General features: G+C 36.5%; 1 protein-coding gene and 1 pseudogene across 2 annotated transcripts; one reads left to right on the forward strand and one right to left on the reverse strand.

The window, feature by feature from the left end:
• Positions 1-218,531: 218,531 nt before the first annotated feature.
• Positions 218,532-475,330, reverse strand: ANGPT1 (angiopoietin 1). Of its 2 annotated transcripts, none has more exons than XM_068525454.1 (9): positions 474,692-475,330; positions 314,741-314,896; positions 303,381-303,502; positions 290,977-291,206; positions 272,722-272,849; positions 264,335-264,436; positions 255,974-256,140; positions 231,015-231,145; positions 218,532-219,351 (listed from the first exon to the last, which is right to left on the reverse strand). In XM_068525454.1, exons 1-9 carry the CDS (start codon positions 474,986-474,988, stop codon positions 219,191-219,193), a joined length of 1,494 nt encoding a protein of 497 aa, XP_068381555.1. In that variant the 5' UTR covers positions 474,989-475,330; the 3' UTR covers positions 218,532-219,190. The 2 variants fall into 2 exon arrangements, with proteins under 2 accessions (XP_068381555.1, XP_068381554.1); XM_068525453.1 differs by having other exon boundaries at positions 290,974-291,206.
• Positions 475,331-499,226: 23,896 nt separating this feature from the next.
• Positions 499,227-506,854, forward strand: LOC137751055 (G2/M phase-specific E3 ubiquitin-protein ligase pseudogene; annotated as a pseudogene).
• The last annotated feature ends 69,862 nt before the right edge of the window (positions 506,855-576,716 follow it).

Raw genomic sequence — 576,716 nt, forward strand, 5'->3', positions numbered from 1 at the left:
GAAACCATCAGTAAAAAATCCTAGAGCTGAAAAATATATTGAATGAACTGAGAAACTTAATACAAAGCTTGGAAAGCAGACTCAACCACTTATAAGAAAGAATCAGTGACCTTGAGATAGAACTTTGAAATTATTCAATCAGAGGAGCAAAAAGAAAAAAAGAATGAAAAAGAGTGAAGAAAGCCAATGGGACTCATAGGACACAACAAAACAAAACAATAGTCACATTATGAAAATTCCAGAAGGAGAAAAGAGAAATGGACAGAAAGTATATTTAAAGCAATAATGGCTGAAAACTTCCCAAACCTGGGGAGAGAAATAAACACCCAGATCAACAAGGCCCAAAGGACCCCAAATAGGTTGAGCCCAAATAGGCGTGTAGAAGATATATTAAATTGTTAAAAGTCAAAGGCAAAAAAAAAAAAAGAATTTAAAAAGCATCAAGAGAAAAGAGATAAGTTACTACAAGGGAAACCCCATAAGACTATCAGTGGATTTCTCAACAGAAACAGTTCAGGCCAGGAGAGAATGGAATGATCTATTCAAAGTATTGAAAGAAAATAAACCTATCAACCAGAATTCTATACCTGGCAAAACTGTTCTTCAGAAATAAAGGAGAGAGAAATACTTTCCAGAAGAACAAAAGCTGTGGGAGTTCATCACCACTAGGCCTGTCTTACAAGACATGCTAAAGGGAGTTCTTTAGGTATAAATGAAAGAATACTAATTGACATCATAAAAACATAAGAAGGTAGCTTAAAACTCAATGGTAATGGTAAATATATAGTCAAAGTTAGTAATATGGTAATGGTGGCATGTAATTCACTTACAATGCTAGTTTCAAAATTAAAGGAACAAGTATAGTAAAAATAACCATGACTACAATAATCTCTTATTGGATACACAATGTAAAACTGGTAAACGATAACATCAATAACCGAAAAAGTGAGAGGGAAGAGAAGTGAAAGTGAAAAGTTTAGGAATGCTATCAAAGTTAACTTGTTATCAGTTTAAAATAGGGGGTTATAATTTTAAAATATTTTTATGCAATCCTCATAGTAACCACAAGGGAAAAACCTGTAGTAATTATACAAAAGAACATAATAAATAAGTAAAAGCAAATTGATACCAAAAGACATCAAAACACACAAAAAAGACAGCAGGATAAGAAGCAAGGAATGATGGATATACAAAATAGCCAGAAATTTATGAAGTGGCAATAGTAAGTCCTTACCTATCAATAATTATCTTATTATTTTTTGTCTTTATTGAATTTGTTACAAAATTGCTTCTGTTTTATGTTTTATTTTTTTGGCCCCGAGGCATGTGGGATCTTAGCTCCCTGACCAGGGATCAAACCCGCACCCCCTGCATTGGAAGGCAAAGTCTTAACCCCTGGACCACCAGGAAAGTCCTGTTACCTATCAATAATTATTTTAAATGTGAATGTATTAAATTCTCCAACCAAAAGACATAGAATGGCTAAATGAATTTTAAAAAAAAAGATCCAATGATATGCTGAATACAAAACTCACTTTAGCCTTAGACACACAAAGACAGAGTGAAGGGATGGAAAAAGATATTTCAAGCAAATGGTAACCAAAAAACAACAACAATAAACTGCAGAGGTAGCTATACTTATCAGACAAAATAGACTTTAAAAATACTAAAACAAGCAATCTTCTCTCTCTACATAGTGATAAAGGGGTCAATTCATCAAGAAAATATAACAATTGTAAACATTTCCACACGTAACATTGGAGTACATAAATATATAAAGCAAACAATAATAGAGCTAAACAGAGAAATAAACAGCAATACAATAATAGTTGGGGACGTCAATACGCCAGTCTCAACAACAGATCACTGAGACAGAGGATCAATAAGGAAACGTCAGATTTGAACAACACTATACAAATGGACCTAACAGACATATACAGAACCTTCTATATGACAACATCAGAATACAATTTTTTTCTCAAGTGCACATAGAACATTTTCTAGGAGAGACCATATGTTAGGCCACAAAACAAGTCTTAGCAAATTCAAGCAGACTGAAATCCTACCAAATATCTTCTCTGACCACAATCATTTGAAACTAGAAATCAGTAACAGGAGGAAAATCAGAAAAGTCACAAATACATGAAAATTAAACAATCAATGGATCAAAGAAGAAATTAAAGAGAAAATTAAAAAATATCTTGAGACAAATGAAAATGGGAACACAGTATGCCAAAACCTATGGGATGAAGCAAAAGCAGTTCTAAGACGAAAGTTCACAGCAATAAACACCTACATTAAGAAACAAAGATCTCAAACAATCTAACCCTACACTTCAAGGAACTGGAAAACAAAGAACAAACAGAGCCCAAAGTGAGCAGAAGGAAGGAAATAATACAGATTAGAGCAGAAACAAATGAACTAGAGAACAGTAAAATAATAGAAAATAAAAACAAAACTGAGTTGGTTCTTTAAAAAGATTAACAAATTAATGAACTTTTAGCAAGACTAACAAAGGGAAAACAGAGGACTCAAATTAAAAAAACTGTAAATGAAAGAGGAGACATTACAACTTGATACCACAGAAATATACAGGAACATAAGAAGCTACTATGAGCAACTTACATCCACAAACTAAACAACCTAGAAGAAATGGAAGATTCTTTGAAACAAACAACCTACCAAGACTGAATCAGGAGGAAATAAAAAATCTGAGCTAATTACTAGTAAGGAGATTGAATCAGTAATAAAAAATCTCCCAGTGAGGAAAAGCCCATGACCCAAACTCATTTTAGGCAGCCAGACCTACCCTGCTATGAAGGCCAGAAAAGGACACTAGAAGAAAAGAAAATTGCAGGCCAATATCCATACAGAAGATAGATACAAAAAAATAGAATACTAGCAAAATGAATTCAGTAGCATATTAAAAGGATCATTCACCATGATCAAGTGGGATTTACCCTTGGGATGCAAGGATAGTTATCATATGCCAATCAATAAAAGTGATACACACATTAATAGAAGAGAAAATATCATATGATCATCAATAGACACACAAAAAAGCATTAGATAAATTTCAAATCTGTTCATGATAAACCCTCTAAACAAATTAGGCACAGAATGAACATACCTCAACGTGATAAAGGCCATATATGACAAGCCCACAGCTAACATCATACTCAATAATGAAAGGTTGAAAGTTTTTCTTCCAAGATCAGGAACAAGACAAGGGTGCCCACTCTTACCACTCTTATTCAACATAGTACTGAAATCCTAGCCAAAACAATCAGGCAAGAAAAAGAAATAAAACTCATCAGAATTGAAAAGGAAGAAGTAAAATGGTCTCTGTTGGCAGATGACATGATTTTATATGTAGAAAATCATAAGGACTTTGCCAAAAAAAAATCAGTCTAATCAAGGAATTCAATAAAGTTGCAGAATACAAAATTAGCACAGAAAACTCAGTAGTGTTTTTACACACTAATAAACATTCTGAAAAAGAAATTAAAAAAATGATTCCATTCACAATGGCATCAAAACCAAAATAATACTTAGGAATAAACTTGACCAAGAAGGTGAAATATCCATATACTGAAAACTATAAGACATTCATGAAAAAAATTGAAGAAGACACAAATAAATGGAAAGGTATTTGTGTTCATGGGTTAGAATTAACACATCAGTACTACCAAAAACCATCTATATATACAATGCAATCTCTATTGGTATTTTAAAGAGATGTTTTACAGAAGTAGAAAAAACAATTATAAAATTTTTATGGAATCACAAAAGACCCCCAAAGTCAAAGAAATCTTAAGAAGCACAAAGCAGGAAGTATCATACTTTCTGATTTCAAGCTATATTATAAAGCTATAGTAACCCAAGTAGTATGTTACTGGCATAAAACAGACATATTTACCAATAGAACAGAATTGAGAATCCAGAAAAAAAACTCATTCATAGACAGTCAACTAATATCTGATGAAGGAGCCTACAATACTCAACGGAGAAATGAATCTTTTCAATAAGTTGTGCTGGGAAAATTGGATATTTACATATAGAAGAATAAAACCAGACCCCTATCTTACACCACTTACAAAAATTAACTCAAAATGGATGAAAGACTTAAATGTAAAACTAGAAACTTTAAAAATCCTAAAAGAAAACACAGAAAAAAACTCCTTGACATGAGTCTGGGCAATGAATTTTTGGACTTGACACCTAAAGCACAAGCAACAAACTAAAAAACAAGTGGAACTAAATCAAACTAAAAAGCTTCTTCACACACAAAGAAAGATCAACAAAATGAAAAGACAAAGTAGTGAATGGGAAAAAACATTTGCAAACTATGTATCTGATAAGGTGTTAATATCTAAAATATGTAAAGAATTCATACAACTCAGTAACAACAACAAAATTATGTATATATAAAATTTAAAAATGGGCGAAGGACCTGAACAGAATACCTGGAACATTCTTCCAAAGAAGGCATATGAATGGTCAACAGGTAAATAAAGGGTAATCAACATCACTAATCAGAGAAGTACAAATCAAAACCACAATGAGATATCACCTCATACCTGTTAGAATGGATATTATCAAAAAGACAAGAAATAACAACTGTTCTGGAGAATGCAGAGAAAAGGGAACCCCTGTGCACTGTTGATGGGAATGTAAATTGGTGCAGCCACTGTTGGGAACAGTATGGAGGTTCCTCAAAATGTTAAGACTACCATATGATCCAGCAATTACACTTCTGGGTATTTATCCAAAGGAAATGAATACACTTACTCAAAAAGATATCTGCACCTCCATGTTCACTGCAGCATTATTTACAATAGCTAAGACTTGGAAACAATCTAAGTGTCCATCAATGGATGAATGGATAAAGAAGATGTGATACATATATACAACAGAATATTATGCAGCAGTAAAAGAGAAAAAAGTTTTGCCATTTGCAACAACATGGAGAGACACTGAAGGCATTATGCTAAGTGAAATAAAGTCAGAGAGAGAAAGACAAATACTATATGATCTCACTTATATGTGGAATCAAATCAAAAACAAAAACAGAAAAACAGAAAAAACAACTCATAGAAAAAGAGATCAGATTTGCAGTTTCCAGAGCTGGGGGTGTGGGAAGGGAGATGGATGAAGGTGGTCAAAAGGTACAAACTTCCAGTTGTAAGACAAATAAGTACTAGAGGTGTAATGTACAACATGACAACTTCAGTTAACACAGTTGTATGGTGGGCTTCCCTGGTGGTGCAGTGGTTGAGAATCTGCCTGCCAATGCAGGGGACATGGGTTTGAGCCCTGGTCTGGGAAGATCCCACATGCCGCGGAGCAATTAGGCCCGTGAGCCACAACTACTGAGCCTGCGCGTCTGGAGCCTGTGCTCCGCAACAAGAGAGGCCGCGATAGTGAGTGGCCCCCGCTTGCCACAACTAGAGAAAGCCCTCGCACAGAAACGAAGACCCAACACAGCCATAAATAAATAAATAAATAAATAAATAAATAAATAAATAAATAAATAAATAAATAAATAAAAATTAAAAAAAAAAAAAAACACAACACAGTTGTATGGTATATTTGAAAGTTGTTGAAAGTAAATCCTACAGGGTTCTTACCACAAGAACAAATTTTTTCTTCTTTAATTACCTGTATGAGATGTTGGATGTTAACTAAACTTATTGTGGTGATCATTTTACAATATATGTAAGTCAAATCATTATGCTCTACACCTCTCATTTATACACTTCTCTATATTAATTACATCTTAATAAAATGGGGGGGAAGGTCCTTTGAGAAATTTAGGGCTATTTGTGATGATATTATCAAACTACTGTCATGTTTTCTCAGTTGTAAGATGCCATCATTTAGTTAATGTAGTCTATCTAATTACAGTAGTTCAGGAAAAAAAAAAAAACCCACTACCACATGAAGGTTCTAACATTATTGATTTTAGAAATAGTAATTGTATACCTTAGATTCAAAGATGTAATTATGTATACTTTTTGGCAGGTACTTGTTGGCTTTTATACACTTAGGCTCTGTTCAGACACAATCTAAAGAGACTGCTTGTTGACTTGTTCCAATAGAAGTGTTCCCCGTTATAGTTCCATTTCTGTAAATCTATCAGTGATCCACAATAGTAACTGCAGTCTTATGTGGATCCTTCTCATTTACATGCTCTTCCTTAATAATGTCTGAACAGGTTATTTTACCTGATATTTTATAAGATCAACAAAAGAATTATTTGAAACTTAAAATCTACTCTTTAAAATACTCAATTTACAGTTGACAGAGGTTTAAGACAATTATTGCTTGCAGATTGCAGCATTTTTCCAAGCTTCAGATTGCAAATCCGTGGCACAAGTGCCACTCCGTATGGCTCTTCTACCTATGGACAGCCACTGATTATCAACCCTTTTCTTGCTACTGGTGAAGCCCCTAACCGGGCTTATTTAGTATAATGTATCTATCTGATTCTTGGTCTGTTCTACATCTTCTTTTTTCTTAGTTCTCTTTCTGCCTCTGACCCATATTGTTTGCTCCCATATCCTACATCTGGGGCTCGTTGAGAGCAGCAAATGTTTGCCTGCAACTGTTCAAAGCTCAGCTTGTAAGGGACAGATGCTTTCTTTCTGAACTCCATGGATCCTCTCAACTGTAATTTTACTGTCTCTTCTGTTTCTATCTACTATTGCTCAAATTGATAAAAAGAGGGAGTGTTGCAGAAAGTACAGTTCTCCTTTGAAACTCCTTTCAAATACTCTCAAGTAACAAGAATGACTGAAATACTTTTTGAATGAGTTTTGGCAAGAAATATATTGCCTGTACTAAGAGCTGCTGGGAGACATTCTTTCATGATGGAAAATCCTTTCTAAATCCTATTTCCTTCATAGTTGTTGGCAGTCTTTCACTTAAAACCAATACAAACAAACAAAATAAACATGCATTTAAAAGCACACACATGCACACAAAAAACTGCCCCGTGGCACTGTATCTGCAAAAGCCCATAGGATTTTGCTTATAATAACATATGAACTATATTGGGGTCTCACAATCACTCGTGACTTTTGGCTGTTTGCAACCCATGTAGAAAACAGTTGTTTCCAAATCTTTGAAAGATGGAAGAAGTTAATATAGTATTATCAGATGGTTTCATGGTAGTTCTCAAACTGTAATCCTGTAAAGCACTGGTGTTTCTTAGCTGAATAGATTCCAAAAGAAAACCAAGAAAACAAGAAACAATTAACAGCAGCCTTTTCCAGATTCTAGGAAAGAATCCACAGACATAATTTTCCCAATTTCAAGTTACATGCATTTGTTGTTTTTTTAAATCTTTGGTGTTTGCTACTGTTACGGAATACAGTACTACAAAATAGAGACACAATGAATGAAGAAATTTCAAATCAACATGAATGGGATAAAACTGATCATATCTATTTTAGTCATTTGCTTTCTTATGCACTTGTGTATCTATGCCTACCTGTATTTTATACATTTTTGGAGAGACTGAGCGACTTGAGGGGAGGGAGGGTGGAAAAGAGAGAGATCCTGCTCATAAACATGATCTTAATTTACAGATAGGTTCAAAACAAGGTATTTCTAATAGCTGAATTCCATAAAACAAAAATTTACATGATTCTGTAAAGAATTCCATGACTTCCAATTACTTTGACATTTGAGCAAGTTTAAGAAAAACCATCCAGTAAGGTTCATTCAGTTTTCTTTGCCACATCAGAGGTCTCTGCTACCATCATAGTTCTAAGTTCTATCTCCTCTAGGGTTTCTGGAGAAGTGCAATTAAGAAACTTATAAAAATGTCTTCCATTAGGCAGAATTCCCTCTCAGCATGTATCTGAGAAGACATTCTCTTTCAAGCAGCATTTTTCTTGATGAACTGCTGTTGAGGTGATATTGTGTTACATTAGCAGGATGTTTCCTCACTCAGAACATCATCAAATATTTTCCCTGTCTTAGCAGCTAAGTCATCCGCTAAGTCATCCTGGGCTTATTACCCTCATGGTAGAGATGTTACCGCAGAAGTGCAGAGTAAAAGAAATGAAGGATGCTTAGCTTTTGCATTTTGAAATAGATTTTTGAACTTCAAGACAAAGGTAATAGTAATAATGACTTTTGAATTGCAGGGGTTGGGCTTTTATCTTTTTCAGAAGCAGAAACTGAAGAGTTCAGAGCATAAAGTTCATGATAAAAAAATTGGGACATTTTTCTCAATCTTGACAAAGATCCTTTGAGTTGGACTTAGGGAGATAATAGTCAAGAAAAAAAGTACACGTAGTGAAGCTTGGATGCAAGTGTCTGAGATACAAGTGGGTTATGCTATGTTATCCCTCTGGTTAGTTTCAAGTGGAGGCAGATGATAGAACGTTTTATACCTTCCATTTAAGTTTGTCATTGAGTGGGAAGAAGGAACTATGCTTGCTTCTAAGGTGGAATTCAAGAAGCCAGAAAAATTTGAGATTGCCCTTATACCACATCAACTTGGTACAGTAGCAGTGAAGTAGAACCAGTGGTATGATGTGAACAGGCAGATCAGACTTGAGACAGCTCTACAAGACATTTTCCCGTGGCCCCAGAAAGGTTCAGGGGAAGTATTAACATATCCCATGGCCTCAAGAGTGGAAGAGAAGTGGATGAAAGCAGGATAAAAGATTAGAAAAGTCTTCTCTATATGGAGAGCAGAACATAAACTTCGTGGAACAATGACTATGACCAATGGGATAGTGCATCTCAGTGGATGCCAGCCTGGGAGGATGAGATGCCAGGGACCAGGGAGGGTGAAATTGTCCATGAGTGACCAGATGATGACAATAATCAACCTTCCCCCATCCCTACCACCACCACGCACCAATCCCCACAAAGTTATATAAGAACCCAGGAACCTGGGAAAGGAGGACAGGAAGAGGAACCCCTTGGATGGCTAACTTAAATTTGGAATGAACGAATTTTAATCAGAATTAACTAAAATCAGGTAGGATGGGGGTTTGAGTTGATTTATAGAAAACTATGGAGGCATGCTATTTTTGCATATTTGGATGTTATGACCTGATAATTTATACTTGCTACATATTCTTGACTTCCTCCTTCCTACTTCTGTTGTAGAATACTGATTGGAAGTGATCCTATCTTGGGGTATAGTAGAATCACTTCTTAAAGATTTGTTTCTTAAACAAATGTGTAAAGCAAAATTGTTTATAATGAAAATCACTCAAAATCCCTTAAGTCAAGCATACAAGACAGTACACAGGCACGTTCTCATTCAATAAATTCCAAACAGGCAGGTTTTCCTTTAGGACTGGAGTGTAGCTGTTTCTTCATGTGACACTGGATTAAGTTGTATGCTTTAGATTTCCAGACACTAGGGCAGAAGATGCCCTCAATATGAGAGGGTCATGGGGTTGAACATCAAGGGAGGACAGATTCACTCCTCCCACCTGCCATTCTGAGGCATTGGCTCATCCAGCAAAAGGCAGGCACCTTGCCCCACATTAACTGCACCTTTCCCCACATTAATTCTCTCTCCCATACATGTGCTTTCACTTACACTCTCCCTCTCTTTCTCCCTCACCTCACTCTTGTATATTTAAAAAAACTGTACATAGGCAACTGGATTCTTATGTTAATTCTTGAAGTTTTGATGTTCAAGTTATGGCTCCGGGCAGGTGGCCTTTGTAAACATCCTACCTGGCTTGATAATTTTGGGCTGGATCCAATATCATTTAAACTCAGCCTCTTCCCTCCCAGTGCTGTGTCTGTTCTCCATCTCAAAAGGTTAAAACAATATGGGCTCCTTTCTTCACCAGATACACAATTTTGACAGTGTGCTGACACTTTCAAAACTACACTTGACAATTCAATAAAGCAAGTGCCTATTTGTAACAACAGACTTGAAGAATACCTGGCTTCTATCAGAGAAGAAAAAGAAATAAAAGGAATCCAAATCAGAAAAGAAGAAGTAAAGCTGTCACTGTTTGCAGATGACATGATACTATACATAGAGAATCCTAAAGAGGCTACCAGAAAACTACTAGAGCTAATCAATGAATTTGGTAAAGTAGCAGGATACAAAATTAACGCACAGAAAACTCTTGCATTCCTATACACTAATGATGAAAAATCTGAAAGTGAAATTAAGAAAACACTCCCATTTACCATTGCAACAAAAAGAATAAAATATCTAGGAATAAACCTACCGAAGGAGACAAAAGACCTGTATGCAGAAAATTATAAGACACGGATGAAAGAAATTAAAGATGATACAAATAGATGGAGACATATACCATGTTCTTGGATTGGAAGAATCAACATTGTGAAAATGACTCTACTACCCAAAGCAATCTACAGATTCAATGCAATCCCTATCAAACTACCAATGGCATTTTTCACAGAACTAGAACAAAAAATTTCACAATTTGTATGGAAACACAAAAGACCCCAAATAGCCAAAGCAATCTTGAGAATGAAAAATGGAGCTGGAGGAATCAGGCTCCCTGACTTCAGACTATACTACAAAGCTATAGTAATCAAGACAGTATGGTACTGGCACAAAAACAGAAATATAGATCAATGGAACAGGATAGAAAGCCCAGAGATAAACCCATGCACATATGGTCACCTTATCTTTGATAAAGGAGGCAAGCATATACAGTGGAGAAAAGACAGCCTCTTCAATAAGTGGTGCTGGGAAAACTGGACAGGTACATGTAAAAGTATGAAATTAGAACACTCCCTGACACCATACACAAAAATAAACTCAAAATGGATTAAAGACTTAAATGTAAGGCCAGACACTATAAAACTCTTAGAGGAAAACATAGGGAGAACACTCTATGATATAAATCACAGCAAGATCCTTTTTGACCCAGCTCCTAGAGAAATGGAAATAAAAACACAAATATACAAATGGGACCTAATGAAACTTAAAAGCGTTTGCACAGCAAAGGAAACCATAAACAAGACGAAAACACAGCCCTCAGAATGGGAGAAAATATTTGCAAATGAAGCAACTGACAAAGGAATAATCTCCAAGATTTACAAGCAGCTCATGCAGCTCAATAACAAAAAAACAAACAACCCAATCCAAAAATGGGCAGAAGACCTAAATAGACATTTCTCCAAAGAAGATGTACAGATTGCCAACAAACACATGAAAGAATGCTCAACATCATTAATCATTAGAGAAATGCAAATCAAAACTATAGTGAGATATCATCTCACACCAGTCAGAATGGCCATCATCAAAAAATCTAGAAACAATAAATGCTGGAGAGGGTGTGGAGAAAAGGGAACACTCTTGCACTGTTGGTGGGAATGTAAATTGATACAGCCACTATGGAGAACAGTATGGAGGTTCCTTAAAAAACTACAAATAGAACTACCATACGACCCAGCAATCCCACTACTGGGCATATACCCTGAGAAAACCATAATTCAAAAAGAGTCATGTATCAAAATGTTCATTGCAGCTCTATTTACAATAGCCAGGACATGGAAGCAACCTAAATGTCCATCATCGGATGAATGGATAAAGAAGATGTGGCACATATATACAATGGAATATTACTCAGCCATAAAAAGAAACGAAATGGAGTTATTTGTAGTGAGGTGGATGGAGTTCGAGTCTGTCATACAGAGTGAAGTAAGTCAGAAAGAGAAAAACAAATACAGTATGCTAACACATATATATGGAATCTAAGGGAAAAAAAAAAAAAGTCATGAAGAACCTAGTGGCAAGACAGCAATAAAGACCCAGACCTACTAGAGAATGGACTTGAGGATATGGGGAGGGGGAAGGGTAAGCTGTGACAAAGACAGAGAGTGGCATGGACATATATACACTACCAAACGTAAAATAGATAGCTAGTGGGAAGCAACCGCATAGCACAGGGAGATCAGCTCGGTGCTTTGTGACCACCTAGAGGGGTGGGATAGGGAGGGTGGGAGGGAGGGAGATGCAAGAGAGAAGAGATATGGGAACATATGTATATGTATAACTGATTCACTTTGTTATAAAGCAGTAACTAACACACCATTGTAAAGCAATTATACTCCAATAAAGATGTTAAAAAAAAAAAAAGAATACCTGGCTTCTAACTTCCCATGGGCACTGAGTCAGTGTCTTAAATACGAATCTATTGTTGATGGTAAATACTTTAAAAACAGAACTAGTTATACATCCTTAATTGTGAGCTCATATTCCTCAATTATTTTCTTTAAAAGTAAACTTTTGTAATAATTTTGAGCTAGGAAAGGCAATCAAATTATATTGAATTTTAGTGTTACTAATTGATTCTCATTATTAGTAATGACTGTAATAACTACAGGCACAGTTACAGGCAGATAGAGGATTTTGTGGGACTTAAATTTTAATTTAGGAAGCTTTCTAAGAAAAAAAGATATATACAATATTACAAAGACAAAGTTAGTTATTAAAGTTAAATTTGCTTACAATGAGATAATTTTAAAAATTGTTTTCATATATTAAAAGTTGACATACACCACAAAGCTACACATTGCTAGGGCTTCCTCCAGTGTCTTAGAAGGTATCCCAAACAAATGAAGTGACCAGAAACATACTTTATTAGCTGCATGATAAATCCCACTCTGAGCACAATTTATTGGGCATTTACTACATGCTAGACATCGAATTACACACTTTATTATCTCATCTGTTATATTTCATATTATCATCCTATTTAGAAGTTAGGAAGGGGAAGCTTAGAGAGGGTAAGAAACTTGCCTAAGGTCACACAGCTAATAACTGAGAAAAAAATCTAATAATTCAAGTCTGATTTGTTCCAACTCCCTTATTTCCTTTATATAATACTTTTAAAAAAATTTATTACATAATTTAAAACATTACTTAATGTCGTATAAGTTGCACTTAAACATGAAGAGGCAGAAATATTTCCTTCCTTCTTCACCCATCCTTACAATTTATTTTACATATAAATTAAATCTAGACCATAGATATACGTTTTAAAAGCCAATTCTTTGACAAACACTAGACTTGTACCTGGATTCTGGGAAGAATTATGTTTTGGAGTAGGTTCTGGGTAAAAATCAGGTTAGGCACAGCATTTTATTTATTTATTTATTTTTAACATCTTTATTGGAGTATAAATGCTTTACAATGGTGTGTTAGTTTCTGCTTTATAACAAAGTGAATCAGCTATATGTATACATATATCCCCATATCCCCTCCCTCTTGTGTCTCCCTCCCTTCCACCCTCCCTATCCCACCCCTCTAGGTGGTCACAAAGCACTGAGCTGATCTCCCTGTGCTATGCAGCTGCTTCCCACTAGCTATCTATTTTACATTTGGTAGTGTATATATGTCCATGCCACTGTCTCACTTCATCCCAGCTTACCCTTCCCCCTCCCCATGTCCTCAAGTCCATTCTCTATGTCTGCGTCTTTATTCCTGTCCTGCCACTAGGTTCTTCAGAACCATTTTTTTTTTTTTTTTTTAGATTCCATATATATGTGTTAGCATACTGTATTTGTTTTTCTCTTTCTGACTTACTTCACTCTGTATGACAGTCTCTAGGTCCATCCACTTCACTACAAATGACTCAATTTTGTTTCTTTTTATGGCTGAGTAATATTCAGGCACAGCATTTTAAAACCCCAGTAGTGCTATCGATACTTAGGTGAACGATGACATTCCACTCAATGATTTGCTGAAAACTGAATGTTCTTAAAATGTTTTTTTAAAATTCGTCCTTGAATTATATATTGTGGGACAAAGAATTGGTGTAAATATTGGCTTCAGACTTGTGTGTGTAATTCACCTGAGCTCCAGCTCTGTCTTGTAGATACACAGAGCACCATGATTTTTTCTGTGCTTTGATTAGTGTCGGCTCAGGTTACTGATTTTTGCCTCCAGCCTGGAGTTTGATATTTAGTATGCCTGGCTAATACAGGCATTATGACTACAGAAGTCTTCAGGTTCCAAGTACAGGGAAGCTTTTGTTTGGTGGATTTACAATTTTTCAGACTTCTGGGTATGTTAAATAAGAGGTAAAAAGGAAAAAACCCACATAATTTACATATGTATGTGGGTATAGATAAATTGGCAAAGGTTATTTGTGTTCAGATGTGGTTGCTCTTGACATGATGACCCAACACCCCGAGTCCCTCACCAGTGGAGATCTCTGCTTCAAGATTATGTCTTGGTTTATTAGCTGCTTTGGATCTTTGGCTGTGTGATCCTTTTGTTTTCACCCTCGGTTTCATGGTAGGTCTTTCAAACTGTGCCATAACTTTGTTCACATCATCTTAACTTTAATGTGTCACAGATCAAGTATCTAATTATATGCTTTCTTGCCTCCTATGATCTTTCACTGCTGGTCTCCTGTCAACGCCAGTTTCTAAATTGAATTCCTTTGGCAGCCATGCCCCTGAAATTTTTATATATGTATACACAATTTTTTTTTGCCCTGGAGTTTGTCCATAGATTTTAACATCTGGGTTTTAATCAAGATTTTAACTTTGTTTTCCCAGTGACTTCCAATGGTAAATTTACTACTTTCTCTGGGCATCCCTTTGAAAAGGAGACATGAAGGGAATTTTTTAATTCCTCATTTATAGAAATATAATCACTGTAGTATATTGAATAATATAGACAATATGTGAATAATACAGACATTTTGGCCCCTTAGAATAAGATGGTGATTGCTCTTCAGGTATGGGGGGGGAAATCACACTTTTATATAAAGTCTTTTCTTTTATTTAATGCTTACTAATAAATTTTCCTCAGAGTCCGGGCATAAAGTAAGCACTGTTGTAAGAGGGTTAGACTCTTATTTACTCTAGTATCTGTTTTTATTTTGTTTTATTATTTCAGGAAATGGTGTTATTGAGATCTAAGAAATGATTAAAAACATACATGCCCTATAAAGTCATGTATTTTTTCAGTCTTTTCCAGAAAATTGCTTACATTTTGCTAAGAGTGTTTAAACCTAATCATTGCTGATATTACATGGTAAGACTTGGCATTTAGAAAATAAAATGTGAGATAACTCAAGGTTAGTTCAGCTCAATCAATGATTCTTAGGTGCCGACAGTGTAGCAGAAAATGTGCTTGCTTACCATTGAGAATATAAAAATGACTAACACATGCCCCCTTCAAGAGCTCACTATCTATTAATGGTGAAATAGAACACTGGCAAAACAGGAGGGAGACTTTTTATTAAAGAAAGGAGTCACAGTGGCAAAATAATTTTGTCTCTGAAAAATTGCAGTGAAGATTATCTCCAAGAAATGTATTAATTGATGATCTCTGTTCAATTAAATTGTGTGACACATACCAGAATAATTCATCTGTGGTCTCTACAAAGTTATTATCTCAAAGGAAATAGTAAGGAGGGAGTATAGCCTCATAATCTGGTGTCAGGAGACCTCTGTGTGAATCTTGGCTCTACTTCTAAATGTTGTGTGACTTTTTTTCATATCTGTAAGGTGGGGATAATATTACGTATTTGTTCAAATTTACTATATTAATGAGATTAGCTATTACATAATGGTGTGATAACATAAGCCTTCAAAAAATATTGCTTACTAATTTGATCAGTATTAGTAGTAACTAACAGTGCAGAGACCTATATCATGATCATCTCCTGGCTCCTTCTCTTAAAGTAGCCAGGAGATGATCATGATATAGAGCAATTTTTTCTTCTCTAAAATCCCATGAGGAATGAAAAGTAATTGGATGCTCTTAGGAAGATTTTCAAAATATTCATGGAGCAGAGTAATTCTATAGAGCAGTGATTCTCAAAGTGTGGTTCTTGGAAACAAATGCATTAGCATCATCTGAGAACTTGATCAACATGCAAACTTAGGGCCCCATTCCAGATGTTTGGAATCAGAAATTCTGGGAGTGGTGCCCACTGATCTGTGCTGTAATAAAGTCTTCAGGTGTTTCTAAAGCATGATAACATTTGAGAACCACTGTTATGGAGAATACTGACATCAATATCATGTCTCATTAGACAAGTCAGTTGTGACCAATCTTTTACAAAACACTTCTTTAATTACTAAGTCTGTATTTAGCAGTATACCCCAATTTACTCTTACATGGAAACTTTCAAAGCCATTCATTATAGCAATTTTCCTTTTCATTTATTAAAGAATTACTTTAGTCACTAGGGAAGAAGAGGAAAAAAAGTTCAACTGGTAAAATTTAGTATAGATTGACATATAAAGTAACAGAATATTCTGAGAACTTTTATGTGATAATGACTTGAAGGTAAGAACATTTTTTGGTTTCTCCTGATCATAATGTTCTTGTTACTATTATTTTTTCCTCAGCTGATTTTTTAAACATCTTCTGGGAAGTAACTGTTCTGTCCAAAATGCTTTTTTTGTTTTCATTTGGCAGGGAAGACAAGAAATATTCATAAACCTACCAGATGGAGACTGCTTGAGAATTTGAACGCTGTTTAAGACAATTTTGCATCCATAGTATCTACCAATGTGCCTTGTACATGTGTTTCATAAGTATTTGTTAAACTGCATTAAAATTATAATAGTACAAAGCCAAAAGTGACTGATGCCATAGATGAAAAAAGGTAAAAATAATCTAAGACTTCATAAAAGAGAGAGTTCACTTCCAGCTGGAGGACTAAGAAATATTTCACAGTAAAGATGGAATTTAAGCTAATCTCTTGAAGAATGAATAGAATCTAGACCTGCTTGGATGGAGGAGTTGGCAGGCATAGGGAATTCTAGGCAGAGTGAATAACATTTTGCAATACACTGAGAGAGGAAGTGCAGGATATGTACTTGGAGCAAATAGTTCTGTGTTACAGAACAATTATGGAAAAGAGCATGATAAAATTTTTTGAAGCCAGACCATTGACGAATAACAAACTTGGAGTTAAAACATTATTCTATGAGTAGTATACAGGCATTTTAGGTTTTAGAATAGGAAGTGAATGCTTAGAGCTATGCTTGAAGATTAATCTGCCAAATGTAAACTAGATTGAAGAAAGAGCTGTTGAATGTGAGAAGAGGAGGGAAATCTTGATTTGAGAGAAATAGGGAAGCTCAATTAACAACTCAGTGTTTGATGAGGTGTGAGGATCAAAGAATAGTAGCGAGATGTCATTGAGATTTAAAACCTGGGTCATTAGGAGAAAAGTGACAGAACAGAGGCTGAGGAGGTTTAAATTTTGAACATGATGAATTGGAGTTGCCTTCAGACCAAACAGGTAAAGAAGTCTAGTAAGTAGTTAAATATTAAGTATTACAGCTTTATAAAGAAGTCAGGTTGCACACACAGATTTAAGAGCTATTTATTTAGAAATGATTATTATATTTATTGAATATGATTTTCCAAGGAACAAGTGCAGTAAAAGTCAAAGATATATCTTTGGAGAATATCTGCATGGTGTGGAAGAAGAAGGAACAAAGAAGAGAACATCTTGAAGTATCAAATAAGCAGATATAAAATAGGATGAGGGATGAGAGAAGGCCTACAAATAGATGATTATGAAGTCATTAGTGACTCTCAAGCAGTTTGGCAGAAATAATGTTGGAAACCAAGTTCTCTAATTTTTAGAGGGGATGAACAATAAAGGAATAAAGGCAGACATGAAAAGTTGTCTTTTAAGATGTCTGGCTGGATTGAAAGAGTGACATTAGTGTCATGGTGGCATAAGATGTCCCTCGCTTTTGTGTCTCATTTTAACAATTAAAACTCAACATATATACATGAACAAAAGTGCCTCTGTTAGAGTTGTGGGATCTATCACCACACACCAAAGGACCTGGGAGGAGTCTTGCCCATCTGGGCATTGAGTAATAGGCAGATAGACCTTGGTATGGGCTATGGAACCAACAGGAGCCTATGAACTGGCCTCAGTCTTTCTTGGCTGTGTTTGGGGTACACCTGGAGAGTGCTGACTAGGGCAGACACCCACAGATGAGAGACCCTTTGTAGAACTCCATGTTTCCAGAGTAGAAATGCCAGCACTCCATTGGAGAAAAAAAACACAAGTTTGGATGTTTTAGAAAAGGTAAAAAGAACTTTGCCAGTGCTGTGCCTCCCCCAAAGTAGCATGGCATAGACTAAAGAAGCTGGGGCAACCTTTCCTGTGGGGAAAAGGAGAGCAGTGAGCTAGTGTCTGGCTATTCCAACTGTGCTGACACCATGGAAGAAACCCACTTGTCCCCTGTGAAACCTCAGAGTACTGAGGTAGAACCCTCATGACTAGAGGAGGGAGGAGACTAGGGAAAAGGCAGATAATATATCAGAGAGCATAAAAGGGAAGTGGTTCCTGCTGACCACATTCTAAACTTCAGACGGGAAGCCTGCCTATGAGCTGCTGGAAAAACCTCACCTGAGAATCACCCCACCTGGCCCATGGGTACTCCCAAAGCTCCAAGTGCCAAACCCACATCCTCTCCACTCTGAGGCTATCTCCTTATGTGAGCTCTGGCTCCTTGTGAGGCTCCAGGGGCAGCAGTGAGAGCAAGCTCTGGTAGACAGGGACTGAGCATGGAAAGCAGTTCAGAATCTATAGGCAAGAGAGAAACCACAGATTTGAGCTGTAGCACCACCTTTGGGAACACAAAAGAGATTTCCAGCATCTGGCTTGATGAGTTGTAAGATTGAGAGAAGACATACAAGCTTAAGAATTCTGCCACAATCAATACCCATTTATGCTGAAAACTCTCAATAAAGTAGGTATAGAGGTAACATGCCTCAATATACTAAAGGCCATGCAGGACAAGCCCACAGATAGCATGATACTCAATGGTAAAAAGCTGAAAGCTTTGCCTCTAAGATCGGGAACAAGGAAAGCTTGCCCACTCTCAACACTTTTATTCAAAATAGTACTGGAAGTCTTAGCCAGAGCAATTAGGCAATAAAAAGAAATAAAAGGCATCCAAATTAGAAAAGAAGTAAAACTGTCACTATTTTCAGATAACATGATACTATATATAGAAAATCCTAAAAGACTCTACCAAAAAAAGTTGGAACTAATAAATTCATTAAAGTTGCAGGATACAAAAATCAATACACAGAAATCAGTTGCATTTCTATGCACTAACAGCAAACTGTCAGACATGGAAATTAAGAAAACAATCCCATTTGCAATTGCATCTAAAACAATAAAATATCTAGGAATAAATTTGACCAAGGAGGTGACAGACACATACACCAAAAATTCTAAAACACTGATGAAAGAAATTGAAGACACAAATAAATGGAAAGATTTTGTGCTCATGGATTGGAAGAATATTGTTAAAATATCCGTACTACCCAAACCAATCTACAGATTCAATGCAATCCCTATCAAAATTCTGATGCATTTTAAACAGAAACAGAGTACGCAATTCTAAAATTTTTATGAAACCATAAAAGACTCCAAATAGTCAAAGCAATATTGAGAACAAAGAACAAAACTGGAGGCATCATGCTTTCTGATTTTAAATTATATTACAAATCTATAGTTATCAAAACAGCAAGGTATTGGCATAAACACAGAGCCATAGATCAATGGAATAGAATAGAAAGCCCAGAAATAAACCCACACATAAATAGTCAATTAATTTATGACAAAGTAAATAAGAATATATAATAGGAGGAAAGAAAAGACTCTTCAAAAAATGGTGTTGGGAAAACCGAACAGCCACATGCACAGGAAAGTGGACCACTATCTTACATCATACATAAAATTTAATTCAAAATGGGTTAAAGACTTAAATGTAAGACCTGAAACCATAAAACTCCTAGAAGAAAACATAGGCAGTAAGCTCCTGGGCATTGGTCTTGGCAACGATTCTGTGGATCTGACTCCAAAAGCAAAGGCAACAAAAGCAAAAATAAGTAAGTGGAACCTCATCAAACTAAAAAGCTTCTGCACAGCCAAGGAAATCATCAACAAAATGAAAAGGCCATCTACTGAATGGGACAAGATATTTGCAAATGATATATCCAACAAAGGATTAATATCGAAAATATATAAAGAACTCATGCAACTCAGTAGCAAAAACGAAAAATCCTATTAAAAAATGGGCAGAGAGTCAGAATAAACATTTTCCCAAAGATACACACACGACCAATTGGCACTTGAAAAGATACTCAACATCAATAATTGGGGAAATGCAAACCAAAACCACAACGAAATATCACTTCACACCTGTCAGAATGGCTATCATCAAAAAGACAAGAGATAACAGGTGTTGGCAAGGACATGGAGAAAGGGAACCCCTGTGCACTGTTGTTGGGAATGTAAATTGATGTAGCCAATATGGAAAATATGGAGGTTCCTCAAAAAATTAAAAGTAGAACTACCATATGATCTAGTAATTCCACATCTGGGTATTTATTTCAAGAAAATGAAAACACTAATTCAAAAGATATATGCACTCCCATGTTTATTGCAGCATCATTTACAATAGCCAAGATAGAAACAACCTAAATGTCCATCAGCAGATGAATGAAGAAGATGTGATATATATATATATATATATATATATATATACACACACACACATACACATATACATACATTTACACACATATACACATATAATATATACACATACATATACATATAATATATACACATACATATAATATATACATATATACACACACATAAATACATACATCCACACACAAAGAGGAATATTATTCAGCCATGAGAAAGAAGGAAATCCTGGAAATCCTGCCATTTGGGACAACATGGATGAACCTTGCAGTCATTATGCTAAGTGAAATAAGTCAGACAGAGAAAGACATACACTGTATGGTATCATTTATGTGTGGAAGCTGAAAAACAAAACACCAAACTTTCAGCTATAAAAATAAGTCATGGAATATAATGTATAGCATGGCGACTATAGTTAATATTGTATTGCATATTTGGAAGTTGTTAAGTCAGTAGATTTTAAAAGCCCTTATTTTTTTTAAAAAGAATTCTGCCAAAAGAGGCAGCAAGAAGCATGGAGGAGCTGTACCCATACAAGGTTGGAGAAAGCTCCAGATGTAAGCAAGATCAATGAAAAGTATCTCCTCCCTGATGGCAATTAGTAGAAATTAGAGGATATATTTGCTACTTCAAATACAAAAAAACAGCAATGGAAAACTCAAAGAAACATCAAGAATGAAGGAAACATGACATAATCAAAAGATCACAATAATCACCTAGTAACTGAACCCAAAGACACAGAATTCTGCAAGTTACCTAATAAAGATTTCAAAATAGCTGTTTTGAGGAAACTCAATGAGGTATAAAACAACAAAGACAATTCAACAAAATCAGGCAAAAGATATATGAGTAAAATGAGAAATTTAACAAAAAAGGTAGAAATCATATAAAAACCAAGCAGAAACTCTGGAGCAGAAGAATTCAATGAATTAAACGGGAAAAAAAACACTCAATAGAGAGCATCACCAGCAGAACAGACCAAGCAGAAGATAGAATTAGTGAGTTAGTGAAACTTTGAAATAACTCAGAGGAGAACAAAGAAAAAAGAATGTAAAGAAAGCCTACATGATCTATGAGACACCATTTTAAAAAATCAAATATCACAATTATTGGAGATCCAGAAGGAGAAAAGAGGGAGAAGGGGATAGAAATTTTAAAGATATAATAACTGAGAACATCTCAAACCTGGGGAGAGACTTGGACATCCAAGTTTACAAAGCTAACAGTTCACCCCATTTTCTCAATTCAAAACAAACTTCTCCAAGATATATTAACCTGTCAAAAATCAAAGAGAAAGAGAGAATCTGAAAAGTAGCAAGAGAAAAAAAAAAAAAGATTGTAACTTACAAAGGAACCTCAATTAAGCTATTAGCAGATTACACAGCAGAAACCTTACAGACCAGGAGAGAGTGGAATGATATATTAAAAGTGTTGAAAGAAAAATGTTGCCAGCAAGATAACTATCTAGCAAAGTTACTATTCAGAAGTGAAGGAGAAATAAATACTTTCTCAGACAAACAAGCTGAGGGACTTCATCGCCAATAGACTTCCTTAGAAGAAATGCTGAAAGGAGTTCAAGCTGAAACGAAAGATGCTAATTAGTAACAAGAAAGCATATGAAAATATACAAACCACTGGTAAGGGTGAATATACAGTCAGATTAGAAAACTCTAATTCTGTAATATGATGGTGTGTTAACTACTTAATTTTAGTATAAAGGTTAAAGAAAAGGAATATTAAAAATAACTATAGCTACTATAGGTTGTTAACAAATATATGATATAAAAGAAGTAAACTGTGACATCAAAAACATTAAAGGGGAGGAATAAAAGGGTAGAGCTTTTATATATAATTCTGTTAAATAGCTATCAGCTTATAATGGACTGTTTTATCTATAAGATGTTTTGTGTAAGCCTCATGGTAACCACAAAGCTAAACCTATAGTAGATTCACAAATGATAAAAAGAAGGAAATCAGAGCATACCACCACAAAAAGTCACCAGTTCACAAAGATAGGCAGAAAGAGGAAAAAAGGAAGAATGGAACTATATAACAGCCAGAAAGTGGTTAGAGTAAGATGACATTAATAAACCCTTACATATCAATAATTACGCTAAGCGTAAATGAATTGAAATCACCATCAAAAGGCACAGCGTGCTTCCATCTAGCCGCCGGATGGATAAAAAAATAAGGTGCATTTAACTATGTGCTGCTTACAAGACCAGCTTCAGGGAATCTGAGACCATTTTAGTTTCATGACAGTTACTCTTTAGTGGGAGCGTCTTTTTCATATCTGCCGTATGCCTTCTAGTTGCCCACTGACTCCTTACACTTCCAGTCTGTTAGCAAAATGTAGTTTTAAATGTATTAACATGATCCCAGTATATGTTTGATTTTTAGGAGTGACTGAGGAATGGTTTTCCAAATTTTGCTTACTATCTTCATTAGGAAATAATTCTATAAGCATTTTAAAAACTTTTACAATAGGTTACATAAGCAAGTTCTAAAACATATGACTCATTTATAGCTTGAGTATTAAAGAAACTAACTTCAGTTTTTGCTTAAAATGAACAGGAGACCATAAATGTGTAACAGAAAGCTACCAAAAGTTTAGTATAAGGAGAAACTAAGCTATATATTATCTGGAGTAAACCATAATTCGAAAAGATACATGCACCCCAGTGTTCACTGAAGCACTATTTACAATAGCCAAGACGTGGAAGCAACCTAAATGTCCATCGACAGAGGAATGGATAAAGAAGATGTGGTACATATATACAATGGAATATTCCTCAGCCATAGAAAAGAATGAAATAATGCCATTTGTAGCAACATGAATGGACCTAGGGATTCTCATACTAAGTGAAGTAAGTCAGAGAAGGACAAATACCATATGATATCATTTATATGTGGAATCTAAGAACAAGATACAAATGAACTTATTTATAAAACAGAAACAGACTCACAGACTTTGAAAACAAATTTATGGTTACCAAAGGGGAAACGTTGCTGGGGGGAGGGACAAATTAGGAGTTTGGGATTAACATATACACACTACTATATACAAAATATTTAATTAGATAATTTAAATGATTTATATAAGACATTCATGATATAATCTATTTGAATGATATTCCCCCTAGTGTTGTGCAATGTACAACAAGACTGTATTCAATGGCTCTACTCTTAGACATAAAATTGCCATCTCCTCTTGAATGTCTAAGTTTAATTGCCTATTTGGTTCAGTTTGGAGATATAAAACTTAAGAGACATTTGCATACAGATGATATATGTATGGGATCATGGGACCAGGGACATTTTGTAAGGAGACTGTTCCTATAAAAAAGAGGAGCTACTGAGGACAGAGTTGTAGGGTACTTCAACAATTAAAGGTCTTGTAGAGGAAAACAGTCTTAAAAAGTGATGAGAAGTATACTCAGGCAAGAGCAAAGGAGGCAAGTGTGTGGTCATGGAATCCTAGCATAAACAGCATTTCATGAAGATAGAAGCAGCAAACACAGTCAAATGCTGCTAAGAATGCTGGCTTTTGCAAAAGTTGGTGTCTAGTAACCTTAAGCAGTTTCATAGAAGTAATGGGGATAATGCATCAGGCTATTTTTATTTACAATAGGAAATCCAAATTAACATAACGTAGATTCAGAGCTTAGCCACTACATGGATAAGATGACAGTCTCTGGTGTAAAATACTTTACTTAAGCAATGGGGTACATATCATAACTCATTTAGGGCTGGGGCTATATCTTACACATTTTCTTAATCTTTTGGCCTAGAATGGAGATTTACACATAGTAGTACTACATAGTTCATAAAAGAAGAGAAGACAAGCTTATCTCTAAGTTTTTTTTAACTCTAACCTTTTATAAGCCTATGTTAAGGCCCTTTAAAAATATTTGCATCTTGTAAAAAGACCAAAATAAATATGGAATAGTGAGAAAAATAAAGAGAATGCTATAAAGGGAAAAACATTTTACCAAGAACAAAAAGGTTAAGGAGAGAATTTGGTGTAATTTTTCTCAAGTTCATCTGCCTTTTGTGCTTTTAAAAAGGATATATTTCTAGACAAGTACGGCACCTACCAGGCACTGGCGGGGGACCACGGACATCTAAGGGGATGGGAGGAACCCCCAGTGACCAAGTAGGATGTGGAGCATGGGGGGAGTGAAGGGGGAGAAGTGGAGGTGGGACAGGACTTGTGCCCCTGAGGGGCAGCTGGGGGAGGGGAAGGGATCCCACGCCCGAAGGGGGAAATTGGGGAACCACTGGGAGGGCAGAGGATCAAAAGGGAGCGTGGCCAGGTTTCCCCTGCCCACTTGGGCCCCCAGGAACCTGCTGAGATCTGGGGCCTGATTCTCTGCCCACTGAGGAGGTCCAGCCGCAAGGGTCCTGAGGGAGTGGGAGGGAGGGAAGGGGGAGCAAAAGTAAAGGCTGGACCTCCGGGACCTGCGCCCCTGAGGGGTGGCTGGGGGAGGGGAGGAGTTCCTATACCCAGCGGGACCCACCCACAGTTACGGGTCCAGCAGTGACGGGGGAGACCCTGGGGGAGATGGTAGGGGAGGGGCATGAAGGAACGGAAGGGAACAAGGCCAGTGCTTTCCCTGTCCACTTAGGCACCGGGAAGCCTGTTGGGCTCCTGGGCCTAATCCTCCGCCCTCGGAGCCTCCCTCCTGCCACACAGAGCCCAAGCCCCGCCCCTACACCCGACCCAGGGCCCCACCTCTACACTTGGAGAACCCCTCTAACCAGCTGGGTTTAAACCCCACCCACACACCCTCACTCAGGGCCCTACTGCCTAACTCTGGAACCCCACACTCCAGAGGCCCTCCTTTCCACGTGCTGCCTCCCCCCTTCTGCGCAGGTCCTAAGAAGAGGTCTCGCCCCACGCTTGAACATCACCTCGCCTAGGCCCCGCCCCACACTCAAACATCACTCCCCACCCGCCTAGGTCCCGCCCCAAGCTTAAATGTCACCACCCCCACCTGCCTAGGTACCACCACACCCAAAACCCCGCCCATGCCTAAGTTCCACCCCTGCTGAAACTCTGCCCCCGTAGCCAAGGCTTTTTTTTTTCTTTTCTTTTTTCCTCTTTTAGATTGGCGTTCTGTTTTAACTTGTTGATTCATTGTTGTTGATACCTTTATATTTTTATTTTTCCTAATAAATCTTATATTTCTCTAATTTTATTTTAGTTTTATACTATGTTAGTGATCGCTACTTTTGGCTTATTCCCCCACACCCCCCCTTTTTTTTTCTCTTTTCTGTTGTGGTTTTATTTTACCTTGTTGCTGCTGTTTCAGTTAACTAAGAGATTAGTTTTATTTTTTCTAATATATTTTTTATCTTTCTAATTTTATTTTGTTTTTTATTCTTTCATATTTTACTGCTCATTTTTTTTCTTTCTTTCTTCCTTTTCTTTTTTTTTTTTATAACTGTGCCACGAAGCTTGTGGGATCTTGGTTCCCAGGCCAGAGGTCGGGTCCGAGCTACTGTGGTGGGAGCTCCGAGTCCAAACCACTGGACTAACAGAGAACCTCAGACTCCAGGGAATATCAATTAGAGTAAGGCCTCCCAGAGGTCCACATCTCAGCACCAAGACCCAGCTCTATTCAACTGTATGCAAACTCCAGTGCTTGACGTCACAGGACAAACAACCAGTAAGACAGGAATACAGCACCACCCATCAAAAAACAAAAAAATGAAACAAAAAAAGATTTGTTACAGACAAAGGAGCAAGGTAAAAACCTACAAGACCAAATAAATGAAGACAAAATAGGCAACCTACCTGAAAAATAATCCAGAGTAATGATAGTAAAGAAGACCCAAAATCTTGGAAACAGACTGGAGAAAATACAAGAAACATTTAACAAGGATCTAGAAGAACGGAAGAGCAAACAAACAGTGATGAACAACACAAGTACTGAAATTAAAAATACTCGAGAAGGAATCAATAACAGAATAACTGAGGGAGAAGAATGCATAAGTGACCTGGAAGATAAAATAGTGGAAGTAACTGCCAGGGAGCAGAATAAAGGATGAAAAGAATTGAGGACAGTCTCAGAGACATCTGAGACAACATTAAATGCACCAACATTCGAATTATAGGGGTCCCAGAAGAAAAAGAGAAAAAGAAAGGGTCTGAGAAAATATTTGAAGAGATTAGAGTCGAAAATTCCCTAACATGGGAAAGGAAATAGTCAGTCATGTCCAGGAAGCACAGAGAGTACCATAAAGGATAAACCCAAAGAGAAACATGCCGAGACACATATTAATCAAACTATCAAAAATTAAATACAAGGAAAAAATATTAAAAGCAGCAAGGGAAAAGCAACAAATAACATACAGGGGAATCCCCATAAGGTTAATAGCTGATCTTTCAGCAGAAACTCTGCAAGCCAGACGGGAGTGGCAGGACATATTTAAAGTGATGAAAGGGAAGAACCTACAACCAAGATTATTCTACGCAGCAAGGATCTCATTCAGATTCGACAGAAAAATTAAAACCTTTGCAGACAAGCAAAAGTTAAGAGAATTCAGCACCACCAAACCAGCTTTTCAACAAATCCTTAAGGAACTTCTCTAGACAGAAAACACAAGAGAAGGAAAAGACCTACAATAACAAACCCAAAACAATTAAGAAAACGGTAATAGGAACACACATATTGATAATTACCTTAAATGTAAATGGATTAAATGTTCCAACCAAAAGACATAGCCTGGCTGAATGGAAACAAAAACAAGACCCGTATATATGCTGTCTACAAGAGACCCACTTCAGACCTAGGGACACATACAGACTGAAAGTGAGAGGATGGAAAAAGATATTCCATGCAAATGGAAATCAAAAGAAAGCTGGAGTAGCAATACTCATATCAATCAAAATAGACTTTAAAATAAAGACTATTACAAGAGACAAGAAGGACACTACATAATGATCAGGGGATCAATCCAAGAAGAAGATATAACAATTGTCAATATTTATGCACCCAACATAGTAGCACCTCAATACTTAAGGCAAATGCTAACAGCCATAAAAGGGGAAATCGACAGTAACACAATCATAGCAGGGGGCTTTAACACCCCACTTTCACCAATGGACAGATCATCCAAAATGAAAATAAATAAGGAAACACAAGCTTTAAATGACACATTAAACAAGATGGACTTAATTGATACTTATAGGACATTCCATCCAAAAAAAAAACAGAATACACTTTCTTCTCAAGTGCTCATGGAACATTCTCCAGGATAGACCATATCTTGGGTCACAAATCAAGCCTTGGTAAATTTAAGAAAATTGAAATTGTATCAAGTATCTTTTCCGACCACAACACTATGAGACTAGATATCAATTACGGAATAAAAATGTAAAAAATACAAACACATGGAGGCTAAACAATATGCTACTAAATAAACAAGAGATCACTGAAGAAATCAAAGAGGAAATAAAAAAATACCTAGAAACAAATGACAATGAAAACACACGACCCAAAACCTATGGGAGGCAGCAAAACAGTTCTAAGAGGGAAGAATACAGCAATAAAATCCTACCTCAAGAAACAAGAAAAATCTCAAATAAACAACCTAACCTTACACCTCAAGCAATTAGAGAAAGAAGAACAACAACAACAAAAAAAACCCCAAAGTTAACAGAAGGAAAGAAATCATAAAGATCAGATCAGAAATAAATGAAAAAGAAATGAAGGAAACGATAGCAAAGATCAATGAAACTAAAAGCTGGTTCTTTGAGAAGATAACAAAATTGATATAGTATTAGCCAGACTTATCAAGAAACAAAGGGAGAAGACTCAAATCAATAGAATTAGAAATGAAAAAGAAGTAACAACTGACACTGCAGAAATACAAAGGATCATGAGAGATTACTACAAGCAACTATATGCCAATAAAATGGACAACCTGGAAGAAATGGACAAATTCTTAGAAAAGCACAACCTTCTGAGACTGAATCAGGAAGAAATAGAAAATATGAACAAACCAATCACAAGCACTGAAATTGAAACTGTGATCAAAAATCTTCCAACAAACAAAAGCCCAGGACCAGATGGCTTCACAGGCGAATTCTATCAAACATTTAGAGAAGAGCTAACACCTATCCTTCTCAAACTCTTCCAAAATATAGCAGAGGGAGGAACACTGCCAAATTCATTCTACGAGGCCACCATCACCCTGATACCAAAACCAGACAAAGATGTCACAAAAAAAGAAAACTAAAGGCCAATATCACTGATGAACATAGATGCAAAAATCCTCAACAAAATACTAGCAAACAGAATCCAACAGCACATTAAAAGGATCATACAGCATGAACAAGTGGGGTTTATCCCAGCAATGCAAGGATTCTTCAATACATGCAAATCAATCAATGTGATACACCATATTAACAAATTGAAGGAGAAAAAACATATGATAATCTCAATAGAGACAGAAAAAGCTTTTGACAAAATTCAACACCCATTTATGATAAAAGCCCTCTAGAAAGTAGGCATAGAGGGAACTTACCTCAACATAATAAAGGCCATATATGACAAACCTACAGCCAACATCGTTCTCAATGGTGAAAAACTGAAACCATTTCCACTAAGATCAGGAACAAGACAAAGTTGCCCACTCTCACCACGATTATTCAACATAGTTTTGGAAGTTATAGCCACAGCAATTAGAGAAGAAAAAGAAATAAAAGGAATCCAAATCAGAAAAGAAGAAGTAAAGCTGTCACTCTTTGCAGATGACATGATACTATACATAGAGAATCCTAAAGATGCTACCAGAAAACTACTAGAACTAATCAATGAATTTGGTAGAGTAGCAGGATATGGAATTAATGCACAGAAATCTCTTGCATTCCTATACACTAATGTTGAAAAATCCGAAAGAGAAATTAAGGAAACACTCCCGTTTACCACTGCAACAAAAAGAATAAAATACCTAGGAATAAACCTATCTAAGGAGAAAAAGACCTATATGCAGAAAACTTAAGACACGGATGAAAGAAATTAAAGATAATACAAACAAATGGAGAGATATACAACGTTCTTGGATTGGAAGAATCAACATTGTGAAAATGACTCTACTACCCAAAGCAATCTACATATTCAATGCAATCCGTATCAAACTACCAATGGCACTTTTCAGAGAACTAGAACAAAAAATTTCACAATTTGTATGGAAACACAAAAGACCCCGAATAGCCAAAGCAATCTTGAGAATGAAAAATGGAGCTGGAGGAATCAGGCTCTCTGACTTCAGACTATACTACAAAGCTACAGTAATCAAGACAGTTTGGTACTGGCACAAAAACAGAAATATAAATCAATGGAACAGGATAGAAAGCCCAGAGATAAACCCACACACATATGGTCACCTTATTTTTGATAAAGGAGGCCAGAGTATACAATGGAGAAAAGACAGCTTCTTCAATAAGTGGTGCTGGGAAAACTGGACAGCTACATGTAAAAGAATGAAATTAGAACACTTCCTAACACCATACACAAAAATAAACTCAAAATGGATTAAAGACCTAAATGTAAGGCCAGACACTACCAAACTCTTAGAGGAAAACACAGGCAGAATACTATGGCATAAATCACAGCAAGATCCTTTTTGACCCACCTCCTAGAGTAATGGAAATAAAAACAAAAATAAACAAATGGGACCTAATGAAACTTCAAAGCTTTTGCACAGCAAAGGAAACCATAAACAAGACCAAAAGACAACCCTCAGAATGGGAGAAAATATTTGCAAACAAAGCAACCGACAAAGGATTAATCTCCAAAATATACAAGCAGTTCAGCAGCTCAATATCAGAAAAACAAACAACCCAATCCAAAAATGGGCAGAAGATTTAAATAGACATTTCTCCAAAGAAGATATACAGATTGCTAACAAACACCTGAAAGGATGCTCCACATCACTAATCATTAGAGAAATGCAAATCAAAACTACAATGAGGTATCACCTCACATCAGTCAGAATGGCCATCATCAAAACATCTACAAACTATTAATTCTGGTGAGGGTGTGGAAAAGGGAACCCTCTTGCACTGTTGGTGGGAATGTAAATTTGTACAGCCACTATGGAGAACAGGATGGAGGTTCCTTAAAAAACTAAAAATAGAACTACCATATGACCCAGCAGTCCCACTACTGGGCATATACCCTGAGAAAACCATAATTCAAAAAGTTTCATATACCACAATGTTCACTGCAGCACTATTTACAATAGCCAGGACAGGGAAGCAACCTGTGTCCATCGACAGATGAATGGATAAAGAAGATGTGGCACATATATACAACGGAATATTACTCAGCCATAAAAAGAAACGAAATTGAGTTATTTGTAGTGAGGTGGATGGACCTAGAGTCTGTCATACAGAGTGAAGTAAGTCAGAAAGAGAAAAGATGCAAGAGGGAGGGGATATGGGGATATATGTATGCATATAACTGATTCACTTTGTTATACAGAAGGAACTAACACAACACTGTAAAGCAATTATACTCCAGTAAACATGTTAAAAAAAATTGTATTTCTACTGTTTATATACATATCCCTAGGTCACTCCCAATATTGGTATTTTTTTCTTCATTGTTCCCTTCTCACCTTTTGTGTTTCTGCCTTTTCTTGTCTCTTTCCTTCCTTCTCAGAAAGAACAATGCAGGAAGAAAGTGAGAATTTCAATAAAGAGAAAATATTTTAAAAAATACCTAAAGTACGAAATGGAAATCACCCAGCTGAAGAATATAGTAACAGAACTAAAAAAAATTCAATATGGTGGTTCAAGAGTTGACTAGATTGAGTAGAAGAAAGAAAGAATCAGCAAACTCAAAGACAAGGCAATAGAATTCTTCTAATCACAGGAACAAAAAGAATAAAGGAGAGTGAAGAGAGCTTAAAGGATTTATGGAACAACATAAAATGAACGAGTATCTACATTACAGGGTCCTAGAAGGAGAAGAGAGAGAGAAAGGGAGGAAAATCTTATTCAAAGAAATAATGGCTGAAAACTCTCCTAACCTGGGGAACAACAGATATCTAAATCCTGGAAGTCCAGAGAGTTCCAAGTAAGATGAAATTAAAGGGACTGACATCAAGAAACCTTATAATTAAACTGTAAAAATTAGAGACAAGGAGAGAGTCTTAAATGCAGCACGGGAAAAGCAACCTGTTACATACAAGGGATCCACCATAAAACTATCAACAGATTTTTCAACAGAAACTTTTCAGGCCAGAAGGGAGTGGCATGATATAGTCCAAGAGCTAAAGTGAAAGAAAAAAAAAAAAAGCTGTCAACCAAAAATACAATAGCCAGTAAAGTTTGTCCTTCAGAATTGAAGGAGAGGAAGAGTTTTCCAGAAAAGCAAAAGCTGAAGAAGTTCACTACCATTAGACCAACCTTACAAGAAATTTTAAGGTGACCCCTTCAAACTGAAATAAAAGGATGCCAATTAGTAACAAAAAAAATGTTTGAAATTATAAATCTCACAGATAAAGGTAAATATATACTGAAATTCAATGTTTTGTGATGGTGGTAGGGATATCACTTATAATTCTAGTATGAAGGTTAAAAGACAGAAGTATTAAAATAACAATACCTACAATAATTTTTAATGGATACATATGCTAAAAGATGTAAATTATGAAGCATAAATTGAAGGAGGGGGAGAGTAAAAATGTAGAGCATTAGCATGCCTTTGATCTTAAGTTGTTATATAATCTTATAATAGACTATTACAAATATAAGATGTTTTACATAGCCTTGTAGTAACCACATACAAAAACCCTAGAGTAGATACAAAAATAATAAAGAGAAAGGAATATAAGTATACTACTACAGAATATCATTAAAGAGTAAAGAGCATAATAAAGGCACAGAGGAATTACAAAAGAGCCAGAAAACAATGAACAGAATGGCAATAGCAAGTCATTACTATCAATAATTACTTTAAATGTAAGTGGACTAAATTCCCCAATTAAAAGAGTGGCTGAATGGATTAAAAAAAAATGAGACCAAACTATATGATGCCTATCAAGACTCACTTCAGCTTTAAGGACACACATAGATTGCAAATGAAGGGATAGAGGAAGATAATTCCATGCAAATGGAAAGCAAAAGAAATCTGGGGTAGCTATACTTATCAGACAAAACAGACTTTAAGCCAAAGTTTGTCATAAGAGACAGAGAAAATCATTACATAATGAAAGGGATCAATCCAACAAGAGGATATAACAACTGTAAATATTTATGCACCAGCATAGGTGCACTTAAATATAAAAAGCAAATATTAACAGAACTGAAGGGAGAAAATGACAGCAATACAAGAATAGTAGGGGACTTCAATATCCTCCTTTCAACAATGGATCAGTATCTAGTTAGAAAATCAGTAAGAAATATTGGACTTAACATATTAGGCCACATGGACTGAAAAATTTACAGAACATTCTATCGAACAGCAGCAGAATATATATTCTTCTCAAGTGCACATGGACAGTTCTCTAAATAGATCATATGTCAGGCCACAAAACAAACCTTAAGATTGAAGTCATAATCAAGCATCTTTTCTGAACATTGAAAAATGCACAAATATGTGGAGATTAAACAACATGCTACTGAACAACCAATTTGTCAAAGAAGAAATCAAAAGAGATAAAAAACTATCTTGAGTAAAATGAACATAAAACATACAAAAACTTATGGGATGCAACTAAAGAATTCTGGGAGGGAAGATTGTAGCAATAAATGCCTCCATTAAGAAAAGAAGAAATATCACAAATAAACAACCCATCTTTACACTTTAAGGAACTAGAAAAGAAGGAACTAAGCCCAAAGTTAGAAGAATGGAAATAAAGATCAGAGTGAAAGAAGGAAATAAAGACTAAAAAGACAATAGAAAAGAGCAATGAAATGAAAAGCTGTTTTTTGAAAATATAAATAAAACAGATAAACCTTTAGCTAGACTTACTGAGAAAGAAAAAAGAGAGGATTCAAGTAAAATTTGAATGAAAGAGGAGACATTACAACTGATACCAAACAAAGTATCATAAAAGCCTGGTATGAACAACTGCATGCCACAAATTGGACAAAGTAGAAGAAATGAATAAATTCTTAGAAACACACAATGTTCCAGGACTGATTCAGGAAGAAATAGAAAATCTGAATAGACCAATTACTAGCAAGGAAATTGAATCAGTAATCAAAAATATCTCAAACAAAAATCCAGGACCAGATGGCTTCACAGGTGAATTCTACCAAACATTTAAAAAATGATTAATAACACTGCCTCTCAAGCTCTTCGAAAAAGTGAAGAGAAAGAAGACTTCCAAACTCAATTTATGAGGCCAGCATTACCCTGTTACTAAAACCAGACAAGGACACTACAGGAAAAAAAAAAAAAAAAAATTACAGGTCAGTATCTCTGATAAACACAGATGCAGAATTACTCAACAAAATATCAAACAAATTCAACAATACATTGAAAGGGTTATACACCATGATCAAGTGGGATTTTTTCCAGGGATGCAAGGATGATTCAACAGTCACGAATCAATCAATGTGATACATCACATTAACATAATGAAAGATAAAAATCATGTGATCATCTCAACAGACGCAGAAAAAGCATTTGACAAAATTCAACCACCATCCATAATAAAAACTCTCAACAAAAAAACTGGGTAGAGAGGAAAATTTCCTCAACATAATAAAGGCAATATAGGACAAACCTACAGCTAACATCATGCTCAATGGTGAAAAGCAGAAAGCTTTTTCTCTAAGATCAAGAGCAAGGCAAGGGTACCCACTCTAAACTTATCAAGAACAAGGCAAGGGTACCCACTCTAAACTTTTATTCAACATAGTACTAGAAGTCCTAGTCACTGCAATTAGACAAAAAAGAAAAGACATCCATACCAGAAGAAAGAACTAAAACCATCCATTTACAGATGAAATGATGTAATATATAGAAAGCCATAAAGACTCCACCAAAAAATTGTTAGATAAATGAATTTGGTAGATTTGCAAGATACAAAAATCAATGTACCAAAATTAGTTGTATTTTCATACTTTAACAATCTCTAAGAGAAATTAAGAAAACATTTCCATTTGTAATTGCATTAAAAAGATTAAAATACCTAGGAATGAATTTATCCAAGAAGGTAAAAGTCCTGTACACTGAAAATCATGAGATATTGCTAAAAGAAATGGAAGGTGGCATAAACAAATGAGAAGATATTCCATGCTCATGGATTAAAAATAATATTGTGAAAATGTCCATACTACCCAAAACAATCTACAGGTTCAGTGTAATACTTATCAAAATTTCGTGGCATTTTGCACAGAAATAGAACAATCTTAAAATTTGTGTGTAATCACAAAAGACCCCAAATAGCCAAAGCAATCTTGAGAAAGCAGATCAAAGCTAAAGACAACCTACAGATTGAAAGTATTTGCAAACCATATCAGAAAAAGTGTTAATATCCAAAATATGTAAAGAACTCATAGAAGTCAATAAAAACAAAAAGAAAAAAAAATGAATAAAAAATTGGCAGAGGAACTGAATAGACGTTTTCCCAAAGGAGACATCCAAATGACCAACAGGTACATGAAAAGATGCTCAACATCACTAATTACCAGGGAAATGCCAATCAAAACCACAATGAGATATCACCTCACACCTGTTAGGATTGCTATCATCAAAAATACTAGATATAACAAATGTTGGTGAGGATGTGGAGTGAATGGAATCCTTGTGCATTGTTGGTAGGAATGTAAATTGGTTCAACCACTAGGGAAAGCAGTATAGAGTTTCCTCATAAAATTAAAAGCAGAACCACCATATGATCCACTCTGGGAATATGTCCAAAGGAAATGAAAACAATATATTGAAGAGATATCTTCACTCCCATATTTATTGCAGCATTATTCACAATTGCCATGATTGAATAAAACCTAAGCATCTGTCAACAGATGAATGAATAAAGAAGATGTGGTACATACAAATAATAAATTGTGCAGCCATGAGAGAAAAGGAAATCCTGCCATCTGCCACAACATTTATGGACCTGGAGGGGTGTTATGCTGAGCGAGATAAGCCCGACAGAGAAAGACACATACTGCATGGTATCACTTATACGTGGAATCCAAAAAGAAAAATCAAACTCATAGAAACTGAGTTGAAAAGTGGTTGCCAGAGTTTGGGTGGTGGGGGAAAGAGGGAGAGGTGGTAAAAGGGTATAAGCTTTTAGCCGTAAGATGACAAGATCTGAGAATCTAATGTATTACATGGTGCCTGTAGTTAACAACACTATTGTATAATAAAAATTTGGTAAAGAGTAGAAAAAAAAGTAAATATGTGAGGTTATGTATGACTAGATGATAGAAATCCTTTCACAATGTATATGAATATTAAATCATGATGTATACTTTAAATATTTTACCATTTTCTTTCTCAAATATATGTCAAAAAAAGCTTAAAAATGAAAAAAGGGAGTAAGTGCAACCAGAGTTGATCAATTTCAGAATAGAAGGAAAACTCGTATCATTTCAAAGTAAATAATAAATTATAAGATGCACAAGAGAGAAGAGATTCAAGTAAAAATTTAAGAATACTGAAGAAAGGCATGATAACTTCCAAGAAACTGAGAATGAAATAAAGGAAGAAATAAAAAGGGTCAAAGAGAAAGTGGCTGAAAGGAAGTCAAGCAAAGAAGGTTTAATATACACATCACTGGAGTCTCTGGGGAAAAAAAATCTATGGAACAGAATATTTAAACTCCTAATCCAATAAAACTTTCTGGATATAAGAGAAAACACAAATTCTATAAATCAAAAGGTTTCACTGTATATCTATTAAAAATATTATCAGGGCCTCTATGCAGATGATTAACTTATAAGATTTTTAAAAATTAACTTGATATCAGACTTCTCAAGCAAATGAAAATACAAGGTTACAGTAGACCAGTATTTTTAAGAAATCAAGGAAACCAAGATTTGTTAACGAAGAATGCTGTGTTCAAACTGTCCTTCAATTATCAGAACTATAGAAAAATATTTCTAAACATGTAAGTAATCAGGGAGTATTGTTCAGAAATACCCCTCTTGAGGAATTTACTAGTAAATAAGTGTCATCCAACCTAGTAATAACTAGGGAAACTTTAGCAACATAACCCGATGGTGAGCATAAAACATTTATAAATGGTGAGCAAACAATATATCTAATTATAAAGCCAAGACAAAAACACAAGTGGGAAGATGGAAGGAAGAATATTTGTGTTATGTGACCATTTATAGAGTAAGAAGACTGCAACTAAAAATAAGAAAGAGAAAGGGAAAAGTGGAATAGGCTACTGTTGTTGAAAACGTAATAGGTGGGAATCAAAGGATGCAATTTAAAAAGACTGCATAAGAAGGTAAGAAAGGAAAATATTAGGGGCTTTATAAAACTATAAATACAAAGGTAAGCACTAAAACAAAAATAAAAATCTTCGCAAATTCCAAGAGAAAATTTTATAAAATTAAAGAAGGCATGTCCAATAGAGAAAGAAAAACAGCAAATAAAATGTAATATAGTAATTACTATATAAAATTATGATAGAGTTGAGAGCAAATATATAGCAGTGCAATCAATATGTGTAAACTGGATGAACTTTACTGTTAAAAATATTTTCAAGTTTGAAAATCCAAAAGATATATACATACCTATGTACATACATAAATACATAATTAGGGAGTGGTGGAGATTGAAAATCACCGTTTTCCAAATGCCACAGTAGTTAGGTTGAGGCAGTAACTTAATAATTATGAATAGATGACAAATCTTAGGGGTAGTGGGTTTTCTGATGAGGAATAAGATGTTTACATTGTTTTTAAAGTGTCTCCCCACAAGACAAGAGCAAGATTAGGTGCAAGGGGGAAACAGTACTTTTACAATGACAAGAAGAGATATCATCTCAGGCTTAAAATTAGAAAATAGGGACTACTGGACATCATGTACCCTGGATTAATACCCAAAGAAGGTAATAACATCATACTCATATCATTCAGGCTGAAGAGGCATAATCTGACTATAATCACAAGGAAGTATCAGACAAATTCAAACTGGATATCATTTGTATAAAATGACTGCTCTGTATTAAAAAATTAATGTCATGAAAGCTAAAAGCTAAGGAATATTTTTTAGATAAAAAGAGACTTAGAGATATGGCAGCTAAGGGCAATATGTGATTCCAGACTAGAACCTGTATTGAAAGGAGGGAAAAACGTTATAAAGGACGTAAGACCATTCGCAAAGTTGGAATGTGGATTATAGGTTAGGTAAGAGTACTGTATCAATATTCACCACCACAATCAAATTCAGAAAATTTATCTAAGAGAATGTCCTTGTTTTTAGGAAATTCACACTGAAGCATTAAGGATTAAAATGTCTAATATATGCAGCATGCTTTCAAATGGTTCAGAAAATATAAATAGTCTGTGCGTGCATGTAGATACAGAGAGGCAGAATAATCAAGTGTCAGGATTTAACATTAACCAATGTTAAAATTTGGTAAGTCTGGGTATAGGGGTTCCTTTTATTATTCTTCCAGATTTTCTTTAATTTTTCACTTATTTCAAAATTTAAAAAGTTATAAAGGGAGTAATGTTTCAATAAACAGTTTTATTCTTTGCTCTTATTCTTTCAATTAGATATTTTAACAATTTCTCTCTCTCTCTCTCTGACATCTGTGACTAAGCTTCATTTTACTGTGACAACTTTAAGAGTACTAATTTTCTCATGGATCACATGATCATGACAAAAATCACATTCCCTATGTAGTCCCAGTAAAACGCATGTAATTTCATGTAATATTGCTGTGATTCTAAGAATTTTGATGTAATCTAAACAAAGGAGCATCACCTGGGTATACAACCAAGTTACTAGTATAACTCTTTATAATACAGGATTCTAGTATCCAAAGAATGCACACCAACAGCTCAGACTAAGGGGTGTGACTATTTGTATTATTTAACAGTATGTAAATATGGATAGCAACCAGCTTCTCATACAGCCTAATGAACTGCAGGTTAGTTCAGATAGAGTAATGTGTAGCACAACCTCAGAATTCAAATATGTTCAATTATAAGAACTCAAATGCAGTAAGAACAATAAAAGACACTAATATTAGAGATGGAAAATTCAACTTTCAGGTCTTACCTGGGGATATGTTCACACTACCTAGTTACACATATTTCATATTAATATGAGTATATATTTACATAGAGCTTTATAAGTTATAAAGTATATTTATACACATTGTGCCATCTTACTTTTGAACTAATATTTTAAATGGGTCTGAAATCATCACCCATTTTACAGTTTAGGAAACTAGGACATAAGTGATTAAGTGTTTTGCTCAATAATGTCTATTAAGTTACAGGAACAGACAGCTATTGAACTCAGTTCTTACTTTAAGTTTACTGCCTTATACTCCATCCTTAAAAAACTAGTGGAGTCACCTTAAGATCTTTTGTTTATATTTACGACAACAGTAATGAACAAATAATTTAGAATGCTTTTCAACAATTCATGTCAAAAGCAAAAGGACTCTAATTGTTAGCAAACATGCAATAACAACAAACAGTTACGCAGAGTACTTGGCATATTCTGATGGCATGCAATTCAACTTCATATAGATAGCAGGCCGTGAGAACGCTCTTCATGTCTCTGTGATATCTAATACTATTCTAGTAATTGCATCTATTTAGAGTTGAGGAATTGAAACATAGTTTAATATACTCAAAATATAGTAAAAAGCCAGGCATCTTTATATGACCAGCATGTTAAAGAATATTCCAGATTGAAGATTTTGATTGAACCAATCATTTGCATTTGCTCTTTGGGGAGGTATATTTGGAATGATGGATACTTGGACCACACAACTGATTGCACTGTTGGATAAAGGGTTGTAGATTTCCTGTGGGTTTTGGAGCTTAAATAGTGAATTTTTCTCCAACCCTTAAAATATAGACCCCTGCCTTTGTCCAGTAACATTAGTATATATTTATCTTGTGAAAGGACAATGTACCCTCTAAGCAGTTTCAGATTCCTTCATCTTTTTTTTTTTTTAATTTTTTTTTAAAATTTATTTATTTATTTATTTATGGCTGTGTTGGGTCTTCGTTTCTGTGCAAGGGCTTTCTCCAGTTGCGGCAAGCGGGGGCCACTCTTCATCGCGGTGCGCAGGCCTCTCACTGTCGCGGCCTCTCTTGTTGCAGAGCACAGGCTCCAGACGCGCAGGCTCAGTAATTGTGGCTCACGGGCCTAGTTGCTCCGCGGCATGTGGGATCTTCCCAGACCAGGGCTCGAACCCGTGTCCCCTGCATTGGCAGGCGGATTCTCAACCACTGCCCCACCAGGGAAGCCCAGATTCCTTCATCTTTAAGCGTACATACTTTTTGAGAAGATAAACAAGTATAAAAGAAGCAAATTTAGCTGTGTAAGAGATTAACAATACTTAACCTTCTTATATTTCAGTTGAGTTGATGGTAAGGACTAATTCATGGATGCCAGTTCCAAGTTGAGCCTTGTATTCTGTCAAATCCAGTGAAATGAAGTGGTTATGAGCATGAAATTTAGAAGCAGATTTCTGGATTTGAATCCTTGTCCCATGCTTATCAACTGGGTACCTGGGACAAGTTAATTAACCTCTCTGAAACTCAGCTTCCTCATCTATAGATTAAGGGTAAGGATAGAATCAATGTCATAGGGTTGTTTTGAAGGTTGCATGGATCCATATATATAAGGAAACTGATCTATAAAAACAGTGCTCAGCATATTATAAACAATTAAAAAATTACTGTCTACTTGGAAGTGCCAATGTAGAGAATCAAAATCAATGCTGCTTACATCATAAATCCTCAGGGAGATTAAGCAAACAAAGCTGAGACAAGCATTTCTGGGGCATGTGCAATTCTGATAACGAAGGCATTCATGTACTCCTACTTGAGTGTACAGAACCTGGGCCACCAAGTGGAGACAGGGCAACAAAGAGAGCCATTAAGAGAGCTATAACTCTGACCTGAGTCAAACCATAAAAATATCCAAATAGAGGTAATGGATGCCCAGACCCCAAGCTAATCTCAGCGTGAAAGGGATGGTATCACTGAAGGCAACTGGGTGGCAAGGCAGTGCGTTCCTGCATTCTAGGCATCAGTTTTGCAGGACTGATTTATTCCTTTCACTTGCTAGACTCCGAGATTCTCAAAGGTAGCAATTATTATTATTCTTTTACTTAAAAAATATCCCTATGCTTGGCATGTTACCAGATGCTTAATAATTAGGGTAAGCATATGACCCAGTTTGCTTTGGAAAAGCCCAATTTATACCTATAGTCCCAACATAATTACTAATAGCATTTCCATTTCACTCTCAAAAGTATCTCAGCTTGGATAATCAATTACACATTTTTCCTATTAATAGTGGTAGCTGAATGAACAAATTCTCCCAATCCATATATCTGTCTCCTACATCTAATTTACGTTCCCTGTCTTTTCAGTATTTTCCACTACAAATAAATAAGGGAAGGGTGTATTATATTGTTAGGAATAGGCCTTTCATATTTTTATTTTAATTTCTTTATTTTTCCTTTTTAGAGAATTGAGACAGAATAGTGGAAAGTTGTACATGTTACTTAATAGAAAACAGCATACCTTTAAATATATTTAACCTTCATGAGAGTTAACATAAATATAAAAGAAAAAGCCATTTCAGAGAAGGTATATGAAGAGGCAATTTTACAATCTAGTAGAGGCAGTTGCTATCAAAGTCGAGCAAAAAACAGTTTACTTGATCACAGCTCCACATATCTGAACCATCTGTGGGCAGCTGTTGTTTCAAATTATTTTATTAATGCAATAACATTTGAAGAATGTACTATTACAATCACCAAATAGATTCAAATATACGAAGAGGCTTCCAAAATTTGTTTTTAAAAGAATTGCAATAATTAAATTAGCTCCAAATTGGAAATGTCCATAATTTCATGGAAGCAACACAATAACACTGTAAGAATTATATTTGCTAGTACACTCAAACATTACTACTATCAATCCTGTTTCTGCTTCCTCATCTATTCATTTTGCCAGATATAATTTGATTCAGTTAAAAATTCTGCAGATATTTTATTATCTTTTACATAATTTATCTCAATTGAATTCCAACCAACCAGAACATTGCCTTTCTTTGTTGCAATGACACACTCAGTTGCTAGTTATTAAAGGCATTGTTCAGACTCATTTATAACATGCCCGTTGGAAATCTGTGCCAAGGGAAGAAAAATTAGAACCCATTCTAGGGGCTTACTGTCACTATTTTTCAGAAAAATCATCAAAACAACAGTGTTGGTGAAGGTCTGGTTTCTCCTTCCCCACCAGCTCCCTCCCCATCCTTTAGCTTGGTTCTTCCTACATAGCACTTCTTATCACATTTGTATCATTTAATTGCAAACAAAAATTATATTAATTTTAGTGGGATTAAGATCACAAATATTAGTCTGAATGTGTTCCTTCACCTTCTCTTTATCTTTTTCCTCCAAAAATGTCAAGGGCAGCTCCACTGTTTATCTAATTTGTGGGTAAGTTATGAGGTTGAATGTAATAAAGCTGTCTTACACTTTAAATTCTTAAAGGAGCATAACTGCACAATTATGATTTTTAAATATCCATATATTTTAGCCATATAAGTACTCATTGGTTAACTGCTAACATTTCAATGGACAAGAAATGTTTTTACCTGGCAAGTCCCCTTTAAATTTTGAAAAAGTCACTAAGGATAAAATTCAGTAGAAACGTTTTTATTAATATTTAAACATGTTCGCTACATCTAAAATGGTGTTGTGTTCATCTGCTTTAAATTCCTATTTTAAAATCCTTTGTATCGTGGATGTCTGGAAAGTCTGTAGATTTAAACAATCTCTTTATTTTCTCTTTATTTCTTTATTCCACCAAGTTTAAAAGATAATATGTTGGGGGCTTCCCTGGTGGCGCAGTGGTTGAGAATCTGCCTGCCAATGCAGGGGACACGGGTTCGAGCCCTAGTCTGGGAAGATCCCACATGCCACGGAGCAACTGAGCCCGTGAGCCACAATTACTGAGCCTGCGCGTCTGGAGCCTGTGCTCCGCAAGAAGAAAGGCCGCGATAGTGAGAGGCCCGCACACCGCGATGAAGAGTGGCCCCCGCTTGCCACAACTGGAGAAAGCCCTCGCACGGAAATGAAGACCCAACACAGCCATAAATAAATAAAAATTAAAAAAAAAAAAAAGATAATATGTTACACCACTGACTTTATAAACTATTCTTGACCACATATTTTGGATGCACTCTTAGAACATACTATACTGGAAGCTGGAAACTGGTGATTGATTTTGATTATAGATACAGAATAACGTAATTTAGAAAAACTGATTTATCAGTGGCTGATTATCTCCATGTTGGAAAGGCTTACATTTAAATCTTTTCTGAAGACAAAGAAGCAGGCATTAACTGCTTTGAAAGCCTGACCACTGATACAAAAAAGGAATAATTTTTCTACTGTATTTGGTTTGATCATGCAAATTAGGATGGAACTAGTAGATTTAGTTGGCCCCAGTGGTGTTTTAAGGTTAACGTTCTATAGTAATCATTTGATTATTCACCCCTTTTTTGTTCTTAATTTGCCACTGCTTTGCTAGATTGAAAGTTATTTTCTAGCCAAATAGTAGATTCTGCAAACAGATGGGTTTGCTACTCATATAGGCATAACCTGTGATCAGCTAAGTTTTATTGACAGAAAAATCATAGACCACAGCAGAAGTTATTATCTGAGACCCAGTCTGTTGACCTAACACTGTAAGGAATTTTACATGGCTATGCTTGTGAACATCTTTGTGGGGAGTGGGTTCTGAGCTTTTTTTTTTTTTTTTTTTTTTTAATTTATTTATTTATTTATTTATGGCTGTGTTGGGTCTTCGTTTCTGTGCGAGGGCTTTCTCTAGTTGCGGCAAGCGGGGGCCACTCTTCATCGCGGTGCTCGGGCCTCTCACTGTCGCGGCCTCTCTTGTTGCGGAGCACAGGCTCCAGACGCGCAGGCTCAGTAATTGTGGTTCACGGGCTCAGTTGCTCCGTGGCATGTGGGATCTTCCCAGACCAGGGCTCGAACCCGTGTCCCCTGCATTGGCAGGCAGATTCTCAACCACTGTGCCACCAGGGAAGCCCCCTGAGCTTTTATATAACCCTCAACAAAGCTCAAGACCCAAAAATGCTTGAGAACAAGTAAACCACACTTTATTACCAAGGCACCCTCCATTCAATTGCCTGTGTACCTCCAGTATATATTTATTGAACATGGCAGACCACTGGGGAAAATAATGATTAAGTACAGACTCTGTACTTTAATAGCTTACAGACTCTTAAAGGAGACAGAAGAGTAATTATTACAGAATGTGATAAAATCTATGATAGAGGTATCTTCAAAATACTGAGAAACTATTCAAGTAAGACCAGAGTTGATCGTGCTGAAGAGTGGAGATCTCACAGAGAACATGACATTGACCTATATCTTGACAGGTAAAAATGAACACAAGAGGATTCTGAGCTTTGGGAACAGGATAGGAAAATGGTAGAAGAGTAGAGGTGTGAAAAACTTGAGGAACAGCAAAAGCGGCTGGAGTATCGTGTAAGGGGGTGCAGTAGATAATTAGGCCAGAAGTATGAAGGGACAGAGTGTAAAGGGATTTACGTGGCAGGTTAAGTAATTTAGTAAGATAATAGGGGTTTGGGGGTTCTCAATTTGGGGGTTCATGTATCCTTTCCAGTGACCTTTGAAGAAGTCTAAATACTATTGGCAATATTTCCAAAATCCTATAAAGATAGGTATTTGCGCAAGATAAAAACATTTAGCTTTGTGCTGAGATTTTATTTAAAAGGCACTATTTATTAATGCATTTAGGGAATCAAAATGTTTCAAAACATGGGGTTTATGAAGGAAAAAAGATATCTTTTGCAAAGTTTGCAAAATGTTGCTATTGAATCATTGAAGTGGATGGATTCTAGATTTAAGGATTTGTGTATACTTGGATGTGGAGATCAAGGGAGAGTAGATGAATGAAATTAACCCCCACCTTTCTAACCTGATCATAGATAGATAAAGATACTCTCCTCTAGATAGATAGATATTCCATTCACTTAGGGAATAAAAGAAGCATTCAATAGACAACTTCTATAACCCACTCCTGGAGATTAGGGCTGGGTATATCAACTTAGTAGGTTATTGGGAGAGTATAAAATAAGAAAGAAGGAATCCTTGGTGAACACATTTAAGAGATAAATGGACATAACAGCTAAATGCAAGGTATGATCCTTGATAGATCCTACACTGAGCAGGGTGGGGAGCTACAAAGGACATTACTGGGCAATTGGGCAAGTTGAAATATGGATTATGTATTAGATAATAAAATTACACAATGTTAAATTTCCCAAGTGTAATTGTTCTCAGGAGATACATGCCGAAGTAGCCAGAGTGAAATGTCAAAATATTTGCATTTAACTCTCAAATGATTCTGAAAAAATATATATACACCATAAATGTGTATGTGTATGGAGGAGGGGTGTGGAAAGAGTGAAGTTAGGAAAATGTGGCAAATTATTAACAATTGGTGAATCTAAATGAAAAGTATGTGAGTATTCATTACTGTATAGTATTCCTGCAACTTTTTCTGCTAGTTTGAAATTTTCAAAATAAAAAGGGAAAAAAGACGTAGATATAGAAAAAAATGAACTGGTGAAAGAGAAAAATTGGTGTGAAAAGCAAGAAAGACAAGCACTGGACTGTAGTGTTGGTCACAGAGTTAGCCACAACTGATGCTCTTGGAAGAATGTCTCTGAAAGGAAGGAAAGAGAAGCAGTTTAAAGGGAAGGGACCATTTGCAGGAAACTATCTGAAGATTGATATGTTGGTGAAGGAAGGAGACTTGGAAAGAAGGACACCAGCTATAAAAGTTAAGCTACAAAGCCCAGGAGTAGTTACTGCTTAAAAGCAGATGAATATTTTGAAGGACTGTACAAAAACTTGCTCTGAAAACTATTTTAACCAAAATAGGTGTGTTGAAGGCAAAAATCCATTGAAATTTTTCCTTGATGACTTTTTATTTCAATTGAGAACATTTCAGAGTTCATTAGTTCGTATTTGATACGACTCTTTCAGAAGAAGCCATTTCTTTCAGAGAAGAGTTTTTCAGCTTCTTAATGGTAATAGTAATGAAAAGATGCTCAACATCACTAGTTATTAGAGAAATGCAGATTAAAAACTACAATGAGGTATCACCTCATACCTGTCAGAATGGCCATTATCAAAAAATCTAAAAAAAATAAATGCTGGAGAGGGTGTGGAGAAAAGGGAACCCTCCTGCACTGTTGGTAGAAATGTAAATTGATACAGCCACTATGGAGAACAGTCTGGAGGTTCCTTAAAAAACCAAAACTAGAACTACCATATGACTCAGCAATCCCACTACTGGGCATAAACCCTGAGAAAACCATAATTCAAAAAAGACATGTACCACAATGTTCATTGCAGCACTATTTACAATAGCCAGGACATGGAAGCAATCGAAATGTCCATCGAGAGATGAATAGATAAAGAAGATGTGGCACATATATACAATGGAATATTACTCAACCATAAAAAGAAATGAAATTGAGTTATTTGTAGTGAGGTGGGTGGACCTAGAGTCTGTCATACAGAGTGAAGTAAGTCAGAAAGAGAAAAACAAATACTGTATGCTAACACATATATATGGAATTTTTAAAAAAAAGTGGTACTGATGAACCTAGTGGCAGGGCAGGAATAAAGATGCAGACATAGAGAATGGACTTGAGGACATGGGGCAGGGGGAGGGGGAAGTGGGGCAAAGTGAGAGTAGCATCAACATGTTTATACTACCAGATGTAAAATAGATAGTTAGTGGGAAGCAGCAGCATAGCACAGGGAGATCAGCTGGGTGCTTTGCGATGATCTAGAGGGGGGGGATAGGGAGGGGGAGAGGGAGGCTCAAGAGGGAGGGGATATGGGGATATATGTATGCATATGGCTGATTCACTTTGTTGTACAACAGAAACTAACACAGCATTGTGAAGCAATTATACTCCAATAAAGATGTATAAAAGTTAAAATTAAATTTAAAAAACTAAATACTATAATTAGCATCATTTGAGTACTTACTATCTTCTAAGTACCAGGCAAAGAGCTTTGGCTACATAGCCAGGTTTGATTCTTGCAAAAATCCTATTTGGAGATATACATCTTATTGCTATTTCGATTTTGCCAATTTTACAAGGGAACTAGATAAGGGAGATATAATTACATGTCTAAGTTCACATAGCTTGGAGGCTGCAGAATCAGGACTCAGACCAAAGGTATCTGGTTCTAAAGCCTGTGATCTAAGACATAGGATGTTTATTTTCTTTGAGAAATATTAAAATCCTAAATAGTATTACCAACTTCTCATTAGTTGAATATCATAATTTCAATGGCTTATTTTAGATTTACTATAAACTTAAATCTCAGTGTAATATGTTCATAAGCTGCCCTCTCCACTTTTTTCCTAACTTGAAGCATGTTGCAAATTAGATTTTCTATGCATTCATTCATAAATATACATTTATTTGGGAAATTGCTTTGTCTATATAGTCACAACTGATAAGATATGTTAGTGGGAAGTCTTGGGGGAGGAGGGAAGGAGAGAAATTAAGGATACTGATAAAGGGCAAAGGGCACAACTTGGAATAGTTTAGAAAACTTCCCGTTTCTCCTTCCCTCCGCTACTCCAGAACACAGAGCCACCAATTTCAAAGTCCAGCTAGCCTCCTCCTCACTCCCACTCTTGTTTACCAAGGCTTCTTTTAAAGAAACACATCTTTAAAACTGAAGCCCTTGTTGTGAAAGAATCATACCATGTCTAAAAAAACACCACTTGAGAATTCATTCTTCCCACTGAACATGAGTATTCCCAAGAATTCACAAAGAACAAGGGGCCTAGATTGAAACCTTGGCAAGATTCTTGGCCAAACCAAATAAAACCAGCAGACGATGCCCAAGGCCAGCAGTTCTGGTAAGAAATGATGAGTTATTCCTGTAGGATACAAGATCCCAGAGTTCTGTTCTTTTAGAAGAGACCTAAAAGCCTAATTGAAACATGAATAAAAGAACAACCTTTATGTGATAATACATAAATATTTTTTTCAGTGGGAATCACATTCTAATGGCGTGATACTTTCCATAAATTCAGCAGAAATGCATCAGGAGGTTACAAATGATTACCAGTGAAAAATCAGGGTCAAACATTGTCTGCTGGTTGAGTAAACTCACATATTTTCACTAAGGCTTTTTCAATTTCTTGTATGAAATTACTCCTATAAAAGTAGTTTCAATTTCTTATATGAACTATTATACCTGCTCAATTAGGTCTTACTCCAGGCTTTAAGAAATGGTCAGGCTAGTGATAGGCATTGAGTGAAATGATAAATCAGCCATAGGTGATGGATGGACCACAGGAAATAGGATGAAGAAGAAGGGAGGCAGGAATGATTTAGAAGTCCTACCCTAGAGAGACCCAGGAGACTGCCAGTTGTATTAATTTGACAACGCATAACTGAACAAAAAGTGAGTATCTGGTTAATTTTGGTTTCGCACAGTCCAAATAAAACTTATTAAATGTTTGAACAAGTTCACTTTAAAACAAAATTAATTTAGGGCTTCCCTGGTGGCGCAGTGATTGAGAATCCGTCTGCCAATGCAGGGGACACGGGTTCGAGCCCTGGTCTGGGAAGATCCCACATGCCGCGGAGCAACTGGGCCCGTGAGCCACAACTACTGAGCCTGCGCATCTGGAGCCTGTGCTCCGCAACAAGAGAGGCCGCGACAGTGAGAGGCCCGCGCACCACGATGAAGAGTGGCCCCCGCTCGCCGCAACTAGAGAAAGCCCTTGCACAGAAACGAAGACCCAACACAGCCAAAATAAATAAATAGCGTTCCCTTTAAAAAAAAAAACTAATTTAAATGATGCAACCACCTTGAAAAACAGCCTTGCAGTTCCTCAAAAGATTAGAGTCACCATATGACCCAGCAATTGTACTCTTTAGTTATATGCCCAAGAGAAATGAAAATATATGCCCACACAGAAATTTGTACAGACATTCATAGCAGCATTTTTCATAAGAGTCAAAATGTGGACACAACCCAAATGTTCATCACCTGATGAACAGATAAAATATGGTATCTTATACAATGAAAAGGAATGAATTACTGATACATGCTACAACATGGATGAACCTTGAACACATTATGCCAAGTGAAAGAAGCCTGTCACAAAACACCACATATTTCATGACTCTGTTTACGTGAAGTGTCCAGAACAGGCAAATCTCTAGAGAGTTACTAGTGGTTGCCTAGAGCTAGAGAGATGGGGTTGGAGGGTGACAGCTAAAGGCAATGGGTTTCTTTGGGGGGTAATGAAAATGTTCTAAAATTAATTGTGATGAAGGTTGCACAACTCCAAATTACTGAAAAATCATTGAGTTGTACACCTTAAATGGGTGAATTGTGTGATAGGTAAATTATCTCTCAATAAACCTGTTACCAGGGGAAAAAAACAAAACCCCACCTAATTTAGCTAACAGAGGCAAAGAAGTATTTTTTTTAAAAAACAAGAATAATTTCCCTTTTGTCTCCTCCTTTCCTGCTACTGGTGGCTCTTTGTGAAGATGCAGGCTTCAGACCCATTCTTTTTAAACCAAGTTGATCTCATAGCGATGGATAGTGGAAAAATAAAAGTTCTAGATGGCATAGCTTACATCATCTATGATCGGGGAACAGCAAGGAAGAATACAGAAAATATGGGACTTGCAACAAGGAAACCTGGAGCTGAGACTTGACCCTGCCATTAACCATCTTGTTGACCTTGAAAAGGTAAACTAATCTCTGTGAGCCTCAGTTTTACTGATTTGTACAATTTGACTGAATAACAGCAACAAGGACCTTACATAACTGTAGATCGAAAAATAGGTTCATTCATTCACTCAATGCTTGCAGACCCTTGGGGAGGCTGAGAGAAGTCAGCTCTAGATTTGCTTTGAGAGCAGATGAGAAAGCACCTGATCCTGATTAGGAAGTTAAGGAATTAACCTCTCAGGAGCTGATTCTTGATTTGGGAGGATTTAGACAGGCAAGAAGGTGTGGTGGTGGGGTTGGTGTTTGAACAAGGAAAAGCTAGACAAAGGCTCATAAGTGCCTAGAAGCAGGATGTTCAAGGAACTTCATGTAGTCAGACATGATGAGAGCAGTGGTTCTCAAACTGTGATCCCCAGACCATTAACATCAACATCACACAGGAATTTGTTAGGGATGCAAATTCTAAGTTCACACCACAGACCTATTGAATCAGAGATTCTGGGGATGGAGCCCAGCAATCTGTATTCTAATAAGCTGTCTAGGTGATTGTGATGCCTGGTCAAATTTGAGAACCACTGGACTAGGGCCTTGGGTACTACTAGCAAGAGATGTGTCTGCCTACCCTAGTTGCATATTTGTACAGTTTACAAAAGCCGTTTTATAGGTCAATTTATAAGCTGTATAAATTACTTACTTTAGGCTATTTATTAGAAAATACAGAAAAGGCTAAAGAAAAATGTAATCTCATTATCTAGACATACATATTGTTAGTATTTGGTGAATTATATAAATATAGCTTTTTGTTTTTGCAACATTGGGCCATAATGTACATACTTTTTATTCCATTTTTGTTAACTTAATATTTTATGAGTTTTTCCCTATGAATTTTGAATTCTATCAATCAGTCCTAAAACTCATGGAAAATATTTTTAATGACTGCAAAGTATTTCATCATGTGGATAGACCATAATTTAATTTACCACTTATTATTGTTGGAGATTTAGATTGTATTATTTATAAAAGTTATTGAAACAATGATGAAAAACATTTTCCATGAGTATTTTTTCTGCATCTCTATTTTTCTATGGTAGATTCCTAGAAGTAGAGTTACTGTGCTGAGTACCTATTCTTCTTGTCTGTGTCTCTCCTTCTTCTGGTAAGAGACCCACCTTCTCTGGCTACAGGACTGGCAAGTGTCCTAGACTAGGATGATTATGATGCCCATTCCTCCCACCACACGGACCAGGGACAGTTTAGGTTGGACTAATCAGCTTAATGACTGTATGTTGCAGGGAAGCCATGCCCCTCCCCCTTCCAAGAGTAGAAAGAAACCAGTCAGCTGTAGGAAGCAATGAAATTAATCTGAAAAGAGCAGAGAGGCAGAGAGCAACCAAATTTTCAATGTTTTCTAGTTTACTTACTCTTCCAAAACAAAATCACTTAAAAAAATCTAGTTCAAGCTGGATTTATTAGTCCTGAGCAATACATAGGGCCTTGAAGGGTATGAGTGCAATTGCATTAAAACTATACTTTAGTCTGAGAACATTGAATACCTTTACAGTATTTAGCCTTCCTATTTGGAAGCATTTTATGTTTCTCCAATTGTTTGGATTTTCTCTTGTAATTTGCAGTAAAATTTTGTAAGTTTCTTCATATAGAAGCAGCATATTCCTTATAAGGTATATTCTTAAACATGTTATTTTTGGTTGACTTGTTATAATGAGCTTCCCCCTTGTATTAGATTTCTAGTGCCACTGTAACTAATTACTACAAACTTAAAACAACACAAATTTATTATCTTACCATTTTGGGGGTCAGAGTCCAAAAGGCGTCTCAGTGGGCTAAAATCAAGATGTCAGCAGGGATGTGTTCCTTCTGGAGGTTCACGGGGAGGATCTATCGCCTTGCCTTTCCAGCTCCTACAGGCCGACCCATTCCTTGGCTACTGGCCCCCTTCCATCTCCAAAGCCAGCAACTGCCAACTGAATCCTCCTCACAATGCCTGCTATCTACTTCTGATTCTTCTGCTTCCTTCTTCTCCCATTTAAAGTTCGTGTGTTTCCATTGGGCCCACCTGGGCAATCTCCTACTTTAAGGTCAGCGGATTAGCAACCTTATTCCACCTGCAACCTTAATTCCCCCTGCAACCTTAATTCCCCCTTGCCACGTAACTTATATTCACAGGTTCTGGAGATTGGAATGTAGACTTCTTTGGGGGATTATTATTGTACCTACTGTGCCCTTCATATATGTATCAATTGGCTACTGATTTTTGTACACATATGTATGTTTATATGTGTGTATATATATTATATAAATATATAATTTTTCTGCTTTCACAGCAAAACTCCCCAAGCAATTGTCTCTATATTTGCTTTTGAATGTATTGCAATCATGCTTTCATTCTCACTATTCTTTAGAAACTTATTTCAAAGTTATCAATTACCTACAGTCTGCCAAACCCAGGGATTAATTCATTGTTCTCATCAGGGGTTGCTTACTGACATTCATGAAATCTCAATCTCTTGGCACAATGAAAGCTTATTTTTTTGCTCATAACACAGTGAAATGAAGGTTTTAATATGGGATGACTGGGATCCACACAGTCATTGTATGACCCAAGTCCTTTCCAAATGATGATTCCGTCATCCCCTTGAGCCCCAGAGTCCTCCCCTGAATCCTCTGTGTACAGCTAGCAGATGAGGGAAGAGAAAAGAGAAGAAAAGGGTGCATAGTTTGCTCTTTTCAAAGGAGCTAGTGCTGAAACAATGTACATGATGTACAATAAAACTTCCACACCCCATTCGGCATAATTCAGTCACCTTGCCCCACCTAACTGTCAGACATGGTGGAAATTGGATCTAGCTGTGTGGTCAGGAGGAAAGAAAGATGGGGGTTTAGGGAACATATGGCATTGTGTCTGCTGCTAACCAGTCATGTGCATTTGCTGCAATTCCTAACTGCCTTCCTGGGCCGACACTATTTCCCTGAGACCAACCCAGGTAGTGTCTGGAAAACTCAGCCAGTTCCAAAACCAATATAATTTGCACCAAATTTAGGATATCTGAGATGATTTAATTCTGTACTTATTTTTCTCTCCCCACACCTTTCCTTCATCCTATTTTCCATTTATCTTTATTAGTTTTCTGTTCTTCTATAATAATAACACTATTAAGATAGACAGCATTTGTTTATATGTTTGCCAAGCATTAGGGTAAGGATATATATATGTTCATTTACTCTGCAAAAGAACAAATTATTTTCCCCCTAATTTCAAAGTAAAAGCTCTCTCTCTTCCTTTAACATGTCAAATTTCATTTTGTTCAACCTCATAATTATTATCTGAAGGTCTTTTCTGATTATTTATTTATTTTTTACTTTGTTCAGTATTTGACCTGCCAAAACCCTTCTCACGATGATAATAGCTACCATGTCTCATGTGCCAATTATGGGCCAAAGTGTTAAATGCCTTATGAGAACTGCCATATATAATACTCTAAGACACTGGGACTTTTTACCTCCATTTTACAGAGCAGAAAACAGAGGCACAGAAATATTTAAGAACTTGTCTGAGATCACGTGGTTTCACAGGTGGAAGAGAAAGACCCCTAAGGGAGACCCAGCTGACAGGGGGACTCCATCCCCTGTGGATATTGTCACAGTTTCCCAGACGATGGTGCATTTCTCATTTGGCACTTGACTCTCCCAGATTGCTCTGCCTAGGTCCTTGTTCCTCCTCTTTAGAGCATGCAGTCCTGTCCCTAGCTAATTTTCTGTGCTGAATCTCTTTTACCTACTTTATAAAATGACAATATATTAAAAATAGAAACAAGGTGGCGATTATTTTGTATGTATTATTTTTAAAAATAATCATGTCCATATATTTTCTTTTTCAATTCTGATTTTGCAGAATTTTGATGGTAAAATTAGAATTAGGGTTTGCTTTTCATGAGGTCATCAATTAGCTACATTTAAAACTGCACTCTTATGCATTTATTAAAATTTTTCTAAATAAGATAAAATTCTGGCATGTAAGAATGAAATACAAATTCATTCTACTTCAGTTCTACAGATGTTTACAATGGGAAGCAATGAGGGTAATTTCTGAAAAAGATTTAAAATTCAAAGTTCAACATTAATAATGCTAAGCATGATAAATGAATAAGCATGATAAATAAAAAGGGAATTAAAAACCAACACATGTATGCCCATATCTGGACAAGTTTACTAGTTCCTGAACTTCTAGCATGGGTTCAAGTAGGCAATAAGCACAAAAACTGTTCCATCACCTCTTGACTTATCAGACTCTTAATAGTTACCTCTGTAGTCATGAGATTATACACAAGTCACTGTAAATCAAGTAGAATAAAATAGGCTTTGAGGTAACCTGATCCAGAAAATCTCCTGGCTTTTCTCTAAATCCACGCTCAATCAATTCTGGTAATTTTAATTTAGCCAATTCATGTGCCAAGATGAAAACCAATAAAGATATCTTTTGCAGTATCATTTTTGGAGAAAAAGACTTCATGTTTATTGATAGTAGAAGGAAATTCAAAAGATTGAGGTTATGTTGAAATTTTCATTAATAAAATATTCTAAAAATGTTTGTTAAGCTTTATTTATAAGGAATGCAGATTACATTCTTATTGGAATACCAATGTTGACCTCAACCCAATGACACTTGTCAACTTTGAAAGTGAAGAGTGTAAAACTGCCTGGATTTCCATGGTGATTTAACTTTGCTGACCCTTTTCATCAGTTCTTATTTTTGAAGATTTGTAGTTCAAAGAAAAGTCCACAGTTTAGCCCATTACAAAGTAGCATATGCTCAAATCCATGTGAACTGCACCAAACATTACCCTAGCTTTACTGGGTCTCTCTTGTTTCCTAAAGAATCTGCAGCTATTTAGCAAATGTTTCCGAAATTTTGATTTGATTCTTCTCCTCGTTTCCCTGATGTATGAGCCACATGTCCATAAGCTATTTAAATTTTTTCAACAAAAGCTATAAGAATACATGCAAAATCAAGGATAAAAATAAAGTCAATTATCCAAATTATGCAAATCAGCATAATCTCACCTTTAGTCCCGCTACCTGTTAATAAATCATAAAAATTTGCTCTTCCTTTTCTCAGAGTAGTTTTTAGTCAGGTCAATGTGTTGGTCACCAGAGTGTGTTATTGTAACAGTATCATCAACAGCATATATTCTATGATTTTTATTCTACTCTTCCTACCTCTAGATGTTTTCTGTTTGTATAAGTTTATATAACATTTGATTTTTAAAATGTACATTTTTAAAATCTAACTTTACAAAAGTTGAAAACGTATCATGAGATCTTAAGCTTTATTCATTGTACCATTTAAGTCTGTCTTGTTGATCAGAAAAACAGGAATGTAATAAAGATATTTTCCAGCATCAGTCATGAAGGTTTGGAATTAGAAGGGAGGTGGGTCATTTGGGCAACACACTTCCCTTGGGTCTGATGCTGGTTAATTTAAGGCTTATAGCTAATGGGTCTTATCACCTCCTATGACATAAAATTGGCCAGAGGCCCAGACCAAGAACGTTTAATTGGATGAATGATTATTAATTCTGAAGACAATATAAATCAAAAGATTTAAAGAATGGGGCTGTTAATGGTCATCACAATTGGCATCTTTGGTAAATTTGATAATTCCCATCCTCCCAGCACTGGCAGATCACATTAATCTTGGGGAGGATTTCAATGTAAGAAAAGGTTCAGGCTGATATGATCATCAAGCTCTGTGGCTCAGACTCCAGGCAAGGTAGATGTAACATTATCTGGGAGCCACCAGATGTCGTCCATACATTGTTCGTTATTTGATTCCTCCCAGTATATGTAGTAAGCACTGGAAAGAAAAAAAAAGTTTCTGCAGTTGTTAAAAGGGTAAGAGGATTCTATCCAGAGCAGTGTTGAGTTCACAGATAAAATTTGCTTCCTCTACCTTTGTACATGCAGTTTATTAAGAATGTCTACCTCATTCATGGGGAGCATTTTAAGTTAACATGGAACAGAATAATTATTTTTATGATGATTCAATTTTCCTGAACACATTTAGAATAGTTTTCCTTTCAAGCTGACTCCTTGGTTATTTTTCATTCATTCAATGTACAACTCCTAATTGAGTGTTTCCTATATAATCACCACTAGCTAGGTGCTGGGGATACAAAACTAAATAAGACATTCTCTGTCCTCAAGGATCATACAGTCCATCAGGGAGTTAGAGAAGTAAACTAATAGAACACAGCTACTATGCGGTCTCAGGTTAGGCTCTGTAAAAGCAGGTGCTGAGATGGAGTTTGGGGTGCAAGATGGTTATTAGGGGTGAACACCTGTGAAAGGATGGGGGAGGAAACAGGATTGGGCAGGGGGGAAAATCAAACTGATGTCAGTCTGCCAAAGTGTTGGCCAACGCAGCAGAACATTCTGGAACGAGTATTAATAGCCCATCAGAACTGTTCCATGCCAGGTTGGGTCTTTAAATCTCTTACTTTGCTCAGTGGCCAGATGTAGGGGTGCCCTAGGAAGGGCATGACCTTGGGGAAGGTCGCTCTCTGTGGCTGATGCAGACCCTGAAGCTGTCAGCTGAAGGCTGTCTGATGGCCACACTCCCTGTAAGCTGGGAAGCAAATCCTTTTTGTGGGGAGATCTAAGTGGTACATCTCCGTGTTGACCACACACAGGATGCTGTGGGACCCTGGAAGAAGGTTAGTTCAGTCTTGGGGGCTAGTTCACAGAGGTTTAAAATGAGGCCATGATGAATCTTAAAAACAATAATGATAATAATAGCTAAGACTTATTGAGCAATTCCTATATGTCATGTATAATATTAAATTTTTTACATGGATTCTTACATTTAAAATTTATCCCACACCTGGGAGATGGATATGTAACTATCATTCTCAGGTTACAGAGAAGGGTATAGCAGATGAATGATTAAGTAATTTTCCCAAGTTGGATTCACAGTTGAATTCAATTCCACAATTCAATTCAATTCAACTCAGTTCAACTGAAGGCTATATGACTTCAAGACCCACTGAGTATAAGCATATATACCAAGGAGTGTGGGCTGGGCTGTTACTTTTGGGGAAATAGTGCATAAAGACATAAACTGCTGATCAAAGTTCCTAACCCAGAATGTGAATTTAATAAGTATTTGTTGAAGGAGGTAGAAGAGGAGGGAGGGTGAAAGAGAGGGATGAAGGGATGAAGGAAGAAAGGGAGAAAGTAAACAAGCATATTTAAAGAACTGTAAGACGATAGATATGGTTAGATACCTGAGTTCCAAGCCCTACTAAGAGTCTCCCAAATTTTTCCTAAAAAGAATTGAATGGGTATTAGGCATGCTGTTCTTTGTGTTCTCTGTATGGGAAGATATACTCTTTCTGAGATTATTTCCTCTAATTTACCTTTTTTTTTTAAAGCTACATATGTGATTGATAGTTCTTTCTCCAATGCATATCAGAGATATCCTATGTTGGGATTACTTACAGAGGTTTTTACACCTTACCTGTGGCCTTAGAGACCATGCGATTCTTGTCTCAAAAAGGTTTACACTATCCTTAGAGTACAACAGACTGCCAACTGGATTTGACTGCACAGAATGTGATGCTTATGCTAAATTGACTCGATCTTTCTCTTGTCTCTTTCCCAGCTTTCTCCTTTCTACACATTTTGTATTCAGCCCATCTCCTCTACCATCTAGCAGTACTTGTGTCTCTTGCTCAGTTTTCAAGCCTAGTGGAAATGTGTTTCCACAAGACACAAGCCTGATTTCAGTAATATTGGAATATCTGCATTCTTAAGTCTACCTTAAGCATATAATGTTGTTAAGGGTTATTTAAAAATCTACATATGATGCTACTTATGATAACTGCATAGGTATGTTATTGTGACACTTTGTCTTTTAACCTTATTTAAGGGTCTCAAGATCTTGTTGATTAGATTTTCTACTTCCTGGCTGTATTTTAACTTATGTGACCCTATTTTAAAGCCCATGCTTCATGGTTTCTAGAGTTGAGACCAATACGATGTACTAATAGAGCCTTATATTTAAGATACTAAAATGGAAAAGAATAATGAAATAGAAGAGGTATGTGACAATGTATTTGTTTCTTTCATGAGTTTGGAAAGATGACATGTCAGAAAAATCAGTTTCAATGGTGCTGGCAGATAAGCCTCTGGAGCCCAAACATCCAGCAGTGTTTTAAACTTCCACCAGTTCATTTTAAAAACTTACAAGAATCTTTATAAAAGAGAAGCTGGGACCTCTACGAAAAGTTAACGCCATAGGTCCAATCAAGGCCCTGCAGATGTCTGATTTTCTGCTGAATACTGGTGATCTGGACTGGCCCCAGTGTGATGTCCAAGGCCAAAGCAGGAGTTTTATCTGAACTGATTTAGGAAGCATGTGCTTAGTGTCAAATCCAAGGTTAAATGAGGGTTAGTAGACAAGAAATAGAGGCGATCAAGTACAAATTTGAGCATCCTGTTGACCAGGGCAGGGAGATGGAATGAGAGGTCCAGAACAGAGACAGCCAATAAAGGCACAGTTTGGGAACATCTCCTAACTAGTCCAGGGAAGGGTTAGCTTAACTACACCAGAGCTTGATAGTGGCTGCGGGGATGCCTTTGTTAACGTGGGGAGCAGGAGAAAGAGGGAGGTATGTGATCTCAGAAGGCACATTCCACTTTATTTTCTGTTTTTATCTGATCTACTTACACATATAAGTGTTTTTCAAAGTACCTTTACTTTACTAGTGGACAAAATTCTACATGGAGCCTCAATACAGAAAAGAAATAAAAGCAGAGCTATAGTGGCTAAGATGGGGTGGTAGTTGGGACCAATGCCTTCCTCTTCTCCTGCTCCCCTTGTTAACACAGACCTCCCCACATGTCTGTGGGAAGAAACTTTTAACAGTTGCTACAGGTTTAACAGTACCTGAGAGGCTATAATGAGGATTAAATGACTTAATACACATAAAACACTTAGAATACCCTTTGGCATATAGTATGTGTTATATAAATACTTTCTATTATTTTTGTCATTATTAATATTATTTTCTGCACCTTGCATTTGCAAGCAGATTGCAAATTTCCTGAAGTCAGAGGCATTATTTATGTCTCTTTTTATCTTGAGTGACTAGAATAGTGTTTTGTATGTGATATTAGATTAAGATATTCAAGAAAGTAATTAATTAATTAACCACCTATTAATTGGGCACCTGCTGTGATAAAAAGGCATTCTTAGGGTTTGAGAGAATAAATATGAGTAAAACAGGGCTCTTGAGAAACTTGCAATCTAATGACCCTAAGTAAAATATAGTTAAATATACTTAATTTAATGTAATTGAATTTGGTATACATTAATGTAATAAAAGAGCTGTAATAGAGGTATGCAAACAAATTTTTAAAAACAGGCACTTGGGTAAAATTTTTTCCATTGGTAACAGTACCCTGAATTTTGTTTGAATTAAATTTTGAAGAATGTATTAGAGTTTGCTAGTTCTAAAAGTGTAAAAAAGACTTTTGCCCAAAAGGATAAGTGTAAGTAAAGGCACAGATGCAAAAAGCAGCATGACATTCAGAAATAGCAAGGCCTTTAGGTTCTGAAAAAGTGAGAAATTATTACTTGCATAAGATGTAAAGGTAAGTAGGAACCTGAACACGGAAACTCAGTGAGTCTACATGTCAATCCCAATCTCCCAATTCATCCCACCCTCCCTTCCCCTCTTGGTAGCCATGTTTGTTCTATACTTCTGTGTCTCTATTTCTGCTTTGCAGATAAGTTCATCTGTATCATTTTTCTACATTCCACATATAAGTGATATTATACAATATTTGTTTTTCTCTTTCTGACTTACTTCACTCTGTGTGACAGTCTCTACAGCAGAAACACAACATTGTAAAGCAACTATACTCCAATAAAATTTTTTTTAAAAAAACTGAAAAAATGAAAAAAGAAACACAGTGTGCCATCCTAAGATTTAGGACTTACTCCTGTAGAAATTGAGTAACTATGAAGGTTTCTCTGCATAAATATTTGTGGATCCTGATGATTTCTATTCTGGATTGAACAACTCTGTCAAGCTCCCTTTGGGGCTTTTGGATCTTTATACGTAGATCCCTTTTTAAATAAAAAACTAAAAATGAAGAACTTTGCTCTTTGGTGGCTCCAACTAAGTGTCATTAAAGGTCACCGCAAATAACTGAGAGATTGTGTATTTTGTACTATTCACTCTCCCAGGTTTAATTTTGAAATCCTGTTTTTCTGCAGCAAAATTAGATTTTTTTTATATATAGTAAAATGTCAGGAACATAATCGTGGGAAGTTTTCACTTGGACAAAAACCACAAGTTCATAGTCAACTGTAATTTTGTAGGAGGAAGAACAAGAGCTAAACTTGGCCGTAACACATTCTTTCTCTAGATTTAGGAGGATGAGAACCATCAAAGCACATGAGGTGGCCTGTGAGATTTTGTTGATTTAGTTGAATTTTGGTCTTTTGTTTTGTACTTTATCTTTAAAACTGGTTTATATCTTTACTGTTTTATTAGATATTTTATGCCATTAGGTTTCTTTTTTTAATGCTTACCTTATAGTAAAAATTCAATAATGGTTGTTATATAAGTGAATAATACAGTCTGACTTTCCATACCAACTAATTAATATAAAATTCATGACAAATAATAAACTTGCTGATTACATATAGAAGTAGAAAATATCACCAAATCTCCATTCTTTTAATGCTATGATATAAGTGGAAAAGAAAATTTTCCATCTTAAGTGCCTCACCAAAGGCCTTCTTACTGCTTCTTACTGCTTTCAATGCTAATGACCTCCAGTTCCTAGATTCTGATAACGGATCACTTTCTCAAAGTTCCTATCTAAAAGGTGACATGTCTTTTTTTCTTGGAGGAAAGGAAGAGGGAAAGCAAAACAAAATGAAAACTTCTGCTTGCTTTGTCAAAGCACCAACATTCTCCAAGTAAGAACATTACCATATGTTAAAAAGCATATGGTTTTCAGAAGTAGATCTGGGTTCAAAACTGGGCTTTGGTTCTTGGGTGACCAAGCTTGTGACCTAGGTCAATTTACTCTTTTAATCATCAAATGAGGAATAATAACATATATCTCATAGGGTTGTTTTGAAGGTTAAAGAGAAGGCAGGTGTGGTCACACATAGCATAGTGAGCATTGCCTGTTGTAAATAGCAGTCATCAACACACCCTGGGTACCCATTCTGCTGCCAAATTATGCCTCCTGGCTTCTGGAAGCCACTCTCTTTCTAGAGATAAAAACCATAAAACTTTCCTAAAATAGTTATTGAAAATAATAGTCTAATGAATTCTTTATGATTGCTTACATTGAGTGGTATGGCAGACATTTCCAGTATAAGAAGCACTCTTTCCCATGGTTCTGTGGTTGAGATAACCCTAGTCACTCCATTCATCTATCACAGGGGTGGTCCTGGTGGTCATAAACCCCAATCAAAGTATTTCTTCCTTTAGCCAAAGAGACTGGTTAAGAAATGGGCATGGGGGCTTCCCTGGTGGCGCAGTGGTTGAGAGTCTGCCTGCCAATGCGGGGGACACGGGTTCGAGCCCTGGTCTGGGAGGATCCCACATGCCGCGGAGCAAATAGGCCCGTGAGCCACAATTACTGAGCCTGCGCGTCTGGAGCCTGTGCTCCGCAAGAAGAAAGGCCGCGATAGTGAGAGGCCCGCACACCGCGATGAAGAGTGGCCCCCGCTTGCCGCAACTAGAGAAAGCCCTCGCACAGAAACGAAGACCCAACACGGCCATAAATAAATAAATAAATAAAATTAAAAATTAAAAAAAAATAATAATAATAAAAAAAAAATGGTAACTTTAAAAAAAAAAAAAAGAAATGGGCATGGGATCTCAGTCAGGACAATTCTTCCCTAGCTTTTCACCATAAATAATAGTGAAGCTATCTCTTTCCACTGGTCTCAATAAATTGACAGGATATGAGTCAGGGTTTGTCTTCAGCTATCTCATGTACCATAAGAAGAACTGGCTGAAGAAGGAAAAAAGGAAAGAGAGAGAGAGAATCCTATAGTATCAGTTGAATCCCTGAAAACAGATATCCTGGAAGCCATCTTTATATTTCTTCACTGTATTCTTACACTGTTTGAGATGGGTTTCTGTTGTTTGCAATAAGAAGAATTCTGAAAATACAGTTTGGCTTCCAGAAGAAGTTACTTTGACTAAATAGATTTAAAATATCAATCAGCCCTTTTACACATTTATAATTTTCTAAAGACAATTTTATGTTGGAAAAGATACATACAAAAATATTTGATATTTTCCAATTTTTAGGTCCTTAGTATTAATAGCTAGACTAAAGTTTATAGAGTGAGATCAGACTTTCTTGCATTAAAGGAAGTGTATTAATATTGAAGCTAAGTGACTAATTCTCATATGCAAATGCACCTCAGAAGCAGAAGAGGTCACTTGGATTAAGAATCCCAAGAAAAGTCAACATTATCACCAAAAACAAAACCATAGACATGCTGAGAATACCCAAAGGTGTTAATCAGGGCAAGTGCTTGACTAAGCTGCTGGATACAAGCCCCTGACAGCTCCTCTAGAATCCCTGAAGTATCTGCAGTGTGGTACTCTACACCTCACCACTCTCCAGTGACAAGAGATTTAGTACAATTGAGGTGGGGAAAAAAAGTAAAATTAACAACAACAACAAAAATAATAGAGAAAAATGACTGGTTACAATGATATAGAAGACTAAAAATTTGTTTCCCCAAAGTCATAAAACACAAGAACTCAGTCTTCTTGGAGACTCACCAGCACCTACAGCATGTTAATAAATCGTCCAGTGTTCGTTTAATCCTCTCTTCAACAGATAATGAGTTCCCATGAAGTGCTTGTTACTGGCCTAAATCCTGGGGATACAGCATTGTACAAATGCAAATAAAAACTACAATGATGTATCACCTCACACCGGTCAGAATCACCATCATTAAAAAGTCTACAAATACCAGATGCTGGAGACAGTGTGGAGAAAAGGGAACCCTCCTACACTATTGGTGAGAATGTAAATTGGTGCAGCCACTATGGAAAACAGTATGAAGGTTCCTTTAAAAACTAAAAATAGAGTTGCCCAGCAATTCCACTCTTGGGCATATATTCGTACAAAACTGTAATTCAAAAAGATACATGCACCCCTATGTTCATAGCAGCACTATTCACAATAGCCAACACATGGAAACAATCTAAATGTTTCCACTGACAGATGAACGGATACAGAAGACGTATACATATATACAATGGAATATTACTCAACCGTAAAAAAATGAAATAATGCCATTTGCAGCAACATCGATGGACCTAGAGATTATGATGCTAAGTGAAGTAAGTCAGAAAGACAAAGACAAATACCATATGATATCACTTATATGTGGAATCTAAAATATGACACAAATGAACTTACCTAAAAAACAGAAACAGACTCAGAGACATAGAGAATAGACACGTGGTTGCCAAGGGGGAGGGAAGAGGTGGGGGAGGGATGGATTGGGAGTTTGGGATTAGCAGATGCAAACTATTACATATAGAATGGATAAATAACAAGTTCCTACTGTATAATACAGGGAACTATATTCAATATCCTGTAATAAACCATAATGGAAAAGAAAAAAAAGTGGTCAGCTAATATAGAGAAGCAACACAAATAAGGTATGTGATAGGATTTCTTGGACATTTCTGTTTCTTAGAGTGCCGTTGCCTACTTTCTGCAAATTGTGTTTGAATTGAAAGCGAGTCTTCTAGGGGCTGTTAGTGTCCCCACTTACTCAGTAGTAGACAGGACATGCTGAAGTCCTACACGTGGTAGACCCACTGGATTTCTATGCTCACAGGACATTGAGATCCCTCCCTATATGCAAATGAGTCAGCAAGAAATGGCCACATGCGTATTGCACGTGTCTCCTCTGCTCACACACGTTCCATCGTCCCATTGGATTTCACTTCAAAAATACACTCGCGAAGGTTGAGAACGGCAAGGCAGCAACAGCAGAGCACTAAACGAAGCATGGGGTGACGTCACAGGTCGCATACCCGTGAGCCCAGCCCTGTTTATACCCTACATTTCATTAAGGGGCCCTCCTTCTTTCAAAATTCAAGATGAAACTTCCTGGATTCTCACGTAAAGGATGAGATTCACAGTATTTCCCAAACAGTTTTTCCCTACTTTGCTCTATTCTCTCCTTTCATTTTTGCTTCCCTCACTCTTGGGTTTACCTTGGAAACTTCCAAATCTTTTCAGTATTTCCTTAAATTGTATAGTGCTATCCCCATTCCCACATCCCACCCCAAATTTTGCCCAGCCAGAACCCAATCACTGGTGGAGGGTGTACCTTCCTATCCATATCACTCATCAAATGTACCTGCAATTATGTTTCCCCATTAACTTAATTATCTACCTAAGAGGAATTTGGCTGTCATCTGTCAGTTTTCTTCAACTTATTACCTCGTTATTTCTATGCAAACGTATTTTCCTCTTTTAAACATTTTTGAAAATGTGATACAACTTAAAATCAATATGCACATGTAACGTAACAGTGTTTCAGGTATGTTAAAATTTGAGAGGGGTGGGAATATGTAATACAACCCAACATCTATTTGGAAACATTTTGTGGCCTTTTAAAGAACTAATTAAAAGAGAACACATGGCATCTACCCAGTGCTCCCGGATAGTAGTTCATACATAGCTTTATGACAATACTCATTACTCAGAGTTACAAGTATTTATACTATGTCTATTTCTTCTACTATACTGTGAGTATTCTGAGGACACAGACTGTGTCATATGCAGATGGGCACCCCCATCACCACCTGCAGAGCTAATTTTAGGCTCCTAATAGAAGGTATTCAGCACTGATATCCTGAAAGAATGAAGGGCTGTTTGTTATTCCTGGGGTTACAACTTTAATTAAGTTTTCAAAAATACATTTTAATGTTTACAAGGCATTCTTCATAAACTGCTCTAATGTTTTTGGTTGATATATGTGGAAAACCACGTTTAGGAATCTATATGGGTTAATAATGCACAGACACAATATCTTAAGCATTTTATGTTTTGTTTGTACATACACCTTTAATCTGTAGAATCCCTGAATATAATTTTTTCCAACACCAACATTAGACAAGAGGTCGATGCCTTGTATCGCGAAATTACTCTCCCAGTGCTACCCTATGCCTTTTTCTGGGCACTGCTCAGTGCACATGTATCCCCATCTGCAGCAATATTTTCTCATAACTTCCAAGGTCACTGCCAGGGCACCAGGACAAAAAAAAATAAGTTGACACAGAAGAAACCTATATAATTCTACCACTACCCACCCCCTCATATTTTTATGGAATTTTAGAACCCTTGAATTGGGAGCAGACTTGAAGATCACCTAGTCTGACTTCTTTCTTAATGCAAGAATCTAGTGTATATCAGCTCTGACAAGTTTATAAAAATTTGTCTTTGAGCTCCAGGCTCTGAATCAAGATTCAGAAGTGTGTGCCCTGGAGTAGGAAAGAATGTGTTTCTGTTTTATACTCAGAACGCTTCTTCAAGGGTGGCATTTCTCAGTCATCACCATAAGCTACATGCCTTTTGATTTCATAAGACCTCAGCTTTCAGAATATATTACTTTTTAAATCATATTTTTCTTTTAAGAATTCAGAGAACTTTCTTTTTTTGGAATTACTTGACTCTAAATGGCAATAGTTATAACTCTGAATACAACTATGAATTTCTTTTATTTATAAATATGCAACTATACCTAAGGCCAGGTTATGGGAGATGAAAATCCCCATTTACTTATTGTTTAACAAGTATTTGAGGACCTACTAGGTACTAGGTGCTTTTTCTAGGCCTTGGGAATAAAGGGATGGTCTCAGAGCTATGGCTCCTGCCTTCAGAAAGCTTATGGTTTTGAGAGTAGAAAGGTAATTAAACAACTAACCCTGATGGACTTGCAGGAGTTTTCCAATGTGAGGAAAGCTGTAGGAGAATATGTTAGAAATGCCTACCTGGTTAGTTTTCCTGCACAATAAATGTTTAAACTGATACCTGGATAAGTAGGAATTATCAAGATGAAGAGAGCAAGGAACCCATATTTGATGGCCCAATGACCAGAGATATCATGGCAGATAAGTTAAAGGAACTAAAAAAAAAAAAAAAAATCAATATGGCTGGTGTATGATTAAAGAGGGGCATCCAGTGAGATTGGAGAGATGGGCATGGGCCAGACAATGGATGGCCTTGTCAATTCAGTGAGGTGTTTGCCCCCTAGTGCTCAGGGAAATGGGAGCTACTGAGGGTTGTAAGCAAGGAGACCACAGATGACTGGCTGCATGGAACAATGCATGGAGGCCATGGTGGGCTTGAGCCTGCTCACACTGGCACAAGAATGCCAGTTGTTAAATATTCAGGAATTTTGTTAACTGCTGGTTAAACTGTGGGTAGTTTGACATAGAACATGGTGGGAAATTTTACATGTTGGAAATTGGCAAACACCACAAGTGAGGGTTTTGGGTTTTGTTGTTCTTTTTGGAAAGCTGGTTTACCAGCACTCCACTGGATAGACCTAAGCAAAACTGGAGACAAGAGGAAGCATGATGGCCTGGACCAGGGTGGTAGGAGTAGGAATGGAAATATGTGGTTACCTTTGAGAAATATTTAGGTATGGTCTGTCCTTGTGGAAGTAGATATGGAGGTAAGAGAAAGGCATAGCAGGCTCATTTCCAATGCGTCAGTGGACTTCTAACTTGACACCCTTTAAGTAGTTCCAGTTTGAAAGCAAAGGTCAAACTCTTCGGACATTCCATTCTACATTCAGTCGTGCCATTTGTTTCTTAAGAAAATGTGTATTTAAAAATCTTACATAGGTTCTTCTGAACAAATTAATAACACTGTACTTCAATTTCGATCATACTATCAGTAACATAAAGCAAAAGCCTTTTTCTCTCCAGAGGCTTGTTTTGCTCATCTGGCATTTATTGCTGATGTTCTGCAAGCCCTCTCAAAGACGTGAATGCCAAATGTGGAAAGCAACTTGGACATTAAACTCTATGTCCTCACGTGATGCTGCGAAGATGACTTTTCCCCAGGGTAATGCTGAAGCAGATGTTACAATTCTGTGAAAGTTTTATTTGTAATTTTATGAGATTAGCCCACAAAAAAATCCATATGGTATGTTCTCTTTGGTTTTCAGCAAGAGTTATATATATTATGGAGAGGTAAGAAGCAGAAGAGAAAATATTATTTATTTTGGCCAATTCAGTTGCTAAGCAGACTTATTATTTATGTCCTGGCTCGAAAGTAGCACATTTCGAATATGGATCAGAATTTTTTTTTTTCTTGTTGTGTCAGATTACAGGGGTTGAATTGCTTCACCAATAGTTACCGTTTCTGTGACTGAAAAGCCATATCCTGTCATTTTTACACTCCAAAGATGATTCTGTTTAGATAGAGAAAAGTGTCAGGAATGAAGTTTTCTGACAGCAGGGTGAAACTCTCTCACATTGAAAGAATTCTCACCAGAGGTGTTTGTAATCTCCCTGCAATTTTTCCTTCCTCCTAAAACCTGTTTGAAGATAAAGCAGAGTGTAACCTGTGCCCTGTCAACTTCCTGCAGGGTGTTAACTCAAAAACCTCCAGGTCACAGAATACATCATGTAACTAGTTCCCGGTGATCCGGAATGAGTTCCAGATCACTTTCCATAGGACTGATCGTCTATCGCCCAGGGCACTGTAGCTTTTCCTTAAATCTTCTGAAGGAGATATCTAGCTTCATGATTAAAGAATCTTGAAACAAGGCACAGTGTGATTCCTTGTCAGCAAATTCACCTCACCTCCCCCAAACTAGGAAGATATGAAGTGGCTTATGAGAATTTAATAGCTTTCAAAAAAAGAGTATGAGAACACTCTTGATATCCAGGGCATGTTTGTATTGTTGTTATGGTCATTATTTTACTTTTAAGATATAAAGGTAAGTCCAAATCATTAAATCTTCTTTTAGTTCAATTATTAAAAAAAAAAATCCTCTCGTCACACATTATACCGGGATGTTGGGGTTACGGTGGTGAACGCAACACATAAATTTCTTACATTCTAAGAATCAATAATTGATTGAATGAATAGATGAATGAAGGCAGGAGGTTGAATCAATTTTTCACTGAAGATTTCTTCCAGCTTTTAAAACCTTTTTATTTTGAAATAATTTTAGTCTTAATAAGAGTTGCAAAGATGGTCCAGAGAGTTCTTATTCCCTTAAGGTTAACATCTTACATCTTGCCTGGTAAGACAACCAAAACTAGGATATTAACGTTGGTACAATACTAGTTACCAAACTATAGATTTTATTCGTATTTCCCCATTTTCCCCTAATGTCTTCTTGCTGTTCCATGTCTAAGCCTGGATATCACATCGCAGTCAGTTGTCACATCTCCTTAGTCTCCTCCCATCTGTGACAGTCCCTCCGTCTTGCCTTCTCTTTCATGACCTTGATACTTTTGAAGAGTTTTGGTCACATATTTTGTAATATATCCCTAAGTTTGGGTCTGTCCATGTTTTCTCATCATTAGACTGTAGCTATGGATTTGGGGGAAGAAAACATAGAGATGTGTTCTCATCATCATCTGGGAAGGTTCATGTTATCAATGCTTTATTATGAGTGATATTAACCTTGATCACTTGGTCAAGGTGGTCAAGGATTTGCTACTGTAAAGTGACTAATTTTCCCTTCACAAACTTTATTCTTTAAAATCCAATCACTAAGTCCAAACCACACTCAAGGGAAGGGGGAATTAGTTTCACCTCCTAGAGAGGAGCATCAAAGAATTTGTGGCCGTATGTTAAAACTACCACCGTAATCAATAATTATGTTGAGGGAGGTACTTTGAGGCTATGCAGATTTCCTGTTTCTGCTTAATTTAGCCTTCATCCCTGAATCTTGCTTGCAGAAGTTATTACTGTGGTCTTCTTACTGTGGTCTAGTAGTGATCTCCTGCTTCCCTCATTCATTCAACATTCATTAATTAGAGTTCCTCTGTGAGAAAGAGCTCTCCCTGCTCCCCAGTTCATTTGTTTGTTTGTTTGTTTCATCATATATTTGTATCAGTATGGACTCATGGATATGTATTTTATTCTTTGGGCTATAAAACAATCTTATTGTTTTTTTGTTGTTCAAATTGTTTAAGCTTTGGCCAATTCATTTTTGGTTGAATGCTTTACTGTTTGCCACTGAGAGTTGGCACTGTTATTTTTTTCTCTGTACGACGTAGTGGAATTTCCTTCTGTGAGAGGCAACTTTGTATGAAATGTGTGAGGCTTAGAAAGAAACCTGAAGAAAAGAAATTGTCCTCACTAACTTTGAGAATGACTCACACATATATTTACAAAAATCAGCTGCATTTGGTGAGTGGAAGCAATAGCCCTAGCATGGAAGAATAATGAAAACATACATTATCTTGGGTTTGTTAATGTATTATTAAGAGTAATCATGCATTTCTTTAACTGAGGTACCATGCCTTGAAGACACCTGTCAATTCTTGAAAGTTTTGTCTGAGCCTAGTAAAATGTCATGTAGGAAAACCTAGCTAATCATTACTTACTGAACTTCATCTCATTTGAAGTTCATTTTGGCACGGGAAAAATTAGAAATGCACATGTTTGTTGAATAAATGAAGACATAATTCCTCCACTGAAGAACTGTAATATCTGCCAGTGAGATAAGATGAAAAACTTTGAAGCAATTAATTCAGAGCACAATATTATATACAGGTAAATTTACATTTCATGAAATAGATGTAAGGGATGCTCCTAATTAGAGACTTTACTATTTGCTTTTTGTTGCTGTGATTAAGCTTTAGGGGTTTTAATTGTGGTTTACATTGAAAACTGAAATGGTTATGAGATACAGTTTAGGCTGATTAATCTATTATAAGAAGGCAGACTATGTTGAATGTCATAATCATTTTTTCTTGTCACCTGGCACCCGAATTTAAAATTGTTGTGAATTAGATTTCTAACTTCAATATATTCTGATACAATATACTGCATTTAAGGGATCCCTGAATGACTTCTTGATTTAAGAATATTGTTGGTAAATATTGAGTAAAGATCAAAGTGTTTCAGAGGAGGACTGTTAACATTCTGCAGCGTATTTCCTCACTCTAACTTGGCCTTATCCATCACAGCATGTAGAATGGACGATTATTATTCCATAGGGACTTTCTCCAGTGTCCAGATTCAGGAATAACTCACTTCAGCGTGCAAACACAAAGCCTCATGAAGATGTGTGCGCTTATAGCTGCTAGGCTCACTCGCTCACTCTGCACAGCGACCACACATCCTTTGTAATAGCTTCAGGGTCAGCCAAGATACACAGACATAGATACCACGTACCTGTGGGGTCACTCAGGAATACTCAACATGGCAAATTTAAATTTGAGAATACCAAACATGTAGCGTTCCTTCAGGCAATATTTGGAAAAAGAATATTTTTCAATGTCAAATATAATTTTATTGTCAGATCACCAGGCTTTTTTTGGTCTCTATGTTTCGGTATCTTGATATTCCAATAGTCAGGGTTCTGTATTTCCAGGAGCATTTGACTTTGAACGGAGAATTACAAGCCCTTCTTTAGTGTGAGAACAAGATGTCTGTTGAGATGTAGGAACTTCAGCAGAACCAGCTTTTAAAAAAAAGGTTCAGGCAGCTGTCTGTACATCCATGGGTATGTTTGATGGAATCAAGCTTGTGGAGAAGAAGGAAGAATGTATGGGAGTTTCCTTACCAGGACCTCTGAGAATGCACTTCCCCCACATCTAACAGTATATATTAGAGTGTAATATAATATGGTATAATTAATTTTATCAACTGTAACATCTGGGCCAAAAACGATTGTATTTTAGAACAGAGCATCATAAAGATAAGCATCAGAATTGCAGAAACTGTAGGTAAGATTAATAAAAAAATGATAGGAGGAAACTGCTTTCTAGAAGTTATTGTTGGGAGGGACTAAAATCACTTACATAAAATTATGTCTTGGTGAGTGGTTTTTCTCTTGCTTTACATACAGATTTAATCTCCCTCACACTCCTCAGTCAAAATGTAACACTTCAAGTGCTGTTATTGGTGGATTATTTCACTATTATTCATCTCCTCACCTCCCTGACAATACCTACTTTTTAATTTATATATATGCAAATACACACACACACACACACACACACACACACACAAACATTTATATAAATTCTTAAGTTTAGTTATTAGACCATCATCATCATCGTCATCATCATCATCATCACCATCATATTATTACTGGCTATTCTTATCCAGAATAACAATGGGCAAGAAAATAAATGAAATGATATTTATTTCATAAATGAAAGGATATTTTTTTAACTTCCAGCCTTATATATAAGATGATAGACCTTTTGGAGAAGGGAAATTAGAAGACGTTCCTTTTTTCTTAACTTTTAAAATCCTTTTTAATCTCCATTGCAATATAAGAAATATTTTCTGGCCCTGGTGGTCACGAAAAAGATCCCCTCAAAATAGAAAAACCAAAACTAATATAAACAGAAAATTCTACCACTAACAATGAGAGAATTACTATTAACAGCTCTTTTTTCTTTATTACAAATGCTGGTTTGGGAGGTCTGGCTTCTAAGAAGTCTGCTTATCTAATGAAGTAGCTCTACATAAATTGAAACTTAACATTACCCAGAAATTTGGCTAAGTTTCATAACTGACACACATCTTATTACTCTTAGATGAAGTTTTAAGGAAGAAGACATTTGCCTGTTTCTGATCATGTAGCCTCAAGTCTGCATAGTCACATTTGGATTAGAGAAGTTTAAATTACAAATCTTATTTAAAATATGAGTGCCACTCTGATAAGAAGCTCATAAATAAGAGCATGAAATACATTTAAAGATTATGAGCCTTACAAAATAGATTCAGGAACATATCTTTACAAAGTGAGTTATATATGGAAAGGTTCTCTTGATAATAAGAATCATTACTACATTCAAAAATCAATATTCTTTCTCTTGTGGTAGTAAAATAAATGGGAACCCACAATTTAACATTGCTAGTCAAAGAACCCCTTATTATTCCATCCCCCAAATTCTGTTACAACATTATTTAGTTGGCATTTTAGAAGTTTAAAAATAGAATCATATTTTAGAAAATTAAATATCTGTGACAATGGAAAAATAAGAATAATATGTGCATTAAGTTTTATTTTTAAAGTCTGATGATACTATGTATTTTTTCATCAAATTTAATATCGATACATGTCATTTAATTCTAGTGTCCTCCTTCCAAAAGAAAAATCAGTTAAAAAAAAAGTACCCTTTTCAAGGACAGCTAAAAGTACGTAAAAAAGGGTAATAAAGCCTTAAAAATACATCTCAGTTTGTAATTAGCTCATGGTTAACATAATGGATTATGGCATTGTGTGTTAATGAAATACACAGTTAATATATGTGAAACAGTCAATTAAAAAGTAAAACATAGACTAATAAAAATGCTTATTTTAACTTCACCCTTCAGAATGGACCATGTATCTTAACGAAAGTGGTGCTTGTCTAAAGCATTTCATGAGCTCCCTAAGCCTTTTTTTTACTACCTGCTACTACCATTATATCCAGACCCATAACAACCATATATAGCATCACCCAGCTTTCTAATTTCCCTTACTTCTTCCAGTTTTCTTTTCCTTTGCTCATATCTTGCACACTTAGTCCAGACTAATTTCAATTTTGTTCTCATCATTTTCTTACTCACAGATCTTCAATGGTTCCCCACCACCACTTTTTTTTTAAAGGAGTAGTGTCCAAACTATTATTAGCTCTTAAAAACTTTACATATCCAAACAAATCATGACCTTTGAAACTGAATCTGACGTTACTTTTTTGACATATTTCTTCAGCTAGTGTGTCTTGTTTGCTGTCTCTTAAAGGAGAAATACTTATTGTTGATTTTATAACATTTTTCTCAATTACACCTGTATTAGAATTTGTGTCCCTCTTCTCAATTTGTATTACCTTGCATTCCAGTGACCCTTCCAATCACCTTTGTTTCCAGGTCCCATTCAACTCCCACCTCCTTTTTGATAATTTCAAACTATGCTAACCTCTAATCCCAAGCAATTATCGCATTATATCAATCTCTTGCACTTAATCTCATGATACTTTTTGGCATATATTATGTCTTTTTAATGTGCTATAGTTTAGTTCTTGGACTGTTATTTAACTATCTATGTTTTCAGAGTCCGTTAGGGCTGACATTGTGTATTTTAAACTTCAGAATACTATGCATAGAAAAGGCATTGATTTTAGAATAGACAATTCTAAAATTGAATCTTGACACCACTATTACTAGCTGTGCCAGGGCCATTATATAAACTTTCCAGGCTGAGTTCGCCCATCTCTAAGAATGAGTGAGACAACTAATTTACAGGATTGTAGTGACAGTAGTCATACTCAGGTAAAGCACTTAGTACCCAATAAATGTTCTTCCCCCCTTGTACCATGCGCAATATCCTTACTCAGTAATTATTTATCAAATGCATTGAAGAGGCATTCACATATCTGCTTGACTCTTCCTTTAATTAGTAACTTAAGGATGTATCAAAATCCAAGTCCAAGAGGGAAGAGATATGGGGACATATGTATATGTATAACTGATTCACTTTGTTGTAAAGCAGAGACTAACACACCATTGTAAAGCAATTATACTCCAATAAAGATGTTAAAAAAAAAAAATCCAAGTCCAAAAGATTTGAGAGCTACATGGCTCTCTGTGGAAAATTCTTTGTGGATGGTATCACTGAAGCATTTTACCAGCATCTGCTATATTCTCAGCTCAATTTCACATAAATAGGATGAGGTTACCAAAAACAAAATTCTGGAACAAGCCAGTCATCAGGATGCTAGCAAAGCTGCCTCAGAGTCAGCTCTGTTGAGGTAGTCACATGCAGGAGACAGATGACGGCATGAACCCAACCCGAGAGCTCCTATAATTCTACATGAGATTGGCTATGCAGAAAAGTCAGAGAAGCATTGTATTTAACATACAAGGAGAAAACTTCAAACAGGGAACCGTAGGTGAGAGATTTGGAAGGTAAGAGCACTGAAGATGGAAGAATTCATATTCAGATATTTAGACCTGTCCAGTCCCAAACAATGAGGAGGAGCCCAAGTCACATTAGATTGTTAACAACAACAACAAAAACTGCATGGACATGATAATAATAATTATTAATATAGAAAGTTACAGAGAAAATTGGAGGACTTGCATTGATCTTTAAAATCACAATTATACATGTGAAAGTACTATAATAAATGTAACATGTTCAGGAAAATATATGTGGTAAGGGTGTGTAACCTAAGGAACATTTAAGTTATTAATTTGTAATAACGCTCATGTAAATCAATTTGTACTCAATACTTAATTTGTCCAGCAAATGATTAAAAGGATGTGAGAATTCTGTATGGATACAAATATCAGTAATATTAAAAAATCTGGTTTGGCCACAGAGATTTCATGTCATAGAATATAATCCACCACTTAAAAAAAGAAAAAAAAGAAGGAAAAGGATGTGAATTGCCAGGGATCTTATGTCAAAGTGTCATTTCTCTTTCCTTTAAAAAATACTAAATTTTTCCTAACATGTTTTCAAAATATTTATATACCAGGACTGACTACTCTTCAGAATGCTTGGGAAATACTTCAAAAGGTGTTAACCATTACTCTTGATAGACGTCATTACATTACTATCGGTGAATAACGTACCTAATTTATTTAAATCTGTAATTCTTTTAAAGGATTGAGAAAGCAAGAATATCTTTCTGCTTTCAAAGACTTTGATGAAGTGAAATGCTTAGTGTTCAACATTCTTGGTACATTTTTGTCATTTTTTAAAACCACTTTTCTTTTCTGGTATCTAAGAACATTCAGCTGGGTGCACGTGATCAGCCAGTGATTCCTACTCCACTACCCAAGCAAGAATAAACTATATAAACATTTGTTTCTCTTTTTTCCTAATATGTTTAAATAATGATTTTCAAACTTCACTTTAGAATCAAAAGCCCATGGTAAATCAGCTAAATGGCTTGGCCAACTCTCTGAGCAAGAATCAGTTAAATCAGTTTTATGTAGTGCTGAAAACACAACTGACTGAAAACTGAGTGATTCTTATTTTCTACTGGCTGTCTAGACTTCGCCCTAGATGCAGGCATACAGATGTCCACAGGAGTCTCACCTTGACCATTTGCTATTGCAGTAGTGCCGCAGGGGAGTGGCTGAGGCTCAATCACATTGACCCACAAAATAGAGGCAATTACGTCTGCACATTTTATATACACTTTAATCTGGCCTTACCTACTGTTATCACTAGATTGGGGTAGAGAGATATCCCATCAATTCTCTTCAGAAAGAACTCTTACGGGTACGTGTGTTTTGCTTTTTGTTTTTTTGCTTTATCTGTAACTGCAACTTAGAGGACATAATTTATAATGTCAGTCTAATTGTCTTAAACTCTATCATAGTGAGTGGAAAGTCAACAGGAAGAAGGAGAGGTCAAACCTTCTGTTTAGACAAGCCTTTGCCTGAGGAAGGTTTGTTGGACAGGAAGTTTTATTTAAGTTGACTGGGGATCACTCTAGATTGAGGTTTATTGTCATCACTGTGCCACTTTAGTTGCTTCTAGTTTTTTCTTAAGAAAAAATAGTATTCTATAATGTGCCCTGGGACATTTGATTACACACATGAACTAATAAATTCCAAAATAAAGAAGTGTCTTTAACTAGGGCGGTCTATAAACCAGGATAATGATGAAAGAGATGGCTATTCTCCCCAGAGGCCCGAGCCACACATGGGAAAGCAATGGATCCTTAAATTTTATTTTTCTGAAAATGTTTTCTTATCCTAAAAATAGATATATTTATATTTATATAGATACACATACAAGTATAAGTGTATATTTATACACACATATACCAACACACTTCATTAGAGAACATGAGGTCAGTTTCTGTTTGTACCCTTAAGATATTTAAATACACTTTGTTCATTTCATTAAAGTAAAGCCTTAATTATTCAACCGTCTTGTTCTTGGATCTTTAAACCTTTCAGAAAAGCCAGGAATCAAGATGGAAGAAGTCAAAGACTTCAGTGAAGAGTTAGAGAAATTCTTAAGAGCTGAGTGAAAGATGTAAGATGGGCTAAGAGATTATCCTACTGTCCAGAAGAAAGGATCAGCATGTGGTCAAAGATAAACCTCACTGGTGCTAAGTCAAAGATGTTTAGAAAAATCATTTTAAAAAGCAAAAGAAAGCAGCTGCTCCAGCAATGTATGTTGGGTAGCAGAAGCAGTGGATGGCAGATGCTGTGATGGTGATTAGTAGAAGTCATGCGGGTTGAGTAAAGCTGAGAAAAGTAACAACAGTAAACAGATCTATAGGCAAATGCCTTAACTTCTCTGAATCTCAGTTTCTTCATTAGTAAAATTGGGATAATAAAAGCATCTACCTCACAGGATTATTATATCATTTCCAAAGATATTCATGTAACAAATGAAAAGTATCATATATTTGAGTTCTTGCTGTTAGCTCTATAACATGAAGTTTCCAAAAATCGTTGTCTCTCCTGATATTCCATGCCTGTCCACCTACCTATGGTTTGTGTTGATGATACTACCTTGTTGGTACATTGGATTGTGTGTTCTAATCTTCCTACATGGCATGCCATTTTTCCAGTTCACATCCAATTTTGTGATGGTGTATAGTGTTGTGGATGAATTAGTGGCCATGGAAGCTAAGATTTTTAAGAATGATATATATTCTCAGTAGAGAAGTGTAGTGAAGTTTAATATAACACAAGTATCAACTAATCAGACCAGATACTGGCTCAATTTGGAAATGAATCAGTTATACACAACTGGAATAGATATACCACTGTGTTCCGAGAAAGACTATGTGATTCCAAGTTCAGCTAATCTGTTGTGGGGAAGTTTCGGGGGTAGATTTCTGTGGATGGCGGAAACTCCACAAGTCCCTGGTGATTATTTAAGGATTTATTAAAGCAATAAAAAGATAAGTAAAATAAAGTATTTAAAAATTGGGCAAATCCTCTTTCTTAATTTAGGTAATGTATTATTAAGTTCCCAAAGGTTAAAAAAAAGAAAGGATGCCTACAAGGGGACAAAACAATGCTTTCATTTTTGAAATCCTGTAAATAATATAAATATTTATAAAAAATTAAGTTGGATATAAATGTAAACAAGTTAGTTTTCAAAAATCTTGAAAAGCCCGTGTGAGAATGACAGAAGAAATTAAGACATCTAAGAAGATGATGAAACACTCAGAAAAACAATGGGTTTTAGGAGATTTGGTCATTGGGTACATTTCTCATTAAACTGCTTCTAGGTGAAAGGGCTTTAGACAAAGTAAACTGAAGTAAATAAATCCAGATCTACTTGATCCAAAAAGATTGCCATGTCACACCATAAGAGAAAGATTTTCTGGATTAGTCAGATCTGCTCCAAACCTTGATCACTGGATGACTGAATTGTGAATGTAGCATGATGAATTAAATTAATGATCCTCTGAGAACTTGCATTACCATATTTGGGACCAACTTCTTGTAATGTAGTTGGTACTTGGGTCATCTTAAGAGACCCAAGTTTCTATTGGGGGTCCCTATTAAATGAGTTCATTAATGGAACATAAAAGGTGGAGAAATGGAACTTGGAACATATGGTGCTTTGTTGAAACCATAGAAACTTCAAATATATTAGCCTAGGCAGTCTGATGTTCTAAGAGGGTAGATACAGATGTTGATGAATGACTAGGACAAGCTATGCTCTGGAACTCTACTGCTTGGATGGAAATATTGCCTAGGGTTAGTTTAAAAATGATGATGACTGAGCTATATGTAGATTGAGAATTTCTGCAACAAAGTCTGAACAATACATTAGAATATCATCCAAATATATTACATACTAACTCTAATCCTTCCCAGGGCAGGAATTCATGGAGTAAACCCTTCATTGACTAATGGGACACAACATTGCAATGGCTTATGGGCATCAAGAAGTTTGAATTGGCTTAGGTGCATACCCAGAGGAGTTTGTGTATACCCTAGAAGGCCAGCTTTTTGTAGACACAGAATTCTCTAATACAGGTAAAGCAAACTGTATTGTTAACTACACAGAATCCAGAGAAGACCTACTGGGCCAGAGGCTCCCGGGTTTGTTGTTGTTGTTGTTGATATTAGGTCAATTGCAAAATAACGTTTGTGGTGTGAGACCTAATATTTAGCTTCCGAATTGGAAAAGTCTCCTTGGTAGGCATATATTTGGGCGACATCTAAAGTAAGGGATAGAGTAGACTTGTAATCTCAATTGGCCAGATATGATTCCTTTAGAAGTAGTCTGTCAGAAAGCACCGTAAGTACAGGCAGCCCTCACTTTGCATGGCATTGTGCTGAATGACACCTGCGCTTTCCAAAATAGGCTCATTGTTTTGTATGGTTCCACTGTACGAAGCCAGCAAACAGTTCTGACATGCATGAGTTTCCATTAACATCATACCAGGCAAAGTGATGACTACCTGTAGTTACTCCAGGACATAGTGGGTCACAGGTAGGTGACAATATAATTTGTTATTCAAACTGGGATGGGTTTGAAAGTGAAAGTGGGCTCTATTAATTACCACATTGGGATGAAAGGCATAACTCAGAACTGTTCCAAGCAAAATATATGGTCACTGTGGTCTCAGGTTTCTAACCAGGTGACACCAAGGATGAATGGGAAAGAAGTGGTAGACAACACCAGTGGTGCCAAGAGCTCTGTCTAGACACAGGGCATGCTCTTGAGAGGATTATTGACTGTTAGCCTATTAAATTGCCAATTCCTTGACATATATCATATTGTGGCTCCAAAGGCAGGGCTTGACCTGCTCTGTATCGAATTGGTAGCTCAACACTCCCATCATTGGCAAGAGTTTTAGGGTTAATGGAGGTCAAGTCTGAGCTTGACCACTTTCCCCAGAACTGTAGGATGTGGTATTTACCAGTGACAAGTGGTGATGCAAAATGGATTTGCCTTTCTAGTAGCACATGGTACTAATAATTCAGCATGCTTGGTATTTAATAGGCAATCAATAACTATGCAGAAAATTAAATACAAGATGCTTTCATACAACTTTCTTGCCAAATGGTCATCTAGACTGGTCATCTAGACTCTGCTAGAACTCCATAGAATATCACCTGTGACAGAAAACATACAGCTTCATAAGCAGTCAATTTCATTGTTAGCCAACTCTAGCTGTTTAGTATTCTTTCTTAGATTATGTTGATCTGAAATCTGTCTTTCTATACTTTCTGCCCTTTTCTGTCTTCTGAATTAATAAAGAACAAGTTTATTTCCTTTCTTGGTATTCTCATGTTACCCCTTGGACCCTTACTTTACTCCAGGGGAAAAAAAAATCCCCATTGCTCCCACCATTCATCAAATGATTTGTTCTAGCTACTTAGAAGAAAAGTATATTAGAAATATTTTGGGAAGATGCATGAAGTTCTCTTGCTTTGTGTAGAAATTAACAGATAAGTCACACCATTTTTTTTCTCTATGATATAGAGTATTAACATCTTGATTCATGAGCTGTACTTATTGCTGATGATAAATTTTAGTGCCCTGTTCTGTTAGCTATTATCTTTGCTTTTTCTCATTTATCACTTTTTAATCTACTTTGTGAACAGTCAGATCTGTCACTAGAATTTCAAGAAACTATTTAATAAAACTGTTTTCTAAGAAAATATACTGTCTCCGTTATTGTAGAGTCATTTTGTTTAAAAAAGATTTACAATATTCCTGCACCATCCTCCCGCCCTTAATCCACCACTGCTTCAGTGTTGTTAAGCTAAGCTTCAATGGATATATTAATTCTTTTAAATCAGTCATTATTTCCATAGGTTATTTTTTTAAAGAGTACATCCTATGTATGCAAACTTGGCATATATGTTGCCAAGTTTCCAGCAGGGAAATAAAGTTGTTTAAATCTGGATGACTTAAAAAAAAGTTTTGTGTGTAAACCACAGACTTCTCACATGATGAGAAAGAAGCTAATGAATAACTTAGGTTTGCTAGGCCATAGTAGAGGTTATTTATAAAGGGCCTCAAGGGTTAAAATGCATTTTTGTGGATTTTATCTTACGTGGTTCTAGAAAAACTGTGGAGGTTTTTAAAGAAAGAAAATTCTCAGGGCTCTCTGCACTATGAAGATGCTTTACAGAACAGAATCCTGATTTTTGACAAGCAAAGCGATGTGACAAAATAAAGGGAGAAAACAAGTCCAGTGGCCTGGGTAGCCTTAGGAAGGCTCTGTTCAACATACACGAAGGAGGCCACTTCCGCTCAATGGCTGTCTTTGAAATTATCCACTCTTGGTGATTTCTGCTCTTTACAGTTTATACTCTTATTACAGTTTTGAACCAACAAATTTTCTTTGAGCATTGTCTAGGTGTTCACAGCGGGACTCTTAGCTTAGTATTTCAGAAGCAGGGTGTAAAGGGACAATTGTTTATAGATTTAGGTAATTTGAGGATTGGATGTAACTTGTGGACTTGAAAAGAATCAAATCAGGAAAACTTATTATTCCAGAGGCTGGATTTCTTGAGTAACTGTAAACCTATCCATTTTTAAATTACTCTGCTTTTTAAGATACACATATTTAGCTCTAAGACAATAAAGAACTTGAATTTGCCCCTAGGTCAGCAGTTGGACTCTAATTGCTGACATTAGGTGAATACCAACCAGCTAAATCACAGTGGCTCCAGAATGTTTTAAGGAGCTGTGTCTGCACAGTATATGGCCTCAAGTGCAAAATAGAAGGCTGCTTATACAAACAGAAGTGTGCACGTGACAATTCCTTTTTGTGTTGAGAGCTGCTTATTTTGTACAGATAATCACCAGGCCACATTCCCACTAAATATATTCTGCTGCCTTAAATTGGGGGCTTAATTGTGAAAATTGATCCTTTGAAGACATAAAACTCTTTGAAGGTTTCTTTCCTGACTGCAAAATTTTATGGGTTTTGTCTATAAATTGAGTTGTGCAGGATGACTGGGCTGATGGATTCTATAGACTGAGGTCCAGTGGTGTCAAATTACCCATTTTCTACCAGAATACCCTCTTTGGCACAAGGACCCATGGGCCATAAGTTGATGGTGGCCTTAACTCTCCAGTGAATCAGGTCTCTGCTTTTGGACATTTTCCCCATTTGGATAGTCTCTCATTGTCAACAATTGGAAAACATGTTTCTATCAGGATAAAACTGTTACATGGAGATGAAGGCACTAGTTAACATTAACAAATGATTATGTTTGTTACTTACCGGAAATGCTCTGAGCACTGGGAAGAAATGGCTTTATAATGTCCAAGGCTTATACTTTGTTGGTTCATCATTTCTGAGGGGGAAAAATGACTGCCAAGATTAATATTAGATCCCCAGATCTTTCCACAGCGCCGGATTAAAATTTATTTGACATGTAGGTGCAGAGAACATCTACACAGACAGGAATACTTTGCAAAGTTACCTTTCAGAATCTTATTTGGGAGACTCATGGGATGTTTTCTATGTGTATTTTTATGTATTTCCTTCTCTGCTCTGCTGATTTTGTCCTGTACGATTGACATGTGGTCCTGAAAATGACAGTGCTAACCTGGCTGGGAAAATTTTTAAGAAAGAGCATGTAGGGCTTCCCTGGTGGCGCAGTGGTTAGGAATCCGCCTGCCAATGCAGGGGACACGGGTTCGTGCCCCGGTCCGGGAAGATCCCACATGCCGCGGAGCAACTAGGCCCGTGAGCCACAACTACTGAGCCTGCGCGTCTGGAGCCTGTGCTCCGCAACGGGAGAGGCCGCGACAGTGAGAGGCCCGCGCACCGCGATGAAGAGTGGCCCCTGCTCGCCACAACTGGAGAAAGCCCTCGCACAGAAACGAAGACCCAACACATCCAAAAATAAATAAATAAATAAATTTATTAAAAAAAAAAAAAAAGCATGTAACTGGAACCAGCACGCAAGGTAGGCGTGAATACTTGTGGTTTGCACTCTAAATCCAAGGTGTTGCTGTTAGCTACTCTGTAACTTCGCCTCAAACATTTCCATGAAGAGAACCTTCCTCATTGTCACATACCAAGCCATTCAATCTGCTGTGGTTTGGCCTGGAAGCCCACATCTGTGCCATATTGTGAAGGTAGGTCACACTGTGGTTTTAAAACCCTGCCTTTAATATATTCTGCCTGTGAATTGATGCAACTCTTCTGAAGGGAAATTCAGCAGTAACCATTCAAAGACTTAAAAATGCCTACAATTCATGACTCAGCAGTTTGGCTTCCTGGAATTTATCAGAAGAAAAAAAAAACAGTGTGTTAAGATTTATGCATATAGTTCTTCACAGTGTTAGGTATAATTTAAAAATTGAAAAGTTTTATGCTGCATAATGAAAAATTGTTCATATAGATTCCATAGTATTGTAAATCAACTATACCTTAATAAAAATAAATAAGGAAAAATAAAATGAAATAAATTTCATAGATGAGGATGCTATGCAACCACTAAAAACTAGTGTGACCGAAATGGATATTAGGAAATGTTTATAATTGTTTAAAAATGGAAAAAGTGGGGCTCCCCTGGTGGCGCAGTGGTTGGGAGTCTGCCTGCCAGTGCAGGGGACACGGGTTCGAGCCCCGGTCTGGGAGGATCCCACATGCCGCGGAGCGGCTGGGCCCGTGAGCCACAGTTGCTGAGCCTGCGCGTCTGGAGCCTGTGCTCCGCAACAAGAGAGGCCACGATGGTGAGAGGCCCGCGCACCGCGATGAAGAGTGGCCCCCGCTTGCCGCAACTAGAGAAAGCCCTCGCACAGAAACGAAGACCTAACACAGCCATAGATAAATAAATAAATAAATAAATAAAAATTAAAAAAAAAAAAATCAGTTGTATGTTTAAAAAAAAAAAAATGGAAAAAGTAGTTTTGGAAAGTATGATCACTTTGAAACTACATTATGTAAAAAAAAAAGAGGTAACTATATAATAATGAGCATTGTCATATTATATAATGTGTGTATATAATGTTATACATTATCATCATCATACATTTTTATCATCATTAACTCTGGATTTTCTAATTTTCTTTTTTGTACTTTTTGGTATTTTCATAAAAAACTAATAATCACCATGTATTAATAGTATTATACTTAAGTAAACAATAGTTGTTCTATTTTCCCCCCTCATATGGAATTACGAAGGGCAGCAGTGTTTTATGGAGAAGTCTTAGGACTAGACAAGCAATGACTGGGTCTTCAATTAAAAAAACAAAATCCTTTATTACTACAAAAGCAGCGTAGCTAATATGCGCTCTTATCCTGCCTTCTCCCTTCCTGTGTGCACTGAAAATGGCTGCAGTTTGATTCTGAAATCATGGTCCATTCCTTTCCAAACGTTACTGCACAGCAACACTACAATGGCCACCACCCCTTCCTGCTGCAGAGCTTGAAATAAACAATGTCCCTGCATGCACAGCAAACTTAATACTTCAACCAGTGAAGGGGCATACTTTTATGAAGCTATTTCTGTCACACTGGAAGTTGAGGAAGGATTAAAGAAATATTAAAGAGGTAGAAAAGAGATTAATGTATGTGGGGATTGGGACGAGGCAAGTTTGACTTTCAGGTTTCTGGTTTGAGCAACTGGTCTAATCGTGGTGCCATTATCCTAAATAAGGGGGAAGGAAGAGGAGCAGAGATGGATAAGGAAGAAAACAAATTGGAATCTAAACATTTACAGCATGAAAAAAATAGCAATGCCACTTGCCAGTAAATGTTGCCGTGCTGTGATTGTTGCAGTTTGGACACTGAAAGAGTTTAATTGAGAGGTCTTTCCTGTAAAAGTTCTGCAAAAAACCCCAAAGGGAATCTTTGATCATGGCTTCTTGCCACTTCCACTGGACTGCAGGTATCTTTGCATGTTACACTCCGAGTGAGCTGCAACACCACAGCCCAGCACCGGGGCATCTACGGGTTAGCATGCAGGGTGTAGGGACATAGAGATGGATAAGGCACTGCTGTCTACCCACGGGAGCTCTCGATGTAGAAAGTGAGAAACAAATATTATAATGCAATATAGTTAGCATAATAATTGAAATATGTACTCCATACTGCCAACTCAGAAGAAGGAATAATTACTCTCTGGACCTTGAAGCTCTATTTAGGTTTCAAAACCAGGGTGATGCTTGATTTGGATCTTGAAGATTGAGTAGGCATGAAAATTATGAGTTCTGACAAATTATGAGTACTGCAAATTATGAGTGGTGACATGTGGCAATGTAGTCCCATCATTTAGGGTTTTCTTAGGCCAACACAAAGGTCAAATTTGGTTCAGTGAACTGAACCATTGGAAAATGTCATTTTGAATTTTACATATATAGTCCTCTCCCCACATGCCATCTAAGAAACACCAAAAATTTCACAGCTGTGAGAAATGATACAAGTCTTCAACATCAAAGAAACAAGACCCACACAGGCAGCGGATTCTGTTTATGAAGCATAAACTTCAGAACAAGAACTGATAAATGTTGGAGAGATGAACTTTCAATAATTTCGCCAATTCATCACAAGGCTCAATTTAGATTAGTGTTTCTCTACCTTATTTTCATTACCACTACCCTGCCAATGAGCCTTTTTAGACTTTTTTTCCTAATTGCCTCTTCTTCTCCCCATGAAATTTCAATACCACAGATATACTGTATCTGTTTATACACAACTACAGACCACTGTAACAACTAAGATTTTCTTTTACCCTGCAAGAGCCAACTTTTGCCCCATTGGGGTTCATATTGCCCCCCTTGCCTGTGTGTGATTTAGGTGAAGATGTTAGCACAAAAATCTGTCTCTTAGATTGCTTGCAGCCCAACATTATTTTAAAAGGGGCTTATATTTTATTTTGTTGTTTACATGCCTCAAGCATATAAATTGAAAGACATACATTGACTGCTGTCAAATCCTTTAATGTGACCCCAAATAACCATTCAAAGCAAGAAACCTTGTTCAGATTCTTTATGGTATCATTCTCAATTTCTGAAGTGTAGTTCTCCAATGAATATTTTGACTGCCTCTTATTTCTCAGATTTTCTAACAATACCTCATTTTTGTTTTCACAGTATCATGAGTAATAATTTAAAAGATAGACATAGATCAAAAATCCTTCGAATGGACAGTCCTCCTTTTTTTGGCCATAATTTCCCCTGGGTAACCTCAACTACACAAAATCACAGCATCAAGCAGTTAGTGCAATTTCAAAGGACACACACATACAAACTAAAAAAGAGGCATAATTTTATTTGGCAAACACAGACTATGGCCAAAATTGTTCTGTAAAGTATAATGCTTCAAAAAATAGCATACCCACAACTATGCATCATGGAGGCTCCTTATGAAAGATAGTAAAGATTGACTGGGGGAGGGGGGGAGCCTCCACAGGAAGATAAAAGAGAGAGCTTCCAGGTTTGGCAAAGTTAAAGTGGAAGACATTTGGAAAGGAGATGGGTTGAGGACTTCTAGTGAATGGGAAGATGTCCCCTCTTCCCTGGACATATTTAGGATCCGAGGAGCAAAGAGCTTTAGATTCCTTCCCAGCATAACAGCATGCACATGAGGGGCCTCAACAAAATGCAGAGGGAGCCAATGAACTCCGAAAGATGAATGTCCTGGGGACTAAAGAATGAACATCAGAAAAGCATGGAGGAAGCCCAAGAAAGACTTCCTCAGATTCCACCATCATAGCCTGACTCACATGCACCGGAATTTTACAGCTTCAGGGAAAAGATTTTGCCAGTTTCATACACCAACCACTGAAATGATACATTATTAAAACCATTAATTTAAAAAAAACTATGAATAAAATATTTTAGATATTTTCCCCAGGAGCAACAGAAATTGGGGTGAAGGTTTGGAGAGGGATGAATCTGTTATCTTGTCCATGGGAATGTTTACAGGAAAAAAAATTCAGGGGGACATGGCCGGAGATGGGGTCCAGAAACACAATGTGCCTCAGCGCTCTTCCCTCCCCTTGGTTTTCTCCTTCATCTGCAGGTCTCTCTACCACCCCCCCTAGATTTGTCCTTCAGCCATCAGGAACCTGCCCTCTTCACTTCCGGATGAGAGAAAAGTTACCATCTCAGACCCACTGACATTGTTGATTTATAAACTTTCTGTTGGTCTAGGGCTTAAGGTTCACAAAATGCTGTCTTAAATGGATAGTAGATGTGCCCAAATAAAATGTTTCATGGGAAAGTGAGGTTGAGAAACTAAGATGAATAAATTTAAACATGTTTACCAATATGCTAAAAAGCACTTGATTCTTTAAGAGGAGCATATAGTATAGTTTCCTAACATATTGGGAGATGGTTTGAGAAATGTTAAAAGGCAGCATTCTATTTTACCTTCACACTGACTAATAGAAACTGTTATTTGTTAATGTTCTTTTGGGGTTAGGGGCAGAAATAACAACTCTCAGTGAGAAAAAAAAAAAAAAACCTCTTTGTAGTTACTCAGGATCTAAGTGAATACTCAATTTATTAAGTTTGAAAAATTTTTAAAACTTAGCTTTCTTTTAGCTTTTCAATTCAACCTATAGCTCTTGATCTTCTCTCTGTACATCTATGATTAATACTATGAGAATAAAATCACTTTCACCTGTGATTTCATCAAAATGCCAATCAATTAACTCAATTTGAACACACTATATCACCTTAAACCACCAACTACATTTAAAATTTAAATTCCTCTAAATATTTTATCTGCATTTATAAATTTAATCATTTGATTTTAAGTGACTCAAATATATGACAGCATACACTTATGAGCTTAACTTGCAAAAACTTTCTAAATCCTTACAGCTAATATTTATATAGTGTTTACTCTATGCCAGATAATGTTCTAAGCTTTTTACAGATATTCATTTAATTAATCCTCACATCAGTCCCATGAGCTAGCTAACTATTCTGATTTCCGTTTTACAGTTCAGGAAACTGAGGTATTGAAGTCCTGAGTAACTTGCTAGAAGTCACACAGATAATAAGTGCCAAAGCTCTTATTAGTTTGATACAGTAAACTTAACCGTAAAATAAAATTCTTTTAGTCATGCCAATACTCTTGACTAACTTAAATTCTCTAATAACCTTCATTAATAATTATAAAACTGATATGTCAGATTCTCTCAAACATACAAATACCTTAAATAACAAACGCAGACTGGAATGTAACATCACCTTTTAATATTAAGGATTAAGTTTGATTTTTAATTCTAAGTGTTCCTAGAGTTTAAAAGACCCAAATAAAGGAGAGTTACCATCTCAGACAATCCACAGACTCAGGACCACAACATAGTTACCTCTCAATCAGAAATCAGAACCTAGAACATGGGGCCTGGGAGCAAAAAGCTTCCAGATGACCCTTCGGGAATCACAGTGGGAATGTTTGGTCATTTATTTTAGTACTGTCCGTGGGGCCTTGTGTTCAACTGAAATTGCAACCTACTTCTGAAATTATAACCTACTCTACTGGTGTGTGTGTGTGTGTGTGTGTGTCTAAGGAATGCTTGGTTGGATTTACAAAGGTTTTTTTTTTTTTTTTAACAGTCTCATTGATTTTATTGATTTTTATGTTTTCCTTTCAGCAACAATTCTACAGTCCTCCTAATGATAAATTATGATAAGCAGTTTGCAAATAAGGAAGCTGAAGATTTGAGAATTAATTAACTTGCCCCGGGTCCAGTAGGGGATAAACAGTAGAGCTGAGATATAAGCCCAGGTCTTCTACATCTCAATCCAGCACTTGCTCATAACTGGTTCCTAGTCCACCTGTTGTGATTGCTTAGGTTAAATTTCAAACTTGCCATGCAATAGCTCTGTATCTCATGTTGAAATTATACTCCCTCAGCTTCTTTCTTCTGCCTGTGCCTTTGAAAATATTCATAGTTCCTATTAGGTCATTCATTATTTCATCAGCCAGCCACAGTATTTATCAGGTTGCTGTCAAATGCTGGGCACTGCTTTAGGCACTTAAGATGTGAGAACAAAGTATTAATTTATATTGAGAGAAGGGTTAGACTGTTTTTAAACAGACCCGTCACTCCTGTACTTGTCAGGGGTTTTTCCCCAAAGTAACAGAAATCCAACTTACATTAAATTAAATTTAAATCAAGTGGATTTACTTGTGTAACTGAAAACTCTGTGAGTAGGAAGCCAAGTCTTCACGTGTGGCTGGATGAGAAGCCTAAAGATGTTATAAAGTCTACCTCACTTGCTCTTACAATGTTTTCATACATTCTCTGTCTCCACAGTTCAATTTGCTACATTTTGATCTCTGGCCTGATTTTTTCCCGCTGCTGACTTCTTCCACTTGGCAAGTGAAAGTGACTTCAAATCTCTTCATGTGCATTTTCCTTTCACCTTGTGATTTAAAAAGAAACAAGAGCATCTCTTCTACATGTTATTGGAGAAGAAATCTTGGAAAGAACATTAATTGATACATCTCTTTGAGCCACATGCCCATCGCTGAATGGATCATGGTAACCAGGGGTTTGGAGAGGCTTGGACCACATGCCCTGGAGTGAAACCACTCCTGCCCAAGCCACTTGGAATGGTAAAGGAAAGATGAGGGGCAGACAAACCTCATGGGCCACATGTGTATTATTCTCTCTCTCCCTATCTCCATCCTTCCCTTCTTTTCTTCCTTAGTTGCAGGATACAAAATTAATGCTCAGAAATCTCTTGCATTCCTATACACTAACAATGAAAGATCAGAAAGAGGAATTAAGGAAACAATCTCATTTACCATCGCATCAAAAAGAATAAAATACCTAGGAATAAACCTACTTAAGGAGGCAAAAGACCTGTACTCAGAAAACTGTAAGGCACTGATGAAAGAAATCAAAGATGACACAGATGGAGAGATATATCATGTTCTTGGATTGGAAGAATCAATACTGTGAAAATGGCTATACTACCCAAAGCAATCTACAGATTCAGTGCAATCCCTATCAAACTACCAATGGCACTTTTCACAGAATTAGAACAAAAAATTTCACAATTTGTAGGGAAACACAGAAGACCCCGAATAGCCAAAGCAATCTTGAGAAAGAAAAATGGAGCTGGAGGAATCAGGCTCCCTGACTCAGACTATCCTACAAAGCTACAGTAATCAAGGAAGTATGGTACTGGCACAAAAACAGAAATATAGATCAATGGAACAGGATAGAAAGCCCAAAGATAAACCCACACACATATGGTCACCTAAGCTATGACAAAGAAGGCAAGAATATACAATGGAGAAAAGACAGTCTCTTCAATAAGTGGTGCTGGGAAAACTGGACAGCTACATGTAAAAGAATGAAATTAGAACACTCCCTAACACCATACACAAAAATAAATTCAAAATGGATTAAAGACCTAAATGTAAGGCCAGACACTATAAAACTCTTAGAGGAAAACATAGGAAGAACACTCTTTGACATAAATCAGAGCAAGATCTTTTTTTGGCCCACCTCCTAGAGTAATGAAAAGAAAAATAAAAATAAATAAGCGGGACCTAATTAAACTTAAAAGCTTTTGCACAGCAAAGAAAACCATAAACAAGATGGAAAGACAACCCTCAGAATGGGAGAAAATATTCAATATTTGCAAATGAAGCAACTGACAAGGGATTAATCTCCAAAATATACAAAAAACTCACACAGCCCAATATCAAAGAAAAACAAACAACCCAATCCAAAAATGGGCAGAAGACCTAAATAGACATTTCTCCAAATAAGACATACTGATGGCCAAGAGGCACATGAAAAGATGCTCAACACCACCAATTATTAGAGAAATGCAGATCAAAACTACAGTGAGGTATCACCTTACACCCGTCAGAATGGACATCATCAAAAACATCTACAAATAATAAATTCTGGGGAGGGTGTGGAGAAAAGGGAACTCTCTTGTACTGTATGGAGAACAGTATGGAGGTTCCTTAAAAAACTAAAATTAGAACTACCATATGACCCAGCAATCCCACTGCTGGGCATATACCCTGAGAAAACCATAATTCAAAAAGGCACATGCACCCCAGTGTTCATTGCAGCACTATTTACAATAGCCAGGACATGGAAGCAAACTAAATGTCCAATGACAGATGAATGGATAAAGAAGATGTGGAACATATATATAATGGAATATTACTCAGCCATAAAAAGGAACGAAATTGGGTCATTTGTAGTGACATGGTTGGACCTAGAGTCTGCCACACAGAGTGAAGTAAGTCAGAAAGAGAAAAACAAATATCATATATTAATGCACATATGTGGAATCTAGAAAAATGGTACAGATGAACCTATTTGCAGGGCAGGAATAGGGATGCAGACGTAGAGAATGGATGTGTGGACACTGGTGGAGGAGGGGGGGTGGGATGAATTGGGAGATTGGGATTGACATATATACACTACTATGTGTAAAATAGATAGCTAGTGGGAAACGGCTGTATAGCACAGGGAGCTCAGCTCGGTGCTCTGTGGTGACCTAGATGGGTGGGATGGGGGGCAGTGGGAGGGAGGGGATATATGTATACATATAGCTGATTCACTTTGTTGTACAGCAGAAACTAACACAACATTGTAAAGCAAGTATACCCCAATTTAAAAAAATATAGTTATGGTATATCTATTATGTTCTACTTAATGCAAATAGAGTCAGGAAGAAACATATATAACCTTGCACCTCTGAAGCTTAGTCTACTATCAAGGAAGACAGGCATCAAAGGACCAGTTAATTATTCAGTTTATTAATTAACTTCAACTGTGATCAATATTAAGAAGCAGAAGTATAGGTTGTTAACACAGTGTACAGTGAAGCAGTAGCCTGGCCTAGAAAGTCAGGGAAGGCTTTCTTGAGAAAATGTGATTGAGATATTTATTGAGATTCAAATGAAAACTAGTAATTAACCTGAAAAAGAAGAAAATGAAGAGCACAGCAGGGAGAGGGAAGAGAGTCTTTGAACTCTCTGGGGTGGGCAGGACCGTGGTGATTTAGATGAGTAAGAGGCTAGTCTGACTGGGCCGTACTGAGCACGGGAGAGAGGAAACAAGAGCAAGAGCTGGGGGTCAGTGGGGGGAGACACGGGGCCAGATCACGAAGGGTCTTGAGAAGTCACGGCGAGTCTATGTGGCTTTATAGAGACAGTGCCCTACTTGTATTGACATTGTGTAATCCAAAGGAATGAAATTAATGTCAGGAATCTTATTACAAATGTGGAACGGGAAGACAACAAGATGTCAGGCTATTTAAGGGCACCTGGGTCTTACAAAGTTCCACAAACACTCCATGTAGCTGGCAGCTGACCCTGCCCAGGGGTATGTTAAGACCAGAAGCAGTCGCTGCTGAGGGGTTCTGCCCTCAGTCTTTCTCAGCCTAGAGCACATTTAATTTGGTTTGTAAGGATAAATGACTCTGGTGAGCACATTTTAAAACTCTTAAGAAAACATAAAGTCTGCCCTGCTTTTGAATTTTGAAAAATTTGAAAATGCCCAGAGCTATCTTTATGCATCCCTTATTTTCAATCCTTTGCCAAGATAACATCTATTCATCCTTGGATATAAGCTCAAGCATCACTTCCTTTGAAAGTCTTCCCTGATGCCCAGTCTGGATCAAGATCTATCTGCTACATACTCTTTACCACAGTTCTCTTGCTTGCATAGCACTTACAGTTACTAAATACATATTTGTGTGATGCTAGATGAGGGTATAGTAATAACTCATCACACTAGATTGTAAATTCTATGTGTGTAACGATGATATCCCCCAGTGCTGAGCACGTAGTAGGTGATCAATAACTATTTACGAATAAATGAATCTTATTTTTTCTGATTTATATTTACTTTTTCAGATTTATATTTAAACCTGGTGATATTCTGTGATTGTGGTTGGTCTTCAGTTGAAGACTCTCAACAGTATTTGCTGAAAGGAATTAAAGGAAGAAAAATAAATCAAGGCTGTTTTTAGAATGCCTGAGCCATGTAACTTTTTACATATAATTTGATTAAGAGATCAAAAGCACAGAAGAAATATCCAAGTAATCTCCTTTTGAATTCCGCTCTTTGTAGAGTCACACATTCATGACCTTTGTTCCTGTCTCTGAATCCCTCTGTCAGAAAAATGCCTGCTGCTTCAACCCTGGAGGGGGATGATGAGACACGAGAAAGAAGGGACAGAACCTCTGGGCCAAATAATAACCTCATCTCTTCCGGCGAATACCATAATATGCTATGGCTCAGGTCTTGTCTGGAAAGATCTTCTTAGACAGCTTTATTTATTAACTGTTCAATGTTTAAATGATTCTTAATAGAAGAGAATTGAGCACGCCCGCACACACACACACACACCCCCACACACACACACATTTCTCATTTGCTGATGTCTCTCTTGTTTAGTTCCTGTGCCTAACCATAACTCTTACAATTTTACAGTATCCTTTAACCTTCAGTTTCCTCTTGAATAAACACCATGTCCAGGCCTCCAGCAGTAGCTGGTTAGGACTGTACCGTGGCTACTAGGATATGAGATTTCAGTGATGCTAAAATATTCATGGCATTTGGACTCATAACGGCTGTACTATTCTAGAAGGGGAATCTTGAAGATGAGTTGACATAGCTCCATCAGCAAACATCCCATCGGATGTTTTCTTAAGCATTCTGAACAAAGTTCAACTGCCCTTTGGGAGAGAACACGCATTTCTTCCTAATTTATAATTTTTGGAATGATACCCACCAAAAAATTCTGAAGAGTTCATTAGAGGAAAAACTGCCCCAGTATAACAATACTTTGCTTGTCCTTTAATCCACAGAACCGTATATTTTTTAAGTATCTCAGCAATTAATTACCACCCTTTTCTTGAGGAAGACAGGAAATACTAGCCACAGTTTATAGCTGTTGTAGCAGAAACAGGAAGGGTTTACTCTTCTGAGATTAAGAGCCTTCCTAGAAGAAAGTTAGCTTCTTGGAGAATGTGTTAATAATTTCAGCTCATGGTTAATTTTAGCTCTGTACAAGAACAGCAGAATTCCAAGTGACCAATATAGACTTTCATTTTTGCAAATACAGGTTGTCTTGTGGGGTTTTCTTTAAAAGCTGAAGGACCTAGTGATTAAGAAAACTTGGAATAGTTATGTAACTCAATGTGGAAAATATTTATCTTCACTGAATTACATTTACACATTTATCTTACATTTCTTTACGCCACTGCAGCCTGTAGTGCACTGCAGATCATAAACAAAATAATGGTTTCCAATGATAGCCCCTTTCCAGCAATATCAACGAAACCTGAGTGGTCTAAAACATTTTCTTCCAGTTTAAGCAGTGTTTGGTTTTTCCCATGTATGTAGGAGTAGCTAAGGGGTTCATCGTTTTCAGTTTTGTGGTAATCATCCTTGTATCCTTGTTTGTTCTAAATGTTCACTGATTAGATTCCCTCCCCCCACCTCCAACCTCTGGCAACCACTGATCTTTTCTCTGTCTCCACAGTTTTGTCTTTTGCAGAATGTCATATAGTTGGTATCATATACTATGGAGACTTTTCTGATTGGCTTCTTTCACTTAGTAATATGGATTTAAGGTTCTTCCATATCTTTTCATGGCTTGATAATTCATTTCCTTTTAGTGCTGAATAATATTCTATTTTCAGGATATACCACAGTTTATCCATTCACATCCTGAAGGACATAAATATCTGTGTGCGGGCTTTTGTGTGAACATAAGTTTTCAACTCCTTTGGGCAAATATTAATACCAAGGACTGTGATTGCTGGATCGTATGATAAGAATATGTTTAGTTTTGTAAAAACCTGCCAAACTGTCTTCCAGTGTAGCTGTACCATTTGCATTCCCACAGAAATGAGAATTCCTGTCACCCTGTATCCTTGCTAGCATTCAGTGTTGTCAACGTTCTGGATTTTGCCCATTCTAATAGGTGTTCATCATTTATTTTTGTGATTCATTCACATTGTTGTGGGGTTTATTCATTTTCCTTGTCTGTATAATATTTTATTGTTGGATTGCCACTTTAAAAATTGTTTCATCTCTTGATGGACTTTTGGGTTGTCAGTAGTGTTTTTAATAATCTGAATGGTTCTCTTGTGAACATTCAATGTTCTGTTTAATTCTGTGTAAATATGTATAAGTGTTTCTCTAGGGTATATGCCTCATGAGTGAAATAGCTATTGTAGAGTCAGTTCAGCATTACTAGGTGAGGTTCAGTTGTCTTCCAAAGAAGTTGACCCTATATATATTCACCTATAATGAATGAGAATTCCTTTTGGTGTATAATCGTATCAACACTTGGTCTAACATTTAACATTTTTGCAAGTCAGTTTAGTTTGAAATGTTATTTCATTATTAGCAAAGTTGAGTATTTTTTCACATTTTTATTGGTCACTTATGTTTCCAGTGAAATGTCTCTTTATGTCCTTGCTTGTTTTTCTTTGGAGTTGTCTTTTTCTTATAGACTTGGAGAAGTACTTTGCAATTTACATATTTAGAGTCTTGTTTATGAAATTCTTTCCTAACTGTAGGCTTATCAAATTTCTCCTACATATTTTTCTAAAAGTTTTGTCTCTGAGATTTAAGTCCTTAATCAATTTGGAATTATTTTTGTGTATATTGTGAGGTAGAGATCCATTTCCATTTTTCCCCACACAGATTTTCTTTTCAATACCATTTACTGAGTAGTAGTCCTTCCTTTCCCTACTTATCTGCAATATATCTCTGCCCTGCTTCTGTTTCCATGGATTTTGTGTTATTTTTAAGCCCTGTATTTGATTTCATTAGAAAATTTTGTCCAGTGCTCTTCCACTATCACATTCTTGTTCGCTATAGCTTTAAAAATTTTTGATATCTAGTAAGTCAGCTCCCTCTAGCTAACTCTTCAGGAATGGTTTATCTCTTCTTGGTCCTTTGATCTTTCATATAAATTTAACATCAAAAAAATCCTATTGAATTTTAATTGGATTTTACATCAATTTATAGATAAATTTAAATAGAATTCAGATTGATGTCTTTAAGCTATTGTGTTCTATTCCACGATCATGCTGTATCTTTCCATTATAGAGCCCTTCCTTAAAATATTTATTTTAATGGTTTGATAAATTTCTCCAAGATAGTCTTGTACATCATTTACTAGATTTATTCTTAGGTGCTTTATATTTTCAGTTACTATTGCAAATTATTATTTTTTTAGTTTCTTGTCTAACATTTTCTCTCCAGTATACAGAAATACAATGGACTTTTGTGTATCAATTATATATAAACCTTGCTAAAATCTCTAGTGAATTCTAATAATAGTTTGTTCACTTATAATTTTCATTTTCTGTGTGTGCATATAATCATAGAATCTGCAAAAAATAATAGTATTATTTATTCCTTTCTAATTATTATACTCTTTTTAAATATTTTTGTGTGTCTAAGAGATGATCCCTCTCTGTTAATAAAAAAGACATGTTTCTGGAGTTTGTTTGGTAGTAATGTGAACCAAAATATCAAGGCTATGAAATGGTATTTGGAAGAAAAATTTAAACCACTAAACAAAATTATTACCCTGTTGTAGGATTACTCAGGTACAATTTTGGTTTTTTAAATCTAGGAATTTATTTATTTCACCTAAATATTCTATATTTTTCCTAAAAGTTGTTTGTAATATTATCTTATCTTTTATGTCTTTGCTTCATCTCTAATCATGCCACCTTTATTATTATGAACTAATAACCAGTTTTGAGTATTTAAAAATTTTGGGTACTATGTCTTCTTTGACACATTAATATTGATATTTTTTAAAGGTGTATTTTCTTGGTTTTAATTTCTAAAACAACTTGGATAGATAAAGGTCTGTATATAAAGCTGTTTGAAATTTGTTTTGAGATGCTATATGGGCTATACACTATGAATTTATATACATATATATATATATATATGCATACTTTATGCTGGCAAAGAATATGTATTTGCAATGATGGGGTCCAGTGTTCTGCAAATGTCCATAAAATCAATCTTGTTAATTGCGTTCAATCATGTTAATTGTGTTATTTGTATAGTCTTATTGATATCTTTTATCTGCTTGTAAATCAATACTGAGAGAAGTATTAAAATGTTCAATATTCACAGTTGATTTGTCAATTTCTTATGTAGATATACCAATACTTTCTCTTTATATTTTGAAAGTCTCACCATAAGTGCATTACAGTTTAGAATTGCTATATCATCCTTATGAATTAAAAATTTATCATGTGATGATCCTCTTTATAACTAATATTGCTTTTTGCCTTAAAATACATTTTCTGTGTTATTAGTATAGCTAAACTAGACTTGTTTTGAATTATATTTACATAGCATATGTTTCTTCATTTTTAAATTGCAACTTTTGTTTCCTGTAAATAATACAAAATTAAATTTTATTATTCATTCTAACAGTCGTTGATTTTCAAGAAGAAATCATTTTTTTACATGTATTGTAATTACTGATATATTTGGATTAACCTCTAACATCTTATATTCTACTTTCTATTCACCCACTTCTTTAATTTTTTTTCTTTCTTGCCCTTTTAGATTGATATTTTTTCCTTCCACCATTGAATATTTTCTCTGGTAGTTTGGGAGGTATAAACTATTTCTCTATAGTTTTCTACAGTTTATAGTTTTAATAGAAATTATTTTTAAAGTTTTAACACTACACATTTAAAAACAGTAAAGTAACCTATTAAATTCTAAAGCTAAATACATACCTTTATTCTTCTGAATAATACAAGCATCTTAAAGTGGCTTAACTCCAGTCATCCATTCAAGGTAGTGATAATGCTTCATTCAGTTCAATCTTGAATTTTTAATCCCACAATGGGATTCATTATTGTTAAAATTTCATACATTTCTATTAAATTATATTTTTCCATATACTTAAAATTTTCTTTGCTCACCATTCATCTCATGTCTCAGATCTTTGTCTTTAAGGACATCCTTTAGAAGTTACTTTCATGAAGATATTTGTGTAATAAATCTCTCAGTTTTGTTTACCTGAAGTTGTCTTTATTTTGACCTTTTTCTTAAAAGATGGTTTTATTGGATATACTAACTGGCATATAGTCTAAATGCCATTACTTCTTTTTCTCTGCACTTTGATTGTGTTATTGCACATTCTATGCCTTTTATAATTTGAAGCATGGCCCCAGTTCTATAGACCATTTTTGTTTCAGACCAAGGCAGAGTTACAATTTGGTGACACACATTTCTGTGACATACATTTTTTTCTTTGACTCTAGTCCCACCAACAAACTTGATGTAAATCCAGCTTCTCCTTCAGAGTCTCTATACTGTCCCTCGGAGTTCCCCACAAACAAGTCACTTCTGCTATGGGTAGCAGGTACCATTTTCTCTGCCAGGTTCTCTGCCTCCTCCAGGCCTCACCCATCTATGAAGCCACATGAGAGGATGTACCTTTGCTGAATGTTCCCACCACACAGTTCTGATGTTCATGCCATGCCAGGGTTCCCTCATCTCCAGGCCCCTGGTGGTGCTTCTTCTTGGCAGGCTGTGTCACATGGAGAGGAAGGGGCAGAGGGCAGGGAGGTGAATGGAGGATGCACTTCAGCTGCAGGGGGTTGGTGGGAGAACTCCGTATATGGCAGATGTGAAATAAGAGACACCGTGCTCTTTTCAGAGAGACCTGGTCCTCAGATGACTGATGTGTTGTTAACATGATAATCTCAAATGCCTGTCTTTTTCTTCTTTAGAATGAGATCTTTCCCAGGTTCCTCTTTCTTCCGTCAGACAAATAACCTCCTGGTGGACCCAGCCTATAAGCCCTCCCTTCATACCCAAGCATACCTGAATCCCAGGCTGAAGATCTGTGTATAAATTAATGCTGGAGCCTCCCCAACAGCATAAATTGGATGTTTTATAAGTATATTTATACCCTTATTTTACCATAACTTTCTATCTCATTCTTTACTGCGTCTCTCTTAATTTGCTTTACGTTTAACTACAAAGATTTGTATTATTCTTTGAAAATTTCTCTGTTGAAGCATTTATCATTTATTTAGCTGGCTTCAACCTTCATTCCTGTACTTTAAATATAATTAAGCTCCTCTTCCATTTGTTGGTGGTTTCTTGTACATTTAAAAAACTATTTTACTCATTTTTAAAATTTCCTGTTTTCTATTTGTATTTTTTTTTAGCTGATTGCATTTTCAGGGCTTGAAAGTTGAATTTCTTGATGTCTGTTTCTTCTTTTTCCTTTTGTTTTCTTCATTTGAGAATGTTTTGTGCTTATTTGTATTTCTAATCCTTTTCCCAATGTTGTTAAGACTTTCTCTGGTGATTTACTCCTTGGCCCTTTTGATATACTTTAAAATTAACTGAATAAAGATTTTGTTGAAGAAATTCAGTCTGCCTTATTTTAGACATTTTTATTTCAACTTTTACTTAAACTTAATTGAAGCTTTATAAATATTATTTAATCTGTTCTGTATCCTCAAATGAACATAACGACCATGTTCATTGTATTGCAGCTAAAGCCTCATAAAATGATATTCAACTCATGTCTCAAGACATGTTGGCCACAACCGGTGAGACCATCACTGACCCTAGAGAAAAGCAAAGAAGTGGAATCTTTAATATATATAAAAAATCTTGGCTTGAACTTCCAGAAATATAAATGTTTTATTCTTTGTTCTCACTTTAATATCAAAGTCCAATAGTAAAACTCTCTGTTTTCAATGATCACATTTATCTTAGGAACTCAAAACACCATCAGAACAAATATGAAATACTAATAAGCTTAATCAGTGAAATCAGCACTCTTAAAGGGAAAGATGTGTGTGTGTGTGTGTGTGTGTGTGTGTGTGTGTGTGTGTGTATAGAATCTCAGCCACTTTTTGATTTAATTCTGTCATGCATTGAGCTTCTTATATGTTTCTGGAATTCTATATATACCGTGGTATATGTAAGTTTGGTATTGTGTAAAGTGATTTAGAATTTTATCTTAAAGATATGCATATTCTACAAACAATAATTGAATACATTTATTTCTGCGTGTGCCAGTCTGCATGAGGTATTTGTTTTTAACCTTTTCAAAAACCTCCTTACTCTGACCTTAACATTGGACAAGAGGGACGGTACAATCATCACTGAAAATGCATTAGTGCTGGCTCATCAATCAGACGCAAGTCATCTATAGAAATGTACCGAACAATCCTTGGCACAGAACAGTCTGTTCCCAGGAGTGTCTCACCTGGCAGCCGATATGGAGGAGTTTTCCTACCCATTTTCTACCCATTTCATGCTCCCCTGTGCACAGTCTTTCCCTCTCCTGCTCCCCGTGGAGCCTGCTACTTTTAAGGGTTCCTCTCTCTCCACCGCTTCGCCACTGGCCTTCTAGGTCCACCTTCACACACCACCTCCTCCCTCTTCCTACAGTCTTATTCCTTCTCTTTCTCCTTTGACTGGGGATACCTGCCATGCAGTCCCCACTATTTTTCTTTTCTTCTGGATGAAACAAGAAAGGCTTCAAATCCAGGGAGGTTTGGGGAAATTGAAAGAAGCCAATTAGAAAAACTTGTACTGGTCTGATCTCAGTGCCATATCTCTACGACATAAACAAATCTTGGCATAGCCAAGGTCTGTCTCTTGCAGGATACCTGTGCACTGTCTTAGCGAAGAGACCCTCTGTCTACTATCTTGCTCTCCGGAGCAGTGAAAAGGGGCTCTCTTTTGCCATCCAGGTTTTCTAAGTGCATGTTCCAGAAGGGTGACGGGTGTGTTTTGTGTTCCAGTGGGTGCAAGAAGGAGAGAAAACCTCTCACATTCCACATCTGTTGAAAATGGATTTGAACACATCGAAAAAGCCATCACAGATGGTGTTGGGCAAAACATAAGTGGAAAACTGTAACATTTCTTGGTAAGTCTTGGTTTGAAATCCACTGGCTTACAGTGAAGTTGGGAAAGTAGATCTAGACGGGCACAAGAGAGTGTCAGGTTCAGCCCATGACATTTTTATTTTTTTCTTTATGACTATAGGTAGATTATTTGCCATGGAAGTTTTTGGGTTTTTTTTAACATCTTTATTGGAGTATAATTGCTTTACAATGGTGTGTTAGTTTCTGCTTTATAACAAAGTGAATCAGTTCTACATATACATATGTTCCCATATCTCTTCCCTCTTGCATCTCCCTCCCTCCCACCCTCCCTATCCCACCCTTCTAGGTGGTCACAAAGCACAGAGCTGATCTCCCTGTGCTATGCGGTTGCTTCCCACTAGCTATCTATTTTACGTTTGGACATTTTCCCAACCCTTCCTTGAGCAAGTCACGCGTGCATGTGGTTAGTGAGGAGCTTGTGGTTTTCGAAAGGTATCTGCATTTGGAGCAGGATTCCAGCTGGTTGAGCAAATAATATAGTTCACTCTACACCTGCTCAGCATACTGGACATTTTCAATGCTTTTGTAACCCCTACTCTGGAGTGAGGGACCTGAGCTTGAAGATTTGATTGCTGATGCGTGTGGTCGTTTGAAATACTCCTGGACTTGTCTCATCTGTTTTTGGCAGAGTGCAGTTACAAAGTTAAGCTCAAAATTCTGTAGGGAAAGCAATGCAAGTGCCAGCTTTAAATGTTCTTTGGAGATTTTTTTTAAAAGACATTTATATGGAATTTTCCGTATTGGTAAAATATACATTTCAAATGTAAATGGGGACATTGCTAAAGTCATCACCGCTTATTGAGATTTGAACCTATTTTCATATGAACTTTAGAACACGCCCTGGGGTAGTATTTAATCCTTATAACAATGTATTTGACTGTCATTATCTAACTTAAGGGATGCCTAAAAAATAAAAGCTAGAACAATATAATTCAATGCACAATGATTAAGTGTGTTCTTTATCTAAGGGAGTATACACTAATTCTTTACAGTCTAATATCATACAGATCTCCATGCTGATGATTTTTAAGATAAATACTGTAAAATCCGCCCCACGTGCAAAACAGCATAGAAAAAGGTAACACATGCATGTTATAGAATGCTCCCTAAAATGGTCGGGGTTAATGTCCTCAAATATCCTTGTTGTTATGTCTCATCTGAACCTCTGAAGCTTAGAACCATCCTGTGCTCATAAAAGTATATGTTTAGGCTTTTATTAGTCTTGAATATTTAAATGATAAAGGACCTAAACAATGCAAAAAGTGTTTCTTAACATGTGAGCTATAGAAGAGTATCCAGGAATATTCATTCATGTTAATCACTCACAGAAAGTTTAGTTTTTAAATAAATTTGGGAAATTCTGGATTAAACAAATTTATGCAGGATTCTTTATTGAAACTCTGTATGATATGTTAAGATGCCTCATGGCTCTAGACAGCATTCAGGCAATAAATATTTATCCAGTCCCTACTGTGTGCCAGGAACAGCAACATATTTTGCTCAAACAAATGTCAACAAATCAGATATGGTTTCTGTCCTCACAGGGTTTTCGAAGTAATGGGAAGGGAGAGATTAAACAAATAATGACGTAAATATTTAGGTTGCATAAATATTTAAATTGTATGGTGCTATAAAGAGAAAGAATAGGATGCTATAAGAATGAACAAGAGGTACTAATTAATTGGAGGAAGGATTTAGGAAAAGACTCTGGGAAGAAGTGAGATTCAAGCTGAAGCAAAAAGAAGTAGAAATTAGCCAAATAAAAAGGGGCATTCCAGGCGGAGCGAACAGCAAAGCCAAAGCCTTGAGGCAGGAGAGAGTCTGCTATACTGGAGGAAGAAAAGACCAGTGGGGCTAGGATACAGTAGACGAGAGGCCCACGGAGAAGCAGAAGAAATAGTGAAGGGTAAATTCATGCAGAATCTTATAGGCTATATGAAAGATTCTTATTTTAAGTGAATCAGGTTTTAATGAGGGGACTGGTGTTAAAATACCATTTTCCTGAAGAAAAATATAGTATTACATTTAGCATTGCCCAACTGTATTTGACGATGGAAACATTTTGCTGAGAAATTTCCTGCGAGCAGTATCTTCAGAAAACATACTGCCTACTCTAACCAAGGATGATGTCCTCAGATTGTAAGGGACACAAAACAGTAGAAGAGACTTTACCAGTTCAAATTCATTTATCAGTATCAGAAACATTGAGAAGGGTGGTTGCCAACATGGATGGATTTGGTGTTCAAATGTTATTAGGACTCAGTTTCTCTTCATCCATCAGCCTTCCTGTCCCTGTTTTAGTTTTACTCTGAGGCTCATTACTATGACCACAGAAGCTACAGGATTTTCCCACTGCGGGGGCAAGGGGAATGAATCATCTCCTCACATGCTCCCAGACTGCATGTCAGTGGGAAAGAGAAGGCTCTTTCACAACATTGGCAGAAAAATCCCATTGCGTCGTGCTACCTCTCATTGAGGTGCCCATCTGGAAACCGATCATGGAAGTAACCAAAGTAACAGGATATGTGGATGGGTTTAGGCCTAGGTAACCTACAGCCTTGACTATTTGGATTCTCAGACATAAATCTAGGATGAATACCACAAAAAGGAACAAGGTTGGAGAGGCAGAGATCAAAACCACAGTACAGATGTTTTTAAATTTTAGTGTTTTAAATTATATGGATATGTTTGAAGTAATCATGTTGTATTTCTTGTTAAAAGTATAAGAGGGAAAAGCAATAAAGTTTCTAAAATAGTACAAATGAATGTGCTTTTGTTGCTTCTGGGTGGTTATAGAAAGTAGAAAAATTATGGAACAGTGAAATAGGACACTTCTGTTATTACTACCACTGACAATTCACGTCCATTCATGACTTTTTTTTTTTTTTTTTTTTGGTCTTTTCCATCTGCATGGAAATTGGTCTACCTAGACTAGTGAATCACTAAACAAATGATGGCACTGAAATTATGTCAGCAACCCTTCCATACACACACACATGCACACACACACAAATATAACATGTATGCATATATGTGTTATATATAACATACATGCCTTTACAAAAATATAAATCTTCAGGATCATAAAAGATGATTTTATGGTTGGATTCTTTAATCAAAATGTTCTCTAGAGTACTTTTAAGATAGTAATAAATACTGGAATTTATAAGAGGCAGTGAGTCAAACTACTGAGCATGTAAAATAAAGTTTAGAAGTATAAAAGGGAAAAATGCTCTTCTATGAGAAGATTATATGGTCTGAGTGATCAAAATAGACTTAGATAAACTGTGGAGCCTGCATAAAAGCTACAGGTCAAGGAGAAGCTATGACCCTTACAACATCAACTAGCAACATATTTTTAGTCTTAGAGAGGGTGCTTAACACTTCTGGTCATTTATACTTTGTTCCTCATTTTATGACTGTTGTCTAAAAATAGTTGGGGCAGATGGGCAGGAATTGTTAGGGAGGAATTTGTGGATAAAATGAGACTTCGGGGAATTCTTTTAAAGGGGGCTGTTGGAAGTGCATGGTAGAGAATCCTAATAGGATGTCAAACAGAGGGGGAAATAGTTTGGCAAATGCAATTTTACTGTTCCCACCTCAAAAGCAGGTCCTATTTGCCTCAAGTCACAAGACTGGTTCTGTTGCAAATTTCTTAAGGATTTCCAGACTGGTAGACAGCCAAGGCTAGATTACATTTTCTGATTTCATTCCGGATATTTGTGTCCCTGTATATTTCTCTCTCATCCTAGAGAAAGAACAGAACTAGGTTTGCCTTTAGAAGTGAAGAGAAAGGCAAGTATGTACTTTTTCTTTCTCTCTCTCTTTTTTTTCTTTTTTTTCTTTTTTGGTCCTTCTAAATTAGGTACATAGGTACAGAAGTTTTAAAGCCAATGGGTTTAAGCATAAATATTATATAAATGTACTTTTTTACTTAGCAATCATTGAGTATTAGAACACTTAGTTTATAACATATCCATCAGTTGCCCTGTGTCATCTTATTGGTTGATGTGCTCTTGTAAAAGTCCAGATTTACAAGAGCTTATTCCTATAATCTAAAATTTACAGATGTTTATTCTTAAATATCTGTATCTTTAGATTTTGTAAGAAAAGGGATTAGTAAACAACCAATTGTCACATGGCTCTGTGAAGTAAAGAGGGCATCATTGGAAATGTTATTAGAATTATCTTAATAATATAACTGCTGCAATTATTTCCTGAATCATACAAAATCCCATGCATGATGTCCTGGTTGCTTTTAAGTGTTATGCCATGTTTATTCTTTGTTCTAAATGATAGATTCTTGCACTCTATATAAGAATATTAATATTTGTATATGTTTAGTTAATTAAATTATGCTAAGGTGATGCATTAAACATATTTTTTAATCTCTCATGCATACTTTATTACTAAGATATTGAATAACGTACTTCACAAAAGTTGGTAAACCAATTAAGGTAAAAAGCTGACATTCAAGAAACAGTGTAACTGACTGAAGAGAGTAGCAACATGAAATCCCAGTATGGGCTGTAAATCTACAAGGTGAGAGCAGATTGGAGGTAGAAGATTCCAGGAGAAGTCCAGAAAAACAAACAGAGTAAGTTAATAAATACATACAATATAATTTAGAAAATAACCTTACTATACCAGATCAATGGTTATTAACCATGATAGTCTATCACATTAGAATAGTCTGGGGAGCTTTAAAATGATATCAGTGGCTGGGCATCACTAAAGAGTTTTTTATTTAATGAGTCTGAGTGTGGTAAGTGGTGGATGTGGTAGGTTTTGAAGGGGAGAGTATACTTCAAAGGCAGAGGGCTGAGTTCATCATACTCCAGGGCAGAGAGTTGAGTTTGTCATACTCCTCATTTCATGGCCATTATTGTCATTGGTCCCTGCCGATCCCACTCCTAATTTTTTGATTTCCTTTTATCCCTATGCCACACTTCATTTCTTCTCCCAGCACAGGAAACCATTTTGATTTCTTATATAACTGTTTGAATCTGTATATATAACTATGTATGTATGTGTGTATCTGTTGGTATAACAATACAAAATGGGTATTGCTTTGAATACATCTATTTAATTATGGAAATGCCAATGAGTGATGTATCTCCGCTCCTTCTTTTACTCCTCGAGGTACTATGTTACAAGGTCATTCTATGTTGTTCTGTGTTTCTCTAGTCCATTTCTGTGGGATGAACAATTTACATGAGGCAACAATGGATTATTATGTCTCATGATTCTAGGGCAGTTCTGTTGGTTGTATATGGTCTTACTTATGTCTTTGCAGTTGGATGTAAAGTCTTTTAAGGACTGGGGCAGCTGAGATAGTTTGGCCCCTCTCTCCTTGCGGTCTTTCATCTGGGCTTTTTTACATCATGTTTTCTCATGGTTCCCAGAGAGTAAAAGCAGAAACTTCAATGACTCTTTTAAGACCTCATCTAGGAAGTAGAACAATACCATTTCTTTCACACTCCATCGGTCTAAAACAACTCAAAGTCCAGCCCAGATTCAAGAGGCAGGGAAATAGACTCTGCTTTTTAATGAGTTAGATAACCAAGTCACATTGCAAAAGGCATGGAAAGGAGAGGCATGCTTCATTGGGAATATCACTGTAACCATCAGCCATATAAGTAAAACAAACAAACAAACAAACAAAATCATAACTGAAGGAAAATAAGAAAATGTAAAATAAAGAGTAGGCCACTACATGGCACTGAACAATATTTACATAATCATCATAATAATGTAAATACTATTTATCAATTTGAATAAAGAAAGGGTGATAACTCTGGAAAGGCTAAATGCTCATCTAGCATCATAAAATATCAACAGATAATTTATAAAATCAATAAATTAAGGAAAAGTAGCATAGTATAATATTTTTAAAAATTAGAGTAAATACTCAAGGAAATAATTTGAAAAATTAATAGTTGTTTCCTGTGGGGAATGGTTTTTGGACTGGGAAATCAGAAATTTCTGTTTTTTGTTATGGGCCTTTTGTCAATTTTGTAAAATGTGCACAGAGTTATTATAGAGTAAAAGTATTTAAAAATAGACACTAGCATATTAAAGTTTTGTCAGTTATTATTAAACTAACATTAACATTCATTGTTTTAAGGAGGATTTTTTTTCACCATGAACCTAGTTGTTTAGAAATGGCATTTTTTAAGCTTTATTGAGGTATAATGAACAAATAAGAATTGTATTAATTTAAGGTGTACAACTTGATGTTTTGATATATGTATGCTTTGTGAAATTATCACCACAATCCAGCTAATTAACGTAACCATCACCTCACATCTTCACCACTTTCCTTCTTCCCTCCCTCCCTCCTTCTTTCTTTCCTTCCTTCCTTCCTTCCTCCCTCCCTCCCTCGCTCCCTCCCTCCCTCCTTCCCTCCCTTCCTTCCTTCTTCCTTCCTTCCTTCCTTCTTTCCTTCCTTCCTTCCTTTCAACATATAAGATCTACCCTCTTAGAAACGCCAAGAATACAATATGGTATTGTTAACTATAGTCACCATGTGGTATCTTATAAGGAAAAAAACAACCGCCATGTTTTATTTAGTATCATATTTTGCACCGAACACATATCTGAGGATTTTAATCTGCCACATTATATTTTTTTGTTTATTTTCTTTTAGATTCCACACATAAGTGAGACCATACAGTATTTGTCTCTCTCCATCTGACTTATTTCACTTAGCATAATGCCCTCAAGGTCCATCCATGTTGTCACAAGTGCCACGTTATTTTTTAAAACAAACAAACCAAACTAGGAGGGAATTATGAAAAAAGTTGACTGATATGATGGCTAAATTCACATTAAAGTAAAACTCAAGAATTTTGTTTTTCTTTCTCTCAATTTATATAATAACGTAAGGAGCCTCTTAAAAAACACAGGCTGTGAGCTAGAACATTACTTTTAGCTAATCTTCCTTAGCCTCATCATATGGGTAAAACAGAAAAAAATACATCCTTCTTCAGTTTACCTCTCCTACCTTTTAAGATTTTCCATGGCAGGTTCTATTCAGTACTCACAACTTCTGTGAGCTCCCACCACCCCAGCCTGGACCTTGTGTTTTATCTCTATAGGCCGTGATGTAACCAATTTCCCCTACACTCATTAAACCACCTTCTTTACACACAGGACATGCACGTGGACTTATCTACCTATGATCCAGTTCCCAGAATTCTCAAACTAGCTGTCTTGGTGCCAAGTCAAGGAAACTCAGCAGAGACAGGACAGTGAACTTTTCTTTCAAAATGGCCCCCACTCCCTAGTCTCCAAACACACTGAATCATCTACCTATCACCAAAAGCACAAAAACCTGAGGGTAATGTCTATTATTACCAAGTGCTGATGTTTTTCCTCCCCTACATCTACACTGCATTTCTTTCTCTCCACCTTCATTAATTATGGTGTGCTTAAATCCCATCTTGATCACTGTAGTTTACTTTTTAAAAAATTCAAATTCTGGTACCAACCCATTATTATTAATTATCAGTGTTTTCTCTTCATTTTGGAAAACATGACATTCTCCACTTTGGTATCTTGCACTGTTTCCAATTACACTTTTCAATGAGTTCCACTTTTCTAAAAGTAGGATGGATACAGCCGAGAGTGCTTATATGAGATATAGATTTATAAAAGAAGTTTTTACACAGAATTGGTCAGGATTCCCACTTCCCACTGCAAGTGACAGATAAAAATAATTAAAACTGTTTTAAGTTAAAAAAATAAAACTTTATGCGTGGCTATCCAGAGGCTCAAACAATATTAACTGAACTCCAACTTACTCTATCCATCTTTCAGTTTTGCTTATTTCTGTGTTGGCTCAAGTCTCAAATACTTTCTTTTCCTCATGGTTGCCACCAACTTCAACTTACAATTTATCTTCTCAAGATTCTACCCAATGATTCCAATAAATGTCTTAAAATGGAGTCTCATAGCCTCTGATTGGGACACATGCTTATTCCTGAGCTCACCACCATGACCAGGTGACCTCAGTGATCTAATTGGCCATATCTTTGTTATATGCCACCTCTTGCATCTAAGGGTGGAGACATCATCTATAGAACCATATGGACTAGAGTGGAGAAGGGGTGACTTTTAAAAGATTAGAATACTATTCAGAGAACCCAAAACCAGTAGATATAAACTATATATGAGAGGAAGAAAAGCATACAGATATTATATCAATAGGGAGTATATATAAAATATACACAAATAATCATGGAGCTCAGTATATCATGACATAGTCTTAGAAATATTTGACATTAGGCAGTAATTATAGAGTAATCCTTATTTTTTTCAAATACATAATATCTAGGATTATTTGGAGAGTCACCAAAAAGTAGATGAAAAGGGGCTTCCCTGGTGGCGCAGTGGTTGAGAATCTGCCTGCCAACGCAGGGGACATGGGTTCGATCCCTGGTCCGGGAAGATCCCACATGCCACGGAGCAACTAAGCCCGTGCGCCACAACTACTGAGCCCGTGCTTTAGAGCCCGTGAGCCACAACTACTGATCCCGTGTGCCTAGAGCCCGTGCTTCGCAACAAGAGAAGCCACCACAGTGAGAAGCCCGCGCACTGCAACGAAGAGTAGCCCCCGCTCACCGCAACTAGAGAAAGCCCGCGCACAGCAACGAAGACCCAACACAGCCAAAAATAAATAAATAAAATAAATAAATTTATTTAAAAAGTAGATGAAATAATTTTCCATCAGGCCCTCTCTAACAAGTGTTCAATTATTTTTTTCAGGAACCAGTGATCCCTCTCCCTGTAGATATGGGCAAAAAAGGCAGATTACCTCAAAGGCACAGGCATATTCATAATAAGTCTCAGGATGATGTCCAAACTCTTCATTATTATACATTTTTTTCTGTCCTTACCTGTAAATATCTTTCAAAACTGTCATTAATGGAATACTTAACTTCTTAATGTATGTACTAATAACAAGAAATGCATGAAAGAAAAATGGATAACAAAAATGAGTATTACAATCTATAATTTAAATCTCTTTCAGGTGTACTTTGTTGGCCATAGGCAAAAGCAATTAAAGTTCACAATCCTGTGCAGAAGCTGCTTTTTCTGAAGATGGATAAAATCAGCAAAGTTGTAATTAGAGTAGGTTGAGAAAGGCAGCTACGCTTAATGTTGAGGAAAGTGCTCCAGACCAAGAAACAACTGCCCCTTGTGGAGAAATAATTGGATCATGTATCATGACTGGTGACCAAGAAATATCCAACATTGTTTAGGAAAAAGACTGGTCTACATATACAGAGACCTGCCTTCTGGTCCTGATTTATTAATTTGCTATGTGATATTGGCTAAGGACTTTACCTTTGTGGGCTTCAGTTTTCTCATCCTTAAAATGTTTGCGTGTGCATGTGTGCATATGATTTCTGTTTTCTAAGTTCACTTCCAAGTACTGAGATTCTATAATCCAGTGGCATGAGGAGGGATAAAGACACATGGATAAGAAAAGTATTTTGAGAACCTGTACAATTGCATTATGGCAGTTGCTGTGCTGCTAAAATAAATACTGCAGAAGGGTTCCATGCCTGGGAGTAGAATGACATCAACAACACTGGCAGCCAGGATCACCAAGAAATGATGCAGGGAGGGGAGAGTGCCCTGAGCTCACCTCCTCCCACAGGCACACCAAAATTACAACTATTTGTAGAGCAAATATTGATGATAAAAGACCAGAAGACTAGCAGAAAAGATCTTCTACATCTAAAGGTGTAAAGAAGGAACCACAGCAACATGGGTAGGAGGGGGCAGAGACAAGGTATAGTCAAGACCCATACCCCTAAGTGGGTGACCCACAAATGGGAGGATAATTACAACTGCAAACTTTATCCCCAAGGAGCAAGGGGTCTGACCCCACACGAGGGTACCCAGTGCAAAGGTTCTGTACCAGGAAGACAAACCCCCAAAATGTTTGGCTTTGAAGGCCAGCAGGGCTTAATTTCAGGAGAGCTAGAGGGCTATGGGAAATAGAGACTCCACTCTTACAGGGTGCACACAAAATCTCACACATTCCAGGACCCATGGCAGAAGCAGTAAATTGAAAGAAGCCTGGGTCAGAACCACCTGCTGATCTTAGAGAACCTCCTAGAGAGGCAGGAGGCAACTGGAGCTCATCCTGGGGACATAGACACTGGCAGTCGCCATTTTGGCAGTCTTGTTCTACCATGAGGACACTGGTGCTGGTGAGTGACACTTTGGAATCCCCTTTCTAACTTATTAGTTCAGGGACCAGGCTCAACCCCCCAGCAGTCCAGCTGCCTTAAGGCCCTCTGAGCCCTCTGAACTCAACAATGAAATTGGTAAAGTTGCAGGATACAAAATTAATATATAGATCTGTTGCATTCCTATACACTAACAACAAACTATCAGAAAGCAAAGTTAAGAAAACAATCCCATTTACAAATACATCGAAAATTTTAAAATACCTAGGAGTTAACCTAACTAAGGAGGTAAAAGACCTGTACTTGGGAAACTATAAGACACTGATGAAAGAAATTGAAGATGACACAAACAGATGGAAAAATATACTGTGTTCATGGGTTGAAAGAATAAATACTGTTAAAATGACCATACTACCAAAGGTAATCTACAAATTCAATGCAATTTCTATCAAAATACCAATTGCATTTTTTATGGAGCTAGAACAAATAATTCTTTTTTTTTTTTTTTTAATTTTTATTTATGTATTTATTTATTTATGGCTGTGTTGGGTCTTCGTCTCTGTGCAAGGGCCTTCTCTAGTTGCGGCAAGCGGGGGCCACTCCTCATCGCAGTGCGCGGGCCTCCCACCGAAACGGCCTCTCCTGTTGCGGAGCACAGGCTCCAGACGCGCAGGCTCAGTAGTTGTGGCTCACGTGCCTAGCTGCTCCGCGGCATGTGGGATCCTCCCAGACCAGGGCTCGAACCCGTGTCCCCTGCATTGGCAGGCAGATTCTCAACCACCGCGCCACCAGGGAAGCCCTAGAACAAATAATTCTAAACTTTGTATGGAAACACAAAAAACCCTGAATAGCCAAAACAATCATGTGAGAGAAGATCAAAGCTGAAGGTATCACATGCTCTGATTTCAAACTATCCTACAAAGCTACAGTAGCCAAAACAGTATGGTACTGGCACAAGAACAAACACACAGATCAATGGAAAAGAACAGTGAGCCCAGAAATGAACCCACACTTATATGGGCAATTAATCTACAACAAAGGAGGCAAGAATATACAATGGGGAAAATACAGCTTCTTTAATAAATGGTGTTGCGAAAACTGGGTAGCTACATGCAAAAGAATCAAACTGGATTACTCTCTCACACCGTGCAAAAAAATAAATTAAAGACTTAAATATAAGACCTGGATCCATAAAACTTCTAGAAGGAAACATAGGCAGTAAGCTCTTTGGCATTGGTCTTAGTAAATTATTTTTTGGATATATCTCCTAGGCAAAGGAAACAAAAGTAAAAATAAATAAATGGGATTACAAAAAACTAAACAACTTTTGCATAGTGAATTAAACTATCAACAAAATGAAAAGGCCACCTACTGATTGGGAGAAGTTATTTGCAAATGATATATCTGATAAGGCGTTAGTATCCAAAACATACAAAGAACTCATAAAACTCAAAATCAAAAAAACAAACACCCTGATTACAAACGGGCAGAGGATCTGAATAGACATTTTTCCATAGAAGATATACAGATGGCCAACAGGAGCATGAAAAGACGCTCAATGACACGAATCATCAGGGAAATGCAAATCAAAACCATAATGAGAAACCTCACACATATCAGAATCCACCATATCAAAAAGACAAGAAATGGCAAGTGTTGGAAAGGATGTGGGGTAAAGGGAACCCTACTGCACTGTTATTGGAAATGTAAATTGATACAGCAGCTATGGACAGCAGTATGGAGATCCCTCAAAAGTTAAAAATAGAACTACCATCTGATCCAGCAATTCTACTCTGGGTATTTAACCAAAGAGAACTGAAACACTAGTTAGAAAAGATTTATGCACTCCTATGTTCATTGCAACATTATTTACAACAGCCAAGGTACAGAAACAACCTAAGTGTTCATCAATAGATGCACAGATAAAGAAGATGTGGTATATACAAACAATGGGATATTAGCCACAAGAAAGAATGAAATATTGCTATTTGCAACAACATGGTTGGACCTAAAGGGTATTATGCTAAGTGAAATAAGTCAGACAGAGAAAGTCAAATACTGTATGATTTCATTTATATGACTCTAAAAAACAAAACAAATGAACAAACATAAAAAAATAGAAACAGAGTTTTAGATACAGAGAGCAAACAGGTAGTTGCCAGAAGAGAGGGGGGTGTGGGGATAAAAAAAAAATAAGTGAGGGAGATTAAAAGGTACAAACTTCCAATTGTCAGATAAATGAATCATGGGTATGAAATGTAGTGTGAGGAATATAGTCAGTAATTCTGTAATATCTTTGTATGGTGACAGAGCGCAACTAGACTGACTTATCGTGGTGATCATTTTGAAATGTATAGAAATATCGAATCACTATGTTGTGCAACAGGAACTAAGATAGGTTGTAGGTCAGTTATACGTCAAAAACAAGCAAACAAACAATTAGAAAAAGAGATTAGATTAGTGGTTACCAGAGGCAGGGATGGGGGAATGGGGATTGGATGAAGGCAGCCAAAAGATAGCAATACTAACTTCCAGTTATACGATAAATAAGTACTAGGGATGTAATGTACAACATGATAATTACCCCTGCTTTATGTCGTATTTGAAAATTAAGAGAGTAAATCCCAAGAGTTTTTATCACAAGGAAAAAGAAGTTTTTCTTCAATTTTGTATCTATATGAGATGATGGTTGTTCACTAAACTTATTGTGATAATCATTTCATGATGCAGGTAACTCAAACCATTATACTGTACCCCTTAAACTCATATGGTGCTGTATGTCAATTATATTTCAATAACACTGGAAGGAAAAAAAAGAAATGACTCAGGGAGACGGTAAGCTCTCCCTCTCAAGTGCACATGGTCCAACATAAGAAGAGAGTTGGACAGTTGGAGAAGGCTGGCGATTGACATGGCCACACGTGAAACTCCTTTCCTAGAAACTAAATTGTTCCTAGAACTAACCCCATACAGCAACATGATTGTAGCAAGGAGCAACCTGGCCTCAGTTACTAGATCAGTAGTGGGCTCATGAGCCAAAGTGGGCTAGTGAACCTTTTCCTCAGAAATTTGAATATGGCATAAGCAACTTTTCCCTGTTGAATGGCTGACCTTATAAGCCTTGGAATATGTTAATGGTCATGACTTCCACCATATGGTCAAGATAACAGAAGAAACTAGAAAGGAAGAGAGAAGGATCAAGTAGCTATTCAGAAATGTGAATAGTTGACAGACAGAGAGATCCCTGCTGGTTGTGAAATTCCTCTTCTAATTCTTCTTGAGACCCAGTGGCATTCCTGTCCTGGGGTTCTATAAGACTCCCCAGTATTATTTTAAATCATTATTAATCAATCATTTCTTTCCTTAAGTTAATTTGAATTCATTCTAACTCTTACCAGCCGGTGGTAGCTGGAGTCAAACACATGTTTGATCATAAGCTAAGCTTCTACTATTTACTGTAACTATTGGGGTTTTTTGTTGAATTATTAGATATTCAGTATTAAAAATAGATTGTTTTCTTTAATGCCCCTACATTTTATGAAGTGGGCAATATTATCCCCTTTGTACAGATGAATAAACTGACTGATGTTTGTTTTTGTTACTCATCTTGAATCAGACAGCTATTTAGTGGTGAGGCCACTTTCTAATAGACTTCCCTTAGCTAACTAATCCATTTAATCTCAGGCATATGGTTTTAGCCACTAATTCATAAGATTAGGTTAGATGATTTGCTAGTGGGAAATCTGATATAGAGAAAGTGTACAAAATATTGATTTTCCTAATACTTTTCAATTTTCCAGAAAATCAATATAATTCTGGGGTAGGAATAGAGATAAGAGGAGAGACCGGTGGGTGATTAGGGAGCCTGTTATCAAAACGTATCTTGTTATGTCAGATCTCTGTAATTCTAAAAACTGGAGACTCATGGAATTGCAAAGGGAAAGGAAATTATGTAAGGGCTAGTCATTTAGAAGTGAAGTCTGTGCATCATTTGGCTGGTATTTACCAGTGCCAGAGGTCAAAAGCTACCACTTCAAGCATTAGTGGATTCTCCCTCAATGAATTTCTCCCAGGCTGTAGGACTATATAACTCTTCTCAAGTCTAGCAGGGTTGCTTTCACAAGTATTTTTAATCACAAACATTTGGTTGGCCACAAACACATTCCTGTACAATTCCTTCATCGGTGGCTTCTTAAGAGTGAACTGAACTGTTAACTTACTTTTAAACAAAACGGAATAGTTGAAATGTCTGACTGCTTCCTATCAGTATAAAAAAATATGAATTTGTACAAACAGCTGCAACTCGTTCAGTAAGATTAAGTTTTACCCAAAGAAGGACAAAAAAAAAGTTGTCTGTAACAAGGGAAGACTAATGTTCTCAATGGAAAGAAATGAATATACCCACAGCTTTTTAGTGTTGGTTAACATAAAAATGGCTTTGAAGATTAAATGAAGAACATCCTTTCTATTGTGATTCATCTTATTTCCAGATGATTAGTAGTGTCAGACCATAAAGATTGTAAAATTACTAAAGAAAATGGGGGAGTAGAATTTGGAGTACACTACAAAAATTCAACAGCAGTAACTATAAAATGGTTGATCAAACTTTGTAAAATGGCATGGCTGCTTTATAAAGAATGGCAAAAATATGCCTTTGAGGTCTTTCCTCATGGAGACCCCTAGCAATCTTTCCCCATGAGTGAAATAATTGGTATATTTTTCAACTGACCAAAGTTACATAACAATATTAAATAGCTGTTAAATATTTTATGAGCACTCATAACCCACCACTGCCAATTAACAACTCTTCCAAGCATGCATGGTGCAGTAGCAGTAAGTGAGAGGGAAGCTCCTGCAGCCACTGGCTGTACATCTAAGCACTAATATCTGGGCTGAACCACAGATTTCATGGTCAATCCCTGCTCTTTAAAATCAGAAGTGGCATTCTCAGCCCACCAGAGATGAACAGTTTCTTAGTAGCCAACTTGTTCATCAAATCATTCAATAAGTCATTTAGGAAACATGGCACAGAGGACGAGAGAAAAGAGCCAGGAGCCAGCTGCCAGGTGTGAATCTTATCTAGCTTTCCCACTTGGGCATATGGCTTAACCACCGTGTAACTCAGTCATAATCAGTCAAATGGAGATAATGTTAATTCTAACCTCACAGGATTGTTATGAGAATTAAAAATGTTAGTAATTAGAAAACCTTCAGGACAGTGCCTGACACTGTATTAAGCACTATGTAATTGCTGAATGTAAAAATGAAATTCATTGATTTGTTCCAGCAGTATTTATTATGTGCCTGCCAAAGCTCAGGTGCCATGAGTTGCTCAAGATTGATAAGGTACCTGCCCTCATGGAGCTTACATTCTAGTTGGAGAAGGGAGACAATGAAAAAGTAACAATTAAATAGACAAGATTATGGTAGACACTGAAAACTTCTGTGAAGAAAATGAACTTCAAAATAAATGATGAGAGATGGAGAACAGGTACTGGTCAGAAAAGCTCTCTTTAATATTTAGTATTCGATGAGAAGGTTCCAGCCATGTGAGGCCCAGAGAGGAGACCCAGAAGGATGAGGGAGGATAATCTAGTGTCAGAGGGTGGGGTCAGCTTCACAGGAGCAGTTTGGAGAGAATGGGGATGGAGGGCTTTCCCAAAGAAAAATTTAAGTGCTCCTAGCAGAACAAGAAGTGGTGGATTCTGGACAGGCAAGCACAAAATATTTCTATCAGATATTTGAAGGGTTTTAACCAAGTAAATGATATACTCTTAGTTACATTTATTAGGTACAATATTTTTGATCCATAATTTGACCATCCAAAAACAATTTTTCTTATTTTTTTATAATTTAAAATAAATTATCTCTTGAGCTGCTATTCTCCCTGGTGTCAGAAAATGTAATCTTCTCAATGCCAAGTAAACTCAATCAAATTAGCAATTTCCCTGTTCACCTCATTCCTCTCTTTTCAGCTGAAATGATCCTCATGCCAGTGGGCTTATATAACATCATGTCTTTATGAGGTTGGGTTTGGAAGACCACCAGGATTGTGGTCCAAGTTCCTCATGTGTCTACTCTGCCCACTGAAATGCATTTCATTTCCATCCTTCTTTGTGTTTTGGCATCTGTCTCCACTGGTATCTGTGGAGAAGGCAAGTTCCCATCTGACATGGAGGCACTGGTCCACACACACTGCATTCTCTTGGATCCTAGAAAACCCTCTCTGGGGCACTTCTGCATCCTTCTGAGGACCAGAGAAACTTTCTGACTCTCTCCAATATCATCAAAACTTGATGGGGTAGGCACATCCAGCCCCTCTGCCCTGTGTTTACTTTTCCTCTGTGAATCACCTTGGATGTGAGGATCGCAAGAAGGTTTCCTGCCTCCTTAGGCTCGCTCGGAGGCTGGGCACATAAAATCTGCTCTCTGATCCTACTACACCTCTTTTGGAGTGGGGACGATCTGGAGAAGATGACATGATGCACTCTTCCAGAAACTACCAAACCCCAGTCCCTACTGCCCTCTTCTCAGGCTCTTCTTCTCCTGCCTCAGCCTGAATTTTTAAAACAATTTAGGGTAGAAAAACTGGCTCTTATGTTACATGCATTCTTTTCAACTCTATTGGTTACACACAATGATTTTAATTTTGGTAATCAAAAGCCAGGCTTTGGAAACTCAAAAATCCTTTATTACATCCTATACCCTTTGCTTAGCATTTAAAAAGCCGCTTTTTTTTTGAGAACTGACTTTTCTTTTCTCTGTTCAGTGTGACCTCCCTTCTCTAGTGTGAGCCCCGTCCACACTAGCTGATATCTGAACTCCCCTCTGTTGATAAAATTATGTGCTCCAGATCCATTGTCAGTCTTTCTGGGAGAGTGAGGGATGTACATTAACATGGTTAGTTTTTCTAAACCTTGTTTTCCAGGTTACCACTCTCACCTTGTTTATATCTTTTCCCAAGATAGAACTTCCAAGAGCTCTTCCAATACGCAATTGTAAAATTCAGTTTTTGATTGTAAGCAACAAATATATACTGTGGCTATTTTAAGCAAAAAGGGTTTACTTGGATCACATCCGGGGCTCACAGATGGAATGACATACAGCAGGAATTTAGGAAGCCTGTCACCACTACAGTGGTAAAGAATAACCTCTGACCATGACTACGTCCTTGCATCATTTACTCAGGTCCGGGAAGAGAGCATCTCATTGGCCTAGGTCACATTACACCCACTGCATGCAGTGGGCCATGGAGAGGGGTTATCTGGTCCCCATGACGCTGTAATAGGAAACAGAAGTTACTTCCCAGCAAGACTGCACACAATGGGGAAAGGATAACTCCCTTTACAGAAGTCAAGACAGGATTAGGAAGGTGAAGAACTCCTGGAGAGGCAAAATGACTAGGTCCACTGCCACAATTCTATGATTCTATATTTTATACAAAATATTGCCTAGATATCACTAAGGTGCTATTGGGGAATATTACAGTGACCTCTTTCTAAAGATTAACAATGGAAAAAAATCCTTCTACCAAGAAAGAACTTGTTAGTTTACTTAATTCCTCCTCCTATGCAAAGATTTAGTTATGTTATATGCACAGGGTAAGAGAGCACAACACTGATATTCAGTTCCTCTGCTGACCTGGACAGATCATTCTTTTCTATTAACAAATAGAAAATAAATGAAATGTTAGAGCCAACATAAGAAAAACAGTTTGGAGAACAGTCAAGGGATATAGAAAGAGTAGGGTAAAAGAAGGGGAATGAGAGGAAGTCAGAAGTGTGAGAAGGAAAGGAAAAGAATTCCATTTACAAAGATGCTTCAGAAAGAGCTTTAAATGAAAGACAACAAATGAATCATTATCATGAACTGAAGGAATATCTCTTTTCTTGCCTCTTTCACTCCCCTTCTCTATCTCTCTCTTTTTCTCCCCCTTTCTCTTTAATTTTATTTTATTTTATTTTTTAATTTTATTTATGTATTTATTTATTTATGGCTGTGTTGGGTCTTCGTTTCTGTGCGAGGGCTTTCTCCAGTTGCGGCAAGTGGGGGCCACTCTTCATCGCGGTGCGCGGGCCTCTCACTATCGCGGCCTCTCCCGTCGCGGAGCACAGGCTCCAGACGCGCAGGCTCAGTAGTTGCGGCTCACGGGCTTAGTTGCTCCGCGGCATGTGGGATCTTCCCAGACCAGGGCTCGAACCCGTGTCCCCTGCATTGGCAGGCAGATTCTCAACCACTGCGCCACCAGGGAAGCCCTCTTTAATTTTATTTTGACACCAATATCCATTCCCTGGTATCTGCTATTGGGCAAAAACTTGTGAGGTAATTTCTGCAATCTCAGGTATACTCTTCACCCAAACGATCACCACAAAATGACAATTCAACCAAAAATTAAAATACTACACAGAGAGTTCCAGGAATTTTTCTCTCTTTCCTTTAAAACTTCTAGAATCACCTTTAATATGTTCATTGGAGCCAATCTGTAGCTATTTCCCAGACAAAGCTGACTTACAGATTTGGTTTTTTGTCATGTTAAAGTGGTAAATAATCATAACATGCTTTGAAAATGTATAGTTTTGTGTAAATCTAAACTACAGTTCTATGTAAGCCTGCCCACAAACGTGTTTCCACTAAATCTGAACAGCTTATACCCAATGGTGAGGAACATGTAGAACTCCGTTTCCCTAGCGTTAATGATTTCTTCAACAGAAGAGTCCTTTTGATCTTGGTTGGATATAGACCAACAAATTCATTCACCCAGTTGGATGTAACTATTAGATAGGTGTGTCATTGGGCTGGCTGCAAGTTTTTGATAGCATTCAAGTTGTATGGTTTCTTGTGATTCAAGTTGTATGGCTTTTAATGAAAATTAAAAACAATCACCATTATTATCTTCAGTAATTATTGAATGCTGACTATCTTTCAGGAACAATGCTCAGCACTTTAAATGCAGTGTTTCATTCAATCCTGACAACCACCTTATGAGATTATACATTGTTATGTATTGAGGTATGTACTGGTACTGTCGTTGCTATTATTATCCCCATTTTACAGGTCTTACGAACAGCTAATCAGTAGTAAGCCATCCTTCAAATCGAGGTACGCTTATTCAAGAGCCCATGAGGCATTATATCCTGAAGGTGATGGGCTGGAGCATTTGGGCAAGGGATGCTTTATCATATTTAGCTTTGTAACCAGTACTTAAACTTATGAGACTGATGATAGCAGTCCAACATGTATTGAGTTGATTTTTTGGAAGAAGTACTTTTCCTAAGCTCACCAAGACACTCTTGTAGTGTATCTTCTGTTTTACTTAGTTCACAGCACTTCTCCAATTTGAATGTGAGTTGAAGAGAGCAAGGATTTCACCTATCTTTTTACTGCTGTTTTCAGAGCATCTTAAAAGGTTGACTGACCCATGGCGTGTGCTCAATGAATACTCACTGAATGTTGAAATTGCATATTGAATTTCAGCCATAAAAATAAGCTCTGCACCAGATACCCAGAGGAAATGAAAATCCAGCCCCATGGATAACGTAATCTGCTTTCCCAGTTCTTTCCTTTTTGCATTCATCTGTACGTGTGTGGGCATTTGTATATATGTGCCTGTGTGCGTGTTTGTATACTAATGGAGATTTAACAAATTTCCATGTCTTTGGGGGAACACTCAGAGTATCTTCTCCAGCCTTAGTAGCATGGAGTTTGAAAATGTGCCATAGACAAATATTTAAAGCCCCAATTGCCTTTGAAAATTATTTAAAAGGACAACATATGAAAGTGATTAAAAATATGAGCTCTTAGTCTGGCAGCCTAGGTTAAAATCCCTTTAAGTTCTAATTTTCTAATTACTTACTATATTCTCTTTATATTTCTCATGCAAATATTAGCATTTTCGTTCCCTTGATTACAATGTTAATATATTTTGTTTCATTTTCTATCATACTTTACTGGCTAGATCTTCCATTTGAATGCTGAATAGAAGCAGTAATAGCTAGAATCCTTATTCTAGTCTTGACTGTAAAGTGAATGCTTTAAAATAAATTACGATAGTTGTATATTCTTGTTAGATTTCCATTAGTAATTATTCCAGTTATCAACTTATTTCCTCTTGGCTCCAAGTATATACTTTATTGCCTGCTCTTTGAAAATGGAGATGGGCCCTTTAAATATTATTCCTTTGACGGCTGGCATGACGTTAAACTTAGGCAGTAGAGGCAGTAGAGAGCTGTTGCGGAAGGAAAGGGTTCTCCTTCCTGGTTGCATTGCCGTGTGCTCACTGGACCTGCTCCTGCAGCTCACAGGGATTCCCCAGTGCCTATCTCCTAATGTACAGGCACCTCTTCCAGCATCTGGCTCTTGAAGCACCCCAGCTTCTCCAAGCCCAGGCATCTAGAGAACAGGCAGCTTCTCCAGCATCAGGCTCCAGTGGTACACGCAGCTCCCCCAATGTCCAGCTCCTGCAGCACAGGCCACTTCTGCCGCACTAGCCTCCTACAGTGCGTGGAGGTCAGTAGCAACTAGTGGCTAGCAGCTTCCACTGGCGTCCCCTTGTATTGTTTCATTGCATAGTTCCTCCAACAGGATACCTTCCCATGAATGACTTTCCCCAAAATTCTAAAGTAAGTTTTTGGCAACTTCTAGAGGGTAGATTTCCAGCAAATTCCACTGGTATGACACCACAGTAACTTCTCTGCCCTCCTTTTCTCTAAGGAAGTCAGGACCTTAGCTAGGGGGAGAAGACGAAGGGTCATCCTTGGGCACTGTATCTCAACCCTAGGGGTAGTGCTGCCTCTTACTGTTCCCATATTCTTTAGCGTTCTCTGTACTTTTCACTAACCAATCCCTCACTTATTCCAATAGCTTGTTATAGTTAAAATTCTTTAAGCTTTCCCTGTTCAAATTCCTGTGTTGTTTCTGTCTCCTGATTGGACCCTGATTGATTTGGCAGGGTAACTATGTTTTCTTCTATACTTATTTTGCTAAAATTCTTATTATAAACATTCTGAATGGGCACTGAATGTAATCAAAGGCCTTTTATGCACAAACTGAGATAATGATGTCTCTCTTTTTAAAAATTTGATAATATGATGATATACATTAATTTTTCAAAAATATGAAGCCATTCTTTCACTCCTGGGATAAATCCAACATGGTAATGATTTTTAATGCCCTGGTATCTTTGATTTTTCCAATGTTTACTTAGGATTTTTGTGTATATGCATAATACACACAAGTTTGAGCTTTTCTGTTTGTCCTTACCTGGTATTAGTTTCAAGCTTATGCAAACATTATGAAAAATCTTGGAAAGAGTTAGACCACATCTATCATCCCAATTCCTCTTCTCTCTGGCCTTTTCTTTTTTTTTGAGCAGCTACTATAGAATCTCTTTTCATTTTCCTTGCCTTTGCCTTAGATCTCCATTATCTTTAATTTGGGCTATAACAAAGGCTCCTCCCGTACCCAAATTGATTCCTCCCCTACCCATGTAGCTATCCAAATTATCAGTCTCAGATAGTCCCCTGTTTTCTTACAGAATAATATTCCTGAAAACTTATCAAAGGCAAATATATGCAAGCCACTAATGGAATTATGCATTATAAGAAAAACTCTCTTTCTGGAAGACTAAAAATTGAGCCCAAATTCCTAATTGCAGTTTACCTTTTAGACACAGACTTTAAAAATTTATAACTAATATGTCATACATGTTCTTTTACTTTGTTCTTTTCTTTCCTAATTACTCATGTAGTGAACAGGTTTATGTCCAATGAGTCTCTCTGTTTAGCCTAATGATTCCTATCTTTTTCTCAAGTTTATTAAGTTTATGAGATCTTTGCTTGTTATCACTAATGTCAGCACTTTTGGGGGGTAATCATGTTTGTAAAATAATAAGGGTAAAATGCAGTGAAACATACTCTTTAAAAAATTTCTATGCTAAGATGCTGACATATTTATAAATTATAAGGCAAGTACTACCACCAAAAAGATAATTGACAGAATGGGGTATAACCATGTAAATTTAGAACCTAAAAGGCAATTGTAGGGCTTTCAAACACAATGGCTGAAAGCGAGCACTGTTTGAAAATATTAAAGTGGCCAAGGGCTCTATTTACAAAAACTTTGGGTGTTTCCTCATTTCTTTAAAAATAAATCTAAACTTTTGAGCATGTCATTCGATATCATCTGCAATCCCTGCTGACTTTTCAAGCTAGAGCTCTCACTATTCTTTTACTTGCATCTCCCCATGTACCACTCACCATTCTCCAGTGCTTGGTTTTCATGCCTTTTCTATAGTTATGACTTGCTGTCAGCCTGGCTTTACCATCTCACCTCTCCTTTCTAATCACACTAATTTTTTCTAAGTCTTTTGGAAATACTAACTCCAACATGAATCCCCTCTCTTCTCCTTCAAGCATCTTCAGAACAAATTAATTTTCCTCCTATGTTCCCATAATACTTTATTTCTTGAAGATGTAACTTCTAATTGGAGATAACTGTACCAGTTTGGGGTACAGTATAAATCACATCTTCTTTTAATATTTCAATTAAATAGCTTGAGTCATCATTTAACCTCTTTCAGTAATTTCTTCATATTCCCAGAGCTTACACTGTAGAACAATTCTGAGAACAATAAAAGTTCTAATAACTGTTGGCCCTTATGTAGTACTTACAATGTGCATTTTGTGTACATTAATGCATTTGGTTGGGACAACAACCTATAAGTAGATCATATTATAAGACCTATTTAATACAGCAAGATATTGAGGTACAGAGAGGTTAAGTAACTTGCTCAGGATCACACAGCTGGCCTCTATCACCTGGGTGCATCCCTCTGAGCCTTACAGAGAGAGACGCTGCAGGCAAAAGGTGAAGAAACTGGTTTTGTGAGTGACTGTGAAACCCAAGGCGGCACAAGCAGCTTTAGGGGCTCAGGTGAAATGAGGCAGAGTAAGAGAGAGACTCTTCTCACTTCTGAGTGGATTTCATCCTGGCTTCAGTGCAGTGAGGATTCACGGGAAGGCAGTGGCTCAAATACCATAGAGGGTTGCCTTTGGGCAGCACTGGAAGCCAGCATTCTTCGCACATGTGCTGGCCTTTTCATGAAGGGCATAAACAGCATAGACACGGGAAAGGCTTCAGGTTCAGAGGATATTGATAAGGGAAGCGCTTGGGTGTTAAATATTGTTGGGGAGATCTCTCTGGAAATGCCAAGAAGTAACCAGGTGAGACTTGGATAAACTAAACTTAAGTCCTCCGTATCAAGGACTGGGCAGGAGACACTGAAATCTTCATTGTTATGATTAATGAGACTCCCCAGTGCTTATGGCTTTGGAAAGTCAAGAACAACTTTGGATACACAGATAATCTTATCTATAATCCACAATTAGCGTTCAAGATACGCATTATTATTTCTACCTTAGATGTTTGAAAAACTGGAACTCAGATAAACAAATAACTTACTCAAGACCAGGATTCTTGTAAGTAGCAGAGCTGGGGTTCAAACCCAGTGATTTCTGACTCTGAGGTTCACATTCTCTCCACTGTGCTCTCTGTCTTCCTGTAACGATGAAAAAAAAAATACTGTGGTGTCTTCTGTTTGACACACACAAGCGAAGCATTCCTTTCTCAGTATTTGGCATTTCTCATGACCTAGAAATTAGAATTCATTGATATTTTCATAAAATGAAGTCCCCAGTGAAGAGTTTTGTCCTCACCCAAGTTAGATAAACCTCAGAATGCTGCTACAATCTGATGATTCTCAATGTGGTTTTCTTTAGAAAATGTGAGTGCAGAGTATAGCTATCACTTTAATGTGTGGATAAGTGCATATGGAGACCACAGCCATCCACTATCACTTCATATGCCAGACACATGAGGCAGGACCCTCCATTTCCCATAGTACACAGTCCAGCCTCATGTAAGTTTTTTTTTTTCATATTTACAATAAAATGTGTTTCCCAAGACATTATATTCCTCAAAACTCTGCACATTATCTTTTTTAGAAAGAAAATTTAAGAAATTCTCTGGGGCTTCCCTGGTGGCGCAGTGGTTGAGAATCTGCCTGCCAATGCAGGGGACATGGGTTTGAGCCCTGGTCTGGGAAGATCCCACATGCCACGGAGCAACTGGGCCCGTGAGCCACAATTACTGAGTCTGCGCGTCTGGAGCCTGTGCTCCGCAACAAGAGAGGCCACGATGGTGAGAGGCTCGCGCACTGCGATGAAGAGTGGTCCCCACTTGCCGCAACTGGAGAAAGCCCTCGCACAGAAACGAAGACTCAACACAGTCATAAATAAATAAATAAATAAATAAAAGAACGTGAATTTCTTTTAAAAAAAAGAAATTCTCTGAACCGCTTCTCTCACTAAAAAAAAAGAAAAAGAAATTGTGTCTCAAATAGGAAGGAGAGAGGGTGTTACAATATCATCAATTGAAATATAACCCAATCAGGGGATTCTTCTGCATTAAATTAGATTCAGTTCATATCAATTTTGATGAAATTGTAAATTTGATTTTTTTTAATAGATCTTTACTGGAGTATAACTGTTTCACAATACTGTGTTAGTTTCTGTTGTACACAAAAGTGAATCAACCATATGCATACATATGTCCCCATATCCCCTCCCTCTTGAGCCTCCCTCCCACCCTCCCTATCCCACCCCTCTAGGTCATCGCAAAGCACGGAACTGATCTCCCTGTGCTATGCTGCTGCTTCCCACTAGCTAACTATTTTACATTCGGTAGTGTATATATGTTGATGCTACTCTCACTTCACCCCAGCTTCAGAGTGTGGTGAAAAGGGAACCCTCCTGCACTGTTGGTGGGAATGTAAATTGATACAATCACTATGGAAAACAGTATGGAGGTTCCTTAAAAAAACAAAAATAGAACTACCATATGACTCAGCAATCCCACTACTGGGCATATACCCTGAGAAAACCATAATTCAAAAAGAGTCATGTACCACAATGTTCATTGCAGCACTATTTACAATAGTCAGGACACAGAACCAACCTAAATGTCCATTGACAGATGAATGGATAAAGAAGATGTGGCACATATATACAATGGAATATTACTCAGCCATAAAAAGAAATGAAATTAAGTTATTTGTAGTGAGGTGGATGGACCTAGAGTCCGTCATACAGAGTGAAGTAAGTCAGAAAGAGAACAACATATACTGTACGCTAACGTATATATATGGAATGTAAATTTGATTTTTGTCATAGCAAATGTGATTATGCATTAGATTTAATTTTGAGTAATTTATGATACCATAAATCAGAAGAAACTTCAATCCATTCCAAAGAAGGGGGAACACCACTGCTTATGGCCAAAAGTTAAAGTTTCACTGAGAAACTTAGTTCAATTGTTTGCTGATCAGGGAAGCATATCTGATTCATTAGGACACCCCCTGCTGAGCGTGTGACTGCTCCCCAGGTGGGCTACTTCAATCTGCACCTACTTCTCTTTCTCTCTCAGCCTATCTGAATTGATTAGGTCAGGTTGGTGAAGTGATGCCATCCTTCCTTCCCTGTACCTAATTCTGACTGGCTAAAAATCAGCAAAGTTTCAGAAAATACAGCCCCCTTGGTTGAGTTAAGAATTTAAATTCCCATGCTACACAAATAGGATTTTTGCTAGAATGCACAAATGTAACACATTTATATTTATATAAATTATATTTTTTTAAATTGTATGTAGAAGCAACAGGGGAGAAAAAAATTATGTCTGGGAGTCAGTCCCTTCTAGTTATGCAAAAGTTCCCAAACTAACTGCCTGAAGGAAAATCAAGAATATATTTTTGCCAAGAATGTTTCCCTCTAGTATTTTAATCCCAATAAATTCTGTATGTTTCAGAAAATGAATCCATTCTTTTCTAACATCTTTAATTTGCTGCTGTTCATGATTGTCTACATTTTAATTTGAATCAAAGTGTGAAATGGGACATTAGTTCCAAAAAGATGCACTTTGAGTTTTGTACCCAGTTAGAATCTAAAAAGATTGTTTTGAATATTTGAGGTTTTTCTTCCTCTTTTAACAATCATGAATAAACTACTGTTCTTGCACAATGTGGATGATTAAACGATAAAAAGTGGAAGTAAATTCAATAATGGAATAACAATGGAAAACTCATGAGGGTTGTACTGATGCTATGCGACGTATTTCATTGAAATGGTTGTTGCTTCTTAACAAATGATGTATCACTGTTTTTGAGGCTGGTGTGTGACTGACTGCTGTAAATTTAGCAGACTGTTAGAGTATCTTAAGAGGGTAAATCTGTTGAAACAAATCTTCAAAGTCAACACTAGAATCTGAAAACCTTGCAAAATGAAGGCCTGTTCTGTCCTCTTAGCTGTGAATGCAATACCTCACTATTCTCCCACAACTCCAGGTGCCCGCATCTCCAGAGGGTCATACTCTTTATATGTTTCTAAATTCAGTTCTAATACCGCCTTCTCCACAAACTCCCCCCATATCCACCTCGCTCCTTTAAAGTCAGTTCTCTTCTTTAAATGCCCCTATTATTACCTGTATCTTTCTTGAGGCAGATTTATTCCTCTTTATTATGTTCATTTGAATCCCTGTCTTATTTCCCCTACTTGATTTCAAGAGTACTTACACATCAGGTCCATTATCTGATTCATCTTTGAATCCTTCACGGGCCTGAAGTAGTGCTGGACACCAGCCAGGAATAATCATAAAGAGAGCTTACATTTAGTGAGAGCTTACTATGTGCCAATCAGTCTGAAAGGTGTCATTTAATCCTTCAAAAACCATGCGGGGTAGATACTATTATTATTTCTATTTTTATAAGTGTGAGACCAGAGACTTCAAGAGAATCAATAATGAGTAAATATTCAAACACAGGACTCAAACCCAGTGTGACTTCAGAGACAGTGTTCTTAAAGAAAAAAGAAAGAAAGAAAGACACTAAATCAGAAAAAATTTACCAAGAAATTGAATCAGTATAAAACAAAGAACAGAGATTAAAATTATGTGTCCCAACCTTCCACTGCAAGAGCAGTCAAATAATCTAATCCCCATCTTTTATGCTCTAACATTCTCTAAACCATTACAAAAAACAGTAGTCCACAGTCTCCCTCCAAAGACAGTTTTCTGGTCAGATTTATTCTAACCTGGCAGAGGCAGGACTTAAGTCAGGAATATTGGAGTCCAAAGCCATGTGTTATCAACCACTTTGCTAGGGCCCTCTACTCCCTTGAAGATTTGTCCTTAGCTTCTGTTACGATCATTAGAGTTCATTTCCACCGTGTTCCTCTGTTGCCCTCTTGACAAGTCATAGACCCTCTCCCTTTACAGCCTGTCTCATTTATTCTTAGGCTTCTAATTTCTCCCCCAGCCTCCTGCTTCCAAGGTCAAACAAGCCACCTTTTTCATTCTTTCCTGAAGGTCAAATTTTTCGGCCTTGCAACATTCTTGCTCCTCCTCCCGTGCCCTCATCAAGTTATGCACACATGACATTAATATTAAGTGACTGCTTTGAATTATTCAATTGTTGATCTAATAATTGTGATGTGCATTTTTCTGAAAACAGTAATTGCAAGATTGCACAGGCTGATTCGGTAACTCTGCTGTCATGTGCATGAATATAAAATAAACACAAGGGAGCAGATGAGAGGACAGGAAAGTCACTGCCAGCTGGAACTTGAGAAAAGAATGCTGTTCTGTAATCTCAGGAGCCACTGAGCACAATTAAACCTTGTCTATTTCTGGCAATATATTAAGGCTACATGAAATACTGTGGCTTCCCTCCCCTGCCCCCTGTGCTTTTAGGGTATAGGGAACTGATCTAGCGCATAATGGTAAGCAGCATAGTAAACTTGGTTGCGTGGTACTTCAAGTTGGAATGTGGCTCAGAACAATTTTTGGCATTTTGTTTCTATCAAGACTCATAATGATATAGCAATCCTGGTTCTCTTCTATGTTCCAGTATTTCTATGTTTACCCTATAGAAATAACCCAATACGACTTTTCTTGTACACAGGACATACAGATTTTATGAGGTTATTATGCAGAGCTTTAGTATTGATCTCAGTTTTGGTTTTTTTTTTAAGTTAACCTCTGTCAAAATACATGGGAGTAGAGAAGAATTTCAACATTTTCTTGCACACACCATAAAATACAATGCCATTTCCCCCCATACTCTTAAGGGTTTTCCCTTTAACTTGAATTTCTCAAATAGAAAAAGTATATAAAAGCAAGAACTGAGTAACTGTACAAGTCTTAGTCATTGTCATAAGTACTATTTCTATTATATTTATTATTTTTATTGTTAGTCATCATTGTCTTATCACATTTGGGAATTTGAAAATTTAATTTGCTTAATTGGTGATGAGTTTCCATAAGAAGTCTCACCTAATTATATAATCAAGCCCATCTTGAATAGGTTCTTATTATTGATAATTTAATTATGTCCCTGCATTTCCTTCTTTTGGTTTTGAATCTAACCTGTTCTCTTAAGATCATGTATGTCTCAGCCCCAGTGTTGCCCTATTGGAGCACTTCTTCTCCAACTTCAAACTTCAGTGTGCATACAGATCCCCTGGGGATCTCATTAGCAGCCCCGTTCTTGGTAGGTCTGGGTGGGCCTGAGAGTCTGTATTTCTCACAAGCTCTCAGGTGTTGCTCATGCTGCTGGTTCTGCGGACAATACTTTGAATAGAGAACAGCTTTCTGTATAATAAGTTCTCAATTAAACCAATGGAAGTAGTAACCTTGATTCTTTTCTCTTCCTAAATGTAAAACTAATCAGTCAGTTTTTCAACAAATATTATTGAAGCCCACTATGTGTCAGGTAAGTAAAATATTCTTCATTTTAAAAGAGCCATGTACTTTTTTCACTTCCGCTGCTACTACCACCCAAGTTCACGCAAGTATTATCTCTCTCCTGAATTTCTGCAATAGCTGCTGAATGCATCTCTCTACATACATCCTTGCTTCCTTCTTCAATTCATTTTTTAAAATAGCAACAGAATGGATTTTTAAAAATGCATTTCTAATCATAGCATTCCAGTGTATCAAATACTTCAAAAGCTTCTCATTGACTTTTAAGATAAAATCCCAAATATTTAACATGAAAAAACTCATCAAGAGCCTGCTTACATTAATACCTTCATCTCCCATAACTCTCCCGGCTTTTGATGTTCCAGCTCGTTTGGCTCTCTTTCAGTTATTAAATTTGCTAAGCTTCTTCCCACCCCAAGTCTTTGGCACATGCTGTTGCTTTGCCTGAAATGTTCTTCCTCTCCTTCTTTATCTAATACTATTCATCCTTCATAATTCAGATTAATATTACCTCATCAGAGAACCCTCAGGATATCATGTAACAAGTTCCTTTAGTTCCACTCATTTGTTTTTGGGGGGACTTTCACAGCCATAATTACATAATTAAATATGCAAATTAATCTGCTTCCTCTGATAACCAGTTGCATGAGGGCATGGATTTTGTCTGTCCCTTCTTGACTTTTATACATCTAGTCCCTAGCACACTGCCTGGTGTAGAGTAGATGTCAAAAAATATTTAATAAATGAATGATTAAAAAAATAGAAAGAGGTTGGAACACTCTGGTCCATCTATATCCCTCTGTTAAAAACAGAAGTAGCTTGTCAATTTTCAAATAACCAGTCTATAACAAAATATACATCATTAAAATATCATCCAGTCTCTCAGATGTATCCATAAGGTGTTTTATTATCTTCCAGTGCTCCCAAGTCTCTTCTATGGTATCCATTTTCCTCTAAATTTCATGCGATGACTAACAGAAAGCTTAAATTACTTGCATGTGAAAAAAACAAAAAACCCAGCTGTTTATGTATTTGAGAAGTGTTTAATATACTACAATATACAACCTCCTACTGCTTCATAAATTGTTTCTGATGACACACAGTTTTTATATATAGTGAATTATTATATGTGCTTAAGAATCCTTTGTCAAAAAGGAAGATGAATCTCTGGGAGTTACATACCAGAAAATCTTTGTAATTACGTTATTTGAGTATTCTACAAAGCTATGGCCTCATCTTTCTCTGGTTGACAAATTTCATTTGTGAAAATATGTGTTGAATCTATTTCTTGAAATTCTGCCACTACCTTGGGGCATAAGGGAAGGAAATGGAGGGGTTCCTGCTAATTATCCTTGAGGCCTGTGTGCCCCAAGATATTCAGGACCACAAATATGCTGGTCTAGGTGATCTCTAGGCTCTCCTCAGAAAGCATTATTTTAGAAATACTTTTTAAGGTCTGGAAAGTCATCCTTAACTTTCTGAAATCAGTGGAGAAGAAAAACTAACTTTGGAAAATTCATCTATACATCTTCTGCATAGAAAACAGGAAAATAATTCAAATTGGTAAACTGAAGTAATACAGTGTATGGCTCCGTTCACATATCTTCTTTTTTTTAATAAATAAGTTTATTTATTTATTTATTTATTTTTTGGCTGTATTGGGTCTCCATTGCTGCGCACAGGCTTTCTCTAGTTGAGGTGAGCGGGGGCTACTCTTCGTTGCGGTGCGCGGGCCTCTCATCGCGGTGGCTTCTCTTGTTGTGGGGCACGGGCTCTAGGCGCACGGGCTCCAGTAGTTGCAGCATGCAGGTTCAGTAGTTGTGGCTCATGGGCTTTAGAGCGCAGGCTCAGTAGTTGTGGCACACGGGCTTAGTTGCTCCGCGGCATGTGGGATCTTCCCAGACCAGGGCTTGAACCCATGTCCCCTGCATTGGCAGGTGGATTCTTAACCACTGCACCACCAGGGAAGCCCTCACATATCTTCTGAAGGCCTCTATTATCGTCCAATCCAAGAAGATCTCAAGCAGTGACCTCAGCCCTCCCCAGGCTGACACATTCTGTATCTCCAAAGTGGTGATTCAGCTTTATTTTAAGCTCCACATGAAGCGGGGGAACATATTCTCCTCAGGTCCACAGTGGGCTCTAGGCCAGCAGCAGCTGTCAGCTCGGTGGTTTTCAGCAAGCTGCTCGATGCAGACTGACATAGAGCCCTTGGCCAGTGCAAATGAAAGCCTTGTACTTATGGGAAAATGCTTAAGTTGTCTACTCTCTTCTTGTGGCTATTGTTTTACAGTTCAAGTTCCACTTAATAGACATCAGGAAAAACCTGCTCCGTCAGCAGTGGCAGTGGAAACATCCATTCTCACTGGTACTTTGCACTAACACAGCTCGGCTGAAGGTCACTGAACTCCTGAACGAACCGACAGGGTGGCAGTGGGTGTTCTGTAATTGAGGGGATCAGAGCACACATCACCACAGGGTTATCCTCAGCCACATTTGGGTCCTGGCTCTAACTTTTACTCACCTTCTCACATGTACATCTCTAATTTTATCCTGTTCCCAAAGGCTTAAGAACATGGCTACAGTAAGCATTCTTTTTACTGTCTTTTTTCTTTTTTTCTAACAAATCATGTTCCAATTTTTGCCTGTCATTTTCATTAATCATTTGAGTTAATACCCTAAGATGTTTAAGCTTTAATCTTCAAGCTGAATTTCCTAATTTATAAACAGGGTAGATGGTTAAGGTAACCAGTCTATGAGTGAGTCGAGAGGCTCAGTTAGTTCCTATAGAATATTCAAAGACTTGTTTTTGTGGCAATTTGGATATTCCCCTCTGATTTTCCTTTCCTTTCCAAGGTCAAATCCCATAGTTATATCTCCAAAGAATCCCAGGATATGACAACATACACCTTCACCTTGCCAATTAGGTTTGGGGGGAAATGAAGGAGTTTTAAATGACCCAGAGGAAATACACCACCTCTCCTCCATATTCTCTCTCCTCTCCTTCACTGTGTGCATGTGTTTCTCACCTCCTCTTATCTTTCCATTTCACTACAAAACCTTTCATTCTTCTCTTTATTCAGTTATTTAACAACATTATGCCGAGTTTGAGAAGCTGGACTAGTCATTAGGGATGCTGTAATGAGCAAGACAGAACGTTTCCCTGCCCAATTTGCTTTTCAGTGAGGAAAACCAACAGCCAACAAGTAAACCAAGTCACCATCAGGAGAGTAACGGGCTGCTGTTATAGATACTAACAGAGACAGTTCCTTTCTACTTGAAGTAGAAACACTCTACCTAGTGTTCAGGAGAACCTTCTCTGAAGAGTTATATTTAAGCTGAGATCTGAAGAATGAGATCAGCTCAGACGTGCAAAGAACCTGGGGAAGAAACATTGCAGGCAGAGGGAAAGGCAGGGAGTAGGAAAGAGCTTGTTATGTTTTAGAGACTGGCAGAAATCCAGTGTAGCTGGAGGATGACACAGAGCGCCCGTGATTGAGCTTGGTGAGTGAGGCTGGGGCCAGGCCACCTGAGAGCCCTGTGGGTCATAGCAAACTCCAGAAGAACAATGGTAGGCTCTTTGTGAGGATGAACTTGTGAGAGCTCTGGTGACTGACTGGTAAAACCAGGTGATAAGTCCAAGGAAATCATGTGCTTGTTAGATTACGTATAGACATGTTCAGCCGGGACCTGGGGTGAGTGTCTGGGGAGAAACTCAACAAAGTCCATTCTCAGGACTGCTATCCACAGAGGAGTATCCAGAAGAACCAGCCTTCTCATTTTCAAGAGTCCGTTGTGTAATATAATGTATACAGTGATGTATATTCCAGTACTTGGAATGTCTCCCCTATGTTATTTCCAGTCCCTACTTCCACCCACTGGGCCGACCACTTATCTCCCATCAGGACTTATTTACCAGGCATCTAAGTTGGGCACACCAATGCAAATTTCTCAGCGAATTTGGCTGAGCTCAGTCTACTTGAAAACAGACTAAAACAACCTCTAAATGTTAACTCCTTTTAGCTTTCCAGTCCCATGATTCCTTTCTATGTGAATGCCTATTGGGTTAGTTATTTGTACAATATTCCACATCTGTTAGTATTTGGCTTTTTTTTTATTCTTAATATGCTTTCATCACCCTCCCTGGTTACATGTTAAAATGTGATCATTTGATTCCTAAATCCCCCTCTTCTATTTGGTTTTTGTCAGAGGATTACCATCAAGCTGTAAACTCCTAATATTTTGGTAATAGTTTTAGAAACTTAAAAGACAAATGCACTCTCTGCATTATTTTCCAACATACCATTTTTTCAATTCTACTTCAAATGAACAGTTTAATTGACTTCCTTAGACTCTTTGAATAATAGGTTGAGCCAAAGGTGAAATGACATCTTATTATTTGCATTATTGTATTTCAGAACATGCGACTAACTCTGGTGGAGAACTAGGATAAGTTACATATAAAGGCCCCAGATGGCAGAACACCACATATTCTATGTCTTAGTATGAAACAGCTCAAGCAAGTAAACTATTCCCAGACGTTTATTGCATAGCTCAGGTCTGGAATAATTCTTGTGGTTCTGGTGAGGGACAAAGGTGGAAAATGGACATTTAAGTAGAGTTAACATTAAAGGAATTATTGCATTCTTTTCTGAACATAATCACCTGTAACTGGAAAAATAATAGTTCCACAGGTCATGTTCTTTATTGATCTGTTAAGATATTTGCACTTGTTTAACCTGAGTATAGGTGTAGAATGTTGCCAATAGATATTCTTGAGAACTTAATAAAACCAAGTGGTTATTGCTAATAGAGCAGTATGTCTAGTGTATATAGAAGATAGTATTTCCAAAAATATAAATAGCATGCTTTTGTTAAAATATCTAAAAATATGTCCTACCTCTGTTACTTATACAGTTTTCAAAAAAATTGACATACATTTTGTGCACTCAGTGCAAATTGTGGTACAATTTTGTTTGATCACTTTATACACATACTTCTGAATGTGTATGGCAAAGCTCTTTTTCATGGCATTTCTTACCACCAAAGTCACTATTTTTGAGCTGGCATCTCAATATCTCACTTCTCAACAAAGAAGATATTGTTATTTCTTCTTTAACAAATATGTCATTTCTCTTATTGAAATTACCTAGATTATTTAAATATATTTTTATGGCCAGGAATGAAGATTATTCAGTATGAGAGCCTTTGATTAATAAAGCTATTAGCACTTTTTTTTTTAAATTCAGAAATTAGTAAATGGACCAAGGCAGGTTCCAGGAAATACCTGATTTCAGCTAATACCACCAACAAAGTACATTCAGTTTCCTTTAGCATAAAAACACAGTTACCTAGAAGAGGCAGCTACTCAGACCTCCAAAGAGGAAATCACAAATGAATGACTCCAGGCATAAATCATAGCTCTCTTGGCTTTGATAAGACAATGTACTATGATGGGAAAGAAATATTTATCCTATATTTCCTGTATGAATTTTATCTTAAGGTATCCAAATAGCTTATGTAGGAAAGTTCTTATTTATAGAATAATACAAGCTAATCAACTCAAGAAATGGAATTTAGAAAATCACCTAAAATATTCTTGAAAAAAAAAAAGTGTAACTCAGTCCAAAGTGTCAAGATTTACATCCTGTTAATAATTTAAAAACTATCCTGTATGACAGAATTTCAAACATTATTACAAAGTCTCCTTTTTTTTTCAGAATAGAAATTCAGACCCAGAGAAGTAAAGGGACTTGGCCCGGGTCATGCAGGAAATCCAGTGACTTTATTCATACTGGAATCACAAGCTAAGTCTGTCCTTTTAAGATAACAAACTTGTTGTTTTGGTGCTCTTTCTATGACACTAGAAGGAGAATGCCCCTTAGGATTCTACTGGGTGACAAGGGCAATGCATGATAAAATGGCTGTTGTCTTTATTTTAATTTTGCTGGGAGAAGGAGCCCAAAACCGAAACAAAGTGAGTAAAGACTCTGAGGCCTCTCTCCTCAGACTCTTTTTAGAGTGAGGGTTACAGAAGTCCATGTTTGCAGTATGTGCAGTGGCCACAATCACGACTGCCCAGAAGTTTAAGCAGAAACTGTGGTTCTTCATAAGTAGTGGGTCTGCGGAAAAAGAGAGCCTTCCCAGGCTTTTCTATAACTTTCCATGGCTTACTGCTGGGGGAGGAGGAAAGGTATGAGGAAAACAAACAGAAGCAGACCTTCTTTGTGCGCTGGCTCCTGGCCTGCCAAATCAGCTGGCTGGACACAGAGGCAATTTCCTTAGTGTCTGCGGCCTTACGCTGGCTTCTGCACAGGGGAGCTGGGCAATATTCATTGCTGAATGGGGCCGTGGGAGATCATTCTTAGAAGGAACAGCCTCTGTGGACCCTTGTGTGTTGACTGAAAGTCTCTTGTAGCCAGGGTTTCACAAACTAGATGTGACTGCCTCCTTCTAATGCAAAAATGACTGGGAAACAGAAAAATTATTAAAGTAAGTCCAGTCTTATAGACGTGGTTTTTTCTCACTCAAGGTGATTTACCTCTCTGGAGCACTGAGTTAGGGAAATGTGGAAACAGGGATACACTTGAAGATACTGCGAGCTACTTTCTAGGATTTTGTGAACCATTAAAATTTTAAAATATCTATTTACTCATTACTCATTTATAAGGGATTTTTTTTTTTTTTTTTTTTGAGCCTCCTTTACTTGCAGAATCATGGTCAGGTACTAGAAGAGATGCAAAGATGAAAAAAGCATGACCTTTGACATTAAGGTGCTCACACTATTTACCATCTTTCAAAAAAAACTTCCGAAAACAATAAGAATAAATAAACCACATGGTATCAATATTAGTCTAATCTAAATAGTCCATCTAAGTGTCATAAAGTAGTCATTCAGATAGCATCTCTTGTCACTCTTTCTCTCCCTAAGTTAGTGTCTGAGCATATGGAGAAAGGGGTGCCAAGCCCATAGCCTTAAGTTAATGGGAAGGGCCGGGCCCTCGGGCTCCATGCTGCTTGTCACATGGGGTCTAGGACAGTGTCCCTCATCCAGCTGGTCTGCTGGTCCTCTTGTCATTTGCAGCTGAAGTGTGCAGCTGGCCAGATTCACCAGCTGGTCTTTGCCGGCCTGGCCAGGGCTGAGCAGGCCTCCCTGGCAACAGAGTCTGACAGTGGCTCCTGCCTGTGTACAGACCTTGCAGGGTCTAACTCAGCCGGCCTTGAGCCTTGCAGGCTGCTCAGTAACCCATGTGATCTAACCAGTGTGATAAGCTCTCCAGCTAGAGTCTCAGTTGCTTCAAAACAGCGGGTGACCCCACAGAGTTAACCTTTGAGGCCTTCCTTTGCCTGACCACCTCACATTGCCAAGCTGCTGTGGCCACTTCCCAGCGTGGTGATGTTTCAGAGGTGGCCTCTTTCTAGAGCCCTCAGTGTGGAGCGGGCAGAGCCCTTCTCTGCCTTCAGTGTTTCCCTCACCTCTCGGGAATGTTCTCTCCTCTTTGCCACAGAGAGGGCGTCAGGAGATACCTATCTGTCATCCTCTCTCACTGTTCTCTTCTCTTCTCCTTCCCACAAACTTCCTGGGCCTGAAGAGGTTGGACGTGGCTTCTATTTCCCCTAAATCATAACTCCTCTTCACACTCACTTGACCCAGAGGGAGAACACCCTCCACAGCACAGTGAGTCCCCTGAGTGTATTGTCATCACCTAAAAGGACACCAATGGCTCAGTGGGACCTGAAGATTCTAGCCTCATAACCATAGTCTGTCTATCTTGATTTCAGAGGCCAGGTATTAACTTGCTTTTTCTTCACAATATACAAATGTCCCCTGAGGCTAACGGATGCTTTGGGGAAACAGGGGGTGAAGAATCTTGTATTCAGAAAGGTGGAAGGAAGAGCATATTGATAATATTTGAGGCTTATCATTTTTGGGCTTGTCTTACTGCCAGAGAGCCAAAGGACTTGTGACTTAATCCTCGTGTGAGGAGTTCTATGGAAATGAGTGAGGAAAACCCAGTTTATTTGTCAGTGTAATCTCCCTGAAACAGTGAGACCAGTAACTTTCAACAGCTTCTTGCAATGATGAGAAACAGTGCCAGAAGCTTCTAGAGTGACAGAAGGCACTCTTAGGAGCAGTCAGTAGAGCCCTCAGTATAAGAAATTAATGGCCTCAAGACAGATACCACAGGCTGGCACAGCCTTCCTGTGGCACCCGTCAGCCTTTGGCAACCCCAGCAGGAGCGAAGGTGAGCACACAGGAGAGCTGCTGCTTCGGGGTTCATCAGCCAGGAGAAGAAAACGAAGAAGAAAATGGAAGAGGCCGAGAGTCCTCACCCACGAAGCACGTGTAAGACAGTCTGCACGGGATTGGTGACACTGTTCCGGAAGAATTAAGAGGGCCCTACGCTCCTTAAACACCAATGGCAGGTTGGAGAGCTTGGGGGAAGACAGTTTGGAACCTCTTAACTTTTTCTCTCCCCTTGCCCTCTGTTGGGACCTGGGAAAAGTGATACAAACATGTTACATCACAATGGAAATGACTATATCCACGCAATTACTATTTAAAGTATTCTAATTTCTCATTTTATATTGCTGATTTGTCTCATTCTTTAAGAATTTAAATGTGGCAGTTTTTTTTTTTTTTTTTTTTTTTTTTTTTTAATTTGTAAGCAGCAAGTCGTTCACAGGTCAATTGGTTCTAAAGCCCACCGGGTTCCTGGATAACAGACAGACACGGACACTGCTTCTCAGAGTTATTATCCGACTGATGGTAAAATAGAATCTTGCTGCTCCCTCAGCCTAGAAACCCCTTTCCTCCTACTCTTTACACATTTAACTTCCACAGATTCTGCTCCCCCACTTCTCAGCTCCAACCCTCAAACTTAAATCAGATCCCCATTATACTCTCTCATTGTGTCCTCTTCTTTTCTTACTTAGCACTTATCTTGATTTGTAATTATATACTGATTTTTAAATGTCTGAAACAAGAGTTCATTCTTCAGAGAGCCAAGGAGGAGAGGGATAAAGAGACCCTCGTCAAAGATGGCAAGTGGTGCCAGGAACCTGAGAAGAACACAAAGGAAGTGATCTGACCATTTCACAACAGTTGCATTTTGGGGTTTACACCACATGGGCCCCAGATCCTCTAGCACTTTCCTCCCCTACTTGCCAAGAGCCCAGATTTATGATCATTACTTTCCCACCCAGCTCCCAGCTTATTCTTCATCAATTTCTTTTGCTCTCTCTGTAGCCTCCTCTGCCTGAGCCTCACCCTCAGAGAATTAGATTGGAAGGACATTTCCAGCTGGTTGAGAAGGGACAGATTATGGAGGGGTCATGGGAAGGATGTTATAAACCACTTAAAAGCTAAAGTATTGAAAATGAGCTTCTGGAATTCCATGTCAGACCACTAGACATATACTTTTCTCTAAATACATGGTAGTGGGAATCTAAAGTAGTAGTAAAAAATGAGAGTCAGTGAGCTTAAAAATGTGCTCAGGATCTGTGGCAGATTGGGAACTGAACCCTGGCCTACTTGAATCCAAGGTGCATGAGCTTCCTGTTATATCCAGCTGCCTGGTGCTCCCAGCTCAGCCTCAAGATTGACCTAAATGCAACTGTATTTCCAATATTGCACGCTAGAACCATACTGAGCTCCTTGCTTGATTTTTTTTTTTATGACCAAGCCCCTATTTCAGTGATTTTCAGCATTCCACCTTTTTAATTTGTCCCAACACACTTGTGCAATAAGAAACTTTCCTATCAGTGACAGTGGCTTATCATGATAGAGTGGAGGGTGGAGGGAGCAGAACAACTGTGTAATCTGAAAACGGCTTGCCCTTGCTCCATGCAGGCTCTGACATGGATTGCCTAGGGAGACGTGCCCCCTTCTATTTCTGACAATCCTTTTAAGGTCCTTTGATTTCAGAAGCAGAGTCACCTGTGCTTTACTCCTTGCTTTGTGAGTCTCTCCATTACCCCAGTCTCTCTAGAACCAAGGCCCTTTCAGTATCAGAGATGTATTCCTGAACACACCTCCCCTGGTACACACTATAGCTGTACTTCCCAGATTCTGATTGCTTTTCTCCCTCAACTTCTGTGTGCTGCTTGCTGCTCGCCCCTGCCCACCGCCACCCCCGTGCTCTGCCTGGCCTCTTCTCTCTTAACCCCAGCACGCCCCAGCACCACGCTCTCCTCACTAACTGGAATGTCTGCCAGCTGTTTACCATGAATCTTTGGCACATCTGTGTAGATCTCCTTCTCTTTATTTATACTTAAATAAGCCCCCAGAGGACATCCTTGTGGTCTGTCTGGTCGCCGGGTCTCCATCATTCTAACCCCACGACCATTCGCCTGGACCTTCCCACCACAGATATTCACACAATTACCCCTTGTTCTTTATTGTTAACTTGAACCTTCTTTTAATAGCTTCAGCATGGATGAATGAGCTTTCAAAAAGAGAAACGTGTCTTTCTTACATGCATTTTTATATGAATTCTTCTTTTATAGTCCCTGAATGGGTTGATTTGTTCAGGAAAACACAATAGAGCACAGATGTTTGGGCCAAGTGTGCTTGCTAAAGGTATTCTCTATAGGATGCTTTTAGGAATACGAGTATTCACAACAAAAGATGGACATGTTTTCCCTTTGAAGGGTTTTATTTCTTCTCAGTCTTGTTAAAAGTTGGATTTATAAACTAAATCGGTGGACTATCTTAAAATATCACTAGCAAAATGTATGATAAATGTATATTAAAGCTTATGAAACCACTTTCATAAAAACATTAAACCCTTCAAAAGGTGGTATTACCGGGGCTTCCCAGGTGGCGCAGTGGTTGAGAATCCGCCTGCCAATGCAGGGGACACGGGTTCGAGCCCTGGTCTGGGAAGATCCCACATGCCGCGGAGCAACTAGGCCCGTGAGCCACAATTGCTGAGCCTGCGCGTCTGGAGCCTGTGCTCCGCAACAAGAGAGGCCGCGATAGTGAGAGGTCTGCGCACCGCGATGAAGAGTGGCCCCCACTTGCCGCAACTAGAGGAAGCCCTCTCACAGAAACGAAGACCCAACACAGCCATAAATAAATAAATAAATAAAATTAAAAAAAAAAAAAGAAGTTGGTATTACCAAACATTCTTCACTAGGTTGGACCTGTTGGTTCATATTCTTGCTCAGAAGAATTTTTTTTTTATTTTCTCTGAGCCACTGAGAATGACTCCAGCAAGGATGTGTTGGCAGAGCCTGTATGTTGTGGAGCTACTGGGTGAGGCCTTTGACAAATACCTATTCTGTGCAATTCACTGAAGGAAAAAAGTCTTTACTGCGAGTTTACCTTTGAAGAATTTGTTTCTCCTGGTAACTGCGGCCATAGCAATTACCTAAAACAAAATCGGTAGTTGACTTCCTTCTCTTTACTTAAAGTATAACAGTATACTTCTAGGGACTTTATTTGTCTATTTTTTAACATCTTAATTGGAGTATAATTGCTTTACAATGGTGTCTTAGTTTCTGCTGTATAACAAAGTGAATCAGCTATATGTATACATATATCCCCATATCCTCTCCCTCTGGTGTATCCCTCCCACACTCCCTATCCCACCCCTCTAGGTGGTCACAAAGCACCAAGCTGATCTCCCTGTGCTATACAGCTGCTTCCCACTAGCTATCTATTTTACATTAGGTAGTGTATATATGTCAATGCCACTCTCTCACTTTGTCCCAGTTTACCCTTCCCCCTCCCCGTGTCCTCAAGTCCATTCTCTACGTCTGCATCTTTATTCCTGTCCTGCACCTAGGTTCTTCAGAACCATTTTTTTTTTTTTTTTAGATTCCACATATATGTGTTAGCATACAGTATTTGTTTTTCTCTTTCTGTCTTACTTCACTCTGTATGACAGACTCTAGATCCATCCACCTCACTACAAATAACTCAATTTCGTTCCTTTCTATGGCTGAGTAATATTTCATTGTATATATGTGTCACATCTTCTTTATCCATTCATCTGTCGATGGACACTTCGGTTGCTTCCATGTCCTGGCTACTGTATATAGAGCTGCAATGAACATTGTGGTACATGACTCTTTTTGAATTATGGTTTTCTCAGGGTATATGCCCAGTAGTGGGATTGCTGGGTCGTATGGTAGTTCTATTTTTAGTTTTTTAAGGAACCTCCATACTGTTCTCCATAGTGGCTGTATCAATCTACATTCCCACCAACAGTGCAAGAGTGTACCCTTTTCTCCACACTCTCGCCAGCATTTATTGTTTGTAGTTTTTTTTATGATGGCCATTCTGACTGGTGTGAGGTGATACCTCATTGTAGTTTCGATTTGCATTTCTCTAATGATTAGTGATGTTGAGCATCCTTTCACATGTTTGTTGGCAATCTGTACATCTTCTTTAGAGAAATGTCTATTTAAGTCTTCTGCCCAGCTTTGGATTGGGTTGTTTGTTTTCTTGATATTGAGCTGCATGAGCTGCTTGTATATTTTGGAAATTATTCCTTTGTCAGTTGCTTCATTTGCAAATATTTTCTCCCATTCTTTTTTTTTTTTTAATGTATTTTTTTTAAACGCATTGTTTACTTTGTTTATTTATTTATTTAGTTTTGGCTGTGTTGGGTCTTCGTCTCTGTGCGAGGGCTTTCTCTAGTTGTGGCAAGCGGGGGCCACTCTTCATCGCGGTGCGCGGGCCTCTCACTATCGCAGCCTCTCTTGTTGCGGAGCACAGGCTCCAGACGTGCAGGCTCAGTAATTGTGGCTCACGGGCCTAGCTGCTCCGTGGCATGTGGGATCTTCCCAGACCAGGGCTCGAACCCGTGTGCCCTGCATTGGCAGGCAGACTCTCAACCACTGCGCCACCAGGGAAGCCCTATTTTCTCCCATTCTGAGGGCTGTGTTTTCGTCTTGTTTATGGTTTCCTTTGCTGTGCAAAAGCTTTTAAGTTTCATTAAGTCCCATTTGTATATTTGTGTTTTTATTTCCATTTCTCTAGGAGGGGGATCAAAAAGGATCTTGCTGTGATTTACGTCATAGAGTGTTCTGCTTATGTTTTCCTCTAAGAGTTTTATAGTGTCTGGCCTAACATTTAGGTCTTTAATCCATTTTGAGTTTATTTTTGTGTAGTGAGTTATGGAGTGTTCTAATTTCATTCTTTTACATGTAGCTGCTCCAGTTTTCCCAGCACCACTTATTGAAGAGACTGTCTTTTCTCCATTGTATATTCTTGCCTCCTTTATGAAAGATAAGGTGACCATATGTGCGTGGGTTTATCTCTGGGCTTTCTATCCTGTTCCATTGATCTATATTTCTGCTTTTGTGCCAGTACGATACAGCCTTGATTACTGTAGTTTTGTAGTATAGTCTGAAGTCCGGGAGCCTGATTCCTCCAGCTCCATTTTTCTTTCTCAAGATTGCTTTGGCTATTTGGGGTCTTTTGTGTTTCCATACAAATTGTGAAATTTTTTGTTCCAGTTCTTTGAAAAATGCCAGTGGTAGTTTGATAGGGATTGCACTGAATCTGTAGATTGCCTTGGATAGTATAGTCATTTTCACAATGTTGATTCTTCCAATCCAAGAACATGGTATATCTCTCCATCTGTTTGTATCATCTTTAATTTCTTTCATCAGTGTCTTATAGTTTTCTGCATACAGGTCTTTTGTCTCCTTAGGTAGGTTTATTCCTAGGTATTTTATTCTTTTTGTTGCAATGGTAAATGGGAGTGTTTCCTTAATTTCTCTTTCAGATTTTTATTCATTAGTGTATAGGAATGCAAGAGATTTCTGTGCATTACCAAACTCATTGATTAGCTCTAGTAGTTTTCTGGTAGCATCTTTAGGATTCTCTATGTATAGTATCATGTCATCTGCAAACAGTGACACTTTTACCTCTTCTTTTCCGACTTGGATTCCTTTTATTTCTTTTTCTTCTCTGATTGCTGTGGCTAAAACTTCCAAAACTATGTTGAATAAGAGTGGTGAGAGTGGTCAGCCTTGTCTTATTCCTGATCTTAGTGGAAATGGTTTCAGTTTTTCACCATTGAGAATGATGTTGGCTGTGGGTTTGTCATATGTGGCCTTTATTATGTTGAGGTAAGTTCCCTCTATGCCTACTTTCTGCAGGGCTTTTATCATAAATGGGTGTTGAATTTTGTCAAAGCTTTTTCTGCATCTATTGAGATTATCCTATGGTTTTTATCCTTCAATTTGTTAATATGGTGTATCACATTGATTGATTTGCATATATTGAAGAATCCTTGCATTCCTGGGATAAACCCCACTTGTTCATGGTGTATGATCCTTTTAATGTGCTGTTGGATTCTGTTTGTTAGTATTTTGTTGAGGATTTTTGCATCTATGTTCATCAGTGATACTGACCTGTAGTTTTCTTTCTTTGTGGCATCTTTGTCTGGTTTTGGTATCAGGGTGACAGTGGCCTCGTAAAATGAGTTTGGGAGTATTCCTCCCTCTGCTACATTTTGGAAGAGTTTGAGAAGGATTAGCTCTTCTCTAAATGTTTGATAGAATTCACCTGTGAAGCCATCTGGTCCTGGGCTTTTGATGGAAGATTTTTAATCGCAGTTTCAATTTCAGTGCTTGTCATTGGTCTGTTTATATTTTCGATTTCTTCCTGGTTCAGTCTCAGAAGGTTGTGCTTTTCTAAGAATTTGCCCATTTCTTCCAGGTTGTCCCGTTTATTGGTATATAGTTGCTTGCAGTAATCTCTCATGATCCTTTGCATTTCTGCAGTGTCAGTTGTTACTTCTTTTTCATTTCTAATTCTGTTGATTTGAGTCTTCTCCCTTTTTTTCTTCATGAGTCTAGCTAATTGTTTATCAATTTTGTTTATCTTCTCAAAGAACCAGCTTTTAGTTTTATTGATCTTTGCTATCGTTTCCTTCATTTCTTTTTCATTTATTTCTGATCTGATTTTTATGATTTCTTTTCTTCTGCTAACTTTGGGGATTTTTTGTTCTTCTTTCTCTAATTGCTTGAGGTGTAAGGTTAGGTTGTTTATTTGAGATTTTTCTTGTTTCTTGACGTAGGATTGTATTGCTATAAACTTCCCTCTTAGAACTGCTTTTGCTGCATCCCATAGGTTTTGGGTCATTGTATTTTCATTGTCATTTGTTTCTAGGTATCTTTTGATTTCCTCTGTGATCTCTTAGTTATTTACCAGTGTATTGTTTAGCCTCCTTGTGTTTGTATTTTTTACATTTTTATTCCTGTAATTGATATCCAGTCTCATAGCATTGTGGGCAGAAAAGATACTTGATACGATTTCAATTTTCTTAAATTTACCAAGGCTTGATTTGTGACCCAAGATATGGTCTATCCTGGAGAATGTTCCATGAGCACTTGAGAAGAAAGTGTATTCTGTTTTTTTTGCATGGAATGTCCTATAAATATCAATTAAGTCCATCCTGTTTAATGTGTCATTTAAAGCTTGTGTTTCCTTATTTATTTTCATTTTGGATGATCTGTCCATTGGTGAAAGTGGGGTGTTAAAGTCCCCTACTATGATTGCATTACTGTCAATTTCCCCTTTTATGGCTGTTAGCATTTGCCTTATGTATTGAGGTGCTCCTATGTTGGGTGCATAAATATTTACAATTGTTATATCTTCTTCTTGGATTGATCCCTTTGATCATTATGTAGTGTCCTTCTTTATCTCTTGTAATAGTCTTTATTTTAAAGTGTATTTTATCTGCTATGAGAATTGCTACTCCAGCTTTCTTTTGATTTCCATTTGCATGGAATATCTTTTTCCATCCCCTCACTTTCAGTCTGTATGTGTCCCTAGGTCTGAAGTGGGTCTCTTGTAGACAGCATTTATATGGGTCTTGTTTTTGTATCCATTCAGCCAGTCTGTGTCTTTTAGTTGGAGCATTTAATCCATTTACATTTAAGGTAATTATCGATATGTATGTTCCTATTACCATTTTCTTAATTATTTTTGGTTTGTCTTTGTAGGTCTTCTCCTTCCCTTTTGTTTCCTGCCTAGAGAAGTTCCTTTAGCATTTGTTGTAAAGCTGGTTTGGTGGTGCTGAATTATCTTAGCTTTTGCTTGTCTGAAAAGGTTTTAATTTCTCTGCCATATCTGAATGAGATCCTTGCTGGGCAGAGTAATCTTGGTTGTAGGTTTTTCCCTTTCATCATAAATATGTCTTGCCACTCCCTTCTGGCTTGTGGAGTTTCTGCTGAAAGTTCAGCTGTTAACCTTATGTGGATTCCATTGTATTGTGTTTGTTGTTCTTCCTTTGTTGCTTTCAATATTTTTTCTTTGTATTTAATTTTTGATAGTTTGATTAATAAGTCTTGGCGTGTTTCTCCTTGGTTTTGTCCTGTATGGGACTCTCTGCACTTCCGGGACTTAATTGACTATTTCTTTTCCCATATTAGGGAAGTTTTCAACTATAATCTCTTCAAATATTTTCTCAGTCCTTTTTTTTCTCTTCTTCTTCTGGGACCCCTATAATTTGAATGTTGGTGCGTTTAATGTTGTCCCAGAGGTCTCTGAGACTGTCCTCAATTCTTCTCATTCTTTTTTCTTTATTCTGCTCTGTGGTAGTTATTTCCACTATTTTATCTTCCAGGTCACTTATCCATTCTTCGGCCATTGACTCCTTCTAGAGAATTTTTAATTTCATTTATTGTGTTGTTCATCATTGTTTGTTTGCTCTTTAGTTCTTCTAGGTCCTTGTTAAAACTTTCTTGTATTTTCTCCATTTTATGTCCAAGATTTTGGATCATCTTTACTATCATTACTCTGAATTCTTTTTCAGCAGACTGCTTATTTCTTCTTCATTTGTTTGGTCTGGTGGGTTTTTACTTTGCTGCTTCATCTGCTGCATATTTCTCTGTTTTCTCATTTTGCTTAACTTACTGTGTTTGGGGTCTCCTTTTCGCAGGCTGCAGGTTCGTAGTTCCTGTTGTTTTTGGTGACTGCCCCCAGTGTGTAAGGTTGATTCAGTGGGTTGTGTAAGCTTCCTGGTGGAGGGGACTGGTGCCTGTGTTCTGGTGGATGAGGCTGGATTTTTTTCTTTTTGGTGCGCAGGACCACATCCGGTGGTGTGCTTTAGGGTGTCTGTGAACTTATTATGATTTTAGGCAGCCTCTCTGCTAATGGCTGCAGTTGTGTTCCTGTCTTGCTAGTTGTTTGGCATGGGGTGTCCAGCACTGGAGCTTGCTGGTCGTTGAATGGAGCTGGGTCTTAGCATTGAGGCGGAGATCTCTGGGGGAGCTCTCGCTGATTGATATTATGTTGGGCGGGAGGTCTCTGTTGGTCCAGTGTCCTGAACTCAGCTCTCCCACTTCAGAGGCTCAGGCTTGACAACTGGCTGGAGCACCAAGACCCTGTCAGCCACACAGCCAGGTACATGGGGGTGTTTCTTGCCTTTTGGGAAGTCTGAGGTCTTCTGCCAGCGTTCAGTAGGTGTTTTGTAAGAGTTGTTCCACATGTAGATGTATTTCTGATGTATTTGTGGGGAGGAAGGTGATCTCCTCGTCTTACTTCTCTGCCATCTTGAAGGTTGATCCTCTAGGGACTTTAACATTAGTTATTATGGTTTTTATTTTTTAATCTTCCAATCTTTTTGCTTATGAAGGGAAGACCCATAGAGGAACTGATAATAACAGGTAGAGCATTTTCAATTAGTAATAACAATTACTCCTGTTTTCATATGAAGACGTTTTAAATATCTGAAGATTTGGACTATCATTTCCCCAATAAAACTTGATCTATATCTGTATATATAGATACATATATCTATATAGATATACAGATATGGCTTTAAATTTCAGTGAACTGATAAGGTCAAATACATTCACAGCACAGTTGACTGTGCTATTTCAGAGAAGTTCAGGATAATTTCACATCTGAAAAGGGAGCCTTCTTTGCATTCTGGAGAAAATGCCAGTTGGGAATTTTCTTATTTAAGACACCCCCTGCCCCTGCCAATAAAATATAGGTTATATGATTCTCAAGTTTTCAGTTAGAAAGTTTTGCTTTCATGGCAGAGGAAAACTGTAAGTTATTATAGCCCATGATGTGTATTTAGGGAAAATGGGGGGAAAACACGTAATTTCAACTTATTTCTGGACTAAATTAATATGATTATATAGTATTTCATACCACAAAAGTAAAACTATTCTCTCATAGAAGTTGATTCTTCTCCCAAATGAACTGGACTGTTAGTTATTTTGATCAATATTTTCTATCAATACCACACCAGCCAGATATTTTAAGGAAAGAATAAAATCATGTTTGTCACTAGTCTTACCTCAAATTAATGATAAGAAGCAGGTAAGTTGCAGAATATGTACTTGTAAGTTGGAATTTGGGGTGGAGGGGGCAGTGGTAATCATTAGTGGTTATCTGTCTGCACAGCTTTCCAAGAGCATACAGTCATTAGAACACCTAGGTTCAGCTGTATAGACAGATGACCACTAGGGACTAACTAAATCTGGCTGCCCTCTTGAAGGAAAGAGATGGAGACATGTATGGGAGGCATCTGACTTGGGGGATGCTGTTTGAGAAAGACTTAACAACTAAGATTCTTAATTGATAGTGAAGTACGTGTTTTAGAAGGCCTATGGAGCTACCATCTTACCAAGTAATATTCAGGAGATTAGTTACCATAAACTTACTCAAGATGAACTGAGGTGTTCTCATTCAAGCAGGTAAATGAGAGAGAGAATTAGAATTGAGAAATGTGTTTCTGCTCACATTACCTGGATAGCATCTCCCAGCTAATGCAACAACTAAGTTGAAAGATGTGCCTCCCAGATGAAGGAAAATTGAAGTCTATAATATAAAATATCACAACTCCCAAAGTGTCTGGGTCTAAAAAAATGCAGAGAGAGTTGATCTACTGCCCAGTCCACTGGAATTGGAATCTTGAGCATAGCTCCTTGAGAGGGAGTTTCCCAGAAATTTGACTACATATAAATTGTTTAGATAATAAAAAAAATGTATTTAGCCAAAATAAAACAGTGAAAACAAAGTTAAACAAAAGCACTTGTAGCAAATATTGATAACTCTTATCTATATTATTTTATATAAAGGGCTCATAAAAATTGTAAGAAAAGCCCCAAGAATCTCAATGTATAAATAAAAAATTTATACTGAGAGAATTGAAACATTTTCAACATCAGTAATAACAGAATATAAAAGAAAATGATAATGTAATGCTATTTCTGGTGAAAAACTGAAGGGAATATTCTAGTCCCCATTAACTGCAGCACAGAAAAATAATTAACACAAAATAATTTTCTAGAAAACAATTCATCAATTCTTATCAAGAAAATTTAAATACTCATTTCCTTTGGCCTAGTAGTTCTACTTCTAGCAATCTACCTTAAAAAAGAAATAATAATAAAGGCAGAAAAAATTATGCACAACCATGTTAATTAGAACCTGACAGAACTGTGATCACCCTGGCTCCATCCCTAACTAGTTCTATGGCTTTGATGGTCATTCTCTCTGAGTGACTTTTGGTTTCATTATCTGTAAAACATGATAAGATGGCGGTAAGAACCTCTATCTCATATAAGTATGAATGTTGAGATGGTATACATAAAATGCTTAGCAATGTGTGCTCAATGAATGACAGAAATATAATATTACTAATATATCTCTAGAATATTAAAATATTAAATAATGTATAAAATTATTATCTTAGAATATTAAATATATAAAACTGCACAGAGCGTAGTCAACTCTCTCAGAGTAGAAACTGCCAAAAAAGTGAGCTATGCTGATGTGGATTAGGGCCCCAATTCCTAGCCTGCCCCACCTGGAAGAGAGCCTCCACCCCTTGAGAGGAGACTGGGTGGAAGAAGTCGCCCTGCCAACTTCTTAGCTTCACTCACCTAGAATACAGCCTCTGCAATAAGAAAGCTGAAGGTGATGAGAAGAGCTGGTGTCCTGCCCAACTTGGGGAGAATACCACAGCCTTCAACTGAGAACTGTGGGGTGGGGATAGGGGGAGCAGGAACTTTCAACATTTAAATAGAAAGAAAAGAAGGAAGAAAACAGGAAGGAAAGAAGGATGGATGGAAAGAATGACAAATGAAAGAAATTAAGTCTATAAAAATGTTCTGGAGGGAAACAGAGCAAAATGTTAGCAATAGTGGCTTGTGGTAGGATGACGAACATGTCTTCCCCTTGTATAGTTGAAAATGTATTGAATAGGTGATCCACTTCCAGACTGATGGTGTGAGAAGCTCTGTAGACCTGCTTTCCAGGAAAACAACTGTAACTAATGAAAATTATAAAGAACAACCATTTAAAATCTCTGCAAGTTTTCCTAGGGACATACAGCTAATAATAATGTTTTAAAAAAACACAAACATTTATTCAAGAACATCTCTTAAGTCTCAGTAAGAACAGTGGCAAACTGTGGTGCTTGAGCATGACCTACTCTCTGCCTCCTCTGCCCCCAGCTCAACATGATGGAAGCTCTACTCTGGGTCAATATAACCAAGAACACAAGATTCCTGCTCCCCCTCTTTCTACCCCCCAGCTCTCAGTGAAGGCTATGGTATCTCCCCAAGTTGTGCACGACACTAGCGCTTCTCATCCCCCTCAGCTTTCTGTTTCAGAGGCCATGTTCTAGGTGAGCAAGGCTAAGAAGTTGGGGGTGGGGGGAGCTTCCTCCACCCAGTTCCTTCTTATAGGGTGGAGGCTCTACTCTAGGTGTGGCAGCCCAGGAACTGGGGCCCTAATCCACCTCACCCCAGCTCACTTTTTTGGCAGAGTTTCTACTCTGAGAGAGTTGACTAGTTGAGAAGACTAGATGCTACTGCCACTGCTGAATGATTTGCTCATAAAGCAGAACTGTAACTCCAGTTCTGGAGGCAGATCTCAAAGATTTTGACCAAGGGTGGGAGTTAGGACATAATAACAAAGAGTCCCAATGTTTTTCCCATGGAATTAACTTTGTTCAGAACAGACAATGGAAAAGTTTTAAGTCCAATGGCACTCTTTAAAACCATGAAGATTTTAGTGATAAGAAATAAAGAGGGGGCTGGTAGCTCCATGAGAGCAACAAACTAAATCCTAGGCCAGCTAGTTACCAGGGAGAACCAGAAAAAGAGATAACTAAGAATATGCTTGGTGTCCAGAACAAACCTCAAAGCCTGGCTTCAAAAAGTACCTCTTCAAAGACATCTGAATTTAAATGGATCATGCTGTGGAGTAGTTTCTGATCCAGAGAATTATTGAAAACAATAGAGAAATCAGATAGCAATGATTGGAAGCTAACAACAGGGTGTGATACCAAAAGAGGCAGCTAGTTTAACACAGATCATGGGAAAAAAGCCGTCAAAGAGAGACCTGGCTACAACTACTGTCATAGCAGGGGACTGTGCACATGCCCAAGGCCATGCCCTCTGAGGAACAACATCAGAGACTTCATACTGCGAGGGATGTAGACTCCATAAAATAGTCCGGCCAGGCCACTAAACAAATAAGCAAACAACAACAATAAGCCCAGGGGAAGAGGTGGACATGCAGGGGTTGTCATATCCAGAACCATTAAAATATATGCTCTAAAATGGCCAGTTTTCAACAAAAACTATGAAACATGCAAAGAAACAGGAAAGCATTTCTTACACACAGGGAAAAAAACAAAAAATAGAAGGTAATGTAAGAAGGCCTGCATGCCAAACTTACCAGAAACAAATTTCAAAACAGCTACTATAAACATGTTCAAGAACTAGAGTAAACCATGATTAAAGAAGTAAAGAAAAAATATGACAATGTCTCATGAAATAGAACATATCAATAAAGAGATAAAAATTCTTTAAAAAATCAGTGGAAATTTTGGTGTTGAAATGTGTAACAGCTGAAATGAAAAATTCACGAGGTGCTCCTAGTAGATCTGAACTGGCAGAAGAAAGAACCAGTAAGCTTGATGATAAATGGATAGAGATTATGCAATCTGAAGAACAGAGGAAAAACAATGACGAAGAAAAAACGAACACAGCCTCAGAGAAATGTGATACATCACTAAGCTTGCCAACATACATGTAGCAGGAGTGTCAAAAGGAGAGGAAAAGGGCTTCCCTGGTGGCGCAGTGGTTGAGAATCTGCCTGCCAGTGCAGGGGACGTGGGTTCGAGCCCTGGGTTGGGAAGATCCCACATGCCGCAGAGCAACTAGGCCCGTGAGCCACAACTACTGAGCCTGCACGTCTGGAGCCTGTGCTCCACAACAAGAGAGGCCGCGATAGTGAGAGGCCCGTGCACTGCGATGAAGAGTGGCCCCTGCTTGCCACAACTAGAGGAAGCCCTCGCACAGAAACGAAGACCCAACACAGCCAAAAATAAATAAATAAATAAAAATTAAAAAAAAAAAAAACAAAGGAGAGGAAAAAGAGAAAGGTTAGAAAAAATAGTCAAAGAAAATTACCCAAATATGATAAAAAAAAACACAACTTTATCTACACATCTAAAGAATTCCTAATAAGATAAACAGGAAGAGATCCACACACAGACGTATCATAGAGAAAACAGTAAAAGCCAAAGAAAAAATCTTGAAAGCTAAAATAAAAACAACTCATCACAAACAAGAAAACAATAATATTAACAGACGACTTCTCATTAAAAACAATGAGGCCCGAAGAAGAAGGATGATACTAAAACTACTGAAAGAAAAAAAGCCTATAAGTATCTTATATTCAGCAAAACTATCTTTAAAAGGTGAGGGCAAAGTAAAGACATTCCAAGACAAGCAAAACCTAGAAAAATTATTGCTAACAGACCTTCCTTGCAAGAAATACTAAAGGAAGTTCTTCAAGCTAAAAGTAAGTGATGCCAGACAGTAAGTAATCCACCTGAAGGAAAAAAAAAAAAAGAGTTCCAATAAAGGTAATTATGGGGACTTCCCTGGGGGCGCAGTAGTTAAGAATCCTCCTGCCACAGGGGACAGGGGTTCAAGGCCTGGTCCAGGAAGATCCCACATGCTGTGGAGCAGCTGGGCCTGTGCACCACAACTACTGGGCCTGCACTCTAGAGCCTGTGAGCCACAACTACTGAGCCCACGTGCTGCAACTACTGAAGCCCGTGTGCCTAGAGCCCATGCTCCACAAGAGAAGCCACTGCAATGAGAAGCCCACGCACCGCAGTGAAGAGTAGCCTGTGCTCGCCACAACTAGAGAAAGCCTGCGCACAGCAACAAAGACCCAATGCAGCCATAAATAAATAAATAAATAAATAAATAAATAAATAAATAAATAAATGTAATTATGTAGATAATTATAAAAGACAGTAAAAATTATGTATTGTCTCCTTTCTTCTTTTAACTAATCTAAAAAGCAATCACATAAAACAAAATGTATAAAATTATGTTACTGGCCTACAATATATGTAAATGTAATATATTTGACAATAACAGCACCAAGAAATTGGGTAGGAACAAAGCTATATTAGAGTAAGGAACTAACACCAGATGGTAACTAGCATCCAAAGAAAGAAAGGAAGAAATCAAGAAATATTAAATAAGAAAATTACTATAACAAACTATATGAATATATACTAGCTCTTCTTTCTTCTCTCAGTTTCTTTAGAGTACAGAAAATAACATTAGATAATAAATATAAAAATGTATCGCTGGGGACTTCCCTGGTGGTTCAGTGGTTAAGAATCCACCTTCTTATGCAGGGGACATGGGTTCAATCCCTGGTCGGGGAACTAAGATCCAACATGGTGTGGGGCAACTAAGCCCATGCGCTCTAGAGCCCATGCACCACAACTAGAGAGCCCATGTGCCGCCACTACTGAGCCCATGCGCTCTGGAGCCCGCGCTCCACAACTAGAGAGAAGCCAGCGCACTGCAGTGAAAAGCCCACACACCGCAATAAAAGATCCTGAGGGCTGCAATGCATGCACGACGCAACCAAATAAATAAATTTTAAAAAAATGTGTTGCTGGTTTGCAACATATGTAGATGTAAGATATATGGGAATAATAGCACAAAAAGAAGAAGAGGGAAAAGTCATATAGGAGTAATAATTCTATATCTAAAAGTTAGTATAAATCTGAAGTAGATTCTGATAAGTTTAGGTATAAATACCAAGTCCTCAAGCAACCACTGAGAAATAACAAAAAAAAAATAGTGAAAATATCATTAAAGGAATTAAATATGAGTAAATTTTTGGCATTTGGGTTAGGCAAAGCCTTCTTAGATATAACACCAAAAGTATATGCAACAAAAGGAAAAAATTAAATAAATTGAACTTCATCAAAATTGAAATCTTTTGTTTTTTGACTACCATCAAGTATATGAAAAGACAACCCACATGATGCAAGAAAATACTGCATTGAGAGGTAATTTGTATTTAGAATACATAAAGAACTCTCTCAACTAAATAATAAAATACAACCCAGTCAAAAATTCACAAAGGAATTCAATAGACATTTCTCCAAAGAAAAAATGCAAATAGCCAATAAGCACATAAAAAGATATTCAACACCATTCTGCATCAGGAAAATGCAGGATACAGTCAAAATCTCAATGAGATACCACTTCATACCCACTAGGATAGATTTAGTAAAAAAGTCAGAAAATAATATATGATGATGAGGATGTGGAGAAGTTAGAACACTCATCCATTGCCAGTGGGAATGTAAAATAATGGAAAACCATCTGGTAGTTCTTCAAAAGGTTAAACATAGAGTTACTATATCACCCAGAAATTCCACTCCTAGGAAAACACCTAAGAGAAATGAAAACATATGTCCTCACAGAAACTTCTATGCAAATATCCATAGCAGCATTATTCATAATAACCCCAAGGTAGAAACAGCCCAAATAACCATCATCTAATGAACTGTAAACAAAATATGATATGTGTGTATCTTTGTCTAATATGATATATGATCCCATTTATATGAAATGTCTAGAATAGGCAAAACTACTGAGACAGAAATTAGATTAATAATTACCTGGGGTGGTAAAGTTGGTGCAAAATAGAGAGTAAGACAGATAATGCCTATTGGGTTTCCTTTTAGGATAATGAAAATGTTGTAAAATTTATTGCAGTGCTGGGTTCATAATTCTTTGAATATACTAAAAATTATTGGATTGTATACTTTAAATGGGTGAACTAGATAATATTTCAATGATATGTCAATAAAGCTGTTATATTTAAATAAATAAAATATATAACAAAATGTGCACAAATGCACATACAATACACATTGCTCTATAGAAACAGACCATTTTACAACATTCCTCTAATGTTAAATAACATGATTCTATGAGAATATTAAATAGAGAAAAAATAAAGATTTTTATAATGATAAAAGAAATATAATCAGATAGCAAAGTATGAAGAGACCTTAAGTATGAGGAAGAAGTGGCGAGATCTAGGTGTTGCCAAATTTGGGGGACTATCCTTCTGGAGAAGATAAAACTTGATAGAATCCTTAATAGTAGGGGTAATTGGTTAAATAACAAGTCTCTCATGAATAAACATGTTTTGTTTTAAAAGGGCTCTTTTCTCTTAAGTAGCTGTTATTTTGTTAGGCACTTTTCAAGGTATTTTACATACATTATCATTTGTTCTCACACAATAGGTTTTACAAATGAGAATACTAGAGCTTTTTAAAATGGTAACTGCCAATTTTCACGTAACAACTATATGGTGAGTTAAAGACTAAAATTCAGGAACGTTTACCACCTCATTCTATGTTGATTATTATAATTTAAAACTGTGTGATCCTCAAAACAAATTTTATTAAAATATCTTTGGCATATTATTTGATTCAAAATGAAGGGGAGAGAATAGAAATTTGTAGTCAAAGTCATTAATTTGTGAATAAATTCCCAAGTTCCAAAGAAAATTCCTGGGACTTCTTCAGTATTACACCTTTAAAAAAAGCACCTCAGATCACATAAGCAAGTTTCCCAAGTGAAAGTAATGCATTTTTTAGTTCTTTCTGGATAGGTATCATTAAAGACTATATTCTCTCAGTTCTTTAAAAATGATTGCATGAGGCCAGTCAATGAAGAAATTTTGGTCACATTTATGAAAAATCTTAAAAGATTCCTTTTCTCTCTGGTTGCAAAATGTATCATACCAAGTATTTTCTCAGCTCAATATGTTACAGCAATGTCCCTCATGTAAATAATATCTTAAACAATATATAATATACTAAAACTCTATACTCACCCTTATGCTTTAGATTAGATATTAAAGGAAGGAAAACACCAGGCTTATGAGGATTTTTTTAATTATCTAAAGGTTTGCAGGGTTTTTTTTGTAAAGAAAAATGATTGTTTTTCCCCAATGGAGAAGTAAACCAGTAACAGAATTTTGACAAGATTTGCATGATTCCAATTAGAATTTAGGTCGCAAAGAGTAATAAATACATTGGTCATAATCTCCTGCTTGTGTGAGCCTCTTAGAACATGGAATCCCTGATGAGATCATACCTTTGCAAACATCATTTCACCAACATCTGGTCCTAAAATACCTCGGTTTGATTCAGATAGGTTGATTCGGACAGGACTACGCTGATTAGAGGGGAGAGAAAGGGTGTGCTCCAATTAGAGTAGGCAAAGCTTAGACCAGAACTTTATCTTTAGGGATTGATTGATTTAAGGTGTTGCAAATTTATAGAGTTTAATTCATTCACCCCAGTGGTGAAACAATTCCCAGATATGCAAAATGTCCAACATGTCTTTGAGAATAGACGTATACATTATATGACAGCTGTTTATGTCTTTTAATGGAAGGGAGAGCTCTTTTTGCTTTTGAATTTGGCAATGATATATTCTCTTTGGCCAACAGAGTAGAGTTATTGTGGATTAAGATGAAAGGTATGAAGAGTGAAAGGTAAATCATAGGAAGAAATCCCAGGGCGAAGATGAAACAGAGCAGGAAATGCTGATTTAGATAAATGAGGCATATTAAAGGCTAAAACATCATTTATGAGGATTCTCACCCAAAAAGAATTTATTTTAAACTCTAAAATAGATTGACATAAAAGCACAAGGTCTTTAAATGATACATGGCCACACAATCACAGTCCAAAACCTCTTATTTTAAAAAATATTATGTAAGAAAAAGGACATTAATTAAAACCTCTCCCCACATCCACACCAAAATAAATGCTATGGAAAAGAATAATGCTGGAGAAAGACATCCCTGAGTTTCAGCTTCCTTATCTATAAAAATCATAGTAAAAATACTTGCCAGTTTGAACTTGTAACCTCTGAGATTCTTTCCAAATTAGTTTTTATGATTCTAGGTAAGATATACTTATTGTAAGTTCAAGGTGTCACATTTAGCAGGAGGGTATGAATTTTAATAAGTAATGAAGAGGCTTCAATACCCAGTGGGATGAACCTCTAAGGATGAACGATCGTGCAGTCTGACAGGTTTGTGATGGACACATATGTGTGTGTTAAGAGGGAGACACTTTCCCCAGCCCTTAAATCACACTGCCATTACTAAAGCAAATTCTAACAAGGAGTTCTCAAGCTTAGCTGCGTATTAGAATCTGGGGAGTTTTAAAAAATCCTGATGTCCAGGTCATGTCACAGAACAATTAAATCGGGATCTCTGCGGATGGGACCTGCACATCAATATTTTTGTAAAGCTCCTGAGGGGATTCCACTGTGAGCCATGATGAGCACCACTGCCTCCTGCTTTCACGTTACAGAGGAGAAAACAGAGACCCTCATGAGCTAAGTGACTGCGTTTAGGTTAAGGAGTCTGAGGGGAAGCCAGGACAAGAGTCCCAGTCTCCCACATTTTCATCCTATTCTTTCCACCACATCCCTGTCTTTCTGTCTCTCCTTATTTCATACCATTGCCTCCAAATTGGCCTGCCTGTGCTCTTAATTTCAGATCTTCTGTTTAGCACGTATACATATCACATAACAAAGCCGTGAGAAGTCTTCCCTGGTACAATTTTTGCGTATTATTTTCCTTTTCATAATCATTGGTTGTCTTAGACTTGCAGTTTAGAGTTGACCCTAATTCTCTCATCTTACTGGTGAGGAAATTGAGCACCAAAGAAGTTAAGTGACTAGACTATGGTCATTTAATCTGCATAGATCAAGATCCAGAACTGAGGGCTTCCCTGGTGGCGCAGTGGTTGAGAATCTGCCTGCCAATGCAGGGGACACGGGTTCGAGCCCTGGTCTGGGAAGATCCCACATGCCGCGGAGCAACTAGGCCCGTGCGCCACAACTACTGAGCCTGCGCGTCTGGAGCCTGTGCTCCGCAACAAGAGAGGCCGCGATAATGAGAGGCCCGCGCACCGCGATGAAGAGTGGCCCCCGCTCGCCGCAACTAGAGAAAGCCCTCGCACAGAAACGAAGACCCAACACAGCCATAAATAAACAATAAATAAATAAATAAAAATTAAAAAAAAAAAAAAAAAAAAGATCCAGAACTGAAATTGCTTAATATCTTGTCCAAGTTCTCTCCACTCTCCCAAGCCTCCAACTTTGATGATGGGAACGTCCCGCAGGAGACACTGGCACCTTTTGTCAATAAGCTAACACACATTTGTCCCAAGAGTAGAGAAGCTGAAGAGAATCAGGCAGCAGCGTCTCACTTTTTATGCTTGGAGGTCAGAGGAGAGCCCAAGATGCTGCTGCAGCTCACACGTTACTGCTAATGGGCTGGCTCAGCTGGCGGGGGGGCAGCGGCTCAGAGCACAGCTTCTCCTGCAGGGCTCCTCTGTCATGAGAGGGTGAAGCTTGGGAACAGGGAGAGACCACTGCAGGGGCCGGTTCTTTTTCATGGGTTCCAGTTCAATGTTACAGGTTCCAGTTTTTCCTTGTTTCCCCCTCATGTCTATTCTCCCTTCTTAACCACTTGTTTTCTAGGCTTCAGCTTCCAGTATGAGACACAAGTAATAAACAACAGCTTCAAATAGACTATGTAACCAGCTCTGACAATTGCATAAGGTCAAATCCCTATAATAAATTATATCTATATCTATATCTATATCTCCCAGAGCTCTGCTTTTCTGATTGGAACTCTGACCCATTTGTGGGCTAGGACTGGGTAAATGGAATCAAGTGGCACCACTCTCTTGGCCATGACTTCCCTTCGTTTACAAGCAGGCAACTAAGATTGAAAAGCTCAAGATCTGACAACACCAGATGTTCACTGACCTTTTGATGACAACCTGCTGGGGCAGAGCAGTGACTGCCCTTGCTCCATTTTCCCATTGTCTCCATCCCTGCCCATTACATCTTTACAATGCCCTGTCTTGTACACTTACCTTCCCTGTGGATGTTTGAGTTTGCATCCTGCAGTCTACTCAAATCCAACCGACAATAATCAGCGTTTCTAATAACCTTTTGCTGATACCATTTTTGACTATTTCTCTGATTTTTTTCATGTCTCTGATTTTTATGCCATCTCCCTGCTCAAATATGTTTGTATTATTACTAATGTTCTCATTTGTGCCACTCCTTATTCTTTGTTAAAATTTTAATCCTTGAGTTTAGAATGCAACAATTTTTATACCTCTTCTTATCTATATAAAGATTAAGATGGAGTTAGGAATGTAATAGAGGCTCACTGAATAACTTGAAATTAATAGATTTTCATTGAAGGTCCACTGTTTATTTATTACTATGCTTGTTTTGTTGGAAGGGGGCTGGCAACTTGCCTTCTAGTATATGCTTTAAATAGAGCAGCAGTATTAGCCCAGAGCAACTTCTGTCTGTCTGCCTTTAAGACATGTTAACACCTAGAGACCTGGCTGATAATGTTGTGAATTAGCTGTGGAAAGACAATTACCACATATACACTCTGCAAAACTTTATAGCCACAGTATTTTGAAAAGGAAAAAAATATTTTATACCCAATGACTCAATAATAGAAAATATCATCTTTGAACAATTTATTTTAGCTTTCTACTTTTAGAGCAACGTCAGTAATCTGCTTTCAAAAAAGCATATTATGATAATATGTTATATGACATACTTCATTTAGCCTTGTTTTGAAGTCTGAGGTGATGGACTTGTTTTTAAAAGTTGCAGCTGCAAATGATTGACTCTATACTTGTAATCTATGTTTAAAAATGCTTATACAATTGTTCTGTATATTTTAAAATAGGGGAATTATGCTATAATCTGACCTATTGTAAAAGAGAAGTATGCGAAACTCAAAAACTTGACACTTGAAAAACAAAATAACTTTCCCTTTAGAGATACAAATGTTTTCATTTCAGTATAAATATATGTATGATTAGATAGATCTTCATTCCATATGTAAAATTTTATAGTCTGCTCAATTTTTACTTAAAAGTATAAGAATTTTACATTAAAACCTAATTTTTAGTGCTCACATATTTTCTTCCATAAATATAACCAGTTTACTTAATCAATCTTCTATTGTAAGACATTTGATTACAAGTAATGATTCACTCCTACACTGTTGGTGGGAATGTAAATTGGTACAGCCACTATGGAGAACAGGACGGAGGTTCCTTAAAAAACTAAAAATAGAGCTACCATATGATCTAGCAATCCCACTCCTGGGCATATATACAGAAAAAAACATAATTCAAAAAGATACATGCATCCCAATGTTCATTGCAGCATTATTACAATAGCCAGGACATGGAAGCAGCCTAAATGTCCATCGACAGAGGAATGGATAAAGAAGATGTGGTACATATATACAACGGAATATTACTCAGCCATAAAAAAGAACAAAATAATGCCATTTGCAGCAACATGGATGGACCTAGAGATTGTCATACTGAGTGAAGTAAGTCAGACATAAGCAATATCATATATCGCTTATATGTGGAATCTAAAAAAATTGGTACAAATGAACCTATTTACAAAACAGAAATAGACCCACAGATGTAGAAAACAAACTTATGGTTACCAGGGGGAAAGCAGGGGGAGGGATAAACTGGGAGATTGGGATTGACATATACACTACTATATATAAAATAGATAAGTAATAAGGACCTAGTGTATAGCACAGGGAACTTTACTCAATACTCTGTAATGACCTATATGGGAAAAGAATCTAAAAAAGAGTTGATATATGTATATATATAAAACTGATTCACTTTACTGTACAGCAGAAACTAATACAACATTGTAAATCAACTATACTCCAATAAAATTTTTTTAAAAATAATAAAATAAAATAAAAATGAGTAATGGTTCAGCAATGCATTTTGTTCATCAATCATTTGCCCATGATTTTAATAATAATCTCAGGATAAAAAATTTAAAGGCGCTTAAAACATATGTGCATTTAAAAATGTTTCATACATATTTTCTGCTTTTTCTTAGAAAGGGTATACCAATTATATTTTCATCAATAATTTATCCTTTTTTTATTTTGCCAAGTTGATAAGCCCAACTTATACAAAATTATTGTTTTAACTTGTATTTCCTCAAACCTACAGTTCCAAAGACAATAAATATGCTTATACCTCAAGATAACTGGTGGTTTGGTATGCTGAAGGATGCATTTTTTCATCAAACTTTTAGTTTATCAGGTTTCTTTTATATACAATAAATAGTGATAGAAAACACTGATTTCAGAAAAGGGGGGAAAGAAGCATAATTTTGAAATGAGGGCAATGAAACTGAAAAATTGCAGAACAATCATTCTTTCCCCATCCAAAAATCAGTGATGGACAGAGAGGAGTAAGATTTGCCTTGGAGCTTCCCTGGTGGCGCAGTGGTTGAGAATCTGCCTGCTAATGCAGGGGACATGAGCCCTGGTCTGGGAAGATCCCACATGCTGCGGAGCAACTAGGCCCGTGAGCCACAACCACTGAGCCTGCGTGTCTGGAGCCTGTGCTCCGCAACAAGAGAGGCCGCGACAGTGAGAGGCCTGCGCACCGTGATGAAGAGTGGCCCCCGCTCACCACAACTAGAGAAAGCCCTTGCACAGAAATGAAGACCCAACACAGCCAAAAATAAATTAATTAATTAATTAAAAAAAAAAAAACAAAGATTTGCCTAAAGTGGGGATTAAGTTGCTCTGGGTATCAAACAGAGAGTAAGACTGTGTGAACAGCTTTGGCTGGGACACTGCAAGTGTTAGATGTTATAATGGACAGGGCATCAAGCCAAACATTATATATTCAAGACTGATAAAGGAAGTTAAAGTAGAAACTGGAGAACTGTCAGTTGATATTTTCACAACTTTGCTGAGCTCAAAATGAGATCCCTGAAGATAAAGATGATGATTAACATAACCCCATTATGATAAAAAGGGGGAAGGGCTGGCAAATTACTCAGAATTATATACATCAGTCTATTCTAATCTCATGTGGGAGAGAAATTGTACAAGCCTTTTGAGGAATCCAATAGAGCTACACTTAGCAAGCCCATGGTTTGAGGGAGAACAGCCCATTGCTCTCATTCCTTGGCTTATTAGAATTTTTTGAGTATATCATTACAGCGAAGGTGCTAAGCCATCTTCAGAAAAGAGGAAGCATACAGCGTGTGCTATTATTGCTTTGCTTGTGCAGGTTTGGAGCTGATACCGTCTACTGAGAGGAGACTTCATTTGTAATCATATACAAGCCATGAATGACTTGGGTCCTTCTGAAGTGTTTGTATGAAGAAATGCTTTTTGAATTTCCAAAATTCTGGTAAGAAAAATCTTCCTCCAACAAAGGGGATTGTCCTTATATATAGAAGACTTGAGAACATGGCAGGTGTGAGGAGAGTGGGCTGGCGTGGCAAATGTGTGAGGTGGCTTGTAGGCAGTCTCAACCTACAGCTTCCCCAGTACCTCCGGGGACCTCTAAGAGGCAGCATAGCCTGAAGACTTGACTATTGCCCAAAGTTCAAAGAAGGGGAAAGAAAACACAAGAGGGGAGGAGCTAAATGGCAGAAGAGAGATAATGTATAACCAGTAAGTCACAAAGGAAGGCTTCTAAGGACAGCACCCTCCCACCCCCTCTTCACTCTCATCTTGAGTCTTTCTTATATCTAAGGTCCTCTGGGCCTACAAAACTGGGCAGAAATTTTCTGACCCAATTAGTTGCTTAACAATTCTTTTAGCCAGAGAGCAACCTATCATTTCCTGCTTTAGACACAGCTGGAAAAAAAAAAAGGAGCCCAACACATGTAATTAGCTCTCAAGTACACTTCTCAACAGAATGAAGATTATGTAAAATTTTTTAAATGTCAATAATCAATAATCTGCCTGAGATAGTGGTCTCACCCTGCTGTTGCATGGACTTAGGCTTGGCTGATCTAGCCACTCTCTAGTAAACAAACAAAACCAAACCAAAAGACAAAACCTCTTTAAAGATTTGAGTCACTATCCTTATCCTGGAAGCTATCTGGATTGCTTCTGTTACAGATTTTCTGCCCTAGTTTAGAATAGTTTCCTGTAATCCAGACCTGGTGGTTGTAAAATTGAATAACCACAAAACATTTACAAGTCCCTTGAATAACACATGTGCCTGGGAAACGGTTTCCTGCCTTTGGCCGCCTCTCTGAAGCTGCAATCAGGGCATCCTTGGACAGGATGTTCTGTCCTGGCTTAATAGGCACAGAATGAACAAGACTCTCAGTTGCACCTGCATGTCCAGATGGTACCCGTACTTTGTATTTACTTTCAGAAACCAAGGACAGTATTACTCCATTTTATTGAGCCACAGTCCTAGTTGTGGGAGATCATTGAGATCAAATGTATTGGCGTAGAACAAGCTTTAGCAAGCCTCTGGGAAGAACATGTCTTTTCTGTCCTAGCTGAGTGTGTTTCCAACACATTTCCTCGCTTCAAATGGGGTCATCCAACCATAACTCCTTGTGGTAGTTTATTTAATAAACAAGCCTTACCTTTTATCTGGGTATACCTGGCTCTGTCTGAGTTCCTGGGGTAGTTTAAACACTTTATAGTGGATAAAAGAAAGAAATTATGGCCACTGTGCTAAACTGGTTCTGATACTATCAACCACCCTTTGCGAGAGGGCTGTGATCGTCAAGAGGTGACATAGAAGGTGAGAAATGGGAGGATTTCTCAGGATTGCTTATGTTCCCCATTAAACTAATAATGAAAGACTTTAGGGTCAATTCAAAAGCAGAAAAGCATACTTCAGCCAGTAGGAATGTTTCTACAATTAGGCAAAGCAAGTAACTGTGCATGTTTAATTATAAATTTTCTTCGCCATCTCAGCATAGAGAATTGGTTTTCCTAACTTCATACTTTCACATATCTCTTTCTATGCTGTGCTGTATCTTAAACTAAACATGTTCGCATAAGATTGCCATGTGTTTCTTAGAACACTAATGAATTATAAGCAATTTGAAGGCAAGTGCATGTTGTCGTTGGACCTACAGCAGTGCTCAGCAAATGGTAAATTTTCATTGAAAATTTTTTGCTATCTCACTGGTATGTCTTTGGGATATCAAGCGACTCATCCTTCTTTGGCATACTTTTAAATCTTTTCCATCTTAAATACCAGTCATGCCATTTGATTTCCAAAGAATAAAATTTCATTTCTTTAGGCTTGGAAGTTTGTAAATCTTTACTCATGTCTAATTAAAAATGCAAATACACGTGGGCAGAGTGAACCCAAGGTCTTCTCTTCTGGCAATGTGTACCACTCTCCCAAGGTATTTCTCTTTCTCAGGCCCTTGCTTTCTAGTATCTTCTTTATTATCTAAAGACGCATGCAGAAGACAATTTGGATATTTTATTTTCCCTTGCATGGAACTTAAAATAGTTGCCAGTGTGTTTTAGTGTAGTAAGTCAAAGAACTTGCTCTAGCTCTTCTTGAAATTTTTGATTTGTAACTTTGACGCATCTGCGGGTTAAAAACCAAATCCTACTTGGCCTTTTTAAAGTCCAGAGTAATTTCATATTTGCATAGTTAGCTTAAATAGTGAGCAGTTGAACCTTTCTCTGAAAGCCTTCACCATTTTAACTATCATGGTGTTCCTTTTTGGTATTTAGGGGAAAAAACATTAATTTTCCTGAAACCCAGGAAGACAAAAGATGAGTCAAAGCAGTTATGGTCTATATCCTCCTATTATGCATAGATATTCAGTGTTGGAAAGAAGGGAAAATTTCACAGTTTTCAAAAATTTATACTCCAACTGCCTTAATCCACAAGGGAAATGTTAGGATGGCAGCAGAGGAGGAGACCTGTTTCTAATTCACAGCCCTGCTGTCTGTGGATCTGAAGCCTTTTAAAGTTTGGGGGAAATTCATTCCTTTGCTCCTTGCTTCATTGTGACGTCTTTGAATGTTCTCCACTCCTCTCTGGCTCTTTCAAGAATAATTAGTACCCTCATCAATTTCCCTGCCCTTGCTCATTTGACAAACAAGTGGCATTTGAGTGAAATGTTGGCATTCTCTGCTGAGCAGAATTTGGGGGCAGTTTCTAATCCTATAGATTTCACAGCAGTGATGTTCCCAAGAGAGTCATAAGTGAATTTGTGGTAACACAAGCAGTTTTTGACAACCAGCAGTGTTGAAATTGGCCTTTCATTACAGTGGTTAACAGGTGTGATGCAGGAAGACTTTGGTTTCAGCTTCACTTAAATTCAACAGCCTGCTTCTGCTTTGCTACCAGGTCTATGAAACAATAATATCAGACTTGCAGAAGAGTAACTAGCCTTCTACACATTTAGATTATCTCAGAAATGACTTAGCTAGAAAAATCTAACACAAAGCACCAAGCAGGCACAATTTCCTAACTCCTTCCTCTTACAATTTTATAAATAGAATGACTTATTTCAGGCTGTGTGTCTTAACTAAGAAACAAAATCTCTTTTAATTTCAGAACTATATAATAAATTATAATCGTTAATCCATAAGACCAGTCCTGAATCATTAGCCTGAAAAGGAGCTATTTTCCTGAATTTCTTCCTTTTTTCCTCCAAGTGCATGCACTTGGACAATATACTTCCAGATAGTTCCTATTGCAAATGATGATCAGAAAGGAGAGTGGGAGGATGTAATAATAATAATAATTCATGTTACTGTTTGTTTTCAAACAGCCTAAAAGTTGGTTTGAAGGGGTTAACAAAAAAAAAAAAAAAGTTTTTGAGGGGGCAAGACAACGCTATTGAAAGGTTTTCCCAAATTGCACTGATGTCCCTTCACTCACCCGAATCTGAAGTATCTACTGTATACTGAGTATTGAAGTTGGCTCTGGGTGAAATACCAAGAAAAAAAAACAAAACAAAAAAACACATTGTTTCTGCCTTTTTGAGAATGAGAGACAGGCCACTGACACATGAAATAAAGAGTAATACAAATAGCTAAAAGGGTCAGGAAATTCAAAATAAAGGGATCGGCACCCTGGAGCTGAAACTGTCAGAAAAGTTTTTTTACTTTGAGGAAGGGAAAGGGAAGTCACTGAAGGCAGAAGGCACAGAGACAAGAAGAATCAAGTACATGCACCAAAGGGTAAGGCTGAGTCAGCCACACATGCTGAGAAGGAGGACCATTCTAGTGGCTGTGGAACCAGTTATTCTTAGGTTTGGAATAATGGCGTCTGTAGTGAGAGAGAAACTCTAGTTTCTTAACCAGAGAACTGATGCGGAGAAAGCTTTTGTGTATTTCCTTACTGCAATCTGGATTAGACTGGATGTTCGGTATCAGTTAAAGCTCACTTATGAAAGAACAATTTGAGGCAAACAATAAAACTTAATAATAATACAAATAATCAAGGAAGTGCTCCAAATCAACTAACTTTGGTTGGTTATCCTGGGATTGATATTAATCAAAATAGTAGATTGAAATTAATGAATTCACTTGAGCTCCAAGTAACTTCAAATGTTACTGAGTCACTGTAGCCATCCACGTTTCCAAATGATTCACCTTAAGTAATTATGAGGCAAAACTATTACCTGAGATGTGATCAAATCCAGACATCTAAGACAGGAAACCTACAGAGCAGGTTATTGACATATTCCATTCCTTATCATGACACTTAAAACCCTGAAAAAATAAGGGCTTCTTATTCACAAGTTTATGGAATTCACTGGAGCCAAGGATGACCTTGTAATCCCTGCAGTCAGTCTTCAGAGAGATCTCACCACAACATAACTGTTTGAAAGCAGAATTGTCATTATAAGATCTGGGCTTAAAGTCAGAATTTATGATCAACACAATATTCATGATAGGCATTGCAGTGTGAATTAGGCTTTGATATAGCTTGACATTCACTGGAGGATATTTTAAAGGCAAAACTTGGCTTTAGTTTTAGTCATTGGTTGCTTTGTTATCTAAAACAGAAGAAAGCATTTATCAATGCATCAATCAAAGTTTCGGAGATCTCAGAATGTAAAATTACTTAAGGGGACTCAAGGGAGCCATACCAAATTGTCTACCTAAAATGACTTCAACGTTATTTTTATTTTTTACTGTGAACACTAAAATTATCTGATTATAGCGACTTTGCCTTACACTTACTCAAGAACAGATTCATGACCCTGCTTTCAAGCTGAGTTTAAACCTTAGAGAGATTCCAAAGTATAAGTAAAACATTGTAATCAATACCACCATTTTACAAGACTCTGGGAAATAAATTAGAAATTCCATTCTTCTAAAATGAAACATAAATTAACAAGATTTTCAAAATGTAGTTTATATGATGTACTTTGGCTGCATCTTCAAGATTGTTTTCAAAACATAGAAATTAAACTATAGCATATTGAACTGAGAACACTGCATACTTTGGAACCAGTAGGAACGCATGCTACAACATTTTATGTACTGTGTTCATGTTAATTTATTCATTCTACAAATATTTATTTAGCATCAAATATTATTGTGCATCAAAGATAATGAGAGATGCTAGGACACAAAAAGAAATCAGAAGGAAAACTATTTTTGCCACTATTCATTCTCCCTTTATATCAAGATCTTCTTTCCAAGTTTTTAGACTGTTCAGTCCATGATTCTTTTTCTCCCCTACACAGAATCTAAAGACTGTTTTAGTCAGAATCTAAATAAAGATTTCAGCTAAGTGTAGGGATGGTTAATTTAGATTGATAACTAATGGAAAGTTGGAAATAATTAATATGTTTCCCGATCCTTTTAAGACTGGTGTTGCAAGTAGGCTGCTTTAGTCAATTCTTGATCTTCTTTGAAAGACAAGGGGTTCTAAAATATTTCTAACTCAAGAAAAAGATTGCACCAGATTTCAGGATGTCACAGAAGAAAGTATAGAGGTAATTCAAGAGAATAAAAGGGCTGAAGGGAAGCCAATGTCTATCTTGATTGCAGGAGTCGGAAGGAGGAAGACAAAGAGTGCAAATAAGGACACACATGCGGCACCTTTGAAGACATTCATTTTTTAAGAGTTTATAATAATCTGTAGAGAAATGGTGTGTGTGTGTCTATGAATTAATCATGTTAGAATCTTTGACAACCACATGTAGTGTGAACAGAAAAGTCAATCCAAATTAAATGGACCAAAGAAAGTGGAGGCCAGTATTACCATAATTCCTCCATGTGAGTAGCAAGGCATGGATTTCTTCTTTTCTAGTAAGTGCAGATTTGTTGTAAATGTTATAGACAAAATACGGGAAGATAAAATTGAACCAAGAGAAATATTTACAATGATCCTCCCTTTGGCTGCCTGTGAGAATTGCAGAGGTGTGATCCTCCTATTACCAATGAAGACAAGCAAGATAGAAGCACAGTCTTGGGGGCTAAAGCAAGTATGATGTTTGTCTTTATGATGATAGGTTTGCAGGCTGTGAAACATGTGGGCAAAAACATCTGAAAGCTTATAAGTGTAGGTCTGGACAGGAGTAGGAAGGTTGGCTTAGAAAGGCAGATCTGCGAATGATCTGCGAGATGCTGCCATTGTAGCTGGAAGAGTGTAGGAGTCTGCCAGGGAGAGAAGGTCTGGGTGTCATGTCATCCAGGAGTTAAGCCAAGCTGGAGCTGGTCCCAGACACAGGGAGACAAAGCTGGGGTGAGACTGCAGAGAGCGCGTTTCTGGAGCTGGAGCTTCAAGATTCTGTATCTATATGAATCCTACCTCTTCCTACGGTTAGGTGTTTGCATTTCAGAAACTAGCAAAAGTAAACAACAACAACAACAAAACCAAAAACAAAGAGAAGACAGATGCCTGCAAGAATAGGGACATGCCTACAGAAAATGGAGATGTTACCACAGACCAAGCACAATGAGAATGGGTGAATGGCATGTCCATCAGACACGTTTGGTTACTTTAATTTTTAATAATTTTTTGTTCACATATTTTTTAATTCAAGAAATACATATTTAACACTGTGTATGCCCAGGCTTTGTGCTATGAGCTGAGGCTATAAAGGGGTTAAAACCCTCTCCCTGCCTTCAAGATGCTGCCAGTCTAGTAGGGTTAATAGAAGTCATCAAACAATCACACCAACACATGTGTAATTTCAAACCATGATGGATACAAAAAGGAAAGATAGAGGATGTCATGAGAGCATCAGACAGATCTAGTTTGTGGGGAGCATTACCCAGGAGTAGGTATGGGTGGGGAAGAAACAAACACCACGCAGAGGGGACACTACAATGTAGAGGCTTGGAGGGGAGAAGGAGCTTGGAGCATAAGAAATACCGAGACAAGGCTGGTGTAGCTGGAGCCCAGTGAACAAGCTGCTCTATTTTTTTTTTTTTTAGGTAATTTGCTACAATATCTTACTGTGCCACTTCTAATGTATGTATGATTCAGGTTTTAACTGCGCTTGCTTTCACTGACATTGTAGATTGACATTATGGATCAGCACTTGAGAATGGAATTCCCCTACCCTGTGCAGAGCACCTGACAAATTTCCTGGGTAGCACAGAGGATGACTTTGAAGAGTTGGCAGTCTGGCTGAGAAACTAAGACTGATGAAGAGACATTAAGCAGGGACCAGAAATAGGCATAGTTAAGGACTAAATTGTGAATTACAAGTCAATTGCGGTTACAGGATTTTGTAATTTGCTGGATCAGTGCAGGCTAGAAAATATAGGGAGGGCTCAAGGAAGAGTACTCAGAGCGGGGCTTTGAAGGATGGGTAGGATTTGACTTGACAGGGAAGGGGAAAGGCTTTACTAGTATGAGAAATGACATGAAGATTAGACTGAAAATGGCATCTTTGAGGTCTGGTAAGATAATCAGCCTCTCACAAATAAATGGTGTATGTTTAAAGGTTGTGAGAGCTAACACTTGCTAGATGAAGGAGAACTTGGAAAGCTGGGATGAGGAATTCAGATTTTAAGCTGGGTCCAGGTAAATTGCCTTTACATTTGGAGGGTGATATCTGATTGAGGCTGCCAAGGTTCCTGACTTAGAGGACCACTGGAGCCCAGGAGAGGTGAGGGGGGACGAGTGTCCCTTCCCACGCCACAGCTAATGAAGGGCGAGCTGTGCCCAAAGTCCATTCACTCCAGTGGAAATATTCCACTGCACCAACAGCCATCAGCTGGTCTCAGCACTGAACACCAACCTGTATCTCTTCCTCTCCTTGCAAGGCTATTAGCTGTGATTCTAACATTCAGTCCGATCAAAGCCTTATGCTTAAGACTTGGCAATTGTATAGTTTCAATATGTTAAATGAAAGCTAACAATTTAGCTCTTGGCACAGAATGCGGCACACGGTAAATGGCAATAAACCGACAATATGGCCTCTTTTTTCCCTGCAACCAGCACACTCTAATTTCACTATCCCACCTTGGATTTTCTTTCTACAATTTAAATGCTATCATGTCCTTTATTTTTCTAAACTCCTTCTGGCTCTCTAACACCCACAGCGGAAGATCGCAGTGTCATCCCCTGAGCAGCGGCAGGGCAGTGGCATTGGCATCACCTGGGAACTTGTTAAATATGCACATTCTCCTTGTGCCCCGCCCCAGACTTGCTTCACCAGAAACTCTGCAGGTGGGGCCCGGCGATCTGTGGTTTAAACAGTCATCCAGGTGATTCTCACGCATGCTAAAGGGGAGAACAACTCACCTACAGGACGCAGTGATGACTCCTTAGAGTATCATACAAGGCTCTTTATAGTCTGTTCCTAACTCGTTCCAGTCGTGTTCAGCCTCTGGCCTGGCCGACAGTCCAACCCTGACACTGAGTATTATAGACAATGCACAATTTTTGGAGTCTCCTGACCACATCAAACTCTTTAATGCACCTTTGCTTTTGTGTTATCACTGATGGCATCAGGCTCATTTTGGTAAACCCCTAACTTTCAAGTACACCTTCAACATTCCTCAGCCGTGCCCAGCAGTTACCTTAGTCCCAAAGCCCTTTGTTTATCCTGCTGATATAACAATTATCACAACTGAATTGAATGCTCTGTTTTATGTGTCTGTCTAGGTTCAGGACAGGAATCTTGTTACATTCAACTCTGAATACTTACCCACAACGGAGAGTCGGGATGCCGGATCTAATGCCACCTCTGCTGACCGGCTGGTGCCCTTGGGCACATGGCTTGGCTCTCTGACTCCCGTGTCCCCATTTCTGCATCTGTAAACCGAGGGAGTGGATTAAATAATCCCCAGGGGTTTAACACTAGGAATCTACATTTCTAAGATGCAGCCCGGTGATTCATACGCACTTTGAAGCTTGAGAACCACTGTTTATGGCCTCCTTACTTATACAAAATTAAAAAGCCTCCAGCTATACATTTTGGAAATTTTCATCTTCTTTAGTTCTTGCCACTTCAAATAATTCAGACTCCTAAATCGCTGCTTACCAAGCAAACCATGATGAGGAAGCCGGCCCAGGTTTCCTCTCTGCCATCGGCTGAGACTGACTTGAACTTTCTCCTAATTTCACAAGTCTGTAGAGGCCCAGCAAAGAGCTTCACTGGAAGCTCCTTAGAATTACCAGTAACTTGGAGAAGCAGCTGAAGTAAGGTCTGGGAAGGAAGCGAGAAATTTAAAAAAATATGTTGTGCCCATTTCTGTTTGACCAAACAAATTAAAGAAATTCTTTAACAAGTCAATAATCATATATTCAAATAATCAAATTAGTTCCCAATTAAAGATAAAATGCCATTATAGCCTCTCCAGCCCCAATTTCTCATGAGCCGGTTGTTACAGTTTTTGCAAAGTGGTGAGCATCCAGGAATGTGTATATATGAATATATTTTTTCTTATCAGCAATGGCTGACTCAGTGGCAAAGACAGGCCACCCACCGTACCTTGAAGCCGCAGTGTGCTACCAGCAATGATTTGGTTAACCTTTGATTAAACATAGGAATTTAAAGCATGAAAAGGTCTGGAACCCGACACAGCCCTTTGACACTGCGCTGTCTCCCATTAATGATAATCCACCATTAGATGTTCAGCTTTGAAAATGGAATTAGATGACTCCAGTTTGCAGCCCTAACCCTGCAGTACTGTAAACTGAACCCTGCTGGGTTTGGAGACTTCCTGATTTACTGCTTCGACTTTTAACTCTTTTCAAGCAAATGGGAGTTGGGGGCAGGGTAAAAGAGACCAGGGATCAAGTGAGAACAAACAAGGCATCTCAACGACCATCAAGGGAAGCGAATTTCTGCTTCAATAAGTCACTAGGTCAAAACAGCTTTATTCCCAAGTTGATTTAATCTTCCCTTTTTTCTTTCTTTCTTTCTTTTTTTTTTTTTTTTTAACTAGGTGTAAGAATTTCCTTGCTGGGACATCATGCAAGAAATATTCGGTATCCGTTTTCACTTCCTTTTAAAAACAACAGCAATAACGTTAGAGCTCCCTGGGGTCACAAAGGTTCTTTTCCTTTTTAACCACAGTACATCGCTGATGTCTGAACGCTCCACATCTCGTTTCACGTGTAGCGCGGTGTTCAGAGGAGGATTCAATGTATGTCTCAAGGCTTGTTGAATGAACAAATGACCAAATCTGCCTCCTAGTTCCCGGACTATGGTTTGCACATAAAAGCAAGTTTTAGACAACAATAAAATTACAGGCAGTTGACCCAGACCTCTTCCTGTTAACAGCTGACTTGTTATTCTCAGGTTCACTTTTCTGGCTCTTGAGTCCATGGCCATCCCTCTCCACCCACAGCCCGTAGATTTGGCTAATTGGAGGTTAGTATCTCTCTCAGCTGTAGCTGGTGGACCCAGGGCTTTCAATGTCAAGGCTCCTTCTTCAGTCTCCATCCCTTGGAACCCCTCAGGAGGACTGCAATTCACCTTCCCTGCCCCCTGAGGGGAGAGATTTGGGCATCACCTTCCATCTATCTAAGTGAGAAGGACTAGAGTAAATTGTATTTTCTTTGGATCTCAGATGCAGGGATGGGTTGACATAATTTAATCATTTTATTCTCTCCACCAAATGTAATTACATTGCATCACTGCCATACAAAAACTTGTCAAATTGTAATAACCTCCATGAAATTTCTGTTTCAAGCAAAGGGATATGACACAACCACTATAGCCACTACAACAGCATTACTTTGAGAATCTGGAGGCTATTCCAGATTAAATCAACCAATCACTATACTGGGAAAATTTATTTTATTTAACAAACACACATAGCATTTACCATAAAATAGGCACTGTTTTACGTGCTTTATAAATTTTAATTTATCTACTTTCCAAGATGTAAGAGGTAGGTACTGTTATTAGCTGTATTTCAAAATGAGGAAAGTGAGACGGAGAATTAAGTAACTTACCCAAGATCACTTAAGTAACAAATGGCAGAGTTGGGATTCAAGTCCACAGAAATCCAGCTACAAGGTCTGTGCTCATAAACACTTTACTTGACTCCATCTGGTATTTCTCAAAAAAACTTAAAGATAAATGATAATTTAATGATATCATTAAATATCATTAATGATAAGATTAGGATAAATGGTTTTATTAATAATAATAGATTAATAATAAGAGAAATATAAGATAATTTCTCCTATTATTTGATAGTATGATCCATGTCCTGGTATATATTATACATACGTGGTTTAGATATTCATTTAAAAATGAGATTACTGTTTTTTTACTATGATACATAAGTACTATAATATTAGTATTTCCTTTTTATTGTGAGATATATATATATACATTTAGATATATAATAAAATGCCATTTTAACCATTTTCAGTGTACAATTCAGTGGCATTAATTATTTTCACAATGTGTGCAACCATCACCACTATCTCCAAAATTTTTCATTACCTGAAGCAGATACTCTGTACCCATTAAGCAATAATTCCCTATTACTCCTTTCTGCAACCACTAATCTACTTGCTGTCTCTATGAATTTTCCTATCCTAAATATTTCATATAAGTGGAATTATACAGTATTAATCCTTTTGTGTCTGGCTTATTTCACTTAGCATAATATTTTCAGAGTTCATTCATATTGTAGCAGGTATTAGAACTTTATTCCTTTTTATGACTGAATAATATTCCACTGTATGTATATACCACATTTTGTTTATCCATTTATCTGTCGATAGAGCCTTGGGTTGTTTCCTCTTTTTGAGGAATTTTAATGCCTGAATAAACATTGACATACATGTTTCTTCTGGAGTCCCTGTTTTTCAATCTTTTGGAACTGCTAGGTCATATAGTAGTTCTATTTCGAGCTTTTTGAGGAATGGCCAACAGTTTTCAATAGCAGCTGTATTATTTTATATCCCCAACAATAATGTACAAGGTTTCTACTTTCTCTATGTTTCAGCAACACTTGTTATTTTCTGGGTTTTGTTTGTTTGATTATAGCCATCCTAATAGGTGTGAAATGGTATCTCACTGTGGTTTTGATTTGCACTTCCCTAATGACTAATAATGTTCAGATCTTTTGAAATGCATATTGGTCATTTATATATCTTCTTTCAAGTAATGTCTATTCAAGTCCTCTGCATGTTTTTAAATTGGGATGTTTGTCTTTCTCTTGTTGAGTTGTTATGAGTTCTTCATATTTTCCGGGGATTAAACTTTTGTCAGATTTAACATTTTCAAACATTTCTCTCATTGTGTGGGTTGCCTTTTCACTCTGTTGATAGTGTCTTTTGATGTAAAAAAGTTGCTTTTTTAAAATTTTAATGAAGTCCAATTTATCTATTTTTGTTGTTTCTGTTGCCTGTGCTTTTAGCATTATTTTTAAGGAACAATTGCCAACTCAAAGGTTGTAAAGATTTGCCTTATGTTTTTGCCTAAGAATTTTACAGTTTTAACTCTTAAATTTAGGATTTAATCCATTTTGAGATAGTTTTTGTATCTGGTGTAAGGTAAGGGTCCAACTTCATTTTTCTTATACATGGATTTCTAGTTTTCCCAGCACTATTTGTTGAAGAGACTGTTTGTTCTCTCCCCCGTTGAATGGTCTTGGCAACCTTTGTGGAAAATCATTTGACCAAATGTGCAAGAGTTTTTTCTGGGCTTCTGGGTCTGCTATTATATTCCATTGGTCTATATATCTAGCCTTATGCCAGTTTCACACTGTTGTTGTTTTTTTTAGTTACTGTCGAGAGTTTTTATATAACTATATTCTAGTCAGCCACTATAAGAGTTGGGGGTCAGCAGCTTTGTGTGTAGGTAGATCATCTGTGTCCCATAAAACACTGAGTTCAATTAGCTAAATCTAATTACTCTAAACACATAATTCCATCCTTAGAGAACTGGAGCTCACTAATATCCAATTTTCTTCTCATTCTGGAAGGACTTAAGACTTCAGGGGTCATATGAATAGTTCTGGCCAATAGGCCCTGAATAGGCATGACATGTGTCACTTCTAGATCAAACATGAGAATGGCTGTGAGATCTCCATGGCTCTCTTCTCCTGCTTTGACAATCAAGGAGGTGGTGGGTTCTAATGGTGCAGCTACAGAGATGGAGCCCAGCCTGTGTCTGTGACTGTGGAGTGACTGTGGGGCAGAGGCACCCCTAACCCCTGCACTTTCATCCCACCCCAGGCAGCCTGTGTTGGACTAGTAGCATGTGTGACAAATGACCTTTTGTTGTGGTAAACCACAGGGATTGGGGGGGCATATGGTTAAAATAGCACAAGTGTTCTCAAAGTGTGGCCCCTGGACCAAGAGCATCAGCCTCAGCAAGGAACTTATTAGAAATGCAAATTCTCAGGCCCTACCCCAGAATACTGAATCAGAATCTCTGAGGTTGGGGCCCAGAAATCTATAAGTTAAAAATCCCTCCAAGATATTCTTATGCAAGCTAAAGTTTGAACACTATTGCAGAAGCATAATCTAGCCTATCCTAATACTTGGTGATGGATTTTTTAACTCGTTGAATAATCAAGTACAATCTGTGTATTAGAAATGGAAAAAATAAAACTAACTGCGTATTTTTCATCATGATCTTCTTTACCATTCCTACTATGACAACGTTAGTTCTGGGGGGGTATTGAGTTCAGCTGCAGTATATGGTATGAGAAGAGGAGTAATGGAAAAGAAGATTGTGAATAAAAGTTTGGGTCATATCAAGCATGTTGTATGTACAGTTAATGCTCAGTAAATGATGATTATCTTCCTCTGCCCTTTAGCTCCCTAGTACTTTTTTTTTTTTTTAATTTACTTACTTTATCGATTTTTGGCTGCGTTGGGTCTTCGTTGTTGTGCGCAGGCTCTCTCCAGTTGCGGCGAGCGGGGGCCACTCTTTGCTGCAGTGCGTGGGCCTCTCATTGCGGTGGCTTCTCCTGCTGTGGAGCATGGGCTCCAGGCACGTGGGCTTCAGTAGTTGTGGCACTCGGGCTCAGCAGTTGTGGCTCACGGGCTCCAGAGCGCAGGCTCAGCAGTTGTGGCACACGGGCCTAGCTGCTACGCGGCATGTGGGATCTTCCCAGACCAGGGCTCGAACCCACGTCCCATGTATTGGCAGGCAGATTCTTAACCACTGCGCCACCAGGGAAGTCCCCCTAGTACTTCTTGATTGGACTAATGCAGAAGCCCCCTCTCTGTTCTGTTCAGTTTTTCTCCATGCTAGTCTCCCTACACTTCACTACTAGTTTGCATTACCCTTTCAGAAGTTCAACTTTGATTACATCATTTTTAACAGATTTATTGTGATGGAATTCACCTCGGGGAACTTGGAATTAAGGGAGGGTTCCCACCATTACTAGAAAGGATAAGAATGACTCACTATGCCTAAACTGCACAAAGAATATGGTTTCGCTGAACTCCTGCTTTCTGTTTGGAAGTCTGGAATTTTTATACAAGCTAGGCAGAGTGCCTAGGTGAGCAGCCTCCAATAAAAACCAGCCTCTAATGAACTTCCCTGCTAGACAACTTTCACATGTGTTCTCACAACGGCGGGGACAGAGGAATTAATGCATCCTGTGTGATCCACTAGGAAAGGCTCTCGGAAGCTTGCACCTGGTTTCCTCTGCACCACACCTCATTCACGTTTTCTCCGTGTTGATTTTACTTTGTCACCTTTCACTGCAATAACTCATAGCCCTGAGTACAACTGTATGCTGAGTCCTCCGAGTGGTCCTAGTGAATTGTGGGACTGAGTGCGGTCTTGAGGATCCCCAACATAACCCCCATCTGTTAGCTTCCGCTAATTGCTAACTGATTGCTCTATTGTTTTTGACAATGCCCTGGGGCATAAACTGTTTCACAGTTTAATCCAATTAATGTCCAGCCCTTTGTAGGGACAGGGGATTGCCAGACTTTGAGACAAGCTTCACCCTGGCAGGGCTCCTCTTAGCTGTCTCTTTCCCTGTTTCTCTCTCAGACTAGTTTTATGGAGCTATCAGTTTTTTCTCAACTGCTCAGAACCAAGGTCACCAATGTTTGCGACATCTTCAGGCAAAGACTTCCCCATGCTCTGTTCCAAATGAAGTCTGTTTCCTTAGAGAAACAGAGAATTTCAGAGCTCTCCGATCTTATGGCTGGACAAACGGGGGGCAGAACTGTGATTCCACAGCAATGGAGCTGGGGCCGGAGACACAAGGCCTGCTTCTTCCATAAAGATATGCTGCTCTTCCAGCAAAGGGTACTGGGTGGGGAGGTAGCCCCTGTTCTTGCAGGCTGAGCCTTCTGGCATAGATCCTCCTCCCTATGAGAGAACTGATGTAGAGGCAGTTGAGGCTTTGTCTTCTTGGCCTAACACATCTGGGGTAGGGACCCTGCCCTATGAGTGGACGTTGGTCAGCGGAAGCAAGCTCCAGTCCTCTTAGCCCGGAAGGACTTTTGCAACACAGGATGTGGGAATGAGAGAGGGCAGCAGCCCCTCCTGGGGTGAAATTGTCATCCTAGATGAGGAGGTGGGGGAGGAGGCCCAGCTCTTGGCCACTCCTGCCTGGAGTAGAGCTTCTGTTACACTGATCAAGGGAAGTGCGGTAGCAGATTGTAACGAAGATGCCACAGGCTCTCACTGTTCTTACTAAGAGTTCATAGATTTCCTTGAATGAATATTTCCCTATTTAAAATTTCCAGAGATAAGTGGTTGTTTTTTAAAATTATCATTTATAATTTCCATCAGGTAATCAGTTTCTTTATGGGGCAAAGAGTTCTCCGAGCTCCTCATACCACCATTCTGGAAGTCCCACTTCTGATCATATTATTACACTCAAAATTGTCAAAGACTCACTATTTCCTACGGAAATAAAATCTATATTCCTTAGCTTGATTTTCAACGTTCTGTATAATTTGGCTCCATATGGTATCACTGTAAGCACGACAGAGCAAGTCTGGTGTTCCTGGAACATATCTTGTGCTGTTCACTCTGTCAAAACTTTCATTTCCTTTCATATCATAACACATATTCATATTCTTCAGTACATCAATATAAATACGCCTTTTTTTGTCCTTGGCTAATTTTCCAGCTTACAGTTGTCTCTCCCTATAAAATGTGTTAGAATATAAAGACACTAATCGCATTCTCTTTTTCTAATTTTGTACAAGTATTAATAGATGTTATCATTCACTGCAGTTATTAGCACAACACCTGACACATAGTAGACACTCTAGAAATATTTCTTGTTTCGTGAACAAATGGCTAAATGAGAACAAGTCATAGCAGCATGTCAAAAGCAAGGTCTTTACCATTTAAAGAGGACTTTCTCACACATGCTTCCCATGTGCTTGTCCCAGCAACGATATTGGTCAAGATTGTCATTATTACTCCCAGGAGGAAATTGGGGCTTTTGAATGTAAGATTTCTGCCTCAGATCATAGAGTTACTGAGTCGCCATTGCAGAGCTGAGTTCAAAGCCTGGGCTCTGTTAAAAACCAAACTCCTTCTATAGTGAAAACGATCAGGAAAAGTAAGTGCCTTCTCCTACTGAGGCTTGCTCATTTTTCAGTTAGAAAGGGATAAGGGCAATTAAAAATAAGGACAAAATAGATAAAGGACTCCCTTTCTGAAATTTTTGCTCAGATTATCTAAAATGTAAACTTAAGGCTTTGGTAATGAATGTTGGCTATATAATAGATAGGAACAAAGTCAGTTTATTCTTCACAAAAACTGCTCTGTGCTAACCTAATCACATGGCCATTTTATTACAGTAACTATGTTGTTTTGAAAAATAACTCATTCCACTGAAGATGAAAGATAAGTGACTGCAGTATATGGAACAAAAAGGGGAACTTTTGTTGTATGTATGAGTAAGGCTAAGGGCGGGTGAGAGTTGCCTGAAGAAAATGATTTGGGAAGGAATTAACTTCTGGGTGATGGGGAAGGCTATTTAGAAATGATATCTCACTCCTTTCTTTTAGTCCCTGAACCACCTGTGTACTCATTCACCGAGGGTTACTTTAGCCTCCCTCAGAAAAGCCCTGTTTAACGGACGTTCAGTAGATTTTGTTCACTACACTTGGCATCATATCTGATTCCTCCACTTAGACGGGTAGTTATCAACAGAGGGGTTTTTTTTGGTAGGTGTTCGTTAAGAGTTAAAAAGTAACTCTTTATCCAGTCTCTTGAAGAGGCAGAACCAATATCACAACACTGTACCCTGTGCCCTGAACCCTGAACCTTGAGCATCACTTCGCCTATCTTTAAAATGGGCATATTATTCTATTTATGTGTTGCCCTAATGATTAAAAAATATATGTGAACATGTCTAGCAAAATGCCTGGCATATGATATGTGCTGAACAAGGTTCTACTTGCCTGCTTTGCCTTTCCATTGCTGCTACCCTCTAGACATGGTCCCAGATCCCCTGATTGGCTTTATCAAAGTGGATAAAAAAATATACAAAAGAATGTTGATGATGCAATACATTAAAGGGACTTAAATTTTCCCATCATTCACTTATTTTAACTGTGCCGTTATAGTGGTGGTGGGGAGTGGGTGAGTAGTGAAGGAAGCTGTGGCAATGTTATATGTACAGATCACACAAATAATAGATGATTTACCCTGTGTTTTCCAGTTTGAAAAGCATTTTCATGTACATAATCTCACTTGACTCACCCCAAGCATGATGATGTAGATGTGCTTAATGTTCCTTCTACAAATAAAGAGACTGAAGTTCAGAGATGATCGATGATACACCAAACATATTCAAATGGAAACGTTAATACGAGTGACCACGTTTTCTATGGAGAGAAAAGAAGTGGTCATTTTATAATACTTCGTAGAAAGAAAGATGGCAACAGACAGGTAATTTTAGATTAGGAATGAGGCATCATATTTATGCTTAGGGGTGAGGAACAAAATTTATTTGGGGACTATACTTGCAATTATGCAACTTCTCATTTCTGGTATCAGATTTTTTTTGAAAATAATTTTCATCCTCCTTTTCTTGTTGCTCCTATAGAATTTCTGATGAATGCACATGACATTTCAGAGTGAAAGCATATACACTTTCACTTATCATATATTCCTCCAAACAAAAAGCTCTTATTGGATAACAACAAGGAATTTGGAACAGTATAAAAGAATTGTATTTTATTGACCATTTCCTTAGTTTTAGTTCATTTGTAATAAATGGGTTGAAGAGTCCAGTGAATGGGTTGAAACGCCATTATTATTTGTCAATATATTTTTATTCACTTTCTTTTAACTTTAAATCTCTGAATATTCCTGACTTCCTGATGCATTATTTTTAAATCCTAAGGACTTTCATTTCTTCCTTTTATTTGGTAGGAACAATATTTATGTGGTTTGTTTCCAATTAAAATAAGAGGTGTGTAATAGTAAATACTTATTTATAGTAACCAATTCACTCATAAATATGGGAAGATTTCAATAAGAAAACACTAAAGAACCAAAATATGTAAGTTTAAGGGAAAAAAATTGAAAGTAACTTAAGCAACCTGAGTTTGGGAGAAGTAGAATGAAATAATGTGAATATTTTTGGTCTACGGCCTTCTATACTAATAATTAAATTATTTGGAAGAATTATTTTATTCACATTGTATATTATTATTAATGTCATCATTTAATTAACATCAACAAAATTTTAGAATTCATGGCTAAAGACAAAGGAAATTTAACATGGACTTAAGAGAGAGTTTTATTTCTTCCTGGAAATACATATTAAATTTTATTCTAGGTTCACTTTACAGAAAATTAAACCTTGATTTATTTTTAGTCTAATTTTTCTTACGAGATTGAAACTCCTTTTTAAAAATTGTTATCTCTGATAACATTACCCAGAACACTTGCTGAAGATAAACACGATGGAATCAACACAGTAATGTGATATTTCCTCATGGAATACCAAGCTTATCCCCCCTGAGACAGGAAACCCATAATCAACTGTCAGGGTTGTGAAGGTCTTTCTTACACACTAGATTGATCTGATAATCCATACCATGTTTGGACATATTGTATGTACTACAACTTATATTCTTTTGCTTCTATGGCAACTGATGGCTTTGTAAACTTTTGAAGCACTAGGGAAAGAAACATATTGGCAGAATGCTTAGGTTTTCATTTTTCCATAAGATAGAAAAAGCAAGATATTCAACAACTAGCTGTGATGATGTGACAAGAGATTATTTAATTATTCTTGACATGCTCCTATGTAGCCAAGAAGTAATCTTAATTTTGCTAAAGGCCAGCATTGATTTAAAAACAAACTCAAATACAAACATTTATTTTTTTATTTTAATGAAATAATAGATTTTTCAGTACAACATGCACGTGAAGCATGTGTACCATTTTGGTATAACTGGAAATGAAACCTTGCTATTTTGAGTATCCAAATGGATTTTAGTTTTGAGTCACTGTGTTTTAATGACAAAAAATTTATTAGATTTTTAGAAATCTCAAGTTTCTTAAATGTATTTCTACACGAGAAAATTTAAATAAATATTTGCGGTTTTTCATCAAAACTTTAGTTTTCTTAATTGGCTAATTATTTCTATTGAGATAGGTCAGGGGTTAATAAACCGTGGTCTATGAGCCAAATCCAGCCTGGTGATGTGTTTGTACATCTTGTGATCTAAGAATGATATTTATATTTTAATGGTTGAAAAAAAATTTTAAGGAATAATATTTCATAACACATGAAAATCATCTGAAATTTAAGTTTTAGTGTTTTTAAATAAAGTTTTACTGGAACATAGCCATGCTCATTCATTTATGTATAGTCTATGGCTGCTTTTGCACTATAATAGCAGATTGAGTAGTTGGGACGCAGATCTTATGGCCCACAAAGCTGAAAATATTCATTATCTTGCCCTTACAGAAAAAGTTTGCTGGCCCCAGAAATAGTTACCTCTAAATCCCAGATGGCTACTAAAATGCACACGTAGACACACACACACACACACACATATACATGTATACTCAATGCATCCTGGGTGTGTGTTCTATGAAAAAGTTTCCATTCCAAATACTTTGATTCATGGGAATTATCATTTTATATTTTGAATATATCTTTCCAAATTTAAAAATTATTAGGAAAACAGTTTCCTATATTTACCATCAAGACCATGACAGTTTAAAAAAAAACCCAAAAAACTAAAGAGAACTTATTGTGCAAATATAAATGTCATGGGTTAAATGTACTTAAATCCTGGGGTCACAAACTGATTGCATTGATATGTGAAGTATCCATATTCTCCTTCCTTATTCCCCACCATTGAACTGAAACACCAGTATAGTCATTATTAGGACATTTGTTGTTACATGGTTGATACTCTTGTTCAGAGTGGTATGTTGGACAATTACTGAAAAATGATGGAATCTAGAGTTAACTTAATTTTAATAATTTGTATTATCTTGACTGGAAATCCAATTATATGTTACTTAACAGTCTGATGTCTAATTGACATCATATATCTCTATGATATGATAAGACATATCCAACAATTTACACACTCATCTGTATTTTCCAAAGAAAGAGCTCAGCTGAAAATAGCTTTCAAATTGTGCAGAGTTCTGGGGAGGGGATGGCTTGTGGGAGAGATATAAGGAAGAAGCCAAAGGGTTTAAGGTCCTTGACCTTTGCCCCTTTCAGCCAAGCAGTTTTTGTTTTCTGACCTTCATGAAGATTTTTAATGTCTTACTTTTGCTAAATGCAGTGGCTTTATACCGTGTCAACTTAGGCTAACTAGAACTACATTTTCCAGAAATCCCTTACCTGTATGATTCCAGGTTAGCCTTGGCCACAAGGGAAGTTTGCATTAGATTTGGTAGTCAAGTGGAGAGGTATCATTATGCTCTGAAGTTCAGTGTAGGGCCAGCTCATACACAGTCACTGATCTGCCGGATCCCTTTGTTTGCTTGGGACAGCACATCGTCCCCTAGTTCCTTCAGCTTCTCCATGCCCTCAGCCTGTCAAAATGGAACTCTCCAATGGTGCAGGGTGCTAGCTTCTTTTGCAGGTCACCCACATCATCATGGTTGGAGGTGGTGAGGAGCAGAGGTAAATTTCAGTTTGACCTCATGGCTTTCTGTTGTCCTTGAGAGTTTCAGTTTGTGCATGCTCTCTCTGCTTCATGTTCAGGATTTCTTCCCAGAAAGACTGATTCTGCTGACCTATAGCAACTTCAGACCCACTCCCAGACACAGATGCAACAATCTTCCATACATGTCTTCACAGATCACACTGTTTTGGGGTAATACCAAAAATAAGTCCCTTATTCCATATCACTTCAAGAGGTATGCCTCTCTAATGGAATCATAACAGGTATACTAAAAAGTATTTGAAAGTTATTCATCATCCATACATATTGTTTCATAAACAAGGAAATTGCAGTTCATAGAAAATAGTAGTCAACATCATCACAGGAGTAGTAGTAGTAAACATTTACCCAGGGTTTTCTAGGTAAATACTTTAACATGTAAAGTCACCTAATCCTCATTCTAACCCTGTAAGTTAGTGATATCATTTTCCCCATTTTAAAGGCAAGTAAAACTGAAGCAGAGAGAATGTACATTTAAGTCTTGAGGTCATAGTTATTTAAATAGTGGAGTTAGTTAGAATTTGAATCAAAGCAGTTTGATTCACTCCAAGTTCTTAATCATAGCTTATCTTTGATGGTAGAGATTTTGTAGAGATGAACTGAAAAACAATTGTTTTCCAGGTCTCTATTTTCCCAGGCAATTGCTTAAACAATTCACAAATACTTATTGAGTATCTACTGGACAGTCTGTCCTAGACAAGCAAGACAAACATGGTTCCTGCCTTCATAGAATCAGCATATATTTTGTTATACCTGCATTTGTGAAATGAGAATTGTGCTCCTGTTTGAAGCTATATCTATATCTATCATTCTCACTCTTTCCCTCTATGTAGCTATATTTCATTGCATTCCAAACATAAATTTATTAGAGGTGATTTGAGGAAAATCATAGGCATTTAGAGCAAATGTATGGAATCCTAAGAAATAATAAAAACTTCGTAGTTTTTAACATATTTAAAATAGAATTTGTATTTTTAAAAATGTAATCATTTCACATGAAAATTATGATACACATGATTTGGAAAGAAAATTATATAGGTCCACTTTCTAATTCAGAAATGAATAGACAGGTCAAATATGTACTGTGGTTGGCCATACAGTATCATGAATAAGCCACAGTAGTAGGAACCCTTTAGACACTTACACCTTTTGGAGAACCCTGGTAGCGCTCACTCTGAAGATTCTTGATAACATGTGTAATTGACTATAAACTAGAATCAGTATTAAACTTGGCTCTAGTGTGGAACTTCTGTTATCCAAGAATTGTCTTTCCAGGAAGCTCAATCTTCTATAACAAGTTCTAGCCTTTAAGTAGCCTTCTAAAATGAACCTTTCTATGCTGTGAAGAAGATGCCGTAAATGGCAATGAAAATCTTTAGGGCCTGTCATTAGGTTGCCATTCAGAAAGGATCTTTCTGCTGGCTGGTGGTGTCAATAAATGCCATTCTTTCATGCATTAATTGGGAGGTTTGTGAGAGAAGTGACAAGAGATAAATGAGGCAAGAAGAAGAAAAGAGGTTCAGACAAGGTAAGAAAGCAATAAAATGAGATTCCATACAGAGGTAATTGCAGTTAGAAGTGGCAATAGGAGGGGTGAGTAGCAAACTGCGGGGGAGGGGAATGAACACTTGTGCTTGATTAGCCCTTAAATGCCTAGACATCATTAAGGCTTAACTCTGGGTGTATTGTAAGATGAAGCAACCTCCTTTCCCTCCACTTTCTCTTTCCATTTGTGTAGCACTGAATCCTCCCCCTGCTCCCTGACTGACGCTTCCTCTTGCCAGATATGATGACTTATCTGTAGAATTTTCGAAAAGGACTGATTCTCTGTAACGTTGTCCTTTTTGCTCCCTTTTCTCTCTATGAATATCCTGGCTATTGAGAGCAAGGGTTCAGGAAAGGGGTGAGTTTAGAGAAAAAGATTCTGCCTTTGTTGTAGGGAAGTTCTGAGGTTGTCCAACACTGCCTATGACTGGGGGTAAACCAGTCTAATTATGAGGTCCAACTTTGGGAAGTCTACCATTGAATAGGCTAGCTCAGGTACCATTATGTCAGGCTGTCCTGGAACTTGGATGGAAGTATAGTCTGTTCTCTTACTGGTAGACCACAGGCTATGTGGGAGTACTGAGGAGAAGTGGGAGATGTGCCTTATCTCATTCACTTGTTCCATTGTATCTCACAGGACTTAGAGGCTGCCCAGTCTGTGATACAACCACTGTATGAAGGCACGCACTCATACCCCAGGGGTCCTATCAGACTGCAGTGCTGGAGAGTGACAGTGGCGTTATCATGTTAATAGAAGGGGCCTCCCACTCCTCTATCTAACCCTTATAATGCGCATGACAAGAAAGAAGGCGGGTAGGGAAACTTGGACAGCTCTCTTCTAGGCTTTAGGGAAATATGCTCATTTTCCTTTGGGTTCATCTTTCCGTGACTTTTACCATTTACAGTGATGAGATTACAAGGACTAAGTTTGGATCTGAGACAAAGGTTCAACCAAGTCTGCTAAGGCAAGCCTCAAGCAAGAGTGTCAAAAGGAAAACATATGTCTCTCACAACAGCCGACCTAGTATGTGGCAGAGAAGACCAAAAGGGACTCGGGGCTAAGGCCTATCAAGTAACAAAGAGTATTTTTGCCTAGGCTGTCAAGTTGTATCCCTCTCAGGACTCCTGACGGAAAAAGGCATCTGGTCAAGGATGGGGCACTTTTGTAGTCTGGCTATGTTTCCTTCTTTGTCTCAGAGATGGTTCTGATAAAACTGCTGCCCTTTTCTCACAAATAAATTAGCAGAAGCCCTGGGTCAGTGTCTAAGGAAAGAGACTCTAGCCAAAAGTGTGTTAATCTACTGAATTCTGCTAAACCTTTTTTTGGTAACACATGACATTCTCACTTATAGGATAAAAATCTATAGAATCTTATAGAGTAACACTGTAACTTCTCTCTTTGGGACCCTTTATTTTCAGCCCTCACTTATATACTTGCAAAAAGTTCTCCAGTCTTTATCCATTTGTTTGTTCAAACTGCTACTTTGAAAAGTTCTGCAAAATGTTGGATTGTGCCAGTTAATCTCAGGCATGGTATTGTGTTTGTTTGCTTGGATCTGCAGCTCTCTGTGGCTTTAACGCTCTATTCTTTTTGTCTTTTCTTTGCTGGATGTGCTCTACTGACACAGGTGATGGTTACATTCTCCTCCTTAGATGGGAAGGGTTTTTCACTTCTTTATTAGAGTTAGTGTTGAAAACTAGACCGCCCGTTGTATAGCACCATGCACAGATTTTGAGGTAGCACCATTACAGTCAGGTCAGGGGTACTGCTGCTAAGTGACTTCACACCCAGTATCATGTGGGATTTGGGATTTGGGATTTGGGGCCTTGGTTATCTATATCTCTCTCCTGTGACTGTTGAAGGCATTAGAAACAATAGGATAAGCCAAAATATGGTTCACAGCACATCTATGAGCATAATAATATTGATTGTTCTGTAGATAATATTTTCTATAATATGTGGTATTTTCTTAAGTGTGTTCTAGAGAGCATGAGTTTTGAGACTTTTGGATAATGGTTCAATGAGAAAAGCATTTTGATACTGGGAAATGCTGCATATTATAACCACCTCATGGAAAATTATAACTATACTAGCATTTTTTATTTTTTTGGACTGCGTTGGGTCTTCATTGCAGCACACGGGCTTTCTCTAGTTGCAGCGAGCGGGGGCTGCTCTTCGTGGCGGTGCGCGGGCTTCTCATTGTGGTGGCTTCTCTTGTTGCGGAGCACGGGCTCTAGGGCTCTAGGCGCGCAGGCTTCAGTAGTTGTGGCATGCCGGCTGAGTAGTTGTGGCTCACGGGGTCTAGAGCACAGGCTCAGTAGTTGTGGCACACGGGCTTAGCTGCTCCGTGGCATGTGGTATCTTCCTGGACCAGGGATCGAAACCGTGTCCCCTGCATTGGCAGGCGGATTCTCAACCACTGCGCCACCAGGGAAGTCCCAACTATACTAGCATATTAAAAGCTAGTAATTTTGCAATAAATAAACTGTTTTAATTTTTTAATCCAGTGTTTCTGGATTGTATTTGAACACAGACTTTCCTTTCTTGTCATCAAATCATCTTTTCACATGGAAGATGATACTGGATGAAAAGCAAAGTGCAGAACCATATTATTCGTTGTGCTCACATGAAGAAAGGAAATGGACATGTCTTTATATCCAAGGATGGGAAGGGTCAATGAGGCAATATAACATAGATTCATGCCCCTTGTTTAATATCAGGGTTAAGAAAGGGCAGTTATTGAAAGTCTGTGTAGGTTTTGAGTGGAAAAGATACGATTAAATACCTCATCGAGTGATGTGTTAAAACTGTGCTCTGAGGATCCTTTCCAGTCCCCCTGATGCATGTGGTGGACATTGCTGGGTTTCTTCAATAACTGCTTCTCCTATTCTGCCACGCACGTGGAAGATTGTACTTCTCAGTCCTCTCACTTGTTGGCTGGGCAATGTGATGAGTACTGGCCAGTGAAATGTGGGCCGAAGTGACACATTTCACTTCCTGGTAAAGGAGAAAAGAATGAAGACTCTGTGAAATTATCCAGTCTCTTTCTTTCCCTGTCCTTGTAACCAAGTCCATGAGCTTCTGAAAGTAAAGTAATGAGATGGAGGAACCTCCTTTAAATTGGATCCTTGAGTGACTGTGAGGAGCTTCATCTACACCCCCATTTCCCCACATCCCATCACTCTCACTCACCTATCTCAGACATATAGAATGAGCAAGAAACGCTTGTTGACCGAAGTGACTGAGAATTAAAGATTACTTGTTACTGCAGCATAACTAAGCCTCCCCAGAGTACGTGTGTGTGTGTGTGTGTGTGCGTGTGTGTGTGTGTGTTGTGAGGGGATGGTAGTCCAGATCTCCGTACTCAATGTTTCCCCTCTTTAAACCTCCTACCCAACCCTGTTACAATCAGAGAAACTATATGTTGGTTTGTTTACCAGATTGGATGTCTAAAATTCTCAAATAATTCCATTGTTAAAAATATTGGAAATAATTGTTAAATATCATTCCTATTTTATGCTTAAGAATACTGAAGAACCACTCAAGCATACAACTCAGTAAAATTACTTTTGACAGTGCAGAAGCAGAAATAGAACTCAAATTCTTGTTTTGTTTTATATTATTTTAAGTTTATCTTATTTTGTTGCACCATAAAGTCAGGAGTTAATAATTAAAAAAATGAAAAAATAATACCAAACAATAGAAGAACAAAAATAGGCTAGCCACCCAAAGACAAACACTCTTTGTTTTCTCATGTGTTTATGATCTTTTAAATTAATAATAATGGTAATAATCATCTGTTATCTATTGAGTCCTTCCAGATGCCAGACACCCAGAAGTTAAAGGCAAGGCTTTTGGAGTCTGCCTGGTAAGTATCCATGGCCTCCTCTTATCAGCTGTGTGACCTTGTTCAACCCTCTGCCCATCAGATTCTTCATCTTTAAAACAGGGGTTTTACTATGGTTTCAAAAGATTGAATAAATTTTAAAATATGTGTAAAATATTAATACTTGGAAGAATGCCTGGATTATTGTAAACACTTAATAAATGTTAGAAATTTTACTTTTAATTTTTTCCCCAGTTAATTGTCACGTCACGCCTATGAAATAGGTATTACTATCTTTCTTTTATAGGTAATGTAAAGAAGGATTAGGGAAATTAGTGATTTCCCACAGTCACACAGCCAACAAGGCAGTGGAGACTTATTTCAGAACCTGTTCTCTTAATTACTATAATATAAAAATATGCAATTTTTGTGCATCACTTTGTGCAACACACAAATGAGAGGTAGTCCTGTTTCTGATTTTTTCACTATTATAAACAATATCTTGCATGCAGTGAATGTTACTGTGAATTAAATATCATTTTAATAAAGGTTTTTGTGTGTTTTTGTAATTGTTCCTTAGGCTGGATTACCTGTAATGAGGGGAGGGGAGTGGGAAGTGAGAGAAATAGGTGAGGGAGATTAAGAGGTACAAAGTCCCAGTTACAAAATAAGTGTCTTATTATCATGGTGATCATTCTGAAATGTATAGAAATATCAAATCACTATGTTGTGCACCTGGAACTAACATAGTGTTGTAGGTTAATTATACTTCAAGAAACAAACAAACTTATAGAAAAAGAGATCAGATTTGTGGTTACCAGAGGTGGGGGGCTGGGGGAGGGGGAATTAGATGAAGGTGGGCAAAAGGTACAAACTTCCAGTTATAAAATAAATAAGCACTACGGATGTAATGTAGAACATGATAAATATAATTAACACTGCTGTATGTTATATATGAAAATTAAGAGAGTAAATCTCAAGAGTTCTCATCACAAGGAAACATTGTTTTTCCTTTTCTTCTTATTTTTTATCTGTATGCATTGATGGATGTTCACTAAACTTATTGTGGTAACAATTTTATGATGTATGTGCTGTATGTCAATTATCTCAACAAATTGGAAGAAAAAGAGGGAAAGAAAAAAAAGTTTTATTTTTAGATTCTTGACTCATACCCTTAAGACACTGTCTGAAATTGTTTTACCAAGCCCACCAGCTGTAAATAAAGATGTGCTATCAGGGAAAAATATTTGCTGTTCAGATTTAAAAGGAGAGCTGGTGGTGGTTAATCAACTAGATTTTAAAAAAAGGATCTCATTTTAATTTGTAGTGGCTTCAATGCTCATTCTTTAACCAACATTTTATTTAATATTATATTTTATATAATCAGGTGCTTAAATAGACATATTACATGGCCCCAAGTCTTCTTTAATTGAACCAGGAATTTAAAGTTTCTGCATGGCTTTATCCTCTGCCATCTTTTCTCCTCACTGCACGTTCACTCCAGGGGACAGCATCCTCACCTGAGGCTTGTTTATCACCGTTATCCTGCCAATGTCCAAATGTCCAGGTCTCCAAATCTCCAACCCAGATCTCCTCCTCTGACCTCCTGCTCAGTGCCACCCCAGATATCCATATATGCTCCGAAAAGTACCATCTGGTTATTCCCTGTGTACCTTGAACTCAAATTTCCCAATGCCTCACTCATCTTCTTTACCTCCAGACTAGTTCCTCTTATTGTGTTCTGTATGTGGTGACTTAGTGATTAAAAAAACCATCTATCAGATTGCCCAAATTTGAAATGAATTTCTTTTCTTGATTTTTCTCTTTCCCTCACACTCCAAGGCACATGGGTGCTGAGCCCCCAAATAGCTCTAAAATTAATTTCTTCTTTTCCCCTGCACTGGAGCATGTTTCATCCCTTGCCTGGAATCAATGAACTCTGATCTCCCTTCCTCCTATCCTGTTCCCACATAATTCAACTTTTGCGCTACCTCCAAAATGACAGAAGATGGCCATCCTATCATACCACCCCCCCATTAAAAAATTCCTGACGTGTTCTTTCCTTTGTTTATATGACAGGACCTAATGTTCATCTGTAAATCTGATGGAGTGCCCACCTTCAGCATCACTCTCTGCCACCTCTGCCCCCCTTTCCCCCACCTCCACATGCACTAGGCTAGAACAACAGTTTTGAAGTCTGGCGGTACATTAGAATCACTTTGGGAGCTTTTAACAAAGACCATGACACGACCCCATGCCCAGAGCCTAAGGGTTTGAGTGAAACCTAGACACTGGTATTTTTAAAAAACGTACCCAGGGATTCTAATGTACTGCCAGCATAAGACCCACTTCTCACCAAATTAAACTATTGTAATTTCCTCAGTTTTCTTTTTCTGTCTTGTCTTTCTGCCAGGGGTGCCCTTGCTCATCATTTCAATCTTGGAAACCTCTATTCATCTTTAAGCACTCAGTTGAAGTTACCTGAGGGGAGAGAGAGTTGGAGTGACTTCGGCACTGCCCCCGCCCGCATATTGGCCATGTCCCTTCCATATTTTCTCTCTGTGAACACCTGACAGTTTATCAATCTATGAAGTGCTGTGCAAATACAACTTCAAGCCAGCCACTTGTGACAGACTGCTGCCCCTAAGACTCTCCTAGGCAGTTATTCCAAATCTACTGGTTCAAGTGCTACAACCTCAGCAAAATCCTTTTTCTCCATTGGGTAGACTGGGGTGCCCCTACCTTAGGTGTACCTGGCATCTTGCATTTTGGCAGCTCTTTGATAACTCTTGTGGCCATGCTGTACAGTAACTCCTCGTTTGCATGTTTCTAGGGCCACTGGATGCTATAGCATTCTAAGGTGGCTGCAGCAGAAGCATGTTAGCCATCTTTGTTTCTCTATAGTCTGGCATAGCATCTGGCTAAATAATAGAGACTCAATAAATGTTTATCCAATGAATGTCTTTGTTAATCAAGCCAGCTGCTGCTTGTTGACTATTACAAGCTCTGCAGATCTCAAAGGGACTTAGGTAGATGAGGAATCAGTCATAAGGAAATGACTCTCTGCCCTCTTGAATCTTGGCTTACCTACCAAGTTCACCTTACGGTTGTGTTGCATTTCCATTATCAAACTTTATTTTGTGTATCTGGAAAAAATCCTTTCCATGTGTTAGGGTTTAAGCGAAATAGTTTCAACCTTTAAAACATTGATTCCTGCTTCTGGAGTATGGACTATGTACTTACTCCATTCTTTCTGCAGTTCAGGAGTTTGTGATACATAATAAGTCCAGGATGTGCATTTCTCCAGTTTCTTTACATCTAAATAAATCAAATTAATGAAAAGTCATTATTTACTCTGTTTTTAATAAGGCTTTTAGTCTTTAAACTGGGATAGGCAGAAAAGTCCAATTTATTTCTGCTTTTCTTCAGGGGAAATGTGACCCTTAATCTTAATTAGCTTGTAGGAGTGTGTTTCTTTACTCTATAATTTCAACATGACTGAAAATGTCTGAGTTTGTTGGTTGACAATGCTTACACTTGACCCTGTGCACTCTGATAAGGCCCTATTAAGCAACAATCTTCACCTTGGGTTGGGGGTTAATAAAAATAATACTAATAGTACTATGACTAATACAATGATTGCCTACTATGGACCAGACAGTGAGCTAAGGGCAGGTAATGCATTATCTTATTTAATACTTATTACTGAAGTTCAAAGTAGTGAAGTTATCTCTTAGTGTCACATCCTTACTAAGCCATGGAGCTGGCATTGCAGGGTTGAGTTGAACACAAAGCTGAGCTCCCTGAAAGGCTGCCAGGTGTATGACTAATGCATAGAAACACGGTGCTGCACCTCTCTAACCTACGAGTGTGAGCTGATGGACACACCGCAGGGGCGGCTCCAGAGAGTTCTCCTGCCCCTCCCCAGCCCTATCCGGTAACCATGAGTCACCCAATGCAAGAAGGTATCTGAGCTTTCTCTGCACAAATATCTTGAACCAAAATATTTTCTTGTGGCTTTGTATTGATTATTTACAAAGCACATAATAAAATAATAAAGAGATATTGTTTAAAACATGATATGAATCATTGCGCTTGGTAAACTTGACCTTTGTGTCTTTGCATTCTGGGAAGGGTTATCTTTCAGCTAAGAAACACAGATAGAGGATTTGTGATTGCCAACTAAGGACTGTATTTCTTGAAAGTTCGTCCCTTAAAAGCAGAATATATAGTTTCAAGACAATTTTGAAAGGGAATTTTAGATTCAGAGCTGGTTGCCCTATAATAAATCACACTTTTAGTTTTTTAAAATATGTTAGTTAATTTATTAATTAGTTAAAATAGGCTTAATTAGTATTGTCCTAGTTCCACATAGATCATATATGCCTGTTTTGTCATGTCTATGTCAACTTCTATTTTAGGATACTCAAGAAATATCATTATTGATTCATGTTTTCAAGAAAAATTAAGTATATTTCTGAGTGTTAGTGATTCCACAAAATAAGAAATCTCTCTTTGGCGGTCACTTGGTGGTATGTACTTGCTTTAGCATGTAAAATGTCATATACTGTGTTAACACTAGGAGAGCTGTATATGATTAGTGATTTTCTGATGATGGGGGTGGGGAGACAGAATGGAAACACTGTATGGGCTCATAGCATGTGCTCTATTTTAATTAAAAGTGGACTCATTCTCCCAATGGAAATCATTTTATAGCACTCTATATAAAAGGATGAAATTGCTTTTCATTTATCATAAAGTTTTCCCCCAAGACAGCTTGATTTCTGTAACTAGCGTAATACTTATTCTTTTGTTTAAATTCCATGCTATCAAAGAAACTGAACCACATTCCTCAAGGATGACTAATTGTTTGATAAAGATGTTATAGTGAAGGATCTTTCTCTCTGACTCCACTTTCCCTCCCTCCTTCCCTCTCTCTCTTTTTTTTTTTTTTTTCTAGTCTACTTTCTGGAACTCTCATTGAGTGTAAACAGTCTACTACGAATCCTCTATGAATGTACGTGAGCTCAGTTTGTGCCTAAAATCAGGCTTACTGTCTGATATCCCAAGCTTACAATTTGAAAGAAAATTTAAGTTCAGTCCATACCAACAACAATAAGAACAAGAAGTGATTGTATTTTGGCAATACAGTATCCTTTATCTGTGTTATTAAACCACTTCAAATCATTCCGTGTCTTGTGGTACTCCCTCCCTCTAAAATTAAACACACATGAAAGACACCTGGTTTTAAATTCTGAAGTGAAATGTAAACCAGATGGATTTCGTTGAAAATGTGGTCCTCGACTCATGCTGAAATGGGAAGTTGGTTTTTGTAAATGACATCTACAAATACACACTTAAAAGGCAGCTTTTGTTGGTCAGATGTTAGGGCCCTTGGGGTTTTGGCCTGTCCCAAGAAGTTGTCCTATAGAGTATTTGGCCTCCTTGCATTGGAAGATAAGAAAATTTAGCTTCTGTTGAGACCTAGTATTTAAAGTCCAAAAGTGCTACTTTTTTAACCTAATTTTGAGACAGTATCATTGCTTTAGCATACTAATTCAAGTCATAAAGTGGCAGGGAAATTGTAATCTTAACATTTTTTTCAAATTAGTGATATAATCTATATGTGGTAAATTATATAACATTAGCTTATTTTTGAGGGCCTACATTGTGCTAAACCCTGAGTATGCAATGGTAAACAACCAGATTTGGTTCTTACCCTCATGCAGCTTAGTCTTGTGAAACTATTTTGTTCATTGTTTAAAAACAAAAAACAAATCGATAATTAGTTGAAGAGAAGAAAACTAGCACATGACAAGTACTAACTCTGTACCAGAACTGAGCTAGGATTTTTCCCTCTTGTTTAAACTTCCCAAGAAGTTCCCTGCAAGATAGTTACCATGATCCTTGTTTTATAGATAGGAAAACTGAGGCTTAGCGAGATGAAGTAACTTGCTTAAGGTCACACAGCTAGTAAATTAGTAAATGGCAGAGTGAGCACTAGAATCCAGGGCTGATGCCATAGACCAACAGCTCTCCTAAGTTTAGTGCCATCTCTGCTTAATAGAATTTTGATTCAGTAGTTCAAAAAGTGCCCTTTCCTCTGCTCCACTAAATGATCTAACTTTATCAAAAGAAATAATATGCTGTAGAACACAAAATACCGGATTGAAAATATGGAAATCTGCACTCCCAGTATTGTCGTTGGCCATTAGAGCTTCGATATTTTTTTCTTTGACTCTAGTCATAGGGCTGAAGAAATTGAGTAAATGCACCTAACAGATTTTAAAACTAAAACTCCATATAAATAGGAGGGACACTTTTTTCTTTTAAGCTTAGAAAAGAGGCCAATATTTAACAATTGCCTTTTGATAGTTTTGGTTATTTGATGGTGTAGCCAGGCAGAGGTCTTTGCTGGGTAAGATGGGACTTTATGAAAGCTGGTTTCCACTCATTTCTATTTTTACTCCAGAGAGTCACCCTCAGTGGATGCTCACATCCTTCCAGGCCAACTAATGTAAAACTTAAAGCTCATTTTTTTTTCATATACTTCTTAAATTCTCTCTATAGCCTACTCGCCAAGGGTGTTCTAGCTTTTCCTTTGAATATCTGCAATAATAGGGATCTCACAATCTTTTGGAAGAGTTCACTCGAACATTTCTGTTTAGTTCTAATAATCAGGTCATTTTCCCTCAAAATATGACAATGCACATGTCGTTCCCATGTACAGGGAATATTTACTTACTATTTTGTGTAGCGATCGTTCAAATCTACCCCATACAGTCTTCTGTGTGGCAGCCATTCAAATTGATAACTATTTAAAAATAACTATCATGATCTCTATCTGTTACTTCTGTTAAATATCCCCAATACCTTCACCTGCTCCTGGAATAACAGAACCTTGAGTTTCTTCACTTGAAACAAAGATAGTACCGACAGAGCTAAGCCCCACGTTCCCAGTGTAATTTTATGTAAATAGTACACCAATTCTAAACCCTTTCCCTTTATTCTGATATAGTCCCTATCTTTTTATCAGTAAGGTCTAAGTTCATGTTAGTTTATTTTGGAAGTCACTTGTTAATTTTGGCTATAACTGAGTTTACTCTCAACTTAAATTCCTGTGCTTTTTACCTGTGCTCTTGTTTAAATTCTCAGCATTACCTTCAATGTTGCTCTTTGGATGTTTACTGTCAGCCTAATTTTATTTCCATATTATATTAGTCAATTTTTTTTCTCCCTACTTGCTTTTAAATTTTCTTTATTTGGTGTCCTGTAGTTTTATTAGGTTAACCCTAGTTGTAGATTTGCTGTCTTTCCTGAATCTAAGCATTTATACCTTTTGCTGGTTCTGTAACTTTCTCAGCCATTTTATCTGCAACGTTTGCCTCTCCCATATTCTCTGAATTTTCTTTTCCTGATTCTCGAATATGATATGTTAGAGTATTTCACTGTATCCTCTATGTCTCATTACCTCTATTTTATTTTTGTGTTATGTTGTATTTTGACTACTTTATTCAGATCTATATTTCTTGCATGGAATTTTTTTTTTTAGCTGAATTTAAATTTGGATATTTCTAGGGATTTTCTAGTAGCTCACTTGTATTTTTACCCTTTGATCTAATAAGTCCACTTTTGAAACTTCACGTAAATGTACAAAGATCTGTGTATCAGGATGTTTCTTTCAGTATTTCATATAAACAAACTGAATTTCAATCTATAAGAAATTAAAGAGGCACTATTAATAGACTGCTATGCAACTGTTAATAAGAATTAAGTGCGTGAGTCTATATGCATACAAATATACATATACGTGTATCTATATATTATATTTATATTCACATAGAAAATGTCTAAAAGGATAGGCAAGAAACACTGAAGAGTGATTATATTTGAGGAGTGAGTAGGAGTCCAGAAGGAGGGGAAAGAATCCTGTAAGTTTTACTTTACAGCTTTCTGTCCTGTTTGATATTTTTCTAAAATTGTTTTATACAGTGACTATGCATTTCTATATTTAAAACATAATTTTAAAACATCCTATTAAATTCAACTCCTCACCCCATTCATCTTTTTTTTTTTGGTGGTGAGGCAGAGACCTGACAGATGGTCAATAGGTTAGATAGCCTCCTTTACTTCGTGTCATCTGAAAATTGGTTAAACATGAATTCTATAACATCATCAGTCATTGGTAAAAGTTTGGAATGCCTTTCAGAAACCTCCTTCCAGGGAAGGCTTATCAACTGGTAACCCTGGCATAAAGGACAATGCTCTGAACTCATATTTTCCTTTCCTTTCCTTTCCTCTCCTCTCCTGTCCTCTCCTCTCCTTTCTTTCTTCCTTCCCCCCTTTCCTTCCTTCCTTTCTTTATTTCTTTCTGTCATATATAAATTTGTGTGTCTGTATGTATAACATATCAAGCACTTTGCCAAGCATATTATTTCTTTTAGACAAATTAAAGGTATGAAAATATTGACACTTGCTTCCCTTGTGCATAAAAAAAAATCTGCCATCATCTTTCCTGTACTATCAAAATTACTTGGGATCACAGAATTGTAAAATTAATATCTTGATCATTTTCCAAAACTTTTAAGCGTCTCCTTTTATTATGTCAAGCTACAAAAGCATTCGTGACTTACATTTTTGTCTTGACACTCATAAACTTCAAGATATAAGTCTCAGAAAGCAGACCATCTTGAACTGAGAAGAATTGTTGCTATAAGCCAGGTAAAGTCTTTGGTTTGAGACTTTCCTTCCATATCATACTTCTTCAAGGTAACAAGTTAAGAGTTCAGATTAATTACATACAAAATCTAAACTGAATTTTGCAACATCTGAAGAGAGAGAAATGAAACTGTTTGCTAGGAAATAAGAGTTTTCTGTAGTGATTAAGTTTGATTTTCCCTTGAGTGACGCGACATCTGAATATATTTCTGTGAGGTACCAAGGAGTCGAAAAGGTAAAAATGGCTTCTTTAATACTGCACATTTTCAGCTCTGAAGTATCTTTTCCAAAGCTCTCCAAGTCTTGTGGATACTGCTGAAGGAAGGTCCCTGGAAGAGCATCCAGAAGCTTGATCTAAGCTTTTCCTTTGGGATCACTTCTGCTCCCCCTTTACATTCCATGGAAATGAATCATTTCACTCATCTTAATTGGATTCAACTATTTTGGAAAGTCTGGTGTGAAGATACTGTACTTTGGAGTTCCCTGATTGACTTCCAGAGAACAGTGAGCGTATCATTTTAGGTCACCTGTACCTAGGAACCCAGAGTTTCCCTCTTTTTAGGGGTGTGGTTTTATTTTCTTCATGCCTTTCAATATATATAAATTTCTTAAGACATGGGAACTCTTTACAAATCATTTCACCATTTTTTAAGTGGGTAAACCAGTCTGAATAAATAAAAATAATAAGAGGAGCCTAAATAAAAATTAATGTATTATTTTTCTTATAGTTGGTAATTCCCGGTTCCCTGACTGTGGTTGAATTAGGCTTCATAAATAAACGACAAAATTTTGTGATTTTAGAATCAAGTTTACCTGAAGTAATGTTTACAGACAAAAATTGGTCCAGCGGGCTCCCCTGGTGGCGCAGTGGTTGAGAATCTGCCTGCTAATGGGTTCGAGCCCTGGTCTGGGAAGATCCCACATGCCGCGGAGCAACTGGGCCCGTGAGCCACAATTACTGAGCCTGCGTGTCTGGAGCCTGTGCTCCGCAACAAGAGAGGCCGCGACAGTGAAAAGCCCGCGCACCGCGATGAAGAGTGGCCCCCACTTGCCACAACTAGAGAAAGCCCTCGCACAGAAACGAAGACCCAACACAGCCAATAAATAAATAAATAAATAAGTCAGGAGCTCTAAAAAAAAAAAAAAATTGGTCCAGCAATTTTGACTAATTTTGACTGATTTGAGCGCTGAAACTAAATTCACATACATTCCGTAAGTTAAAACTAACCAATGTTTACAAGAAGGGACTGATTTTTTTTCCAGCTAAACTACCCCGTAAAATAATAAAAAATTTTTGATCTGGTTATATATCTGACCCAATGTATATAAACAAAAACATCTTTTGTTTCTTCTAAACTGATAAGGCTGTAAAACTTCATGCAATTATGCTCACTGTGCTTAAACATTTTACGTGATTTATTTTGTATCCTTGGTATAAATCTAAATTAGAGGAATTAATGTTGTTAGTCCCATTTTGCAGGTGAGAAACCGAGGTTTGAAAAGGTTAACTATCAGGCTCAAGGTCACCCAGATAATAAGTGGAAAATTTGTCATTAAAATGGAAATCTAGATCAGTGCTGGAGTCCAGCTCAGAACCATTATACCAAATAGCTTTTCAGTATTCTCAGCTTTCACATGTTAGACAGATGTGATACCGACTGGTTTGGAGACTCTATGCTAAGGAAAAAGTCAAGTTTGCAATTCCGTCCTAATCTACTGATATAGGAAGGGTTTTACAAAGGCAAGTGCTTGGCTAATCGTGGCCCACAGTAGAAATCACAAGGGTGTTACAGGTCAACAGTTATGGGGGAGAATTTCAGAGATGCTTGTACTAGGTCTGGTTCTAATTAGTAGCTCATTGTGAAGAATACTAAACACAGACAGGCACTCAAGGTTAAATGAAAGGATGAAAAGGCCAGTTTATCCAGTGGAAACCTTTTAAAAATTGTCCTGAATAAATTGTTGCATACTTAACAATTTTCTCCTGGTGCTTATTACAGGATGTTGCCAAAGTTTGCCTATTTCGTGCACAGCCAAAAGTTTTGCAATTTCCCTCTGATCTGAAAACATTCTTGTCAGATTTTCTTTTGAGTCATCAATTTTTCCAGACATCACACAGTTAAGTCAATTAAAATAAAGTTAATTGGTATTTTTGTCCTTTGTCAAATTAAATCATTCCATATGGAGCGGTTTGCAGAGTGCTGGAGATGTCTTTTGGGAAGGCGAGAGTTCAGAGGTAAAGGCCAAGGAACTGTTTTACTCCTTTGGAAAAAAATAAGTGATCTCTTTCAAAAAATAAGAAATGTCATTTTGAAATAATCTAGGTGCCAACCCTTGGAAAAATAATTTCTTAAGTTTTGTAAGATTTTACTTAAATGTGCCCACAGAGGAATGTAAGTAAAACTAACCATCACAGAGAAGTCATCTTGAGAGATTGTTCTCTTTCATAAATGTTGAATCATATTATTTTATTATTCATGTTCTTTGTTTAACTCTTAAAATACATACTTGGAAGTTGAGCTATTTTGTGGTGAATTTATGTAAATTTTGGTTAAAAAATATCCACATGTTCATATAAGTTCTTGACCTTTCTCATAAGCCCTTGCATGTGGGTTTCTGAATTTATTTAGGTGGTTCAGGGACCAGAAATGTTTACAGATTCACTGTGTTCTTTCTTTTAATCAAAATATGAGGCTGCACTGGTAATTGTTATTTTAACCATTTAAATAATAAAAGCTACCATTTGGTATACCTACCATGTATAGGGTGCTGGAATGTAAAATAAGTTTGTACATTTTTTCCCCTTAACCCGCATCATAGTCTTATGATGTAGGAATTAGTCCCATGTGGAAACTGAGGTTCAGACAGGTTAGGTAATTTGCTCAGCGCCACACAGCTTTAAGTGGGAGGGGTTCAACCCATTCTCTGTATGTGAAGAAAATTATCTTCCAGAGCTTGCTGTCTATCCTGAATATAGTCTTAGTGTAGGCACAGAAATGATCAAAAGATTATATTTATTGGCAGTGAGAATTGACTAGGAGTTTGGACAAATAGAGACATGGCCAAATGACTGACCTGAATGAAAACGAAAGAAGTAGGTAGAATGGGACCTTTTAAACAAATAATCATGTCTGACTTGGTGGCAAATAAGCAGTGTCCTTGGCCGCAATAGGAAAAGTGCAATAGGAAATTCACAATAGGAAATGTGCAATAGGGAATGTACAATAGGAAAGGTGCAATAGGAAATGTGCAATAGGAAAAGTGCAATAGGAAATGTGCCAAAAAGAAGGCAGCAGTGACTGAGAGAACACTGAGGGGCACATTCTGAATCAGGAAACATCCATCTCTCGCCAGAATTCTGTTCCAGTGGATTATTTTGATTCTGATCATCTTTTAAGAATTTTTGGCACCAATTTTTTTTTCTCAAAAGAAAAGTATACTCCATTGTTACTAGATCTTCTACCATCAGAAGAAATTTACTATCTTTGGGAACATTTTATACCTTGAAAGTTTTTCTTCATGGAATTCACCTTTAAGGATTGTTTTTATTCATTATCTTCCTAAAATTTTCCTCAGTAAAGAATCTGAGAAAGAATGTATTTCTGGAATAATATTTAGGATAATATTTGGCATATGCTCTGTGCTGCAGTGATATCAGTGATAAGAAAGGGATGTAAGGTATTAGAGATCCAGCTGTAGCTCTCATTACAAAGCAAAAAAATAAATTGAGATAACCTTTAAGAATTAAATCAGATCACATTGCTTGCTGCTCAAAACCCTCCGCTGCTTCCCACAGCGCCTGGAACAAAACCCAGTTCCTTAAACTATACTGTAAAGACCTACAGGACACAGTTGCTGCTGACTTCTGCAACCACATTGGCCACTCCCAGCCCCGACTCCCTCCACGCTGACCTTTTCTCTCCCAAGGACACCAAGCACATGCCTGCCTCTGGGGCCTTTCATTTGCTGTTTGCTCATCGAGAACACTCTGTCCCCAGAGGTTTTGCCTAGTTCACTTCTTCCCATTAAAGTCCCCTTAAAGTCCTCTTCTCGTTATTGTCTGACTACTTTCCCTGAAATGGCCCCCTTATCCTCTGCCCCTTCATGCTCACATCCTACCTTACTTTATTTTCTTAATAGCCTCCGTCATTATCTGAGACTATATCGTTACACTATTTATGTGTCAATTAAGTCTCCCCCAGAAAAATATAACCTCAGTGATGTAAAGAATATGTTACTGTTCCCAGTCTAGGGCTGTATGTACATAATGTCTATTCATTGTATTCATTAATAAACAAACAAAAAAACAAATAAATGTTGCAGGAGGTGACTTCTAACTCCCTTTCCACTCTCCCAGTAGTGCGCTAATGTCTCCATGTTTCCAAATTAAGGCCAAGGACAAAGAGAAAGCTTTGTCTCTTATCAAATGAATGTTTGTTTTCTAAGTCACTACTTCCTCTCTGGGTTTTGGACATGAGAATGTCCTCTGCCTTCAGGGGAAACACCGTCCCCAGTTATTCATTGTTTATCTTCCATGACGACTTCCTAAAACTATTTTTCTATCTTATTACTGGGATCTCCCAGCCACACCTCCCCTACCCAACCCTGGACTGGGCTTTGTAGTTATTCTGCCTTGTTTATGGTGAGATTTCCAAAAATAAATTTGGGTAGTCTGCTGTTTGTCCCAGCTCCACCAAAATGTTAATATGATACCTCCTTCCCCCAAGCCACAGATCAAAATTCCCTCAAATAGGCTTCCACACATCTACCCAGATATATACTCAGCCTTCTTGCAACACTAGCGTAATTGATTCCATTTGGGGATGTACATTTAATTGGTGCTGGTTTCCTGACAATCTTGTCTTTCTAGACCTGATCTTCAATTACTCCTGGCATGGTTGTTAGTAATATATTCTGCTCAATGATGCATATTAATCTCTAGTTGGGGATGGTCCTTTCACTTATCATTGGTTATTGCTTTTTTTTTTTTTTGAGGCACCCTCCTAAAAATGTTGGAACAGCTTTCCTTTCTCCTTCCTTATTTGAGAGTTTCAGTTTGCTTTCTGGGAACCAGGTCCTAATTCCCACTCACTGTTTTATGGAAGGGAACTAAGAACTTTCAAGCAAATAGAAGCTGGGAAACTTGCCTTAGCATTCCAAAGACCTGGGATGGAAATGATGAACAACCTTTGTCAGGATCATCAATATGCTGCAGTCAGCATTTAGGGTGTGACAGAATCAGGGATGAGACCTTAATATCATAGAAAAATAAAAATGCTTGAGTTAGTTCAGTTATTAATGTTCCATTCAATTACCTATTAGAGTGACTAGCATAATATTGAGGGTGTGACACAGTGATGTCCCAACTGAATTGTTCATTCCTTGTAATAAAATGCTTACTTTGTTTCTTTGCTATCCGTGGTGCCACTACAGCATTTTCCACACAATGGGTGCTCCATAAATATGGACTGGTTGGAATTTGGAATTTCAAGTGTCATAACCTAGGGGTTATTGTCTCCTTATAATTGTGACTGTGAACTACAAATGAAGCTAAAATCGGATCTCTACCTTGAATCAATTCCATTCAGCTCCTGGTCTAAGTTGCACAGCCTAAACCCTTAATGTAGAAATTATCCTTTTTTTTATAGCTCCAAGTCTATTATTTAAGGCCAATAAACAGTGGTTAATAATGGAGAAGTCTCAAATTTCAGATATGTTTTCAGAGACTGAACCTAATAATATTATTAAGTGGAAGCAAAGAAATATCATTTGTTTTGGTGGTAGTCATTAAATATCTAAGAGAGCACACATATCAATAATGGTTTTGTGATTTGACTCTTGCTTCCTTAAATATAGGAAAAGGCACTGAAAATAGTACAATAATTTTTTTTAATGGTTAGAGTCTCCCTTTTAAATAAAGCAGATATTTGTAGCATTCTAAATCAGATTTCAGATATTTGGGCAGTGCTTCTTCTTAAGAACGTTAATAAAATACAGCTCACCGTAATGAAATTTGTGTTACTGTTAAACACTGCTATATCTATAATCAGTGTCATTAAAAGGTGAGTGAAATGAACCTTAGAAAATAAACTGAGTAAACCAGGCAAAATTTTCTCTTCTGAAAGAGTAACAGTATATGTAACTTAATCAATACCTAATATTTCAGGTTTTTTTAGCTCCATAAACAGTTATTTAGCTTGTGCCAAACACTGAACTTGGATGTAGGTTTACAAAATGACTAAAACTTTCATCCCTGCCTAGGAGGAATTTATAAGAGAGAGGAGTGGTTTCAAAGTGGGGTTGCTACACCAGAGGGTCTGTAGAACAGGACTTTGATCACAGGGAGAAACACTAAAACATTTGTTTCTGTTTCTATTTATAAAATTTTAATTTTTTTAATAATAAAAAATTAATCAGTAAAATATAAATTCTAAAGATGTCCAATCAAAGAAATTAAGACTTATCATCCAGATGGCCCCTGGTGCCTTGACTCTCTCACATTTAGTATGAGGAATTTTGAGGAAAGTAGTCAGAACATATAAAAATAAATATCTCTACCTTTGTCTAACATATAAAATACTAAGACACACAACCAGACTACAATATGAAATACACAAAGAACTACTTTTTTTTTTTTAATAAACCACCAAAGGAAAGATGTAGCAGAGATGACGCATTCTCAGCAGAAAATTATTTCCTTAGTAAAAACAATGTTTTGTGGAAATAACTGTGAATTTTAACCACTGATTAAGCATCTGCTTTTCACCGGAATTTTTCAAAGGGATTCCAGGGAAATGTTGAGGAGAGAACATCATTTCCTGATTTCTTCATAGGTAAGCTATTTAGACAAAAGGGTGCATAAATCCAGAAATGCTTAGATTGCATAAACTCTTAAAGAATATACCCTGTATAAAAACAAGGGGAAGGGGAGGGTGGGAATGAACTGGGAGATTAGGATTGACATATATACACTACCATGCTTAAAATAGATAGCTAGCGGGAACATGCTATAAAGCACAGGAGGCTCAGCTCGGTGCTCTGTGATGACCTAGATGGGTTGGGATGGGGTGGTGGGGTGGGAGGGAGGTCCAAGAGGGAGGGGATATAGTTATACAGAGAGCTGATTCACTTCATTGTACAGCAGAAACTAACACAACATTGTAAAGCAATCTTACTCCAATAAAAACAAACAAACAAACAAAAACAAACAAAAAAGAAGTATTTTAAAGAGTCTACTATGTCTTAGATGCCTTGGTTTTGTGTGGTTTTTTTCCGAATATAATTCCTTTACAATGTTGTGTTAGTTTCTGCTGTACAATGAAGTGAATCAGCTGTGTGTAAAACAATATCGCCTCCCTCTTGGACCTCCCTCCCACCCCCTGCATCCCACCCATCTGGGTCGTCACAGAGCATTGAGCTGAGCTCCCTGTGCTATACAGCATGTTCCCACTAGCTATCTCTTTTACACATGGTAATGTATTTATGTCAAACCTAATCTCCCAATTCAACCCACCCTCCCCTTCCCCCGCTGTGTCCACATGTCCATTCTCTACATCTACATCTCTATTCCTGCCCTACAAATAGGTTCATCTGTACCATTTTTCTGGATTCCACATATATGCGTTCATATATGATAGTTGTTTTTCTCTTTCTGGCTATTGAGATAGGGAGTAGTCATAAAAATCTTCTGTATAAATATGTTACAACTGGAAACACAAAATACTTTAAAGAAACTTGTAAGTGTTGGACTTAAAGCTAATCTACACACTTCTTTTTTTATTGAAGTATAGCTGATTTACAATATTACTTTCAAGTGTACAACATAGTGATTCAATATTTGGATAGATTATACTTAAAGTTATAAAATATTGGCTATATTCCCTGTGTTATACAATATATCTTTGTAGCTAATTTATTTTCTACATAGTAGTTTGTATCTCTTTATCCCCTACCCTATCTTGGCCTGCCCCCGTTCTCTCTACCCACTGGTAACCACTAGTTTGTTCTTTACATCTGTGAGTCAGTTTCTGTTTTATTATATTCATTCCTTTGTTTCATTTTTTAGATTCCACATATAAGTGATAACATCCTGTATTTGTCTTTCTCTGTCTGACTTTATTTCTCTAGGCATAATATGCTTCAGGTCCATCCAGGTTGTTGCAAATGGCAAAACTGCATTCTTTTTTTATGGCTGAGCAATATTCCATTATATATATCAAATATATATATATGATATTCCATTTTATATATATAATATACATGTAAACATATGTATATATATGTATGCCACATCTTCTTTATCCACTTGACTATTGATGACACTTAAGTTGCTTCTATATCTTGGCTATTGTAAATTAATGCTGCTATGAACATGGGCTGCATGCATCTTTTTGAATGTGTTTTCGTTTTCTTCAGGTATATGCCCAGGAGTGGAGTTGTTGGATCATGTGGTAGGTCTATTTTTAATTTCTTGAGGAACCTCCATACTGTTTTCCGTACTGGCTGCACCAATTTACATTCCCACCAACAGTGTACTAGGGTTCCCTTTTCTCCATATCCTCACCAACATTTATTTTTTGTGGTCTTTTTGATGATAGCCATTCTGACAGGTGTGAGGTGATATCTCATTGCGGTTTTTATTTGCATTTCTCTGATGATTAGAGATGTTGAGCATCTTTCCATGTGTCTGTTGGCCATCTGTATGTCTTCTTTGGAAAAATGTTTGTTCAGATCCTCTGCCCATTTTTTAATTCTTCTACATAAAAGAGTATTCCAAATTTGTTGATGATAAATGGATATCAGTAGTATGACAACTAATGGATTTTTTAAAAATCATGTATTTATTCTAAACAAAATTGATATTCAAACAAATATTTGTTATGGAAAAATCATTCTGAAAAAGAATGTTAAGAAGTTTTTCCAGGTTAAATGATTTTGTTTCCGAAAGTGTTTTGCGTGTGTTTACTCTGAAACATTAATCTCTGAACATTTAAAAAATATTGGACACATTTTCTTCACTTGTTAAGAATCTTACAAATAGAGTTCTTGTGGGGTTTGAATCCATTTATAAAAAATGCAAATGTAATATTTTTGATCAGTTTGCAAGAAAAACTGACCACATGAAGGAAGATGAAAAGTTACTAGTCAAATTTAAACAAAAACACTTGCATAATCTATGAATGAGGTTGAAAAACCCTTTTTTAAATTTAATAAGCCCACTCTCTGATGGCCTTCTGCCATTTGGACGTATGTGTCTTTTTAAGATTTCACTTTCAAATTTCCCTGATAGTCTTACAAGTATATGTTACAGTTTGTTCAGTTATATAGGGATCCTGTAAGTTGGTAGTTAGATGTAGAGGTTGGATAGGATTCAGGTTTGGTTTTAGGCAAGAATGCTTCATAAACAATGTTGTGTGATTCAATCAGGAGTCATATGGCGTTTAGTTCTTTATTTTTATTACTGTCAATAGCCATTGCTTAAATCCACTAGCTCATCCCAGGGGATGTAAAATGGCGATATTGTAATTCGGTCATTCTATAAAGAGAAATATTCCCATCAACTATTTAGTTACTCTGAGGTATAGTTTGTCTAGAATAGGCAGGATAAATGCCTGATTCTTTCCTTTCATTTACCACTTTTCAACATAATGATTTCTCTCCCTAGTATTGCCTGCAATATCATATACATAGTGTATATGTATAATGTATAATATATATATCAGACACATAATATTAGACATGATATACAAAGGCATGGGGAAGGAAAGGACCAGATCAACAGAATATACTGAAAGTTCAATAAAACTGGAATACAGAGTGTAAAAGAGGGAGAGAAAATAGATTATTTCACCAAATATTTATTCTGATGTACCATGTTTTACAATACAAGGTTGAATTTTGTGCTAAATTTAAAGCGTACAACAATTAATAAAGAGAGTCTTTCTCTTGGGGAACTCATGATCTAGTAAGAAAGAAAGGCAATCACTAACAAGTAACTATAATACCTTGTATTAGGTGCTCCTATAAATTTTAAAATACTATGGACTCACAGGCATGGAGACGAGGCAACTATGGATCAAGGAAGATATAATAAAGTAATGTTTGAGCAAAATCTTAAAGGATGTTTTGGAGATATTCAGTAGCCCTGGACGCAGGGTGGAAAACAGAAGGCGTTCCTGACAGTGGGACCCAAATGCACAAAGATGCAGGACTTGGGTGGGGGAGAATTTTGTGTTTGAGGAATGTGATTTACAACAGTCTGGCTGCAGTATATTGCTGGTCCAGCTCCCAGCACTATAGCATCCCAGGGTCGATGAAGAAGGTTGCCATAGGGACAATGGGGTCACTGACATGCAGTATGACTGGAGATGTGGTCTCCATGACCTTGACTCTACATAAGACTCTAGGACCTCCACACTATGCTGGGGTAGGGGAGCCCCCAAAGTGAGTGAAGTGATTTCCTTGCTGATTTGATGGGGGTTTGAAGATAAAATTAAGCTGATTAAAACACATAATGTATTATATAATTATATTACCACAATATAAAGTATTGTGATATTTCTTGCTTGTCTGGGCTTGTGAAATTGAGACTTATAACAGATACTTACATTATCACATTGATTCTGACAATGATACTGCAAAGGAAAAAAAAGCAAGTAAAGATTATTATTATCCATGTTTAATAGCTGAGGAAACAATTTCAGAGAAGAGAATTTTCCATGGTAAATATCACTGCTAGGTTGTTGGCCTAGATCTTCTGAAATATATTCACCTGAGATGTTTATCTACAGATACCTGTCCTCTGTTGAAGATTCTTTCTTGAGACGTTAACTATATATATGACAATGTTTTATTGAATATGCACCATTTCCAAAACACTAGATCTATTTCCTGATAAGCAGAGTATTATTATACCCTTTGTTTCTCATCCATGGTAGGCAGAATTCTTTGCTGGCCTCTAAGATTCTTTACCCTATGTTTTACTTGCCCAGTATAATCCCCAGGACTGTGAATGTGATGGATTTCACTCCTGTCTCTGACCTCTAGACCCAGATTTACAGGGCTCATGTGGTTAGGTCAAGCGCATACAGACAATCTGTCCTGAGAGTGGCCAGGAGCCAAGTATGGTCACCAGCTCACATCTCCAGTAAGAAAAAGAGACTTCAGTTCTGCAACCTCAAGAACATCATTCTGCCAACAGTGAGCTTAGATGTATCCTGAGCTCCAGGTGAGGGTACAGCTTGCTGAAGCCTTGATTTTGACCTTGTGAGACACAGAGCAGAAAGCTCAGAACAATAATACAGAAGGACATGACAGTTTGAAGTAAATATTTTGATAAAATGTTTCTTGGAGAAAACAAATAAGGTTTTCCTGTTGCAAAACAATGAAACATACTGAAATGTTTTAAGCCAAATACATGTTTCCCACTGAAATAGTAATACAGAAAACGAGCTTGGGTTTGCATTTAATCACTTTTAAAAACATGAAAGACTGAGTTCTATGGTTTATAGGACTAAAAATGTTCTGAGTCTATATAATCAGGGAGGAATGAGGTTGGAGCAGTAGAAAGGTAGCAGGGAAATGGAGATGGGGCAGTGAGAGGAATGTTGATAGAGAAGAGGTGAAGAATAGTACAGAATAGAGAAGTAGGCCATTGACTTGGTTCTGTGTGAATGTATAGGATGCATTTAATTTGGGGGCCACCCTAAAGAAATCTGATGATTCCCTTAATCTGAAATAGTCCAGGTTTATAGCGGTAGAAGCATCTTCTCACGAGGAAGGGCAATATGACTTAGCTGCTCTAATTCATATCACTCCGGGTTTACCTTCCCCTTGGAGAACTTCCCAGTCCCCATGGCCACCCCCAAAACTGTCTCAGGGATAATCATTTTTAATTATTCTGCTCTATCACAGAGTGGGCACAAATCCTTCTCTCAGTTATCCATGGTATATTTGATGCTAGCCTGGCACATTTAACAAAACATTATAAAGGGAAGCATAAAGGTAACAGAAATAAAATACAATCCACTACTGGTATTTAGATGACCGCTTTGAGAGACCACCAGCTCCATCTGTCCTCATAGAGGCTCCTCTGTGACTGATCTCATTCAATTGGCCTTTATCTTATTGAAGGCACCTCTCTGTTTCTCAATAATTAACAATGCACCTGATACACACAGACTTCTCTTGATTTGGGTTCTGCCAGAAGTAGAGCATGAGAAAAGGAGTTAAGGGCAAGTTGTTCATTTGAGAGGTGATTCCAGGAACACTGGTAAAGGATTGGAGATAAGACACGTAAGAAAATAAGACAACGAATAGTGTGCTACCAAGCTAGTTGCCAATGTGAGCAACTGGAGCTCTTTTCTACTGGGGAATCTGGGATACAGTGTAGAATACAACCCAGAGTTACCTCAATCAAGGGGAAAAGAAGCTGAGGTGTTCATCTACAGAGGTCTGTCATCTGTTGAAAACTGTTTATGGAGACATTAACCATCCAGCACCTCTAGGTCACCCTGTGTGGGAGCTGAGCATGCTTTCCAGGTCAGAAGAAACAAAACCAAAGCCAAAACCAAAACAAGTGAACAAACAAAAACCCAAGAGCAACCCCCCCACCAAAAAAAAAAACAACCCCCAAATCCCATAACTCTTGATAGAGAATCACAGATGGCAAGTTTTCCCAGTAAACAGCGTTTCCTATGGAGAGAAAGTGCCTCGGGGCACCAATAGTGTCTGCTGTGAGACTTCTCAGTCTTGAGGCCCAGAGACTGTCAGTTAACGCACTTTTACTGATCCCTGTCTACACACCAGGCACCCTTTCCAAGTGGCTCATTCCTACTCTTAACCTCACAAAAGCAATAATATCGGAACCTGATAGTCCAGAAGAGACTACACCGGAGGCTTTGTGGGGTTTTTTGGTACAATAATGGAAAATCCCACGCCTCCTTTTCCCTGTTCCACTGCCCCCAGAAATGCTGTCATCTGCACTCTGGCTGTCCCCTCCTGGGGTGGGGCTCAGATCAGCGTTGTTGCTCTCTGAGTACTAGACTCATAGTGTTTATTACTAGTTTGGACATAGGCAGCTCAAATATAAGCAAATGTTTTTGTTATGCTAGGATCCAGTTCTTGTTTCTGGCTGTTCCTTTTACTCTAAACAAAAAAGCTTTAATTTTGAAAAAAATATAACCCACATGATTCTCATTAGTATATAAATAATCTGATGTTCTTTGATGTTTGGGGAAAAAATGTGTCTTTATAATTTTTTGTTGAAAGCAGAAAGGCATTTTTCTTAAAATATAACCTCTCAGGGAAAAAAAATGACTTATAGATCATTTTGAGTTCCTACAGTTTTCATTCATGTGTCATGGGTCTATCCACCCCTCCACCCACTCACCCAATCAACCCAATTTACTTACCATCTAAGCTGTCTTCATATTATACTGGTTCCTGGAAACACAAAGCAAAATAAGACACAGAATAAGAACTCAAGTTACAGTCTGGAACAGAAAAAGTGCAAATCATCTGACACTTAATTGAGATTCAAGAATGTTCTAGACACAATGTCAGGTTCTAGTAATAAAAAAAAAAAAAAATTAAATTTGATCCCTGACCCAAAATGCTCATTATCTGGACAGAGAACAAGCATATTCATAGTGGACTGGAACACAAGACAAACTGAAAACTCTCTCATCTAAGTAGAAGTAAAATGCCATGGGAGCACAGAAGAAGGGTGAGTGATTGAGTTTAGGGGAATCTGGGTGACCTTCAAAGAGGAGACAGTTTTCCTGGATATGAACATTCACAGGCGCAAATGCTGTAAGGCTGAAGTGGGCACTAGGTGCTGTAAGTGACCTAGGTATGACAGAGTGAGCTTTTAGGTGAGGCTATTTATTTCATTATCTTCACACACATGAAAATCACCGGGAAAAGTAGATTAGTCTGTTCACACTCATGATTTCCAGTCTCAATTAAACCTTTAGAAGCACTTGGTAAAGTTGTGACTCCTTCGGGCGTTTAGTTCTCCCATTACCTTAAGTGGTTATTCCAAACCTATTTTCAAACACTATTTAATTGAACTGCCCACACTCTCATAAAGTTTCCTTCCCTTCCACTTCCTCTATGAAACAGAGGCCATTAGGTGGCTGTCCGTCCTACAGCATTTCATTCTCTCCTAATTTCTTCTCCTAGAGGAAGAGATGTTTCTCCTCCTGTTCAAACTCCCGATATCCCATGCTCTCAACCTCAAAACACTTGTTCCTCAAGCAGCTTTCTGTTCCTTCTTTCAACCTCAGTTCATCTAAAGGCTCATTTTCCTTAGCCTTCATGTACCTTCACACACCTGTCATCCTAAAAACCATTCCTGTCCCTCTAGTTCCCTCTCTATCTCCTTCCATTCTCAGCATTCTTTTTGAAAGTCTAATCTAAGCCAAGCCTCCTCAAACTTTAATGTCCACGAGTCACTTGAGGATCATATTAAAATGAAGATTCTAAGTAGTGGGATGGGGTCTGAGATTCTGCATTTCTAATGAGCCCGTCACCTATAACGCTATCCTAGAAGTCATTCTAAATAGGAAGGGTCTGAACTCTTAATTTTCCTCTTGTCCTTACCTCCCATTTATTCGTAACCCTCTTGCTATCTGGTGTCTACCCCTACACCCCCAATTCTGGCCTTACAAAAATCACCAATGGCCCCTTGAATGCCAGATTCAATGGACACTTTTCAATCACAATGCCTCTACCCTCTATGGTGAGTTAGGCACCCCTGATTCTTGATGCAATCTACTCACCGACTTCCATAACTCCATTCCCTCCTGATGATTTTTCTCTTGTCTAGCTGTAATTTATCATCTCCTTTTTGAATTCTCTGTTTACCTGCTCCTTAAAATTTTTATGTTGCATCAAGTGTTTCACTGAGATCTATTTCACTATATACTCTCGTGAAATAATCTCATCTAGTAATTTTAATTTCTGCCTAGATAATATAGAGCCCAATATCTTCCACTTTAGTCCTGCTTGAGCTCAGACTCATATATCCCATTGTCAAGCTTGAATCACTAGACTCTCTACCTCAACATGTAAAATTGAACTCATTAGCCACTCCCCCAAACCCGTGTTCCCTATTTTGGACGTTTGCACCATCTTCTATCTAATTAACCAAGACAAAAATCTGGAATGACCTTGACCCTGTCCACCTTCCATCTAATCATTAAATTATTTGGATTCTTTTTCCTTAAAACCACTCAAAATTCAGCTTATCCAGTTCATTCATATTGTACTGCTGTATAGATCATGTCCTCATTCTAACAGACTTGTACCACAGTGTCCTCACTAGCCCAAACTTTTCCAGTTTTACCTCTTTCCAATGCATCTACTAATTGCAGAAAGTATAGTCTTTCTAAAGTGTGCAAAACCCTTCATTGTCTCCCTTTAACAACAAAATAATGCTAAGCTTAGGAATATGACCTATATTCTCTTTTTATCTAGCCCTATCTCCAGCCTCATCTTGTGCTGCCCCTCTCTCAAATAAACTTCAAAGTCCATTCATACTAAATAACTTGGGGTTCCTTATAACTCCATGCTTTCTGACATCTTTATGCCTTTGCAGTTCCTCTATTTCTCTGCAAACTCCCAATATACCTTCAAAACAAAGCTCAGAGGCCATCTTCTATAAAATGTATTGTGTAAACTGAGGGAGGCCTACATGTTTCTTTAAATTTTAAAAACATGTACATATAAAATTTACTACTGAGTAGTAGTTCATTTGTTTTCCTTACACATTATTATTATACACAACATAACCTTCAGCACATAATCACTCTTATCTCAGTATTCTTGTTGCAGCTTAAACAAACTTATACTAATTTTATTAATTTCAATTTTGTTGTACTGCTCATTAATGTAACTTGCTTATTTTTCTCACTGATTTTAAGTTTCCTTATGCCTTAGTCACCTATATTGCTATTACCTTCTTAATGCTTCCTCTGGATGCTGAGTAGTTTCTCACTATGTTTGCAAAAAATAATTCACCCGTGTTTTATAGTTTTCTGCATACAGGTCTTTTGTCTCCTCAGGTAGATTTATTTCTAGGTATTTTATTCTTTTTGTTGCAATGGTAAATGGGAGTGTTTCCTTAATTTCTCTTTCAGATTTTCCATCATTAGTGTACAGGAATGCAAGAGATTTCTGTGCATTAATTTTGTAACCTGCTACTTTACCAAATTCATTGATTAGCTCTAGTAGTTTTCTGGTGGCGTCTTTAGGATTCTCTACGTATAGTATCATATCATCTGTAAACAGTAACAGATTTACTTCTTCTTTACGATTTGGATTCCTTTTCTTTCTTTTTCTTCTCTGATTGCTGTGGCTAAAACTTCCAAAACTATGTTGAATAATAGTGGTGAGAGTGGGCAACCTTGTCTTGTTCCTGATCTTAGTGGAAATGGTTTCAGTGTTTCATCATTGAGAACGATGTTGGCTGTTATTTTGTCATATATGGCCTTTATTATGTTGAAGTAAGTTCCCTCTATGCCTACTTCCTGGAGCGTTTTTATCATAAATGGGTGTTGAATTTTGTTGAAAGCTTTTTCTACATCTATTGAGATGATCATATGGTTTTTATCCTTGAATTTGTTAATATGGTCTATCACATTGATTGACTGACGAAAGAAATTAAAGATGATACAAATAGATGGAGAGACATACCATGTTCTTGGAATGGAAGAATCAATATTGTGAAAATGACTCTACTACCCAAAGCAATCTACAGATTCAATGCAATCCCTATCAAACTACCAATGGCATTTTTCACACAACTAGAACAAAAGATTTCACAATTTGTATGGAAACACAAAAGAACCCGAATAGCCAAAGCAATCTTGAGAAAGAAAAATGGAGCTGGAAGAATCAGGCTCCCTGACTTCAGACTATACTACAAAGCTACAGTAATCAAGACAGTATGGGAATGGCACAAAAACAGAAATATAGATCAATGGAACACGATAGAAAGCCCAGAGATAAACCCACACACATATGGTCACCTTATTTTTGATAAAGGAGGCAAGAATATACAATGGAGAAAAGACAGCCTCTTCAATAAGCGGTGTTGGGAAAACTGGACAGCTACCTGTAAAAGAATGAAATTAGAACACTCCCTAACATCATACACAAAAATAAACTCACAATGTATTAAAGACCTAAATGTAAGGCCAGACACTATAAAACGCTTGGAGGAAAACATAGGCAGAACACTCTATGACATAAATCACAGCAAGATCCTTTTTGACCCACCTCCTAGAGGAATGGAAATAAAAACAAAAATAAACAAATGGGACCTAATGAAACTTAAAAGCTTTTGCACCGCAAAGGAAACCATAAACAAGACAAAAAGACAACCCTCAGAATGGGAGAAAATATTTGCAAGTGAAGCAACTGACAAAGGACTAATCTCCAAAATTTACAAGCAGCTCATGCAGGTCAATATCAATAAAACAAACAACCCAATCCAAAAATGGGCAGAAGACCTAAATAGACATTTCTCCAGAGAAGATATACAGATTGCCAACAAACACACGAAAGGATGCTCAACATCACTAATCTAATCACTAAGTAGAGAAATGCAAATCAAAACTACAATGAGGTATCACCTCACACCAGTCAGAATGGCCATCATAAAAAAAATCTACAAACAATAAATGCTGGAGACGGTGTGGAGAAAAGGGGACCCTCTTGCACTGTTGGTGGGAATGTAAATTGATACAGCCACTATGGAGAACAGTATGGAGGTTCCTTAAAAAACTAAAAATAGAACTTCCATACGACCCAGCAATCCCACTACTGGGCATATACCCTGAGAAAACCATAATTCAAAAAGAGTCATGTACCACAATGTTCATTGCAGCTCTATTTACAATAGCCAGGACACGGAAGCAACCTAAGTGTCCATCAACAGATGAATGGATAAAGAAGATGTGGCACATATATACAATGGAATATTAGCCATAAAAAGAAACGAAATTGAGTTATTTGTAGTGAGGTGGATGGACCTAGAGTCTGTCATACAGAGTGAAGTAAGTCAGAAAGAGAAAAACAAATACCGTAAGCGAACACATATACATGGAATCTAAATAAATAAATAAATAAATAAAAGGTTATTAAGAACCTAGGGGCAAGACAGGAATAAAGATACAGATGTAGAGAATGGACTTGAGGACACAGGGAGGGGGAAGGGTAACCTGGGACGAAGTGAGACAGTGGCATGGACTAATATATTCTACCAAATGTAAAATAGGTAGCTAGTGGGAAGCAGCTGCATAGCACAGGGAGATCAGCTTCGTGCTTTGTGACCACCTAGAGGGGTGGGATAGGGAGGGTGGGAGGGAGACGCAAGAGGGAAGAGATATGGGGATATATGTACGTGTATAGCTGATTCACTTTGTTATAAAGCAGAAGCTAACACACCATTGTAAAGCAATTATACTCCAATAAAGATGTTTAAAAAAATAATAATAATTCACCCTCTGCCCATTAAACCTATAAAATAACTTCCTAAAGGGAGAGCTATGTAACTACAATCCAGCAACTCCTTATGAATATTATTGTTATACCTTTCTCCTAATGGAAACATTCATTTAGAGCCTTAATAATTTTCTTCTCTAATCTTTTATACCACTGTTTTGATGTTTAGGCATCGTATTAAGGTGCACACATATTCTTATGTGTGCTTGTAATATTTTAAGTCCATTTTAACTTACAATGTTTTAGTACTTTCTCGGAAGTCACTTCTGGTTCCTTACGGCATATGTAGGAAGCATACATGTATTTTAAAATTTAACTTACATAAGAGGAACTTAGGTAAGGTAGTCCCAGTTCTGCGGCAGCAAGAGCTGATAATGTTACCGCCTTTTATGCTCTTTACCTTTTATACCAAACTCAGATATTCAGAATGCATCCTACTATTCTACACTGAGTTCCCAGAATTTATTGTTACTTGTCATATAATAATCCAACATTTAATAATTGACAGGGCATCCTAAAGCAAAGGAAACAAAAGCAAAAATAAACAAATGGGACCTAATTAAACTTAAAAGCTTTTGCACAGCAATGGAAACCACTGACAAAACAAAAAGACAACCTGCTGAATGGGAGAAAATATTTGCAAATGATATGACAGATAAGGGGTTAATATCCAACATATATAAATGGCTCGTACAACTCCACATCAAGAAACAAAAAAAAAACCCAATTAATAAATGGGCATAAGAACTGAATAGACTTTTTTCAAAAGAGGAAATGCAGATGGCCAACAGACACATGAAAAGATGTTCAACATTGCTAATCATCAGGGAAACGCAAATCAAAACCACAATGAGACATCACCTCACACCTGTCAGAATGGCTATCATCAAAAAGAACACACATAACAAATGTTGGGCAGGATGTGGAGAAAAGGGCACCTTTGTACACTGTTGGTGGGAATGTAAATTGGTACAGCTACTGTGGAAAACAATATGGAGGCTTCTCAAAAAAACTAAAAATAGAACTACCATCTGGCCCAGCAATTCCACTCCTGGGTATATATCCAAAAAAAACAAAAACACTCATTTGAAAAGATACATGCACCCCAATGTTCATAGCAGCATTATTTACAACTGATAAGGTATGGAAGCAACCTAAGTGTCCATCAGCAGATGAATGGATAAAGAAGATAGGTATATCTATATATCTATATATCTATATATATATATATATGATGGAATACTACTCATCTATAAAAAAGGAAATTTTGCCATTTGCAGCAACATGGATGGACTTGTAGGGCATTATGCTAAGTGAAATAAGTCAGAGAAACACAAATACTGTATGATATCAATTACATGTAGAATCTAAAAAATACAACAAACTAGTGAATAAAACAAAAAGAAGCAGACTCACAGATGTAGAGAACAAACTAGTGGTTACCAGTGGGGAGAGGAAAAGGGGCAGAGGCAATATAAGGGTAGGGGGAAAAAAAGAGCTATTATGGGATTGTATTAAATCATGTGTATGAAGCTTTTGCAAATTGTAAAGCACTACAGAATTTAAAGAATCTTTCATTCAATAAAAAAAAAAAACAAGAAATTTTTTAAAATAATAATTGACAGGACATAACAATCATACAGTAGAGATGTGGGATTCAGAACCATTGTTTTGATCTAACATTCTAAAGGAGTTAAGCTTTCTTATCACATCCAAGACTGAAAATTTTTCAGAGATTGAGGCTTTAGTTCATTTAGTAGGCTTTTTTTTTTTTTTTTAATGGAGACTATACTTCCATATATCTCTAATTTTAAAACTTGTAAAATATTTAAAATGAGATGGAGTTGCACAAATATGTTACTTTCAATTTTATTTAAATCAAATAAAGCTGTGACTGATGTGAAGAAATTGGCATAGAAACTACATGAATTAATTAACATAAAAATTTAAAGACAAAATCTTATTACCTAATTATCTTATCCTGAATAATTAAATGCAAAGGATATACATGTTAAATGGCCACAAACATGTAGGCATTACAGAGTGCACATATGGAGTCATAAAACATTTTATACTGCTTTATTATAAATAATTGGAAATATTTCATTTTTCAAACCCAGGTAACAAAACAGTAAATATTATGCTTTCTTTCTTTTTTCATAATTTCCTTTTATTTTTGTATTATGAGTTGGGAAATAGTATTACTTATCAAAAGACCGGTAAAAAAAAAAATCTGTAGGAACACACAAAACACGCACTTTCATTCACTTAAATGAAAACAAACAAGAAGGTTTTTAGAGGGAGAGGCTAAAGGCTGCTATGAAGGAGTCTCCAAGAACAGAAAAACTGTGGTATACCTGCGAATATCACTTGTAAGGCAAAACAGGTTTGTACACACACACAAAAGGTATAAACACTTGATGGTAAACTTTAAAAAATAATTTAAAAATGTGAGTAGCTTTATTTTCTCAAATGGAGGAAAGCCACAAAGGCACAATAGATCAAGTCACCAGGTCTAAAATTGGTATTGTTGCCCTGATAAAAACTTTTTTTAAGAAAGGAGACCCAATATGGATTTCAATTTTCTTATCTCATAGTACACCTCATGTTTTGATAAAAACTGTTCACTCTTGTAACCTTGGACACTTAGAGGCAGAAAGCACTTCCTGATAAAATATTGTAGTAACTTCAAATTCCCACAAAGATCTGTGCCCCAAATTCACTTAAAATAGATTATCCCATAGGAATATTTTCATTAAGAGATTTATAGCAGCTACTAATTAGAATTTTCTTAGTCAAGTGACTATGATTAATTTTCTTTTTTGTGCATGTGTTTTCCTTAATGTATAATACAAAGTTTGCCAATTTTCTTCCCTAATGATAATGTATTAACATCAGAAATTGCCTAAGAAAACAGGGCCCAAGGGAGAACAATATGAAGAAATAACATATTTCATAAAGTGGTATAGCAGATTTTTTTTGGAAGTGTGTTTATTTGCATCAGTTATGGACAATGCTGCATATTCCAGATTAAACAGCTATTAGGTTTACTATGGATATAAACAGGCTATGTACAATGATATTTATAATTCTTCTTTCATTTTTCATAGACTTCAGAGTGTTTCTTTTATAGAAACTGGAACAGGGTCAATCTGGATAGCAAGTTTCAGTTAATTAGCAAAAATTAAATTAGCATGAAATAGGGTGAAGAACTGAAGGTAATGATTTTAAAAATAATAAAGTTACACAAGTGTACACATGCAAGAAGGTACTGCAAAATGAACTGTTCCAGTTTACTTGGTTTTATTTCAACTTAATACACTCTAAAATACTGCTTTCATGTATAATATCAAAGGAAATATTAAATGCATGTATATTATTTTAAGGGCTTGATGATATATTTCACATTCTTTAAACTTTACTCAGGCTATAAATATATTTATATATCAGTCAGTTTTTAAAGTAAATGAAAACTGTAGCATGGGGGGGATCATTTTTCACCTTATATGTCCATACTTGATTATGTCCATTTTTTCTGAAAACTGTACCAAAAAAAATCAAAGAGTAATGGAGTGTATTTCTACCTCACACTGCTATTCTTCAGGCACTATAATTCTTTATAGTTTACCAAAATGGAATTTACATTTGAAGACGGGTTAACTGAAATCAACTAGTAAGTATGATTTAGGAATTAGGCTTCTGAAATCCATTTAACCAACTCAGAGGGCAATGCTGTTCTTCCTAAACTTTTATTAAAATTGTGCAACAGTACAAACTTATTGTTAGTAGGCTTGCAGAGAAATAACACCATTTCACTGGTGTAACACATCTTTCCCAAAGGATTATGGCAGGCCTGTTTTTATTCTTCATGTATACTCTTTTTGTTCTTGTTGTTCATCTTCTTTTCTTCGGTTTTACGTGAAATAAACCATATTTATCATCTGGTTACTATAGTTCTGTAATAAGATCCAGTAGTAGTTTGAAGCACAGCGAGCTGAACAGTTTCTTCCCTTTTTAAAGCATGACAGTGAGTGGCATTCTCTATAGTCAAGCCATATGAACACAGTCACCCCAAGGAGAGGCTTTTGTGAAATCAAAAGGTTCCAAATTCACAGTCAAGAACCTTGGTGACTTCACATAACTGCTACTTGTTGCTGGAAGGGAGACAATATTGTTTGCTTCAGAAGTTTCCAAGTAGTTTCTCATCTGGTGGCTTCTCCAGATTTCTTGGTGGCCTTTTAAATTGCTTCTGACATTGTGCCTTCAAAAGTCCAAAGGTCGAATCATCATCGTTGTGGAACGTAAGGAGTAACTGGGCCCTTTGAAGTAATGCCACTTTATTCCATTCAGTTTTCCGTGGTTCTGCCCCGCTGTATAAAACATTCCATTTAGATTGGATGGGCCACAAGCATCAAACCACCAGCCTGAAAAATTATTTAATAACGAAAGAGAGAAGAAGGAGAAGAAACAATTACATAAGTAAACTGAACATTTGGAAATTAATGCCATTAACTGAGGGGAAACTTATTCATACTTATGATTATTTGCAAATAGGAGGTATTCAATAAATATCTTCTTGGTAGTGAAATTGTTTTAAATGGCATCCAATTTAGACAGTGTACAAACAATCAGAAAGAGAAATGCTTTCATGAAAACCAGCTTTCAGTGTCACTCCATTGGGACTCAATTCCCAATGTAACGATGGGAAGCATTTGGGCTTCAAGATAGGCTATAGTCAGGCCTGGATTCATACAAAGGGCAAGTAAAATGAAACCCTTAAGAGGCATTCCACCTGAATCCTGTTATTGGGAACAGAACAACTAATTATTAGCAATAAATTTCAGAAGCTTAGACAACTGGCATCTAAATACAAAGAAATGTTCTCCGTCTACTTCATAGTTTTGCCAAGAATTGGCCCTCAGCTGCTTCTGAAATTAACTGGATACCAGAAAATGACTATGAATTTGAATTGCTATGCCCTCTCTGTAGCTTATAGCACTATGGGAAGTGTTCATCAATAGTAGCCATATAGTTCCTATATAGCGGTATTGTTCAAGTTATAGCGTGATCGTTCAAGTTCTTTCTAAACGTAGTAAAAAGAAAAATGATGAGTAACGTAGAGATCCTATGCTCACATAGCTCTCTGCAAGGATAACTCAGTACTTTATTTTTTAAATGAATTAAGTTCTTAGATTTTTAGATAAAACATAGTACTTTTTCTCCCTCTTCTGAAGTAACACTGCTGAAATCTTTAGGGAGACATTTATGCCGGAGACATTTATGCCAGAGACATTCTGGCATATTTGTATTTGGATACAGTTGACCTCCCTTTGATTACAGAGTTATACCTAAGGGACTAATAGCTAAAGAAAGAGAAAGCTGTACAGCTGATGTTTAACTGTAACACGAGCATCTTCTTGCAGAAACTTTAGAAAAAGTTAAACAGAGAAAAGCTAGTTTTCATTTTTCAATTTTGGAGGATGAATACAGCTGGGTTTGTTTATAAAGTCATACTAGAGGCCTAACAAGCTGTATTAATCGCTGATTCATCCTAGGAAAAAGTAAGGTATGTCAATGAATTTGGAAAGACACTATATTTAATGTTTTACCAACTGTATGCAAATAACATAGATATTAATGCAGTCAAAACATGAGGGACAAGCAAGTTCTTATTTGGCAAGGAAGGAGAAAACTGTAAAATTCCACCTTTTTCTTCTTAAGATTAATTCCTTTAAAATTTTTTGGTAAGTATAACTTGTAAAAATATGCTATTTATATCACAAAAGGCTTTCTAATATTAGGGAATGTATTTACCCAGAAGACTCTCAAAGGACAAAATGAAACTCAACTTAATTGCTTCAGTATTTTAACTTTCTCCTCCTTTTCTGTGACCTTCTTGAGGCACTCTTCCATCATGTTAATGAGCCTTTCATAGTCTTTCAAATATCCACCATGGTCTCTAAAGCAAACACAGTTACTCTATTGTCGAGAACTATTACAAATCATAGAATGATCTTCCAAGTTACATTAGGATACTCAGGGTAAAAGCATGTGGTTTTGTTTGGTTTATAGAAAGCCATAAGAGTTCTGGAAGAGTGTGGGAAGGCAGAGGTCTGTTGGAACAGAAACCTGGCAATGAAGGGCACAGGCTGAAGGATACATTCATTGGGAAACTTTTGATGAGCTTAGGAAAGAGACAAGAAACAACAGGGGCACATGAGGGAATAGGGTAAATTGATCTTACGTACATTTTCTAATGAGTAAAGTGGGGTAATGTCTATGGTAAGAACAATGGCATTTTGGAGACGTTGAAAGAAGACCAGAATGGCTGGGTCAAAGTTAACAAGAAAAACAGTAGCCTGAAGCTGAGATGGTCTGAAGACCAAATCACACAGTCTTTTGTTCACTATCCTAAGAGCAATGAAAAGGCATGGTCTATATTCCCTATACTTAGTGCTGCATCTAACGGAGTTTGCTTGACAAATGACTGGAAGGGACTACAGGCTTATTGACAGATTGACTGTTTCTCCTTGTAAAGCCTCTATGGTCTGAATTAGTCTAGTTCACTAAAAAAGCTATATTTGATAGACACCTGAATATATATATATATATATATACCTGAATATACTGTATTCATTTTTTCTTTATTCATTCAGTTTGTAATTATCATGAATTGTTGACATACAACACTCAACAAGACAGATGTGGTCCTTACCCTCGTGGAGCTTACTCCCAACGTGAGAAACAGACCAAAAAAAGTAGCAAATAAATAAAATACCTACAAATCATGACTATGATGATGGAGAAAAGGAAGAAGAAGAGGAGAGGGGGAGGAGGAGGTCGAGGGGGAAGTGGAGGGGCAGGAGGAGAAGGAGGAATAGGTGGGGAAGGAGGAGGGGGTACTTAGAATCAGGGAACTATGAAGGAGAATAACAGGAGACTTACTTGACTTTTCATGTTCATGGAAGAAGCTGATATTTAATGAGACCTGAAGGATGAGGAAACAGTCATGTGAAGATGGGGAAAGACTATTCTAAGCAGAACATGGCACATGTCAATGCCATGAGGAAGAAAGGGAGCTTAGTGTTTAGGGACTAAAAGAACATCAGTGTAGTTGGTATATAGTGAACAAGGGGGAGACTTGTAGGGAATGAAGGTGGAGAAATGGCAATCTTGGTGGAAAGTGAACAATGTGGAAAAACTTATAGTTTATCCAGGCTACTTGTCTATCATCAGGTGAACAAGCGGAACATTCTCTAGGAATGGGAACCAATATTTAACCAGGGGAACCAGATCTGCCAGGTTAAATGTTTAATCGAATATTATTTAGAGCCCTCACTCTGTAACTGTGGTCTGCCAAAACTACCCTGAGCATATGCGGCAGCATGATGAAGGGGAGAAAATTGAAGCTAGAATCAATTCAGCAAATACTAACCAATGGACAGACATAGGGGTCAGAGTTGAGTAAAACAAAATTCCTGACTTCAAAGAGTACACAATTTTGTGTAGGAGAGAAACAACAAACTGTTAAAAAATGAGATAATGGCTGTTTAACAGAGATGAAGAAAATCTTAGGAACAGAGGCGGAATGCCCTGTTTGTTGGTCCATAAGGTGTACTCATCACTTGAGCTGGATGCTGAAGGATGGGTGTGAGTTCACTGGACAGCAAGAGATTCTAACGACATTGTGTACTCTGAGAGAGCAGGAGAGAGTGCCTGCCAGCAGCTTGGCTTGGCTGGAATGACAGTGGATAAGGGATTGGAGAATTCAGGGCTAGCAAAATAAAGAGGGTCGAGAACATGGAGGTTTTTATTGTATGTCTAGAAATATTCCTGTGGGCAATGGGGAGCCTAGAGTACGTGACCAGAAAGTAGAAGACCCCGACTCTGATGCCCACTTCACCAATTAATAACTAAGGGATCTTAGGCAATAGTATATATAATATTTGATATTTATTGAACAGTTAATATGTGTCAGGGACTCTGCTAAAGTATTTATATGAATTTTCTCATTTTATTACCCAAACAGCCCTACATGGTGTGGCAAGTACTAAAGTGAAGACGCTGATGCTCAGGTAGTTTAAGGAACTTTTCCAACGTCACACAGTCACTTACCGCCTCATTCCTGAGATGTGGATTATAAATGTCTAATCAACCATTTTCACAGCACAGTTGCAAGGATCATGTAAGATGGTGCACCATTAAAGCCTATAAAATACTATCTAAGTGCTCTCTTGTAAGTTATCTAGGAAGCAGGCAGAAACATTAGAGCAGAAATAAAAAGGATTAGATCTTATCGGGGCATCATAATGATTTAATAATGAAGACCAGGTCATTAGCGCCAACATATTTCCTTATTTGCTTGGTAGGGTTAATTAGAGAAATACAAAAATAATTTGCACCCATATGAGTACAGTTGTTCAATGCTTGCATTGTAAAGACATGGCATTTAAGTACCTAATATGGGTTTTGTTTTCAATGATTTGTTTTTATTTCATGTAGAAATCAAAGAGGTCAAGGTGTTTATCTCTTTATCTTAAGACCAGTGGGCCATGCACATTCTGGATTATCAGAGAGCAAATGACAATAATAAAAACGATGAATTAAGATGGCAGAAAATGAAATGAAAGGGCAATTATTTCTCATGACCATTTCAGTTGTACTGTCCTTTATTAAATACTCTGAACTTCAAGGTCGCAAAAATAGTTATTTCTGTGCAAGTAAGTATTCTCTGTTTTCTCTGACAAGGAACAACAAGGAACATCTTTGTATCAAATATTTCAGTTTGTCCACTTTCTACCTCTCTTTGAAAAAATTAAGCATGACCAGGTCTTTTAAACATAAATCCTGAAAAGATGTGGTTTTAAAGCATATTTATAGAAAGCAGGCAAAAAGTACAGCAGACTCCTGGTTACTCATAGGTACCCTTAGGCATTCATAAATGATCATATGTACACATGGGTACTCAGAACATATGAAAGTTTGCACAGATTGAAGGTGTCCTTGTGAACATATAGAGGAGTGTATGCCTGGGCTGAAGTTCCTCTCTGATAAGATACCAAATAGCTGAATTATATATCTTCTACAATCCTGGGGAAATATTAACTTTGTACTTTGTTCTATAAGTGCCTGGGAATAACAGATGAGCAATATGTTAAAGAAGTTAATCTAGAAGAGGCACTTTAAGCTTAAAAGAACTCAGTGATGCAAGCAAAGACGGAAGAAAGCCGCAGCTTCCATCTGCTGTTGGGACAACTGATAAAATGGCTTAAATGTTTTAAGATTGGCAATTGCTGAGATTTACTTTGCCAAGCATTTTCCTTTATAACCTGTAACCTCATGTATATTTTAGTAAGAAATCTGAGATGCATGTTTCTAATCCATTTACACTTAACTCATTAAAATTTAGTTTTGTAATAACTATCTCGGGCTTCCCAGGCCTTTAAAAATCATTTGAGTCTTTTATCTTTGAAGCAGAAAATTCACATTTTATCACCAATAAATGAAACTTTGCCCAGAAAACAGGAACTTGATTCTAAACTCTGTACACAGGAAGTTCAAATTTATTTGAAAGTCAGGAAACCTAACTCAAATTCTTCTGATCCTAAACAAAATGTCTCTCAACACTTCTTTTCTAAGATAAAAAGTACAGCAAAATAAAAAGATATATCTGTGGTTATGGATTTCTTTCACTCATTTTCAATGCACGCATTCTAATCAGCAATAAGCAAAAGAGCCTGCAGAGAGAATAAGAATTTTCCTCTTTGATAGTGATAAAGGATGACTAAGTTATAGCGATAAAGGATGACTAGTTACTGACTAAGGATGAGGCTGAAAAAAACTGATTGATGCCATAGTCATAAATGGGATCATCATGAAAATCACTGGCTGAGTTCACGTGTACAAATTCGGCCCGACCAATAACTAGTCTCAAGCAGCAGCTGCATGTTCTTGCGTGCGGAGGCAAAGGACCTTCCCAGAGGTCTGCATTCCTTCTGTCATTTCATTCTACATCCCCTTCGAGTCTAGCGCTTGGCTTTTTTTCCTTTCTCTTCTTTTTGTTCCATAGATTAAAAGTTGTTTATCCTGGCTGATAATCTTGAATTCATTTAAATCCTTTAGGTATTCTCTTACTGCCTCTTTCCTCCCTTGAACTTCATTTTACTTTTAACCACGTTTAAATGAGGAAATCCTTGTGAAAATGTGCTGCAAACAGTAAAACAGAGCTAAATTCTTGTCTTTGAATGCCATTCCTTTTAAGAGTGGCAGTAGAAGGAGTGGATAAAGTAATGGCTTATCTGGAGGTCGAGTTCAAATCCTACTTCTGACATTAATTCTGTGACCTTAGGCAACTTATCTAACTCTTCCGTATCTCAATTCTTGCCAAAGATCTCTATTTCAAAGGATTTATGGAAGTGTCATATAAGTTATTAAATATAAGTCATTAACAGTAATGAAGAAATGACTGTTACACACTAAGAGTGCAATAGATATTCACTGTATTATTTATTATTAGAGTAAAATATAAACAAAATTGGTTATTTCTCCTCCACTGTCAATTATTAACCTTTGGTGGCAGCCTGGCGCTATAGGCCTATCAGTTCTGATCCACCTTTTTCCAAACTGATCTTTTAAAAGATATTTCCCGATATTATTTGTTCTTTTTCCAATAAGTGAAAACTGCCTCCCACAAAAAAGGAGTATAATCCTAAATTTTGCACTTAGGCTGTTCAAATTTATTTGAAAGTTACAAACCTAACACTCAAAGTTTTCCAATTTGGAGTTTAGTCTTCTGGGGTTTGGTTATTCTTAAAATTCAGTCCCGGTCTTCAATATTCATCCCTTTGTTCCATGTTTGTGCATGCAAATTCATATATACATACTTAGGCATTTTAAATCTAAGTTCACAAAAAAGTAACATTCATACTCACATTGATTTATTTATATGTCCTCTCACCAGGATCATTTGTGATTTTACAATGTCCTTTCAGAGTCTCTGATAGCAAATTCATTCATTTAATCAGTATTTATCAAGCACATCCTATGTGCCAGGCACTGTGCTAGGCACTGAGGATACAGCGGTGCAGAGCATGATGTCCCTATCTTCAAGAACTGTACATTTTTGTGGAATAGGCTTAGAGATTATGTACTAAATAAGAAATTGCTTTGAAATAAAGTAATGCAATGTAGATTTCTGTGGTCAACCTTAAATTATCCATATGGATCTTTTCTCTCAAGATTTTTGCCTTAAAACCCAGGGAATGCCAGTTATCTGACAATGGTTAGCACATCCTTCCTGGGTTATCAAAAACTCTAAGATGATTGTATTTTCCCAAAGATCTTGTCACTTCAACCAGTTAGAGAGGCTGTTAATTTCTTTCATTTTCTTTGTCTTCTTCAAGGTTATACAGCAGGCAAGGCAAGTATTTATCAACTCTCTACTGCTAGCATCTGGTAAGTTCTAGGGTGTACTAAGAATTTATGTGTATGGCTTTATCCCGTCTTTTAGAATTGAACTGAGAATATCCTTTGTTAGCTTTAGCAAAGTCTTGTCTGTGGGCTGACATAGTTTATGCGTGGGAAAAGAGACTGGAGTTTTTACCGCAACAGATTCTTTCTGCAGAAGGTTAGGTCACATTTTTACATAGCTTTTATATTATATACCAAATAAGAAAATTGTGTTGAAAGAAAAGGTAAGGAAAAGAATGTAAAACAATACCATGTTTTGTTAGGGTTTTTTTTTTTTTTTTAAATTTTTGGTTGGCAACCTTTAGTAATTGTAGTTTCTAACAGACTTTTAGAAAAATGTATTTTGAATTGGTACGAAAGACCATGTTTTCTTTGAATGTGAAGTTTGCTTTGATTGTGACAATCTAATGAGAAAAGGTTTTAATTTTCATAATTTTAGAGTCATAGATTTTTCTGCATATTTACGTTTATAGACAACAAATCCATGAATTGAATGATATTACATTTTCATTTTCTAAATGTTAAATAATAGAGAAAACATTAGGTTTATAATGAAACTGATTCCTTTCTTTGGGCTCAAGAGGGCACGAGAAGGGCTCTCCTGTGGGACTAAGAAAATATTTCCTATAATCACCTCTTAAATTTATCCCTCCCACTACTGAAATATATAGATTTGTTGTAATATCCTATATAAAGGGGGAAACTTAAGGAGAAAACTTACAAATTTTCTTGAGGTCAATGAATCACAGAACACAGATATTTCTGGCTTATAAATGTACACTGACAAATCATCACTAATGATTAATTAAGAGGTCAGTTCCATAGAAAATGTGTGTGGCAATTTTGATCTTGAAATATATGGTTTGGTCCCATAAGAAATGTGTAATGAAACAAAAATTATTCAATATTTAAATTGGATGGAAGAATTTCTGGTAAGGTAGAAATAAGTACATACACTTCTGGGGAAGGAGGTATAAAACATTGTGGTATCTATTTCTATTGATGCAAATATGCTTTTTAAGTCTGATATACCTCCTTTCCACTAACAATTTACTATGAACTACAACCCATGCACTGAAAAATAATGTTACCTGTTTTTCTCTACTGTAGCCACAATGAGTACATGGAATAATAAAATCATAGAACTAGAAGAAAATGTGAGAGACAATCTTATCTAGACCCACAACTACAGGGATGGGCATACGTAAACTCTTTCAGATACATACCTTTCTATTCTCTTCTTGAAGGTGTCCATAACTAGACATGCACAATCCTTCCTGGCAACTCACTCCAGCCTTTGATCCCTGGACACTCCATCTAAAGTCGCTTTCCCCTTCCTTCAATAACTCTGTCACCTGTTATATTTTGTCCCTAGAACTTGTTATGACTTGAAATTGTGTTATTTATTGTTTACTTTTTGCTGATGGTCTTCCTCAATAGATGCAAGCTCTATTCTGTCTTGCTCATTTTTCTCATAGTTGTTGACTCTTAACAGTTACTCATTAAAAATATGTTAAGTTGGTAGAAGGAAGTTAAGAAGTTAGATGTTAGGAAAGAAGGAAGAAAGGTCAAAATGTTCTACCTTATGTCTAGCTGAAATACCTTCTGCTTTCAATTAAGCCTATCTCCTGTTTTTCAGTCTTTGACAGATAAGGGTAACAATGATACCACATTCTCCAACAAAAATCCCTCCATGTACTTGAAGAAAACTATTTAGGACAGTTAAGCAGGCAATAAATCTTACTTTAACCTTAATTCCTTTTAGAAGAAACAATGGAAAATATATAAATAAACAAGATAAAACAAAGCTTTAATTGATGATGACAGAGAACTAAGAATTATTAGTTTCAAGGAGTATGAAATCTCTCTGCTTAAAAGAGACTATTTTAAAAAAAGAGAGGAAAAATAATCAGACAGAAAATGGTTCTAAGGGGAACTATGACAGAGAATAAATAGTGGTGGTGGGGGAGTAGCTAAGTAGGACATAAATTCCAGATAATACTCAAGTTACCTGGACTGTCATTGACATTCATCCTTATGTTCTCCAGTTCTTAGCTATCTAAATTCCACATATTAGTTTTGCAGAGTGAATAGATTTGCAAGACCTGGATTCTTTCAAAAGGATATTTGATAGGGTAATGGCATTTATTACAAAAACACATTTACTTAGACTATTCCAGCCCAAGCAATAAGTGGAAATTTTTTCTCCCCAACATATGTGTTTATTGGTGGCTAAGAGGCAGGTCCAAGAATGATTATGGATGAAAGAACATGACAAAGTTCAATCATTGGAAGCAGAAATAAAATCACAAACCTGAGCAATGAAGTTTTCTCACCAACAACCAAGAGATGCAGTTTCCTCTTTGCTTTGCTCTATATTTTCATTATTATGACAGGAATATGAGCAGATTGGAACACTATTCTAAGTAAACATTTGAAAGATTTTACTGTTGGTCTTTCATGTGTTGTATTTATTTGGTAAGAAAAATTATCTGTAAAAACAGACATGGAGAAAATGAAGTGTACTTCTATATTAAAATAGGCAGAAAACTGGACAATCAAAGTCCTTCTGTCCTTATATAAAGTTGCTGACAGTTTCATTTATGGGATCATGGAGGTAATGAAAAGAAATATTTTCTTTCAGGAAAAAAGTTCAAAACCTAACCTGTGGGTACCATGTAAAAAAATATGCTAAATTTTAACAACTGTTTGGGGGGAGGGGGCCATACAATTGCATATAGAAGGCTTTTTAACTATGGGATGAGGTTGAATGTGATGCCAAAATGGCATGTTTAAAGCTTAAGGAGAAGGATATGACAGAGGCACAATCATAACAGGCTGGCTTTGGTAATACTAGGGCTGGTTTCACGCTGAAAAGATGTTACTATAAGTGGAGTGGATGGGAATCAATATGGAATGTGATTTGCTAGTGGTAGTATTGGAGGGACTGGGAATGGGGATGAAGGTGGAAAGATTTCTCCAAAACTTTCCCTCTATACTCTTCCACGCTCTGTTAATTGGTAAGAAAAATGTCAACCTTATGATTCATTTCATTGGTTTCAAAATTTGAAAGTGACTTCAAGGGTTCCAAGATGGTTATTCATTCACTCATGCACCACATAGTTTATTGAGTTCCTATGTGCCACAATCTACTGAGCTAGATGTTAAGGATAAAAGGGTGAACATCTACTTAATTTTGTTTTCCTTGTGTACAAAATGGAGATTTGAGTTTTTCTCCCTTCTTATCTCACAGAGTTGGTTTGGAATTCAAGGAAGATAGTATAACATATTCAGTAACAGGTAATAATATGTAATAATAATGATAGTACTATCATATTTGGAGAAGTAAAATTTTAGATTTAAAGAGTTTTTTCCTTATTAGCATGAAAACATGTTCTGTTGTAGGGTAACACAGAGAGAGAATTAGAACAGTTGAAGGTGGGAATGATTACTATTCCATTAAGAGAGGGAAACAACACTAAAACTGTAAGAAGACAAACACTGGAAAAAACGTTTCCTTTACAATTTTATTTGGTGCCAACTCCTTTTTTGCCTGTAACATTTTTGAGCTACATCATTTGCCATCAGGTTTTAGTTCAGTGTTTCTTAGACTTCAATCAGTCACTTATCAACTTATTCACAGTTTTTGCCATGCCCATTTACAACTTTTATTAATATTTAATAAATATTTTTCTTTAAATCAATGATTTGTTAAATATCAAATATTTGTGAATCCTTTTTAAAATGCAGTTTATATCATTCCTTTAAAGAGGGAATCAGTACCACTTACTATAATAAAAGTAGACATAACACTCAATAAAATTAAAACAAAATCATTTTATTTAATTCTAGGTAGGTGCCATTGCCTAACCAAGGCCCTTCAGCTGAGGCTGAAGAGTTTGTTCTTTCTTTACTAAGAAAGGTAATTATTGAGTAAGTGATAAAGAAGTATTATAGATAAGCTAGTACTAAATTGAGAATTCCTCTTTGACACAATCAGAAGCCTAGAAAAGTATTTAAAAAGTGCAAAAGGATTAACTTTCTTACTCAGTGATACAATATTATTTAATGGTATCTGGTATCTCCTATACCAGCTCGAACGTCTTGCAGAGGTCAATACCTTATCATGTAAAGCCCTGGTATAGCTACTCTGAATTGTATAACTTTATATCTAGCTACACCTCTTTATTCTTCTTACTCCGTTTCAATAGAATGGTCAATGAACTCTATTACACAGTTGTAAAGCATTTTGTAAGAAATTTTGGCTTTTTGTTTTTTCTGTATGCTGAATCCTCAAATTGTTGTTCATTCCACTATGGGTATCATTATGAGTATTTAGAAGGTAGAACAACTGGGACTTTAAGAGGTTCAAGAATTTACTCAGAACCAAGCTTAGCACACCCCCACCATAAATGCTGGGGGAGGAGGCAAACTTCTAAATACGCTAGCAATGTCTTGCACAAGAACATATGGTAAATTAGTGGGCAGAACAAAATGATCTCTAGGGACTTGCTCTTTAGTTTCCTGACCAGAAGATCATAGTCTTTTCTCATAGATAAGAAACCTCAAGCCTCAAACCAATGAGACATAACTCAGAGAAAGGCCCCGTAGGACTTACCTCCTGTTAGCATGAGGGCACATTTGCACATGCAGTTGTCATTATCAGCATCTTTAGTGCTGAAATCAGCACCGTGTAAGATGAGGCTGCTCTGTTTTCCTGCCGTCCCAGTGTGACCCTTTAAATACAACCTGAAGTTAAAAAAAAAAAAAAAAAGATAAGCCATTCAACAGAGTAACAGAACCCAGAAGACTAGTTTGCTGAATGTTTGCCTTGTTCATCATTTTCTCCCTTCTCTGAATTCAGCCCTTCCAACAAACTGCTATAAGACCAAAGCTCCCTGAACAGAAAGAAAGAGAGAGAAGGGGTTGGGGGGGAAGAGAAGGAAGGAAAGAAGGAATGAAGGACTCCAAATTACAGACAGGTAAAATTCTCTGTGGCTTGTGTGCTTGATGTTTATTTTACTATGCATACTTAAACTCATATGGTTTTCTGATAATGTAGGATCCACAAAGGGAAAATGGGTTTATTTTATTACTACAAGTATTGATCTCTAAACAAAAAATGCCCTGTAGAGTGTCACTAGAGCATATGTCACTGTGTTAATACTGAATATTGATGATGTGCTAAAGGAGGACTTACTCTGTGCCAAGCATTCTGCTAAATGCTTTCCGGCTGTTATTTAATTTTTATATTAAATCTGTGATTCAGGTATCAATATTAAAATTTTGCATATCAAGGCTCAGAGAGGCTAAATAAGCTGGAATTTCACTATGGTTGACTTTAAAATCCAAGCTCTTATTAATCATTATGTATTCACTGAACAAATATTTCTTGAGCACATACTATATACCAGAAATTGTTCTAAGCACTTAAGATATATCAGCAAAGAAAACAGACAGAAAGCCATGCCCTCAAGGGACCTACATTCTGGTGGTATTCCTAAAACTAAGTTCAAAACCCCAACTGTTTAACCTCAAATATGGCATTCTTCAAAGACCCTGCTTTACTCTCTAGAAACATTTCTTATTTAAAATTTACATTAACCTAGATCAGGGACTCTCCAACAGTTGCCCATATATCAAATCATCTGGTCATTTGTGAAAAAGACCTATTCACTAGGCTGAGGAATTTGTATTTTCAACTAGCATCTCAGATTACTCCTTGCAGACTATCCAAGGAGAACATTTTGAAGAATATTGGTCTAGAATTCAAAAACTGGTGAACAAATCACAATAGTTGCCTAATGTAGTTCCCTAACGTCTGCTTATTCCCTATGGATCCCATATGCTGCTTTCATATCCATCTGGGCACTTTGAACAAATGCAAACTTGCTCAGGTCCTTCACTGGCTTGTCAGGGCTCAGAATAGGTAAACTAAGATTGTCAGTAGCCTCAGTTTGATATTCAAAGTCTTCTCTGACTGAGACCTACCCCTCTCTCTAACTCCACCTAAAACTCCTCGGTTCTCCTTCATCAAAATTATCTAGCAATATTCCCTTCAAATCCATGTGTGTTACCACTTCTGTGCCTGAGTCTCATTTATGAATCCTATCCACCATATAGACAATGGGTGATTAAATCTCTGTATGACTGAGACACTACTAGGACCTAGGCCAGCTCTGAACAAAATTCTACATTACTATTAAACAGAAATAATAAAGATCAATTAATATTTGAAGATATATATATATATATTTTTTTTCCATATGTATATATTTGACTTGTGTTTGCACCTAAGTATATGTATATGTCCCATTATTATTTTGTGAGGTTGATAATGTTTTTAGCAAATAACAGTACTGTTGTATAATTGTGCCAAAATATTTTACACATATTCTGCAGAGATTTTTTAGCCAGAGCAAAATATACAATTAAACCCTACTCAAGTTTTATCGGTTTCAATAATTAATAGCATTTGTAGTTAACAGAAGGCTGAAGGAAGCTTCTAATGAATTATCAAATACAAGCTTATATTTTAAAACTCTGAGAGTCAGGCTAAAAGTCACTGGTGATGCAAAACTGTAGAATTTCGAACTGGGAATTCACATTTTACGTTGTAGGCAGCCCATGTGGAGGTGGGTTTCACCAGGGCAAAGTAAGGTGAGAGGTTACCAAAGGGAGCCCTAGGACATGTTACCTGGGTGAATTCACCACCTTCTAGATCTGGTCTGCAGTTTTAATTTGATAACTTTCTCAGCCTCTCAGAGACAGACATACACTTGCAAAACTAAGGGGGACTTATGTCAGATCTCCAGTTACAGTCAAAATAAAGGGCCCAGTCTCATGGTCTCCTTAGAGGGAGTTTCACATAGAAAGCCAAATTATAATCAGAAAGTTGCTTGTTTGGTGAACACAGAATCAGAGTCTGGGGGAAGATGAATGATTTCAAAATTAAGTACCTATGACTCTGCTGGCCTGAAATCTCCCTCTCCACTGGGAGTGGGTAAGTTTAGCCCACAGGCACTTGTGCATGAGGGATGCTAATTCCAACTCTGATTCTTGGATTCTCTATAAATTGTGATGACTTTCCTTCTTATTGACTTAAGGAGAGTCAATACCATTTTCCCTGCAGTAGCTTTAAGCTCGCTAATGGGGATAGACTTTCCAGGACACAGTGATTTTCTACACTGTCTTTTGCAGGTAATTTAGCACAAATGTTGAGTTGATATTAACTGAGTGACTGCTATGTGCTGAATATAGTGTATACTTTTATATGAGGGTTATAATTCAAGCTTCATAATTTACAATGGTTTCTTTGTGTTACCAAGGCAACAGGAATGCACAATTATAAATTTAGGAAGTAGAGAAAAGCAAAAAGGAAATAAAAAGTAACCCAAATCTCATCTCCAAATATAACTACTCTTGACATTATGGTTTATATACACTTAGTCTTTTCCTTGTTTTTTTTCCTCTTCAAATAGAAAATATTATTTATATTTAAGTATACATGTAATACCTGATCATATTCTATAAGCATTTTGAACAGTGCCAGTAAAGTTTCTGCCCACAGGCCCATCTCATTTACCACTCTAGAAGTAATCACTTATGTCAATTTTGTAACCTTTAAAACAGTTTCTTCTCATATATAAACACAAATGAAAATGGAATCATACTTTACATGCTTTTTAATAATAAGTTTTTCATATATGATTTTATGACTATGTTTCCATGTCATTACATATTCTTCTCCAACATAATTTGGCAGCTATTGTATGACTATACCATCAACTGCCACAAGTTTAAGGGTGCCTTTACATATCTCTAAATATGTATGCAAGTATGTACGTTAGGATTAGAATAAATTGTGGAATAAACATCTACAATGTTTTGTCCTGACCTTCACCAGTACGGAACTCATCAACGATATATGTTAGGATCTGTGAGTAAAAGGAGACATTTTTCCAGATCCACTTAATCAAGACTTGAAGGTCAGTCGTCTAGTCCTGGCAGCTCTTCTCTGTATTATTAAAAAAGTCTTACAACTGGTCTCAAAGTCTTGAGCCTAGCTCCTTCCACTTCCCCCTAAAATCCATTCTCCATGTGGCTCATTCAAAACATGCCTCTCATCGTCATTACTCTGCTCTGGTTAAAAGCCCGCAGTTGTTCTCCCAGCACATGAAAGATACAGTCCAAGTTCCTTATTGTGGTTTATGAGGACTCTGAAGATCTAGCCCTTGTCTACTTCCTCCCACACCAACCCCACACCTCCCATCTCTTACTTCCTGCACACATACATAATGATCCAGGCTTACCAAACACTTGTTCCCTCAAAGCATCACATTCTCATTTCTCTGTCCTCTTTCCCTGGAAAGCCCTTCCCTGGAAGGCCTTTCTAACTGCTGAATTCCTACTCATCCTTTAAGATTCATTTCAAGTATGATCTCAAAGAACATCAGATGGATACCTTTATGAAGAAACTTATTGTGCTTTATTTTAGTTGTCTTTTTATTGTCTTCTCTCATAATAAACTGTGAGCTCCTTGAGGCATGAGCTGTGTCTTACTCAACTCTGAATCACCGGAATCTAGAACAAACAGCGTCTGATACTGAGGAAAGGCTCAACATTCACTGAATAAAGAAATTATGGATGTGAACTATTGACGGGTATAATCAATTTTCAGTAGCCTGAAGGTAGCAAGTAAAATCAGACCCAAATATCAATAACCCTAATAACCAAAATATACCTGGGCCATATTTTCAGAAGGATAGCTTTTGCATCTCATTTAGGTGGTACTCAACATCCCATTTCCTTGTCAACCAACTGAAATAACTAAAAAATACACAGACACATACACCCTTCTTGATCTTTCCAGTTCTGTTTTTGTTCTCATTTTCTCAGAGACTCCAGGATATGAAAACATGTCTGATATATCACACAGGTAGAATAAATGAAGAAAACTTATGTCTTAATTCTTTATTAGTTCTTATGTTTTATTGAATGACTTATTTGTATTGTGCGCATACCCAACTGATATCACAGAACAAATTCAAAATGAAAACATGCTTATGGTAAATTCTTCAGCTAAAATTATTTTGGAAAAAAAAAAAGTCAAATAATGTGTAAAATATTTCCTTAAGGGCCTGCCCAGATTAGGGATCTTGAAAACAAGAAGCAGAAGCATAGAAGAGTCCCAAGATAGTGCAATGTAAATACTAGAGCATATTGGTTGCAATGATATAAAAGCAGAAGTGAAGGGTGGGCAAAATGGGTGTAGGTGGTCAAAAGGTACAAACTTCCGGTTACAAAATAAATAAATCCTGGGAATGCAATGTACAACAGGGTGATTATAGTTAATAATACTGTATTGTATATTGGTAAGTTGCTAGGAGAATAGATCTGAAAAGTTTCATCTCAAGAAGAAAAATTTAACTATGTGTGGTGATGGATGCTAACTAGACTTATGGTGGTGATTATTTTGCATATACATATGTGCATATATTAAATCATTATGCTGTACACCTGAAACTAATATAACGTTATCTGTCAATTATATCTCAGTAAAAAAAAAGTAGAAGAGACCAGTATTTTGAGGAACAGTGGATTTTTTCACCATACAAGACTGAGTAGAACATGTAATTTACATACAGTAGTATTCATCCCTTCTATGTTTATATCCTTAACATGTTGCAGGGAGCTGCTTATGCTCTTCTAAGGAAGAGTTGTTCTCTTCCACTGGGAAATAGAGATGGCATTTCTTAAAAATAATTTTTCTCAACACTAGTCTAAGAAATTTACAAATGAGCCCAACTATGCTTCTGTGGAATCCCACAAGGATTCTGGGAGTAACAGTGTAGTCAAGGATAGGTCCTCTGCACAGTTAAGGGGCTCATTCTTTCTTACCTAGCACAGAATAGCAATTATTGACCCAAAGCCAACAACTGTAGCTGGTTATCTGATAGGGACAGACTAAGAGCTGGCTGTTCACTAATGCCAAGTATTTTTTCTAATTAGATAAGAAAACTTATTTGAATTGAGGCTCAAACAGAATATTTATGTGGTTCTTTTTATTAATGGTTCTGATTAATTTCTAAAATATGTATAATTAACTATCCATGACTTTCTCTATTCTGATAATGGAACATCACTTTACAAAAGAAAAGTCAATACACAGAAGGGGCAAAGTCAGCTTTGCATATGACTATGGTGAAAACGACTTAAAGTGTGGGTCACTGGAGAGAATGCTTCCCCCAAAATAACACCATGAGAATCCTGGACATTTATTTCTTATGTTCAGCCAGTGTAGATGTGGCTTACATGAAGGATGATGTGTTGGGAGATAAAAACCAAATGTTATTCCAGAGCAAAGTATCTGGCTTAGGAACAAAAATATGAAGGATGCCAAAACAACAACAACAACCAACCCCAAAATAACAACAGCACGGAAACTCCAAAAAATACCATTAACTGTGACCAAAAAGGCAGCCACAAAATAGAATCATGGCATTTATCCTTTTCAACCCATTTTTCCTATTCAAGGGGGAAAAAAAGTTATGAGTACCAATTGGTCAGTGACTGTAAAGAATGTCAGCATTTTTATTTTTTCAATTAGCATCTGAAGGGACAATGAAACACATGCATAACGAAATTGGTCATGATTTTCTAGTCATTCTTGATGAAAATATAGTTACTCCTTTTCTTTCACTTACAGAAATTTCAGTAACTAGAAAGACTAAATCATATTTCTTAATGAATGTAGGACAATAGTTCATTCTATTATGGAAGAGTAGGTTTCAAAATATACCTCTGTATCATACAAGTGATTCTATAACTTTATTTTCTTTAAAATAGGCAGCCCAGGGCTTCCCTGGTGGCGCAGTGGTTGAGAATCTGCCTGCCAATGCAGGGGACATGGGTTCGATCCCTGGTCCGGGAAGATCCCACATGCCGCGGAGCAACTAGGCCCGTGAGCCACAACTGCTGAGCCTGCGTGTCTGGAGCCTGTGCTCCGCAACAAGAGAGGCCGCGATAGTGAGAGGCCCACGCACTGCGATGAAGAGTGGCCCCCACTTGCCGCAACTAGAGAAAGCCCTCACACAGAAACGAAGACCCAACACAGCCATAAATAAATAAATAAATATACCAGGGAAATTGTTGCAAAAAAAAAAAAATAGGCAGCCCAATCCCACGCATCTAGTTTCTCACTAATTTTGTCTACTTAAGAGATTGCTATACTTCTCACATTTTTACATCTTCACTGTGTTCGGGGTGGGGGCGGGGGGAGTCTCTTTCATTATCCAAGGCAGTGGGAGTTGTATGTATGACAAATTGAAGTTTGGCCTCAGCTCTTTTAAACAGTAGACAGACTCTTAGATATCTGAACTTTAAGGTCTCACATACTGACAAGCTGAGCAGATTTTTATTTTGGCTCTGAGCTCTCTCCCTGCCACCATATGGAACTAGTTTGTCTTTTTCACAATCACTTGAAGCAAATGCAAAATAACCCCCATGATTCTCTTTCAGAGCCTGGTAGCAATGACTCAATCTGACGGAGTTTCCCAACACTGTTATGTCTTCTGGTTGCTGCTCCAGGGCTGTCTCTGCTGTAACCACCCTCCCTGCCCTGCCCCCACCCTACTAAAAGGGCTGGGCACCAGCAAAGAGTGATATCACAGCATGTCTTTTAGCACTGAGTTTAAATGATATAGGTGACATCTTTTGCTGAACGTAAAGACAATATTTCTCTTGTCAATCTATATATAGAGAAAACAGTGTTTGCCTTACTGTAGACTTCTAGCAAGATTAGGCATTTGTTCTGCTGTTATGAAGAGGTCATAGGGAGGTATACAAATAATTAGTATTGTAGGAAAAAGGGCAAGGGAAAAATTCAGGAGATGCTAAACTGCTCAGAACGTTTAGTGGAAAAGATTAGTTTGGGAGGCTGTGGAAGACATGGACTTTAGGGGAGGGATGAGGAGGATATTTCCAATAAAAGGGCTGTGAAATTCACAGCACAATTAAATTGAGGTTATCTAAGGTCAAAAAAGATAAGAAATAAAGGAGATTCATGAGTCATTTGAATGTGTTGGGAACGTCAAGTGAAAAGGCAGACAATGAACTTATTTAGATACTAAGCATTTAAGGTAGATTTTTATTCCTTTTTTTTCTATTAGTATTTGAAGCTGGAAATTATTTGTTTTCATAAAATGTCCTTTTTGTTAAGTATAGAGTTCTACAGTGGGAATTACTAAGGCTGGAAGCCTTGAGATAAAGGCAAGAATATAAATTTTATCGTAGCACAAGGGAAGACAAACTCTATATTAGCCTTTCCTAATATAGTAAAATTATCTCTAGTTAAATAATGTTTTCTAATTGTTTTCAAAATAACATCTTCAAGATAAACATTTTATTCTCTTTAATTCAGGTCTGTGCAAGTGTATCCTGGGCTTATAAATGACCAGAACTTTACTGAACTGATCCCTTTCTCCCAAGTCCAAAATCAACGATCTTTCAAGACAAAATATTATTTGGGAAGCCTTTTCTCTTCTTTCTTCTATAAATTTTTATTGCACAGATAAATTGCTTCTCTTGTGGCATACCTCATTTTGCCTATCGTAGTATTTCTCTTTATAAATGTGCCTTTTCTTCCTCATCCGACTATAAGCGTTTGATGAGCAGTCTTCATCTCTTAGCCATCTTTGTAAACTCCATATATAATATACATGACAGGCATAAAACAAATATTTATTGAGTCAGTTATGAACTAAGAGTTCAAGTTGTTTAGAATTTAAGTTTTACTCATCTCAAGAGATTCTTTATATGTAGTTAACATTTTAACTCCAATAATACAATTATGTTTTACAATTCAAGTCCCATGGGCATTTTTTTCCTGATTTGAAATTTGTCCAGTGTTAATGACCTAATGGTCTGCTCAAGTCATACAGTGGGACACTTTTAATAAGGATGGAATGAGTTTGTGGTTGCCACCAGACATTTGAAGAAATAGCTCATGGAGTAATCTATTAAAGCAAATATGAGAAATGAGACCATCAAGTTTGACAAAGGGATCTATTGTGCTGGCCAAAAAGTGACTTCAGTTTTTAAGTAAAAATAAAAGACACATTTTTCATTTTCACCAAGAACTTTATTGAACAACGTATTCACCCTTTTTGTTCCACTACCTTCTGCCAGTTTTCAGGCAACTTCATAATTCCATCTTCCCAAAACCTTTTATCTTTTTGAGCAAAGAACTGTTCCAGGTGCCTTTTACAGTCTTCCAAGGAATTGAAATTTTTTCCCTTAGGAGAATTTTTTAAAGACTGAAATAAATGGAAATCCGAAGGTGCAATGTCTGGTGAATATGGTGGAGGATTCAGAACTTCCCAGCCAAGTTGTAACAGTTTTTGCCTGGTCATCAAAGAAATACGCAGTCTTGTGTTATCCTGATGGAAGATTATGTGTTTTCTGTTGACTAATTGCTGATGCTTTTCGTTGAGTGCTGCTTTCAGTTGGTCTAACTGGGAGCAGTACTTGTTGGAATTAATTGTTTGGTTTTCTGGAAGGAGTTCATAATAGAGGACTCCCTTCCAATCCCACCATATACACAATATCACCTTGTTTGGATGAAAACCGGCCTTTGGTGTGGCTGGTGTTGGTTCATTTCGCTTGCCCCACGATCTCCTCCATTCCACATTACTGTACAGTATCCACTTTTTATCGCCCATCACAATTTGTTTTAAAAACGGAGTGTTTTTGTTATGTTTAAGTAGAGAATCGCACGCAGAAATATGGTCAAGAAGGTTCTTTTCGCTTAACTTATGTGGAACACAAACACAAATCACAAAAGTGATTAACATAACCAAGCTGGTGCAAATGATTTTCAACGCTTGATTTGGATATTTTCAGGATGTCGGCTATCTCCCGCATGGTATAACATTGATTGTTCTCAATTAATGTCTCAATTTGATCGCTATCAACTTCAACTGGTCTACCCGACTGTGGCGCATCATCCGGCAAGAAATCTCCAGCACAAAACTTTGCAAACCACTTTTGACACGTTCAATCAGTCATAGCACCTTCTTCATACATTGCACAATCTATTTTTGCGTTTCGGTCCCATTTTTACCTTTCTTGAAATAATAAAGCATAATAGGCCAAAAATGTTGCTTTTTTTCATCTGCAATATTAAAATGGCTACACAAAAATTCAGTTTTGATAAGCCTTTTTTAAAATGCACGCTGATATGACAGCTGTCACATACAATCTAACAAAATTGTTTCAAATGAAGTCAAAGACAACTAAGTGCTACTAGAGCCATCTTACGGAAAAAAACGAACAAACCTTTTGACCAACCCAATATATCAATACATGAGTCCATTCTATTGCATAATTCCCTCCAGAAACAGGGCATTCATTTTAAAGATCTGTTTCAAAGCCTCCATCTTCTTTGTTAGAGGATAGAGGGCTTGTTTTCCAATGCTGAATCTTAGGACTGTGATCTCTGTTGGAGGAGGCTGTATTAAATCTGTCATTACGTGCCACACTATTTTTTGTATGTTGGAGATATATTCTGTTACTCCATTGTCCATAGGTGAATGGATTACGTACTTATTTGCAACAGCCTTTCAATGAGTATGTAAGAAAATGATAGGAAAATATATGAAGCAAAGTTGGTGCACCTATAAAAAAAGAGTGAACATATGCCAACGACAAGAGAGTTGTATGACAATGATCTACATTCATAGTTATGAATCTATAAGTAGAAGTTCAAAAAAAGTTTCAAAAGAAAAGAGGATGTAAGTAGGAAGATTAAAAGATATAATAACATACTGTTTGACTAATTAAGAATTAAGGACGTGACAGAGATTGAGAGATACTTAAAGAGACATAAAGATCAAGAAGATATAGGGGGGGCTTCCCTGGTGGTGCAGTGGTTGAGAATCTGCCTGCTAATGCAGGGGACACGGGTTCGAGCCCTGGTCTGGGAAGATCCCACATGCCGCGGAGCAACTAGGCCCGTGAGCCACAACTACTGAGCCTGCGCGTCTGGAGTGCTCCGCAACAAGAGAGGCCGCGATAGTGAGAGGCCTGCAACCCGCGATGAAGAGTGGCCCCCGCTTGCCACAACTAGAGAAAGCCCTCGCACAGAAACGAAGACCCAACACAGCCAAAAATAAATAAATAAATTAATTAATTAAAAAAAAAAAAAGAAGAAGATATAGGTGGTTTGGTACAAAGTAAGTATGAATGAAGAAAATAACTGACAATAAAGTCATCAACCAAAATTTTCATTCTTTTATCTCCCCACTCCCTACAAAAAATATATATATATATAAAACATTAACTTCTAAAGAGTAGGACTGTGTCATTGTATTTGCATATGTGTGTCTATAGAACTCAAGAGACAGTACAACAAAACAGAGTTTGGAGCTTAATTGTCTGGGTTTAGAGCGTAGCTCTTATCCTTTCTGATCCTCAGTTGCCTCATCTGTAAAATGACTCTAATAATAGTAACGTCCTTCTAATATTGTTGTGATAACTAAATGAAGTAATACATATAAAAGCCTTGAAAAGACTGTCACATGTAGAGTACTTATGAATATTAATAAAAAATTAAACAAAGAAACCAAACTTCCCTAACCAATAACTATAAACTACACAGAAGCACGGTAAACATGAGCTATATGAATAAGTCTAAATTAAACAAGCAAAATGTATACGACATTGATAGACATACATAAGCATACTGAGAGTGATGAAAACAGTGAGATAGACATGGAGCTAATTAAGACATGTATGTAGGCAATAAGCTGGAGAAATTCAAGATGAAAAAGACCAATTTTCTCAAATCCATAGGCTCCGTTTCCTTTGAAAGTTTTCCTCATTTTTATATGGAGCAAGCAGAATACTATGCACAAAGAACAAGAAACCAGAGTCCCTTTGCTGACTGACTACCTAATTTAAGGTCTACATTATTTTGAACCCAGATGCCTAAATAACAATCCTTTAATTCAAATATTTATTCTTTAATAAAGTAAAATTCCAATCTTTTGAGCATCCTAAGTTTTTCTTGCCATATAATAGGGTGCTTTATTGGCTGAATCCAGCACATGTATTTTTTTTTTTTAATATCTTTATTGGAGTATAATTGCTTTACAATGTTGTGTTAGTTTCTGTTGTACAACAAAGTGAATCATCTATAAGGATACATATATCCCCATATCCCCTCCCTCTTGAGCCTCCCTCCCACCCTCCCTATCCCACCCCTCTAGGTGGTCACAAAGCATCGAGCTGATCTCCCTGTGCTATGCAGCTGCTTCCCACTAGCCACCCATTTTACATTTGGTATATATGTCAATGTTACTCTCTCACTTCATCCCAGCTTCCCCTTCCCCCACTGTGTCCTCAAGTCTGTTCTCTACGTCTGCGTCTTTATTCCTGTCCTGCCACTAGGTTCATCAGTACTGTTTTTTTTTAGATTCCACATATGCAGTACATGTATTTTTTTTTCCCTTTCTTTACTCATAATTGGTACTTGGAAAAATCCCTTAAAAGATCACCCATTCCAACCTATCCTTTAATTCGCATCTTTACTTCCTGAAAGCTTCCTTTATGACGCTGTCTTCCTTAATTGGCATCATTTGTTCTCAAATGGAATTGAATCATTGGGGAATCACCAGAATTTGTGTAGTGTATTAATCTAACCATTATTTAAGAAGGAGTACCTTATTTGCTTCTTAAGCTTCGGAAGCCCTGATGTAGATATGTAATTTGATAGATATCTTTGAACATGTTTAGTGGAAGATGTGCAAGTGTGAAAAATGCCTGAGATAGCAAGGGTCATGGGAATCTGTGTTGTGATTAAGAAAGATACATTTTCAGAGTTATAGAAAACCTCAGCCCCAAATAATAAGAAACTTCAGAGAACCCAGTTTCACTTATTCCCTGATTCTATTATGATTGTTTTATATAGTATTAGCTTTCATTATACATGTTTAAATTTTACACAAATTTTTCATCTAAGTTTTGACAACATATATTTTAATGTCCCTTCCTTGACTTACAAATATTAATATAATGTAGAACTTTGATGAAAATGAGTTTATCAACCACCCAGGTATTCTCAAACTCTTGACACATAATACATTGTTAACAGCGACTCATTTCAAAACCCCAGTAAAATACAGTTCTCAGTTTTTCTCAGTGACATGATGATTGCATTTGTTCAAAATTCATGACAAATTCTTCCTCCATAAAAACAAAATAGTGAACTCACACTCTGTTGTCTCTGAGTGCTTTTGCACAGTGCTGAACGAGTACACTCTACTCTGTACGTTAAAAAAAAAAACAAAACGATTTTCATGAAAGCTGTCACAATGAAACCATACTTCTCAAAGTTCAGAAATATACACCGTAGTGATTATCTGTTTTCAGTTTTAAATAAAAATAACGTTCTTCTAGTATTCCTCCCTTTTCTAAGGATACATTAAAAAAATGAGTGCCAAATGAATTACATGGCACTAAGACCCCTGTAAAGAACACAGAGTCCCTTAAACTTATTTCAATTCCCTTGGCGTCATGTGTGGCTGATAGCATCAGTTCCGAGTGAGTGGCTCACTGACCAGACCTCTTCTGGTGCCTAAAGGACCAGGCTGACAGCCATCTCAGAGAGTTTATGGGTTTGCTTTTTTACTAAAAATTAAGTCAGGACCTTGTAAAACTTATGATTGAAACTGGTAATTTTTTTTTTTTTTTTTTTTTAGTGTAAACAAGTTCAAGGGAGGTAGATTTGTTCTCATTTTTATTTCTGTTTAAAAAGCAGCAAGAAACTTTCTTTCCAGTATCCCCTAGGGGAAGATAGAGGAAGAGGAAAGGGTGAGTAGAATGCTGAAAACCATTGAGAGACACTGTCTGAGGTTTTTTGCAAAGAGGAAATACTTTCTCTTGGTGTATTTGGACAATGTGTTGCTATAAGTTCTGCAAATAAGGCTCCAGCATGTATAAACAGATTCTTCTGTTGACCAAAATCGTCAGTGTACTTATTTCTCTCCACAATTAATGTAAGATACAGTCCAAACTCCTTATCATGTAATATGGCCTTCGTTTTCTGTAGCACAGAGAACCTCTACATACAAGATACTTGCTTTTGTCTAACTAAGGCAGGCTCTCTCCCACTTCTGGGTCTTTGTCCACATTGCTCCTTCTGGCTGGAATCTCAAGACTTCCCTCCTACCACCATCCTCCATATATGCCTCACGAGAACTTACTCATACTTCACAAATAACCAAGAATTTCCTCCACGAAGGCTTTCCTGGTCCCCTTCAGTCTCCTCCAATGTACCCCGATCCATCCTCAACCCCAGCCAAATTCACCGCTTTTCTTTAGTGCCCAACTATAGCCTAATTCCAAGAGTTCTTATTGTGGAGCTGAATCATACATAAATGTGAGCAAAATTTTGTGCTTGTTCATTTATTCTGGGGAGAAGATGCGTAGCTCCAGCAAATTTTTGAAAAGGTCTATGATTCCTTGATCAAAACCCAAAACAGTACAAAACAAAAAACCAAACAGGCATGTTAAAACATACTGCAGCTGAAACTTTTATTTTAAGCCAACTATCCCTCCCATGTTTTCTTCCTTCTCTTCAACTTTTAGTGTCATTAAAGTGTTATTTCTGCATCAGCATCACCTGGGTGTACTTGGTAGGCTTGAGATACCTAGGTTCTATCCCAGGATCAGAATCTCTGAATGTGAGATTCAAAAATCTACACTTTAGACAAACATCTTAGTTGACTTTATGCACACTCAAGTTTGGAAATACTTGAGTAGTACCAGGCAAATAATAGCAACATGATAAATATTTGGTGGCTGGCTGGCTGGATAAATAAGTGAATGCAGACTCTGATTTCAAAAGAATTGTAGCAACTTTTAAGAGAGTAATTTTAGTGAAGTTATGTAAATTAAAGCAAAACCATATCCAGTTAAGAGAGAAATAAAATTATTATGAATATTGGACAACTACATATTTAATAATTATTATTTATTAACAAGCCAAGGAAATACTGACTTAATGTCTTTAATTATCAGCATATGTTCTAGGTTAGGTGATGTTAAAGAAGCATACAATATTCAGATGTAATTATTCTGCTAAGAAAGAATACTAGGTGTACTTTAAAAATCAGATTATAAATAGGTACAAACTATTCATTTGATCTTTAACACATCTGCTATTTTTAAAGCATAGTTCATTAAAATAATTATTTTAGAACAATGTTGTGACCTCCAGTTGTTTATATAATGACTTCTGATCTTCAGATCTGGAAAATTCTCTCTAGAATTGATCATAAGCACATGTGAGGGAAAAGAAGTGTTTTTCATTTGCAGCCTAAAACTGAATAAGACTAAAATTATTCTTTATCCAGGTGTTTAGTTGAGCTTCTAATTGAGGCAGGTAATAAAATAGCACTTTTGATTCTTTCAATAGAGGATGAGCAGACCAGCATAAGCACTGGCATTTGTAATGTTAGTACCAAAAGAGACATATCAAAGCGCTTTGCAAATATTTGGCATGGAGTAAATGCTCAATTAATATTAGTTAAAGTTGATTGTTATGATGATACTATCAGCACAGAATTTATAGTTGAGCATTTAATGTTGATATTTGTTGATACTTGTCATAATTATTTTAAATGGTTTTATAACCGCTTCTGGTTGAAATGAGTAAAGGCTCTCGAAAAGAAATAAATCATCTAGACAGAAAAAGCACTGTATTAGTTACAGGGTAGTCAATATTTTATATTGTCATTTTCATCATTTAAAAATTTTTTACTCAAAAAATATAATTAACTAAATCTCATAGTTTCTGACAAGCTCTCAGTTATTTACCTGTGAGTTCTAAAAAAAATCAAAGTTTACTGTCACCAAGTGGCAGCTATCAAAATTGTAGGCAGAGTACCTAGTCCTTGTAACCCACAAACTACTTACTGGTGACAGCAACACAGCATCCTTTTCCAGGATTAATTGGCCTAGGGAATAAGGTATGCTGTGTGTTTATTTTATTTCATTTGCTTGGCATGATGCAAGAAAGAAATTCTTGCCTAACTTTTACAGGTAAAAAATAAATAAATAAACAGAAGAGCCTGCAGTTGAATAGATCAGGGAAATGAATCTCATCCAAGCAACAATCCAAGAAACTAAAGGACATAGCACTTTATTAAAAACCTTACATGGAAACTGTCATATGCTTCCATTCTATACCATAAACCTCTGAGGGCAGGAATTTGACTTGATCTCTGAATTTCTACCATCTATATCCATAATTGCCATATAGTAATCAGTTGTGTTTGTTGAATGCACAAAAGATATCTTTGTTGATGTGTCTTTCATATATTTATTAGAAAGCGCTTCCTTTCCAGACATACGCCAAGCATTGTGGAGAGGTCCGTGCCCTCCTAGAGGTGGCAGTTTAATAAGAAAGAATAGCCCATTACAACCCCGTGTGATAAGGACTTTGATAAAGGTAGGCACAGAGCACAGGGAGAGCACATAGAAGGGGCTCCTTACCCAATCTAAAAAGCAGAGCTCTACAGTCTGAGCTAAGACTTAAAGGATAAAGAAAATCAAGTCAGGAAAGAGGTTAAGCTCTTGAAGGATAAGGGTTGAGTTTGGTGGATTTGTCTCACCCACATGTCTTGCACATTGTTGCTGCTCATATTTATTGAACAGAGTAATAAAAACATTGAGTGAAAAAAAATTGATTGGGATGTGAGAAAAGACTATGCAGATGGGCTGCCCTTAGAGGCTGAGTCCTAAGTCTCTCACATATTACTCGCTGTCTGGCTCTCCTCTTCGCTCTTAGCATCATACTTCATCATTATCCCTTTACACTCTATCTATGCTTAAACAAAACCTTACTACTTGCAGTTTGCCTAACAAGACATGCTGGGTCTCACTTACAAGCTTTCTTATATGCTATTCACTCTTCTATCTCCAACTTCAACTATTTCTTCAGCTAATTCCAATTTGCCATTTTTATGTCAACTTAGGTTACCCCGTGGAGGCCTTCCCAAGCCCCTAAAATTGGTTAGGTCCCCCTATTCATGCCACACTTGTCTTTATCCCCAGACTCACTATGTTCATGACATTGTAATTGCCTGTTTGTCTGTCTACTGTCTATCCCTTCCCCTAGCCCCATCACACACGAGTATAGACATGTGTGAACACACACGTACATGACTGTACTGAAATATCTCTGGATATTTTACCCTAGGATAGCACATAATAGAAAATAACAAATATTTTCTTCATTGAAGATAGAGCCTTCATCTTTTCAGTGGTGGCCAACATTTAGGAGGACCCCCAGCAGTGAGATCACAGGACATCTCCCTAGATTATTTCCTGGAGCAGCATTAGCTGATTCTAGCGATTTCTGCCAATTTATGTTTCTCGGACAGCAGTTGTCTGAGTCCCAGAATTACTCATTCTGGAGCTGGAATCCTGGGAATCCTTAGACCTAGCAGCACCAAGGCATTTGTTTTTGTTGTCTTAGAAAAATTTAAGACTCTAGAGACTGACATTAATCTGCATTAAAGTCAAGAGATTTCCTGACCTTTATAAGGCCTGAAGAAGGTACAGAGTGACTTTGTAAGACCATGCCTTCTTCCTCTTGAATATTTCATCTCAGTCAAGGAGTATAAAATACAAATTTTGTTGAATAAAACAATTCCTTCTCTGTTTTAGGAAGTATAACCACAACAAAAATCGTAGTCTAAATAAAAGTAATACACCTCCCAAGTTGGAGAAATTATTTGAAAATACAAATAAAACTACTTAAAGCCTTAGGTTTGATATCTAGGCTAAAAATTCAAGAGGGTAGAAACTGCTAGGAGATTCCCTATATATTTTTTTTCCTACCTTGATCAGTCCAGAACTGCTGTAAGAAATAAATTTCCTCTTAGTATTTCAACACATCTGCTACTGGTTCCAGCCAGGACAATGCAGCCCAGAGGATCAGAGAAATGAAAAACATTTCACTAAAAGTGAAACAAGTTTTGCAATACCTACAAAAATGCAGGGCTTAAATGTACGTGGGAGGCTCAAGAGAATTCTTTTCAATCCACACTGATTTGTTTTGTCCTTGAAATATACACATGGCATGGGAATACTTTAATGATAGAAAAAAAGGATTTTGGAATTAAAAAGACTTCATCCTTACCTCCTCATTTTACTTCTGAGGACCTGAAACTTGGAAAAGTGAAGTAACTTGTCCAAGGTCATTCAGAAAAGTAACTACAGATCCAAGTCTAGAGTTCATGTCTCTTGATTCCCAATACAATATTTTACCCATTACATAAAACTGCTTCCCAATAAAGACCTTGGCCAAAAATAAACTTTGTGCAAAAAGATGTTTAATGGCCAAATTATTTTCAAGTTTTCTTTTTTTTTTGTAATTTTGTTTAAACATCTTTTCCATCTCTTCATGTGGAATCTCTTCCAGAACAAGGCTTTAGCATAGCCATAGTTCTACCCTGAAAGTATCATTCATCCCTGACAAATAATAAGGAGATAATAAAATGAGAAGAAAATCACCAAACTGTGCGTTATAAATATTATGGTAAGATTATAATTATAATCTAAAATGTGCATTAAATAGTGAAACATTATCATTCAGTCTTCGCGAATACAAATTTTCTATTGGTTCAAAGAAGGGCTATCTTTAAGCTTGTCATTATACTATCTGTGATAGAGGATTTATTAATCGAGTTAATATAAAAAGACAAAGGAATTAACTTTAGGGAACAAACTGTAACCAAGAATGGAAAAACTTAACATGTAAAGTCACTTGATAAAATCACATGCAAAATTTATCTCCAATTGGTAAATCGTTACTTTTTCAGATATGATAATATAATACAATGTACTCTACAAATGTCTGAGGCACTAGCAAGGGGGAGGCCAAAGGGATATTGTAGTAAGTCCCCACAACCACTTCAATCAACATAGATCAGCTTTATGTGTTTTATAACTTATGACATTTTGTAAGAATCTTCTTTGAGACTACATATTCCATTGTAAAAAACCCCACAAAACTTTAAGTGATTAAACTTAACCCAACCAATAATGGGACAAAATGACCTTTTGCGCCTTCGCATGTGATGAAATGGGAAGTACACAGTATTGTTTATTTAGCATTCTTGTCAAAAAGATTTAATTTGAATCTCATTAGGAAGAAATAATCAGATAAATTAATAAAGAGACATTTCTGAGGAAAACTGATCTGCATTAAAAAAAAATACTAATGGCGAGTGTGTGGTAGGTAACTGCTCTAGGTAAAAAGTGACTAAAGAGATCGCAGATGCAATGAGTGAGCCTGAGCTGGGTCCTGAATCCAAATAAGTAAATAGATAAGTACCAATCAGTAAAAGACATTTTTGGGACAGTGGTTGGGGGGTTGGATTTCAATATAGAAACATACTAAATTTTTATTGAATAAATAATAAACTTCCTGGGTGTGATAAAAATTGAATTAAATAATAAAACATATCTTTCATAGTCATATGGCACTTAAGTTTGTCCAATACAAAGTATGTTTGCATATTCTTTCTGATTGGATCCATATAACAAAATGGTGAGAACTACAGGACAGCGGACATTATTCCCACTTAAAGATGAGAAAATTGAGATATAAAAGTATTAGGTGATTTGCCCAAGGTATTGCTAGATTGTGCTACTGTCAAGTTGGTTAATCTGCGAACTGTGCTTCTGACTCTCCTTCTTTGTACAGTTCCAAGTTAGAGTTGGCCCCAAGAGGACTCTGTATGAGATTTGGAAGGTGGAAGTAAAGCAGTGGTCCAACTCAGATTATCATTAGATACGGTGATGTTCAGGGTCAGAGGTGCCCAGCAGTTCTCAGCTTGTGCTCTCTTCCACTCTGCATCCAGCTTGCCTCCCCCCATGCTGGCAATCTGTCCAGACTCAACACCAGATGCCTGATTGCACAACCCTAGGTAACGTAGCTACGGCTTTTCTTAGATCTCCCCGGCTGTGAGATCTAAGCTGGTAGCTGGATTTGGTAGTTGGATGTGCCTGGTTTCTCAAATTTTCCTGCTGGCTCCAGCTTGTCCACTACCACACTGGGGTTCATGTATATGTGTTAGTGACCCTTCCTCTGATTATCCACCTTCATCTTCCAGACCTTCACTTTCCCAGCTCACCTCACATTTGTGTAAGGTGGAATTTGTATAATAAATCCCTTATTTCCATAATACTCATCATGGCTTTGTTTCCGTAACTGAACATTGACTGATACAACCAAATTGGCTTTATGGATAATGAAGCCAGACTTCACTATTTAATAGCTTCCACATCTTCTGATTCCTATTCCAGAGCTCTTTCCAGTAGATCACAGCATCTCCCTAAACCCACAATTAAACATTTATTTCTTTTAAGCATTGGATGTGGTGGCAGTTATGTATTTGTTTTTTAACTCTAAGTATTAGGACCAGCAAAGACCAGCAAAGTTTTTATGAGAAGAAAAAGGTCACTGTAAGCCCTAAACTGATGGAAAATCTTACTGAAGTATTTTTAGGGAGATCAAAATTTAATCATTTATCAAAGAATTGAAGGGGAAAAAAATAAAAAAAGAAATGTATACATAAAAGTAATTTTATCCTAGTGAATAAGTTTTGAGCTGCAAGGCGCTTTATAAATACTTTAATTTATAGGACAGAAAATTAAGAGATGAGATAATGTGTCCGCAGACATTCAGATTATTAAAGACAGAAGTGGGGTTAGAAGAAACATGCTTATCTCTTAGAATATGTGCTTTGAGTGTATTTAATTCCAGAAATTAACTGATGGATTTCCTTTTATTGAGGGATGGCCAAAAGGTGGGCAGTTAGAGATCAAAGCTCAAATTGTGACTTCTACTCATATTAGTACTTGTGACCTTATGCGAAATACCACACCTCAATTTTCTTATGTAAAACAAGGTGTCTGGTGCATAGCATGTATTCAACAAATATTAACTATTAACTATTAGCAATAATTTGGCTGGCTTAGGTATATATCTTGAATTTTGATAAAAGTAGGTTCCATATTCTAGAAACTTAGAAATTAGTGGGAAAGATCATACACACAGTTATTTAATAAATACTTGTTAATGACATAATAGAATGTGGATACTGGATAGTTATTCACAGACTGTTATGCATCTATGGGACCACAAAGCATCCAAATTGACCTGAGAATGAGGGTGATGCATTTCTCTGGGAAATCAGTGTAGGGATATTTATAGGTGAATGATCTTAGGATCGATTCCTGTGGCAGAGTGAAGAAAGCAGTACTGAGCAGAGGGAGAAGCTGCATGGGCTCACGTGCAATCACAGTGAACATCTCAGCTAATCTCGAGTGAAATTCTGGACCTTGGATAGCCCTTCAGAATTGTCCTGAATTAGGGCAAGTGGTCCTTAATAGACTCCTATACTGACCAGTCATTGGATGCAATCTGTCTGTAGGAAGGAGCAGTGACCTTGAATGAGATGACTGTCTTCAGTCATAGGCATACCCAGGCAGGGGACCTTGGCTACAAGCTGTTAGCCAGCCATGTTCCCAGGAAGTGGGAGAAGGAGTGCTTCAGGTCTGAAGGGAGGATATAGAGGAGCACATCGGAGCATATACCATAGTAGGTATCAGGGAAGACTTCCTGAAATAAAGGAAAATCTTAAAGATTTAGAAGATGTATCCAAAGTTGGGTTTATATGTATAGGGTAAGGATACAGCATAAACAAAGGCGTGGGTGGTTAAGGGAAATTGCAAGTAGTTTCTGGATCATAATCACAGTAAGGGGGTATCTGATTGGGTGAGGTTGGGGGAACAATATGACAGTAATAGCTGAATAAGTAGGTAGGACCAGGTCAGGAAGAGTTTTAGGTGGCAGACTTTAAGCTGTAGATATCTGAACACTGTTGAAATATGTGAAGGATGGCAGAGCCCAAGTCAGACTGTGTTTCAGAAAAAACATCTCAATAATAGCGTGGAAGATATATTTGAGAGCATCAAGACTGGAGGCAGGAAGGCTTTATAACCGTCTGGGTGTTAGATGACGAGGATCTGGATAATACTGCCTCTCTAGAGGAAGTACTTAGTAATTTCATGTTGATTGTGTGTTATTGCACATGATGTGTTTATCATAACACTCTCACATTATTGTTTTTTTCTTATTTATATTCTCTTGGGTTCTACAGATTTTATTTTCTATCTGAGAAAATCATTTGGACTTTCCTTGGAGGATAAAAGGAAAATATGTGTATTACATGTACATTTGTAAGCTCATCAATCTATTCACAACATTTACTTTCAATCAATATGTGTCTAGAGCATGAGAAAGATCTATTTAAAAAATTTTTTTGTTTATACATTATGGCCATAACTCTTACAAGAGTTTTCAAAATATAATTTCTATTAAGATAAAATATTTTAAAAAAGAAAACTCAAAAATTTCTGAATTTAATTTGAAAGAGGAAAAATATAGAAAATGTAAAAATAGAAGAAAAAAACCCACCATGAATTCCATAGTTTTGATTTTAGTTGGAATTTAGTTGAATTTGAGAAGGTCAATTGACCAAAGCCTCATCAAAGTTTCTTCATCTTTAAAATGTGTCTAATAATACTTAGCTCAAAATTCATTGTTAGGATTAAATGATTATAATATTAAAAATCATTTCACAGATTATAAAATACTATACAAGTGTTAGCATTAATTCCTTTAATAATTTATCACAACGAGGCATCCTAATTCAGAGGGAAGAGAAATGAGAACAAGCACAGAAAAGCAAAGCTAGATATCTGGAGTCCTGACTTGAGGCCACCTGTGGTGCTACTGGGCCTGGAGAATTAGTGCTGGGTATGAGTGAAGATAGAGGTGGAGAGGGAAGTCACAAGGGTGTAGCTTCCCTTTTCAAGCTTCTGTTTGATTTTCTTTGAAAGAGTGAATAATGCCAGTTTATAGTGTGCTTATTTTAATTAAGCTTTCACCAGAACAGGCATTATGTTTTAATGAGTTTTAATTTCTCATTTGATGCCAATGTGAATCTTAATATTTAACTGCATGAGAAGGTGATGATTACAGATCTATTTTCTGCTGGGTCTTGGCAGGAAAGAGGGCCAGAGCCACCAGCTTTATTACAGTAGCATTACAGAGTGGAAACCACACCTAACTAGGAAGGAGCCAAACATCCCATATTTAAGTCTTTTTCCCTCCTTGGACAAAAATATTACATATTGCTGAACCTCAGCCTTCTTTTCTTCAAAACCAGAGGTTTGGAATTAAATGATTAAGTTCCTTCTGGATCTATAATTCTGATTCTCAAGGTTCACAATTCTCTCAAGAGAGAAAAATGGAGATCTCAGAGTGTACACCTCACTTTAGCTTTTTGATCGCAGATCTGCATTATTTGGGTGAAGGTCAGAATTACAAAGATGCTCAAGGACCAGGAAATGCTCAGCGAGGGCAGTGGGCATCTTAAGAGGAGATAAGTGTGCCTTCCTCATGCAGATGCCAGAATGACATTCATACCATGTACCCTGAAGCCTACTTCAGATGCCTCCGACCCTCGTAAACCTACCCACTCTTTGCACCCTTAATACCACCCCAGCCTCATAAGCGCACACACACACACACACACACACACACACAAGAACTGAGAGACATTTTGGAAAAGAACCAAAGCAAATTCTTCAGGAGCCTAGAAAAAAGACTAGACTAATTATTTGCTAGTCCTATTGTCAGGCTGTCTGACATTAGCCAAGTTTCATATAGTTTCAAGTTTCAGCTCAAAACATTTACATAAGAGTACCCCTGATGTTTTACAGTGGTTTTTCTTGTTATAAAACTCTCAAAACATTGACCTCCTTGGAAACATTTCTTCTTACAGTCCATTGCATTTTATAAATGTCTCTTCTTTGGTTTCTTGAGTTGCCATATGCACACCCTCTCTCCCCACCATGAGATTATCAACTCTTTAGATCTATTTCTCATCTTCTGTTGTGGTGACATCATCACTGTTTGTTAAGAAAATGATTATTATGTCTCCAAGGATCCAATCCCACACATAATCCATTAAAATAAAATGAGATGTGTTCATAAAAGAATTGTAGATTTAAACTCCTAAAGGATGGCATGTTTCAAAAAGACAAATAGCAGCAGAAACAGTTGAACTATGAGGAGATGGCCACACAGGTTGGAAAAAAAGCATAAGGCCTTGGTCGCTGTCATTGCATTTGTTTGAAGCAGTGTGCCAACCCTTTAATGCACACAATCGTGTTTCCAAGACCACTGTAGAGTAACCACGATATCGAGAGTTTAAAATCATTGCAACCCTAATTTACTGTTTATCTAATTTACAAAACTGAGTCACACACCATTATTAAGGACCTGCTATGTGCCAAGTATTGCATTTATGGGTACTGATATAAAAGTAACTGAAATATACTTCCTGTTCTCAAGGAAGGCCAACCAGTTATTTAGTGACCTAGTTTGTAACAAAGCTAAACTGTGAGGTCTGGGAGACTAGTGACCTCATCACTGACTGCAAGTTTGCCAGTGCCTAGTAGAGTTCCGGGAACATAGAAGTAATACAATAAGTGTTTGTGAAATGAATTTACCACCCTGAATTACTTGATTAACCATTTTTTTCTAGCGTACAAGCTGCTCATTGAAAAAAAAATCAGAGATGTTAACAATTAAGTATATAGTCTATTTTTAATCCGCAATGATGTGTTGTGTATGTTGATGCCATTACTTGGATTTATTTTTGTCCCTCACATTACTGACCAAAAATTCTAAATTATGCCTCACCTTATTTTTTAGTAAATCATTCAAACATAAAATTTTACTCCTCTTTTGTCACCTTCAAGATAATGTAAAAAATAATTTAAGAAAAGTAAATAAGGGAAGTACAAGTAAAAAAAATCTTTTGATAGAAGAAAGTATTTATTTCAAGCCCCTGAGTTTGAGTCAATTCTCTGTCATGAGTTTTATATGTATAAATTCACTGCACCTCCATAACAATAACAGCAACAATAAAAATAACAACAATAATATCATGTTTGAATTAATTCCCTATCCTCTAGAATTTGAGTCAACATCAAAATAATCAGTCTGGGAATAAATACACTACCATGTGTAAAATAGCTAGCACAGCGAGCTCACCTCAGTGCTCTGTGATGACCTAGATGGGTGGGATGGGGGGTGGGTGGGAGGGAGGTCCAAGGGGGAAGGGATATAGGTACACATATAGCTGATTCCCCTCACTGTACAGCAGAAACTAATACAACATTGTAAAGCAATTTTACTCCAATTAAAAAAAAAATTCTAAAAAAAAATAATCAGTCTGTGAAAACTGAAATTTAAAGCTTTGAAGAAGTTTTTACAGGGTTTTTTGCATCCCTTTGTCATAGGCCTAGACAGCCTGATTTTCAATTTGAAGGATAACTTTGATCATTTCTTTTTTTCACACTTTTCCATTAAAACTCTTAAATGACTAGGCCTGAGGCAGTTGAACACCACACCCAAGAAGGACCTACCTGTAATTCTGCTTTTCATTTCCTATGTGGAATCTGTCGTATTGTGAATAGGCTCGGTTTCCTTCCCAGTCCATTAACTCGATTCTTAGTGTGTACTGCCTCTGACTGGTTATGGCAAAAATAAACTCATTCCCCAGCCAATATTCACCAGAGGGATTTCCAAAACCCTGTGAAAGAAGACAGGGATGCGGTTGTTAATTCAGAGAGAAGCTCTTTCCATGTTTAGTATTAAGCTATGTTCTAAACAATAAAAAACATTCTTAAAAAGTAAAGATGGTTCTTTCATATTTTTATACACTTTCTTCGATTACTCACTCAGTATTTTTCTGCTATGTTTCCCTCCATCGAGGCTCATGTCTAATTCTTATTACAGTAAATTCTGATATACAAATCTGTGTAGATGAGATGTTTTTGAATTAAATGAATCTGGTTAATAGGTTTAACCAGTAAATGCTTCTCAATCACAGCTTGCTTTTGAAAACGTTTCTAAAATACTAGTTAATGGAATATTTTCAGCATAGTGTAAATATTTTTCAATGAATATCATCAGCATAGTATCAGACAAGTTATTTAACAATATTACTATTATTTTTGTTATTATTATTCACAAGTCAAATTATGGTTAGATAATAACAGATTACTAGACCCTTAACTTCTCTAGCTTTAACAGTTTCATTTTTAAGTAATAATAAGCAAATCTGTAAATCCAGAACTGTAATCATTTAAATACTTTGCCTCCATAGATTAGGACTTTGAGGCCGAAGGCTGACACTTAAGAGCTAGTAAGCGAACCCGGCTGGCTGCCCTGCCCCAGAATCTCAATATGGTTCCACTGTTCTCTTTAGGGCCATCCCAGTCACTGTTACTGTGTTCAAAACAGTTTTCTTTGTGGAGTAAAAGAAAGTACACAAAAGAAAGCTAACTCTTAATGTTGGCTATGTTAGTGATAGGAAAATTTAAAACCCTAGGAAACTACTGGCATCCTAGACTTTGGGTATTCACAATTGCCTCAGAAAGTGTTCCTTGGTAAAACTTGAAGTTCAGTGTAATTCTTGATATATCGGTTTGTTTTACTGACCAGACTATGAACTCCTTGACGACAGAAGCTGTGTTGTATTTGTGAATCCTCAAAGACTAGTAGAATGCTGGCATACACTGGGCACTCCATATGTTTTATTGAAGTTCAAAGAAAATGGAAGAAAGGGAGGAAGGAAGAAAACAAAGGCTATGGCACCCTGCAATTGCATTCAGAGAAGTAACCTTAAAACATAATTCTTGTTGTAGGTAATTTGGTTGTGTCTCAGGGGTGTTTCTTAAAGTGCCCAACTGAATCATAATCACTGGAGCACTAGTTGAAAAAAAATATTCCTGGCTCCAATCTGAATCAAACTATCTGAGAGCCAGTCCATAAATCTGAATCTGAACAAACTCCCCGTTTGTCTTGTGCACATTCATGCTTGGAAGACTTGGAGGTGTCCAGTAATCATATAATATACTTTGATGTTGCAGAAAGAAACATATTCTGGCTCACTGAGGTATTCATTAATAAAAGTTTTATTTTATCTGTATTAAGAAGAAGTATGAGGGAAGTACTAAAATAATCACAGCAATCCTTATTTTCTCAACACAGAAGATAGAATTTGGAAAATATTTGTTTCTTTTCATATTTAATGTATATCAACTTTACAGAATTACAACTACTATAGAAGTGTTCTTAACTGATTTCTCCTTTAACCAACTTAACATATGAATCACTATTCTCCATTCCTTATTTAAAATATATTGATGTCCAGAGTACACTGAAAGTATTAAATACATTTGTGCACTACTGTCTGCCAATTGAGTGACTTACCAAAGGCCAACTGCATTTGGTCTCAAACTCATTTATTCCAGTTCTGTTATTGTAATGATAAGATTTATAATGTTGTGTAAATAAGTTAAATATTAGTGGGGAAAGAGGAGTTTTTGTTCTGTTTTTTTATAAAAACTAATTTAAATATTTAGATTTGCTCAATGAAAGCAAATCACTAAAAAACGCTTTTGAGCTATATGTTGTTGCAACAACTCTAAAAGACTGAGGAAAATAATAAAACTTTAGAGGATTTTTAATGTACATTACTTTGTCTATGCCTTACTTGCTCTAGTTTAAAAAAAACAGAAGCTAGAAATTTGATGCATTTGATTATGGGAAAGTTTTATGAAAGAGCCACTGACTCAGAATTCCAAGCTTTGAGCCTACATTATAAACACATGGGTAAATGAATGTGTATTTTTTATATTTCAGTGAAATGTATTAGCATATAGAGGTACACTTTTAAGGTTATTCCCCAATTTAGCTTAGTTTTTGATTAACTGAACACCCTTTGTCCAAATTGCAGTGGGTATATGCATCCCCAAAGACCATCTACCTGTAGCTCAGAACACAGGTGGATGATGAAGTCCATACTCCAGTGCCTCCTTTCTTCTCTGTTCCTAAGATGCTCAAGTCACACTTTGCAAGAGTTCCACAGTGGCAGGAAATCTTAGAGCAATTTAAGATGTGCTAAGAATTTTACACATTTTTAGGGCAGCTGGTGCTTCATACCAGGGAGAAGAGTAAAGCTTACCTTCTCCAATGAATAAGCAAAGCATAAAGTTACAGGGGACTGAAAGTCAAAGAATTAGCACATTCTCAATTGCAGCAGCCACTGGGAAGAAAAAGAAGACTGCTTGGATTCTCTTTGCATTTCTTCTCAGCTCAGACATGTCAAAACTCTCTCTATAGCCACTTGATTCCCTCTTTTGTGTAGCCAGTTAGAAGAGACTCAGTAATTGTACTAACTGTGAATAAGGAGGGTGGGAATGATGAAGTGTTAAGTTTTAGATCAAATATTTCCATGCTGTTGAAAGTGTTGCAAGGATAAAAGCTCTCCAGCTTAGTGAAAAGTACAGTGATCTCCAGAGAGCCTCAGAAAAGGAGGAGCATTTGTATCATTCCTCCAAGAGCCTCCATTCCCCTCTTGGCATGCAGGCTTGTACCCCCCTCTAAGCGGAGATTAACAACCCTTCCTAAACAGTTTGCTTTTTCTGACTGAAAATAGAGGAAGAAGTAACTGAAAGCAATGAAATTTGCTTTCATAAACCAAAATTTTATTTCATGCACCTTCCCAAAAAACTTTCTAAATATGCTGTATTGGCTGCAAGGAATCAACATGAGTGTTAGAGAGATAGTGTAGGGAAGAAACCTTCTAATAGCTGAGTGCAGTGATGCAGAAACAAGCATTTCATCATAAAGATGAAAAATTCAAGAAAGAAGGGGAAATGGGTTCCTACATTAGTAAACTGTCTGCTGGCTAGTTTATCAGGCCGGCCATGAATCTGACACCTAGGAATAAAGACTTGGCTTTGATTAAACAACTTCTACTCTCTCTCCCTGTTCCAATTTGAAGGCTTGCTCTGCCACACATTTGCTGTTACTTTTAAGCCCCAGCTTCCTTATATGCAAAACAAGGATTTAAAATGTCATTTCCATATAGAGTGTTGCGAGAAAAAAGTGAGATAATATACCTAAAGCATCTATCTCAGTGCTGATGCATGAGAAGCACTTAACAAAAATCTAGTTGTTTTTATTATAATTAGAGGATATATCACAATATATAGTAATTTTCTGTTTACTCGCCTGTCTCCCAAGAGACTATAAGCTGTATGATGTTAAGCGGTTCTTTTCTACTCTGTACGAGAAAGGGAACAAAAATAATCCAGGTCTTGTCTTAGCCTGAGAATTAATAAGGGGATATGAACCAATTCTTTAAATGGCTTTCAGATGCTAGAAACTAATGTATTCTTATGACAAGTTGAATATTGGTTTATACAAATGAGTACTGTCATTTTAATCCGAGAAGTTAATTATTAAACAAGAAATTTAAACCAACTGGTTGCAACTGGGGTTAAACTATGACACAAACCATAGTTTGTGTCTACAGATTATCTTCTTACTCTTGTTTCTGCTTTCTTAATGCTAAAGAGAAGCTGTCTTCTTCAACTCTACTGTGGTCCTATTTTTTTTTAATCCCTTTCTCACTACATTTCAAAAGTTTTAGGATCTACAAAAGAGGTAATTTTTGAGATCTTAAGCCCATGCTAATAAACTGATAGTTTTGGCACTTACTTTCAATTGGCAGTGTATATCAGAAAGAGCCGAGCTTTTTCAAAATATAGATGACTTGGTTCCTGTATGGTGGTTCTGACTCAGTTATGTCTGGGGTGGTCTTAGAGATCTGTACTTTTAAAAGGTTCCCCAGGTGAGTCTGCTGTGTACTAAAGGTGGGGAACCATAGGATTATGATGTAGAATAACTATTCCGAGTGCAAATGAGAAAAAATAAATTAACCAGATCAAATTACCTAAGTGGTACAAGGGAAGAGATAGGCATAAAACTTCATCTTCATATTGAAGATATTAGGAGTTAAGTGTTGATTATGTACTATGGGGCTGTCCTTGAAAAAATTCATATTTATGCCTGAAATACAGAGATGACCAATGCACAAACAAGCAAAAAAAGGTTTACACGTTATTGTACACATAACAGCTTACCACAGGTTTATATTTTACTCCAAATAGATAGCTTGCAACATTCATAAGAATAAAAGTAAAATCTTATACAAAATTCAGTGCTGACACTGAAAAAGCAGCAAGTCCTTATTGAATAAATAAACAATAGTAATAAAAATAGAATTTCTTCCTTTTTATAAATAAAATCCAAGGATGCTATGCCATATCCTTTCATGAACACTGTTTAGTTACGTCAATCATAATCATATGAAAGATTTTGATATCATAATTCAGATAGATTGTTAATCAATTTTAATCCTCCTTTAGCTCTTTAGTAAAAGGCAAAAGACCCTGGAATTTAGCTTAAACTAATACTGACTTAAAATTGGCCTTAAAAACCACATTTTGCTTAAAAAAAAAAAAAAAAAAAAAAAGCACACAGGGTAAAGACCAATATTCATTAGTTTTTGCCAAAATCTGCAGAAATGTTCAGTTTTGGTTTGTATTTTTCCAAGTTAATAAAATAATTGTCTCTGATACTTTATTTGTTTTGTCTGATAATGCTCATAGAAAGTGTTGACTTTTTATAGCTGAAACAATTGAAAACAGACACAGTCCATGTATCCTATGGATTTCATCTCTTTTCATAAAATGATTAAAGAAAACAGATAAGAAGTCAGGGTTACTGAGCTGTGGCTTTCCAAAGGTGCTTAATATACAATTCAATTGTGCATCTCCTCTAACTGCTGAGACAGCCCAAGAAAGATCAGAGGATGATTTATTTCAGCATTTTAAATTTCTTATATATTTTTCTCCTTTTAATGTGAAGATGTTAAAATGCAGTTGAAAATGTGCTCTTAATTTCTTTCCAGAAACAAAGAACTCCCAGAAGGTATTGTGCTCAGCCTGAAATACTTGTGTAGGGAGCTCTGTTTATATGGGTAATTGTTTTCAATACAAAGACAGGTTGTCTCCAGGGCATTAGTCACTACCTTCTATAAAGTTAGGCCACTGGGGTACTATTTGGAACTCCTAGCTTGATTGGGCTTTATATGCAAAAGTACTGCTGCTAAGTGTTATTGCTGGAGGCCACTAAATGGTATCCTCATGGCTTGAAGGAGTTAATATAGTTCCTTAAGTGCCTCATTAAAAAAGCCCACTCCAGACTTCCCTCTCGGCAAACATCTTTACAAATCCATAAACCAGGTTTTGCTTAATCTCCTCATAAGGAAGTTTAAGTGAAAACAAAGCTTAGGTGAAAGATTTTGTAGGCTTAAAGCCAATGTTAAGAATCAAATAAATTGCAAATCTTCCATGTTGAGAGAGGTTTAAAAATTATAATTATATATTTGTAATTTCATGCGTTGGTAATGTTAACATATTGTTCTGGAGACCTTATGAAGCAAGAGGCAGCCCATAGATGTCAACCAGAATGAAGGGAAGGAGGGGAGGAAAGGCAGAAAAGAAGGAGGGATGAAACTTTATTTCTACACTCAGTGCCTGAGAAAGAAGTTAAGCATCTTACTGCATTTAATAGATCAGTGAAGATTGAGGAGGAAGTGGTACACGCCAAGAAGTTCTTTTTCCCAAAGGATGTGTGCATCCTTGCCCCTAGCAGCAAGTTCTGATTCAGGGAGCAGAAGTGGGTGTGACTGATAAGCATTGGCATAAGGGGTCTATATCCATTCTTTGTGGAGTCGTTATTTTGTCTTTAGGTGAAAGAAAAGCTCTGGAGGAAACAAGCGAAACACTTTATACCATGTGTTTTGGTGAAAATTAACCAAGTTATAACATATAATAAATTCTTTTAATTAAAACAAAAAGACGTCATCAGACTCATTTTGCCAAAATGGTTCAGAAGTTTGGAGTTTATCTCATTTCTGAGCATGTAGAATTGACACTCGGATGATAAATTGTTCTAGTTTGAATAAAACATGATAGCCTTTCTACTTTAAAAAAGGGAAATAAATAAATAAATAAATAAATAAGGGAGAGGAGTAAACTTCACAAAAGCTGTGAATAAACAATAATTCAGTCCCATTCCAATAATTTAAAAAATTGCTTAAAATATATACATTTGGTAAATGCTTATGAGACATGAATCAATGCCATCCTTCATACGTCAGTCTCTCTTACTTAACGTGCCTAGTTTGCCAAGGCAGCAGATGCTTACAGCTAGTAAGTCACCATTTTGGAAAGTCACTGTGATGACAACTTTATATCAAATTTTCTTTTACCATTAGTATTAATAATAATGTATTTCAGACTTGCCAGAATCTATATTTATAGTCTAATTCTCAGATAACTTCTTCATGTCTCATTTTAGTAGTGAAAATAATCATGATTTAAGGTGATTTGCAAAATAATATTTTTGCCAGAGTTAAGAAAAAAATTTGCAGTCTTTGATGTTTTAATCTTGGATCATGATAATACTTACTATTTACTGACAATTCAATGTGCCAAGAGCTTTACTTATAGCTAATTCTCACAATATCCCTGCAAGGCAGGTGAGGTACTATTATTAATGTACTCTTTTAACAAGTGAGAAAGTTAAGGTATGGGTTAAGTGATTTGCCAAAAATCACTCCATTTGTAAGTGGCACGGTAAAGACTAGAACTGTGCATGTGCAAGGCAGGAAGCCATGTCTCCAGGGCGACCCCAGAACCAAGAATCTTCAGTCTACAGAACTCAAAGAATAGAAATGTTGCTCCTGGAGCTCTTTACAAAGCAAGAAATCTTTTAATATGAAAACTCTGGGTTCCAGCAGCTTACATAGACTGATTCAAGCCTAGCCAATCAGCTTGTACGTTTGAAATTCCCCTGATCCTTTAAATTTCACCCTGATCCCTGGATTGTGGAGACAGATTTGAAGAGCCTTGCCTCTTGTCTCCTTACTGGTCGACCTCGAAATAAAAGCTCTTTCTTTTCTCAAAAGCCTGTGCCATAGTATTGGCTTCTACAAACCTTAGGCAACGAGCCCTTGCTCAGTAACATCACCTTTATCCTATGTTCTCACAGGTAATTTTGTATAATAGGTCTGATATAAAAATTAGGTAAGAATTTATGTATGAGGCTTACACATATTAAACATTGAAAGGGTTAGATATGATGATGGTGATGATGGTGGTGGTGATGATGTCTGCTGTTATTTTGGAGACCTCAGTGAATCATGCCTCACAGTTCACACCCTTGTGTACTTGTCTCACTTTGAATCTGGACTGGCCCTGTCATCAACTTTAACTAAAAGAATGTAGTGGAAGTGAAACCATGCCATTTCTGGGTCTAATAAATCTTAAAAAGGACTGGAAGGTTCTATTTTTGTGCTTGAGGGATGCCAACTGCCACTTAATAAGTCTGATGACCCTGGATCACTGTACTGGGAGAAGCCCAACTTAGCCACATCGAGGAGTTCTCAGTCCATAGCCAGCAACAACTTGCCAGCCATGTGAGTGAAGCCATTGGTAGTACCTCCCAGTCCTGCACCACAGCCCACAGCCCTGCACACTTCCCTTGTCCTGGCTCATGTACCCAGCCTGGGTCTAAATTCTAGCTTCCTCCACCCTCATTCAACCAGGAACAAATTCAGACAATACGTAACAGTTCACTAAATAATTTCAGTAATATATTTTTCCTTCTGATGCACACATGGAAATCATTTACTGAAAAAGATTTATGAGTGTTTTGTGTTTAATGAGAATAATGTCACAAATGTATCATTTTATTTTTAAAATAACTGAAAGACATCTAAAAATACAAAGGTTTATCACATAGTGTAGTGAAGAAAATCTCATGATAAAACATCAAAAACTATGTAAATTCTTCCATCTTACCATTTTATATTCTTTCCAACCTCTTTGGAAATCTAGACTTCCATCTTCACGATGCTGTATTACAGTCCAACCTCCCCCATTGAGATCCATATTGCAAAATACCTGACAAAGGGAAAATAAAGTCAAGTGAAAATTATGTCTATTTTAAACAAACAGGTATCAGATATGTTTCAAGACAGAAATAGGATGGATAGGTCTATAGACAAAAATAATAAAAATTGCCATACTGAAAATATTAATTTAGACATTTTATTGGCTATTTCTTCCTATATTCGAGTTGTTTCTGATTAAATCCCATCAAATGTGCATAAATTACTTGTAAAGGTTTAAATCAGTCAGCTGAAAATTGTCTCAGTCACAGACTATAAAAATTATTTTTAAAAAGTTTGTCTTAAATGGTAATAGGCACTATGCATATTCAATTTTTTAAAATGCTACTAAAAGTTTCCAAAGTTACAGACCATTTTATTGCTAAAACATAAGATTTGGAATTTTCTAACTTTAATTTATTAAATCACAATATACTAATAATAAAGGTTTTGGAAAAATAATATTTAAAAAATCATTTATATTTAGCTATTACACATTTCATTGTATATTAACTCCTACATGCTCATATGCTACAATAATTACTCTTGATGGTTCAGTATTACATTAGAGGCAAAATTTGGTTCCCAGCATATGGAGAACACATTATTTGCCTGAATTTTTGTCATGAACCATAAGAAGAGAATATGACATACTGTATTCCTTCTGACTGTGAGAAGCATTTCTTTCCCATGTGGAAAAGTTATCTAAATCTTTCAAAGACTTATGCTTATTTCAATTATTCTAAATACAATATTATTTATTTAGAAATTGATTCATTTCTCCCCGAGTCCACCCAAGGAGAGAAACATATCTGTAATGGCATTATCTTTGGAGAGCAATCACTGTAATTGATGTAGCATAAATGTGGCAGCTTGATTATTCAAGGGCTCAGCTTTGGGGAACATCATTCCCCCGGCAACTGAATACTAAAGCAATTTGGAGGCTGGCTAAAGGTGTAGATATGAGGCAACAGCAGCAGGCAGGCTGTGTGGGCAAAGAGCTTGATTAAAGGAAAAACCTCAAGTGTTTTCCCTGAAGCATTAAATTCGGAGCACAAATGGCTAAAGGGTATGAAAACAATGGCAAGAAATGTTATTCAAAGGACAAACTGTCCATGTACTTCCTGGCAGTAAAAGGAACTAAGAGGTACATACTTAACTGTGAGCATATAAAAATAGGCAAAATGCTCTCCTGAGGGCTCTCCCTCTAATTTGAACATCCACCCATCAGTATGTATTCATTATCACTAGGAACTGACTCACCTCCAAGATCGCAGATTTGAAATTCCTCTCCCTGTCCTGAAGTTCTCCCTCTACTAATCCCTTAGCCTCTATGCACCTGCTCTTTGTCCTCAACATAACCCCCATCTAGTCTTTTGTCTTCCTTAATTCTAATCCTAATTCAATTTTTGTCACCCAACAAGCATTTTTGGGCATTGATTCTGTGTTACAACTGGCGAAATACGGGTCATCTCCTCAAAACACCTAAAAGTTAAAACATTGAGTGCCCCTGTAGAGTTAAGGAGATGTGGGAATCCACAATTTTCAACTCTAGTGACCTGAGAATAATAGAGTCAGTAATCTAAGTGAGAAATTTAAGGAAGAGAGCTACCATGTGAGAAAAGAAAATGATCATGGTTTTGAAAACCTAGAGTTTCAGGTAGCATAGTCATCCAAAAGGGGGAGTTTATTGATCAGTTAGAGATGATCTAACTGTAGGTAGATCAAGGGTAAGAATAAGGATAAGAGCATGAGGGACTAAGAAAGAAATAGTCATAACAATACTATGCCTTTTAAGTGCTAGATAATTTAAACACTCTACACGCATTTTCTCATTTATCTCACAACAACCCTGTGATGTAGGTATGATTATTATCTCCATTTTGCAGATGAAAAACCTAAGGCTTTGAGTATTTCAGCAACTTACCAATGGTTATTATTAATATAAGATACTGGATCTAGGATTTGAACCCCCTGTTTCTAATTCAAAATTATATTAGGGGTAATCTTCTTGAAAGCAGTAGTTGATAGCACAAAGATGGAATTTACAGAAGTAAAAAAAAAAAAAAAAGTGGAAACAGATGTGGGGGGAGGGTCGGGTCCAAGAATGGGGTTTGGTGAACAACTGATGGAGATAAAAGACACCAATAACCTTTAGGCAGGCAGGAACTTCATTTTATTTGCTACTGTCCCTGGTGCCTAGAGCAGTATGGACAGTAGCCTAGCAGGTACTAAATGAATATTTGTTGAAAAACTAGAGATGCAATAAGGAAAGACATAAAATAGGAAAACTTGATTAATGGAATGCAGTGAAAGCTGGGGATGGATTTTGAGTTGGGGGAATAATCTACTTAATCAAATATTCCAGACAAGTCAAGATAAATAAAGATTAAGAAAATACACACTTAAATTTAAAATGAAGGAGCCATTAGTGACCTTGAAGAGAGAGACTGCAGGATTCCTATAAGAATAAAATCCAGATGGCACAGTTTACAGAGGGCATAGTTGATGATTCAACACAAGTGGCCAAAGTGGAACTTTACTGGTAAAACAGATAAGAGTGAGTGAAAATGTCAAGGAAATATTTTGTTAGAGGAAACTAATTTCACTTTTTTTTAAATTATATTTTACCCTGCCTTGAGTGGTTAACCTAGAATTTTTTTTCCAGATTTTGATTTCCTAATGGACACTGATTGCCTGAAAGTTTGCCAAACTGTGTTTGCAAACCTATGAAGTCCACTTAACACTCTCGGGGAAAGGAATAACCACATCTATAAATATAGAGTGTGTAGAGAAAACTGTTCTTTACAGTTTTTTTATTACTATTATCTATGTTATTAAAATTCTATGCACTTAAAAAGTTTTAAAATCACTCACTAATTTTAGAAAAAGACAACTTTCTTTTTAAACAAAGGTATCTAGTGACTTGAAAATGTTAAGATGTGTTGGGAGTACTTCTTAGGTAAAGACCCAGAGAAAGTTGCCCAGAGGAGAGAGGAGTTACCCAGGCAGATTACTGCCTTGGAAGCTAAAGTGCAGAGAACTTAAGAGGTTAGACTTACGCTCTACAATTCTTGTTAGGACTCAGTAATAACAGCAAGGATAACAGCTGCCATTTGTGGAATGTGGACACAATAGAACTGAATGACACATTGGTTAGGGGCATGGACTCAGGTGCAACATTGCCTGTGTTCAAGTCCCACCTCTGCTCTCTCAAGCTATGTCATGGATCTTTTGCAAGGATTAAATGAGTCAATGCATATGGAGTTTTTAGAACAGTGTTTGGCATATACTAAGCTTTGTCATTAATCTCTTAGATTATCTCATCTCTACAGATGAGATAATATGTATTTATATTGTGCACTTATATTCTATGTATATAATAGCTCATATATTATAACAGCTATTATATATATTTCACATAATTTATTATTTATAATTTATTATGAATAATATAGGACATATAAAGCCAAAATATATAGAAGTTCAATAAACTGTCCTTATGATTACAATTACCAGCTTCTTGTTAATAATACTGGCATCATCAATCTTTGAGCATGCTTTTTAGTGTACGTGTATATGTATATATATACATATATGTATATGTACATATATATATGAAGTTGGATTCATGCTAGCACACACACACAAAAGACCATGTTATTTCTAGTCAGAAGAAAAATAAAAAGCCTATGCTTAACAGATGAAGGAAGTTAAAAAAATTAGGTGGTTGGTTTCAAAAGATTTGAGATATGAAAGGACTTGAAAAGTTCCTTCGCCAATATGGTATGGTCTGTGCTATCTGGCAGTGCCCTTCCTGTAGACACAGGCCCCACTACATTTACTATGCCTGTTGTATTTATTGATCATATGACTTGGGCTTAACTCTATCCGAGAAAAGATTGAACTGGCTCCTATCCCAGGCAAGGTCAAAGCTTTCAAGCATTAAGTATCCTTTAACATAATATAACGATTTAAACCCAAACAAAAAGGGGAAATTTGATTCACATAGTTCTTATGCTTTTATGCTGTGTGCAAGTTGGAATGATTAACCTTGTGAGTGTTAATTATTTTTCCATAGCCTTAAATAAAAAAGGCTCAATACATTTGTTATAGTCCTTTTCCAAGAATTAGGGAGATTATAAATTCAGAAACAAATTTTTAAATATTTTACAATAATCAGAGTTATGATTTAATGGTTTGTTTTAGTGAATGAAACTAAGCTGGTAATAGTGCATTTGGTTTTAGAAACATGAAATAAAAGGAAAAATCCTATTCCCTACTACCATGCATGAAGGGAATTCAGAGAGGAAGATAACCACAAGCTATTAATAATGAAAAAAAGTAAAATATAAATGATCTAATTCTCATTTTCTATCTGCTTGAAAATTTTAATAGTCCTAGAAAACTGCCTTTGGCTTCCACGTCACATTTAAAAAGATAATACTCTTCTAACTTTTGCAGACATTCTTTCTTGGCAGGGAATGATGTCAGTCAAAACAACTGTGTAACAATTGTGTATACTTGCAACTCTCACTCTGCCTAAAATTAATAATTCTTATTAATAGTTTTTGTTAATTGCCTAAATAGGCCAATTTAATTGATTGATCCATATCTTATATCATACATAATTGAACTTTTTGTTTTGTTTTTATATAGGCTTGCCTTGAGTTTCTCACCCTTGCTAGAACTTCTGTAAGCACTAAAATGAGCAAAGTTTTTGTTAGGCATATCCACGATTAGCACCAAACTTTATAGCTCCGAAGTATAATCTACATGGAAGGGTGAAGGTCCGAAAGATGCACTTTCCAAGCACTTTTTATAGAACTGAGAGGACACCAATTATTTATATCAAAATAAGAAAAGAAAATGAGATTACTGGGTAGGAGGAAGTGGGATGGCTTACAATCAGAACATAATTTTCTGATAATAAACTCTTACCCGTGTCATTCACATAGGTTCCTATAAAAAATTATGAATGGTGTGGCTTCGGTCAATTCTAATATAAGTAATTATCTTACTTAGTCCCCTCTTAAGATGGTACAGTCTAGAGTTAATTCCTTTGTTACAAAGTCTGTGTTCAATATTTACTATGTGATTTGGGAAAGTTATTTTTCTAAAATAGGGATAATGGGAGCACCTATATCACAGAGTTATTGAAAGGAGTAACCAAGTGAGTATATATATATAATGTGCTTAGAATAGAAGCTGGCAAACTGTAAATGCACAGTACTTTTGAACTATTGTATTAATCAGTTTCTAAATTACACTGGGGAAGTTCACACAATATTTGTTCTTACTAATGTTGAGCTATGTGAATATAATAACGGATTTAAAACAAAACTTGCTACCTACCAGGAAGTGCAGGTGCATCAGCCTAAAGTATCCATCTCCATAACAGAACAGTATTACTATTTGTGAGAGGATCGTGATCATAAAAGGGAAAGAATAAAATAAGGGAATGAACACTTAAGTCAAGAAGGAGGCCACAAGTCTTTCTTCCTTATGGTCAGTTATCTCTCCCTCTCACCATGCTCTGCTATTATTTCCAATTAAACTAAATCTAATGACAGTACAAATGACATGTGAATTTCTCCTTCTTCCATCTGAAGCTCCATGGGGCTGTTTCTACAGTGATAAAATTTGCCTCTTACAGGCCTGTATTGATATGATTGCTAATCTGTTTGGGGTAATATTTTTCCCTGGGACTAAATCTAGTAAGTTTAATTTAGCAGGTATTTGGCATTTGTGGATTTAATATTTTAGATTTTCTTTTAAGAACAACACAGAAGCTCTATAATATGTAAAATTCATTATTTTGCAGAGGCATAAATTTAAATCATGTTATCCTTGTGAAACCAACATAGAAGTCAGCCACTGAACTAGTGAACTGGATGGATCCTCTAACCCACTCTTTCATGTAAATCTTTTAAAAAAGCAACTTAAATATATTTAAGTTTATAAGTTATTGTTCAAGTTTATGAGTTATTATTCAAGTTTATGAGTTATTCAAGATTATGAGTTAGGATACTTTTCTTCCACCCTAACAGAAGCAGTGCTTCTGCAAATAGCCTGTGCATTATTTGCATCTCAAAACATTTTGAACTAGAATAGAGTTATGAATTTACATGACTTAAATTTAATGGAATGATCAAACTTTACTTGTAATGCTCTCACTAAGGGTCGCGTGGTAGTACTGGTGATGGACTGAAAAAGATTCTAAAAGTGTAAAAGTTAATCTAAAAACTTTAAAAATTATTTTATTTATATATTCATACATATAGAATTATTAAGAGTCTAAAAGGAGGGTCACAATATTTTTAGTTAACTTTATTTTTATAGTCATTATGTTAGAGGGGAAGTGACAATCATTTAGGGGTTCTTTCGGGTCTTGGGCAGCACAATAGGTAAATTGCAGAAAGTATTTATGTTAGCTCCACTCCTCTCTCCTAGGACAGTTTCTAACACACTTCACATGCCATCTGTATGGTGTGTCAGTGTGTGGGCGTGCATACATGCCTGTGCACATGAATTGAATTTAAACTTAAGTATGATTTTAAGATATCAGTAAGCAGAGTAGGAAGGCTTCATGTCATATGATCCAAAGGATTCAAAAAGCTCATTTTTACAATAAATTACCCTCTCCTCTTTACTCCTAAACTTGCTATTGTACCTTCACAATTTTTTTTTTTTTTTTGAGACATGAAACACCTGATTCAGTGAAATTTTGCACAGAAGCCCAAAATGAAATACAGTGAAACCAGACTTCTCTGGTAGGTGACCCAGGTAGCAATGTCCATAACTGCCTGCCACCTCTTTTACCCCCTGCACTTTCTCTATCTCTTCCCCCTGTTATAGGTCAGTATGGAAGACCGTTTTTCAGAAGAAAATTTTGTTCCAGCAAAGGGAAAAATCATTGAGCTAACTTAAACCACTAATCCTCACTGAAATCAGCAGAGAGGATAGTAGAGTCCAGACTCTCCCTCTTGACATATGTGTGACATCTGGCAAACTGGTCTCCATGATCCATTTCCCTCACCCATCAAAGGAAACTAACAATCAGAATGACTAAGTAAGTTAGGCTTACTTACTATATACTACACAGAAGTGTTGATATTATCATCAGCAGGTCATTTATTTATTCATTCATTTCAGCTCATATTTACTGAGGACCTATTATGTGCCAGAAACTATTCTGGGTCCTGGGAAATCAAAGATAAAAGTAAAATCCTTGCCTCATAGAATTCTGGTAGTGAGAGAGTCATGCAAAGTTGCTTGAGGGAAACAGGGAAAGCCTTCCGAGAGCATTTGCACAGTACCCAGAGGAAATGGGGACAAAGGACTGGTAATTTAGGTGGGGCAATGAAAGGAGAAAAACTGTTCCATCTTTTGAGGATAAAGCACTGCAAGGGCAGGTGGTCCTCTTGGGGTCTTGAGCATCTGGCTGAAGTTTTTTATATGTTGAAAAACAGGGCTTTCCTCAAGGCTCTCCATAAACCCTACTTCAAACAGCCTCTATCACTACACTTCTACAGTATGTTATAATTTCTGTGTAATTGTCTGTCTTCACCACTACACTGGGAACTGTTTTATATTATGTCCCTAGTCATTTACTGACAAATAAATGACATACACCTAATATGTATTGAATGAAGGAATGGATGGATGATTTGATGAATAAATAGGGAGAAAGAGTATATAGAGGAGGTGTGACAGCAAGACAGTGTTTTCTTACTTCAGAGTTTACTTTGGATCCTGTTCAATATACTGATGAAAACTATCCTCCAACACACTCCTTTAGGTAAATATGAAAAGCAAATCCTTTCAAGATTATGAGTTAAGATCAAATATGTTTCTCTACCCTAATAGGAGCAGTGGTTCTAGAAACATGTCCCTAGCTCTCTCTCCACGGTATGTGAACTGTAGATGATGTGTACCATCTGGGTCCTTGGGACTTTGGAAGATGGTTCCTAACTCATCTCCATGCACTTGAAGTATATGTGACTTCAACATGTAATCTGTACAAGGCAAGCATTTATGAACAATGGGACATTCCAGGAATGAGCAGAGGGTAAATGGAAAACTTTGTGTGAAATAGGGATGGGATATGTGAGGGTTGGAAGAGGTCTGTACAATAGGGTTTTCATCTTTTATGGACCTGGGAGACAGAGTATCTTTGGGAGAAAAGAGCTCAGGCACATATATTTTCAGTTTAACAAGCCCACAAATCAATCTGATTATTCAGCAATTCAACTAGGATCTGCTTTACATCTCATAAACAAACACTTCTGGTTTTACCTTTTTGGGTTCTGGCATATTATTAATATAAATAGTGTAGATTCCACTTTTATTAAAACCAGCTTGATATACATCTGCACAGTCTCTAAATGGCTTTTCTTCCTCTTTTTTTCCTCCCTTTAGTAAAACTGCAAAAACAAAACAAAACAAAAAAGATTGCAATATGTGAATATCAGTACCATTAGTGCCCAAATGGACTCCAAGTATAGGTAAGCAAGTCTTCATTTCCTCCAAACAAATGTCAATGTTGCATTTATTGAAAAATCAATCATAAGAACAATACTAGATTTTGAGGTGACTCACAGCATTACAAAACTATAGGAAAAATGTGTGATCAGTTTATAACTGAATACTTTTTATATTTTGCTTAATTTCTAGTTTTTTTCTCTATCACTTCCAGAATATCAACTCAAGGGACAAGTAACCTGATCATGTAATACCTGCAATTGGTAACAATTTTGTCAGTGTTTCTCTAAAATTTCTAAAACGTTCTTACCTACATTTCACAGGAAAGTTTGAAAAATGCTAAAGCATTTTTGGAGGAGGGAGAGGTGAAGATAAATTCAAACATAAAAATAAAATATGGAGGTTTAAGATGCTAAAAGAAGGTTGTACTGTTTTTCTGTGGCTTTATATTGAAGAGCTTCTAGAAATTTTTATTTTTTAAAAACTCTCAAAATAATTAAAAGGTAGAAAGAAGTCTCTGATCCAATTTAACTATCTAGAATGAAAAGGGAAGTAAACTTTGGTTTTTATTTAATGGTCTGAAGTTAAACTATCAGGTGGATGACACACAAATAGAAGAACAAAAATTAGGGCTTCCCTGGTGGCGCAGCGGTTGAGAATCTGCCTGCTAATGCAGGGGACACGGGTTCGAACCCTGGTCTGGGAAGACCCCACAGGCCACGGAGCAACTAGGCCCGTGAGCCACAACTACTGAGCCTGCACGTCTGGAGCCTGTGCTCCACAACAAGAGAGGCCACGATAGTGAGAGGCCCAAGCACCGCGATGAAGAGTGGCCCCCGCTTGCCGCAACTAGAGAAAGCCCTAGCACAGAAACGAAGACCCAACATAGCAATCAATCAATCAATCAATCTTTAAAAAAAAAAAAAAAAAAAAAAACACATGGGCTTCTCCAGCTCTGGAGGAGGATTCAACTTTAAAAAAAAAAAAAAAAAATTAATAAGATTTGAAATTAAGTTATATAGGTGGAAGAGCTCAGTAAAAGCTGGAAGTCAAGTGGAAAAAGAAATTTAATTAGAGATAATCTCTACTGAGAGGAACTTTATTTCATTCATTGAGCTTCATCCACTATTAAGTTCTTATTAACGAGATCAAAATACAAAAATGACTCATTTAATAGTCCTCAGCTAAAGATATAGGTGGTATCTTCATAAAGTATTTATGATTTAGTATTTTCTAATAAATACATGTTATTTTAGCAGTTTGCTTCATTAGCCTTTTTTTGAAGTTAAGACTAAGAATATTTTATAATCTTGCCCTTAAAGTCTCTGGTTACTTAATAATTATCTGCTTTCAATCACTCTGAGTCACTATGGTATTTAAAAATAATAATATCAAAGGTAAGCTATAAATCAGTGCTCTTAAAATGATTTTAAATGTTCTAACAATCTAAAATACTAACCTGATTTATATTTGACACATGGTGTTACTAATTTATAGGTAATTAAAAATTAACAGTCTAATCTTTGTAGAAAGAATGACTATCTCAATATAAATATTTCAAATTTTCAAAAATTACTATGGTTCAAGGAAATGAAATATCCATGTCCTATATGTTGCTATAACAAAAATACAGAGTTATAACATTTAATAGCATTATGGTTCTCTACATAGCTCCTGTTTGCACAAGTGGTTTTGCCTACTTATATTAAAAGCTACTTCTAAACACCACCCATCACAATTGCAATATCAGGGACTTCCCTGGTGGCACAGTGGTTAAGACTGCACGCACCCAATGCAGGGGGCCCAGGTTTGATCCCTGGTCCAGGAACTAGATCCCACTCCCATGCCACAACTAAGGAGCCTGCCTGCCAGAACTGAGGAGCCCATGTGCCACAACTAAGAAGCTCACGAGCCGCAACTAAGCAGGCCGCCTGCCATAACTAAGACCTGATGCAACCAAATAAATAAATAAATAAATATTTAAATAAAAACACACACACAAAAAACAATTGCAACATCAACACAAAGTAAGTAATCAGAGGACTAACATCATATGATGGTGAAGAAGCATTACACAGAATGTATGCAAATAGCAATTAAAAATGAATATTTATATATTCAAAAGCTACTTTTAATGGCATTGGGCATGTCAATGGATTATATAAAGGTCTTGTTTTCAAAAACAAGACCATGTCAATGCATTTCACTTGTGCTTACTTATTTTAAGCTAAATGGACTATTATTTTTCTAAAACAAAACCTTCCTAAATTCTAAATGCTTGCTCTTCTGTTGAAAATAACCAAATCAGATGCAAAAAAAAAAAAAAGGATGTAAAGAAATACTAACTAAAATTTATAATCCCTTGAGAGGATGAACAAACAGGAAGATGTGGTCAAGAGGAATTCAACGGTAAACCCATTTTTCTTTTTTGGGTGAGAGGTGGGGAAAATCATTTATCTAAAGAAAGAGAAAATGCTTTCTTGTTCAATGTACCACTTCCTGCCCTCCCTTATTTAGTTATGTAAGGAGAATGCATTCCCTTCCCACTTCTCTGCCACCTCCCTTCCCCTTTTCTTTTCCTCTTCAGGATGATGTGGGTGAAAAGACTGTTGCGTGGGAAGAGGGAAGCTATTTCACACACTTTTTCAATAACACAGAAAAAAGGAAAAAGTTGGATACTATCTTATTTTTCTGGAAACTAATTTATAAAAATGTTCAAACTATGAATGTAAGTCTTATAACTGGCAAAATGGTTTGAGGAGTCTACCATAAAAGGTACTATTAGTGCTGTGGTTATACTATGGATTCGTTGTCATTGTGGCAATATATCTGATATAGATGTTTCATTTTCTTGAAATATAGTTTCATATTTTTGAAAAATTGAAATACATTCTTTCCAGATGATTAGACTGCTTGTTTTTAATTACTTACTAATTAGTAATATTATGCTTGAAAGTTTGATCCAGGCTACATTTTAGAGTAATACAGCATTTAAAAGCAATTTGAAAGTTTTATTCAGAGCTTACCTTTAATATTTGTATTATATTCTATGGTCTGAAGACCCCTTCTATAAGAGTAGATTGACTTTCAGAGTTTTTCTTTCTTTTTTTAATCTATAAAGTGGGGAACTTATACATATCTCTGAGGCAAGTATGTGAATTACATAACGCAGAGTGACTGAATTATAGTAAGTGCCAAGAAATGGTAGTTATTGCTGTTATGGTAATAATGATATCATCAATGGCAACATTATATTATTATTCTTTCTTATGGAAAGGACACTCAGGCTGTGGAAGGCTAGCCAACCCACCCAATGGAGTGGTGGATGCTGCTGACTTCTACCCTCAAATATAAATACTGTAGCTGACTAAATGCAGGGAAGTTACAATTGACTGGTTACATTTAGGATTATATTGAGCTGGCCTCTCCTTGTCAGAGTTGGCTAATAATTGGCTTATTTCATTCATTGACTACATCAAGTCACACCATTGTTAAGTTTAAGTGTAAAAAACCCAGGTAAACTAATCTTGCTGTATACTGTAAGCTTTATTTATTAAGAATTAAAGATTATTTCAGATGAAATGATATATGATGTATATACCAATATGTTGATTGTAGAGATTTAATCTCCTAGCTTCAATTTTCATGCCTATTTTCTTTGTTAAGTATTGGAGAATTCTGAAATGCAGTGTTATGATTTGATATTGTAAAACTGGACACACAGTAAACATTTTAAAACACAGAAAGGCAATAACAAAGATGAATTAACTGAACATTGCAAGTGTCAGAACTAAGGATACATTTTTGTAGGAGGTCTTGAGATTCAGCAAGATGGAAGATAATGCCTGGAGGAATATAAGATAAATGACAAGAGACAAACATGGAAAACCTGATGGAAGAAGATAAAAGAAGCATCAACTGGACAGAGCAGGGAGGAGCAACCCTGATACTTGATATAGGTGTTTTAGCTATCTGTAAAAGTGGTTTAACTTATAATAATACACTGGTTTAAAAGCATGAATTCTTAAAAAATGATCTTTACATCTAAAAGTTCTGTCTTTGACCACATACTCTTATTTTGTCCTCTCCCATTCTTTAATTCTTAATGAGTTTGTCTTTCTTCTAATTGAGAGTCTAGATCCCCACCATTACTATCCACCTCTTCCTAGCCTCCTTTTTCTTTCTTCCTACCTTCAGTCTGAGAGTGAGGCATTTAAGCATGGTTCAGGTGGAATTGCTAGTGCCCTCCTTCCACTGTCCTTTCATCCACTAACCCCTTGTATGGGTAAATCCTGACCCAAGGAAGGACGTTTATTCACATTCTCACCCCCATTTCTAGACTGCAAACACTAAAGTGAGGCTATTTAATACCACTGAAATGTGTACTTTCTAAACTCAGCTGTGTTCTCTATGCTTCTCAGTCAAACCCTTGGTCATTTCTAACAGACTTTTTATTACATTTCCTGAAAAGCGTATTTCAAATCTTTCTACTTTTTTCAAGATTAAATCTCACTCCTGTCTTCTCTATTTATATATGACCTTGTTTTATGGTTTACTATGATGATCAAAACCATTTAAAGTAAGTCTCCTCTACCTTTTTCCTCTACAGAAGTTGTCTTTGCCTATCTTTCCCCTTGCCTTTTGTGTTGACCTCTCTTAGTCCCTTTTCTGCTTCTCTAATTGTCCTTTCTCTTTCCTCTTCATTGGGTTCTGTTCCTCTCCTCACCTACCAATAGATGTTCACCAAGATTCTATTCTTGGATCTCTATTCCTTTTTCATCTGCTCTTGTTGCAAACTATCTTCTATGGCTTCAAACTTTTACACAGATTTCTAAGATACAAGCATTTCTGACACCATGTATTTGCTTCTCTCATGACCTCCGGATCCTCATTTCTACTTGCCTGTTGAGCAGTTCCTGATGCAACCCCAACTTTCATTTGTTTAATGTTACCTAATATTTTCTTCCGAAACCGATGTTCTCTTTTTCTCTTACTGATCCCACTATCCTTCCTCAGTTGTCATCATTAAAAATTAATGAAAGCCTAAATATAAGATAAACAGACTGAGGCTTTTAATTTGTCTCTCAATTTAAAAGACTGCCTCCTGTCCCTTCTTAGTTTAACCCATCCTATATTAACAATTTCAGTAAATATTGATTGAACATCTGCTATTTGCATGACTTTTTCAAGACAATGGAGATACAGACGTAAGAAAACCACAACCTGTCCTTAATGTGATCACAGTCTGATGAGAGAAAGACCCATTAGCAGGTCTTCCATAATATCTCATGATAGCTATACCTATGATTAGTATCTTCCATGATAGGGAAAAACCCAACTCAAGCTGGCTGGAGCAAAAAGATAATTTATTGAATCATGTAATTCAACAATCTAGGATAGAGCTTTAGGGAAAGCATGATTAGGTTTCAAACAGTGTGATCAGGAATTGGTTTACTTATCTTTTTCTTGACTCACTTGTTGCTGACTCTCTACCTGGTCACAAGATGGCCAGCAACAGCTTCTCAGTCTAATGTTACCAGTTTAAATATAATACCAAACAGAGATAATGCACACAATTGCTGTTTTGGAGATATGTATCAAGTGCATTGAGAGTAGGTGCAGAGACTACACTCTATTTCTGACCAGGTAGACTTGGGGAAGGCTGTTCAGAAGAGATAACACCTGAATGAATAAAACATGTAAAAAAGCTATCTGAACTAAATTTTAAGAGCTTGGTATGCCAGTTCAAAGACTTTACCCACATCAATATCAGCAAATAAATCTTAGGAAAGTCTTAGGAAGGAATCATTATTCATCCCTTATCTATACAACCAAATCTCTGTGATCTAAAGGGAAAGAACAGGGACATAAGCAGGTGCATGTCTGTCTTTCACCAGCCGACATTCAGTCAATGAGCAACCTGAGACGCTGACTCCAGCAGCTGTTAATTTTATCTGGTCCTTGCCTTCACTTGCCTACTCAATTCCAACCCAGATGGCATATCTACCACTGGGCTGACTTGAGGGAAGAACCATGAAAGCTAAGGCAGAGGGTCACTTCAAATCACATGAACCCTCAAGAGAAAACTTCCTGGAATGTGGAATTCGTAATTCTGAGTCTCAGAAAACCTAGTAGAGAATGCAGAAGACAATTAGCCTTGCTACCAGAGACAATATAAAAAGCAGGAGCCCTTGATCCTACTTAATTCCTAATAAGTTGCTATAAAGGGATCAATTCTTCAATTATTCTTTTTAAATCTTAGATGTGGCTAATCATTCATATCTCTCCAGTATTTAGCAAACATCAGAATGTATGCAGATCATGTTATTGGTTTAAGGATATTTCTTGTGGTACTTTTTGGGCCATTAGCAGTAAGGAGATCATAGTACAAGGAACTGACCCTAGCCCATGATTTTCAACACAACAGGTCACTGAAGGTAACTGAACATACAGATGAGTAAAATGGCATATCTGACAAGGTGCAAACAAGCAAAAAACTGATTGATTAGATTCTCTAGTCTTCAGCCAGGTGTGTGCGTATTTCATGGAAAGGCCATTTAAGAAATTCCCTGGTATCCTAATTTACTTGAAAGGACTTTTAGAAATAGAAGAAGGTAATATTTTGCATTTCAAGGGTGTAGAAAATATGTTTAAAGGTTTGTAGGCAATATTCAATATTTCAATATTTTGTGGGTGGGTGAGGAAGACTTACCGATGATTTCATAAATACGTATCACATATGTATAGCTATATAAACACATATGAGTTTTAAGCTTATAAATTAAAACCTTCAGAATTGGTATTTTATTTCATATAAAATATATGCATATGAACCTAAATATCTGTGGGTTGATAACTCAGCATGATTGTTTTTAACCTACAAAAATGGCAATTACCTATTTTTTTAATCTAATATATATATATATAACATAAATTGCTATGTCACAATATAACAAACATATTTATAAATACTTTCAATCTGAAGTCTTTGGTTAAGTAGTTAAAGGCTTCCTTTTTAAAAATCTACTATTCCTTTTCCTTTTAACTGTGGTATAAGGGAACACTTGAACATTGTTTACTTGCTGCACTATTATTTTAATTAAATTTTTTGTAAAAAGAACTGTTTTTATTCTAATTTAAATTCTTTATGTGTATATATTTTGTAGATAATATGTAAAATCTTAACTATCATCTTGGTGGAAATATAATAATCATGATCATAATAAAATCAACTAGCATTCATTGAATACTAATTATGTGCTCAACTCTGAATTTCTTGTGCTAAGTATGTTTTATATGCTTCATTTCATTTCACACTCATAAACATCTTATGAGATGGATTTGTCAATATGTCATTTTATATATGAGAAAACTGAAACTCTGAGATGCTATCTAACTTCACCAAAGCTTATAAGCAGTGGAAGTCTTTAACTGTAAAGTCAAAACTACTTCTTACTGGCTTCTAAAGTAATGTCAAACCCAAATAGAACTCTAATACGCTATTTGTCACAGAGTGAATCCCCAGCAATACTTAGCTGAAAAGGTCCCACCCTAGGGTCTTAGGTGAATCAGGACAGGCCTTAATTATGAATGGGTATAGGCTCTTCTCATGGAAGCAGGAAGTATGGGAAGAATGACAGGAGGCAGAAATGACAAGAAAGAAGAAAAATGTTGAGATGAAGGTAGACGAGAGGAACAGGTAGCAGAATTTCTGTGAGACGGGAGCTCTCAGCAGCCATATGAAGCAGTGATGGCCCACAACTTCAAAAGCAAACAGAGGATTAGGAAGTAAGAGGTCCCTGAGCAGCCACACTGGATTTAATAATGTCCATACCCTAAAAGTCATGCTGATCAGGATTTACCCCCATTAGTTTTAGATATTATTCTCAGAAGCCTAATTATTGATCCCCCAGCCTATGGACCATTTGCTAGCAGCTACAAGTTTAGAGGACGGCTGGTTGGGAAGGTGAGAGTGGGCATATGTCTGTGTTTGTGCTCATCTTCTAGAATCAGGCCTGAAAACAATGAGAAAATTGATAACTAAAAGCTTTTTTGTGGGTATGAGGAAAAAATAGTAATTTTTTTAAAGTAGGCAAAAATAAGAAATGATAATAGTTTGGGCAATATATAACACAAGGGATAAATTATATACTTTTAGAAAGGCATCATGGTATTATGGTGTAAATTAATTCATGCTGATGATAATGAATTAAATTATTAGAAAAAGCTTTTATGAAAACACTGCAGAAAATTTGCCATTATGATATTTAAAAATTTTCTTAAAATTTTACTACTTAAAGAGATACATTATATGGAAAATATATTACTCATTACATATAATTGTAGGTAAATATATACATTTAAAAATTTTTATCTGTCTTTAATTTTTTGATTCTTACAAAGGAGTCATATTTAAAATAAGCCCTACACCCCTGCAATCAACTGTTCAGAGAATTTTTTTTTTTAACATCTTTATTGGAGTATAATTGCTTTACAATGGTGTGTTAGTTTCTGCTGTATCACAAAGTGAATCAGCTATACGTATACATACATCCCCATATCCCCTCCCTCTCGCATCTCCCTCCCACCCTCCCTATCCCACCCCTCTAGGTGGTTACAAAGCACCGAGCTGATCTCCCTGTGCTATTGAGATGTATAAGGTACATAAATGATTAAATCCATGTGGACATGCATAGTACCCTATGTCATATGTGGATTGCTAATTTTATGGTACTTGTTTCAGTGTGGAATAATGAAACGTGAAGTAATTCTACATATTTCTATTTTTGTTTGATTAGTGTATTTAAATAAATTTTCTAACACTCTGCTAATGTGAAGTGACTCACATATGTAACTGAATGTATACAATGCATATTACACTTAGAGCAACTAAGAATGAAAAAAAATTACTAAAAGTTGAAGATGGATTTACACACAATCTTTGTTTAATCAAGTGATCATTCGCTTTTTATAAAATTCATTTCTGTGTTTTCCCTTTGGGCACCCTGATGGGCAGTTATGAGTGCTACATGATCCTTGCCATTTGTTCAGAAGGTCATTTCATTAACAAAGATATTTCAGGTGTTTCATGTGTGTTAATTTCCCATGTAATGTCTTCAGCCTGACTGGAATATACTGATTTTGAATAAATGATTTCTCACACATGTGGGAAGACTTAAAGGGCATCTTTTGTGCTCTGAGTGGACAAATAATTGATTTCAGCAAAAGCCGTTAAAAATGGAATGAAAGTCCTTGGGCAATGCTGTAAAACATGGAGAGTAGTTGCCAGATGCTTTTGAAAACTGACAAAAAAAATGCCACTTTGAAGTTTTAAATAAAAAAAGGCTGACTGTCACCATAGGTATGTCACTTTGGTTCTTACTCTTGTGGTGAGATATACTTGATGAATACTACTTTCCTACCTGGGGGTATACATGGGATTCTACTCTAACTTTGGGTTTCCTCAGTCATTATGCGTGACACAAAATCAAGAGAAGATGTGGAATGATTGATAGGAGTCATAAAATGCATGAGTTTGTCTAGGACACCAGGCAAACTCTAAGGCGTGTAGTACTTTTATGTTAAAGCAACGTGGCAGCAGCACTGGGGCTTAAAGTCAGTTGTCCTTCTTCCTGTTCTATCTAGGCTACCATGCCCGCCCTCTTGATGGCATACGTCATAGCTGCTTCAAGACACTGGTGAGGAAACCATCTCAATCTAAGTCCTAGTTCTAGGGACATGGGCTGGATTAATTTTGGTTGAGATTTGGTTTATTTGTGCACTTGCGAGTGTGTACATGGGGCCAAAGCAACCGGCAAAACCTTCCTTTAGAACAAAATTGTCACTTAAAATTAAACCCACAGTTCAGATTCATTGTTCCAAAGGAACTCACACTGATTGTGAAAACAGAATGTTCACACCTAAAATTAATTATGAGTACACTTAAAGACATGATAAAATTAAAAGAGGTTTGACTTAATTGGTATTAAATTTAATAATTTAACTTTATCATAAATTCATCAAAAATTTTATGACTTATTTATCTATTCTTGGTAGGTCACATATTAGTGTGATTCCTTACCAGAGATGGTCCCACTCAGAATGTGAACATCCAAGCCAGTAGTAGGATGAGATTCCAATGTACTTAGAAGCAGTCATATTGTTGGTATTCTTTAGTTGAAAATAGATGATGAGCTCCCATAGGAAGCTAAAAAAAATTTTTTTTAATTAATTAATTAATTTTTGGCTGTGTTGGGTCTTCGCTGCTGCACGTGGGCTTTCTCTACTTGCGGCCAGCGGGGGCTACTCTTTGTTGCGGTTTGCGGGCTTCTCATTGTGGTGGCTTCTCTTGTTGCGGAGCACGGGCTGCAGACGTGCGGGCTTCAGTAGTTGTGCCGCACAGGCTTAGTTGCTCTGCAGCACGTGGGATCTTCCTGGAACAGGGCTTGAACCCGTGTCCCCTGCATTGGCAGGCGGATTCTTAACCACTGCGCCACCAGGGAAGCCCTCTAAAAATGTTTTTAATCATCAGTTTTAAAGCTTCTTAGCATTGGACTTTTAGAAAAATCTTAAGCTAAAAGTCAATATTTTGTTTATATATATTTAAGCCCAACCATATAGTTGCAACATTTTTCAGGGTTTATTTTTCCTCTGTTCTTAAAGCATAAGAGATTTCATAAGGGTTTCACTCTATGGTTCCTGTGATATACACATACTGAATGATGTTAATAGAATGTTTTTTCCTTACTTTCTCTCTGAGTAATTATAGGTGCTATTTGGCTTAGTACAAAGTACCATAGCTTCCCTGTAACTAGTATCCACTGTCCCATTTTGTCTCTGGACTTAGAAAAAAAAAACTGCTGAATTGGACCTGAGTATCGATGAGTCCAGGAAATGATTTAGTTAAAATTCTATTCAAAATATTTTGTGCTTCTTTGCTTTAGCCAACCAGGCCATGAAAGCACAAGAGAAGAAGGAACAGGGTTTGTTCATAGTAATGTTAGAACATCAAGGCAACACTCCTTTTTTCATGGCCTTTCACCCTGGTAACTTCCAGGCCCAGCTGGAATCAGGGGATATCCCTTTCCATTTCAGACAGTTTTGTTTCTGAAATTGAAACTCTAATTCCAAAAGAGAATTAACCACAAAATTTCAAATCTCCCCCAAAAGATGTGGTTTAGAAATAGTTCATGGGAGAGGTCAAGGACTGTATTATTTTTTATTTTGTTATCATTAGTTTGGCTATCTGCTATTCACACAATTTTTTTTTTTTTTTTTACGGAAATTACGACTTTTCAAAAGGCAGATAACACGCTCCATCAAAAAGGAGAAACATACCATTTCCAAAAATAAATAGTCACTTTCCCCTTAAGCCATTAGGTTTTGTGAAAGGAAGTGCTAGAAGTGTGGTTCATTTTAAGGAAATTGTAAATGTTTGACATATAATTTTCTGTCAAGATAAAGCACTTCCCTCATTAAATGGAAACAAGTGCTCACTGTAGTGTTCAGCAGATGACGTCCTGTATTTTTCTTTCTCTTTCTACCTAATGTTAAAACGTGCATTACAAGTAGTCAACGATAACCAAGTAGTTTACTAAGTCAATAAAAATGATATTTTCTATTTTTATCAATGTTTATATGAGTAACATTCAAAAAGTTTTAATTTCCTCCCATCATTTGTGATGTTTTTAAGAGTTGTTCTTAACTCAAGGGACTTGCAGGAGTTCAAACTATCTCGTCCCTTGACTGAATGATTTACTTCACAAACTCAGTAGACACTGCATAGGAGGTAAATTCCTTTCAGATGGTAGAATTATTCTGAGAACAGAGCCAAATGTCCCCTCAGCACTGGAAAGGAAGCAAATGCCTCATTTCCCCTTTTCAGAAGGCCAGAAGACCGAAAATAATGATCAAACGTTCTGTACCACTGCAATCAGCCTCTGGGAAAGATACTTCAAACCAAATAATTGAGATCACTTTAAAATTTTTAGTATTAATCATTATCTCTTTCACATGATCGGAAAGAAACTTTTAAAATAAACTTCAAGAGAAGCTCCTTATGATTTGAAATTTTTATACTTCATATTAAGGAACTAAGTATATAAACATGCTCATGTCTCTTGGCATTTAAGTTTCTTTTATTCCCCTCTACTCTCTGTGCTTCTCTACCCAAAACTGATATCTACCCTTTCACATTCAACATTTGGATGTGGGTAGACAACATTTTCTGCTTTTACTTCATCTTACTCATTTTAGTCTTCAATCTATGCAACTGAGCTCTACAGTTCACTCAAACTCTCCCTATAGAAGGTAACATCCCAGTTCCAAAGTTCACTTCAGTCTGTTTTTTCATTTGACCTTTCTGCTTATTTGCCACTAAAATAAGACCCTTCATAACAGTCTTTTCTCTCTACTATAACCCCTATTTTGGTCTCCTTTTTTCAGTCCCTTAAAGAACTCCCAATTTTCTGTCTTTGATTTTACATTCTTATTATTTTAAAGTGAGTTCATAATATATTATGCAATTTCTGTATGCTAAATATTTCTGTAATTCATTCTGTAAATTCTCTGAAATTGTACATAGATTTGTGCCTGGGTATTTGCACTAAGTAGGAAAGAAAAGTAGATTAGTTTTCATCAGATTCTTGAATGGATTTATAACCCCTAAATGGCTGAGTCATTGCTTTATACACACTTTCAATGATTTCATTTGCTGCATGGCCTTACCAATTATCTCCTCTGAGGACACACCAATCTACATGCTCATCAGGATTTTACTACTGAACTCCTGACTCTCACTCCCCTACCTTCCAGAGTCTAACTGTCCCATAGTCACCTCAGTCCAATGCCTCAAACTAGATCTTCCCCCCAGAGCCTGTTTCTCTTCACATGTTGCTGATTTTAAGAAATATCATCAAAATTAGTCAACCCAGAAACTTGGAATTTATAATATATTCGAGTCTACTTCTAAATAAGTGGTTATTTCTTGTTGATTCTAATTCTTCTTTATTCACAAATTTCCCCTTCACTTGCTTTTCCATTTGCCCTTGTTTGATCCTGACCCCATTATTTCTCTCCCAGAAGATCCTTTTGAGAATCTGATGAAAACCACCTTCAATCTACCTTTTCTCCCTATCATAGTATGGTGGATAATGTACAGACTCAAGAACCAGACTCTATGGGTTCAAATCTCAGCTTGTTCACTTGCTAGTACTGTAATATTTGGGAGTTATTTACCTTCCCGTGCTTAATTTCATTATCTGTCATATAAGGTTAATAATAGCACTTAGCTTACAGAGTTGTTATCATAATTAAATGATATGCAAGGGGCTAAGAAGATTGGCTCATACTCTCTAAGTATTTGTTAATATTTTAATAATGGCAAAATAGCCACCTGGTCCCTCTGTTTCCAGGCTTGTCAACTTTCTGATGCACTGTTCCTACGTTGTGACTGGGGTGATCTTTCTAAAATGATAAGGTCACCATTGTCCTTATATACTGACAATGACTCCTCACTGCTTTCAAGGAAAAAATTCAGCTTCTTTGATCTCCCTCTGTGGATCTTTCTAACCTCGTCTGCCCCTGCTCTCCTGCCTTTGATTATGAGAATTAGGTTATGCATTTAGGTGTACACCCCTCACACCCATTCTCGTGACTCCTGGCAAATATACATGTTTATGCTCTCTAGAGTATCCTGTTTTCTTCATTTTGAATACTTAGCCACTGTCTCCCCATTAGAGCCATCCTGCCTATGTTCTAATCCTGGATCAACCTTTCCAGCTATGTAACCTTAGGAAAATACTCAAGCTGCCTGTGGAATTTATAAAATGGGGCTAACCACAGTAGTTCCCTCAAACTGCTATTGTGAGGACTAACTAAGTTAATACCCATAAAGCTTAAGCAATGCCTGCATCATAATAAGCATAATAAGCATCAAAAAAGCTTAAGTAATGCCTGCATCATAATAAGCATTCAACAAAAGCCTTGAGAAGACTCTGCAGATGCGGGATTCTGCCCTCATCCTTCTGCCTCTATCATGATTTTAACATTCCTCCTGTGTGTTTCACTAGTCCCCTGGCACCCTGGCCTCACCACTAGCAAACAATTACAGAATATAATTGTTTGCTTACCTATCTCTTTCCCCACCAAATTCTAGTTTTCTTGAAGCCACGGACATTACATCTTTTCTCTCTTCTCAGTTGTCTGAACAGTATCTGGCATGTTATAGGAACTCAGCAAATCTTTGTTAAATAAAAATGGATGGATAGCCTTACCCCCAGAAGAGAAACTGAAACAAAATAGTTGCTGTATAACTATTTTTTAAATGAATGATAAATTTATGAATCATATCTTGGTATAGCAGGAGTATGTTCCAAGTTGATTTGGACAGTAAGACAATCAGCCAATGTAATTTTATGATGGAGTCTAAATACTATTTTCTTTTTATTTATCTTTTCTTTCTTTTTTTATGGTTTGTTAGTAATTAAATTCTTGATCACATAATGCAAAGTTTGTCTGGTGTATGCTCAAGGTATGTGATGATGCTTTAATTATCTCTGAACAGAGATGACTGCTGAATGTTGACAGTCACAATACCTGATTATCCTTCCCCAAAGAATTCCAAACCTTGTTTCCATGCCATTATCAATGTAAACTATTTAATTCCCACAACAACTGTGAATTGCCAAAAACATGAAGCAATCAGCTAAGCTTTGACACAATGATAACATTGAGAGCAATATTTCTTTAGTGTTAATGTTTCTAAGAATAACTGCAACCAAGTTTTTGCAGACAAAGGTTAGAAAAAAATAAATGTGCTACCCAGAAGTATTACAAAATAGACGCAATTCAGTTTGTAATGACTATTTGCCTAAGGTACCACTATTGCCTGTTCAGAACAACAAGAGGAAGGTTTGTTGAACTATTTCAGAAAATGTGTTTATTAATTGTATTTAGATTAAATACATCTCATGACATTAGATGTTTTAGTAGGAAAAGTTCTGTGAAACTAAACAAAAATACTATGTGTTTTATACAAACCTCTTTTAATTCTTACTGCAAACTCATCAGGTATGTATTATGATTCCATTTTAGAGATTAGAAAACTGAAGCTAAAAAGAAGGGGCTTAGATGACTGTCAACAGTCAGAAACTCTACAGCCTTGCATTCAGACATTTTCTATGAAAGAAATTTTACTTATAGATAGCACATCATAAGTTTGCTTGTGTTTAGTTTAATCTTGTCACTTGGAGGAAAAGGAAGGAATTAATGTTTAATGAATCAACTGTGTCACATTCTTTTGTTTTTATATGCAGTATCTAATTTAATCCTCTCACTATCATTGTGAAGCAGATATAATTATCCTGACTTTTTATAAATGATGAGACAGCTTCATAAAGATTACATTAGTTGCCAATGACAGAAAAACCTCAATAGAAATTTTTCTCTTGCTTTGTAGTATTACATTCAGGCTGTCTCCATAAATGACTGACTGAGTCAAGTTAGAAAGAGAGGACCCTTAAGGTCAATTAAAATTTTTAGTCTTTTGGATTATGACACAGTTCATAATGTTTTTGGAAAATCTTTCAGAAGACTACTCTTTGCATTTTTTTTTTTGAAATATACATTTTAGAAAAGTGATGCATTTATTGTGATGTATTGATTTAGGTTTATTTGCATATATTTATATTTAAAAGTAGAACATTTATATATAATCTTTGATAAATAATAAATCTACTTGATAAACTTTTGGTCTTAAGTAGGGCGAGATTTTACTTATGTGTTTTAGAATTAGAATGAAATAAAAGTTCATTTTAGAAACTGATATTTAATCTAGTATTATGCAATTAGTCATTTAAGTTTTAAATTCACGATAACTGAAGACTATGGTGCCAGCGAAAATGAAGATATGCAAAGAAGTAAAATCTTTATGGAAAACTTAGAGACATTTCCCATTTTTGTGTCTCTTATGAGTTCTTAAATGACCAAATACTTAGTAGAATACTTAACTGTGGGATTAAAGAAAAAAAGATTAATAAGAAGCAAACAAAATCTATGGTTATAAGAGCATAGAATCCATTGGATAATAGGGCAATAGGCTTACATTCAGATTACAAATCCTATAGTTAAAGCAGGATTTATTTTAGAATTTTATCATTAAAAAGAAAATAAATGTCTAGAGGTCTGAAGTATTAGCCAATTTCTGTCTCACTCTGTAGTAGTAGTATTATTTTTTGGATATGCTATATCATAGAATAGACATAGTTACTTTTCTCAAACCCTGAGTGGATGCTATGGGTAGCATCTATCAGGAGTGCCATAATAATTGTTCAATAGATTACGTTTTTTGAATTGAACAGATGTTTGGTTGCCTGACACTGCACCCAAAGACCAAAACTAGCCAGGAATTTTAATTTTGAAGTCACCCTCCTGCCTCCAAAAGTTTAAAGACATATTTATTGGACAATACTTAGAAAAGAAGTGAAATTATGATAAGCAGGCAGACATATGAACTCTGTGAGAATCAACAGGGCTTGATATTTCTAACATCATAAAAAAAAGAATTACTCAACTCCATGTGCATTACGTCTCAGGAGTCTCAGGATGATAAGAAAAATATGTTTTCAATCTTTCCCCAAATGCATTCAGTTCAATATGAGAATAGATATGTCTCATATTAATACTTAATTTCTAAATACTCATGAGCTCTATTAAAATTCTCTGGCAAAATTCTACCATGCTTTCCTTTCAGTAGACTCTAACTCAAAGTTTTGTCAGGCTCTGACTGATTAGCAGCTTTTTTCTTTCCCAATCACATTTCTGAGCACACCCAAATGGAGCTCTGGGAACTCACTGTTTAAAAAATATTCTTTACAAAGTATATTAAGGGCTTGTTTAGACTATCTAAAGGAGATATAACTCAAGGTAATGGAGTGTAATAGAGAAATGTGAAATGTCTTTAAAGCAAGATCACTTAATATGGAGTTATCGTCTATATTCATATCTATTCACGAGAGTATGGAACTGAGTATTTTTTCAGATAGCTCAAGTCCACTATTAAATTAAAGAAGCCACCAATTATGTATATTGCATATGCACACTGAACAATTACATGAATGATCACACAAGCCACAACTTAATGACAACCATAATTTTCAGATGTAAGTGGTGTTCTCTTTCACTCATCACCATTTACCGTTCTGTGCTCACTCACAGAAAGGCTGATTAGCGAGCAGAACTACAGAAGATGACCTTAAGCTCCAAACTTTGAAGAGCTCTCCTGAGGCTCAGGTGAGGTTCTGCTTGAAGTGGACAAGTGCACACAGAGGCATTTATTCAATAATTGGTGGGTGGACGGATGGACAGATGAATGGATGTCTTCTAAAGAGACACAGGCCTGCAATATTTCCAATGATTAAATGGCTCCAGATATTCTAGTGATATTACAAATTTGTATTTCCACTGTCATGAAGACACCCCAGAATAAATTTGCCCATACGCCCGGTTAGGTCTTCTCCACACAGGACTGTGTAAATAATCTTAATACAGACTTTTAGTGACAAATGTTCTTTCTTCCTCATAATAGTTATTAAGAACTTCTATATCTCCTTTTCTCTGCAGGCAACTCTTCCCTCTCCTCCTTTGCAAAAAAAATAGTTTTAAAATGGGAACTCTCCTGAAACTCTCCTAAGCACTCTGAACTAATCTTTAATATTGGCCAATTTCTGTCCTGTATAGTTAAGTGTCTAACACCATGATACCAAATATTTATCCATGAAAATACAGTAGATTTTATCTAAGGCTAAAAGACCAGTAAAAAAAAGAAGAAATTAGAAAGTTCTTTTAGAAAGATGTTGTAAAGTCAATATTCAAGCTTATGAATACTCTCTCTGAAGTTAAAAACATGAGAAAATTGTCAGTGTAAACTTCGTGAAATGCTTCTAAGAATAAAGTTCTTTTGCTGCTTCTACACAGCAATTGATGCAACTTAGAAAGTTATATTGAATATTTACTTGCTCCATATTAAATAAAACGTTTACTATACCAAAGTAAGGAAGAAATTCTTACCACCTTCCTTAGTGCAGAGGTTGACAAGGTTATGCACTGTGTCCATCAGCTCCAGCTGCTGCTTCTGAAGGACACTGTTATTGGTGGTGGCTCTGTTCAGTTGTTTCTCCAGTTCCTGGATTATATATGTTTGACGAGTAACCAAGCCTTGAAGATTCTCTTTCTCTTCCTTTAAGGTGTCCAATTCTTCCTTGTGCTTTCCCTCCATTTCAAAGATTTTATGTTCTAATAAACTACAAGGAAGTGAAGATAAAATTTAGTTTTAAAAATGCTATTAAAAAAACTGTGATTCAATTAGTTCCTGAGTTTATTTAAAGTGAGAAACTTTAGTTAGGTATTTCACCATGGAAATATTTTTTAAGTGAGAGACTCAAAAAATATATATATGTGTAAATATAAATATTATATAAATACATTTATATATATATATATATGTAAAACAGGAGTGACATATACAGCATGTGAAATGAAGAATTATTAGATCACTTATTGTTAGAGTAATGTTTATTTCCTGGAGTGTGTCTTATATCCAGGGTAGTTGACTTGGACCCTGTCTGCAGAAATTATAGTATAATTTTCATTAAAGAAATGGGTACACAGAGACTGCTCAGGCTAAGCCTAGTGTTACTTATAGAGAAGGATTTTTCTGATATATATCCAATCTAACGTCTTAAAGCAGAATAGACCAGAAAAGGTCAAGTCAGAAAAGAACAAGAAGAGTTATGTTCAGTTTTAAGTTTTTATGGAAATTGAATTGAAATACATAGAACAAGCTAGGTGAAAGTAACCTAGTTACTTGAAATAATGAACTCAATAAATATTGGGAGGCTGGCACCAAAAAAAAAAAAAAAAAAAAAGAAATGGGTACGATAAGAAATAGAAACAATAGTTCAGAAGAAAGTATGAACAAAACATAGATATTTACTTTGCTTCATTCATTTGGGATTCTCAAAACATTCACAGTGATTAAATTTCACAATAGTTCCGTGATGTCAAGGAAGAGCAAATTGATGCAGAAATCACAGGACCAGAAAGTAAGCTATCTAAAGTCACAATGAATTATATTTCTTGGGATTTTTGATACCTGGTCCTGTATCATAACCACTAGCTTACTTTATCTCTCAATCTAAGCTTTAGGATAAGGCCTAAAGGCACTGCAAGTTCCAAATCACGAATACTTGGTTCCGAAAAGGAAGACCGTGTTAGGCTGGTGGCATGGTCTTACAAAAGGACTTGGGAAGCTTTGCTCAGAGTGATGCAGTCTTCAACTGAGAGCCGTCCTTCTCTCAGAACTCTTCACAGGATACTCCCTTTGCTTATTACACATTAAAAATGATAGAGAATGCAGAAGCACTCTTGGATCCTAGCAACTGACTGGAAATAAAAAGCATTTACATTTTACAGAGTGTATAATATACTAGTATCCCTCAGAGAAAAGCCTTATTCAGTTTTCTCAGTTCCATTTTCAGAAGGTTCAACCAGTCCTTAGTTTACAAGGTGTTATTCAAATGCAACATACCAGACTGGGCACTTAATTTACCTTGGAGAAATATAGCACTGAATCATTCCTATAAGTTTTCAAAAAGGGGACACTAGGGAATGTTTTAAACTTAATACTTAAGTCATAAAATGTATAGTGATTTGGGGGAAAATGTGACGGTTATTTATATTTTTTAAAGAGTTTTTTGGAAATGAAAAATTCAGGCAAGGAAGTCAGAGTAAGATGAGAGTACCTCTAAAGGAGTAGGTATGATTCATTGTCTTATAGTGTTTTCTTCGGTGTCAATAACTTGCTGCTGGAAAAGTTAGTAGTTAAAAAACAAACAAAACTAAACAGAATAAAACCAAAAGCCTTTTTATTGGTTAAAAAGTCTACCCATCCACTGGTTTAAGTGATTAGTGTACTTGCTATGGATGTCAGAGGACGTTGTCTCTGTGCCTATTAATTTGTGGCCTCCATATCTGAGAAGTAACCACAACGGATGCCTTAGCTCTTTCTCAGTTTACTTTTTAATTATTTTTGCTTCTCTTCCTAGGGTAATGATCAGATGTTAAATGCCCATAAAATAGAGTCAGTTAACTTATGAGAATTTTTTCTTTTAAATTCACAAGAGTTATAGTATACTACCAAGAAACCTTAAAATTTAAGGTAAAGAGCAACATTTGGATGTATAGTCATAAAATACTGGATAAAAATTCTGAATTACCATTTTGTTCCTGAAATAAGATGAGCACTGGCCTTTCAGTCTTCCTAATTAGTAGGTAACATTCTGGCTTGGAAAATATCATGCTATAGTTATAATTCGCATTTATTAGTTGCTATGTGCCAACAGTGCTCTCAGCACTATGTAAAATATAAAATGACACTATTCCTACTCTAAGGATTCATCTTCAGAGAGAAATGAAATGAAAAAAATGAAAGAAGAAAAAAACCTCAAATGAAAAAAAGCAGCTATAAGAAACTTCTATTTCAGACATAACACTTTTTTTTGCATACGTGTTTGCCACTTTCTACTTTTGATGCATTCTTTGTTCAAGAAGACATATACTAAAAGATGGCTTCTATCTGAGATGTCAATAAAGGAGCTTTTTGTTTGTTTTGTTTTGATTTTCAGGATATTTTGGAAAGAGATGAGAATGGAAAGTTGATCAAAGAAGTCCTGCTGCCAAAGGAAAAAATTCTCAACACTGGCTTGTGGAAGAAAAGGTCTGCATTTCCCAAGTAAAAGGAGTATACACTTAGCATGTTGGAAAGAATGTTAATTTTCATAATTCACCAAACAACCTTAATGCACCATGACGACCAATTATCAAATGATATCAACATAGCCTGTCATCTTAAAATAGATATTCATGTAAAATAAAGAAGGGACTGCTGAGGGAAGTAAGAAGCCTGCTGTGCATCAGACATCTCACTGGACTGGGAATGAAATATATTCGTTAAAAATAATATGCATTAAAACCTATAAGCAAATTGGAAACATGTCACACTGTTTCCCAAATGGCAGGTCTTACCAGTTAATTATCTCTTCCAGTCATTTTCTCATCTTATTTCTTCACTTGGATTCTCTTTAATAACTTTTGTACTCTAGCAATTCTCTATTAACTTTATTTATTAGAGATACCCTTTATATTAATGACAACTTTTTAGACTTCTTCAGGCAAAACTGATACCTTTTTGATACCACTCATCACTCCCATCTTCTCTTCATACCTGGATTCCAAAAATACTATCCTCTTTTCTTTGATACTTCTAATCCATTAGTTATTATCTACTTGGGAAGTCAGCCCTTCCTCACCATTTCCAAACTGGCTTGAATCCAAAACTCTTCTGCCAGAAAATGTTCATATACCATCTCCACTTACCAATCACATTATTGCAATACACCATTTTAGTTGTGTAGCATTTTAAAACCCTTATCTCCTTTGATTCTTAAAGTAATATAGTGATACAGAGTGAGTAGATGTTATAAGCCCCAGTTCATAGGTAAGAATCTAAATGCCTTGTATACATACTGTGTCATAACCAAAATAAAAAGCCATGTCTTCTAACTTAGACTAGAAATCTGCCCATGACAACCCAGTGCTATGAAAACTAGCTTTAGTGTCTCATCTCTTTGATTTAGTATAACATAATCTCTATCTACTTCCACCCGCTTATATTTTGCCAAGAATCAAGGCATCAACTTAACATCTCTTTAGTATTTGCTGCTCTCCATCTGGTTATTTTTGGGAGCTTGTCTTTCACAATATTTCAACCTATCCATCTTTTCCACATATAAAAACAAAATTTCTTTGCCAAGCCATTTTTAAAAAAAATCTGAACTGAGATTTTCTTAAATATCACTCTGCCTGAACTCCTCTGCCATTAAATTTAATTTTCTTACTCAATATATTGATCATATCCCATTTTGTCCTGAGGCCTTTTATTGTTTCTCTTACATTTTCCCTATCCAGGTCAGCTGGGAGAGACCAGCTCACCTAGGCACAGAGACTCCTATATACAAAGGTTGATCTGAAGGACAACATGACAACTTCACTGTCCTAAATTCAACTGGCAAAGTAGTCATATTTTCTCTACGATGGCCTTCAGCAGCAAGTTTAGTTTAGGTTTAAATGCATAATCCAAAACCTGGATGTTGATCCCAAACTCCAGTGTACTGTTTTCTAGAGTGCATTCAGTGTATTTTTATTAGGCATTCCATTGTTGAGTTCTACTGTCAAGTTTTGGGGAACCCTAAATTAAATAAATAATTTTATTATGATGCATCCTTTAGGATTACTGTTCCATGGAACAACAATTTATGAAACTCTGCACCTAAATCTATTCAAACTGAACTTAAAATCCAAAGACAGAGTTTCTCACAGGATTCGCAATACTTCACATTTCTCATCTTTCTAGAAACACTTTGAGAAGAGACATGCATAGAATTTTGGCACTTAACTTCTAGTTTGAGGCAGAGGTGCACTTTAATGAAGAATAAAATAAACAAAATAATCTAGGCCTTTAACTTCAGTAAAAGGTTCTAATTGAGTATATATAAAGCCCTATGTGAAGTTTTTGGTTGACTTTTTCCCCTAATTTTCACAGTCTGCCTCCTCCAACATATCTTACTGGAAATATTTCAAATCATTGAACACATCCTGAAGCTTTCACAGAAAAAGCTCTCCCTTTCAAACTGTTTCCCACAATAGGGTTCTTAACATAGCAGCAACTGAATTCACAGGAGTGACAGTTGCCTAAGCTCTATGTGTATAAGTATAGCCCTCAAACAAGGAGGAAGATGTTAAAAATACAGAAACCTTCTCATTTTCATCTGTCTGAATCTCCTTACAGATGTTTCAATTTTTAAATTATTTTTAATCTGTATGGTGTCAACATGTGTTGCAAATACAGGTTTTAAAGAATGATCTTTTTCCCCCATTCAAACAAGGGCATAGTAAGTTCAGGTTAAATTTATACTTGAAGTTTCTAACTTGAACACAGTAAATTTTCTCTCAAACTTCATATTTAATATGAAGTTAAATATTTCTGTAACTCAAATGTGGAACAGAAGCATAGATCACTACAAATAAACATTGTCAAATAAATTTTTTAAAGTTTGAGGTAAATAAGAATAAGCTAAATATACTGTGGAAGCCAGAAACCAAGAAGAAAAAATACATATACACTTCATAACATAAAAACATAGTTCTGTAAAAAATAGGTTGAACAATAAATGACAAACTAGAGAAAATATTTACAACATATATGACAAAATTTTAACATCCATTAAAGAGCTTATATGAGGAAATTAAGATATTAGATAAACAATCTAATAGAAAAATGAGAAACATACATGAATAGGATAGTCACAGAAGAAGAATGCAAATGGTCAATAACCAGGAAAAGATGCACAATATAATCTCTCGGGTAGACAAGATTAATCAAATGGCTAGCAAGGTTTGGGGAAACTAGAAAGCCCATGCATACTTGGGAAGAATGTAAAATTTGCAGATAATTTGTTAATATCTTTGAAAATTTAAAATAAGCACATAAAAGTTCCACTAAATTGTAAATTTTAGTGCATCTCTAGCAATGAATGAGGTATATGTGTATATAGTTACATGTGTAATATATCCATGATAAATTGTTATAAAGTACAAAACCCCAGCATCTTAAAAATAGTTACAATCTATACACATACACATATATGATTTAAATATGTACTTGTGCATATGTGTAATTGTATATGGGTGTGTATCTCTGTAAGCACACAGATAAACACGCACACTCCATATACACATGTATAATTAGTATATTCATTAAAAAGTCTGGAAGAATAGGCACCAAACTGCCCATCTGTTAATGATGATTCTCTGCAGGGAGTGGAGGAATACGGAATTTGGGACTTTGAATTTCAATTTATACACTTCTATAAAATTTAAAATTTAAATCAGTTAAGTTTGTGTTGATTTTTTTTATCAATCAGAGAGATGTGGTAAACAGTCATGAGTCTAGAATGGTCTGAGAAGATGTTGTCTAGAGATGAAAAAATTGGGCTGAATTAGTGAACCTCAAAGTGTAGACTGATAACCTTGGCTGCCATGCAATGGGCTTTTGGGGATGCAGAATAGTGGTATAAAAGCCATCTGTATTTTATTTATGTTAAGAACAATGACTATGTTTACAATATTTAATGTAAACTATGTGATCTGTTTTCCATTAAAATATTTTTAAAATTGTGTGTGTTTCTGTGTACATAGATAAATGACATTTATTGGGATATTTGCCAGTTCATTTGCCAGTTCATCAGTCAACATTCAAAAAGCATTTAATACTCTATATACTATGTGTGGAGAACTGTGCCTGGGAGCACGAAGACAGAAATAAATAAAACAGTCTCTGTGTTCCAGAAGGTCACAGCCCAGTAGTAGAGATACACACACACACACACACACACACACACACACACACATTACAATGTGATGGGATAAGTGAAGTAATGGAAGGAAAAAACAAGGTAGAGTGTTATCACATAAGTTGTAATGAGCAAATCTATTTGGCAGAGTCAGAAAGTTTCTTGGAGGGGTAATATCTGCACTGAGTTTTGAAGGGACAGAAGTTTGTGAGTTCAATAAAGGACTACAAGGCATTCCAGACAAGGCAAACATCAAACATGTCTGAAAAAACATCGTCTTCAGTGATACTAACAACTAGTATGATTAAACACTTATTATGTGTTTCAAGCACTGCCCTCAGTGTTTTGTATGCAATAACTCAGTTAATCCTCACATCAACTCCATGTACAACTATTATCATCATCCCTGTGTTACAAATGAGAACACCAAAGCACAGAGAGTTTACACAACTTGCTCGATGCCACACAAATAATATGTGGCAGAGTTGTTTACAGCAGAATCAAGGCAAACACAGGCAGTCTGACCTTAGAGCTCCTGCTCTTAGCTGTTAAACCATACTTCTAAAATATAAGAAGACTTCTGAAAGTAAGGCTATAAAATTAGGATTATAATGATCACAGACCGTGTTCCATGCTAAAGAACTTGAACTTTCCTCAGTCCCTTACAGAGAATCAGAAGAGGGTTGGGCAGATGCTATCTAGAGATTTACAAGTTGTGCTGAACTAGTGTGTGTGGAGACCTAAAAAAATGGGAAAAATAATCTGACTTGAATTTTAGAAAGAATTTTAGCAGACTTTTGGATGATAGGTTTGAGAGACATGAGGTGTAAGCCATGCAAAGAGGTCACTGCAATGGCTAAGACAAAAATTAATGGGACTTTGACCTAAGACAGAGTCAGAGTAAATAGAAAGAAAAAGATAGATTGGAAAAACATTTAGAAGATGGAATTGACAACATAAACAGTGACTGATATGTTGTGATTTTACTTTAGTATTTTGTAAAGAACTTATCAAATGGAGGATAACTTTAATTAGAAAGACCGTGATTTAACTTTTCATTTATTTAGGCATATTAAGTATTAAAAATCAATACTTCACTATTCCATTACAAAAATTTGTTAGCAAGGTATAATTTAGTATCTTGAAATTATACACACTTCAATCACTTAAAATTAACTTAATAGCTTCCCATAACCTCTAGCTAGAAGATAGATGGAGCTTGTCAAATAAGTTCAGTGAATTCCCAAGGTAAAATACATAGTTTATATTTCCTACTCTAGTATTAGGAGGAATAAATAATGATCTGTATAGGTGTAGGCCAAAAACAACTAGCCTATCCCTTTCTTCAGATTTGTATTTGATTATGCTAAGAGGATAACCTGACAACCACGTCAATTAATCCTGAGACTGCATCATATTGGAGAAACATTTTTATAATAATTAAGACAGAGAATCATATGGACTTGAATGCTAATTTTGCCATACATCAGCTGTTTGGTCATGGGCAAGTTACCTGACCTCTTTGAACTTGAGTTTCTTTATATAAAATGAAAATAACAATAGATAGTTTGCAGGATTAGTTGGAGGACTAGCAGTAGTGTATGTAAAGCACCTGGCTCAGATGTTCACCTGCCTGATATTAGAAAACTAGGCAGATAATTTTGCTGAAACTATGTCAGAATGACCACCATTTGTGTAGTTTCACTTCACTCTAAACGGTCTAACTGAAGATTTCCCTAATCTTCATTCTGCATATTCAACACAAGTTTGATCAAGAAAGCCCAAGGGCTCCATCTTTGTACACATGGAGTGTTGATTTCTCTTCCTGTGTACCCTGGTGAGGCAGAAGAATTTCTTCTAGAATATTTTTTTCACCTGGCTATGCTCCAACCTTGGAAAAAGTTGGGGTTAAGTCACAGATGGACAGGTGCCTTGAAACCTAGTCAGCTGACCAAATCTTTACACCAGAAGATCCAGTTACATATTTAGTTCAGCTGAAGGAATTTGCATTATGACACCCTTCCCTGTCTACCTCTCTTTTCTATTTTTTTGAGCAGAAGTATACTGGAGGAATCCAATAAAAGTTGATAATTACATGTCTCACTTTGTCATACCAACCCTCTGTGTGAGGTAAATATTAATGCTTCCCCTTTTTTGAGTTCTTGGTTGTATAATTTCAATTATATGGGCCAGTTACTGATCTCTTACTTCTAAGTGCTATTTCCTTGAGGTAAGGAATGAAACCAAGTTTTGAGAGTAGGATAGCATCCAATAAAAAGAAATCCTAAAAAAAGCAAACTGGAAGCTTCTTGGAGTCACCCCCAACTAGATTGTTAGGAAAACAAACAGCAGAGCAAGTGTTGTTAATCCTACTCCTGCTTTGTGCCTTTGGCCCTTTAGGGGATAAAGAAGTGAACCTAATGAGGCCAAAATTCTGTTTTCAACCCTACAAGTGATGCATTTAATTTGTCAGGATGTAAATCAGCAGGACTTCTCAGCATGATTGTGTAGTATAATCCTGTCCATAAAATATTCCTCTGTGTTCTGCCAAAGAAGTGGTGCCAAAGAAGCGGTGGACCATCTGAAGGGCCAGTTCACTGACTTGGCAGCTAAGGCCCCATCATACTCAAAACTGGTAAGTCACACACCCAGACACAACGCCTAACATTCCCGGGGGAGGAAGCAAAGCGTAATTTAGATAATCCCCTTTGCAAAGTGTATTAGCTGATCCAAACCAGACTGGCCGACAAATGGCATGTTGTTCTTACATTTCAGAGATGCCTCAATGTAGAAATAGCTTCTTGTTGCATTTGGAGGATTAAGATTCATTTAAGGAATAGGTATGGATGATCAATAAACTATTTTAAAATATATAAACAGCTTCATGCTTGACCTTCACCTTCCATCCACTTAAATGGTATGGGGAGCGGGCACGTTTCTTTGTTGATCTAGAAAGAGCTTGGCAGAGTTCCTCCAATTCCATTTCACATATGAAAATAAACCATAATAATAAACATAATAGGGAAAGTATGCTGTGTATCACAAATGGGTACTTCTGTCTTGTATAAAGAAAAACACTTTTTTTCTAAGTGGTTCGTGGAAGAATATGCCTGGTTTAAGAAGAGATGTCCCACCAACACTCCATTATACACATGGACCGTCAACAGGAAGACACAGATAACTACAGAGATATGGAAATGCCAGGAGATTCAGCACTTGGATAGAAAAATACCCCCCGGAACCACATGTGAGGTAATGTCATACTTGAGGGTCAAAAACTAAGGGGTACAGAGTAGGAGTAAAAGATGCATCTAAGTGTTTTTCAGCATGAGCACAGAAATGAATTTCAAGTTAAAACCTAAATCCCTGAATTCATTGTGAAATACCTATACTGCTAGGAAATGAAATTGTTATAATCTTGAAAAAAGTTATCATTATCAATAAATGGTGTGATCTGTATATATAAGAAAACCTGAATTTTCCTTAGAAATTAGAATTCAGTGAGGGAAAAATTCATCAGCAGAAGGCATATATGTGCTTGGGATCAGGAGTCAGATTCCTCTGAGAGGCTTTGGCACATGGAGAAACCCTGCACACTTGACCTGCAGTGCAGCTCTTCTGAGAGCTCAAACTTTGACTCAGCTTTACGGATGGAACAGAGAGAACATTTTTTAAGCAGTTGCTGTTGAAAAAAGATTATTCTATGGTGAGAATTCCATAGAAGGAAATGATACCAGGTGCCATATCAAGAATCATAATGGAAAGACAAAAGAATCCAACATGATCTGGAATTAGGGTAGGTAGGGTATATTTAGAAGAAGAGGAGGGGAAGAAGAAGAAAGAGGAGGAGGGAGAGTGGGGAAGGAGAAGAAGAAGAAAGAAAAGAGAGAAAGAATGAATATGAGCAGGAGGGAGGGAAAGAGAGAGACAGAGACAAGAAGAGATGGAGAGAGCAGAGTACAAGTGACACTTAAGAAAAGCATTTGTTTTTGTAGTTAAGGGTGAGCACTTTTAGGCCTCCCAGCTAAAGTGTCAGACATACACCAAAAGATAATACACATAGCAGTAGCAGGAGAACTGAAGAGTGTAAATTCATGCTGATGACTTTTTTAACAGAGAAATCATATGTGGCCACACACTTAGTGAGAGATGAATCACAACGACCCTAGGTTACACTTATAAAATGAAATATCATGTAGTTATTAAGAATTATACTAGAGGGATCTTTACTGATTAAAAAAGGTATCTATCTCCATAGAAAGCAGGCTGCAAAACAGTATGTATAGCATGACACAACTTTTTGAGAAAACATATTTATATTTTTTATACAGCAACATATGAAGCTCTCTCAATGTGATGGATTATGGTTTTTAATTTTCTTGTGTACCTTCTCACTTTTCTACAATAAATGTGTGTTATTTATAGAATTATAAAAACAACCTAAGAATTCGTTAAAATTGTCATTATTTTACTTCTTCATTCCTAGACAAAGCTTTCACAATAGCATCTTGAAACATGATTATAAATGGGGTTTGCTTTTAGCGACAAAGTTAAAGCATGGTAGGACCCTAAATCAAGGGATAGTTGCCGTAAAGTATACCTGTTACATGTATGTGTCTGGTTACTGTGAAAATGCAGTGGGATAAATGGTACTTTTAAACAGGATTTTCAATTCCAGAACATTTCGTCATGCAACCAGTTCAGAGTCAAGTCCTGTCAAGTTTATTTATAGTTATTTAGTTGTACAGTTTACCCCATGACATAGTACAAAGATAAACAAATGTAGGACTTAGAAATACAAGTCACAAACATGGATTGACCCCTTTCAGACTCTAAACCAAAAGCCAGGCTTATCTTCTTCATGTAAAAGTTTAATTATAATCATTGTCATTAAGGCCTACACTTAGCATAAAGTTGGGAAATCCTTCTAGGTTGCAGACAGTACTGAGAGATCATGTGCTACAGTGGAAAGAGAAGGACTAGGAATAAAGAAGCCTGGATTACATTCCCAGTTGTGCCACCAGCAAGCTGTGTGACCTTGGATAGATCACTCACTTCCACTGAGTCTGTTCCCTCATCTGTAAAGTAAAAGGAGAGCTAGCAGTTCATCTTAGGTGCCCTTCTGGTTTGGAATATGGTGGAAACTCTGGTTCCACTGAGACAATGGTATTTAATTAGTTTATAGCAACACAAAGATCTTTAAATCAATATAATGCATAAGAGCTGAAACTTCTTCAAGCTGTCCGAATATCCAGAAGAAAATGCAGTTAATATACAATATATTTGCTCTACAGAGGTCAGTGCTTTGATTGAATTGTCCATCATGAATGCCAGTGACTTCAAAATAATGTAGTCTATATATCATCCTGGCTATCAGGATCTGTAAGTCCCTTTCACTTACCTGAGATGATTCATAGTTTATAAAACACATCTGTATATAAAGCTAACCAAAGAAATTTATTATGTTCAGAGCTAATGGCTTTAAATGGAAGGGGGAAACAACATTTGAATCAGCTTTACAGGGAAATAATTTTCTGAAAAGAAAATTTGCTTCTCTCCAGTGAGAGATCTCGGAATTCAAACCTTGTAGCTCTGTACAAGGTTTAGGGCTGGTAGAGTGATAATTCAAGTTTCAGAGTTGCAGAAGCTCTACCTTTTCCCTACTTTTTGGTTCTGCTGAAAATTGTCAATATTTTGTGTCACCGAATTTAGTCATAGAATCAATTAATTTTTGTGGATATGGTAAGATTTGAACAACTGAACATTAGATAAATTAGTGTTAAAAGTTATAAAAAGCAAATATTTCAAGAGTGTAAGCAACAGTATTAATCTTATTGTTGACATGCTGTAGTCACCTTAAGCTCTCATTCCTTTATATTAAAAATTAATTTGGCTCTGTATTTTTCTTTTTGCAAATTACATCAATCTTTTTTTAAGAGTTGGCAGAGTGGTGGAGGATATAAATAAGTACAAATGTACATATTTTTGGAATACAACAATCTTCACCTGTTTTTCTCATGAATCTTTAGGATTTCATTTGTCTGTTGAAGAAGTTGTTTCTCTAGCTTGTATGTTGACAATGAATTCTCCAGCAGTTGTATTTCAAGTCGAGAAGTTTGATTTAGTACCTTAAGATAAAAGATAAAAACATTTCAATCTTTACAAAGAGTCAAAACAATTATTTTGGGGTTTTTATTTAGCTGTGTTTTCTTTTTAAATAATATTTCTTCTAGAATAATTAAATGGTCTACATTCTACTAATTAATGCCTTACATGTCTCAAACATTATATTTGTTCAAGATTGAAGTTGCAGTTGAATGAGAAAACTGAGTTGTTAAATCCATTTTCATATTTCAATTTTCATATCCTCAAACCCTAGGATATTCCCCTGTGCTAATTGTCTTACATATATTATCTCCAATATTTACAAGTACAAGATAAGTGTTAGTACAAGGTCTTAGATATTGTGTGTAACAAAGAATAACTACTAGGCATGTAAAACATGTCTGCCTTGATCCATCACCTCGCAAAAACTAATTAGAAATGTGCAAAAAACTCGTGATATAGTTTAGACAGATTCATGATCACAATTATTGAACACCTATCATGTTAGTTCATGTCAGCCCTTCCAGATGTCATCATATCACGGACATGGGTACACAATGAAAAGAGGAATTGTTATCATCAGTTTACAAATGAGGCAACTGAAGTTCGGAGAGAAGCCAGAAACCACACAGGAACCAAGGGAAGAGCTGGGTTTCAAACCCAGATACTGTGATTCTAATTCTAATGTTTTACACAGAAAACCAAGAAGAGGGAGAAACAAACCATCCTGGGTCTTCATCTGAGGAGATGAAGTGACCAGGAACCCAGACTGCACTGAAGACAGACTGTTAGTTATCCTTTCAACTGCACTACACTGGGTCCTCAAGAAACAGTAAATGTTCACCTCATCTTGAATCACAAAGACTCATGCTGCTAGTCAAGCTTTAATATAACATGAGTCTGAGCCATGAACCCAAACCTACCCATCCTCCAAGCAAACATCACACACTCCTGTCTTAGAAGATGCCTTCAAACTGTGACACTGCCTTTGTCCTGTCCCCTTCTCCTTCTTCTTTAAGGGAGGTAAAAAGGGCAAGGAAGAAGGTAAAATTATAGTTTTAAAAGCTCCCTCTGTCATTTGAGAATTTTTAAAACCACCATACCTTTTTTAGAACTATGTATTGGAAGGAACCTGGGAAACCTTCTGGAGGGTCAATATCAATCTAAAGGGTCCTCCTCTAAAAATGACACCAGTAGAACTTTCCTCCTTCTTTGTAGCAGGTCTAAACCTGGGATTATATCAGATGCACACAGAAAAAGCCTTTTCAAAATATACTGACACAATCAGGGCTGGGCTTGGGCTAAGGGAGATTGTGGGGAAAGGGGATGTATTTGCAGGGGGAGCAGGACAGGGACTAGGGTGAGATGAGAGAGGCGACTGCCTGAGTTGTAAAGTTTAAGGATGTGTCAAAAAACTCAATAATCAAGATAAGTAATATTTGAATGCAACATTTTTAAAGATCAAAATTAAGGTAAAAAAATCCAAGTTGAACAGAATATCATTTTAAAATAAAGACAGGATATGCTACTACAAATATATGATTCAGTCTTGCAAAACTTGATCTCATTCCTTTCACCCTAGTCCCAGTCCTACTGAAGGGGTTGGGCCAGGGGGTTGGGGAAAAGAATACTGAGATGGGGCATTTAGCTCTAAAAAAGTTTTAAGCTACTATGATTCATTTATACAACTGTCATGAATATGGATCTGAAAACCAGTCTAAAAGTTACTACTACTAATTAAAACTCGTATTTGTGGAGTGTTCTAGAGTTTTAGAAAAGTATTTCCCATCCTGAATTGTTTCATTTGAGGAAAAACAGGAGCAAGAGGACCTGAGATTTGAAGTTAGAGTTAAAAGCAGCCCAGAGGAAAAAATGGCAGAGAATGTAAAGATGAGGGATGCACAAGATATAACTTTCAACTATTAAACATATTTTTGTCCGGGCAAGTTTTCTGTTTGTTTGTTCATTAACTAGAATGACAATTTATAAAATAATTAAATAGGGGATGGCACATCTATATTTTTCAGTGAGATTTAGAACAGTGCTTGGCACAGAGAAGACCCTCAATGTACCGTACATTGTCTCACTGAATCAAGCATATCATATGCTGTTAAATGAAATCTGTTTTCTCCTTTATTCACTGTATTCTCTGATCACACTTCCTGACATTCTCAAATACCAAAACTTTTATTTTACAAAGGACAAAAATTGTTCTTTTCCATGTCTGAGAAGAACATGAGAGAACACTGAGAACAAAATGGAACCATCCAAAATTGAAAATGAAGTTGCCTGTATCTAAGTGTGGAGATACTATAGCTCCTAATTTTTCTCTACTTTGTCCTACGAAGTCCATTTGCTACACAGCAACCAGAGTGATCTTTTTAAAAACACAAATCAGATGTCATTTCCTATATTAAATATGCTAATGATTTCCCTTTGCAATTAGAACAAATTCCAAAGTTCTTGGCCTAGCCCTACAAGGTCCTATGTGATCAGGACCCTGATTACTTCTCAGATCTCACTTCCTTTCAACTCTCCCCCTTGTTTATTATGCTCCAATAATATTGGCCTTCTTTCTGCTACCCCAACATGCCAAATTCATCTCCATCTCAGGGTCTTTGCAGTTTCCCCTGCCTGGAATGCCCACCCCTTCCCAGATGCATGGCTGATTTCTTTTCATCATTCATGTCTTACCTAAGGAGGTCCTTCCTGGCTATCCTCTGTAGAGGAGCTCCCCCATCATCCTCCATCAGGTGGCCCTGTTTTACTTTCTTTATGAAATCATCACTCTTGGAAATCATCCTGTCAGTTCACTCATATGCTGCCTTTCTGCCCTGTGAGGATGTCAGCTGCACAGAGGCAGGACTACTCCATCTGGAGCCCTCCAAACCTCCAGAGCCCAGCATGGGGCCTGGAATCCTGGGGCACTCAGAACTATCTGTTAGATGATACGCTAGGCAGTGGATAGTGAGTTGGTTTTCAAGTTGGGTAATGCTCAGAGGGTAACACGAGAGGGTAACAGGCCAGGTGAATATCAAGCTGGACTTCAATTATAACAGCCCAAATCTAAAGCAGCATCTGAATGTGGGAGAAAGAGGGGGACAAATCTCAGAAGTCCAGGCTAAGTGTCAGGTCATCTCAAGCCAATTTTGAGCACAAAAGCTAACCCCTTCTCTTCTTTCCCCATCATCTTAACCCAATAGCTGCTTTATTTCAACTCTTTCCCTTGATGTATTAAAATAGGCCTGAAGTTCAAAAGCAGGCATCTGAAGAGAACTGTACAGGAAACTATGATAAATTGACCACTTTCTTTCCATGTGTCTATGGAAATTGCTGCTTAGCAATAATCTAAGTGTTCCATTAAAATGACAAAAGACATTTCCTTCTTTAGCCTAAACACATTCCAAAAGCATATATCAGAAAGAAAGAAAAGAAAGAGATAGAGGGGCTTCCCTGGTGGCGCAGTGGTTGAGAATCCGCCTGCCAATGCAGGGGACACGGGTTCGAGCCCTGGTCTGGGAAGGTCCCACATGCCGCGGAGCAACTGGGCCCGTGAGCCACGGCCGCTGAGCCTGCGCGTCTGGAGCCTGTGCTCCGCAACAAGAGAGGCCGCGATAGTGAGAGGCCCGCGCACCGCGATGAAGAGTGGCCCCCGCTTGCCGCAACTGGAGAAGGCCCTTGAACAGAAACGAAGACCCAACACAGCCAAAAATAAATATAAATAAATAAATAAAATAAAAAATAAAAAAGAAAGAGATAGAGAGAGAAGGAGAAAAAAGGAAAGGAAAGGAGAAGGAAAGCAAAGCAAAGGAAAGCAAAGCAAAGGGGAAAGTGAAGAGTATATGACTCAAGCCCCCAAGAAACAATTTCAAAGCTTAAACTTTTCAGAATATACCACAGAGTAAGGAACATACAAGACTTGGAACTGCGGATTCATGGACTATAAAATTTCAGTTCTTTCTTTAAAAAGTAAGCAAAATTTTAAAAATAAAAATTACTATTTTTTTAAAGAAAGTGAGCTAGATAATTTCATCCAGCTTCCCTTTAATACTTGAGTGCCTCTAATCTTCCTTGAGAGGAAAATCTCCCACAAAAGAAAATTTCTTTCACTGGCATATTAACTTTGCAATCAGCCTTGCTGTAGGTTTGTGTTTTCTTTTACTTTAACTGTCTTTCAAATAAAAAATATAACACAAGGTATGATGTCTTGGCAATTAGACTTTTACAGAAGAATGAAGGCTGGTACATGTACATGGAATGAGAGTTAGATCACCATTTTAAAAAATCAATGAAATAATTTATTTGGTCAGTGATGGGCAATGTGACAAAATATCACCCTACAGTTTTCCTGTTAATTTCCAAGGGGAAAATGGACAATTGGAATGGAGAGCTATGGAGCCTTTTAACCTAACCAAGTTAAAATAGCGTCACTGAGAGGGTGGCAAGCTGGCATTTGTGCCTCCTGATGAGATGCAATAGGAGGTGACCAGTAATTCTACAAAGTACTCCCACCACCATGTTCAACTCAACCTCATTAAGCCTATAGACTTAATTTCCAGTTTAAAAAAAAAAAAATACAGGGGATGGAAGAGTAAAAGAAATATTCAGACAATTTAAGAATATGGGGGCTTCCCTGGTGGCGCAGTGGTTGAGAATCTGCCTGCTAATGCAGGGGACACGGGTTCGAGCCCTGGTCTGGGAAGATCCCACATGCCGCAGAGCAGCTGGGCCCGTGAGCCACAATTACTGAGCCTGCGCGTCTGGAGCCTGTGCTCCGCAACAAGAGAGGCTGCGATAGTGAGAGGCCCGCGCACCGCGATGAAGAGTGGCCTCCGCTTGCCACAACTAGAGAAAGCCCTCGCACAGAAACGAAGACCCAACACAGCCATTAATTAATTAATTAATTAAAAAAAAAAAAGTGGGACTCCTGATATTCATCCCACTTTAAAAATAAAAAAAAAAGATGTTAAATGCCATAGAGCAGTAAAGCAGGATGAGGATTTAAAAAAAAAAAAAAAAAAAATATGGGACAGTATACAGAACAAAACCTCAAGAAAAACAAGAAAGTCAAACAGAGAAAGACAAATATTGTATGTTCTCACTTATATGTGGAATCTAAAAAATAAAACAAACTAGTGAATATAACAAAAAAGAAACAGACTCACAGTTACAGAAAACAATTCAGTGGTTACCAGTGGGGAGAGGGAAGGTGAGGAGAGGCAGGATAGGGGTAGGGGATTAAGAGGTACAAACTACTATGTATAAAATACACAAGCCACAAGGATATATTGTACAGCACAGGGAATATAGTCAATATTTTATAATAACTATAAATGGAGTATAATCTTTAAAAATTGTGAATCACTATGTTGTACACCTGAAACATATAATATTGTAAATCAACTATACCTCAATTTTAAAAAATGTAAGATTACTCCAAATTAAAAGGGACTATTAAGTCTTGAAAAGTAAAACGTCTATAAAATTTTTGGCAGAAAAATTGAGGAAATTTGAACGTGAAAATTAATCTTAGAGAATTATTAATTTTAGTCATAATAATATATAGATAATACTATACATAATTATTATAATTATATTGTATATTTTAATTTATATTATATATAAGCATATAATGTATTTATAATATAATGATAACCTCACTGGGTTATGGAGTTTAGTAGAGATAGTACTTGTATTACAGATGCAGAAATTTTGGGTAGAAGTAACTTGCCCAACAGAGCTAATTCACAGTAGAGTCATAATGGAAGCCAGGTAATCTGCCTCTAGTCTGAGTTCTTTCCCATAGGCTCATGCAGCTGTACACAAGTAGCTTCCCTCTGGAAAAGAAAGGTATCTCCCCTCAGTCAATAACAACTGCTATCAAAATGATTTCTTTCAATCACCAGGAGATCTTCTGCTTGTTGCAGCGGATGGCATCTGACTTCTCTCCAGTACTCACCCTAACACTACACTAGCATTACGAGGCAGGAAGATGGCCAAATTTCTCATGCTCCTCAGAGTACAGAGAAAATACATTCATCCAATGTTCTTAGTCAGTCAGAACATCTTTGCAGTAGGCTGCTTCTGTTCAAAGTCCTGTTCTGACCCATCCACTATTCGTGGGTATATATTACCACCAACACACAACCCTTAGGACATTGCCCTTGGCTTGGGAGCACTGGGCTGAAATATACAGAAATTAAGAGACTAATACTAGTGAATTTAATCATTCAGTAAGTATTTATTGAGAGCCTACTGTGTACCAAGTACTGTTTTAAATCCTAAGGATAGAACAGTAAGCAAGACAGACAAAATCCTTGCTCTCTAGAAGTTTGTTTCTTGGTGCAGGGGTTAGCCAGCTTTTTCTGTTAAGGGCCATACAGAAAATATCTTAGTCTTGGCAGGCTCTGGTGCAACTACTCAATTCTGCTGTTTTATTGAGAAAGCACCCATATACAACATATAAAACTTTATTTACAAAAAAAGATGGCATTTCGAACTTGACCTATGGATCATGGTTCACTGAGCTCTCTCCTAATGGGTTATCAAACACTTTTTCCAGACCTTTTGAGAAAACTGATTACCAGGGTATTTTCCTTGGATGACCTTTAGCAAATTTATTTTACTGCCATTTCAATTAGGTCAAAGTTAAATATTTATTCAACTATCCTCTCATCAAGTTAAAGAGATAGTGGCTCAACTTTGAGAGGTGCCCTTTCTGTCCTTTCAAACCTGTTTCCACCTAGAGATTCAATCTCATTTATTAAGTTGTTCCTGGACTGCCTTAAATTTATAATTGTATGATTCAAGTCCAAACAACAGGTGTGATGGTTTGTGACCTCTAAGAAGCAGATGATGAATTAGACTTGCAGGAAATTTATTAGGGGACATGCCTGCGAGAGAAAATTGGGAAGAAGCCAGAGTTGGCTAGGGTCACCTTCTGACTGGGATGTAGATCGAACCACAGTGAAGAAGAGAGGGAAGGGAGTAAGGCTAACTGGAAGTTTTAGCCTGCAGGGAAGTTGTGCGAAAGTTTGGCAAGGCTGATGGAGAGCCCTTAGCCAAGTCATGTGTCAGTGGTGTCCTGCAGCTCCCAGGAATGGGTCTAAGTATCACTGTCACAATGTGTCATTGGCTGGAAGTGGCCCCTGAGAACTGTGGTCTCTGCACCAACACAGTGATGGATTTCAGAGCACAGCAGCTGGGGCCATTGGTCTATTACACCCCCCCACAGTAGGAGACTGGAAAGATGCATTGTTATAGCTGTGGGGAAAGGTTCCACAGCTAATTAACTTGATGGAGAGTCAAGGAAGAAATGGTTTAGACAAGTTTTGCCACATTAACTCAATTAAGCTCACTGAAGATAAAGACTTTTACTTATTGTTGTATTCTATTTAGTACCTATTAAAATACCTTGCATCAAGGAGGTACTCAAAATATATCTTTAAAATTTTTATTAAATTCTATTTCTAACACTATGGCTCCATATAAATGATTGGAAGTTGAAGGAAACTTAAGCCCAGTGCCTACAGAACTTCCCTATAGTTACACAGCCAGCAAGCAGCAAGGACAACAATGGATGCTAGGATTACATGAAATGATGTGCAGACATGTGGTAAAATGCCAATAGCTAGTGGTACCTTCAGCAGCAGCTGCATCTTCATCATTTACAGAAAACATTCAGTTGCTACTATTAGGTCCACATTAATTTGCTTTATCTTATTTCCCTTTTATCCTGTGCTTGGACCCAAGTTGTGTCTGCAGCCTTTGAGAGAGAAAGGAATCACAAGAGGGAGGCAGTACAGATAGAGAGCTGGTAAAGCATGTAGACTCATGCCAGACTGCCTGGGTTCAAATCTTCCCTCTAACATTTACTAGTATTTTCGCCTGGGGAAAGTTGCTTTACCTCTCTGAGTTTCAGTTTCCACATTTTTAAACAAGGGATGATAATAGTACCTACCCCATCAAGTTTTTAAAAAATTATTCGAAAGCTAATAAATGTAAAATTGCTTAAAAAAGAGTCAAGCACAGGTTATTAGAGGTAAATTTTAATGTCATTTTTTGTCTACTAGTGTACCTCTAATCAAAATTGGCCTGAGGAAGAAGTCAGAAATACATTCACACTACAGGAAGGGACATGAATAATGTCTGAAACTAAGCCCTTCATACTGCACACTTGGAAAGAGGAACTGGAAGGAGAGGAGATATTGGTATGAAATGATAAGAGAGTAAGAAAAACACTGCAAGCTGAACTAAGGAGGAAGGAACAGGCTCAGTGCTGGTTCCTGATCTCACAACCATGACCAGCAGGGTTACTTAGATATACTCATTCTCTGTCTCTTTTCTGATCATGATGCCTATTGGGCACAAGAATATTTTTAAGTGCCACTGCAATAAAACTAAGGCTCTACCACCTTTTGTTAAATTCAAGTCTAGAAGGTCAGCAGAGGACTAGAAAGCAATAAGTTACTTATCTTTATAACAACATCACGTGAAAGCTAGGGCACTAAAATATACTGCAAAACCATTGGCATGAGTTCCTAAAATAACTGAGGACCTGAAATCAGTTTAGGAAAAGCAGCACTTACCAACGAGAAACAAAGTAGAATGAATATGGGAGGAAAAACGTGGGAGCATGCCCGGATAGCACTAAAGGATCTATTGGTTTATAAACGCTTATTATTAAAGACTATAGCATTTTGAGATTAAGGAATAATCCAGGATTCACTTTGTGAACCTGGCCTTGCATCAGAACTTGAGTGCACTTGAACGATTAGGTCTAAGTAGACTATGTAGTGTTGCAAAGGTTCAAATAAACACCTCATGGATATACATTCACATGAAAAAGGGTTGGCGCATCACAGCTACGAATAGCAGAGACGATTAGAAGATACTAAAATGAAGATGAAAAGAACACCCAGGATTCACTCTTAAGGTAGGACCTAGTTTGTCCGAGCCATTGTCAGACAATCTATCTCCACCTTCCTCTCATTGCAAGTTCTGATGGATTTGTGATTTTTGAGATGTTTTCCAGGTTTCAGCTATATTAAAATTCTTCTTGGAGCATCTAATAAATTTTCATTGGCCTTTAATGACTATTCAACTTTAGCTGCTCTATATAGGGAATAGGTTTATTTCCTATGAATTTTCTGTGCTATTGTCCATAAAGTACACATCTCTTAGCCTTAAGGATGCAGAACAAGTTGTTATCTCTTAAAATTTTACATAGCATGCGTCTTAACAGTTTGGAGATTGGTATGCTGACAATGGGAATTTTTTCCCCAACAACTTCAATTCCCAGTTGGAAATAGAACAAAAACAACTCAATTTGGGGGATGGAAAAAAAATGAAACAAAATGCTGTCATGTATGTCATAAAACTTATAAAAGAAATGCATAAAAATTTCAAATGTTCAACCAAGTAGGGTAATATTAATTGTGTATTTCAGTCTTTGTATATATAGAATGCTTTGTAGGAGATGTGAGCATTCAGTTCTAGGAAAAATAAGAGAGAACACACTCACATTATTCATACCACAAGAAACTTCATACCACTGAGCAAGCTTGGTTCATAGATCAACAAGCTTGCTCAGTGTGATGATAACAGATTACATAGTCTCATAATTTTTAGTTATAATATGTAATTTTCCCTTCGTCATCCCCCATAATTATCTGATGATAGTGTGCAACAAAAATTATTTTCCAAAGCCTATGTGATTTATTGTTCCAACGTGATCCACATTTAAGCTCTTATTCAATTAGATAATTATTAGTATTACTAATCAAGGAGGACAGAGAAAGAAATGAGTATGAATCAGTTTGAGTACCAAATTCAATTCACTAGCTGTATCAATGTGAGAAAATCATTCAAACTTTCTGTTCTATATAGTCTTCACAAACATCATTTGTCCATTGGAAAGTGGTTTGCATAATATAAAATGCTCTATCCATGTAAATTATTATTGTTATGTCTCTTTAAATATCAACATTAGATCTGTGTGATGCCATTAACACAAATGACACAAAATAGAAATAAGGTTGCATATTATTTTTGAATTTATACTGTTAAAAGAGTTAAACATTAAAGGCCATTAGAGGTGGCTTTAATGTCTTGGTAACCTACATAAGCAAACCAAAATCTAAGCCAGAGTCAATGCACTTGAATTTAAGAAAGTAAACTTAAGAACAACCAATCACAAACAGCCAACTAGGCTTTCCCAAATAAGGCAACTGCTTAAGCTATAGCCAATCAAATAATTTCCTTGCTTTGCTTCTGCATCTTCTCTATTAAAACTTTTCCCTTAGCTCCTGCAGTAGAGCTAAATACTTTCAGTTAGGTGCTGCCCAATTTGAATCAATGTTCACTCAAACTCTTGAAAATTTTAATGTGCCTCAGTTTATCTTTTAACAATATACTTCACCTTTGATTCCAGAAATCAACTGTTACATTGAGACAGAATCATCCTCTGGGTTTCAGAATGGTAACAGGAATAACCATTTCCATGGTTAAAAGGGGACCAAGAGATCATCTTCCAGTCATCAAAAATAATATTTTCATTAAACTGTAATGGTAGGCTTGTGACAGTGATAATTAAAAGGCATTTTACTGAATTGTACATAAAAAATGTCATTGCCCATAGTAGGGTAATATATATATATATATATATATATATATATATACTTATATATATATATATATTTATATATATATGCATGGACACGAAGAGTTTTAATTGACTTCTCATTATAAAATCATGCTGAATAAAAACAAAATGTTCACATTCCAGATCAGTTTATTTGGGGTTTTCCTTCCTATCCACTGACTGCACAAAACCTCTGCAGGTGCCATTATTGTTAGAGTACTACTGGAGATAAAACAGGACAGGTCAAAAATGTACATCAAAGGCACCAATTTGACACAAACGGCTATTCTGTTTGACATATATCATATCACAGTTGGTAGCTGAAGTGTTTATTTGAAATTTAAATGCTGATTAAGTCCTTTGCCTGCTTTTGGAAGCACATACAAACAGTCCTAGTCCTGTTTTTGCAAGCACATACAAAGCTAAATATACCAACTCTCATGAAATCAAAAGAAACATGCATAGCATGTCAGGCAGTCATTGTTGTTATTACCAATAAACAAAAATGTATATGTTTCCCCAATCCCAGTGCTGAAATGTGCTCTGTGTTTATGGAGTAAGTTAAAGGAAAAAAAATCATCTGGGTTAAGAGTTTGACGACTCTGGCTCAGGGGTGTACCTGGGTCTCAACATCTGTCAGCTTTCTGGTCTGCTCTGCGGTCTGAGAGAGGAGGCTGGTCCCTATCTCGAGCATGGTGGCTGTGTGGTTCTGAACTGCATTCTGCTGTATCTGAGCCATCTCCGACTTCATATTTTCCACAATGTAATTCTCAATCTGCAAGAGATAAAGGACAAAACATACTACATTATAAGCAAAGTCTTTCAGTTGAAGCATGTAATATTTACAATGATAAAACAAGACACAGCTGGCAAATCAGCCATCTGGCAGGAATCCTCAGCATCTCTGGGAGCCGGGGAAATGGGAGCAGAGCACATAGGAACACAGTTGCTAACAAACCCGTAATATACTGATGCACATATATAATCAACACAATCATAATGAAAATTCACACTTGGATAGTGCTTTCTCATTTAACCCTTACAGCAAAGATAGAGAGTTAAGCACAGGTGACCTCACTGTTCTTTTTATTTTATAGCTGAGGAAACAGAATTAGAGAAGGTCAACGATGAGCCTAAGGTCACCAGCAAAAATTCAACAGAGCACAACAATTTAAATCTAAATCTTGGTTCTCTGGTCTTTTCATTATACCATATTGACCACTTATCTCTGAGAAATATTCAGCCTCCTCTGTAATGAAAAATAAAAGACCATCCTGGGTTAGGGAAATGGGACAAGGAGTGGGAGGGGGGCAGATACCCAAAACACAAGCCTTTAAGGGAATCTTAACGTACAGGCAACAGCATATGAAATGAGCTGCAGAGCCTCAGAGCTAGCTAAAACTATTCTCAGTGCTCCTTTGCAAGCTCAAAAAGAGGCACAGAAAATATGGTCCATAAAGCAGCATTTGCCCTTCTTGCCTTGGGGAACATTTAGTCCTTTATGGTGCCATCTTAGAGAATACTATGGTTGTAAAATAAATGGTACCATAGGGGGCAAGAAGAATTATTAAGTGACTTACTATGAGGGAGCCCGTTAGGCACTTGGGAGAATAAAACTGAGCGTATTTTTCATATGCTTGAAAAATACAGAAAGAAGCCTGCACTTCCCTGTCAGTGCACTTAATTCTCCCCCACAACTGTGTGGTGACCACATTTTATTACCCAATTACACATAAGGGGAAACTGCATCCCAGAGAAGGCCGGTCCAAGGCCACACACCACAAAAACAGCCAGACTTGGATTTGAGTGCTGAAGTCCTTAACTTTCATACCAACACTGCTAACCACTTGATAGTTCTGCCAAGTCGTGCTTCATAAGCTGGGTTCCAAATCATTAACAGCTACGTGATTTTTACTGATTTAGTGAACCAAAATACATCCACTATTTTATAATCTATAGTAACACTATTGTCATGTAATAAATATAGCTTAAAACTAAATTCTTCTTTGTAACTTTGGCAGTTCACTTTCTAACAACATTTCTTGCTTATTTCTATTTATCAAACATGAGTCTGTCCCAAGCTAAAGAAAATGAAAGGTCAGAATCAAACTCATATTGTTATTAATAAGTTCTGACTTTGTTCTTGGTCAATATAAGGTAACTCCCCTTCAACCTTTCAACTCCCCTTCCCAAATTAGAAGTAGGGGGAAAGTTTCAACTCACAAAAATTTATTATAAAACAAATACAAAATAGATTAGAACACTTATCTGGAAATTATCTTAACAAAACTTAAGGTCTCTAGGGTAAATTTAATCTTGGCTTTATTCCAATTGAACTAACATATTTTAACAACAGTGGAAGGGTAGAGGAAAGGAGGGTGGGTTGGAGTAACAGACATCTATTGTTATAGATTCTGCATCATATGTTCCCTCTTTTCTAAATAACTTCCCTTAACTTTCTTTTGGGAAATTGTCTTTTCCTCCTTCAGAACAAATGCTTTGGGTGGAGTTGTCCCACCCTAGCTTCAGGGTTAGGTACCTGTTTGAGCCTGACAATCCAGAATGTTCTGCTCCTGCTTAGAGAGAATAAATTGTTCAAGAATGGAAAGGTACTGTAAGCAAGGCCAGTAAGTCTCAGTTATGCAATTTTGTCTAACTAGCCTACAAAAGAACTTCTTTTTCCTCTGTGGTAAGCTGGTAACATATATGCCTGACACTGTTGATGCCCCATTTTGCCATCACAAAACTAGAGCCAGTCTAAGAATGAGGCTAAGTCAGAAAGGTAGGTACGTAGGTAGATAGCCAGACAGCCAGGTGATACAGATAGAAGGATACTTTTAGAGCACCTCCGTCCTGTCATGTTTTTAGCCAGATCCACCCTTGGACATTCAGTTATAAATTCTGTGATGTCCCCTTGAGCAGCCCACTTTTTTTTTTTCTTTTGTGTCAATCACACTGATATAGTTTCTAACAAAACCAAAAAAGTCTTGACTGATAAATCTGATGGATGCTTAGCGAAGGAAGCCTCAGACAGGCACACATTAGCAGTATGTTCCTTGCTTATCCAGGGAATTTGGGGCTGTATATAAATGTGTATATTCTCAAAAATGGCAGATAAGTCTCCATCATGGAGATGATACCTACCATTTATAGCTGACATTTATCCACTGTCTACCACGTGGCAGGCACTGAGCTAAGTGCTTCCCTTTCACAAAAGCGGTTAAATCCCACAACAACTTTATATGGTAGGTATTGTTATAGCCGCTTTATAGGTAAGACTACCAAGGCTTAGAAAATCCACAACTTGCTCAAGAACAAACAAGAATTTGGCACCCCCAGTGTCAAAACCCAGGTTTTTAACCTCTAACCTATTCATCTTAAGCACTACTTAATTACCCTATGCATTTTACTACATAGGTCCTAAACCTTGTGTGTTTATCCAAACTGCATGGGGAGCATTTTAAAAATGCAGATGGAGGTGCAACACACCAGAACTTTGAATCAGAATTTTCAAGGGTATGTACTAGGAAACTATATATTTTTAAAACTTCCTAGCGTAATTCTGATTCAGGCAAAGAGCAATGCTTCTCAAAGTGTGGTCCATAGAATAACTGCTTATATCAGAACTATTTATGAACAGTCTTCCATGAGATAAGAAAATTATATCAGAATGCAAATTATCTATGTTGCTAAGCACACTGGTGTGTATATGTGTGTGTGTGTGTGTGTTTGTATATGCATATGTGTATATATATATATATATATAAATAAAGTAATGCTCCAATGTTTTAATTTACATTCTGGTGCTAGCTTCTTACCTTGTTGACAAAATGGCAATTTCCTTGAGTAAAAGTGATTTAGACCATCAAATTATTCTATGCCAGATTCCCTGCTTACCAAGAAATTTCAAATAACAACTTGGTTTCCTATGCAGATTTCTCTCCTGAGAGAAAGTTCACTAATCAGTGAGCTCCAATACAGATGTGCTTGATAATTACATATCAATTTCTTATGCAGTTGGTTAGTGGAGTCAGTTCCCAGACTTTGATTTGCTCTGGGTGTAATAATAATCATGTGCCCCAGTCTCCATAGAGGAGGACACCCTGTGGCATAGAGCGACTATTATATCAATGTTCAGCTGCTTTGTGGTCCTAGCTCTGTTAAGATACTATCTATTCATCTATTCTGTATTATTGTGCTTTTTTTTTAAACTGTAAAAATTAACACCAGCAAAGCAAAATATCTGCTTTATGCCAGTATTTATCACAAAGAGCTTCCCAATTCTGCTGACCCTGTTGTAGAAATAAAGTAGGTCTCCAACCTATCCTAAAATTCTTATTTGGGCTGCCATGATGAGTAACATGCATCTAACTCTAGCTAATTATTTTTTAATCAAATGGGGCTGCTCTAAGACTAACTGCTTTTTAATGCAAAAGGTAATGGCATACTGAAGTAGCAAAAACCAGATGTAGTTGATTTAAAGGCTGAGGAGAGAGGCAGAAGTCAAATATACAATGTGTGATTAATAAGGAGGACTACTTTCATCTTAATCTCTAAACATTCCTCTGTAGATGTATAACTGTGAAATCCATCTTCATGTGCTATACTAGCCTGGTTCAGAAAAGATTTGTAACAAATTTGATTGTCTTCATATATTCTGTACTGGTTTCAAAATATGTTTACAGAATATGATGGCTACTTCAAGGTTCAACATTTTATAAACATCTAAGATGTGAATCTTAAGCTTAGAATTTGCTGACCACAAGAGCTAATGGGTTATAAAGTAGGAGATTCCCAATCTGAATCATAAAATTATTTGACTATACTGTCACTCTCAGTGTCTGACTCCAGAGTTTTATAAAGTATTGGCCAAAAAACTAGTAAGAGGATGTAGGATGTGATTTGAAAGGACATAATAAATGGTAAACGATGATTTTTACGTAAGGAAATAATGTTACATTTGTAAAGCGATTTAGTGTTTACAAAGAGCTTTCATACACTGTCTTACTTGATTCTTATACCAACGTTACAAGGGAAGTATTGACTCCATTTATGGTTTAAGAAATTGAGGCTCAGAGGCCTTAGGTGTCTTGTTAGAAATGAAAGAGAGGACTCAAATCTATCTTCTGACGTTCCACTAACCTCAGAGTTGTGGGAACTGTTTCGTTGTTGGATTGGTTGGCTGGTTGATTGACTGATTAATTGATTTACTGATTTCATTTTTAGCCAACTCATTGAGAATTAATTTACTTTTTCCTTTTAGAAAAACATGCAACATTAGAGGGTGATTACTTCACTCTGCTTCACCATATTAGAGGCCAAATTAATTTGAGATGAGGTGAGAGGTCTAGGGCCAGGTATTTGGATAGTTCACTTTGCTAGCACTTTTAATACAATGGGTCATTAAAAATCCTCTCATCAGCGCCTACCTTTTTTCTTAGTATGCAGTTTATAGTAATATGTTTGTCTTCTTCCTCCCATTTTATTTCTTACAAACTACTGTTAAATATAACAAAGGTAATAAAAACAATGACAATATGCTAAGCCTCTACCAAAGCCTTTTTTTTTTTTTTTTTTACAAATCAAAGAAATTTATTGGTGTTGACAAAAATACATAATACAAAAAAACAAAACAAAACTAACACAACAGAAACAAAACCAGAAACTCCCCCCACCCTGGCGGGCCCACACGCCTGAGGTACTGACAGCGAGCAGCCCCAGGAGCCCCTTGGAGCATCGCACTCAATTCATGAGGACCTCCATCTGCACCAGCCTTGCGTTGGTGTCCCCAGATGTCCGGTAGGGTATCATCCCAGCAAAGGTAATCAGGGCTCGGGCTTGGCTGCGGAGTTGAGCATCACGGTCCTCGATGACTCGCTGGGGCCTGGATGCCGACGATGGACTTGTCCCCTTGAGCTAGGTTATGTACCAGGTTTTACAAATATATATCTCACTGACTACTTGTAACAATCCAGCCACTCTACTATTTCTTCTCATTTCACTGATAAGGAAACAGGCTCCAGAAGTTAAGCAAATCGTCCATGATCACACAATAAGTTGCGGTAGAGCTGTTATGGTGCTTTGAAAGAAGCTAGATGGCCCCTCAGGATATGCTCCTTCTATAGGACGGTCACCCATCAAGCACAAGCACACTATCACAAATGTCACAGACAAATTCTGGTAACACACAATATTCATGCAGGGAATACATAAATTGAAGGCTACAGAATGGATGATGTGAAACTGTCCAAAGACAGATAATTTTTCATTTTTTTATTTAATTATTTTCACAGTGATTGATGGCTGTAATATCCTGGGAAATGTTATAGGTGGTGAGAAAGCAAATGTACAGTCCACTGTATGACAAGTAGCATTATTAAATAGAGAAAAAAATATTTTTAAGAAGTGAAGATTATCAGCCATTTGTAGTTCACTCATAAATTGCACACCCATGTCTTTTGCCCAATGACGAGTAGAGAATTAATGTTATCATTTTCCACTACAAAAGAGAGTTTTGGGAGAGATCTCTTACTGGGCCCTCAAAATTCTTGCCACTTCATGTTCATGAGAACCAAAATCTGTGTGAGATTATGATATGTCTTACATGTGAAATGCATTCTCTATCGTTTCACTTCAAGAGGTCACTTCAAGGAATCTCTTAAATCTCTTAAACGACAGCTTATCTTAAAGCACAAAGAACAGAATTTCCCCATGTAATTCTTAAGAAAATAACATTTTAAGCCCTATAAAAATTGACAAAGGCATTGTTCACTTAAAATATGTTGTAGATTAAGTGGACTCTCATTGAATGTTGCTGCATATGGTATTACTCAGTTATGGCAAAACAACCATGAAATAAAGTAAAAGGGTAAATATGGGAAAGCAATAAAAAGGTAAAGCAATGCAAAAAAAATGCCTTAAATGTTGATGCTTTTATCAAATATCACTGTTTCATAAATCCGTGGCAATCCTGAAAATGCAACCAAATCTAGGTTTATGGCTTTATAAAAAAGAAGGCTGAGGCCAAATATATTATTTGCTAGAATTTCTATTATTAGAATTTCCAGTATACTCTTTCTTTTATGAAATGGAGAAGTATAATTAATTGTCTTTATAGATAAATCTATTTAGCTGACATTTAAAACAGCTTTTGTACTGATATCTGTGACATGCATCCCGTTTTTCATTTTGGTATCTGAAAAAATACTACTTACAGAAGAAAGAAAACCATTAGAATAAGTGAGCTGGAAGAGACATTAAATATTATGAGCTCCAAGAATCTCATTTTATAGTCGTGGTGACTGAGGTTCAGAGAGGTTATAGAAAGCAAGGTGAAACAACTAATTAATGTCAGATGCCGGGCTGTGGTCACTCAGTGTGTGGGAAACTCAGACTTAACATCAGCAGGCTGAGTCAACAACAATGGCTGCTGGTATTATTGGCCCACCCCACATTTCTTTTCCAATCCCTTGTTTCCTGCTACTTGCTTTACTTCTGATGGTTCCTGATTTGAGGCTACCCTTTCACAATATTAATTCATGCTTAGCAGTTTTTGGGGTTTTGACTTTGCTTTCTGGACTCTACCCTTGCTTTCCAGCACTAATGCCCACTAGCTGCTCCTTAGTCAATGAGCCTCAGTATCTCCCTGATTTTATTCTCCCTATGCATCACCCCACAAATGGAAAAAAACTGAGACCAGACTCTATATTAGTTCAGGCTTATTAACCCTGCATCAGTTCACTTCAGTCCTTGCAAATATGTGATGAATGCATCCTATGCACTAAGTCTGGTACCAGATATTACCAGTACAAAGAGTTGAGTCTTGTCGGAAATAGGCGCTTATAGATGGGTCATTTCAATAGACTTGGTGAATACTCTGGAGTTTACCTCTGACTATATTTCTTCCTGTAAATATTCTTATCTCTTTTTGATAAGAAGAAGCTCTCAGCTACTGAAATTAATAATGTTGAGGGGACGTTTGTTATATGCTCTCCAAAAGAGTAACAGCAACACCCTTGCTGAGGCATATGGAGAAGCTAAGCTTCAACGGTACCCCAGAAAAATCCCATATGAACAAACTCTTCTTCAATCATTTTTCTTGGTTATGACTCTTTTAAGACCACATTTTTGTGGCTGCTGAAAGTTGCCATTTCACATATAGTGCCCCATAGTTGCGTCAGGACCCAGGAAAATCATTCTCTCTTCACATAAACAGATGAGATGTTTCCTGCACCAAAACACACTTCACTAGCCTGGAACCTCTCTTTTACATCCCACCTTCTCACACACAGGAAAAGTCAGAGTCACAAAACTTTAAAAATATTTATAAATGTCTGCTTAATTTTTCTCTTTACATTTTTTAAAGGGAGATGAAATGTAAAAAACACACTCAGCCAGGAGTCAGGTTATCTGGGTTTTAATCTAGGTACTATTGTTGATTTACTCTGTGAACTTGGACAAGTCACTTAAGCAAATTGGGTTTTAGATCTTCATCTAGAAATGAAGGGCTGGTTTAGATTCTTCTTAATATCTTTTGAAGCTCTCAAATTACTTCATTTAAAACATCCTTTACAAAGTACAGGAGTCTGCAATATTTTAATTTTTATTTATTATAGAAAATCAAAATATGGATGGATATATATATGTCTATAAAATATATAGTACACATACTTGTGGCAGTTAGGAAACAATGATACAGGAACACAACAGAAAAGTCATGGATCAAATCTCTATAGCAGGCACATCATCTGTTTTAAGATAAAGAGCTAGAACCTCTGATTCCCTTAATCTCCAGGCACCATTCTGCCCAAAATATATTCCTTGCCTTCCTCCAACACAACCTGGCTATCTTCCTATGTTTCTTATGTCAATGAATGGCACTACCACCACCTTCCCATTCATCCAAGTCACAGGAAGCATCTTTTGTTTTTTTGTGTTTTTTTTAAAACTAGGGGTTGTTTTGTTTTGTTTGTTTGTTTGTTTGTTTATTTATTTATTTATTTATTTATTTATGGCTGTGTTGGGTCTTCGTTTCTGTGCGAGGGCTTTCTCTAGTTGCGGCAAGCGGGGGCCACTCTTCATCGCGGTGCGCGGGCCTCTCACTACCGCGGCCTCTCTTGTTGCGGAGCACAGGCTCCAGACGCGCAGGCTCAGTAATTGTGGCTCACGGGCCCAGTTGCTCCGCGGCATGTGGGATCTTCCCAGACCAGGGCTCGAACCCGTGTCCCCTGCATTGGCAGGCAGATTCTCAACCACTGTGCCACCAGGGAAGCCCAGGAAGCATCTTTGACTATTCCTTATCTTCATTTTTCTGTATTCAATCAGCACCAGATTGTGTTGCTTCTGTTTCCTGAAGGGTGTCTAGGTCCATCCCTCTCCCCTCTTCCCCTTCTCTCTACCATATCTTTTTATCCTCACTGGCACTGACTTAGGGCAGACTCTTTTGTCATTTTTCTTCTGGATTTGTTAATGGCCTAATAATTGGTCTCCTGAATCCAGACTTGCTTCCTCCAATCTATCACCCGTGGCGTAACCAAAGGATTCGATCGATCTAAAACACAAATTTGGCCTTGCCACGCCACTTCTTAAACTCTTTCAGTGGCTTCCACTACCTGCAGCTAAAGTCACAACTCCTTAATCAGCATTGAAGAATCCTTATGATCCAGACTTGGTTTCCCTCTCCCTACATGTACCTTATGCTCCAGACCTACCAAATTATTTGCCTTTTTCCAAACATACATTATTTTCTTTTGCTTCCAAGCCTTTGCATATAATTTGCTATGATTGGAAGTTTCCTTCTCTACCTCATCTTCCCTTTTCCTGGGCTAGGTCCTGATTTTCAATATCAGTTCAAATTATTTCTCCTCAAGGAAACTTTTCATGACTCTCCTCTCTATAATACCCTTCCTTTGTACTTCTAGAGCATCCTGTGACTCTTTTTCTTTCATAATAGCATTGCCCACACCCCAGTACACCATTAGCTCCTTGAGGGCAAGCACTATCTTGTTGAGCTTCGTACCTCTTAGTGCCTGGCACACAGTGAGTCCTCAATAATATTTAGATAAATAAGTGAATGTATGAATGAATGAACTTCTATATGAAAATAACAGCCTCCAATTGTGAGCTTAGCTTAGTTATATTTGTTACTGAAAGTATGAAATATCACATTACCAATTTTTAGTGAGGTCTTTTTGAATGTCAATGGGACCAATGTAAATGATGCAAAAGTAGATAGGTCTGAAGACAAATATCCTCACTCGAGGGACCACATAATCCTATCTTGTCCTCCTGTATCTTCCCTACTTTTCTTTTCTCAATCATCTCTGTTATGGGTAATTATTTAAATTAAGTAAAATCCAGCAAACACATTGAAAATGAGCCATGTATTAATCACTGGACTATACAATGAAAGCAAAAGAATGAGTAAAACTTGACTCTGATGATCAAGACTGTTTATAATGCAAGTGTGTTACAAGTGCTGGAATGAAGGTACAAATGTCCTTCCTGCCTGCTGGGGTAGGATGAAGGAAGGAATGACTCTTCTAAATGAGGGAATCAAGGACATCTTCCCAGAAGCAATCCCAAATGAATATGGCAGGGAGGGCACAAATTTCTTATGTCTGCCTTAATACACAAAAATGTGGCCTGGAAAACCTGGAGGATGCGGGGATAAAGAAGGAAGCCAGAAAGACTATGACAGCATGCAAGGAACTGTGCTTGTTTAGGTAAGGTGACTTTTCCTGACCACCTCTTGAAATGTACTGTTCAGGAAATCAAGAGATAAATCAGTCAGAAGCATGGGCATGCCACTGAGGCCACACACACAGGGCAAGGACATGCTATCAGATTTTTAATTGAGATTCATTAGAAAGCTCAGGCAGATAATTTCTTAGCACTTAACTAAATTTTCAAACACACTAAGCATAAAATTTACCCCTTTAATAAAACATATAAGTGCATTTCTGTGTGTATATATATATATATGTTGTGTGTGTGTATTTACTTGCACACATATGCTCTCATACATATTCTTATACTCTCAACCTACATGTTTCAGGTTTTACATTCACACTTTGTGGTTCTGTTCATTTCATTGTAGTCTACTTCATTAAAGGTCCAAGTAGAATAACTAATGCATCACTTTCCTCTGGATGAGGTATGTTTTATGTCAGATTTAATCAGTATAGATAATGCCTGTTAAACAGTCATGGACAGCTTCAGTATCTGCCCAGCAACTGAGAAACTTTTCTTCCAAATTCTGAATTTACACTTAGACAACAGAAAAAAGGGAAGAACCACAAAGCAACTTTGTATACGTGGTTTTTGTATCAGTGAAAGTGATAGTTTTTAAACTAAAGAACATATTGTTTCAAACAGAAAACTGCAAACATAAATTCCTTTAATTTAATGCTTTTTAGTTTCTTATCTGGAATGAAATTTAACCCCCCCCACATTACATAAAATGCATTCTGGTTCACTTAAAAAGAAAGAACTTTGACATCTGAACTAGAGACCACCCCAACAGACAGTAGGTTGTGGGCAACTGATAGGGTAAAAGAGACTCTCCACAGAATAATTCTAAGAAACATCTTCTGTAAACTACATTTTTTTCCTCCTATGACAAATGGCAGTGATGCAAACAAGTAACTTATGATGTTCATTTTTTTAAGGGAAACCTCCTGCGTTAAATGAAAACACTGCAAGACAGATCATGAAATCTAAGTACTCAGCAGATGATATAAGATACACACTAACAAAAATTCAAAAGCCTTAATAATGAAGGAATTTATAGATTTTCAGGAATACCACTAGTAGGTAGAAAAATGCCATCATTTTACTCTGGTATTTCATATAAAATTGCAAGGTATTAGCACTTAAAATCTAACCTTATTCCAATAAAACCCCGCTGTTCAACATTCTGACTTTTTAGGCTATTACTTTCCCACATATGCTGTTTCTTTTTTTGAAACACAGTTGCTTTATTTGTCTTCCTTATCTTCTATAATACCTCTTAAGTTTATGATTGCTTTTTTAAATTAACTTTTATCTGCTTAAATGTGGCAAAATTAATGGTAAGAGCATGTGTGCATGTATGTATTTCTCCTACAATAGGGGATTCCTCAATGGAATGTACAATAAATTTGTACAGGCATAAAACTGTCAAAGTCATCGTATAATACACATTCCAAAGCATTCTGTGTGAGGTCTAATTTTTCCTGAATAATATTTGTTGAGTAGTTTTTATTTAAATTACCTTTGGTCCAAGTACTAGAAAAAAGTAGGCTGGAAATAGTCATTCAAAGCATAAGAAAGGGACAGTGATTGCTGACATCCTATAAATGAAATAAAATCCCCATTTTTCCTCACTTTGATCAAAGGATGACAGACACTGGACATTGTTTCTTCTTTCACAAAGACCATTTTGGTGCCCTAGTGATGCTTGTTACATCTCAAGTGTTATTGGAAGGGAGCCCTAATTACCATTACAATGAATTAGTCTCTCTTAGAATTAACCTCATACCGCAAGAGAGAATGAAACTGAGCATGAGTAACTGTTTAAAATACCTGCTCCCATTACCACATGCATTGCCAGAGGAATTCCGTAAAAGTTTGTTTTAAAGACTCACTCATCTAGTTTTGGGAGCTGTAGACCACCTCACAGTGTTCCTTTTGATTTCATCCCATCCCCAACAAGCAATGACCACTCAAAACCATTTGTTTTTCACTAACTGAAAGAAGGCTGGTCTAATTTTTGGAATGTCTAAAGCTTGGAAACTTAGAAATATTTTTTAAGTCATGAAATATTGTTAATAGACACCATAAAGCTAGCGTTAAAAATTTAGCAGATGTCATATTTTGACATATTTGGTTTGAATTTTCTTTCTTTTTTTTTTTTTAGTAAGAAATAAAATGGTATCTGGACAATAACAAAAGCACCCCCTCCAAACACACACGCATCCTGAAGTTGATGTGTACTCATACAACATAGGTATATACCTAAAATAATAAGCTATATACTGTCTAGTATATTTTCTAGATTTACAAAAACATTACCTTATTATTAGGCTCCTTAAACTCTCCTATTTTTTAATCAACTTTATGTTTTTGAGACTTAGACATATTAGTAGTATAGTTTTATTATGCATTACAGGAAGGAGTCAGGTTTAGTAATTTTAACAGCTAATGAAACAGTCATATCCCAAGGTTTGACTACTAACTCAGAAGAGAGGAGTACAAACTCTAATTAGACACATTACCCTGAGTTCTAGCTCTGTCACAAGAAAGAACAAAGTGTTTCTCAGCATCCCACAAGGCCCCTAGGATTTCTTCTCTAAGGAGCAGAAAGAAAGCTGTATGATGAATCTTCCCCCATTTGTAGACTGTATCTCAAGAATCCGTACCAATAATTTTTATCTTTGGCAAATAGTTATTTCCCAGAGAGAGCAGTTAGGGGATTGAGAAAGAGAGGGGAAAAAGGAAACAAGTTACCAGAACTAATACTTGATTCTATAGTCCTTCTCAAACATACATTACTACATTAAGATTTTAAAATAACCATGACATAAATTATAATGACAGCCCTTACAACTTCTTAGGGAGCCTTTCATTGAATCAACTGTTTAGCCTATATTTTAAGGTATAAAGTGATGAAAAAGTACCAGCTCTCCATGGCTTAAAAAAGCAAACCCTTCTGCTTAACATAAGTAGTATACAAAATGATATATGTAGTATGTTCTCAATTATGGTAAGTGTATTCAGATACACATTTGTATGCATCGGAAAAAGAAAAGAAGCACTGAATTATGAACAATATCTCTGGCTGATGGGAATACAGGTGAATTTTATTTTCTTCTTGAAATGGTTTGATATTTTCCACTTTCTTTAAGAAAACAACGATTTAATTTTATATTCAGAAAAAACATAAAGAATGAGAGAAAGACATCTGTAAAGACATAAAGATATTAGAATGCATTCACTCAGTGGGAAACTTATAAACATGTGGCAACTTAGTGGTGGCTTAGATCAAATCTGTATCCACAGATGTGCCCCACTGGTTCCATTAGTTTTTTTCCTTTAGTGCTGTCCCCTATCCACCCATTCCCAATTCCCTGGCTTCAAAAGAACTAAAGAGAACAAATAAACAAAAGAGCAGAAACAACCACAGGTAGTTTCTTTGAAGGGGAAGGGTTTTGTGGAAATCTTCGAACAGCAGCCATTATTTATTGAGCACTTCCTATGTGTCAGTCAATGAGCTTTAATTATTCCTCACAGCAGCCCTTTGGAATAGATATTGTTACCATCTCACCAATATGAGATGGTAAAACTTCCGAGAAATGAAGTGATGTGATCAGGGTCACAGAGCCCAAATGCTAGAGGTGGTAGTCTGTTGATACCCCAAGCCCATTCTCTTTCCGCTTCAGTTGGCCTCAGGTCCTTGGTTAGTGCAAGGATCACGATCAGGTCATTTCCTGCCCAAATCTGTCCAGCTGAAGTGTTTTTGTTGGCTAGCACTTTATTTTTTAAGTACAGTTTCAAGTCTTTATCCAGAACTCATAGTCTCCAATTAGCCTACCTCTCTTTCCCTTTAAGCTATTAAGGTAAGCTGCCCTGATCCTGAAGGCATTAGAGTTCCTACCAGTGTCAGGTAAGGGGGAAAATAAAAGTACTTAACATCTGACTATCATTTTCCAATGGTAAAAAACAACAACTCTTTATTCACTTGTTCTCTCTTTTTAAATACAATGAAAAATCCCCTTAACCACTATCACGCTTAGGAATACTAAAAGAATGATTGGATCAATACGTAGTAGGCCTTCCTAAACCTATCTAAACTTTGAAGCCTTCCTAAACCAAGCACAAAGTAATTATTTTATATGACAAGGTGACTCATTCTTTCCTTAGCTCCATGATGATATGCTTTTTATCGCCTCATTAATTATCTTTGCTGAAAAGTATTAGTATTTTCTTTCATTTACTCAACCAAAAGAGATACCATCTTCATATAGCATACGGATTAGTACCATGCTCATTCTCTTGTTCATTACACCATCACTCCTTCAAATAAACACAAATGTCAAGTGAATAATCTAATGTTCATATACTCATTGACAGCTTATTATCATAGAGTGTACTCTAATATTATTTAAAATAAGCTTTCCAACCAATTTTCATCAAAAATCTTCAAGCAAGCCTCTTTTTTGGAAATAAATGTTTTCTAGGTTACTAAATTAAAACTTGCTGCACTATATCTAAATTAAAATTGCTGAACTAAATAATTTTTGGTCAAAAAAATTTTACTTCTTAAAAGTAAAGGTGTATTTACAACTAAATACACTTACTGTATTTTGCAGATACATATATCTGTATAGAATAATGAATTAGAACATATACGCTAAAGTAGAAGACTAACTGTTTCCCCTTAAAAATGCCATGTCTAATCAAGTAGGTGTAAGATTACAGATAGTAGATTAGATATCGACAAAGACAAACAGGAACATGCACAGATGTGGATGTGTAATTATGTATGTTTATATTACATATAGATACATAAATATATACATGTTACATACTTTCTCATGTGAGATAAACTCAGTTCGGTAAATATCTATTGAGTCGCTTTTATATGTTTTCTGTGTTAACAGGCCTTGTACCATGAATATATAAAGATGCAAAATATACAGTTATTGCCTAGTACCTGTCTAGTGAGAACGACAAGTATATAAGCAGACAACATCATTATAATGTGGTAGCGGTTAGAATAGAAATAGCCTATACAGGACTGTGAAATATATATCTCAAGTTTATGAAATCCATGACAGTTTTATTTCATATACTCATAGAGAAGAAATAAAGAGTTTGATAGGTCTTAGTTAACTCAACGTGACTGAGCACAAACATAATTTGGAAAAAGCATATGTTTAATCAGTCTCTCTTCTGTTCTGATGTGATATCCCACCCAGGACTGATTGCTCTCAGCATTCACAGTTTTAGAATGACCTTTTTATATTAAAATTATATCAGCATCATTATCTCCGGGAAACCATGACACCCAAAAATTACATATCCTAGGATGTCGCTGAGGTCTTTTACATTCTTGACTTCTTAAAGTCAAGGGTTTTCATGCCACAGCATGAGATATGTTATATTAAAAAGTCAGGTGAGTTTGCTACAAAACCACAATCATATCAGGAAATCACACATTTGTTTTCTCACAACTCTTTCATCTGTAAAACGGAGAGTCAAAGAAGATAGGTAATTTCCACCAAAGACACAGTGAAATAGAGCTCACAGCAGAACCAGAATTCTCACCCCACCTTGTCCAAATCCAGAGTCTATAGTCTGTGCTAATACACACCATGCCTATCTTCCCAGTTTTAAGGATCTCTCCTATCAGAAGTTAAGATTCACTGTGGTCTATCTGATTTCTTCCAAAGAGGAAGAAAGGTCTTGGTGAACCTGAATAAGCAGGTGGAATCTTGTGGGGTGTTGTGCTATCTTTAGCATAGTGTTATGGAGAGCTCCCAGAATGTGTCATCAGGAGACCTGGGTGATTTGTTTTTTTTTTCACTTATCAGCCATATGAACTTTATAGTCTTTTACTTCTCTGAGATAAATATTTCTCATCAGGAAAATCATCCTGCTAATTATACCCACCCTAAGTTATCTCATAAGTTTGTTGTCATGATCAATGAAATAGTGTGTGAAAATACTTGGTCAGCTCTAAGATGCTATGCAAATGACAGATACTTATACTTTGGTCTAGAGCCAAGTTGGGAAAAGCAGTTTGAAAATCTATTAGAAGTGTGAATTCTCTAGTGTAATTTTATTTATATATATATTTTTTCAATGAGAAGATAACTAACAGTTAAAATTAGCCATCGCATTATTTCTCTTACCAAATTCAGATTTATAGCCAGCAGCATATGAGAAGCAGTGTATGAGAAAAAAGAGGAAGTTTCAGATTCTGACAGCTTTATACTGGCAACTGATTAACTGTGTGACTTTGAGCAAATTGCTTTCCCTCTCTGTGCCTCAGCTTCTGCATCTAGAAAATGGGAATAATAATGTACCTACATCATAGTATTGTTCAAGGATTAAAAAGGAAATATGAACAGACCTACACTGAAAAATAAAATAATAAGCTTCGAATGAAAAGAAATGGGTTTGAACTTTCTCAGCAGGTATGGATGTAAGAGATGGTGTGGTAGAGTTAAAAAAAAAACATTAATGAGGCATTCGTTCTTAGAGATATAGCTTCCTAACACTTAGCACTTAGCATGACTATGAAGAAGTTGCTTCACTATTCTGAGCCTTGGTTTCCTCATCTGTAAAGTAAATGTAATAATACTTATGTCAAAGCAGTTTTATAAAGTTAAAGTGAAAGTATTTTGTAAACCATAGCCATACAAAGATAAAAGATTCATTACAGCATATTGTCAATCCCTGATACTACTGCCTGCCTAATGCTAAAGGGTTTTGCAAATCTTCATTCTTAAAAGAATTGTAAGTATCTTTCCTGTTTACATTATCTCAGGAATCTATGTACCATAGGGTGGCCAAAACGTCTGGGAATAGTTAATAATATTTTATTGTATTTTAATGGAATGTCAGAAAGCCATTTATTATATATATTCACTAATTCTTCCAGACGTTATGGCCACAGGGTGTAAAGAAACCTCTCGTACAACATGTGCTAGTTGTTTCAAACCTTCAGAGGAAACTCTCTCCTTGAGCAAGTTTCACCCAGAAATATCTACAATTATGATTTTGATGATGATTAGATTCTGAATCATTAGGCCAGCAATGAATAAAGTGAAAGACTGCAGTGAATAAAGTTCCCAGATGTCTTTCATAAAAATACTGGAACCAGGGAGGAGAGGGCGGAATTGGGGTAAGATTGTAAAAGAGAAAAAAAAAAAGAGTCTTTCTCTTTAACCTTTTAAACATTACAGTTAATTCAACTAGCTGAACATCTAACTTAAAAGCAGATAAAGTATAAAATTATTCACAATATGAAACTATTCATCACTTTCCTTATGATGACAGGAATCTGAAAGTAACAGTATTGCAAGTGTTTATGTTTTGTTTTGTTTTCTGATAAATTGATAAATTAAAGACGAAGCACTACAAGCCACTGATGATAACAATCAATAAAAATTTAAGACAAAGAAAATATATTAAAACAATAAAAACAGCATTTACTTGTATGGTTCACTACTGGACATTTGGCAAACTTGACAATGTAACGCCTGAAATTTAGTTTCTTCCATGAAAAGCATGTTTCCTTTGAGACAGATTGATGTTTAGAATTTCATAAACCTCAGGGGCTTAGCACTCCTTTATTTAATCATACAACTAAAAAAGTCCCTGTGGACACTTGCTACGTAAAAAATTCTAAATGAGTAAGTCTGTTGATACTTCTGAGCTTCCTGTGATGCATACCATTAATGCACCTACAACTACCGTGCCATTGGGCATAAAGAAATGAGTCGCGTAGTGGTCTGGGGCACATCTAATGGTATCATACGGAAAGGTCATGGCACTATGCACACTAGGATTTCATCTTTAAGTGTAATTCTAAACAGGAAGAGACTCTATAGCAAAGAGGCATTAAAGTAGTCCAATTTCCAAAATGTTCAGAGAGACGCAATCACTAGAACAGAATAAGGTTGGTTCTCCTCAGGAGAAAACACACATGTAATAAAGTGAGGCTAGAGTAAGTGGCTCTCTCATTTTTTTGACTGTGACCCATAGTAAAAGGTATAGTTTTAATCAGGGCAAGGAACAAATACCACACGTACACGCACACAAGGAAGAAACAGGTTTTATAAACAATATTTACTCCAGTGACACGGTAAGAACTAGAACCCATGTCTCTGACCCTCGGAGATTTTGATATTTTCTATACTGTTCAATTTTATTTCATTTTTACAAAAAGAATTGACTCAACCAATTTTTTAGTTTTACAACGTATTAATGGTCACGATGTTCAAAGAAGCACTGAATTGGAAGCTGATGTTCATAACCACTATTTAGTATGTCCTCGCTACGTGTGAGGCAATGTGCTGAATAGTTTGTTCACATCATAGCATTTAGTCCTGAAAACATCCATTAGAGATGAGCGCTATTATGTCTATTTCATAGATGAGGCATCTGAGATTAGAACTTGGCTCTGATTGTGCAGCCAGGAAACGGAAAAATCAGGGTTTAGAAGTCAATCCTTTCTAACTCTCACTCAGAATCATACTCATTGTACCACCAAAAAGCCAAAAGTTGATATTTCAGGGCAGACTAGACATATTTCTGACTTGATCAGCACAAAAACTGTTTCTGAACAATAAAGAAACTAGCAGAACCTAACATATGTTCTTTTATGACCACTGTCCATATGTTCTACAAACTCAGTGTAGTTACTTCTTAGAACACTTTTTTTTTTCCAACAAAGCTTGCTGTCATTATTTTAAGTGACCAATTATAGAGCTTATTTGCATGTTGTTATATATCGACATTTCAATAGGATGGATTCTCGCTGGTTATTAAATTTAAAGACAACGTCGGTATGGTAATCAGCTTTTCCTGGAATTCGTATTCTTGTTTAGTCCCCTTCTGCATTCTACCAGAGTTGTCTGTGTGACCAAGACAATAGGGCAGAAGAGATGATGGGTCGCCCTAGTTAAAAGACACTATGGCTTCTCTTTCTCTCTCTCTCTCTCCCTCTCACCACTCACTCTGGGGTAAGCCATGGCATAAGCAGCCTCATGGAGGGGTCCACATGGTGAGGAACTGAAGCCTCTGGCCAGCAGCCAGGTGAATGAGCTCAGAATGGGTCCTCCAGTCTCAGTCAGGTCTTCAGAGACTGTAGCCCCAGCCAACAGCTTGACTGTAACCTCACAAAGGACCTAGGGCCAGGAACACCCACCTAAATTGTCCCCGGATCCCTGACTCTCAGAAGCTATGCAAGATGATAAATGTTTGCTGTTTTAAGCTACTAAATTTTGGCACAATTTGTTAGGCAACAAGAGACAATATAAACAGAGCATAAACTTTGTAGTTTGCTATCTCAATAGCGTTTTTGTCTGTATGTGTTACATAGCACGTTTAATAGCAAAAATGGAAAGGTAACAGAATACTCAGATTGGAAAAACTAAAGGAAAAACAGAAGCAAACTAAACCACGAATGGTGTAGGAAATCTAATAGTTTTAAATTAGGCTTTGAAGTCAAGCTACACAGACTAGACAAGAAGCTAGTATGCAATTTATGAATCATTGAGACTCCTAAACCAAAGCAGTTAGTATAATAACTTGTCAACCAATCTATTAATTCATCAACATCTCCTTTACTCTTATTCTCCTCAATTAATTATTGGCTATTTTAAAAATCACTGACATATCCCACTTGAAGCTGAATTAGAAAAGAGAAGAGAATTGAAACTCACATATGTGAGTTCTGCAACTCTTTGTAGCTTATAGTGGAGCTAGTCATTGAAATTTGAAAAGTAGTCAAACTGATCACCATCATCCTCCCTGAATCTCCCTTCTCCTAAGGAGTGCCTAAGATTCTCATACTGTCTTCCAGCTCCCTAAACCCTTCTGCCATGGCATTCACCCAGGTCTGCTTTTCCCTATAATTACTTCTCATTGCATTAATTCACACAAAGGCATGAATGAGTGATTCCCAACTTACTGCTCTTCTGGCTACTTCAATTTTCTAAAAGATACTTGTTTACTAAATTAAATACTGACTTGTGAGATCTTGCAGAGCATTAGAAGCTGAAGTGAAGGTTTCATATTTCAAAGTACATGTATCTTACTTGTGTCATATGGACCAAAACTGAAATTTCTACTAAAAAAAGTAAGTTGTTTTATGATGTTAGGATTGTTGTTCAATTACTTATAAATTTAAATAGGGTTTCTCAACTTCAGCATACTGACATTTAGGACAGTGTTTTGTTGTGTGTGAGTGTGTGGCAGGGTGTCTTATGCATTATAGAATGTTTAGCAGCATTACTGGCCTCCACCCACTAGGTGCCAATAGCAACCCCTCTGTGACAACCAAAAATGTTTCCAGATGTTGCCAGATGTTTACTGGAAGTCAAGATCATGCCTAGTTGAGAACCACTGATATAAATAATTGCTACAATTTTTGAGCAAGTATGTGTGTGTATGTTTAGTTAGAGGATGTAATAAAATGATTTTAGGAAAGGTTGTGGGGTTATTTAGGATGTGACCACTCTCCTGGTTCTCCTAAAATTACAATCTTATCATAGAACCAAATGGATTTACCTGATTTTTATCCAGCATTCTAATAAAAGGCAGAGACTGAAACTGCTAATTTTAACTCTAATTTATCAGATAACTTAAATTTGGCTATATTTACAAAACACAAACAGACATTCACATAAAGTGCAGGCTGGAAAGGATCATGGCTGCCATTTCCTGAAATTCCCTGTCTTTAAAGACCATGTCCGAGGGGCTTCCCTAGTGGCGCAGTGGTTGAGAATCTGCCTGCTAATGCAGGGGACACGGGTTCGAGCCCTGGTCTGGGAAGATCCCACATGCCGCAGAGCAACTAGGCCCGTGAGCCACAATTACTGAGCCTGCGCGTCTGGAGCCTGTGCTCCGCAACAAGAGAGGCCGCAATAGTGAGAGGCCCGCGCACCGCGATGAAGAGTGGTCCCCGCTTGCCGCCAACTAGAGAAAGCCCTCACACAGAAACGAAGACCCAACACAGCTAAAAAAAAAAAAAAAAAAAAAAAAAAAAAAAAAAGACCATGTCCCAGAGGAAAGAAGGTCTCATAGAGATTCAATCACATATTAAAGATTAGAACCCAAGTCTCTGACCCTCATCTGCTCCTCAGTAAGGCAGAAACAACAAAAAATACTTTCCTCTTGGTTAGCAGCTCACCAGCACTGCATGTGATAGGTATTTTCCCTGGGTTTGTGTGTTATATATGTTATATATGCACCTAGAAGCACCAAGTAGAAGACATGAGCTTGACTACCGAACTCAGCCATGTATTTGCATGACCCAAGGGTAAAGCTACATTTCTCTGCCTCAGTATCCTCATCTTTAACATAGGGATAACACCAAATTAACGGAAGGCTTTGTAAACTATCAAATGTGATTAAAATGTGAATTCGCTTATTGTCATGCTAAAATGTTTGAGATAGTTATACAGATGATGAATACAGACTAAAGTTTATCTCAGATAGAAAAAAGTGATAATCCCAATGCTGTCAAAACTAAATTTACAAAGAGTTTATGTTATTACTGTGATAAGGTGCTAAAAACGGCCTCTTTGACAAAGTGTAAATCCTTTTCCATTTCCTAACTGTTCTTTTCAGTATCTCAATTCCCTACCCTCTTAAGTGGGAATTAACTTCAACACTATTTTTAGTCAAGTACGAAACAGATTTAGCTTTGTGCAAAGGAGAATGCATTTGGAGAAATCTGAAGAAAATATACAAAATTTTAAAGGAACACTATCTTTTTGCCAATGTACTTGTAAGTCAAAACATCATATTTAAGATAGAGAAGTTGAGTTTTGAAATATGCTGGAACATGAAAAATAGACAATTGACCACTCTGGGAATTGGATAGCAGATGCAGTGATGGTGTGTCTGAGTACGATTATGTTTGTCATGTTGGAAGATGAAATGAGATGTAGATTTAACGAGTGAAATGATGTCCATGAAAGATCATTCCTAGAAGCAATGCTTCTCTAAAAAGATACCATTTGCAATTTGAGTCTGGGAAAAAAAAAAAAAGTTTGATATGTTCTACCCTTATAGAAGGTTTTCTTTCCAGAGGCTCTCTCTTTTTTTTTTTTTGGCCTTTGCTGATGTTATTCATTAAAAAAAGGTTTTTTTGGATTTTATTTTACTTTTTTATATAGCAGGTTCTTATTAGTTATCTATTTCACACATATTAGTGTATATATGTCATCCCAATCTCCCAATTCATCACACCATCACCACCACCATCGCCACCACCCTCCCCTCCCCGCTTTCCTCCCTTGATGTCCACGCCTTTGTTCTCCACATCTGTGTCTCTATTTCTGCCTTGCAAACCGGTTCATCTGTACATTTTTCTCGATTCCACATATATGTGTTAATATACGGTATTTGTTTTTCTCTTTCTGACTTACTTCACTCTGTATGACAGCCTCCAGAGGCTCACATGAATGTCTCTTTTAGTGCATAATTAATTTCTGATGGACTGAAGACTTACTAGATTTTTCTAAAGTAAGTATGCCTTACTTTCCCCTAGGGGACAATTTAGGCTTTCAGGAAAAATTTGACTTACTTTATCTTATAATGGAGTATAAATAAAGAATTAAATAGATGAGGGTAGTGATGATTCTTTTTTTATGGTCTCTCATTATTCTCTTAAAAGACAGGTGACCCAGTTAAAGAGAAGTGACTTGGAAAGATGTCACCAGTGTTTAGCGTCCAACTCTTGAAATGGCTTCTTCTCTAGTGAAAGTCAGCTGCTTGGTTCCATTTCCAAAGAATTTCTGAACTTAGCACCACTTCAGTTGGCTGTTCTAAGAATGCTGACCTTAATTCCCATTTAAGAGAGTGACGGGTTAGGATTAATGTTTCTTCTTTATACATGCTACCTTGCAAAACCCTTTTCATTTACTCATAAAAGAAGTTTGCCAAACTCTTTTTATTCAAAGGATTAAGATCAGGTTATTTCCATCCTAAGAGTGATCAAATATAGTTGCGGTAAATAAATAGGAGACCAAAAGAGCCAACTGCAATAGACTGTAATATAATCTACAGACTATTTTATCGGGTATATTTATCAGGAAATCATGATAAGATTAGAAAGTATAATATTTATATTTAATTATACTTTACACAATGGCAGTTCTCATGAGGAAATATACTTTAAAAAAAGACAAACAAATTAAACCAATATATTTACATGCTCTGTATATTCTGGCCCAAGGTCACCACAGTAGTTATGCAGGCTCTGTCCTGCCCAAGGGCATCTAGCCACAGGTGTGAGTGGACGCTGAAATCAGTCCACTTTTAGCTCCCTAAATCTCAGTGCTTAGCGCAGGACCAGGGCATTTTCTAATTCTCTCAAAACTCTTATATGGGTTAGTGGTGGTCACTTCTGGACTATCTGAGGTCCCAAATTGCCTTTCATCTAATAGTCCCGATGCAATCTTTCTCTTTTAATAAGACTATCAGAGAAAAGGGGAGCACGTGGCTATAGGCCAAATAGTTGCCTTGCATTTCCCAGCCTGACATGATCCTACACTCACTCCCCAGAAGTGTCTAGGAATAACTATTCTTCCCTGTGAGAAGTTCTGGTGGAAACTGGGGGCAGTATCAGATGTATTTAGCTAGGGGAATAAGAAATGCTTAAATCCTTCTTTTGTCCAGTCATAACCCTGTCCCCTTGACGTACCCTAGGAAAATATAACCCAAGAGACTGAAAAAAGAAAAAAAGAAAAAAGAAACCTAAGTTTCACATTATAATTAGATGGGGCTTTGTGACAAATTCCAATACAGAGCTCTCAGATAAACCGTACTGAAGTGTAGTAAGGCTCCACCGAAACTAAAACTCAAATCTTACACGCCATATAGCCTGAAGAGGTCAAGCACTGTAATGCCCCCCTCCCTCCACACCTACCATTCTGCTCCTACGTTTCTCATACCACCATGCCAAGCATACTGAAAAAAGTCAGATTCGTATTTCTTGTCCCAAGCTGCATGCCACGTGGTTGGAATGATAGGATTTATGTATGTGGTAAAGTTTAACAAAGTTTTAAGAAATAATTTCAATACACATTATGTGAATTCTACGGGTTTATTTTGCAGGAAAGAAAGCTGCAATTTAGAGGGGAGATGAAAATTTCCATGGGAAAGGTAGAAGTTAAACTTAATGAAAGTCTAGGGAGGAACAGAGAGGGATTGCTAGTAGAAAGGACAGCCCTTACAAAGGCATAGAAGCCATAAAGATACATACTTCATTTCGGGCCAGGCTGGAGGGAGCAGTGTATATTCTGCTCCAGCCAGAGCAGGGGTTTTAGAAGGGAAAGTAGTAAGAAGCAAGGGTAGGCCCAGACAAACTGTGGTGGGTATTTTGTGCTAAGCCAAAGGGAATTTGAATTTTATCCCACTGAAAGAGGAGAAAATCCAAGGACAAAGGCCTTCAAATCTGACTTTGGGTTCTTCCTAAATTCCAAAATTAAAAAAAAATCTGTTGTAACAACTGGAAACGTTATTTCCAAGCTATCAACACGTGATCTGTGGGTCAGTACACTGGGGAAATAGAGTATTTCTAAGATTTTTGAACTTGGAGTTTAGGAAATTCCCTATTTCGAAGCAATTATTCTCTGATGTTCCAAAAGATCAAGTACAATTTTCCTTTTTTTTTTTTTTTCTCCCAGTCCTTAATCTGCAGCACTCCATTTCAAAGCACAGCTCAGCACTGATTATACAAATACTTACAAGCAGGGCTCATTTTTAGTAGGTAATGAAGTGTAAGGACGAAGCTTAAATGATGCAATATACCCAATGTCTAGCCTTACATAAATAAATAAAGAACCATTTGTTTTACTTCATTTCAATACACACTTTTGCAAGGGAATGTTCTATTTCTCTTGGCATACACAAAAAATTCTGAGTATACATCAACATCTTTTTAATGTTGAAATGTAGCTTTTGTTTGTCTTTTATTCCAAAATAACTATATAATAAAAACATACTGGAAAATTTTGGTGCCTTGTTCAAAAATGAACAGGCTGAATTTCCTTCCCAGATGCCTCATGACACTGGCATAAGCATAGCGGGAAATTTACAGACTCCTAGTCATAATCTCATCTGGATGAATCTGTTATGTGTGCGAGCCAGGCCACACTTCACCTGCAGATACTGAAATTGAATCCATCTCTAAATCTTATTTAGGGACTTTCTAAAGACAGTAACCCACTGGAGAAGAAATTTAAAGATTGCTACTCTATGGGACTATTTTAAGGTATTTTGGTCTTTGGAGAAGTGGAAGAAAGTAGGAAGATGTGAGGGAAGAAAGGAACATTTTTGAGCACTGATCATATAAGCAAGGACACACCTTGCAATGTAAGTGTTGTTCCATCTGTTTCCACAGTAAAAAAACTGAAGCTCATATGTGTGAAAGCAAATATTAGATAAAAAGTAATGGTGGAGGTAAGATATGAACCTGAAAATCCTGATTCGAAGTCCAAAGCTTTCAATTACACAATCTTGTCAAGAATATAAAAACAGAAGAGTGAAGTTCATAGAAAAAAACATGACCCAAGGATTAATATTTGTAAATCTGAACTAATATGTTTGTTAAATTAACCCTTAGAGGGTATGTACACCCATCCAAAGTAAGCTTTGATATTGTCATTTAAAAAAATCACATCAGTTGCCAAAATTGACTCCATTACATTGGTATACTCCGTTGCTTAAGATGTCTCAACTGATCCAGCAGCTTGACCAACTGGACAATTGAAAAATTATCTATTGGACTTCTAACTGTAACTACTCAATCTCAATCATTTGCACCATAAAATATGACTTTTCCATGTGAAGTTTGAAGCTGAATTGAGATAGAACCACTACTAAATTACAGCCTTTATAGGGCTTAAACACACTTGAATTTTTTTAGTTTAAAAAATGATGGAAAGAAGTGCTCCTTAATTCTGTTTTTGTTGTTGTTTTTATTATTATTATTAGTAGTAGTAGTAGTATTTTAGGAACCATGGATTTTAACCTGTAACTTCCTCTGAAAATTTCTATTCACATGTTTTGAAAAGGAAGTATGTGGTGAGCAAAGTACAGATGAAAATTTTACTAAATGGCCTAATCTCCAGTGAACATCATGTGTACAATATAAAGGCAAAATGCAGATGTCACTAATACGTTAATTATCATGAGAGAAAGATGTGTATGTACGTGTATATATATACGTATGTATATATATGTATATACATATGTATGTGTATATTTGTGTATGTGTATATATATACTATATATATTAACTCTACTGTATATTACTACATATTTAGGTTATATGTACTAACTCATTCAAGACTGTCTGTAGTCCTAGAATCTATTCATATTTTTGTTACATTTTCAAAAGTTTTACAAGCTCTTGTAATTTTATTTTTCTTACTTTAATTATAAAAGAAATGTTACAAATATTGAGGACAATGGGTATTTAGGAATGGAGGATGAAAGTGATCCATCCTGAGGGGAGTAATGTTTCATCTCATTGTTTAGAATTGCTATTGCCTGATGATGATAAAATGCAGACCAACTTTTAGTTGTTTTTTTTTTCTTTTCCTCTTTTGGGCACAAAGGTCACTTCTTCGGGGACCTTCCCCAAAGTCATCTAACACAAGCCCAAATCCTATATAGGTCCTTTCAAACGCCCTCTTACTGAAATGCCCCTAGGGTTCCCATGGCATGTGTCCTCCCTCATTGCAATGAGACAATAAATTTGCTCAAATACTGGTGCTTTCTGGATGGTCTTTGGCCGACTGTATTGGCAGCGATCTCCAAGTCTGTCTCCAACACCAAAACATGAGAAAGCCAGATTCCCCAACCCCTCAGCTACCAAGTCAAGGCATGGAGCCTCTTCTCAATCTTTGCCCATCTAGGGACTTCCCTGGTGGTCCAGTGGTAAAGAATCTGCCTTCCAGTGCAGGGGATGTGGGTTCGATCCCTGGTCAGGGAACTAAGATCCCACATGCCACGGGGCAACTAAGCCCGCTCACCACAACTACTGAGCTCGCATGCCTCAACTAGAGAGACTGAATGCCACAAACTACAGAGCCCACGCTCTCTGGAACCCTAGTGCCACAACTACAGAACCCACATGCCCTGGAGCCTGCGTGCCACAGCTAGAGAAGAGAAGACCTGCACGCCACTACTAGGGAGAAGGGAGAAGCCCGTGTGATGCAAAGAAGAGCCCCCTCGCCGCAACTAAGACCCAACGCAGCCAAAAAAAGAAAAAAAAAAAATCTTTGCCCAGCTAAACATCACAATGTTCCATTTAATTTCCTTTAAAAAGTAGGGAGGGCTTTATCTACCTTGGTGCAAGGTGGAGGAAAGAAAGATCTCCCATAAGAATTCATAACCACGAGCCAGTATTCATAACATTTGTGCCCTAAATTTACACTTCCTATGTGGGGATAAAAAACCTAGAGCTAAAGAATTGAGTTTAAAGTGGTCCCAGTGTGTAATGCCCCAAGGCAACTGGCAGAAGCAAATTTAAATCCTTTTAACCCAAAACTCTGTTGCATGTTTGAATTTCTAAAGTTTAGTGGGGGAAAAAAAAAAAGGGCAGCAAATGTGTATAAATTCCAAAGTGGTAGTGTGTGAAAAAACCCAAACCTAAGGGAAAAAACCACACAAAACACACAAAAAAAGTAGGGAGACTGTGGAGGGGTAGGGGGGAAGGCAAGGGAAAGATTGGGAGTCTGGGATTAGCAGATGCAAACTATTATATATAGAATGGATAAACAACAAGATCCGACTGTATAGCACAGGGAACTGTATTCAGTATCCTGTGATAAACCATAAAGGAAAAGAATATGAAAAACAATGTCTATAGATGTATAACTGAATCATTGTGCTGTACAGCAGAAATTAACACAACATTGTAAATCAACTATACTTCAATAAAATTAAAAAAAAAAAAAAAGTAGGGAGAAGGTGGCTTCGAGTCACATCTTATAGATCAAGGACATTACTAGATTCTCCCCTGTCGACAGCAGCACCATCGACTGTCTTAGTGACCAATGTGTTCCCAGCTGCCCAAGAAGCAGAAAAGGTGTCCACTTATGGCAGAATGTTGCCAGCTAGTTGGTTTTATTATTAATTTTAAATTACTACTAATAGGCACCTGGCATGGACTACCTCAATTGACCTGCCTTGGTATGCCACTGACTGAGGGCTTCTAGGTGAAAATCACCATGCTTAAATGTCTTTGTCTCCTTATTTTTAAAGAGGAAGTAAAAGTGCTTATTCCATAAGGCTGCCATGAAAATTAAATAAATCACAATTTGGAAAGTTCTTAGAAGAGTGCCAAGCATCGACTAAGCCTTAAAGCACTGTTTGTTAAAAACAAAATAATAATATTTATGAAAAGTCCAAGGTATGAACCCGCCAATTTTATAGATTAGAAAATTGAGTCTCAGAGGAAGTTAAAAAAATGTATCCAGTGTCAAAGTGATAAAACCAAGGCTTAAATTCAAGTTTATCAACATTAAACCTGTACCTATTCTACCTCTTCCATACACAAGCGCTTTATGTTACCCATGCTCCTACCTCCAAATCATTTCTTTAGCTTTTATTGAGTATTCCAACATTTTCATATTTTGCTATTAACTTTCCAAATGTTTTATTTGCTATATATTTTTAAACTAAAGTTTCATGTTATTTCAGAACAGGTGCACTCAGGTATGATATGATAAAAGCTGTTATTTATTAAGGAAAAATGAATTTTATTCAATCTTTTAAGCTACTAAAACATGAAAATTAGGTTGTTATTGTTATTTTAAGAAAAAGAACATTTTGTACTGAAAAAGTGTGTCTTTTCAAGAAACCACTAACCAGATGTTGGGGTCTTGAGATATCCCAAAGGGATGCAAATGATGAAAGAACTTCTTCCACACAAAAAATCTAAGAAAGCACGCACACATTATATAACTATGAGTACTGTTTGCAAAAAATTTAGTGAATGTGCTTTATCATCAGATACCAGAGCCCTGGGATATCCTAGTTTTGAAAATATGGTTCAAGAGAGAAGGAAAACACAAATAGCTAAGAAAAACTATTAGGAAAATGTTAATGCAATAATTAAGTGGAATATAGAGAGGGAATGCCATATATCTAAAGTTTATTGCACACATGTACCAGAGACTAAAATTTGGCATGTGGAAATGAACTGTTCAGTCTTTGATTATATTTACAAAGGCAGAATTTAAGGGCCACATGATATATTTATCAGCAAGTTATTTGTCATCAAATGTTTACTGAGTGTTTACTATGTGCAGAGCATTTTACTTATACATACAAACATATATATACACATACATATGTATGTATAAAGAGAGAGAATACACATACACACACACACACTAACAACTAGATGTGATTTTAACTGTTTTAATTACATTTTCACTGGAGTTACCTTTTTGTTTTTTATTTTATTCCTTAAGGTGATTATTTTTGTTTTGTTTTGTTTTGTTTGCTGCACATTAGCTCTCCAGAACTTATTCAGTGTATGGGTTTTTTTTTTTTTTTTACATTTTATTTTATTTTTTTATAAATGTGTTTATTTACTTATTTATTTTTGGGCGTGTTGGGTCTTCGTTTCTGCGCGAGGGCTTTCTCCAGTTGTGGCGAATGGGGGCCACTCTTCATCGCGGTGCGCGGGCCTCTCACTGTCGCGGCCTCTCTTGTTGCGGAGCACAGGCTCCAGATGCGCAGGCTCAGTAGTTGTGGCTCACGGGCCTAGTTGCTCCGCGGCATGTGGGATCTTCCCAGACCAGGGCTTGAACCCGTGTCCCCTGCATTGGCAGGCAGATTCTCAACCACTGTGCCACCAGGGAAGCCCAGTGTATGGGTTTTTTAAATAGGTGATAGAGATACAGCCAGTGTGAGTTCACCCTCTAATACTATAACTCCCTTTATTAAGATTACTTTTTTTAACCAACTCATCTAGTGCCATGCCAATCCTTTCTCATTTTATGAAAAAGGAAATGTACTTCAAAAATGGATATACCATTATTCTGACAGAAAAATCTTGCGCCACATACTACACCCGTCTTATCTATGTATTATCTCCTCTACTAATGTGGAGCAGAGCCACAGAGTGCCAAAACTGAACTTTACTCACTTTGGCGATCACTATGTGAGACAGAGTGGCTTACAAGACCCAACTCTTCACTCATTTGTGTTTGTTTATGGGGTTTGGTTTGATTGTAGTATGTGTATTTGTTTAATACTCTGTTATTGGCAAAATAAAAGCAAGTTCCTCTCTGTTGGGAAGTGTACTGAGGACTCTTCCAGATGGATTTTGCTAACTTTTGGGAAGGCCTGAATTTTAGATAAGTGGAAACTGTAGAAAGTTGGAATCTTCCTGTCCCTGGTTTCCTTAGTGTTTTAATTTCATCTCCTAGTGGGAAGCTTTTTGTTTTATGTCACTGGGCAGATGGCCATTGGCTCTCTTTCTGGTTTTATTGGAAGTTTCTTCAAATGGCTGTGGTAAATTTCAATGAACTTTTTTTATCATGCTCATTTCATTTAATTTGGTGGTTGGGGAGTTCCAAGTCAAACAGAAATTTCAGGCAAAATGCTAAAAGGGAAAAATTGAATCCAAATCAGCAGGACTTAAAAGCAACACTGTGCATGCCCAGAGATCAACCCTGTTGGATAGTGATAGGCAGCTGTGACATTACCTGTCAATGTTTGCTTCTCTAGAGGTTCCCAAGAACCACTTCATGCTTACTGAAGCCCTACTTCATAGCTTGGAGCCTGAGTAACTGGATATGTTTGAAAGAGAAGACTAGGTACCCTCATGAAGGCACCTTGCTGGGTCTTGGCAGAAGTGTGAGGACAGCCCTGAAGAGGAATTACACTCACGAAGCCCCCTGAATTCTCTCTTTGTGAAACCCCATCCCTTCTGTTGCTTGCTTCTGGCAAACTGAGAGCATCCTGAGAATGGGTCAAGGATCTTTCAAAGGAATCCCTGCCAGCAAGATTGAATCACATTTCCAAAGGCAAACCGGAACATTTTTTCCATGTCACACTGAGACGTTATGACAACTGGGTACCGAGATGGTGAGCATGACAGGAATGGGATATGAGAAGGTATTTTTCCAAAAGACAAAATATGTTCTACAGGGCACTGATTTTTAAAACTAGCTTAACTTTCTTATTTTATTAGACTAATGCTGCTTCTCTGCCTGTTTCACCACTTTCTCCTGCTCTTTCTCTATTCTTCCTGTACATCTGGGTGGTCAAAAAAAAGTTTTTTAAGACATAGAGGATAGACATTTAGGAGTCTTGGTAAGAGGCACAGACCTGATTTATGTCAGGGACTGTTACTCTAAGTTATTGACTCCATTATTTATTTCTGCATCTAGATTCTGAATTGAAACAGCAGGTTAGTTGTTATTTCAGACAGAACAAAGGAACTTAATTTTTAAATTTTATTAAATGGAAGAAATATATCAATAGGTCATAAATCTGAAGAAATAAAAAGGAAAATCTAAAAGGAGTTTTGACATGTGTTTATAGAACTTTCACTTCCCTATTACTTTTTATTCTTTTCTTTCAACAATGTATATTACAAGAACACAGACTAGTTTTAGCTAAACCACATATGATAATTAAGAAGGAACATGTGAGTCAAGCTGAAGCATGTGCGAATCCCATACACATCACAAGGTCTGCTGTGATGTTCCATGAGTTGAGCACCATAGCAAGTTGCCAGTTATTATGCATGTGCTCCACAGCACAGGGTATTAAACAGATAGACTATGCTGCACTGGCAAATTGGGTTTAAAAAAAAATATGGCCCTATTTATAGCATTTGCCATTTACTATAGTACAAATGTTCCCACCATAGCAGATTTCAAGCTACCAATTGATGTCACTAAACACAGAGTTGGGAGAAGATATGCATAACAGTTGACTCTCATGAGCCTGTTCAAGCCAGCTTCAGCACATTATATATAGATATACTTGGAGCTGGGAGGCAACTAAGAAATCCTCTATCTCAAACTCTTAATATTTTAAAGTAGGAAATGAGGCTTGGAAATGGTGTGATTTATGGCAAGCCAAGCAAGAGTGGCTAAGTTGGAAATATATACTCTACATTATTCCTAGTTCAGAGCCCTTTCTATCAATACTACACTAAAATACAACGAATGAATCTGCCTGTGCATCTTTCTATCTCAATCTGAACAATGACAAAAGAAAAACAATGAGTTTTTTTCTCATTTCTCAAAAGAGAGATAAATAATAGAAGCAAATATATTGAGGCAGGCACTGGTGCCTACTGAAAGGCTATTCTTACTTCTTCCCATTGTATGTCCCACCCCACATATTCTTTCCATGTCATTTAGAAATTCTTGGTTTCAATTCCATACCATGCAGGAACTGTCTAACCCTCTCTGTTTAACCGCAGAGCACTGCTAAGACTTTTGATGTAGCTTCCCTCATATCAGTATAGGGCAGCTCTATTTTAGTGACAATAGAGATATGGCTCCTTCAGATTTGAACTAGATCAGTGGTTCTCAAAACATCGTCTGTTGGTTTCTGAGGATTCCGTGAGACACTTGCAGGGGTATACAAGGTCAAAATTATTTTTATGATAATCTTAAGATGTTACTGGTCTTTTTATTGTGTTGATTTGCCTTGGTGTAAAAGCCACTTGAATAAAACAGCAGTTTGCGGCCTCACAGCAAATCCAGGCAATGATACCCATCAAAATCAGTCATCATGGCATTCTTGCATTTAGAAAAGCCAGTTTCCCTTAACAGTGCATTGAGTGAAGCAGTAAAGATTATTAATTTTATTAAGTCTTACCTCTTGAGTACACATTTTTAAATATTCTGTGTGAATACAGGCAATTGTGTATAAAGTACTTATGCTGCATACTCGAGTTCATTGGTTACCTCCAGGAGAAGTACTCATAAATTGTGTGATTTTCAGGCTCAATCTGCCTTTCTAATCAAGCACTGAGTGAATGACTCACAGGACAAGCTATAGTTATTCAGACTTGGATATGTGGCAGCCATTTTCTCAAAATGAATGAAGTCTGTCAGTGAAAGGAAAGAAACTTGACAATATTTGTTGTGAAAGATGAAATTCAAGATTTCAAGAGAAAATTAGAACACTGAAAACCTTGTGTCCACAACTTTAATCCAGATACCTTTCCAATATTTATCTTCTGATTCAATAGGTGTTGATATTTACAAAGCTGATTTTTAAATATTGTATAATAAAATATTTGAATGATCTGTTTAAATCAGTGAACCAATAGCTTTAAAACGACCAATGCTTAATGTTACAAAATCACACATTGACAAAAGATCTATTCAAAGTGCAAGAGAGACCAATGAATTTTAATATAATAGTACAAAAATGTGTTGACATGGATTCAGTTTCCACATTTGAACGAACACTAAAGAAATTTCCACAAGTCTTGCGTATAAAAAAGGATTAAAGAAGAATATTCATAATTATCTGAAGAGGTTATTTAAACTACTCCTCTCTTTTCCAACATACCTCTATAAGGTCATATTTTTTTCATATACTTAAACCAAAACAACATATTGTAGAATGAGCTACAGGAAGCCAGCTGTCTTTAATTAAAAAGACTTGCAAAAATGTAAAACAATGCCACCCCTCTCTCACTAGAAGTTTTTGTTTTACAAAACATACTTTTCATTATAATGTTATTTATGTTACCAAGTAGTAGGTTTATCGTTGTTATTTTTAAATAAATTAATAAATACTTAAAATGTCTCCATTTAAATTTCTAACATAATAAATATCAATAGATAGAATTCATACAGATAAAAGGGTCTCAATAATTTTAAGACTGTGAAGGGGCTCTGATATTAAAAAGTTCCAGAATCACTGGCCTATACCACCATTCTAAAGAGAGATGATTTAGGGATTAAAAAAGGGATATGGTGAGTGGGTGACAGACATTCATTGATGGTTTCCATTAATCCCTTCTCTCCCTTTAAGTGCATGCCGCTCCTAACATCAAGAGGTGAAGTCTGTTCCCTTTCTCCTTTAATCTGGGATGGCCTTTTGACCTGGCTTTACCAATAGAGTGTGGCAGAAATGACATTCTGGGATTTCCAAACCAAACTTCAAGAAGCCTTGCAGCTTCTACCTGGGTATCTTGGAACTTTCACTCTTGGGACATGGGGAAACCAGCCACATGGAGAGGTCACATGTAGTTTCTCTGGTCATTAGACCCAGGTGAGTGCCAGGTCAATAACCAGCATCAACTGCCAGTCATTTGAGAAGACCCTCTTGGATGTCTGGCCCATTTGATGACTCCAGCCCCATGTGCCATCTTATTGTATTATGCATATGAGAAGCCCAAGCAAGAACCTCTAAGCTGAACCCAGTTAACCTCCAAGAACAATAAGATATAATTACAATTTATTTTAAGCCACAGAATTTAAGGGCAGTTTATTATGCACCAGTAGACAACCAGAACAGGGAGGGAAAACTACTATAGCTATAACTAAACTACTATAGCTATAGCTAAAACTAAACTAGCTATAGAGTTTAACTACAGAAGTGGCTATATTTCAGGTAATCATGTGGTGATCTAGTTTATGTTAAGATACTCACCAGAACCTGAGGAGACCTACTTAGGGAGTAAGTAAGCCACCTTGAGAGTTACACAGTGAGCATTAGGCTGGTTATGAAAGTTCAGCAAAGAAGAGAGTGATCCTAGGTAGAGCTCCAAGAAAGGGGTGGGTATACAGCTGAGACTGCAAGATATGGGGAGAACCGGCATGCTAGTCATAGCCAAAGCTGAAGTCCAGCCTTAGGAACTGAGCAAACACAGTTGTGTCAGAGGACAGCTTCAACTGAGCTTATCCATATCCAGGACTCACTCTTGTCAGACCCAATTCCAGATTTACCACAGCCTAACATTAACAGCAGCAAGTCATACTTCAAGTCTCATTGGTTACTGAGTGTGAAGGTGCTATTATGACACCTGCCACAATTAGAATTGTTCAGAATTACTTAGACACTTAGTAACTCACAAGACCTTTAAAACCCACACACATCCTGAAAATTTTTCAGCCTGGGGAGATGCCTAAGAGAGACATTCCAACATCAAAACCTTGAGAGAAAGTATTAGACTATGAGAGGAAACTTCAGAATTTTATATATTTGGGGTTAGAGGTCTACAAACTTTTGGAAAGAAGGGCTAGAACTCTCTTTAAGGGGCATTTACCCAGTAAGCATACTGTTTTACATTAGACTATTTAGTTGGGAAGTTCTAGGGGCTGATTAAGATTTTGGGGTGGGGGTGTGTGTGTGTGTGTGTGTGTGTGTGTGTGTGTGTTAAATTTCCCACAAACCTCCCCTTGGCACCTAATCTTTCTGTAATTTAAATGAGATTTTCAGAAGAAGTTTAGGCCATCAATAGTTGATATTATTCATCCAAACTTACTCTTAAGAATGAGCAAAGAATCTTCCACTGCACATGTGGCAATGTAATTAAAGGTGTCAGTAATCCTTAAAAAAAGAAACCCAAAGCTGTTTGTGTTTGAGGAAGTGAACATGGCCTACCACAGCCTGCACAGTCAGAAGCCCAGGATTTAAGGTTCAGCTGTGAGTCTTGGGTGATTCATTTAACCCACTGGTTCTCAGCCTGACTGCACATTAGAATCACTTGGGGAGTGCTTACACAATGCTGCTGTCATGGTCCAGTCCAGAGATTCCGATTAATTTGCCATGAGTGGAGTTCCAGGTGTCAGCATGGTTTTTTTGTTTGTTTAAGATAGACAGGTGATTCTAGGATGCATCTGTCGTTGAAAATCTCTAAATAACCTCTCTGAATCTCTATAACCTTCTGCCTTAAATAGGAAGAGTAACATCTAACTCCCAGCAATGTAGGGCAGAGCTTCACAGACACTGCATATGGAAGCTCTTCACAATCAGAAATGATATTACATATATATTTCTTATTATCTGTGTTAATTGTAAAGAATAGAAAAATAAATTATGTAATGTTTTTACTTACATTATAATAGTGAGACTTCTTGAATGATAAATGCATAGTTCCATTCTATAGATTTTTTTTTTTCTTAAATAGTGGCAAGTCTCAATGTTTTGTTGTTTTTTTACTGCGAATTCATGACAGGAAAAGGGGTAGCAAGAAGAAATACTACCTTGAAATTTAAAGTCATTCACAAGCTGCTGTTATCCATTAGGTGGAGCATCCAATAGGCAGCATTTCAGTAGCATTTTTGTTAGAAATCAGTTTAACTAATGGTTAAGAAGAATGACTCTGGAGACAGCTTGCCTGGTGTTAAATCTCACTCAAACACATAACTTCGGGTGAGGTAATAACGGTGTAATTAAGAAATTATATCTTAAAATTTGGGAGAGAAAAAAAAATTTGGGAGAGGATCAATACATGTACAGTGTTCTTAAGAGTATCTGGAATATAGTAAGTTCTCAGTAAATATTGCTATCATTATACACTAACACAGTTTTAGAAGTCAAAAACTGGTTAATATGCATGTGCAGAATGCCTTTTTCTGGTAGACTATGAAGTAGTCTGTTATAGAATTAATATGTAGTAGAAATGGAGTAATCTAAGATCTACATGACATTATTATATTGTTTTTGAATGGGAATTATTTCATTTTAGAACCACTTACCAAACACCAATTGTGTGCCAGGTACAGGGCTAAATGCTAGGTTAAAAAAATGAATGAGGTTCCTTTAAGAGTTCAATGAGGTTCCTAGCGGACTAGGTAGACGTGTGAAATAAAAGGACTCGTAACTGAAATGTGTGCACAGTTCAAAGGAACAGAAGAGGTAAGACACCATGAGTTATTGGGAAAGGCTCCACAAAGAGGGTGACTTTTGAGTTAAGCCTCGAACAATGTTAAAGACAGAGAAAGGAGCACGTTATGGACTGAAGGTGCCGAGTATCAGTGACATTGATGGAATGACCTAAAGATACTAAGTTAAGATTCCTTTGTTTGTACCCATCTCTGCATTATTGAAATGACTTGGGAGTTGCTAACTTCTTACCATGAATTCCTTCTCTGTTGACCCCATTATTAAGACATTATTGACATATAATACTGCTCCAAAATGCTAGCAAGCACTTCGCTCTGTGCACTGCAAAATCATAGGGGCAAAAGAACTTTCAAACAGATAGTTCTTACACTAAAATGACCTTTTATACTTGATGATCATTTGGGGGAATTGTAATATTATCAGTAATCAATTATACACAATCTTGGGCAAGATTGAATTTTGAAAAAACCATTGACATAGAAAAAGAAAAAGTTGAAGTATTTCAGATCCTGGTGGTGGGTGTTACTTAAAGACTTGCTTCCAAGAAACACTGTAATCTCTATATAGGTTAATTTTTAAGATTAAAATTTGTACTGTATGAGGAACTACTGAAACTGTACTTTTTCCCATAACTCAAAAAAGAAATTTCTACCTTTCAAATAAATTATTAAAATGCCTGGATCCCAACTCCTTTCTAAATTTTGGGAATCTGTTATGTATTTCTTGGTTGTGATCTACTATTTAAGAGAATAAATAACTTGAACAACAATTTACTAGTGGTATATACTGATTATTTCTCAAAAGGCTTGTTCAACTTGTAATGACAAATTGAAGGTTTTCTATGAAATAATCAATTTGTATTTTTATAACTTGGTTTCTAACAACATTGACTGCATGAAAATCGTAATTGTGAAGAACGCATGATGATCGCAATAACTTGGGCAAAGGTTCTTAAAAGAAAATATTATACAAAATATCATAATCAATGACCAGTATAACCGAAAGGAATCAGGTTCCATTTTGTAAATAGAAATTTATTCTGAGTCTTCCTTCCCAAAGCATCGTAGTCCACTGTCATTTGAATAAACAAAACTGCCTGACTGCACCATCTTGTTTACCACCCTGATGGACTTTATAAGGCATATTTTTAGAGTGGGCCTCCTTTATTGCAGAATCTTCAATGGACATCCTTGAATCTATAAAGAAACCGAAGCAGTAACCTTCTAGGTCTTGGCAAAAGTTGGTGGTACACCTGAGTTGACTGGCTGAGAGTGTGAAGCATTTCCTGCTGCCAAGAACCCTTTCTGCATTGTATGGATTATATGAATACTACAAATACTACTTTAGAGTACTAGAAAGGAACTAGAAAGTTCCTACACAACTTAATAAAGAAATAATATTAGAAGTGATAAATAGTTCCTCTCTGAGTCACTGGAGCCCAGTAAATCCTTTAAGTGATGCATAAAATGAGTACATTTTTATGAGAAAGAGGAGGAGAGAAAAACGAAAAGGTAAAGATTTCAACATGTTACCCTAAGAGGCAGGAAACATAAGAACAAAGAGGAAGGCGGCAAAAGAGTGAGACGAGGAGGAGGATATTCATTGAGTTCTTATAATGTCTAAACACTGCTTTTAGCACTTATAATTATTCTGTTTATAATCAGAGCTTTATGAGGTAGGTACTATTATTTCCATTTTACAGAGAGAGAAACTAAAATAATGAACTAAATTGTGGTAGACGTGGTATAAATTCCAGGACAAAGAAAAAAAAAAAAAAACAGTCCTTTATTTTCTGTGATGTGAAATAGTGAAGCATTACCAGGTAGAACATTTTCAAAGATCAGTACAGACTTTGGTTCAGAAGAGGCTGTAAAATTCTGTTGTTTAATTTGCAGATAAATGACTAAACAACTGCACACACAGTGGGAATACATTCATTCACACGATTAAAACAGCCTTTGGGATTCAGATAGGCCAAATGGACCTAATATTTAAATGTCATATAGTTTATAGTCATGATGACCCAGTATTAATATGACTTTCTAAAACAAAACTGTGGTGATAAGAAAATGGAGAATTATTGAGCCTGGAAAGCTGGATTCAAATCATGACTTTGCCACTATCTAGTACTGTGACTTTGGGACCTTTAGTTTTCTCATGTATAAAATGGGGAAAACATGTCTTCTATCTATCTCACAGGTTTGTCTGAACATGGCAAGGGCTATATATGCTGTGTCGGAATGCCCAGCATCCAGTCCTTGGTTTCCTTTGGGAATATCTAAATCAACATTTCACAACATGTTTGAGTTCAGTTATCCAAAGTCAGGTTAGCCTGGGAATTGAAGAAAAGGATAATTCTGCAGGGGTCTGACAGAGGTAAATTTGATATGTAAAACATTTATACTTCATAATAATGGATGTGGCAGAACCTTGATGGGACAGCAAATTAAAGAGGATCCTTAGTCTCTGTTAGTTCCATTGCAAATCCTCTCCTGGGGACTCTTCCATGTCCAGATTTGAAAACTGGCTTAATTTTTCCTGGACATCTTTTGTCTGTTTTAGCTTACAGTAAGGCCAAACAGAGGATAACATATAATAAAAACAATTACATACTGCCAAAGTAAACCTCTGTGCAGAAGAGGGATTTTGTAGCTCTTTAGAAACATTTAAAATATAATTAGGACTATATATAATACACAGAGTAAATCCAAACAACAGAGCTGTAGAAAATGGTTGTGGCTACTCCCTCTATCTAAAAATAATTTCAACCCAGACAATGTGGTAAGGGTGCTGTAATACCCTTCTGCACATTATTACATGCCAGAAATATTGAAACAGGGTTTTTCCCGTAAAAAATCATGTTGCAGCAAGCACTCTGAGAGTACAAAATCAGCATCTCACGGTTCCTACTTCCTTTCCAAAATGTGTTGTAAATTACAAATTTCAAAGGCTTTAAACTCAATAACTGCATTCTCAATAAGTGCATTCTCTTTAAGGCCAACAGGCCAAACACACCATAAGGTAAACTACCCATAATAATTTTTACCACATCATCTACTCTTCAGTGATTTCAAGAGTTCCCTATTTTAAATCTCATGCTCAGAAAACATTTTCATTATCAACTTACCCATATAATATGTATATGCCTATTGGAGAGAGGCCTGCAAGTACAGACTTTAATTTTATGAAACTGAGTGCATTGGAACCTAACACTGACCCTAGAGTAAACAAGAACAGACACTTGCTTATGGTTAGAAAGCAGGACTTAATTTACTGTGACCAGGACGGTTTGACTATGCAGTTCAGTTTGGTTCATAACAGTGAACTGAATGCTCTGCAGCTTGTCCTATCCTTAGTGCAGATAGATTAGTGATAACAGTTCCTTATCCCTAGGAAGCTCACAAAATGGTTGATATTGTTCATTGTCTGAAGGGTCTAACCAGAATCATGATGTGGAATTATATCATCAGAGAATCTGTAGTTTGAAGATCCTGAAGAGAATCCAGAATAAATTCCCAAAAGATTGTTTAGAAAATGGTACAGAATGGTCAAAAAAATAAAATAAGATCTTTACTATTCATTTATTTAAACACATGCACAGCATTTTCTGTTTGTCATTAAGTGTTTTACAGATAGTAACTCATATAATTCTTTTTTTTTTTTTTTTTAATTTCATATAATTCTTAAAACAACCCACTGAGGTAGGCACAATTATTATGCCCATTTTCCAAATAGAGGAACTGAAGCAGAGAGAGGTTCAGTAATTTGCCCAAGATCACAGATCTAGAAGAGACCAAGCTCGGTTCTGAATCCAGGAAGTCTGCCTTCTAAAGGCGCGCTCTGATGCCTCTGCTATTTATTCCCTCTACTATTAAAACAGATGGGCACAACAAAAAGCCCTTTTGACTCAGAGTCCCAATGTTTAATATTTGCTATATTTAAGATTTTCTTTAAAAAGGATGGATTTTAAAATTTGCAGATCAGTTACCAGGTACCATGGCAATGAATTTTTTTAATTAGAAAAATAACTACTAATCATGAATAAGTTTAACTTACAAATATTGATGCCCAAGCCCCAGCCCAGATTTCTGTCTGTAATTGTGGCTTCAGATTATATGTGTCTTCACATCTCTGGCTCCCATCATAAGGTGGTCTTGGTCTCTTGAGCACAGAGTAGCAAGTTTCTCGGTATACATGACAGTCTATTTATTGCATCTGGCCCCTGTTCACCTGGAAGCCTTGTTCAATCTTTTTATTTTCCCATTTATTTTTTTATTAATTGCAAAATTTATATATGTTCATTATAACGATGCAATAATCTAAAAATATATTTTCTAAAAATAATAATCTCTTCCACTCTGACACTCTTGGGTTAATAGCCTGACATTTTGGTGTGCATAACTTCACAATTTTCTCTATGTTCATACATATAAATATATGAATATGTATTTGTTCTAAAACATATGATACTGTTTTACAAAAGTGGGATCACACTATACACATTATTGTGTGATGTGTTTTCTCAAAAAAAAAAAAACAGATACCCATCTGAGTCAACCAATAAATATAATTAAATTGTTTTAAGAACTACATGATATTTTAAAATGCAGATATGTCATGATTTATTCAACTATTTTACTCTTTTAAGAACTTCAGCTTTTCTCTCCTTAATCAATAATTCAGTAAATATCTTTGAATATAGTCTTGTGGGGGTGGTGGCCAAGATGGCAAAGTACAAAGACCCTGAACTCACCTCTTCCCAGGGACACACAAAAATTACAACTCTTACAGAGCAACTATCTAAGAGAACAACCTGAAGACTAGCAGGAAACATTTTCCACAACTAAAGATGTAAAGAGGAACCACAATGAAATGGGTAGGAGAGTAGGAGAAACAGTATAGTTAAGACTCACACGCCCCCAGGTTGGCAAGCCACAGAAGGGAGTAATATCATAATTGTAGAGGTCCTTCCCAAGAAGTCAGGGATCCAAGTTCCACATTGGGTTCTCCAGCTCAGGGGTCCTGCACCAGGAAGATGAGCCCTCAGAATGTCTGTCTTGAAAACAAAGAGGGGCTTGAGAGAACCAGAAAGCTATAGGAAACACATTCTGCTCTTAAAGGGCACATGCAAAATCTCACATGTTCCAAGTTCCAGTGCAAAGACAATAGTTTGAAAGGAGCCTTGGTCAGGCCAACCTGCTGATCTTGGAGAGCTTCCCAGAGAGGCAGAAAGCAACTGGGACTCCCCCTGAGGACAGAGATGCTTGCAGCAGCCATTTGCAGGAGCTCGTTCTACTGTGACCACACTAGCGCTAGCAAATGCTGTTTTGGAATCCTCCCTCTAGCCTATTAGCTCCTGGGACCCAGGCCTGCCCACCAGTGGGCCAGTACCAGCCCTGAGCTTCTTCCCCAGGCTGCACAGACAACTGAGTGGGGACCTAGCCCCACCCTCCATCAGGCCAACAGCAAATCCGTGCCACCACCCTGGCTCTCTAGGCCATGCAGCCAACAACATGAGAAGTCTATCCTGCCCTCCGATGGGCTCACAGTCACTGCACAAGGTGCAGCTTCACAGCCAACCAGGCCGAGGCCAGCCCCACCTACCAGCATGCCCACAGTAGTCAGCCCTATAACAACAGAAGGGCACATGCAGCCCACATAGGGGGCACCCCTAGAATATAGAACTCTGGCGACCAGAGGGGAGTGTGCTGCTGGGCCCCACAGTTCATCTCCTACATAAGGCTGCTTCTCCAAGGTTGAGAAACATAACTGACCTACCTAACACATAGAAATAAACACAGAAAATTGGGCAAAATAAGGACACAGAAGAATACGTTCTCAATGATAGAACAAAACAAAACTTCAGAAAAAGAACTAAATGAAGTGGAAATGAGCAATCTGCCCAATAAAGAATTCAAGGTACAATCATAAACATTCTCAACAAATTTGGGAGAAGAATGAATGAACACAGAATTTCAACAAAGAGTTAGAAAATATAAAGAAAAACCAAACAGAACTGAAGAATACAATAACTGAAATAAAAAGTACACTCACAACAATCAACAGTAGATTAGGTAATTCAGAGGAATGGATCAGTAAACTGGAAGGCATAGTAGTGGAAATCACCCAAGTTGAACAGAATAAAGAAAAGTAGAATTTTAAGAAATGAGGATAGTTTAAGAGTTCTCTGGGACAACATCAAGCATGCTAACATTCACATTTTAGGGATCCCAGAAGGACAAAAGAGAGAGAAAGGGGCAGAGAACTTATTTGAAGTAATAATAGCTGAAAACTTCCCTAACCTGGGGAAGGAAACAGACATCCAAGTCCAGGAAGCAGAGAGTCCCAAACAAGATGAACTCAAAGAGGTCCACAACAAGACTCATTACAATTAAAATGGCAAAAATTAAAGAAAAAGGAAGAATCTTAAAAGCGCAAGAGAAAAGCAACTAGTTATGTACAAGGGAAGGAAACTCCTGCAAAACAAAGAGCTGACTTTTCAGCAGAAACTCCACAAGCCAGAAGGGAGTGGCACGGTATAATAAAACTGATGAAAGGGGAAAACCTACAACCAAAAATACTTTACTGAGCAAGGTTATCATTCAGATTTAAAGGGGAGGTAAACAGTTTTACAGACAAGCAAAAAATAAAAGAGTTCAGAGCCCTAAACCAGCTTACAAGAAATGTTAAACAAACTTCTCTAAGCAGAAAAGAAAAGCACACAACTAGAAATAAGAAAATTATGAAAGGAAAAATCTCACTGGTAAAAGAAAACATACATTACATGTAGCAGATCAACCATTTACAAAGCTAGTATAAAAGACAAAAATAGTAAAGTCATTTATATCCACAGTAAGAGTTAATGGATAAGCAAATCAAAGATATATATAAAATATGATGTCAAAAACACTAAACTTGCCAGGGTGGAGGAGTAAAAATATAGAGTGGTTAGAATGTGTTCATTAAGAGATAATCAACATAAAATAAACATGTATATGATTATTTTAATACATATATGTTATATATATGCTAATATATATATAGTTATATATGAACTTCATAGTAACCAAAACCTAATAGATATACACACACAAAAGAGAAATGAATCCAAACATAACATTAAAAATAGACATCAAACGGGAGGGGTCGCGATGGTGGGAGGCCCGCACACTGCGATGAAGAGTGGCCCCCACTTGCCACAACTGGAGAAAGCCCTCGCACAGAAACGAAGACCCAACACAGCCATAAGTAAATAAATAAATAAAATTTAAAAGAAATAAGCAAAACATTCTCTCTATAAATTTGACCTTTAAAAAAAGAAAAAAAATCTAATTTGTTTAAAAAAAAAAAAGCCATCAAATCACAAGGAAAGAGAGAAGAACAGAACCAAAAATAACTATAAAAATAACCTGAAAACAATGAACAAAATGGCAATAAGTACATAAATATTAATAATTATATTAAATATAAATGGACTAACTGCTCCAATCAAAAAACCTAAAGTGGCAGAATGGATATAAAAAAAGACCCAAATATATGCTGCCTACAAGAGACTCACTTCAGATCTACAGATACACACAGACTGAAAATGAGGGATGGGAAAAGGTATTCCATGCAAACAGAAATCAAAAGAAAGCTGGGGTAGCAAAATTTATGTTAGACAGAATAGACTTTAAAACAAAGACTATAGAAAGAGACAAAGAAGGACATCACATAACGATGAAGGGATCAATCCAACAAGAAGTGATAACAATTGTAAATATATATGTATCCAAATAGGAGCATCTGAATACCTAAATCAAATATTAACAAATATAAAGGGAAAAACTGACAGTAGTACAGTAAGAGTAGGGGACTTTAACACCTCACTTACATCAATGGACCAATCATTCAGATAGACAATCAATAAGAAAACAGTGGCCTTAAATGACACATTAGCCAGACAGAATTAATAGATACGTATACAGAACATTTCATCCAAAATTGGCAGAATACATATTCTTTTCAAGTGCACATGGAATATTCTCTAGGATCATCACATGCTAGGCCACAAAACAATTTTCAATAAATTTAAGAAGACTGAAATCATATCAAGCATTTTTACCAACCCCAACACTGAGACTGGAAATCAACAATAAGAAAAAAATTGCAAAAACCACAAACACACGGAATCTAAACACCATGCTACTAAACAACCAATGGGTCAACAAAGACATCAAAGAAAAATTTTTTAAAAACCTGGAGACAAATCAAAATGTAAACACAGTGTTCCAAAATCTATGGGACACAGCAAAAGCAGTTCTAAGAGGGAAGTTTATAGCAACTGACCAGCTTACTTCAGGAAACAAGAAAAATCTCAATGAAAGGATCTAATCATATATCTAAAGGAACTAGAAAAAGAAGAACAAATAAAAACCAAAGTTAGTAGAAGGAAAGAAATCATAAAGATCAGAGCAGAAATGAATGAAATAGAGACTAAAAAAGCAATAGAAGGGCTTCCCTGGTGGCACAGTGGTTGAGAACCGGCCTGCCAATGCAGGGGACACGGGTTCGATCCCTGGTCCGGGAAGATCCCACATGCCATGGAGCAACTAAGCCCGTGTGCCACAACTACTGAGCCTGCACTCTAGAGCCCATGAGCCACAACTACTGAGCCCGCATGTCATAACTACTGAAGCCTGCGCACCTAGAGCCCGTGCACTGCAACAAGAGAAGCCACTGCAATGAGAAGCCCGCGCACCACAACGAAGAGTAGCCTCCGCTCACCGCAACTAGAGAAAGTCCATGCACAGCAACAAAGATCCAATGCAGCCAAAAATAAATAAATAAATAAATAAGTAAATAAATTTATTAAAAAAATAAAGCTATAGAAAAAAATCAATGAAACTAAGAGCTGGTTCTTTGAAAAAATAAACAAAATCAATAAACCTATAACCAGACTCATCAAGAAAAAAAGAGAGAGGGTGCAAATAAATAAATTCAGAAATGAAAGAGAAATTACAACCAAACCACAGAAATACAAAGGATCGTAAGATTACTATGAACAATATGCCAATAAAATGGACAACTTAGAAAAAAATGGATAAATTTCTAGAAATGTCAATCTCCCAATACTGAATCAGGAAGAAATAGAAAATATGAACAGACCAATTATCAGTAATGAAATTGAATCAGTAACAAAAGACCTTCCAATAAACAAAAGTCCAGGATCAGACAGCTTCACAGGTGAATTCTACCAAACATTTAAAGAAGAGTTAACAAGTATCCTTCTCAAACTATTCAAAAAATTGCAGAGGAAGGTACATTCTATGAGGCCAGCATCACCCTCATACCAAAACCAGGAAAAGACACACACATACACAGACACAGACACACACACACACACACACACATTATAGGTCAATATCCCTGATGAACATAGATGCAAAATTCCTCAACAAAATATTAGCAAACCAAATTCAACATTACATTAAAAGGATTATACACCATGATCAAGTGGGATTTATCTGCAAATCAGCCAACATGATACAACACACCAACAAGTTGAAGAATAAAAATCATATGATCATCTCAATAGATGCAAAAAAAGCTTTTGACAAAATTCAACATCCATTTATGATAAAAACTCTCAACAAAGTGGGTACAGAAGGAACATATATCAACATTATAAAGGTCATATATGACAAACCCACAGCCAACATCATATGCAATGGTGAAAAGCTGAAAGCATTTCCTCTAAGATCAAAAACAAGACAAGGATGTCCACTCTCACCACTTTTATCCAACATAGTTTTGAAAATCTTAGCCACAGCAATCAGACAAGAACAAGAAATGAGAGGAATCCAAATTGGATAGGAAGAAGTAAAACTATCACTGTTTGCAGATGACATACTCTATAGAGAAAATCCTAAAGATACTATCACAAAACTATTAGAATTAATAACTGAATTCATTAAAGTTGCAGGGTACAACATTAATATACAGAACTGTTGCATTTCTATACACTAATAACAATCAAAAAGAGAAATTAAGAGAACAATGCCATTTATAATGTCATCAAAAAGAATAAAATACCTAGGAATAAATCTAACCAAAGTGGTAAAAAACTTGTACTCTAAAAACTGTAAGACATTGATTAAGGTAATGGAAGACTACACAAACAAATGGAAAGATATACTGTGCTCATGGACTGGAAGAATTAATATTGATAAATGACCATACTACTCAAGGCAATCTACAGATTCAGTGCAACCTCTATCAAAATATCAAAGGCATTGTTCACAGAACTAGAACAAATAATTCTAATATTTGTATGGAAACACAAAAGTCACTGACTTGCCAAAGCAATCTTGAGAAAAAAGAACAAAGGAGGAGGTATCAAACACCCTTATTTCAAACTATCCTACAAAGCTACAGTAATCAAAACAGTATGGTACTTGCACAAAAACAGACACACAGATCAACAAACAGAATAGAGAGCCCATAAATAAACCCACACTTATATGGTCAATTAATCTATGAAAAAGCAGGCAACAATATACAATGGGGAAAAGACAGCCCTTTCAATAAATAGTGTTGGGAAAACTGGATGGCTACATGCAAAAGAATCATACCTGACTACTTTCTCACACCATATACAAAAATAAACTCAAAATGGATTAAAGACTTAAATTTAAGACCTGACACCATAAAACTCAAGCAATGCACTCTTTGACATTAGTCTTAGTAATATTTTTTGGATCTGTCTCCTCACACAACAGCAACATAGTAAAAATAAACAATGTAGTAAAAAATAAACAAATAAACAAATGGGGCATCAAACTAAAAAGCTTTTGCACAGTAAAAGAAACTATCAACAAAATGAAAAGGCAGCCTACAGAATGGGAGAAGATATTTGCAAATGACATATGATGAGGGGTTAATATCTAAAATATACAAAGAACTCATTTAATTCAACATAAAAAGAAAAGAACTCCATTAAAAAATGGGGAGAGGATTGAAAAGACATTTTTCCAAAGAAGACATACAGATGGCCAGCAGGTACATGAAAAGATACTCAATGTCACTGGTCATCAGGGAAATGCAAATCAAAACCACAATGAGATATTACCTCACACCTGACAGAATGGCTATCATCAAAAAAGACAACAAATAAAAAGTGTTGGCAAGGGTGTGGAGAAAAGGGAACTCTGGCGCACTGTGAGTGAGACTGTAAATTGGTGCAGCCACTATGGAAAACAATATGGAGGTTCCTCTAAAAATTAAATGTAGAATTTCCATATGATCCAGTAATTTCACTTTGGAGTATTTACCTGAAAAAAATAAAAACACTAATCAAAAAGATATATGCACACCAATGTTCATTGCAGCATTATGTATAATAGCCAAGACATGAAAAGCAACCTAAGCGTCCATCAATAGACAAAGAAGATGTGGTGTGTATATATGTATACATGTGGTACATATGTATGTACACACAGACTGGAATATTACTCAGTTATTTAATAAGAGAAATCTTGCCATTTGCAACAACATGGATGGATCTAGAGGGTCTTATGCTAAGTGAAATAAATCAGATAGAAAGAGACAAATACTGTATGACTGTACTTATTTGTGGAATCTAAAAAACAAATAAACAAACAAACCAAACTAAAAACACACTCATAGATAAAGAACAGATGAGCGGTTGCTGGGGGTGTAAGGGGGCACAAAATAAGTGATGGGAATTAAGAGGTACAAATCTCCAGTTATAAAATAAATAAGTCATAGGGATGTAATATGCAGCATACGGAATATGGTTAATAATATCATAATAACTTTGTATAGGGACAGATGGTTACTAGGCTTATCATTATGATTATTTCATAATTACACAAACGTCAAATCATCATGTGGTATACCTGAAACTAACATAATACTGTATGCCAACTATATTTCAATTAAAAAACATTTAAAGAAAATAGGCTTGTGTATAATTTTATGAGTACTGGTACTTTTAATCCAATAGGACAGAATCCCAAAATGGTATGAAAATTTCAATCTTGCCATTTCTTTTCAGAATAACAGAAATAATTTGCACCCACTCCAATATTTTAGAATATCTATTTCCCTACATCCTCAAAAGCACTGGGTATTACTCTGCCTTAAAATTTGCCAATCTAATGAAAGATATTTATATTTTGTCATTTTAATTTTTATTTTGACTAGTAATGAGGATGAACATCTTATTTACTAGCTATTGGGGTTATAAATTTACTGCTATAATGCTATTCTTATCTGTTACTTTTTCTTGTCAGTTTGCAGACAATTTTTATATATGAAAGATATTAACTCATTGTCATAAATCAATCTTTAGTTTTTTACCTAGTTTAAATCATCTTTGGCCACGCAAGTATGTCTGTTTGATGTGAGTGTTTTTCAGGTTTTCTGTTTTTCCTAGGAATATCTCCTCTACTGCAATTCTTCTCTTAAATTAATTTCTAATGTTTTAATAGCATTATTTACATTTAAGTTTTTCAATCTATTTGGAATTATTTTCATGTGTGATATGAGGTAATTTTATTCCCTTCCAGAAGAAGAGCTGGTTTTGCCAAACTGACCACTTAAATAACTGATCTTTTTCTCATGGAAACAAAATGCTACCTTTGCCTTATATTGAGTTCCCACATATGCGTGGATCTATATCTGGTCTCTTTATTCCATTCCATTGATATCTGTGTCTATTCCTAAGCCAAACTGTATTGTTTTAATTATGATGGCAGCTTCCATCTTATTGTTCATCACATAGGACCTTATACTGAGAAACAGTGAATGTTTGAACAAGATACGCCTGGTGTAGAAGAAAAATTGTTAGTGTTCAAATCAGAAACTATGAACTGAAATTTTCACACTAGTCAAGTAACTTTGAAATTACTTCTTCCATCAGTGCTTGTTGATGTCTTAACTTTTTACCCCTAAGTATTTACTATAAGTATTATTTTTTTAATCTGAGTGTGAGCATTCTGTAAAAGGCAAAACTATAGGGGCTAAGTAAGAATAGGTCAGAAGTTACCCAGGGTTTGGGGTGGGGAGAGGGAACTGACTGCAAAGGGTGACCAGGGTAGTTCTTCAGACCTGGAAATGTTCTATATCTTGACTGTGGTGGCGGTTAAATGACCATATACATTTGTTACAGCTCATCAAACAGTACACTTAAACAGTGTCAATTTAATTATATACCAAGTATATCTTAATAAATTTGACTTAAAATATATGAGTGTTAAATATGTCATTTTTTCTATATTTTGGGGATAAAACCTGATCTACTTCCTGCAATACACAGAGCTGGAATCCAAGCTTGACTTTGTTTTAACCCCCTGTAACAAAACAAGAGCAGAAATTTAGGGGGAAATGTGGGCACTCCTGTCACTGTTGCATTTTGACTTTCTGTCTTATGAAGAAATCATCCTAGGAAAGCAATTCACTCTCTTACGTAGGGTCACAGATTTTATTACAATTCCCAACAAGCATTCTATGAACTGTGAAAGATCCTGACATTTTCCGAAAGCTAGGGGTCAGAGCTGGAGGTCTGGTCCTCAGTAGCATCTAAGCACTAATTTTCCACTTAAGGAAACTGAGGCTGAATGAGGTTAAAATTGGCAGAGCTACGGAGCTAGTGTTTTTGTTCCCACTTTCTCTACTTTTGTCAGTGCATTTTAGGACAAAACTGTTCTAGTTGACTCTTACTAGAATATACAAGCAAACAACTAGACCACGTCTCAAAAACCAGATCCCAAAAGCAAGGGAAGATTGATGAGCACTTCTGCAAAGAGCCAGCACCAGTCTCAGTCCCAGACATAGGGACAGGAGGCTCATCCTGGTAATCTGCTGAAACAGCCCCGATGGCAGCTCCAGATTTAATGTTATCAGGGTTTATCCTAGAGGAGTTAGTTTCCAGAGTCAGAACAAGAAGGAGGGAAGGGGAAGAGACTAGGCTTAAGAGATATCATGACAATGTGCCTGCTTTTTCTCACTTGTGAAAATGTAGGCTATCTGGAAGTAAACTGATAGGAGCCATCTTGAATTAACAGATTATCACTAATACCTTTTAGCCACTTATATTAAACTGCAGAATAAATTTACAGATTTTTATTCCTAGTACCATTCTAGTCTTCAGATGAGTTTGTTAAGCTTTCCCTATACTTGTATTTACATTATACTACATTAATTTTTATATTCATCATTTGGACAAGACAACTCAGCATATTCAAACAATATGGCATATTAATAACCCATTGTCAATAAGATGGCTTTTCCTAGATCTTCCTTATGGATAACTTTTCCCCTTAAAAAATCCCAAGGGTGATAAAGTTTCTCATAGTGGCCCTGATACTTCTTTCAAGTGGGGTATCCTTTTCTATAGATTGAAGAATATCAAGGTGATATTAATAATAAATAAAGTAATAAATGCCATCAAGTAGTTTAGAAAAGAACACTCTAAATGTTGGAACTATTCAAAATAGAGTGGGCTGCCTTCAGAAAGGAATTCCTAGAAATGTTCAAGATGAACCTAGATGCTTTCTTTCTTTTGTTCATTCACCATTCCTTTATAGAGCACATGAAGATTCTTGCCAGGCATATGGTTAAAGGAGTTCATGCTGGGGGATGAGTCTGGACTCAATGGCCTTTAAAGTTTCTTACATTTCTATGCTTCTTGATTCCATGTTTCCACATTTTTATTCAGAATTTTCAGTGGAAGACAATAGGCCATGTGTAATTCACTGGTTTCATAATTTCATCTTCTATGGCTGAATAATTTCCCACCATACCTTTGCCATGTAAAGATGACAATAAATACCTTTACAAGGTTTCACTGATTTATGAAAATCATAACAAAAATGGCAAATGTAAATACCTCTCATAACATTTCGCTTTGGCCTGAACTATAAATCAGGATATTTCATAATATCTACAACAAAAATATATTGTCACTACTATACATGAGGAAATAAGTAAAAATTATATGGATAATTATGTATGTGTTAACTTTGCATCAGTGTATACCACTAAAAGGCATATAGAATCAACACTTCTCAGTAGCAGGAAAACTGTTAAGAGTTGCCAAGAAAAAAAAAAAAAAACAGGATATGCTTCTTAATCATTGTATGTATAGAGCTAGAAACTGGGGATGAAATAATTGATCTCAAGGAGGATAGCAAAGTATTTTTTCCTCCTCATTCTTTAGTGAGCAACCTCATTCTCCAGTAACACAACGGAAGCTTATGTGCTGTAGCTGTTATGCTGTTACAAAAAGTATTTGGTTATTTGGGATAGAAAGCACTTCAGAATCTGAATAGTACAGAAAAAAGCTTGTCACTGTTGGAAAGAAAGACAGCAATCTATTTATACCTGAGGTAGTGATAGAATGAACACATAATGGTAACTAGGTGACAACATCAGTTAATAACTAAGGCTCTTGTCTACTTTGGCAAATTGCAAGAGGATCAGAGATTGGCTAAATATCATGCTGGGAAATTCAGGACAGGCATCTGTTTATCTTCTGTATGCCTGTTTATCCCATCCAATTAGCTGAATTATTTTCATTCATCTCTGCATTTTGCCCTTTATATTAAACCCTAATAATAGACACTGAAGTCTAGATTTTCAACCACAGAGTAATAATGCAATTATAATATGGAAACCACTAGTATCTTTAGAAATGGGAGATAATGGAGATATGTAAGAAAATTAAATTCAAATATAACTAAAAATAGCCCTTTTTAGATTTTTTCAAACACTGACTAAAAATAGCACTCAGTTTTAATTCCTTCTAAATATTTTGAGATGAACTCAAAGGAGGCAGAAGTGGTTGACTGGCAGTTCAACAACTGTCCTTTTTACTCTGTAGTGAGGACTGTCATTATGGGAAGTGGGCAAATGCTAATAACAGAAAGAAGTAAGGGACACTGGGCAGGGAACTACAGACCTGTCCTTGGGAACTACAATGTTGCTCTACCTTAAAAGGGATACTTAAAAGCTCAATTAGGTAATTTTCATCACTTGCTTTCATCTTCTTCAAAAAAGACATTACTTACTTGTCGGAGCAATATCCGGGTTTTGTTTTGTTTTGTTTTGTTTTATTTAGCAGGAGAGTACTACAAATGTATCTTTCCTAGATACTAGATACAAATGCACGTATATTTACTTGTTTCTCTTCTGAAACTGCCCAGAAGGGCAATGGGCCAGGGACATCTGAAAGGCCTATGGCAAGCAATATGAAAATAATGCCAACTGGAAAATTTTAGGCTCAAATAAAATAAAGCCAGATGCTTCTGAAACATACAAATATTTCCTTTTTCTTATGGTGACATGAAGATTACCCTCTCCTTAAAAAAATATTTCCCTCTTTATTTCCTTTTATACAAGTCACAAATCTGTGGTAACTCACAAAAATACCAGGTGTTTCATGAACTTAACTTTGTCATTAAAATGGTTCCCAAAGACCATTTCTTTTACAACTTCCAGATCATGGAAGCTATGCTACAGAATCAGGCAGCACTACCTTCTTCCAACCTAAAGTCGGGTCTGGGAATACTGAGAAAGGTGATCAAAAGAACTAGTCAGGTCTCAGAACCAACCACTCACACTGGAAGCATTTTCTCACCTGCCTCCATTTTCCCTACCCCCTTCTAGTCCCATTATCTTGCTTTGGCTTCTGTTCAGGTCAATCCTCAAGGGCCGCATGGAAACCCAGTTAGCAGAGTTATATTTCCACAGTCAAAACAATTTCATTTGGTCCAACAAACCCACCAAATGCCCTAAAAGACCAACTTGGCCACGCACAGAAGGGCTTTGGTTTCCTACGATTCAAATACCAAAGTTGGAATGAAACTAAATCAAATTATTACCAGATTATCAAGGTTTGGCTGACTCTCTGCCCTTCATCATATGGCAGATTAATTCTCCTGAACTGGCTTGCTCCCAAGTGCTGACAGTGCCTTTGAGGGTATTATGGCACTAAGAATCCCTGAAGGATTTGTATGTTTTTTTAAGCATGCAGCTACCTGAATACCCATAGTCTATTAATTTGCCCAAAAGAACAGAAATAGTTTTCACAAATTTAGTTCTCATTTTATGTCAGGACTTTGGTTCCACTGAAGATCTTAAGTTTTACAATTGTTAATTGATCATAAGACATGTAGAACATAAAAACACCACCTAACATACTAATAAGTGTGACAATTTTAACAATCCATTTTATTTTCTCATGAACTGCCTGAATTTGAGACAGTAATGGAATATTCTTATTTTATCCAAGTAAGTAATTTTATTGCCTACTCATAGTGCTACAAAGCATCCCTGTTTAGTTGTAATTTAATTTATGAACTAAATTTAACTCATTTTAATAGTTGTTGAAATTGGGCAATTGATACATGAAGATTCATTAAGCTATGTGTTATAATTTTGCATGTGTCTAGGAATTTCCATCGAGTAAACCTTAAAAATATAATTTAAATTTAAATTGTTCAAAATTGCTTTTAAGCCCAATTATTTCAAGGGAAACATCAGGACTTTACTCAAAGATTTGCTTGATTGCAAAGGCGAATCGTCTACACGCTTTAAAATGCTTTACAAGTTTTAAATTTCCTACCAAGTGTGAAAATGCCCTGTGAATCAAAGAGTCAAAGAATTTGTATTTTTTGCAGTACTCACAGCATGAAAGGTCTACTGATGGTCCATATTAATTCATTTTCTGGGCTCACAACAGTCTTCAATCGAAACTGTTCTGGACAGAATGGTACCTAGCTTTTATTTTATTTTACTTTCCAGAGAAAACTAAATATAACTTCTGTATTACTATAAAAACCAATGTTTCTTGTTCTGTTTTTTCAAATCTGCAACTATAGGGGTGGGATGGGAAAAAGAAGAGAGGAGAGGAGATTACCATTAGGAGGATGAGTAATCTTTACTTCACTAGGAAATGACCTTAGAAGACACTGACTGGGACATTTTCAGTATTCCATAATTCTAGCTGTTCTGGGGAAATCATGAGAAAGATTCTTTCAGAGTTATTTCTGTAGCTGTAGTATTTAACCAAATTAGAAAGTAACAAGATCAGATAAAATGTTAAGGAAATTAGAATATGTATTTAAAACACACAAACAAATTAAAAACACACACTTTTCAAAGCCTCCGTTGTTGTTGCAAGATATCCAGGTCAATTTCAGTTTGGATTAAATTAATTTAAATATTTTAACAAATATATATCAATATGTAAATGTTACATTTAGTGGCTGTAAGTAGGGACCAACATTTGCACAGAACAATAATTACAGGAGAGAGAGGAAGTAGAAAAACTTCATGGCTGAAGCTTTCATTTCATCTTCTATTCCAGAAGCTTTTGTTCATGTCTCTGACTTTCTTTCTGACCTATACATCCTCCATCACCAATATCAGCCTTTTAGAAGGTCAGTGAGGATAAGTCAAGGACTATGATAGGCTTGAGGGAAAGAGTTAAAAAGAGGACAATAGCTGGCATTTAAAAAATTTTCCCTGAAGACAGGATTGATTCCAATGGTTTTATAACATATTAAGCAAAGAAGTTATCAAAACAAGTGATCGTAATTTTTATTGTACTATCAAAAATTATGTGCTGCTTTGGATATCAATTCAAATGGAGAAATATGTACTTCCAACCGAAAATTGTGTTTCTCAGGCTGTTAATTTTGTCCCATTAAAATGTGCACCATTTCAAATACAGATGATTCATTAATTCATAGGGATGGAACAGTAAAGGCCATTCAAGATCCTTTGTAGATAAGGAGGGTATGCTGGCCCAAAAGTCTGTTTCAGGTTAATGGTTGAGCCCGCCTCCAGCTTCACAGGGTTTCTTCCCTCCTCAGGGTTCCAGTACCAGACCCTCTCCACTGCACCATCCTAAGAATGTGAATCCTGACAGCCCACGTGGCAAAGTGACATGACTTGAAAGAGGTGACACAGTGGTTAGACATACCAGCAAACACCACCATTGCTCTGAGAGGCGGTCTCACTGATAACCTGAGAAGCCAGGTGCCACACCTGTGGGGTAGAAAGGCTTAGAAAATGTTAGGGTAGCTGAAATCTTGCCACAACAATACTGGCCCCTCATCAGAGGAGAGTCCAGCATAAGAAGCAGGAATTCAAGAAGAAGGTCTTCCTTCTCCTTCCAGAGTCCCACCTCTGCCAGAAACACAGTAGAGCCACCTGCACACCATTAGAAGGATGGGAACTTTTTCTAAAACATATAAGTATTTATTAAACACATACCTGTACTGTTCATCTACTAGTCATAGTTTATCTACTTTATTCCAAGTCCTTTTCTGAGGTAGCATGTTGATTTTCTAACCTCCTTTTGTGGGATATCAGATCGGGAAAGAAGGGAGTTTGCTCCTTTCAAATTATTTACACAAATACATTTCAAATATATTTCATAATTTAAGTCCTCATCCCAAAGGGATGCTGCATGACTATTACTGAACACAACTTGTTCCCTCAGCCAAATGGATGAATTCAACGGTACTTTTTTACGTAATGCTCCATGAGAGCAAGATGCTTTGTCTAATTTGTTCCCTGCTATATTCTAAATGCCTACAACAGTGCCTAGTATGTAGTAGGTCCTCAATAAACAGCTGATGAATAAATGAATAAAAGTTTTGTTTTTTTTTCTTACAGCAGTAGACATCAGGCATCACAGCTACCTAGAAAACACTAATTGTCAACTAGAAAACACAGGAAGACAAAGGGTCAAATCAGAGCTTTCTAAGCTGGGAACAGTACTAATATGCTCTTCTCACTCAAAAACTCTTTTAAAAGTAACTTGAAAGTGTACAGATTTACACTAGATCCTGCTAGGAAACGGCTGATCTTTTTCAGAAACATGAAGACACGCTCCCTACCCCCACACCAATGATTGATTTTAACATAAAATGCCAGTTTCTAACCTGTGATTCTGCAGCAAAAAGTTACTTTTTGAAATGTGTTTCCAGTACTCCTGAGAACTGCTTTGTAGCTTGCTGACTGGCACAGTCTTTTCAGTCTATAAACTTTGTTTTGGGGGGACCGAGATCTAGGTAATATATCCAAAACAGTCTTTATTTTAAGCTCCTGTGGTTTGTGTACAATTTTTCTACTGTTCAGCAGTTCATTCTGGGTTATTCATTAATATTAACTGATCATCTGTCATTAGAGTAAATGTGCAATATGCATTTCTTTTCCTTTTCTTGTCATCATTTATATTTTTTAAAGTTTAATATTCAGATAAAACTTTTCTCTTCCTTTTTTTTTTTCTTTTTACAGATAAAACTACTCTCACAGAACCGCTAAAGTACAAGAGTTATCAAAGAACCACTATAACAATCTTGACTTTTTCTACAGGTTGGAACAGTCATTTCATTTTGGTAGCCTTATACACTGTTGAGTAGATTAGAGACATGAGATAATACACTAAAGATCTGAAGTGACCTGCTTTTAAATCCTCAAAGGGATAATACATAACTGAGGGTGAGTGGGTTGATTGATAGCCATTAGCCAAAGGGTAAGATAGTTGAACTTCACATAAAACTTCCATTAAGTTCTACACTCCTTTGATGCAGGATTATTCTCTTTGCACTTAACACTATGGTGAAATTCATTGTAGAATTCACATTTGTATGTACATATACACTGTAACTAACACATATGTTTATATGTATATAAAATATGTCATGTTTTTATATGCTCTCATTGTTCATTTTACAGATTCTATTTCTCTGGAAGATCAGTGTGGAAAGATCTGAACAAAAAAGGAATCTATAATTAACCCTTAAAACTATAATATCCAGAAATGTGATGTCCTTGTTTTGCTTTCATGCTTATGTTGGGTAAAAGAACATTCTATCAGTGATATCCTAATTTTGCTTCTCCTCCAGGATTTTAAAATAATAATGGAAAGATTCAGTCAGACGTTGGATGGTTATCTACCTGGGATGCTAAGGAGCAAGCTGCTTCATTGCCAATTGATGGGACTACACAGACTACACAGACTATAAAACACTTCTCTTTTGAAGATGCAATGCTTCCTCAAAATGTTGATTTTCAAAGAGCAACTTGGTATTTGGGTGGAATAAACTCATTTTTTGTAATCCGGTATGCCAATCCTAAGGATGTTTCATCTAACTGTACTACTATCATCTAGCTCAATTTATCATCCAGCAAAACAGACAAATAACAGAGGGAAAAGCAAACAGAGTGGACTCTAGAGACCCTTAGATATGAGAAAACAGTAGTCCAGGTAATAACCGCAGACTTATTATTCTTACCTTCACTAAGTTGATAAATATTTATTAAACAACTAATATATATCGATTACTGGGTTAAGATGTGAGGCAACACAGAGGAACAAAGAACACTTACACTGAGCTAGACAGTTCTAATAGTTTAACAGGTATTAACTATCTAATCTTCACAAAAAAAACAATAAAGTAGGTACTTCTTATCCTCAGATTACAGATGAGCAAACTAAGGAAGAAACAAGTTAAGCAAATGCCTAAAATCGACCATGCAGTAAGCAACGGAGGCAGGAACCCAATCAGTGCCATGTATCTCCTTAGTCCATGATCTTACTCTCTAAATTAAACTACTGACACAATTAGGAAATAAAGGGATAAAGGATAGAGTAATAAATTATGGCTTAAATGACCTTAAAATTATTTTATATTTACATTTAAAGTGAGCCTAGCCTTCGAGCCAGGAATTCCACTATGACGAATTTATCTCAGGAATACACTTGGACAGATTTACAAAACTATATATTTAACAATGAACATTTCAGCTTTGTCTGAGATAATGAAGAACTGGAAACAATCCTCTATCAGTTGGTTTGCTTTTAGCTGCAAGTAACAGAATACTTGACTAAGGTGGCTTAAACAACAGTTTATCAGCCTATAAGAATTCCTGAAAAGAAGGTTCCAGAGTTAGTTCAGCAGCTCAAGAATGTCAAAGATTCAGAATCTTAATCTTCATACCCTATTATCCTTGGCATAATTTTGTTCTTAGGCTTCATTCCTCGTGGTTACAAGAAAGCTCCTGCAACTCCAGGCATCACACCTCACACAATCACATCCAAAGCCAAGAAGAGGACAGTTTCTCCAAGCATGTCAGTTTTTTATCTAGTAGGAAAACCTATTCCAGAAACTTTATTTGGGCTCTTTGACCAGGTTTAGGCCTCATGCTCTATGCCTTAGCTGTAAGGAAGATCGAGAAAGTGAATAACTGGCATTTCAGCCGTTATCATGGGAAGGAGGATTTGCCAAAAAGGAAGAGGGGAAGCTCTTGCATGGGCAGCCAGTTGGGACTACCAGAAACCTCAAAGTCTAAAAATAGAATATCCATATAGTATAATATTGCACTGCTATCATAAATGATAATATGGGTAAGGGGTATCTTACATGAGGAAAAAAATCAAGGTATAAGAAATCTGATGTACACAAAAGATATACACCAAAAAGCTAACAATGGTTATCTCTTTGTGATAGGATTAGAGAGGTATTTTTACTTTCTTTGTATTTTTATAAATTATTAACATAAATTGCTTTTATAATAATAGGCTATTTTCAGTTTTGAAAAGCAATATAATTCAAAGAGAAAAATTATTTCCTATCAAAATATTAATGTTCTTTGGCTCAGCTTGGAAGCACAGAGTTGAACAGTCAAAAAATGAACAAGACAGTTTAATCAAAATTTGTTTTGCATTACTATCATGAAGAAATGAAAGAAAGACAAAAGAGAAATCAAGCAAATGGTCACTGGAGAATTTTAAACGTGGAAAAATAAAAATGTTTTGTTAAGAGATGACGATACAACTAAAATCTTAAAAGAAAGGGCTGTTGCAACTTAATATGTTAGAGGCATTGCTGTATGGATTTCTTCTCTTATGAGAATGCTTTTCACTCTTGCCAAGATCAGCTTTATGCTGGCCACAGAAATTAAAATAGTTTAAGAGAAGAAGGAAAATACTCTTATTTGGGGGAAAGTAATTCACAGTTTCAACAGCATGATGATATTTGGCCAGTATTTTAGTGTTTCGTTAAAACAAATGGCTAAAACTTTTCTTGGTTAATTGAACATTTTAAATCATTTTAATTATATATAAACACTTCCCATTGCATGAACTTCAAACACCATCGAAGAATAAAAGTAAAAAATGAAATTCCTATTTCATTGCCCCCAGTAATCTTTGGCTTGTCTCCCTCCAAAGAAATAACCACTATTAAATTTAGGAGTAATCTCTTCAGATATTTTCTATATATTCAGATTTTTTTAACCTTAATTAAATCATACTGTACACATTGTTGTACCATGTGCTTTTTATAACATAATAGTATGTCTTGTATATCTCTCTATGTCATTACATACAGATCTCTCTCAAATTTTTTCAGGAGCTACCAAATCTATTTAAACACTCTTCTTTTGATGGACATTTAGACTATCCCCAATACCTTGCTTTTATAAAAAATGCTGCAGTGAACATTTTACACATCAAGTTTTGTGTAGGTCCATGGATAGTTTAGTAGTATACGTTTTTAGAAGTGAAACTGCTAACTTTAAATGTATATACATTTAAGATTTTGATAGACAGTGACACAACACCCTCCAAAACTGTTTTACCAATTTCACACTCCATCCAGCAGGATTTGAAAATGCTTATTCTTTCCATCTTCAGCAGCACTGAACATCAACAGATGTGGGGAATATTGTTGTATTTGTTTTAATTCATACTGTGAGTACTAATAGTGAGGCTGAACTTCTTTCATGTGTTTACACAAATAAACATTTATACTAATAGCTGTGGCTTGGATTTAAATTGGGCTATTATTACATGAGAACACAATGAGTTGATCACTTATTATATTAGCCATATTCATCTTTACTTTATAGAAATATGCTCTCTCAGGTACTTTATATTTTTATAATTATAAAAGATATATATATATATATATATATATATATATATATATACACTTTAATTGTAGTATATTTTTAATACAGAAACATATAAAGAGTAAACATCACCTGTTAATTCTACCACCTTTAGATACTCAATAATAACTTTTTCATATTCTACTATATACAATTATAAATGTATATAATATGTATATATAATATAGCCACATTATACATATATTAGAAGACATTTGTTTTCAAAATTGAGGTCATATTGTACATATTATTTCATATCTTTTGTCTCACAACAGTATTTTATAAATACTATTTGTTTTTACATTAATTGGCCTTCAAACGGCTGCCATATGGCTATATCCCAAATTTATTAGCCAGGCCTTTATTTTTCATTGAACTTATAAACTATTCAATTTTTTAAAATTTAAAATAAGATCTGCTAAAAATCCTTACAGGTTAAATTTTATATTCCTCTCTATTTCCTTCATATAAATTACTATAATTAAAATGATTGGCTCAAAGTATATAAACATCTTTAAATCTTGGGATTTCTACTTATATTTTAAACTCTGCACATGTGTGTGCAACTTTTAATAATTTATACTTCCACTAGTGATGTTTGAGAGTGCTCATATTTCTATAAGCTTCAAACAACAGGTATGAAACATAGTTTTTAGTCTTTTATAATTTAATAGATTAAAATATTATCATATTGTTTAATTAGAATTCCTATAATCACAATTTATATTGAACACTTTGTGTTTAACTATTAAATAAAAATATATTTATATATTTATTCTTCACTGAATTTCCTAGACATATTCTCTGTCTACTTTTCAATTCAGTTGTCTACTTTTTCATATTGATTCATAAAATCTCTTTATATAATAAAGACATTAACATTTGTTTCTGGTTTCTTTTATTTTTTATCGTTTATGTCTTTAATAAATCTGCCATATAAATAAGGTACAGATTCAACTTAAGGAAAACTATGTGACAATATAAATGGAAAACAAATACTGCAAACAATTGGCCTAAGTTTAGAAATCTTGAAATATACATGGGCAATGTTCATGCTTCTAAAATGCATTCTACTGTGATATTTTCAAATAACCATCAATAGCCAAAATTATATGAAATTCCTTTTTGAGTGTCCTAGAATCAAACTATATCAGCAATAGTAGGCTCTTCAAGAAAGTTTTCAGTATCTTAATGAAATATACAAGTATATATTTTTTCAAGCCTAATGTTAAGCCTAAGTTTTGAAGTAAGATAAAGGAAATTCAAAATGATGCTTTGTTAACTTCAGTAAGATACTTAACTTCTCTGTGCTTCCTTTTCCTCATTTATAATAATATGGATGAATAATAAGACTAGGTATCTTACAGGGTTGTTTTTTAAAAATAATTAAATTGTGTAATTTATGTAAAATTATGCTAAGCTGGAACAAAATTGTCACTCCATAGATCATGATAATAACTATTTTAGAATTATTTATATTACTTACAAAGAAATTCCTGTACCATTAAATTGTACAGCAAACAAAAAGCAATTTTACATAAAGTCTATTATTCCCTTTGGGAAACTCTTTTAAGTCAGTTTATGTCTGATGAAAGCCTGCGGTGTATTGGTCTTTTGAGAAAGCATGAGCATTTTTGAAGCACTGGTGACTCAGATTGATGTGTTCCTTCCTCTTTGGTGTTCATTCTTACCTCTTGGACAATTGAAACAGAAAAGACATGGCCTGAGGGCATTCTTTTCCACAGTGTCTCTTCCACAGATTTGACCCAGACCATGCATACGGCTCCCGGTAGGTGGATTTTATTTAAACGAATGAGATTGTCCAATGTTTAATTCATGACACAAGAATTTAAAAGCACACTGATAGAGAGGGTAGAGCAAAATACAACTCAATGGGGATCATATTTTTATAAACTGCAGGCTGCTCCTTATAAAGTAGATATATAAAATACGAAAACACGTAATTCAAAAAACATCCTCATATTTAGAACTGTATGCAAATACCAAAGACTGATGAACTGCCTGTAAATTTCTACCACTACTTTGTGACTTTCATTTCTGCTCATCACTGACAAGGCTTCATGCACAATTTAAAAGCCTGTTTTTAGAAAAAAGAGGATGGAAACATTGTGTTTGAGCATCCAGAGAATCTGGCAGCCTACCTGGACCTCATTCAAGTGCTCTGCTCCCCCAACCCCTTGCATGGAAAAAGGTGGTTAGCTCTAAGAGAGGAAAGAAAACATAACATGAAAGTCTTCTCAAAAAACACATCTGAGAAAGCTCTAAAGAGTGAATAATAGAAAACAGCCAACACTCAGCCGCTGGGGGTTGATAACTTGGTTTGTTTTTCTTTCCACTCCCTCCTACTGCCTGCCTGCCTTTTGGTCACTTCACTACTCCTTGGCACATATAGGAGGGGGAATGTGTGTAGGGTCAGACAGGGGAAGGGAGAAGATCATCAGTCAATTTTGCATCTTGCTAGTAGTTCTAGAGAAAGGTTGGGTTGAAACAGAAGAAGGCAATGAGGATTAAGGATTATCTGTGACTTTCAAAGACCATTGTTCCTTCATTATTATGAAAACTCAGCAGTGGGCTGCAGGCTCACTCTTATTTATTCATGCACATGCAGAAAGTGAATACAATAAGCATTTCCATATAGTCCAGAACTCACAGCTCTGAAAGTAAGAGTAATGTTTAGAAATGCTATTGTCTTTTTTAAAAAAAAAAAAGAAAGAAAAAAAAGAAAAGAAAAACAGCAATTTAGGTCAGATAAAATTAGAGAAAGCAAAAGTCCAGCTGTTTTTAGGCTTTATCCAATATTAGTAACATTGTGGTTTTGCAACAACATATAAAATGTGCTTTCAGAGGTGTTTTTCCGTTTAATTCCCTAACTTCTAAATGTTTGCTATTTTATCCATATGTTTCTAGTTTGTGTACATTGAATATTCTTAAGACGTCATTTTGCAAGGCGTATTTGATGTTCAATAAGACTTTTTTGTTATCGTTAGAAAGCAGAAATCATGATTTGCAGAGGGAAATTTTACAAGTTTGAAGATTGCTTTTGAGGTTTTGGTTCATTTCCCTTGACGTCTTTTGGAAAGAAAAATGTATTCCTCCATCTGATACTAAAAAGAGCCTTCATGCTGAAAATAGAAAAACAGAGCAGGAGGCAAGGTTGGGAGGTGAGGGCTCTGCTGTCTTTATGAACTGCTACTGTTCAAAATCAACCCACCCAACTCTGTGAAAGTACAGCTTCAGCAATGAAAGATGTTTAAATAGTGATAATGGACTGCAAATAAAGGGACTCTTATCTTTGGAATTTTGAAGTAGACACCAGGAAGCAGTGCAAATTTAGTTTAAGGCTTACCCCCAAAGCTGAACTTTCATCTTTTATATGTCAGTCTGTGCTTATGTGCTTCGGGAATACATAACGGAGCTTTAGAAGCCTGGCTAGTCACATAAAAAAATAAAACTTACAGTGCTTTATATAAAAATCAGAAATTTGAGGTAAGATTATTTTTTGTATTTTCCCAGGAGCACAGTGTCAGATGAATGTGGGAAAGATGTGACAATAGCACACATTGTGCTACTGTCACGGACAGCAGAATAATAAATCTTACTCCATCATTCATTCCTTCATCCATTCAACATTCATTTATTCATTCATTTACTTATTATTCTACTATCAGTAGCTGCTCCTCAAATTGGGAAAGATAAAGTAATTATGATCATAGATAAAGCTCATTGTAAAATAATTCATGCAGCTCCTCTCTCTAATTAATCCAAAGGCAGCTGATAAAAAGAAGATTAAATGGCTTTAGAAGTGGTAAGAAAGATTCTAACCTGGAGCAAAAGAATAGTTTCTTTCAATAGCCTCAGGTTTTTCTCTTAACTGTTAAGAGAAAACCAGTGGCCCCCAAAAGAATTCTTTTATCTCTCATTGATAAACTGTCTCATCTTTCCATCAAAAAAGCACTCTCTCATGGAGTTCTCACTATTTTTCGAATTCAGATTTTGTTACTGCAGCTCATCTGTTCAGCTTGGATTCCCAGGATGCAGCATCCCAGTGGGACTCTGGCCAATTGGCTCTGGACACCCTCCTCCAGGTTTCTCAGTCCCCTGACCTGAGCACTGGCTCAAAGGCTCTGTCCTGGTCTGCTAAAGCCCTCCCTGTTCCAGTCTCCACTCAGCTCAGTGCTGCATGGACAGCAATCTGGGCACTCAGTTTTTCCTTCCTTGAAATGGTCTCCCTCCATCAAGAGTTCCTGATGCTCTTAGTGCTCTACTTTTACTCTTTCGTGGGCAAACTCTCTAAGCACATAACCAGGGGCAATGAGTTACAATACTCCTTCCTGCCGATATCTTTGCATTTCAAACAGGGTTATTTTTCACATCAGAAGCGCCTTCTAATGTCCATTTCCCTTAGCACCCTGTTTATTTCCTTCTAAACTCTCAGAACCCTCACTTATAATTGTTGTATTTATTTTAACTTCTTTCTAACTAGACTTTTGGCCTTATGAAAAGTGGAAACATATTGATCATATTTACTGTTAGATCTTCTGGGTTTTGCATAGTACCTGGCATGCAGTAACTACTAAACATATATGTGCTGAATAAATTCATTCATTTATCCATTCATCTATCCATCCATCTGTCCATCCATCCACCCATCCATCTATCCATCCATCTAAGATTTATTGAGCCAGATGCTACGCTAGGTAATGGGGAAGTTATGACAGACCCCGGGGAAAATAATTAGGGCCAAGAGGGCCTCCTGATGCCCTTCAAATCACAATTCACTGGCAGCTGCTTACACCACTTGTGCAGGCCAGCCCTGGACAAAGGTTAGAGGGGTGAAGCATAAGCAAGGACAGAGCTCACAAATCATTGGCTCCTGACATTTGCAACAACTTTGAAAGTATTTAGAACTGTTACCTTCAACTTCAAGGCTCCAGTACTTACCCTGCCAAGAAGCCTTTTGACACTCTAACCCCATCACTTCCTCCCCCACCACTGACTCACCACAATTGGCAGATCTCAGGATTGATGGTCTAAGAATTGAAGAGAAAGTCCCTAGGTCAGGGTCCTAAGGCTCTGGAATTCTCTCCCTCCCATGCTCTGCTTTCTTCTACACAGGGCAATGTGCCAAAAGAACCCGTTTTATCCCTGCAGTGCACAAGTGACATATGAATACCCAAGACTTCTGAACCTCTCTTTCCCTCATTCTGCAACTGGGCCCTAATTGTTTTGATAGCTGAATCTGTCCTATCTAAAAAGGTTAGGTACTCATTTGAACCTGAGAATTAGCTAGAAAAAGGAAACTGTGAAAAATAGATTAACTAAAACCTTCTAATGCTATGTTAATTATACACAACAGTAACTTTCAGATTATGTACGAGAATAACAAGTGATTTGACACAATGAACAAAGAAGAAATGTGGTAGTTTCTCCTGCTAGTACAAATTTATAGGCAGCACAAAATAAATTTAACTATAAGTTAACTACATATTATTCAAGGTGATACCTTAGATTTTTTTTTAATGAGACTTTAGTAAATTGTGGTTATGTTTCTCAAAAACTTTGCCCAGTTATCATTTATCTCTTATAAAGTATTATTAAGCTTTTCAGCTTCATAAAATGTTATATAGTTGTTTGTGACTATTAATTCTCATATTTTTGTAGATCTCTATAATTATTCTTATTTTAGAGATATAGTGGGAGAAACAAAACTGTTTCAATGAATCTGAAGATAATTAGAGAAAATAAAATTGCTAAACGAGGGTTAAGAACTCAAATTCCTGAAATGTTGATTCAACTATTCAACAAATATTTAAAGATCTATTTTACTTTTATGATATAAGAAAACTGACATAATTCTACATATCTGTTTTTGCCCAAGAAGAGAATGGCTAGACATGTCATTTGTGAGAAAAGAAAAAAAAAGAAAAAGAAAGGAGGCTAATCTATAGGTTTCAATCTCTTAAAACAGTGCTTACAGATGGAGTTTTGACTCCCATGTTGTCTCTAAGTTATTTCAAGTACTGCTAAACAATTTTCAAAGGCCATAAAAACCAACTAAATATGTCATATTAAAATTGAAAAAAAACATTGTTTGGTATACATCTATTCTTAATTCAACAAATATCTCTTTAGTACCTTGTTATGTATTATCTCACCTATATAATTCAATAAAATTGATAGAGACTTTTAAAAAATATGTACTACACATTTTCAGGACAAAAATATATAAATCAAACTAAAATAAAAGACCACACAGAAAATGCAGGTGAAAGAAAATCCTATGGTTATTAAGCTTGGAACAATCTTCTGGTTGAAAACCAAAGCAAAATGGAATCAGCAACTGAATTACCATTGTCTAATAAAGAAGTATGTACCAGTTTATATACATTAGGATGATGTTAATGGCTATGAAAAAATAATCCAGCTCAAATTGGCATAAACAATTAGGAAATACATTGGCTCAGATGACTGCAAGTCCAAAGCCAAAATCAGCTTTAAGAGTAGTTGATTCAGCTACTTGGAGATGTAATCAAGAACCCATGTCCTTCTCTCCTTTCTAACATCTACGGTATTGGGCTTCATCCTAAAGCTAGTCTTCCCATGGCTGTCTGGTGGTAGGAAACCATCAAGCTACATGCTTCCTTGTATATGTTGGATCAGGGTTTCTCCACCTCGACACTACTAACACTAATGACATTTGGGCCAAATAATTCTTTATTGTGCTGTCCTGAGCCTTGTAGGATGCTTAGTATCATCCTTGGCCTCTACCCACTAGATGCCAGTAGCATCCCCCAAGTTATGACAATCAAAAATGTCTCCAGACACTGCCAAATGTCCTCTGGGAGGCAAAACTGCCAACAGCTGAGAACCAATGATAAGGTTCTCATATAGGAAAATTCCCCCAGAAGCCCTTGGAAAACATCTCAGATAAAATTGACCTAAATTGCATGGCCATACCTAAACCAATCATAGCCAAGAAGATTAGAAATACTTTCATTAGTATTATACCTCAATAAAACTGGGGCGGGGGCGGGGGGGGGAGGGAATAAATACTTTCATTAGAACTAATTAGGTCAAATCCCTGGTAACAGGAGCTTCCCTTCAATCTAAGGAGCTACATAAGGGAAGGTGGATTCCTGAACAAAATCAGGGTTTTATTAAAAGGAAACAAAGGTATAATGGATTCAGAGTAGGCAACCAACAAAATTCACAAAACAGTTCCTCAGAACAAACAAGATGGACTCTGATATGCATATATAAAAGAAATTACTCGGGTAAATCTTCATAGAGAAAACACTGAGAATTGTGGTTGACTCATATTTAAATCTTCGCTGTGCACATTCAATGTGCCAGGCTATTAGGTACTAGAGATAGGGTAGTGACCAAGACAGATCCATTTCCTGCCTTCATGGAACTTATGGAAGACACAATTGAAAGAGGTCGTTACAAAAAGTATGGTGACTGTTATGTCATCAGGTGCCATAGGATTATAACCTCGCCCTTCCTAAGAATACAGGAATGCCTCTCCGGGGTTTGCCTGCTTTGCTCACTCTCTATTCCTAGCAGATGGAAAAATGGATGGCTCATAGTTGATTCTTATAAATATTTATTGAATAAATGAATAAATGAATGCCAAATATTAAGCTTCTACCATGCGTCAGGCACCATTCTAGATTTTAAAAGTAAATCTTCTTAGTGAGGAGAAAGACGGCAATCAAATAAATGACGTGGCCAATATGTAAAACAAGCCTGGCTTGTGATGTAACTAAGAACATAGGTATTTTTCTGCTTCAATCTTTCCCTTTACTTAGCTGAAGGAGGAGAGTTTACTTGGCTTTAGATGAAACAATAGTGGGCATTAACTCTTAGGTAATTCAGCCTATGGTTACTTTAAACTGCAAATGTAATCTTAATCCAGAAATTGAATGACCAGTCTGAGGTAATTATTAAAATTTTCAATTTGATTTGGTATTAAGTCTTCTTGCCTGCCTCCCTTGTAACAGCTTTAGGCTGGAAGGCGAAGTCCTCATCCCTCTGCCCTCCCTGCCTCCCAGCCTCTAATCCTTTGTCGATATTTTGTTCCTGACTCAGGTAAAAATGAAAACTAACAAAGCCAAGAAATGGGGTCTGGGGAACATTGCTGGGACTAAAGTGAGCGAGGTACTTGCCTCAGGTGCAAAATTTAACCCCAAACTCCAGAACCAAGATAAATAACATATAATGAAATATTAAATATTATTTATAAAATTGATATTAAAATATTAGTGTTGATTTTAATATGAAAATATATTTTTTAATATTTTTAAACCAAAAATAATTTTTAAAAATCCATGATGAACAAAATATCAAAATGTTAAATAAAGACAGCATCAGTAATGATGCCTTGGTGAGCCATACTGGAGCCTGGGGCAAAAGGAAGATTATTAGTAATACTAAGTCGTGGCAGTGAGGCTTGTGAAAGTTGGATGGATTTTAGAGATACCTTGTAGGTAGAATGGTAAAGATTAATGACTGACTGATGTGGCAAGTTGTACAGTCACTCTAATTATTGGCAAAGGGAACATAGGAAGATAAGCAGGTTTGGTAGTTAAAGTAAATTCAGGAAAAATAGTGGTCAAGTTGAGATTATGGCACCTGAAACGCTTTCATCTGCTCATGATGTCCAAAGGGCCCTTGATACATGGGTGTAAAGTTTATGATAATATCTTTAACAGAATTAATTGCAACATCAGGAACCCGAACAGACCTTGAAGGGAGAATACTCAATGGAGACAGTTCTTTGGGGTCTGGTGAGAAGAAGTAAGTGGGGCCCCCAAAACAATGGAATCCAAGTAAACAGCTTCTGGAAGTCCATTTTGATTCAGACTAAAAAGCAGATTAAAATTCAGGTTAAAAAGCAGACTGGCTAAAGGAATGAATGGACTATGTGTCCTAACAATTATTTCCCATTCACACTGTTTCATTCAATCCACTTTTTGATAAGAATCAAACAGCAGACAGGCTGTAGTTACCACCTTTGGAATGGGCTGAGAATTCAGGCATTTGTGTTGCAGATTAACAGCAGATAAAAACCAACTGACTAGACAACACTTCTTTAATATTACAGAAGTCTAACTAAACTTTTTGCCAAGGCTCTCCTATGATTAGATAGTGAGAAGGCCAGGGCTGTGATATATTTTGGTGTAAATTTTTTAAACACGATTTCTCTCTCACGGCTATAGAAGCATCTCAATACTCTAGCAACAAAATACCTGATTATAAACAATACTGGTGGGAGCACACCTTTCAGGAGAGTTAGCTACAATATGTAGTAAGGTACTAAATGAACCTACATAATATATGGACAAGATAGATGATAATACATTAAATTTATGGAAATAGTGTAAAGAATCCTGTTTTAGAGAAATCAATCTTAAACCATTCTGTCTGATAGCTATTAGGCAACAGAAGCTCTCACTCTCTGATGCCACTCCTAATAAATTAATAATAAAAATTCATGAATAAATCATGTATTAGGGATATAAGGGAAGGGATACAAATTCTAAAATGTGATAAAATCAACATTTTAAAACATTATGCGTTTCAGAAATTATTGTAATTTGGTTTTCCACTTTGCAATTTTTATACATTATATAAATTAATCTATAAAGGAGCACAAAATTAATTTGAGGTATAATGCACCAAATATATGTACATAATTAATAATTATATTAAGAGATAATCTTGATCATGGCTTCTTTAAATTCTCATAATTGGGAAGCTGTGACTAACTCTGCTCTATACCTCTAGGGATATTAAGTCTCAATATAATTAAAACAAGCAAATAAAACCTCTTTAAATATTTCAATTGGTCTTATTACCATCTTGTAACAAATCATTACATTAATTATATTAAATGACCTTAATTAATATTAATTAACCATAATATGAATTAATGAACCATAGAGATGATTTCACTGATGAATTATTTCTTTGGAAAGTCACTGTTTTGCTTGGATTTCTTGTATCTGCATTAAAGGCAATTTTCCAAGAGAACCATCAGCCTCTCTGAATAATTTTCTTTGTTAATCTCTGTGTCAAAATGTTTTTCAATTGCCTTTTCTATTTAAAGGTTTTTCAGGCTATGAATAATAAATAATATGTGAGTCGATCAGAACTGATTCAAGAACAATTTGCGTCCCTAAATGTATAAAGTATATATGGGGCCGGGGTCTGTAAGGATGGAAAATTTTCAACTTAGAAATGGATACAACTAAGATGAAGTATTGATCATCCCATGGTTTTAGTAAGCTTTTGAACTTAAAAAATCTAAAACAATCTTGTAAAGATTACAGAAAAACAGCATTTAGAAAACATTCAGCTCAAGTATCAATACTCTCCTCAAAACGTGAATATGCTAAAAATCCCATTTTGTAAACAGGAAAGTGAAAACCAAAATCCACACTGTCTTAGATATTTGGCCAGTGAAGTAAGATGTGAAATAGAAATAAGAAGTAGAACTCTTGAATGAGGGGGAGAAAAATATTGTTGTTTGCAGACTGTTCAGAAATTCATTCATTCAGTATCTTTATACTGATTGCTCCAGGCACTGTTCTAGGCGCTGGGAATACAACAATAAACCAGATAGACAAAGTCTAACATCCTTTCCATCTTTAAGTTTCTCTATTCTGTGATTCATTATTAGTTCTCTACTAAGTGCCATACTGTTCTATGGGACCTCAGTATGACTAAGATAACAGAGACCAAAAATAACAGGGGCATAAACAACACAGGTTATTTCTCTTGCACATAAAAGTCCGAATAGAGCTGCTTAGATCTGTAAAGAAAGATCTGCTCAAAAAGTCCTAAGAACCCAGATTGTTTCCAGTTTTCTTCCTGGTCATGCCTGGAAATAAACTCTTTTTCCATGGTCTTAACTAGAATTCTGGCTACCACATAAAATTCCAAGAATAAGATGAAGGAAGAAGAGAAGAAGAAACAGAAAGCACACGTATACAGTCTTTAAAGGAAATTCCTAGAAGCTGCTACATTATGTTTCTGCCAGCATCCCATTCAACAGAATTCTGTTGGCTTCACTTGTCTGAAAAAGAGACTGGAAAATGTAATTTTTTGTTTTGCTTTTATTTTCTAAAGAGGCAGCTACAGACCCAGCAAAAAAAAAAAAAAAATGAAGGTTGTAATTCAGATAAAGCAGGTATTGGGGTAGAAAACTAGCAGCCTCATCCAAACCGGGCAACCACAAGATCATCTTAACATCAACCTCTGAGATCTAGTACAGTGCTTCTCACCTCCAAGTGTCTGTCTGAGCACTAAGTTCCAAATGAAGCATAATACAACTACAAACATGAACTTAAATCTTTAAATTTTTTGGATATCCCATTTATCTGCTAAAGGAAGAGAAATCTATAAATAGCCACTGGATATGAGAGGAGGTTTAAAGAAAGAAGAGTATGATGCTCATCTTCTACAGAGCTGCCTCTCTCTACATTTTGTCAAACTGGTTACAATGTTAGTATTACAAACTGCTTTGAACATACTAAGCAGATAATCATAGGATGCAGGCCTAAAATACGCTGCTTGCTGTAACTTTGAGTGGTTGCTGAACTAGGTGGCTGTCAAATCCAATTTTCACTGCCCTGATAAGGAACATGGGTTGCATCATCCTAAATCAGCATGTTTTAAAGAAATCTTGTATAGAAGCAGTAGTGCTAAAATTACTTGCTTGTCTGTGATTCTGTTCACCATGATTATATGGTAAAGTATGTGTGGACATGTACTACAGAAGGGGTCATGTCTAAGTGGAAGAGTTTTCTCAGAGAGTAAAACTTTAGCACAAGACTATACACTTTGAGTGGTCTGGAATGAAAGAACTCAATAACCTCTAACATTATCTAGGCTTGTGTTTAGAGTTAACTAAGATTTCTTTTAGTGACATTCCAGCCTAAGTGAAAACCATTGATAATTTTATAAAATGAACCTGAAACCTTTCAAAGACCGTACTCAAGTTTCCCATCATGGAGCTCTGTATGTTGAACCAAGTGTGTGAGTTTATTAAGGTATTCCCCATTGCAAAAAAAGGTTTACTTTACCCATTAAAACCTCACTCAAATGGATATCAAGTATCTCCTGTGTCCTGTTACATGATGTAATTTAAGTCTGAAAATGGCCATGCTTTGCTTTAAAGAAAGTTAAAATCTTGCTCAATGGAAGCAATAGAGTATATCACTGATAAGGTGAAGGAGATCCAGTAAAGGGTCATGACTTAGCGCTTTCTGGACAAACAATGAAAAGAAAGTTGTCTGCTCCCATGTTATGTGGCATCAATAATTCAGCCTATTTTAACACATCAAAAATCCTTTGCATGCTTTGAAGCCAACCATTCCATAAACACAGTACTAGATGGCCATGGCAGCCTCCCCCTTACAATGTAATCATGGTAGAGCTATTGAACAATTATGTGTAACTGTGTACTAACCACTGAGATAAATAAGTAAATATATATATACATATATATATATATACATATATATATATGTGTGTGTGTGTGTGTGTATATATATATATATATATATATATATGAAAGAAAGAAGGAATCCCAATTTTAAAAGAGTTAAATAAACAGTTCAGGAGGAGAAGGAATCTGACTAGAAAATACAAAATTCTGACTCAAGATTCCTATGACCAATGTCATGAGAGAAATAAAAAGCTAATGAGGGAAAGATCACATCGGTCTGAAGGAATCAGAAAACTTGTAAGGTGAAGATGGCATTTGAAAAACATCTTGAACAGTAGGTAGACACAGAAAAGAGGGCTTTGGAGGTATTGTGAGATGGGGGAAATGAGGGCTATGTTTAAGATATAGTAATTAGTCAATTTCTATGTGCACACAGTAATAGTAGAAGCAAAGTGAAGAAAGAATGGAGAGGTGAGTGGTTACCATATTATGAAGGGCACTGATGAGGAAGTGAGGAATACTATAATACTTTAGAATCATGCCATAACCATCATAGATTTTTGCAAAGAGGAAGTCATGATAGAGCTGTGCTTTTAGGAGAAAAATACACAACATCAGGATGTCAGGCAGAATGGATGGAAAGGCTACTTAGAGGCCAATATCATTGTTATCACATGCTACAACACCAGGAGCATCTTGGTTATTTATGTAGAACTCTAAAAAGGGCAGTGTTAGCATTTACCAAATCTCTTCTTTTTGGAAGGATGGCTTCCAAGCACAGCATTCTAATTCAAATTTTCTTCAATCAAGAAACCTCTCCAGATCAATCTTTTCCATCCCATTATTTTCACTCCTGGTAAGAGAATTTAGCAACTGTCCACATTTAAATGTTGCATTTCCCTCGGCTAGATCATGAACATCCTAGAAGCAGCTAAGATAAAGGAGGCTGCTGGCAGCAAAAGTGAATCTTATCTCATAATAAAGCTGCAAATTCATCTGGGGGAATCAAGTCTGACCAGGACATATCTGAAAGGCATGCTATTTTCTCTCTTCAACAAAAAGAGGAAAGTTAGGAGATGGGGACAGAAATGTTGCGTGGCTGTGAATTTGATCAGTTGGTTTCAATCCCAAACTACTTAAACACAAGCTATTTAAACAACAGCAGCATTTTTAAATTATGTAATTCTACAGTGGGAAAGGAGTGCCTCAGGGGACAGGATTTTCCCTAGAGTCCTGTAAAAATAATGAATACATCAAACAAGGCAAATAGATTTGTTCTGTCTCTACAAATTGGCATGTAGATGTTTACCTTCTGTAACATGTTATGGCCTCAGATCATTTACTAAAAATTACAACTTTGCAGTGTCTTCAAGGGACTGAAGCACTCTCATACATTTTTCCTTTTTATGTGAGATGTGTATGAGGCAGATATTTGCTTTTAAAATAAGAAAGAAGGTTTAGACTTTTTTTTAAGTCAGGGAACATACGACAAAATATGCAGCAAAGATTATTAAATCAAATCTGATGTAAAACAGTGATTTTATCTTCTCTAGACAATCCCCCTCCCACAATTTTATCACTTCCATGACAATTTATTTAGCTGAACATAATATAAGCTTTTCAAGCCAAAAGCTTTACAACTGCATTTCTTTAGACAACATCAAAAAAAATCTGATGAGAAAACTTTAGAAAAAGTGGGCATATGAGTGTCTGTGTTCTCTTGTTTGTGATGATACCAAGTTGCTTAGTAATTACATGACATTCAGCTGACACTGGTATTGGCCTAGGATGAACCAACAGATTTGATGAGACATTGAGCTAATCTGGATTGGCAATTTTTATACTTCTCTATTTAGTTATTTGAAGAAAATTGTACGAATATAGTGCAATATTTGTTGATGTATGCCAAACTACTTAAAAAATCCAGTAAGGAAGACAGTGAAATTAAAAAGGCTAATGGCTTTTGAAGGTATAAGTAAAGTAGCAGTTCATATGTAAATGACAAGGGAGGAAAAGGCAAAACATCTGGTTCACGCAAAACAGGAACTTTGGATCCAATCTAAAAGCTTGCACTTTGTTCACATAATGAGAGCCAGCTGAAACCAGGCAGGGATAAAATATTGGACTCTGTCACCAGCCATAAAGCCCTTCCTTCAGAGTTCTAGCTCTTCCTTCAGAGTTCCTGAATTAATACTTTTTTTTTCTATTCAGACAAAGTTGTAAAACTGCCTGAAGATAACAGTCCTCTCAAAATGAAGGGAAAAAAAATCTTGCCTCTGTTATTACTTGATGGATTCAGTTATTTGTACAAATACATATCTTTTACTTCTCTTCTGACATAGAAAGTTAGATGTATCCTAAGCAAAGAATGAATTCATAAATTTATCAGTAATATATTTTCTAGGTCTAAAATCAATCACGACCCCTCCTCATCCTATCATGCACACAAGTAAAGAGAGAAAGAGGGAGGAAATAAAACATGCACATTGACCCAGGAGGATAAACTTCAATCCAGTCAAAGCTTTGGGTTATTTCAAAGCTTTTCTTGTGAATGGAAAAGATCAGATATCTAGGTTTAACTAATTTCATAGGGTCTTACAGGATAATGCTTCTTAGTAGTCATTATAAATATGTCCTGTATTGCACCCCTATTCTATGTCAACCACTGCTAAACACTTTACATTCATGACTTCATTTACTCTCCACAATAACCCCATGAGTTAGTATGTACCCATTTTACAGATAAAGAGGAATTTTAGGCTTAGAAAGGATAAGGGTAGGAGCCAAGACTTCAACTTGGGTTTATCTGACTCAGAATCCAAGGGCCCTTAACCATGAAGCTTTAATAGAATGCATATCGTAATTGGATCAATTACACTGATCATTGTTCATCGCTCCTAGTAGTTTATTTGATAAGCAATTAACTAATTATTCATCTAACTTGCCGTATGAAATTGCTTGTGTCTATAATTATTTACAGATGAAAACAGAAGGACTTGCTAGTGTGATTGCTAACATTAGACATGATGCCTCTGTTCAACAAAGAAAAACACTTGGGCTCAGCTGCAGTTCAAATGTAAAAAATATTTTTAATCCCTGACTGCATTAATCACGAACTATAAATGACACAGCCCATAAGTTCTTTAAAAAAATAAATAAATAAAAGATAACATTGTTTTAGTCTGAGAAGGAATCAACAAGGTTTAAAACTATGATTGCTAGTATCCAAGCAAACATCACAGGTTCGCTGTTAGTCATTACTGTCTCCTTTATTTACTTGACTTTTCCATTCCTAAACTTGGTAGACTACGTTGTTAGAGATGTATACATTCCCAACCAGGTAGAGAAGAAAAGCCTCAGGGTTCACACCCTCTCAGTTATATAATACTCTTCTTGTCAACCCTGGAGGAATTAGGAATTGGCCCCAAAATTTGTTATCAATATGTCAATTAGATCATCATTTATATATGGTCCATGGAGAACGAATCACTAGATATTTGGTTTAGAAATTTCCTTTCACTACATAAGAACACACAAGTAGTTCAAAAAATTAAAAATAAAAGTTTTTATTGTCCAAACACTTTTTAGTTCTGAACATATGTCCATCAGTGTAAAAACATATAGATATGTACCAAGTCCCCACAGCACCAATCACTAAAAGAACTGATCTCATATGGAAATTATATTTATTCATTACTATTCCTTCTAACACTTGTATTTGTTGATTAACACATAAATTAGAACATGTGTGAAAAAATGATCCTTGAATGTTTAATTCTTTAAATTCCACCAGAATATTTCTTCCATTTGGAATTTTTCTAAAGATAGTCATAAATTCTGACACTTTAATCTTATTAGTTCTTGTAAAAATAGCAAGACAATATTTTACTTTATTTTGACAGGGACAATACAATATTACATATTACTGGATATATTTTTAAAAAATTTTCTATTACGTATCAAGAATCTTAGAAAGCATAGAAAGGTAAAGAGTATATCCTTTACTTACCTAGTAGCTGCCAGCATTTTTCATTGTGAGTGAAAAATTCTCTTTTATTCTTTTGTCAAATAACAGTGGAGGCAATATTAGTCACAGTTTGCATGGAAACATGCCAATATAAGAAAGTTAAATAACATTTCTCTACAGGCCTATTGAAAATGGCCCATGGCCTTTGTGAAGATATAAAATATGACTAAGATACAAGTCAAAACAAAGTAAAACTGGAGAAAGAAAAGAAAAAGACAGTAAAGTCTCCTTTTTTTTGTACCACTTACAAGTATCCTAAAGCCATGTTGAAGGACAAGAGAAATGAGACTTCGGTGTCTCCTGTCAATCCTCTCAGGAGCTACAAAAGGAAAGAAAACCTCCTTCCCCATCACAAGTATACAAAAGAGGAGTCTTGCTGGTAAGGTTAGCATCTGTCAATATCAGGCCTGGTACAAAAGCAAAGCTGCTCTTTGAATTGTTTGCTTAATGAGTTCTTCCAGTGAATGGAGTCTATCTGCAGATTGGGGTTTCACATGAAACACAATATTGCGAGTGGATTACTTTAAATAGGAAGGAGGTTAGTTTCAGGAAAGCAAGTGAGAAATGGTAAGCTTGTCATTCTATTATAATTTGAGTGTTTGCTTTGAAACCAATTAAAATAGTTTTCCTATATGTTGTCCATAAGCAGGATAATTCAAATACTTTATCCCAGCCACCTGATTTTTTTTCTGGGACATTTCTTATTTGTACTGGCTTCCATTCATTGTTTGTGTTCCATTTGTGGACCACTGCTTAGAATTTTAATGAGTTGCATGTTAAACACCTCAGAATTCATTCTTTCGTTCTATAGGGAGAAAGCCCATACATACTCCCCGAGTCTACTAATACCTTCTACTTACAAAAGAAAATAATTTATTCCAATTTTAAGGGAAATTCTAAGAAACATAAAACAATTATTTTGGTCTACTGAAAACTCCATATTCAGTTCCAAATGCTCAGCTTCTGACATTAATTATATCTGCTATAATTTATTGTGCACTTGTATGGCAAGCAATTGGATGCCCCATTTAAACTTGTCAACAACCTGCAAGAGACGTATTACTTTCTCTTATACAGAAGAGAAAACTGGGGATCAGACAATTTGAGCATTTGCCCAAGGACTTGCAGTTATAATTCCAACCTGAATCTCTCTTTCTATAAAACGTAGGCTCTTTATACTACATTGTAGTTGTTCCACAATGTTCATAAAATAACCTTAGCTTTTATTTCTTTAAAGACTTTATTTTTTAGAGTAGAACACTCTTAAGTTCACAGCAAAATTGAGAGGAAGGTAAAAGACTTCCCACATATTCCCTACCCCCACACACGCATAGACTCTCCCATTATCAAAATCCATGACCAGAGCGGTACATTTATTATTAATAAAACTTATGAACCTGCATTAACACACCATTATAACCCAAAGACCATACTTTATGTTTGGGTTCACTCTTCCAGTTGTACATTTTGTGAACTTGGACACATGTATAATGACACGTATCTACCAGTATAGTATCATAAGAGTATTTTTATTGCCCTAAAAACTCATTTTAGCTTTTTAAAAATAATCCTGTACAAAAGAATAAACACATTTCTAGGACCCATTAAACCTATTATGGCTAAAATCAGAACACAGCTGATACTGATATTGTTTTCTCAGTCAGGCCCTGGAAATCTTGATTCACCGATCCAGATTGTCTTCAGTAGCTTCTTATAAAAGTTTTTAATGTGATCACCTGCATTTGTTAATTTGCTTTTAGTCTCAAACATTCAGAAACCTCTAAATACCACACTTGGAATGCAAAAAGGCCTGGACTTCATGACATAAATTTTACATCTAGAGTTTCCTTAGCACTCAGTCTAATTTAAACTTTTTACTTAACCTAAAGAAATAACTATAGTAACTCACCAAATCAGTATTTAGATGTTACTTGGAAAATTTTAGAAGCACGGTTTTACTCAAATACATATACTTAAGAAACTGAATATGTGTAGGCAGGTCTAAATGCTACTGTGGAAAATTCTATAGTTAATACTTTTGCAGGGATGTCTGCAAGTTGTATACATAGAAGAATTGAGCAATGTGTTTCTTGTATGCTCTCCCATTTCACAAATGGAATTAATATTATTTTTATCAAAGGCTTGATGATTAAGCGGATGCTCTGGAGCCTGCTCCTACTTCTGTGAGCTGACTGTGCCCACTTCTTCTCAACTCCCTTCCCTATCAAGTTGTTAACTTGAAATTGGCCATGGTGGGAGTATTTACACCATGGAAATTGACAAAGACTACAAATCAAGGCTGCCTCTGCCTGCTCCCTATTCTGAGCCAACTGGTAAACAGTTATCACCCTAACACTGCTGAAGTGAGATAATACATTATAGTGGATAAGAAGTGTGCCTTCATTCCTCCAGGTGCAGGGAGTGTTGCACCTCTCAGCTGCACCCTTCTGTGAATTGTCCTTAGCTGAAGGGAGCTGTCCTGCCCAAGATTATGCCCCTTCCTCTTTGGACAGCCTGGTTGATATATGATGACCTGGGCCCCCAAGAAAGCCATTCCAGCTCCAGAGCTTCTTGTGGGATCAGCTAAAGTCTCTGTTTCAATTGTATCACAGTTTAACTTCTCCCTTTGCTCAGTCCAGCTTCTGCCTCTCCTTTACAGGTGTTGCTCCTGAGAGCACCCAGCCCCACCAAAAAACTACACAGAAATCTCTGTTTCCCAAGGAGATTAACCTAAGGCATACATGTAACATTACCTGGCACATAGTAAATGCTTAATAAACGTTAGTTGTTAATAATATATTTGTAATCATTCTTTCACTGTATGTTACTTAGTTCCTAATCTAATTGTTAGAAATAGAGAAAAAAATGGTTTTAAGTACCTTTTCCTCTTCTCAAGTTAAAAAAAAAATAAGATTCTGCTATGGAAAGAACAACAAACAAAATAATGGTTGTCTGTAACCATGGTTAACCCTTCAAAATGTTAGAAGTGATATATATTTGGGTCAAGAGAACACCTGTAAATTGAATGGATATCTTAGGGATTTTATATGGTAAAAATCCCTTTTAGAGTCAGGAGACAATGGTAAAATTTGACTAAAGTAATAACATAATTTTAAGTTTGTCAAATTTTGATTACTGAACCTTAGGCATGTGTAATTTCTAAGACGCTGCACTCAGGAGTCTTTAGTTATAATATTAATGAACATTTGATAACACCACAGTTCCAAGAAGGATAATTAAGAGGCTGTTTCCTCAGTCATCTGATTAGCTGATTAAAAACCATCTTTGGTCAATTGCAAAAAAAAAAAAAAAAAATTTTTTTTAATTGAATGTAATGGCCACATTATTCCCCTCCTGAGACTGCACAGGACCTGAGCATAATGCATGCCTAGGGAGGATTCAATGCAAAGCACAGCTGGAAAACATTGGGCAGCCATCACAGCCATCCAGTAAAATAATATTCTGTGTACATTCTTGGTTATGCATTACTATAATGATGACTACTAGGGATTAAGTATTTTATTTGGAACCATAATGTTTCTTAGAACCCTGTGAGGAACTTAACAAAACTAAAACAATTCACATATTGGTCATATATTGAAAAAAAGTATCTCTGACATATTAGAAAGACCATTTTTAAAATTTTCCATATATTGGAAAATCACATTAAGGGAATATGAATATTGTTTGGTAGCTGATGTCTAGTATGGAATTCAGGCTCTGTTAACAATGTAATGGCTAAATTCTATTACAGGAGGATGCTACCTTGATTTTTTTTTTCTCTTCATTTCCTGATTTATTAGTTTAGCCAGAGCACTTTGGACAAAACATTATAGAAGATATTGAGAATAATGAGAGAAATGAAAAAGGTTATCCCTTTTACAGAACCCATATTTTTATGGACGAGACACACATGTAAAGAAACTCAATTAAAGTAGAGATAATTTAGCAGGTATCTTCCCAGCATGTTTTACTTGCTTTCATAGATGACATCACACTGCCCCTCTACATCTTTTATCTCCATTATCCTTTCCATTTGGCTCTGTTGGGGGCCACCTGTCACAGAAACTAAATCCCTGGATGCATCAGTCTCAAGCTGAGTCTATCAGAGGCCTATCCTGGGATTGTCCCAACCAAGGTTTCCTGCGCTTTGGATCTGGAAGTATGTGAATGGGAGGCTGCAGGCAGTTATTTTACCATTATATGAATAATAAAGCCAAGGCAAACAGAGAAGAAATGGGTCCCAAGCTCTCATCCATAAGGCACGAAGAGTTGGTTTCTATTACTGATCCTGGAAGCAATCTGGGTGTCCCTTCAGAACAAGCTTCAAGTTTCTCCAGTTCTCAACAGAACATCCACACTATGCAGGTATCAGGAGTGGCTCCAGGTTTTGTGGGGCCTGAAGCTTATAGTATTTGGGAGTCCTCTCAGAAAAAGAATAAAAAACTAAAAATGCACAACCAGGTACAAATGTGATTATTTTGAACAAAAGAGAAAAACACAAGTTACTAGACCATTGCAGAGTTATGTCCTTGGTAATTTACCACACTTTGCTTACATAGGGTTGCTTCCTAATTGCAACTAGCCTCCCTTCCCACACGGAACTCTCCACAAAAACCAGCAACTCCTAGGACACCGAAAGGCATGTGCAAATGAGAGGCCCTGAAGCTCAGGCTTCACTAGCTTCAAGGTAAATCTGCCTCCATCGACACATATGTCCAAAGTACAGTGGGCAGTGGGACAACAGAGAGAAAGGGCAACCCTGGGTACTGGAAAAGCTTTTCAGAGGGGTGAGCGCTCTCTAGATGATTAATCAGTGTTCTTAAGAAAAGGAAGTATGTGGGGCCCAAGACTGTGTGAGTTCTTTGCACTATGCTATGGTTTCAAGAAATAGCTGCATGTTACAGAAAGCTTATCTTATTTAAATGTGAAGAAAAGGTGGGTGACCTGGGGTAGCAGGTTAGAGAATCTCTCTCCATATAATCCTAGAACATGCCTGCTAAGTCTGTGGTTTTCCTTCCCTTCTGTGCTATTCCTCCTTCTTTTCACTTTCTTGGATTTTGAGCTTCTAGGAGGAAGGATACTTCAAAGCCCTGCTTCTAGACATATGCTTTCCATTTTCAGGATTTTTGTCCTTGCCCTTAAAATAAACACAGCACTCAAAAAGGAGAGGGGAAAAGGAGTAGAAAATAACAAATGACAAGGTTTTTCTCTTTTATACCAAGACCCTTAAGACATTAAGAAGCTTAACAAGAGTAACAAACACTACCCTTTTCAATATAGGAACTATGTCACCAAAAGTTCACCAAGGTGGTGCTGGATGGAGTGGGGTAGAAATCCAGAGGAAGTTTTTTAAGTAGAGAAAAATGACACCCCATATTTAAGAAAATTTAAAAAATTAAAATCAAGTAAGTTCAACTTCTCGCAGAACTCACACAAGAATTCCAATATGGAAAAAGAATGTGGGTCTAAACTCTGCTACCCATACATTCCCTTTTCCTGATCTAGATAAAACCCTGAACATGGTGAGCTTGGCGAGTTCTGTTAACTGAGTCAGGACCAGCCTGCTTTACTCAATAATACAGTTAAAACTAAAGAGAAAAGATTGGCCTCTGATCTCTAGAACTGTGAAGGGCACTTTTGTGTATGTTATGGAGGAATGGGGATTTGAGAGGCAGTTTGTTTAAGGTCAAGGGGTGAACTTTGTTTTGAAATTTCTATATCAGGAGAATGTATGATCCTGAAAGGATTCCTGTACCATCCCATTGTTAGGCTGTAAGTACCCTACCAGACATCCTGCCCAGTCAGATGTAATCCCAACTCAGGCATCAGAGAGCCAGCTGTGAGCCATTTGTGAAGCAGATCCCAATGTCTGCAGAACCTCCTCATCTGTTTCATCCTGTACTGGCTATCTGTTGAGGCACTTCTTCCTCCCTTCACTTGTAGACATCATCCTGAGGATGCTCCTGTCTATGCGGGACATGTGGTCACACTGGACGTGTCCTTCAAGTCAATGTCCAGTGTTCTGTATCTTTCCTGATCCCCTCGTCCATAAAGTTTCACTCTTTGATTCTTCCTTTGCTCAGGTAAGAGTCTCTAAAACAATTGTAATCACTAAGAGAAGACCGCTCTTGCTATTGTATGTTTGAAACTATATGAATGTTTACTTGTTTTAGACTTTCAGTATGGCATCCAGGTGTGGTCTATGGCAAGGGCAAATTCCTGTGGGTAGGTGTCAGCATATTCTCCCAACAGGAAGGGAAGAGGAAATGAGTTATTATCCGCAAAGTCATTTATGGGGACGATGCAGCTCCTAAGATAGGATACTGGAATTGGGAAAACAGAGACAAAGAAGGCATAACATAACTTGGAGAAGGCTAGGTTCCTTGAAGGGGTATATCCAGCAAATAGGTGAAAGAAAAGGGACCCAAACATTGCAGATTGAAGAACCCATATTTTGAAAACCAACTTGTTTAGTAGGTGAATTTTCAGGGGCCAGGCAGGACTATACTTTGCATTTGCCCCTTCATGAGGTTTTTCTCCCTTACTACCAACAATGAAGCACCTAAAATTGCTGTTTAGGGAGTAGGAATGTTATCTTGCAAGCTACAAATAATGAAATATGGTATATAGGTTTCCTTCCCAGATGACCATCATCTTTTATTTATTTGTTTGTTTGTTTGGGCTGCATTGGGTCTTCGTTGCTGCATGCGGGCTTTCTCTCGTTGTGACGAGTGGGGGTTACTCTTCGTTGCGGTGTGCAGGCTTCTCATTGCGGTGGCTTCTCTTGTTGCAGAGCACGGGCTCTAGGCGTGCGGGCTTCAGCAGTTGTGGCTCGCGGGCTCTACAGCACAGGCTCAGTAGTTGTGGCACGCAGGCTTAGCTGCTCCGCAGCATGTGGGATCTTCCCAGACCAGGGCTTGAACCCGTGTCCCCTGCATTAGCAGGCGGATTCTTAACCACTGTGCCACCAGGGAAGCCCGATCATCATCTTTTATGTGGCCATCTATTAACTGTATCTCAGTAAACATAAATTCAATTAGTGTGTGTCTAGCCCATGCTACGGCACTTTGAGAGATTATAAAGGATATAGGAGGTCCACGGTCTGCCACGTGAGAAACAGGATTAAATCCCATGAGGCTTTTTAATGTGCAACGGTCTATGCAAAGTGTAATACACTATATTAAAAGACCAACCAAAACAAAAACAAACAGAATCTTATTATCATGTGTGTCCGAGAAAACGCATATTTTCCCAAGGTTCCATCTTTACCCGCTCTTTTTTGGTCACCTCATACACTCTTTTTTTAATGTCCTAGTTTCTAGTTCAGATCTCTTGTGGTCTTTTTGTTGTGGTGATGTTGGCAGTAGTTCGTTTTGCTTTCCTTGTGCTGAGATTAAACAAGAACAATCATAGACACCTGCCAGGTGCTTTTTTAAGCAAGGGCACACATTTCGACAGTGATTGCTGATAGCCATGGGACCAGTAGTAACTAACCTTTATAAGAATTACACCTGTTATTTTGACCTCTTAGCTCATTCTCTAATCAAGTTGGTAAATCCCAGCCTAGAGAAAGATATTTTAAAAAGCACTCCTCATATTATTAAGTGTATTCCCCTAAACCCTCAGGTAAAGTAAAGGAAAAGCTCTTCATTCAATAACTGACTTTCATGCACTTTGAAAATTTGAATTAATTTCCAAATATGCTAGGAAAAAATTCTGATACGATAGAATTTTGTCATTTTAAATCATAAGCAGCATGTCTTATTACATAGTCTGAAGTCATTAAAAAACCCAAACAAACAAAGTCAAAAAACCAGAGGTAGTATTAGAGCTGTTTAATTTGTTTAAGAGAATGGAGAATCTAAAAGGAAGAAAGAAGAGCAAAAGGAACATAACAAGGTGGGACAAATAGTAAACAAGGAGTAAACAGTCTATAAGAAAATACATTGGGGGAGCTCAGAAGATGGCAGAAGAGTAAGACGCGGAGATCACCTTCTTCCCCACAGACATATCAGAAATACATCTACATGTGGAACTGATCCTATAGAACACCAACTGAACGCTGGCAGAAGACCTCAGACCTCCCAAAAGGCAAGAAACTACCCACGTACCTGGGTAGGGCAAAAGAAAAAAGAAATAACAGAGACAAAAGAATAGGGACAGGCCCTGCACCAGTGGGAGGGAGCTGTGAAGGAGGAAAGGTTTCTACGCACTAGAAGCCCCTTCACGGGCGGACACTGCAGGTGGTGGAGGGGGGAAGCTTCGGAGCCACGGAGGAGAGCGCAGCCACAGGGGTGCGGAGGGCAAAGAGGAGAGATTTCCACACACAGGATCGGTGCAGAGCAGCATTCACCAGCCCCAGAGGCTTGTCTGCTCACCCGCCGGGGCGGGCAGGGGCTGGGAGCTGAGGCTCAGGCTTCGGTCGGATCACAGGGAGAGGACTGGGGTTGGCGGCGTGAACACAGCCTGAAGGGGCTAGTGCACCACAGCTAGCCGGGAGGGAGTCCGGGAAAAGTCTGGAGCTGCCGAAGAGACAAGAGACTTTTTCTTGCCTCTTTGTTTCCTGGTGCACGAGGAGAGGGGATTAAGAGCGCTACTTAAAGGAGCTCCAGAGACGGGCGCGAGCCACGGCTATCAGCGCGGACCACAGAGACGGGCATGAAACACTAAGGCTGCTGCTGCCGCCACCAAGAAGCCTGTGTGCGAGCACAGGTCACTATCCACACCGCCCCTCCCGGGAGCCTCGGCAGCCCGCCACTGACAGGCTCCCGTGATCCAGGGACAACTTCCCCGGGAGAACGCACGGCACCTCAGGCTGGTGCAATGTCACGCCGGCCTCTGCTGACGCAGGCTGGCCCCGCATCCATACCCCGGCCTGAGTGAGCCAGAGCCCCCGAAGCAGCTGTTCCTTTAACCCTGTCCTGTCTGAGCGAAGAACAGACGCCCTCAGGCGACCTACACGCAGAGGCGGGGGCCAAATCGAAAGCTGAACCCCGGGAGCTGTGCGAACAAAGAAGAGAAAGGGAAATTTCTCCCAGCAGCCTCAGAGCAGCGGATTAAAGCTCCACAATCAACTTGATGTGCCTGCATCTGTGGAATACCTGAATAGACAACGAATCATCCCAAATTGAGGAGGTGAACTTTGGGAGCAAGATAGATTATATTTTTCCCTTTTCCTCTTTTTGTGAGTGTGTATGTGTATGCTTCTGGGTGAGATTTTGTCTGTATAGCTTTGCTTTCACCATTTGTCCTAGGGTTCTGTCCGTCCGTTTGTTTTTTGTTTTTTTTTTACTTTTAAAAATTTTTTTCTTAATAATTATTTTTTATTTTTTATTTTAATAACTTTATTTTATTTTATCCTCTTTCTCTCTTTCTTTCTTTCTATTTTTTCTCCCTTTTATTCTGAGCTGTGTGGAGGACAGGCTCTTGGTGCTCCAGCCAGGCATCAGGGCTGTGCCTCTGAGGTGGGAGGACACTGGTCAGGACACTGGTCCACAGAAGACCTCCCAGCTCCACATAATATCAAACGGCAAAAATCTCCCAGAGATCTCCATCTCAACACCAAGACCCAGCTTCACTCAGCGACCAGCAAGCTACAGTGCTGGACACCCTATGCCAAACAACTAGCAAGACAGGAACACAGCCCCATCCATTAGCAGAGAGGCTGCCTAAAATCATAATAAGGCCACAGATACCCCAAAACACACCACCAGATGTGGACCTACCCACTAGAAAGACAAGATCCAGCCTCATCCACCAGAACACAGGCACTACTCCCCTCCACCAGGAAACCTGCACAACCCACTGAACCAACCTTAGCCACTGGGGACAGACACCAAAAACAACGGGAACTACAAACCTGCAGCCTGCGAAAAGGAGACCCCAAACACAGTAAGATAAGCAAAATGAAAGGAGAGAAAAACACACAGCAGATGAAGGAGCAAGGTAAAAACCCAACAGACCTAACAAATGAAGAGGAAATAGGCAGTCTACCTGAAAAAGAATTCAGAATATGATAGTAAAGATGATCCAAAATCTTGGAAATAGAATAGAGAAAATGCAAGAAACATTTAACAAGGACCTAGAAGAACTAAAGAGGAAACAAGCAATGATGAAAAACACAATAAATGAAATTAAAAATACTCTAGAAGGGATCAAAGCAGAATAACTGAGGCAGAAGAACGGATAAGTGACCTGGAAGATAAAATAGTAGAAATAACTACTGCAGAGCAGAATAAAGAAAAAAGAATGAAAAGAACTGAGGACAGTCTCAGAGACCTCTGGGACAACATTAAATGCACCAACATTCGAATTATAGGGGTCCCAGAAGAAGAAGAGAAAAAGAAAGGGACTGAGAAAATATTTGAAGAGATTATAGTTGAAAACTTCCCTAATATGGGAATGGAAATAGTTAATCAAGTCCAAGAAGCACAGAGAGTCCCATACAGGATAAATCCAAGGAGAAACACGCCAAGACACATATTAATCAAACTATCAAAAATTAAATACAAAGAAAACATATTAAAAGCAGCAAGGGAAAAACAACAAATAACACACAAGGGAATCCCCAAAACGTTAACAGCTGATCTTTCAGCAGAAACTCTGCAAGCCAGAAGGGAGTGGCAGGACATATTTAAAGTGATGAAGGAGAAAAACCTACAACCAAGATTACTCTATCTACCCAGCAAGGATCTCATTCAGATTTGATGGAGAAATTAAAACCTTTACAAACAAGTAAAAGCTGAGAGAGTTCAGCACCACCAAACCAGCTTTACAACAAATGCTAAAGGAACTTCTCTAGGCAAGAAACACAAGAGAAGGAAAAGACCTACAATAACAAACCCAAAACATTTAAGAAAATGGGAATAGGAACATACATATCGATAATTACCTTAAATGTAAATGGATTAAATGCTCCCACCAAAAGACACAGACTGGCTGAATGGATACAAAAACAAGACCCGTATATATGCTGTCTACAAGAGACCAACTTCAGACCTAGGGACACATACAGACTGAAAGTGAGGGGATGGAATAAGATATTCCATGCAAATGGAAATCAAAAGAAAGCTGGAGTAGCAATTCTCATATCAGATAAAATACACTTTAAAATAAAGACTATTACAAGAGACAAAGAAGGACACTACATAATGATAAAGGGATCGATCCAAGAAGAAGATATAACAATTGTAAATATTTATGCGCCCAACATAGGAGCACCTCTACATAAGGCAAATGTGAACAGCCATAAAAGGGGAAATTGACAGTAACACAGTCATAATAGGGGACTTTAACACTCCACTTTCACCAATGGACAGATCATCCAAAGTGAAAATAAATAAGGAAACACAAGCTTTAAATGATATATTAAACAAGATGGACTTAATTGATATTTATAGGACATTCCATCCAAAAACAACAGAATACACATTTTTCTCAAGTGCTCATGGAACATTCTCCAGGATAGATCATATCTTGGGTCACAAATCTACCCTTGGTAAATTTAAGAAAACTGAAATTGTACCAAGTATCTTTTCCGACCACAACACTATGAGACTAGATATCAATTACAGGAAAAGATCTGTAAAAAATACAAACACATGGAGGCTACACAATACACTACTTAAAAACGAAGTGATCGCTGAAGAAATCAAAGAGGAAATCAAAAAATACCTAGAAACAAATGACAATGGAAACACGACGACCCAAAACCTATGGGATGCAGCAAAAGCAGTTCTAAGAGGGAAGTTTATAGCAATACAAGCCTACCTTAAGAAACAGGAAACATCTCAAATAAACAACCTAACCTTGCACCTAAAGCAATTAGAGAAAGAAGAACAAAAAAAACCCCAAAGTTAGCGGAAGGAAAGAAATCATAAAGATCAGATCAGAAATAAATGAAAAAGAAATGAAGGAAACGATAGCAAAGATCAATAAAACTAAAAGCTGGTTCTTTGAGAAGATAAACAAAATTGATAAACCATTAGCCAGACACATCAAGAAAAAAAGGGAGGAGACTCAAATCAATAGAATTAGAAATGAAAAAGGAGAAGTAACAACTGACACTGCAGAAATACAAAGGATCATGAGAGATTACTACAAGCAACTATATGCCAATAAAATGGACAACCTGGAAGAAATGGACAAATTCTTAGAAATGCACAACCTGCCGAGGCTGAACCAAGAAGAAATAGAAAATATGAACACACCAATCACAAGCACTGAAATTGAAACTGTGATTAAAAATCTTCCAACAAACAAAAGCCCAGGACCAGATGGCTTCACAGGCGAATTCTATCAAACATTTAGAGAAGAGCTAACACCTATCCTTCTCAAACTCTTCCAAAATATAGCAGAGGGGGACTTCCCTGGTGGCGCAGTGGTTAAGAATCCGCCTGCCAATGCAGGGAACATGGGTTCGAGCCCTGGTCCGGGAAGTTTCCGCATGCCGCGCAGCAACTAAGCCCGTGAGCCACAACTACTGAGCACGTGCGCCTAGAGCCTGTGCTCCGCAACAAGAGAAGCCACCGCAATAAGAAGCCCGCGCACCACAACGACGAGTAGCCCCCACTCACCACAACTAGGGAAAGCCTGTGTGCAGCAACGAAGACTCAGCGCAGCCAAAAATAAATAAATTAATTAAAAAATATATATATATAGCAGAGGGAGGAACACTCCCAAACTCATTCTACGAGGCCACCATCACCCTGACACCAAAGCCAGACAAAGATGTCACAAAGAAAGAAAACTACAGGTCAATATCACTGATGAACATAGATGCAAAAATCCTCAACAAAATACTAGCAAACAGAATCCAACAGCACATTAAAAGGATCATACACCATGATCAAGTGGGGTTTATTCCAGGAATGCAAGGATTCTTCAATATACGCAAATCAATCAACGTGATACACCATATTAAAAAACTGAAGGAGAAAAACCATATGATCATCTCAATAGATGCAGAGAAAGCTTTCAACAAAATTCAACACCCATTTATGATAAAAACCCTGCAGAAAGTAGGCATAGAGGGAAGTTTCCTCAACATAATAAAGGCCATATATGACAAACCCACAGCAAACATCGTCCTCAATGTTGAAAAACTGAAACCATTTCCACTAAGATCAGGAACAAGACAAGGTTGCCCACTCGCACCACTCCTATTCAACATAGTTTTGGAAGTTTTAGCCATAGCAATCAGAGAAGAAAAAGAAATAAAAGGAATCCAAATCGGAAAAGAAGTAAAACTGTCACTGTTTGCAGATGACATGATACTATACATAGAGAATCCTAAAGATGCTACCAGAAAACTACTAGAGCTAATCAATGAATTTGGTAAAGTAGCAGGATACAAAATTAATGCACTGAAATCTCTGGCATTCTTATACACTAATGATTAAAAATCTGAAAATGAAATTAAGAAAACACTCCCACTTACCATTGCAACAAAAAGAATAAAATATCTAGGAATAAACCTACATAAGGAGACAAAAGACCTGTATGCAGAAAATTATAAGACACTGATGAAAGAAATTAAAGATTATACAAATAGATGGAGAGATATATCATGTTCTTGGATTGGAAGAATCAACATTGTGAAAATGACTCTACTACTCAAAGCAATCTACAGATTCAATGCAATCCCTATCAAACTACCAATGGCATTTTTCACAGAACTAGAACAAAAAATTTCACAATTTGTATGGAAACACAAAAGACCCTGAATAGCCAAAGCAATCTTGAGAACGAAAAATGGAGCTGGAGGAATCAGGCTCCCTGACTTCAGACTATACTACAAAGTTACAGTAATCAAGACAGTATGGTACTGGCACAAAAACAGAAATGTAGATCAATGGAACAGGATAGAAAGCCCAGAGATAAACCCACGCACATATGGTCACCTTATCTTTGATAAAGGAGGCAAGCATATACAGTGGAGAAAAGACAGCCTCTTCAATAAGTGGTGCTGGGAAAACTGGACAGGTACATGTAAAAGTATGAAATTAGAATACTCCCTAACACCATACACAAAAATAAACTCAAAATGGATTAAAGACCTAAATGTAAGGCCAGACACTATCAAACTCTTAGAGGAAAACATAGGCAGAACACTCTATGACATAAATCACAGCAAGATCCTTTTTGACCCAGCTTCTAGAGAAATGGAAATAAAAATAAAAATAAACAAATGGGACCTAATGAAACTTCAAAGCTTTTGCACAACAAAGGAAACCATAAACAAGACCAAAAGACAACCCTCAGAATGGGAGAAAATATTTGCAAATGAAGCAATTGACAAAGGATTAATCTCCAAAATTTACAAGCAGCTCATGCAGGTCAATATCAATAAAACAAACAACCCAATCCAAAAATGGGCAGAAGACCTAAATAGACATTTCTCCAAAGAAGATATACAGACTGCCAACAAACACATGAAAGAATGCTCAACATCACTAATCATTAGAGAAATGCAAATCAAAACTACAGTGAGATATCATCTCACACCAGTCAGAATGGCCATCATCAGAAAATCTAGAAACAATCAATGCTGGAGAGGGTGTGGAGAAAAGGGAACCCTCTTGCACTGTTGGTGGGAATGTAAATTGATACAGCCACTATGGAGAACAGTATGGAGGTTCCTTAAAAAACTAAAAATAGAACTACCATATGACCCAGCAATCCCACTACTGGGCATGTAACCTGAGAAAACCATAATTCAAAAAGAGTCATGTACCACAATGTTCATTGCAGCTCTATTTACAATAGCCAGGACATGGAAGCAACCTAAGTGTCCATCAACAGATGAATGGATAAAGAAGATGTGGCACATATGGAATATTACTCAGCCATAAAAAGAAACGAAATTGAGTTATTTGTAGTGAGGTGGATGGAGTTAGTCTGTCATACAGAGTGAAGTAAGTCAGAAAGAGAAAAACAAATACCGTATGCTAACACATATATATGGAATCTGAGAGAAAAAAAAAAAGGTCATGAAAAACCTAGGGGTAAGACGGGAATAAAGACACAGACCTACTGGAGCATGGACTTGAGGACACGGGGAGGGGGAAGGGTAAGCTGGGACGAAGTGAGAGAGTGGCATGGACATATATACACTACCAAGCGTAAAATAAATAGCTAGTGGGAAGTAGCCGCATAGCACAGGGAGATCAGCTAGGTGGTTTGTGACTACCTAGAGGGGTGGGATAGGGAGGGTGGGAGGGAGGGATACGCAAGAGGGAAGAGATATGGGAACATATGTATATGTATAACTGATTCACTTTGTTATAAAGCAGAAACTAACACACCACTGTAAAGCAATTATACTCCAATAAAGATGTTAAAAAAAAAAAAAGAGAATGGATAAGCAGGTTAGTCAAGTATAACTGGCTACACAGCCCTCTAATTAATAGATGCTTATATGTTACAACTTCAAGCTACAAGATGATATGGCACCCCTTGCAGGACCTTGAGAGAAGTGGGGGAAGAATCATTTAAATCAAAAAGGAGCACAGTGAGCCACACATAAGGCATGACTGGTAACCGTGGTGAGTGAAACCAGGACGTCCCAGGAAGGCTCTCTATTCAGCATCTCATCACTTAACAGTTCAGTTAACAAATCTGTACAAAAAAGCAAATGAAAACTTCATCTCTAATTATCAAACTCCCTTGAATCTTAAGTTCCTAAAAGCTTTGCTAAGAGAATGGGTATCACTAATCAATAATGACACTGAGTGAGGCACTCCCAGGAAGCTCTCTTTCTTAGTCATGTTTGTTAACCCAGCAGGCAGAGTCTATAGTGAAATGCTTCTTAAGTCAGGGTTAATTGTCTTTTCTCCTCAAAGCCAATGGGAGCTTCAAGAAAGTGTGAAAGCCTATTGCTGAATTCCAGGAGGGCAAAAAGAATCAACTCTGCTGGTTGGTTTTTGGATTGCTTTCATCTTGGTGAGGGAGAAATTCCTAGAGTTTGGTCAAAGAGTAGTCCTTGTTTCATGGTGTAAAGGAGTTTTCTGTAGACTAATATTATTTTTGAAATGCAGGCCTTCACAAATCTTATGTTTTGGGGCACTCTGACATTATGGTGGTTTGATATGATTTACATAAAAGTAAAAGCAATAAAGAGGTAACTTTAAAAAAAACATACCTGGGTCAATAACTGGGAAACATTTCTTTTCTGAGGAAAAAAAATCCGTTTGTCATGTGGGTTATTTTTCATTTAAAGTAATAGGCTAGCTAGGCACATACATATGAATCAACTTCTTGGTTAGAATCTTCTGGAATGTTTCTAGAATGTGCTGAAAGGATTTCTGTTCTTTTTTTCTTTTTTTAGAATTAAAATTTTTAAATTCAGGATATATAGAAATAAATCCTTGAGAGCAATTTTAACTTCTAAGGTAATACTTAATGTTTTGGGAATTTCACAAAAGTCATAAATATAGTAATAAGTTAAACTTAAGTTTATTATTTTCTCAATGGAAATTTAACTTGAGACAGTGGTCTTTATGGAGTCCTGATAATATTCCAAATACAGGAGAATGCTATGTGGCTTTCTCTGTACCATCATCAGGCTAACTGCTAAGTACTCACTCTGCATCCTGTAGTACTTTGCCCCATTTTATTCATTTTTGGTTAACATGTCTGAGTCCCTACTAGACTTTGAGCTCCTTGAGGTCAGAGTTCATGCCTATTCACCCTTCCTTACCTAGAACTTAAATAATTTTTCCTAGATTGCATCACTCTTTGTGATATGGCCTCCCCAAATATGCCTACATTCTAAACCTCAGGACCTATGAATATGTTAACTTACATGGTAAAACGTACTTTGCAAATGTGATTAAATTAAGGATCTTGGGATGGAGTCGTTATCCTGGATTATCAGGATTGGTCCAATGTAATCAAAGGAGACTTAGAAGGAGACAGGAGGTTCTACATCAGTAGGAAAAGATGTGACCATGAAAGCAAGAGGCTGGAGTGATGAAAGAAGTGATCAGCAAGCTGAGGATTGCAGGTGGCCTCTAGAAGCTGAAAAAGGCAAGAAAATGGATTCTCCCCTCAGGGCCTCCAGAAAGGAAGCAGACTGCCAAAATTCTATGTTTGATGTAATTTGCTAAAACAGCAACATGAAACTGATACAGTCTGTTACTATATGGTGTACTAAGATCATTTATGCTTCTTGTGTTTCCCTCTGATAAACTTCATGGTGTCATGTGTTCTTAGAAGAGGCAGTATGTGAAAGATGAAAACTTGGGGTTTTAAGTCAAATCTCCTAGGTTCAAATCTCAGCTCCGTACTAAATAGCTGACCTCGGTGTTGTTTAACTTCTCAAAACCTCAGTTTCCATGTTGGTAAAATGGATATAGTAATAGTTCTTACATCACAGCCTTTTTTTTCCTCTGAGAAATAAGGTAAAGAGTGTGTGTGTGTGTGTGTGTGTTTAGCACATTATTAGTGTACAGTAATTAGTGATTTTGTTTTTTAATAGAAAATATAAGCATAAAACTATTGACTGTGTCTAAATAAATCACCTTAGAAAAGCATAGATTCTGGTTATAAGTCACTTGTTGCTTTGTCCATTTACATATGTCTCACACTCAGACTGTCACAAAGCATACATGAGAAGGAATTTTCCAACAGATTTGGTAACTGAGGACAGATTGAGGAAACACCAGGAGTTAGGCCAAGATGAATCCAGCTTTATTCTGGTTGTGTTAGAGTACCTGTAGCTTTCCTCTCACAGCATGTTCTCCCAAGCCTCCGAGCTTTGCACATGCCACATGCCCTCTGCCATGAATGTCCTCCTCCTTCTCACAACTACCAACCCCTTTCTCCCTTAGCAAGAATCTGCAATCTCTATGAAGTCTTCCCTGCCTTATCAAGCTCCCAGTTACTAACTCTTCAATTCTCCTAATATACTTTCATAAGAATCCCCTTAAAGTTTGCACCTACCTCCCTACCAGTTCTTTAGGGTAATGGTTGTGTCTTTTTTATCTCAGAGTATCATGCTAGGCACTGAGGAACAACTTTAAAAAATCGAAGAGTAGATCATCTGATAAATCAGTCTTTGAAGATGATATAGTGATTGAAGTTACTTTAAACACATATACCCCTCCACAATTATACACAATTATAATAAATTTACATCTTAAAATAAGCTTCCTTGCACCCAATATTTTAATCTTAATTTAATCTAGAAAAGTAATTGTATTGGTACATATGTAAGCAAACTCTGACGAATCAATTGAGCATGTTGGCAAATCAATGTTGGCATGAGAAAAGTCCTTGATACCTCTCAAACAACACAATGAATTACAGCAACATCCTAAAATTGAAAACTTTACCACTGTGTGATAACGGTAATGATGCTGAAGGGTTTTATTTTTAAAAAATGTTTACAACAAGGTTATGCAATTCAAACAATAACTGAACTATAAAATCCTTTAAAAATAGAAATCAATTTCACTTTCCCACAGGGACATTGTCGAAAGATATAAATAAATCTTATTTTAAATAAATTATTTTAAGAGTATGCCCATTCTAAAATGATGCTATAATGGAAGTCAGGTGAGATAAGTAGATTTACTTTCCTGCTAAATTTTCTGAAACATAGCTTTCTAAGGAAAGCAACGGAAGTCTGCAGGAGTGTTTAACTCACCTGCCAGATTTTAAATAAAGTGTTTAATACATATTAGATATCTCATAATGCTGTTAATGACGTTTATTTCAAGGGAGATATATATAGTTTATACCTTGGTTTATTTGAACAAATAATACGTCATCATGACAACATGAGAATTGCTGTGTCTCACTGTCTATGTTCTTTATAGAATCTCCAGCTTTAATTGTACTTTTTTACTTAGGCACTTATTTCTGTATGCATTCCTTCCAATTTGCAACTTATAATTCTTGCCTTAAAAAGAAAGGTTTTATAAAAATAATAATGACTCTATTTGTTCAAAAAACCCTCAATTTAATAAACATTCATATTTCACATTCATGTAAAATAGTTTTTTTCCTCCATTTTTTCCTTAAAATACTTTTAAAGCATTGAACTTTCTTAAATAGTGGCTGAGATTACTGCCCAGTTGGTGGGGGTGTAGGTGAAATTGAGGTGTTCTTTTTTATGATTCCCAAAATACAAAGTTGTTGCATAGAGGGAAAAAATAGACAGAAGTAAATTTCAGACCTTTCATTTGGAGCCACCTAATTCTTTTTCATTATACACAGAGCCTAATGGCTACCAAGTGGCAAATAAATGTTCAGGAAGGAACATTCTATTGCAAGTGGATTGGAGTGGTGAGTTCTTCTCCAGAAAACCAGATCTGCCTTATGAAATAGTTTTGTGGCTTTCAAAATCCTGTGCAAAGAAAGGACATTTCCAGGCACAGCATTTAATTAGGTTATTAGTGAAGAGATATTGGATGAAGGATTGAAAACATAATCCAAACCTCAACCATGCAAGATGAAAAAGAAAATTGTACAAATAAAGACACTGAGCAATATTGTCCTTATCTGGAAAATTAATGGGTTGAAAAAAATGAGCTTTCAATTCCTTTAGAGTCCGTGATTTTATATGGATGAAACAGGATATTAACTTCCATCATAAACCAGGCTGCTAGGACCAATTCTACAAAAATCCTATCTTGTTAATGCTTTCCCTTATCTCAAACAGGAAGTTTTAAAGTTTCAATAGATACGTTTGTACAAAAGGGACATACACAAAAAAGCACAAAGTACTCTCAGCTGGAGAGTTGTAAGTGTATGTTTCATCCAGATGTCAGGACTAGTTCAGGTCCAATAATCTTCAAAGGCAAGATTTCAAAGATTCCCTCAGCCATTCATAAATTTATGTATTCTTTATTAAGCTCCTACTATATTCCAGATATTGTGAAAGGTGGTAGGAAAACATAATTAACTATGGCATAGTCTTCATCCTTCTATATAATAAATTTGAGTTAAAAATATAATATTAAGTGAGTACAAGTGGAAAGAGGCAATTCTGATTGAGGAAAGGGGTGAATATTAAAAAATGGGTCACAGAACTATTTGCTGCTGTCTAAATAATATGATTTCAATGCTGAAGAATGGAGAAAAAGGGATAACATTCAACAGGGAGGGAACAGCCTTAGCAAAGATACAGAGGATGTGTTATGTGCTTGGCAAGTTTTGAAGATAGTGAGAAGTGCAGCATGCTTAATAGGCCTGTGGGAATGTAAGACTGGCAAGCAATGAGACAGAAAAATAGGCTGGACTAATGTGTGACAGGGAGTTTGGACTTCATTTTGTGGGCAGTTTGAAATCATGGTAGGTTTGTAAGCAGAGGTTTTGAAATACCTCCTCTTAGAGTTGGGAAGACAGAATACAGGGGGTAAGTCCAGAGTGTTTGGGTCCAATGAGATCATTTACTGGCCTACTCAGAAAGTCCAGGGGAAAGAGCTTAAGGACCTGAATTCAGTAGAGGACATGAATGAGTAAAGAGACTTTTCCGAAGGTGGTCAGTCTCAGCTAACACAAATTTCTAAAGAACTACAAAACATCAAATAGCAACCTAAGTTAAAGATTGTAAACTGTCCTAGGACTGGCCCTGATTAGATGGCAATGATTTGTAACTAGCGTATTAAAGAAAAAGACTAAACTCTTATAGCTTCTGTTTTTGTTAGACTAATAATGTTTGCTTATAAATGTGTGCTCAATAAGTTCTATTTGAAAATATTTTGTTCCCTGAAAGTGGTAAATATCCATTTTGAACCATATTTGAATTCTTAGTTGTTTATCAATTCCATTCAGATGTGGTGAATGCCAAGTTAAACCACAGTAAAACTCGTTCAAAAATCACTTTTATTTACTGAAGTGTGAATGGAAGAGATATATTTGTTCTCCCTTTAGTTATTCTCTATCTAAAACAGGGAATGGTGGGTGGATATTAAAATAACCTTATTATCGTGGTTGGGTTTGGGATTGGAGTTGGAAATGGGGAATGACTGCAGATGGGCACAAGGGACCTTTTGGCAATCATGGAAATTTTCTGAAATTAGATTGTAGTACTGGTTGTACCACTCTGTAAATTTAATAAAAGTCATTGGATTTACACTTAAAATGGGTGAATTTTATGGTACGCAAATTATACTTCATTAAAACTATAAAGAACATTATGATGTGCATGTATTAAGGATTTTAAGTCTGCTGAATGCAGATTTTATATCTGCTGAATCTGCTAAATGTAATATGTAACTTGCAGTCATTTATCCAATAAAAGTTTATAGAGAAATTACTACAGACAGGTATGTTCTAGACCAGTGCTTCTCGAATTTAATATGTTTAAGAACTATCAGTGGTTCTGAAGAACCTAGGGGCGGGACAGGAATAAAGACACAGACGTAGAGAATGGACTTGAGGACACAGGGAGGGGGAAGGGTAAGCTGGGACGAAGTGAGAGAGTGGCATGGACATATATACACTACCAAATGTAAAACAAATAGCTAGTGGAAAGCAGCCGCGTAGTACAGGGAGATCAGCTCAGTGCTTTGTGACCAGCTAGAGGGATGGGATAGGGAGGGTGGGAGGGAGATGCAAGAGGGAGGAGATATGGGGATATATGTATAGCTGATTCACTTTGCTATAAAGCAGAAACTAACACACCATTGTAAAGCAATTATATTCCAATAGAGATGTTAAAAAAATTTTTTTCTCCAAAGAAGACATACAGATGGCCAAGAGGCACATGAAAAGATGCTCAACATCACTAATTATTAGAGAAATGCAAATCAAAACTACAATGAGGTATCACCTCACATCGGTCAGAATGGCCAAAAAATCTGCAAACAATAAATGCTGGAGAGGGTGTGGATAAAAGGGAGCCCTCTTGCACTGTTGGTGAGAATGTAAATTGATATAGGCACTGTGGAGAATGGTATGGAGGGTCCTTAAAAAACTAAAAGTGGAACTACCATATGACCCAGCAATCCCACTACTGGGCATATACCCTGAGAAAACCATAATTCAAAAGGACACATGGACCCCAATGTTCATTGCAGCACTATTTACAATAGCCAGGACATGGAAACAACCTAAGTGTCCAACAACAGATGAATGGATAAAGAAGATGTGGTACATATATACAATGGAATACTACTCAGCCATAAAAAGGAACAAAATTGGGTCATTTGTAGAGATGTGGATGGACCTAGAGTCTGTCATACAGAGTGAAGTAAGCCAGAAAGAGAAAAACAAATATCATATATTAACACATATATGTGGAATCTAGAAAAATGGTACAGATGAACATATTTGCAGGGCAGGAATAAGAAGACATAGACATACAGAATGGACATGTGGACACAGGGAGGGCAGAGGAGGGTGGGTTGAATTGGGAGATCAGGATTGACATATACACACTACCATGTGTAAAATAGATAGCTAGTGGGAACATGCTATAAAGCACAGGAAGCTCAGCTCGGTGTTCTCTGATGACCTAGATGGGTGGGATGGGGCGTGGGGGGGAGGGAGGTCCAAGAGGGAGGGGATATAGGTATACACATAGCTGATTCACTTCATTGTACAGCAGAAACTAACACAACATTGTAAAGCAATTATACTCTGATAAAAAGAAATACACAAGAAAAAAAAAGATTCAAGTATGTAGATGGCCTATAGTATTTAAACAGCTATGGTTTCAAGACAATTATATTAAGTACACAAATCTGGTTTTAATGACCATGCTTAGAAGATGGGCAGAGTGCTAAATATGTAAGTAATTATGGACTTGGCACAGTAGCTCTGTTTATTTTAAGATCTCTTTTACTGCTTTGGTTGAGGATGTTTACTTAACCAAACTCTATTAAACATGCTAAAAACATTATTGCAGATTTTGTCTTTGTAAGAACTTTTAATTGACAAGCTATGGAAGAGATAAATCATCAAGCATAGTAGATGATGGCAGATGGGCTAGAGCAAACACGAAGAGGACAGGCAGGTATCCTTTTATCTTGGACTAAAAAAATTTCAGTTGAATTAAGTGTTTCTGAAAAGCAAAGGACTGAAAGTACTGGAGACTGAAGTCTATTTAGCAGACAGGAGACTGTGTAGGGAACTGCTGGAGGGCATTCCTCTCCAGCATGCTCTGACCTGCTCCAACTAGATGATTAGTCCTCTCTGGTGTCAGGAAAATGCTGTGCTGGTAACTATTGTACGGAATTTAGCCTTTAAACCATACCTAACTCAGTTACTCTACGACCTTGATAGGTATATAAAACGTTAACAATCCATAATGGTTTTGTCTAAGCTTCCTATCTAATTCCTATTTGTCTAACGGTTTCCTATCTAAGCCTAGGAAAGAAGGAAACGCAGGTGTGTTTCTCAAGGCAGGGACAAGGAATCACAGAAACCTCTGTCAATAACGATTTATGTGGAAACCCATATTTTACCTTTATTATTATTTCTTTTCCTTTCCCCTCCTTCTCCTTTTCCTCCACCCTCCTTCTTCATTTTCTTCTTTGTCATCATCTTCATCTTCTTTATTGTCTCTATATTAATTCATCTTTGCTGGGATGGTTGTCTTAATATCATTTTAAATATTTCCAGTGGTATTTCCTGATAAAGATTGTTCAGCCATGTACAAACATTTGAAATACTTATTGAAAATAATTTTATAATTTCTATGTAAAATTTTAAAATGTTATGTTCTCACAAAATATGGTCACAGTAGAGAGGCAGTGGTTTTACTCTAAACAAGGGAACTGAAGAATTTTTATCTTATACTGTAATTATTTATTTACTTATTTATTTTTAATTTTTAAATTTTATTTTTTTATACAGCAGGTTCTTATTAGTCATCAATTTTATACACATCAGTATTTACATGTCAATCCCAATTGCCCAATTCATCACACGACCATCCCCACCCCCCTGCGGCTTTCCCCCCTTGGTGTCCAAACGTTTGTTCTCTACATCTGTGTCTCAATTTCTGCCCTGCAAACCGCTTCATCTGTACCATTTTTCTAGGTTCCACATATATGCGTTAATATACGATATGTTTTTCTCTTTCTGACTTACTTCACTGTGTATGACAGTCTCTAGATCTATTCACGTCTCAACAAATGACCCAATTTCGTTCCTTCTTATGGCTGAGAATTATTCCATTGTATATATGTACCACATCTTCTTTATCCATTCATCTGTCGATGGGCATTTAGGTTGCTTCCATAACCTGGCTATTGTAAATGGTGCTGCAATGAACATTGGGGTCCATGTGTCCTTTTGAATTATGGATTTCTCTGGGTATATGCACAGTAGTGGGATTGCTGGATCATATGGTAGTTCTATTTGTAGTTTTTTAAGGAAGCTGCATACTGTTCTCAATAGTGGCTGTATCAATTTATATTCCCACCAACAGTGCAAGAGGGTTCCCTTTTCTCCACACCCTCTCCAGCATTTGTTGTTTGTAGATTTTCTGATGATGCCCATTCTAACTGGTGTGAGGTGATACCTCATTGTAGTTTTGATTTCCATTTCTGTAATAATTAGTGATGTTGAGCAGCTTCTCATGTGCTTCTTGGCCATCTGTATGTCTTCTCTGGAGAAACGTCTATTTAGGTCTTCTGCCCATTTTTGGATTGGGTTGTTTGTTTTTTTAATATTGAGCTGCATGAGCTGTTTATATATTTTGGAGATTAATCCTTTGTCCGTTGATGCATTTTCAAAATATTTTCTCCCATTCTAAGGGTTGTCTTTCCACCTTGTTTATGGTTTCCTTTGCTCTGCAAAAGCTTTTAAGTTTCATTAGGCCCCATTTGTTTATTTTTGTTTTTATTTCCATTACTCTAGCAGGTGGATCAAAAAAGATCTTGCTGTGATTTATGTCAAAGAGTGTTCTTCCTATGTTTTCCTCTAAGAGTTTTATAGTGTCCGGTCTTATATTTAGGTCTCTAATCCATTTTGAGTTTATTTTTGTGTATGGTGTTAGGGAGTGTTCTAATTTCATTCTTTTACATGTAGTTGTCCAGTTTTCCCAGCGCCACTTATTGAAGAGACTGTCTTTTCTCCATTGTATATCTTTGCCTCCTTTGTCATAGATTAGTTGACCATATGTGCATGGGTTTATCTCTGGGCTTTCTATCTTGTTCCATTGATCTATGTTTCTGTTTTTGTGCCAGTACCATATTGTCTTGATTACTGTAGCTTTGTAGTATAGTCTAAAGTCAGGGAGTCTGATTTCCCTCAAGACTGCTGTGGCTATTCGGGGTCTTTTGTGTCTCCATACAAATTTTAAGATTTTTTGTTCTAGTTCTGTAAAAAATGCCATTGGTAATTTGATAGGGATTGCATTGAATCTGTAGATTGCTTTGGGTAGTATAGTCATTTTCACAATGTTGATTCTTCCAATCCAAGAACATGATATATCTCTCCATCTCTTGGTATCATCTTTAATTTCTTTCATCAGTGTCTTATAGTTTTCTGCATACAGGTCTTTTGTCTCCCTAGGTAGGTTTATTCCTAGGTATTTTATTCTTTTTGTTGTAATGGTAAATGGGAGTGTTTCCTTAATTTCTCTTTCAGATTTTTCATCATTAGTGTATAGGAATGCACAAGATTTCTGTGCATTAATTTTGTATCCTGCAACTTTATCAAATTCATTGAGTAGCTCTACTAGTTTTCTGGTGGCCTCGTTAGGATTCTGTCTATATAGTCTGTCTATATACTATCATGTCATCTGCAAACAGTGACAGTTTTACTTCTTCTTTTCCAATTTGTATTCATTTTATTTCTTTTTCTTCTCTGATTGCCGTGGCTAGGACTTCCAAAACTATGTTGAATAATAGTGGTGAGAGTGGGCATCCTTGTCTTGTTCCTGATCTTAGAGGAAATGCTTTCAGCTTTTCACCATTGAGAATGATGTTTGCTGTGGGTTTGTCATATATGGCCTTTATTATGTTGAGGTAGGTTCCCTCTATGCCCACTTTCGGGACAGTTTTTATCAGAAATGGGTGTTGAATTTTGTCAAAAGCTTTTTCTGCATCTACTGAGAAGATCATATGGTTTTTCTTCTTCAATTTGTTTATATCGTGTATCACATTGATTGATTTGCGTATATTGAAGAATCCTTGCATCGCTGGGGTAAATCCCACTTGATCATGGTATATGATCCTTTTAATGTGTTGTTGGATTCTGTTTGCTAGTATTTTATTGAGGATTTTTGCATCTATATTCATGAGTGATATCAGTCTGTAATTTTCTTTTTTTGTAGTATCTTTGTCTGGTTTTGGTATCAGGGTGATGGTGGCCTCATAGAATGAGTTTGGAAGTGCTCCTTCCTCTGCAATTTTTTGAAAGAGTTTGAGAAGGATGGGTGTTAACTCTTCTCTAAATGTTTGATAGAATTCACCTGTGAAGCCATCTGGTCCTGGACTTTTGTTTGCTGGAAGATTTTTAATCACAGTTTCAATTTCATTACCTGTGATTGGTCTGTTCATATTTTCTATTTCTTCCTGGTTCAGTCTTGGAAGGCTATACCTTTCTAAGAATTTGTCCATTTCTTCCAGGTTGTCCATTTTATTGGCATACAGCTGCTTGTAGTAGTCTCTTAGGATGCTTTGTATTTCTGCTGTGTCTGTTGTAACTTCTCCTTTTCATTTCTAATTTTATTGATTTGAGTCCTCTCCCTCTTTTTCTTGATGAGTCTGGCTAATGATTTATCAATTTTGTTTATCTTCTCAGAGAACCACCTTTTAGCTTTATTGATCTTTGCTATTTTTTTGTTTCTGTATCATTTATTTCTGCTCTCATCTTTATGATTTCTTTCCTTCTGCTAACTTTGGGTTTTGTTTGTTCTTCCTTCTCTAGTTCCTTTAGGTGCAAGGTTAGATTGTTTATTTGAGATTTTTCTTTTTTCTTGAGGTAGGCTTGTATAGCTATAAACTTCCCTCTTAGAATTGCTTTTGCCGCATCCCATAGGTTTTGGATCGTCGTGTTTTCATTGTCATTTGTCTCTAGGTATTTTTTGATTTCCTCTCTGATTTCTTCAGTGATCTCTTGGTTATTTAGTAATGTATTGTTTAGCCTCCATGTGTTCGTGTTTTTTACGTTTTTTTCCCTGTAATTCATTTCTAATCTCATAGCATTCTGGTCAGAAAAGATGCTGGATATTATTTCAATTTTCTTAAATTTACTGAGCCTTGATTTGTGACCCAAGATGTGATCTATCCTGGAGAATGTTCTGTGCGCACTTGAGAAGAAAGTGTAATCTGCTGTTTTTGGATGGAATGTCCTATAAATATCAATTAAATCTCTCTGGTCTATTGTGTCATTTAAAGCTTCTGTTTCCTTACTTATTTTCATTTTTGGATGATCTGTCCATTGGTGTAAGTGAGGTGTTAAAGTACCCCACTATTATTGTGTTACTGTCGATTTCCTCTTTTATAGCTGTTAGCAGTTGCCTTATGTATTGAGGTGCTCCTATGTTGGGTGCATATATATTTATAATTGTTATATCTTATTCTTGGATTGATCCCTTGATCATTATGTAGTGTCCTTCCTTGTCTCTTGTAACATTCTTTATTTTAAAGTCTATTTTATCTGATATGAGTATTGCTACTCCAGTTTTCTTTTGATTTCCATTTGCATGCAATATCTTTTTCCATCCCTTCACTTTCAGTCTGTATGTGTCCCTAGGTCTGAAGTGGGTCTCTTGTAGACAGCATATATATGGGTCTTGTTTTTGTATCCATTCAGCAAGCTTGTGTCTTTTGGTTGGAGCATTTAATCCATTCACGTGTAAGGTTAATTATCGATATGTATGTTCCTATGACCATTTTCTTGTTTTGGGTTTATTTTTGTAGGTCCTTTTCTTCTCTTGTTTTTCCCACTTAGAGAAGTTCCTTTGGCATTTGTTGTAGAGCTGGTTTGGTGGTGCTGAATTCTCTTAGCTTTTGCTTGTCTGTAAAGCTTTTGATTTCTCCATCGAATCTGAATGAGATCCTTGCCAGGTAGAGTAATCTTGGTTGTAGGCTCTTCCCTTTCATCACTTTAAGTATATCATGCCACTCCCTTCTGGCTTGTAGAGTTTCTGCTGAGAAATCAGCTGTTAACCTTATGGGAGTTCCCTTGCATGTTATTTGTCATTTTTGCCTTGCTGCTTTCAATAATTTTTCTTTGTCTTTAATTTTTGCCAATTTGGTTACTATGTGGCTTGGCATGTTTCTCCTTGGGTTTATCCTGTATGGGACTCTCTGTGCTTCCTGGACTTGGGTGGTTATTTCCTTTCCCATGTTAGGGAAGTTTTCGACTATAATCTCTTCAAATATTTTCTCTGGTCCTTTCTCTCTCTCTTCTCCTTCTGGGGCCCCTATAATGCGAATGTTGTTGCGTTTAATGTTGTCACAGAGGTCTCTTAGGCTGTCTTCATTTCATTCTTTTTTCTTTATTCTGTTCCACAGCACTGAATTCCACCATCTTGTCTTCCAGGTCACTTATCCGTTCTTCTGCCTCAGTTTTTCTGCTATTGATTCCTTCCAGTGTAGTTTTCATTTCAGTTATTGTATTGTTCCTCTCTGTTTGTTTGTTCTTTAATTCTTGTAGGTCTTTGTTAAACATTTCTTGCATCTTCTCGATCTTTGCCTCCATTCTTTTTCCAACGTCCTGGATCATCTTTGCTATCATTATTCTGAATTCTTTTTCTGGAAGGTTGCCTATCTCCACTTCACTTAAGTTGTTTTTTTCTGGGGTTTTACCTCGTTCCTTCGTCTGGTACATAACCCTCTGCGTTTTCATCTTGTCTGTATTTCTGTGAATGCGGTTGTTGTTCCACAGGCTGTAGGATTGTAGTTCTTCTTGGTTCTGCTGTCTGCTTTCTGGTGGATGAGGCTATCTAAGAGGCTTGTGCAAGTTTCCTGATGGGAGTGACTGGTGGTGGGTAGAGCTGACTGTTGCTCTGTTGGGCAGAGCTCAGTAAAACTTTAATCCACTTGACTGCTGATGGGTGGGGTTGGGTTCCCTCCCTGTTGGTTGTTTGTCCTGAGGCAACCCAACACTGGAGCCTACCTGGGCTTTTTGGTGGGGCTAATGACAGCGTCTGGGAGGGCTCACACCAAGGAATACTTCCCAGAACTTCTGCTGCCAGTGTCCTTGTCCCCACGGTGAGCCACAGCCACCCCTGCCTCTGCAGGAGACCCTCCAACACTAGCAGGTAAGTCTGGTTCAGTCTCCTATGGGGTCACTGCTCCTTCCCCTGGGTCCCGATGTGCACAGTACTTTGTGTGTGCCCTCCAAGAGTGGAGTCTCTGTTTCCCCCAGTCCTGTCGAAGTCCTGCAATCAAATCCCACTGGCCTTCAAAGTCTGATTCTCTAGGAATTCCTTCTCCCGTTGCCGGACCCCCAGTTTGGGAAGCCTGATGTGGGGCTCAGAACCTTCACTCCAGTGGGTGGACTTCTGTGGTACAAGTGTTCTCCAGTCTGTGAGTCATCCACCCAGCAGTTATGGGATTTGATTTTACTGTGATTGCACCCCTCCTACCGTCTCATTTTGCCTTCTCCTTTGTCTTTGGATGTGGGGTATCTTTTTTGGTGAGTTCCAGTGTCTTCCTGTTGATGATTGTCCAGCAGCTAGTTGTGATTCTGGTGTTCTCACAAGAGGGAGTGAGAGCACGTCCTTCTACTCCGCCATCTTGGTTCAGGGCCAGGGACTTTGTTCTTTGTAATTATTTATTAAAGTAATCTTGAAAGGCAGTGAATTAGCAGGCAGGAAAAAAAAAACCACATGTGTTTATCTTTACTATTTTACCTAAATCACAACCTGATAGAGATTTTGGGCCATGGCTATCACAGAAATTATCTGATATGTTCTTTTGATATTTATTGACAAAAACCACTCTGGCCAGACACAAATCCATTTTATGTGGTATGTGGTCTTGGAGGGAAAAAAATGAGTCTTATTTGGCTTAAGAATGGGCATCCTAAAATAGACCTACCAAGGTTTATAGAAGGACAAGTTTAATAAATAAAATGACTCACCTGACAGAATGGTTTTACACTGCATCATTTTTAAAAAGTACCATGTGATATTTAATTAACAAATGTGCATTTCTAAATGAATTCAAAAATTAAATGAAATTTTTTGAGATCTAAATATAATACATTATTATTCTACAGAGTTTCTCACATACATAGGGTCTTTTGTGTTCCACGGAATACTGCTTACAATAGTGTTTATGATCTAAATAATAAACTTTTTGTCAGTAACCCCAGTGCCACTTATTTATGAGAAAAAAGAAAGTCTAGATGCATATTAATTACTTGAACTTATAAGAAACCATTTGGAAAACAGCTAGGCTCTTATAATACCAGAATTAATGCCATTAATTTAGAAACCTTTAAATATAGATTCCAGTACAGGCCAATGGAACTAAGAACTAGGGCTTCAGAGTCACCAAACCTTGGGGTAAGCCATTTAACCTCTTCTAACCTTGTCCTCTTCTATAAAATGGGGATAATAATTTAATTGTACAAAGTTTTAAGAAGAGTATAGTTAATAATACTATATTGTTTATTTGAAAGTTGCTAAGAGAGTAGATCTTAAAAGTTTTCACCATCAAAAAAAAAAAATTGTAACTATGTGAGGTGATGGATGTGTTAACTAACCTTATTGAGGTAATCATTTTGCAATATACATATATCAAATCATTATGTTGTACATCTTAAACTTGCACAATGTTACATGTCAATTATATATCAATAAAGCTGAAAAAAAGTTTTCAAGAAGACTTAAATAATTTATGTCATGACCTAAACTCAGCACCTAAGTGTACTCAACAAATTTTAGTTTCCTTTCCTTTATGAAGTGGGAATTCTCTTCCTAAGGATAAAAGCCATGTTCCATCCATATTTGTAGCTGGGAAGTGCTTGGTAGAGTGTCTTACACAAGTTGCTATTCAATAAAATCTGTAGAAAAAAGGAAGAAGAGAGGGAAGGACCCAGTTCTAATCTTAAACCAACTCATAATTTAGTATGAGAGACAGAACTTACCTAAGTAAACATTTATGTTTGGAACTTACATACAAAAATAAGTACCACCCTAAAGGCAACACCAGCTGCTCAATTATTAGAGTCAGGAAAGAAGTTTGTCTTGCTGCTCAAAAGGCATCTGAATAAAAGGATTCTATAGCTTTTCATAGCGTCCATGAAAATAAGGAAAGAATACAGACAGGCAGTTTCGCTTGGAAGCCCTAAAATAGTCTGGAAGTACAGGGCATGGGCAAGAATGAGACTATGAAAATGCAAAAGTACAGGAATGAAAAAACACTGAGTAGGAATCAGCAGAACTTGAGACCAGCCTACAGATGTGAATGACTGGGACTGGGCAGGGGAAGCCCGGAGTCCCTGCTTGAAAATGAAGATGCAGGAAAAGCAGAATAGATAGGCTAAGGGGACACCATGAATTCCTTTTTTTTTTTCCATGTTTAGATTTAGGTGATGGCAGAACATCTAAGTAAAGATGTTTCATAAACAGAAAGAATTCTGTGACTGGGACGAATATAAAGGTCACGGCAGAAAAGGAAGATCTGGAAATTGTCTGCATAGAGGTGGGTGGCTAAATAAAATTTGGGGCTCAAGCATCCTGACTTGCACAGAGGACATGAGTTGCAACCCCCACAAGATTATGAAAAACATTTCCTATTTTAATTACAATTGTTTTTTAAGCATTTCTGGATTCTATCTGGGGGTTGCTACATTACCAAATTTTACATACTTACCCATTTACACTAGAAAACACTTGAGACATTTCGGATCCAATTTCTTCCTTTTATAGACAGGCAGAAGCTCAGAGGTGTGAAGTGAAACGCTCAAGTTTATTGAGTAAATAAGTTTCCATTTGTTCATTCATTTAATAGGTACAAATATGCAGATATGGATGAGTGCAAATATGGGATGGTTTAAAATTCTATGTTGACCTGCATTACTATTTACAAATCGTCAATCCTTTTGTGACTGTAATTTAGTCATACTTGTGCTAAGTTAAAGTATATATACCCAAAGCCATATATGATACAATAACTGGGAAACCAAAGGTTTTCTACAAAAATTAATACGTCCTTTAAAAACAGTAGGCTGATGGTATCGAAACATTCACATTTAGAAACACTTTCTCATTTTAGTTGGAGTCAGAATAACCTATATAACTATATAAGTTGGATGCTTTCTAAACCTCAATCTGAGGACATATGAGTTTACTATTTTTCTTAAGTTGCTTTCAGCAATGTTATATGCTTAACTTGAAATGTAAAATATGAATACTCAAAACTAGAAAAAAGAGGTACACTTTCCAAGTCACCTTTTATACACTTGGGTAAAAGCAAAGGAAAAAAAACAATAAATCTGGCACAAACCCCAGCATGGCTATAATCTAGACTGTCAACTTTCAGTTGTTTATTTGGAAAATCACTCAATCACTTTCTTGGTACTTATCCTAACTGCACAGTTTACTCAACTGACAGCAGCCAGAATTTTTTAAAAAGGCAACTTCTTCAAACTACAAATTTTACATTTGATTTTTTTTTTTTTTTTTGGTAATAGACTATGAAATGGTTACATACCCTATGACTGAATGTGTCCAATGACAGAAAACTGATTAGCTTCGAAGCAACTGCAGTCTGTTCTTATCTCTTTGGAAAATTTCTTTCATAAAATGTTTCCTTGCAACTTACACATGCATATTGGTTCATATTCTACCCTTAGGGATTATGCAAATCAATAATAATAGCTTCTTTGACATGATAATCCTTTCAACGTTTGAAGAAAGCTACCAGGTTCCCTCTGAGTTTCTTTGTACCCTGGTCATTCCTCCTATGAATTGTGCTAAGCAACTTGCTCTATTGGTTTGGTTTTTCTCCACAGAATTTTCTCCTGTTCACTTGAGACCTTCTGTAATGTGGTACAGCATAGTAGAATGGACATTCAACTCAGGAGTTGGACAGATCTTTATTTGAATCTCTGCTTCATCACTAATATAGTCTGTTTGTACACAATTTAACCTCCCTGAGCATCAGTTTTTTATCGGTCAAATTTGAAATAAGAACAATGACCCCAGAGTCCTGTTGTGATGACAAAATGAGATCATACATGGTCCAGTGCCTGGTCTAGCTCTCATCAAACTCACAACCCTAACAGGAGTCAGATCCTTGCGGTTAAAAAGAGGAGTCCCACCACTTTTTAGAACCAGATATCATGTAATATCTAGAAACCAAGAATTATAAATGTACTTAAATACTTGCATGTTTCACATGTGCACACACACATACACATACACACATCTTCCATAAAAAGATCTTGACTGCAATTTCACAAAATGTATTCACATTGAATATCTTTGGCAATATAAATGAGCAAAAATGTAAAAGGAAAAAGAAAAATAATACATTTTGGCAAAGGTAGTACAGACCAATAAAAACAAACTGGTGTTAGTGCACTCAGTTTTTTTTTGTTACCATCTAACCTACTTTCAGGTTGTACTTTTCTTCCTATTCTAATTTATGTTTATTTTAAAGGTTTTACAAATGCCATATCTGACACTGCATGTCTCACTGCCAGGTAACATATTTGTCAAGAAGGTATAAGAATAAGCAAACCAAACCCCTTAAAATATTGTCAAATAATGTGAGCTGTTTCTCTTCTGAAAAGATATCCTTCTGTAAGATAATGGTAACTCTTGGGTAAACTTTACATATTTTAAATGATTACCATCACTCCTTATCTACCATCACTCCTTACCTTCTAGTTTCCTTAGTTCTCCTATTCTCAAATATAGTCGTTTCAGCCTATTGCTTTGAAAGTTGGCAATAATTGCATTTCAACACACACACACACACAACACACACACACACACAATCATGCAGTATAGAAGTATTGCTGAAGCTTTGCCTAATATCACTATGTCCCATGAGTCTTAGTAACCGAGCCTGTTAAGCATCTGTAAGAAGGTGTCACATTTTTTCTGCATAGGGCAAATAAGAAAACATTCTTTCAGCTACACTCATATTTCTGGTAACATCTGCACAATGTCTTCATGTCAGAAACCAGAATTAAATATTCTTCCCCTAATGTGGAATGCCTACCCCAGTCTTTCTTTCAAAATTCTCAAGAGTCATTCTCTATTATTAAGCATGTTCCAATCACCTACCAGCATAGTAGATAATTTCTTTTTTTTTTAAAATCGGATTTATTTATTTATTTATTTATTTATTTATTTATTTATTTATTTATTTATTTATGGCTGTGTTGGGTCTTCGTTTCTGTGCGAGGGCTTTCTCTAGTTGCGGCAAGTGGGGGCCACTCTTCATCGCGGTGCGCAGGCCTCTCACTATCGTGGCTTCTCTTGTTGCGGAGCACAGGCTCCAGACGCGCAGGCTCAGTAGTTGTGGCTCACGGGCTTAGTTGCTCCGCGGCATGTGGGATCTTCCCAGACCAGGGCTCGAACCCGTGTCCCCTGCATTAGCAGGCAGATTCTCAACCACTGCGCCACCAGGGAAGCCCCTAGATAATTTCTTTTTTGTGCTCTCTTTTTCTACTTTATGTACGTCTATCAGAGTATCTAAAGAATGTAAAAGCTTTAACTTATTTAGTTAGCTGTCTCCCTCTTTAGACAAGCTTTCTGAGGGCAGGGGAAATGTCCTAGTCATCCCAAAGGTCTGCAACAGTACCTAGCTCAACATCTTTTCCCCCTTCCAGTGAATCTTCTAGATTCAAATTTTTAAGATAAAATTATGTAGTGGAAAGATGGGGACTAGAATTTAGGAGATCTGGGTTGCAGTTCTGGTTCTAGCTCTCAGTTATTAATCAATGTCTGAGAAAGTTAATTAACTTCTAGGGGGACCTAAAATAATGTGGTTGAACTAAATCATCTTTAACATTTTCCTTGGATTGAAAATTATGATTCCCAGTACTCAAGTACCCATCATGTACTTTATAATGTAGTGGGAGTAATGAGAGATTTTTGAAAGTATATTAGCACACTATTCTAACCGAAAAGATAAAATGAGATAGAGTCATCCGTATTATTGCTAAAAATGCAAGTTACCATGCAGACGAACACAAAATGATCTTTGGTTAAAGTCTTCAAAATTTTAAGTACAGATTCAGACTTTTTGGGCATGACTTACTATGCATGATGGTGATGGAATTAATAGTTCCCATGAAGAGTCAATGTGCTTCCAGAATTGTCTAAATTGCTCTCAGAATATCTCCATGAGGAGATAAGCTGGCTCAACACGTCTGTAGGTTACGTGGGGGTGCGTAACACCTGAATCACTGGCTCCAGTGCCCAATGCCAAACATAAAACCCCCAAACCTCAAACTATTAAGTGTTGATCAAGATATTTAGCAACGTTGAAAGTAGTGAAAGTGCACCTTATTTTGGCTTAGGATACCTAGGGAAGAGGACAGGTTTTTAGGATTAAACTCAACCTTGAGCATCTTTATCTTTCACATGGAAGCCAGACACAGTAATGAGGAAAAAGCAAATCACTCACTTTTCAAGCACACATTTATATGTCAAGGTTAACAGACCAACCTTCTTCTGTTGCTGTCACTTGGTCCAAGTGTTTGTTGAACAATATTACTGAGCACCCAAATGAGGTCAACATTCTAGCATTAGGTCTCACCCCTTGCTCTCAGTGAAATGAAATAGCTCTGTATGCATATAAGATTTCGCATATGGAGGTAACATTTTATGAGACTATCACCAATAATGTTTAGAAGAATCCTTAAAATTTGGTTAAGTCAAGCTGATAGGGAATAGAAAGAGACATACAGACCGACGGACTATGCTCATATAGGGTTTCCTAAATATTTGAGTTCTAGCAGGGACTCTCTTTAGTCTCAGACGCAGGCATCAGTTTTATTACTTTACGACAATTACGAGAGTGAAAAATTATTTAGCCTGACCAAGCACATAGGATAATGATTTGTAGATCAGATGATGGCTATTAATTTATAAGGGAAGATAAATAATGCCTCCACTCCTTTTCTGAAAGGCAGAGCACTCCTGAGACCAAATGACAAACCAAAACCCTGTTGAGTGAACCATAAAGGGGAAATTCAGCATGCCAAAGAGAGATTTACATCAAATTAACATGTTATTTGATGAGATGTTATTCTTCTTCCATGCAGGGGTATTTCTGTCTAGACACCTAGTACCGGTCATTCAAATCAATGCACTTCACCCTGAACAGGACTGACAATACACACTAATTTGCACCCTCTAACTCTGCTTTTTCTACAACAGTGTTCTCCCTATGTGAGTTACATCACATCCCCTACCATATCAGAGGCAGAGAGCTTCAGGAAGCATTTTACTGTTTTCTTCACTGGATTATTCATTTTGGTGGATCCTGATCTCATCAGAATCTCACTGCTCAGTGGATATTTCATTTTAATTTTATTTCCAAAATCAGAACGGATATATTTGCATACAATGGGGGCAGAGAAAGAATGAAAGTGAAGAGAAGAAACTTATTTACCCTTATTTTTATCCCTTGGAAATGTTCCTAGGTCCTGAGGATTCACTCAAAATTTACAATTTTTAGTTTACACAAAGTTATATATTATAATATTTTATTTATTTCACAATAGAGTAAAAAGAATAATAGAGTATGATCCTCTTAATATGTAAATGTTTTAAAATAAAAGTCATTGTAATAAGAATTTACCTACAAATTTGAAGTCAGAAAAAAAACCTGTCTTTGTAAAAATTAAATTGAAGACTCTAGCTATAAAAGTATGTGAAATTATTAATCTTTACCACAAACAATACAATATTTTAATTTGTAGTTTGATCCTAAATGCACTACTTTTAGGAAACAGGTTGAAATAGTAATACAAATATGTGATTAGCTAAAATTGTGACTGACTTTGCCAAAGTACTTGGGCTTCTTAAATATATATACTATGGACCTCCTATGGTTGATTCTTTTTCAAATTCTATTTATGTTTATGCTATAGGCAATCTGTCTACAGATCAGTGTCTGAAGACACGCATCAATCAGAAATCAATCAACTTTCAACTAACTTTTATTAAGCATCTAGTCATAATCCTACTGGGTCTTAGAAATAGAAATCAAACATAATCTCTCTCTTCAAAAACTCAGAATCTTTCAGAAGAACAAATATGATGTGACTAACAGAGATGTAATCACACAATGGTATACATGCTCTAAGGCAGCACTGTCCAATAAAAATCAATTGCAAGCCACATATGAGAACCCACATACGCAGTTTTACAGTTTCTAGCAGGCCACATTTAAAAAGTAAAAATTAAACAAGTGAAATTAATTTTAATAATTTACTTAACCTAATATATCCAGAATATTACCATTTCACAAGTATGTAAATTATTGATAGTATAGTTTATATATTTTTGTACTAAATCTTTAAATGAGATGTTGATTTCACATTTGCAGCACATCTCAATTTGTACTAGCCACATTTCAAGTGTACAATAGTTACATGTGGCTAGTGGCTACCATACTGAATAATGCAGGGAGAAGTATACAAATAGTTCTGGGGAAACATAAGGAAAAAAAAATTGATTCTCCCTGGGCCATCAGGAAAATTGAACAAAAGAGTTGACATTTGAGTCTGGCCTGTAAAGATAAATAGGATTTTATTAGATAAAATGAGAATAGACTGTGGCCAGATTGTGAAGCTCTATATTAAGTTTGGATTTTCTTCTAAGCTATGGCTAGGTTTTTAAGGCAGGGAGTAATAGGATCAGAGTTTTTCTTTCAAAACATAAATGCTAGCAGAATGGAAGATGAATTGGAAAGTTGGAAGAGGAGAACCAAATAGACCAGTTATGTGGCTATTGCAAAGAATATGGGACATGGATTTAAATACCATCAATATGCTGAAGGCTCCCAAATTTAACTCTTCAACCAGATCTCTCTTCTAAACTCCAGACCTGACAATTTCATACTTGACCTGTCCGTGTGGATACACAGTAGGCAACTCTGACATAAAATAATGAAAACTCAGCTCCTAATCTTCCACTACACACAGTCTTCCCCATCTCAGTTGATGCCCCTTTATCCATCTAGTCTAGCTGTTTAGCTTGAAAAATTTTAACTTATTGTTCATTCCTCTTTTTCATGTCCCACATCCAATACCTCAGGAAATCCTGTTGACTGTTTCGAAAGATATCCACAATCTGACCTCTTTACTTCTACAGCTACCACCCTGGTCTGAACCACCGGCATCCCTCACTGAATGCTGTGGTAATTCCCACATAGTCTCCTTGCTCTTCCCTTGTCCCCTAAGGTATATTTTCAGTACAGAAATCAGAATGGCACTTTTGAAATTTCCTGAAATCCTGTAAGTGTTCACCGTTTTGTTCATAGGCAAAGTGACTATGTGGTAGATTAGACTATTCCCAACTCATTATTTCCTCTCTGTAATAGAATTATGCACTCATGTGCTTTGCCATGTGAATTTTTAGTATTTCTCACAAGAGTAGACAGAGTACACATCCCTGTCCCACTGACTTTGGGCCTGGGCAAATGTCTTTTTTGGCCGACGAAATAGGTAGAAAAGACAGTGCTTCAGTTCTGAGTCAAAGCTTCAAGAGACATCTTGTGTTTTCACTCATCCCTCTTGCATTATGCCATCCACTATGAGAAGGATATAGCCCAGACAGCTACCAGACCCAGAATGAGGAGACATATGGGACAGACTTTATCCCAAATTGCAACCTGGACCCAAGCCCAGCCAATCCAATCCAAGCTTAGCAGAGTCACAGCTGACCTGCTGACTCCTGAGTGAGAAATAAATGCTTGTTGCTGGAGATACTGAGTTTTGAGGTTGTTTCTTATATACATATCACTATTACAGCAATAGCTGCCTAATATACCCTACAGTGGCCAATTAGATCCCTCATGATGTGTACACATTCCCTTCCTCCATCTCTCTTCCCCTTCTCCTACTATTCTGTTTCATTTACTCCACTTTCACTGCTACAGCCTCCTTGTTGTTCCTCAAATATACCAAGCATGTTCCTTCCTTAGGGCCTTTGCATAGGCTGATCCCTTTGCCTAGACCATTTCTCTTCTAGTTACCTATATGACTCACTCCCTATTTCCTCCAAGTTAAATGTCACCTTCTCAATAAGGCCTATCCCAACAGCCTATTTAAATTGCATATCCACACAGATGGCCAAAAGGCACATGAAAAAGTACTCAGCATCATTAATTATTAGAGAAATGCACATCAAAACTACAATGAGGTATCACCTCACACCGATCATAATGGCCATCATCAAAAAGTCTACAAATGATAAATGTTGCAGAGGGTGTGGAGAAAAAGAAACCCTCCTACACTGTTGACTGTTGGTGGGAATGTAAATGGGTGAAGTCACTATGGAGAACAGTATGGAGGTTCCTCAGAAAACGAAAAGTTACCATATTATCCAGTGATTCCACTCCTGGGCATATATCTGGAGAAAACTCTAATTTGAAAAAATACATGCACCCCAATGTTCATTGCAGCACTATTTACAATAGCCAAGACATGGAAGCAACCTAAATGTCCATTGACAGATGAATGGATAAAGAAGATGTGGTACATATACACAATGGAATATTACTCAGCCATTAGAAAGAATGAAATAATGCCATTTGCAGCCATTTGGACCTAGAGATTATCATACTAAGTGAAGTAAGCCAGGCAGAGAAAGACAAATACATGATATTGTTTACATGCAGAATCTAAAAAAAATGATACAAATGAACTTATTTACAAAACAGATATAGACTCGCAGACACAGAAAACAAACTTATGGTTACCAAAGGGGAAAGGGGGGGAGGGATAAATTAGGGGGGAGTTTGGGATTAAGATATATACACTACTATATATCAAATAGATAAGCAACAAGGACCTACTGTATAGCACAGGGAACTCACTCAATATCTTGTAATAATCTATAAGGGAAAAGAATCTGAAAAAGAATATATATACGTATATGTATAACTGAATCACTTTGCCGTACACCTGAAACTAACACAACATTGTAAATCAACTATACGTCAATAAAAAAAAGAGAGGAAAAAAACCCAAAAAAAATCATCACACTGCACAATAAAAAAAATGAGTTTTACTGTATGTAAATTATGCCAAAATAAACCTAAATTTTAAAAATCAAAATAAATAAATAAATAACATGTACATCCTCCATCCCAAGGATGATAAAGATGGGGCATGAGGAAACTTCTTGAGGTCATACAAATGTACCATACATGGTTATGTGTTATACGAGTGTGCACATGTGACAAAAATTCATCAATTTGTACATTTAAGATATGTATGTATCACTATATAAATTTACTGTAAAAAGGAAAACTGTAAACAAATATTGAAAATATTGAATTCTAGTTAGTGGGTTTGCTTTTTACAGTGGTATCAGTTATCAATTCTGAAACTTTTTTTATATATGAGTCATAAGCAAATGAGTAAATATATTATGGATAATGAAAATCAAGCTTCTTCCTTTGGAGAAGACACTTACACGTATGGGAAGAAGGAAGATTATACAGAAAATACATCTAATGTTACAAAGGAATTTGAGACAGAAATGTGAACTAATGGTTTACACACACACACACACACGTATGTGTATTCATGCATGCTTTCAGATAGATTCAGTGTAGATACAGAAATAAAGACATAAACATAAGGTAGAGATAGATATCTTAACTGTTCACTGAGAGGGCCTAGAAGCAATGTTACATCAGTAACAATAAGTACAACTAGTGCCCACATCTTGATTTCCACAAACCATTCTCTCCTAAAAGAAAACACAGCTGTTTGGATAAATGGCTAACTCCTGGGCAGGGGCAGGGAAAATACAAGATAAACTGGAATATTTTGATACATCAGAAAGTAAGGAAGTGCTCAAGGCACCATGGGGATGTCCCAAAAGGTCACAGTAGCCAGCTTGAAGGAAATCCTACTGACCAAATCTGGGAGCACGTGTAAATGAAAATAATTATAAAAATGGATCATAATCTATTGAATACAGTAAGAAGTCATGAGACCATCTAGTTTAAATAAGCAAATGAAAAAATAAAGAAATGAAGAAGGGAAATGTTTTCCTTATAGAAGAATGTCAATCAATAAATGCAGAAGTAATAATAGATTTAGAAAATTATCAATAGATAGAAAAGCAGTGGTAGAAAGTGTGATGAGAAACAGATACTTAAATATTCTCAAAATGTCTCCCTACAAATTACTTACTTATTATAAAGTGAAAATTTTGACTTCACAGTGGAGAATCCTTGTCGATCACCACCAGGAGATCAAAGCTAACATCAGTGGAACAAGCAAACATCTTTTGACACCTGATATAAAGTACTGAGAAAAACTGAGTATCATTTTAGTAATTTTCCTCTAAAAAAATGTATAACCTTATTCAACTCAAGAAGAAACAAAACAAATCCAAATCAAATGTCATTGGCCTGAATTCTTAAAAAACGTCAAGATCAAGAAGCCAAGTAAAAGTAAAACTTGAAAATAAAGTTCAATACGTGATCCTGTATTGAATTCCGGACCAGGAAAAAAACTATAAAGGACATCATTGGGACAACTAATGAAATTTGGACAAGGACTCTGGATTATATAACAGTAGTGTGTAAATATTTTATACCCTGATTTTGATAACTGTAGTGCAGTTATGTTTAAAAATATCTTTATTCTTAGGAAATACACATTGAAATATTTAGAAGTTAAGGGACACGGTGTCTTCAACTTCCTTCCGAAACTTCAGGGACAACAATCTGTATATATGTATATGTTTGTATACAGATAGATAGAATAACAAAGCAAATGAAGCAAAATGTAATCATTTGGTGTATCTTGGTAAAAGGACTATGGGGCCCAAAGATGACAGAACAAGTAAGCAGCAGTGTTTAAACACTGGTACCTGAACAATATTTACTCATAGGGGGATATACTTTACCTATCACGTAGTATAAATGAGTCCTATTTCTTTACCTCTGCATCAAATCACATAACCAGATGTACCTTAGCTTGGAATCAACATGTTTTCAACTCTTGCGTGATTTCTTGCATTAGGCAAAAAGTGTTTTGAATGTAGGCCATGTTGTAATATTTGATATCTTAGTTTGTACAGAGCACTTTCCTTAGTTATCTACATGTACTAGCTCACATAAGTCTAGTGACATTAGGTGTATCTCTTTGTATATCCTGAATAATGAGTAGAGACCATGAAATTTACCCATGAAGTAATTTTCCTTGTGTTGGGCTTCCCTTGTTTCAATTTGTTATAATGTGGATACACTTACAAATTTTAGAAGTAGCTAAGTATATCTGATTTTAAAATACAGGCTTTACGAGTGAATCCAATAATCAATCATTGTTAGAATTTAAAATATGAAAATGCATTAGTATTTTGATTAAAAGCACAAAATTAAACAACGGAGTTTGGCAAAAGTGCCCTATCTAAATCCAAGTAAAGTTACAGAAATAAAAATTACTTGAGTTCTTAGAGGAATCATATGGTATATTAGATACTGTTAAAAAGATTTCAGTTTTTTAAGTGATTTAAAATCCATTGCACTAAACTATCAGATAAACTATCTGTAACTACTTGTTAGTATCCACATTTCATGGTTTCTACAACTAGTTACACATTCTAAGCATCTGCTAAAGCTCAAATTCTGCTCTAGCTTCCTGTAGAGGAGTTAAGGATTATTTGCTTTTATATGGTTCATTTATGTCTGTGGTATGCGACAAAGGTGGTGATTTCTTGACACAGCAATATAGATGAGTTTTTCCCATTAAAAGCTCTATAGGGGGGAGGGAACCCTTATAAATCACTGTGTGGTCTTGTAAATTATGCAGTGTTGTGGGATATTTTCCTCCTAGGTTTGGATCGGAATAATAAGCACACATGAAATTGCCAAGAGCATCCAAAAAGAAAGTGAAACCACCCAAAACAAACAAAACAAAGTCTAATATTATTTTAAGAAAAAATCTTGAAAAATTGCTTGACCCAAATGAAATATTTCCAAGAGTGTTGCCAAGAATATGAAAATGGAATAGATATATACGTGCTCTTATTTTAAATCAGAAAATTATAGAAATATATTAAAGTGATAGTAATACCCATAACAGTAGAATAAATCATATTTATTAAGCACTAACTCTGCTAGACACTCTGCTAATTGCTTTCCCTTGATTTACTTTGTTTAATCACCACAATCACACCATGCAGTCAGTATCATATTACAGATGAGGAAATTTATGACTCCTTTTGCATATTTGCTAGAATATTCTGTAAATGCACCATGATACTTTTATTTCAAGTCATGCCTCATTTAGGTAAAAAATATCTGACAAGACGTAATCGCTGTCCTCACTTTTTATGGTCCTACCTCTAACTAGGGCAAATGAAACTGTCTTCATATGTGTATTTCTTAAATCAAAAAAAATAAAACACTTCTAGGATTTGCATTAACTCTTTCCTACCATCTGTTTCCAAACTAATAATTGCCAACAGCAGATATCAATTGAGCATTGACTGTACATAAAGTACAGGTGTATGAAAGAGATTAAAAATGAGAAAGTGTTCTCCCAAAACTTAACACCTGCAAGTACACACACACATTTTTTTAACCTTATGATATTAGACACAATACCTTTCAAAGTATACCCTGGCCTTAAAAGAGTTAAGCTTTAACAGATATTGAGCTTTATAATGAGGAGAGAGCTTTTATCAATAGAAGATTCTGGTTCACTGTTAACAACATTGTAAATACTTTAGTACTATAGAAGTAGATCTATATATGGTAACATTTATCCATTTCACATTTTCTCAAAGTGACTGAAATGGGTGACTCCTTTAAACATGGAACTTGTTATTTTATCAATCATTTGAACAATGATTTATGAGAGGTTCTGACTGGGGCATTTTAATGAGGAAATAGACATGAAAATCTCATCATAACAGGGATACTATTGGGGAATCCACCCTTTGCCTATGACCATCCGTTGTTAAGCAAGAAAGGAAGATCTTTGATTTTAGATCAATGACCTGAGAGTATCAGGGAAAATGTGTTTCTCCTGAATTCCTAAATTCTTATACCTGGTGTGCTTCCCTTTATCTTTGACTGCCAGAAAATTTAGTCTAATTTTTGATTCATCACTAGCAATTTTAAAGGACTATATAGTGTGTATTTTACCATGCTGATTCTATCTTCCTATCTTTATTTTCTGTTTACCTAATTCCCAAATTTTTATTTTATACTTAATATGTATATATGTGCATATTTACATATATACATATATGTATGTGTGTGTGTCTGTATACCTTAGCTACATCAAGTTCTTTTTAGAATGAATAGAATAAAATAGGACATTAAGAAAAACAAAATCAACAAGTATTCCAACATAATGACTACCATAATACATCACATTTTATATAATATATATTCCAGTATTTCCCATGGATAGAGATGTGTACCAAATTTTCTTGCCCTTAAGTAAAAAATGAAACTAAAGACAATGTAATAAGCAATGAAATGTGCTCCTATCCTTCACAATTAAGGTCTTATGGATAGACCATGGACCATCAAGCTAAACAGTTGTGGATTCCCATTCAATCTTAGCTTGGGCTAACTGTGTGAACCTGTATAAACTCCCCAAACTCCAAGAGCTTTAGCTTCCCATCTCAAAAATGGAGAGAATATTTTTTATTTGTGGGGTGTTTGTAAGGATTTAATGAGATTAAATAAATTTGACACATAGTACAGACCCAATAAATACTGGTCCTGTTCTTAGCCTTCCTTGTGGAAATCTCCACTCACCAAATCTTCACTAAACACACACTAGACATTCTGAAAATGTTTAATAAATAAATTATGATATAGAATTTATGAGCCTATTTTCTCTTACTGGAATTGGTTGCATTGGGAGAAATTTACTATAACTTTACTTTATATCCCAGAAGGACACAGGCTTAGTGCATTTCTAAATAATGGTGCCCAAAGCTTGAAAAACTGTATGGTGTGTGTTTCTACTTGTTGAGGAGTGGTCACTCTCACATAATGCTAACGTGAGTATACATTAATTTGCTACAGATTGTCTGAAGAGGTCTTTGGATCTCTGTATATAACCTTTGATCCAGAAATTCAACTTCCAAAAATGTTGACAAAAAATAAGACTAGGTACAGAAATTAATTTACAAAGATGTTCATTGCAATACTATTATATTAAAAATGGTTAGAAATCTATATGTTCAACAGGAAATGATTAGGTAAAGTGGAGTACATTTAAATAACTGAATTCTATCTGGGTATTATAATGAGATGGCAAAGTACATTTCTTGACACGAAAAGATGTACACAATATACTGTTGTGACAAAAAAACAGATCTTGAAACACCATATACAGAATGACCCTATTTTTGGAATTCATACTTTTCTCAAGAAAAAGAATCTGAGGAAGCTTATTTACAAGATGTGAAAAATGGCTATGTTTATCTCTGCAACATAGCAGATGATATGCATTTCTTTTAGCCTATATGTGTACTTTCTAATTTTCCATTGATGAACTCTGAGTCATTAACTGAAATGAAAATAACTGCCTAAAGTCCAACTCCTCTTCATCTTCCTTCTGCTCTTTGCTTCATTGGTGGTATATTCCAAAGAACTGAGCATAACATGTTACTTATACAGTGTGGTCTACAATCCCATCCTTTATTATTATTATTTTTAATAGATGTACTTGAGTGACCTTAAATAGCCTAAATAATTAAATAGTTGAGAAGGAGTTTTGTGGGGAGAGTGACTAGGCTTATGAGACGTTATCAGCACCATTTACATCCTCTTTTCTAACTCAAGACCTGTCTCTTTTCTACTAGACAAGACTGACTATTCTGTTTATTTGTTACAATAGAAATCAATTTCAAGACAAGTCACTTAGAGCAAGTTTTGAGCCAGCTTTCCCTCACTTCTGAGTATCTGTTAGTGTTACAGATGCCTTGATATAAATTTTCAACTATTTATTTTTTTAGTCATTAGAGCAAACTGATATCTATACATGTCTTTCTACATGTATAGGAATAGATTAGAGAAGTACACTCTAAGTTGGAAGTAGTGCATTTTCTACTCAAAATAAGTACTACATATTTTGTTAACCAGCCTAAACAATATACTAATGGATTGAGATATAGTGTACAACGCTGACTATCCAATTTATTACTCTGGAGGGGCTCAAATTCAGGATGGAAATGTCAGGTTTCCCTGACAAATCTCATTTGCCTAATGTTTCTGGCTCTTTAATTCAACGCAATATTTATTTTTCTGTCTTTAAAGCAAACAAATACATCTACACTACTGTTAAAGTGGTCTGTAAAAATACATTTGTGTGTTTTTGTTGAGAAAGCAAAGAACATACAATGGGAGGACCATCTGAGAGGTGTAAATGTCTAGGTGTACTTTCCCAAAACATTGCCTGTGCTTGTAAAATGAAGTGGTTTGGAAATAGGTTTCACTCTTCCTGACCTTCCTTCCACTGACCTTTGGCTCCCATATGTCTTCCTCTCTACCCACCTTCTCAAAATACTCCCTCCCAAGCTTTTACTCAACCTAAAAATAGCTCCCAGATGTCTTGCTAGGGCACTGTGTAGCCTCTCTCCCTTTTACTAAGATTGTATGATTACGAAAGATAGCAGAATGGCTTTAACAAAGGACTTTTTTTGGTTCAAAATAAGTTCATGGCAGAGCAGGTCCTTTCTTTGTCTCTATGTGAATAGTTCAGGAATGTAGAAAATTGTTTTCTGTACCTTTACTTATAAATAACATTTGGAAGTTGTAGCATACTTTAGTTTATAGTTTAAATTTACATGTCAGTATTCTTCTAATTTTACATGAAGCTGTCTCATATATTCAACTAATAAGTGACAAACTCTAACATATCAAGTCACTTGCTAAATGTCTTAACTGAATTCTCTGCTTACATTTCCAGGAAGTATCTCCTGTTTTCCCACATCCTATGATTAATAACAATCACCTAATTCCCAAGCAATGTGATGGGTAAGTGGTTTTAACTCTGGCTTTCCATTCTATGAATGAAAGTCAAATTCATACAAAAGTGTTTGCATCATGCACCTTGGTGAACCAACTTATGTTTTGAATGGGGCACAGTGTTTCAAAAGGAGAGTTCATTAATACGAAAACAGACATTTATGGTAATTCCTGCCTTGTCCTCATGAGTCACTGTGGGCAAAGTTTCCAATTTTGGTATGGATGTTGTTAAATATCCGTTACCCACCTTTGTGGCCAAACTTGCAATAAAATACCTCCAATAAGAGAGGCAGTGGGGCCTAACTAAACTCTCAATCAATGCTTTTGTCTTCAAGAAAGAATCTGGTTGGAGAACCTCCCTCCTCATTAGTTTCTTTTGTCAACATTTTCAAGCATAGAAACAGCCGTAGAAAGACCCAAAGTTCATGACTTTGGAATTGGAATGAAGCCATAAAAAGCATGTTTTTATAAGAACAAGAAGTCAGAAGTTGATCTTCACTGGTTTTCTGCCTGCCATGTGGAAAGTACCCCTGAGACCTGGTGTGTGCATCTGCACATCAGCTGATGGGAGAGCAGCATCACTGTATTAAAAATGGGGTACACTATGCCTTTACTTCAAATGAACAAAAGTAAAAACAAAAATCTTAGGTTCAAAAATGTTATTCGTGCTGTTATAATTAGGTCAACCAAACATCATTTGATCAACATTAAAACAGAAAGCTGGGTAGCGGTTGAAGTCACAAATAGTTTTCTGTGAACTTGGATGTCTTGAGCAAAGTTGAGATGTTTGCATAATCTTCTCTGTAGCAACAACATTCCACATGCATATTTCTCTTTAAAAAGAAACTCTATGCTCGGTGGTATTCTGGGTTCAAGGCCTGAATAAAAAGCATCCCAAGTCAAAAGTCCTGTTCTAAAAATCGAGCTATAGAGAAGGTCGTAAGTGTTTTGACTTCTCTTTTAAATCATTTATGGATGACTAAAAGTCATATATTGATTCAAAGTACAAATTTACTTAAATCTCTGAACTTGAACTTTTAGCTATCTAACCCAGTATCTTCCCCAAAATGCTCCCAAATGTTTGCAGTTTCTACAAACAAGATAAATCACTATACACAACACTGAGCAGAGGAGAAGGTGAAACACACAACAAACTTGCTTGTATAATTTTTCTCAAGGCCTGGAAATAAAAATGTTAAATGTGGCCTACCATTTTCATGGAGTTTTTCCAAAATACAAAACTCAAAGTGTATATAACATTTAATTTTTAAAAATGGAAATATAAAACCTAGAGATACAAATGTAAAGAACAAAAAGCAAATCTCTGAATTATACATATTTTGAACATCCTACTTTCTCAGAAGTTTGATCAAGACAGCATTTAATAAAGCAATATTTTTATGATGAAAATTACTTTGGTTTGTAGGCAGTGGGAGGTGTGCCTCAAGTTATAATTTTTCCTCAATATAAGAGAGTTGTATCATGATATTTCATTTTTATGAATGCAAATATATTGTTGGCATCATAACTTTACTAGTGCAACAGATAATAACAGAGTCTACTCAATAATACTTATCACACATGTTCTATATTAGGTTGTACATTTACTAGATTATTATACAATAATGCTGTACATACAGAACAATGCATAGACTTGTACTCACAAGTCTGAAACCCCTGAGTAAGATGCTTCCAAAAATCTAATGTAGAGATGGCAGAAGAATATAACTGTCACATGCATGCTTATGTGTCTTACCCTTATTCGGAAATAATGATAATGACCATAATAATAACTATACTATAATAGTAATAGTCAACAAAGTTATGCTAATGCGTGGAGTAGTCAACCAACTAACCAAGCTGCCATTTTAAGGGGAATTAAACATCACTGGAATACACTGTAATATGATTATCAATTAACTCAGATTTCCACATGAGACTGCTTTGTGGTTGCTAAGGTGAAAATTGAGCCTACTCCAAATTAGTTCCAGTAAACAAAATTTAAAATAATAAATAGATTTTTGCTAACCCCAATCTCTCTTTTCCAAGAGATAAGTTGCAAAGTATAACTGCCAGATCTACCACTAAACCTAAAAGCAGCCAGCTGAGTTGTTTATATCTCACAGTCTTAGTCAACTTAATATGTGGATAAGTCTCTTTACCAGAAGAAAGTAATCTACGTCATTGTCTGAAGCTTAAATCACTCAGTATGCCTCCCAAGAAGTTCATGATTTAGGAAATTACAAATACACACACATACACACACACACACACACACACACAAACACAGAGAAAAGAGTGGAAAAAATACCTAAGGGAATTTTTTTAGGACAGTAACTCTGTAGGTGGAAGTGAATTAGTAATTAAATCTACTTCAGCTCCTTCTTTATCTATAAAAGCTAGTTTTAATACAAAGTTATGTTCATACTGATTGTGAAACCAAAAAATAAAATAGAAGAATCAATACAACATTCTGTTGTATCCAATAATTACTTGCAAGTTTCTGCAACTGAAGGCCAAGTTGGGATTAGAACAGTTCTCGTCCATCTATAGCTGAAATTCCAGTATGTACTGATAAACAAGATTTGACTGATGTTTGACATTAATTACAGTGGTCTGCTAACTGGCCTTTTGGACTTGAATATTTTATGTTGAATTCTAACATGCAGGATGTAAACAAGAATAAACAATGAGTTTATTTATCTTTGCAATTCCATTAACTGTCATTTGCCTGTTTCAATGTATTACAGAAAAACTGCTAATAGAAAATCTGACTTGTGAATTTGCATTGTGACTTTAATAAACTTAAACTCATCAGAAGTTCTTAGAATTGTCCATGTCAAAAGAAAGTCTGAGTTCTTTGACCTAATTATAGGTTAGAAATGCTTCTAATCAAAAAGTAGAAATATCAAGTATAAAATATTTTCTAAACTAAAACAATGAAAAAAATAATTTTACAACATTTTGAACAAGACTTTGTAACTATATCTAGTATATAATATCTATTCTGGTGAGTGAAAATAACTAATTGTATCAAAGGAGTGAGAAAGTAGTATTAAAAGAAAAATCCAAATGCATCAAAATGTTATGTTTGGTGCAGCAATGTGTCCCTTATTATAAATTTGAAAAACGAAGGTGAATTCTTTTTTATAAAATTTCAGTTTCTCTGCCTTCTCACTAAATAAATATTGAACACATTGAACATGGGTCCGGGAGGTTGAATATCATGTTAATTGCCTTGCATGTATTATCTCACTTAATCTTCCCAATAACCCTATGAAATAAATTTTATTATCCTCCTTTTACATATGACATATGACAAAATTAAGGGCCCAAAGGGTGAAGTAACTAACAGAAAATCACATAGTTAGCAAGTTCAAACCCAGGATAGTCAAACTTAAAAGCTAGTGTTCATAACTCCAAGAAAATTTGCCATCTCTTCAGTAAGTTTCTATTTTTTTAAATGATCAGAGCATTTATTCTAAGCATTTATTATTAGCATTTATTCTAAGAGCTCTAGATATGTATATCTCTGTGTCCTGGTTTTTCAAATTCTCTTTTTTTAAATCTCCTATGAAGTAATCTTTGGCTTCATTTCATATTCAAAGAGCAAACCTGTCCATGTGCCCAGCAACTACATGGGAATACAGTATAAAACATTTTAATTAAGTAAAAAATTTTTCAGACAGTAGAACAAAATGGAAAGTTGATCAGAATTCAACCCATAGTATGTGGGAACTGGGCATGAATAAGAAAACCCACCGTGCCCTACTACCAATGTTTACAACAGCTAACCCAAAGATGATCACTGTCACTTTAACTAATATGAGCTTTAGGCTGTTTGGTTGCATGCTCAAACCAGTTTGCACAAATACGTTATTTCTGGTGTATAGTCTTAGACCTTTCAAAACATGCTCAACTGCCTTTCCAGAATGCCATTGTAGTAGGAAAAAAAAATGGCAGACTTCAAAGACACATCGAATAAACAGTACAGAGAATTGAATGAAAGTGCAAATTTACTCTAAAACTCATTTTCAATTTTCTGCCCTTTGCTTTAGAAATAAATGAACTAAAAAAAAAAAAAAAAAAAACTAAAAAAAATAAAATAAAATAAATGAACTAAGAACAAAGGACTGTTTCTTGAGTAAGTGCTAAAAACTTCTGTCATAAATTTCATGGAATCCAAGTAATTTTCAGCAGATTTGACCTGCCCTATGAAAACATGCAGAAAGCATCACCATAATTTCACTACTTTGTTTTGGACATCCAGGTCTCTCTGTGTTATGCTTCCGTTCAAGGGACAAGGACACATTTGAGCCTTTCACAGTATGAGTTTGATAAAACACACCAGTGATCCTCAAAGTAGACTTGTTCAACAATTCCAACATGTGGTGGAGTGTAAAGGGCTTATTTTAAATTCTGTATCTAGAAGCATATTCTACAGCATGTAGAGATGGCCCAAACTTTTTTTGGGGGGCGGGGGGGGTGTGAAGGTTGAGGAATGGGGATCAGGTTGGGGGTGGGATCAGGGGTGAGAAAATTTAAGCAGGAGATGTATGTACAGAACATGTCTTTGGATGCATAAAAAAGGGTCACTGCTTGCCTATTTGGATGTTGTGAAGAAAACACTGAAATAGGATTAATATCTCACAAAATAGATTGAACAAGTAAATTATGACTCAAACATCTGTGTATGATGAGTGAGCACTTCTCTGCTGTTGGACAAATGAACAACTGCAGATCTTGATGTAACTATGCCACTGTTTTTACCTAGTGTCAGTTTAAATCCTCGCTAGAAAATGAAAGGCTTTCTAAAGAAATATTTCTGCAACACACATACGAAAGACATGCAGAGAACACTATGTGCTAGTCAACTTGCTGCATGACTAATGCACATGGGGGTAGGGAGGAAAACTAACATTCAATTCAATTATAGGAGATTTTTATGATCAAGCAAGGCAATTCCAGTTTTCTCTCATTTAGATATAATTTTCAGTTAAATCCTAATAGACATAACTCTTCACAGGAAGGCGTTGCCTGGAATGGAGTCCAATGCAGAAAATTTATGTGAATACTCTATAATGAGTATTTTGGCCTTTTGTCAGATTTTGGGGGGTAATCAAAAATCATGAAGATCCTTTGCTAAGTCTATATATTGCCTCTTGTTGCCTGAGTCTCCCAGGGTACTTGAACTTCAGAGGCATATTGCAGTAAGCCTAGAACACACAAAGCCTCAGGAAGAATATGGAATATCTTTTTGAAAATAAATTTTATTTAAAAATGTGTAAATAAAAGCACCATTATCTATTTAAAAATTGATATTTTAGCACATTTCTTACTATCTTACTAATATTTATAAATTCTGTGTTGGGCTAAATCATTTCAGACTATACCTACAAACTCTTGGGGTTTCATACTCTCTCTACTTAGGAGCATTTCAGTGGGAAACTTTGAGAAACTCAGACGATTAATTATACTAGGATAAACCTAAATTAAATTTTCAGAGAAAGGCACCATAATTTTAGAAACCCTAAGCAGAAGCAGCAGACCACTTGTCAGTATTCACAATAGATACTTAAACAGAGACTGTGTTTCTTCATCCCTGAATTATTGCTATTGATCAGCCTGAGATACAATCCTATCACATTTTAACTTCAAGTCAGGATACCTCTCACAATCAAAGTGATAAGAAATTATGGTACCATAGTTGAATTGTCAGTATTTTTTTCCAAAAATAATGACGCTGCTTACAATCACTGGTGTCTTAGAGTCAATACATTAAAATAATCTTTGAACAACCCCACTCTATCATGGGTTTAACGTTACCAAGCCTACCCTTCAAAATTCAGTTACTTTTAACCTGTATTCAGATGGGATACATGTTGTAGTCAATGTATGCTACAAGGAGTCAACAAATTCTGGATGCTGATTATATCTTGCTTGTTGATAGTTCTATTTTCATAAATAAATGAATGAATAAATACATACATAAATGTATATTGGTGATACATGGTGCTTTCTCTATGTTTTAGATACCATTCTATTTTCAAAACAAACCAATAGATGTATGATTTGTATTCATTTTTTTTTTATTGAAGAACTCAGCAAACAAGTACAAGAAGTGCCAGTTTAATAAACAAACTGCTAGTTAAGAACACTTATGTGGTAAAAGTTTTACTCATTAACTGTATAATGACCATATGAGAACTCTGCTTTGGACTACAAACCTTCAAGAAGACAGATGGTGCAGATTATGTTTAATTCCATTTTCTTGGGGGTTAAGTAAACTATCAGCACTTTATTGCTTAATTGAAAATGAAGTAGTACCTGCTTTTAGATGGTAATGACAATGACAGTGACCTTGGCAATAAAGATGTGAAGAAAGAAAGGAAGTAGAGACAAAAGCTGAAGACCAAAACTGAAATTGGTTCTATTAGGACTTCTCAATACCATCTCTGAAGCAGCACAGATTGACTCTAGGCAATGTGAACATCCTTAAGCCTCTCTTAGAAGAGCCAACATTGACTAGATAATCTGGTTCAGCCACACAAAAAAATACTGGGTCATAGTGTTAGTATGAAAAATATACACTCACAGAAGGGAGTCTTTAGAGCAGATAGCAAAGGGGACTTTAGAAATTGAGGGGTTATATACATAAGACCTTTATAGCTGAAGTTATTGGCTCACATGGCTCATCTCACAGGTGATCACCAGACTATCACACCTGGGGCACCACATATAAAGGAATAAAATGTGACTCTTGAATTTGGAGGTTCATTTAGTAGTAAAAGGCTTATGAATTACAAGCCAGGACCCGCAAAAATAATTTATAGCTGCTGTTCAACTATACATTTAATACCACCCCAGTAAAAGGTAAAAAAAAAACTTTTAAATGAACTTTTATTTTTTTACAATCTGTAAACTAATTGCAAGCATAACACAACCAACTAACGAATCAACTAATCCTCCCCCCAAAGTAAAACCTAAAGAGTAAGAAAGCTATATACTGAGTGAGGAAAAATAAACATTAACATTAAGCTATGTTTCCCTCTCAGTCCCTTAGCAGCCTTCTAAGATGGATCCCAATCTTCGCTGCATTCTAAAATTCAAATACCTGTGTGTGTGTATACACACACACACACACACACGCACACACACATTTCAACTTCTATGTACAGCTGCTGACAATTTTAGGGTACTCATAAATGACCTTTTTAAAAAATTGAAAGTTCTCTAGGATAAATTAAAGGATTGCTTTAAAAGCTACATAAGCATTTCTCTCAATAACATTTGTAGACATGTAAAATATATTCTAAATATCAAGAGACTTAAAAAGCTCAAATAAGACATATGTGCATTATAAAATTTAGACAATGTAAAGATTGAGATTAAGTTATAATAAGTGTATTTTCTGAAATACATGGACATGATATGGATACAGGATACTCTGGAAATTAGCATTCACTTGGGACTAGATCTGGCAATGATTAGATATGTGAGAGCCAATTTAGTGTGGTAGGCAAGAACATGAATTCTGAAGCCAGTCAACCTGGGTTCTTTTCCTTGCTTTGCCACTTAACTATGAGACACGGACAACCTCTTTATACCTCAGTTTCCTCATCTCTAAAATGGAGATAATAAGAATATACACTCAGATGAGAATTAGACAGGATAATACATGTAAGGCATTTGAAATAATTTCTGGCATATGGTAGAAGGTTAAAAAAAATGTCAGCTAAACTATGAAGGTGATCGTATACATAGAACTTAACCCTGTGCATCATGGTTTTTCTAGGTACGAAATACGAGCTTGAATAAGACAAGTATTTAAAGTCCTTTACAGTCTTAAAATCTTGATGATTTTTGTCTTCTATCACTCAAAATACTTAAAATAAGTAGGAAACATGTGGCCATTCATTTATTCATTCGTTTAATACTATTTATCAAGTCCCTACTATGTTCTAGGCAGTATACTAGATGTTGACAATAATAAGATAAAAGCCTGCTCCTGAATTCTAGGAGCTGATCTAGAGAAGCAGTATAGGGTGATGTTTAGAAGCCCAAGCTCAGGAATCAGACTCTCTGGGACTTAAGGCTTTATGAATTTGGACAATTTCCTTAACTCTCAGTGCTCTAGTTTCCTCTCCTTTGAAATGGGAATAATAATAGTTGCACCCTCATAAGTTTGTTCTGAGGATCAACTGAGTTAATACAGGAATACCTTGTAGACAGAACTTGGAACATAGTAAGTACTCAATAAATGCTAGTATTATCAGGAGGAGAGTCAGACAGGAAAACAAACACAGTAAGTATGATAACAGGGGTGGGAAGACACAGTGCACAGGGAGCTATAACAGTAAATAAGGGAGGATGCAAAACAGTATAGAGACCTCAAGAAAGTTTCCCTGAAGAGTCAATATTTGACCTCATATTAAAGAATTAAGAGAAGCTGTTGAAGAAGGTACAGCACACTTAAGTATTTCAATATGAAATATTTTAAAAGTATAACAAAATTTCACCGAAAGGTAAGCAAGTAACTAAAGATTTACTCCACTTCAATACACACTGACTGAGGAGTCTAAGTTTATGCTCTTTGTCCATTCACATACATCTCCATTTCGAGATAAATTCAATATAGCATCCACTGAGGTTGCCAATAGCAGTGATATGCCGGGAAAAACAATCCAGATAACCATATTATTCCTCTAGGGGAACTTGATCCTAAACACAAATGCCTCTCCAACCGGTAGCATTTTAAATGCAATTTTGGGCAAGGGTCCATTGTGGTATTCATGCCATCACATCACTCATCTAACTCTTCCCACATGATAACTGTCTTCCAGTCGTTGGGAAGCTACCAAGTAGACACCAATTTAACTTACAGATTGCTAGGAGGTGAATTACTAAGAACAAGTCCCAAAAAGGGCTTCTATCTAGGAAAACTTTCTAATGCTTAGAACTGCTAAACCCTCTGGGAGCTTTTCCATTACCCCTCCAGATAGTGCCGTTCCTGGCACTGAGAGCATTCATTCGAGCACACTAAAACATCATCAATCCAGGGGTGTTATAACATGGATTGTGAGAGGTCATGCTGACTGAGACGGTTTCTGTATGGAGAAAGAGGGTAAACAAAATGACTTCTAAACTTCCACTCAATCCTAAAGTGCAATTCAATTACTTAAATATCCATTTTCCTGAGTATAAAATATGAGTCAGGAAAATGAGGATTTCCTTTACAGTCTTGTTTATGCCTACTGACTTGGTGAAATTATTAACAGAGCACCCTTGAATCTCAAAAGTGTCCACTGTCACCAGAGAATATTAATACCTTTTTAAAGTGATACGCCTCCAGGAGTCTGTCAACCAGCCCCATGGAGACTGACAAGCTGGATTCTGTGCCTGAAAAGAATAATCTCTTTGGTCTTCTTTCTAAAGTAAGGTTCTCCTCCACTAAATGGTATTGTCATCTATTGCTCCTCTCAGCTACAACCTTAAACCTGCCAGACCTGATATGTTGTATACATTCTATGTAGGTGAGAGTGAGAAAATAATTAAGAAAAGAGAATCATTTCTAAAACCAAGGAAAACCAAAGGATTTAAGCATTTACCTGAACACTGGTTGTTAAAAATTATAATTGAGGAATCATACCCAAATTCAATCCCTTATTCTCCAGCCCCACCATTACTACCCTAAATTAGGACTTCATTTCCTCTGCTGGATTATAAACACAATGTTGAAATGCTAATCCTCATCCATGTCTCAGTCAACAATCATAGCTTGACTGAAGATTTAGAACACAGACTTGTCAAATGTGCAGATGACCAAAAGTTATGATTAAAATATAATTTTGTTGGATAAGAGGTTAAAGATTCTTAAAGTTCTTAGTGGCCTGAAATAAAAAGCCCACCCAAAGAAAAATACAATTTAATTTACATAAATTCAAAGTCCTACATTTAGCTTAAAATGAAACAAACAAACAAAAAAGGATATATAAGGAAGGACAGGTATAAAATTGTTTGCATAAAGAAATCTGAGGAATTATTGGGGATAGTATGATCCAATGGTGTGATAAAGATACTAAGAATGAGTAATATTTAGGCTGAAATAAAAGAAGTAGAATGTCCAGACCAATGAACAAAACAGTTGCATGGTTTTCTGCACTGTTAGGACCACGTGTGGTACTGTGTTCAGCTCTATAATTGAAGGTAAAATAGACTGAAGTCTATTAAGAACAAATGAAGGGCAAAGAATGCATAGCTGGGCAAAAAGAAATGTTAGGGAGGTAAAATAACAGTACAACAACAACGATACTATAACCGCTGCAACACTGATAAAAGTAGTGCTTTCTATGTGCTGGAGACACTTGAAACAAGCCTGCTTTGACTCCTGTATAAATAAAAATCCTAGGAGGCAATTATTAGCTCCTTTTTTCAGATGAGGAATCTGATGCTCAGAAATAGTAAGTTGCCTAAGATTACTTTCATACTAAATATCTGAAGGCATTTGTGTAGAAGAGAGAAAGACTTGTTCTTTCCAAAGGGAAATGAATGGAAACTACAACTTGATAAAAATGAAAAAGTCCCGGGGCTTCCCTGGTGGTGCAGTGGTTGAGAATCTGCCTGCCAATGCAGGGGACACGGGTTCGAGCCCTAGTCTAGGAAGATCCCACATGCCGCGGAGCAACTAGGCCCGTGAGCCACAACTACTGAGCCTGCACGTCTGGAGCCTGTGCTCCGCAACAAGAGAGTCCGCGATAGTGAGAGGCCCGCGCACCGCGATGAAGAGTGGCCCCCGCTTGCCGCAACTAGAGAAAGCCCTCTCACAGAAACGAAGACCCAACACAGCCAAAAATAAAAATAAATTAATTAATTAAAAAAAAAAAAAAAAAAGAAAAAGTCCCAGTATTCATAACTACATTAAATAGAATTGTCTGCCTGCCTACTAGCAAGTTCTCCTTTGCTACATATGATCAAGCTGAGGGGAACTGTAAGGAATAGAATTTGCAGAAAAAAAGCATTCCTGTGCTGGATGGGAGGTGGGGTTAGCTGACCTTCAGGTTTCTTTCCAATATTAAAGTTAATGATTCTGATTCTGAGAAATGGGGTACTTTTGTTGCCTTAGTATTATACACTATGTAGGTCAAATCGAATTAAATCAAATGAAAAAGTCACTCAAACCAGTTTTTATGCTGAACTGACAGATCTCTTCAATTAAAATAGCTGCTTCAGTTAATCTGTATAGACATAGCCATTAATCTATTTCTGTGACTGGTCACATTTCATTTGGGTTCTCTATTTCTAAAAGCAAGTTTATGAATATCACCTATACATCATATTAGTAGCAAGACTAATAACAAGGTCATTATCCACCAGGTTATAGAATACAGTTACCTCAAAATCTCTCACTGCCCATGCTAGACATATGCAGAAGACTGCTGCTGCTGAATGGAGTGAGCCTCTAACAAGCTACTTCTGAATATTATTAGTGTCATAACTGAAAGAAACTCTCAAAGTTTGGCATTGGAAAATAAAAGTCCTATTCCATTTCTTGAACCTGCATCCTCCCTGACATGTAAACTCCTCAAATCTTACATGAGTCCTGTGGTTAAGTGGTGGGAAACCTTCCAACTGAGATCAAATTACAAGGTGTTCAGGGGAGAATGTTACCCAGAATTGGCCCATACGGGCTTTGTATACACAACCAGTTTCCTTCCTCTCCCCCGTTTTTGTCAGTTGTTTCAGGGTCAAATTCAGGTAGTAAAAAAATGAATAGTAATCATGAGTTGTGTGCATATGGAGCAACGATAGAGAAACTGGGAGAACCCAGAGCAAATACTTGCTACTTGAGGGAGTAGAACCACAAAACTCTAGGGTTTCCCTGATGTAAAAGCAGAGACAGTCATATAGACAAATTGGGTTCATTCATTTAGTTCTTTTCTTTTCTTTTTTTTTTTAAGATAGATGTTTGTAATGTCTGTAGTGCATCAGTAGATAAACAGGTCAAATCCTGACCAAGTCCAATCCTTTATTTTATATTCTCACTGTCTTTGTCTCTTCTGTATCTCTTTGTTATTGTATTAACTTAAAATTATTTGATTAATTTGATTAATATCCATTTCCTCACTAGACTGTACCCCCTATGAGGGTAGGTATGATGTCTATCTTTGCTCACCTTTGTCCCCAGAGTTCCAGCACAATGCTGGCACACGTGACACCAGTCAATAAATATTCAGTGAATGAACAAATTAATAAATGCAACCATGGGGAACAAATTTTGATTAACCACAGGCTTTATAAACCATTTGCACAAACTCCAGGACAATCCTTATTATATATTAAGAATGTCTTCGCAGAAAAATTTAAGGCAAAACCATTCTCACACTGTTGGAGAACACTGCCATTAATTGTGTCATCTCTGAAAAATAAGAAGAGCAATAAACACAGCCCACAAATCAGCGTTAAATTGCCCAAAGTCTAGAATGATTTTTCCATCCCTAATTTATGTGATTTTATCACTGCAATGTATTTTGGAAAGTCAAGTCAGAGTTCTGGTTTTTCAAATTATACTTCAGACGCTCCTAGCTAACACACAACAGGTTTGTCTGAGTTACCAAGTAATGAGATCTGACATCAGGCAATACAGATAACACCATACCACATCTTAAAAATACCTTTTCATGAGGCATACAAAAGAATAACGTGATGCAGATTTTGCCGACTTGCTTGAATGGTGCCTTTAACCACTTTCTGTGAGCTAAAATGAGCAGGGAATATTTCACCATTGATCTGTGTACAATCTATAATTACAAGAATCTGTAATGCTCATTACAACTGTTATAAAAGAGGAGTCAAAACCATATCCATATTTACAAACTAGAATACTTTACAGATCTGATATAACAACATTTTCTGGACATTTTGTTTTACAGTAAATATTTCAATAAAATGATAGAGCTCTGATTTCTTGTTCTGTTACAACTCGTAGCCTTTCTAATGATAGATAAAAGGAAATTAATATACTTTCTGTAAGAAAAATTATATCCTAGGTTTTCTTACTAAAGGTATAAGCCTGTAGCCTCAAGGGCCTAGAAGAAAGACATTCATAGAGGCTGCAACGTTTTGTTAAGTATGTGCTATTAGCAAATTTACTAATTTTTTTCATTTGCCTTATTGTAGGAGGGTAATAAAATACATCACGTTGCACTTAATGCATCCTCATTGGCCTGGCAAATTCATTTCTATATGTTCATATAGGACTTTGCTTTTCAAAAGTACAATATTTTCTGCATATAACTATCATATCACCCATAAACATTAGGATGTGTCCCAGGTTTTTATGCCAGGTAGGAAAAGCCTTCTCTCTCTTATTTCAGGAAACTTTTAAAGGATTCTTCAGATCTGGGAAGTTAAGATATATTATTTTGCAGGTTTTTGCTTTTCAAATGACTCTCTGTAAGGAGGAGGCACTGTGCAGCAGAACTGTTTTCAGATTCTTGTTGAGAGAATTATTCATATCATAACAGAATTACCTGATATGTCTTAAAGTCTAGAGAAATCCATCGCATAATATAATCCTGCATGTCTATCAAATCCAAGACAGTACACATTTTCACTAGGATTTGTTTATGTTTGTTTGTTTTTGTTTGTCCATTCATTTTTTTAACTAAAGTTCACACTTTGTTCAGATTTCCTTAGTTTTAGCTAATATTCTTTTTTTTTTTGGTCCAGGATCCCATCCAGGATATCACATGACATTTACTCATCATGTCTCCTTAGGCTCCTGTTGTTTTTTTTGATGACCTCGACATTCTTAAAGAGTGCTTGTCAGATATTTTGTTGACCATCCCTAAAATGAGATTTTCTGATGTTTCTGTCATGATGAGACTGGGCTTTGAGGAGGAGACCTCAGAAGACAGTGCTGTTCTGTGTTATTATCATAACACTGATAAGCAGACATACCATCAACGTGACTCATCACTGCTGATATTCACTTTCATCACCTGGCTGAGGTAATGTCTGTCAGGTTTCTCCGCTGTAAAGCGACTCTCTTCTCCCCCTTTTAACACTGTACTCTTTAGAAGGAAGACACTGTGCACAGCCCACACGTGACAAGCAGAGCGTTATGCTCCACATCCGTGAGGGAGAAGCGTCTATAAAAATTATTTTAAATTCTTCTACACAAGAGAATTATTCACTGGGATTTGAACATGAGAGTCTTAAAACGGTCTTCACCTGATTACTACCAAGTCATGTAGCCCTAAGAAAGTCATTGAGCTTTGCTGGGTACAGTTTGCAAAGAAAATGTTTAAAAATAAAAAAAAAAATAGTTGTCATCTGTTAAACATAATGCTATGTGTCAGACTTTGTTATTAGGTGCTCAGTAAATCTTTTCTCATAATCACCATAACAACCTTATGAGGAAGGTACTGTTATTCTCATTTCATAGATGGGGAAATCTGAAGCTCAAGAGAGGTCAAGTAGCCTGCCCAATTCGCACATGCAATCCATCACACACTGAAAGCTATATGCACATGTATATAGTATAGTATATATATATATATGTGTATGCACATGTGTGTATGCACATGTATATAGTATATATGTGTATGCACATGTGTGTATGCACATGTATATAGTATAGTATAGTATATAGTATAGTAAACTATATACATGTGCATACACACAGGTGCATACACATATATAGATGGTCATTATATATTATGAAATAACACCTTTCCATATATAATAAAGGCAGAAAACACGTCAAAGATTCTGGTTTGTCTTTTTTTAAAGAAGAGAAGAATGGGCTAATTGGAGACTTCTAATTTTGCCCCATTCGTTTTCCATCATAAAGAGAATAAATAGCTTCCCTATCACCACTACCACTAGAATGGGTCGTCACCTGGTCTGAGGTGTCCAGTTCTCTAGGGTTTATAGTCATTTGCATGAATAAGACTCCCTGATACATCAAGTCATGAGAATGTAAGAGGAGTGTGTATTTTAAGAACATGTGCATTTCCCAGTGAGCAGATCTTATTTCTAGGCATAAATATGTGTTTGTTTAAATATCCACATGTTCCATGTTACAAGACCATTATTCTTGCTCAGCAAACATGGAATGTCGAGGTTTTTACAGAACCAGATTTCCATTTAAACACTGTATCTAAAACTTGCATGACTATCAGGGCACACATATTCCTAATGTTAACGAGGAATCTCTCTGTGCCATACAAAGTTACAAAGTGAGTCATAAGGCAGGACCTACCTGGTAAATGCTGAAGAGCATTTCACATTTCTTAATACAAAATGCACATGTTTACAAACGACCCAACTGAAAGCACAAAGTCAGACTCAGGTTGCTTAAAAGAAAAAAGTATACCACATGAGACATACAAATCAGCAAATATCATTTAATATATCTAATGCCTCTCTGAACAGAGAGGGCTCTTGGTACCTAACCGATTCCTCAAGGAGATGATTAATGCCTTTATTTTCAAAATGGAACCATGGAGCTTAATTTATTCAGTGGGATTCACTTAATTTGCAAGAATCAAACAGACTTACAAGAACAAAATCATTCCTTTATGCAAGTGTGTACATAACACAAACAGAATAGTGCAGTACACATCTTGCCTGAGAGTACAAATGTACATTTTTAAGTGGTTGGAAGCTTCAATGTAAGGCTTAACCTTAGACTTAATAAGTAATTTGACTCAATTCTCTAATACATTCTGTACCATATAACCTGTAAATGTGTGGGGTATATCAACGAATGGAAGACAGAATGGGGCTCTTTACCTCTATCTGAATTAAGAAATTTTAAAGCACCTTAGGATTGTCCTTTCCTCCTCTCATTTGAAAAGATGGGAATGAAGTCAACCTCATCTTAAGTAATATTGGGAATTACTCTTAAAGTCATCTGAAGTTAACAGCTCCAGATGTCACAAATATAGAAATTGTCACAATTTTATATTTTTTCAACAATACTTATTACCTGAGTAAAGCACTCTTGTAATGTCCCCCGTTCTAAAATATCAGTGCTATCTTTGATAAAGATTTGTTTTATTTTTATTTGCCTAAGTGCTATTATGATTTTCCCCTAGGATTTCATCTGTTACCTAATTCTCTAGCTAATTTCCCCATCCTTTAATATGTTTACCTTATTACTGTGAGAGCCACTCTCCCTACCACCCCAGCTTTTAGTCATTTCCCCTTTCATAATGCAACTAACTGCAGAAACCAAAACCATTTTCTCATCATTACTACTGTTTATGTCTATATCCTTCAAATTTTGACATACGTTTCTATCATCTTATTTGTCACCTTTCCTATCAAATCACATTGCCTAGTGAGTAGCAGGACCTGTATCACACTTACTTATGAATCATCCATCTCTCCATCCATTTATTCAGGAGAGATGCAAGGAATTTACTGCAGCATAGAATGAACAAAGTTCAGGAAGAAGACTAAGTCATGATTGTAATAGAATTGCTAGATTTAGGTATGGCTAGAACACAGAGAACCATGGAGAAAATTGAGAGAGATGAAACTAGAGCAGTGAGCAAGACGCAGCTTAAGTAAGATATGGAGTTTGAACTTCATTCTGAGGGTACTTTGGGGCCACTGATGCCTTTTAACCAGGAGAATGGTATGATCACGTTTTGACTTTTGGAAAGTTCTGGTTGCCCAATATAAATGCACTGGGATAGATACTAAGATCTTGCAAAGTAATTTCATATGTATTGTGACATATAACTTCCTTAATCTCTCTCCCATATGCCTTCCTGTTGTCTCTGCTACATCAAATCCTGAAGAATTTAATCCTAGTTTTATGTTCTACAAAACTAGGTCACCCATTCACCTTGTTTTATAACTTACCTTTCTGTAATTCTTAAATAAAATTCTTTAAATGTATTTCTTCTTTTGAATAAAAAGAATAAAATCAACTGAGGATCGTGGACTACCCCAACCTAATTTCTATCTGTAATTCACAATCAGAGCTTTCAGTATCAACCTATCCACAAAAGTAGAGAAAAAAGTAAGAAATAAAAATTGGTATGAAATAAATAAATGACAACCTCATGATAAAAATCGTTTCAGAACTGGTCTTATCGAAAGGTAACTGCTTGGGTAGTAAAATGTGGTTACTGAAGGAAAAACTGTGGTCCAAAATAATATTTCTCCTAGGTTTCCTTTACCTGCCGATTCCATTACTATTTCTAAAGGCCTATCCATATTTACCTTGCCCTGAGAACACTTTGAAAAGTGATGGAAATTTTAACATGGTCAAGTCCCCATCATGTCCATTTCACTCCTGCTTATTTGTGTTTGGCCTCAGTCTAGATATATCCATTTTTCTTAAAAAAAAAAAAAAAGCTTATATTACTTTGATTTTTATAATGACACATGCTTATATTATACAATAAATAGGCATAAAAGAAAAAATGCAAAAAATACCAATTCCAGCATTCCATTCATTAAAAATGAATCATTGTGAATGTTTTGGAGGTACTCCTGTCAGTGGTTTTATGCATGTACTTACAAATATACAGCCAACTCTCCACCACCTACTCTCCCCACACAAAGCCAGGGCTTTAATATATATGTACAGCTTTTCTAAAATGAGGACCATAACAGTATCTATGTACAGAGTTGAAAGGATGAGATAAAATAACACCTTTACAGTGTCTGTTCTAGGCTTGGTACATACTAAATGCTCAAAATATTAGCTATTATTTTCTATTGCTATAATATAATTATTCAGGTATATAAACCTGTTCACTCAAGATTTTGTAGGAATTTTATCTTGTCAAAATATGATTTTTAACAGCTACAGTCGTGGTGTCATTGACGACATGGTCTTTGATCACATGATCCTGTGCTGGAGTGTCTGCTGGTTCTGCCATTTACTGCTTGTAGGAGCTTGTGTGTGGTTTCCTCATTCAAAGCTGTGGATAACACTGCTTATCTTTCAAATTTTTTTTAATATTAGAGATCATGTGTGCAAAGTATCATAGTAAATATCAAATAAATAATAATATCTATTGTTTCCAATTCCTGTTATAATACCTGCAATGAACATGTTCATATATATTGCTTTTTCCTTCTTTTCAATTATTTACTTGGGAATGATTCCCGGAAGTAGGATTACTGAGTCAAAGGGTTTAAAAAATGGTTATGTTCTTTGTATTTACTGTTATGCTGTTTTACACTAAGTTTGAACCAATATATAATGTAACAAGCAAAGCACCTCATGTATTTAAAGAATGTTCCTATACCTGTTTCATTCAAGTCCAGATCCTATGGTCATCAGTTAAGAAAGGGAAAATCTTGGATGGATTTTATTGCAGAAATTCCAAACTGCTGCGAATTGAACAAATGCTGCTAACTCATTTTACACTTGGGAGACCACCAGTCAGCCATGCTCAGTAACAGCTTTCAGAAAAATCTGGATTTAAACTTACAGCCTAAATATGACAGGTTAAGTAGTATATAGTTATAAAATAGCTTCATGCCTTGATTCTCAAAAATTCACTGAGATTTTTACAATTTTTAAATGATCGGAAAATTTTCAAACAATGTAGGCATTAAGAATCACATAAACTATACAGTACATTAGTTTGATATTATGGACTTCTGGTTGACTTGGAGTTTAGGAAGGCTCAGAGGATTTTTACAAATACTATTTTGAAGGTAAAAAAATCCTTACTAATCAATATTTTACTCAAAGGAGTACAAAGATATACACAGTCTTCAAATTACATTTATTGAATTTTAATGTATGTAAAAGTGAAATATTTATCTTACAAGAGTAGAGAAAGGTAGTAAAAGTAATGGCTTAAAAACCAAAACTTATGACATTCAACCCATATCATGAGCCTTACTGGGAGGCTAGCTTCTGGAAGGCAGAGCTCATGTCTAATGTATTACTGTAATGTATTATCATAGTGATGGGTACCATAGTAAGCCCTGCACATATGTTTAAGTTTCTCTAATATATCACCCACAAATTTAGTGGCTTGTAACAACCATTCAATTATGCTCATTAGGCTCACAGACTCTAACGGGTCGGGATTTCAGACAAGGTACAGAGAGGATGAGTTGTTCCTATTCCATGATGTCTAGGACTTTAACTCCACATATGGAGGCAACAGAGTGAGTGGGGGCTGGAACCATCTGAAGTCTCATTTACTCACATGGCTAGGGCTTGGGTTGGAATGACTCAAAAATGGGGACGTTCTAACCAGAGTACCTACACGTGGTCTTTCCATGTGGTCTGACCTCCTTACGATATGGTGGCCTTAAGGTAGTTGGAGTTCTAACATGGCAGCTCAGGGTTCCAAGCATGAGTACTGTAATGAACAAGATGGAAACTGAGTTGCCTTTTATGACTCAGACAGATTCAAAGGGAAGAGAATTCTTTATGGAATGATGTCATGTAAGACATAATACTGTTTATGACATAATACTATATACATACACACATACATACATACAATAGTATTATAACCATCTTTGGAAAATACAACCAACAATTACCCTCTAGAACTGTTTTCTATCTATTCAACTTACACTCTTTTCCACCTTGTTAAATTAAAAAGTTGCATTTTCTTTGCATAGTTTTTTGGTTCTAAATTTTAAAACTATAGAAAAGTTTTTCAACTACATCTTCCTCAAAGATTCTGAGTGTCCACTAAGCGGACAGGTAGGACGGGTGTGTCTTTCTGGTAGAAAACCACCTCTTTGCCATTGATTTCTCCATTGCCCAGTAATCAGAAAAAGACTAAGCACATATTAATCTCATTTTCTACAGGGGATATTTTGTATTTGAACAGAAGAAAAATCCTCAAAATATTTGGTAAATTATTTGAAACATAAACAATTTTAAAGTATGCTAATAGAGTTTTACTTAATTTTTTTTAGTTGCCTTGGTATCTTTTCTGGTCATGACTTTCAAAATTATATACAGTGGAAGACATTTCAAAAAACTAGAATAATATATAGGGATATTTTATGCTCAGGATGATTAATTTCCATAGTAACCTTTTCCCCAGAAAACTGCACATATTTATTTGATTTGTGAACTCAAAGTATATAAGCTTTAGTCACTTATGAAACATAATGGTCACAAAATAAAGAGTTTCCCTTCTCTCTGACATGGAGACTTCTTAGCTCCAATATGTATTCAAGTCTCAGTTAAGAGATTTTCTGAGGGCTGAGTGTAGGATTTCCACTTCTATTGTCAACTTTAATCATTTATTTGAACCAAAGTCTCTTTAGTCCACTAGTTTACCTTGACTGTCAGGAAGAGATAATGAGAGTTTCACCTTCATGAGTGTTTAATAATTTTCTGTTCATTTTTCTAAGCATAAACCTGGAATCGATGATTACTTTTATATAATTGGGAACTAAAATAAAATAACTTACAATTAAAAATACATATGGCATATGGTCATTTTCTCAGAAATACTACAAACAGGACCCTAATTCACTAGTGTTGAACTATTAAGCAATCTCCTCTATTGACAATATTTTATCCCTGTTTGGTCTTTAACTGAAATAAACACAATCTAGCACTAGGTTGTGTTTATAAGCAAAAATGTAGATTAACTAGTTTAAAATATTATCTTTATTTGTATAGTCATATCAGAGTAACCTCAACTGAGGCAGTCTGTGTAAGCAACTCACTTATTTGGAAAAATGTAAAAACCGGAATTAATTATTTGCCTCTGACATATTTTTAAATTTAAATAAAAATTTTTATCCAGTCAGGAGTGGTTCCAGGAAATAGTTCTCCTAAGAACAGTAGCTTTCTTACAGCAATTTTTATACATGCATGGCAAATTATTCTGATCTCCAAAGAAGGTTATTTATTCTGGATATAGTCTCTAAAAACTTAGAGGAAAGTATCATTCATTTAAACCTCTTCCACAAGCTCCATCATTCAAAATTTGATTTAATTTGTGAAGGAGAAGTGAAAGAGACATGAACAATGAAGAATTTTAGAGTTAACCACTCAGAATACCTGGGTTCAAATTCTGTATCTATCTCAAAGTAAATAGGTAACCTTTTAAAAATTATTTGATTTCATTAGTCCTCAGTTTGCTTATCTATAAAATAGATATGATAATACCTACTATTTATACAAATATATGTGCCTATCTGTTTGGATGTTGATACTACTTAACCAAGGTAGACTTATTAACAACCTATTTGTTACTAAACACCTTTCTTAATAGAATGTCATTTTCATACTTGCTTTTGGGACAGAACATCCGATATCCATTGCCCTCTTTGCAGATAGACTGATTTACTCCATACACAAAGCAACAGCAATTTCAAAGGCAGGAAATGTGGTTATGTTATATGGATGAGATAAATCACACCATAATCGTGTGTTGAGATAAAGTGCAATCTATATGACTAAATATGGGAGGTCACTTCCCAACTTCTATTAATAGGTATTTGCTATATTGTCAGCTCTTTTTTTTTTTTTAACATCTTTATTGGAGTATAAATTGCTTTACAATGGTGTGTTAGTTTCTGCTTTATAACAAAGTGAATCCGCTATACATATACATATATCCTCATATCTCTTCCCTCTTGCGTCTCCTTCCCTCCCACCCTCCCTATCCCACCCCTCTAGGTGGTCACAAAGCACCAAGCTCATCTCCTTGTGCTATGTGGCTGCTTCCCACTAGCTATCTATTTTACATTTGGTAGTGTATATATGTCCATGCCACTCTCTCACTTTGTCCCAGCTTACCCTCCCCCCTCCCCGTGTCCTCAAGTCCATTCTCTAGTAGGTCTGCATCTTTATTCCCATCCTGCCCCTAGGTTTGAGAGGAGATGAAAAGTATCAGACACAATTGACGAAAAGTGAAAAATATGGAAAGGATGAAGAAAGAAAATCTTAAAATTGAGAAAGCTATAATCCTTAACTTAATACTTTCCTGCGAATTGGGAAAAGGTCCTTGTTAGTCATCATTAGCACTGTCATCCTTCAGACCACTTCACTGACCAAAAAATTTCCCCCAAATAGTCTGAGCACCACAGCATGCATTAATTCATGTGTATATCCTACCAGTATCTTTGGGGCACCTACAATGTCGACATGCCACACACTGGTGATCCTTAGCGCTCCTTGGAGAATTCAGGTCAAGCAAGGGGATACATGGTGAGTTTTGTTTTGTTTTTTAATCTGTCCCACTATGCAAAGGTGGATGATGAAAAGGTATGCCTGAATTCTATTTTGTCCCCACCCCAGTCTGTCGTCTCTTCTCTTGTGCACTCCATGAAGAACAATGGGCAGAGGGAAGTTAGGGTAACTTGGAGCCTTTCTACCTCATGCAATTGATATTTATCCGTCATGAAGGCAGCAAACCTCAAAGCCCAGGCATCTGAGTGGTCAGGCCTCTGAGATCAGGAAAAAGAGAGGAAGAGCCATCACAATTGCTTGCAAGTAGCAGTGTTTTGATCTTGAACCAAAATACCAGAAATGTTTTAATTAATAGGGACAATGATAAATAAAATAGGAAGTGAGATAAGAGGTCGTTGCCTGAGAAAACAAGGCTTTTCTTCTCATTTTTACAACTCTCTGAATGACCCACAAAAGAAAGTACATGCAAATAATATTGTAAGTTCCAGGATGTTCTTTTCCAAGAAGGACTGCCCACAGAAAAATCCAAGAGGGAGGTCATTAAATTGAACGGAAGATATTTAGAATAGGCAGCTTCACCCCATGTAAAGCAATTGTAAGCCTTTCTTTGTGTTTTAGAAGTTTTTAGATAAATAGTCAGATTCAATTTAGCTCTGTAACTTCAAGAGATGGTGCTTCTAAGGATATAGGTGGGAGGGACTGCAGACGTGGGATTCCTTGGTCTGTTAACAGACCTGTGGGAGGGCAGAGAGAATTGGGCTATTGTGCTTCAATCAGCAGCATAACCTACATGTCACAGTCAATTTAACCACGAAGCTTTAGAATTGGGATGAGGACAAATGACTGTCTGAAGCAGAACTTGAGAAAGGGGCAACTCACTTAGTGTGAAAGAATTAAGGGTTAGACGCAAACCCCACCACAGAAAAACATTTTAAATAGACTTAAGGTTTGAAGATTGATAAGAGAAGATATCATAAAAGTTGCTGTAGCTAATTCCATAGTTGGTTAAGAGCATAGGTCATAGAGCCAGACTGCTTGGGATTGGGAACTGGTCCTGTCATTGAGTCACTGGACAATGCTGGGCAAGCTACCCAGCTATATTACCAGATAGCTGGTAAAAGTTCTCAACATTTAACTATTACTATAACCCAGAACTGTCCCCAAGGAATAACTAATATTTACTTAACATTTACTATGTAATAGGACTTATGCAAAGTAATTTATGTGACTTATGCTTGCTCTTAACAATCATCCTATAATGTACGTACTATTATTACCTCATTTTACCATGAAAATGAGGCATGGAGAAGTTATGAAACTTGCCTAAGGTCACATAGCAAGGAAATGGTGCTGTCAAGATTCATCCAGGCAGTCTGGCTCGAGGTACAACATACTTCATCACTGTGTGGTACTGTCTTTAGACTTGACATAGGAAATAGAGGACACAAACAATGCATTTGCTTTCATGTCTGTCTATTTCAATGGGTTTAGGCTTCTCAACCACAGGGGCTATAGTGGATTTATCGCCATCTCCCAGTACCTAGCAGACCACCTTGTACACAGTGCATATTTGATTAGATAACTGGCTAACTGACTGCCTGTCCTTTGTTAATGGCAGGTGCTTAGCTCCATGACTCATGCCTGTATCCTAAAATCCCATGGCAGAACTCACTGCCATCTCTTATGCAGCAGTCTTCTTGACACTACTATAGTCCCATGGGCCCTCACTGTGCCCTCCAGCCACCAGTAAAGGGACAGTCTCTGGTCTCCTTGTTCATTCGCCCACCCTCTTGTCCATCCTCTTTCTAACACTTCCACTCCAAGGCCAGTACAAGGAGGATCACATAGGACTTTAATGAAGACAATACCAGAGGAAAGAAGAGGAGTGAGAAGGACCCAGGCCTGGAATAAGTTCCTCTGAGTCCTTTTGTCTGTCCAGCTGAGGACTGCCTCACCACCTCTTTTTTTTCGTTTTCAAGCCTCAGAAGTCTCCAAAGTGCAGAATGGGCAAACTGATGTTTGAGAAAAAGCAGGCCACTGGGAAGCCAGAAAAAAAAATTAGAACTTTCATTTCTAATTTAATAAGCAAGTTAATAATAAATTCGTATAAGGCCTGACTTTGGAGCCTTCACCCCATCAGTATATCAAATGGCTCTGCATTATTCATCTCTGAAAGAGAAAAAGCGCCACAGAGTTAATGGAATTGAAGGCATTGCCTTCATATGATTGTTCTCTTTCAGCAATATTGTCATATGTTGCAGCTTAGGTGTTTTTGGGAAAGTGGATTCAAGAATGATTTTTATCTATTCTTAACTGAATTAACTTTCACAGTCCAGACAGTGTCTTTAAATATGCTAAATAGCCAGCATATAAGAAGAAGAAAATGGCAATTCTGTTAAGTGTCACATACTAGAAATAAAAACAAAGATTAGCTGAGTAGATCTAACAAGAATCTTTGAAAATTTTAAAAATATCAAAATGCCTACTTAAAATTCATATTTCCTTTCACTATCCTTAACGATGAATTCTGTTCTTAGTGAAAATTGCAGCTTGAGATATTAAGCAATCAATGTAATTCATGTTCCTAAATTTAAAACAGAGAAGTGTAAACTATCATGAAATTGGACAATTCAGAAAATAGATAAGTTATAACAATTTGCCACTAATTATCCAAGAATTGTCTATTATCTTAACATATTTGGGTCATGTTAAATATGGGTAGGCCTCAACACTTTTGAGTCTAGAACAACCTGCATTTATTATTTTTTTTGAACAACCTGCAGTTTTTTCTTAAACTGCTTTGTATATGGCAGATTTGGACATTCTTACATCAGCCTGCCAATAAATATTCAAATTTTCAACTGTTATGTTTCTTTCTGCCTGCCAGTAGATTGGTTTTGGCAACTTTTCCAACCTAATATTTGATTATTTGAAAGTTTCACTGCATCTATTTTGAACCTATATTTCTTTGTACACATAAGGTCCCTTGAAGGATGTCTCTGAGGAAAGGGCTGAGGAACAGGGTCATGGCGGGGCCTCACTCCAGTTCTCCTCCAGCCCCTTGATTTGCATCTAGATTACATTTTAAGCTTCTGCCTAATAACTTGTTTGGAAATAGGGTTCCATTGCTAAGAAATATTTACAATTCATCAGCTCATTTGTTAAAAATATTAAACTTTCACTCTATTATTGACATTTAAAAGTTATTAAATATTCAATTTATTCAATAAATTATTCATTAATACTATATTAAACCTACTGCTTATTATAGCTCTGTTCTTGATATTTAAAAACTGAGTTAAATTGGAAAATAAAGAAAAGACTGGTGATATTAGTAATAAAGATACAATTCTCGCCTCTTTGTGCACTTGAGGTAATAAGGTAGATGTAAGGTCTTCTGGGTACAGCAAATCAAATTTTTAGCTGCAGTAAATACCCACTGCATTTTAATCCAGTCAACTGTATAGTAATAGTGAAGACAAAAACAGTGTTAAAGTGTTTTATAAAATCTTGGAATTATCTTTAAAGGTTTAGAAATGAATTAAAATTTGGGATTTTAAAATATTTATTTTGGGACTTCTCTGGTGGTGCAGTGGTTAAGAATCTGCCTGCTTATGCAGGGGACACGGGTTCGAGCCCTGGTCCAGGAAGATCGCACATGCTGCGGAGTAACTAAGCCCGTGTGCCACAACTACTGAGCCTGCACTCTAGAGCCCGCGAGCCACAACTACTGAGCCCGCGTGCCACAACTACTGAAGCCCGCATGCCTAGAGCCCATGCTCCGCAACAAGAGAAGCCACCGTAATGAGAAGTCTACGCACCGCAACATAGAATAGCCCCCCCTCACTGCAACTAGAGAAAGCTCGCGTGTAGCAACGAAGACCCAACGTGGCCATAAATAAATAAATTAATTAATTAATTAAATAAAATATTTATTTGTTCTCTGGGAATGGAAACCCTCCAATAACCTTTTTTTTTTTTTAATTGAAGCATAGTTGATTTACAATGTTGTGCTAATTTCTGCTGTATACCAAAGTGACTCAGTTATACACATATATACATTCTTTTTTTTTATACTCTTTTCCATTATGGTTTATCCTGGGAGACTGGATATAGTTCCCTGTGCTATACAGTAGGACCTTGTTGTTTATCCATTCTAAATGTAATAGTTTGCATCTACTAACCCCAAACCCCCAGTCCCTCCCTCTCCTTCCTCTCCCGCCTTGGCAATCACAAGTCTGTTCTCTATGTCTGTGAGTCTGTTTCTGTCTTGTAGATAGGTTCACTTGTGCCATATTTTAGATTCCACATATAAGTGATATCATATGGTATTTGTCTTTCTCTTTCCAACTTACTTCACTTAGTATGATCATCTCTAGTTGCATCCATGTTGCTGCAAATGGCATTACTTCGTTCTTTTTTATGGCTGAGTAGTACTCCATTGTATGTATGTACCACATCTTCCTTATCCATTCATCTGTCAATGGACATTTAGATTGTTTCCATGTCTTGGCTATTGTGAATAGTGCTGTTATGAACAGAGGGGTGCGTGTATCTTTTTGAATTATAGCTTTGTCCAGGTATATGCCCAGGAGTGGGATTGCTGGATCATATGGTAGTTCTATTTTTAGTTTTCTGAGGAACCTCTATACGGTTTTCCATAGTGACTGCACAATTTACATTCCCACCAACAGTGTAGGAGGGAAACCCTCCAATAATCTTTAGGTCTAGTTTTATAATTCAACTCATTCAGCTTTCATTAAAAAAATAGAGACTATCTGTAAAGTGTACACCTTCCTAATAAGTTAAACTACACAAAAAACGAAACTTTAAAATACACCACCTTCCAAAATTATCATCAGCTGTTCCATAGAAATATATAGTAATTTTACCGATTTGATGCCAGTGAGTTTGATGGCTTCCATGTATATATTACTAACAATTCAAGATATTCTCACTTCATTTGCATTTTATTAATGTTTCAGCTACCGGTTTACTTTAGACACAGCTTGATGCTAACTTGCATGCACTTTCAATAGTTCAACACGAACTTCAACACATGCCAATGTAAACCTGTAGTAAGTAAGCTGTATAATCATATAGTATATGTAATTTACTACATTTATTTTGCTCTATATTCTCCAGCACTTACTGCCGAAAGAAAAGATCTGCATATGCCCAAATACATTATTGATGAAATTATTAGCTACCAGTAGGGTCGTATCTGGCTTTACATGTTTTTCATCACTTTCTCGGTTAAATATTACCTTTTCATTTGTTTAAAGGAAGAAATCAGATCATTTGGATAGGCAACAAGGCTGAAAACCTCTCACTTCCAATATTTCTATGTAAGAATTAAAGAAGAGTGTTTAGGTACAGAGCCTCCAAATATAAGAAAAGATGACCCACAGAGTGCTTCATTCTTTAGAAATCTCGTTGATAAGGGAGGGGGCACATCTTTTGTACACTTTGTAAAGAGATTTAAACACTAAGAGGCCCTCCTTCCCTCAGACCATGGGGCTAGAACCAAAGGGAGCTTGGAACTTCCCAACTTCATAGCAAACGATAATCTTGTATTGGAACAAAAGGCAAGGCTGACTCAGAATGTTATTAGGGTTGTGCTTGTAAGCAAATGACACAATATAGCTTGTGGTATTAAAAAAAGAATAGAAGAAGACAAGGCCTAGGAAAAGGCTGTTTATGTTTCCACACAGAGACAAGGCATGCAGAATGAGAAAACAAAACCTCCTTAATTAGCAAATTATAGTATAGGGGCTGATAAACCTCTGTATTTTGTAGCTGAGCATCCCACTTGTTGCTCCTCCCCTCTCATCATCTACATAAGTGGGAACACTTGTAATATTTATATCTAAAACAAATGACAGAAGGAGGAAAGGTTTCTAAATAGACTGAATGTAAAAGGCTGAGTCAGAGTCCCATTTCTATGAAAATAGAATGCCTCTGATATTTTGTCAACATTCTTGCTAATGCCACAACAAACAGGATGAAACAGGCACATAAAGCAGAGGACCCCTGGGCACCCAGACTCGTCTAACCAGAGGCTGCTGGTTTGTATTGTTATTCTGGTGCTTTTTCTTTTTTAACATGTATCTGTTTTTGGAGTATTTCTCTGTTCACATCAAGATGGGCAGGGGGGAGAAAAAAGACATGAAATTTCCCTGCCTGTACTCTAAAATGTCACCTCACAGCATGTCCCAATACCACACCAAGAAATGGCTTAGACAGGCTCTATGCCAACTGGCACGGACCTGAAGATTATTTGGCTTCCTGGAAGGTCATCTTTTTCCCACACAGCAAACCTCACAATTTACCTTGCAATGGTCTCAATGTTAGTACTGTATTCATTTTGTGATATAGAACAGGGGTCAGCAAACTTTTTCTGTAAAGGGTTGGATGTCAAATTTTAAGCTCTGTGGGCCTTCTGGTCTCTTTTGCAACTACTCAAGTCTGCCTTTATAGGAAGAAAGCAGCCATAGACAATACATAAGCAAATGGGTATGGCTCTGTTCCAATAAAACTTCATTTACAAATGGATGGACAATATATTAAGAAATGAGTGTGGTTGTATTCCAGTAAAACTTTATTTACAAACATAGGTAGCAGGCATATTTTAGCCCAAGGGCCATTGTTTGCTGACCCCTGTAACAGAATATGGAAACTCAGGACTAATTAAAATTTCTCCCATTACATAGTTAGTAGGGTAATGTATAGAACATAGTTAAGTCTCATTTTCATAAATATATTTAATTTTAGTCAAAATATGCCCATGAAATTCATTCATTACTCTAGTCATTAAAAAGAAAGTATTCTTTCCAACTACGTTCCAGGCATTGTGCAAGAAAAGTAGATCTGCTATCTGCTATCAAAATAATACATAAAATAATAAATAAGAACTAGTGAACAAGACAGGCACAGTCTCTATCTCACAGCATACAGGGTCTGGGAGAATAGATTATGCAAATATTTACCGAAGTCTACTATGTGTCATGCACTCTTCTAGGGGTAAGGTGTACTGCATGGAACAAGATGGACAAGGACCTCTTGTTGTGTTTACATTCTTAGTAGAGGTAAACAGAATAAATTATATGACAAACAATAAACAATAAAAGGTCACAGTGGTAAATGCCATGAAGAAATAATACATATATTAGATAGAAAATCACGTAGCAGAGTGGGGGAAAGTGGTAGGTAATGGTGCTCAGTGAAGACTTTCTGAGAAGATTTCTGAGCAAAGACCTGAATGAAGAGAAAAAGTCATTCATGCCAAGATCTGGGGCAAGAATTTTCCTAGCTAGGCAAACAGAATGTGAAGTCCCTGAGACAGCAAAGAGCTGGTCTGCTGGAGATATAACAAGAAGGCTAAAGTCATTTAAAGTGTCTGGAATGAGGGAAAGGTTGGTAAATGAGGAATCCAGAGAGGAGTGTGGGGGCAGATCATATAGGACCTCGCGGTAAAGAATCTGGAAACTTTTCTCATGTAATGGAAAAATGTAGGGGGATTTTAAGGAAAAGAATGGTACATTCTCATTCATTTTAAATTACATTGAACCAATAATTACATATGAATGAGTGCTACTAAAAGAAAGCTCAATGTGAAAGCTCACAGTCAGGAGTCAGAAAGGCTGCAATCACCCATAGAAAAGAACCTATTTGCCATGCTCCTAAAACCTGACATCCACCAATGGAGACAGTTGTTTGCGGGAAGGCTTGCTCCTTCCTGCAGAGAAATCCAAAAGGCTGTTATAGCTCCAAATGCCCAACTTCTGGGGCCCAGAAAGTCTTTATGCCTTCTTGGATCTTTCAATTCTACAATATAACGAGCAAATAATAAAACCTAACTATTCATTGAAAAGTTAATACAGAGGCATTAACTAAAGAGCTCTACTTAGCTTGCAAATCAGGGGTTACTCTCAAATGAAGTTGGTGCAGAAATTTCTACAACTGAGTTTAAAAAAGACAACTATTCCTATTAACCTTTCTTGGCAATTGTCATTTTTTTCTACATGCATAAATCATATATGCATATTTTCTTCAAATTTAGTGACAAATTTTTAAAAACATACTGATCAATTGTCTGCTCATTTTACACATTCTAGAAATCCCCTCACATGTGCAAATAAAACATAGAGTATCCTCTCTGGCTTAGTTTTGCACAGTCACCAGCCACGAAAACAATGCGCAGATGAGAAGTCAGTTCTAGTTACTTAGATTCACATGTTCACATATTATTATTACAAATATATGTAAATATACGCCACTCCTGTATGCAGTAACTGTTTGCCAACGGGTCTGGAAGTATAAAATTCTTTTTCATCCCACAGGATGACCCTCAAGTAACTTAGAAGCAAACTTTAGCATCTGAAAGCAGTTGCAAGGTCCCTTAACTTGCTTTATTTTATACATGGCACCACACACTTGAACATGTGATGTTTTTTATTTTTATATTATGATGATAACAGAGATATTATTCAGACACTTAATAAACATCTTTGGGGATATAAAGATGGATAAAGAGACTTTTGCTACACTCTAGGGACTCATAGTCTAAGTAGGCAAACAGCCCTCAAAACAAATAATGAAAATGACAACAGCCATACAACATGGAAATGCAGTGCTAACATGATACATGCAATGTGATAACACTGGAGAACTCAGCCTTTGAGGATAAGTGGAGTGTGGGTACATTTCATGGAGAAACTGGCAACAAACATGACTCTTAAAGAATAATTAAGAAGACAAATGAATTCATAGAAGTTTTTAAGATCCTAGACCATTGGCTAAATACAATTTGGATAATTAATACCACATATTCTAGACTCAATATCTTTTTAATTAATATTAGGACAAAAATAATTGCATGATGTAGTTGAAGGGGAGCAGAATTTGTCATGTCAAATTATGACTTTTTGGCATAAGGATTATTTCAGGCTGATATTTTTAAGAAACAGCAGACAAAGGAAAAGCTCTAAAAACCAAGTAGAAATTAGCCTCCTATAAGAGAAATTTACATTTACAAGGGAGATCTCCATTTGTAAGGGTGTCTCACTCTCTGTACCACAAAGAGGAAGATGACTAAACCTCTAGCAACTCTATCAATGGAGAAGGCATGGACTTAAATCTTCATAACAACCATACTCTTGTTTACTATGTTTTACCTGAAAACCTGGCTCTCCCCACCCAACATCTTCTTTTGTCTTTAGCTGGAGATGGTATTTAAGGTGGAAGCTTGGGTCATTTGGGGGAGTTACTCAATTTTCCCGGGTATCTCCCATGTATACAGGAGGTATACATGTTATTAAACTTCTGTTTGTTTTTCTCTTGTTAACATGTTTTTTATTATAGAAAAGTCTCAGCCATGAACCTAGAAGGGTAGGGAGAAAATTATTTTTCCTCCTCCACATAGTCCTTGCTTAAAAGACAACTTAAAATCTACTTAGGGAAGGAAGGTATATATCCAAAATGTTAATAGTACATAATAAAATGTAGATTGCAACACACAGACAAGGCATCCATTTATTCAATCAACAAACATTTATTATCTATCTGCTATGGATGATATACTACTCTAAGCCCTGGGGAAATGACACTGGACAAACACACAAGATCACTGGTCTCATGGAAGTCACCTTCTATGAGTAGATATTAATATGAGTTAATATGTGTAATACAAGGGCTTTTAAAAAGATTATCATCATCATTAATATATTTCAGGTAACTGCATGCCAAATACTAATTGTCTGAAGAAAAGAATACAATATTCAAGTAGAGGATGCTGTTTGTCAAAAAATGCTGTCAATAGAAAAATTTAGCCAAGCACTTCATTAAAAGTATTTCATTTATTAAAATATCCTGGATCGTAATTCATAACTACATTTCTTACTAACAATCAATTTGTCAATTTTAGCTAGTGTGAAATGCTTATAGTAGATAGATTCTTGTTCTCTGTTACAAAGCATGTTTTTTTAACTCAATGTATTTATACTTTCAACCAAAAAAAGAAAAGACACCATTTGGCAAAGGCAAAACAGACTTTCTAAGCATCCCCCCAAATTCTAAAACATTATATATTTTAAATCTGAATATTTTAAATACACATATTTGTGAACTTTGGGTATTTGAGAGAAAGAAAACAATAGTTCAAGAAGCACAGGATGTGGAGTAGACATTAAACAACAGACATTTCTGTGTCACAGAAAGGTAGAAAGGAATCACAAGAAAGTGGCGAAGACACAAAGGCCTTTGTGCTTATTGTCACTATCCCAAGATCTGGTCACTCTCTGGTAATGGGTATGGTTTGCTAATAATTCTGAAAAGAGCTATATGGTGGAAGAGAGTCAAACCTAGACATATAGCCCAGGTGTTTCACCCAATAAAAATGTGATTTTTTGAACAATTACGTATATTGCTTTTCCCTATCTGAAAAGTAAGGAAAATGCTATAAACCTATCTCACATTGGTGTTAATCGACAAGTTATCATGGAAACCTGATCTCCGAGAATTAAATCCATCACATCAAGAGACCAGTGCCATAACAGTTCCAGTACTTACGGTGACCAACACATCCTATGCCCTGCTGACTACCTTGCTTATCATCTTATTCAGTTGCAAGACCAGAAAAGTTGAGGAATGAGATTGGAGAGTATAAGTCTCATAAAGTGACTTATAGTGACAGCCTGTGTTTTCTGAAGAATATTTAAAAGAATCCAGTTTACCAAACATCGAGGAAGGTAACAGATTAATATAAATTATCATCGAGCTGCTTCTAGCATTGATAATACACATTCTGCATCAAAAATTTTTCTGATAGTGATGATATGAGCTGCATAATAATATGCTTTGATTAATTATTTTGTTGAATAAATGGATGAATTACTTACACTTACACTGATAGCCTCAGTTTCTGCAGTGCATTGCTTCTTATCCTAACACAACTACTGGGAATCAAAACAGAAGTAGTACAAATTATAGTTATTAAGCATACCAACTGGTTATAATAACAAAGATTTCCATTTGAATTATCAAAATAAGTACCTTACATGAAATTTAGAACTTGAAGTATGGAAAACCTCTAATTAAGGGAAATTTATGAAGGCCTTTATCAAGTTCTTTGCTGAATGCATTTATTTGGTTTCTTGATCCTCCAACCAATCGCATTAACAATGACAAAAGACATGCAAATTTAAACGGACAATAGTCAGGCCAAACTGCTCTGACTCATACCAACAGGGACATTTTCAGCATATATTCGGCTTGATTCACGCTAGCAAGGGTCAATATAACCAAAGAACATTTTCATAGTTATGCCTGGCTATAATCTGAAAACTATCTCATAATCATTGACCAAAAACAATGCAAACAAAAATCAAATTTATTTCAAACATTAACATGTGAAGCCTGGGCATTATTTAAACCCAGCAGAATCATGTATTTACCCTGCTACTGCTTAATAACTGCACAGCAACAAAAAAAATATGCATTACTATGTTTAAATCACAATTTTGATTGTATATTTTAAGCAAACAAAATATTACATTTTTGGTAGAATAGCTCATTGAAGACAATTTGGAACTAAATTTCCCTCTCCACCTCCCTCAATGAATCCGGACTAATTTATGATTAAATTCTCGTTAAAAACTATATGGGCGGTATACTGAGAATAGTAATAAGCTATTCAACCAAATTCACTTGTTCACGACGGAAATAAGTTTTGTGAAAGGAAAAAAAAATATCCTATTATAAACTGCTGCTGTAATTAGTGCCTGAAATTTAAGCTACATTTAATTAGTGCCTGAAATTTAAGCTATGTTATCAAAAGACTGCAGAATTCTCCTTGCTTTCTATTATTTTGCCTATCTATGTATTTTTTCACCTGTAATCTACAATAGAAAGATTAACTAAAATTCCAGGTTTGGAAACTCTAAAACTACTAAGTTTTAGTTAATCTGTCGAATAAAGTAACAGTGATCTTAGTTCAGTCCCTAGTGGACAAAAAGTAAAATAACTATTACTCGGCATGATTCAGCAGGAGGTGATCTAAGTGAGCGTGACCACACAGGAACAAAATAGAGTATCTGTCCTTTCCCTATCTTTTATCTTCTTAAAGGGTTTGTTCTGTTAACAGACTAACTTAAAGAAGACTAGACTCCTTGTGTTCCTACCCATACACACCAAGTGAATTTTTAGCAAAGATCCCTGGGGGAGAAGCTTTCCACAAATGGGACACTGACATTGCCACCCTTCCAGTGATATATTTGAATACACTTGTTATCTGCTGCTTACCTGTTACACAATTAAACAGAGGGTAAAGAGGGAATGAACTGCAGAAAGTATGTTATTTCTTTATAGGCATATTTTCAACAAAAACTTTTAAATGATTTATAGAGAAATAACTAAATAAAATGTTTAATTTGATTTTTATAAATTGGGATTAAATGCATACTCAACATTAACATTTCTGGATACTTAGACTCCCATATTGCACTGTGTATAACTACAATGTCCTGAGGAAAGAGGTACTTCAGGAACATAGCAAAGCCTACATGTTGTGTTCAGCCCAAATCTGCAGGTGCATATCTTCGGGAACAGCCACCACTGGCTCAATTTCTCCTTTCATAGTGGGTAAACAACCTCTTCCTGATGAGTTCACATTAAAATAAATCTTCCTGATTTTTTCTCAAGGACAGAAGAAATATATGACAGAAATCAGTCCTTTACTATACTACTACTTGCAGAAATTGTTAACTTTATATACTTATTCAAGTTCTCCAAATATAATATTTTGTATTTACTCTCATTTCATATTAACTTTACTAGAGGTTGAAAAATAAGTATCTGGTGATGATTTTCTGTCCTAGCTGCAGAAAATTTCTTGGTGTAAAATCGATTTGATCCTAAACTAGTATTGTCATTATTACTTTATTTTTTCACTAACTTACTCAAGACATACATGCCTTTTTTTTTTAAGTTGGATTTTGATAGTCAGAAAACTCAAGCTAAATTTTAAATAAGGGAAAACCAGAAATGTCATAAAATGTGCCAGTATTAGGCACACAAACGGGGTGCCACCATACCTTAAGAGGCTTGCACAAGCCTAAAAAACGTCTGCTCACCCGTGAAGTCACAGGGAGAGAGCCTTCTTGCATTTGCAAACACTGCCCCCCTGGAGCAAAAGGTAAACACACATATGCTCCCCTAAGGAACTCTAAGTTAGCTGCAGGGCAAGAAGAGAAAAGGCTCCGTGCATTTAGAAACTGAAAGCAATCACTTACTTTTTGCAGCCACTGAGTATAATTTTCCATCACATGCTCCAGATGTTGAAGTTTCTGGGAAGAGAAATCCTGTTCCACGTGTGGAGCATCTCTCTGCAGAGCGTTTGTGTTGTACTGGTCTGTCGTACTCTCACGACAGTTCCCGTCGTGTTCTGGAAGAATGAAAGTGTAGGCACACTGCCCATGTTGAATCCGATTATATCTTCTCCCACCGTTTTCTGGACTTCGGCGCTGGTTGCTGCACCCTATGTGAGTCAGAATAGCAGCGAGGAAAGCAAAGGAAAGGAAAACTGTCATTGTACTGCCAGCACTCTCTTTCCGTGCCTCTCGCAAAACTTGCTCCTTTCTTCTGACCTTTAAACTAGTTCTTTATTTCAGGTAAAACTGCTTGTTTGTTTGACTTTTTCCCCTCTCAAAGACAGCTTTTGTAGAAGAATCACAGAAAACTAGCCATTTGTTAGCTTTGTTCTAAAATGTTATTTTTTTAATTTCACTGTAAAGATAGTCTCCTTAGTTAAAACTTGAGATATTTATTGCATAGTAGCTGAGATTTATGGTTTCCTCTCAGCGTAACCGTTCAGCGTGTAGCCTGCCTGAATCAGCTGCGTGTACATATTCTAGACCCTTTCCTCTACCCTATCTGCTGCAGATCTGCTATTTTCTCCCAGACCTCAGTGAGTTTTATTAAGGTTGCACATCCAAGCCAAGCTGGAAGCAGGCAGCCTTTCACAAGATGACTTGACAAGAATGCATGAGTGTGCCCCTATGCTAAGAATTGCTGATGGCTTGGAGCGGCTGGATCGGCTTACAAATTGGCTAGATGCGCATGACCTCGATCATGTATGGCCCTCCCGCCCCTTCCGCAGACAACTGCCTTGAGCCTTTAGGATATTCACCGCAAATCAATAGAGCAGTCCACCTTAATACACTTTTGGTGTGCATGCTGACCTCCTAAAATCTAGTAAACTAACAGTATGTTTTTAAAGTTCTACTTAATTGGGGAACCTGAAGAAGAAAACTGACATAGTGTCTAGTAAAATTACTTTTTATAGTGAATGATAAATTTGTATAATTATTAATTTTTTAAAAACTTTATTCTTTACTCTGGGGAAAAAGATATTAAAACCATTTTTAGAGATGGTATTCTTTCATTGTATTCACTTAGACTTTTAGGAAATTATCAGGAAGGGACAAATTAGCAAAACATTTCATAACATCACTCAAATACAGCATAGGCATATTAAGTAGAATAATTTAAGTACTTTCTGAGATATAAATTTTAAATAAAACTGGTCCCCCAATTAGAATGCAGCCCTATGTGTTCTGTGTACATAAACTGAGCAACTTCCTTACAAAAACAGCCTGGTTACAATTTAAGACAGTGGCCTGAGAATTATTAATTCCCGTGGTACATCGTAATCATATATTTCACAAGGCCCTCTTTGGTGTTGCTATGGCTATCTTTAATGCTGGTATGGAAGTTCTACGTAAATTCTCCTGTGGCTGTATAGAAAAACTATCTGAGAACAAACATATCAGGTGTGCTAATGAGGCAGCAAAGGGCTGTATGGGAGAAATCGCTGTGCTTCTATTAAGTAAAGAAATAAAAATTATCAGAAGGTGATTTCTTAAATGTAGCGTGTAAACATTTGAACAAACATTTGAACATAAAGAACAGGTGATAATTATAGAATTAATTTTACAACACTGAAATCTTTACTAAGTGCGTGTGGAAAACATGAATTATAAGCAGGGGCTTTCACCAAGAACTGGGAAGGATTTTGGGGAATGGAGTTTCCCAACTGCAGTCATGGTGTGAAAACGAAGCGACAGATGTTGACTCTCATGTCCTGGAATGGAGGGGCAGGGCAGTGGATGAAGGGCAGTAGGGGTTAGAGACTGGCGTGTGGAGAGAAGTTAGAGGAGAGGGCAAAACAAATTCCAGAAAAAATGTGATTTACTTGGGGGAAAACATTGTGCCAAGACTTATCAGTCCTTTCCACACCAAATAACAAATTTCTGAACTGACAGATATGGAAGCAAGTAATACCAAACATAGCGATAGTCTTTGAACTGCCTTTGCAGCCTCTTCCTGATGTTGCATGTCTCCTTGTTGGCTATGTCACTCACATGCAATAATAAGAATGACACTTATTAAAAGCTTACTATTTTCCAGGCCTATGCTAAACACTCCTTACACACAATCTCATTTAATTATCCCAACAAACCTAAGACATGGATATTACCTTTGACTCTATTTTTATCAATAGGAAAACTGAATCAAAGAAAGGCTAATCGGTCACAAGTCACATAGCTAGCAAGTGATGGTGCCAGTATGTGAACTCTGGCCAACTGATTCCAACTCTATTTTTCTAACCCAACACCAGCCAAAAGGCTTCCAAAAGGGCTCCAGCTGCACTGATTCACAGTCTTAAAGCAGGTTAAGTGATTGTACCTAGAAGAAAAAGAACTGATTAAAAGCCATTTTATACAACCGAAGTGATCTAATCCTTTTTTGTACCCAAAAAACAACCATACAAAGTGACAGGTAACCCACATGAAATTGATTTTTTTAAGGGCCCACAAGGACAAAGTGCACTGGCAGAGCACAGATTATCTGAGAACATTTTCCAACATTGCTTGCTTCAAAAATTATCCCTGGAAAGAAAAGAGTCCAAAACCAACACCTGTAAGTGCTTCATGAAGAACTAAATACAGCCACAAATCGGCAGAAGACACACGAGGCAGTAGTGAGATCTCTATTAAAGTGCTCCTGTGTTTTGTAACAGCCAAGATTGTTAAATAATCTGTTCCTCCGTGTGTGTGTGTGTGTGTGTGTGTGTGTGTGTGTGTGTGTGTATGTGTGTGTGTGTCTATCTGTCTGGGTGTATCTACATATGCTTATGCTTGTTCGTTTAAACTTTTCCAATCTGAACAAATGAAAAGAAGGAATGCATAACTTCCTGAGGGGAAAGTAGACAACTAAGAAAGGTAAAAATAAAAATTAAAAAAAGAAAGGAGGGGACAGAGAAACAGTAAGAGAAAGAGAGACTGATTTATTTTCCAGAAAAATAATGAAACAAAAAAACATAACACTGGAAGTACTGATGTCAAGCCAAAAAAAAAAATCTCAAGATCAATTTTAAGCAACTGGAAAACACAGGAACATGCAAAATGGACTTATGTGTTTTGGGACTTCAGCTGAGGAGACACTGGGTGCATTAGAAGATCCTAATGACATACTTTAAAGACCATACGCTTTCAGGGACTAAACCTAACCAGTAGCAATACTGTTGGTTGTTGTTGCTGATTATTCAGAAATGATGCAATTTAGAAGACTTTAGAATTTAAGAAGTAACATGAAAAACAAGCCATATTTTTTTTACTTCTTCTACCATACCTCAAAAAAAGTTTAAAAATGTTCTAAAGAATTAATAATTTTATTCAATTGAATACTAAGGTAGCTTAATCTTGAAAGTCTTGTATCTTTGTATTTTATTTGCATTATGAGAGCTCTGGAATAAGGAGATATATGCTTTAAGATTCTGATCTCATATCTACAATAGTCCCAGGAAATGTTAGGCTCATCCAGAAATTTCCAGTGGGATAGGGAACACCATTTATATGGGAAATTGATGGCCCTAAATCTGTCCTAAGAACAAGTCTTTACTACTTCTTTTGTGAAGCTTTCTTAATTTCTCCAGGCATAATAATTGGCTTTTCTCTGATGCATTTCAATAACCTTCTCTTCTTATCTCCATAATGGCACTTCTCACACTGCTTTCTAATTATTTCTTTTTTGGTCTGTATCCCCTCTAACTGTGAGCTCATAAAGTCATCTCCTCATTTTCATCATTGATCTCCAGTGCTTACTATGCCCTTTAGTCGAAGGAATGAAAGAATTAAAGAAATGAGTGAATGAGCTAATTAATTACTTAGTATCTAACTACTACATGACTGGCCACATCTGTTGCATTGACTGGATGAGTCTGCCTAGAGTCAGGATGAAGCCAAAGTTATTCTAAAGAATGAGTTAGACACAAGAACGTGGTACAATAATAATGCATAACATTTTTTAACCCTTAAAAAATTAATTTCCTCATTTAATATTTACAGCACCCTCATAATTATGCATTTTATTCCCATTTTGCAGATAAGAAAATTATAGTGTATAGAGGTTAACTGCCCAAGATCATGATCTTTTTGTGGCAGAACAGGAATTTGATCCTCAGTCCATCTAACTCTGGAGCCTATATTCACATCCCTCTGAACTATAATGCCTCCAACAATACCTGAGTACTAGAAAACAGAGAGAAAACATTTCTTAATTTAGGAGACAGGAACAACATGGCTTCTATAGTTAAGACTGGTCTCCTCCTCTTCCCAACCACAGCCTTCATGGATTCATGTTATGATCTTCCAAAACAGAGCTAATATTAAGCTAGGATGCACAATATAGTTGTCCTATCTGCTAACGAACATCCAATCTGATTGCTCAGGTTATATTTTGGGTCCGTTCTGAATGATCAGTCCTGTGCCATATCACCTGTTATATATCATGATTATCATGTGCTAAAATAAAATTATATAAGACTTTATTTCTCAAAAACACCATCAGATACTCCTCTAGTATTCATATGACCCCTGTGATGGCAAGGGGTGGGAAAGGTAGAAAGGAGTGGGAAAGCATTCCCCCTCCTTGCATACTAAACGCAATGTCATTCAGCACATATCCTATGAATATATTCTTAGAATATATTCTATTTCCTAGGGGTACCATATTCTATAGCTCTGCCCTAGCACTTTTAGGGCTCAAGAATATCAGTAGGGCTATGGTACTGGCAGCTATGTCTAAAAGGAGGGCACTAGGCTGAAAACCCTGGAGGGAGAGCCAAGATCCCTTCAAGTGACTGTGTAGGCATAAAAAGTATCCACAACAGATGAAAAAACCACAGGGGGCTAAAACAGAAAAACAAAAAGATATCACCTGGTGATTGACAGCACTTTGTAGGGACATGTGAAATATCAGTTGGGAACTCTCAAACCATTTGGGAAGACTTTGCAAAGAGGTGAAAACACTGCAGTGGGTGTGGGTGAGGAAGACACTGCAGTGGGTGGAGATATATAGGTAGGTGAGGAAATAAAAATTATTATATAAATATTCCCCTGCCTTCTAATGAGAGAAATTCCTGGTAATTAGTGGGTGTGCTGCTTGTCAGTTTTTAATTGCAGCTATGCAAGTTGGAAAGAGATGAGACAGAATTAATTTGTCTACCTAAGAAAGGAGAGAAGGGGCAAGGAGAGATCTGGAAATGGAGGACTGGAGCCAAAGAGGTTTAGAGAAGAGTCGAAAGAGAGAGGAAGCTTGTGGCTGTGTGGCTATGAGAAACTGGGAGAGATATATCAAGTACGGAGATCTGGAGTGCAACGGTGTTTCCTGGGAGGTAAAAATCTGTCATCATTTTCAGTAAAATATATGCTTTTGGGCAAGTGACTTCTTTAAGGCGAGTGAGAAGAAACATTGGTCCTTGCTCCATATATAGAAATAACTAACATCTGGTTTACTTAGACTGTTAATGTTGACCCAAAGTCATTTATTTCATGTTGGTCTTTCACACTAGCTTAGAGCCTCCTTAGGGTTGTATCTGTCTTTTTGATCACTCTACACCCTTTTCCTGGCACATAGGAGGCAACTGATAAATATTTGTGATCCAGCTGACTGTCTGACTGACTCATTCACGTTCATTCTTTTTTTTTTTTTTTTAAATTTTATTTATTTATTTATTTATGGCTGTGTTGGGTCTTCGTTTCTGTGCGAGGGCTTTCTCTAGTTGTGGCAAGTGGGGACCACTCTTCATCGCGGTGCGCGGGCCTCTCACTATCGCGGCCTCTCTTGTTGCGGAGCACAGGCTCCAGACGCGCAGGCTCAGTAATTGTGGCTCACGGGCCCAGCTGCACCGCGGCATGTGGGATCTTCCCAGACCAGGGCTCGAACCCGTGTCCCCTGCATTGGCAGGCAGATTCTCAACCACTGCGCCACCAGGGAAGCCCTTCACTTTCATTCTTGATGATGAGATCTGAAGACATAGAAGAATCACCCTCCCTTGGAGGTTTTCCTGTGCTGATCTTGCCTAAGCCCCCAAACCTCACTTTCTGGAGCGCTACATAAGAGACTCAGAGTCCATGGATTCCAAAGCAAATCCCCGGAGTGGCAGTGGAGTAATACCTAACACTCCTAGCCACTCATGGACATTGCCATGGTTGAAGAACCATTCAAGAAACACTGCAGAAATACTTTCCAGAGTGAGATTACTTGTTAATTCTACAACAGAGATAACTTCTACAAGTACCCAAGTCAGAAAAGTAAACAAACAGCTGGAGACTGTACCAAGTAGAAATACAGATGCCAAAATTCCCCTCATACCAGAATGGAGAAAGATTTCCATTGAAGATCCAGTAAAATGAGACTTTATTACAGGAAAAAGCATATAAAACACTTTGCATTTACTCTCTCTTTTTTTTCCCTACGTAAGTCTTGAATACTAGATGAGAGAAAAACAAGAAGGTCTCTCTGTCTTAACTTTTCCAAATTCAGGAAAAAACGTATTTTAAATGTTCTCAGAAACTAAGAAACAGCACGTATTTGAAAGGAATGGCTGGAATCACCTATCTGAAGACTCATGTATATCCAATGGCACGCGGATTGTGGCTAATCCTTGTAGCCAAGGCTGATAAATTCCCTCCATTGAGCAGTGACTTAAAGATACAGGATTTTGTGTTATTTTGTATTTGTGATTAGAGAGTTGTGACAACCTCTGCTGGTCAGAGGTAGAGAAAAGAAAAGGATCAATCACTTATTTCACGGAAATAAGATCCCTGAATTTTTCTAAAACCTATCACTCTTTGATTTTTAGTCTTGCATTCGTACTCTGTGTTAATCTAATCTTTTCTGTTTCCTCCCGCCAAATTGGATGAACTGTTCCATAGAGGTTAAGGTAGGAGACAGATTACTTTAGCTTTGTTTTTGTTTATTTCTTGTTTATGCTAGTAAACAAGATTGGATTACAGTGGACAAGACATTTAATTAGTCTAAGCTCAGTGTCCTGATCCATAAAATGAAGATGATATTACAGTACCACTTATATAAGGGAGATGTGAAGATTAAATAAGAAAATGGATATAAAGTACTGAGCAAAGTGTCTAGAGCATATCAAGTGCTCTAAATGTTAGTTCTTGTTGTTTCAAAATGTGAGTTCTCTTTCTTGTGTTCAAAAATAGTCCTGCTTTTAAACTTGTTTAATTGAATCTTACGACCTGACTTCATATCCCCTCATTTCATCTTTTTAATTGTTTAAAATCACTTCTGAACCTCTTAAAAATCAGAATATTTAAGAAGCACATTTTAATATAGGAGGGTGACCACGTTTGCAATGGTAGTTCACATAAACAGCTCTGGTTTCCTTGAGGGCAAGGACTTCAGTGTTTTTTCTCACTGTTGCATCACCCACACCTGAAACAGTGCCCGACACATAATAGGTGCTCAATAAACATTTGTTGAATTAATGAAACAAGTTGGAAACAATTTAGTAAGAATATACTACTTCACAGAGACACCAGTAGGTCAGACTAATAAACCAGTCACATTTGGCAGCATGATAAGAATTTTATTCTCTGGAAACCATGGTAGCAATGTGGACGCCATTTATGGCTTCATCACCATGACTTGTTATCCAACTCATTTCTGGCCAATTCAACAAGATGACCTTATTTTCAAGAGCTTCTTTTATGACTAGACTTGTGGCATATATCACCCCATTCTGTTTCCTGGGATGGTAAGATAAAGTAGCAAGTGTTTGCCTCTGATAAAATGAAAAAGAACTGAAACACTCCTCTATTAATCTTACATGAAACATACAGCCCGGCATGACTTGCACAAAAGTAAAGAAAACCTTATTTTATCTATTTTTTCTCCAATACTAATTTTGCTTCCCTAAGAATCTAATCAGATTAGGAATTTGGCAATTAAATTAGAAAATAAATTCCAGTGGTATATAAAACATGTGAAAATATTATATAATGGCTTTAACCAGGCTCTCACTTCATAAATTGATAGGCAAAGACATCATTTTAATGGTAATCTTAAATGAAGCACCCATTAAATCTAAAAAATGTATACCTTACTTTTCACTGAATATGTGTGTTGGTTCTTTCCTCTTTATCTTTCTCTTATAAGTAGTAAAAATCTTTAAAGGGGAGAATTGTGGCAAAGAAAGAAAGGCTAGAATAGAAGACAACCATACATAAATGAAAAATGGAAAAGACTGTCATAGCCATTTCATTCTCTATCGGTAAATGTTCCTTCTACTTGTGATATATACAGATGGATCGTTAGCTCCTGAGGTACCAAACAGCCTGCATATTTTGCAAAATGTTTCCTGAATCTGTATCACATTCACCTTCATTGTATTTATCAAAACTGCATACATGCCCCTTATACTACTGTTTACCTGTTTCCTTACCTCAAAGTTTAAGCTTTCTGTGTATTTTAGATTTACCTTAAACAAGAGTATCTGGGAAAACAAGCATGTGTGCTTTTTCCTAATGTATATTAAAATAAACACTAAATATTAAAATAAGCATCTGTCCATGCAACACCCATCAAATATTTCATATCCGCAGTGGAATTTGTACCACACTTTGGGAAACAAGACTTAGTGCTATCAACAGCAGAGTCATCCTTTCTTGCAAAATGAATAAAACAATACCTCCAGTCACTGTATCTATGGAAAAGACTATTGTAGATATTGCAGTCCCTCAAGATCAGTTTGCATCATGTCCAGAGTATTTGAGGGATTATTTCCATTCTGTAGTCAAATAAACAATACCAAAAAAAAAAAAAAAAAAAAAGCCTTTGAAATAGAGGTTTCTGCACTTACACTGCCAGAGAGCATATGAAGGACTTCCCTACATCCCAGCCAGGAAGTCACAGCAGAGAACTGGCAGCAGCCCTATTTTGTAAGGCTGTCCACCGACGGAAATGCCCAAATGAAGGCCTGAAATTGAAACTAATGATTGACCGGGAGTTTCAACAGCTTTTCTCTTGATTCTGGCAATGGAAATAATAGTGAAGTTATTCAGTGTTTGAAAAGTAAATCTTCACTCCTTTTCGGTCTTGCATTTAGAAGAGTGTTGAGGAAATAGTAAACAAATTTCTTCTCAATAGTTGCATTCCCCTTGGAGAATTTACATTCCTTCCTAACATACCTCAAAGAGCTATAAAAACACACCAGTTCAAAAGAGGAAAAAGGAGAGTTAATATTTAAAGGAGCAGTTAGGAATCAATTACCCTCAGTTTAATAATAGTTAACATTTATTGAATACCTATGATATGTCCAGGACTATGCTAATCATTGTACTTGCATTATCTGTTCTGTTACAATCACAATAACTCAATATGTAGGGAACTTTTATTACCATCATTTTTCATAGGAAAACAAACAGAGAAGTTTTGGACAGGACTCAAACCCAGGGTTCTCTGACTCCAGAGATGAAGCTTTTAATCATTACATATATATAAACTCTCAGTCAGTTCTCTGAGAACCTCAGTTGAATTCCCAAATTAACTATCCTCCTGATTTTTAACACACATTTCCTTATTTGTTACACCAATAAGAAGCACAGAACTTGATAGCCAATTAGACCAAAGGAAAGCTATAATAGTCGAAGACGGAAAGCTATCAAGAAAAGTTAACAAATATATTTACTGTATGTCAATCATTTTACATATATTATCAAATTTAACCCTCAAAACAAGCATATAATACCCATTTCACAGATGAAGAAACTGGGGCTTTAGAAAATAAGGAACTTGACCAAAGTTATATAGAAGTGGCATTTTAACCAGGCATTCTGACTATGGGGCCCATTATCTTACCATGCTAAAGGAAATTCTCTAAAATAAGGGAAAAGAATCATTTTCAGGGTATTTATATGGAGGACTTTGACCAGTCCTCATCTTCACTGAGTGAAAAGGACAAGATTAATTCATCGTCCTCAAAATTGGATCCTGGGCTGGCAGCATCAGCACCATCTGGGATCTTGTTCATAATGCAAAATGTCAGCTCCTACCCAGAACTACTTAATCAGAAACCTGAGTGTGGGACCCAGCTTCTTTTTCACAAGCCTTGTAGGTAATTCTGATGCTCATAAAGTTTGAGAACCACTGGTTTGAAGCACTACTCCCTTACTCTGGCAGCACCTTAGGATCACTTGAGAACTTTACATAAATAAGATGCTTGGACTTGTCCCTAGAGATTCTGATTCAGTTGATCTGGGTGGCAGCATAGACAATGGTATTTTAGAAAATGTATCAGGTGGTTCTAATGTGCAGTGTGGTTGAAAACCAATGGCTTAAAATTGAAAGAGCTAACCAAGAAGAAAGGCTGTGAAAGAGCTGGATTTGTTCTGTACAGAGAAAGAATAAACTTACTTGGATATGCCTAAAAACATTTCTGGAGAGTTCTTTAATTCTAGGATTATAAAACAGTGACCTTATTGCCTTTAAAGTATTATATATCTAATTTCTGAAGCATTTAAGGACACAAAGATGACCACATATTAAATAAACTGGACCCAAGAGATTAAGCACCTCCATGGTTCACACTGTTTTGTTGTTGTTAAAGTACTTTATCTCCTAAATTTATGTTGTTAAAGCCTTTAAGGAATAAAATATTTATGTCTCGATCACTTGATGAGCACAATGTTGACTCTCATCTAATAATTTACAATTGCTATTATGATGACATTTTGTCTCTGATCTCATAAAGCGTTCTTATTTGTTCCTCCCAAAATAAGCAGTCAGTGCCTGTGTTGTTATCTCTAACCACTCCAATATCTGATTCACCTGGGATGAATGAATGGGAAAACCACAGTGACAAGTCATCTTTCCCAAATAAATTACAAAAGCTTTAGAGTTACTAGTTGCAACCCATGATATATAACCTGCATGGACTCTACACCTTCCACAAGGAAACCATGAACTTTGGAAATAACTTTTTTCTTGTATTAAATTGCCACCACATGTCTATAGCAGCACTATTCACAATAGCCAAAAGGTGGAAACAACCTAACTGTCCATCAACAGAAGAACAGATAAACTGTGGTACATCCTTACAATAGAATGTTATTCAGCCACAAAAAGGAATGAAGTACTGCCACATACAACAACACAGATGAACCTTGAAAACATTATGCTAAGAAGCCAGACACAAAAGGTCACATTTGGTATGATTCCACTTATATAAAACATCCAGAATAGGTAAATCCACAGTACAGACAGTAAGTAGGTTAGTGGTTTTCCAGGGATTGCAGGTTAAGAGGGAGTAGGGAGTGGCTGCTTAGTAAGTACAAGGTCTCCTTTCAGGTTGATAAAGTGTTTTGGACTTAGATAGTGGTGATGATCGCACAACATTGTGAATGTACTAAAAGCCACTGAGTTGTATGCTTTAAAATGGTTAATTTTAATGTTATGTGATTTCACCTCAATAGAAGATAATTTTAAAAATGATTGGCACTACTTCTCCAAAAAGCACATTTGGCATCTGTGTTTTCTTTAGATTACCATAAGATGCACTGAAGTAAAACATGGATTTTTTTTCACTTTCATTCTGAAATAATTATAAATAGGAAAATGCAAAGGTAGTAATAGGGAGGACCCATGTAATCTTTATTCAGTTTTCCCACCAGTCATATCTTACATAATTAATATAATCAGGAATTGGACATTAGTACAATGAGAGTGTATAGTTCTATATCAATTTTTTACTGCAATATTCACTTTATTGTGGTAGTCTGGAATCAAACCTGCAATATCTCCACGGTATGCTCATACTTCTTTTCTCCAGGTAGGACAAACTATGGTTCAGTTTACACCATCATCCCAGAGACAGACTTATCTGAAAGCAAGTTTTTGCTGGGCTTTTTCTGTTTTATTACATGTATAGACTCATATAACCACCACCACAATCAAGGAACAGAAATATTCCACCACCACAAACATCTCCCTCATGCTATTCCTTTAGAATTGTACTCATTTCTCTCCTCAACACCATCCCTAACCCCTGGAAGCCACTAATCTGTTTTTCCATCTCTATAACTCTGTCATCTCAAGAACGTTATATAAAGGGAATTTTGTAGTATGTACCTCTTGAGACTGACTTTTTTCATTCACTGTAATGTCCTTGAGATCCAAGTTGTTGTGTGTGTGCATTCCTTACTATTACTGAGTAACATTCCATGGTATGGATGTACCACAGTTTGTTTAACCATCACCTATCAAGGGACAGTTTGGTTGTTTCTAGTTTGGGGCTACTACAAATAAAGCTTTTATGAACAATTGTGTACAGGTCTTTGTGTAAACATAAATTTCCAATGAATATTTAATAGATGCCCAGGAATACGATTGCTGGATTGTATGGAAAATGTATGTTTAGTACTTTTTAAGAAACTGCCAAACTGTTGTCAAGTGTCTATACCATTTTATATTCCCACCAGCAATATATGAGAGATACACTTTCTCCGCATCCTTGCCAAATGTTGATTTAGTATTGTCACTATCCCTTATTTCAGCTGTTCTAAGAGGTGTGGAGTAATATCTCATCATTATCTAAATTTGTATTTCCCTAATGGTTAGTGATATTAAATACCTTTTCATGCACTCATTTGCCATAATATACTCTCATCAGTGAAAGTTCTCTTCATGTCTTTGCCCATTTTTAATTGGATTATTTGTTGTTTTTTATATTGATTTTTGAAAGTTGTTTATGTATTCTACATATGAGTCTTCTGTCAGATATATGGTTTGCAAATATTTTCTCCTAGCCTGTAGCTTGTCTTTTTAATTTTCTTAATAAGCTCTTCATAAAGCAAAAGTTGTAATTTTGATAAAGTCTAATTTATCATTTTTTTATGAATAATACTTTTGGTGTCTTCTTTAAGACATCTTCACCAAGCCCTAGGTACTAAAGATTTTCCGATGTTATCTTCAAAATGTTTATAGTTTTACATTTTACATTTAAATGTACTAATCATTTTAAGTTAATTTTTGTATAACATGTAAGGTTAAAGTTGAAGCATTTTTGTTTGTGGATATCCAACTGCTCCAGCACCATTTATTGAAAAAATTATTCATCTTTCATTGAATTGCTTTTGCACATTTAGAAAAAAAAGATCAACTGGCTATATTTGTCTGGGTTTATTTCTAAGTTCTTTATTCTATCCAATTGATCTCTGTGCCTCTCCTTTCACCAGTACCACCACAGTCTTGGTTTCTGTAGTATATCATCATTCTTGAACTCAGATGGAGTGATTCCTACCAATTTATTCTTCTTTTTAAAAACTGTTTAAGCTATTCTAGTTCCTTTGCTTTTCCATATAATTTTAGAATAACTTTGTCTATGTCTATAAAAAATCTTGCTGAGATATTTATAGGATCTGCATGTTAATCTGGGGAGAACTGACATGTTTACTATGCCTTACTCTCCATTTCAGATCTTTGATTTCTTTCATCAGTGTTTTGTAGTTTCCAGCATACAAGTACTGCATATTTTATTAAATTTACACCTATTTAATTTTTTGAGTGACTATAAATGGTATTTTTATTTAATTTTGGTTTCTACATCTTCACTGTTAGCATATAGAAACATAACTGATTACTGAATGTTTATTTTACATCCTGCTAACTTCCTGAACTCACTTATTAGCTCTAGAAGTTTTTGGTAGATTCCTTAGATTTTTTTTACATAGACCATCATGTCATCTGCAAAGGGGCAGTTTATTTCTTCCTTTCTAATTTATGTCTTTTGTTTCCCTTTCTTGCCTTATTTCCCTGGCTAGAACTTCTCCACAATCTCTTCTACAAAATAGAAGAGGAGGGACACTTCTCAACTCATTCCATGAAACCACTATTACTCTGATACTGAAACAAGACAAAGAATAGTACAAAAATGAAAACTACAGACAAATATCCTTCAGGAATATATGAGCAAAAAAATATTAACAAAATATTAGAAAATAAAATCCAGGAACATATAAAAAGAATTACACTCTATGAACAAGTAGAGTTTATTTCAAAGATACAAGACTGGTTCCATATTTGAAAATCAATCAATATAATCCACCATATTAACAGGCTAAAGAAGAAAAATCACCCAATCACATCAACTGCTACAAAAAAAGCATTTGACAAAATGTGACACCCATTCACGGTAAAAACTCTCAGAAAACTAGGAATAGAGGGAATCATCCTCAACTTGATAGTTATAAAATCAATAAACTATAGATCAAATTAGATCAAGGGAGGTGTTATCTATTCCCTGTTATGTCCACTATGTCACCATACACATGTTAAAAACCAGTAAATGCAATTACTTAATACATAGTAAAGTCCATCAGATAAAAGTAAGTTTTAAATTCTATGATGAATCCATGAGGATACTGGATGAAAATATATTTCATCCTTTGATTTGGAAAGTCTACCTTAGAAACAAGGTGGGATCCTTGTGTTTTAATCCCCACTCTTTCTTTCACCTATTCATTCAACAAATATCTATTGAGGGTATACTGTGTGATAGGCACTGCTCTAGATGTTGTGGGTAGAGTATAAAACAAACAGACCAACTTTCATGACACTACACAGCTTATACTCTGATGAGGGAAGATAGAAAAATCAAACTAAATTATTAATATATACCACACTGTATATTATATGGGGATTAGTGTTATTACAAAATAAATAGAAAAGTTAAGAGAGGGAATACTGTAGTGGTGGTGGATTTAAAATAGGATAGTCGGGAATGACCTCACTGAAAAGGTGATATATGAGCAAGTATTTAAGGAGATGAGTATGCTAGGCAAAATAATGCCCCTCCCCCAAAGATATCCACATCCTAATCCCTGGAACCTTAAATGTGTTATTCTACATGGCAAAACAGACTTTGCAGATATTAATCAGGTTACCAACCTTGAGATGAAGAGATTATCCACATGGGCCTAATCTAATCACACTGGGTCCTTAAAATCAAAGCACCTTTCCCAGCTAAGGTCATAGGGATATGTGACTATGGAAGCAGGATCAGAGAGATGCAATCTTTTTTGCTTTGAAGATGGAGAAAAAGTACCACTAGCCAATGAATGTGGGTGACCTCTAGAAGCTGGAAAAGGAAAGGAAATGGATTTGCCTCTACAGCCTCCAGAAGAGAACACAGATCTCTTAACATCTTGACTTTAGCCCAGTGAGACCTGTGTCCAAGTTGTAAACTATAAAACTGTAAGATAAAAAATTTGTGTTACTTTAAACCACTAAGTTTGTGGTAATCTGTTACAATAGCAATAGAAAACTAATACAGTGAGCTTATGAATCAAGGAGCAGTGGGGAGGTCAGTGAGTCTGGAGAAGTACAGTATTAGAAGATGAGGTCAGAGTGGAGGGGTGGAGGTAAAAGATTATGAAGGGCCTCGGTGGCCAGTGTAACAACATTAGTTTTTATTCTGAGATGGGAAGCCACGGTGAATATTTAAACAGAGGAATGTGATCTATCTTACATCGTAAAGGGATAGCTGCTCTGTGGAAGGGCAAGGACAAAAGCCTAGAGCCCAGTGGGGAGGCTCTCTGAATGATCCAGATAATGGTGGCTTCAATGAGGGCAGTGGCTATGGAGATGAGAAGTGGTCAGGTAAATATTTTGAAGCTGAGGCCAAAAGGATTTCCTGGTGGCTTCAATGCTGAGTGTGAGAGATGTCTCAAGGTTTTGACCCAAGCAAATGGAAAGTTAAGTTTTGTTAACTGAGATGGAGAAGACTATGAACAGACTTAGGAAAGAGAGAGAAGAGGAGCTTAGTTTCAGACATGCTAAATTTGAGATATTTATTGAAGAGACAACTAGTAAGCAGCTGGATATATGACGATAGAGTTAGGGGAATGATCCATAATGGAAATATAAATCTGGATATCATCAGGGAGAGTTAGGTGGTATTGGAAGCGTGAGAGTAGAGAAAATAACCCAGGGAGTGAGGGTGGATAAGAAAGAGAAAAGGCCTAATGATTGGACTCTGAAGGGCCCTAGGGTCAGAAGATTAGGAATATAAGGAGGAATCAGAACAAGAGCCTGAAGAGAAAAAGTAGCCAGTGAAGTAAGAAAAAAAAACAGGAAAGTATGTCTTGGAAACCAAGTGAAGTATGTTTCAAAGAGGAGGGTGATCAATGACAAACATAGCATTTAGATCAAGTAATATGAGGACTAGGAATTGACCAGTGGCTTAAGCAACATGAAGGTGATAGCTGCCCTTGAAAAGAGCAGTTTCAGAATACTTGGAATGTGGGGTGCTGATCCAGAAACACAGCTGGTTTAAGAAAGCCTGGAAAGCAAGGAATTGGAATTAACAAATGATGATAACCTTCTCAAGGAGATTTGCTACAAATAGCTACATTGGTCTTGGAGAAGGAAGAACCCATGAAGCGTTTTAAAAGGTTTTGCACTGCATTTTCTGCTAACGTTATGGGAAAGGGAGGACACAAGATTTAGACCTCCACCAGTGCTGGTGTGAAACATGCTAACCTGGACACATTGAATTTATAGATATTGGCTTTGGTCTTATTTTTATATCTTGTTATGCCAGTAGAGTTACTGAAACAATATCTTTGTACTTGCCAATAAACTATCCTAAACTCTCTTTGCACATATAAGCAAGATTTACTCTAAGTATTGCTGCCAGAAAATAAGTCTAACTATATACATGCGAATGCAATATAACCCCTTTACTTGGCTTGATAAGATTTTTTAAAGTAAATTACTTTTCTCTTTTATGGTAAAAACTTCGTAGTTTCCTATTAAAGGGGGCAGTGACTAGCAGCGGGAGATTTATGCTTGGAGAGGTATATATGTTTTTTGTTTCATTTTTCCCCCTTAAGTATTGTGGGCTTTTCCCCCTTTGACCACTTGTAGGAGAAGACCTCCCGAGTGGTATGAAATGACTTGGCAACATCTTTAGAAATGAAAAGAAAAAAATCTTGTTGCTTGGGGATTTTCTAGCGATAATATCTGGAGAATTATTTTTTCTGGGTTTATACATGGCTTTCCTTAAATTATTTCCTTATATGGGAAATAATCACACCTCCTTCTCAATTCTTTCATTCAAACACAGCATAAAAAGCTACTGATGAATAACTAAAAGGTTATTTTACCTGGAGAAGCATGAGGAAAGGGAAACATAGTTGAACTTGAAATTTTAGAAAATCCGGTTTCAAAAAATATTCTCAAATAGTTACACAAATTTAGTATATGAGCAAGGTGACATCTCAAATCAGTGGTCAAAGAACTTTTTTAAATAAATGGTGTTAGAACAACAGGGTGTCCATCTGGAAGAATATAAAGTTGCCTTCATACTATACATTAATATAGATTCCATATCAATTTAAGCTTACATTAAAAATAAATTATTAGAAGAAAACATATCCTTAGGCTAAAGAAGGTCTTTCTAATTTAAAATCTAGAATCATTTTAAAAATTATTTTAATTAATCATTTTGACTACCAAAAAATATAAAAAGTCTGAATATCAAATTTAAAAAAAACAAGAAGCAAAATCAAAAGACATATGACAGAGAAAAAATTATTTGCAATTCATAACATAAAAGACAAATGCCAAAACAATCTTGAGAAAGAAGAACAGAGCTGGAGGGATCATGCTCTCAGACTTCAGACTATACTACAAAGCTACAATAATCAAGACAGTACAGTTCAGGCACAAAACCAGACACATAGATCAAAGGAACAGAATAGAGAGCCTACATATTAACTCACACGCTTATGGTGAATTAATCTATTACGAAGGAGGCAAGAATATACAATGGGGAAAAGATAGTCTCTTCAATAAATGATGCTCAGTAAACTTGACAGCTACAAGTAAAAGAATAAAATTAGAACGTTTTCTCACACCATAAACAAAAATAAAGTCAAAATGGACTAAAGACCATTAACGATAAAACTCCTAGAAGAAAACATAGACAGAACACTCTTTGACATAAATCGTAGAAATATTTTTTTCGATCTGTCTCCTCAGACAAAGGAAACAAAAGCAAAAATAAACAAATGGGACCTAATTAAACTTAACAACTCTTGCACAGCAAAGAAAAACATCAACAAAATAAGACAACCTACTGAATGAGAGAAAAATATTTTCGAATGATATGACTGATAAGCGGTTAATATCGAAAATATATAAGCAGCTCATACAACTCAATGTCAAAAAAAAAAAAACCAACCCAATTAAAAATGAGCAGAAGATCTGAATAGACATATTTCCAAAGAAGACACACAGATGGCCAACAGGTACATGAAATGATCTTCAACATCGCTAATCATCAGAGAAATACAAAATCAAAACAACGATATCACCTTACACCTGTCAGAATGGCTATCATCAAAAAGACCACAAATAACAGATGTTGGTGAGGATGTGGACAAAAGGGAACACTTGTACACTGTTGATGGGACTGTTAATTGGTGCAACCACTGTGGAAAACAGTGTGGAAGTTCCTCAGAAAACTAAAAATAGAACTACCATCTGACCCAGAAATTCTACTTCTGGGTATAAATCTGAAGAAAATGAGAACACTAATTCGAAAAGATACATGCACAGCAATATTCATAGCAGAGTTATTTACAATAGCCAAGATATGGAAGCAACTAAGTGTCCATCGATAGATAAAGACACACACACACACACACACACACACACACACACACACAAAACGGAATACTACTCAGCCATAAAAAAAAATTTTGCCATTTGCAACAACATGGATGGACCTAGAGGGTATTATGCTTAGTGAAATAAGTCAGACAGAGAGGGACAAATATTGTATGTTATCATGATGTCAAATCTAAACTAGGAGTAGGGGATTAAGAGGTACAAACTACTATGTATAAAATAAATACACTACAAGGGTATATTATATAGCACAGGAAATATACCCAACAGTTTATAATAACATTAAATGGAGTATAAACTATAAAAATTTTGAATCACTATGTTGTATACCTGAAACTAATGTAATATTATAAATCAACTATACTTCAATTAAAAATTAAAATAAAAAAGAAGAAATTTCCAAAACAAAAAAAAAAGAAAATGCAAATTAAGACTACATCAAGCCATCAGTCTAAACAACCATAGTGGCATAAATTCAAAAGTTAGACAATAACAATTTGTGGGCAAGTTTATGGGGAAATGGACAGACTTATACATTACAGGTAAAAGTGAAAAATAGTATACAACTACCATGAAGAGAAATCTGGCAATTTTTATTTAATTATAAATGCATTTATCCTTTGATAACCCAAGATTTTCCTTTGGGGAATTATGCTACAGAAGCATATGTATGAAAAGATGTATTTTCAACTGTTCCCTAAAATCCTGTTTGTAATAGAAAAAAACCCAAATGCTATCTAACTCAAATTTATATAGTGTGAAACATCCACCCAAGAGAGTACTATACAGCTATAAAAAGCAAGGAGGAAGCTCTCTATGTATGGACAAGAAAAGAGCTCCAGGATATATTACTAACTGCACTAAAAAAAAAAAAAAGTCATAAAATAGGGTATATAGTATTGTATCCTTTGTTTATAAAAGAGAGGTGATGGAAGATTGGTTCAAGATGGCGGAGTAGAAGGACATGCTCTCCCTCCCTCTTGCAAGAGCACCGGAATCACAACTAACTGCTGAACAATCATCAATAGGAAGACACTGGAACTCACCAAAAAAGATACCCCACATACAAAGACAAAGGAGAAGACTGAGTAGGAGGGGCACAATCACAATAAAATCAAATCCCATAACTGCTGGGTGGGTGACTCACAAACTGGAGAACACTTATACCAGAGAAGTCCACCCACTGGAGTGAAGGTTCTGAGCCCCACGTCAGGCTCCCCAAACTGGGGGTTCAGCAATGGGAGGAGGAATTCCTAGAGACTCAGACATTGAAGGCTAGCGGGATTTGACTGCAGGACTTCGACAGGACTGGGGGAAACAGAGACTCCACTCTTGGAGGGCACACACTAAGTACTGTGCACATCGGGAGCAAGGGGAAGGAGCAGTGACCCCATAGAGACTGAATCAGACATACCTGCTAGTGTTGGAGGATCTCCTGCAGAGGCGAGGGGTGGCCCTGACTCACCCTGAGGACAAGGACACTGGCAGCAGGAGCTCTGGGAAGTACTCCTTGGCGTGAGCCCTCCCAGAGTCCGTCATTAGCTCCAGCAAAGAGCCCGGGTAGGCTCCACTGTTGGGTCACCTCAGGCCAAACAACCAAGAGGGAGGGGACACAGCCCCACCCATCAGACAAGCAGATTAAAGTTTTACTGAGCTCTGCCCACCAGAGCAACATCTAGCTCTACCCACCACCAGTCCCTCCCCTCAGGAAACTTGCACAAGCCTCTTAGATAGCCTCATCCACCAGAGGGCAGACAGCAGAAGCAAGAAGAACTACAATCCTGCAGCCTGTGGAACAAAAACCACATTCACAGAAAGATAGACAAGATGAAAAGGCAGAGGGCTATGTACCACACGAAGGAACAAGATAAAACCCCACAAAAACAACAAAGTGAAGTGGAGGTAGGCAACCTTCCAGAAAAAGAATTCAGAATAATGATAGTGAGGATGATCCAGGACCTCGGAAAAAGAATGGAGGCAAAGATCGAGAAGATGCAAGAAATGTTTAACAAAGACCTAGAAGAATTAAAGAACAAACAAACAGAGAGGAACAATACAATAACTGAAATGAAAACTACACTAGAAGGAATCAATAGCAGAATAACTGAGGCAGAAGAACGGATAAGTGACCTGGAAGACAAAATGGTGGAATTCACTGCTGTGGAACAGAATAAAGAAAAAAGAATGCAAAGAAATGAAGACAGCCTAAGAGACCTCTGGGACAACATTAAATGCAACGACATTCACATTATAGGGGTCCCAGAAGGAGAAGAGAGAGAGAAAGGACCAGAGAAAATACTGGAAGAGATTATAGTTGAAAACTTCCCCAACGTGGGAAAGGAAATAGCCACCCAAGTCCAGGAAGCACAGAGAGTCCCATACAGGATAAACCCAAGGAGAAACACATCGAGACACATAGTAATCAACTTGGCAAAAATTAAAGACAAAGAAAAATTATTGAAAGCAGCAAGGGAAAAATGACAAATAACATACAAGGGAACTCCCATAAGGTTAACAGCTGATTTCTCAACAGAAACTCTACAAGCCAGAAGGGATTGGCATGGTATACTTAAAGTAATGAAAAGGAAGAACCTACAACCAAGATTACTCTGTCCAGCAAGGATCTCATTCAGATTCAATGGAGAAATCAAAAGCTTTACAGACAAGCAAAAGCTAAGAGAATTCAGCACCACCAAACCAGCTCTACAACCAATGCTAAAGGAACTTCTCTAAGTGGGAAACACAAGAGAAGAAAAGGACTTACAAAAACAAACCCAAAACAATTAAGAAAATGGTCATAGGAACATACATACCGATAATTACCTTAAACCTGAATGGATTAAATGCTCCAACCAACAGACACAGGCTTGCTGAATGGATACAAAAACAAGACCCATATATATGCTGTCTACAAGAGACACACTTCAGACCTAGGGACACATACAGACTGAAAGTGAGGGGATGGAAAAAGATATTCCATGCAAATGGATATCAAAAGAAAGCTGGAGTAGCAATTCTAATATCAGATAAAATACACTTTAAAATAAAGACTATTATAAGAGACAAAGAAGGACACTACATAATGATCAAAGGGATCAATCCAAGAAGAAGATATAACAATTGTAAATATACAAGCACCCAACTTAGGAGCACCTCAATACATAAGGCAACTGCTAACAGCTATAAAAGAGGAAATCGATAGTAACACAAAAATAATGGGGGACTTTAACACCTCACTTACACCAAGGGACAGATCATCCAAACAGAAAATTAGTAAGGAAACACAAGCGTTAAATGACACAATAGACCACATAGATTTAATTGATATTTATAGGACATTCCATCCAAAAACAGCAGATTACACTTTCTTCTCAAGTGCACACGGAACATTCTCCAGGATAGATCACATCTTGGGTCACAAATCAAGCCTCAGTAAATTTAAGAAAACTGAAATCATATCAAGCATCTTTTCTGACCACAACACTATGAGATTAGAAATCAATCACAGGGAAAAAAACGTAAAAAACACAAACACATGGAGGCTAAACAATACGTTACTAAATAACCAAGAGATCACTGAAGAAATCAAAGAGGAAATCAAAAAAGACCTACAGACAAATGACAATGAAAGCACGATGATCCAAAACCTATGGGATGTGGTAAAAGCAGTTCTAAGAGGGTAGGTTATAGCTATACAAGCCTATCTCAAGAAACAAGAAAAATCTCAAACAATCTAACCTTACACCTAAAGGAACTAAAGAATGAAAAACAAACAAAACCCAAAGTTAGCAGAAGGAAAGAAATCATAAAACTCAAGAGCAGAAATAAATGAAATAGAAACAAAGAAAACAATAGCAAAGATCAATAAAACTAAAAGCTGGTTCTTTGAGAAGATAAACAAAATTGATAAACCATTAGCCAGACTCATCAAGAAGAAGAGGGATAGGACTCAAATCAATAAAATTAGAAACGAAGAAGGAGAAGTTCCAACGGACACTGCAGCAATACAAAGCATCCTAAGAGACTACTACAAGCAACTGTATGCCAATAAAATGGACAACCTGGAAGAAATGGACAAATTCTTAGAAAGGTATAACCTTCCAAGACTGAACCAGGAAGAAATAGAAAATATGAACAGACCAATCACAAGTAACGAAATTGAAACTGTGATTAAAAATCTTCCAACAAACAGAAGTCCAGGACCAGATGGCTTCACAGGTGAATTCTATCAAACATTTAAAGAAGAGCTAACACCCATCCTTCTCAAACTCTTCTAAAAATTTGCAGAGGAAGAAACACTCCCAAACTCATTCTATGAGGTCACCATCACCCTGATACCAAAACCAGATAAAGATACTACAAAAAAAGAAAACTACACACCAATATCACTGATGAATATAGATGCAAAAATCCTCAACAAAATACTAGCAAACAGAATCCAACAACACATTAAAAGGATCATACACCACGATCCAGTGGGATTTATCCCAGGGATGCAAGGATTCTTCAATATACGCAAATCAATCAATGTGATACACCATATTAACAAACTGAAGAAGAAAAACCATATGATCATCTCAATAGATGCAGAAAAAGCTTTTGACAAAATTCAACACCCATTTATGATAAAAACTCACCAGAAAGTGGGCATAGAGGGAACCTACCTCAACATAATAAAGGCCATATATGACAAACCCACAGCAAACATCACTCTCAATGGTGAAAAACTGAAAGCATTTCCTCTAAGATCAGGAACCAGACAAGGATGCCCACTCTCACCACTATTATTCAACATAGTTTTGGAAGTCCAAGCCATGGCAATCAGAGAAGTAAAAGAAATGAAAGGAATATAAATTGGAAAAGAAGAAGTAAAACTGTCACTGTTTGCAGATGACATGATACTGATACTATATAGACAGAATCCTAAAGATGCACCAGAAAACTACTAGAGCTAATCAATGAATTTGGTAAATTTGTAGCATACAAAATGAATGCACAGAAATCTCTTGCATTCCTATACACTAATGATGAAAAATCTGAAAGAGAAATTAAGGAAACACTCCCATTTACCATTACAACAAAAAGAATAAAATACCTAGGAATAAACCTACCTAGGGAGACAAAAGACCTGTATGCAGAAAACTATAAGACACGGATGAAAGAAATTAAAGATGATACCAAGAGATGGAGAGATATACCATGTTCTTGGATTGGAAGAATCAATATTGTGAAAATGAGTATACTACCCAAAGCAATCTACAGATTCAATGCAATCCCTACCAAATTACCAATGGCATTTTTTACGGAACCAGAACAAAAAATCTTAAAATTTGTGTTGAGACACAAAAGATTCCGAATAGCCAAAGCAGTCTTGAGGGAAAAAAACGGAGGTGGACGAATCAGACTCCTGACTTCAGACTATACTACAAAGCTACAATAATCAAGACAATATGGTACTGGCACAAAAACAGAAATATAGATCAGGAATTTGAATTGTGTGGGCCGTTGGATGGGGCAGCTCCCGGATGGCGTGTGGCGCAGCGCGAGAAGGGAAAAGTGACACGGCCGCTCTGGAACTTCTGCCCAGCGCGCCTCGTAAAATGAATGAAAGTAAACCTGGAGGCTCACAGAATCCCAGCTTGCTATATGAGTCTACAAGCCTAAAGATCAGCCAGAGGTGAAAGCGTGGAGTTTCTAGGGTCATTTCTGAGCATGCATCTAGTCCTTGGCATGTGGTGTCCTTCTAGATTCCCTGCGTGTGTTTTCTGTCAAAAAAATGATGACTGTCCTATTAAATATGGAGAAAAGAAAACTAAAGAGAAATGGAATCTCACTGTACATTACTATTGCTTGTTGATGTCAAGTGGAATTTGGCAGAGGGGTAAAGAAGAAGAAGGAGTTTATGGTTTTCTAATAGAAGATATCAGGAAAGAAGTGACTAGGGCTTCGAAACTGAAATGCTGTATTTGCAAGAAAACCGGTGCTTCAATTGGATGTGTCGCACCCCGATGTAAACGAAGTTATCATTTCCCATGCGGACTTCAGAGAGAATGTATTTTCCAGTTCACTGGCAATTTTGCGTCATTTTGTTGGAACCATCGACCTGTTCAGATAATTATATCTAATAATTATAGAGACTCCTTACCATGCACCATTTGCTTGGAATTTCTTGAGCCTATTCCAACTTACAGCATATTACGAAGTCCTTGTTGTAAGAATGCTTGGCTCCATAGAGACTGTTTACAGGTTCAAGCAATAAATGCAGGAGTGTTTTTCTTTAGGTGCACAATATGCAATAATAGTGATATATTTCAGAAAGAGATGTTGAGAATGGGAATTCATATTCCTGAAAAAGATGCCTCTTGGGAATTAGAGGAAAATGCTTATCAAGAGCTTCTGCAGCACTATGAGCATTGTGATGTCCGAAGATGTCGTTGCAAAGAAGGGCGAGACCATAATGTGCCTGACAGGAAATGGGAAATAAAGCGCTGTCAGTGTTGTGGTTCTCGCGGAACACATTTAGCCTGTTCCTCACTACAATCATGGGAACAAAATTGGGAATGTTTGGAATGTAGAGGTATTCTTTACAATTCAGGCAATTTCCAAAAAGCCAAAAAACACACATTACCCAACACTAATGTGGGAATAACTGATTGTTTGTTGGAGGAATCCTCACCTAAGTTACCCAGACAGTCTCCTGGAGCCCAGCGTAAAGATCTGCTGAGGCAAGGCAGCAAATTTAGAAGAGATATTTCGACTCTAATAATAGAGCTAGGATTCCAAATTAAAAAAAAAAAAACTAAAAGATTATTTATCAACAAAACCAATGTCTGGAATAGTGCCTTAGATGGATTCAGATATCAAACCTTTAATACTTCATATACAATTGAAATAGCATATGTTAATGAAAATGATCATTTTGGAATTGAGAAGATAAACAAAATTGATAAGCCATTAGCCAGACTCATCAAGAAAAAGAGGGAGAGGACTCAAATCAATAAAATCAGAAATGAAAAAGGAGAAATTAAAACAGACACCGCAGAAATACAAAGCATCCTAAGAGACTACTACAAGCAACTTTATGCCAATAAAATGGACAACCTGGAAGAAATGGACAAATTTTTAGAAAGGTATAACCTTCCAAGACTGAACCAGGAAGAAACAGAAAATATGAACAGACCAATCACAAGTAATGAAATTGAAACTGTGATTAAAAATCTTCCAACAGGGCTTCCATGGTGGTGCAGTGGTTGAGAATCTGCCTGCCAATGCAGGGGACACGGGTTCAAGCCCTGGTCTGGGAAGATCCCACATGCCGTGGAGCAACTGGGCCCGTGAGCCACAACTACTGAGCCTGTGTGTCTTGAGCCTGTGCTCCGCAACAGGAGAGGCCGCGATGGTGAGAGGCCCGCGCACCGCAATGAAGAGTGGCCCCCGCTCGCCGCAACTAGAGAAAGCCCTCGCACAGAAACGAAGACCCAACACAACCAAAAATAAATAAATAAATAAATAAATTTATTAAAAAAAAAAAAAAATCTTCCAACAAACAAAAGTCCAGGACCAGATGGCTTCACAGGTGAATTCTATCAAACATTTAGAGAAGAGCTAACACCTATCCTTCTCAAACTCTTCCAAAAAAATGCAGAGGAAGGAACACTCCCAAACTCATTCTATGAGGCCACCATCACCCTGATACCAAAACCAGACAAAGACACTACAAAAAAAGAAAATTACAGACCAATATCACTGATGAATATAGATGCAAAAATCCTCAACAAAATACTAGCAAACAGAATCCAACAACACATTAAAAGGATCATACACCACGATCCAGTGGGATTTATCCCAGGGATGCAAGGATTCTTCAATATACGTAAATCAATCAATGTGATACACCATATTAACAAATTGAAGAAGAAAAACCATATGATCATCTCAATAGATGCAGAAAAAGCTTTTGACAAAATTCAACACCCATTTATGATAAAAACTCTTCAGAAAGTGGGCATAGAGGGAACCTACCTCAACATAATAAAGGCCATATATGACAAACCCACAGCAAACATCATTCTCAATGGTGAAAAACTGAAAGCATTTCCTCTAAGATCAGGAACCAGACAAGGATGTCCACTCTCACCACTATTATTCAACATAGTTCTGGAAGTCCTCGCCACGGCAATCAGAGAAGAAAAAGAAATAAAAGGAATACAAATTGGAAAAGAAGAAGTAAAACTGTCACTGTTTGCAGATGACATGATACTATACATAGAGAATCCTAAAACTGCCACCAGAAAACTGCTAGAGCTAATTAACGAATATGGTAAAGTTGCAGGATACAAAATGAATGCACAGAAATCTCTTGCATTCCTATGCACTAATGATGAAAAATCTGAAAGAGAAATTATGGAAACATTCCCATTTACCACTGCAACAAAAAGAATAAAATACCTAGGAATAAACCTACCTAGGGAGACAAGAGACCTGTATGCAGAAAACTATAAGACACTGATGAAAGAAATTAAAGATGATACCAACAGATGGAGAGATATACCATGTTCTTGGATTGGAAGAATCAATATTGTGAAAATGAGTATACTACCCAAAGCAATCTACAGATTCAATGCAATCCCTATCAAATTACCAATGGCATTTTTTACGGAGCTAGAACAAATCATCTTAAAATTTGTATGGAGTCACAAAAGACCCAGAATTGCCAAAGCAGTCTTGAGGGAAAAAAATGGAGCTGGAGGAATCAGACTCCCTGACTTCAGACTATACTACAAAGCTACAGTAATCAAGACAATATGGTACTGGCACAAAAACAGAAACATAGATCAATGGAACAAGATAGAAAGCCCAGAGATTAACCCACGCACCTATGGTCAACTAATCTATGACAAAGGAGGCAAAGATATACAATGGAGAAAAGACAGTCTCTTCAATAAGTGGTGGTGGGAAAACTGGACAGCTACATGTAAAAGAATGAAATTAGAATACTCCCTAACACCATACACAAAAATAAACTCAAAATGGATTAGAGACCTAAATATAAGACTGGACACTATAAAACTCTTAGAGGAAAACATAGGAAGAACACTCTTTGACATAAATCACAGCAAGATCTTTTTTGATCCACCTCCTAGAGTAATGGAAATAAAAACAAAAATAAACAAATGGGACCTAATGAAACTTCAAAGCTTTTGCACAGCAAAGGAAACCATAAACAAGACGAAAAGACAACCCTCAGAATGGGAGAAAATATTTGCAAACGAATCAAAGGACAAAGGATTAATCTCCAAAATATATAAACAGCTCATTCAGCTCAATATTAAAGAAACAAACAACCCAATCCAAAAATGGGCAGAAGACCTAAATAGACATTTCTCCAAAGAAGACATACAGACGGCCACGAAGCACATGAGAAGATGCTCAACATCACTAATTATTAGAGAAATGCAAATCAAAACTACAATGAGGTATCACCTCACTCCTGTTAGAATGGGCATCATCAGAAAATCTACAAACAACAAATGCTGGAGAGGGTGTGGAGAAAAGGGAACCCTCTTGCACTGTTGGTGGGAATGTAAATTGATACAGCCACTATGGAGAACAACATGGAGGTTCCTTAAAAAACTAAAAATAGAATTACCATATGACCCAGCAATCCCACTACTGGGCATATACCCAGAGAAAACCGTAATTCAAAAAGACACATGCACCCGAATGTTCATTGCAGCACTATTTACAATAGCCAGGTCATGGAAGCAACCTAAATGCCCATCAACAGGCGAATGGATAAAGAAGTGGTGGTACATATATACAATGGAATATTACTCAGCCATAAAAAGGAACGAAATTGAGTCATTTGTTGAGACGTGGATGGATCTAGAGACTGTCATACAGAGTGAAGTAAGTCCGAGAGAGAAAAACAAATATTGTATATTAATGCATGTATGTGGAACCTAGAAAAATGGTACAGATGAGCCGGTTTGCAGGGCAGAAGTTGAGACACAGACGTAGAGAATGGACATATGGACACCAAGGGGGGAAAACTGCGGTGGGGTGGGGATGGTGGTGTGCTGAATTGGGCGATTGGGATTGACATGTATACACTGATGTGTATAAAATTGATGCCTAATAAGAACCTGCAGTATAAAAAAACAAACAAACAAAACAACTAAAAAAAAAAGAAATATAGATCAATGGAATGAGACAGAAAGCCCAGAGATAAACCCACACACCTATGGTCAACTAATCTATGACAAAGGAGGCAAAGATATACAATGGAGAAAAGACAGTCTCTTCAATAAGTGGCGGTGGGAAAACTGGACAACTACATGTAAAAGAATGAAATTAGAACACTCCCTAACACCATACACAAAAATAAACTCAAAATGGATTAGAGACCTAAATGTAAGACCAGACACTATAAAACTCTTAGAGGAAAACATAGGAAGAACACTCTTTGACATAAATCACAGCAAGATCTTTTTTGATCCACCTGCTAGAATAATGGAAATAAAAACAAAAATAAACAAATGGGACCTAATGAAACTTCAAAGCTTTTGCAAAGCAAAGGAAACTACAAACAAGACGAAAAGACAACCCTCAGAACGGGAGAAAATATTTGCAAACGAATCAACGGACAAAGGATTAATCTCCAAAATATATAAACAGCTCATGCAGCTCAATATTAAAAAAACAAACAACCCAATCCAAAACTGGGCAGAAGACCTAAATAGACATTTCTCCAAAGAACACATACAGATGGCCAAGAAGCACACGAGAAGCTGCTCAACATCACTAATTATAGAAATGCAAATCAAAACTACAATGAGGTATCATCTCACACCGGTCAGAATGGCCATCATCAGAAAATCTAGAAACAATAAATGCTGGAGAGGGTGTGGAGAAAAGGGAACACTCTTGCACTGTTGGTGGGAATGTAAATTGATACAGCCACTATGGAGAACAGTATGGAGGTTCCTTAAAAAACTAAAAATAGAACTACCATACGACCCAGCAATCCCACTACTGGGCATATACCCTGAGAAAACCATAATTCAAAAAGAGTCATGTACCAAAATGTTCACTGCAGCTCTATTTACAATAGCCAGGACATGGAAGCAACCTAAGTGTCCATCATCAGATGAATGGATAAAGAAGATGTGGCACATATATACAATGGAATATTACTCAGCCATAAAAAGAAATGAAATGGAGGTATTTGTAATGAGGTGCATGGAGTTAGAGTCTGTCATACAGAGTGAAGTAAGTCAGAAGGAGAAAAACAAATACAGTATGCTAACACATATATATGGAATCTAAGGAAAAAAAAAAAATGTCATGAAGAACCTAGTGGCAAGACGGGAATAAAGACACAGACCTACTAGAGAATGGACTTGAGGATATGGGGAGGGGGAGGGGTGAGATGTGACAGGGTGAGAGAGTGGCATGGACATATATACACTACCAAATGTAAAATAGATAGCTAGTGGGAAGCAGCCGCATAGCACAGGGAGATCAGCTCGGTGCTTTGTGACCACCTAGAGGGGTGGGATAGGGAGGGTGGGAGGGAGGGAGATGCAAGGGGGAAGAGATATGGGAACATATGTATATGTATAACTGATTCACTTTGTTATAAAGCAGAAACTAACACACCATTGTAAAGCAATTACACTCCAATAAAGATGTTTAAAAAAAAAAAAAATAGACACATGCACCCCAATGTTCATTGCAGCACTATTTACAATAGCCAGGTCATGGAAGCAACCTAAATGCCCGTCGACAGACAAATGGATAAAAGAAGATGTGGTACATATATACAATGGAATACTACTCAGCCATAAAAAGGAATGAAATTGGGTCATTTGTAGAGACGTGGATGCATCTAGAGACTGTCATACAGAGTGAAGTAAGTCAGAAAAAGAAAAACAAATATCGTATGTTAACACATATATGTGGAACCTAGAAAAATGGTACAGGTGAACTGGTTTGCAGGGCAGAAATTGAGACACAGATGTAGAGAAGAAACTTATGGACACCAAGGGGGGAAAGTGGCGCGGTGGGGGCGGGGGTGTGATGAATTGGGCGATTGGGATTGACATGTATACACTGATGTGTATAAAATTGATGACTAATAATAACCTGCTGTATAAAAAAATAAATAAAATAAAATTTAAAAAGAAATACTTAACAACGAAAAACCAAACAACCTGATTCAAAATGAATAAAAGACTTGAATAGATATTTCTCTAAAGAGATACAAAGGGCCAATAAGCACATGAAAAGATGCTCAACATCACCAATCATTAGGGAAATGCAAATCAAAACTGCAACGAGATACCACCTTACACCCATTAGGATGGCTACTATCAAAAAAATAGAATATGAGTGTTTGCAAGGACATGGAGAAATTGACACCCTTGTGTACTACTGGTGGAAATTGCTGCAGTCACTATGGAAAACAGTATGGTGTTTCCTCAAGTAATTAAAGTTAGAATTACTATATGATCCAGCAATTCCACTTCTGCGCATATACCCCAAAGAATTGAAAGTAGGAGCTCAAAGAGATATTTGTACACCCATGTTAATAGCAGCATTATTCGTAATAACTAAACCATGGAAGCAACTCAAGTGTCCATCAGTGGATGAACGGATAAGCAAAATGTGGATATACATGCAATGGAATATTGTTCAGTCTTAAAAAGGAAGGAGATTCTGCAGCATTACCACATGGATGAACCTTGGGGACATTATGCTAAATGAAATTAGCCAGTCAGAAAAAGACACATACTGTATGATCCCACTTATATGAGGTACTTAGAATAGTCAAAATCATAAAGACAGAAAGTAGACTGGTGGTTACCAGGGGCTGGGGGCAAGGAATAATGGGGAATTATTGTTTAATGGGTATAGAGCTTCAGTTTCACAAGATGAAAACAGTTATGGGGAGGGACAGAGGTGATTTTTACACAACGATATGAACGTATTTGATACCGCCGAACTGTACACTTAAAAAATGGTGAAGATGGAAAACAAATTGTTTATCATGAAATACATCAAATACAAAGTGTAAATGAAATACATATGTATAATTTAAAGAATTAAAAAAAAGAAAAAGAGGGGTGACTAGAGTGGACAGGGACAGGAGTTGGACAGGAACTTCTTAATGCTGTTACAGTTAGATTTTTTTTAATCATATGAACGTATAAAGTATCCAAACCAAAAAAATATATAATAAAATAAAAGCAAAGAACTGGAGTCAAATCCTTATTCACTTATAGACTATGTAACCTTGAACAGTAACTTAACCTGAGCTTGGTTTCTTAGTCCATGAAATTGGAAAAACAAACCCTGGTTATCTCAAATTTTTTTCCTTTTAATAGATGATGTAAAACATGTGAAAATGCTTTTGAACCATGGAGTGGTATGTAAGGAAGACATTATTATCTTTTATTTTCAGTTTTCTTAAAATGAGTTGCTGGCAAACATACAAAACAAGGCACAATCTAATCAAGCAAGTATATGGACACAGAAGACTCTAATATTCAGTATAAGTTCTTTATTCATTCTTCTTATTCCCCATTAATTCTTTATTAATTTTTCTAAAATTCTGTCTTACTCATAAAAGCTTCTCTCCAGGCCTAGATAGAGTTATAGAACAAAGAGTAGGGACAAAGAGCTGAGTCACTGTAACAACAGCCCCTCCAAATTCTTCCCTCTGGGGTGTCACTAAGTTGTCTCTTCTCTCGGTGGCTAGGTGGTTGTGGGGAGACCTCTGGCCTCCTGTCCTGCTGCCATCCAGAGAATCCACTGCTATCCACAATAGCACCATATTCTTATTACTGTCTACTACTTTTGCCATCTCTGCTATCTCCTCCTCCACCAAATTTACTACTTCTGGGCTCCCACCGCTGAGGAAGGCAGCCAAGTACACGGGCCAGGAATGAGTCATGGGAGCAGCTCCTCAGACTGGCCTCCCACATGCTGCGGCTTCTCCTGCTTCCATTGGTCCCCCTTGTGTAGGGTGGGGAAAACTCCTCCTAAGAAGCTAGGGAGAGCCCAGAACTTGTAGGGCCCAGACACCCTGTGATTATATCTTGCCGCAGCCTGAATGGTATTAATTTTTTTCTTCAGGTCTCCTGCACCTGTTCCCATAAGGGAACTGCACTTCACATAAGGAAGCAATTTCTATCATTCCCCTCCCTTATCTGTGGCTAGCAGTGAGGGGGCTTGGTGTCCCCATTTCATCATTCCCCCCAACCTTACTCCCTCCCCGTCCTTCCACTTGTGGGCAGTCTAATTTCCCAGTGGATAGACCCATGCCTCCCGGTTTTCCTCCCCCAAGTATCACCAGCCTGTGGGGGTTTTCTCTACAGCCACATCTCTCGATTCTGGCCAATTCTTCATTTAAAAGGAAGGACTCTGGGACAGCTACAGATACTGTAGACCTTTTCTGAGATCACTGTTAAGCAAAATTACAATTTTAGAACAGTAATCCCCAGCCTTGGTTGATGAGTATCAGATTTCCCAAAAGACAACAACCCCAAATTTACCAAAATTCCCTCTAAAAATATTTTTTAAAGTTAATTCATTTTAAGTATGACTGTCATATGACACTCTAAGACCTACTATAAGCAAAGTGGCAATGTCTCTCAAATCCCACACATACACTATTCTGTATCTTTCCCAGTTATGGGGTTACTCAGAAGGGAGAAAGAATGTTAATAAAATTTTTTAAAAATCAAATCAAGAAAATAAAGTTTTTAACATCAAAATTATTCAAGTTAACTTCTAAAAGGAAAGATCATAAAAACCATGGGATAAACACATTTCTAAACAGCAGAATTTAAAGAAATACATACACTATTCTGATGAATCCTCTATTAAAAAGAGGAAAAGCATAGATATACATCTTACCAGATTGTTACACACTATGGTAAGAAAGAGCATGCATCTCTAATACCAGGGGAATACATTATGTAAATATAAGGGTGCCATGTTCAGGAAATACTTGAGAATTCAGAAATGCACAGCCATCTGCTGAATTACTTTTATTTATCTGGAGCTCAGTTTGGTAAAAATGTCTGTTTCTCATGCATACCCAAAGTCCCCACTAAGAACTGAGCCCAGAGAATTACTGTAGTTTCTCTACAAAGTTTCAATGGCTTCCATAGAACATTTCTAGATTACACCGGCAATTGTTATAAATATTTCCTTACGCCTCTGTCTTCCACTCAGCTGAAAACTCTCTTTTCTTTCTGATCTTGAGTCATTGCTGAAGTGTTACCTATCTGTCCTTGTAACGCCTCCTGGATGGCATGTCCTGTAACCTTGTGCTATGACCTCAGCATGACAGCTGTTCCAACGGTCTGGTTGAGGCTGTTGCATTTACTCACCAGAAGAAGCAGAATGTTGTCTCCTTGCACTTACTGTATGTCTGCTACTCCTGGCTGTCGGCTTCCTGACCGGTTGCTCTGTCAATTTTACTAGGTAAAGGTCCTAAGGGAGGATTTTCTACATAGGTGGACTGCATAATGTTACCAACATCTCCTTAGCAAGAGAGCAAATATTATTGCCCTGAATCTCCAAACTTCATGCTTATGAACCCCAAATGGATCTACAAATAGCCATGGCAGTAAGGATAATTATATCCATGCAATTCTAGGTGAATTATGAACACAATGTACAGGTTAAGGCCCCTTGTACAATTAGCCTAAGATTCAGGCAGTTCTTAAATAAAATATTCTAAAATAATATTTAGAATATTACTTGAGTCATTTTGGAGGCTCAAAAAACACATAACTTTAAACAAGGGAAATTTTCAAAGATCGTAAAATTCTGGCATTGAATGATTTAAAATAAGCCCCTTTATTTTGGATAGATAAGGAAACTATAACTCAATGATTTTCCCCAGGTCACAATGGCTTTCAACTAGAAGCCAGCTGAACACCACCATAATGTTTTCACCATACTTTCATAATTTGTATCATGAAAGACAGGCTCCAAATTAGGATTTCAGTATCCAAGTACCAAAAGCAAATTTTATTTTTCACTTTTAAACTTTACTTCTGAAGTCTACTTAGTAGAAACTTTTCTCCCTTCCCTTTCTTGACAGTCTTACCCGATTTGCATAAAAAGTACCTTCCTATCCCATGGTAGGGTTATTTGACACCTTAAGGGAGTTGGAGATCTTCAGGATAAGCTCCTACATGGCAAACCAAATAAAACATGACTATAAATAATCATGACTGTAAAAGCCAGCCTACTTGCCCATGGCCTAAGAGGAGTCAGAGCAGTAAAAAGAAATAAGGCAAAAGACCCGTATGGTGTTAGGCAAGGACAAAAGGCAATGTGACCTCTTATTCCATTTACATCCCTCTATATCCAATGTGTGTGTGCGTGTGTGTGTCTGTGTGTATGAGTGATATGGGGAGAATGGTAACTATTTTCAGCCATCAGTACTATACTATACTTATAATTTCTCACCTGAACAAGTTGATGCTTGTTAAAGGAGATAAAAGATTCATGGACTCTGACTGTGGTCCCAAAGACCTGGGTTCAAATCCCTGTTCTGACACTTAGCTGCTGTGTGCTTTGGGGAAGGCTCTTAATTGCTTCAAACTTGGGTTTCTTCCTTTGTGACAGGGAAGTCTCCCTCTCAGGGATCACGGTGAGGTTGAAATTAGCACAGGCAGAAGGTCTGTATTCAGAGACCCAATTAGTGCAGTTTTCATTTGTTTTTATAAAGTAAGACTACATTAATAAATAGGGGGGAAAATGCAAACAGTACAGAGCAAATCAGATTGTTGTTTTTCTTTGCAGACTAGTGATGTTTAAAAACCCTTTCCAAGCATACTATAAATTCTCCTCAAACTCCAAATGGAATTCTTTCTAATGCCATTTGAAAGTTCACTGGGTTTAAGAAACTCTATCTGGGGATGCCACGTCTGATACAAGAGCTGGGTGAAACTTTTGGCCTGGTTCATTTTTGATCCCCTGAGATTTATTTTTTCCCCATCCCTCCTCCCTCTCTCTCACTCTGTTTTTCTTCTTCCTGGCACTGCCCCTGATAACTCCCTGGGCAGACGTTTTTCTTTGTAATAGTCCGTGCCCTTCTGCAAGAGGCTTAGTGAGAACTAAAGGGGGTGAGGCATAAATGGGTGAGAGAGCATAAACCATGCACTCCCACTCCTCCCAGCCCCAAAGAGTGCTCTTCAGTAACCTCCGTCCTGATCCTCCTTTCCTTTCTGGTTTAGCTTTTTCATCTGTTCAATGCAAGGGTGAAAGGTCACTGGGCAGAGCCACACTAATTGCACTAGGAAATCTCCCAGTAATGCGAGGACATCAGGGAAAAAACCAAGAAAGAAAAAACAGAAGCACGAAGGAGAAACTGCTGCCAAAAACTGTTATTTAATCACTTTGGATTTATTTAGAGCATGTTGCTCTGCATATAAATATGAAACCAAACAAACCTCTAAGCCAGCCTATTTAGACCAATTTGGTATTTCAATGGAAACTAGAGCTGAGCCTCTGTGATGCCAAAATATCTGGATTAAAAGTGAAAAACTATGTCAATAAACAAATATCTGTTAAGCCTATTACCCAGATCCAGCCCTGTGCTCGGGCACTGATGAGAGGATAAGAGAAGTAGACTAGAGTGCTTCTCTTTAAGGAGCTTACAGTTATGGCAGTACACACTAATAACAATAACATCCTGGCTATCAGCCCACCACCACACACATGCTGATCACTCTCCTGTCATTTTATTTATCTCCTATTATTATTATTATTCATTTATCTCCTATTATTTTTCCTTATAGTCTTTATCAACTATATCTCTATTTATCCATCTTTTTATCCATCTGTCCTTCCATCCATCTATCCATTTATAATCTGTATCTCTCTCTCTCTCCTACTATCTATCTATCTATCTACCTAGAGATTACTTTCTTAGTCAAGTAAGTTCATGTAATAAGTTCCTTGAGAAAGGGGGCTTGCTTTTGTTCACTGCTATAACCCTCGTGCAAGAATAGAGCCTTGACACAAAATGTGACACTCAACAAATATTTTTGAATGAACTAATGATACAGAGCAATGAGATACTAACAAGAGAAATCAAGAAAATCTTCATGGAGAAAAGACATCTTCAGCTAAAACATAAAAGACAGATAGAATTTGGATGGATAAGAGGATGGGCACAGCATGCCCTTAGACGCCAGGGCTGGAACGGCATAGCATAGACAATGTGGAGGAAATATTCCCACCCTCTCAAAATAAATGTATAGGACACCACCGTCTGGCTGCCTGGATTTAGGTAAAGTATTAGAACTATTTCTTTAATTTACAGATGTTAATATCATTCAAACATGGTTTCCAGGTATCTGTCTTATCTTTTTAGACGATTGCAACTCAGGACCTTCATTTAAGGAATGGATCCTCATCATTTATCCAAATAACTGAAACTCAAACTTTAGGGAATTCAGAAAATGACTAGCTACTATTGATGCTTGGCTTTTTGTCCTATGATTTCTGATCTATTTTGTCCTTCCTGCTTTATAGCCACTTGAAAAGTAACTCAATATACACTCTTTTCTCCCCTTTTCACTAAAACCAATCCAGTGTGTGGTTATATGTGACAACATGGCCAAACTGTGAAGACATTTTACTAAGTGAAATAAGCCAGTCATGCAAGGACAAATACTGCATGATTTCACTTTTACATGGACTCTAAAATAGCCTAACTCATAGAATGAGACTAGAATGGTGGCTGCCAAGGACTGGAAGGAAGGGGAAATGGGGAGTTTCTAATCAACAGGCATAAAGTCTCAATTATGCAAGATAAGTAAGTTCTAGAGGTTTGCTAGGCAACATTGTCCCTATAATCAACAATACTGTATTGTACACTTAAAAACTTGTTACAAAGGTAGATCTCATGTTAAGTGTTCTTACCACAATAAAATAACGTTAAATAAAACTAAAGATAATTTAATAAGCAAACCTTGAGACTAGAAACCCTGTCTTCTGCTTATTCTACTGGCCACACAGTCCCCCCACACAAGGCCACACACTTATTCTTTGGTGATAACCTGAGATCCTAGGAACAGGTCTTAGCCCAGCAGAAGCTATATGAGAGTTAATTCTGAAGATAACTGATCATTGCTAAAGAAACCCATGAGTTTACTAAAGAGTACAAGATTAGAATCCAAGAATCATCATCATTTCTTATTTAAGCAAGAGATCTCAAAAATAAAATAGTCATATTATTTCCATCTTGAAACATGTTGGCTGCTGTTGTATGCATGTAACGTGACTATCTATGTATGGCCATCACTATTATAGGCAGTAAGATCTAGGTTTAGTTTGAGCTATGTTAAAAATACATAATAGCAATGGGTGACATGGGTTACAGTGGACTCTTGATAGAAATAAAGAAGTTCAGTTGATCCTGACCCTGGACCATTTATTTAAGCACATTACAGAACAAGCACAACTTCCCAGCTAGCTTGCAACTTAAACAGTTTGGTATTAATTCTTCTGTTGAGGCAGTCATTTTTACATAAATATTTGTTTGGCAGTACAAATTATCACACTGGTGAAAATATGGTGGCATTCCATAGCCCTTCATTTCTCTTTTATGAGCTTCCTTTTTTTCTCTGCTGTCTCTTAATTCAAACGTTCATTTTTTCCTGAAGTCCTTGCATGCTCTACAGTTTTCCTGGTGGTTCTAGTTCAATTTGCCTATAGGCAATTTGCCAATGTATAATTAGACAAAAGGCAATTTTCTAAGTGGCTAATTCTCTGAAAGCAATTCCCTGAAAAGGACAGCTTTTGCAAATTGCTTTCTGGTAAAATGGTACATGTTCCTCCCTGGATGAGTAACCTTATCCACTCACAGGGATTGAACTACCACTGTATATTCATGTCTCCCACATCCACTTAAATATTCAACTTGTTCCCTAGGCACATTAATGTGTCTGAAGGTCTCCTTCCCATTACTCTTAGTTCCAAGTTGTTCCTCTAGTATTTCAGATCTCAGTGAAAGTACCACTTGTCACCAACTTCCCAAATCAGGAACCTGAGTCATTATAGATTCATTCATCCTCTCCTCACCCTTTACATGCAATCAATTGCCTAATCCTGCTGATTTTAACCTCCTAATTAAATGGGAGAAGGCAATCATCAGATCTGTGTTTCCCATAGATTCCTAAGTGCTTCCCAATCAATCACCTTCTCTTCATTATTGTTGTCTACTGATGAAGGTCGGGCCTGTCCCATCTCTCTCTGGGCCACTCCAGGACTATAACAGTGAGATCATAATTAATGCATCTAATTTTTCCCCTTTCACATCCTTCTTCTGCTTTGCTACTAGAATGAGCTATACTCCCATATTCTAAATTATTTTCAGACTCCCTATTGTCTATAGCAGTGGTCGTCAAAAGTGTATTCCATGAAACACAAATCCTGCAAGATGATCTGCTCAAATAAGTTTAGAAAATGCTTCAAATCCTGCAAGATGATCTGTGTTCAGGTAAGTTTAGAAAATGCTGCATACTATATCCTTCTATTACAACATCATAAAGGCCGCTGACATAATAAAGGTCCTGAAAAGACCAGAAGTAAAGAAACACATAACATTGTATAACCAAGAATATCCCACAAGCATTTGACACATGATCTCTTTTTTTCCAAAGTAACCGCTACTAACAAGCAGTGGAACACAGTTTGAAAATGCTGGCATATTGTGATTTGAAATGAAGGAAGTGAAGTAAATGGATTGACCCAGTCCACTACTCCTGCCTTATTTTCTGCCCTCTCCACCCTACAGTTCACATCCTGAGAATCCTGTATGACTTGCCGTTCCTCATGAGCGGCATGTTCCTTCCCATGTGTCTTTGGCTCCCATTACCTGAAATGCCCTATTCTAAACCCACCACCCACTTCCACCTTCTGACTAACTCCTACTCATCTTTCAAAACACGTCTCAAGTTTCATCTCCTCTAGGAAACTTCTTCTGACCTTTCTAACCTATGTTTGGTTTCTCTCACAATGTCCTCCTACTCATCATAGCACTTACTATCTTTTAACTAAAACTAGCTTTATTTCCCCCATTTGTACAATCTCCTCAGGGACCAAATCATTAGTACAGAGTAAGTGCTCAAAAAATAGTTGTTGAACTGAAATAAACCAACCCATAATGAAAGTAATAGATAATAATATAAAGTTTTAAAGAATTTATAAAATATAATAATCCCTCAATATTTCAAAAATATATTTGAAAAACTTTTTTTTAAGTTTATAGTATGCATCTTATTTCTTTAATTAATGTCATTTTGTTTAGTAATGTTATTGATGATTTACAATAAAATTTTCCTTCTCATTTGCATTTGCCTGTTTCAATCATTCATATCAGATATTTAATATTTTTTTCTTTACTAACAATGAGGAAGAAAAAGAAACTGCTTGAATATTTTGGTGAAAATATTCACCAGGGCAATTTTCTACAGTGGAAATTAGCCAACACCACTTTGGGTCTTGAAATATAAACACTAACTAAAATCAATGTAAAGACACTGAATCCACGTCTTTGCATGACCTTATTTAAACAACAGCTGTTTTTTATTTTATTTGCTTCAGACCTACCAAACCTGTTTGGGCCATGAAGCAGGTCTGAGCCAAGCCTCCTATGTTTAGCTGTACACAAAAGATGACAGCTTTTCTTCTGGGTAAATTGACCTCACGCCACATTTCCCCTTAAACCTCAGCTTCCTTGTATTCAAGATCTAGAGTTCCAAGGGTAAGCAGAGATTATTGACCAAGTTTGGCAGCCTTATTACTTACTTATGAATACGGGTTGTGCCCACAGGTGTAATGTAAAACAAACGTTTGCACTGACTCTTCACTAATGCTAACTGACTTACCTCATAGTAAAGAAGATATCTCCTTCATGTATTCATTCACTCACTTGATAAATATATGCTGAGCACCTATTATGTGGCAGGTACTGTGCGGTCACAAAGGCCATAGTGTGATAATAACAGTAATAATGCTATAAATAATAGCTGTATGAATTGAGTACATGCAGTGGGTAAGGTGCTATGCTAAGTCATGTATGTATATTATTGCATTTGACCCTTACAACAAGCTTGTGAGGTCAGTGCATTGCTATCCCTTTTGATATATTAGGACACTATGACTTAGAGACATTGGTATAGCACTGGAGATCACAGAGCCAGCAAACATCAGAGCCATGTTCAAATCCAGACAGCCTGTCTCCTGAGAAGCCCCTTTGCTTGGTTACAAGGCAAAACAGCTTATCAGTGGTCACACAATACCACACTACCATCAAACTTTCCACAGACATGTTCCCTGCCTGACCACTATCATGCTGCATCAAACAGCATTGAGCAGGAACTGTTTCAGGGGTTATGAAGTGACAACAAAAGCATAGGACATAAAATTAAAATGTTTATTTTTTAATTAAACAACTTTGGAGCATAGGTGCTGGCAAGTATTCGATGAATATTAACTGATTGTAGTTAATGGTAAACTGTAGTTAATGTGGTTGTACTGTGTGACCTTTGAGGTACCTTTCAAACAGGAGATTCTGTGATTAAAGAGGTGGCTTAATCTAGTTGTTTCTAGATTCCATCTCAAGATGACTGTCTCTTGAAAAACACATTCAACCCAGGCTATTTTCAAAGGACTAACTTGGACTAAGCAAGATACTCAGTCATATTTATAACAAATTAAAGAGGTTATCTACAGAGAAACAACCAGTTAGGACATATTTTGTCTCAACTTGTATCCTGTGAGAAAATGGAACTCAAGATAAAAAACAGAGCCAATTTGTTGTATGGCATCGTGGAAGGAGAGTCAGGAAGAAATACTAATTTATCCAGTTGTGTAACAAATGATTTTTCTAGGTAGTAAGCTATTCTAAAATGGTGATAAATATCTTCTATAGATCCAACATACTAGAAGCTGTTTTATAGAAATTTCATCAGTGCAATAAATTATGGGGGATCCTGAATGCACAAAGAATACAATTCTCCAACATTCATCTTGTAAATTTCCTGCCCTACCCTACCCCCTGGATCACTTAGCCATATATTCTCCCCACAGGCCAAAAAATAAGATTGTTCTAACAATGTGTTTCCTGACTAATTTATTAAGATGGTTTCTTAGGTTATACAATATTCCCAACCCAAGAGCCACTCACTGGCAAGAGAAAATAATCCCTTTTTCAATTAACAAGGAAAAAATATCAGACCAAATTCCAAGCTATTTGACCACTTTGACCTTGGTCTTAGACCTTCTTCACATTTCCATTAGCTCAGAGGTGAACTCCAAATCCCACTTTGGAGTTAAGTTTTGTTTAAAATACTATTTAGTGAAAAAAAAAGTAATTTTTCTAGTTCTCTTGGAATTTAAATGTCAGTAAGGTAATAACCAGGTGCCAAGGTGATAGGTTGCTATAACATAATATGATCCAAAGTCCATTTATGCACAGAAGCTCTGGGCTTTGTGGCAAGAATTAAAATGTTGTACACCAGTTCCTATATCCTGAATGCATCTTTTACCCGTGGGAAGCAACATTTTCACAGGAATTTTTGGAGCTGGGTCAACCAGTGACCTGAAATTACATTTAAGTCCAGTGTCCCTATGTTCCTTAAGGAGGCATTTATAGAAAACCAAATAAAATGTCTTACATAAGCCAGTAAAAATTGTAGCAACAGTATGATCATGTTATAATCACTGCCATTGAAAAAAAAATAAAGTTTATGTGAACAGAACTAGAGAGTACACCAACAGTTTAGCTCCTGATGGAAACGCTCCAACTTTAGTATGCTTTAAGGACTCATTTCCTAGTTATTAAAAGCACCACCCTGGGTAACAGATCTTGCTTCAAATCCTGCCTTCCTCACTCACTGGGTGACCTTGAGTATGTAACAGAAGTCTCAGTTTCCACAACTATACTTCATAGAATTACCATGTGGTTTAAGTGTGATAATGTAGATAGAAGTTCTCACTATAATGTTTGGCACACAGAAAGCACTCAGTAAATATTGGCTGCTAGTTTTTAATCCATTCAACCAACAATTATGGAAAGTCTACAATTATCAGGGACTAAGCTATGGGGAACAAATAAAAAAGAACTAAAAGCAGGATGACAATACAATTGAAACATTGTTTTTAAGTTTTGTTTTGTTTTTTTAATGTCTGTGATCTTGGGTATTTTTCCATTGGCCTTATTTCCTCCAATGGCTTGTAAGCTACTCTATATGCTGTATCCGCAATTTCTTTTGAACAGCTTCTAGCATACAATGATTACTTTGTGGTTGACTAATTTTTCTCTGCCACAGGCGAGTTCTGAAAGTTTATGAGGTATATACTCAACCAATAACATAGTTAAGGCTCAGTCAGACTTTCTTACACTTGATCACTTGTCCATGAGATCATATCATGGACATCTGAATATATTGACAGGATTAGAGGACCTTTATGAAAGCAAGACCTCTAAAAACTAACTTGTCTTCCCAACGAGATGGCTATACCCCAGAAGAGACTTGACTTTTTCAGAACTGTTCAAGATATCAGGGGTCAGGATCTCATCAGGATTTAGCTGCTGTCCTGTCTTCACTTACCAAATTTGCTACTGTGACTCTAAGCACATGGCAAAAGTGTCATGGATTGCTTTAAAAACTATGTGTGTGCATGTGTACACTTGTGCGTATGTGCTCTGTGTGTGTGTGCTTTGAAACTTACCTGTGGAGACAGTCCATCTGCAAATGACAGAAGGGAGTTACAAAAAAAATTGTATTTAATGCTTAATTAAAATGTACAATATACATAAATATATAGCTCAAATCAGTGGTGTAATATTATAAACCAATGACATAATCACACTGTCTTCTGAACTTAATGTTTTAATATTCATTATATGGTTCAACTTGCTGTTGTACTCAAATAAAAATCTCTGTAAATTTTATTGTCTTTGGCTCATTAGTTTGATCTTAAAAGAATTTTGAAACTAATTTTATTAAATTTTGAGCTGTGAATCAATTTTATTTTTTAACTCTGGATAAAACTTACTTTAATTTTTATTTTCACGCTATGAGTACAATCCAGCACTGGCCTCATAAAAATGACTTTAACTTTCTAAACTCAACATCAGGTTATGACCCAGGTTAAGACTCGAGGATTAGATCTGTTTCTAATATAATTCATCTTAAATTCTTTTTGAAACAGAGTAGGGAAATGCTACTTTCCTGGGTTAGAATGGTAGTTCTGTGTTGTCACTGATTAATGATAGGAAACCAACCAAGTCACAATTTCTCTGGGTCTCAGCTTTCTCACTAATAAACTAAGAGAATCAGACTAAATGAGTACTTAAGCTCATTGCAGTTTTTAAACTCTATGATTCTTCGTTTCAATTAATAGTTAATGTTTAGATCATCTGATGAATGCAAAACAAACCATGTTTTTAAAAATTAATGTAAGCATATATATATGTATATATACCTCAAAAAACTTAACTGTGAATGAATATTTGAGTTGAGGCTTAAAAAGTTTCCTTAAAAATGCTTCTTACTATGAGCTAACTCCAAATAACTACTTGAGAAACCTTTTTTTTTTTTTTTGAGGAACTGCTTGGAAGAAATAATTGTGTAAGTACAGGCAGGATGACAATGAAGATTTTACAATCAGAAAGATCTAGATTCAAATTCAGGGTTCATGGTATCATCTTGGGTAATTATATAATCTCCTGGGCCTCCATTTCTTCACCTGTAAAGTGGGGATAATATGTACCTACTAAGGTTGCTATAAAGATTAAATGAGACATATAAGGCATCTAGCATGGCAACTGGTTCATGATAAATACTCAAAATATTATCCACTTTCTATTTTTCTTTCTGGAAGTCTTTGCATTAAGGACAAGAAATTCTTGTTTCAGTAGAAACAAGAGTTAAGTTGATAGGCTGTGAATCTCTTCAGTCTAGGAAGGCAATGTTTTATAGTGGTTACCAGTGTATATACTTCAGGGAACTATAGACTTGCATTCAAATTCAAGCTCTGTACTTACAACCTTGGTACCATAGGCAATGTATTTAAGTTCTCTGAGATGTAGTTTTTCATCTGTAAATTAGTTATTGCAAGGCTTAGAAGAGAAAACATAGCGTAGTATCTATATCATCATAACAACACAATAAATGGCTATTCTTAATATGTTTATGTTCTCCAAACTTGAAACAGTAACTCGAACAGAGAAGGAAATCAATTAATATCTCTGAAGGAATGATTGGGCAAATAATTTTTCCTTGGTTGATGAACAACACCCAGCATTTCTGTGTGTCCTCTGGGAGCAAGGCATGCCCTGGAATCCCACAGCTTCCTATGGAAGGCATGTCATTTTCAAAGACGTCTTTCTTGACATGAAAACAATGCCATGTAAACCACCTGTGTTCTTTTTATGGAACCAACTAGGGATTCCTCATGTTTTTTGTTCTCAGTTAAAAAATGGTTCCATGACATTTTTCATGGGTGTGCCCCGGTTGTCTGTAGCCACATATTTTGGGGGATGTGCGTGTATGGAGCAGTGGATATGGCTAAAAACTTTGGGAAATCTGAAATAAAGGTTAGATCTGTCCCACAGGGTAATCATGAATTGGTGCATAAAACAGATCTAAAAATTGTTTACTTACATAAACATTAAAAGTTAAGAAACACTGGCACTTAAGTAGATTTAAACAGCAACAATAACAAAATAACAGAGTATTTATACTTAGCTGGGTAGATATCCTAGAATCCAAAAGTATCAAGAGTTCTAATACTAGAACATTTAAAATTATATCATCATTGTAGACTGACATTTACAAAACAACAATAATGTGTGGGCTCCCTCTGCTGGATCTTTGGACTGTGAATACAGAAAGGGGTTTTAGTACTTCATATTTGCCCAATCAACCGGATTATTCAGTGATGAAATTAACACAAAGAAGTGATGATGATCCATTTCAAAATCCACAGTAAAACAATCTGCCAAATAAAGAAGCTGAAATTGGTTGGGAATATCTTTTTCTGTTAGTGTTTAAAAAAAAGTGATTTTGTTTTAAGTAGGAGACAGCAGATTTGTTTGTTTTATGTTTTAAAAAGGAGGCATAGATTTTCTTTGGAGAGGGGTCACATGTGGTCCATGGTACCTGTTGCCAGGGTAACCATGTCCTCTGTCTATACATGTCAAGGCCAGTTGCCTCATTTAGAGACAATCAGACTATCAGGTCAAAGGAAACAGAAAATGCACATCATGATGTTCATGCTGTTTCAGAAAAACTACAATGTGATTATCCTGCAACTCAACTCAGAGAAGTTTTCACTTTAATAATGAATTTCTTTAAATGTTACAAATATTACTGTCACCTTAAAATAATTATGTTCTGGTGAACACATAGGCACTTCATGCCTTTGCACTGGGGGCTTTCTCTATTTATTGAACTTGGAAAGGAGATGTGAGGACAAAATGTTCTTTAATAAAATTAGAACTTTTCTCTTCCAAGAGTCATAAAACATTTATCCAAAACTCTATAAAAATATTACCCCATTTAGCTATGAAGCACTTCTGAATAAGGTTCTTTTTTTTTTAAGTGCTCAATGATCCTGAATTTAGATGCTGAGTTTAAAAACTGTTTGCTGAAAGACTATAATTAGTGTAAGGAATACTGATTTCCACTCGGAGAATGGCAAGTTATTGGTTGGCTTTGTGTGTTAATATGAAGAACAGAAATAGAACTTGAGGCAGAAGAGTGGAGTTTGATCTGTTCCTTAGTTTAGTGTAGATTTTGACAGTGAGATGCACAAAATGTAAATATGAAAGTGAGTGCTGATGTATTCATTAAAAAGAAAAATTTATTTTACTGTTTCATGAACTTTACATTCTTATTATTCATATTTTTTAAAAAGTTTAAACCTTACTTCATAAGTATTGATAGTGGTCTCCATATCAAACATAGCCACAGATACATCAATATAGCTAAAATTACCTATTTTATAATAGCTCTGGAAAGGTAACCAAAACAATTCCTTAAGTTGAAAAGTCTCACTAAATTAATATCTTCAGGGATGATACATTTCCTTATTTTGCTTGAAAAGGCTAACACATATTTCCTCAAAGTTTTCATTTTTAATTTTCTCTTTTATGGCACATTTTGTTACTAAATATTTCAAAAGATATTCCTCCAAAAGGAGTGCATAGCTATTACTACTTCTTTTCATACAGGGTTTCCCCTTGGACCCACCTCCCAAGGGAGCTGGAGAAGCTAAGAGGAAAACGTATTTGGGGAAAGATATGAATGTAAGATGAACTATAAATACAGTGACCACATGTTCCAATTTACGGAGGACAATCTTGGTTGATGCCTGTTTTCCTGACATAATTATTAACAGTGACATTTTATTCTCAAAAATGTCTGTTTTCAAAGATAAATTATATGACCACCCTATTTATAGTCTAAACACTTCTGACTGCATTACCATTTGTTTTTTAGAATATCATTTCCAAATGTGCATTTACCTGAACTCTAATTCCTCCATATATCAGGATTTCTATGGTTAACATGCAACAGTCTTCTTGGAGAGTCTAAGATACAGTCACATATTTAAGGCTGCTCGACTTTGCTTACTCCCAAAACTCCAAAATTTTTGGACTAACTACCAGCCCATGTTTTTTTGCATAACGCTTATTAATATAATGCAACATGGAGCTAAAACTATCCATAGTTACATGAGTGCTCAGTTCCAATTGACACAGAATCCGTAACCTCACTCACATACTCATTTCGCTATACCCCACCTGAAGGACTAAAATTGTGGGGAAACAAAGGTACCCATTAAAATGCCAGCTCCAAGAACCCTGCTAGAAAATACCAAAAGGGCTCCAATTTGAATTAAAAAGTGTTCATAAAGTACAAGTCTAAACTGTTTAGTTAGAAATTAGATCTCATTTCCCCAAGCATTCCCACTGAATTCAGTTGTTCTCTATTTAGTGCTTATTATGTTCAAAACACTTGTTATGCACTATTGAGGATGCATAAGAGAAACTGCTGTATCCAGGGACTTACAATGGGTAAAAGAATCCTCTCCACTCCGATCTCGCTTACTCCATTCTACTTTATTTTTCCTCACAGCACTATAGGCTTCTACACTATATCATTTTCTAATTAATTATGTTTACTCTTTGTTTTCTGTCTTCCCAAATAAAATGTAAATTCCTCGAGAGCAAATGTTTTGTCTGTTTTATTCAGTAATTTATACAAGCATCTAAAAAGAAGTTAGCACAAAGTCTATGTTTAATCAATTTGTCTTGAATGAACAAATGAATGAATAAATGAACTCCTTAAAGAAAGTTTTAGTCATGGGACCTAGCTCACAGTGGCTATGTTTTTTGAAGAATGAAGGAATGAATGCATAGATTCATGAGAGTACAGGGCTGGATCTCAGAGTAGGACACAAGACTGGGAAGGTATTTAGGAACAGAGCATGGAAAAACTTGAACGTCATGTTAATGGCCTAGTTACCATTTATTATGATATTACTCTGGGTCGTGCACTGTGTGAGAAATAATAACAACATCTTCCTATAACAAACCCAGAAGGAAGTATTATTTCCCCATGTTAGATGAGAAAACAGAATCTCATGAAGTTTAAGTAACTTCTAAATTACATGCAAGTTAGCCGTGAAGCTTCGATTCAAATCTAATTTTCTGTGACTCCAAGATTTATGCTTATCATGCTGCCTTTCATTAGGCAAGTAGAAAGCCATAAAGATATGTGAGCAGTGGAGTAAAATCTTTGCCTTGTGTTTTTACAGATAATTGCCACCATTATGAGTGATAGATTATACAAAAGGGTGAATGTTAGATCCTAGTAGCAGTTGGATTCCAGCTCTGGAACTCAGAATTCAGGACAGGCTTGTAGATTCCAGAGTTGGAATGTCCAAGACAGTGGCTACTAGCCTCATGAGACTACTGAGTGCTTAAAATGGGACTAGTCCAAACTGAGATGTGCTCTAAGTGTAAAGTACACACTGGATATTGAAAGACATGGTACAAATAAAGGATGTAAACTGTTTCATTAATAATTTTAATTGATTACATGCTAAAATATTTAATATGGATATACAAAATTAAATACAGTATGTTAAATTAATTTTTCTTTTACTTTTTGTATGGTGGCCTCCAGGAAAATTAAAATCACATATGTGGCATGCATTTTATCTCTCTTGGACATTACTATTCTAGTCATTCTCATAAGGGAGCCCTTTCAAATCTTAAGGGATCACAGAAGGATCAGCTTAGAGAAAGTAGGCCAAAGAAAGAATCTTGAAAATCTAGAGAGAAGCCTACATTTAGGTGCTGGGTAAAGAAGGAGGAGATGGCAAAGGAGACTAGGGAGTGATCCAGGATGACAGTATCAAGACGGAAACTTGGCCACAGGTTGCAGAAAGGCCAGGGAGGATGACAACAGAAGGAGGCTGCTAGATTTGCCAATTAGGAGGTTATTTGGTTTTAGGACTTTTCACAGAGTGGTTGTGGTGGAAGCTAGTTTAAAAAAGGGAATAGGGGTGGGACTCAAGATACATTTTTAAGGAAAGGGATGATGTTAACATGTTTGTAAGTTTAGTGGAGGGGAAGAAATTAAAGATTCAAAAGGAAGAAGAGATCACTAAGGTAGTAAGGTCCCATTACCAGTTTTAGAAAAGTAACGTGCATAGGAAAGGATTCAGAATACTTTTGCTCTGAGGCCACAAGGAAGGAAAAGAAATTCAGAGATTTCACATGATTTTATTTCCTATATTCTCTGAGATGGAAGAGACAAGGTTATAATCTGAAAGTTAGAAGATTGAGGCTGAATTTGAGAGCTTGAGAAGTATGAGAAAGCCTTGGAAAGACACAGTAGTATGTCATCACTATGGAATAACAAAAGATTGGGAAATGAGCAGTGAAGAGCCAGTGGAGTTTGGATAGCATAAATATTCAGGAGCATAACTGACACAATGATGTTGCTTTCACCAACAGAGCTAAGTTTTCTGAGGCTAACCCAAGATTAGAAATTGACCAAGTAAGTGTGACTGAAGAACAAGGGGCCTCTTCTCTTGCTTCTGTGAAAATAATGAAAATTGTAGAACAGGATGCCCAGATTGGATAAAAAAAGCTTTCAAAGCCAAGAGGGGAGATTTGGGAGGAGAAAGGGAGGTAGTAGCCATTTTGTAGCATATACACTTTCCAGTCTGGGGACTGATCTCATTGGTATGAAGCAGTACTTGGGTCAGGTATGTGTATTTAGCTCTGTAAGGCAGGGCCTCAGCTACTGCAGACTACCCATTGTCAGAAGCAGCAAGAACAAACATGGATTTCAGTCCATCCTTATGAGGTTCTAGTTCATCCTCACGGGATTCCAGTCTGCTGGTGATTGTCTCTTTCTGACTGCCTACCCTGTTAACGTTAAGCCAGCACCAGACACAAAGACAGCCCTGCAGGAACTGTTTATCCAGTCCCACGAGCTAATTCCCTGTAATTAATCCTTTGATTTGTATTATAGATATATAAAATAAATCTATATTCCTACTCTTTCTTCTCCAGTTGAATCCTGACTGATACAGAATTAAAAGCCTAGGAAAGATGGCAAACCCTGCAGTTTATTTGTTGTTTTTTAAATTGAAGTATAAATGACTTACAATATTATATGTTTGAGTGTTCAACATAGTGATTTGATATTTTTACACATTATGGAGTGATCACCACAATAAGTCTAGTTCCCATCTGTCACAACACAAAGTTACAATATTATTGACTATACTCCCCCTGCTGTACATTATATCCCACTGACTTATTTTATAACTGGAAATCTGTACCCCTTAATCCCCTTCAACTATTTCACCCACCCCGTACACATCGTCTGGCAACCACCAGTTTGTTCTCTATACCTATGAGCCTGTTCCTGTTTTGTTATGTTTGTTCATTTGTTTTTATTTTTTAGATTTCACATATGAGTGAAATCATAGGTATTTGTCTTTCTCTATGTGACTTATTTCACTTAGCATAATACCCCCAGGTCCATCGATTTTGTTGCAAATGGCAAGATTTCATTCTTCTGATAGCTGAATAATATTCCGTTGTATATTTATATAACCACATCTTCTTCATTCATCTATGCCTGAGCACTTAGGTTGCACCAATATCTTGGCTCTTGTAAATAATGCTGCAATGAACAATTAAGTGGACATAGTTTTTCAAGTTAGTGTTTCCATTCTTTTTGGAAAATACCCAGAAGTGGAATTGCTGGACTGTATGGTAGTCCTATTTTTAATTTTTTGAGAAACCTCCATACTATTTTCCATAGGATCTATACCAATTTATTTTCCCACCAACAGTGCAAGGGTTCCCTTTTCTCCACATCCTCACCAACACCTATTATTTCTTGTCTTTTTTATTATAGCCATTCTGAAAGGTATGAGGTGGTATCTCATTGTGGTTTTGATTTGCATTTCCCTGATAGTGATATTGAACATCTTTTCATGTGCCTTCTGGCCATCAGTATGTCTTCTTTCGAAAATGTCTATTCAGGTCTTTTGCCCAATTTTTAATCAGGTTGTTTGTTCTTTGATATTTATATGAGTTCTTTATATATTTTGGATATTAACCCCTTATCAGATATAATTTGCAAACATCTTCTCCAATTCAGTAGGTTGCCCTTTTATTTTGTTGATGGTTTCTTTTGCTGTGTAAAAGCTTTTTAGTTTGATATAGTTCCATTTGTTTATTTTTGCCTTTGTTGCCCTTGCCTGGGGAGATACATCCAAAAAATTATTGCTAAGACCAATGTCAAAGAGCATACTGCCCATGTTTCCTTCTAGGAGTTTATGATTTCAAGCCTTACATTTAAGTCTTTAACTCAATCTACATTGAGTTTATTTTTGTACATGGTGTGAGAAATTGGTCTAGTTTCATTCTTTTGCATATAGCTGTCCAATTGTATGGTAGTCCTACCATACAACTGGACAATTTTCCCAACACCATATATTGAAGAGACTGTCTTTTCCCCATTATATATTTTTGCCTCCTTTCTTATAGCTCAATTGATCATGTAAGCATGGGTTCATTTATGGGCTTTCTATTCTGTTCCACTGATCATGTGTCTGCTTTTGTGCCAGTACCATACTGTTGTGATTACTATAGCTTTGTAGTATAGTTTGAAATTAGGGAGCATGATACCTCCCACTTCATTCTTCTTTCTCAAGACTGCTCTGGATTTCCAGGGTCTTTTGTGGTTCCATACAAATTTTAGGATAATTTGTTCTAGTTCTGTGCAAAATGCATGGGTATTTAATAGAAATTGCACTGAATCTGTAGATTGCTTTGGGTAGTATGAACATTTTAACAATATTAATTCTTCCAATCTATGAACACTGTATATATTTCCATTTATTTGTGTCATCTTCAGTTTCTTTCATTAATGCCTTGCAATTTTCAGAGTACAAGTCTTTCACCCCCTTGGTTAAATGAGGTGTTTTTGATACAATTATAAATGTGTTTTTGATACAATTATAAATGATATTGTTTTCTTCATTTCTCTTCCTGATAGTTATTAGTGTGTAGAAATACAACAGATTCTGTACATTAATTATGCATCCTGCAACTTTACTGAATTCATTTACTAGTTCTAATAGTTTTTTGGTGGAGTCTTGAGGGTATTCTATAAAAAGTATCAAGTCACCTGCAAATAGTGGCAGTTTTACTACTTCCTTTCCAATTTGGATGACTTTTATTTCTTTTTCTTGTCTGACTGCTGTGGCTAGGACTTCCATTACTAACCTGGATAAAAGCGACAAGAGTGGGCCTCCTCGTCTTATTCCTCATCTCTTAGAGGAAAAGCTTTCAGCTTTTCACCATTGATTATTAAGTTAGTTGTGAGTTTGTCATACGTGTCATTTACTATGTTGAGGTATATTCCCTCTATATCCACTTTGTTCACAGTTTTTTCATGAATGGATGTTGAATTGTGTTAAATGCTTTTTCTGCATCTATTGAGATGATCATATAATTTTTATCCTTCATTGTGTTAATGTAGTATATCACATTCATTTTAGAATACTGAACCATCCAGCATTCCTGGGATAAATCACACTTGATCATGGTGTATGATCCTTTTAATGTATTGTTGAATTCAGTTTGCTAATATTTTGTTGAGGATCTTTGCAACTATGTTCATCAGGGATATTGGCTTGTAATTTTCTTTTTTTATAGTGTCTGTCTGACTTTGGTATCAGGGTAACGTTGGCCTCATGGAATGAGTTTGGAAGCATTCCTTCATCTTCACTTTTTTTGGAATAGTTTGAGAAGAATAAGTATCATCTCTTCTTTAAATGTTTGGCAGAATTCACCAGTGAAGGCATCTGGTCCTAGACTTTTGTTTGTTGAGAGTGTTTTTGACTACTGATTCATTTTCAATTTCATTACCAGTAATCAGTCTCGTTCAGACTTTCTAGTTCTTCCTGATTCAGTCTTGAAAAATTGTATGTTTCTAGGACTTTATCCATTTTTTCTAGGTTGTTCAAGCTGTCAGTATACAATTGTTCATAGTAGTCTTCTATGATTCTTTGTATTTCTGCATTATCGGTTATAACTTCTCTTTCATTTCTGACTTTATTTATTTGGGCCCTCTCTCTTTTTTTTCGTGGTCCCTCCCTTGTGGTTTGACAAATCTTTTTAGTGTTATTTGTTGTTTATCTATTGTATGGTTTACTTTGTGGTTACCATGAGGTCCATAAATATCAACCTATACATATAGCAGTTACTTTAAGTTAATAGTGGCTTAAGTTCAAATGTATTCTAAAAATACTACATTTTTACCTTCCTCCCCCACGTTTATATTTTTGATGTCATATTTCACATCTTTTTATTTTGTGTATCCCTTAACTACTTATTGTGGTTATAGTTGATTTCACTACTTTTGCCTTTTAACTTTTATACTAAATGTGGCTGATGCCCTGCCTTTGTTATATAATTGCCTTTACCAGTGAGATTTTTTTTCATTTATTTTCTTATTTCTAGTTATGGCCTTTTCTTTTCCACTTAAAGGCCCTTAAACATTTATTGTAAGGCTGGTTTAGTGGTGAGGAACTCCTTCAGTTTTTGCTTGCCTGGGAAATGCTTTACCTCTCCTTCAATTTTTAATGACAGTCTTACCTGGTAGAGTATTCTCAATTGTAAGTGTTTTCCCTTCAGCACTTTAAACATATCATGTCTCTCCCTTCTGGCCTGCAAAATTCTTCTGAAAAATCAGCAGAAAGCCTAATGAGGGTTCCCCTGTATGTGACTCTTTGCTTTTCTCTTGCTGCCTTTAAAATTCTCTCTTTAACTTTTGCCATTTTATTTATATGTCTTGGTGTGGATCTCTTTGGATTCATTTTGTTTGGAACTTGCTGAATTTCCTTGACCTGGATATCTGTTTCCTTCCCTAGATTAGGGAAGTTTTGAGCCCTTGGTCTTCAAATAAGTTTTCTATCCCTTTCTCTTTCTTCTCCTTTTGGGACCCCTATAATGCAAATATTATTATGCTTATTCATGTCCCAGAAGTTTGTTAAACTATTCTCTTTTTTGGGGGGGGGTTATTTATTTATTTATGGCTGTGTTGGGTCTTCGTTTCTGTGCGAGGGCTTTCTCTAGTTGTGGCAAGTGGGGGCCACTCTTCATCACGGTGCGCGGGCCTCTCACTGCCGTGGCCTCTCTTGTTGCGGAGCACAGGCTCCAGACGCGCAGGCTCAGTAAATTGTGGCTCACAGGCCTAGCTGCTCTGCGGCATGTGGGATCTTCCCAGACCAGGGCTCGAACCCATGTCCCCTACATTAGCAGGCAGATTCTCAACCACTGCGCCACCAGGGAAGCCCTCTCTTTTTTCTTTAAATTCCCTTTTCTTTTTGCTGTTCTGATTGGGTGATTGTCACTATTCTGTCTTCCACATCTCTGATCTATTCTTCTGTATCATCTATTCTGCTGTTGATTCCCTATAGTACATGTTTTTCATTTTAGTTATTGTGGTCTTCAGCTCTGATTGGTTCTTTCTTATATTTTCTAACTCTTTGCTCTTCATTCTCCTCCCAAATTTGGTGAGCATTTTTATGAACATTATCTTAAACTCTTTAAGAGAGTAAAGATGATCCAAGATCTCGGAAAAAGAATGGAGGCACAGACCAAGAAGATACAAGAAATGTTTAACAAAGAGATAGAAGATATAAGGAACAAACAAACAGAGTTGAAGAATACAATAACTGAAATGAAAAATACACTAGAATGAATCAATAGCAGAATAAATGAGGCAGAAGAACGGATAAGTGAGCTGGAAGACAGAATGGTGGAAATCACTGCCACAGAACAGATTAAAGAAAAAAGAAAGAAAAGACATGAGGACAGTTTAAGAGACCTCTGGGACAACATTAAATGCACCAACATTCGCATTATAGGGGTCCCAAAAAGAGAAGAGAGAAAGAGACTAAGAAAATATTTGAAGAGATTATAGTAAAAAACGTCCCTGACGTGGGAAAGGAAATAGTCACCCAAATCCAGGAAGTGCAGAGAGTCCCATACAGGATAAAGGAGGAATACACCGAGATACATATTAATCAAATTGACAAAAATTAAAGGCAAAGAGAAAATATTAAAAGCAATAAGGAAAAAGCAACAAATAACATACAAGGGAATTCCCATAAGGTAATCAGCTGATTCTTCAATAAAAACTCTGCAGGTCAGAAGGGAGTGTCACTATATATTTAAAGTGATGAAAGGAAAAACCTACAACAACCAAGAATACTCTATCCAGCAAGACTTTCATTCAGATTTGACAGAGAAATCAAAAGTTTTACACACAAGCAAAAGCTAAGAGAATTCAGCAACACCAAACCATATTTAGAACACACACTAAAGGAACTTCTGTAGGTGGAAAAGAAAAGGCCACAGCTAGAAACAAGAAAATTACAAATGGGAAAACTCACCAGTAAAGGCAAACATACAGTAAAGGTAGGAAATCATCCACACACAAATATGATTTCAAAACCAGCAATTGTGAGAAGAGGACAGTACAAATGCAGAATAGTGAAAACACATTTGAAATTAAGAGACCAGCAACTTAAAACTATCTTGTATATATACAGACTGGTATATCAAAACGTCATGGTAACCACAAACCAAAAATTACAATAGATACACACACACAAAAAGAAAAAGCAATCCAAACACAACACTAAAGACAGTCATAAAGTCACAAGAGAAGAGAATAAAAAGAAGAAGGGAAGAAAAAAGACCAGAAAACAAATCCAAAACAATTAACAAAATGGCAATAAGAACATACATATTGATAATTCCCTTAAACATAGACAGATTAAATGCTCCAAACAAAAGACATAGACTAGTTGAATGGATACAAAAACAAGACCTGTATATGCTGTCTACAAGAGACCTACTTCAGATCTAGATACAGACTGAAAGTGAGGGGATGGATAAAGGTATTCCATGCAAATGGAAATCAAAAGAAAGCTGAAGTAGCAGTACTCATATCAGACAAAATAGACTTTAAAATAAAGACTGTTACAAGAGACAAAGAAGGACACTATATAATGATCAACGGATCAATCCTTGATCATTGACATAACAATTGTAAATATATATGTACCCAACATAGGAGCAATATATAAGGCAAATGCTAACAGCCAAAAAAGGAGAAATCAACAGTAACACAATAATAATGGGGGACTTTAATACCCCACTTACATCAATGTACAGATCACCCAGACAGAAAATCAACACGGAGACATGGGCCTTAAATGACACATTAGATCAGATGGACTTGATTGATATTTATAGAGCATTCTATCCAAAAACAGCAGAAAACACATTCTTTTCAAGTGCACATAGAATATTCTCCAGGATAGATCATATGCTGGGCCAGAAAGCAAGCCTTAGTAAAATTAAGAAAACAGAAGTCATATCAAGCATCTTTTCTGAACAATGCTATGAGATCAGAAATCAACTACAAGAAAAAAAACTGTAAAAAACACAAACACGTGGAGGCTAAAGAATATGCTACAAAATAACCAATGAATCACTGAAGAAATCAAAGAGGAAATAAAAAAATACCTAGAGACAAATGACAATGAAAACACGATGATCCAAAACCTATGGGACACAGCAAAAGCAGTTCTAAGAGGGAATTATATAGCAATAAAACCTTACCTCAGGAAATAAGAAAAGTCTCAAATAAACAACCTAAACGTACACCTAAAGCAACTAGATAAAGAAGAACAAATAAAACCTAAAGTTAGTAGAAGAAATCATAAAGATCAGAGCAGAAGTAAGTGAAATATAGACAGGAAAATAGTGGAAAAGATCCATGAAACTAAAACCTGGTTCTTTGAAAAGATAAACAAAATTGATAAACCTTTAGCCTGCCTCATCAAGAAAAAAAGAGAGAGGGCTCAAATCAATAAAATTAGAAATGAAAAGTGAAAAGTTACAACGGACACTACAGAAATACAAAGGATCGTAAGAGACTACTACAAGCAACTGTATGCCAATAAAATGGACAACCTGGAACAAATGGACAAATTCTTAGAAAGGTATAACCTTCCAAGACTGAACCAGGAAGAAATAGAAAATATAAACAGACCAATCACAAGTAGTGAAATTGAAACTGTGATTAAAAATCATCCAACAAACAAAAGTCCAGGACCAGATGGCTTCACAGGAGAATTCTATCAAACATTTAGAGAAGAGTTAACACCTATCCTACTGAAACTATTCCAAACAATTACAGAGGAAGGAACACTCCCAAACTCATTCTATGAGGCCACCACCACCCTGATATGAAAACCAGACAAAGATACCAGAAAAAAGAAAATTACAGGCCAATATCACTGATGAACAACAGATGCAAAAATCCTCAACCAAATACTAGCAAACCAAATCCAACAATACATTAAAAGGATCATACACCATGATCAAGTGGGATTTAACCCACTTAAATCCAGGGATGCAAGGATTCTCCAATATATGAAAATCAATCAATGTGATACACCACATTAACAAGTTGAAGAATAAAAACCATATGATCATCTCAAAGGATGCAGAAAAAACTTTTGACAAAATTCAACACCCATCTATGATAAAAACTCTCCAGAAAGTGGACTTAGAGGGAACCTACCTCAACATAATAAAGGCCATATATGACAAACCTACAGCTAACATCATACTCATTGGTGAAAAGTCATTGTTCCTCTAAGATCAGAAACAAGACAAAGATGTCTACTCTCACCACGTTTATTCAAAATAGTTTTGGAAGTCCTAACCACAGCTATCAGAGAAGAAAAAGAAATAAAAGAAATCCAAATTGGAAAAGAAGACGTAAAACACTCACTGTTTGCAGATGACATGATACTATACATAGGAAATCCTGAAGATGCTACCAGAAAACTACTAGAGGTCATCAATGAATCTGGTAAAGTTGCAGGATACAAAATTAATACACAGAAATCTGTTGCATTTCTATACACTAACAATGAAAGGTCAGAAAGAGAAATTAAGGAAACAATGTCATTTACCATCGCATGAAAAAAAATATAATACCTTGGAATAAACCTACCTAAGGAGGCAAAAGACTTGTACTCTGAAAACTATAAAATGCTGATGAAAGAAATTGAAGATGCCACAAACAGATGGAAAGATTTACCATGTTCTTGGATTGAAAGAATCAATACTGTCAAAATGACTATACTACCCAAGGCAACCTACAGGTTCAATGCAATCCCTATCAAATTACCATGGCAATCTTTACAGATACAGAACAAAAAAACTTACAATTTGTATGGAAACACAAAAGACCCCAAATAGCCAAAACAATCTTGATAAAGAAGAACACAGCTGGAAGAATCAGGCTCCCTGACTTCAGACTATACTACAAAGCTACAGTAATCAAAACAGTATGGTACTGGCATAAACACAGACTTATAGATCAATGGAATAGGACAGAGAGCCTAGAAATAAACCCACAACACCTACGGTCAGTTAATCTATGACAAAGGAAACAAGAACATACAATGGAGGAAAGATAGGCTTTTCAATAAGTGGTGCTGGAAAAACTGGACAGCTACATGTAAAGAATGAAATTAGAACATTATCTAACACCATATACAAAAATAAACTCAAAATGGATTAAAAACCTAAATGTAAGACCGGATACTATAAAACTCTTAGAGGAAAACATAGGCAGAACACTCTCTGACACAAATCGCAGCAATATCTTTTTGGATCCACCTTCTAGAGTAATGAAAATAAAAAAATAAACAAATGGGACCTAATTAAACTTAAAAGCTTTTGCACAACAAAGGAAACCATAAACAAAATGAAAATACAACCTACAGAATGGGAGAAAATATTTTCAAACACTGTGACCTACAGGGGATTAATCTCTGAAATATACAAACAGTTCATGCAGCTCAATATCAAAAAACCAAACAACCCAATCAAAAAATGGGCAGAAGACCTACATAGACATTTCTCCAAAGAAGACATACAGATGGCCAAAAAGCACATGAAAAGATGCTCAACAATGCTAAGTATTAGAGAATGCAAATCAAAACTACAATGAGGTATCACCTCACTCTGGTCAGAATGGTCATCATCAAAAAGTCTATAAACAATAAATGCTGAAGAGGGTGTGGAGGAAAGGGAACCCTGCTACACTGTTGGTGGGAATGTAAACTGGTACAGCTACTATGAAGAACAGTATGGAGGTTTCTTATAAACCTAAAAATAGAGCTATCATATGATCCAGAAATCCCACTCCTGGGCATATATCCAGAGAAAACCATAATTTGAAATGATACATGCACCCCAATGTTCACTGCAGCACTATTTACAATAGCCAAGCTATGGAAGCAACCTAAAGGTCCATCAACAGATGAATGGATAAAGATGTGGCACATATATACAATGGAATATTACTTAGCCATAAAAAAGAATGAAATAATGGCTTTTGAAGCAACATGGATGGACCTAGAGATTATCATACTAAGTGAAGTAAGTCAGACAGAGAAAGACAAATATTGTATTATATCACTTACATATGAAATTTGTATCATTTTTTAAATGATACAAATGAACTCATTTACAAAACAGAAACAGACTCATAGACTTTGAAAACAAACTATGGTCACCAATGGGGGAAGGTAGGGGGGAGGGATAAATTAGGAGTTTAGGATTAACATATACAAACTACTATATATAAAATAATCAACAAGCACCTACTGTACAGCACAGGGAACTCTACTCAGTATTCTGTAGCAACCTATATGGGAAAAGAATCTGAAAAAGAATAGATATATGTATATGTATAACTGAATCACTTTGCTATACACCTGAAACTAACACAACATTGTAAATCAACTATATTGTAACACAAAAATGAAAATTTTAAAAAAGAACTAGTTGAAAAGAAAAAAACAAAAAAAGAAAATAAATATTTTTCAATTCTTTAAAATTTTTATAATTAGACTACCTTCAGGCTTGTTTATGTAAAAGTGACCATCATATATATGCATGATCTTCATTATAAAGCCTCAAATAGTAAGAGTCAGATTTGCCATAATTTCTTTTTCCAAGCATAACCTAACAAAAAAGGAAGAAAGGAAGGAAGGGAGGGAGGGAGGAAGAAAAAGAGGGGAATTCTTTTTTAAAAAATTAATTAATTAATTAATTTTTGGTTGCACTGGGTCTGTTGCTGCACGTGGGCTTTCTCTAGCTGCAGCGAGCGGGGGCTAGTCTTCGTTGCGGTGCATGGGCTTCTCATTGTGGTGGCTTCTCTTTGTTGTGGAGCATGGTACTCATTTATTTATGGCTGTGTTGGGTCTTCGTTTCTGTGCGAGGGCTCTCTCTAGTTGTGGCAAGCGGGGGCCACTCTCCATCGCGGTGCACGAGCCCCTCACCATTGCGGCCTCTCCCGTTGCAGAGCACAGGGTCCAGACGCGCAGGCTCAGTAGTTGTGGCTCACGGGCCCAGTTGCTCCGCAGTATGTGGGATCTTCCCAGACCAGGGCTCGAACCCATGTCCCCTGCATTGGCAGGCAGACTCTCAACCACTGCGCCACCAGGGAAGCCCGGGAAATTCTTAATTAAGAATTAATTAAGAAAAAAGGGAAGACTCCTAGTTGCGGCATGCAGGCTTCTTAGTTGCCACATGTGGGCTTCTTAGTTGCAGCATGCAGACTCTTATTTGCGGCATGTGAAATCCTAGTTGTGGCATGCATGCGGGATCTAGTTCACCGACCAGGGATCAAACCTGGGCTCCCTATATTGGGAGCGCAGAGTCTTACCCACTGGACCACCAGAACTAAGAGTCCACACGCTACAACTAAGAGCCCCCATGCCACAACTGAGGATCCCGCAGGCTGCAACAGAGATCTCGCATGCTGCAATGAAGACCCGGCACATCCAAAATACATTAAATAAATAAATATTTTAAAAAAGAAGAAAGAAAGAAAGAAAGAAAGAGAGAGAGAGGGGGAGGGGGAGAGGGAGAGAGAGAGAGAGAGGGAGGGAGGGAGGGAGGGAGGGAGAGAGAGAGAGAGAGAAAGAAAAGAAAGAAAGAAAGAAAGAAAGAAAGGAAGGAAGGAAGGAAGGAAGGAAGGAAGGAAGGAAGGAAGGAAGGAAGAAAGAAAGAAAGGAGGGAGGAAGGGACTTTTATCAAAGCCCTGACTATGAACCAAAAGGGACAATCAAAGGGGAACATTAGTCTTCTTCAATAATAAAAGGGTATCAATGAATCAAAACCCAAATTATCAATTTTAGTAGACCTGCTACCTCTTTGACTTTAGCTGGCTTATAGATACATGACTGGTCAAATCCTGTTTGTATTTATGTTTATAAGTTGTTCCTGCTATCTACTGTTAACTGCCTCAGAACATAGTGGCTTGACTATACCATTTCACGATATCTCACATTTGTCAGTCATGAATTCCGTTAGAGATTGGCTGAATAATTCTCCCTTCCACATGTTACTGACTGATTGGGCTACTCTGAAGAGGCATGACAGCTTCACTTTCAACTCTGGTTCCTTGGGAGAAATAGCTGGAAGGCTAAGGTCTGCTGAGGCCAGTCTTAGACATGGCCTCTCCAGCATGGAGTCTATCGGTAGTCAGGGTTTTTATATAAGGCAGCTCAGGGATCCCAAAGGGAGCATTCCAAGGGAGCTCAGGTGGAAGCTGCAAGACTTCTTATGACCTAACCTCAGGTGTCTAAGAATGCCACTTCTCAAGTCTTCTATCAGTCAAAACAGACATGAAGACCTGATTAGACACATGAGGAAGGACTTTGACATCACGTTTCAGTGGAAAGAGTAGCAAAGAATTTTTGGCCATTTTAAATCTTCCACACAAATTCACATTGCAAGATATGTCAGGAAGATCCATAGCTCGAAGATACATATTCTGCTGATGCTTTACCAATATTATTTTTGGAAAAAAATGGTTGTTTATAGTTATGTCTTCTTTAAAACTGTTCAGGTTTAAACTACTGTAACCAATTTTTATGACATGGAACTTTTAAAGTCTTAAGCTCTTTTTTTGGGGTGGGGGGGTGTTTTGTTCTGGGTTTTGGTTATATTTTTTAGAAAATTCTTTTCCCATTCCAAAGGCCTACCTTAGCCAAATATTAGGCAGATATGAGGTAAGTTTCTTTTCAGGCACCACATTGCCTTGGTAGGCCACAGATTCTGAAGGAGCATATTAGTCCTCCCAGTGTGGCTAACTGTTAAGAACATAACTGTGAAAATAACTTGTAACATAAAGTACCTACATTCCGAGTACTTCTTAGAGAGTATAACTTCTGCCTCATAGCCACTCACAACTTAGCAAAAATCAGTTGAAACAAATATTAAAAATAGTGAATTCCTGCGATGGTCAGTATTGCAGTCCTCCAAACTTATCTGCACTTAGCTTCATCCAAGCCAGCATTGTTAAACCAAACAATTTAACTACTCCTTGTTTTAATGCCCTACTGATAATTTTTTACTAAGTTGAACTTTGACATTATACCATCACCTCACATTGATAGCCTTTATAAGACACTGCCTTTTAAAGCTCATTATTATATCTATTATTATGTGAATATAGTTGAAGCTATGGTTCAGGACACCACCTTGCCTCCTTTAGGAGAATCTGCAGGTAAAATTTCTCTCTGGCTGAGTAACAGAAATAGTTGAACCTCTTTGGAGCAACTAATTTGTCTTTATTTTGAGACCCTGAATCATGTAACTGGTTTTGCTTTCCTCTGCTATGTCCGCTAAAAGTCAAATTTGTTGCCTTTCGTTGGCAACTGAGAGAATATGAACTTGAATGCTGACCTCATGCTGCAGTTTGACTCATTTTTCATAGCACTGTTTTCCCTTTTTCTAATAACTCATTTCTTTTCTTTATCTGTTTATAGTGCGTGTTTTTTGAAACCTGCCTTAAATCTTTTTTGAAAAAAGGCAAGGAGTAAATGATTAAATTAAAATAAATATTAAATAATTGTTCATTGAGTGCTTACTATATTTTACAAAGAGTGTATAAGTGGTATGCTATCTTACTAGACCTTTGGACACATGCTTTACTTTTATGGGAAACAGAAACATATTTAATGGGTGATCTCAGCTGAGTCTAATCAGATATTGGGTGTGTGACACCATCTATACCTCCTCTAATCTATCTGAATTGAGGAGCTAGAAGAATAATTCAGGACGTTAGTAGCTGCGATTAAGAATTTTCAGGTCTTTGTAATAACCATGGTTAGTGAGAAAGGAATGATATTCCCAGGAGAAAATTTCACCCTGAATAAAGACTCTGGCTTCTATATTTGGATTAAGCATTTGCTAATGTTTTAAATGGTTGGTCTAAAATAATAGTAAACAGTAAATTATATATTTTAGTTCCCTATATTTGCATATTGTAACTGTCATTTTAGGGGGCCCAATATCTTGCAATTAAAATATTTTCAGATTAAAGCAGTGGTTCTCAACCACGAGTAATACCTGAAGACACTTTTGGTTGTCACAACCGGAGGTGGCGGTAGTACTGGTATCTAATTGGTAGAGGCCAGGCATGCTGCTAAAAATCCTATAATGCACTGGACAGCCCCCCACAACAAAGAATTATCTGGTCCAAATGTCATCAGTGCTGAGATTGAGGAACCCTGGGTTAAAGTCACGTGCTGTGATGTAAGAACTTTCAGTTCTTAACCAATAACTAGTGTAAGTGTTTAAAACAATGTAAAACTTTTTAGAAAAATGATTGTTGGCTTTCCTTAATACTGGAGGCTCTTTGAAATTATACCATATTTATTTCTGTACACCTAACATCTAGCATAAGGCCTGGCCTACAAAGGCTTGTCGAAAGAAGCAAAGGATGCTGCTGATTTCCCACCTTTAAGGGAGTTGGCCTTTTTTCTGTGCAGGAGGTAATAGTCTAGCTGTTCAACTTCCCACAGTGAAGGCCCCTTTTGCCTCTCTCTTACTTGGTTCTCATGGTAGTCAGCAATACAGAATATGTATAATTAAGGTATTAATGAGAGGGTTTGCTTGTAAATGGAATGAAATCCAGCACCTGTACAATCCTAAAACACCTGATATTTCAGAGAGACAGTCTAATGGATGTATTTGTTTTCTCATAATCTAGATTGTCCCAGTACTATCCTCATATTATGTAGCCTCAGGAAGCGAAGTGCCTGAATACAATGCCCTCTGCTTGTTTGAAGTGTTACTATAAGAACTATCTGGTTAAACAGCATTTCTGTATCTCTTATGGTATTAAAGTTAGAGCCATTCTCCAGTGTGTCACATAATATACTTTAGGCAAGCCTCATGTTATTAATTCAGACTCAAGATTTGTTCCAGGAAAAAAATATCTCAGCATATTATTTCTCTTGTCAAACACACACACACGCAAATATATATATACATATCTCCAACTACTTTTCCTTTTTACCTTAGTTATAAGAAAAATAAGCTGCATGAAATCATTTTCTCTTTCTGAGGCAGTATCATGAGTTGTTAAAACGACATATCCTGGAGCCAGGCTTCCAGGATTCAAATCCCAGAATCAACACTTACTAGCTGGGACTTCACTTCTCTGTGACTCAATTTCCTCATAGACAAAATGAAGATAATAATTACACTGACTTAAGGTTACTGTTAGGATTAAAATAGTTAACTGTTAACTACTTAAAATAGTGCCTAGTACATAGGAGCTGTTGATAAGTATCACCCATTATTATTTCTGCTTTCTTCAGACAATTCCAAGCCTGCTGGATTTTCTAGTTGCCCTCTGACTTGTTAAGCTCTTAAAGGCCAGAGCCTTAGGTAGGTTGCTCACCAATGAACTGCCGATTTCTAGCAGAATATCTAACAAATAGCATGTCTTTTAAAAAATGTGACCTGAATAAAAGAGTGGAGGCTTGTACTTTACCAACAGACAGATTATAAAACATATGAAGCTTTATCCTCAAATGGGGACTATGTCCAAAGAACAAAGGTGAATCTTGTATGAGACTGTAAAAGTATAGACCTCAAATGCCAATGAAAGACTATTATACCTACCACATTTAAGTGTTACTTTAAGTTTAGAGTTAGATCAGAAGGAAATGAGACTTCACTTAATATTTGACAGAAAAATTACTTAAGAACAATTTTCACTGTGGTGTTGCAGAATCTGACACTAGAATAAAAATTTTTGCACTCTACATAATGGATGCAAAGAAAAGTGGGTCAGAAATCCTTTCCGCAAGGATTTTACAGGCCAGTGTTTATGAGGAATGCAAAGTCTAGCTACTGGGGATTTTTTAAGTGTTTTTTTGTAATTATGTGATAGACACACAACGTTGGACATGTTCTTATTCTCTATGAATTTGCTAGTTTCAGTTTAGAAGCACTTTTATTTGAATGTAAGATAGCATACACCCTGTTTGAATTTTGCCTTTTTGATAGAGTCATATCAGTGAGCACCGAATTAAATCAATGGGATTTACGGGTGCAAAGAAAAAGCTCACTACCTCACACTGTACGTTCTCTTAGAGATTTGACTTGAGAATTGAATCATCCAAAACAATCTAATTCTTCAAAGGCCATTCGTCTGTAATTATCCATACAACATGTAAATTACATCTTGCCAAGTGTTGGAAATAAAGTTTTTGATCCTGTCATGCATATGTCTAAGAAACCATATGATGTTTAATTAAATGAAAAACAAATCTCGCCTGCTACCTGTCAATTAATCAACCAATAACTTAGTTTCAGGCTTATTTGCAGAGCTGAATCCCTACTTAGTGGAAGTGACGTGGTGAGTAAGTGATGACGGCAAAGCCATCTGAAAGGATTACATTCCTAAGGTTAGCTCTCCAAACAGCCCCACATTTGACGGAAGCGATGTAGACAACAGGACAGACACTTTCAGCTTGGTGGTAAGAAGGCACTGCAGAAATTTAAAAGATTCCAGTAATGTCTTTCTAATACTCTATGATGTTATGAAACTTGATTACTCACTATGTTGTATTACCATGCCCATGTCATATATAAATTTCATTTCTTTCCATTTCTCTGTGGTATCATTTCACAAAATTACAGGGCTGGAAGAGAATCTGATTTTCCAACATTCAACTTGACTCTGTTACCCAATTATGATGTGATTTTAAGTACCATTCCAAAGTGTTACACACCCATCATCAGACAGCTTTAGATTATTTAAAGTTTACAAAGTATAAAATGTTTGTAATTTTTTAACATGTAATGAGAATAACTGATAGTCCTTTGTGAACTGTTTTTTGATGAGCTTCCTTCTCCTATTCCCTTAGATGATTAAGAGAAAAGTATTTCTCCCTCTCCACCCTTTTTTTGGCTTTATATGTTCTTCTTTAAAGAATCTGAAGATTGCTTTAATTAAACAATAGGATGAAGGGGGAGAAAAGGGATATGTGTTAAGATTTGGCTGAATGTCAGGCACTGTGCTAGGTTTTTTGTAATATACTATGTCATCTAATTTCTACAACACTTGTGGTTTGTATTATTATCTCTATTTTATAGAGGACTCAGAAATATTAGATTCAAAGTCATGCAGCTAGCAAGTGGCAGAAGCAGGCTTCTTCTTTAAACCTAGGTCTTCCAACTCTATGTCTAGTGCTTTTCCTAGTACAACACACATGTAGAAACAGGTCATCAGGATAGCCTCATTCTGACCTACACTCTGCTAATCTAGCATGTATCACCAAGGAAGTGGTCAGGATCACTCTAATATGGTTATCATGCATAACTCTTGCTTACTTTATCCTTAAAAGCATTCCAGGTGGAATATAGTTCACATAGAAAAACTGCTCCCAGAAAAAAAAAAGGCCTAAGGAAAATGATTATGGATGAAAATTCTCTGATTGAGATCTACAGTTAAAAAGGAATTGTAGTAGCACCTCTTAACTAAGGATAGAACCCACAAGAATTCAGTATCTCATTGCACTTCTCATCTCCAGGCTCAACTTGATCTGTATGCAGAGTGAGTAAACATTATTTAATTTAATCCTTCTGAAAGAGGTATGATTATCTGCATTTTAAAGATAATCTCAAAAAAACAATATTTAAAATTAAGTAACTTGTCCAAGGTCACACAGCTAAACCTCTGTATCATACCATTAAAATCTTTCTGTTCAAGTTCAAATCCTTTTCTAGAGTTCCCGAAACATTTCTTCTTTCCATTAGCTCATTTTCACACTGTAACCCTATGGTTCTTCACCATACTTTGCTTCCTGGCAGCAAACCTCCTCATCAACTCCACTTCCTTAAATTCTCCCTCTTGCTCTTAGATCTTCAGTCTGCTCAAAGATTCCACAGAATGTTTCCTTGAGCAGTACTGCCTAATTAAAAAGCTTTTCAAATCCTTCTCTTCCATAAACATTTTCCATGAACTTATAATAAACAGTGGTATTTCACTTATTTATTGTAATGTGTACATTCTGATTCATAGACATTCTCTTATTAATAGCCACACAAAATGACACATATCTTTATATATTAACCTAATAAATCTCTTTAACATTTGAACACTTCATTCACTTTGTTATTTTTGAGTTCACAGTTTCTAGAGGCCAGCAATTGTGTCTGATGAGGCAATTTGGTACAACGCCCATTAGGCCCCTCATTTGATGATAATAAATATGACAAATGGCAAACTAGAGCACATTTATCTGCTAGGTGGTGTCCCAGGGACACTGATCTATTCATTAAACATTTATTTGGCACCTATTATGCTTGATCCTGTGCTAAGTGCTCATGTGCTCTAAATGAAACACTAATTAAAACCACCTAAATTATTTGGTTTGGTTCTTCCCTAAGTTGCATGTGATTATAGGTATGTCAGGTGACCCCACTGCTTCTCAGTTTCTTCTTTTATAATAAAGGGATTAGATGATTCCCAAAGTCCCTTCTAGTGGTGTAGGTTCAATGTGGTTGTGTCACTTCCTGAACTGACAAGTCATACCTCTTAACTTTCCAAATTAGATATGGTTTAATCTTCATAGCTACGTAACTTAGAGAAAACTTCTTTTAAAAAGATACACAAATGACAAGAACTAACTTGGATATACTGCAGATTTCTCTTAGCAATATTTTTATTTAAGTGTAAATGAATCATAAACACAAGGATTGTATTTCTCCTAAAAATAAACATGCCTAAAATCTCATGATATTTTCTTGGCAAAATGCACTTAGGCTTTTAGTAAACCCAAGACATTTGAAAATCAGATGATATACTGAGAACAGGATATTCGTGCAAGATTTATACCTACAAAATGAAGTAAATTGAGGCAATATGTTGGTTATTACAGGCTAAGGAGCTCTAGTGATTTTATTCCCCTGATATTAAAGTAAAAGTAAATTTGGGACTTAATAGTCTAGTTCAAGACCCAAACCACAAAGACCTTACTACTCTGTACATTCATTACATGGACTTCTTTGCCTATTAGTTAAACAAATTCCCCTATACCACTTGTTCCCAACTGATCATTTCTTTCAGACTGACTTAACTGGACACTGACTCTTCCATAAGTTCTCCCTGTTTTCCAAAGTGTAGAATCTCTTTTTCCAACACACCACACATTTCAGGGTTTCCAAACAACTTTCAGCTCATGAGTCCCTCATCTTCATATAAACAAACAAACAAATAATACATCTGTTCCCTTGAAGCTCTTGCCAATTGACCATACATTCTTTTTCTTTTTCTTTTTTTTTGGCCACGCTGCATGGCATGCAGGATCTTAGTTCCCCGACCAGGGATTGAACCCATGCCCCCTGCCGTGGAAGCGCAGAGTCCTAACCACTGAACCGCCAGGGTATTCCCCCCAATTGACTATACACTCTTTACTCAATTCTGACATTATCTTCTATTATCCTCCTGGTCATTTCCCTTGATTCAATAAAATCTTTGGCACCTGTTGAAACCATTTATTTCCTGCTATTGTGAGTAATGTCATCATCTACTGCATGACTCATCCAAACCTAAACAGAATAATCTTTGAACTTACCTTCTTTACTCCACTTGTTATCCTTCTCATGGACATACCCAGAAATGCTCCACTTCTGAAACTGGAAATGCCCTCTCTCTACTCTTGAGACCACAGTTTTCTGACTTTCCCATAGATCTTTTCAATTTCATTAGACTCCAACTCACAGGTCTTTCTACTTTCTCCCCTATTAGCCACTGCTTCCTTCTTTCTCCTCTACTTCTCTGATCCATCACTTCTAAACTTCTCCTTCCTTGACACTATCCTTGCAAACATCTCCATCCAGAAAAGTCAACTAGGTTGCAAATGTTATTTAGTAAATCACACAACTGGGCATTGAATCAAGAGTTGAGTTCTCTCTTTCCTTTCCTAACTAATAGGAGAGAAGCAATTGAGTCACATGGCAATAGTACCATTCCTTCTTCAAGCCATTCCTCCCTTACACCTCAACTCCTAATCTATTTTCTCAATAGAGAAAATGCAATTCATAAGAGAGGCAGTCCCTTGATTTTCAGAGAAAGGACAGAAAGAAAGATCAGATGATCTTTCTAAACTTTCTATCCTTAGAGTGGAGTTGAAGTCCCCTCTCCACTACAGAGAGTGGAGGAGTGGCATTATTACCAATTAACTTCCTCAAGAACCTATAAGCCCTAACAGGTGAAAGGCAAGACTTTCTTGTTCTCCTTTATAAACTTAGAACCCCGCACAATGACTAACACATAGTAGGGGTTCAAACAACATTCACTTAAATCATGAATAAATGACTGGGTAATGGTCAGGGAATTTCTGACAAATATATTTGTATCTTCAAACCACTAGCTAGCTGCTTTAGTTGCATGCTTGTTATATGTGGAGACCGAGATTTCGTCTCAGCAAACTATCTCAAACCATTTTCATGTGCCTTTAGTTTTAACAAAACTCAAAATATACTCTGCCAAGTATACTTCTCCATAGATTTTAAACACAAGATTCTTTCAGAGGAAATTTAATACTAACGTTTATGATTCATTTACACTTAAATCATCAAAACATCACTGAAGAATCCCATTTGGCTGTCTAATTTTGTGTTTCCCTAACTGGATAATTGTTTGTATATTTAAGACAAAATTATTATTTGCCCTTAATTATTTAGATGATTGTCTCAATTACATACTTTGTATCTTGCATGTAGACAAGCCATAATCAAACTAAAATGCACTCTGATTTCAGGATAATTCAGTCTTTATATTTGAGGATATAGTTTTTGTATGAGAGAACTGAAACAAGAAATAAGAAGTTTAAAAGTACTCTTTTAAATAAAGGCCTATTTAGTAGTTAATGCAGAATCCATTTAAGTCGTTCTTAATACAGAAAAATATTTTGACCTGTTTAGCAATTTTCACTTTTCCTGGTCATTTTAAAATAAATTGTCAGTCTCAAAAAGAAAGGAGTCTAGTATTACATCAGAAAATCAAGTTGGGATGCTAAAAGTTGTTAAGACCTTAAACAGATGGAGAACTAGAGGAAGAAATTAGTTTCTTCCTGGAGTTTAGTTTTCCTTATCTTTATTAAAGTACTTTTCCAGGCCACTCTTACCTTATGTTTTTCCTTTCTCCTTCTCACTCACTCTGCTCTAGCCATACTGGCCTTGACAATTCAAATTCATTCTTTTTCAGGACCTATGTCTATTCTATCTCCTGGAGGCTCTTCCCGCAGATATTCACTTGGCTCATTTCAATTAAGTATTCCAAAGTCACCTCTTAAGGGCAGTCTTCCCTAATTCCCCTAGACAAAGTAGCCATTTCCTCCCACTTGTTCATTCTCGTCTTAGCCTGCTTCACTCTTACCCTAGTACTTATTACTAATGTCACTACCTGCATTTGTAAAAGATACTTATTAATTTAGCTATCTATGTCAGATTACCTCAAAAAGGCAAGGACTATGGTTTCTTCATTATCATATCACCCAATAATTGTTGAATCAATTAATTAGTCTTCAGCATTAGCATTTAAATAGCTTTTTTTGGTCATTTCACCTTACTGAGTTTTGTAATATACCAAGGGGAAAACATAAAATTTGCAAATATTACTAATGAAAAAAGAAAGATAATGCTATCTATAGCATTTACTCTGGTTCAAAGGTGAAGCGAATGTTTCTCAATTCTGCTGCATGTATGATTTCAAAATATTCAAAGGCTTGGGATTCGACAAAGCAAATAAAATTCTTTTTTGTTGTTTTGATAGAGAAACAAGGAAAGGTAAATCTTTGGAGTCCTGACTCTGTAGATAATGGAATGCTCTAATCTGGATATACACTAAATATAAAGGAAAACCGACTTATTGCTAATTACATTCAACAATACAAATTGTGGTTTCACCAAAAGAGTATTTCCTCATTTTAGAGTACAAAAAAAAATATTATTCACTTCTAAAAATTACTACCTCATTTTTCTAAATACTATGAAGATGATGCTAGAAACTGACTCGGGATGGGGTGGGGAGGGTGTAGAGGCTATTTTAACTATTTTTCCCCAAAATTTCATCCAATCCTTATTATCCAATTTTTTATTAGCATCTAAATAAAGAGACAAAATAATACCCATCACTCTTGAACATTTACTACTAGGTTCCATGGACTTTGTGTTCTAAATGCTTTATGTATATTCCCTATTTAATCCTCACATCAAACAAGAAAACGAACACTCAGAAAGTTTAACTAACTTGCTCAAGGTTATCCTGATTTGTTCTGAGGGAGACTGGCTCCCTGACCATTCTGCAGTACTGAACAATTTACCCAGCATGAGCACTCCCTTAGGCATCAACACTCTCAACACACAAAGCATGGCACTAATGCCTTCAGATAACGTGGTCCAATCTCTTAACTCTTCAAAAAACTTTTTTAAATGAAAGGTGCATATTTTATTACAGTATATAAATAACTTGGAAAACCTTAAAAAATATATTTCTGACCAGGGAACAGAGGACTGTTGCAATGACCAGAAAGATAAATAGATGTTAAAGCCAAATCTCCTTTGAAGGAGATAGAGCAGGAAGCACAAGGGAGTAGGTCGGAGCATTGCTGGAGCCAGCTGTACTAAGATCTTCAACCTCATGGTCAGACCACAGTCTACATTCTAACTGGCTATGGTTTCTGTAGGGATCTGTAAGTACATTCTAACTGGCTATGGTTTCTGTAGGGATCTGTAAGTCCCTTACAATGATTATCACATACGTATCACATACACACTAAGGCTTGACATTTGTTACTCTGAATATGTAGATGGACATGCCTAGCCTTTGCTTTGGCCCAGTAAGTAGGCTTGGTTTCCAGGGATATGATCCTGATTTCCAGCTTCAGAGATAACGGTCAGGTATCTCAGAGGACAATAAAGAACTGAGATGTACTTTTCTCCTCTATCTCTTATTCTTTGGACAATTCCTATGATCTGAACCTCAGAGATCAAATTGCAGTATCTTCCATACTAGCTTGTTATGACAACTAAGGTTGTAAAGGAAGAAACCATTCCAAGACTTTGCCTAATAAGTGCCATTAAACCAACAGTTGAACTCCCCATCCCCTCCTTAACTGCTAAGAAGAGAAGCAGTTGAGTATATGGCCATACTAACCAAGGGATAAGTGACCAGGAGTCACTACGAATAACAGCAAGCCCAGTCCTGCCAAAACTACAAAAATGATCCATACAAAGAATTCAGTAGTGTCAAGTCTACAAAATTCTATATATCATTGGCCTCTGATAGTTATTTTTTGGCTATGACACAGAGAGACCCAGACAACCTCAAAAAAGAAGCTGAGAACTTACCTTATTCTATTTTTCTTACTACGACTATCCTTTGTTTAGAAGTCTGCACTTCTTGTTTAATTAAGAGGCAGCTGGCAATACTGCTTTTTATTTCAGAATATCCGTAAGGAAGAAACACCTGGTCCACGTGGCACTGAGGAGAGAAGGATGAGATCAAATACTACGACCAACTCCTTAACATCAGGCACTACTCAGAATAGACCTGCATTTGTAATCCACCATTTTTTCCTGCTTGGGTACATCAGTCATGTTGGGGGGAATCTGAGACTCACAAAGAGGCTTAAATTCTCAAATCCAGAGGGTTAGTTTTCCTGGCACATTTTCCTTTAGAAAAACAATTTTTGTATGTGTGATTCATAGAAAACTAAGCTTCTCTTTTCATCAAAGGTGGGTCAGTTAATTTAGCACAGTGCCACACACACCAAAGGCAAGAGGCACTGTTTTCAAGGATCATTTATACATGTCAGTAAAGGGTGATTGAAACTGAATCTTTAAAACTAGACTTTTGGAGCAGAAGCAAGAAAAACTACAATCCTGCAGCCTGTGGACCAAAAACCACAGTTACAGAAAGATAGACAAGATGAAAAGGCAGAGGGCTATGTACCAGATGAAGGAACAAGAAAAAACCCCAGAAAAACAAATAAATGAAGTGGAGATAGGCAACCTTCCAGAAAAAGAATTCAGAATAATGATAGTGAAGATGATCCAGGACCTCGGAATAAGAATGGAGGCAAAGATTGAAAAGATGCAAGAAATGATTAACAAAGACCTAGAAGAATTAAAGAACAAACAAACAGAGATGACCAATACAATAACTGAAATGAAAACTACACTAGAAGGAATCAATAGCAGAATAACTGAGGCAGAAGAACGGATACGTGACCTGGAAGACAGAATGGTGGAATTCACTGCTGCACAACAGACTAAAGAAAAAAGAATGAAAAGAAATGAAGACAGCCTAAGAGACCTCTGGGACAACATTAAACGCAACAACATTCGCATTATAGGGGTCCCAGAAGGAGAAGAGAGAGAGAAAGGACCAGAGAAAATATTTGAAGAGATTATAGTCGAAAACTTCCCTAACATGGGAAAGGAAATAGCCACCCAAGTCCAGGAAGCGCAGAGAGTCCCATACAGGATAAACCCAAGGAGAAACACGCCAAGACACAGTAATCAAAATGGCAAAAATTAAAGACAAAGAAAAATTATTGAAAGCAGCAAGGGAATAACAACAAATAACATACAAGGGAACTCCCATAAGGTTAACAGCTGACTTCTCAGCAGAAACTCTACAAGCAAGAAGGCAGTGGTATGATATACTTAAAGTGATGAAAGGGAAGAACCTACAACCAAGATTACTCTACCCGGCAAGGATCTCATTTAGATTTGATGGAGAAATCAAAAGCTTTACAAACAAGCAAAAGCTAAGAGAATTCAGCACCACCAAAAGAGCTCTACAACAAATGCTAAAGGAACTTCTCTAAGTGGGAAACACAAGAGAAGAAAAGGACCTACAAAAACAAACCCAAAACAATTAAGAAAATGGTCATAGGAACATACATATCAATAATTACCTTACACGTGAATGGATTAAATGCTCCAACCAAAAGACACAGGCTTGCTGAATGGATACAAAAACAAGACCCATATATATGCTGTCTACAAGAGACCCACTTCAGACCTAGGGACACGTACAGACTGAAAGTGAGGGGATGGAAAAAGATATTCCATGCAAATGGAAATCAAAAGAAAGCTGGAGTAGCTATACTCATATCAGATAAAATAGACTTTAAAATAAAGAATGTTACAAGAGACAAAGAAGGACACTACATAATGATCAAGGGATCAATCCAAGAAGAAGATATAACAATTATAAATATATATGCACCCAACATAGGAGCACCTCAATACATAAGGCAACTGCTAACAGCCATAAAAGAGGAAATTGACAGTAACACAATAATAGTGGGGGACTTTAACACTTCACTTACACCAATGGACAGATCATCCAAAATGAAAATAAATAAGGAAACAGAAGCTTTAAATGACACAATAGACCACATAGATTTAATTGATATTTATAGGACATTCCATCCAAAAACAGCAGACTACACGTTCTTCTCAAGTGCACACGGAACATTCTCCAGGATAGATCACATCTTGGGTCACAAATCAAGCCTCAGTAAATTTAAGAAAATTGGAATCATATCCAGCATCTTTTCTGACCACAATGCTACGAGATTAGAAATGAATTACAGGGAAAAAAACGTAAAAAACACAAACACATGGAGGCTAAACAATACATTACTAAATAACCAAGAGATCACTGAAGAAATCAAAGAGGGAATAAAAAAATACCTAGAGACAAATGACAATGAAAACACGACGACCCAAAACCTATGGGATGCAGCAAAAGCAGTTCTAAGAGGGAATTTTATAGCTATACAAGCCTACCTAAAGAAACAAGAAAAATCTCAAGTAAACAATCTAACCTTACACCTAAAGAAACTAGAGAAAGAAGAACAAACAAAACCCAAAGTCAGCAGAAGGAAAGAAATCATAAAGATCAGAGCGGAAATAAATGAAATAGAAACAAAGAAAACAATAGCAAAGATCAATAAAACTAAAAGCTGGTTCTTTGAGAAGATAAAATTGATAAGCCATTAGCCAGACTCATCAAGAAAAACAGGGAGAGGACTCAAATCAATAAAATCAGAAATGACAAAGGAGAAGTTACAACAGACACCGCAGAAATACAAAGCATCCTAAGAGACTACTACAAGCAACTTTATGCCAATAAAATGGACAACCTGGACGAAATGGACAAATTCTTAGAAAGGTATAACCTTCCAAGACTGAACCAGGAAGAAACAGAAAATATGAACAGACCAATCACAAGTAATGAAATTGAAACTGTGATTAAAAATCTTCCAACAAACAAAAGTCCAGGACCAGATGACTTCACAGGTGAATTGTATCAAACATTTAGAGAAGAGCTAACACCTATCCTTCTCAAACTCTTCTAAAAATTGCAGAGGAAGGAACACTCCCAAACTCATTCTATGAGGCCACCATCACCCTGACACCAAAACCAGACAAAGACACTACAAAAAAAGAAAATTACAGACCAATATCACCGATGAATACAGATGCAAAAATCCTCAACAAAATACTAGCAAACAGAATCCAACAACACATTAAAAGGATCATACACCACAATCAAGTGGGATTTATCCCAGGGATGCAAGGATTCTTCAATATACGCAAATCAATCAATGTGATACACCATATTAACAAATTGAAGAAGGAAAACCATATGATCATCTCAATAGATGCAGAAAAAGCTTTTGACAAAATTCAACACCCATTTATGATAAAAACTCTCCAGAAAGTGGGCATACAGGGAACCTACCTCAACATAATAAAGGCCATATATGACAAACTCACAGCAAACATCATTCTCAATGGTGAAAAACTGAAAGCATTTCCTCTAAGATCAGGAACGAGACAAGGATGTCCACTCTCGCCACTATTATTCAACATAGTTCTGGAAGTCTTAGCCACGGCAATCAGAGAAGAAAAAGAAATAAATTGGAAAATAAACAAAAAAAAAATAAACAAATAAGAAGAAATAAACAAGAAACAAACTGGAAAAAATAACAAGAAATAAACAAATTGGAAAAAAAGAAGTAAAACTGTCACTGTTTGCGGATGACATGATATTATACATAGAGAATCCTAAAACTGCCACCAGAAAACTGCTAGAGCTAATTAATGAATATGGTAAAGTTGCAGGATACAAAATTAATGCACAGAAATCTCTTGCATTCCTATACACTAATGATGAAAAATCTGAAAGAGAAATTATGGAAACACTCCCGTTTACCATTGCAACAAAAAGAATAAAATACCTAGGAATAAACCTACCTAGGGAGACAAAAGACCTGTATGCAGAAAACTATAAGACACTGTTGAAAGAAATTAAAGATGATACCAACAGATGGAGAGATATACCATGTTCTTGGATTGGAAGAATCAACATTGTGAAAATGACTCTACTACCCAAAGCAATCTACAGATTCAATGCAATCCCTATCAAATTACCAATGGCATTTTTTACGAAACTAGAACAAATCATCTTAAAATTTGTATGGAGACACAAAAGACCCTGAATAGCCAAAGCAGTCTTGAGGGAAAAAAACGGAGCTGGAGGAATCAGACTCCCTGACTTCAGACTATACTACAAAGCTACAGTAATCAAGACAATATGGTACTGGCACAAAAACAGAAACATAGATCAATGGAACAAGATAGAAAGCCCAGAGATTAACCCACGCACCTATGGTCAACTAATCTATGACAAAGGAGGCAAAGATATACAATGGAGAAAAGACAGTCTCTTCAATAAGTGGTGGTGGGAAAACTGGACAGCTACATGTAAAAGAATGAAATTAGAATACTCCCTAACACCATACACAAAAATAAACTCAAAATGGATTAGAGACCTAAATATAAGACTGGACACTATAAAACTCTTAGAGGAAAACATAGGAAGAACACTCTTTGACATAAATCACAGCAAGATCTTTTTTGATCCACCTCCTAGAGTAATGGAAATAAAAACAAAAATAAACAAATGGGACCTAATGAAACTTCAAAGCTTTTGCACAGCAAAGGAAACCATAAACAAGACGAAAAGACAACCCTCAGAATGGGAGAAAATATTTGCAAACGAATCAACGGACAAAGGATTAATCTCCTAAATATATAAGCAGCTCATTCAGCTCAATATTAAAGAAACAAACAACCCAATCCAAAAATGGGCAGAAGACCTAAATAGACATTTCTCCAAAGAAGACATACAGACGGCCACGAAGCACATGAAAAGATGCTCAACATCACTAATTATTAGAGAAATGCAAATCAAAACTACAATGAGGTATCACCTCACACCAGTTAGAATGGGCATCATCAGAAAATCTACAAACAACAAATGCTGGAGAGGGTGTGGAGAAAAGGGAACCCTCTTGCACTGTTGGTGGGTATGTAAACTGATACAGCCACTATGGAGAACAATATGGAGGTTCCTTAAAAAACTAAAAATAGAATTACCATATGACCCAGCAATCCCACTACTGGGCATATACCCAGAGAAAACCGTAATTCAAAAAGACACATGCACCCGAATGTTCATTGCAGCACTATTTACAATAGCCAGGTCATGGAAGCAACCTAAATGCCCATCAACAGGCGAATGGATAAAGAAGTGGTGGTACATATATACAATGGAATATTACTCAGCCATAAAAAGGAACGAAATTGAGTCATTTGTTGAGACGTGAATGGATCTAGAGACTGTCATACAGAGTGAAGTAAGTCAGAAAGAGAAAAACAAATATCGTATATTAACGCATGTATGTGGAACCTAGAAAAATGGTACAGATGAGCCGGTTTGCAGGGCAGAAGTTGAAACACAGATGTAGAGAACGAACATATGGACAACAAGGGGGGAAGACTGCGGTGGGGTGGGGATGGTGGTGTGCTGAATTGGGCGATTGGGATTGACATGTATACACTGATGTGTATAAAATTGATGCCTAATAAGAACCTGCAGTATAAAAAAACAAACAAACAAACAAAAAAATAGACCTTTGCTGGTTATGATTTCATAATTTACCCCGCTTCCCTCATTGCTCATTTAGTTGAAACATCATAATTTGCCCCCAATAAAATTAATATCAAAAGAGGCATCAGGGCTTCCCTGGTGGTGCAGTGGTTGAGAGTCTGCCTGCCAGTGCAGGGCACGCGGGTTCGCGCCCTGGTCTGGGAGGATCCCACGTGCCGCGGAGCAACTGGGCCCGTGAGCCACAATTACTGAGCCTGCGCGTACGGAGCCTGTGCTCAGCAACAAGAGAGGCCGCGATAGTGAGAAGCCCGCGCACCGTGATGAAGAATGGCCCCCACTTGCTGCAACTGGAGAAAGCCCTCGCACAGAAACGAAGACCCAACACAGCCATAAATAAATAAATAAATAAAATATTAAAAAAAAAAAAAAAGAGGCATCAGTCTACGAAAACTATATCATTACACAAGTATTCTTATCTTTGCAATCTAGGGATTTCATAACTTCAGTTTCAAAATTTTTCTCTTAATTAGTAACTACCAAATATATCCTTTTTGTTTGTTTTAAACTCATTTATTATTTTCCAGACCTTTTGACTCAGACCTATGTTAGGTATCTAGCTAACATGCTTACCTGAATTCTAAACAATTATTTTATTTGATCTGTATATCAATAATGATGGTCTGCATAAGTGAGTACAGGAGCTGAATAATTTTATAAAAATTTTATATACTGACTATATTTCTAATTTAACCAAGCTACTACCATCTTTCTCCACAAAAATAACCATTTCCTAGCTCTGACGTTATTTAAGGTTGTCTCTTCTCCTTTCCTCTGCTGCTAGATGCCCTCTTACCTGATGTTGCCTATCAGAATGGAGACCGAAGATGCCAATACTGAGGGGACAAAGAATAAACCAACGTTCTCTCAGGTAAAGCTCTAGGGTAAAAGGAGAGCTGGAAAAGTATGTATAAATTGTGTCTCTGCCTTTAATATCATGACTCTCTCAACACTACAGAGTTACTCTAATATAGGCATGCCAGGCACAGGGAGGGGCAGGCAGGCTTTCTGGCTCTCCTCCAATCAAATGTAGGTAGCTCCATTTTGTCTATAGCAGAATCTATTCCAATTCAGATTGATGGTAACCACTAGAAGGCCATTTTGAATCTAAGCAAAGGAATGTTTCCTTTCTCTCTTTTTCTGCATCTTTAGCTCCTAATATTAGTTTTCTTTCTTAATCTTGCCAAAATAATGCACCTCAAAATGTGAGTATAAAACACAGCATTAGAAAAATATATCGGCCTTGGAGGAACCTCTTGAAAATTTTCTTTCAAGTTCTGCTTGCTGGTTGAAGGGTTTAGGCCAGGGTGGTACGTGTGCTATCAATCTCTTTTGAATCAAACAGAATTCTTAAGTTAGCTCAATCACTTTTCCTTTTATCAGATCTACATGTCTACTATTTCCCTTTAAATAGAAGAAAACAGCCAACCTTCTCTTTACTTCCTCTTCTCTCCTTGCACAGTTCTTCCGTGCAGGGCTCAAAAGCCCTGGAGGAGAAATCTGTCCAGGGGTCTGGCAATAAGCAACAGTAATAAAAATGTCTAATAGAGATCATGTCATCTTGGACAAGTCATTTAACTGTTGATGCCTCTATTACCTCATGTGTCTAATCAACAAAACAAAATGAAAATCTTCTAATACCTTACATATTTTTTTCGAAGTGTTTTTAAGTAAGATATTCCCTATGTCTGTTTTAAGATTGAAATATAATTCACATACAGTAAAATGCATAGCTATTACATTTTGGATAAATGCTGACAAATGCATACACTCATGTAACCCATATCCATATCAAATATATCAATAGATCATTTCAAATGATCAATAGATCATTTCATACCAAAATGTTTCCTCATACCCCTTCCTATTCAGTCCTGCCACACAACCACCTCCCAACCACCAACCCCAGAGGCCACCATCATTCTAATTTATTTTACCAGAGATAGACTTAGCTGGTCCTAGAACTATATATAAATAGATTCACAGAAGATATTATTTTGTGTCTGGTTTCTTTTGCACAGAATGTTTTTGAGATGTATCCATGCTGTTGTATGTATCCGCAGTTTGTCCCTTTTTTATTGCTCCTTAATATTTCATTCCTTATTTCCTTAATTCTAATCCCTCATTCCTTTCCTATTATTCTTTAATATCCTATTACATGAAATATCACAATTTACTTACTTATTTTCCTGTCAGTTTTTGGGTTTTGCCACTTACAAATAAGGTTACTATATACATTCTTGTACAAGCCTGTTTTGAGAAAATTTATTTTATCTTGAGAAATTTAGGAGTACAGCTGCTGAATCAGACCATCAACATATGTCTGACTTAAAAAGAAAATGACAGTATTCCAAAATGTTTAGGCCATTTTACATTTCCAACAATAATATATGAGATCTCTGGCTCCTCCACATTCTTGTCAAAATTCGGTGTTAGTATTTTTAATTTTAGTAATTCTAGTGCATGTGAACTACTATCTCATTACGATATTAATTTTCACCTTTCTAATGAGGTTGAGGACTTTTTAATGAGATGCTTGGCTGCTTATATATCTTTGTGAAGTATCTGTTAAAGTATTTTTCCATTGTTTTTATTTCTATTTTTGATTTACAAGAGCTCTTTATATATTCTTAATACAAGTCCTATATATTCAAATATAAATATGATTTATGCATTATAAATATTTTTCTCAGCCTGGGGCTTATCTATGTTCTTAACAGTGTCTTTTGATGAGTATAAGTTTTAGATACTGAGGAAATCCAGCTTAACATTCTTTATGTATAGATTTTCTTTTTCTGAAAAAATCTTTGCCTACCCCAAGGTTACAATGATATTCTCCCTTGTTTTCTTCTAGAAGTTTTATAGTTTTAGCCTGTATGTATGATCCATCTCAAAATTTGTTTCTGGGTTGAACTAGGAATCAAGGTTAATTTTTTTTCCATATAAATACCAGTTGTATCAGCTTATTCTGTAGAATAAACATACTTTTCCCATTGAATAGTTTTGGAGGTTTTGTCAAATGTCAATTGACAGTATAAGTGTAAGTCTATTACTGTACCATTGATCTATTTTTCTAACATTATGATGCAATGATTACTGTAATTTCATAATGTTTTGAAATCAAGGTAGCATGAGTCCTCCATTTTTTTCTCTTTTGGTAATACTTTGGCTTTTCTGGATCCTTTGCATTCCATGTTAATTTATAATCAGTTCATCAAGTTGTTACAAAATTTTGGCCTGATTTTTCATTGGGATTGCATTGACTCTATACACCAATTTGGGAATGAACCTTTTTTTAAAAAGTATTAAGGAAAATACTGATAAAAAGACATTTCTGTAGACGGTATTTCAAGAAGTAGAGGAATAAATTGGCATTTGGATTTTTAGTGTAAATTTGTAGAACTTTTCCTAAGCAAAAGGTGTATGAATAAAGATGTATGATCCAAGTGCTATGAAATGTTCTAAACAAGCGGCAGAGAGGATTCATTAATTCAGTTGAGACTCTTATTGAGTACAATGTCATAGCTGGCTAGGACCTCTGAATATAGGTGAGACAGTGCCTAGCACAGAGACAAAATTCAATAACTGTTGAATGAGTAAATGAGAAAGGCACATTCCTCACAGAGTTTGTGGTCTAATAAGGGAGACACACATACAAACAAATGATTAAAAGGTAATAAGAAAAGACCAATGGGAGGACATGAGAGGGAGTTGCTAAATCTGAGAGGTCCTCTGACTGCAGTAAAATGCAGCATAAAACTGCATGGAGTTACAGTCCTAAAATATTCTAATTAAATCCTAAAAGGTACTTAAGGAAAGGCCACTTATATATTCTTTCTCTTTCTACTCATCCCTTCCCTGCTATTTAAAGAGAAAATAAATTTTAAAAATGCCACAGCTTTGCAAGTAGAATTTAGGATTATTAAAGATTATTTACACCACACTCACCTAAAAATAAATATACCACTTTATTTTTCTGTGAAACTTGTGGTGGATGAAGAACAATAAATCAATTTTCCTGTTTAAGGATCTTAATGTGACTAAGAAAAGAGCATTGGGATATGTTAGTTTTTTTGTGTAATTCTCGTTCACTTTAAGCATTAGTTTCTCTGGCTTTGTATGAAAATATTCTCCTTACACACTTTCATACTCATTTACTCAACTGTCAATAAATATTTATTTATCATCTACTGCATGCCAGGAAAAAACATGATGATCTATAGTTTTATATACCAAGTAAAATAAAAATACTTTCTGTCAAGTTTAATATATGTGGATGTTGTCTGAAATAATTCTTAGATGATTTTACTACATGAGTCAGAAAGATTAATCTTGGAAGAAGATATCTGGGAAATAAAGTGAATGCAGAAATTAATAAGGCCTTTTTTCTAATTAAATGATGATCTTTAAAAATGTATATCCTTAATAAATTTGCACTAAAATTTCATAAGATACAACAAATACCAGCATGGGAGGTAGTTCTGGGTTAACTATGCATTCAAGGCAGGAGAGATTAGAAGTTAAGTGTGCTGTGGTACACATTTTGTTTGGGGGAATACACAGAATCCATAGAGTTTGTTAAATTTCAGACAAAAAGGGAAATATATCCTAATAAAAGATTTCAATAGAGATAACAGCCAGAAGATATGAAATAGAAAAAAATTACATCCAATGTAAAATTATAAGGAAGAAAAAAATAAAGTGTGACAATAGAAAACAAAAAATATTAAATAGATGAAAGTAAGTCCTGACACAAGTAATAATGATATGAAATGGAATAAATTTATGTGATCAAGACATAGTTATCCAGCTTGAATTAAAAACAATCCAGTAACATGACAAAAAGGATAAAAAATTTTAAAGGACAGGTGTCTCCTCAACCGCACCCCCTCCAATGAGGCTATAATAAAGACAAAAACCCCATTTTTGATGCCTGATCATTGCTGACAGCTTTCAAGTCCCCAGCTTTCATTTACTCCTCTGCCCCACATCTGAGCAACAAGACACCAAGCCCCCATTCTGGCTCCATCCACTAACCACAATAAAAACCCAAAGCCACCAGTGTCCCTTTCTTGTTTCACTCCCAATTGAATTTGAGTTAATTCTCTTTTGGGAATCCTTTCGCTTCTTACTACAATGAGTAATAACCTCTATTTCCTACCTCATTGGTGCCTATGTGTCTTTCCTCTCATTATCCATAAATGCTTGAGAGGAGAGGGTATGAATGGCAGCTGCCCAGCATTCAGCAGGGAATTCTGGGTACCTAAATAAAACAGAGGCCTTTCCTGACAACACTGTCTGAAATTTCAACCTACTCCCAGCAATTCTGTTTCTCCTCCACTGCTTTATTTTTCAGTAGCACTTATCACCACCTGACATACAATATGTTTTTACTTCTAGTTTTTCTTAATCTCTTATTATATGTTTTCCTACTAAAATGTAAGCTCCTGACAAGCAAGATTATCACCTATTTCTTTCTTTATATCTAGGGCCTAGAACAGTGCCTGACAGCAGACATTCAATATTTGTTGAATGCAATAATGAAAAAGATATACCAGGTCAGCATAACAAAAAGAAAGCCTTGGAAGCAATTTTAATATTAGGGAAATAAATATTTAAGGCAAAAAATTATGAGACAAAATGAGACATTACAAACTAATAAAATGGATGAGAGCTCAAGAAGATGTAACAATCATGATATAATTATGCATCATGAAATATATGATCTTGAAATATATCAACTAGCAACTATGAATTGCTGAGATAAGTGAACAGTACTTTGAGATGGTAACACATCTCTCTTTAAAACTAATAAATTGAGCAGCCAAAATAAACAAGGATATTGAAGTTCTGAATAATATAATAACTGATCTACATATATTATAAATAAAGAGAGAGAACATATCCAAACCCCAAAAATACAGAACACACAAATTTTTAAGCAAACTTGTAGAATTTATAAAGAAAAACTGATTAGAAACTAGGCATGAAGAAAGCCACAACAGTTTTTAAACAGCATCAGAAAGACTATGATTTTGATCCTTGTTGCAAATTAGAAATCAATTATAAAATGACATAAAATAAAACATCACATGTCTAGAAAACACAAAAACATACTACAAAACAGTCCACTGGTTAGTGAGAAAATTGTAACTGAATACTTAGAGCTTAATTAAAATACTACATGTAAAAAAATATAGAATATAGTAAGGTAGTATTTATAGGAAACTAGCTTTGCACATTTATTGAAAAACAAGGAATATTGAAAATAAATGGACTAAGTATTCAAATCAATAAGATAGAAAACGATGAACAGAGTAAACCCAAAGAATTTAGAAGGAACAAAATAATAAAAATAATGAAAAAAATGAAATAACTGGAGAAAAACAACAATAACTTACAAATACAGATTATCAGTTAAAACTTAAGATAGTTATTTGAAAGTGTTGATAAGTTAGACACAAACACCTGGTATTACTGCTGAAAATAAAACAGGAAATCACAATAAATATAGGACAATGTAAAAGAGGAAATAACTGTGAAAATACAAAAGCTTAAATAGTATTAATCCATTTCCATACATCTATATAGTTATCATCCTATAATGTGGTTTGTCACTCTCAAAGCCTTTTTCTTCTTTATAAAGTATGAAATTTTAAAATATTCTCAGATATTTTTAAAGATACATATATACACTAAGTGGATCCAACTAATAAAATCCTTGCTTCCACCCACAACAAACTCTTCTCTGAACAAGATTTCCTCCTATCTGAGGTTCTGAGAGCATAGCACACAACGCTCTAGTCTTGTAGCCTGAGTTCTCTACCCATCATTTGAAGTTATCACAGGACAAAGAGAAAGACTTTGGGTTTAGCAAACAAAGCTTTTTATCACAGGATGCCTGCATACTTCTCTCTCATCATCTTTTCACTCCATGAATTCAACTTTATCTCACAGACATAAATATGATGCTATTGATAGTTCCTGAATCTCATCTGTAAAACGAAAGAGTTTTACTATTTTTATCTCACAGCTTCAAGCTTCTATAACCTTACTTCATAACCGCACATGGACAGCACATGAAAATCATGAGACTAAGATTTATATTTGATCTCCACACCATAGTTTTTAGCTATACTTATGATAATGGAAAAATTGTAAATAAAAACATTTTATTGTGACTGTAAATTTATATCTGCTACCTCTTCCTGTCTTCATATTTTATCTCCCATCCAAACTAATTTCAAAGGCCTTTTGCAACACTTTTGTTACAAGATAGAACATCAAAATGCACAAACTATGTAGTGAACTGCAAGGTATTTTAGCAGAGCATTAATTTATAAACACACTCAGCATGTATTACATATTGTAGCAGCTTCAATATAGCTTGTAAACTTTCAGCTTAGGTTTTTGTGAAAGATTTCCATTTTTCTTTAATAGTCTGTCACCCAGGCCTCCTTAATTCAAATTGTTATCGCATCTTACTGTTCTTTCTGGTTCTCTTAAAGCAGATTCCCATTTAAAGACTTAGTCTTTGAAGACAGTCTCAATTATGTATTCACAGTTGGACTGTGGATACCATTTTATTTAGTTTTATTCTTAAAACTTTTTGGCATTTAAATTTTGGAAAAATCATTACTATGCATAACTAAGTAAAGAGCATTTTTTAAGAGAGAAACAAGCAGAACCTCTCTTGCAGTTATACCAGTTCCCAAGTACATATGAATTTTTATTTAAAATTTAACGCTATTAAAAGGAAAACTGAGATCATCCACTGTACTTTGGAAGATGACTGCAGATCACCACAGAAGAAAAACATGGAGCCTCTTTAAATCCTCCATAGCAGTATAATTTAATTAATAATCATATAAAGAAACAAATGCTAAATTTACAATAAAAATTCAGAGAAACAAGCAAAAGCAACATGGAATGATGTTTAAATTCTGCCCTCGTTAGTTATTAAATCCGTAGTTTTTGTATTGTCATAAAGGTTTAAAAGACATATGATCTTTAATTGCTAGTTACTATTAACTTAGGTTTCCTTGGTAGTTCTGTGCTAATTTATATGTATTTAGCTTTCAAAATTTAAATTGACCTAGATATTCGCGATTTTTATAGTTATTTTCCTATTATCATGTGCTTTAAATTAGACAAACTGTGTTTTGTACTTTTCTTTTCAAAATAATAGCTGCTTCAATAATCCCATCAAGTTCTCAAATACAACCTGAGTGATTTATTTATTGGTAAGTTTCCCACTTTATTCAATGGCTGCATAAAACATGACATTACTTCTCTTTTGTTCTTCCTAATAATTATTCTTTTCTTGGAGGAAAAGAAAAATTGAAGACTGAATGATTAAGCTTTTAAAAAGCAATTCTAATTGTTGATAAAAGAGAAATTAAATGTGAAAGCATGACAAATAACTAAATATTACCTGATTTCTCTACCTACTGTGTTAAATCTGTTTGTCCTTATTTCCTTTAATGTACCAGAATAGCATCAAAGATTTTCTTTCCACTGATTCCCAAAACATTTCTAAAGAGCAAAATGAAAATTTTAAATCAACACTGTCATATTAGTCTTGTACACTCAGGAATAAGAATATGAAAACTCTATGTCTATTTTATAATATTTTACTCCTCTTTCTTTTCCCTCTCAAGCCTTGACCTAATTTTACAACTAATCTTTAGCTAGTCATTTTTGTGGTTTTGAAATGTTTATATGTTTTCATGTATTTTTATTCTGATGCATATTTACAAACAGGAGTAAATTATAATGCTACAAAAGGGTAACTAACAGACTAATGCAACCTACTTTGAAGAAACTTATGCAAAATTATTTTTCTACAATAAAACTTAGTATACAAAATGCAATTAAATTTTGGTTTCACTATGAAGTATATAAAACTCAAATACAATTTCTGAAACAAAAATATAATAAATATGTCATGAGAAGGAAAATCATTTCTCAGTGAAGAAAGCAGACTAGTGCAGTTCAAATAAATAAACCATACTTTTTAAAAGAATAATGTTCACAATAACAATATAAATAGAATTCTATGTGCTAATTGTCTTTTCCTGTTCATACATTTGACCTTATTAATTTTAAATATCTCGACAATATAACATGGTATAATTCTTGATGATGTAATTCTTTTCCAATCTAGATAAATAACACAGATGTTGAAGGGGTTCCTAGAAGAAAATTTGTTTCAAGATGATTGAAAAGTATAGCTTTCAAAATTTCTAGTCTTTAGGGCATTTATAATGAATGACACACCACCTTAAGTTAGAATGAGAATCTATACTGTAATCCACTCTAGCCAACTAAGGTAATTTTAACAATGAGTATACATTCTCCAAACAGCACCTGAAAAAGAAGTCATTTATTCAATTGATAAGTATCTACATAATAGTTAACATTCAGAATGTTTGCAATATGTATATATTTTAGATTCTGTGGTAACAAAGACATATACAAAAACAACCAAAGTCAAAATTTTAATTCATTTATTCCTTTGCATCATAACCATGTATATAAGAATATTCATTATAAGTAGCTTATGAGAAATACTGTATGTATTTCCAAAGAAGTCAGAAGATAAAGTGGAAGAAAAAGTATGTTTAAAGATAGAAATGAGAAAATAAAATAACTAGGAATAAACAAGAAATATGCAGGGATATATAATAATATTTTTCAATATTGAGATAAGATTCAATATTCTAATGTCAATTATTTCTAAATTAATCTATAAATTCAATTTAATATCAATAAAACCTCAAACTGTAACTTTTAAAATTATGGCAAGTTTATTTTAAATTGTATATAAAAATAATTATAATGCTCTCTAAGACTAGGTGGGGAATTCTGAAAAAGTAATATGGGATGGGGGACTCACTGTGCCAGATAATTACATTTATTATAAAGCTACAGTATTTTACATAGTTTGGTACTGGACATAGACTAATCAGTAGAACAGATAAGAATCCAGAAATACACCCATAAGTATATGGAAAAATATTATAGAACAAGGTGCTGCTTCATTCAACACATGATGGTTGAAAGACAGAATTAATATCTTTTTACTGTTTGAATTGTTTAGCTGAGCGTGTGCATTAATTTTTTTTAATAGCAAGTATACATAATTCTTAGAGAATTTATATGTATAACACATATAGACATATATATAAATAAAAGATATGTAATATATTAACATATACATGTATAAAAACTAAGTAGAATATGTGTATGTGTATGCCTGCGTATATACACTGTATATATACCTATATGTGTATATACACATATATATGCATATACAATACATAAGTGTGTGTCAAAGAAGAATAAATAAAAATGTTTAAACATTGTTAAATATGTCATTTGTGATAATATTTCTAGTTTGTTTTGGGGTTTTTTTGTTTCAATTTGCCTCAAGACAATTTTACACTATAATAATATAATCTTAAACTCAGGATCTAAACAGGAAGAACAGCATTTGATGATTTTTAATTTTCCACTGTAATTATAGCAATATAATGGTGTGGAAAAAAAAGTTTCTGAAAAAATATCAATGAAAAAATTCTATATAAAATTTATTTAGAAATTTAGATATTATTATTTAAATACTATCAATTTAATCAATCAATTTAATAATTTAAAAACAGAATTTAAAATGCACTTTCTGCAATAATGAGGTATTCTAGAATTAGAAAGCAAATAAAAATAAAAGAATTTTGATAATAATTTTAGTAAGTAGCACATCTAACAAAAGAATTCTGATAAAACAATAATATAATGATAGTCCTTAACAAAATGTATATGAATGGAGACACCTCACACCAAAATGAGACGTTAATAAAATTAGCTGAAAAAATAAGCATAGAGATTGACAGTTCCGACACGACAAAAATACGAATAGGGAAAGTGCCTACCCTAATTTCATGGAGTTGTTTTCAAACGGTGTTTAGATCATTGGTCTCCAAGTTCATTTACTCTTGGAAAAACAAAGCTTTCTCTTTTAAAGAAGAAAGGCTTATTTTAAAGACAGAGAGAATATTCTTACACTACAACATGTTATTGACTTCAGTATAAACGAATCAAAAGCACATGGCTTGTAAGTTAAAGGAAAACCCCTTCAGGCTACACGTTTTAGAACAAACTAAAATAGGTTTAAGATGTAAAAAATACTCAAACTGTGGCCAAAAGTACCCATCCCTGAATTAAACAAAACACCATGATCATAAAATTCTGTATATACAATTCAGAAGAGAATAGCATGAGAAACTCCAATAATTATTAGAAGGTGAAATACACTTCTTCAGGAAATCCTGAAATCCTCTTCCAAAAATACATTGTTTTTATAACATTTTTAGAAATTTCACCCAAGCTTCAAGTAATTTATGCACACAAAAAGGAATCACTCTGCAAAGTGATATTCTAATATGAAATATAGTAGTAACTCTGCTTCATTAAGATGCCTTTTCTTTTATTAACACCTGCTTCCTACTCTCCCTATCCTAGACTCACAGCACCACTTCCTCCCTAATATACACAGACACAACATACATTTTAACTTCTTTAGAATATGTTAAACCATTTCAATAATTTTGATGCTGTGGTGACTTTGCAATGTGTCAACCTAGCTAACTAATCCGTATATCTTAGAATTCCTTTCCCTATATTTCATTACAGCGTCCACAAGAGAGGATCTTGTGGGAGGTTTTGAAGGTAGAAGTAAAGCACTGGTCATTTTGTTGTTCAGACACCTTGTTGCTTATCTTCTGGCTCACCTCATGGACATGAGGCAGTAGTGGGGTTTGTACTTCCTCGTTCTCCTTTGTATTATACTTCAGCACTTTCAACTCCTAGGACGGAGTTTGGGTTTAGTTCTATGATTAAGAGATTAGTTTTTCTATGAGTATACATAGAAGGCACCACTCTGCAAATTTTACTCAGCCATTCTTCACTCAGTATGACAATCTCTAGGTCCATTCATGTTGCTGCAATGGCATTATTTCATTCTTTTTAATGGCTGAGTAATATTTCATTGTATATATGTAGCACATCTTCTTTATCCATTCATCTGTCAATGGACATTTACGTTGCTTCCATGTCTTGGCTATTGTAAACAGTGCTTCAATGAACACTGGAGTATATGTATCCTTTCAGACCATGTTTTTCTCCGGATATTTGCCCAGGAGTGGGAATGCAGGATCATATGGTAGCTCTACTTTTAGTTTTTTAAGGAACCTCCATACTGTTCTCCACAGTGGCTGTACCAACTTACATTCCCACCAACAGTGTAGGAGGGTTCTCTTCTCTTCACACCCTCTCCAGCATTTACTGTTCGTGGATTTTTTGATGATAGCCATTCTGACTGGTGTGAGGTGATATCTCATTGTAGTTTTGATTTGCATTTCTCTTATAATTAGTGATGCTGAACATCTTTTCATGTGCCTCTTGGCCAGCTGTATGTCTTCTTTGGAGAAATGTCTATTTAGGTCTTCTGCCCATTTTTTGATTGGGTTGTTTGTTTCAATGATATTAAGTCACATGAGCTGTTTGTAAATTTTGGAGACTAATCCCTTGTCGGTTGCATCGTTTGCAAATATTTTCTCCCATTCTGTGGGTTGTCTTTTTGTTTTGTTTATGGTTTCCTTTGCTGTGCAAAAGCTTTTGCATTTAATTAGGTTCCATTTGTTTATTTTTGTTTTTTACCTCCATTACTCTGGGAGATGGATCGAAAAAGATATTGCTGTGATTTATGTCAGAGAGTGTTCTGCCTATGTTTTCCTCTAGGAGTTTTATAGTGTCTGATACCACGTTTAGGTCTTTAACCCGTTTTGGGTTTATTTTTGCTTCTGGTGTTAGTGTTCTAATTTCATTTCTTTACATGTAGCTGTCCAGTTTTCCCAGCACCATTTATTGAAGAGATTGTCTTTCCTCCATTGCATGGTCTTGCCTCCTTTGTCGTAGATTAATTGACCATCGGTGCTTGGGTTTATTTCTGGGCTTTCTATCCTGTTCCATTGATCTATGTGTCTGTCTTTGTGCCAGTATCATACTGTTTTGATGACTGTTGCTTTGATAGAAATGAATACTGGAAAGCACACTGAAGATCAGCCGGTTTAATATCTTCACTCTCTGGATGAGAAGCATGGGTCCAGCTAGGGGAGAGACTTCCTGGTGATAGGTCATCCCTGGAGCCAGCGGGAGGCAGACCAGGCCCAGGTACCACCAGTCCACTGCTCACTCTTCCACATGACCACGTCCTGCAACAATCCCAGTACCCTGGAGAGTCTTTAATGAGATGTCCTAGTTATTCTGGTGACAAGGTATTTGAAAAATAAGGTCTGTGCTTTATATGACAAAATGCTACAGAAACAGAAGCCCATTTTATTCCTCACTGCCTGTGAAGGATGATAGGCCTATTTTCTGATTTTGACATTTATTTGAAATTCAGATTCTACTGTATAACCTAATACAAGTTGTGGAGATCATTAACATAAATGTAAAAATCGCAGGGTGAAGTGGGAGAACAGAGGAAAAGGAACATTCTTAAAGTTCAAGCCACTTTCCTGTGCCACTTTATGGCATTTAATTATCTGCTCTTCTCAAACACAAAATTCAAACACTAAGCTGAAATTCCTCTCCTCTCTGAATCTCTATCACCTGTTCTGAATAAAGAACACCGTGGACCTCATCTACATCTGCATGTCTGAGAAGCTGTGGGCAAACTGCTATTTAAAGGAGCCCTGGTGTTGACCTTCCGGTGTACAGGAGTCAAGATGCCTCCCTTATTTAATTTAACTGGAGGGGAGGTGGACCCCTGACAAACATACTCTGGTAAACTAGCAGTTTTACAGTCTCTGTGGTCCTGGGTCTTTCTGATATCTTTCAAATATCAAAATAGCAGCTTGCCTTGAAGATTTTTCACCTTTACAGCATATCAAAGAAAAACATCTCTAAAAGCTGCCTTTTGTTCTACTAACACCTCTTGCAAAATATCTGGTGGGAAAACAGATGAATTAACGCATATATGTGGAACCTAGATAAATGGTACAGATGAACTGGTGTGCAGGGCAGAAATAGAGACACAGATGTAGAGAACAAATGTATGGACACCAAGGGGGGAAAGTGGCGGGGGGGGGGGGTGGGATGAATTGGGAGATTGGGATTGACATATATACACTAATATGTATAAAATGGATAACTAATAAGAACCTGCTGTATGAAAAAATAAAATAAAATTAAAAAATTAAAAAAAAAAAAAGGATAATCATGACCAAAAAAAGAGTACTAGTTTTTGTAAGAGACCCACACGATCCAAGTGAGAGGCAATAAGAAATGGCAAGGATTTCAGTAGAAATTCATGGGCTTATTCTTGTTCTCCTTCACTGTGTGTTTTGGGTTTCCAGCTTTTTCCTGCTCTCTTTCACTTTATACCACCTCTCCTTTCCAACTATCTTTCCTTAGGACTTTAAGTTTCATCATCATATGTGAAAATAACAGCTTTACGGAGGCTACTTAACCAGCTCCCACAATTCCATTAGATCAAATCCTTGAAATAAAATGGCTTAAACACACACACAAACACACAAACACACACACACGCACGTCCTAGTTGTTCCGCTTCTCTGAACTTTGATTTGTACAGACACTCAGAACTTAAGGCTCACTAGAGGCAGGTGGGTAGTTTATGTGGGAATCAGAAAGACCTTCAAGGTGTCCTACCATTTATACAGCTACATGCACCGCAGATTTTCAAGTTCAGCTCTGAAAATGTGTACGCAACAAGTATTTCTTCAGATGCAGATGTTTATTTGAAATGTTCTTGAAAATTCTAATCAGTATTCTTTTGGTTGCAAGCGACAGAAACCTATCTTCAACTAGCTTAGGTCAAAAGGTTCATCTATTGAGTTATGACGGCAAATAAGAGGAAAGGCAGGAAAACTGGAAACAGGAATTGAGAAACCATCTGAACTTTCACTGACCTCTAAATTGCCCCTCTCTCTGTTTTAACTTCTGTCTCTCAAACTAACCTTTTGAGAAGAAGCTCAAAAAAGATCCTGGTACTTCCAGGCTCTATTTGCCTAAATGTAACCCAACAAAAGAAAGAGGCACTTTCCTTTAGCTTCTGTTAAAAAAAAAATCCTGGTGGAAGCTTCTAATCACCCTCTGTGATTAAGACTCAGGTAGGGAAGAAGAAAAAAGCTAAGTACTATTTGACAGACTCCAGTAGAACCATAGGATTCAGAAAAGGAGTGTATTTCCTCAAATAAGACAAGGTATGGCTACCAGGAAAAGGTGGGAAGGGGTTAAAACAAAACAAAACAAAAAAACTACAGATATCCATGACACTGGGTTAGTTCAAATTTCCTTCAAGGTTTTGCCTACTTTCTCTCACATATAGGAATCATTATAAAATATATCTTATCTAAAAAGGCAGGATTATCTATGATAATGCAAACATTTAAAAAGGGTCATGGCTAATGTATTAATGTCAGTTTGGTGGAAGGTCTATGCCCACTGGACTCTGTTGACAGATACACCTTGTTCAACATATGTATCAAGCATTTGAACCAGGGCAAAGATATGGGCTTATTAAATTTATGGTCAATAAGAATCTGAGTGGGAGAGAAAATGTGCTCAATGACTGAATACAGATCTAAAAGTACATCAAAAAGGCTGAATAACTGTTCACAGTCAACTACTTAGAAATTGAAAATGATATACAGGAAGACTTTGTTTGAAAACCAGCTAACCAACCGACAAATAATAGCAATTTTAAAATAGAGAAGGCCTTGCTTAATGGCAGCACTATAATAAATATTTAGAAAGTATATTTTTATGTGGGCCTCTCCCTCTTTCTATCTATAGCAGACTCTTTTCTTTACTCAAAGGATGTGTTTTTATTGAATTTTAGATTAAAAATTAGCTACAAACAAACATAGGTTGAAGAAATAGAAACAGAGCATTAAATTAAGAGGATTGCTTCTAAGATCAGAAACAAGACAAGGATGCCCACTTATGCCACTTTTTTCCAACATAGTTTTGGAAGTCCTAGCCACAGCAATCAGAGAAGAAAAAGAAATAAAAGGAATCCAAATTGGGAAGGAAGAATAAAACTGTCACTGTTTGCAGATGACATGATACTATACATAGAAAATCCTAAAGATGCTACCAGAAAACTACTAGAGCTCATCAATGAATCTGGTAAAGTTGCAGGATACAAAATTAATATACAGAAATCTGCTGCATTTCTATACACTAACGACAAAAGATCAGAAATAGAAATTAAGGAAACAATCCCATTTACCATCACATTGAAAAGAATAGAACACCTATGAATAAACCTACCTAAGGAGGCAAAACACCTGTACTCTGAAAATTATAAAACGCTGATGAAAGAAATGAATATAACACAAACAGATGAAAAGATTTACCATCTTCTTGGATTGAAAGAATCAATATTGTTAAAATGACTATAGGCAATCTACAGATTCAATGCAATCCTATCAAATTACCAATGGTATTTTTCACAGATCTAGAACAAAAAATTCTAAAATTTGTATGTAAACACAAAAGACCTTAAATAGCCAAAACAATCTTGAGAATGGAGAACAGAGCAGGAGGAATCAGGCTCCCTGACTTCAGACTATACTACAAAGCTATAGTAATCAAAACAGTATGGTATTGGCACAAAGACAGACACATAGATCAATGGAACAGGATAGAAAGCCCAGAAATAAACTTATGCACTTATAATCAATTACTACAACAAAGGAGGCAAGAATATACAGTGGAGAAAAGACAGTCTCTTCAATAAATGGTGCTGAGAAAACTGGACAGCTACATGTAAAAGAATGATATTAAAACATTCTCTAACACCATATACAAAAATAAACTCAAAATGGATTAAAGACCTAAGTGTAAGACTGGATACTATAAAGCTCCTAGAGGGGCTTCCCTGGTGGCGCAGTGGTTGAGAATCTGCCTGCCAATGCAAAGGACACGGGTTCGAGCCCTGGTCTGGGAAGATCCCACATGCCGCGGAGCAACTAGGCCCGTGAGCCACAATTACTGAGCATGCGCGTCTGGAGCCTGTGCTCCACAACAAGAGAGGCCGCGATAATGAGAGGTCTGCGCACTGCAATGAAGAGTGGCCCCCACTTGCCACAACTAGAGAAAGCCCTCGCACAGAAACGAAGACCCAACACAGCCATAAATAATAAATAAATAAATAAATAAAAATTAAAAAAAAAAAAAAAAAAAACTCCTAGAGGAAAACATAGGCAGAACAGTTTTTGACATAAGTTGCAGCAATATTTTTTTGGATCTGTCTCCTAGAGTAATGGAAATACAAACAAACAAATAGGACTTAATTAAACTTAAAAGCTTTTGCACAGTAAAGGAAACCATAAACAAAACAAAGAGACAAGCTGTGGACTGGGAGAAAATATTTGCAAATGATGCTACTGACAGGGGATTAATTTCCAAAATATACAAACAGCTCATGTAGCTCAATATCAAAAATCAAGCAACCCAATAAAAAAATGGGCAGAAGACCTAAATCGACATTTCTCCAAAGAAGACATACAGATAGCCAACAGGCACATGAAAAGATGCTCAATATCACTAATTATTAGAGACATGAAAATCAAAACTACAATGAGGTATCACCTCACACCAGTCAGACTGGCCATCATTAAAAAGTCTACAAATAATAAATGCTGGAGCAGATGTGGAGACAAAGGAACCCTCCTACAATGCTGGTTGGAATGTAAATTGGTACAGCCACTGTGGAGAACAGTATGGAGGTTCCTTAAAAATCTAAAAATAGAGTTATCATATGATCCTGCAATCCAACTCATGGAGAAGACTCTAATTCAAAAAGATACATGCACCCAAATGTTCATAGCAGCACTATTTCCAATAGCCAAGACTTGGAGGCAATCTAAATGTCCATTGACAGATGAATGGATTATCTTCTCATGCAGTCTTCACAACTAGGAAACTCCAACCCTATTCATTATGATGAACACTAACTTTATCCGATTCAGCTTTACTTTAATGTTTTTGTTCTCTCTTTAATCTTTTTCTCATTTATCTTCTTTCTTGACTTATATGTATTTTTATAAGCCACTTTAAATCATTTTTTGAAGATGAGTTTAAGTAAATCAATCACTAAACAAATAAATTCTTATAAATATTTTATTAAGAAAGATCTTCTTCATGCATAATTGAACTTCTCCCCATTGTAAATTAATCTGATTGAAAATTTGGCCTGCAGAGAGGAAATTTGAATGGGAGCCATTTTGAAAAAAGAGTTCAGAGTTTTGTTTTCAACTTAGACTAACAAGTGACATTTTCCCTTTATAACTTTTTTAAAAAAAACCCCTAATGTAAAATTCATTACATAGCCTCCATTCTAGAAGCAGAGTCACTGATTATATAATTTCTCGAATAATGAAATGAACCATGCTATTCCATTTATATATTTACAATGTTTATTTTTCTTCATATGTCATGACAGACTGATATTGGCCATGTCTGAATAAGGATTTGATTAAGACCAATAACTGTGTTTAAAAAATTGTCCTTTGATTTTTGACAACAGCTGCTCATGCTTTGGTTAAACCTTTACAGTCTGTAACGTTGGTCTCCCATGTTTGAAGGGCTCTTGTTGTGAGGACAAAGACTTGACTTGCTCTGCTCTTCACCCAGTGACTCATAACACTGAAACAACCTAACTCTGTCTTCATTGTGACAGAAATGTTCTCATTTAATAGTTGTTACAGACCACAGCTCATTCGATGAGCTCCACTTAGCTGTAACTCTGTAAATACATTTCCTATAATTGGTGCTGATACAGGAGAATTAACCTTTCAGGTCTCTTTCCATTTGATCCTACCTGTTGACATTTGTATGCCAAAAAAAGAATATGTCAGTGGCATGAGAAAGAGTAGATATGAAGTTCCAAAGTGCTTGTCTGCCAAATAGACAGGTTTAACTGAGTAAGGTGACTGGGAAAAGTGTGAAGATCATGCCAGACATTGGGATATATGTTTAGAAACAGGAAAAAAACTGACTAGCAGGGAAAGCTGATGGGAAGAAAATCTCTGGGAAGAAAGCAGATGATGGCAGGTGACAAAGTGGACCATGAAGAGGTGAATAGAGAAGGACAATTTGCAGAGATACATGTAGTACTCAACATGAATACTGGGCAGCCGGTCAAAGAGACATCAGCCTTGACCGGTCAAAAGCACATTTTGATTTGACTATTCACATCTTGTTGCTTGAGTGAGAATTTCCTTGATCATCTGGGAAAGTAGGGAAGGTCAACACACAAAACACTTGCGGAGGCTTTTAGAGAGGATGAAGGTGACAGAAAAATTACTTATGATTATAATACTGTGGGGCCACATAACAAAATGTTCACTCTAGGTAATGGATATCTATGTTTTTAATAAACGAGTAGGGGGGAAATGCTACTAAATCTAACTGTATACAATGACAGGTGCTTAAATCTTGCTCATTTTCTAGCCTTGTGTAATTACATTTCTTTATTTTTGTTTAAAGAATGTTTTCTTCAATTGGCTGTATAAGTCCCAAGAGGGCAGGGATCGCATCTACTTTGTTCACTATTCAGGATACAGTAACAAGCACAACACCTGTCATACAGAAAACATTGAATATATATTTTACCAAATACATACATTAGTATATGAATGGCAAAACTCAATTTACATGGATGTTTACTGCTGTGTGGCTAACTTCTAAAACTATGACCACTGAAAACTAGTTTTTGGCTTCTATGTTGACAACATATATTTGAAACATCTAAATGAGCATTCTTGTGTTTAACTAAATATTTATCATTTTATAGGAACTGTGTTACAGAAGTAGGACTTAGCAATACTTTTAGTGTTTTCTGGCTCTGGAGAAGTGAGAATAACCATAAATAGAACTGGAGTCCTGTTTCGGTTTTGGGTTTTTGTTTTTTAATTTCTGGAATGTATGGAAACCGCTAAAAATACTAAATATTTAAAAGATGGAGAATTTAGATTAGTTTTAGGATCATACAATAGGTTCAGTCTTTCCTCCATTTGGTTGTCAATCTCTGTACTCAAATTAAGAGGATATTTGAATCTATTTGTCACCCCTCTCTGTTTACACTTAGATTTGAAAACTAGATAGCACTTGGGTAATACAGTGACTTAATTTAGACAATGCCATATTTTAAGGAGGCAGTGGTATATATATATATACACAAATAAATTTCCCAGAGCTGAAAAAATCTCAGTACATCTAATCTCTAACTTCTTCTCTTAGAAGAGAATCTAAGCAAAATCTCTTTTGTGGTTTTTTAAGAAGCAGCATGCTCCTGTTCACCAATGATACTGGTAACATCTCAGGAGAAACAGGTGCCTGTGCATATGGGTCTCTGAGCTCACAGGGTCCTGCTGAATCTTCTTGTTGGCAATCCATATAGTCCCTATTGAAGGAGTGAGATTTTGTGGAAGAAAATCCATCTTCAAACCCAGCAGTAATAAAATGTCAATAGCAGGAATAAACATAATTATATTCCCATGTGGAGCGGTTAAGGAAAATAGAGAAAAGGGGTAACCACGTAGGCACTGGCAACTCTACAGTTTCTTTTTGGCAATCTTGTATTGAAACTCTCACTATAATTTACTTTCAAGACCATGAAACTGAGTTTAACTCACTAAAGCCTGCATGAGAATCTTATTTTCAGAAATCTTCAATTGCTTACAATTGATTACATCTTGAAAAGTCTCGCCAAAGCCAAGATTCCTCTGCACAGATTATTACCTTGTGCGGTAGGAACAAAGAGAGGAGCCTGAAGGAAAATGTGTTCCTTCCTGAAGAAGCACGCCTTTGAGGACAAAAACCAACTTAGGAACTGGAGCTTGTAACTTAGAAGGCATCTATTTTATTAAATAAATGTGCCTGCTGGAAATTGATCTTCATTTATCCTTGGTTTTTTTTTTTTTCCTAAGAGGTCGTACCTATAAACAGTAAAATATTTAAATATGTAGACTGGCGAAGCAGCAAAACAGAAAAAAAATTGTGTAGATTGGGATAGTGCTGTAACATCTTTTTTGTAACCTCTCCAGAAATACATAAATATGAGATTAACCTCAGCCAAATAAGTGTTAATGTTGCTGTGTTCTGTTGCCTGGAATATATAGGAAGTTTAAACCAAAGGCAAAAATATATTTTACTACCTTCTCATCCTCCACTCCTCTTGGCTTTGTCTTAAAAGAAAGGTTTTGTTGTTAGAGGCCAAAGCAGAGGCACACAATCCCAGACAACTTCTTATATGGCTTGCTGAAAGCAGACTAGTGCTTAAGATGCTCAGCTCCTACATCAGACTACCAGAATTTGGGTTCCAGACCCACCAACTAATAGCTTGCTGATATGAGCAAGTTATTTAGCTTTTCTAAGCTTTATCTAAAAATGAAAACCTACTCATCACACAATGTAAGTGTTTAAGATGACTGGTATGTGCCTAAGCATCAGAAATGTTAGCCATTATTATGATAAATACTGATTTCCTATGAAAGAGTGTGTATGTGTGTCGTCAATCTCTGTACTCCTATACTCTAGCAGTAAAGGAAAAGGTATATAAATGAATATTTTGGTTTTGTTTTTTTAAATACACTATTTTTTAGAGCAGTTTTTTTTTACATCTTTATTGGAGTATAACTGCTTTACAATTTTGTGTTAGTTTCTGCTGTGTAACAAAGTGAATCAGCTATATGTATACATATATCCTCATATGCCCTCCCTCTTGCGCCTCCCTCCCACCCTCCCTAGCCCACGCCTCTAGGTGATCTCCCTGTGCTATGCAGCTGCTTCCCACTAGCTATCTATTTTACATCTGGTAGTGTACATATGTCAATGCTCCTCTTTCACTTCATCCCAACTTACCCTCCCACCGTGTCCTCAAGTCCATTCTCTACGTCTGCGTTTAGAGCAGTTTTAAGTTCACAGCAAAACTGAGGGGAAAGTATAGAAAGTTGCCATATACTCTCTGCCCCCCAACACGCACACACTCCCACATTATCAACATCCCCCACCAGAGTGGTACAGTTATTACAACTGATGAATCTACATTGACACATCATTATCACCCAAAGTACACAGTTTACATTAGGGTTCACTTTTGGTGGTGTACATTCTATGGGTGTTTATATAAATGATTTTTATTTCCAAAAATGCTGAGTAATAGTCCTTTACCAGTATACATAAATAATTCAGTGACTATTAATGAAACCCATCTTATTTCATTAAACCTATAGTTGACTGGGATATAACAAAAGAGCACTAAAAGACATATCTTTCACTGCAAGGATTTTACTATTTTAATGAAATAATAAGTGATACTATAATATAAAATTCTTAACCAAGTGCTTTTCTGAGTGTCTACATGAAAGGCAGTATCCTAGAACCTTCTGCAGGAGAGGAGACAGGGAGATAAAAAATAATTTAGATGTATATAAATATGTATATTTAGATATATATTCAGTAAGCTTTTTACTCTACTGAGCTTTAAGTTTAATAAAATATATAAGACATACATCTAGATAATTACAATTAAAAGATGAAAGTGACAAAATGATGTGATCGAGAATTGCTGGAATATAAAGACTTGCTGGAACTCACAAAAAGGAGAGATTTATCCTGACTAATCTGATGTTGCATAACAAGACTGTTAGTTTATTAACAGGTTCTGAACAAAGGCTGAACCTTTATTCGGGGGAAGAGCAGAGATAAAGTTACAGGGTCAAGGAAATGTGAAAAAAGGTCATCTAGTCATTCAATCAGTTCAGCATAAATTTATCCTGTGCCTACCTGGAACCAGCTACTGTTGTTGGTGCTGGAGATACGGCAGTAAACAAAAGAGGCAAAAATCCTGTCCTTGAGGAACTTACTCTCCATTGCAGGGAAGCAAATTTTTAGTTTGACAGAAAGAAAGGAGACAAGCAATCAATAAATAAAACAAAAAAGTTGGGGAGGAGAGAGAGAAAATGTTTGGGTAGGTACATTGACAGTCCTGAAGGTCAAGCCAGAAAAATCAGACTTTTGTTGTCTAGACAAAGGTAAGTCATTAAAGTTTTTTGAGCAGCAAAATATC

Source organism: Eschrichtius robustus, chromosome 17 (assembly GCF_028021215.1).
Source record: "Eschrichtius robustus isolate mEscRob2 chromosome 17, mEscRob2.pri, whole genome shotgun sequence".
NCBI classification, from domain to species: Eukaryota; Metazoa; Chordata; class Mammalia; order Artiodactyla; family Eschrichtiidae; genus Eschrichtius; species Eschrichtius robustus.

Coding starts and splice junctions, on each gene's coding strand:
- ANGPT1 (XM_068525453.1), bottom strand. CDS start 474,988: ATGACAGTTTTCCTTTCCTTTGCTTTCCTCGCTGCTATTCTGACTCAC. Junction 314,897..474,691: donor ATACTCAGTGGCTGCAAAAA/GTAAGTGATTGC, acceptor TATCTCTTGCAG/ATTGAGAATTACATTGTGGA. Junction 231,146..255,973: donor AATGAAAAGCAGAATTACAG/GTAGGTCCTTCT, acceptor TTTTAACTTCAG/GTTGTATTTAAAGGGTCACA.